Below are 570,452 nucleotides of genomic sequence, written 5' to 3'. Positions count from 1 at the left end.
GACATGAACCCTCTCGAACATGCCTGGGATAGATTGGAAAGGGCTGTTTATAGATGATGTGATCCACCAACCACTCTGAGGGATCTACACCAAATCGCCATTGAGGAGTGGGACAATCTGGACCAACAGTGCCTTGAACTTGTGGATAGTATGCCAAGGCGAATAGAGGCATGCATCAAAGCAAGATGACGTGCTACTGGGTATTATAGGTGCCGGTGTGTACAGCAATCTGGACCACCATCTTTGAAGGTCTCGCTATATGGTGGTACAACATGCAATGTGTGGTTTTCATGGGCAATAAGATGGGCGGAAATGATGTTTATGTTGAACCATATTCCAATTTTCGGAACTGAGGTGATGGAAGACTTTTTTTTATGTGTGAATATCCTAAGTTCACCCACAACAGGTTATGGGTCCAGGTTTGAGCGCTTCAGGCTCTGAGAATTATAGTATTCGTTGGCCAGACTATTTTTCCATTTACTTGGATATTCGTGAGACTGCAAAATTTTTGGAATGGCAGACACAGCGCTTCAGTTGAGTGATAATAGTAGTCGTACAAACATTCGCAAATTGTCAAGTGAAGAGCAGTGGGACACATGGAAGTGGCAGATTCAACTTTGGTTAAAGGAACATTCTCTTTATTCGATTACAGATTGTACACGTCAATGTTCGCTACTATAGTTCAATTCTTTTATCTTGGCGGTTCGCGCATGCCCGCCCAGACGCGGGAGATGGCTGCGTTGCCAGTTGTACGCTCCAAGAGAAGCAGTGCCATAGTATAGTTCGCAAACTTACGTTTAGGGGAGAGCGCGCAGTTTATGAAGTAAAGCCACCATGGCCCCATTAACCCTTTCGCTGCTACAGAGACGTGCTCCCCGCATTCCGCGATGTGCGCGATTTTGTCATCATTGCACTGTTCGCCTGTGCAGACACATGGTGTTTCGACTGCTTTGACACACTTTATCGTATGATTTCACAAAAACTATTTGGCCCAAAAATTTGATTTTTACACATATTCTTGACTGATACCTTCCCCCCATCAATGACTTAATTTTGTTTCGATGTTCAACGCAGTTATTGTGCAACATTAGATGTAGTAAACCATTGCACAAAATTTTGAAGAGTTTGCATAGGTAAAAGTCCATAGCGTATACTTTCCGTATGGTCGATTTTAGTTGCCACTAGAAATTTCAAAAAATTGCATTCAAACGAATAAAATTCATGAAGTAAGACACTTCGATATTGTTTTTAAATAAAGAAAATATTAAGCACTAACCAAGATTTGAAGTCAGAACCTTTCGCTTAGCAGCCAGACATTTTAACCATTACGCTTTCACAGGTCGCCATTCAAAATAACTCTTGGAGGACTTTAAAATATCACGCAAAACACCAACAAACACTGTTGGCATGACTATGAATTACTCCCGTTTCGTCGAGGTACAATAGGAAATAGACAATTACCATTGTTCTTTATTGCGAAAAAGCGTTTTTTGAGAATGATGCAAACACCTTTCCTTGCTATCGCCTGAATTAGGAGCCTTATTGCTTGTTTGGTTTAATTAATTAATAGAATATGAAGCAATTGGTATAAAGAATGCTTTTTCTAAACTTTCTATAAAAGAAAGTCTGCTATCAAGACATTGCTTTTGTTCAATTACTTTATTTATGACTGAATGCTTCTAAAACTGAAGACACTCGTCCGTGCTCTGCACTGCAGTCGAGCTCTGGCAACGTCGTTCTCTGTTCATTGGCTGACTGTGTTTTGTGACGTCAGATGCGCAGAACGAACCTAAACTCGGCCGCCGTCATAAATGACGCGCACTTTAGCGGAAGGAGACGAGCCGTCCGACACGTATCGGCGTTGGAACGGGACAATGCTCGGCAGCTCGTATCATTGGAACGGCACTTGATGAGGAACCTGCTATTTATGTAAGAAATAAGCCTGATGCAAAATAAATCTGAGATATCCTTATGTCAGTATACGAACAATCTTGACTGCAGCGACTATATGCGTTGTTCGATTGTTTCTTTGAAACGTCAGATGACATCATGTCTATAACAAAACACACGTCGCTACTTGCGATCATTTTCCATGACTTAAGCAGGGAACTGAACAAAATTAATCCAAATGCAACGTTGCCCCTTTCGCTGCTCCACCATTGTATTTTCAAAACATTAGGACCCGAATGTCAGTTTTACAGGTCGAGCGGGTATCATGTTCCTGAAACTGAGCAGACACAAAGCTTCTTGTTGAGAATTTGCGTTCGATTGAGAATTTGCTAGCTACACAGGCAGCTGGTGGTTTCTATGCAAAATCAAAATCGGATGAACAACATCAAAAACAGAAGAAATTTACGACAGAGGGGATAAGTGAAAGACGTACGTGTCTGTATTGCAAGAAAGCTGGACATATTATCACATACTGGCGAAAGCGCGTGGCCGCAGAAGAAGCAAAAGCGACTGCAAACAACAATAATGATTCGAGTTCCAGTTTAAAAGTGAGCAACAAACCAAATACATTTATAGCCACTAGCTTGTCAAATTTTGAAAAAGTAAAATCGAAACGTAAACAACGAGGTCTTCGTTTTTATTTACTTAAAGGAAAGAAAGAAGAGGGCGAATTGGGCGAGAATAAACCAGTATTACTGGGAAGCAATAGCAGCGATTTTTCATTGTCGACTCAAAGTTCATCATGTACATCCTTCTGATTATTCTGTATGTACCTAAATGAAACTCACACAGACACGATTAGCTCAGTTCGTGACTTTTTTTAATCGGCTGAGTTCGTGACTTTTTTTAATCGGCTGAGTTCGTGACTTTTTTTAATCGGCTGAGTTCGTGACTTTTTTTAATCGGCTGAGTTCGTTGATCTTTCGATCGGTGTGTGTGGGTGGTTGTGGACTGCACTCTGGGCACTTCATCCTTCCTGCCTGTCCTACAAGGGATAGCGTGAAGTAGTGTTTAACGTAAATAATGTAATATAAAATCAGTCATCGTGTTTGTTCGGTTTTTCCTTCTTTTTAAACTAGCTTTCTTCACGCGGTCGACGCTGCTATGAATTTCGTAGCTTCATACCACATTATTTACATAAAATCGGTTAATAATCTCTTTAGGGTTAAAGTACTCATCAATAAGCATGAAACGCCTGGTTAAATCCGCAGGACAGAACAGGTAGTTGGAATTCTGGAAAGGGCCCACAAATGAGCAGCTGTCAGTTACACTCGAACACATATAACTTTGAAACTTCCTGGCAGATTAAAACTGTGTGCTGGAGCGAGACACGAACTCGAGACCATTTCCTTTCGCGGGCAAGTGCTCTACCGACTGAGCTACCCAAGCACGACTCACGCCCCCTCCTCACAGCTTTACTTCTTCCGGTACCTCGTCTCCTACCTTCCAAACTTTACGGAAGCTTCCTGCGAACCTAGCAGAACTAGCACTCCTGAAAGAAAGGATATTGCGGAGACATGGCTTAGCCACAGCCTGGGGGATGTTTCCAGAATGAGATGTTCACTCTGCAGCGGAGTGTGCGCTGATATGAAACTTCCTGGCAGATTAAAACTGTGTGCTGGACCGAGACTCGAAACTGCCAGGAAGTTTCATATCAGCGCACACTCCGCTGCAGAGTGAAAATCTCATTCTGGAAACATCCCCCAGGCTGTGGCTAAGCCATGTCTCCGCAATATCTTTTCTTTCAGGAGTGCTGGTTCTGCTAGGTTCGCAGGAGAGCTTCTGTAAAGTTTGGAAGGTAGGAGACGAGGTAATGGCAGGAGTAAAGCTGTGAGGAGGGGGCGTGAGTCGTGCTTGGGTAGCTCAGTCGGTAAAGCACTTGCTGCACAAGGCAAAGGTCCCGAGTTCGGGTCTCGGTCCGGCACACAGTTTTAATCTGCCAGAAAGTTTCATATCAGCGCACACTCCGCTGCAGAGTGAAAATCTCATTCTGGAAACATAACTTTATTTAGTTGCCCAGCGCAAATTTCCGAGCTTAACTATCGATTGAATATGTCACACAATCTTATGGCTTAAGGGCACAACCTCTTTATTTTTAAAACGGCTGAAGACTCATGATTTAAATCACAACTACAATAAACTTTCAAGAGGCAGAAACCCAAGGCTTTATCCGTAACTAATATTTCAAATGAGGCTGAAGGCCCAAACAATCTAAGACTTCACAAGTAAGGAATTTTAATTTTAAAACAGCTGAAGGGCCATGATTTAAAAACACAACTACATTAAATTTTCAAAAAGAGAAGGCCCAAAGCTTTATCCTTCAATAATTTTAAAAAAGGAGGCTGAAGGTCCAAACAGTTTAAGACTTAACAATAAGGGATTTTACTTTTAAAACAGCTAAAGGCTCATAATTCAAAACCTAACTACAATAAATTTTTAGAAGGCAGAAAGCCCAAGGCTTTACCAAAAAAACTATTTTAAATGAGCTGAAGGCCCAAAAAATGCAAGTCTTGACAAGTAAGGAACTTTCAATTTTTAAACAGCTGAAGGGCCATTATTTACAACCCAAGTAAAAGCATACAAATTCAAACCATCGGCTATGAGCCATTAAAATACACAATCAAACACCAATAAGAAAAGACAGTACAGCCAGCGGGGCTCAGAAGTTTCTGGGGATCGGTCTGCACTTGAAATATTAACGTTCACTTAGGGGAGACAGGTAGCCAGCCCAACTGTATCCAATCCGCCAGCAACCCAACCAAGAGACAGTCAACAGACCTACCGACAAGACGACTTGTTTTCCACCTGACCAGTACAGCCGGCCGGAGTGGCTGATCGGTTCTAGGTGCTAAAGTCTGGAACCGCGCGACCGCTACAGTCACAGGTTCGAATCCTGCCTCGGGCATGGATGTGTGTAATGTCCATAGGTTAGTTAGGTTTAAGTAGTTCTAAGTTCTGGGGACTCATGACGTCAGCAGTTAAGTCCCATAGTGCTCAGAGCCATTTGAAGCATTTGACCAGTACACAAGGAACTCCAATGCAAAACGTAAAAGGCATTGCCGCCCACAACCAAGTATGCATAAGCTGTCAAAACTATATACACGTGTTGGACAGCGATAACACGTTGAGGAAAGGACACTGCCTGAATTTTACGTCAGCGGCCAGGGCAGGTAACTGGAATGCTAACGGCCACAAGGCAGAAAATTCCGCTGGTGCACTTGGACTTCAAATAACCAAAATACAGTTAGACTCCACTGGATGGTGGACAAAGTTTCACCAATTCACACACTCGCTGTTGCTCATGGGTAGGCCCCCAACAGCCAACCATGAAAACCAACTGCACAATGTGAATGGACTGGCTTCAGTAATTAAATCACCACTCAACTTTGATGTTCTGGGTCGGTGAGCCTCCTTGCTGAGGCTGGGGTTCCTCCGCTTCGTATTCGGCGTCAACAATTGTTAGCCAACTATGCTGCCCACGTCCATTGTTCTCCCCGTCACCCTAACTACCGTCTCCTTTTCGCTAATGCGGCAGTCCATACCCCACACTGGCGGCCTCGATCAGGCCATACCATTGGGATCTGTGTTCGGCCACTCCTTAGTGACCTCGAGTCTTTGCCTCTTCCATCTGCTTTTCAGGTCCACCCACAAACACCACCTTGGTGTATTCGTCGGCCGCAGCTTCGGCTGGACCTCTCACAATGGCAAAAGGATTCCGTTCCTCCTGCAGTCTTGCGCCGCCAATTTCTTGCTCTCCTCGACGCATCCCGCGACTCGGAGGTTATCTATACAGATGACTCGATGGTTGATGGGCGTGTGGGGTATGCTTACGCTCATGCGGACTATGTAGACCAGCGCTCCTTGCCGGACGGCTGTAGTGTTTACACCGCAGAGCTAACAGCCATGTTTCGTGCCCTTGAGCGGATTCGTACCAGCACTGGCGAGTCTTTTGTCATTTGCAGCGACTCTCTCAGTAGTCTACAGGCTCTTGACCAGTGCTACCCACGCCATCCCATTGTTGTTGCCATCCAGGAGTCCGTTCATGCTCTTGAACAGCGTGGTCGTTCAATGGTGTTCATATGGACCCCGGGACACGTTGGGATAGCGGGCAACGAACACGCCGACAAGTTAGCTAAAGAAGTCACCCGCAAACTGCCGTTGGAGATCGGCCTCCCGGCAACAGATCTCCGATCGGTGTTACGCCGTCGGGTCTTTGGGATGTGGGCAGACGAATGGCGCACTCTGTCTGTACCCAACAAGCTGCGGCGTGTAAAGGAGACCACGACCGTGTGGGGGTCCTCCATGCGGGCCTCTCGCAGGGATTCTGTTATTCTCTGTAGGCTCCGCATTGGTCACTCTTGGCTGACGCATGGTCATCTGCTGCGTCGAGAGGACCCCCCTCATTGTCGCTGTGGTGCGAATATGACGGTGGCCCATATATTGTTGGAATGTCCTCTTTTAACCTCCCTCAGGCGAACTTTTAACCTCCTGGGTGATTTATCGTGTCTTTTAGCTGACGATGTCTCTATGGCAGATCGTGTTTTAGGTTTTCTTCGAGCAAGTGGCTTTTATAGGTCCCTCTAATTTTATTGCGTCACCCTCTTTTGTGCTGTATCTTTTACTTTGTTTTGTGTTGTAATTCGACTCCACCCTAATCTTTTAGGCTGGAGGTTTTAACGTGTTGCACAGTGGCTGGCCCATCCTATTATTTTCGTGATCAGCCAGCCACAGTCCTCTGCTGTGCAGTTTTAATTCCTTCTGCCTTTGTTCTCTATGTTGTTTTTGTTGCTGTGCTCCGTTTTCCGTGTTGTCTTACCATTGACCATGGGGCTTTTCTTCCCCCGGAATTCTAATTTTAGTGCTTCGCCTGACTGGTGATTGGTTTCACTGTGCTGTGTGTGTTTATGAAACAAGGGACCGATGACCTCTGCAGTTTGGTCCCTTTAATCCTCAAACCAACCAACCAACCAACCTCGTAGCAATTGGAACAGCACCCACACACTCCGACACTGCGTAGAGACCGCCACCGGGCCTGGCCCACTGCGCCGCTCGGTGATTTCCTGGCTGTTCCACACCATTCGACTGCCTGCCGCACACGGGGTAGCTGGAAACTATAGGCACCAGACCAAAGATAGTACAAGGTGCGAATATCGATACACACCACTGCTGCCGCACATAGAAAGATGAAGAACCACGGCATAGCTGTAATGACCACGGGAAAGCAAATACAGAGTAGCAGTCACGGTTTAAACCAATGCATAAGCCGGGGCCACATGGCTCAACGTCACCCCCCCCTCCCCCTCAAACTTAACCCAGGAAGGGGTTAATCCAAACCCTGAGCTACTTGAACTTAACAATTACGATTATAATGCTCCACTTGCTTATTATGGGCTCTTAGTATATTATCCTGGCCCGGTTCCAGTTTTTCTTGATAACACGCGGATTAATATCGGTTGGAATAAGATCTCGAATTCCTCACAAGTTCGAAAGAGGGGAATTAACTGGATAGGAAAAGATCAAGGATGCTGGCGTAGCTCGCAAGGCTTCATGACTGGCGGTATTAAAGCCAAAACAAAGGCAGGGAAGACTGGAGTTCCATTTACTGGTTGTTTTTTGATGATAAATAATTAAAGTGGACTTAAGATTCCGATTAACTCTCTCCACAAGGGACCCCTGGGGATAATACGGGGTGGTGGTGACATGCTTGACACCGTTCTGATAAGAGAAGGCCTTGAAAGGGGCGGAAAGAAAGGCAGGAACGTTATCGCTAACTAGCTGCTTGGGTGGTCCAAAAACGGTGAAGACACTAGTTAAATCATTAATAGTGGTGGCAGCGGTAACGTTATGGCTGATAAGGAACCAAGTACATCTGGAGAACGCATCAAACTAGTACATATCGCGACCCCTCCTAGTACGAGGTAAAGGCCCCAAACAATCAATATGGAGCTCGTGCAAAGGACAGGACTCTTGGTCAGAACTCAACCAACCTTGTTGAACAGTATTCCTGGGTTTGGGTACATTACACAAGCGGCATTGGGATATCATTTGTCTCACATCCCGCTCCATGGAGGGCCGTTAAATGCTCCTTGATTTTTTGGAGAGTCTTATAAGTCCCTACATGGCCACCCACCAACGAATCATGAAAATAACGAAAGACCGGACGCACCAAGGTTGAAGGCAAACAGTTCTTAGTCTGCTTAGCATTGCCCACCTTCCTGCAAAGAATACTCCTCTTAACAACATACTCATCTGACAGCTCTCCTGCCAACAGACATTGCTTAATGCCGGCCCAAACAGGATCCTGATCCTGATGCTGAGCAACGTCTTCGAACAAAAGGGGAATTTCACCCAACACCATACAATTAAGGTTGTCGCCCCCTACCTGCTGCCTTCTCTCATTAGATGTAACTTCGGTGAACATCCGGCTGAGGACATCTGCAAGGACATTTTCAGAGCCCTTCACATGTTTGACTTCAAACTGAAATGCCGAAATACGCACGGCACACTTAACAATACGGCCAGTTTTATGCGGCCTAGCCAACAACCAGCTCAAAGCTTGATTGTCGGTTTCCAATTGGAAAACCCTATGTTCAAGGCAGAAGCGGTACTTCTCTAAGGCAAATAAAATGGCCAAGGCCTCGCACTTGTAGACAGTACTTAAGCTCGGCATCAGTTAACTGATGAGATGCATAGGCTAATTGGCTGTCTCTGCCCCTCAAACTCCTGAAGGAGAACAGCTGAAATACCCGAATTAGAAGCGTTAGTTTGAACAACAAACCTTTTATTAAAGTCAGGTACCCCAAGAACCGGCGGGTTGGCTTTCGCTGTATTAATGTGCTCAACAGCAGCCTCCTGGGCAGGTCCCCATTCAAAACGCACGCCCTTCCAGCATAACTGATTTAGGGGTGCAAAAGGGAGCAAAATAGGGAACAAAACGCCTAAAGTAATTCGCCATATTTATAAATTTAGCAATTCCCCGTTTATCAGCAGGGGAGGCAATGCCCACAAGGCCTTAGTCCGCTCTTGGTCAATGCGAATACTTTGACCTGACACTACATCTACATCTACATCTACATCTACATCCATACTCCGCAAGCCACCCGACGGTGTGTGGCGGAGGGTACCTTCAGTAGGCTATCGGTTCTCCCTTCTATTCCAGTCTCGTATTGTTCGTGGAAAGAAGGATTGTCGGTATGCCTCTGTGTGGGCTCTAATCTCTCTGATTTTATCCTCATGGTCTCTTCGCGAGATATACGTAGGAAGGAGCAATATACTGCTTGACTCTTCGGTGAAGGTATGTTCTCGAAACTTTGACAAAAGCCCGTACCGAGCTACTGAGCGTCTCTCCTGCAGAGTCTTCCACTGGAGGTTATCTATCATCTCCGTAACGCTTTCGCGATTATTAAATGAATCTGTAACGAAGCGCGCTGCTCTCCGTTGGATCTTCTCTATCTCTTCTATCAACCCTATCTGGTACGGATCCCACACTGCTGAGCAGTATTCAAGCAGTGGGCGAACAAGCGTACTGTAACCTACTTCCTTTGTTTTCGGATTGCATTTCCTTAGGATTCTTCCAATGAATCTCAGTCTGGCACCTGCTTTACCGACGATCAACATTATATGATCATTCCATTTTAAATCACTCCTAATGCGTACTCCCAGATAATTTATGGTATTAACTGCTTCCAGTTGCTGACCTGCTATTTTGTAGCTAAATGATAAAGGATCTATCTTTCTGTATATTCGCAGCACATTAGACTTGTCTACATTGAGATTCAATTGCCATTCCCTGCACCATGCGTCAATTCGCTGCATATCCTCCTGCATTTCAGTACAATTTTCCATTGTTACAACCTCTCGGTACACCACAGCATCATCTGCAAAAAGCCTCAGTGAACTTCCGATGTCATCCACCAGGTCATTTATGTATATTGTGAATAGCAACGGTCCTATGACACTCCCCTGCGGCACACCTGAAATCACTCTTACTTCGGAAGACTTCTCTCCATTGAGAATAACATGCTGCGTCCTGTTATCTAGGAACTCCTCAATCCAATCACACAATTGGTCTGATAGTCCATATGCTCTTACTTTGTTCATTAAACGACTGTGGGGAACTGTATCGAACGCCTTGCGGAAGTCAAGAAACACGGCATCTACCTGTGAACCCGTGTCTATGGCCCTCTGAGTCTCGTGGACGAATAGCGCGAGCTGGGTTTCACATGACCGTCTTTTTCGAAACCCATGCTGATTCCTACAGAGTAGATTTCTAGTCTCCAGAAAAGTCATTATACTCGAACACAATACGTGTTCCAAAATTCTGCAACTGATCGACGTTAGAGATATAGGTCTATAGTTCTGCACATCTGTTCGACGTCCCTTCTTGAAAACTATATGAAACACTATATGGCCTAAGAAAGATACCTCCTGCTTAGCCAGTGTGATTTTGCTAGGCTTAACAATTAGACCAGCTCGTTGTAATCTCAACAGAACTTGTTGGATATGCTCCAAATGATCCTCAAACGAACGACTATAGATAACCAAGTCCTCCAAATAATTATAGACACAGACTAACTGTAAATCGCCAAGGATATTATCCAACAAACGCTTAAGCACCGCCGCTCCGCTTGCTAGCCCAAAAGGAACTCTATTAAACTCGAACAAGTTCCAATGAGTAGAAAACGCAGTAACATGTTTACATTCCTCAGACAAAGGAATCTGATAACAGGCCTGATTGAAATCAAGGACCGTAAACCTGTTATCACCAGCAAACCAAGTAAAAGAATTATGCTGATTCGGCAAAGGCACTGATTCAAGTACAACCTTGGCGTTCAAACGGCGGTAGTCAGCCACAGGTCTGAAATCACGCCCCTGGTCTTTACGTACAGGAAATATTGGGGAAGCATAAGCAGAATTAGAGGGCCTAATCACTGCTTGTTGGAGCATCTGAGATATCTTAGCCTCGAGTATCTTCGCCTTCGGGGGTGAGAGGCCGTATGGAGATTGCCTAACCGGAATATCATCGGACAGATGGATATGATATTCCAGAACACTAGTGACACCCAGGTTATCACTAAGGAGTTGGAAAAAACTGTGCAACAAATCGTGCAACTGAGAAGCCTGATGGGGCAAGAGATGGGCCAAATCGAATTCATTAGCTGTGGCCTCAACGACCAAGGTTCTGGCAGTTTGCCATACACTATGTTTAGCACATGCGCAAAGGCCAAACTTCTCCGTAGCGGTAAACTTAAAGGTAAAGGTGTGTCCGGAATAATCCAAGGTCAACCCGCTTTTACTGATGAAATCACACCCCAAAATTAGACTAACAAGCAGTTCCTTAACCAAGGCTAAAGACATAGGCCAGGAAAAATCGCCGACCGATATACCTCCCGGACCCAACCCTGCAGAGGTAACACCTGGCCATTGGCTCTGCACTGGCGAAGGGACCCAACAAAGTTTCGTAAGATGCCCAAATTCCAAAAACCACTCAAAACCTGATAATGAAAACGAACTACCAGAATCCAAGAGAGCACAAACGGGCTCGTCACCTACTCGATAACAAATACAGGGCTATTACAAATGATTGAAGCGATTTCATAAATTCACTGTAGCTCCATTCATTGACACATGGTCACGACACACTACAGATACGTAGAAAAACTCATAAAGTTTTGTTCGGCTGAAGCCGCACTTCAGGTTTCTGCCGCCAGAGCGCTCGAGAGCGCAGTGAGACAAAATGGCGACAGGAGCCGAGAAAGCGTATGTCGTGTTTGAAATGCACTCACATCAGTCAGTCATAACAGTGCAACGACACTTCAGGACGAAGTTCAACAAAGATCCACCAACTGATAACTCCATTCGGCGATGGTATGCGCAGTTTAAAGCTTCTGGATGCCTCTGTAAGGGGAAATCAACGGGTCGGCCTGCAGTGAGCGAAGAAACGGTTGAACGCATGCAGGCACGTTTCACGCGTAGCCCGCGGAAGTCGACGAATAAAGCAAGCAGGGAGCTAAACGTACCACAGCCGACGGTTTGGAAAATCTTACGAGAAAGGCTAAAGCAGAAGCCTTACCGTTTACAATTGCTTCACTTCCATCATGATGTTCGGCATTTCTTAAATAGGAGATTGGAAAACCGATGGATCGGTCGTGGTGGAGATCATGATCAGCAATTCATGTCATGGCCTCCACGCTCTCCCGACTTAACCCCATGCAATTTCTTTCTGTGGGGTTACGTGAAAGATTCAGTGTTTAAACCTCCTCTACCAAGAAACGTGCCAAAACTGGTAGCTCGCATCAACGATGCTTTCGAACTCATTGATGGGGACATGCTGCGCCGAGTGTGGGAGGAACTTGATTATCGGCTTGATGTCTGTCGAATCACTAAAGGGGCACATATCGAACATTTGTGAACGCCTAAAAAAACTTTTTGAGTTTTTGTATGTGTGTGCAAAGCATTGTGAAAATATCTCAAATAATAAAGTTATTGTAGAGCTGTGAAATCGCTTCAATCATTTGTAATAACCCTGTATTTAAGGCAAAAGGGGTGATGAGGGAGCACCCACCCGAGTAAGCCAAGGCCTAAAAGTTCGAACCTGAGTTCGCGGGCCAACCCTGCATCATCTATTGGCTCTAGGAGCACGAGGCTTGTAAACGCGTGCTTGGGGCACACGATACTCCTTAAAGCCTGGTGAGTTAACGGGCTTCACCTTATGAGAAAGGATATTTATATAGATATTGACCGCGTGTACCTGAATGGAGGCAAATCAGACTTACACCCATTCTGTAATAACAATGATACGTCAAGCAAGTCCGAAATACAACTACACGTCAGGACGGACAAGAAACAACACAGAAGATGCTACCAATTTGTTAATAATACGGTCGCCAGCGTAATTAGGCATTAACTGAGTTTCTTTCCAGTACAAGCTGGTGTATATTCATGCAAACCAACACGTAGTAACACTGCATAATATAGTAAATTTTAGAACCAGAAAATCTATTGAACTGATAGTTTCACTTTCTGTACTGATATGGAGAAACCATGAATACACAACACCACACTATAAGGTATACTACCAAACTTCGTACTGTCTATTGATCTGATTAAAATCGGGCATAAGTTACCCTAGAAATAGCAATTTCGAGCCACAAACAAAATGTCAATTTTAATAAAGATAAAACACTGATAAATTTTGGCTTTTATATTGACTTTAACTTTTGCTGGTCAAATCAATTTAGAATACTTCAGAATTCAAATGAATAGAAAAAAGGGGGAGGGGACCTTGAAACTGTTATGATCACTGTATTAAAAAAATTAATTACTGACACCATTATGCGCTCAAGATTTCCAATATATGAGCTACTACTCTCTTTATCTTATTTCCTATTCATTTAAATACTTTTATATCTGTCTCGAAATAATTAAACTTCATTACTAAATCGATATTAAAGTTATCTTCCAACTTTGTCAGAATTTCGTTATTCATTTACTGGTTCATTAACGAAACAGTTCTTTAAACATCATTCTAACATAGCTAGGTCTGCAGGTAATTATTATTAACACAAACTTTAATTTTTCATTTCGGGACACTCGGATTGCCCAATGTTTGGAAAGGACCCTATCTAGGTTAGTTGTGAGGATAATTAAATGATAGGAAAGTTCTGGTAAAATTTAAGTTGTTATTGAACAGTATGGAACAAAATTAACACTGGTCCATACGAATACAGCACTAAAAGTTTCAACCTGTTTGTATCGATGCGGCGGCTGGCAGGCGGTGAGATGGCGAGGCACAAAGCACACATACAACCACAGCTATGGCTCTTGACGTATCGGCACTTTAGTTCTTGATAGCGTCGCAATACTTTTCCATTTAGTGCCTATGGAATTTTGCCATGCTGTATGGGCGTTGGAACGGCATACCCGAGGCTCAATGAAACTACGTCTTCCAGGAGAGCCTCCTCGCTCCAGAACGTGTTGCTCAGACCGTTGCCAAACTCCAACTACTACTGCTGAGCCCGTTGTGCCGTGCAGTGCCCGCGTGCATTTTCCCGCGCTCACCTGCCATCCACCTTTTACCGCTCCCTTACAGGCAGGGTATTCACCCGAGGTTTTACATTATACATATCCTAACACATTGCCTGCGTATGGACCAGACGCACAGTTACAATTTTAAACATCTTGCAACAGTTTCAACATTTGTTACATTTCAATTCTATTGCAATATTGCTTGACATTTGACATAATATTAATATTCACGCTGAAACTTATTTACAGTTTTCTTAACACAATGACATGAAACTAAAAATAAATGAAATCAGAACATCAATTACACAAGTTTATCGAAAAATCAAATGGAAAAAAAATTTACTTATATGTACAATAGTACAGCGTCGTTGTTGTTACAGGCTGAACACAAGAGCGTACCAAATGAGCTATACTGCCGCAGCTGAAACAATGCTGGGGTTCCCCTTTGATAACTTCAACGGATGTAGGTAATCCGGAACAAGCGCCGACGTCGCGCCCATTTACCTCCTGACGTACATGGTTCTCAAGGGGTAGTGCGGATGCTGGTACGACCACATCGCGGAGCTCTCCCCAGGTTGTAGGCTGCTTATCGAAAACAAAATGCGACTTATCCGCCGCACGCATTCCCTTAAGAACGATAGAGACTAATTCTTGTTCAGGCAAATCAACCGATCAGGCCAACGAGGCTGGACTCTATGGACATTCTGATGTAACTGCTCCTCACCCCGCTGCACTTCCCAAATATAACGACACTCAAGTTGTTTACGAAACCCGGTGGTTAACCTTTGCCTGATTACGAGCTCCCGTAATTACTGCAAGGAGAACCCTTCCGACATGGCTCGTGAGAGGAGGTTCTGCAAATCACCTCTAGCTAACGGGTACAACAACGACGGAATTACTTGGTGTGGAATGCGAAAGCCGGCCGCGTGTTGTTCTAGGCGAACCACTAAACACAATAATTTTTCTACCTGATGAAGTCGCTCTACAACCAATTCAGTAATAACTCGGAAGAAATAGGCCAGACGATTAGGCAATTTGGCAAACACAGCATCTAAATTGACAGCCAATGGAACAGTGCAACCCCCGGACTGGCTCTCACGCTCTCACTGATAGTGCGAGTCGCTACCTTCAAACTTACTCCCATCTAACTCAAAACATGTAAGCTTAAATTGTAATGGGCTCACCAAAGTTCCCAACTCAACGGTTAATTTTTTGTGATGATCCCCCAAATCTAACGTACTTAAATCGGCTACCCGATTAGCTAAATGCATCAACTGTGCCCGGACCTGAGCCAGCTAACTGTCACTAGGTCGTAGACTTGGCCACTGTTTCTACACTCCTGGAAATTGAAATAAGAACACCGTGAATTCATTGTCCCAGGAAGGGGAAACTTTATTGACACATTCCTGGGGTCAGATACATCACATGATCACACTGACAGAACCACAGGCACATAGACACAGGCAACAGAGCATGCACAATGTCGGCACTAGTACAGTGTATATCCACCTTTCGCAGCAATGCAGGCTGCTATTCTCCCATGGAGACGATCGTAGAGATGCTGGATGTAGTCCTGTGGAACGGCTTGCCATGCCATTTCCATCTGGCGCCTCAGTTGGACCAGCGTTCGTGCTGGACGTGCAGACCGCGTGAGACGACGCTTCATCCAGTCCCAAACATGCTCAATGGGGGACAGATCCGGAGATCTTGCTGGCCAGGGTAGTTGACTTACACCTTCTAGAGCACGTTGGGTGGCACGGGATACATGCGGACGTGCATTGTCCTGTTGGAACAGCAAGTTCCCTTGCCGGTCTAGGAATGGTAGAACGATGGGTTCGATGACGGTTTGGATGTACCGTGCACTATTCAGTGTCCCCTCGACGATCACCAGTGGTGTACGGCCAGTGTAGGAGATCGCTCCCCACACCGTGATGCCGGGTGTTGGCCCTGTGTGCCTCGGTCGTATGCAGTCCTGATTGTGGCGCTCACCTGCACGGCGCCAAACACGCATACGACCATCACTGGCACCAAGGCAGAAGCGACTCTCATCGCTGAAGACGACACGACTCCATTCGTCCCTCCATTCACGCCTGTCACGACACCACTGGAGGCGGACTGCATGATATTGGGGCGTGAATGGTCCTTGCCGATACCCCAGGAGCAACAGTGTCCCTAATTTGCAGGGAAGTGGCGGTGCGGTCCCCTACGGCACTGCGTAGGATGCTACGGTCTTGGCGTGCATCCGTGCGTCTCTGCGGTCCGGTCCCAGGTCGACGGGCACGTGCACCTTCCGCCGACCACTGGCGACAACATCGATGTACTGTGGAGACCTCACGCCCCACGTGTTGAGCAATTCGGCGGTACGTCCACCCGGCCTCCCGCATGCCCACTATATGCCCTCGCTCAAAGTCCGTCAACTGCACATACGGTTCACGTCCACGCTGTCGCGGCATGCTACCAGTGTTAAAGACTGCGATGGAGCTCCGTATGCCACGGCAAACTGGCTGACACTGACGGCGGCGGTGCACAAATGCTGCGCAGCTAGCGCCATTCGACGGCCAACACCGCAGTTCCTGGTGTGTCCGCTGTGCCGTGCGTGTGATCATTGCTTGTACAGCCCTCTCGCAGTGTCCGGAGCAAGTATGGTGGGTCTGACACACCGGTGTCAATGTGTTCTTTTTTCCATTTCCAGGAGTGTAGATACTGACCGCGTGTACCTGAATGGAAGCAAATCAGACTTACACCCATTCTGTAATAACAATGATACGTCAAGCAAGTCCGAAATACAACTACACGTCAGGACGGACAAGAAACAACACAGAAGATGCTACCAATTTGTTAATAATACGGTCACCAGCCTAATTACTCATTAACTGAGTTTCTTTCCAGTACAAGTTGGTGTATATTCATGCAAACCAACACGTAGTAACACTGCATAATATAGTAAATTTTAGAACCAGAAAATCTATTGAACTGATAGTTTCACTTTCTGTACTGATATGGAGAAACCATGAATACACAACACCACACTATAAGGTATACTACCAAACTTCGTACTGTCTATTGATCTGATTAAAATCGGACATAGGCTACCCTAGAAATAGCAATTTCGAGCCACAAACAAAATGTCAATTTTAATAAAGATAAAACACTGATAAATTTTGGCTTTTATATTGACTTTAACTTTTGCTGGTCAAATCAATTTAGAATACTTCAGAATTCAAATGAATAGAAAAAAGGGGGAGGGGACCTTGAAACTGTTATGATCACTGTATTAAAAAAATTAATTACTGACACCATTATGCGCTCAAGATTTCCAATATATGAGTTACTACTCTCTTTATCTTATTTCCTATTCATTTAAATACTTTTATATCTGTCTCGAAATAATTAAACTTCATTACTAAATCGATACTAAAGTTATCTTCCAACTTTGTCAGACCTTCGTTCATTAACGAAACAGTTCTTTAAACATCATTCTAACATAGCTAGGTCTGCCGGTAATTATTATTAACACAAACTTTAATTTTTCATTTCGGGACACTCGGATTGCCCAATGTTTGGAAAGGACCTTATCTAGGTTAGTTGTGAGGATAATTAAATGATAGGAAAGTTCTGGTAAAATTTGTTATTGAACAGTATGGAACAAAATTAACACTGGTCCATACGAATACAGTACTAAAAGTTTCAACCTGTTTGTATCGATGCGGCGGTTGGCAGGCGGTGAGATGGCGAGGCACAAAGCACACATACAACCACAGCTATGGCTCTTGACGTATCGGCACTTTATTTCTTCATAGCGTCGCAATACTTTTCCATTTAGTGCCAATGGAATTTTGCCATGCTGAATGGGCGTTGGAACGGCATACCCGAGGCTCAATGAAACTACGTCTTCCAGGAGAGCCTCCTCGCTCCAGAACGTGTTGCTCAGACCAGTGCCCAACTCCGACTACTACTGCTGAGCCCGTTGTGCCGTGCAGTGCCCGCGTGCATTTTCCCGCGCTCGCCTGCCATCCACGTTTTACCGCTCCCTTACAGACAGGGTATTCACCCAAGGTTTTACATTATACATGTCCTAACACATTGTCTGCGTATGGACCAGACGCACAGTTACAATTTTAAACATCTTGCAACAGTTTCAACATTTGTTACATTTCAATTCTATTGCAATATTGCTTGACATTTGACATAACATTAATATTCACATTGAAACATATTTACAGTTTTCTTAACACAATGACATGAAACAAAAAATAAATGAAATCAGAACATCAATTACACAAGTTTATCGAAAAATCAAATGGAAAAAAAATTTACTTATATGTACAATAGTACAGCGTCGTTGTTGTTACAGGCTGAACACAAGAGCGTACCAAATGAGCTGTACTGCCGCAGCTGAAACAATGCTGGGGTTCCCCTTTGATAACTTCAAAGGATGTAGGTAATCCGGAACCAGCGCCGACGTCGCGCCCATTTACCTCCAGACGTACATGCTTCTCAAGGGGTAGTGCGGATGCTGGTACGACCACATCACGGAGCTCTCCCCAGGTTGTAGGCTGCTTATCGAAAACAAAATGCGACTTATCCGCCGCACGCATTCCCTTAAGAACGATAGAGACTAATTCTTGTTCAGGCAAATCAATCGATCAGGCTAACGAGGCTGGACTCTATCGACATTCTGATGTAACTGCTCCTGAACCCGCTGCGCTTCCCGAATATAACGACACTCAAGTTGTTTACGAAACCCGGTGGTTAACCTTTGCCTGATTACGAGCTCCCGTAATTACTGCAAGGAGAACCCTTCCGCCATGGCTCGTGAGAGGAGGTTCTGCAACTCACCTGTAGCTAACGGGAACAAAAACGACAGAATTACTTGGTGCGGAATGCGAAAGCCGGCCGCGTGTTGTTCTAGGCGAACCACTAAACACAATAATTTTTCTACCTGATGAAGTCGCTCTACAACCAATTCAGTAATAACTCGGAAGAAATAGGCCAGACGATTAGGCAACTTGGCAAACACAGCATCTAAATTGACAGCCAATGGAACAGTGCAACCCCCGGACTGGCTCTCACGCTCTCACTGATAGTGCGAGTCGCTACCTTCAAACTTACTCCCATCTAACTCAAAACATGTAAGCTTAAATTGTAATGGGCTCACCAAAGTTCCCAACTCAACGGTAAATTTTTTGTGATGATTACCCAAATCTAACGTACTTAAATCGGCTACCCGATTAGCTAAATGCATCAACTGTGCCCGAACCTGAGCCAGCTGACTGTCACTAGGTCGTAGACTTGGCCACTGTTTCTACGCTCCTGGAAATTGAAATAAGAACACCGTGAATTCATTGTTCCAGGAAGGGGAAACTTTATTGACACATTCCTGGGGTCAGATACGTCACATGATCACACTGACAGAACCACAGGCACATAGACACAGGCAACAGAGCATGCACAATGTCGGCACTAGTACAGTGTATATCCACCTTTCGCAGCAATGCAGGCTGCTATTCTCCCGTGGAGACGATCGTAGAGATGCTGGATGTAGTCCTGTGGAACGGCTTGCCATGCCATTTCCACGTGGCGCTTCAGTTGGACCAGCGTTCGTGCTGGACGTGCAGACCGCGTGAGACGACGCTTCATCCAGTCCCAAACATGCTCAAGGGGGGGACAGATCCGGAGATCTTGCTGGCCAGGGTAGTTGACTTACACCTTCTAGAGCACGTTGGGTGGCACGGGATACATGCGGACGTGCATTGTCCTGTTGGAACAGCAAGTTCCCTTGCCGGTCTAGGAATGGTAGAACGATGGGTTCGATGACGGTTAGGATGTACCGTGCACTATTCAGTGTCCCCTCGACGATCACCAGTGGTGTACGGCCAGTGTAGGAGATCGCTCCCCACACCGTGATGCCGGTTGTTGGCCCTGTGTGCCTCGGTCGTATGCAGTCCTGATTGTGGCGCTCACCTGCACGGCGCCAAACACGCATACGACCGTCATTGGCACCAAGGCAGAAGCGACTCTCATCGCTGAAGACGACACGTCTCCATTCGTCCCTCCATTCACGCCTGTCGCGACACCACTGGAGGCGGGCTGCACGATGTTGGGGCGTGAGCGGAAGACGGCCTAACGGTGTGCGGGACCGTAGCCCAGCTTCATGGAGACGGTTGCGAATGGTCCTCGCCGATACCCCAGGAGCAACAGTGTCCCTAATTTGCTGGGAAGTGGCGGTGCGGTCCCCTACGGCACTGCGTAGGATCCTACGGTCTTTGCGTGCATCCGTGCGTCGCTGCGGTCCGGTCCCAGGTCGACGGGCACGTGCACCTTCCGCCGACCACTGGCGACAACATCGATGTACTGTGGAGACCTCACGCCCCACGTGTTGAGCAATTCGGCGGTACGTCCACCCGGCCTCCCGCATGCCCACTATACGCCCTCGCTCAAAGTCCGTCAGCTGCACATACGGTTCACGTCCACGCTGTCGCGGCATGCTACCAGTGTTAAAGACTGCGACGGAGCTCCGTATGCCACGGCAAACTGGCTGACACTGACGGCGGCGGTGCACAAATGCTGCGCAGCTAGCGCCATTCGACGGCCAACACCGCGGTTCCTGGTGTGTCCGCTGTGCCGTGCGTGTGATCATTGCTTGTACAGCCCTCTCGCAGTGTCCGGAGCAAGTATGGTGGGTCTGACACACCGGTGTCAATGTGTTTTTTTTTCCATTTCCAGGAGTGTATGTTTCGATACAGTGTATCGATACGTGGAGCTGTTTCAGTGTTTCGGAACGGCTGTGGTTCACTGTTTCGAAACAGTGGTGTTTCATTCCGCCCCTCTCGGATAACCGGACCAGATTCGATCTCGAGCCAGACACAGAAACTGTATCGTTGTTTCAAAATAAGGCTGTTTCAGTCCACATCTGCTTGGAACGGACTAATTGTATCGAAACAGTGATGTTTCATTCCGCGCTGTGTCGGACGAGATTCGGGCTCGGCATAGGTACTGATACACAACATACCGCTTCGTGAAACACTTTCAAGAGTGTCGAAATCAATTTGCCAAGCAATAGCATGAAGCTTAAGATATCCGAAAATAAAGCTTCGATTCTATCTGACTGTCCTATTCTGAAATGGCTTAACATCTGCTTTATAAACACTAACCAAACAATAAAACAACGCATACTATTCACATTCAAAATAATAAATATGTGAAAATCATTCAGTTAAATTAAACTTTTTTTTACAACACACGTTTCTCTGGTCATGTGCAGTAATCATATTAAGAAACGCAAGTAGGCCTACAACAGTTTGAATAAAAAAAAGCGTAAAGTGACAGTTATTAGACATATACATAAATTTGATCTAGGTATAATTGCAAGCAATCTGTTTGACGTACCACTGATAGTGTAATGGTGAACGGGAAGGGCTGGGAAGCATAGTGAATTTATAGTAACGGTTCGAAACACCTTAAAAGACAAATTTTTTTCTGCTATATTTTGTTATTTATTCGAATTATTTGGCATTATTTGTGAGTGTATAGTCACGGTGCCTATTATCCACAATGATTCCCTTTGTGTGCATGGAAATTAGCAAGATGGGTATATTACCCATACTAACGGAATGTGGGAATCCCAGTAGCATATCCGTTGTTTCTGCAGTTTGCTCCTACCTCCAGTTCCGTACGTGGTGGTTCTTCTGTCTTCAGCTATGGCTGTCCTCAGCCAATTGAAAAGTATGAAAGTCACACGACACGAAAGCAGCGCATTTGCTTCAGGAAATACGAAACTGCCAAGACGCCTAAGTGATAGTTTCATACTTTCTGCGATATGATTAGCGCTCTCGCACCTCATTTATGTTTATATGGACATACTTATACAGTAGACATTCAAGATGATAAAATGTGTAGGTTTATTAGATTACAAAACACAAACTGTTTCACAGTTTCGAAACATCGTATCGAAACATTACATTGTACTGTTTCATTTGTTTCGAAACAGTTACGTGTTTCAGTTTGCCCATCTCTACTAGCTTGGGTTCCCTCTAGAAGACAATTAGTGTCCTCAAGGCCTTTAATAGCCTCAAACAAAAACTGAATTGCCGCTCCTGTCTCACCGACCACCGCCAGTGTGACGTCAACCGGCTGCAGCATGGCAGCGGACAAATGGGCTACCAATTCTGGAATCCTTCAATAGGTTGGTGCCTTATCGCAGCGGACAAATGGGCTACCAATTCTGGAATCCTTCAATAGGTTGGTGCCTCATCACAGCGGATAAATGGGCTACCAATTCTGGAATCCTTCAATAGGTTGGTGCCTCATCGCAGCGGACAAATGGGCTACCAATTCTGGAATCCTTCAATAGGTTGGTGCCTTATCGCAGCGGACAAATGGGCTACCAATTCTGGAATCCTTCAATAGGTTGATGCCTCATCGCAGCGGATAAATGGGCGACCAATTCTGGAATCCTTCAATAGGTTGGTGCCTTATCGCAGCGGACAAATGGGCGACCAATTCTGGAATCCTTCAATAGGTTGGTGCCTCATCGCAGCGGATAAATGGGCTACCAATTCTGGAATCCTTCAATAGGTTGGTGCCTCATCGCAGCGGATAAATGGGCGACCAATTCTGGAATCCTTCAATAGGTTGGTGCCTTATCGCAGCGGACAAATGGGCTACCAATTCTGGAATCCTTCAATAGGTTGGTGCCTCATCGCAGCGGATAAATGGGCGACCAATTCTGGAATCCTTCAATAGGTTGGTGCCTTATCGCAGCGGACAAATGGGCTACCAATTCTGGAATCCTTCAATAGGTTGGTGCCTCATCGCAGCGGATAAATGGGCGACCAATTCTGGAATCCTTCAATAGGTTCGTGCCTTATCGCAGCGGACAAATGGGCTACCAATTCTGGAATCCTTCAATAGGTTGGTGCCTCATCGCAGCGGATAAATGGGCTACCAATTCTGGAATCCTTCAATAGGTTGGTGCCTCATCGCAGCGGATAAATGGGCGACCAATTCTGGAATCCTTCAATAGGTTGGTGCCTTATCGCAGCGGACAAATGGGCTACCAATTCTGGAATCCTTCAATAGGTTGGTGCCTCATCGCAGCGGATAAATGGGCGACCAATTCTGGAATCCTTCAATAGGTTGGTGCCTTATCGCAGCGGACAAATGGGCTACCAATTCTGGAATCCTTCAATAGGTTGGTGCCTCATCGCAGCGGATAAATGGGCGACCATTTCTGGAATCCTTCAATAGGTTGGTGCCTTATCGCAGCGGACAAATGGGCTGCCAATTCTGGAATCCTTCAATAGGTTGGTGCCTCATCGCAGCGGATAAATGGGCGACCAATTCTGGAATCCTTCAATAGGTTGGTGCCTTATCGCAGCGGACAAATGGGCTACCAATTCTGGAATCCTTCAATAGGTTGGTGCCTCATCGCAGCGGATAAATGGGCGACCAATTCTGGAATCCTTCAATAGGTTGGTGCCTTATCGCAGCGGACAAATGGGCTACCAATTCTGGAATCCTTCAATAGGTGGGTGCCTCATCGCAGCAGATAAATGGGCTACCAATTCTGGAATCCTTCAATAGGTTGGTGCCTCATCGCAGCGGATAAATGGGCGACCAATTCTGGAATCCTTCAATAGGTTGGTGCCTCATCGCAGCGGATAAATGGGCGACCAATTCTGGAATCCTTCAATAGGTTGGTGCCTTATCGCAGCGGTCAAATGGGATACCAATTCTGGAATCCTTCAATAGGTTGGTGCCTCATCGCAGCGGATAAATGGGCGACCAATTCTGGAATCCTTCAATAGGTTGGTGCCTTATCGCAGCGGACAAATGGGCTACCAATTCTGGAATCCTACAATAGGTTGGTGCCTCATCGCAACGGATAAATGGGCGACCAATTCTGGAATCCTTCAATAGGTTGGTGCCTTATCGCAGCGGACAAATGGGCTACCAATTCTGGAATCCTTCAATAGGTTGGTGCCTCATCGCAGCAGATAAATGGGCGACCAATTCTGGAATCCTTCAATAGGTTGGTGCCTCATCGCAGCGGACAAATGGGCTACCAATTCTGGAATCCTTCAATAGGTGGGTGCCTCATCGCAGCGGATAAATGGGCTACCAATTCTGGAATCCTTCAATAGGTTGGTGCCTCATCGCAGGGGATAAATGGGCGACCAATTATGGAATCCTTCAATAGGTTGGTGCCTTATCGCAGCGGACAAATGGGCTACCAATTCTGGAATCCTTCAATAGGTTGGTGCCTCATCGCAGCGGATAAATGGGCGACCAATTCTGGAATCCTTCAATAGGTTGGTGCCTTATCGCAGCGGACAAATGGGCTACCAATTCTGGAATCCTTCAATAGGTTGGTGCCTCATCGCAGCAGATAAATGGGCGACGAATTCTGGAATCCTTCAATAGGTTGGTGCCTCATCGCAGTGGACTAATGGGCTACCAATTCTGGAATCCTTCAATAGGTTGGTGCCTCATCGCAGCGGATAAATGGGCGACCAATTCTGGAATCCTTCAATAGGTTGGTGCCTCATCGCAGCGGACAAATGGGCTACCAATTCTGGAATCCTTCAATAGGTTGGTGCCTCATCGCAGCGGATAAATGGGCGACCAATTCTGGAATCCTTCAATAGGTTGGTGCCTTATCGCAGCGGACAAATGGGCTACCAATTCTGGAATCCTTCAATAGGTTGGTGCCTCATCGCAGCGGATAAATGGGCGACCAATTCTGGAATCCTTCAATAGGTTGGTGCCTTATCGCAGCGGACAAATGGGCTACCGATTCTGGAATCCTTCAATAGGTTGGTGCCTCATCGCAGCGGATAAATGGGCGACCAATTCTGGAATCCTTCAATAGGTTGGTGCCTTATCGCAGCGGACAAATGGGCTACCAATTCTGGAATCCCTGAATAGGTTGGTGCCTCATCGCAGCGGATAAATGGGCGATTAATTCTGGAATCCTTCAATAGGTTGGTGCCTTATCGCAGCGGACAAATGGGCTACCAATTCTGGAATCCTTCAATAGGTGGGTGCCTCATCGCAGCGGATAAATGGGCTACCAATTCTGGAATCCTTCAATAGGTTGGTGCCTCATCGCAGCGGATAAATGGGCAACCAATTCTGGAATCCTTCAATAGGTTGGTGCCTCATCGCAGCGGATAAATGGGCTACCAATTCTGGAATCCTTCAATAGGTTGGTGCCTCATCGCAGCGGACAAATGGGCTACCAATTCTGGAATCCTTCAATAGGTTGGTGCCTCATCGCAGCGGATAAATGGGCTACCAATTCTGGAATCCTTCAATAGGTTGGTGCCTTATCGCAGCGGACAAATGGGCTACCAATTCTGGAATCCTTCAATAGGTTGGTGCCTCATCACAGCGGATAAATGGGTGACCAATTCTGGAATCCTTCAATAGGTTGGTGCCTTATCGCAGCGGACAAATGGGCTACCAATTCTGGAATCCTTCAATAGGTTGGTGCCTCATCGCAGCGGATAAATGGGCAACCAATTCTGGAATCCTTCGATAGGTTGGTGCCTCATCGCAGCAGACAAATGGGCTACCAATTCTGGAATCCTTCAATAGGTTGGTGCCTCATCGCAGCGGATAAATGGGCGACCAATTCTGGAATCCTTCAATAGGTTGGTGCCTTATCGCAGCGGACAAATGGGCTACCAATTCTGGAATCCTTCAATAGGTTGGTGCCTCATCGCAGCGGATAAATGGGCGACCAATTCTGGAATCCTTCAATAGGTTGGTGCCTTATCGCAGCGGACAAATGGGCTACCAATTCTGGAATCCTTCAATAGGTTGGTGCCTCATCGCAGCGGATAAATGGGCGACCAATTCTGGAATCCTTCAATAGGTTGGTGCCTTATCGCAGCGGACAAATGGGCTACCAATTCTGGAATCGTTCAATAGGTTGGTGCCTCATCGCAGCGGATAAATGGGCGACCAATTCTGGAATCCTTCAATAGGTTGGTGCCTTATCCCAGCGGAGAAATGGGCTACCAATTCTGGAATCCTTCAATATATTGGTGCCTCATCGCAGCGGATAAATGGGCGACCAATTCTGGAATCCTTCAATAGGTTGGTGCCTCATCGCAGCGGACTAATGGGCTACCAATTCTGGAATCTTTCAATAGGTTGGTGCCTCATCGCAGCGGATAAATGGGCGACCAATTCTGGAATCCTCCAATAGGTTGGTGCCTCATCGCAGCGGACAAATGGGCTACCAATTCTGGAATCCTTCAATAGGTTGGTGCCTCATCGCAGCGGATAAATGGGCGACCAATTCTGGAATCCTTCAATAGGTTGGTGCCTTATCGCAGCGGACAAATGGGATACCAATTCTGGAATCCTTCAATAGGTTGGTGCCTCATTGCAGCGGATAAATGGGCGACCAATTCTGGAATCCTTCAATAGGTTGGTGCCTTATCGCTGCGGACAAATGGGCTACCAATTCTGGAATCCTTCAATAGGTTGGTGCCTCATCGCAGCGGATAAATGGGCGACCAATTCTGGAATCCTTCAATAGGTTGGTGCCTTATCGCAGCGGACAAATGGGCTACCAATTCTGGAATCCTTCAATAGGTTGGTGCCTCATCGCAGCGGATAAATGGGCGACCAATTCTGGAATCCTTCAATAGGTTGGTGCCTTATCGCAGCGGACAAATGGGCTACCAATTCTGGAATCCTTCAATAGGTGGGTGCCTCATCGCAGCGGATAAATGGGCTACCAATTCTGGAATCCTTCAATAGGTTGGTGCCTCATCGCAGCGGATAAATGGGTGACCAATTCTGGAATCCTTCAATAGGTTGGTGCCTTATCGCAGCGGACAAATGGGCTACCAATTCTGGAATCGTTCAATAGGTTGGTGCCTCATCGCAGCGGATAAATGGGCGACCAATTCTGGAATCCTTCAATAGGTTGGTGCCTTATCCCAGCGGACAAATGGGCTACCAATTCTGGAATCCTTCAATAGGTTGGTGCCTCATCGCAGCGGATAAATGGGCGACCAATTCTGGAATCCTTCAATAGGTTGGTGCCTTATCGCAGCGGACTAATGGGCTACCAATTCTGGAATCTTTCAATAGGTTGGTGCCTCATCGCAGCGGATAAATGGGCGACCAATTCTGGAATCCTTCAATAGGTTGGTGCCTTATCGCAGCGGACAAATGGGCTACCAATTCTGGAATCCTTCAATAGGTTGGTGCCTCATCGCAGCGGATAAATGGGCGACCAATTCTGGAATCCTTCAATAGGTTGGTGCCTTATCGCAGCGGACAAATGGGATACCAATTCTGGAATCCTTCAATAGGTTGGTGCCTCATTGCAGCGGATAAATGGGCGACCAATTCTGGAATCCTTCAATAGGTTGGTGCCTTATCGCAGCGGACAAATGGGCTACCAATTCTGGAATCCTTCAATAGGTTGGTGCCTCATCGCAGCGGATAAATGGGCGACCAATTCTGGAATCCTTCAATAGGTTGGTGCCTTATCGCAGCGGACAAATGGGCTACCAATTCTGGAATCCTTCAATAGGTTGGTGCCTCATCGCAGCGGATAAATGGGCGACCAATTCTGGAATCCTTCAATAGGTTGGTGCCTTATCGCAGCGGACAAATGGGCTACCAATTCTGGAATCCTTCAATAGGTGGGTGCCTCATCGCAGCGGATAAATGGGCTACCAATTCTGGAATCCTTCAATAGGTTGGTGCCTCATCGCAGCGGATAAATGGGCGACCAATTCTGGAATCCTTCAATAGGTTGGTGCCTCATCGCAGCGGATAAATGGGCGACCAATTCTGGAATCCTTCAATAGGTTGGTGCCTTATCGCAGCGGTCAAATGGGATACCAATTCTGGAATCCTTCAATAGTTTGGTGCCTCATCGCAGCGGATAAATGGGCGACCAATTCTGGAATCCTTCAATAGGTTGGTGCCTTATCGCAGCGGACAAATGGGCTACCAATTCTGGAATCCTTCAATAGGTTGGTGCCTCATCGCAACGGATAAATGGGCGACCAATTCTGGAATCCTTCAATAGGTTGGTGCCTTATCGCAGCGGACAAATGGGCTACCAATTCTGGAATCCTTCAATAGGTTGGTGCCTCATCGCAGCGGATAAATGGGCGACCAATTCTGGAATCCTTCAATAGGTTGGTGCCTCATCGCAGCGGACAAATGGGCTACCAATTCTGGAATCCTTCAATAGGTGGGTGCCTCATCGCAGCGGATAAATGGGCTACCAATTCTGGAATCCTTCAATAGGTTGGTGCCTCATCGCAGCGGATAAATGGGCGACCAATTATGGAATCCTTCAATAGGTTGGTGCCTTATCGCAGCGGACAAATGGGCTACCAATTCTGGAATCCTTCAATAGGTTGGTGCCTCATCGCAGCGGATAAATGGGCGACCAATTCTGGAATCCTTCAATAGGTTGGTGCCTTATCGCAGCGGACAAATGGGCTACCAATTCTGGAATCCTTCAATAGGTTGGTGCCTCATCGCAGCAGATAAATGGGCGACGAATTCTGGAATCCTTCAATAGGTTGGTGCCTCATCGCAGTGGACTAATGGGCTACCAATTCTGGAATCCTTCAATAGGTTGGTGCCTCATCGCAGCGGATAAATGGGCGACCAATTCTGGAATCCTTCAATAGGTTGGTGCCTCATCGCAGCGGACAAATGGGCTACCAATTCTGGAATCCTTCAATAGGTTGGTGCCTCATCGCAGCGGATAAATGGGCGACCAATTCTGGAATCCTTCAATAGGTTGGTGCCTTATCGCAGCGGACAAATGGGCTACCAATTCTGGAATCCTTCAATAGGTTGGTGCCTCATCGCAGCGGATAAATGGGCGAACAATTCTGGAATCCTTCAATAGGTTGGTGCCTTATCGCAGCGGACAAATGGGCTACCGATTCTGGAATCCTTCAATAGGTTGGTGCCTCATCGCAGCGGATAAATGGGCGACCAATTCTGGAATCCTTCAATAGGTTGGTGCCTTATCGCAGCGGACAAATGGGCTACCAATTCTGGAATCCTTCAATAGGTTGGTGCCTCATCGCAGCGGATAAATGGGCGACCAATTCTGGAATCCTTCAATAGGTTGGTGCCTTATCGCAGCGGACAAATGGGCTACCAATTCTGGAATCCTTCAATAGGTGGGTGCCTCATCGCAGCGGATAAATGGGCTACCAATTCTGGAATCCTTCAATAGGTTGGTGCCTCATCGCAGCGGATAAATGGGCGACCAATTCTGGAATCCTTCAATAGGTTGGTGCCTTATCGCCAACTCGCAGACAAGGTGGTCTTTCTGGAGCAGGCTGATCCCCGGACACTGTCTGACTGCCATTTTGAGAAGCACCTGAAACAAGTCATAGCCAAAGAAGTACGGTACCACCAGACACAAACGGAAACAAGAGCGAAACTGACAGCAACTAGAGTGGCAAGCACAAGCACAACCACGCTCTGCTACCAGTAAAACGCTTTTGTTAAATCCGCAGGACATTGTGGAAAGGGGCCAAAAATAAACAGCTGTCGGTTACACTCGAACACATATAACTTTATTTAGTTGCCCAAACATTACAGAGCAAATTTCCGAGCTTAACTATGACTGAATGTGTCACACAATCTTATGACTTAGGAGCACAACCTTTTTAATTTTTAGAACGGCTGAAGGCGCATGATTTAAGACACAACTGAAATAAATTTTCAAAAGGCATAAAGCCCAATGTTTTACCCATAAATAATATTTCAAATGAGGCTGACAGCCCAAACCATCTAAGACTTGACAATTAAGGAATTTTAATTTTAAAACGGCTGAAGGCCCATGATTTAATAACACAACTACATTAAATTTACAAAAGGAGAATGTCCAAAGCTTTATCCTTCAATAATTTTAAAAAACGAGCCTGAAGGTCCAAACAGTCTAAGACTTAACAATAAGGAATTTTACTTTTGAAATGGATGAAGGCGCGTCATTGAAAAACACAACTACAATAAATGTTAAGCAGAAGACCCAAAGCTTTATCCAGTAAAAAAATATTTTAAATGAGGCTGAAGGCCCAAACAATCTAAGACTTAGCAAGTAAGGAATTTTAATTTTAAGATGGCTGAAAGCCCATGATTGAAACACAACTACAATAAATTTTCAAAAGACAGAAGGCCCAAAGCTTTAACCAAAAAAATATCTTAAATAAGGCTGAAGGCCCAAACAATGCAAGACTTGACAAGTAAGCAACTTTCAATTTTAAAACGGTTGAAGGCCCATTATTTAAAACCCAACTACAAGCATAGAAATTCAGACCATCGGCTATGAGCCATTAAAATACACAGTCAAATACCAATAAGAAGAGGCTGTACAACCAGTGGCACACACAAGTTTCCAGGGGGCGGTCTGCACTTGAAATATTAATGTTCACTTGGGGAGACAGGTAATTGGCCCAACTATATCCGATTTGCTGGCAACCCAACCAAGAGACAGTCAACGGACCTACCGACGAGACGACTTGCTTTCCACCTGACCAGTACATAAGGAACTCCAATGCCAAAACCTAAAAGGCACAGCCGCCCATAACCAAGTATGTATAAGCTGTCAAAACTACACACACGTGTTCGACAGCGACAACACGGTGAGGAAAGAACACTGCCTGAATTTTACGTCAGTGGCCAGGGCAGGTAACCGGAACATAAACGGCCACAAGGCAGAAAATTCCGCTGGTGCACTTGGACTTCAAATAACCAAAATACAGTTAGACTCCACTGGATGGTGGCCAAAGTTTCACCAATTCACACACTCGCTGTTGCTCATGGGTAGGCCCCCAACAGCCAACCATGAAAACCAACTGCACAATGTGAATGGACTGGCTTCAGTAATTAAATCACCACTCAACTTTGATGTCCTGTCTCGGTGAACCATGCACCTCGTAGCAATTGGAACAGCACCCACACACTCCGACACTGCGTAGAGACCGCCAGCAGGCCCGGCCCACTGTGCCGCGCAGAATTTTCCTGGCTGATCCACACCAACCGACCGACTGCCGCACACGGGCTAGCCAGAAACTATAAGCACCAGACCAAAGATACACTCCTGGAAATTGAAATAAGAACACCGTGAATTCATTATCCTAGGAAGGGGAAACTTTATTGACACATTCCTGGGGTCAGATACATCACATGATCACACTGACAGAACCACAGGCACATAGACACAGGCAACAGAGCATGCACAATGTCGGCACTAGTACAGTGTATATCCACCTTTCGCAGCAATGCAGGCTGCTATTCTCCCGTGGAGACGATCGTAGAGATGCTGGATGTAGTCCTGTGGAACGGCTTGCCATGCCATTTCCACCTGGCGCCTCAGTTGGACCAGCGTTCGTGCTGGACGTGCAGACCGCGTGAGACGACGCTACATCCAGTCCCAAACATGCTCAATGGGGGACAGATCCGGAGATCTTGCTGGCCAGGGTAGTTGACTTACACCTTCTAGAGCACGTTGGGTGGCACGGGATACATGCGGACGTGCATTGTCCTGTTGGAACAGCAAGTTCCCTTGCCGGTTTAGGAATGGTAGAACGATGGGTTCGATGACGGTTTGGATGTACCGTGCACTATTCAGTGTCCCCTCGACAATCACCAGTGGTGTACGGCCAGTGTAGGAGATCGCTCCCCACACCATGATGCCGGGTGTTGGCCCTGTGTGCCTCGGTCGTATGCAGTCCTGATTGTGGCGCTCACCTGCACGGCGCCAAACACGCAATCGACCATCATTGGCACCAAGGCAGAAGCGACTCTCATCGCTGAAGACGACACGTCTACATTCGTCCCTCCATTCACGCCTGTCGCGACACCACTGGAGGCGGGCTGCACGATGTTGGGACGTGAGCGGAAGACGGCCTAACGGTGTGCGGGACCGTAGCCCAGCTTCATGGAGACGGTTGCGAATGGTCCTCGCCGATACCCCAGGAGCAACAGTGTCCCTAATTTGCTGGGAAGTGGCGGTGCGGTCCCCTACGGCACTGCGTAGGATCCTACGGTCTTGGCGTGCATCCGTGCGTCGCTGCGGTCCGGTCCCAGGTCGACGGGCACGTGCACCTTCCGCCGACCACTGGCGACAACATCGATGTACTGTGGAGACCTCACGCCCCACGTGTTGAGCAATTCGGCGGTACGTCCACCCGGCCTCCCGCATGCCCACTATACGCCCTCGCTCAGTCCGTCAACTGCACATACGGTTCACGTCCACGCTGTCGCGGCATGCTACCAGTGTTAAAGACTGCGATGGAGCTCCGTATGCCACGGCAAACTGGCTGACACTGACGGCGGCGGTGCACAAATGCTGCGTAGCTAGCGCCATTCGACGGCCAACACCGCGGTTCCTGGTGTGTCCGCTGTGCCGTGCGTGTGATCATTGCTTGTACAGCCCTCTCGCAGTGTCCGGAGCAAGTATGGTGGGTCTGACACACCGGTGTCAATGTGTTCTTTTTTCCATTTCCAGGAGTGTAGTAAAAGGTGCGAATATCGATACACACCGCTGCTTTCGCACATAGAAAGTGGAAGAACCATGGCATAACCGGAATAACTGCGGGAAACCAAAGGCAGAGTAACAGTCACGGTTTAAACCAACGCATAAAACGGTGCCAGCACGGCTCAAAGCACAACTTTTACTATGGGACCAAGGTCACAATTGAGAAAAAACCAGCTGTTTCTGACATTTTGGCCAGGTATATTCACGGATATGTCATTTTAATTGAATCAACTGTGGGTTCTTGGTGAAACATTGTAAATTAGCTAAACAAACACTGTTTTTTGCTTTGTTTCACAATTTTACTACAATGTCACTGCACAACCTAGGTTTCGGGTTATAAGCACATTTTCAAGTACATTACTGATTGATTGATTCCCATCAGTAACGTACCTGAAAAAGGGCTTATAACCCGAGAAACCTAGGTTGTGCAGTAACATTACAATAAAAATGTGAAACGAAGCAAAAACAGTGTTTGTTTAGTCAACACATATGTAACTTTTATAGGGAATAGCTGACTTTTTTTCGCGATTTCTATGTTGCTCCCAGAATAAAAAAAAGCTGTTATTGATTGATGGGTATTATTTTATCTGCTTAAAGGATTATTGGCTATTTTTAAATAATCCTGTACATTGGTTCCCAAGAGTTGGTTTTGTTGTTGGTAATTTGATTTGATGATGTATGATTCTCTACTTCCTGTACAAGTTGTACTTTTTGTTTGCTGTTGTTACAGAGCTCGAACCAATACTAGTAGGAGCTGCTAGTACATATGCTATTTGCGCTGAATTTTTTTTTATATTTTTGATGAAACAGGAAAGGCACTCATAGACAATGAAAAGTATGAACATCTCGCTGAATCTTTAGAACCACCTTGTTATCATGAACAGCCAAAGCAGCCAGAGGGTTGACAAGAAATAGTGTCGAACAGACTGGCTAAAGGAATACTCGCGGCTAGTCTATAGCCAACAAAAGAACGGTGGATGTTGTTTGCCTTGGATACTATTTTCTAGTCCAGATAGTGGCGGCAAGCATTCTGTGGCTCTAGGATCTATAGTGGCTCGTCCACTCTGTAAATCAGTGGATGTGATGTACATGTACAGACAAACAAACGATTTCAGTTTCAGAAAAATTGGCTGATTTGTTCAAGACAAAGAGCTTCACAAACTGAGCAAGTTAATAATGTGTCGGTCCGCCTCTGATTCTTATGCAGGCAGCTATAAGGGCTTGACATTGATTGATAGATTTCTTGGATATCGTGCCAAATAATGTCCAATTGGTGCGTTAGATCGTCAAAATCCCGAGGCCGTTGGACGGCGCTGCCCATAATGCTCAACTAGTTTCCAGGCAAACACCGTGAAGGGATCTGCATGCAGTGGACATTTGGAGTCGGCTACCTCGCTAAAGGCCATTACTCACAGTGCACCGTAAAACTACATGGAAAAACAGTGAAAATCTGCTATTAGACTTCTGATCATTGATCTGTGATGAGCAAACGTCCTCATTTTCTGAGGACACTCTACAATGTTCATGCTTTGTCGGCAACTCCTGCAAAACTTACTTAAGGCACCAAATGTCACAGTTTCTTATTTTTATCCTCAATTTTTGAAATTCCGATAAGCATGTGCAGAACATTTTCTACTAATACTCAACTGAATATACCAGTGCAACCAAATTTGGTATTACTTACTAATTTTATTTAATCGTAAGAATTACTCAGTAGCGACAGCTTTAGTGCTGAGGCAGGTAGCGGCAAAGATTTATCAATTAACTGTTCCCTATGCTTTTGAAAACATTCGGTGTTTTAATTTTTCCCCTATTTCATTTTTTCTCGTCACTCACTCAATTTTTTCACAGCTTCAACAATGCGATGTCGCAGACTTTCAAGAGTGTTAGGAACAGCGGGGATAAAAACGCGGTCTTTTTCGTAACCCCACGGATAAAAGCCACAAGATGTGAGAACTGGAGTCCTGGGAGGCCTCCTGCAATGAAAGTGCCGGCCGGAGTGGCCGAGCGGTTCTAGGCGCTTCAGTCAGGAACCGCGCGACCGCTACGGTCGCAGGTTCGAATCCTGCCTCGGGCATGGGTGTTTGAGAAGTCCTTAGGTTATTTAGGTTTAAGTAGTTATAAGTTCTAGGGGACTGATGATCTCTGAAGTTAAGTCCCATAGTGCTTAGAGCCATTTTTTGTAATGGTGTTGTAACGTCTACGCTCGGGCGTACGTTAACTCTTTAAAGCCTGTACTATGGTAAGTTGACGGGCTTCACCTTATAAGAAAGGATTTTAGTAAATATGTTGACCGCGTGTACCTGAATGGAGGCAAAATCAGACTTACACCCACTCAGTAACAACAATGATACGTCAAGCAAGTCTAAAGTGCCACTACACGTTAGGATGGACAAGAAACATACACAGCAGATGCTACCAATTGTTAATAATACGGTCGCCAACCTAATTAGGCATTAACTGAGTTTCTTCCCTGTACAAGAGGAAGTACGTTCAAGCATAACAACACGTAGTAACACTGCATTATATGGTAAATTTTAGAACCAGAAAAATCTACTGAACTAATATTTTCACTTTCTGTACTAATATGGATAAACTATAAATTCACAACATTACACTACAATGTTTAGTACAAACTTCGTATTGTCTATTGACCTGACTGAAATCGGGCATAGGTTACCCTAGGAATAGCGGTTTTGAAACACACATACAAAGTCAATTTTAAGAAGGGAAAACACTAATAAATTTAGTTTTTATATTGACTTTAACTTTGCTGGTCAAAGCAGTTCAGTACACTTCAGAATTCAGATGAATAGAAAAGAAAGAAAGAAGAAGGGGGGGGGGGGACCCTGAAACTGTTATGATCACTGTAGTAAAAGTTTGATCATTGAGAGCCTTAAGCATTCTAGATTTCCAATATACGATTTACCACTCTTTTTGCCTTATTTCCTGCTCATTTAACTACCGTTATTTTTGTCTCAATTTAAATAAACTTCATTACTAAACCAATTTCAACATTATCTTCCAACTTGGTCAGACCTATATTATTCGTCCGGTATTTCATTAACAACAAAGTTATTTAAACATCATTCTAACATAGATAGGTCTGCAGGTAATTATTATTAACATAAACTTTAAATCTTCATCTTGGGACACTCGGATTGCACAACATGTGGAAAGGACCCTGTCTAGGTTAGTTGTGAGGATGATTAATTGATAGGACAGTTCTGGTAAAATTTAAGTTATTATTGAACAGTATGTAGCAAAAGTGACACTGTTCCACACGAATACAGTACTGAAAGTTTCAACCTGTTCGTATCGATGAGGCGGTCGGCAGGCGGCGAGATGGCGAGGCACAAAGCACATGTGCAATTACAGCAATGGCTCATGAAATATCGGCACTTTACTTCTTCATGGCGTCGCAATGCTTTTCCATTTAGTGCCTGTGGAATATTGTCATGCTGTATAGACGTCAGAAACAGCGCATCCGAGGCTCAACGAAACCACGTTTTCCAGGAGAGCCTCCTCGATCCAGCATGTGTTTCTCAGATCGATGCCCAACTCCGACTACTACTACTGCTGAGCCCGTTATGCCGTACGGCGCCCGTGTGTGTTTTCCCGCGCTCGCCTGCCTCTACCTTTTACCGCTCCCCTACAGACAGGGTATTCACCAAAGGTTTTACATTCCACATATTCTAATACATTGCCTACGTATGGACCAGGCGTACAAATACAACTTTCACATCTTACAATAGTTTCAACATTAGGTACACTTCCCTTCGATTACAACATTACTTGAAATTTGACATAAATATTAAAATTTACATCGAAAATTGTTTACAGTTGCTTTAACATAATAGCATGAAACCAAAAAAGAAATGAAATCAGAACATCGATTAGGCTAATTTATTGAAATTCAGGGGAAAAATTTATTATAAGTACAATAGTATAGTGCTATTGTTGTTACAGTGTGTTCCAGGATAAAGTCAAGCGCCGGCAGGCCAGGCGAGAACGATAGAGCAGAGAGGGCTGTGACAAGACGTCAGCAGACTGACCTCTCTTCAGGACGACAACGCAACGGCAGCGGCCTCTACGCGAAGAGGACATAAGCGCTGCACCCCACTGGCCACACCCAGTTCTGCAACTACTACAGAAGCATCAAGAGCGGCGACCTGGATAGGAGGTTCCACTGTACTACACTACTGGTCATTAAAACTGCTACTCAACGAAGATGTGCTACAAACGCGAAATTTAACTGACAGGAAGAAGATGCTGTGATATGCAAATGATTAGCTTTTCAGAGCATTCACACAAGCTGGCGCCGGTGGCGACACCTACAACGTGCTGACATGAGAAAAGTTTCCAACCGATTTCTCATACCCAAACAGCTGTTGACCGGCGTTGCCTGGTAAAACGTTGTTGTGATGCCTCGTGTAAGGAGGAGAAATGCGTACCATCACGTTTCCGTCTTTGATAACGGTCGGATTGTAGCCTATCGTAATTGCGGTTTATCGTATCGCGACATTGCTGCTCGCATTGGTCGAGATCCGATGACTGTTAGCAGATTATGGATTCGTTGGGTTCAGGAGGGTAATACGGAACGCCGTGCTGGACCCCAACGGCCTCGTATCACTAGCAGTCGAGATGACAGTCATCTTATCCACATGGCTGTAAACGATCGTGCAGCCACGTCTAGATCCCTAAACAACAGATGGAGACGTTTGCAACACAACAACCATCTGCACGAACAGTTCAACGACGTTTGCAGCAGCATGGACTATCAGCTCGGAGACCACGGCTGCGGTTACCCTTGACGCTGCATCACAGACAGGAGCGCCTGCGATGGTGTACTCGACGACGAACCTGGGTGCACGAATGGCAAAACGTCATTTTATCGGATGAATCCAGGTTCTCTTTACAGCATCTTGATAGTCGCATCCGTGTTTGGCGACATCGCGGTGAACGCACGTTGGAAGCGTGTATTCGTCATCGCCATACTGGCGTATCACCCGACGTGATGGTATGGGGTGCCATTGGTTACACGTCTCGGTCACCTCTTGTTCGCATTGACGGCACTTTGAACGGTGGATGTTACATTTCAGATGTGTTACGACCCGTGGCTCTACCCTTCATTTGATCCCTGCGAAACCCTACATTTCAGCAGGATAATGCACGACCGCATGTTGCAGGTCCTGTACGGGCCTTTCTGGATACAGAAAATGTTCGACTGCTGCTCTGGCTGGCACATTCTCCAGATCTCTCACCAACTGAAAACGTCTGGTCAATGGTGGCCTAGCAGCTTGCTCGTCACAATACGCCAGTCACTACTCTTGATGAACTGTGGTATCGTGTTGAAGCCGCATGGGTAGCTGTACCTGTACACGCCATACAAGTTAGTATGACTCAATGCTCAGGCGTATCAAGGCCGTTATTACGGCCAGAGGTGGTTGTTCTGGGTACTGATTTCTCAGTATCTATGCACCCAAATTGCGTGAAAATGTAATCACATGTTAGTTCTAGTATAATATATTTGTCCAATGAATATCCGTTTATCATCTGCATTTCTTCTTGGTGTAGCAATTTTAATGGCCAGTAGTGTACTTCAGTTGTATTGGAATTGTTATACTGAAGGACATTGATTATATTGCATGTCGCCCTTTGCTTGCGACACATCTATGTATTTGTGAAAGTTAAGTATTGTTATTCATTTTCCGTAATAAAATTCACAAATACGATTTTCTGGAATTGTTGTCTAGCGATCCGAGAAAGCAGATTTCCTAGACACCCCGTATTTTACGAATAGACAGGATACAACATGGTATCATTCAGAGTACATCGGACATGCTTAGGGAAATTCTGTAAGCACTTCTGACGTTACCTGAGTGACACCATTCCAGGCTTTCGGATTGGAAGAGATGGAACAGAAGATGTACTTCATCGCCAGTGGTTTCCTAGGTGTCCAGACGTCACACATTGTGACTTTTACCTGTGGGGTTACGTAAAAGACGATGTTTTCATCCCCCCTATGCCTGACTGTCTTGTTAAGTCTGCGACATCGCATTTTTGAAGCTGTGTATTCAGTAAAGAGAGACCAGCTCCTTCGTGTGTGGCAGGAAATGAGTCACCATTTTGATATTTGTCGTATAATACGTGGTGCTCACATTGAATGCATAAAAATTTGATCTTTTCTCTTTACAGGAATTTTGGAATAGTGATTCCGTCTTTTGCAGTTTGGAAGCAATAAGTGTCTGAAATCAGTTCCTCCTTTTTGAATAGTCCTGTATACTCTCCACTCCTAGTGCTGCTACATACCGTCTGCGAGTAGTTATTGCATGTTGAAGTCGAACATGACATTAATGTGACTGGACCTTATCGATCTTCAAGATGAGTGCTGTTGATCCCAGTATCTTCCAGGATGAGAGCAGCTGCGTTCACAGGGATGAACTCGGACTTTCCTGATTTGCCGAACACCCATGCGCCCTATCGCATCTTGACTGGCCCACTAAATCACCAGATCTTAATACTGTAGAAAATGTCAGGGACTACTCGAAACAGCATGTGAAACGTAGCAATCAAAATCCTCGCAATTTGCTACGTCTGTGGGATCTAATCATCAATGAATGGCTTTAGCTGGATTTGGATACCTGAAGAAACTTGTGGGCTCCCTTCCGCGCCAAATTGAGACCATTGTCAAGGTTAATGGTGGTGTTACATGGAATCAACGTATCTCCTGTGGGTGACTAATTATTTGTACTGCGAATTTAGTTTGTTGTATGAGAAGTAGAGTGATCGAGGAAAAATTTTTATTTACTACACTGAAGAGCCAAAGGAACTGGTACACCCACCCAATATCGTGTAGGGCCCCCGCAAGCACGCAGAAATTCCTCAACATGACGTGGCACGGTCTCGACTGAAGTCTGAAGTAGTGCTGGAGGACATTGACACCATGAATCCTGCAGGCTTGTCCATAAATCCGTAAGAGTACGGGGAAGTGGAGATCTCTTCTGAACAGCACGATGCGAGGCATTCCAGATATGGTCAATAATGTTCATGTCTGGGGAGTTTGGTGGCTAACGGAAGTGTTTAAACTCAGAAGTTTGTTCTTGGAGACACTCTCTAACAATTCTGGACGTGTGAGATGTCGCATTGTCCTGCTGGAATTGCCCAAGTCAGAATGCACAATGGGCATGAATGGATGCAGGTTACCAGACAGGATGCTCACGTACGTGTCACTTGTCAGAGACGTAACAAGACGTATCAGGAGACCCCTATCACTCCAATTGCACACACCCCACACCATTACAGAGGCTCCATTAGCTTGAACAGATCCCTGCTAACATGCAGGGTCGATGGATTCACGTGGTTGTCTCCATCCCCGTACACGTCCATCTGCTCGATACAATTTGAAACGAGACTCGTCCGACCAGGCAACGTGTTAACATTCATCAACAGTCCAATGTTTGTGTTGGCGGGTCTAGGCGAGGCTAAAGCTTTGTGTCGTGCAGTCATCAAGGGTGTGCAAGTCGGCCTTCGGCTCCGAAAGTCCATATCGATGATGTTTCGTTCAATGGTTCTCACGATAACACATGTTGATGGCCCAGCATTGAAATCTGCAGCGATTTTCGGGAAGGTTGCACTTCCGTCACGTTGAACGATTCTTTTCAATCGTCGTTGGTCCCGTTGTTGCAGGATATTTTTACGAGCGCAGTGATTTCGCAGATTTGAAGTTTTACCGGATTTCTGATATTCACGGTACACTCGTGAATTGTCGTACTGGAAAATCCGCACTTCGTCGGTACCTCGGAAATACCGCGTCCCACCGCTCGTGCGCCGAATATGACACCACGTTCAACTCACTTAAATCTTGATAACCTGCCATTGTAGCAGCGGTAAGCGATCTGACAACTGCGCCAGACTCTAGCGTTATATGGGCGTTGCCGTCCTCAGCCCACATTCTGCCTGTTGACATATCTGTCTTTGAATACACAACCCTATACCAGTTTCTATGGCGCTTCAGTGAACGTTAAAAGCACAAATAGGCAGAAATGTGGAAGATTGGACCGAAAGTCGCTGCAGATGGAATACAATGCCTTATAGAAGAAATGTGGAAACCATCTCAAAAGCTAATTTTTGTAAAGAAATGTCTGAGCCCTTAGAAATAAAAACAGAAGACAGACAAGGACACAGATTATCCCCACCTGTTTTCAGTATCATCGAGTAGCAAATTACGAGAACTTGGGAAGAAGCTCTGAAGTTGGAAGGTGAAAGTGGAATGCACCTTGGAAAGAAAGGAAACAACTTGTAAATCAGGAGCTTAGTTCTTGCAGATGACTTTGCCCTTTTTGTCAGAACCTGCAAAGATGTGTAACGAATGCTGGAGATCCTGCATGAAAGTGCTGCAAAAACAGATCTCAGAGTCTCTTATGAAAGCAAGGAATGTATGGAAATCAAATGGCTCTGAGCACTATGGGACTTAACATCTGAGGTCATCAGTCACCTAGAACTTAGAACTACTTAAAGCTAACTAACGTAAGGACATCACACACATCCATGCCCGAAGCAGGATTCGAACCTGCGACCGTAGCGGTCGCGCGGCTCCAGACTGTAGCGCCTAGAACCGCTCGGGCACCCTGGCCGGCGAATGTATGGAACACAGACACTAAAGTGACAAATAATTGGCGGTAAAATATGGAAATATTAGAATAACAGATAAATTCAAATTCTTAGCAGAATGGCTCCAAGACAATGGACTGGATAAAAAGGATAGCCAGAAAATTAGGCGTTGCTTACAAACACACAGAGAACAGGTACAACAAACTAGCGATATTCTACAAGGTGAAAATGAGGCACTGTGATTCAGTTATGAAACCAGAAGGATACTGTGCTTTTGAATGTCTTATTCTAAACGAAAAAAGGCAGTTTGAAGTACTTGGCCGGCCGCTGTGGCCGAGCGGTTCTAGGCGCTTCAGTCTGAAACCGCGCGACCGCGACGGCCGCAGGTTAGAATCCTGCCTCGGGCATGGATGTGTGTGATGTCCTTAGGTTAGGTAGGTTTAAATAGTTCTAAGTTCTAGGGGATTGACGACCTCAGATTTTAAGTCCCTTAGTGCTCAGAGCCATCTGAACCATTTGAAGCACTTGGAAAGAAAGATTGGTTGAAATGGCTCTGAGCACTATGGGACTTAACATCTGAGGTCATCAGTCCCCTAGAACTTAGAACTACTTAAAGCTAACTAACGTAAGGACATCACACACATCCATGCCCGAAGCAGGATTCGAACCTGCGACCGTAGCAGTCGCACGGTTCCAGACTGAAGCGCCTAGAACAGCTCGGCCACACCGGCTGGCAGAGAAAGATTCTCAGGCAAATTATGGAACCTCAGAAGACTACTGGTTGAACTTGGAAGAAAGTGTAGCTCAGTGATTTTGTCAAGAACGTGACAAGGCCACATCACCTGTCCACACCAGTCCTCACCACAAGGAAGAGACAGAAATAAAATTATTCCTTCAATTCTGATCACAGATTCGAACTCCATATAAAATTTAGACTAAACTGATACCTAACTCCGATCAGTCGAATAATTAATTAACAATTCATCAAACCTCATCATTTTATTAATACCATTGGGGGGGAGGGGGGGGGGGGGAGGTAGGACGTCAAACGGGCCGACTTGGAGCAGAAGAGGCACCACAGGACATTTTAATTTCCACTGTCTATACCTTCACAAATAAATTCATAAAACTTTGTCGTTATCTCCAGGAAGGATTCAGACTCATAGCAGAGGAAATTCAAAAATATAACAAAATAAAATTTTTAACATTTGAAATTTCATTTTTTCACTTACTAATGGCTGCATTTGTTGCTATAGATACATTTTTCTTCATAAGTAAGAGAGATTCTTCGATAAATTTTGCACAGCATACAAACCCTACATACAGGTGTATGAAACTTTAGGATTTATTTAATTTATGAAAAAATGAATGAGCTGTTACATTTTAAACTTCATTTTTAGAAAAAACTCAAATTTTATAGTTAATTATCTCATTTTTACCACAGTTTTTAATAGATTTGGAAAATTCTGGAGTTTTGCATTAAGGAGTTTGTGTTCAATTAGCATACCAAGTTTGAAAGTAATAGGATATTTATTTTGGATGTTGCATGTGCCTAAGTAGAGAAATTTGTGTTTCGGGGAAAATGGCCATTAATGTTTCTGCTCGTATTTGGCATTCTTTTGGAACTGTCCACCCCCATAAGCAGGTTCTTTTTCATTTTCTAGATCAATTTTCTTCCTTTTCACATTCCTATGATGCATTCTTCTTGGTTTTATGACCTCCAAAAATGATTTATTTGCTTTCACTACATGCGCTCTATCTATCGCATACAAAGCTTTGATACCGTTCACTCCGAGCTTAATTCCCATTTTCTCTAAAACATATATCCTGCTTTTCATCATTACAACACGAAACTGCATCATAAACACCAATAGCTAGTGCATTTCTTCCCACAAAAATTATTTTTGGCAGTCTTTCCCATACACATTGGTTAAAACTTTCATTTGGGTTTTGGGTACCGCCGTGAAGACATTTCTTCAGTAAGTTTTCATCTGCAAGGTCCCTGAATGTAGGTTTTATGGCTTCCATTACAGCAGTTGGTAGAGAATTCCTGTGAAGATATTCTTCTCTTACGTGTGGCAGAAGAATGCTGTGCAAAGGGGTGTGGCGCGGCATCTTGGCACACGTAAGACCAAATAACGTTCCTTATAATCTCGCAAATACATATGTTTTGTATATCAAACTATTCAGGAAGTTGTGCGCTACAAAATAGGCATATTTTTGAAAAATCGAACTTTTAAAAATTTTTTGACGTCCTCCCCACCCCCATAAATTAATTTTCCTAAGTCGACGCTACCGAGGAATTGTCTGCATAGAGAACTATTGGTTAGAGGGGGCAGGATAATTTTAGCATTTCCCATTTAATTAACAAAGGAGGAGGAGGAGGATATTAGTGTTTAACGTCCCGTCGACAACGAGGTCATTAGAGACGGAGCGCAAGCTCGGGTGAGGGAAGGATGGGGAAGGAAATCGGCTGTGCCCTTTCAAAGGAACCATCCCGGCATTTGCCTGAAGCGATTTAGGGAAATCACGGAAAACCTAAATCAGGATGGCCGGAGACGGGATTGAACCGTCGTCCTCCCGAATGCGAGTCCAGTGTGCTAACCACTGCGCCACCTCGCTCGGTTTAATTAACAAAGAAAACGCTCAAAATGGCGAAACGTAGCATGCTGCTCTGGCCGTTATTTCAAATCGTCTTTGGAGCGGAGGCACACACGGTTCTCCTGACTTCAGAGAATTCTCGCCAGTTCAAGGCACCCAACGTGAAGGACGGAATTTTACCACTCCCGGGGCCCAGAACAGCAGGAATGGTCCCACATCTCACTTCCGTTAGGTTGGCTATGGCGACCTTTTCGCGAAGCGCGGGGGTGCACCGTAGCTAATCGACCGAGCCTTTAAATAACCTGTAGAGCAGATCTCCAGCCGCATTTGGTCGCAGTTTCCAGGGGAGCGAACATCGCGAAGGCCAGTGTACGGCAGTTACCGCCATTTAATGGCCAGTGCTTCCCATTGGCCTGGGAACTGCATAGGTTTAGTCATCCGGGAACAGCTCGTTGTGTACCTGAAGCACTCAGCAATTGCAATGGTTGCGAATGCGTTAGTGCTACGTCTGTTCAGAGAGATACTAGCACTGCAGAGCGGCATATAACGTAGAAAGCTGTTTTGGCCGACCCGTTTTGCTGTAGCTTGACTCACGGTTAGTTTCCCGGGCTATGGTGATACCCGCTATTTCATTTCTGTGAAGTTTCGGAAACTTTCACGATTTGCAAGGCTGCAACTTTTCAGAGGCAATTTTGTGCAAAGTTATTCTACCCACATTCGGAATCTCCAATGGTGAGGTTGCAATTGTGAATCGCCGGTCTTCATGACTTTATTTGTCCACTGATTTGAGCAAATATTCTGAGATGACTGACTGTGAACATATGGTTCAGAAGTGTGGACAACAAAATGGCAACTGAAATCAAAATTATTAGCCACAGAAATGGATTTCTGGAGACGTTCAGCAAGAATATCAAGACGAGAAAGAATAAGAAATGAAGTAATCAGAGACAAGATGAAATGTAAAAATTCAATTATTGATTTCACCGAGCACAAACAACTTAAATGGTATGGACACATCAGACGAATGGAACAGGAAAGGCTACCAAAATGCATAATCGACTGGGAACCAATTGGAAGAAGAAAAAGGGGACGACCACCTGATACATGGAAACAGGGAGTTCAGTCAGCAATGAGGAAGAACAACATTCCTGAAGATTTATGGACAAATAGAGAAGAGTGGAGAACAATAATTAGTGACTTACTATAATCTAGAATAGGTGCTGGAAAAATGTACTCACATTGTAAATCCAGAATAATAATAAAAAACTGACTGTCGGCCTGACCGCGGTTTTTCTTGGACATTTTCCCGTCCGTCGTTGAAAGCTCTCACTCGCTTACGAACTTCGTTGTCACTCAGCTTATTGGGGCAAAACACGTCAATTACCTGTCGATTAATTTCCGCCACTGCAGCGTTCCTTGCTGTCAAAAGCCGAATTACAGTCCGTATTTCACAGTCGGCGGCTTGATCAAATGTTTTAAACATTTGAGACTGTAAACAGAACACTGGGGCAATACCATTGCAAATGGCATCGTTTGACGAACGAGGCAAGACGGAAGTCGGTGCGCATGAGAACCCAATGTTCGTGCAACATCCGATTACCTACGGCGATTCGTACCTTGTTGTTGTTGTTGTTGTTGTGGTCTTCAGTCCGAAGACTGGATTGATGCAGCTCTCGATGCTACTATATCATGTGCAAACCTCTTCATCTCCTAATAACTACTAAAATGTACATCCTCCTGAATATCCTTACTGTACCAATCTCTTGGTCTCCCTCTACCATTTTTACCCCCCCCCCTCCCCCCCTCCAAACACTTCCTTCCAGTACTCAGTTGATCCATTGATGACTCAGAATATGTCCTACCAACCAGTCCCTTCTTTTCGTCTGTTTGTGTCACAAATTTCTTGTCTCCACAGTTCTGTTCAGTACCTCATCATTAGTTACGTGGTCAACCCATCTAATCTTCAACATTATTCTGTAGCACCACACTTCTAAAGTTTCTTTTCTCCTTGAGTCTAAACTATTTATCGTCCATGTTTCTCTTCCATATATAGGTACACTCCAAATACCCTCAGAAAAGGCTTCCTAATACTTAAATCTATGTTCGATGTTAGCAAATTTCTCTTCTTCAGAAACGCTTTTCTTGCCATTACGAATCTACATTTTATACTCACTCTACTTCGGCCATCATCAGTTATTTTGCCGCCCAAATATTAAAACTCATCTACTTCTTTAAGTGCCTTATTTACTAATCTAATTTCCTTAGCATCACCTGATTAAATTCGACTACATTCCATTATCCCTGTTTTGCTTTCGTTGATGTTCATCTTATATCTTCCTTTAAAGACGCTGTCAGTTCCGTTCAACAGCTCTTCCGAGTCCTTTGCTGTCTCTGACAGAATTACAATGACATCAGCAATCCTCAACGTTTTTATTTCTTCTCCATGAACTTTAATTCCTACTCCATTTTTTTTTTTTTTTTTTTTTTTTTTTTTTGCTCCGTTTACTGCTTGCTCAATATACAGATTGAATAACATCAGGGATAGGCTACAGCCCTGACTCACTCCCTTCTCAAACACTTCTTCCCTTCCATGCAACTCGACTCTTATAACAGCCATTGCCCCTGCTACCTTCACAATTTCAAAGAGGGTATCCCTATGTGTTCACAACCTGTCCAAACGACATCATCATTTACGTTTTCACTGGGTATGTGATCATCAATATTAATCAGTGGATCAAAGTAAACGTGTTGTTAGATTTGTTGAATCACATTACTTGTTATACAAGCTCGATAATCAAGTCTGGATAAGCTATAATGCAAACGGACGGCTGCTCGGAACATGCTCCACGTCACAGACACAGATGCTGAGGCAGTATTACGCCATGAGCGACATTTATGTGGGCTTCCATGAGACCTGTAAAAGTAATGAAAGCACCATGACAGCCGTGGTCTACACGGACATTACTGCAGGCCAACATTCCAATAAATATTGACACTTCCTTTGGACTCTTCGATGGTGGACATACCCTTACTGCCTGAGTTCAACTTGAGTCAACCTTAACTCCATTCCCAGACACCACACGCTTCGAAAAGTTTAAGCGTTTCAGATGTTATGCTAAACCCGCTCTCCTTAATCTAGCATACGCTTTTCTCCTATGACGTGCATGTTCCTCTCAATTGTGGCTGATGGGTCCAACTTTACACTACTGCCAACCGCTTCATTTACCTGGACAGAAGCTAACAGAAACTCCATATACACTCCTGGAAATTGAAATAAGAACACCGTGAATTCATTATCCCAGGAAGGGGAAACTTTATTGACACATTCCTGGGGTCAGATACATCACATGATCACACTGACAGAACCACAGGCACATAGACACAGGCAACAGAGCATGCACAATGTCGGCACTAGTACAGTGTATATCCACCTTTCGCAGCAATGCAGGCTGCTATTCTCCCATGGAGACGATCGTAGAGATGCTGGATGTAGTCCTGTGGAACGGCTTGCCATGCCATTTCCACCTGGTGCCTCAGTTGGACCAGCGTTCGTGCTGGACGTGCAGACCGCGTGAGACGACGCTTCATCCAGTCCCAAACATGCTCAATGGGGGACAGTTCCGGAGACCTTGCTGGCCAGGGTAGTTGACTTACACCTTCTAGAGCACGTTGGGTGGCACGGGATACATGCGGACGTGCATTGTCCTGTTGGAACAGCAAGTTCCCTTGCCGGTCTAGGAATGGTAGAACGATGGGTTCGATGACGGTTTGGATGTACCGTGCACTATTCAGTGTCCCCTCGACGATCACCAGTGGTGTACGGCCAGTGTAGGAGATCGCTCCCCACACCATGATGCCGGGTGTTGGCCCTGTGTGCCTCGGTTGTATGCAGTCCTGATTGTGGCGCTCACCTGCACGGCGCCAAACACGCATACGACCATCATTGGCACCGAGGCAGAAGCGACTCTCATCGCTGAAGACGACACGTCTCCATTCGTCCCTCCATTCACGCCTGTCGCGACACCACTGGAGGCGGGCTGCACGATGTTGGGGCGTGAGCGGAAGACGGCCTAATGGTGTGCGGGACCGTAGCCCAGCTTCATGGAGACGGTTGCGAATGGTGCTCGCCGATACCCCAGCAGCAACAGTGTCCCTAATTTGCTGGGAAGTGGCGGTGCGGTCCCCCACGGCACTGCGTAGGATCCTACGGTCTTGGCGTGCATCCGTGCGTCGCTGCGGTCCGGTCCCAGGTCGACGGGCACATGCACCTTCCGCCGACCACTGGCGACAACATCGATGTACTGTGGAGACCTCACGCCCCACGTGTTGAGCAATTCGGCGGTACGTCCACCCAGCCTCCCGCATGCCCACTATACGCCCTCGCTCAAAGTCCGTCAACTGCACATACGGTTCACGTCCACGCTGTCGCGGCATGCTACCAGTGTTAAAGACTGCGATGGAGCTCCGTATGCCACGGCAAACTGGCTGACACTGACGGCGGCGGTGCACAAATGCTGCGCAGCTAGCGCCATTCGACGGCCAACACCGCGGTTCCTGGTGTGTCCGCTGTGTCGTGCGTGTGATCATTGCTTGTACAGCCCTCTCGCAGTGTCCGGAGCAAGTATGGTGGGTCTGACACACCGGTGTCAATGTGTTCTTTTTTCCATTTCCAGGAGTGTAGTTCAAAACAAAAAGATGTGAAACCTACAAAATTTAAATGTAAAATATTGTCCTCCCACCCATTCAGATCAACCCAATTTTAAGGATAACATCAGAACAGAAGGAAATCGAACCACTTGTGATGTGGCGCTACAGAAGGATGTTGCAAATTAGATGGACTGATAACATAAGGAATGAGAAGGTTCTCTGTAGAATTGCTGAGGAAAGGAATATGTCGAAAACACCGACAAGAAGAAGGGACAGGATGAGAGGACATCTGTTAAGACATCAGGGAATAACCTCCATTGTACTAGAGGGAGCTGTAGAATGTAAGAAATGTAGAGAAAAACAGAGACTGGGGTATATCCAGAAAATAATTGAGGAGATAGGTTGCAGTTGCTACTGTGTGATGAAAAGGTAGGCACAGGAGAGGAATTCGAGGTGCGCCACATCAAACCAGTCAGAAGATTGATGAGTCAAAGAAGACTGACCCTCAGCTACTCGTAATCTGTCGTAGCGGCCCCTTGTTGTTAGAGGGCCCGCACAACCGACACGCAAGATGGGTTGCCGAATCCCTTCCAGGAGTGCAGAGAGAAACAATGCCAGTGAACAGAAACAATAACAGACTTTCCAGATAAACATGAATCTACTTCACCAGACAACATGTGACAGTATTCAACCGATCGGTTGCCCCCACTCGCGTGCACAGCGCCACAGCGCCTTATCGCTTCCGGTTGCGTAATCACCAACTTGATTTTTCAGCAACACGGGCCTAGTAATCCTAGGGCCCGTGTTGCGCTCTCTCTCGCACACTCGCGTGGCTGCCTCGCTCAGCGGCTAAGTCCGCTTCAAGGTCATGCGCCTATAAGGCGACACACACAGCCGATCGGAACTAATGTGACTCATGTAGCACTTCGCCAACTTTATAAGCCACAGCGCCTTATCGCTTCCGGTTGCGTAATCACCAACTTGATTTTTCAGCAACACGGGCCTAGTAATACTAGGGCCCGTGTTGCGCTCTCTCTCGCACACTCGCATGGCTGCCTCGCTCAGCGGCTAAGTCCGCTTCAAGGTCATGCACCTATAAGGCGACACACACAGCCGATCGGAACTAATGTGACTCATGTAGCACTACGCCAACTTTATAAGCCACAGCGCCTTATCGCTTCCGGTTGCGTAATCACCAACTTGATTTTTCAGCAACACGGGCCTAGTAATACTAGGGTCCGTGTTGCGCTCTCTCTCGCACACTCGCGTGGCTGCCTCGCTCAGCGGCTAAGTCCGCTTCAAGGTCATGCGCCTATAAGGCGACACACACAGCCGATCGGAACTAATGTGACTCATGTAGCACTTCGCCAACTTTATAAGCCACAGCGCCTTATCGCTTCCGGTTGCGTAATCACCAACTTGATTTTTCAGCAACACGGGCCTAGTAATACTAGGGTCCGTGTTGCGCTCTCTCTCGCACACTCGCGTGGCTGCCTCGCTCAGCGGCTAAGTCCGCTTCAAGGTCATGCGCCTATAAGGCGACACACACAGCCGATCGGAACTAATGTGACTCATGTAGCACTTCGCCAACTTTATTAGCCACAGCGCCTTATCGCTTCCGGTTGCGTAATCACCAACTTGATTTTTCAGCAACACGGGCCTAGTAATACTAGGGCCCATGTTGCGCTCTCTTTCGCACACTCGCGTGGCTGCCTCGCTCAGCGGCTAAGTCCGCTTCAAGGTCATGCGCCTATAAGGCGACACACACAGCCGATCGGAACTAATGTGACTCATGTAGCACTTCGCCAACTTTATAAGCCACAGCGCCTCATCGCTTCCGGTTGCGTAATCACCAACTTGATTTTACAGCAACACGGGCCTAGTAATACTAGGGCCCGTGTTGCGCTCTCTCTCGCACACTCGCATGGCTGCCTCGCTCAGCGGCTAAGTCCGCTTCAAGGTCATGCACCTATAAGGCGACACACACAGCCGATCGGAACTAATGTGACTCATGTAGCACTTCGCCAACTTTATAAGCCACAGCGCCTCATCGCTTCCGGTTGCGTAATCACCAACTTGATTTTACAGCAACACGGGCCTAGTAATACTAGGGCCCGTGTTGCGCTCTCTCTCGCACACTCGCGTGGCTGCCTCGCTCAGCGGCTAAGTCCGCTTCAAGGTCATGCACCTATAAGGCGACACACACAGCCGATCGGAACTAATGTGACTCATGTAGCACTTCGCCAACTTTATTAGCCACAGCGCCTTATCGCTTCCGGTTGCGTAATCACCAACTTGATTTTTCAGCAACACGGGCCTAGTAATACTAGGGCCCATGTTGCGCTCTCTTTCGCACACTCGCGTGGCTGCCTCGCTCAGCGGCTAAGTCCGCTTCAAGGTCATGCGCCTATAAGGCGACACACACAGCCGATCGGAACTAATGTGACTCATGTAGCACTTCGCCAACTTTATAAGCCACAGCGCCTTATCGCTTCCGGTTGCGTAATCACCAACTTGATTTTTCAGCAACACGGGCCTAGTAATCCTAGGGCCCGTGTTGCGCTCTCTCTCGCACACTCGCGTGGCTGCCTCGCTCAGCGGCTAAGTCCGCTTCAAGGTCATGCGCCTATAAGGCGACACACACAGCCGATCGGAACTAATGTGACTCATGTAGCACTTCGCCAACTTTATAAGCCACAGCGCCTTATCGCTTCCGGTTGCGTAATCACCAACTTGATTTTTCAGCAACACGGGCCTAGTAATACTAGGGTCCGTGTTGCGCTCTCTCTCGCACACTCGCGTGGCTGCCTCGCTCAGCGGCTAAGTCCGCTTCAAGGTCATGCGCCTATAAGGCGACACACACAGCCGATCGGAACTAATGTGACTCATGTAGCACTTCGCCAACTTTATTAGCCACAGCGCCTTATCGCTTCCGGTTGCGTAATCACCAACTTGATTTTTCAGCAACACGGGCCTAGTAATACTAGGGCCCATGTTGCGCTCTCTTTCGCACACTCGCGTGGCTGCCTCGCTCAGCGGCTAAGTCCGCTTCAAGGTCATGCGCCTATAAGGCGACACACACAGCCGATCGGAACTAATGTGACTCATGTAGCACTTCGCCAACTTTATAAGCCACAGCGCCTCATCGCTTCCGGTTGCGTAATCACCAACTTGATTTTACAGCAACACGGGCCTAGTAATACTAGGGCCCGTGTTGCGCTCTCTCTCGCACACTCGCGTGGCTGCCTCGCTCAGCGGCTAAGTCCGCTTCAAGGTCATGCACCTATAAGGCGACACACACAGCCGATCGGAACTAATGTGACTCATGTAGCACTTCGCCAACTTTATTAGCCACAGCGCCTTATCGCTTCCGGTTGCGTAATCACCAACTTGATTTTTCAGCAACACGGGCCTAGTAATACTAGGGCCCATGTTGCGCTCTCTTTCGCACACTCGCGTGGCTGCCTCGCTCAGCGGCTAAGTCCGCTTCAAGGTCATGCGCCTATAAGGCGACACACACAGCCGATCGGAACTAATGTGACTCATGTAGCACTTCGCCAACTTTATAAGCCACAGCGCCTCATCGCTTCCGGTTGCGTAATCACCAACTTGATTTTACAGCAACACGGGCCTAGTAATACTAGGGCCCGTGTTGCGCTCTCTCTCGCACACTCGCGTGGCTGCCTCGCTCAGCGGCTAAGTCCGCTTCAAGGTCATGCACCTATAAGGCGACACACACAGCCGATCGGAACTAATGTGACTCATGTAGCACTTCGCCAACTTTATTAGCCACAGCGCCTTATCGCTTCCGGTTGCGTAATCACCAACTTGATTTTTCAGCAACACGGGCCTAGTAATACTAGGGCCCATGTTGCGCTCTCTTTCGCACACTCGCGTGGCTGCCTCGCTCAGCGGCTAAGTCCGCTTCAAGGTCATGCGCCTATAAGGCGACACACACAGCCGATCGGAACTAATGTGACTCATGTAGCACTTCGCCAACTTTATAAGCCACAGCGCCTTATCGCTTCCGGTTGCGTAATCACCAACTTGATTTTTCAGCAACACGGGCCTAGTAATACTAGGGTCCGTGTTGCGCTCTCTCTCGCACACTCGCGTGGCTGCCTCGCTCAGCGGCTAAGTCCGCTTCAAGGTCATGCGCCTATAAGGCGACACACACAGCCGATCGGAACTAATGTGACTCATGTAGCACTTCGCCAACTTTATTAGCCACAGCGCCTTATCGCTTCCGGTTGCGTAATCACCAACTTGATTTTTCAGCAACACGGGCCTAGTAATACTAGGGCCCATGTTGCGCTCTCTTTCGCACACTCGCGTGGCTGCCTCGCTCAGCGGCTAAGTCCGCTTCAAGGTCATGCGCCTATAAGGCGACACACACAGCCGATCGGAACTAATGTGACTCATGTAGCACTTCGCCAACTTTATAAGCCACAGCGCCTCATCGCTTCCGGTTGCGTAATCACCAACTTGATTTTACAGCAACACGGGCCTAGTAATACTAGGGCCCGTGTTGCGCTCTCTCTCGCACACTCGCGTGGCTGCCTCGCTCAGCGGCTAAGTCCGCTTCAAGGTCATGCACCTATAAGGCGACACACACAGCCGATCGGAACTAATGTGACTCATGTAGCACTTCGCCAACTTTATTAGCCACAGCGCCTTATCGCTTCCGGTTGCGTAATCACCAACTTGATTTTTCAGCAACACGGGCCTAGTAATACTAGGGCCCATGTTGCGCTCTCTTTCGCACACTCGCGTGGCTGCCTCGCTCAGCGGCTAAGTCCGCTTCAAGGTCATGCGCCTATAAGGCGACACACACAGCCGATCGGAACTAATGTGACTCATGTAGCACTTCGCCAACTTTATAAGCCACAGCGCCTTATCGCTTCCGGTTGCGTAATCACCAACTTGATTTTTCAGCAACACGGGCCTAGTAATCCTAGGGCCCGTGTTGCGCTCTCTCTCGCACACTCGCGTGGCTGCCTCGCTCAGCGGCTAAGTCCGCTTCAAGGTCATGCGCCTATAAGGCGACACACACAGCCGATCGGAACTAATGTGACTCATGTAGCACTTCGCCAACTTTATAAGCCACAGCGCCTTATCGCTTCCGGTTGCGTAATCACCAACTTGATTTTTCAGCAACACGGGCCTAGTAATACTAGGGTCCGTGTTGCGCTCTCTCTCGCACACTCGCGTGGCTGCCTCGCTCAGCGGCTAAGTCCGCTTCAAGGTCATGCGCCTATAAGGCGACACACACAGCCGATCGGAACTAATGTGACTCATGTAGCACTTCGCCAACTTTATTAGCCACAGCGCCTTATCGCTTCCGGTTGCGTAATCACCAACTTGATTTTTCAGCAACACGGGCCTAGTAATACTAGGGCCCATGTTGCGCTCTCTTTCGCACACTCGCGTGGCTGCCTCGCTCAGCGGCTAAGTCCGCTTCAAGGTCATGCGCCTATAAGGCGACACACACAGCCGATCGGAACTAATGTGACTCATGTAGCACTTCGCCAACTTTATAAGCCACAGCGCCTCATCGCTTCCGGTTGCGTAATCACCAACTTGATTTTACAGCAACACGGGCCTAGTAATACTAGGGCCCGTGTTGCGCTCTCTCTCGCACACTCGCATGGCTGCCTCGCTCAGCGGCTAAGTCCGCTTCAAGGTCATGCACCTATAAGGCGACACACACAGCCGATCGGAACTAATGTGACTCATGTAGCACTTCGCCAACTTTATAAGCCACAGCGCCTCATCGCTTCCGGTTGCGTAATCACCAACTTGATTTTACAGCAACACGGGCCTAGTAATACTAGGGCCCGTGTTGCGCTCTCTCTCGCACACTCGCATGGCTGCCTCGCTCAGCGGCTAAGTCCGCTTCAAGGTCATGCGCCTATAAGGCGACACACACAGCCGATCGGAACTAATGTGACTCATGTAGCACTTCGCCAACTTTATAAGCCACAGCGCCTCATCGCTTCCGGTTGCGTAATCACCAACTTGATTTTACAGCAACACGGGCCTAGTAATACTAGGGCCCGTGTTGCGCTCTCTCTCGCACACTCGCATGGCTGCCTCGCTCAGCGGCTAAGTCCGCTTCAAGGTCATGCACCTATAAGGCGACACACACAGCCGATCGGAACTAATGTGACTCATGTAGCACTTCGCCAACTTTATTAGCCACAGCGCCTTATCGCTTCCGGTTGCGTAATCACCAACTTGATTTTTCAGCAACACGGGCCTAGTAATACTAGGGCCCATGTTGCGCTCTCTTTCGCACACTCGCGTGGCTGCCTCGCTCAGCGGCTAAGTCCGCTTCAAGGTCATGCGCCTATAAGGCGACACACACAGCCGATCGGAACTAATGTGACTCATGTAGCACTTCGCCAACTTTATAAGCCACAGCGCCTTATCGCTTCCGGTTGCGTAATCACCAACTTGATTTTTCAGCAAGACGGGCCTAGTAATACTAGGGTCCGTGTTGCGCTCTCTCTCGCACACTCGCGTGGCTGCCTCGCTCAGCGGCTAAGTCCGCTTCAAGGTCATGCGCCTATAAGGCGACACACACAGCCGATCGGAACTAATGTGACTCATGTAGCACTTCGCCAACTTTATAAGCCACAGCGCCTTATCGCTTCCGGTTGCGTAATCACCAACTTGATTTTTCAGCAACACGGGCCTAGTAATACTAGGGCCCGTGTTGCGCTCTCTCTCGCACACTCGCGTGGCTGCCTCGCTCAGCGGCTAAGTCCGCTTCAAGGTCATGCGCCTATAAGGCGACACACACAGCCGATCGGAACTAATGTGACTCATGTAGCACTTCGCCAACTTTATTAGCCACAGCGCCTTATCGCTTCCGGTTGCGTAATCACCAACTTGATTTTTCAGCAACACGGGCCTAGTAATACTAGGGCCCATGTTGCGCTCTCTTTCGCACACTCGCGTGGCTGCCTCGCTCAGCGGCTAAGTCCGCTTCAAGGTCATGCGCCTATAAGGCGACACACACAGCCGATCGGAACTAATGTGACTCATGTAGCACTTCGCCAACTTTATAAGCCACAGCGCCTTATCGCTTCCGGTTGCGTAATCACCAACTTGATTTTTCAGCAAGACGGGCCTAGTAATACTAGGGCCCGTGTTGCGCTCTCTCTCGCACACTCGCGTGGCTGCCTCGCTCAGCGGCTAAGTCCGCTTCAAGGTCATGCGCCTATAAGGCGACACACACAGCCGATCGGAACTAATGTGACTCATGTAGCACTTCGCCAACTTTATAAGCCACAGCGCCTTATCGCTTCCGGTTGCGTAATCACCAACTTGATTTTTCAGCAACACGGGCCTAGTAATACTAGGGCCCGTGTTGCGCTCTCTCTCGCACACTCGCGTGGCTGCCTCGCTCAGCGGCTAAGTCCGCTTCAAGGTCATGCGCCTATAAGGCGACACACACAGCCGATCGGAACTAATGTGACTCATGTAGCACTTCGCCAACTTTATTAGCCACAGCGCCTTATCGCTTCCGGTTGCATAATCACCAACTTGATTTTTCAGCAAGACGGGCCTAGTAATACTAGGGCCCGTGTTGCGCTCTCTCTCGCACACTCGCGTGGCTGCCTCGCTCAGCGGCTAAGTCCGCTTCAAGGTCATGCGCCTATAAGGCGACACACACAGCCACAGACTGCAGTGTTTACCTCACACTAAGAACAGCACGGCCAGTACTTATGCCGGCCCTAGCATTGTATTCACTCGCTGTATCATTTTAGTAGCACGTTGTATTTTGTAGTGTAGATTTTGGTATTTTCATCCATTGTCATGTTTCTTTATCTGGGTTGCCACCATAAGAGTTGTAAAGTTTTTTTCCTGTTTGTTCTTGCATTTAACACTTAGCATATGCCAGAGAGGCGGTTTTATTTAATTATAATAAAGTGTGTTCAAATTGACAGCTAGTTCTTTCCTGCAGACCGCACGACACTACATAATCTAATAGCCCAAGTACCATGTCGAATGAGCAGTTTGACCGTCACCCAAGTTAACATGCACATTGAAGTGGAAAAAGGAAATTAGCAGTAACGTGTGACTGTAAGTAGGCTGTTTAGGTTTTTATATTGGTAACGCCACGTAGCGCTCTGAATGAAAATCACTGGCAGCGCTGTGTGCAGTCTGTGGCTGGTTTGCATTGTTGTTGGCTATTGTAGTGTTGGGCAGTTGGCTGTTAACAGCGCGTAGCGTTGCGCAGTTGGAGGTGAGCCGCCAGAAGTGGTGGATGTGGGGAAGTGAGATGGCGGATTTTTGAGAGCGGATAATCTGGACGTGTGTCGATCAGAAACAGTACATTTGTAAGAATGGATATCATGAACTGCTATATATATTATGACTATTAAGATAAATACATTGTTTGTTCTCTATCAAAATCTTTCATTTGCTAACTATGCCTATCAGTAGTTAGTGCCTTCAGTAGTTTGAATCTTATTTAGCTGGCAGTAGTGGCCCTCGCTGTATTGCAGTAGTTCGAGTAACGAAGATTTTTGTGAGGTAAGTGATTTGTGAAAGGTATAGGTTAATGTTAGTCAGGACCATTCTTTTGTAGGGATTTTTGAAAGTCAGATTGCGTTGCGCTAAAAAATATTGTGTGTCAGTTTAAGCACAGTCATGTATAATTTTTCTAAGGGGACGTTTGATGACATATGCTATAGCATCCGGTTACAACACAGTCCACCCGTGCACAGGTTGGCGGAATCAGAAACAGTTGTCTTCCAAAAAGGGAAAAGAACTAGCAGTGTCTAAAAGAACACGAAGTGACTCGTTATTAATTTCGCATGTGAACGGGGTCTGATTCTGCTGCTGAGTCTGCATCCCTTTCTGCTCACCTACAGCTGCGAGTAATCCGTTCATTTGAGTTTCGACGTTGTGGAACAGTTGTCTTGATTCTCCATTATCGGCAGCGTGGGGTAGCCGCACAGTCTTGGGTGCCTTGCCACGGTTCGCGCAGCTCCCCAAGTCGGAGGTTCGAGTCCTCCCTTGGGCATAGGTGCGTGTGTTGTCCTCAGTGTAAGTTAGGTTGTGTGTAAGCCTAAGGACCAATGACATCAGCAGTTTTGTCCCATTGTTGTTGTTGCGGTCTTCAGTCCTGAGACTGGTTTGATGCAGCTCTCCATGCTACTCTATCCTGTGCAATCTCCTTCATCTCCCAGTACCTACAGCAGCCTACATCCTTCTGAATCTGCTTAGTGTTTTCATCTCTTGGTCTCCCTCTACGATTTTTACCCTCCACGCTGCTCTCCAGTACTAAATTGGTGATCCCTTGATGCCTCAGAACATGTCCTACCAACCGATCCCGTCTTCTGGTCAAGTTGTGCCACAAACTCCTCTTCTCCCCAATTCTATTCAATACCTCCTCATTAGTTATGTGATCTACCCATCTAATCTTCAGCATTCTTCTGTAGCACCACATTTCGAGAGTTTCTATTCTCTTATTATCCAAACTATTTATCGTCCATGTTTCACTTCCATACATGGCTACTACCAAAAGTTTCCAATTTCTCCATTATCCTACTTTCATTGAGGACAACAACCACATCTAAAGTGTCCTTGGCTCCACAAGCAAAACAACTGACCTGTCTCGTGCCCTGTGGGCGCTGCGTTCTGGGGCACCCTATCGACGATAGATGCTTCACTCCGCACTCCCTTACAATGATCAGCACACCTAAACCTACGGATACTAGAATACGTGGTACGGATCACGAGGTCTATGCGCAGTAGCAAACGCGCCGCTGGCGTCTGAGTGAATCCAGCCAGCGCTCTGTAGCCTGTAATTGCCATAGCGTATTGTGATGCGATTGCGTTTACGAGAGAAAACACGGTTACGAGTGAAAACGGGATTGTTTACGGCAGTACGAATTTTTATTACTAACTGGTGATTGAGTACAGTGTAAAGCTGTAATTATCAGTATATTAGATTTTTTTAAATAAGTTTTTAAGTGCAAAGGAATGGTTTGCTGTGCGATTGCCTGTTGTAGTACCCACAGGAGATAAATAATTAAGTTAGGAATTAAGTTTCATACATATCTTAAAAACAATGAGGCGAAACGAAAATGGATAAATGCTTGTAAACATGAAGTTCCGTTTTTTGCTGAAAATGCTCGTGCCTGCTAAACACATTTTACTGATTTGGATTATGAAAGGGATTTGAAAAGTGAACTGTTGAATAAAACACATTTTACTGATCTGGATTATGAAAGGGATTTGAAAAGTGAACTGTTGAATATTCACTCGGAATGCAAGTCGAAGACTAATGCTGTATTCAGTCCTAAATGTACCATACTCCATTTGCCGCATCATGTCCCTCAGTCTGTGGTATGCTACGTGGATGACACAAAATAACTGCAGTTCACCAGGACATATCAGCATTACACCAAATGTCACTGGAACCACTGAATTCTGCAATAAAATGGTTCTCCTGTAACAAACTGCTGTATAATCCTGAAAAGACCCAGAATCTTCTGTTAGGACCATCTAATGACATAGAAACTAGAACAGTTAAACTTTTAGGTTTCCTTATTGACTCCAAATTGAGCTGGGGATAACACATCAGTCCCATTTGCAAAAGATTATCAAGGGTAACATAGCTAATGCGGAAACTGAGAGATTTATTTACCCCTAACTATTTAAGACTAACATATTTTGGACTGTTCCAAACTCACATTTCTTACAGACTCCTAGTATGGGGGCACTCCACACATGTGGCTGATATAGTGAAGATACAAAAAGAAAGTCGTAAGAGAAATGTGTAGGGCTGGACCAAGAGATCACTGCCGACCTCTGTTTAGAAAACTCAGTATACTTACAATTGTATATATATATATATATATATATATATATATATATATCAAAGAATTTCATGTAACAGGAGATATGCACCAACACAACACCAGAGGAAAAATTAAAATTGATATTCTGAGACACAGACTACTAAAAACAGCCCACTCATGCACAGTGTGCCCCCTAATAATCTTTAACAAATTATCACCCTCAGCATGGGCTGTGCCTTTTAAACTGTTTCAAAGAAAAGTATACAGCTGGCTGGATGAAAACCCATTTTATAGTTTAATGTGCTAAAATTGAAAATACATGGCTCAATGTTTGTAATTGTGTAGGTAAATCAGTATAAACGCTGGTAATTGTGTATGTAAGTATAAATATCTGTGATTGAGCATGAAATAAAATATACGAAACATATGTTAAAACTTACGAGTGTATAGAACTAAACATATCAGTATTATGTATAAGACATAAAGCCTATTCCGTTATGTTAGTGGTCAACATCAAATAAAGATGAATACGTCACTGAGAGACATATTCGGGCACAAAAACGAAGCTACCGTAAAGAAATGGAAGATATTTCATAGGTAAACTTATTACTGACTAATGAAGAAATTGGTACTATTAAACGTTAATAGTGAAAACAAACAGCTGTGAATGTGACAATGCGTGCTTACGCCAGCAACTAGAATTTATGGGAACAGAAATAAAAGGCAAAAGGAAGTAGATTTGCAGAATCCTCTCTCTCTCTATATGTAGCGCCGAGTTACTGAAATTAAAATATGTTCAAAATGAGATTCCGCGCTATTTTTCTGTCAACAGCAAGTGGTTATGGAAGTCTGTTGCAGTAACTGGTCATCTGAAGGTATTGCAAAGGCTGGGACTTTACGTCGCCTGTCTTGTAAGGCGTTATCTTTTGTCAGGACATTGCAGTAACGTGTTTCTTAAGGATACACACTTTCATCAAAGTGACAGCTATCACCAAGGCAAAAAAAAAAAGAAGTAAGCAAAATGAGAGTGAACAAAAACAGAAAGTGAAAAAGTTATAAGTTTCCATAATAGAAAAGAAAATTTGTTAATGCAGCTAAAGAGTTTCAAATGACATTATAGCGGGTTTCTCTGTATATTACAGGTCTATGTGGCCTAAGCCTGTATGAGCCTCTTCTTCCACAAAAAAAAACTGTGATGTTTGAGATAGTGAAATAGGTTGACGTCCTTCGGTTGCTTTATACCAGCATTTCACCGACTTTAGAAAAAGTAGTCTAAAAATATGGAACATCTCGTTAAATTTGTACATGCATGTGAGTTAAACACGTGTGCCAATAAGGTCCCCTGCTGTGGGGTGTTGCAAGAGGGTTCCCAGTGACGTCACGTTTCACAACCCGCCTGCACGTGTCCCCTACCGTGTATTCTAGCGTCTGTGCCTAAACCCTTAAGTCCATGAGGCTTGTAAGTCCATGAAGCTCTTCAGGGGTTAGGTGATAATGATTCGCCACCTGTCCAGTTGATTAATTCCCTCTATTATGTTCGACATCTACAAGGTGCGTTCCATAAGTAATGCGACCAAATTCATAAAAAATCATTTATTGAATATATTCGTACAAATAATCAAAAATTTTCAAAATAGCACCCTCTTGCGTCAATACACTTCTGGAGACAGTGTTTCCATGCCTGGAAGGCATCCTAGAATGCTGATATAACATGCACATGGATGCTTTCAATTGTGTCCCAATGTTTTCCTTTGAAGACTCCTTCTAACCGAGGAGAAAAAAAAAAGTCAGCGGGAACCAGGTCGGGACTGTAGGGAGGCTGGGGAACCAATGGGGTCTTGGTCCTGGCCAGGAAGTCGTTGACAATGAAGGCGCTGTGCCTCAGCGCGTTGTCGTGGTGAACTTTCCACGTGTCCTTGATGTCGGTTCGGCAGTGCGAGACCCTCCTTTTCAGTCTTTTGAACACTTTCAAGTAGAAAGCTGAGTTCACTGTAGTCCCAGTGGGTAAGAAGTCGTGCTGGACAGTACCTCTGACGTCAAAGAAGACAATGAGCACGGTTTTGATCCTGGACTTGCTCATGTGTGCCTTCCTGGGACGGGGCGACGATGGGGTGTGCCACTCTGAACTCTGCCTTTTTGTCTCAGGGTCATACTCAAAAATCCACGACTCATCACCAGTGATAACTGAGTTTAAAAAATGAGTATCGTTTTCACACATTTCCAACATTTCTCTGCACCGAAGCAATCGCATACGCTTGTGTTCGTCGGTCAACACTTTTGGGACGAGTTTGGCACACACTTTTCTCATGTTCAAATCTTCGGTCACAATGTGGAAAATGGTTGTTTCCGACGTGTTTACAGTTTGTGCTATCAATTGAAGGCTCAGCCGTCTGTCAGAGTTCAAACAATCGCGCACACGCGTCACATTTTCGTCGACTCGTGCGGTTGATGGCCGTCCACTGCGAGGTTTATCGGTGATCTCTCGGCCCTCCGTGAACGACCTGTACCATCGGAAAACTTGTGATTTGGACAAGCAATCATTCCCAAAGGCATGCTGAAGTAATGAAAACGTTTCGGTGGCGGACTTCCCAAGCTTAACGCAAAATTTGATAGCGTACCGTTGCTGTACAGAGTGATCCATTGTGCCGGGTTACATAAACTCAAGACGGGGTTGACGGAAACGCACGTCCTGACTCTCCGGCAGCTCGCAGTCCAATGGGACAAAGAGCGTTTTGAAGCTGTCACCCCCCTCCACTTAGCCCTGCCGGTTACAACACGCTGTGGTGTACCGTTGCGTCAGAAAAAAATTGGTCGCATTACTTATGGAACGCATTCTGTACATCAGCACGTATTCTCTGCAAACGACTGTGAAGTGCATGGCAGAGGGTCCCATTGTACCACTTATTAACGTTTCTCTCGTTCCATTCACACATGGAGCGCTCAGAGAATGACTGTTTAAATGCCTCTGTGCAGTACTGTCATAAATCTAATCTTCTCCTCAGGATCCCCGTGTAAGCGATATGCAGGGGGTTGTAGTATTTTCCGAGACTCATCAGTTAAAACTGGTTCTTAAAACTTTGCAACTAGGCTTTCTCGGGATAGTTTCCGTCTATCTTCAACAGTATGCCAGTTCAGCTTCTTTAGAATCTCCGTGACACTCTCTCGAACGTCAACGAGACCTGTGACCACTCGTGCTGCCCTTCTGTGCATAAGTGCAATATCCCCAGTGAGGCCCATTTGCTATGGGTTCCACTCAAAATATTCATCAATGTTCTACGATTTGTCGCACGAATGATTTGTAAGCCAATTGAAAAATATACACTCATGCTCATAAACTAAGGATAATTGCAGAATTGGTGCCACACAACGTGGCACAACACAAAACTGGCTCTAATAGCATAGGCACATAGGGAACACACACGACACAGATCTGTAAGTCACGGTATTGGTGATAAGTTGAGAAAACCGTCCCGAAACACATGTGCCACAAAACGCCACTGTTTCCTGCACATGTACCCCGACATCAGTATGGGATATGATCACCATGCACACGTACACAGGCCGCACGACGGGTTGGCATACTCTGGATCAGATGGTCGAGCAGCTGCTGGGGCATAGCCTCCCATTCTTGCACCAGTGCCTGTCAGAGCTCCTGAAGCGTCGTAGTGGATTGAAGGCGTGCAGCGATACGTCGACCGAGAGCATCCCAGACGTGCTCGATGGGGTCTAGGTCTGGAAAACAGGCAGGCCACTCCATTCGCCTGATATCTTCTGTTTCAAGGTACTCCTCCACGATGACAGCTCGGTAAGGGTCGTGTATTATTATCCAACAGGACGAATGTGGGACCCACTGCACCCCTCAAAAAGCGGACATACTGGTGGAAAATGGCGTTCCGGTACACCTGACCTGTTACAGTTCCTCTGTCAAATACGTGCAGGGGTGTACGTGCACCAATCATAATCCCACCCCACACCATCAAACCACGACATCCATACAGCTCCCTTTCAAGGACATTAAGGGGTTGGTATCTGGTTCCTGGTTCACACCAGATGAAAACCCAGCGAGAATCACTGTTCAGACTATACCTGGTCTCGTCCATGAACATAACATGGGACCACTGTTCCAATGACCATTAACTGTGTTCTTGACACCAGCCTTTACGGGCTCTCCTGTGACCAGGGGTCAGTCGAATGCACCTTGGAAGTCTCTGGGCGAATAAACCATGTCTGTTCAGTCGTCTGTAGACTGTGTGTCTGGAGACAACTGTTCCAGTGGCTGCGGTAAGGTCCCGAGCAAGGCTACCTGCAGTACTCCGTGGGCGTCTGCGGGCACTGATGGTGAGATATCGGTCTTGTTGTGGTGTTGTACGCTGTGGACGTCCCGTACTGTAGCGCCTGGAGACGTTTCCTGCCTGCTGGAATCGTTGCCATAATCTTGAGATCACACTTTGTGGCACACGGAGGGCCCGTGCTACGACCTGCTGTGTTTGACCAGCCTCCAGTCGCCCTAGTATTCTACCCCTCATAACGTCATCAATATGTGTTCTTTGAGCCATTTTCAACACACAGTCACCGTTAGCACGTCTGAAAACGTCTGTACGCTTACTCGCTGCACCGTACTCTGACATGCACCAACACACGTCTGTGTATGTGGATTGCTACCAGCACCACCGTGCGACGACTGCAGGTCAGATGCACCGCATGGTCATACCCCGAGGTAATTTAAACCCGGAAACCGCCTACCAAAGTGTTGTTTTACCATGTATCAGCATTATCCTTAATGTATGAGCATGACAGTATATATACATATGTGAGACCAATTGATCTTTTCATTTCATACCCCTGCAAAGTATTTTTTTGAATTTACCGATCACAGCTATGACTCGTTGACACCATAGTCATAGGATACTAAGTGTTTTCGTTTTGTGAAGTGCACAGATTCAGAACATTTGAAGCAAGTTTCCAGTCTTTGTATTACCAAGATTTGACCTGGTGACTTAAGCAGTTGAAATGCTCCTGATAGATTTGTTGCTCAGGTGACATCCAGTGACCAGTCGAAGTTCGATGTCACTGAGCTCTCCTGATTGACCTTTTTTGCTGTTACTTCTTCGCTTCTCATCACCATCTACATCTATACTGAAGAGCCAACGAAACTGGTACACCTGCCTAATACCGTGTAGGGCTCCCGCGAGCACGCAGAAGTGCCACAACACGATGTGGCACGGACTCGACTAATGTCTGAAGTATTGCTGGAGGGAACTGGTACTATGAATCCTGCAGGGCTGTTCATAAATCCGTATGACTACAGGGCTATTACAAATGATGGAAGCGATTTCATAAATTCACTGTGGCTCCATTCATTGACATATGGTCACGACACACTACAGATACGTAGAAAAACTGATAAAGTTTTGTTCGGCTGAAGCCGCACTTCAGGTTTCTGCCGCCAGAGCGCTCGAGAGCGCAGTGAGACAAAATGGCGACAGGAGCCGAGAAAGCGTATGTCGTGCTTGAAATGCACTCACATCAGTCAGTCATAACAGTGCAACGACACTTCAGGACGAAGTTCAACAAAGATCCACCAACTGCTAACTCCATTCGGCGATGGTATGCGCAGTTTAAAGCTTCTGGATGCCTCTGTAAGGGAAAATCAACGGGTCGGCCTGCAGTGAGCGAAGAAACGGTTGAACGCGTGCGGGCAAGTTTCATGCGTAGCCCGCGGAAGTCGACGAATAAAGCAAGCAGGGAGCTAAACGTACCACAGCCGACGGTTTGGAAAATCTTGCGGAAAAGGCTAAAGCAGAAGCCTTACCGTTTACAATTGCTACAAGCCCTGACACCCGATGACAAAGTCAAACGCTTTGAATTTTCGGCGCGGTTGCAACAGTTCATGGAAGAGGATGCGTTCAGTGCGAAACTTGTTTTCAGGGATGAAGTGATGGGGTTATGTGAAAGATTCAGTGTTTAAACCTCCTCTACCAAGAAACGTGCCAGAACTGCGAGCTCGCATCAACGGAGCTTTCGAACTCATTGATGGGGACATTCTGCGCCAAGTGTGGGAGGAACTTGATTATCGGCTTGATGTCTGCCGAATCACTAAAGGGGCACATATCGAACATTTGTGAATGCCTAAAAAAACTTTTTGAGTTTTTGTACGTATGTGCAAAGCATTGTGAAAACATCTCAAATAATAAAGTTATTGTAGAGCTGTGAAATCGCTTCAATCATTTGTAATAACCCTGTACAACATGGTAGATATCTCTTCTGAACAGCACATTGCAAGGCATCCCAGATATGTACACTGTCTGGGAAGTCTGGTGGCCAGCGGCAGTGTTATACTCAGAAGAGTGTTCCTGGAGCCCCTCTGTAGCAATTCTGGTCGTGTGAGGTATCGCGTTGTCCTGCTGGAATTGCCGGAGTCCGTCGGAATGCACAATGGACATGAATAGATGCAGGTGATCAGACTGGATGCTCACGTACGTGCCACCTGTCAGAGTCGTTTCTAGACGTATCAGGGGTCCCATATCACTCCAACTGCACACGTCCCACACCATTACAGAGCCTCCACCAGCTTAAACAGTTCCCTGCTGACATGCAGGGTCCATGAGGTCATGAGTTTATCTCCATACCCGTACACGTTCCTCCACTCAATACAATTTGAAATGAGACTCGTCTGATCGGGCAACAAGTTGCCAGTCATCAACAGTTCAGTGTCGGTACTGAAGGGCGCATGCGAGGGCATCAAGGATACACGAGAGAGCCTTCGGCTCCGAAAGCCCATCTCGACGATGAATGGTTCGTACGTTGACACTTGTTGATGGCACAGCACTGAAGTCTGCAGCAATTTGCGGAAGGGTTGCACTTCTGTCACGTTGAACGATTCTCTTCTGTCGTCGTTGGTACCGTTCTTGCAGGAATTTATTCCGGCCGCAGCGATGTCGGAGATTTGATGTTTTACCGGATTCCTGATATTCACGGCACACTCGTGAAATGGTCGCCCGGGAAAATCCCTGCTTCATCGCTACCACAGAGATGCTGTGTCCCATCGCTCGTGCGCCGACTATAACATCACGTTCAGACTCACTTAAATCTTGATAACCTGCCAATTGTAGCTGCAGTAACCGATCTAACAACTGCGCCAGTCACTTGCTGTCTTATATAGGAGTTGGCGACGGCAGCGCCGTATTCTGCGTGTTTACATATCTCTGTATTTGAATCCACATGTCTGTACCAGTTTCTTTAGCGCTTGAGTGTATTTCCTTTCTCCACAATTAGATCCATTACTGCGTCATTAGTTACTTAATCTATCCATTTAATCCTCTGCTTTCTTTGGTAATACCGATTTTTGCAGCTTCTGTTCTTCTCTTGACTAGACTTTTTATTGTTCATGTTTCACTTCCATACAGGGCTACGCTCTAGACCAATGGTTCTCAAACTTTCAGATAACACAGATCCTCTGTTTATTCGGAAAGTGATCTGCGGGTCTCCTTACAATACTATCTGAATTTAACATAGTATATGAAAAAAAAGCCAATTAGAATTTCCACCGACAAGAAACTGATGTAGAGAAATACCGTAATAAGTAATTTGTTTTAAAGTCACATCATTGTTGCCTAGTGAACGAAATTTCAATTGAAAATATAATACAGTAACAGCACAGTAATACAGAAAATACATCAATGTTGTTGTTGTTATGGTCTTCAGTCCTGAGACTGGTTTGACGCAGCTCTCCATGCTACTCTATCCTGTGCAAGCTTCTTCATCTCCCAGTACCTACTGCAACCTACATCCTTCTGAATCTGCTTAGTGTATTCATCTCTTGGTCTCCCCCTACGATTTTTACCCTCCACGCTGCCCTCCAATACTAAATTGGTGATCCCTTGATGCCTCAGAACATGTCCTACCAACCGATCCCTTCTTCTTGTCAAGTTGTGCCACAAACTTCTCTTCTCCCCAATCCTATTCAATACTTCCTCATTAGTTATGTGATCTACTCATCTAATATTCAGCATTCTTCTGTAGCACCACATTTCGAAAGCTTCTATTCTCTTCTTGTCCAAACTATTTACCGTCCATGTTTCACTTCCATACATGGCTACACTCCATACAAATACTTTCAGAAATGACTTCCTGACACTTAAATCTATACTCGATGTTAACAAATTTCTCTTCTTCAGAAACGCTTTCCTTGCCATTGCCAGTCTACATTTTATATCCTCTCTACTTCGACCATCATCAGTTATTTTGCTCCCCAAATAGCAAAACTCCTTTACTACTTTAAGTGTCTCATTTCCTAATCTAATACCCTCAACATCACCCGACTTAATTCGACTACATTCCATTATCCTCGTTTTGATTTTGTTGATGTTCATCTTATATCCTCCCTTCAAGACGCCATCCTTTCCATTCAACTGCTCTTCCAGGTCCTTTGCTGTCTCTGACAGAATTACAATGTCATCGACGAACCTCAACGTTTTTATTTCTTCTCCATGGATTTTAATACCTACTCCGAATTTTTCTTTTGTTTCCTTTACTGCTTGCTCAATATACAGATTGAATAACATCGGGGAGAGGCTACAACCCTGTCTTACTCCCTTCTTAACCACTGCTTCCCTTTCATGTCCCTCGACTCTTATAACTGCCATCTGGTTTCTGTACAAATTGTAAATAGCCTTTCGCTCCCTGTGTTTTACCCTTGCCACCTTTAGAATTTGAAAGAGAGTATTCCAGTCAACATTGTCAAAAGCTTTCTCTAAGTCTACAAATGCTAGAAACGTAGGTTTGCCTTTCCTTAATCTTTCTTCTAAGATAAGTCGTAAGGTCAGTATTGCCTCACGTGTTCCAACATTTCTACGGAATCCAAACTGATCTTCCCCGAGGTCGGCTTCTACCAGTTTCTCCATTCGCCTGTAAAGAATTCGTGTTAGTATTTTGCAGCTGTGGCTTATTAAACTGATTGTTCGGTAATTTTCACATCTGTCAACTCCTGCTTTCTTCGGGATTGGAATTATTATATTCTTCTTGAAGTCTGAGGGTATTTCGCCTGTTTCATACATCTTGCTCACCAGATGGTAGAGTTTTGTCAGGACTGGCTCTCCCAAGGCCGTCAGTAGTTCCAATGGAATGTTGTCTACTCCGGGGGCCTTGTTTCGACTCAGGTCTTTCAGTGCTCTGTCAAACTCTTCACGCAGTATCGTATCTCCCATTTCATCTTCATCTACATCCTCTTCCATTTCCATAATATTGTCCTCAAGTTTATCGCCCTTGTATAGACCCTCTATATACTCCTTCCACCTTTCTGCTTTCCCTTCTTTGCTTAGAACTGGGTTTCCATCTGAGCTCTTGATGTTCATACAAGTGGTTCTCTTATCTCCAAAGGTCTCTTTAATTATCCTGTAGGCAGTATCTATCTTACCCCTAGTGAGATAAGCCTCTACATCCTTACATTTGTCCTCTAGCCATCCCTGCTTAGCCATTTTGCACTTCCTGTCGATCTCATTTTTGAGACGTTTGTATTCCTTCTTGTCTGCTTCACTTACTGCATTTTTATATTTTCTCCTTTCATCAATTAAATTCAATATTTCTTCTGTTACCCAAGGATTTCTACTAGCCCTCGTCTTTTTACCTACTTGATCCTCTGCTGCCTTCACTACTTCATCCCTCAAAGCTACCCATTCTTCTTCTACTGTATTTCTTTCCCCCATTCCTGTCAATTGTTCCCTTATGCTCTCCCTGAAACTCTGTACAACCTCTGGTTCTTTCAGTTTATCCAGGTCCCATCTCCTTAAATTCCCACCTTTTTGCAGTTTCTTCAGTTTTAATCTACAGGTCATAACCAATAGATTGTGGTCAGAGTCCACATCTGCCCCTGGAAATGTCTTACAATTTAAAACCTGGTTCCTAAATCTCTGTCTTGCCATTATATAATCTATCTGATACCTTTTAGTATCTCCAGGGTTCTTCGATGTATACAGCCTTCTATCATGATTCTTAAACCAAGTGTTAGCTATGATTAAGTTGTGCTCTGTGCAAAATTCTACCAGGCGGCTCCCTCTTTCATTTCTTAGCCCCAATCCATATTCACCTACTACGTTTCCTTCTCTCCCTTTTCCTACACTTGAATTCCAGTCACCCATGACTATTAAATTTTCGTCTCCCTTCACTATCTGAATAATTTCTTTTATTTCATCATACATTTCTTCAATTTCTTCGTCATCTGCAGAGCTACTTGGCATATAAACTTGTACTACTGTAGTAGGTGTGGGCTTCGTATCTATCTTGGCCACAATAATGCGTTCACTATGCTGTTTGTAGTAGCTTACCCGCACTCCTATTTTCCTATTCATTATTAAACCTACTCCTGCATTACCCCTATTTGATTTTGTATTTATAACCCTGTAGTCACCTGACCAGAAGTCTTGTTCCTCCTGCCACCGAACTTCACTAATTCCCACTATATCTAACTTTAACCTATCCATTTCCCTTTTTAAATTTTCTAACCTACCTGCCCGATTAAGGGATCTGACATTCCACGCTCTGATCCGTAGAATGCCAGTTTTCTTTCTCCTGATAACGACGTCTTCTTGAGTAGTCCCCGCCCGGAGATCCGAATGGGGGACTATTTTACCTCCGGAATATTTTACCCAAGAGGACGCCATCATCATTTAATCATACAGTAAAGCTGCATGCCCTCGGGAAAAATTACGGCCGTAGTTTCCCCTTGCTTTCAGCCGTTCGCAGTACCAGCACAGCGAGGCCGTTTTGGTTATTGTTACAAGGCCAGATCAGTCAATCATCCAGACTGTTGCCCTTGCAACTACTGAAAAGGCTGCTGCCCCTCTTCAGGAACCACACGTTTGTCTGGCCTCTCAACAGATACCCCTCCGTTGTGGTTGTACCTACGGTACGGCTATCTGTATCGCTGAGGCACGCAAGCCTCCCCACCAACGGCAAGGTCCATGGTTCATGGGGGGTATACATCAATACAGAACAGTAATGTACAGTACAGTAAGTATAGCAACTGAAAATCATTATCTTTTTTTTAACGTAATCCACTTGATAAACAATGTTCTCAAATGTGGGTAACTAATGAAAGGAATGGAATTCCTTGTGTTGTTTCATAATTCCATTGATATCTTGAATAATTTTCTCAGTATCAGTCTTAGGTCCGACTCCACATTAAGACGAATTCGCTTTAAGGTTTTAATACTGCAAAGAGAAGAAAAGGTCTGATCACATAGGTAAGTGGTAGGGAAAGGCATCAAATGCTGCAGTGCCTCTTTAGACAACTCACACACAACCAAAATCTACAAACTTTATATTCTTTAAAAACGTTTTTACTTGAAGTATTCCAGGATAGTTTCAATAGCTGTTCTTATATTGTGTCTGAGAGATTCATCATTGTATAGTTTTTCACCTGAAGAATTAATAAAGTGGCTGGTCCCGGCGGAGGTTTGAGACCTCCCTCGGGTATGTGTGTGTGTGTTTGTCCTTAGGATAATTTAGGTTAAGTAGGGTGTAAGCTTAGGGACTGATGACATTAGCAGTTAAGTCCCATAAGATTTCACACACACACACACACACACACACACACACACAATTAATAAAGTCTGTAATAGTGGAGCTGATAGCTGAGAGTGCATGTATTCCTCGACTTGTTGTACATGTTAGGTGATCTTTGCTGTTTGTTTTAAATATCAATGAACGACTTATTGAATCATATAATGATATGTAGTTGCCAATTCATGCACCTCCCATATCAACAGCCGAGCTTTTCCATCAGAATAATAAAGTAAGGAATGTACCTCCCTCTGTAGCAGCTCAGTACAGACTGCGTCTTTCTCCTGCCAATTCACAAGTGGGGAATTGTGGGAAGGGAGAGGGGGAGTGGGAGAGTGGGGGAGTCTGATAGCGCCCTCTGGTGGTGGTATTGTGAACTAGCGATCCAAAATTTTAAATCCCTACCAGTTTTGAATTTCCCACCATTTTGAATGTAATTGATTTGAATAATTAATTTAACTAATTTGTGTAACAGTTTAATTGTGATCTTGTCTCATCTACACACCAAGGAGAGGGGGTACAGGACTGCGCAAGAAGAGCAGCCATCTTGAATAAATTTGGCAACAATGGAGATTCTGCCAGGACGAACTTTGCTCCCCCACTATCCTTGAGTACTGGAAATAACGAATAGTTATTGCTTCGTAGTCATACTGCCCACGCCTGTGGTTTCTTAATTGTAGCTTCAACTTAACTCTCAGCTTGGATGATATTAACATTTCTTCCTTGCACATGTAAGATACGTTCTTTGAGGTAGGAGAAAATATGTGCCAAATAGGCCACTTTGCACAACCAATAAAGCAATGCAGGCTGCTATTCTCCCATGGAGACGATCGTAGAGATGCTGGATGTAGTCCTGTGGAACGGCTTGCCATGCCATTTCCACCTGGCGCCTCAGTTGGACCAGCGTTCGTGCTGGACGTGCAGACCGCGTGAGTCGACGCTTCATCCAGTCCCAAACATACTCAATGGGGGACAGATCCGGAGATCTTGCTGGCCAGGGTAGTTGACTTACACCTTCTAGAGCACGTTGGGTGGCACGGGATACATGCGGACGTGCATTGTCCTGTTGGAACAGCAAGTTCCCTTGCCGGTCTAGGAATGGTAGAACGATGGGTTCGATGACGGTTTGGATGTCCCGTGCACTATTCAGTGTCCCCTCGACGATCACCAGTGGTGTACGGCCAGTGTAAGAGATCGCTCCCCACACCATGATGCCGGGTGTTGGCCCTGTGTGCCTCGGTCGTATGCAGTCCTGATTGTGGCGCTCACCTGCACGGCGCCAAACACGCATACGACCATCATTGGCACCAAGGCAGAAGCGACTCTCATCGCTGAAGACGACACGTCTCCATTCGTCCCTCCATTCACGCCTGTCGCGACACCACTGGAGGCGGGCTGCACGATGTTGGGGCGTGAGCGGAAGACGGCCTAACGGTGTGCGGGACCATAGCCCAGCTTCATGGAGACGGTTGCGAATGGTCCTCGCCGATACCCCAGGAGCAACAGTGTCCCTAATTTGCTGGGAAGTGGCGGTGCGGTCCCCTACGGCACTGCGTAGGATCCTACGGTCTTGGCGTGCATCCGTGCATCGCTGCGGTCCGGTCCCAGGTCGACGGGCACGTGCACCTTCCGCCGACCACTGGCGACAACATCGATGTACTGTGGAGACCTCACTCCCCACGTGTTGAGCAATTCGGCGGTACGTCCACCCGGCCTCCCGCATGCCCACTATACGCCCTCGCTCAAAGTCCGTCAACTGCACATACGGTTCATGCTACCTGTGTTAAAGACTGTGATGGAGCTCCGTATGCCACGGCAAACTGGCTGACACTGACGGCGGCGGTGCACAAATGCTGCGCAGCTAGCGCCATTCGACGGCCAACACCGCGGTTCCTGGTGTGTCCGCTGTGCCGTGCGTGTGATCATTGCTTGTACAGCCCTCTCGCAGTGTCCGGAGCAAGTATGGTGGGTCTGACACACCGGTGTCAATGTGTTCTTTTTTCCATTTCCAGGAGTGTATATTATTATTGTTATTATTATTTTTTGATTGTTGCCGACTTACGTGGTGGGCCTTAATAAAAATGATATTTCATTTAATTTTGATTTACGATTAAATGCTTTCCTGAAGTTCTCCTTTTTAACAATATTAATCTTAAATTATTTGTTACGTTAATGAATGTTAGACTCGCTGAATCTTAAAGCATGGGCATATAAGCTGAACAATGTAATAAACTTTTCATATTAGTTTCCTCGGCTAGTCAGTTCACTTTAAAGCAAGAAATCTTTAGTTATTAATTACAATTGCGGCCCACACACGCGCGAGAGTATTTTTCTTACCTCCGTTAACCATTGTATTGTAGTCGGAGTCCTGGGTCTGGCTCTCGGCTACGGTACTCAAAATAAGAATCTTAAAGCTACGGATTTCTGCAACTTCGTGCGGCTAAGGAGAAAAATTAATATTATGTTAATAGCGGGCGAGTATTTCGCTTCCGCTAATTTTTCATAAGTTAATATCGCCACGTAATGGCGTCGTTGGCTGCATCGGCCGCTGCGATTGTTGAGCTGTAAATTACTTGAATGCAGGTTAATTCAAGGAAGGCGGACATGAAATCGGGATCACCTCTTACAAATTAAAAGTGCACAATAATATTAAATGAATATATTGTATGCTTAACTCATACAAATATGCCTACATTTGCCAGCACTCGCAAGATGTCCGTCTATACCTTCGACCATAGATACTAGTAGACTGGCCTTGCTGTGCAGAAGCTATAGGGCTGGTGTGGCTCCAACATATACCACGTGACTGTTGGCAAAACGTGGCGGGATTTCAAATCAGCCGTCTGCCATCCTATGTTTGTATCGTATTTTCCCCACATTTCTCAATTGACTGCCAAACGCTTCCGACGAAAATTTCTTTTTAATTTGCAAAAAACTATGCCAGAACTACAGTTGACGTGGATTTGTTGACAGTCCCATTTATAAATTCTAACAAATACAGCGAACACCACTCTGGTGGGCAGCGGGACGAAATTACTGTAAACTATCAATTAAAGTAAAATGTCGTTAACATTCTTTTAAACAGTAAGAGTGGGCTCGTGTCGAAACTTTAAACATTGGATTCGCCGCGTTATGAGCTCTAGTCACTTATAAAAGAAAATGGGATATGGGAATTACACTCCTGGAAATTGAAATAAGAACACCGTGAATTCATTGTCCCAGGAAGGGGAAACTTTATTGACACATTCCTGGGGTCAGATACATCACATGATCACAATGACAGAACCACAGGCACATAGACACAGGCAACAGAGCATGCACAATGTCGGCACTAGTACAGTGTATATCCACCTTTCGCAGCAATGCAGGCTGCTATTCTCCCATGGAGACGATCGTAGAGATGCTGGATGTAGTCCTGTGGAACGGCTTGCCATGCCATTTCCACCTGGCGCCTCAGTTGGACCAGCGTTCGTGCTGGACGTGCAGACCGCGTGAGACGACGCTTCATCCAGTCCCAAACATGCTCAATGGGGGACAGATCCGGAGACCTTGCTGGCCAGGGTAGTTGACTTACACCTTCTAGAGCACGTTGGGTGGCACGGGATACATGCGGACGTGCATTGTCCTGTTGGAACAGCAAGTTCCCTTGCCGGTCTAGGAATGGTAGAACGATGGGTTCGATGACGGTTTGGATGTACCGTGCACTATTCAGTGTCCCCTCGACGATCACCAGTGGTGTACGGCCAGTGTAGGAGATCGCTCCCCACACCATGATGCCGGGTGTTGGCCCTGTGTGCCTCGGTCGTATGCAGTCCTGATTGTGGCGCTCACCTGCACGGCGCCAAACACGCATACGACCATCATTGGCACCAAGGCAGAAGCGACTCTCATCGCTGAAGACGACACGTCTCCATTCGTCCCTCCATTCACGCCTGTCGCGACACCACTGGAGGCGGGCTGCACGATGTTGGGGCGTGAGCGGAAGACGGCCTAACGGTGTGCGGGACCGTAGCCTGGCTTCATGGAGATGGTTGCGAACGGTCCTCGCCGATACCCCAGGAGCAACAGTGTCCCTAATTTGCTGGGAAGTGGCGGTGCGGTCCCCTACGGCACTGCGTAGGATCCTATGGTCTTGGCGTGCATCCGTGTGTCGCTGCGGTCCGGTCCCAGGTCGACGGGCACGTGCACCTTCCGCTGACCACTGGCGACAACATCGATGTACTGTGGAGACCTCACGCCCCACGTGTTGAGCAATTCGGCGGTACGTCCACCCGGCCTCCCGCATGCCCACTATACGCCCTCGCTCAAAGTCCGTCAACTGCACATACGGTTCACGCCCACGCTGTCGCGGCATGGTACCAGTGTTAAAGACTGCGATGGAGCTCCGTATGCCACGGCAAACTGGCTGACACTGACGGCGGTGGTGCACAAATGCTGCGCAGCTAGCGCCATTCGACGGCCAACACCGCGGTTCCTGGTGTGTCCGCTGTGCCGTGCGTGTGATCATTGCTTGTACAGCCCTCTCGCAGTGTCCGGAGCAAGTATGGTGGGTCTGACACACCGGTGTCAATGTGTTCTTTTTTCCATTTCCAGGAGTGTATGTCTACTAAAGGTGCCATAATTGTCGACTTTAGGAGCAGGTCCATTTTAGAGTATCAATTTTAGGTGCACTTCGAAGGTTCAGTTCCCACTATTTTTACAGAAGTTTAAACTATCAGTTTAAAAAAAAAATGATACTTTAGATGAAAGGTGAGACTTTGAAGTTTCAGAAAATAATTTTGGATCCTAAAAAATGACAGAAACTGTAAATATAAATTATAAATATACATTGTAAAGAATAACTAGCCTTTGCTTCGAGCAAAGGCGCGTATGTGAAGATGACTTAAAGTTTTTCCGTTTCAGGGCCTGTATCCAAAGCTGCCTTCGGTCTTCATCCTTAGGGATCTATGAGTAGCAACGAGAAACAATTATACTTACTTCTGTAACCGAATTATGACGGATACTTTCCAATATGTAATATGAGTCTGACTTTACAGGCATCACTTTCAACACTTTAATTTACGTGATACTCTATTTCAAGCGTAAAAAACATATAAAAGTCACTTCAGCAGGTTTCAATAAATGGATCTGCACTATCATAGAAACACTTACACGTGAAATGTAATGCCATTTCCCCCGACAAAACACTGAATGCGGCCGTAAGCGCAACACGAAAAAACCATGTTTTGCCAACATTCACGTGACTTCAGCCCAGAGATGTTGGAGCCACGAAAATGACGTCAGGACCAGTCTATTATATTTATGGTCGAAGGTCTATACACAATCAAGACAAGAGAAGAAGTGAAGACGACTAAAAAATTAACAAAAGAGTGTATCTTGTCATCTCTTTAGATCATTTTGTTCCATTTCGTTGCACTCGAAACCTACCCAGAGAAATTATTATTTTACGGCTACATAATAAAAATATATTATTCAATTTTTAAATGTCTCTTCTTTATAAATACTGTTTTTTAAGTATTTTCGTAATATAGCACTGGGGACGCTATAAGGACAGGTGGCGAACTGTGGCGGAACTAACATCAGACTTTAATGCTGGGCAGAATACAAGTGTGTCTGAACACACAGTGCACCCAACACTCATAACGATCGGCATCCGCAGCCGACGACCCACGCATTTGCCAATGTTAACAGCACGACATCGGCAAATACACTCCTGGAAATGGAAAAAAGAACACATTTACACCGGTGTGTCAGACCCACCATTCTTGCTCCTGACACTGCGAGAGGGCTGTACAAGCAATGATCACACGCACGGCACAGCGGACACACCAGGAACCGCGGTGTTGGCCGTCGAATGGCGCTAGCTGCGCAGCATTTGTGCACCGCCGCCGTCAGTGTCAGCCAGTTTGCCGTGCATACGGAGCTCCATCACAGTCTTTAACACTGGTAGGATGCCGCGACAGCGTGGACGTGAACCGTATGTGCAGTTGACGGACTTTGAGCGAGGGCGTATAGTGGGCATGCGGGAGGCCGGGTGGACGTACCGCCGAATTGCTCAACACGTGGGGCGTGAGGTCTCCACAGTACATCGATGTTGTCGCCAGTGGTCGGCGGAAGGTGCACGTGCCCGTCGACCTGGGACCGGACCGCAGCGACGCACGGATGCACGCCAAGACCGTAGGATTCTACGCAGTGCCGTAGGGGACCGCACCGCCACTTCCCAGCAAATTAGGGACACTGTTGCTCCTGGGGTATCGGCGAGGACCATTCGCAACCGTCTCCATGAAGCTGGGCTACGGTCCCGCACACCGTTAGGCCGTCTTCCGCTCACGCCCCAACATCGTGCAGCCCGCCTCCAGTGGTGTCGCGACAGGCGTGAATGGAGGGACGAATGGAGACGTGTCGTCTTCAGCGACGAGAGTCGCTTCTGCCTCGGTGCCAATGATGGTCGTATGCGTGTTTGGCGCCGTGCAGGTGAGCGCCACAATAAGGATTGCATACGACCGAGGCACACAGGGCCAACACCCGGCATCATGGTGTGGGGAGCGATCTCCTACACTGGCCGTACACCACTGGTGATCGTCGAGGGGACACTGAATAGTGCACGGTACATCCAAACCGTCATCGAACCCATCGTTCTACCATTCCTAGACCGGCAAGGGAACTTGCTGTTCCAACAGGACAATGCACGTCCGCATGTATCCCGTGCCACCCAACGTGCTCTAGAAGGTGTAAGTCAACTACCCTGGCCAGCAAGATCTCCGGATCTGTCCCCCATTGAGCATGTTTGGGACTGGATGAAGCGTCGTCTCACGCGGTCTGCACGTCCAGCACGAACGCTGGTCCAACTGAGGCGCCAGGTGGAAATGGCATGGCAAGCCGTTCCACAGGACTACATCCAGCATCTCTACGATCGTCTCCATGGGAGGATAGCAGCCTGCATTGCTGCGAAAGGTGGATATACACTGTACTAGTGCCGACATTGTGCATGCTCTGTTGCCTGTGTCTATGTGCCTGTGGTTCTGTCAGTGTGATCATGTGATGTATCTGACCCCAGGAATGTGTCAATAAAGTTTCCCCTTCCTGGGACAATGAATTCACGGTGTTCTTATTTCAATTTCCAGGAGTGTACAATTGAAGTGGGCGCGTGACCATTGGCACTGGACGGTGGCGCAGTGGCAGAGCGGTGCACGGTCTGATGAATGCCGGTACGTCCTTCATCGTGCCCATGGGAGGGTACGGATCCGTCGTCTTCCAGCGGAACAGCTCCTCGAGACCTGTACTGCGGGATGGAAACGAGCTGACGGCGGCTCCATTATCCTCTGAGAAACATTCACGTGGGCATCCGTAGGTCCACTGACCTCGTGCGAGACACCGTGACGGCCGAGGAGTATTGTACACTGGTTTCAGACCGTGTACATCTCTTCATGACGACAGCATTTCCCGACGGCAGCGGCATTTTTCAACAAAATAATGCGCCATGTCACAAGGCCAGGAGAGTGATGGAGCGGTTCGAGGAACACAGTGCAAGTCCCACTCGAAGTGCGCCGGCAGCTGTGGCCGAGCGGTTGTAGGCGCTTCAGTCTGGAACCGTGCTGCTGCTACGGTCGCAGGTTCGAGTCCTGCCTCGGGCATGGATGTGTGTGATCTCCTTAGGTTAGTTAGGTTTCAGTAGTTCTAAGTCTAGGACACTGATGACCTCACATGTTAAGTTCCACTGGGAAGACCGTCCCTTCAGAGGGCTGGGTCAACAACATACCTACTTCCGCCGAAGCGACCGCCCAGAGTGAAGACAGCTTTTGCTAGAGTGAAGGGATAACGACCCCCGTGTTCGACTTAAAAGCAAATTCCGCTACATTGTGTGGGAGCGCCCAGAAGACGCATTTTTTCACATACCGACTGCGTAGTTACGGAGTTCTCACAGGAGGACAGAATATGCCTGACGGAGATGCTACAGATTTCCGCATTGGTCGACTTAAATGGAACGTCATTCTCCCGTTTAAAAGAGCAACGCTGATTGGCGGAATATTTCTGACGCAGAGGAGTGAGGGAAGGCCCTTGCAACTTTTCCAGAAAAATGGGCTGTTCCATTCTCGCTCTTGGAACGGGAACACGTAACGAGAGCGTGTGCGCTCATACGTGTACGCAAAGAGGGAGGAACAAAGTCTCTCCTTCACTGGGAGAGACCTCTGTCGTTACCGAATAGGAGTGACACTCTATATTAAGTCGCTCGCGATTAAGCGTTGTTCACTGTGTTGGCTGCCACACTTATTGTGCGGTGTGAACACATACAGAGTACTCGTTAAACGCCTGCGAGCGAGTATTGAGTGGCATCGTGATGGACTGGTTATCTGACCGGTGTACCACGCCAATAGTTAGACTAGGGGCGGATAGGAGTCCTTGACTTCATCAATGCATAGGGAGAGTTTGATTGGCGAAGGTCAATCCAGATAGAACGAGATAGTTGTGTTATTTTTTCAGTAGCGACCGATGCAGGAAGCAGTTGTTACAGCTCACGGTATTGAGCGCTGTAGCGTATGTGAGCCCCATCTGTCCTTCATATCAGTACACTCCATTACATTTCTTACGCGACAGCCTTGACCGTACCTAGAAAAGTTATTCAAGTTGTGTAAGCGTGGCTCTCAGCCATTCTGCCGAGTAAATAACATTCTTAAAGAAAAGGGAGAAAAGAACCTTTCCATACTTTGTAAAATAATAGCATTCCTATCCATAAGATAACTTCCATGTATGGAAGTGAAACATGGACGATAGATAGTTTGGACAAGAAGAGAATAGAAGCTTTCGAAATGTGGTGCTACAGAAGAATGCTGAAGATTAGATGGGTAGATCACATAACTAATGAGGAAGTATTGAATAGGATTGGGGAGAAGAGAAGTTTGTGGCACAACTTGACCAGAAGAAGGGATCGGTTGGTAGGACATGTTCTGAGGCATCAAGGGATCACCAATTTAGTATTGGAGGGCAGCGTGGAGGGTAAAAATCGTAGAGGGAGACCAACAGATGAATACACTAAGCTGATTCAGAAGGATGTAGGTTGCAGTGGGTACTGGGAGATGGAGAAGCTTGCACAGGATAGAGTAGCATAGAGAGCTGCATCAAACCAGTCTCAGGACTGAAGACCACAACAACAACAACATCCATAAGATGCAATCTATTGTTCCGAAAACAACCCAGAAATTTATTATTTTTTATAAGATAAAATTTCACTTGATTTCTGAGAATTTTTTGCAATAAATAATATTTTTCGTTCGTTTAATGTTTTTCTCACAGTAACTAGCAATACTCCAGTAACTAAGTATTTCACTTGTCACATAAGAATATAGAATATTTTTGTGTCTTTTCCTTACAGCGGACGACTCCAGAAGATATTTGTTGCTGAATGTTTTTCAAGCAGTTTTTGTTGGTACATTAGGAGCGTCTGTCTGAGTTCTGCAGTAGTTCAAATGGTTCAAACGGCTCTGAGCACTATGGGACTTGACATCTGAGGTCATCAGGCCCCTAGACCTTAGAACTACTTAAACCTGACTAACCTAAGGACATAACACACATCCATGCCCGAGGCAGGATTCGAACCTGCGACCGTAGCGGTCGCGCGGTTCCAGACTGAAGCGCCTAGAACCACTCGGCCACACCGGCCGGCGTTCTGCAGTAGTGTGAGGTGGAAATTGTTTCTTGCAGGAGCCAAAGGGTACTTGTTGGATCAATCCATTGCATAACTTGACGAAATAAAACCCACACACTCACAAAGTTATTAAATTACAATAAATTACAATTAGGAGGTGAAACTGACCCTTCCACAATGTTATTACCTGTTCTGCCTAGCGGGTCCAGTGTGTGTACATCACCACTTGAAGCTGGTCCTTGAAAGTTTTATGTAAACATGAAATGTAGCAAAGGGAAGGGAAGAGAAAGGATACGTGGGAATTGTGACGGCTAACCGAACAGGGCATTGTGGTAATGCACTGGCGAAAGTTGAAAATTTATGCCGACTGATACCCGGATTTACCGCTTCTCAGGAGCGATTGCCTTCACCGCTTCGATCATCTGAACAGAGACCCCGGCCTGACTCCAATTACCAACTTATAGGACTCTGCAATGCGGCGTCCGTCGTCCATAAATACTCTACTCGCAAATTCTGATTCCCGTAAGAGTTCGGACGGTTTTTGTGCATCCGCACTGAAACCAAAGTCGAGGAGCAGTTACCCTCTTTTTCAGAAGTGTACGGGGTGTGTCCAAAAAGTAAGGTGACTTTATATTTTTATGGTAAAATACTTATTTCTCCATCAATATTCATGTGGTCCCCTTCAAAGTAGTCTTCCTCAGATACAACACACTTGTGCCAACACTTCTTCAATCCTCGAAGCACTTCTCATAACCACTTTCCGGTAGGGCCTTGAGTACTTCCAGCGATGCAATTTTTATATCGTTCAAAATCTTCGTCCTTTCATAGGTCTCTTCAGTTTTGCGAACAGGAAAAAGTCGCAGGGAGCCAAATCCGCTCAATATGGTGGCTAAGGCTTGATTGACGTCTTGTTTTTGTCAAAAAATCTCTCACATGCAACGATGAATGAGCATGTGCATTGTCGTCATGAAAAAGCCATGAATTGTTTTCCCACAATTCCGGACGTCTTTTGCGTATTGCTTCTTGCAAACGGCGCATAACGTCAAGTTCTTATTGAACGTACGACCTTGAGGCAAAAATTCATAATGCACTAGCCACAGTAATTGAAAAAAAAAACAATGAGCAAAACTTCGACATTTGATCGAACTTGGCGTGCTTTTTTCGGTCTTGGCTTTCCGGGATGCTTCCATTGGGACGGTTGGGGTTTGGTTTCGACGTGATAACCGTAAACCCATGTTTCGTCACCAGTTATGACCCTTTCAGCGATGCTCATGCGACGGTTCTTCTGATCAATATTGAGAAGTTTTGGAACGAACTTCGCTGACACACGTCTCGTGCCCAACACAACCGAAAAAATTGCATGACTCGAGCCGACCGATATTCCAACATCCTCAGCAACTTCGACGATTTTCCAAAACTATTTTCCTCACAGCTTCGACGTTATCATCTGTTGTTGATGTGCTGGGGCGTCCAGAGCGAGGTTCGTCATTGGCATCATTTCGGCCATCTTGGAAGAGCTTGTACCACTTTTCAATATTTTTTTTTTTTACTTAGAGCAGACTCAACGTATGCCACTGCCACCATTTCAAGTGTTTTAGAGCACTTGATTCCATTTTTCACATATAATTTGATGCAAATTCTTTGCTCCATTTTTTAAAATAATCGAAAACCGCCGAGCACACTGAAACACGTCTAACCTTTCTATAGGTCAAAAACAAACGAAGTTTGCTGTACACTTGAAACTGTGAACATATGTTCGGAACATGTGTACCAACACAACAAAAAAAGATGGATGCTCGAATGTATGTTGCCCGCGCAATTTGAAAAGTCACCTTACTTTTTGAACAGCTCTGGTGTATACCGTATATATATATATATATATATATATATATATATATATATATATAGTGTGTTTGTGTCTGTATCATGTGCATTAATTCACCCTCTCCACAAAAAAGGTGCAAAAACCGATCCAAATAATTACAGGGGAATTTCACTGCTCCCTGTAATATACAAAATACTTACAAAGGACCTGTTGAACAGACTAGAGGACAAGCGGACCAGTTAATAGGGGAGTATTAGGCAGAGTTTCGCAAAGGTCGATCTTGCATCGTACAGATATGAAACTTAAAAACAATTTTGCAAATAAGAAGATGTAGAAATCCTGTGGTAACTTTTGTCGATTTTAAAAAGGCTTTCGATTCAATAGATAGACAAACATTATTTCACACCTTAGAGGAGTTCAGGATTGATAGGAAAACAAGGTCCATTATTCAACAGGCATTTGACAGATACAACCTCCAAAGTTAAATTCATGGGAGAAACATCAGAAGCATTTCATATTCATACTGGTGTTCGCCAGAGAGATGGAATGTCCCCCCTTCTGTTTAACATGGTTCTGGAAAAAATTGGGAGGACATGGGAAAAGGAAATAAAAGGAATTCAGCTTGGAATTAAAAAAGAGCAGAGAATTGGGGTGAAGTGTCTGGCTTTCGCGCACGATCTTGCCATTCTAACGAACAATAGGGAGGAAGCCAAACTTGCATTGGAAAAACTACACGAAATTTCGCAGAAAACTGGGCTACAAATCTCCTACGAGAAAACACAGTATATGGAAAACAAACCTGTAGATAAAATCCCCATTACTGCTCAGTACGGGAAAGTGGCACAAGCTGTCCACTTCAGATATCTGGAGAGATAATCCAACCATCAGGACTGAACTCAATAGCCAATAAAGATAGAATCTCCAGATTACAAAATGCATATAAGCTCACTTGGAATCACTACAGTAAGAAATCTATTTCTGTCAATGCGAAACTAAGGCATTACAACACAGTAGTCGTACCAGAAGCACATTATGCTGCATAAAATTCAGTGATTCATGGTCATACTAAGATCAGAGAGATTGAAAAGCAGGAAAGAAAAATTCTGACGAAAACATATGAGCCGCCCAGGATGGCCGAGCGGTTCTAGGCGCTACAGTCTGGAACCACGCGTCAGCTACGGTCGCAGGTTCGAATCCTGCCTCGGGCATGGATGTGTGTGATGTCTTTAGGTTAGTTAGGTTTAAGTAGTTCTAAGTTCTTAGGGGACTGATGACCTCAGAAGTTAAGTCCCATAGTGCTCAGAGCTATTTTGAAAACATATGGACCAGTGTTTCGGGAAGCAATTTGGATGAAGAGGCCAACTAGAGAGATTTACAAAGACATAGAAACAATAACAGATACCATTAGAAAGAGAAGGATGAAAATTTATGGACATATCAGCAGGATGTATAAAAGCAGGCTCACAAGACAAATCTTTGAGATAGTAGACAAGAGCAAAAACAAGGCAAAGTGGATCACTGAAGCAGAAGAAGACATTAAAGAACTGGGGATCACACAAGACATCATAAACAATAGAGAACAGTTTAGAAACATCATAAAGAAACACACTTAAACAAGAACATACGGATAACAGAACGGGAAAAAGATGGTCGGAAGAATGCAAGAGAGAACAAAGTGAACGTATGAAGAGAATTTGGGAAGAACGAAGAAAGAAGAAGTAATGACTACTCAAGTTCAATCGCTCCCTCAAAATGGAATAATCGAAAATAATTGTATATTGAAACTTCATCACTAGACTTATTGGCGATAGTTCCCGTCTGTCTTCAAGAGTCTGCCAGTTCAGTTCTTTCAAAATCTCTGTGACATCCTCCCACGGATCAGTCAAACCTGTAGCAAATCGTGCTGCCCTTCTCTGTAAACGTTCAATATCCCGTGCTCGTGCTACTTGGTATGGATCCCACACATTTGAGAAATATTGGAGAATGTATCGCACGAGTGATTTGTAAGTATCTCCCATTGTCGACTGACAGCATTTTCTTAGTATTCTACCAATAAGGCTGCTCACCACTGAGCATTTCGCGAGTATTTCACGTCCCAGCTACGAGTTACACCCGGGTATTTATTTGTATGAGTTACCGGTTACACCTGTGACTCACTGATATGTTCAAAGTATGCTACGTCTTTTCGTTTCCCTGAAGTGCACAAATTTTTCGTTTTTGAATATTGAATATTTAAAGGAAGTTGTACAGCTTCGTTCAGACTCTACTGCGTTCTAGACAACTGTATCATCTGCAAAAGGTCTGAGGTTACTGTTATTATACAACATAAACTGAAAAGGTTTCAACACACTTCTGTGCGCTATCCGTATACCAGAAATTAATCCATGACCGATGTGGCTCCTCTGTGTCTCTCCCATCCCGCGGGCTCCCGAATGGCCAGGGTAGCAGATGGGTGCAGGAGGTGGCGCAGACTGTATGCTGCTGCACTTGCGCACCACTCTGACGTCACGCCAGACACCAGACAGTTGCCCCCCTCCTAGACGCTCGATACGGCGGTGCATCGGCCTTGCAGCGTCTCGCAGTCCAGACGTAACTGCATTCCTGTCCTCCTAACCCCCCCTCCCCGCCTCTTCCCCTCGGCCCATTCAACCGTCTGGCGTCTGCAGGGCCAGACAGAACAGCGCTCTCCCCCCACCCCACCCCCCTCCCAGCGCAACACTGTACCCGTCTTATGCCGCCAAGACGTTGTCTCTTCCACGGCGCCAATCATAACTCTAAAGGTAGATTCACACTTGCCGCATCGGCACCTTCGCGTCAAAAGATTCTCCTCTGTAGTTCAATTGATAGGCATTCACACACGCCGTCACCGGAACGTCATCGACATGTCACCTCAGTGTCACGTCAAGGTTTCTGAGCAAGAACGCTTCAACGGGCCATACTGTAGCCTTCCTGACGAGTAACTGTTAAGTACAAAGTGTGAACTAATACGAAAGTATTCCGCACTGACTGCTATTGCGAAAAGGTCTTCATACGTACGTTCTTCATCTGACACACTAAAGGAATACATCACAAAATAACGATACATTTCTAGTTCATCGCGCTTACAGCACGATTTTTCCAGTGGAATAGCGAAAAGAACCAGGAGTAAAGCTGATGCGGCATGCAGAAGTTTAAGATTCGTAATAATTTAACGACGAACAACCGGTAGCAGACATATCTGTAAACGTAATTCAAGCTTACAAAACGCCCTACATTGATATACCGTAGGCAAAACATCAGTTTCTGTCGAAGTGATATTTGACGCCTAAATCTTGAATTTCTCTTCGCAGTTTTTATTTGTATCTTTCTCAAGAGGTAAAAAAAAAACTTCTTTAGACATTCTGAAATATTTATAGAATGCCTTTTCCAGTTCCCTGTAAAGAGTGTGAAACTCTCCACAGTCTCGATTTTTTTAACATTTTTCTAGCACAGAGTCTTTTTGAAACTTCCTGGCAGATTAAAACTGTAAACTGCGTGCCGGACCGAGACTCGAACTCGGGACCTTTGCAAAGGGCCCGAGTTCGAGTCTTGGGCCGGCACACAGCATTAATATGCCAGAAAGTTTCGTATCATCGCACACTTCGCTGTAGAGTGAAACATTTCATTCTACAGACTCTTTTTGCTCTATGTTCCTCATCAGCAGGTGCGACAGTAATCATTGCAAACTGCTTTAAACTAAATTTAGGCTTCTTATGACGATCTACCCTGAATTACGAAATAGCGCCTCTGCTGAGTATTTTATGAACCAGCTGTAACGTCTCGACGTTGACGTGGCGTATAGTATGTTAGTTAGTTACGTGTTCCATTGAGCAATCTTACGGTAGCTGCTATGATGTGAAACGTGTCAAGTGCAGAAGAAATGCACACATGAATGAAGTTCCTTTTTTTTTTTTTTTTAAGCTTAGCCGGCCGATATGACCCTGCCGTTCTAGGCGCTTCAGTCCGGAACCGCGCTGCTGCTACGGTCGCAGGTTAGAGTCCTGCCTGGGGCATGGATGTGTGTGATGTCCCCCCATGAACCATGGACCTTGCCGTTGGTGGGGAGGCTTGCGTGCCTCAGCGATACAGATAGCCGTACCGTAGGTACAACCACAACGGAGGGATATCTGTTGAGAGGCCAGACAAATGTGTGGTTCCTGAAGAGGGGCAGCAGCCTTTTCAGTAGTTGCAGGGGCAACAGTCTGGATAATTGACTGATCTGGCCTTGTAACAATAACCAAACCGGCCTTGCTGTGCTGGTACTGCGAACGGCTGAAAGCAAGGGGAAACTACGGCCGTAATTTTTCCCGAGGGCATGCAGCTTTACTGTATGATTAAATGATGATGGCGTCTTCTTGGGTAAAATATTCCGGAGGTAAAATAGTCCCCCATTCGGATCTCCGGGCGGGGACTACTCAAGAGGATGTCGTTATCAGGAGAAAGAAAACTGGCGTTCTACGGATCGGAGCGTGGAATGTCAGATCCCTTAATCGGGCAGGTAGGTTAGAAAATTTAAAAAGGGAAATGGATAGGCTAAAGTTAGATATAATGGGAATTAGTGAAGTTCGGTGGCAGGAGGAACAAGACTTCTGGTCAGGTGACTACAGGGTTATAAACACAAAGTCAAATAGGGGTAATGCAGGAGTAGGTTTAATAATGAATAGGAAAATAGGAATGCGGGTAAGCTACTACAAACAGCATAGTGAACGCATTATTGTGGCCAAGATAGATACGAAGCCCACACCTACTACAGTAGTACAAGTTTATATGCCAACTAGCTCTGCAGATGACGAAGAAATTGAAGAAATGTATGATGAAATAAAAGAAATTATTCAGATAGTGAAGGGAGACGAAAATTTAATACTCATGGGTGACTGGAATTCGAGTGTAGGAAAAGGGAGAGAAGGAAACGTAGTAGGTGAATATGGATTGGGGCTAAGAAATGAAAGAGGAAGCCGCCTGGTAGAATTTTGCACAGAGCAAAACTTAATCATAGCTAACACTTGGTTTAAGAATCATGATAGAAGGTTGTATACATGGAAGAACCCTGGAGATACTAAAAGGTATCAGATAGATTATATAATGGTAAGACAGAGATTTAGGAACCAGGTTTTAAATTGTAAGACATTTCCAGGGGCAGATGTGGACTCTGACCACAATCTATTGGTTATGACCTGTAGATTAAAACTGAAGAAACTGCAAAAAGGTGGGAATTTAAGGAGATGGGACCTGGATAAACTGAAAGAACCAGAGGTTGTACAGAGTTTCAGGGAGAGCATAAGGGAACAATTGACAGGAATGGGGGAAAGAAATACAGTAGAAGAAGAATGGGTAGCTTTGAGGGATGAAGTAGTGAAGGCAGCAGAGGATCAAGTAGGTAAAAAGACGAGGGCTAGTAGAAATCCTTGGGTAACAGAAGAAATATTGAATTTAATTGATGAAAGGAGAAAATATAAAAATGCAGTAAATGAAGCAGGCAAAAAGGAATACAAACGTCTCAAAAATGAGATCGACATGAAGTGCAGAATGGCTAAGCAGGGATGGCTAGAGGACAAATGTAAGGATGTAGAGGCTTATCTCTCTAGGGGTAAGATAGATACTGCCTACAGGAAAATTAAAGAGACCTTTGGAGATAAGAGAACCACTTGTATGAACATCAAGAGCTCAGATGGCAACCCAGTTCTAAGCAAAGAAGGGAAAGCAGAAAGGTGGAAGGAGTATATAGAGGGGTGTTGACAGATGTGAAAATTACCGAACAATCAGTTTAATAAGCCACAGCTGCAAAATACTAACACGAATTCTTTACAGACGAATGGAAAAACTAGTAGAAGCCGACCTCGGGGAAGATCAGTTTGGATTCCGTAGAAATACTGGAACACGTGAGGCAATACTGACCTTACGACTTATCTTAGAAGAAAGATTAAGGAAAGGCAAACCTACGTTTCTAGCATTTGTAGACTTAGAGAAAACTTTTGACAATGTTGACTGGAATACTCTCTTTCAAATTCTAAAGGTGGCAGGGGTAAAATACAGGGAGCGAAAGGCTATTTACAATTTGTACAGAAACCAGATGGCAGTTATAAGAGTCGAGGGGCACGAGAGGGAAGCAGCGGTTGGGAAGGGAGTGAGACAAGGTTGTAGCCTCTCCCCAATGTTATTCAATCTGTATATTGAGCAAGCAGTAAAGGAAACAAAAGAAAAGTTTGGAGTAGGTATTAAAATCCATGGAGAAGAAATAAAAACTTTGAGGTTCGGCGATGACATTGTAATTCTGTCAGAGACAGCAAAGGACTTGGAAGAGCAGTTGAACGGAATGGATGGTGTCTTGAAAGGAGGATATAAGATGAACATCAACAAAAGCAAAACGAGGATAATGGAATGTAGTCGAATTAAGTCGGGTGATGCTGAGGGTATTAGATTAGGAAATGAGACACTTAAAGTAGTAAAGGAGTTTTGCTATTTGGGGAGCAAAATAACTGATGATGGTCGAAGTAGAGAGGATATAAAATGTAGACTGGCAATGGCAAGTAAAGCGTTTCTGAAGAAGAGAAATTTGTTAACATCGAGTATAGATTTAAGTGTCAGGAAGTCATTTCTGAAAGTATTTGTATGGAGTGTAGCCATGTATGGAAGTGAAACATGGACGGTAAATAGTTTGGACAAGAAGAGAATAGAAGCTTTTGAAATGTGGTGCTACAGAAGAATGCTGAAGATTAGATGGGTAGATCACATAACTAATGAGGAAGTATTGAATAGGATCGGGGAGAAGAGAAGTTTGTGGCACAACTTGACCAGAAGAAGGGATCGGTTGGTAGGACATGTTCTGAGGCATCAAGGGATCACCAATTTAGTATTGGAAGGCAGCGTGGAGGGTAAAAATCTTAGGGGGAGACCAAGAGATGAATACACTAAGCAGATTCAGAAGGATGTAGGTTGCAGTAGGTACTGGGAGATGAAGAAGCTTGCACAGGATAGAGTAGCATGGAGAGCTGCATCAAACCAGTCTCAGGACTGAAGACAACAACAACAACAACAAGTCTAGGGGACTGGTGACCTCCTCAGATGTTAAGTCCCATAGTGATTAGAGCCATTTGAACCATTTTAAGCTTAAAATTTGCATTGTCTACCCCATTCCCTTAAATGGCACAAAATGCATGTATTATACCCGTAGATTTATTTATTCCTAGTCAAGAATTCATCTATGGTATAGATAGAGTTGTCAAGGAGGTATGATTTCAATTTATTTGCTTACTGCCGCCTATCAGAGATTTTATTTCATCGGGAAATTTATCGAAAAGTTTTAGAGCAGCTTATTTTACCCCTTTCTGTGCCAATGATAGGTTAAGTAGAGAATCGTGTTAAATCTTTCTTTCTTCTGGTATTGTAATCGTGAATGTTACTGTAGTTTTTAAACTGGTCCATGTTGTTGAGAACAAATTTCATTACTGAGTAAATGTACTGTGAGGCTGTTGTAATAATTCCTAACCTTTTAAAGAGATACCTACAAGATGTGCGACTATGAGCCCTACACATTATTCTAACCACTTTCTTTTGAGCACAGTGAATACTTTTTGCCTAAGGGTTGAGTTACGCCAAAATATTATTCCGTACGACATCAGAGAGTGAAGGTATGCAAAGTACGTTAACTTTCCAATATCTATATCCTCAAAAAAAAAATATATATGTTTGCTCGTCACTCGCCTGACCAGGCAACATGTTTCCGTTGCAACAGTCCAATGTCGGTGTTGGCGGGGCCAGGCGAGGCGTAAAGCTTTGTGTCGTTCAGTCATGAAGGGTACACGAGTGGGCCTTCAGCTCCAAAAGCCCATATCGATGATGTTTCGTTGAATAGTTCGCTCACTAGCACTTGTTGATGACCTAACATTGAAATCTGCAGCAATTTGCAGAAGAGCTGCACTTCTGTCATATTGAACGATTCTCTCCACTCGTCGTTGGTCTCGCTCTTGCAGGATCTTTCTCCGGCCGCAGCTACGTCGGAAATTTGATGTTTTACAGGATTCCTGATATTCACGGTACACTCGTGAAATGATCGTACTGGAAAATCCCTACTTCATCGCTACCTCGGAGATGCTGTGTCTCATCGCCCGTGCGCCGACTATAACACCACGTTCAAACTCACTTAAATCTTGATAATCTAGTATTGTAGCACCAGTAACGAGCTAATAACTGCGGCAGACACTTGTCTTATACAGGCGTTGCCGACCGCAGCGCCGTATTCTGCCTGTTTACGAGGTGCGTTCAAGTTCTAAGGCCTCCGATTTTTTTTCTCCGGACTGGAAAGAGATAGAAACATGCGCATTGCTTTAAAATGAGGCCGCGTTCATTGTCAATACGTCCCAGAGATGGCAGTATCGTACGGCAGATGGAATTTTACCGCTAGCGGCGAGAATGAGAACTGTTTTAAATACTTAAAATGGCGACGTTTTCCTTACTTGAACAGCGTGCAATCATTCGTTTTCTGAATTTGCGTGGTGTGAAACCAATTGAAATTCATCGACAGTTGAAGGAGGCATGTGGTGATGGAGTTATGGATGTGTCGAAAGTGCATTCGTGGGTGCGACAGTTTAATGAAGGCAGAACATTGTGTGACAACAAACCGAAATAACCTCGGGCTCGCACGAGCTGGTCTGACGACACGATCGAGAAAGTGGAGAGAATTGTTTTGGGGGATCGCCGAATGACTGTTGAACAGATCGCCTCCAGAGTTGGCATTTCTGTGGGTTCTGTGCACACAATCCTGCATGACGACCTGAAAGTGCGAAAAGTGTCATCCAGGTGGGTGCCACGAATGCTGACGGACGACCACACGGCTGCCCGTGTGGCACGTTGCCGAGCAATGTTGACGCGCAACGACAGCACGAATGGGACTTTCTTTTCGTCGGTTGTAACAATGGATGAGACGTGGATGCCATTTTTCAATCCAGAAACAAAGCACCAGTCAGCTCAATGGAAGCACACAGATTCACCGCCACCAAAAAAATTTCGGGTAACCGCCAGTGCTGAAAAAATGATGGTGTCCACGTTCTGGGACAGCGAGGGCGTAATCCTTACCCATTCCGTTCCAAAGGGCACTACGGTAACAGGTGCATCCTACGAAAATGTTATGAAGAACAAATTCCTTCCTGCACTGCAACAACAACGTCCGGGAAGGGCTGCGCGTGTGCTGTTTCACCAAGGAACGCACCCGCACATCGAGCTAACGTTACGCAACAGTTTCTTCGTGATAACAACTTTGAAGTGATTCCTCATGCTCCCTACTCATCTGACCTGGTTCCTAGTGACTTTTGGCTTTTTCCAACAATGAAAGACACTCTCCGTGGCCGCACATTCACCAGCTGTGCTGCTATTGCCTCGGCGATTTTCCAGTGGTCAAAACAGAGACTCCTAAAGAAGCCTTCGCCGCTGCCATGGAATCACGGCGTCAGCGTTGTGAAAAATGTGTACGTCTGCAGGGCGATTACGTCGAGAAGTAACGCCAGTTTCATCGATTTCGGGTGAGTAGTTAATTAGAAAAAAAAATCGGAGGCCTTAGAACTTGAATGCACCTCGTACATATCACTGTATTTGAATACGCATGCCTATACTAGTTTCTTTGGCGCTTCAGTGTATGTTTTATTATACCATCCATACAATGAACTAATTAAAATTGTGTGTCACACCAAGACTCGAACTTGCGGTCTTTCCTTTTTGTGGATAAGCACTCAGCACCTGAGCTACGCATAGACGACGCACTAACCGTCCTCACAGCTTTACTTTCGCCATTATTTCATCTCCTACATCTCTAACGTCACACAAGACCTTCAAATATTACTGGAACTGACTTGACTCTGTGTGCTAGGCGCCTATACACAGCTTTCTCAGGGACTTCTGGCAGTGTTGTTTCGCCCCGTTGCTTCTGAAAGTCTTCCTACCCACCAAACTCTTTCCAAAACCTTAATGAAGCTTCTCGAATAGTCTGGAACAGCCCAATCTCAGCTGGAATGACTCTCGAGCACGCCGTCCTTACCAGTCCTTTTGTGTTTCGCGGCAACAGTGACGTTCCACTTTCACTATGGCTTTAATATAGCTCCACAATATGGATTGGGAAGTATTCAGATCTGTAGAATATGGGGGCCAATCGAGGCCCACACCAGTGTCTCTGGTTACCTCACAGCTAGAATGTGGTCCTCAAACTGCTCCTCCAGGACGTCAATCTCCTGCATCGACGGGGTCAACCTCCGTCTTGCATGAACCACTTCTTGCCGAAATCAGGGTCACTTCGGATAGCGGGGACGAAACGCCTTAGTTAAATCAAAAGACATGCCTAGCGTGACAATGGGCATATGATTAGCGAACCTGAACAGTTCAGATTTCTAGGTGTTTAGATAGTAAACTGTCGTGGACAGCCCACGTTCAGGATCTTGTTCAAAGAAATGGTTCAAATGGTTCAAATGGCTCTGAGGACTATGGGACTTAACATCTGAGGTCATCAGTCCCCTAGAACTTAGAACTACTTATACCTAACTAACCTAAGGAGATCACACACTTCCATGCCCGAGGCACGATTCGAACCTGCGACCGTAGCGGTCACGCGACTCCAGACTGAAGCGTCTAGAAACGCTCGACGACAGCTGCCGGCCTTGATCAAAGACTTAATGCTGCCATTTTTACTATTTGAACGGCATGTGAAGTAAGCGATAGTTCGACACGAAAATTAGTCTACTTTACTTATTTTCACTCACTTATGTCGTATGGTATTATATTCTGGGGTAACTCTTCCCATTCCAAAATGATATTTTTGGCTCAGAAATGGGCAGTTCGGGCAATAAGTTCGCGAAAGTCTTGTCGACCCCAATTCACTAGTCTAAGGATTTTGACATTGCCCTCTCACTATATATACTCTTTACTGTCGTTTCTTGTTAACAATATCAACTTATTCCCAATATTTAGCAACTTTCAGTCAGTTAATGGTCGGCAGAAATCCAGTCTGCATTTGGATCGCACTTTTTTAACTTTTGTGCAGAAAGGTGTGCAGTATACTGCTGCATCCATTTTCAATAAGCTACCACAAGAATTCAGAAATCTTAGCAGCAACCCACGAGCTTTCAAGTCGAAACTGAAGAGTTTCCTCACGGGTCACTCCTTCTATACTGTCGAGGAGATCGCCGGCCGAAGTGGCCGTGCGGTTCTAGGCGCTGCAGTCTGCGTCGGGCATGGATGTGTGTGATGTCCTTAGGTTAGTTAGGTTTAAGTAGTTCTAAGTTCTCGGGGACTAATGACCTCAGAAGTTGAGTCCCATAGTGCTCAGTGCCGTTTGAACCATTTTTGTCGAGGAGATCCTTGACAAATTAAGCTGCTTCTTATGTTATATTGTTGATTGCGTTCACTTAAACTTATGGCATTACTTTTTTGGGTTCATAAACACTTTACTTTATCTGTTATTACTTTTATGTTGTAATTTCATGTACTGGTACGTTGCATGACCTTGGAGATTTGCTCCTCAATTTGATCCTAGGGAACTTGACGTGTAAATAAAATATAAACAAAAATCATCTTCCAAAATCTTCACATACCATTCGGTAGTCAGCGTGTCATCAAGGAATATCGCAACGAGTCTTCCATGACTGGACATTGTACACCACACAGTCACCCATTGCGGATGAAGAGACTTCTCGATCGCGAAATGCGGATTTTCAGCCGCCGAAATGCGCCAATTTTGGTTACTGACGAACCCACCCAAACGAAAGTGGGCTTCGTTGCTAAATCAAACCATGCATGCGCATACTATTTCCCGTCATGCCCCACGGCTAATCGAGCGAGCAGTTGAAACGTTCTAATCCAAACTGTTCAGAAGTTATGACGATTTTATCTCACGTAGTGCAATAATTGTCACCCTGTACGTAAGGCTTTGGAAAATATAGAGCCTTGAAAACGAATGAATCATTTTAAGTAGCCTTGTGCTGTGAAAGCCTGTTACTCTCGATATCGCCGACCAAAGCGACCTCTTTCTCAGGTGCAATAACATTGTCGTTCACTAACTTATTTTGTTTATTCGTACGGCTCAGATGCAGTGTAAAAATATAGACATATAATATTAGTATATGTATATAACAACAATACAGAAAGACAAAACTGCATATAAAACTACTCAAATGTCAGTATCTGAGATCCTAATCCAAATAAGGGCTGTATCATCAGCTTTCATGAGGTCGCTCCAATTCCCCTGATAGGAACACAAGTGGCACCCATATCTAATGTGATTGATTGTCTAGTTCGGAGGCCCACAGTCACAAACCGGAGGCTCTGTAGCACCAGATTTGTAAAGTGAGTCGGCGCTTCGACCATGCACAGTCCGAACTCTGCTGACCCACATTTTCCTATCGAGTTCTGTGCCAGCAGTAACACAGTTATGCAGGGTGTATCAGAAAGGATCATCCGATGTGGCACGTCTATATTTCTGAAATTAATAAACATAATCAAAGAATTTTGTTTTTTGATGAATGCGAAACTCAAAAAAAAACTTTTTTTTTTAAAACCTGTTCATAAGTGTTCAATACGCCCCCTTGAGATGCACGGCATATGTCAATGCGGTATTCAAATTGTTCCCACGCTGTAGCGAGCATGTCTTCTGTTACAACTTACACAGCTGCTATTATGGGATGTCTCAGTTGATTCATTGTTGCTGGTATGTAAAAATTTGAAATACACTGGTCAAGAACTTATCGAGATTTTACTTAACAATATACAGGGCGGTCCATTGATCGTGACCGGGCCCAATATCTCACAAAATAAGCCTCAAACAAAAAAACTAGAAAGAACGAAATTAGTCTAGCTTGAAGGGGGAAACCAGATGGCGCTATGGTTGGCCCGCTAGATGGCGCTGTCATAGGTCAAACGGATATCAAATGTGTTTTTTTTAAATAGGAACCCCCATTTTTTATTACATATTCGTACGTAAAGAAATATGAATGTTTTAGTTCGACCACTTTTTTCGCTTTGTGATAGATGGCGCTGTAATAGACACAAAAACATGGCTCACAATTTTAGACGAACAGTTGGTAACAGGTAGGTTTTTAAATTAAAATACAGAACGTAGGTACGTTTGAACATTTTATTTCGGTTGTTCCAATGTGGTACACGTACCTTTGTGAACGCATGATGTTACAGCGTGATTACCTGTAAATACTACATTAATGCAATAAATGCTCAAAATGATGTCCGTCAACCTCAATGCATTTGGCAGTACGTGTAACGACATTCCTCTCAACAGCGAGCAGTTCGCGCCTTCCGTAATGTTCGCACATGCATTGACAATGCGCTGCCGCATGTTGTCACGCGTTGACGGTGACAGCGGAGGTGAAAAAGTCGACATAGGCTAAATTTTTATCGCTTACCCAATTAACTTATACAGATCAGCTGCTGTTCGGGAAATAACTCATACATGTCAATTGAGGTAGGGGAAGGCGGGGCAAGATGGGGAAGCTAAACCCTTACAAAATGGACAAAATTAAACAAATTCAAGTAGGTTTCATTATCATTTGTTTACTTAACCACTGAATTACAATAGCATGCAAAGAAACCTGCGAACTTGTTATATTTAGTTAGAAATATCTCGATTTGAAACATAAACTACCAATTCCCCGTCTTGCCCCATATGCGAGGTAAGATGGGAACTAGCATGAAGTCATCTCCAAAGCATAAATAAGGACTGGAATAACGAAATCATGTGACGATTAGGTTTCGAAACATTGTTCTGGGAATTGTAGAATCAGGTATTACGTTTTATTTAGGCCTCTTACTTTCACAAGTGTGGACAGCCTCGTCGTCATCACTTTCTGTCCCTGCACAAGTGTCGTGGGCCCAGCGTCGGCAGCTGATACACCGTGTCCAGCCTCCTTCAGAGAAGTCATAGCAGTGTAAACATTCTTCACTCTCTTCCTCGTTGCCATTCGACGTCAGTTTATTATCCCTTGAGCATGAAGGGGTGGTTAAGACGTCAGTACCGCTCGTCACTTTTTCGTTGTCATTATGTCCTTTTGGTGGTATCCCAGGTTTATGAAACGTCTTTGAGAAGAGTTTTCGTTTACATGCAGCACGTTTCGGGACTCCTTTTCGTTTAATTTCTTCAGATAGTTCACTCCTATAAGGAGATCCGGTTAAAACAACGGGTTTTCCACGCCTGTTAGATGGTTTCCTTTTGGTTTTTGTATCCACCTTTGGAATAGCTAACACCATTTCAGGGCTAGTAACCTGAAAGTTAGACGAAACGGAGGCTCCATCGTCAGTTGTTAATTGTTCAGGTGTTTTACGTCTTGACAACGTCTCTGGTATTTGGTCTTCCGTTTCCGTAACTTCAGATGTATGAGCTTGATGAATGTCTGTAGTTGAACAGGGAAGGCAATCACATTCTTGAAAAACATTTCTGTTTACAGGCCAAATGCCTGTTTTCAGAAACCCGTTCACTGCTGTGGACATTGTAGCTGAATGAATGAAGGCTTTGCCGAATAAACTTGCGATCTGATGCAGCGTAACAACTTTTCCAGGATGGGTGCGAAGCCGCGATCTTACCTCATCTTCGTAAAATTTACTGAGAGGTTTCATAAATGCCACGTCCAATAGTTGAATACGGTGTGAGCAGTGTGGTGGCAAACACAGCAAGACAACCCCATTATTGTGGGCCATAGCTATCGGTTCTAAATTCTTGGTGTGCGTTTTGTGACCGTCCAATATGAGGAGTATTGGTCTTTCCTTTGACGCTCCACTAAATGCAATAAACTTCTTAAACCAAGTCAAAAATAGTTCTTTCGTCATCCAACCAGTTTCTTGGACTTCTGCCCAGGCACCAGGGGGCAGGCCAGTCTCAAACGCTTGTTGGATTCGTTTTCGAGGATAAATTAACATAGGTGGTACGTAGCACCCCGACGCTGAAACACAGATTTCTGCAGTCACAGTCTGGCCTCTTTCTGCTGAAGTAGCTGCTCCCACCTGTCTGCGCCCTTTCAAAGCAACCAGCTTTGTGTGACCTTTTGGAATGACTGTTAAACCAGTCTCATCGCAATTGAAAATTCTGTCTCCCGTAAACTTGAATGTGTCTAACTGACTTTCTAACAGATCGAAAAACCGATCTACAGCAACTCGATTAAACCCCATTGCTCGTGCGATTGATGTGGCCTCTGGTTTTCGTATTGTTAAGGTAGCATTTCGTGCAAGAAACCCATTTAACGAATCTCTTTCAGCATATTTGGCTGCAGTATTAAATGGATGTTTGATGTTGTTTCGTTTAGCTAGCTGAAAAGCAAGCTCACGAAGTTCTTTAAGTGTTAGGCCAAAATACTGTCCTTCCATCTGTGTTAAGTAGTCTGTAAGTTGTGCCTCTTGTTCTGGGGTAAACACACTAATGATTGGTCCTAACCTTTCACAACTGTACAGCCGGGATTAGCACGTTTCTTTGCCACATGTCGTTCAATCGTTGTCTGTGGCACGTTGAACTGTCGAGCAGCCCTGAAAGAACCCATATGACCTTCTATAACAGCATTTACAGCGCCTTCCATTGACTCCAATGACCAATCTTGCCTAGACGTTTGTCGCCGATACTTGCGAACCATCTGAAATAAAACACGTGGGACGTACTATTGAGTCAGATCATTCCTGGTTGTCTATATTATATAGTAAATACCATATTTCCAACAGTCAGTCGTTAAAGCATAGCAAGGATACTGACTTTGCACGTTTTGTGTATTTTTATTCACCATATAGCCTAAGCCATACTTTGTAATTAATTAGGAAACGTTGGAATAACGCATACCATTCTTTTTATAACTGTACTCAACGTATGATGTACGTGTTCAAAACCCACAGCGAGGTAAACACATGAGACGATAAGAACGTGATGGTTGGACAAATAGTAGGGGCAAGACGGGGAAGCTCCCCATCTTGCCCCACCCCGTCTTGCCCCCTACCATGCTGTCAGGTTATGTTACGCCTACATGAACAGTATTTAGTGAACATTGACTACTGACACCGCAGTTTACTGTTAATAATAGGTACTATTCAGTGCTATATATACAGTCTGGACAAGTGTTCACGAAACACGTGTTTTAGGAACTCGAAAAGTGTAAAACATTGCAAATCATTATAATAATTGTATGTACCTTCCAAAGCTCACAGAAACCGCCGCGAAACTAAGGTTTAACTGTAGCTTATAGCCCTTCCCCGTCTTACCCCACCTCCCCTGCCTTTCCCTATATCCCATACTTCAGTTAAGCTACACAGGTCAATTGAAAAATGGGGTATTAGGACTCAAAGAAGCGACATACTTCACATTATGTTCGAAATATGAATTTACGTGATATATGTCTACTACCTGTTTTCTCTGTCCTGCACTCTTTTGTTTCTCAACATTCGTCTTTGTTGTTAAATCTGTGCAATACATCGTCTCTAGTAACTTCTGACGTCATTGGTTAAAGCTGATGGGTTGTATCGCATTCTTCAGTAATCCCTATTATCTGTACATAGGCTGCCGCTGTCTTACGTTTAAATTTATGTCCAGTTGGAAGTGAGGACAATACTGCATCTATATTAAAGTCTTCCTGTCACGTCTCGCTCAGTATAATAGTTATTGTAGCTATCTAAACGTAAATATATTCGTTTTTGTCAGATATTTTGACAGTTCAGTTTTGACAGTTCTGTACTACATGCTTACATAGTATATGCAACTTACCAGAGATCATGTTACCTAACATTGTTCTCATGGACCATCTATAACATGGACCTCTCGCGTCTCTATCTCTGCTGTGTTAACCCTTGAAACCAACATCTAAGCCACGTGACTCGGGGTAGAAAGCTGAGTTCGTCATTACGCACTGTGTGAAGTGGAGCTGACAGTTACAGTTTCTCTTATTTACAGCTGAAATCAAGGATTTCGACAATTCAACGAACTATAATTACTCTTACATATGTCGTACTCCAGTTAACCTAATTTCTCCGAAATTCCTGATAATAAAGCAGTGGTTATCGTTCTTACATGGGGTCAAGTTGAAACTTATTGACAGTTCTTTTAACAAGCGACAAAATGACTGTTCTTTAGTGAATCGTTTTTTTTTTTTTTTTTTTTTTTCCCGCTGTGAATTCTTGTAGTTCACCGCTTTCACAGGAGTGGAAGACAAAATAACAATTCCGAACGCAGCATTAGTTTTCTAACGATTCCGCAAGAATATGTGTGAAATGCTTTAGTAAGCTTGTAGCGGGACTTTGAATTTCGCTGCGCTACACTCGTTCCCTCAGATATAAATTATACCGTCGCAGCGGTATGAGCGCTCGACGGCAGAGAAAATACTAAAATTGTAACTCTTTTTTTGTTTTCTATCCGTCTATTGTCTCTCGAGAGCGGAAGCTTAATGCAGACGTGATCTGATAAAGACGAAAAAAACTTGTTAATGTATAGACATATCGTGGAAGTTGTTATGACATTTGGAGGAGGGAAGCAACGTAAAATAAATTGCATTTAATGTCAAGACGGTTTTGTATACATTAGAAATTCCTGGACAATGAAACTTATTGCAAGATTTCGGAGCACACTTTTCACGCAGAAATGAAGCAGGAGATTTTTTAAGACCTGGACGCCGCACTTAGGAAGACATGTTAACATGGTAAAGAATCAACTCTTATCTACGCCATTTCCCCCTGTCAGTTACATTTTGTTATTCTCTGTTTTCTTTCAATAATTTTTTTAGTGGAAATTGGTTTGACTTTTGCTTAGAAACGCGACAAGGACCACCCCAACAATAGCTTTTCCGAATCACGAAGTCCGATTACTTTTCTGTAATACGAAGTCCGATTTGCATTTCATTCTTTCCCCTTTTCACGGTCATTAACGATTTTAAAACCCTCTTTTCATTCACCATTTCTTCCCACATTTTTAACCTTTTCTTTTCTTCACTTTTTCTTTTTTATTAACCACTACAAGCTTTTGTAAGAAAGGAAATTCGTTTATGTGCATAGTATCAGGTATTTACACAAAATAAGCACATATGTTTTCTGATTTTTGCTTAATCCAGTACTGATACCGAAACTATATCAGGACAGGTAGCGCAATATATTATAAAACGTTGATTATACTGGCGTAGGGAGCTAGATATTAACGATATGTCGTCTCACAAAGCTTAGTCGTTGGCCAAGTTTTACATCCAAGGACCAACATCCATCATAACTTTCAACTTATGGAAGTACTACTGCAACCACTTTAAAGTAATTCACTTACACAGCTGAGATTTTTGTCACTTTATCTGATCTGTAGGATACAAAACAACAATTATCTGAGCATATGTGAAGGTCTTTAGTTCTGCACCTAGTAGAAAGCACAACATTTGATCTGTAACACAAATGTTATAAATTGTGCACGAATGCGTAACGACGTACTCGGCTTCGGACCCAGGGTCACGTGATTCAGATGTCGGTTTCAGTAAAATGATGTCATGCGCAGTCAATGTTATCTATAGTCTATGGTTGTTCTTATTTTCCGTTAAATTTTATCTATGATCCGTGTAAGTTTTGTTTACCATTTGTCTATGTCTTTTCGTGTTCTATTGCATCAATAAAGTTTTCCAGTATTTATGTTTCAAATCGAGTAATCAATTATAAAGACACAGTTACGCGACATGATTAATCGATTCATTTGAATGATCAGTAAAGACTGTTAATCGACTGTTACTCATAATAGCCCGTCCCCAGTCTTCGTGTCTGGTCTTATGTAGTATGTGCCCCTGCGAGAGTGAGCACAGGTTGGGAAAGACGAGGACAGAAGAGTCGCGCCTTGTTGTCGGGGAGAGGGAGGGGGGTTGGAGGGGGCAGGGGGAGGGAAAGGGAAGCTGCACCTCCTCGACCTTGCTGCGCGCCTGGCTGCAGTACTTGCACTCGCCGGTGCATCGGGCGCAATTGCAGCCGGCGCAAGACCTGCTGCGCTTGGAGGGGGCCACTGCCGCTCGACCGGTTTCAATTGCAGCGCCTTTTTCCCGCCCGCCCGCCTCGGAGACTGCTGTCGAGCGACTTCTACACCTACGGGGCGGTTATAATTAAAGTGCAGTACTCACAGACGTCCAGTGTGGGCTGAAATTATCGTATGGCAACGAAACTTGGTAGATACCCTAATGCGTTAATGCGGAACCGATTTACGCAGGAAAAAATTAGTTCCAATTTTCACCACCGCGTGCATATCTGGCGCTGTGACTGCAAGAAAGACAATAGCATATCTGTCTTGAAATTACTGCAATTTTTTAAAAAGAAAACTAAACTCCGTCCGCACAGCCACGAAGGCCCAACGGGACCGACCGGCCGACGTGTCATCCTCAGGCCACGGGCGTCACTTTATGCGGACATGGAGCGGCATGTGGTCAGCACACCGCTCTCCCAGCCGTATGTCAAATTACGGGACCGTTACTGCAATTTAATTCAAGAGAATTACACCAGACGCATTTTGCTTTTATTTATAAAGCATCTTCCATGGTTATTCTGCAAATTGGATATATAAATTTGTACATTTTTGGTTGTTTTAAGTCAAAAAAAGCGTTTCGTTTATGAAGTTGGTGTGCAAGTCACTTAACAGCGGTTCTTTACAGATGCTGTTTCTTCCATTCTTACTAGCAGTAGTTGACGTCTTTACACGTCGTTATTCCACAAATTGGATATATATATTTGTACACTTTTGATCCTTCTAGGTTAAAAACAGCGTTTTGTTTATGAAGTTCGTGTGCAAATTACAGTGTTTCGTTCTCTCCTCCTTGCTAGCAACGGTTGACATCTTTAGACGTCGTTAGTCTACAAATTGGATACATACTTTTCAGCAGTTTTGGTTGTTTTACGTTAAACCAAGCGTTTTGTTGATGAAGTTGGTTGCTAGTTACTTAACGGCGTTTCTTCACATATTCTACTTCTTTCCTCCTTGCTAGCAGCGGTTGATATCTTTAGACGTCGTTAGTCTACAAATTGGATACATACTTTTGTGCACTTTTCGTTGTTTTAGGTTAAAAACAGCGATTTGTTGAAGTTGGTGTACAAGTCACTTACGGTGTTTTTTGACATATTGTGCTTCTTCCCTCCTTGCTATCAGCGGTTAACGTCTTTAAACGCCTTTATTCTGCAAATTGGATACATATATTTGTACATTTTTCGTTGTGTTAAACCCAGCCTTGTCGTCAAATATGCGGTGTCTAGGAAACCTGCTTCCTCGGGTCACTAGACAACGTTCAAACAAATCGTTTTAATGAGTTTTGTTATAAAATGAAAAAATACAATACTTAACTTTATGTTACACAGATGTGTCGCAAGCAAAGGGTGACAGACAAAATAAGAAACCTCTTCAGTATAATAATTACCAAGCCTGTGTTACGTAGACTATACAAGCAAATGATTAGAGTAGACTAGAACCTTCTATGCAAGTCACTAGTCTTTACACTACTGGCCATTAAAATTGCTACACCAAGAAGAAATGCAGATGAAAACGGGTATTCTTTGAATATTTTACTAGAACTGACATTTGATAACATTTTCACGCAATTTGGGTGCATAGATCCTGAGAAATCAGTACCAATAACTACCTCTGGCCGTAATAACGGCCTTGGTACGCCTGGACATTGAGTCAAACAGAGCTTGGATGGCGTGTACAGGTACAGCTGCCCATACAGCTACAACACGATACCACAGTTCATCAAGAGTAGTGACTGGCGTATTGTGAAGAGCCAGTTGTTCGGCCATCATTGACCAGACGTTTTCAGTTGGTGAGAGATCTAGAGAATGTGCTGGCCAGGGCAGCAGTCGAACATTTTCTGTATCCAGAGAGGCCCGTACAGGACCTGCAACATGCGGTCGTGCATTATCCAGCTGAAATATAGGGTTTCGCAGGGATCGAATGTAGGGTAAAGCCACGGGTCGTTACACATTTGAAATGTAGCGTCCACTGTCCAAAGTGCCGTCAATGCGAACAAGAGGTGACCGAGACGTGTAACCAGTGGCACCCCATACCATCACGTCGCGTGATACGCCAGTATGGCGATGACGAATACACGCTTCCAATGTGCGTTCACCACGATGTCGCCAAACACGGATGCGACCATCATGATGCTGTAAACAGAACACGGATTCTTCCGAAAAAATGACATTTACAGAAATGGATTCATCCGGAAAAATGAAGTTTTGCCACTCGTGCACCCAGGACCGTCGTCGAGTACACCATCGCAGGCGCTCCTGTCTGTGATGCAGCGTCAAGGGTAACCGCAGCCACGGTCTCCGAGCTGATAGTCCGTGCTGCTGCAAACGTCGTCGAACTGTTCGTGCAGATGGTTGTTGACTTGCAAACGTGCCCATCTGATGACTCAGGGATCGAGACGTGACTGCACGATCCGTTACAGCCATGCGGATAAGACGCCTGTCATTTCGACTAATAGTGATACGAGGCCGTTGGGATCCAGCACGGCGTTCCGTATTACCCTCCTGAACCCACCAATTGCATATTCTGCAAACACTCATTCGATCTCGACCAACGCGGGCAGCAATGTCGCGATACGATAAACCGCAATCGCGATAGGCTACAATCCGACCTTTATCAAAGTCGGAAACGTGATGGTACGCATTTCTCCTCCTTACACGAGCCATCACAACGATTCAACAGGCAACGCCGGTCGACTGCTGTTTGTGTATGAGAAATCTGTTGGAAACTTTCCTCATGTCAGCACGTTGTAGGAGTGGCCACCGGCGCCAACCTTGTGTGAATGCTCTGAAAAGCTTATCATTTGCATATCACAGCGTCTTCTTCCTGTCGGCTAAATTTCGCGTCTGTAGCACGTCATCTTCGTGGTGTAGCAATTTTAATGGCCAGTAGTGTACTACTCGACTGGGCCGCGGCCAGTCGGGCGAGGCCCTTGTATGGTCTTCACATGGAGGCCGCGGCTGTCGCGTTGTCGTCCTGGAGAGCGTCGGTCAGCTTGCGATTGGCTGACGTCTTTTCACAGCCGTCTCTGCTCTTACGTTCCCCCCTGGTGTGCCGGTGCTTGACTTTACGCCGTAACAGGTCGTTTAGGTTAAAAACACTGCTTTTTTTCATTTATTTGATGTGATAGTTACTTACAGTATTTCTTTACATATTCTGCATCTTCCATTCCTGCTAGCAGCGGTTGACATCTTTAAGACGTCGTTAGTCTGCAAATTGGATACACAAGTTTGTACATTTTTGGTTGTTTAATAAAGTTATTTATGAAGTTGATAAAACGCAACCAAAAATTTAAAAATGTATGCATCCAGTTCGCAGAATAACCACGGAAGATACTTTATAAATAAAAGCGAGACGCGTCGAGTGTAAATCTCTTGAATTAAACTGCAGGAAGCTCAAGATGTAAAACCAATAGTAACTGATTTAAACTGCTACTGCAGAAGATGGCCATGGAAACAAACTTATTACGTATAGAACTGTTTCCTCATGCTATGGATGACAGAAAAGGTCAAACAAGTGAAAATGCTTAATGTTGATTTTACTGTCAACCGATGTCTACACAATTTGTTCAATATGAACAAGGGAGACGTCGTCCAGATGCTGTACACCTGGTGGCCAAAAGTGGAGCTAAATATTTTTTCACCGTAGATCAGTTTCGGATTTACGCTTTAGAATATCTGCTAAGTTTCGCTTCCATACAATAATTCCAGCCCACAGTGGACCTCTGCAGGTGACTGCACTTTAATTACAGCAGCGCAGTGCACTCACATTCCACGTACCACCGCACGCTGCATGGCGGAGGGTACATTATACCACTGCTAGGTATTCCCCTTCCTTTCCACTCGCAAATGGAGCGAGGAGGAAACGACTCTGCCTCTTTATGAGCCCTGACTTCCCTTATATTGCCCTCGTGTTCGTTACATTGTATGTATAAGGGCGTGCTGAAAAGTGATGTATCCAGATTTTTTATATAGAAACTCTTTAAAACTTTTTAAATACAATAAACGTTATCAACATTTTGCATCTTCATTCTTCACGCGCACACATTTATTTTTCGACATAGTCACCCTGGCGGCGAACGCATTTCTCACAACTACACTACTGGCCACTAAAATTGCTACACCACGAAGATGACGTGCTACAGACGCGAAATTTAACCGACAGGAAGAAAATGCTGTGATATGCAAATGATAAGCTTTTCAGAGCATTCACACAAGGTTGGCGCCTTTGGCGACACCTACAACGTGCTGACATGAGGAAAGTTTCCAACCGATTTCTCATACACAAACAGCAGTTGACCGGAGTTGCCTGGTGAAACGTTGTTGTGATGCCTCGTGTAAGGAGGAGAAATGCGTACCATCACGTTTCCGACTTTGATAAAGGTCGGATTGTAGTCTATCGCGATTAATTGCGGTTTATCGTCTCGCGACATTGCTGCTCGCGTTGGTCGAGATCCAATAACTGTTAGCAGAATATGGAATTGGTGGGTTCATGAGGCTATACGGAACACCGTGCTGGATCCCAACGGCCTCGTTTCACTAGCAGTCGAGATGACAGGCGTCTTATCCGCATGGCTGTAACGGATCGTGCAGTCACGTCTCGATTACTGAGTCAACAGATGGGCACGTTTGCAAGTCAACAACCATCTGCACGAACAGTTCGACGACGTTTGCAGCAGCATGGACTATCAGCTCGGAGACCGTGGCTGCGGTTACCCTTGACGCTGCATCACAGAGAGGAGCGCATGCGATGGTGTACTCAACGACGATCCTGAGTGCACGAATGCCAAAATGTCATTTTTTTCGGATGAATCCAGGTTCTTTTTACAGCATCATGATGGTCGCATCCGTGTTTGGCGACATCGTGGTGAACGCACATGGGAAGCGTGTATTCGTCATCGCCATACTGGCGTATCACCCGACGTTGATGGTATGGGGTGCCATCGGTTACACGTCTCGGTCATCTCTTGTTCGCATTGACGGCACTCTGAACAGTGGACGTTACACTTCAGATGTGTTACGACCCGTGGCTATACCCTTCATTCGATCCCTGCGAAACTCTACATTTCAGCAGGATAATGCACGACCGCATGTTGCAGGTTCTGTTCTGGCCTTTCTGCATACAGAAAATGTTCGACTGCTGCCCTGGCCAACACATTGTTTAGATCTCTCACCAACTGAAAACGTCTGGTCAATGGTGGCCGAGCAACTGGCTCGTCAGAACACGCCAGTCACTACTCTTGATGAACTGTGGTATCGTGTTGAAGCTGGATGGGCAACTCTACCTGTACACGCCATCCAAGCTCTGTTTGACTCTGTGCCCAGACGTATCAAGGCCGTTATTACGGCCGGAGGTGGTTGTTCTGGGTACTGATTTCTTAGGATCTATGCACCCAAATTGCGTGAAAATGTAATCGCACGTCAGTTCTAGTATAATATATTTGTCCAATGAATACCCGTTTATCTGCATTTGTTCTTGGTGTGGCAATTTTAATGGCCAGTAGTGTATTCTGCATCTTCCCTTCTTGCTAGCAGCGGTTGACATCTTTAAGACGTCTTAGTCTGCAAATTGGATACACAAGATTCTACATTTTTGGTTTTTTAATAGCCTTTTCTTTATGAAGTTGGCAACACGTAACCAATAATGTATAAACGTATGTACCCAGTTTGCAGAATAACCACGGAAGGTGCTTTATAAATAAAAGCTAACGGGTCTGGTGCAAATCTCTTCATTTAAAAAGCAGTAAGCTCAAGACGTAAAACCAATAGTAACTGATTTTAACTGCTACTGAGGAAGATGGCCATGGAAACAAACTTATTAGGTGTAGAACTGTTTCCGCATGTAACGGATGAGGAAGGAAACATGGACAGAAAAGGTCAAACAAGTGAAAAATGCTTAATGTTGATTTTACTGTCAACCGATGTTTACACAATTTGTTCAATATGAACAACGGAGACGTCATAGAGATGCTGTACACCTGGTGCCCAAAATTGGAGCCAATTTTTTTTTCACCGTAGATCAGTTTCGGATTTACGCTTTAGAATATCTGCTAAGTTTCGCTTCCATACAATAATTCCAGCCCACACTGGACCTCTGCAGGTGACTGCACTTTAATTACAGCCACGCGCTGCACACACATTCCACGTACCACCGTACGCTGCATGGCGGAGGGTACATTTTACCACTGCTAGGTATTCCCCTTCCTTTCCACTGCTAAATGGAGAGAGAAAAAAACGACTCTGCCTCTTTATGAGCGCTGACTTCCCTTATGTTGCCGTCGTGGTCGTTACATTGTATGTATAAGGGCGTGCTGAAAAGTGATGTCTCCAAATTTTTTTATGTAGAAACTCTCTACAACTTTTTAAATACCATAAACGTTATCAACATTCTGCATCTTCATTCTTCACGCGCACACATTTTTTTCTCAACATAGTCATCCTGGCGGCGAATTAATTTCTCACAACTACACTCCTGGAAATTGAAATAAGAACACCGTGAATTCATTGTCCCAGGAAGGGGAAACTTTATTGACACATTCCTGGGGTCAGATACATCGCATGATCACACTGACAGAACCACAGGCACATAGACACAGGCAACAGAGCATGCACAATGTCGGCACTAGTACAGTGTATATCCACCTTTCGCAGCAATGCAGGCTGCTATTCTCCCATGGAGACGATCGTAGAGATGCTGGATGTAGTCCTGTGGAACGGCTTGCCATGCCATTTCCACCTGGCGCCTCAGTTGGACCAGCGTTCGTGCTGGACGTGCAGACCGCGTGAGACGACGCTTCATCCAGTCCCAAACATGCTCAATGGGGGACAGATCCGGAGATCTTGCTGGCCAGGGTAGTTGACTTACACCTTCTAGAGCACGTTGGGTGGCACGGGATACATGCGGACGTGCATTGTCCTGTTGGAACAGCAAGTTCCCTTGCCGGTCTAGGAATGGTAGAACGATGGGTTCGATGACGGTTTGGATGTACCGTGCACTATTCAGTGTCCCCTCGACGATCACCAGTGGTGTACGGCCAGTGTAGGAGATCGCTCCCCACACCATGATGCCGGGTGTTGGCCCTGTGTGCCTCGGTCGTATGCAGTCCTGATTGTGGCGCTCACCTGCACGGCGCCAAACACGCATACGACCATCATTGGCACCGAGGCAGAAGCGACTCTCATCGCTGAAGACGACACGTCTCCATTCGTCCCTCCATTCACGCCTGTCGCGACACCACTGGAGGCGGGCTGCACGATGTTGGGGCGTGAGCGGAAGACGGCCTAACGGTGTGCGGGACCGTAGCCCAGCTTCATGGAGACGGTTGCGAATGGTCCTCGCCGATACCCCAGGAGCAACAGTGTCCCTAATTTGCTGGGAAGTGGCGGTGCGGTCCCCTACGGCACTGCGTAGGATCCTACGGTCTTGGCGTGCATCCGTGCGTCGCTGCGGTCCGGTCCCAGGTCGACGGGCACGTGCACCTTCCGCCGACCACTGGCGACAACATCGATGTACTGTGGAGACCTCACGCCCCACGTGTTGAGCAATTCGGCGGTACGTCCACCCGGCCTCCCGCATGCCCACTATACGCCCTCGCTCAAAGTCCGTCAACTGCACATACGGTTCACGTCCACGCTGTCGCGGCATGCTACCAGTGTTAAAGACTGCGATGGAGCTCCGTATGCCACGGCAAACTGGCTGACACTGACGGCGGCGGTGCACAAATGCTGCGCAGCTAGCGCCATTCGACGGCCAACACCGCGGTTCCTGGTGTGTCCGCTGTGCCGTGCGTGTGATCATTGCTTGTACAGCCCTCTCGCAGTGTCCGGAGCAAGTATGGTGGGTCTGACACACCGGTGTCAATGTGTTCTTTTTTCCATTTCCAGGAGTGTATAACCTAGTTTGTTGATACTGTCAGTGCAGAATTTTAGACTTTGCTGACAGAGGCATATTCTCACCTCGGTTTGACTCGCTTCTTCACTATGAAAGTAAAGTCCTCGAAGATGTTCTTTGGAAGCAGTGCCAAGTCGGGACCGTACGGAGGTTGTTAGATGACAGTGAATCCGAGGCTCTTGTGTGGTTTGGCTTTGTTATGCTGAAGTACAGGGTGCTTCATGTGGGGGAAGAACCGTTCGCATTCGAAACTCGATTACAGCATGCGGTTTGCCACGCACCGACTTATTTACGTAACATATCGTCATGTTACACGCTACTATTCGGAGATCTATAGCGACAGAGGGTTGCAAATATGCAGATATGAGATTAAAGACGTATTTATCTCAATAATGTTTGTTTTATTTAGCAAACTATAAGAGTTTTCACATAAAAAATTCGTACGGATTACTTTTCAGCCCGCCCTTGTACGTTGGCGGAGTTAGAATCGTTCTGCAATCAGCCGCAAGTGCCGATTCTCTAAATTTTCTCAGCACTGTTTCACGACAAGAAAGTTGTCTTCCCTCCAGGAATTCCCATCTGACTTCACGTCCGCAACTCACGTGTGTTGATCAAACTTACGAGGGGCCGTTGGAAAAGCCCGTGCGAAAACAAAAACTACTTACGTGTTCGGGGTAAACCTTTTTTTATTTTTCGACATAGCCCCCTTTTAGACTTACACACTTCGTCAAACGCTGTTCTAATTTGTTGATCCCTTCCGAATAATAGGAATTGTCCAAGTCTGCAAAGTAGCTATTAGTCGTTTGAATAGGATCCTGGTGCCGCCAACCAGTTCTTCAAATTGGGGAACAAATAGTAGTCCGAGGGAACCGTTTGGAGAACAGGGGGGGGATGTGAAACGAGCTGGAATCCTATTTCCATTAATTTTGCGACCACAACTGCTGAGGTGTGTGCTGGTGCAATGTCGTGACGGAAGACTTTTTTGCTGTCCAATTGCCGGCGTTTTTCTTGCAGCTCGGTTTTCAAACGGTCCAATAACGATGAATAATATTCACCTGTAATGATTATACCCTTTTCCAGATAGTCGATGAAGATTATCCCTTGCGAATCCCAAAAGACAGTCGCCATAACCTTTCCGGCCGAAGGAATGGTCTTCGTCTTTTTTGGTGAAGATTCACCCTTGTGAATCCATTGTTTAGATTGTTGTTTGGTCTCAAGAGTATAGTAATGTATCCATGTTTCATCCACAGTGACTAAACGACGCTTAAAGTACTGCGGGTTCTTTCTGAACAGCTGCAAACGATCCTTGCAACACTTCACACGATTCCGTTTTTGGTCAAGTGTGAGCAATCGCGGAATCCATCTTGCGGATAGCTTTCTCATGTCCAAATGTTTATGCAAAATATTATGTACCCGTTCATTCGAGATACCCACAGTACTAGCAGTCTGACGCACCTTAATTCTTCTATCGTCCGTCATCATATCATGGATTTTATCAATGATTTCTTGAGTCGTAACCTCCACAGGGCGTCCAGAACGTTCAGCATCACTTGTGCCCATATGGCCACTCCGAACATTTTGAAACCACTAATAAACTGTTCTAATCGAACGTGCAGAGTCACTGTAATGTTTATCAAGCTCCTCTTTAGTCTCCTGAAGCGTTTTGCCTTTCATAAAGTAATGTTTAATCACCACACGAAATTCTTCTTCGTCCATTTTTTGACTCTCACTCTACTTCCTTGATTCACACGAATGCCAAACACAAAGAAATAGACCAATATGGCTGAAACTTGGCGTGCGTTCTTTCAAAAGATGCTACTAACTAAACATGACCTCGATACATGCCGGTAGTACCATTTCTCGGACTTTGCACGGACTTTTCAAACGCCCCTCGTACATCTAACAAGTGTTGCAAATGGTTCAAATGGCTCTGAGCACTATGGGACTTAAGATCTGAGGTCATCAGTCCCCAGAAGTTAGAACTACTTAAATCTAACTAACCTAAGGACATCGCACACATCCATGCCCGAGGCAGGATTCGAACCTGTGACCGTAGCGGTCGCGCAGTTCCAGACTGAAGCGCCTAGAACCGCTCGGCCACACCGGCCGGCCAAGTGTTGCAGTCCACCTCTAAACTGCTTCAATGTCTTCCTTTAATCCGACCTGGTGGGGATACCAAACACTCGAACAGTACTCGAGAGTGGGTCGCACAAGTGTTCTAGACGCGGTCTTCTTAACAGATGAGGTACACTTAATTCTCCCAGTAAATATGCTGAGGTGACGAAAGTCATAGGATATTGATATGCACATATACATATGGCGGTAGTATTACGTAGACAAGGGCAGTGCATTGGTGGAGCTGTAATTTGTACTCAGGTGATTCATGTGAAAATGTTTCTCGCGTGATTATGGCCACACAACGGGAACAAACCGACATTGAAGGCAGAACAATAGTCGGAGATAGACAGGATGCACAGTGTCAAGAGCGCGCCGAAAATACCAAATTTCAGGCATTACCTCTCACCACGGACTGCACAGTGCCCGACGGCCTTCACTTAACGACGGAGAGGAGCGGCGTTTGCGTAGAGCTGACAGCGCCAACAGACAAGCAACACTGTCTGAAATAACAGCAGAAATACACTACTGACCATTAAAACTGCAACACCGAGAGGAAATGCATGTGATAAACGGGTATTCATTGGAGAAATATATTATACTAGAACTGACATTTGATTACATTTGCACGCAATTTGGGTGCATGGATCCTGAGAAATCACTACCCAGAACAACCACCTCTGGCCGTAATAACGGCCTTGATACGCCTGGGCATTGAGTCAAACAGAGCTTGGATGGCGTGTACTGGTACAGCTGCCCATGCAGCTTCAACACGATACCACAGTTCATCAAGAGTAGTGACTGGCGTATTGTGACGAGCCAGTTGCTCGGCCGCCATTGACCAGACGTTTTCAATTGGTGAGAGATCTGGAGAATGTGCTGGCCAGGGCAGCAGTCGAACATTTTCTGTATCCAGAAAGGCCCGTACAGGACCTGCAACATGCGGTCGTGCATTATTCTGCTGAAATGTAGAGTTTCGTAGGTATCTAATTAAGGATAGAGCCACGAGTCGTAACACATCTGAAATGTAACGTCCATTGTTCAAAGTGCCCTCAGTGCGAACAAGAGGTGACCATGACGTGAAACCAATGGCAACCCATACCATCGCGCCGGGTGATACGCCAGTATGGCGATGACGAATACACGCTTCCAATGTGCGTTCACCGCGATGTCACCAAACACGGATGCGACCATCGTGATGCTGTAAACAGAACCTGGATTCATCTGAAAAAATGACGTTTTGCCATTCGTGCACCAAGGTTCGTTGTTGTACTCCATCGCAGGCACTCCTGTCTGTGATGCAGCGTCGAGGGTAACCGCAACCGTGGTCTCCAACCTGATAGTCCGTGCTGCTGCAAACGTCGTCGAACTGTTCGTTGCAGATGGTTGTTGTCTTGCAAACGTCTCCTTCTGTTGAGTCAGGGATCGAGACGTGGCTGCACGATCCGTTACAGCCATGCAGATAACATGTCTGTCATCTCGACTGCTAGTGATACGAGGCCGTTGGGATCCAGCACGGCTTTCCGTATTACCCTCCTGAACCCACCGATTCCATATTCTGCTAACAGTCATTGGATATGGACGAACGCGAGCAGCAATGTCGTGATACGATAAACCGCAGTCGCGATGGGCTACAATCCGATCTTTATCAATGTCGGAAATGTGATGGTACGCATTTCTCTTCCTTATACGAGGCATCACAGCAACATTTCACCAGGAAACGCCAGGCAACTGCTGTTTGTGTATGAGATATCGGTTGGAGACTTTCCCCATGTCAGCACGTTGTAGGTGTCGCCACCGGCGCCAACCTTGTGTGAATGCTCTGAAAAGTTAATCATTTGTATATCACAGTAACTTTTTCCTGTCGGTTAAATTTCTCTTCGTGGTGTAGCAATTTTAATGGCCAGTGGTGTTATTTCTGATTTTCAAAGTGGTTTCCATTTCGCGATTAATCGGAACTTATTTTCCGAATAGCCCTCGTACTATGCAAATCACATTTAAGTTCCTGCTACAGGGTTCCCCGAATCACCTTCACAATAAATCTCTATTGTTCAAATCTCGAACATCACGCAAAAAATTCGAACACCTATATCTTTCCGTGTGAGCCATAATTTCCCTTATTTTATTATGATGATCGTGTCTTCCTGTGTCGGTCGGCATCAACAAAACTTTTTCGCATTCGGAGGAGAAAGATGCTGATTGAAATTTCGTGAGAAGATTCCTCCGCAACGAGAAACGTCTTTATTTTAATTAGGTCCACCCCAAATCCTGTATCATGTCAGTGACACTCTCTCCCCTATTTCTCGATAATACGAAACGTGCTGCTCTTTTTTGAACTTTCTCGATTTACTCCGTTAATCCTATTTGGTATGGATCCCACACCAGGCAGCAGTATTCCAAAAGAGGACGGACAAGTTTAGTACATCTGTTACATCTTCTAAGTGTTCTGCCAGTAAAATTCAGTCTTTGGTCCACCTCCCCCACAACGTTTTCTATGTGTTCTTTCAATTTAAGTTGTTCGTAGTTGTAATTCCTGGCTATCTAGTTGAATTTACAACCTTTACATTTGACTGATTTATCGTGTGACCAAAGTTTAACGGACTCCTTCAGCACCCATGTGGATGACCTCACACCGTTCATTCTATAGGGTCAATTGCCAGTTTTTGCACCATACAGATATCTTTTGTAAATAGTTATGCAGTTTCTTTTGATCTTCTGATTACTGTACTAGACGATAAAAGATAGATTCATCTGCAAACAACTTAAGACCTGCTCAGATTGTCTCCTAAATCGTTTATATAGATAAGTAGCAGCAGAGGGACTATAACACTTCCTTGGGGAACGCCAGGAATCACAAAGAAGGAATTTTTATGGATGACAGTGCCCTGTCACTAGGCCGCAATTTTTCGCAGCTGGTTTCAAGAACGTTTTGGACAATTCGAGCAGCACGACCGCTACGGTCGCAGGTTCGAATCCTGCCTCGGGCATGGATGTGTGTGATGTCCTTAGGTTAGTCAGCTTTAAGTAGTTCTAAGTTCTAGGGGACTTATGACCTTAGAAGTTAAGACCCATAGTGCTCAGAGCCATTTGAACCAATTCGAGCGAGTGATTTAGTCATCCAGATCGCTCGACATGAACTCATCGAACATTTATGGAACATGACCGACATTTAAATTCGTGCATAAAATTCTACAATTGTGGACGGCTATAGAGGTTGCAGGGCGAACGCCCTTGCCGCAGTGGTAAAACTGCATCCTGTCAGATCACCGAAGTTAAGCACCGTCGGGCTGGGCTAGCACTTGGATGGGTGACCACCCGATCTGCCGAGCGCTGTTGGCAAGTGGGGGTGCACTCAGCCCTTGTGAGGCAAACTCAGGAGCTACTTGATTCAGAAGTAGCGGCTCCGGTCTCATAAACTGACTTACGGCCGGGAGAGCAGTGTGCTGAACACGTATTGTGTTCGAGTATAATGACTTTTCTGGAGACGAGAAATCTACTCTGTAGGAATCAGCATGGGTTTCGAAAAAGACGGTCATATGAAACCCAGCTCGCGCTATTCGTCCACGAGACTCAGAGGGCCATAGACACGGGTTCACAGGTAGATGCCGTGTTTCTTGACTTCCGCAAGGCGTTCGATACAGTTCCCCACAGTCGTTTAATGAACAAAGTAAGAGCATATGGACTATCAGACCAATTGTGTGATTGGATTGAAGAGTTCCTAGATAACAGGACGCAGCATGTTATTCTCAATGGAGAGAAGTCTTCCGAAGTAAGAGTGATTTCAGGTGTGCCGCAGGGGAGTGTCATAGGACCGTTGCTATTCACAATATACATAAATGACCTGGTGGATGACATCCGAAGTTCACTGAGGCTTTTTGCAGATGATGCTGTGGTGTTTCGAGAGGTTGTAACAATGGAAAATTGTACTGAAATGCAGGAGGATCTGCAGCGAATTGACGCATGGTGCAGGGAATGGCAATTGAATCTCAATGTAGACAAGTGTAATGTGCTGCGAATACACAGAAAGATAGATCCCTTATCATTTAGCTACAATATAGCAGGTCAGCAACTGGAAGCAGTTAATACCATAAATTATCTGGGAGTACGCATTAGGAGTGATTTAAAATGGAATGATCATATAATGTTGATTGTCGGTAAAGCAGATGCCAGACTGAGATTCATTGGAAGAATCCTAAGGAAATGCAATCCGAAAACAAAGGAAGTAGGTTACAGTACGCTTGTTCGCCCACTGCTTGAATACTGCTCAGCAGTATGGGATCCGTACCAGATAGGGTTGATAGAAGAGATAGAAAAGATCCAACGGAGAGCAGCGCGCTTCGTTACAGGATCATTTAGTAATCGCGGAAGCGTTACGGAGATGATATATAAACTCCAGTGGAAGATTCTGCAGGAGAGACGCTCAGTAGCTCGGTACGGGCTTTTGTCAAAGTTTCGAGAACATACCTTCACCGAGGAGTCAAGCAGTATATTGCTCCCTCCTACGTATATCTCGCGAAGAGACCACGAGTATAAAATCAGAGAGATTAGAGCCCACACAGAGGCATACCGACAATCCTTCTTTCCACGAACAATACGAGACTGGAATAGAAGGGAGAACCGATAGAGGTACTGAAGGTACCCTCCGCCACACACCGTCAGGTGGCTTGCGGAGTATGGATGTAGATGTAGATGTAGATGCCCCTCCATATCCGCATCCAGTGACTCCTGTTCCTGAGGATGACACGGCGGCCGGTCGGTACCGTTGGGCCTCCATGACGTGTTCGGGAGGAGTTTAGTTTTTTTTTTCATAGAGGCTGCAGGAGAATTCCAACGCCTTTTCGAGTCCACGCCATGTCGAGTTGCTGTATTACGCCGAGCAAAAAGAGGTCCGACAAGATATTAGGTAGTGTCCCGTGACCTTTGTCACCTCGTTGTATGAGTTCGTACGAGCTCTACTTTTTCTTTTCTTGTTTCGCGGTTGTTCCGCGAAAGGTACGTTGGCGACATCAGAATCGTTCTGCAGTCAGCATCAAACGTAAATTCTCCAAGTCTTCTCAATTCTATTGAACGGAAGGAACGTCCAGTTCTCTCCAGGGATCCGCTCTAGAGTTCATGAAGCATGTCCGTGATACTCGCCTGTCGATTGAACGTACCGGTAACAAATTTAGTAGGCCGCCTCTCAACTGCTTGGACGTCTCCCTTTAGCCTGACCTGGTGAGCATCCCAAACACTCGAGCAGTACTCGAGAATGGGTCGCACTAGTGTTGTATAGGTTGTCTTCTTTACAAACGAGCTACGCCTGCATCATCCTCACAACAAATATGCTCACCATGTGTTTTTGTGTCCAACCTACGATATACACTCCTGGAAATTGAAATAAGAAAACCGTGAATTCATTGTCCCAGGAAGGGGAAACTTTATTGACACATTCCTGGGGTCAGATACATCACATGATCACACTGACAGAACCACAGGCACATAGACACAGGCAACAGAGCATGCACAATGTCGGCACTAGTACAGTGTATATCCACCTTTCGCCGCAATGCAGGCTGCTATTCTCCCATGGAGACGATCGTAGAGATGCTGGATGTAGTCCTGTGGAACGGCTTGCCATGCCATTTCCACCTGGCGCCTCAGTTGGACCAGCGTTCGTGCTGGACGTGCAGACCGCGTGAGACGACGCTTCATCCAGTCCCAAACATGCTCAATGGGGGACAGATCCGGAGATCTTGCTGGCCAGGGTAGTTGACTTACACCTTCTAGAGCACGTTGGGTGGCACGGGATACATGCGGACGTGCATTGTCCTGTTGGAACAGCAAGTTCCCTTGCTGGTCTAGGAATGGTAGGACGATGGGTTCGATGACGGTTTGGATGTACCGTGCACTATTCAGTGTCCCCTCGACGATCACCAGTGGTGTACGGCCAGTGTAGGAGATCGCTCCCCACACCATGATGCCGGGTGTTGGCCCTGTGTGCCTCGGTCGTATGCAGTCCTGATTGTGGCGCTCACCTGCACGGCGCCAAACACGCATACGACCATCATTGGCACCAAGGCAGAAGCGACTCTCATCGCTGAAGACGACACGTCTCCATTCGTCCCTCCATTCACGCCTGTCGCGACGCCACTGGAGGCGGGCTGCACGATGTTGGGGCGTGAGCGGAAGACGGCCTAACGGTGTGCGGGACCGTAGCCCAGCTTCATGGAGACGGTTGCGAATGGTCCTCGCCGATACCCCAGGAGCAACAGTGTCCCTAATTTGCTGGGAAGTGGCGGTGCGGTCCCCTACGGCACTGCGTAGGATCCTACGGTCTTGGCGTGCATCCGTGCGTCGCTGCGGTCCGGTCCCAGGTCGACGGGCACGTGCACCTTCCGCCGACCACTGGCGACAACATCGATGTACTGTGGAGACCTCACGCCCCACGTGTTGAGCAATTCGGCGGTACGGCCTCCCGCATGCCCACTATACGCCCTCGCTCAAAGTCCGTCAACTGCACATACGGTTCACGTCCACGCTGTCGCGGCATGCTACCAGTGTTACAGACTGCGATGGAGCTCCGTATGCCACGGCAAACTGGCTGACACTGACGGCGGCGGTGCACAAACGCTGCGCAGCTAGCGCCATTCGACGGCCAACACCGCGGTTCCTGGTGTGTCCGCTGTGCCGTGCGTGTGATCATTGCTTGTACAGCCCTCTCGCAGTGTCCGGAGCAAGTATGGTGGGTCTGACACACCGGTGTCAATGTGTTCTTTTTTCCATTTCCAGGAGTGTATTACCATATTTTATTCGTCCAACCAAGAAACATAGCTTTGAAATGCTTAAAAGTGCACTTTATTTAATTTATTTAGTAAGTTTAATTTTCATTAGACTTGACTTTTTCCAGAACTGGTTTGTTTATTTTAATTACTTGATAAAATTCACAACAAGGAAGTTCTGAATCAGTTTTGATACTTAGTACATGTTTAACAGTAGTTACTCTGAGTTTACCCTTTTCTGTTCCCTGTAATTGAAAAAAACTCTCTCAGTTGGAGTAGATGTCCCGGGCAAAAACAACGCTAACTCCATCATATTAGAAATATTCCAAAGTCTTGGAAACACCTTAAAATTGGTTTCCATGTGACTTCTATAGGATCTCGTACATTTTTAGAACTTCAACCATAACCTATCCTTCGTTTTAAAATTACTTGGTTCAACAATGTACGTTCATCAAATAGGTCATCAATATTTATGGAATCTTGTATGATTTCATTAACAACGTGTGCGCCCGCATCTAAATCAGACTGGGGAGTTTCATTTCGTAAATTTATTCACTGAAATTTACTAACGATATCAAAACTAGTTCTTCACAATTCTAAGTATTGGATAGTGGAAGTATAAAAATAGCCCACGTAATTTTTGTTCCTAGACTTCATTATTTTCTTTTAGAGTGCACAGCAGTTCACTGCTAGATGATGGTATAAAACATTAAATACACACTTTCTTACGCCCATAGACATAAAATGTTCAAAAAGTGTAAATGAGTTACCACACTCACGAAAACAACATAAATACATTGCCCATGTCGTGTTGCCAAATAACTAATTGAAAAGTTGTGGCAGAACCTGTGGCCACTCCTCTCCATATGCTTTGAGTGCTTGCTCCCAGGTCGGCTGCGAGAGGCAAGGCCGTAAGAGAATGTCCGAAAACGCGGCGTCGAACAAATAAGCCTAAAATTATTTAAAAATCTCACGCCAGTCATAAAAAAGTCACGAAACGCAGACATTTTTGCAACCCAGATAAATAGCCCTTACAGCATTAGAAAACCGGGATTATAACGGCTAATTCCGGCTGTACAATGAAATGGGACTACCATCCCATCCCTATCGCAAATTCTTTTCTCATGTCAGCATCTTCTGAAGAGGTCATTTTAGCTCGAGTTTATAACTTTCTGCACTTTATACTGTTATGTCTATATCCATTCCCAATAGTAAACTGCCCTTTAAAAAATTAGTACCTATGAAGTTATTATGTCAGATTAAATTTCACATTAATATACTACCCGATTATATTATCAATAAGGGAAATAGGCAATTTGTTCATAACCAACACTGAAGTTTCGTGATATGAACTGTGCAGTCACGCTGCACCACATATTCTTGAAAATTTACCTCTCCCCTATTTCTGAAAAGCTACGATGTTTATTTTTTGTGATTATTTAAAATGAGCGTCATGAGATAATTTTGGTTATATGTATCAAAAACGGGCCACGTATTGCCCTATGAGTTCTGATACATAACTAGAAAAAGCTTTCATAGTTCCACGCATAATTCCAAAGAATGTGAGGTACAATAATATAAACTGTATTTTAGTCGACTGAAATACAGTTTATATTATTGCACCTCACATTCTTTGGAATTATGCGTGGAACTATGAAAGCTTTTTCTAGTTATGTATCAGAACTCATAGGGCAATACGTGGCCCGTTTTTGATACATATAACCAAAATTATCTCATGACGCTTAATTGCTATTTTGTAAATCTCAATTTCAATAATATATTCGATAGTTTAGTTTTATATAAAACGAAGTGACGCTCAAGCCACTAGCTCTACCTGCATTTTTGTCTTTTGGAAGCTGTGTGAGCGTTCAGATGGCTCTGAGCACTATGGGACTTAACATCTGAGGTCATCAGTCCCATATTCTTAGAACTACTTAAACCTAACTAACCTAAGGACATCACACACATCCATGCCCGAGGCAGGATTCGAACCTGCGACCGTAGCGGTCGCGCGGTTCCAGACTGTAGCGCCTAGAACCGCTTGGCCACTCTGGCCGGCTGTGTGAGAGTCTTTCGCAGGCTGTCAGACGGCTAATGTATATTTCACCTATGTACGTCCTAATCAGTCACAATATATGACAAGAAAAGTATTAGACTCTGCTTTTATTTCAAAATTAGTACTACAGCGACACAAGGATTGAGGACTTTCCGAAACAACAACGCCCGAGGATATCAAAGTTGTGTAACTCATCATATGGAGCTGCAAAGTTATTATGGGAACCTTCATTAACTGTGATTGAAATTTTACTCGTCTTCGTACTTGTTATTGGTACAGGCCCAAATTATTAAGTTGCTCCGATGGTATGACTGAAAGTCCACCATTACCACTTTACTTTCCAACTTGGGCGCTGATGACCACGCTGTTTAGCGCCCGAAAACCTCAAACCCCCCCCTCCCCCCCCCCCCACACACACACACACACTTTCCAACTATAGTCAGAACTTGATATACTTCATATTTTTCTCACTCAGCGTCAGTGGTAATTAAAGTGCTTCCCTCCTGTCGCTATTAACGGTGGCATTTTAATATGGTGTTATCAAAAATTAACGGTAATTTCTGTATTCCTTAAAGAATCTTTATTTATTCATGAACAATAACATTGTCATACAATGAAGGCTTTCACGACCGGATGCTTCAGTTGCAGACTGTGTCGGCAACACTCAGCAAAACTAGGAGCAACTCTGAAGATGTCCAACATAGCTTTGGAAGAAACGTCAGGGATAGAAGAGTTCCATGGACCACGGCCATACAACCCGGAAGAATTCTCAATAACTTTGTCACCTTCAAAGTGATCCCCCTCATAAAATACGAGGGTGGTCTTAAAAGTTCTCGGAATCACCACGAGAGGTCAGTGCTAGCGCAACGAATTGTTCACGTGATATTCGTTGGACTGTTGTCTGTAAACATGTGCCACGTCATTGCCCTTGGAAGAGAGCTATGGCGGTGACGTGGCCCTGGTTTTTAGTTTTGTACTATTGCGATGTAGGAGAGGTAGTGCCACATACATGATATGTGAATTGCAGTGGCAATAATTAAAACAAAGACGTTTTTCGTTGCAACGGTCTCTTCTCATGAAATTTCAATCACCAGTTTTCTCCTCCGATTGTGAAAAAATTCTGTTGGCACCCACCTACATAGGGAGAAAAGATCATCACGATAAAATCAGAGAAATCAGGGCTTGCACAGAAAAAATTAAGTGCTCGTTATTCCCGCGTGCCGTTCGAGAGTGGAACGGTAGACACAGAGTTTGAAGGTGGTTCTTGAACCCTCTTCCAGGCACTTTGTTGTGAATAGCAGAGTAAACACGTAGATTTAGATGTATATAAGATTTTACAGCCTGTGTTGACTAGGATATTGTGTAATTCTTTGGGTCGCTTCTCTTGTGTTACTTGAATATCGCGCAAATTTTAACCAGATTCCACTCCTCGGATGCCTTACCTGCAGCCCAAAATAGGTTAATGAGATGGAGCATACGTCCATGCACTGAAAGACGTCTACAGTGACCTCATCGAAACGTGTGACTTAGCTGTAGCAATTCATTTTTTTCTACGTGTACAGGTCCACAGCCTTAACATATCATGTAAATGATGGAACCGTTTTAACCGCCTCTAGATTGCCAGTTTTATTCCTTTAATGCAGCGTGCATATAAATTACATTACTTGCCAGTTTCGGCCTTACATCATTATCAAATTTCTGCAGCATAATACCAAAAGTACAGCAAATAGGTAAGACATCTTAGTGGATAGCATTTACACTTCCATATTACAATTATTGTTTAAATTACTTGCATGGTATTGTCGTCAAAATACGAAGGCCATTGCAAAAATCATGGCAACCATCTTTTGTTTCGAAAATGGTGACGAATTAAAAAATTTTGAAGTATGCAAAAGGAAACTTAGTTCATATGAAAGCATTACATGTAGGGAGATGGGTTAACAGACATACCGCGCCATACTTTTTTTTTTTTTTTTTTTTTAGTTACGATTCCCTCCTCCCCCCCCCCCGAAGGGGGCGGGCTGGCAGCAGCTTAGTACGCCGCTCTTCAGCCTACATCATTTATTTAAAAAATAAGATAATAAATAATAAATGCAGGCGATAAAATCTGTGAATTAAATGGTAAAATGGCGGAAAATTGTGGAACTTAAAACATAAAACAAAGGCTTGGCGATGCTAATAAAATACACAGGAAGCAGGCAGGCAAAATAATAGACAGACAATTAAAAAACATGACGACAGTCTGGTTTCTGTTCGCAAGAGATATAAAAATCGCACCCAGCGACAGCATGATTTCCGTACGCAACACTTTGGAAAGAAGCACAACACTGAACACTCACTTGAGCACTGCACTAAAAAGTTGGCACAAGTATGACACAACACAGATGAGGGCAGACCGGAGGAACCTGGACAGATGATGGGAAAGGAAAGAGAGGAAGGAGAGGAGAAACGAAATGGGGGGAGATGCCAATGGAGGACGAGCACTCATAGGAGGGGGGTGGGGGCTGGGCAGACGCGAGAGATAGTGGGGAAAGGCAGAAGAGGGAATGCAAAAGGACTTGGGAGGTGGAGAAGGGAGGCAGAGAGAGGGTAGGTGGGGAAAAAACAGGATGGAAGGGGGGGAAGAGGAGCTTGGGGAAAGGACAGAGGAAAGGAGGGGGAGATGAGGACAAGAGTTGATAGGAGGGATAAAGGGAGGGAGAGAGGGCATAATCCGGGAGGGGGAGTTGATGGAAGCCACCTTGGGAAAGGAAGGGTGTAGAGATGGAGGGTAGGGGGGACACAACAGTGAAGGCGTGGCAGAGGGTGGGTGTTGGAAAGGAGAGGAGAAACCAGGGGATGAGGGGGATCAAGGTGGCAGGTGTAGAGTATGTGGATATGTTCGAGGAATAGGAGCAGATGGGGGAAGGGAATCAGGTTGTAGATGATCCGCGTGGGAGAGGGGAGGCTGATACAGAAGGTGAGGCGGAGTGCATGGCGCTCGAGGATCTAGAGGAATTTGGGGGGAGGGCGGGGCAGATATCCAGGTGGGACTGGCATAACAGAGAATGGGACAGTTTAAGAATTTGCAGGTGTGGAGGATGGTAGAGGAGTTCAACCCCCATGTCCGACTGGAGAGGAGTCAGATGCGATTGTGGGCTTTGGATTGGATGGAGCAGAGATGAGGATGCCCTCCAATGCTAAATTTGTGATCCCTTGATGCCTCAAAATATGTCCTACCAACCGATCCCTTCTTCTAGTCAAGTTGTGCCACAAACTTCTCTTCTCCCCAATCCTATTCAATACCTCGTGATCTACCCACCTTATCTTCAGCATTCTTCTGTAGCACCACATTTCGAAAGCTTCTATTCTCTTCTTGTCCAAACTAGTTATCGTCCATGTTTCACTTCCATACATGGCTACACTCCATACAAATACTTTCAGAAACGACTTCCTGACACTTAAATCTATACTCGATGTTAACAAATTCCTCTTCTTGAGAAACACTTTCCTTGCCATTGCCAGTCTACATTTTATATCCTCTCTACTTCGACCATCATCGGTTATTTTACTCCCTAAATAGAAAAACTCCTTTACTACTTTAAGTGTCTCATTTCCTAATCTAATTCCCTCAGCATCACCCGACTTAATCTGACTACATTCCATTATCCTCGTTTTGCTTTTGTTGATGTTCATCTTATATCCTTCTTTCAAGACACTGTCCATTCCGTTCAACTGCTCTTCCAAGTCCTTTGCTGTCTCTGACAGAATTACAATGTCATCGGCGAACCTCAAAGTTTTTACTTCTTCTCCATGAATTTTAATACCTACTCCGAATTTTTCTTTTGTTTCCTTTACTGCTTGCTCAATATACAGATTGAATAACATCGGGGAGAGGCTACAACCCTGTCTTACTCCTTTCCCAACCACTGTTTCCCTTTCATGCCCCTCGACTCTTATAACTGCCATCTGGTTTCTGTACAAACTGTAAATAGCCTTTCGCTCCCTGTATTTTACCCCTGCCACCTTCAGAATTTGAAAGAGAGTATTCCAGTTAACATTGTCAAAAGCTTTCTCTAAGTCTACAAATGCTAGAAACGTAGGTTTGCCTTTTCTTAATCTTTCTTCTAAGATAAGTCGTTAGGTCACTATTGCCTCACGTGTTCCAACATTTCTACGGAATGCAAACTGATCTTCCCCGAGGTCAGCTTCTACCAGTTTTTCCATTCGTCTGTAAAGAATTCGCGTTAGTATTTTGCAGCTGTGACTTATGAAACTGATAGTTCGCTAATTTTCACATCTGTCAACACCTGCTTTCTTTGGGATTGGAATTATTATATTCTTCTTTGAGGGTATTTCGCCTGTCTCATACATCGTGCTCACCAGATGGTAGAGTTTTGTCATGACTGGCTCTCCCGAGGCCATCAGTAGCTCAAATGGAATGTTGTCTACTCCCGGGGCCTTGTTTCGACTTAGGTCTTTCAGTGCTCTGTCAAACTCTTCACGCAGTATCTTATCTCCCATTTCGTCTTCATCTACATCCTCTTCCATTTCCATAATATTGTCCTCAAGTACATCGCCCTTGTATAAACCCTCTATATACTCCTTCCACCTTTCTGCCTTCCCTTCTTTGCTTAGAACTGGGTTGCCATCTGAGCTCTTGATATTCATACAAGTGGTTCTCTTCTCTCCAAAGGTCTCTTTAATTTTCCTGTAGGCAGTATCTATCTTACCCCTAGTGAGACAAGCCTCTACATCCTTACATTTGTCCTCTAGCCATCCCTGCTTAGCCATTTTGCACTTCCTGTCGATATCATTTTTGAGACGTTTGTATTCCTTTTTGCCTGCTTCATTTACTGCATTTTTATATTTTCTCCTTTCATCAATTAAATTCAATATTTCTTCTGTTACCCAAGGATTTCTATTAGCCCTCGTCTTTTTACCTACTTGATCCTCTGCTGCCTTCACTACTTCATCCCTCAGAGCTACCCATTCTTCTTCTACTGTATTTCTTTCCCCCATTCCTGTCAATTGTTCCCTTACGCTCTCCCTGAAACTCTGTACAACCTCTGGTTCTTTCAGTTTATCCAGGTCCCATCTCCTTAAATTCCCACCTTTTTGCAGTTTCTTCGGTTTCAATCTGCAGTTCATAACCAATAGATTGTGGTCAGAATCCACATCTGCCCCAGGAAATGTCTTACAATTTAAAACCTGGTTCCTAAATCTCTGTCTTACCATTATATAATCTATCTGATACCTTTTAGTATCTCCAGGATTCTTCCAGGTATACAACCTTATTTTATGATTCTTGAACCAAGTGTTGGTTATGATTAAGTTATGCTCTGTGCAAAATTCTACAAGGCGGCTTCCTCTTTCATTCCTTCCCTCCAATCCATATTCACCTACTATGTTTCCTTCTCTCCCTTTTCCTACTGACGAATTCCAGTCACCCATGACTATTAAATTTTCGTCTCCCTTCACTACCTGAATAATTTCTTTTAGCTCGTCATACATTTCATCTATTTCTTCATCATCTGCAGAGGTAGTTGGCATATAAACTTGTACTACTGTAGTAGGCATGGGATTTGTGTCTATCTTGGCCACAATAATGCGTTCACTATGCTGTTTGTAGTAGCTAACCCGCACTCCTATTTTTTTATTCATTATTAAACCTACTCCTGCATTACCCCTATTTGATTTTGTATTTATAACCCTGTAATCACCTGACCAAAAGTCTTGTTCCTCCTGCCACCGAACTTCACTAATTCCCACTATATCTAACTTTAACCTATCCATTTCCCTTTTTAAATTCTCTAACCTACCTGCCCGATTAAGGGATCTGACATTCCACGCTCCGATCCGTAGAACGCCAGTTTTCTTTCTCCTGATAACGACGTCCTCCTGAGTAGTCCCTGCCCGGAGATCCGAATGGGGGACTATTTTACCTCCGGAATATTTTACCCAAGAGGACGCCACCATCATTTAATCATACAGTAGAGCTGCATGTCCTCGGGACAAATTACGGCTGTAGTTTCCCCTTGCTTTCAGCCGTTCGCAGTACCAGCACAGCAAGGCTGTTTTGGTTAATGTTACAAGGCCAGATCAGTCAATCATCCAGACTGTTGCCCCTGCAACTACTGAAAAGGCTGCTGCCCCTCTTCAGGAACCACATGTTTGTCTGGCCTCTCAACAGATACCCCTCCGTTGTGGTTGCACCTACGGTACGGCCATCTGTATCGCTGAGGCACGCAAGCCTCCCCACCAACGGCAAGGTCCATGGTTCATGGGGGGGATATACAGCATGAGAAAAAAAAAAAAACGCCAGATGTGTTAGCAAAGATGGAGGATGACGCATTTCTACAGCGTGTAATTTTTAGTGATGAAGCAATGTTCCACCTTTGTGGACTAGTCAACAGACACAATGTTCACATAGGGGGTTTGGAAAACCCACGTTCACCATTGCAACACGAAAGAGATTCACCGACAATCAATGTGTTCTGTGCAGTATTCTGTACAAAGGTTTATGGACCATTTTTCTTTGCAGAAAGAACTGTAATGGGAATCGCATACCTGGACATGTTTGAAACAATGGCTGTTTCCTCAAGTTATGGACGATTCCCAGGACTTCATTTTCCAACAGGATGGAGCTCTGCCCCATTGGCACCATTATGTACGAGGCTGTTCGAATGACTCCCTTCCTCAGCGCTGGATCGGTCACAGGGGAGTTGAGGACCTGGCTCTGCACCAAGATCCCCTGATCTCACATCCTGCGACTATTTCTTATGGGGTTATGTGTATGAAGCTGTTTAGTCCCACCTGTACCAACCACTCTGAACGATCTGTGGAACCGGATTACAGCTGCCATGCACCCAGTAACAGCAGATACGCTTTCACGTGTATGAGACAAATTTGGTTACAGTGTCGATGTTTGCCGTGCAGCCAATGGCGGCCACATTGAACATTTATAACATTTATCACATTTCTAATTATAAAATAATTATTAAAACTAATTAATTACAAATTATTAAATTTATTAAACTCAAATCGAAAATTATGGAAAAACTTTGAAACTTCCTCTTTTCATAAGCATAAAGTACAATTTTGGGTTTGTACTTGGATAAATGCGCAGTTTTGAAAATGGGTCAATTGTTTAGAATAACCCTATACACTACAAACTACATGGATTCGTTGGCATAAGAAGTTTTCGCAAGAATCCACAGTAACCTAACATGATGCTAGATGGCAGTGCTTTATAGGGAGAGCAAAGATTGCAGAGAGTCCGTAGTTCGATTTGGACAGACATTCGGGATAAATGTTATCGGACTTGAACAACGCACGTAAGTAAAGATTGCAGTTCACTGTGGGAGGATTGTGCGACAATGCCACGAAGAGCATGTAGAAGATGTCACAAATCATTGTTCCTGCCCTGTACTATTGTCTACTGTTGCAACTGACAGTAAAACACGGTTGCAATGACAATTTTTTCTTTTCTTTTTTGCTCATGCTGTATCTTTATGGCGGTATATGTGTTCATCCATCTCCCTAGATGTAATGTTTACATACAAGGGTCACTCCAAAACAAATGCACACTATTTTTTTTAAAATCCATCTTTTATTTTACATGTTTGAAAGTGTTACAGTGTGTAGATGCATTCATTAGCAACAATATTTTCATTTCTCCAAATAATTACCATCCCTCTCAACTGCCTTACGCCATCTTGGAACCAGCGCCTGTATACATGCACGGTAAAATTCTGGACCAACCTGTTGGAGCCACTGTTTGGCAGCGTGCACAAGGGAGTCATCACCTTCAAGCCTTGTTGCCCAAAGAGAGTCTTTCAGTTTCCCAAAGAGATGATAGTCACATGGAGCCAGGTCAGGACTGTAAGGCGGGTGTTTCAGTGTTGTCCATCCGAGTTTTGTGATCGCTTCCACGGTTTTTTTACTGACATGTGGCCGTGCATTGTCGTGCAACGGCAAAACATACTGCTTTTGCCGATGTGGTCGAACAAGACTCAGTCGAGCTTTAAGTTTCTTAAGTGTCGTCAAACATGTATCAGAATTTATGGTGGTTCCACTCGACATGATGTCCACAAGCAAGAGTCCTTCGGAATCGAAAAACACCGTAGCCATAACTTTTCCAGCAGAAGGTGTGGTTTTGAATTTTTTTTCTTGGGTGAATTTGCATCATGCCACTCCATTGATTGCCTCTTCGTCTCTGGTGAAAAATGATGGAGCCATGTTTCATCACCTGTCACAATTCTTCCAAGAAATTCGTCTTCACCACTCTCGTACTGTTCCAAAAGTTCCCTGCATACCGTTTTCCCGTTTCTTTGTGAGCCACTGTCAACTTCCTGGGAACGCACCTGGCACAAACCTGTTAAAAAGCCAACACTTTCAGTATCCTGCAAACACTTCCTTCCCTTATCCCAACGTAGCGTGACAATTCGTTCACTGTGATGCGTCTGTCAGCAGTCACCAATTCGTTCACACTCTGCACATTGTCTGGAGTGTGTTCAGTACGAGGCCTGCCGCTGCGAGGACAATCCTCAATATTGCCGTGCCCGCTTTCATCACGTAACCTGCTTGCCCATTGAATAACTGTACTGCAATCGACTGCAGCATCTCCGTACACCTTTTTCAACATCTTGTGGATGTTTCCCACTGTTCGTTTTCACAGCACAGGAATTCTATGACAGCACGTTGCTTCTGACGAACAAGTGTAGCAGCCATCTTGAAGACATGCTGTGACGGCGCCATTCTCGGGAACAGATTGAAATAAGTTTGAAAACAAGCGAGAAGGATGTATCTACACACTGTAAAACTTCCACACATGCAGAATGAAAACTGTATTTTTACAAAAATAGTGTGCATTTCTTTTGGAGTGACCCTCGTGTATCAACTACCCTTCCTTTCGCATATTTCCGAATTTTTTAATTCATAACCATTTTCGAGGCACAAAGCAGGGGCCGTAAGTTTTGCAATGACCCTCGTATTTTTTTCGTGTTATGAGAAGATAGACACATTCACATACATACATGTGTCGAATGTCACAGATATGGTCTTGCACATACCAGTCAGTTTACAAGAAAAACTTTCACAATACGTCACATACGCAAAAAGCTTAGTAACGCATACTAACCGGTAGCTTCCTACCCCTTGCACATTCGTTTAGCAGCATACAGTGTATTTTTGCGCCTCATACATACACATAGCTATACAAATCGCGGGAAACATGCATCAATCAAAGAGCACTCAAAGACTTGTCATTTTGCAGAGAGAAAAATATCGCCAGAGGGCCTACTGTCATGTGATCACAATCTTGCGTACATGTCGTTAATTCTTATTAAACTTAACACATAATGGACTTTGACAATAATTATAATCATAAAAGGCATTCTTAAACTATAATTATTGCTGCAGTTACGCTACGTAGTCTGATAGGATCTTTTTAAAAATGGCCTAACTTTTATATGCTGTTCCTAAAAATAGCCTCTGTGCCTGCTGTCACTACACAAATCATAAAGTGGCATATTAATGAAATTACTCGTGTCTCGAGCACCAGTGCAGATACAGATTCGTACAGCAGTTTGGTAGGAAGATGTCAATGTTCATGAAACAAGTAAATATACAATGATTAATAGTTTGTTTTGGTACCCCATACCTGTAATAGATCACAATTTCATTCGTACAGCAGTTTGGTAGGAAGATGTCATTGCTCATGAAACAAGTAAATATACAATGATTAATAGTTTGTTTTGGCCCTCGCTACTGTAGTAAAACAGTCTTTGCATTTGACCACAGTTCTAAGTCATATCGATCTGTGAACTTATAGAATTATTCACAATACTGTTAAAGTTGTTATTACTGTACAAAAATAAGCGTCTTTCTGGCAATATTTTTCACTTAAGTGGTCTTACGTGGTCGTTTTTCTAAAATAACGTATCAAAATCAATAATTTTCGTTATTAGTAGAATTACAAATCCGCTTCTATCCAGAGATACGACACTACTCTGCAACCACCAACCATATTTCATGGCGATAAAATCAGTAACGCTTATTACTTGATTCACATAGCTCATAAAATACGATTAAAACTGACTAAAAATCTTCTGTTATGCAAATCTATTTGCTGATTTAACGTTTGTATTGACTCCTTCATGAGATGGCCATACATCTCAGTCTTGTTCAAGATATCCATGGTTTCTCCCTTACGTACTCTAATGTAAAATTTTTAATGTTTTGTTTAAGTCTGCTACCGAGTAGCTGCTTTCTCTCAAGTGTGCACTAAATGAGGAGAGAATGCTTTCACTCTAGAATGAGATTTTCACTCTGCAGCGGAGTGTGCACTGATATGAAACTTCTACATCTACATCTACATTTATACTCCGCAAGCCACCCAATGGTGTGTGGCGGAGGGCACTTTACGTGCCACTGTCATTACCTCCCTTTTCTGTTCCAGTCGCGTATGGTTCGCGGAAAGAACGACTGTCTGAAAGCCTCCGTGCGCGCTCGAATCTCTCTAATTTTACATTCGTGATCTCCTCGGGAGGTATAAGTAGGGGGAAGCAATATATTCGATACCTCATCCAGAAACGCACCCTCTCGAAACCTGGCGAGCAAGCTACACCGCGATGCAGAGCGCCTCTCTTGCAGAGTCTGCCACTTGAGTTTGCTAAACATCTCCGTAACGCTATCACGCTTACCAAATAACCCTGTGACGAAACGCGGTGCTCTTCTTTGGATCTTCTCTATCTCCTCTGTCAACCCGATCTGGTACGGATCCCACACTGATGAGCAATAAAGTATAGGTCGAACGAATGAATGTTTTGTAAGCCACCTCCTTTGTTGATGGAATACATTTTCTAAGGACTCTCCCAATGAATTTGCCTATGTTAAGGGTCAGTTGCCACTTCCTGCACCAAGTGCCCATCCGCTGCAGATCTTCCTGCATTTTGCTGCAATTTTCTAATGCTGCAACTTCTCTGTCTACTACAGCATCATCTGCGAAAAGCCGCATGGAACTTCCGACACTATCTATTAGGTCATTTATATATATTGTGAAAACTTCCTGGCAGATTGAAACTGTGTGCCAGACCGAGACTCGAACTCGGTACCTTTGCCTTTCGTGGGCAAGTGCTCTACCAACTGAGCTACCCAAGCACGACTCACGCCCAGTCCTCACAGCTTTAATTCCGCCAGTACCTCGTCTCCTACCTTCCAAACTTTACAGAAGCACTCCTGCGAACCTTGCAGCACTAGCACTCCTGGAAGAAAGGATATTGCGGAGACATGGCTTAGCCACAGCCTGGGGATGTTTCCAGCTGTAAGGACGGGGCGTGAGTCGTGCTTCGGTAGCTCAGTTGGTAGAGCACTTGCCCGCGAAAGGCAAAGGTACAGAGTTCGAGTCTCGGTCCGGCACACAGTTTTAATCTGCGACGAAGTTACTTTCACTCTGTCTGACGTGTTCTTACAATCATCATCATCATCATCATTTAAGACTGATTATGCCTTTCAGCGTTCAGTCCTGAGCATATTCCCCCTTATAAAATTCCTCCATGATCCCCTATTCAGTGCTAACATTGGTGCCTCTTCTGATGTTAAGCCTATTACTTCAAAATCATTCTTAACCGAATCCAGGTACCTTCTCCTCGGTCTACCCCGACTCCTCCTACCCTCTACTGCTGCACCCATGAGTCTCTTGGGTAACCTTGCTTCACCCATGCATGTAACATGACCCCACCATCTAAGCCTGTTCGCCCTGACTGCTACATCTATAGAGTTCATTCCCAGTTTTTCTTTGTTTTCCTCATTGTGGACACCCTCCTGCCATTGTTCCCATTCTACTAGTACCTGCAATCATCCTAGCTACTTTCATATCCGTAACCTTATTGATAAGGTAACCTGCATCCACCCAGTAGTTCAAGTACTGCCAGTATTAACTTTATTAACTCATAGCCAGTACTATTTATTCACTTTGCCACTGTAAAAACGCTTAGTTCAGTTGAATACCATTTGTTATGTTACAACTGTTATTTCTTAAGTAACTACAGTGTAAAAAAGGTACTGTACGTGTGAAACTCTGGTACAATGTAAGAGAGGGCTCGATGGCTTTGTTCAGATGTCGTTAAATAAATAAATAAAAATGTAAATGATGTGCGATGTTGGGTTGTTTGATTTTGTCATGAAGGAAATTGTGGTGCGAACCTCAACGCATGTGACAGAGCTTAGAGTGACTTATAGAACACCTTCGGGCACATCACTTTGATAGTGCTGCAAGCAGAGGTGAGGGTGCAGCTCTATGAACGAAGTTAAACACCCTGCAGTGATGGTATCAACAAATTAATCTGTCATTGGGAGAAATGTGTTTGTCGCAAAGGTGACTATGTCGAGAAATATGTATGTAGACATGAAGAATGAAGTTGTAGGATGCTAACAAAGTTTGTTTTATTTATAAATCATTAAGACTTCGCGCACTCAAAATCTGGAGGCGTTTTCATCGCGCTCTTGTACCTTACTGCAGTTTTTCTACGCAAATTCAGCAAATTTTAATTTTGTAAGTGGATTCTATAGAAATGAAGCATGATCGATAAGTATTATTCACCTGAACTGCATTGATGAAAAATATTGCACACGACGGATTAAAACTACAAACTGTATAAACACTCCATAAATCGAGTTAAACAAAATTTGTATCTTATTATTTATTGATATTGTAGATTGATATTTGTATAATGTATAAGAAAGACCAGATTTTATTTGCTCCTCATACCGCCATGTTTTGCAATGTCACGGTTCTACTAATTGTCTGCTAACAAGGAATCATGTAGTTTCGTCCGTTACACAATAACATTTGCTACTGCCAGTTAACATTTCCCTTTACTTGTATAGCGCTCGACGCGTTTTAGGGGATACACACATCAAAAAAAGTTTTGCATCCACCTCGATTTCGAGAGTTCCGGAACCTGTACAGAAACTTGGAATAGAGATAAACATAAACATCATTTCCGCCCTTTTTATTGCTCATGACAACCATACATTTCATGTTGCACCATCATACAGCAAGACCTTCAGAGGTGGTGGTCCAGATTGCTGTACACACCAGTACCTCTAATACCCAGTAGCACATCCTCTTGCATTGACGCATGCCTGTATTCGTCGTGGCATACCATCCACAAGTTCATCAAGGCACTGTCGGTCCAGATTGTCCCACTCCTCAACGGCGATTCGGTGTAGAGCCTTCAGAGTAGTTGGTGGGTCACGTCATCCATAAACAGCCCTTTTCAATCCGTCCCAGGCATGTTCGATAGGGTTCATGTCTGGAGAACATGCTGGCCACTCTAGTCGACCGATGTCGTTATCCTGAAGGAAGTCATTCACAAGATGTGCACAATGAGAGCGCAAATTGTCGTCCATGAAGACGAATGCCTCGCCAATATGGTTGCACTATCGGTCGGAGGAAGGCATTCGCGTATCGTACAGCCGTTACGGCGCCTTCCATGGCCGCCAGCGGAGTACGTTGGCCCCACGTAATGCCACCCCAAAACAGCAGGGAACCTCCACCTTCCTGTACTCGCTGCACTGTGTGTATAAGCCGTTCAGCCTGACTGGGTTGCGAATCACGTCTCCGACGACTGTTTGGTTGAAGGCATAAGTGACAATTATCGGTGAAGAGAACATGATGTCAATTCTGAGCGGTCCATTCGGCATGTTGTTCGGCCCATCTGTACCGCGCTGGATGGTGTCGTGGTTGCAAAGATGGACCTCGCCATGGACGTCGGGAGTGAAGTTGTGCAACGTGCAGCCGATTGCGCACAGTTTGAGTCGTAACACGATGTCCTGCGGCTGCACGAAAAGCATTATTCAACATGGTGGCGTTGCTGTCACGTTTCCTCCGAGCCATAATCCGTAGACCTTGGGCGGCCTGAGCGAGGCATGTCATCGACAGTTCCTGTCTCTCTGTATCTCCTCCATGTCCGAACAACATCGCTTTGGTTCACTCCGAGGCGCCTGGACACTTCCCTTGTTGAGAGCCTTTCCTGGCACAAAGTAACAATGCGGACGCGATCGAACCGCGGTATTGACCGTCCAGGCATTGTTGAACTACAGACAATGCGAGCCTTGAACCTCCTTCCTGGTGGAATGACTGGAAATGATCGCCTGTTGGACCCTCTCCGTTTAATAGGCATTGCTCACGCATGGTTGTTTACATCTTAGGGGCGGGTTTAGTGACATATCTGAACAGTCAAATGGACTACGCCTGTGATACAATATGCAAAGGTAATGTCTAAGTTCACGAGTTCTGGGAACTGGGGTGATGCAAAACTTTTTTTGATGTTAGTAATTCCAAATATGAAGTGCGTGTTTCGTGCACTATGCATGATGTTTGCGATGTGCAAGCTGCTGCATTATTGTGGAGTACTGGTCGTCAAACGTTGTTATTCATGAGCCAATACTGACATTGTGAGGCAGCGCCTCAGGCTGCATAGGAGGGAGTACCCCCCCCCCCCTCCCAAAAAATGGAATTACTTTTTTAAAAGCTATATATTTTCAAATTGTTTACAAAACGACTTTATCCACCTCAAAATACTCTCCACTACATCTGATACAGTTGTCCCACTGATGCTTCCGCTATTCGAAACATTTTTTGTAGTCATCTTTAGAAATGGATGACAGCTTCTCCTCTGTTCTTTTCTTGACCTCTTCAAAGTTGCTAAATCGGTGTCCTTTCACGTCCCTCTTCATGTGTGGAAATAAGAAAACGTCGTACAGAACCAGATCAGGGGAGTAAAGGCAGCGGAATCATGCCATTTTTGGTCAAAAACTGTCTAACAGAGATGGCTGTGTGTGCAGGTGCGTTGTTGTGGTGGAAGAACCAGTCTCCTGTCCACCACAAATCGGGTCCTTTTTGACAAACACTGTCGCACAATCGTTTGAAAATTTCCAAATACAAGGTTTGATTGGAGGTCTGATCTGGGAGGACAAACTCTGAATGAATTACACCCTTGGTATCGAAAAAGCAAATCAGCATTGTTTTGACTTGACGATAGACTTTTGGACAGGATGACGACGACGTGTTCCATTGACTTGATTGTTGCCTTGTTTCTGGGTCGTAAACATAGCACCGTGACTCATCACCATTAATGACCATTAACAGAAAATCTGGATCAGTTTCAAGCTGTTGTTTTAAAGCACGTCATGTTTCAACACGACGTTCCTTTTGATTGTCACTCAGAACCCATGGAACTAACTTGGCCGCAACTGAACTCCAAGATAACCCATTAATCTCTGAAAGTTGATCAGTTGTCTGTCGACAGAATGTGAGCATAAGCTCTTTAATTTTTTTCAGTATTTTCGTGGACGTCCACAATGAGAAATGTCATCAATCGACATATCGACATTTTAAATCGAGCAAACCACTCGTATACTTGCTTTTTTCCGATAGCGTCAGCTTAGTAAGCTGTTTTCAGCCTTAAAAACAGTTTCACCAGCATTTTTATCGAGTAGAAAATAAAGTTTCACAGCTACACGTTGTTCACTTAAACTTGTCAGCATAAAAAACCAAATGAGAACAAAACAGCGCTAGCAAAAATAATCACTGCAGATGAACAGAACAGGCCAGGTCGACAACACAGACGGCACTGAACGGGCAATGAGTTGCGATATAAACCTCTAGGAGCAGAAAGGCGTACTACACAAGTTCCGCACACAGTAATGTTATCCTTTTTTTGTGTGTGTGTGTGGGGGGGGGGGAGTACTACCTCGTATGTATTGATTTTATTATTAACTGGTAACCTGTTTCCCGAGAAATAAAGTAAAATAACCATTAAAACTGAAACCATATAGTTAAAATTAATTAACAGCTGCTCAATATTTATTCTAAAGGCACTTGAGTAAATCATTATAAAAAACATAAATAAAAATCGTTCAATTTTAACAATATGAGGTCAAATGTCTTGGATATCATGCAGGGTGTACCACAAGGCTCTGTGTTTGGACCTTTACCTTTTATAATATACGTAAATGACTTGCCCAGCACCATGTTACGTAAATCCATACTCTACGCAGATGATACAACTTTTGTTACAGCAGGGAAAGATTTAGGAAAATTAAACGGGGAAAGTGAGGCTCATCTCAGAGCAGCCATCAAGTGGTTCCAACTCAATGACTTGCACATAAATCATGATAAAACTGTAAATATTCTCTTTATCTTGTGTGTTAAGAGCGATAAGGTTGATTTTGTCTCAACCAAACTACTTGGGATCCATCTTGACTCAAAATTACCGTGGAAGAGTCATACCGATTATATTTGTACTAAGTTAGCACGTGTGACATATTTGTTAGGTAAACTACGGTCATGTGTTAGTGGTAAGTTATTACTCAATGCATACTATGCCTTTTTCCACATCCATTTAACATATGCCACTTTGTTGTGGGGAAACTCACCCGGAGCAAAACAAGTTTTCATTTGGCAAAAGAAGGCAGTCAAATGCATCCATGGAGTCAGAAATAACAAGTCTTATAGACCATATTTCAAAAATCTAAAAATACTAACAGTTGCAGCCCTCTTTATACTAAGTTGACTGATACACATAAAACAAAACCAACACAGTCACAAACTACGACAATCTATCCATCATCATGACACATATATAAAACAGCAAATTGACATCCCAGTTGCTAGACTAAAAAACACTCAAGATAGTTACAGGTACATGGGAGTAAAACTATTTAACATGTTGCCAATAGAGGCACATAATGTGTCACTGAATGAGTTTAAAAGTGACACAAAGAAATGGCTCAGAGAAAAAGCTTTTTATACAATAGAAGAGTTTATAATGTGCACTAAAGATGATCTTAAGTACCGGTACTAATATAGTTTCACTTAGATTAAACTTATACATGTAAATATAATGCAAATACCTTGTGCAGCATCAAGAACAAATTTTTGTATCTTATTAGACAATAATGATCTATAGTATATTACATCATTTCTGTTAGTTATGTAGACTGTATATATACACAAATGACATCAATTGCATTTTTAATGCCTAAAGATGGATAATAAAATAAATAAAAAAATCAAAGAGTTTCCAGGACCACAACGCAGAGACTGCGAGTTTAACAAGTTACACTCTTTATTACAAAGTTATAATACAATTAATAATCAGTCCGCATTCACATGTATGTAAGAGTTAAATTTCAAACTCATGTACTTCTTTTCTTACAGACGGGCGCAACATGCCCCAGTGCCTGCATGACACCAACAGCGCCCGCCCTCAGGCATTTAACACTGGAAACTATTAACCTGCTGGCTATCTACAATTGAACAAGCAGAACTGTTGCAAATCAGTTACTTCAAGTTACAGCACTGAACCAGACACCCTGCAGTGTGCACTCCACAGACCCCAAACTGCCACCATTTTCGACCTTAGTGGTGTCAAGTGAGAGCTCATTGGAGGGCAGTATGGAGGTTTGTTGTGTTTTCTGATTCTGCCTTGGTGCGACTGATGGCTGTGTGTTGGTCAGGAGGGGGCTGGGCCTGCCATTAACCTGAATAGTATAGTATAGTAAATAGTATTTTATTCGTCTCATAACATACAATTTCTAATCATATGATTAGTGTACAGGAGGCACGTCAAGAAATGGATAACACAACTTAGGCCTAATTGGTACAAAGAATTTTAACATTAATATAAACTTTTATTTTTCTTTCCTCCCTTTTGTGAAGGACAGCTACATTTACACACGAGACTATATGTAAATTTATCCTGCTCAAATGTTCAGTTCATCCTTCATGAACTCCTCAACAGTGTAATAGCAGCATTTGACAAGTATATCATATAGCTTTGTTTTCAGTGTCTCTAGGTTCATACTCAGAACATTCTTTTCTTTTAGCTTGTTATGAATTTTCATTGCCATATACTGAGGAGACTGTGCAGATAGGCTTAAGCAATGAGTGGGAAGCATAAAATTGTCTTTGTTTCTTGTGTTAGACGTGTGACTGAAAAAGTTTTTCTCGAATAACTCTAAATTGCTATGTAGAAAGATGATAATATTATAGATGTATAAGGAGGGAACTGTTAATAACCGTTGTTTTTCAAATAGTGGGCGACATGATGTCCTTGGATGGGCAGTACACATGTTCTTTATTATTCTTTTCTGTAACTTTAAGTATGCGCAATATATTGCTTGAATTTCCCCAAAAAATAATACCATACCTTACAACTGATTGAAAGTAGTTGTGGTATGCAATTTTCCTTGCATTCATGTCTGTTGCACCAGCTAATATTTGCACAGCAGATGCAAAGCTACATAATTTGTTTAACAGGTACTCAACATGTTTATTCCAATTTAAATTTTTATCTAGGTTTAACCCTGAAAACTTCAAAGAATCCATTTCTTCTATATACTGATTTTTATGAGTTATTTTAATTTCTTGGGGCTTTGATTGTTTTGTTCTGAACTGGACCATGTGGGTTTTGGGGATGTTCAATCTTATTCCATTCAGTTGGAACCATGTTTCTAGTTTGTTCATTGTGTTTATTATGTAGAGAGGGATGTTTTCTGGCTCCTGGTTTTCAATTAATACGGATGCGTCATCTGCAAATAAAATCGATGGAGCATTTATATTGTTTGGTAAATCATTAACACAGAACAAAAACAAAATAGGTCCTAGAATCGAGCCTTGAGGGACACCTTGGGGTACTGTTTTCCATTTTGAATAGTAACTTGCTGCATTTGATGAGACAATCACTCTTTGTTTCCTATTTGATAAGTATGAAGTTAGATCATTACCCTTGATCCCATACTTGGTCTAGCTTATAGATGAGCAGTGCATGATTTACAGAGTCAAAGGCTTTTGTGAGATCACTGCAACTTTATTATGATTGTCTAATGATGTGCTGATCTTGTCGATAAACTTGTTAACTGCATCTGTGTGTGTGTGTGTGTGTGTGTGTGTGTGTGTGTGTGGTGTTTGTTAGCCACATTGGACCTACACCTGGAATTATGATCTTTTCGTGTGACAGCAGGGGCACTCTTGGGGTTATCCCATGAATCCTGACTGCAAATTTGTACGTCAGTCTGATGATTCAACTTGTTGTGCTGCCATTTTTGAACAGCATCCCAGGAGGTGTTTTCCAACAGGTTAACATTCATCCGCTTACCACTGTAACCCAACAGTTTGTCGACATGTCGCCTTGGCCTGCTCGATCACCAAATCTTTCTCCAGTCGAGCACATAATGGGACACTTATCAGATAACTGCCGTGTCATCCACAAATAGCATTAAGCAGTAGGTTGTGTTGAACAAACACACCACTTATTTTCCTAGTAGCCTTGTAGCTTTCTTTAAATTTCATTTGACTTGCTCGTGATCAGTGTGTGGAACTCTTTGACACATCATTGCCAGACTGTATGTGTTATTCTCATTCCAAATTGATCCTATGCTTGCACTACCCTTTTTGATTCGATGCAACGTTTATGATAAAGGGGAAGCCTGAAATAATTAATTGTTTATTTATTGAATGTAGCATATACTGCTAATGTTTGCACAATAAATAACACTAGGAGTGCTCAAGAAACCCAGGAAGCTAATTTTATATTTGCCTCACAGTCAGACACAATCTAGAGTTTTGTGCCATCTATTCCATTTAATGACTGTTTCAAGATCATTATACTGCATTGTTCACTTTGTGAACAATAACCAGTGGGCGTTTTGAGGTCAGAAATTTGTAGTCAGAAAACCATAGACTCATGACTGACTGTACAATTTATGGCCTACAAGCCAAAACCAAGCGAGAGCAAAAGATTTTTATTGATTTTTCACGTGCTGATGGCACATACTCCCTTGCATAGTGGTCTCAAATTTTAATATGCACTGGGATTACGGGAAGAAAGTATTGTTGCTGTTATGAATGCTATTAACCGCATGCAGTCATCATTCTCGTGCATCTCGTTCATACATTAATAGCCATATATTTAACTATAAAACAAAAGAAAAATTCAGAGTAGGTATTAAAATCCAGGGAGAAGAAATAAAAACTTTGAGGTTCCCCGATGACATTGTAATTCTGTCAGAGACAGCAAAGGACTTGGAAGAGCAGTTGAACGAAATGGACAGTGTCTTGAAAGGAGGATATAAGATGAACATCAACAAAAGGAAAACGAGGATAATGGTTCAAATGGCTCTGAGCACTATGGGACTCAACATCTTAGGTCATAAGTCCCCTAGAACTTAGAACTACTTAAAACCTAACTAACCTAAGGACATCACACACACCCATGCCCGAGGCAGGATTCGAACCTGCGACCGTAGCAGTCCCGCGGTTCCGGACTGCAGCGCCAGAACCGCTAGACCACCGTGGCCGGCAATGAGGATAATGGATTGTAGTCGAATTAAGTCGGGTGATGCTGAGAGAATTAGATTAGGAAATGAGACACTTAAAGTAGTAAAGGAGGTTTGCTATTTGGGGAGCAAAAGAACTGCTGATGGTCGAAGTAGAGAGGATATAAACTGTAGACTGGCAATGGCAAGGAAAGCGTTTCTGAAGAAGAGAAATTCGTTAACATCAAGTATGGATTTAAGTGTCAGGAAGTCGTTTCTGAAAGTATTTGTATGGAGTGTAGCCAAGTATGGAAGTGAAACGTGGATGATAAATAGTTTGGACAAAAAGAGAATAGAAGGTTTCGAAATGTGGTGATACAGAAGAATGCTGAAGATTAGATGGGTAGATTACATAACTAATGAGGAGGTATTGAATAGAATTGGGGAGAAGAGGAGTTTGTGGCACAACTTGACAAGAAGAAGGGACCGGTTGGTAGGACATATTCTGAGGCATCAAGGGATCACAAATTTAGCATTGGAGGGCAGCGTGGAGGGTAAAAATCGTAGAGGGAGACCAAGAGATGAATACACTAAGCACATTCAGAAGGATGTAGGTTGCAGTAAGTACTGGGAGATGAAGAAGCTTGCACAGGGTAGGGTGGTATGGAGAGCTGCATCAAACCAGTCTCAGGACTGAAGACCACAACAACAACAACAAAAACATTTAACTATGCAACTCATCATTTTTAGATTCATGGAATTCAGTTGGATTTGTGTGGGAATCAAGTATTACGGGTACAATATGACACCAAAAATTGGGCCGGCCGCAGTGGCGGTTCTAGGCGCTTCAGTCTGGAACCTCACGACTGCTACGGTCGCAGGTTCGAATCCTGCCTCGGGCATGGATGTGTGTGATGTCCTTAGGTTAGTTAGGTTTAAGTAGTTCTAAGTTCTAGGGGACTGATGACCTCAGATGTTAAGTCCCATAGTGCTCAAAACCACGAGAACCAAAAATTGGAGGGAAGGCAGCCAAGCAGACAAAAATGTGGTTACACACACAGATGGAAAAAAACAGCAGCATCAAAAAAATAATTAATGTAGAGTTGTGAAATTTTGGGAACACATTTGTCTAGGTACATATTTATGTGTGTAACACTGCAAGATCACAGGTTAATGTCAGTGCGAGACATGCCATTGCAAATGTGAAATATTGGTACATTAATAATTGGTGTAATGACCAGAATGTTGACTGCAAGAATACATTGTGTTGTACAAGTGAGATATCAGTTTGTGGGGTGGAGTCCTATGCGTGTCTGTGCCAATGGATCACCGTATTTACTCGAATCTAAGCCGCACTTGTCTTCCGGTTTTTGTAATCCAAAAAACCGTCTGCGGCTTAGAATCGAGTGCAAAGTGAGCGGAAGTTCTGAAAAATGTTGGTAGGTGCCACCACAACTAACTTCTGCCATCGAATATATGTAGCGCTACACAGGCATGCTTTGCAGGCACAAAGATAAATACTGGCGCCAAAACCTCTGCGTCAGTAAACAAATTTAAAAAAAAAGTGGAAGACCAGCATTCTTCTCCGCCCCGAGTTTCGACCACTGCATTTTCATACATTATCCAACGAAGTAAATACAAATTCCGTATTGTTCATCTTCGAATGTAGCAGCATTTCATTGTACTATGAAAATCCGACTGGCAAGACTGTTTGGGATGTTTGTCAATATGGCTAACTCTACGTGCTGAATTTTTTCCTACCTGTGAGAAGAGATGGTTGCTAATAGGAACTTTTATGAATTGTGAATCACATGCAGTATTCTCTTCACCATAAGAATAATACGAATATAAACATTTTGCCATGTATTCTTTCGTGTTTGCTGCTATCTCATTTAAATCCTGTCTGCCTAATAAACTACGAAACTAGAGTGAGACAACAGCAAACGCAGAAGAATATACATATCATGTCATGTTTATATTCGTATTATTCTTATGCCTAATAGTGATACAGTCAGAAATGAAGCACGGCAATTGGCTAGATTTTTAAATCTACGATGACTCTAATTTCTGTGCAGAATATAATGCACTAAAGATGCATCTGCAAAGATTTTCAAACGGAGAAAATTTTTCGCTAAACTCTCGTTCAGAACATCTTCTATCATACACAGTCTATTATTTGGTTCTTGTTGATCATTATGAAAGAAAGCAGCAGTGTAAGTAACAACAAATGGCAGCATCTTCCCATTGTTTCGCTAATGAGACGATTCCTCTTTTATTATTGTAAGCGGTGGTAGCGTGCACAAAAGCAAGCCATGCCGCGAGCGGCGACAGGCCGTAAACACTCATTATCAGAATGCGGCAAACAATGCACGACACAGTACAGTAATGCATTTTCAGCTTAGAGTGACGTAAACACCTATAACAAAGAGAACGGCACTTATCAGATCAAAGAAAAATAAGCAATCGATTCAAACCAGACGAAGCACGTGAAAAAGGAAGGGTACCCGTATGAATACGGACGGAGCGCCTGACGCATAGCAATGGCTACCTGGTAAAGCTTATCTGCGAAGCTTATGACTCGAACCAAACTACTGTAGCTGTATCTACATTCATTCGACGTAAATTGTTTCTTGTATTACAATGGACCAACTTTGTTTCGATTTGGAGGTGCGGCCTAAAACTTTTCTCTCCCCTTGAATTTCGAGTCTCAAATTTCAGGTGGGCCTTAGATTCGGGATTTTTTTTTCCTCGATTTCGAGTCTCTAATTTCAGGTGCGGCTTAGATTCGAGTAAATACGGCATTCAATACAGGGACGGTTAATGCTGTTTGTAGATGACGCTGAAGTTGCCGTCTGACGATGCCCAATACGCGCTTCATTGGAGACAGGTATGGTTATTGAAAAGGCCAAGGCAATACGCTGACACTCTGTGGAGCATGTTGGATTACAACACCGGTATGTGGACAAGCATTATCTTGTTGAAAAATGCCCCATGGAATGCTGTTCATGAATGTCAGCTCAGTAGGTCAAATCACCGGACTGACATACAAATATGCAGTCAGGGGGCATGGGATAACCACTAGGGTGCTCCAGCAGTCATACAAAATTGCACCCCAGGCCATTACTCTAGGTGCATGTCCAGTGTGTCTGGCCAACACCGACTCAAAGGAAGGCCTCGGCGCTTGTTGGCGACGTCACGTCAGCTAGGCACGCCGAACGCCAGGTCTGTTGCAGGCAGAAACACCTGGGTGTGCTTATCACTATAAATCTCTTATTTTTGGACAAAATGTTTGGTATTGTTTTGGTCTCTGCAGTCTTATTTAGATGAAAGATTTTCTTACTATTGTAAAGCTACAAATGAAGATCATAGTTCTGTATTACTGAATCCTGTCGAAACAAACGTAGATCAATATGAGAAGATGCTTTGCCCCATTTCAAGCTTCGGAAATTTTACATTCAAGTAACTATATTTACTTGATCCATTTTGTTATCGGAACTTATCCCAACCCCCTTACACGCTGAGCACAATGGTCTTACCTCCCAGTAGTGCAACGTGGCTATCTGGAGACCAGTCTTCCTACGACTGTGCATTCTTATGACCACCGCTGCCAGCCGTTGTGTACAGTGGCTAGATTCCTGCCAAGCCTTTCTGCAGTACTGCAGAAGTAATATCCAGCTTCTCATAGCCCTATTACATGACCTCATTGAAACTCAGTGAGGTGTCAATAGTGGCATCTTCGTTTGTCACACAACCCCTTCTTGGTGTTGAGATTTTCCTCCTACCAATGTATATAAAACACAGATACATCCTAGATAGTTCTGTTACATTCACATATGTAATTCCTACAGTGAATATCTTCAAACACAGGCATTTTTGCAAAGATTGTGACCTTTTTTATTAATAATATCAATATTTATATATGTGTTTGGAGAGAGAGAGATTTTTGATTGAGATTTTTACTTTGAGTCGTAACTGGTACCTGAATTTTGGTTGCTGCCTCCTTGAATGATCAGCTTCTGTACCAGTTGGTGACCTATTATAATTTGGAGGAAGTTACTGTTCTTTAAGGTTTAAAATACGACTCTGTTAGTTACTTGGCCGTATTGTGGATAGCTTTGAGCCCAAGTTTTCGTAGCTTTTCATACCTAAAGCCGTCGGCACACGGACCGTGCTCTCGAACGTTAACGTTGAGCGTGCCAAGTTCAACGTGCTGCTGAACACTCAGGAACGATGCGACTTGTGCATACGGTACGTGGGCCCCAACATGATATACGCGATCGCAACGCACTCCAGCGGCAGTTGACGGATGTTTCTAGTTCGTAAAACACACTGTTTACTCAAACGGCGCGCGTAAAATTCCCACGTTAGCTGTATTAAAACGCACATTTCCTCCATCGTCCACGAAAAGGAAACTACCATGTCCAATCGATAAGGACACAGGCTTATAAAAGTTCCATTACAAACAGTGTGTTACAAATTTGGAATACTTCTCCGCATAAGATTTCAGTGTGGGATCCTTACCAGATAGGGTTGATAGAAGAGATAGAGAAGATCCAACGGAAAGCAGCGCGCTTCGTTACAGGATCATTTAGTAATCGCGAAAGCGTTACGGAGATGATAAACTCCAGTGGAAGACTGCGGGAGAGACGCTCAGTAGCTCGGTACGGGCTTTTGTTGAAGTTACGAGAACGTACCTTCACCGAAGAGTCAAGCAGTATATTGCTCCCTCCTACGTATATCTCGCGAAGAGACCATGAGGATAAAATCAGAGAGATTAGAGCCCACACAGAGGCATACCGACAATCCTCCTTTCCACGAACAATACGAGACTGGAATAGAAGAGAGAACCGATAGAGGTACTCAAGGTACCCTCCGCCACACACCGTCAGGTGACTTGCCGAGTATGGATGTAGATGTAGATTCCCACATTTTAGAAAAACCCCAAGGTCAGACTTACTTGATCACTGTTCCTACCCAGTAGCAGAGTCCTTGCAACATGTGAATTACTTAGCGTAAAGGAAAAAGGTGCAAAATATCTTTATTCAAGTAGCGCAAGCTGTTCTGTAGATAAACCAATCGAACAGTCACCCCTCAATAAACGGTGAACTTATATTTACATATCATCAAATATTATGGCATATACTTATATTAAACTAATAATAAAGTATCAGAACCCAATAAAAACGCGAATGTTAGGAAAAAAATTGGAGTTTTAAGACGGGAACCACCGCCCCAACAAAAGGTCATTACTAGACAGAGACGTATTCATCACGCTAAACCATCAACACAGAGCTTACAAAAAATCGTAGCATCTTACCCAATTCTGGAAACGTTAATCGTAGTTAATTATGTTACTAATTGAAATTTAATTATAGCAAATTGTACCAAGAACAATGCGTTTTGAGTGGATCTTCAGTGTGTCGCTGCCTTCAAATAGCCTACTCTCACAACACGCAAGTTACAATAATTCGTTTGCCATGAATATGTTTCTCATTATTGGAACGAATCATACAGTTAACAATGGATTTTCCAGTGATTCTCAATTTGCTGGTGCTCAGAAGCAGCATATATACATATAGGCTTGAAATGAATGCAATATGGCGCCTCACAACTCTGTACTGAAGGGAGACAGCGTGCTTGTGATGTAGGTGGCGTTGTGCCATCTCAGTGGTCAACGCTCAGGATATCTGACATGCGAAATATTGCTCTGCACGTTCGGAAAGACTCCCGAGCATGCTATTGCACGCTATGACGTCAGAAAATCGGCACGCTCAACGTTCGGATGCACGGTCCGTGTGCCGACGGCTTAAGGGACCATTGTTGTAAGTAAGAAAGATCAAAAGGAGACAGCTTGGCACACAAACTTGCTTCAAACTACACGTCCGGCTACATCAAAATTGGTCAGTGGAGTTCAACACCATACTATTGTACAAGAACATAATCCAATAACTGTAATTAAGAAATTATGAGAGGTTGTTACTTATTGAATGAAAACTATAGAGAATGCATTTATTTTCCTGTATTTTAGTGAACTTTGTACACTTACAATTCTGTCGATTGATAGACGGCGATGACAATGAAGTTCACCTCCTTTTCCAAAAACAAGATATTTCTATTCTTCACTTCTAAAAAATTTGTGTAAATAAATGTTTGGCAACTCTTACACATATGTCACTTTGTTTTATCACTAAAATATCAATTTGTGTTAAATGTAACAATACATTCTGAGTGACGGCCTAGCAACATGTCCTCTTTCCACAAGATACAGATCTCTCTTTTTTTTTAAATAAATCAATTGCTTTTTGAGTCCATACTCAAAGATTATCTAATACTATCATTGCGAGGATTGCATGCTAAAGAGTTTCTTGCTGTCCAGCTGCGCTTCACTTCAAGTACCTTTTGAATAACATTTATGGTATTTGCATACATAACTGAGCTTCTCAGAATAAAATCAGGCACAAATTAGTTAAAGAAAGAAAAGCAGTGAGGCACACATAACATTACAATCTCCAGTTGTGTACATTGAAGCCACTGCTACCTCATTTACTCACCATAGTTGCACGCTCCTGGATTAGAACCAAAGCATCATATCACTCGCAAATCCTAAACTGAATTTCACGAAGAATGTCCTCCTTGTTTACTGACTGTGCAGTTGACACCACGTGGGTGGTCAAAATCAATGGTTCAAATAATTACTCACCCATATGGATAGTTCTTCTATTTATTGAAGCCAATTTTAAGCTAAGTTAGGATGATGGTGGTCTTGTTTTCTCGCAGTACTGCTCTTGTGGCTGTGATGGGACAGTGACTCACTGTTCAGAAATTACGTAAAAGCAAATAATTTCAAACATTTTCTTCCTTAAACATCTCAAACTATTCACTTACATAAGCTTGAATTATCATCACCCGATAAACTCGACTCATTTGTTGCAATGGTTATGAACACACGGCAAGGCTTGCGCAAAGGATGAAGACCATACTACAAAGAAACATTATTAAATATTATGCAAAATATCTAATATTAATGATATTATGCAAGTTAACTGAAATGGGAACTTTTGAACACCACCATGTGCTTAAGGCACCAAAAGATTTATTTTATATTAATGGATGAAGATGAGCTCCATGCTCTCACTATAAATCAAAGGCCTATCATTGAATTTATTAGCAAAATTACTGCAAATGGTTGTAACATAACCGTGATTAACATACACCCAAGAAAGAATGGTTTAATGATATTAATGAAGGTATACCTCATCCTCTTAGCATTTTACCAAGTGTAAGACTAAAACCTCCACATCTTCTATCCATCCTCTAAGATATCCGGGAAATGATAGTCTGAAAATGGTGGAATGCTTTTATGATGACTCTGCTCTTCCCCAAAGGGAAGAGACTTCCTACCAACCCTTGAAGATTTTACCTCTACTGGTGCATCTTTGACTGTTCTCTCACAAGAATTTAAGTTGGCACTGAAAGGTAAACTAAACAAAGCATGCATCTCCGTCCTATGTCAGCTCAGCAGTCGAATTTGCATTCATTCAATATTTCGTACCAACATAAGGGAAATAAGGAAAGACTGTGCATATGTAATCAAATAACTGCACACCCTTTCCCTAGAGGTTCACAGCTCCAGATCAAACATATAAAAACGACTAATATATCACATAACTTGAGAACTCATGGTACCTCATGATAAAGTAACGAGGTGGAACAAGTAGTTCCATCTCAGTGACAGTCTCTTGGGCTGTGTTTAAAAGCATTGTCACCATCATCATTACTGATCCTGTTTTAGTTTCGTGATCTGTATTTTGCCAAAGTGACTACCTGTGTTGTTCATTATGTCGGTGGGGTAATCCAATGGGATCATTTACCTGCGACTGCTGTCAAGGATACTCAGTGAGGAAATTGTGTCAGAGCTGCTACAAACTGATGATGAGCAGTCTGCCCAATAACAGTCCGGGAGGGTGAGAGCACAACACTGAAATAAGTGAGCACGATTTAGATTCAGGCATGGCTATTCTTAAAGTGACAGAGCTTTGACTTAATTTGTTATTAAAATTGCTATACAAGTAAAGATGAACCTCCCAAATGGCATATGTGACCAGTCAGTCATGGGGGAGACCCAAAATCATAACATTGTTTCTTGTAAGCTAGGCACTTTAGCACTGATTACAGCAGCAGAGACTTCAATGGAAATGTTTCCTCTTTTTTATTATAAATTGGTGGATGATGTTTTGTACACTAATATGCACAGACATTTGTACGTAGACAGTTTGACAGATCTTGTGACACACAAGGTAGAAACTACATGGAGATGAATGCCCGTAGGGGACTCAGTGAACTATACGAGGGGGGGACCCAAAATAACCGGAATCGTAATGCTGCACATCGTGTATTTGTAGTAGCAGGTTGCGCCGCCAGAGGGTTGTAGCAAGAGCTCTGCTGAGTCATTCTGCCACGCGGTGTCTCCCCAACAGTGAGAAGTGTGGTTTCTTTGGCAGTTCTTTGAGTGTGCGTACAGTGCAGACGTGACACGAGGAAATGGCTAGTTCTTACGAACAACGTCCGGCAGTGAAGTTTTGTTTCTTGCTTGGCAAGAACACAGCAGAAACTGTTGCGATGATTCAGACAGCCTACAAAGACCGTGCTCTTAGTAAAACACAAGTGTACGAATAGTTTTCTCGGTTTAAAAAGGGAGAAATAGTGGTTGAAGATGAGCCTCATTCCGGTCGACCTTCAACTGCTCGAAGCGAAGAAAACATCGACACAATCCGTGATCTCATCAGTGAAGATCAACGCAGGACAAGTGAGCAACTTGAGAACTTGTCCGTGAACTCAATTCAGCACATCTTGACCATCGATTTGAGGATGGGAAGAGTGGCAGCAAAATTCGTGCCGAAGCTTCTTACAGGAGATCAAAGGGATCATCGCGTTCAAGCCTGTCTCGAAATGAAGGACGCGTTTAAAGATGATCCACATTTTTTCAACAAAATCATTACAGGTGATGAGCCATGGTGCTATGGGTACGATCCAGAAAGTAAACAAGAGTCATCACAATGGAAGTCACCTGGCTCACCTCGACCAAAAAAAGCTCAACAAGTGAAATCAAATGTGAAAACGATGTTGATCTGTTTTTTATTTTTTTTTAATTTTTTTTTTTATATATAAAAGGGATCATGTACTCTGAATTTGTCCCTGAAAACCAGACAGTAAACCAACAATTCTATTTGTAGATTATGAAATGGCTTCGCAGAAGTTTGTTGCTAAAACGTCGAGCTTTGTGGGATTCTGGTGTGTGGTTCCTGCATCACGACAACGCTCCCGCGCACACGGCTCTCAGCGTTCGCCAGTTTTTGGCCTCAACGAAGTCGACTACCTTGATGCACACGCCCTATTCGCCGGATTTAGCACCCTCGGACTTCTTTCTATTCCCGAGGATGAAAAGAGACTTGAAAGGCAAGTGTTTTGCGGATATGGAAGACGTAAAACGCAATGTCATGAAAGTGCTAGCAGGTATCAGAGAGGGCGAATTTAAAAGGTGCTTCGAACACTGGAATGAACGTTTGGAGAAGTGTATTAATGCTAATGGAGAGTACTTCGAAGGAGATTAAGGTTGTATTTGAAAACAATAAAGTATATGCTTTCTAGAAAAAAATTCTGGTTATTTTTGGGTGCCCCCTCGTATCGCTGCCCACAGACCAGAATTGTATCGCTGACCTTGGCAGCACTGAGTGATGTGAACTCTGGTTGTGGCAGTCAGTGTGTAGCCTGTTAACAGGTCGGACATTCTTTGTAACCCACGCGTTAATAAGCAATAAAGCATCGTGTGTACTTAGCATCCAGTGTAATTTTTGACAGGCGATAAATCTGGTTGCGTTGGCAAAGCCAGTGTGACTCACCGGTACTGTGGAACATTAGTGACCTTCGACTTGTGCATTGCACCACAGTTTTGCATTCTGCTACTGCACCATTAATAGTGTTGCGACAATGCAGCCATTACTGGCCTCTGCTGCGACACACTTTGGCCAGATTAACGATGGCAGCACAGCATCATCACATTTAGTGCCACATTATGATACTGAATATTTGTGTGCCAAGCCACCCCCCAGTGATTAAAACTGAAGCAACGACTTGTCAGACCAGTGTTCTCACAGGCATTATTGCTGAAATATACAATGAACAATGACACTCCTCCAACACAATGTCCCAGGTTTTCAGTAAGCCCACGGTTTATCAAACTCCCTCATCTTCGTCTGTTCTGGCATCCACAAAGTAGTGAACTGTGCAAATGAGTGGAGATGTTATCTCACTGAGTGATTCGCACACAGTGAACTGTGTAATTTCTACTTACAAACAAAGGCTTCCGACAACCAGTCCGGCTCTTGTGCTCGGCCCTCATACCACTCCTAAGAGTTGCTCGCCGGTAGGACCCATACCATCAGCGATGCATTATTTATATGGACTCACAGCCGCCTCACCACACGTACTGGCGCTACATCCTGTCCACCATAAATAGGGTCACTCATTGTCTTGAGTCTACGCCCATTGAATGATACAACAGCCAAATTGGTGATTGAGGCAGCTTTGGCTGCCCTGTATCCACAACAAGTGACAGGCAGTTTGAACTCCCACTGTTCAACGAGCCCTGTAACCTCTGTGGGTTTTATCCATATCATACCGTTGCTTGTAGAATGATGTTACGGGACCTTAAAAGCCGCACAGACTGAGGCTCTCCCATGGGTACTATTAGGAATCCATGTTGTTGTTGTTGTTGTTATTGTGGTCTTCAGTCCTGAGACTGGTTTGATGCAGCTCTCCATGCTACTCTATCCTGTGCAAGCTTCTTCATCTCCCAGTACCTACTGCAACCTACATCCTTCTGAATCTGCTTATTGTATTCATCTCTTGGTCTCCCTCAACGATTTTTACTCTCCACGCTGCCCTCCAATACTAAGTTGGTGATCCCTTGATGCCTCAGAACATGTCCTACCAACCGATCCCTTCTTCTAGTCAAGTTGTGCCACAAACTCCTCTTCTCCCCAATTCTATTCAATACCTCCTCATTAGTTATGTTATCTACCCATCTAAGCTTCAGCATTCTTCTGTAGCACCACATTTCGAAAGCTTCTATTCTCTTCTTGTCCAAACTAGTTATCGTCCATGTTTCACTTCCATACATGGCTACACTCCACACAAATACTTTCAGAAACGACTTACTGACACTTGAATCTATACTCGATGTTAACAAATTCCTCTTCTTCAGAAACGCTTTCCTTGCCATTGCCAGTCTACATTTTATATCCTCTCTACTTTGACCATCATCACTTATTTTGCTCCCCAAATAGCAAAACTCCTTTACTACTTCAAGTGTCTCATTTCCTAATCTAATTCCCTCAGCATCACCCGACTTAATTCGACTACATTCAATTATACTTGCTTTTGTTGATGTTCATCTTATATCCTCCTTTCAAGACACTGTCCTTTCCGTTCAAGTCCTTTGCTGTCTCTGAAAGAATTACAATGTCATCGGCGAACCTCAAAGTTTTTATTTCTTCTCCATGGATTTTAATACCTATTCCGAATTTTTCTTTTGTTTCCTTTACTGCTTGCTCAATATACAGATTGAATAACATCGGGGAGAGGCTACAACCCTGTCTTACTCCCTTCTCAACAACTGCTTCCCTTTCATGTCCCTCGACATGCCATTTGGTTTCTGTACAAATTGTAAATAGCCTTTCGCTCCCTGTATTTTACCCCTGCCACCTTCAGAATTTGAAAGAGTATTCCAGTCAACATTGTCAAAAGCTTTCTCTAAGTCTACGAATGCTAGAAACGTAGGTTTGCCTTTTCTTAATCTAGCTTCTAAGGTAAGTCTTAGGGTCAGTATTGCCTCACGTGTTGCAATATTTCGACAGAATCGAAACTGATCTTCCACGAGGTCGGCTTCTACTAGTTTTTCCATTCGTGTGTAAAGAATTCGCGTTAGTATTTTGCAGCTGTGACTTATTAAATTGATAGTTCGGTAATGTTCGCATCTGTCAGCAGATCCTTTCTTTGGGATTGGCATTATTATATTCTTCTTGACGTCTGAGGGTATTTCACCTGTCTCATAGATCTTGCTCACCAGATGGTAGAGTTTTGTCAGGACTGGCTCTCCCAAGGCTGTCAGTAGTTCTAATGGAATGTTGTCTACTCCCGGGGCCTTGTTTCGACTTAGGTCTTTCAGTGATCTGTCAAATTCTTCACGCAGTATCATATCTCCCACTTCATCTTCAACTACCTCCTCTTCCATTTCCATAATATTGTCCTCAAGAACATCGCCCCTGTATAGACCCTCTATATACTCCTTGCACCTTTCTGCTTTCCCTTCTTTGCTTAGAACTGGGTTTCCATCTGAGCTCCTGATATTCATACAAGTGGTTCTCTTTTCTCCAAATGTCTCTTTAATTTTCCTGTAGGCAGTATCTATCTTACCCCTAGTAAGATAAGCCTCTACATCCTTACATTTGTCCTCTAGCCATCCCTGCATAGCCATTTTGCACTTCCTGTCGATCTCATTTTTGAGGCGTTTGTATTCCTTTTTGCCTGCTTCATTTACTGCATTTTTATATTTTCTCCTTTCATCAATTAAATTCAATATTTCTTCTGTTACCCAAGAATTTCTAGTAGCCCTCATCTTTTTACCTACTTTATCCTCTGCTGCCTTCACTACTTCATCCCTCAAAGCTACCCATTCTTCTTTTACTGTACTACTTTCCCCCATTCCTGTCAATTGTTCCCTTATGCCCTCCCTGAAACTCTGTACAACCTCTGGTTTAGTCAGTTTATCCAGGTCCCATCTCCTTAAATTCCCACCTTTTTGCAGTTTCTTCAGTTTTTGTCTGCAGTTCATAACCAATACATTGTGGTCAGAGTCCACATCTGCCCCTGGAAATGTTTTACAATTTAAAACCTGGTTCCTAAATCTCTGTCTTACCATTATATAATCTATCTGAAACCTGTCAGTATCTCCAGGCTTCTTCCATGTAGACAACCTTCTTTTATGATTATTGAACCAAGTGTTAGCTATGATTAAATTGTGCTCTGTGGAAAATTCTACCAGGCGGCTTCCTCTTTCATTTCTTACCCCCCCCCCCCCCCCCCATCCATATTCACCTACTACATTTTCTTCTCTCCCTTTTCCTACTACCGAATTCCAGTCACCCATGACTATTAAATTTTCGTCTCCCTTCACTATCTGAATATTTTCTTTTATTTCATCATACATTTCTTCAATTTCTTCGTCATCTGCAGAGCTAGTTGATGATATAACGGCCAAATTGGTGACGAAGGCAGCTTTGGCTGCCCTGTGTCCATAACAAGCGACACGCAGTTTGAACTCCCACTGCTCAATGAGCCCTGTAACCTCTGTGGGTTTTATCCATATCATACCGTTGCTTGTAGAACGTGACACAGGACCTTAAAAGCCGCACAGACTGAGGCTCTCGCACGGGTGCTATTAGGAATCCGTATCGCCTACAAAGGAGACCTAAACGCAGTGAGACCCTCTCACTGCCTACAGACTTTGTGCCTCCGACCATTCTTTTGCACAACTGCCGGCCCTCGTGTGTGCTTTGCTACATCCCCACCTCCATCTCCGCATCCCTCCCCCATTCCATCACTATAGTTTTTGTACACAAGTCTCGCGCAATGATACCCACCTACAGGCAGGCCCATACAGAATGATCAGCTGTGGGACAAACACATTTGATATACTGCTTAATGGTAAACAATCTACCACTTCCATCACTCACCTTAAATTACTTGGGCACTCTGACACAGAACACGTGGCTTCTGATTCCAACACTTCTTCTCCCACTCTGTGACCAAAATGGCACTGAAAAAGAGGATGACAGCCTAAAGGCCGAAATACTACATGTCTTGTTCCAAAGCTGTTTCACAGAGGAAGACTGCACTGTAGTTCCTTCTCTAGATTGTCACACAGATGACAAAATGGTAGATATCGAAATAGACAACAGAGGGATAGAGAAACAATTAAAATCGCTGAAAAGAGGAAAGGCCTCTGGACCTGATGGGATACCAGTTCGATTTTACACAGAGTACGCGAAGGAACTTGCCCCCCTTCTTGCAGCGGTGTACCGTAGGTCTCTAGAAGAGCGTAGCGCTCCAAAGGATTGGAAAAGGCCACAGGTCATCCCCGTTTTCAAGAAGGGACGTCGAACAGATGTGCAGAACTATAGACCTATGTCTCTAACGTCGATCAGTTGTAGAATTTTGGAACACGTATTATGTTCGAGTACAATGACTTTTCTGGAGACTAGAAATCTACTCTGTAGGAATCAGCATGGGTTTCGAAAACGACGATCGTGTGAAACCCAGCTTGCGCTATTCGTCAACGAGACTCAGAGGGCCATAGACACAGGTTCCCAGGTAGATGCAGTGTTTCTTGACTGCCGCAAGGCGTTCGATACAGTTCCCCCCAGTCATTTAATGAACAAAGTAAGAGCATATGGACTATCAGACCAATTGTGTGATTCGATTGAAGAGTTCCTAGATAACAGAACGCAGCATGTCATTCTCAATGGAGAGAAGTCTTCAGAAGTAAGAGTGATTTCAGGTGTGCCGCAGGGTAGAGTTGTAGGACCGTTGCTATTCACAATATACATAAATGACCCTGTGGATCACATCGGAAATTCACTGAGGCTTTTTGCAGATGATGCTGTGGTATATCGAGAGGTTGTAACACGTGAAAATTGTACTGAAATGCAGGAGGATCTGCAGCGAATTGACGCATGGTGCAGGGAATGGCAATTGAATTCCAATGTAGACAAGTGTAAAGTGCTGCGAATACATAGAAAGAAAGATCCTTTAATATTTAGCTACAAAATAGCAAGTCAGGAACTGGAAGCAGTTAATTCCATAAATTATCTGGGAGTACGCATTAGGAGTGATTTAAAATGGAATGATCATATAAAGTTGATAGTCGGTAAAGCAGATGCCAGACTGAGATTCATTGGAGGAATCCTAAGGAAATGCAATCCGAAAACAAAGGAAGTAGGTTACAGTACGCTTGTTCGCCCACTGCTTGAATACTGCTCAGCAGTGTGGGATCCGTACCAGATAGGGTTGATAGAAGAGAGAGAGAAAATCCAACGGAGAGCAGCGTGCTTCATTGCAGGATCATTTGGTAATCGCGAAAGCATTACGGAGATGATAAACTCCAGTGAAAGACTCTGCAGGGGAGACGCTCAGTAGCTCGGTACGTGCTTTTGTTGAAGTTTCGAGAACATACCTTCACCGAAGAGTCAAGCAGTATATTGCTCCCTCCTACGTCTATCTCACGAAGAGACCGCGAGGATAAAATCAGAGAGATTAGAGCCCACACAGAGGCATACCGACAATCCTCCTTTCCACGAACAATACGAGACTGGAATAGAAGGGAGAACCGATAGAGGTACTCAAGGTACCCTCCGCCACACATCGTCAGGTGGCTTGCGGAGTATGGATGTAGATGTAGATGTACTGTCAAGTTCATCAATGATAACCTAGTAATCGATGCTCAGAACTACGAATGACAATCCAGTAATGGCACTGTCACACACCGATTTTCTACAATACTACTTCTTCCTTGTCACATGGACATTTCAAGACTTCCGTCCCACCTCTCTGATCATTCTGCTGATGGACAAGCTGCCTCACCAACGACCCCTCCCGGAGTCTTGTTCCCATTTGCGGTTCCTACTGCACCACACCACCTCCAGGACAATGCCATTGCAGCACTCACTTCTTAGCCAACTCACAACATCCAGCCCCCACTCAGGCAAGTTTCGGCATCACAGTGCCCAGTGCCCTTTCGTCTTAGCTTGCTAACGTGTTCAACATTCTTCATAACCGTTGCATTAATTAGCAGTAAAGTATCGTGTGTACTTTGATTTGATTTTAACAGGAGAGCTAAAACAGATTAGGTCTAACCTGCCACTGCCCGCACCGAAACTAGGTTTATTGTGCGGTATCTCTCTGTAACGTACCCTCTCTCTTTCTTTTTTTTTTTTTTTTGTTATTGTAGTTGTAGAGATATGAAATTATTGTAGTGGTTTGCTTAGTCAGCCGTACTTCGGAATTTTTTGACATTAAATGGAGCCTGAAACTTGCGTAATAAATACTTCGCGTGAAGTGCGATTTGCGGCATAAACAAAAATTAATTGCGGAGATGCAATCCACAGAATATTAACATAAAAGCTTTAGAACAATGCGCACGACTGACTAGACACATTCAGAGGGTACGTACATTTGCGTACAAGTGGTTGCGATCTGATGAGAAAGATCTATCTCAATTATTTTTGTGTAAAATAATTACGTCGTAACACACTCGGAGATTGCGAACGTACAACCAAGGTAGAGGCACGTACTGTCTATCATTCCCTGTGGCCTGGGTAAAAGAATTGCAATTATTTAAATTTAAGAATATTTCTTTTTTCAATCGGACTCCTATTTTGATACGAAAAGGAAGATTGCAGGTTCTGAATGTATCGGCAAAAACACATCGAAATTAATCTTAGCGGCCACCAAAGGAAAGTAGTGAGCACAGTCATGTACCTCTATTGTTGAGCAGCACCGTCATAAAGATCGTTGCCTCCATCTAAAATTCGCCTTCTCGAATTAACAGGATAATTTGTATTCTATTGGTACGGGATTTAGGCTTGATCTTGACAGAAATTATAAAACACATTTTTCATCATTTAACACCTTCATTTAACACATACATAGACATGAAACTATACAGTACGTCTTTACGCCAGCACATCAGAACAAAAAGGTAGTTAATACTAGAAGTAATAAAAGAATCTCGAAATTAGTCCTTTGTCTCTCAACTATAAAAAAGTTTTTTAGAGTATTCCTCTGGTATGACAGTCGAACAAATTTTCTTCTTGTATCTTTGAGATTAAATTACAACATTTTTTAGTTCCTTTCCAGCTCCCTGTAAATCTAGTAAAGCCAACCAGTGTCCTTGAATAGTGCAAGGAGTCCCTCTACCAGTTTTTTGTTAGACACAATTTCTTCAGGTCTAGTTGTCCCGAAGATTCTGTATCTTTTACTCTCCAATGCCATGCATTCAAAGATTTAGGTGTGATGCAGTTTCTTCACCCTTATCACAGATCCTACATTTAGGGTCCTCTTCCGTTATACCCATTGTGTGTAGGTATTTTTTGAAGTTCCCATGGCCGGTCATCAGTCCAGTCATGAGTTTGATCTCTTTCCTGTTCAATCCCAGGATTACAGAGCTTCTTTTAAAACATGGCTTGGGCATCATTACCTTACCATGTTTTTGTTTATGGACCTCGGTCCAATATCCTACGTGCTGTTTCCTAAGCCAGTTCCGTAGTTCTAACTTGATCGTAGCCTTGGTAATTGTCAAGACAGGTTCCGGTCCAATAAATGGAGTTGTTGCCCCTATCCTAGCCAATCTATCGGCTTGTTTATTGCCACAGATCCCTGAGTGGCCAGGGACCAACACTAGGTACACCCTATTGCTTCCCCCTAGCTCCACCAGAGCCCTGTGGCAATCTGCAACAATCTTAGATCTTGTTGCAGGAGCTGCCAATGATTTCAGGGCTGCCTGGCTGTCTGAATAGATGCAGATGCTACAATCATTGTAGCACCTACTCATATTCTCCTCCACACATGGCCATCGTGTGTACCTAATGCCCAGTGTAATTTATGTTCCAATATACCTTCCATGTACCGGGAGCTACACTCTTCTGACTCTCCTGTAATGGGCAGAAATTTACATAGTTTTCCATCTCCATTTCAAAAACGTGATGTAGATGAGCATCATGTATTTATAGTTACTATGCCATACAGAAGATTCCAGATTTTGCTTCACTGTATACGTTTCGATGAAACACTTGCTAGAGAAGAAAATATGTGAACTTATCACACCATTGGAAGATAATTATTTGAAGCTCTGTTATCCTGAAGAAAATGTGACAATTGATGAGTAGCTCATCCCATTTTGAGGATGATGATCCATTTGACAATACCTGCCGAAAATGACAAAGACGTAAAGGTTTATGTTTCTTTCAGAATACAGAACATGAACTTTGACGTATGCATGCAGCCAAGTGATGCTTTCAACAAACCTTCAGAGATATGGTTCAGCATCTAGTTATTCCCCTAGTAGCTACTGCCAGAAATGGAGCTAAGATTGTCATTACTCAGAACATTATGGAAGAACAAACCAAATATTTCTGTACCATTTTACTCAACAAAGAACTATAGCTTCAGGCCATTCAGATTAACAGAAGATGTAACAATGTTGTCATATGTTCCACCCAAATTTGTACTTGTCCCCACAACGTATATAATTTGTTCATAAACTGTACATCTCTAACAGGAACAACAGTCTGCTCACATTGATAATTATGTTAATTTGTTGTGTATCACAATAAATAGGATGGAGAAAAATAACCTGACATTAAGTTCAGGTCCAGAGTGTGGACATCAAATTGAACAAAATTTTCTAGATAACCACAGGTCAGAAACACACCACTGTAGGACTAAGCTGGAGAAAAAAAACCAGCCAGACAGCGACAAGAGTACGGGAGTTTGTCTGGGGGAAAAAATGTGTTTAGGTGGGTGTAGCAGTGCAGTTTTGTCCATCTAATATACTGCTGTGATTAGTTTTGGAATATGTTTTCTGAAGACCGAAAATCTCCTCTGTAGGAACCAGTACAAGTTCTGAAAAGAACAATCGCGTGAAACCCAGCTCATTCTGTTCGTCTATGAGACACAAAAATCAATAGATACAGGCACCCACTTATACAGAGGGGTCCAAAAAAATGTACCCACTGTTTAAAAGTCCATAACTTGCAAACTAATTGATGGAGTTTTCTCATTTTTGGTGAAAGTGTAGCTTAAAGATATCACTGTAGGTGTTCGAAATGGTCACCATTAACATCCACACACAAACGATGCCGCCGAACTGTAGCATGAACTACTTGACTGCAACGTGTTTAGCTGGATATTTGCACATGAATGTGCGATGGATTCTCGAAGTTCATCCAATGTCCGTGGCTTCTGTCGATAAACGACGTCCTTTAGTGTTCCCCACAGGTAAAAGTCCAGAGGAGTTAGGTCTGGGGAACGTGGTGGATACTCCACAGCACCTCTACGGCCTATCCATCTTCCTGGTAGATTTTCATCGAGATATGCCCTAACACAATTTTGGTAATGGGCTGGGGCACCATCTTGTTGAAAGTAAACCCTTCTGTCTCCATACAAGTCTCGGATGGCAGGTAAAATGGACGTCTGAAGCTTCTGAAGGTACACCTCACCAGTAACTGTGCCATGAAAGAAGAGTGGCCCAATCAATCCCCAGTAAGACAACCCACACCACACATTTACTCCTGGCAAATTCACGGCTTTGTCTACATGGACGTTCGGATTTTTGGCGGCCCAGTAGATGCAATTGTGGCAATTTACTGTACCACTGAGTTTGAACTGTGCCTCATCAGACCACACAATCATCTCTGCAAACTCATCATCATTGTGCACCATGTTAGTAAACCACTCGCAGTACTCCATTCTACGATCTGGGTCGTCCTTGTTCATTGTGTGTAGCAATCGTGGGATGTAGCATTTCCACTTTGCTGTCTTCAAAATTCACGTAACACTTGAGCGACTCATTCCAGTTTCACGGGCACACTGTCTCACAGACTTCTGTGGTGAGCGAGTGAATTGTTGTAACACACAATTATAGTTAGCTGAACTTGTTACTGTTACAGATCGTCCAGATTGTTGTTTGTGTACATCTTTAACTCAGCCTTCATGCTTCAAATTTGTCTCAAATGCAACAAATCGTTAAATGTGTCAGTGGCTCTGTTTGATACTCATTTTGCTATTGCCGTTGAATCTCATTAATGATTTCGTACTTAAAATACCACTTCAAAACTGACTTCCTTTCATCGAATGTAAGCCTTGCGCCAGCCATGTTTACTCGAATAACTAGGTGCAACTAAGAACAAAACACTGACTATCTGGCAACTGTCACCTGACAAAACAAAACAACGCAATACAATGCTTGTGTGGCGATTGCCGGAACTACAAACTATTATACTACCAAAGATGCGACAACTCTGTCAATTAATCTGCCAGTTATGGACTTTTAAACAGTGGATAAATTTTTTGGTCTCCTCTGTATATACAGTGTTCCTCGGCTTCTGAAAGGCATTCGATACATATGGAATATCAGACTACATGTGTGACTGGATTGAAGATTTTATAGCAAATAGAACACAGTGTGTCACTCTGAACAGGGAGGTCTTCTGGTTAAAAGTACCTGTGGGCTTTCCCCAGTGGGGTGTTATAAGACTGTTACTTTTCATAATACATATAAATGACCTAGTAGGTAACATTGGAAGTTCCACGAGGCTTTTAGGGGGTTATGCCGTCATACACAGAGAAATCAAAATGCTGGAAAATTGTAGCCAATTGAAGGCAGACCTGCAGAAGATCAATGCTTGGTGCAGTGAGTGGGAATTGACCTCAACATTAACGAGTGTAACAAATTGTGAATACATACACAGAAATATCCCTTACTGTATGATTACAAAACTGCAGAACAATAACTGGAAGCAGTCATTTCCATAAAATATCTAGAAGCATGCTTACAGAGTGATCTGAAATGTAACAACCACATAAAATTAGTCGAGCAAGACAGCGGATGCCAGGCTGAGATTCATTGGAAGAATCCTCGGGAAATGTTGTTGCCTTGTCACATCACTCAATGCACAGGCCATGCTCCTAGCACATAGCCAAAACAATATTGTCTGTAATGTAAATGTTCACGTGGTAACGCATCGAAATGAATGGTACCCCGTTCCCTGACATACCAAACCCACAAATTATGCCTCAGAAAACACATTTTTAGGTGTACATTTATTTTATGTCAACACCTCCCTTAGATGTTCACACTTATTTACATGTTGTGAGCAATGATTCTGTACTTATGACCTCTATCAAAGACTTCTGTTGCACGATTCTGCAGTGCTGCGAATAAAGAACAGTGTTCATGACAAATAAATGGAAGCATCTGAAGGTGGGATGCCAGGCTTCTTGAAATGTGATCGTGCAAAAATAAACACCTATAAAAGCATTTTGTTGCAGCTAATCACAAATGACCTAAAATTTTAACAGATGGAGTGTTCTAAGAATTCCACAGTGAACAAAGTATCAGATAGATTATATAATGGTAAGACAGAGATTTAGGAACCAGGTTTTAAATTGTAAGACATTTCCAGGGGCAGATGTGGACTCTGACCACAATCTATTGGTTATGACCTGTAGATTAAAACTGAAGAAACTGCAAAAAGGTGGGAATTTAAGGAGATGGGACCTGGATAAACTGAAAGAACCAGCGGTTGTACAGAGTTTTAGGGAGAGCATAAGGGAACAATTGACAGGGATGGGGGAAAGAAATACAGTAAAAGAAGAATGGGTAGCTTTGAGGGATGAAGTAGTGAAGGCAGCAGAGGATCAAGTAGGTAAAAAGACCAGGGCTCTTAGAAATCCTTGGGTAACAGAAGAAATATTGAATTTAATTGATGAAAGGAGAAAATATAAAAATGCAGTTAATGAAGCAGGCAAAAAGGAATACAAACGTCTCAAAAATGAGATCGACAGGAAGTGCAAAATGGCTAAGCAGGGATGGCTAGAGGACAAATGTAAGGATGTAGAGGCTTATCTCACTAGGGGTAAGATAGATACTGCGTACAGGAAAATTAAAGAGACCTTTGGAGATAAGAGAACCACTTGTATGAACATCAAGAGCTCAGATGGAAACCCAGTTCTAAGCAAAGAAGGGAAAGCAGAAAGGTGGAAGGAGTATATACAGGGTCTATACAAGGGCGATGTACTTGAGGACAATATTATGGAAATGGAAGAGGATGTAGATGAAGATGAAATGGGAGATACGATACTGCGTGAAGAGTTTGACAGAGCACTGAGAGACCTGAGTCAAAACAAGGCCCCCGGAGTAGACAACATTCCATTGGAACTACTGACGGCCTTGGGAGAGCCAGTCGTGACAAAACTCTACCACCTGGTGAGCAAGATGTATGAAACAGGCGAAATACCCTCAGACTTCAAGAAGAATATAATAATTCCAATCCCAAAAAAAGCAGGTGTTGACAGATGTGAAAATTACCGAACAATCAGTTTAATAAGCCACAGCTGCAAAATACTAACACGAATTCTTTACAGACGAATGGAAAAACTAGTAGAAGCCGACCTCGGGGAAGATCAGTTTGGATTCCGTAGAAATACTGGAACACGTGAGGCAATACTTACCTTACGACTTATCTTAGAAGAAAGATTAAGGAAAGGAAAACCTACGTTTCTAGCATTTGTAGACTTAGAGAAAGCTTTTGACAATGTTTACTGGAATACTCTCTTTAAAATTCTAAAGGTGGCAGGGGTAAAATACAGGGAGCGAAAGGCTATTTACAATTTGTACAGAAACCATATGGCAGTTATAAGAGTCGAGGGACATGAAAGGGAAGCAGTGGTTGGGAAGGGAGTGAGACAGGGTTGTAGCCTCTCCCCGATGTTATTCAATCTGTATATTGAACAAGCAGTAAAGGAAACAAAAGAAAAATTTGGAGTAGGTATTAAAATCCATGGAGAAGAAATAAAAACCTTGAGGTTTGCCGATGACATTGTAATTCTGTCAGAGACAGCAAAGGACCTGGAAGAGCAGTTGAACGGAATGGACAGTGTCTTGAAAAGAGGATATAAGATGAACATCAACAAAAGCAAAACGAGGATAATGGAATGTAGTGGAATTAAGTCGGGTGATGCAGAGGGAATTAGATTAGGAAATGAGACACTTAAAGTAGTAAAGGAGTTTTGCTATTTGGGGAGCAAAATAACTGATGATGGTCGAAGTAGAGAGGATATAAAATGTAGACTGGCAATGGCAAGGAAAGCGTTTCTGAAGAAGAGAAATTTGTTAACATCGAGTATAGATTTAAGTGTCAGGAAGTCATTTCTGAAAGTATTTGTATGGAGTGTAGCCATGTATGGAAGTGAAACATGGACGGTAAATAGTTTGGACAAGAAGAGAATAGAAGCTTTCGAAATGTGGTACTACAGAAGAATGCTGAAGATTAGATGGGTAGATCACATAACTAATGAGGAAGTATTGAATAGGATTGGGGAGAAGAGAAGTTTGTGGCACAACTTGACCAGAAGAAGGGATCGGTTGGTAGGACATGTTCTGAGGCATCAAGGGATCACCAATTTAGTATTGGATGGCAGCGTGGAGGGTAAAAATCGTAGGGGGAGACCAAGAGACGTATACACTAAGCAGATTCAGAAGGATGTAGGTTGCAGTAGGTACTGGGAGATGAAGAAGCTTGCACAGGATAGAGTAGCATGGAGAGCTGCATCAAACCAGTCTCAGGACTGAAGACCACAACAACAAACAATACAAGAAATAATAGAAAAATAAAATATGGGAATAACACAGGAAAGCCCAGTCGACAAGCAGTTAGAAATAACTGTGATTTTTGGTCATAGGCAGATAATTAGTGTGTTTGAAATTTAGTTTGTTAATATCCTCAAACAGTATTAGCAAGCAATTTTTAAATATTTGTCCAAAACTACTTTTTATGAGTGATGACATAGGCATGTGTTGTTTCTGTAACACTAAATAAATTAGTCCATCATTTCCTTGTTCATTTTAACCAATATAAAAGGCTACATCACTTCAACTTAGCATATATCGGCTGTATCGTACAGACCCCAAACTGGAAAAAATACGAACAACAGAATAGGAAGATCTGAAAATGTCATCCTGGGTAGAGTAAAATGTGGACCCCCTCCCCCCCTCTCTCTATCTCCGCCCCCGACCTCACACAAATTTATGTAGCTTGGATCAAGGTCGACAGATACATTTTCTGCTATGCACTATTTATAATATTACATGCATGTATTTTGTGTGTAGTGTAATGTTTTTGTTGGATGATGATGAGAGAAGGGAGAGGGTGAAACCTGATGCTGGCACATTGCCTACACCTCACAAATAGCACCAAGATGGCCACCACGCTCGACGACCCCATCTGATGGATGGATCACCATTAACAGTGTCACACATGCCTTCACTTTTCATGAGACATTAAGGACACGTTTGGTACTTAAACCAGAATGTTGGCGCAATGTCTGGTGATCAGGAACTTTGTCACCATCTCTCCTTGCCTTGCCCGCCAATACTGGAAGTGAAAATTTTTTCCACCACCAGTATTTTAACAGGCTTAATACTGGGTCAAGAGTCACCGCACAAGCAGGCATTAGCGACCTCGGCCACAGAGGCAGGTAAGTCAAGAGGTGTGTAACAACATGTAACAAACATCCTTATTAACTATTAACATAAAATCTGTGATGGCAAATCGATATCAAGAGCCCCCTCCCTTCACAGTTAAAACATAGCCATCAAAAAATACAGATCACTCATACAGAAATCTATCAAACTTAATTATCACACGAGCAATTAGCAATGGCGCAATTAAAAACAAACTACTCTAAAATTCTCAGACTTACAACACCATTTATAATGCATTTAAAACAGTCACATACGATTTTAAGTCCAGATTGGCACTTGCACAAAATAAGCATCATATGGTAATCAAAAAAGTTTGAGGAAACAAGGTTTAGTCTAAATGAGGCCACCATAAATAGGCAACATTTATTCATTTATTTATTGGCCTTGTAGATATAGGTCAGAACAGAGTACAAAAGATATTGGACTATTTCTTAATAACTACACACATATTTTGAAATTGTTTACACATAAATGTTTAGCAATAGGTAACACACACAATATTTTATAATTCTATACACTTAACAAAAACGTTTTGCAAATGCCACTTCTATCAAAACGTATATTTTTTGTAGGCCAGTCTGAAGATGCCAAAATCAGGTGAAATGTGTCACTGGTAATTAAATAATTATGACCCTGCAACTGGGACTCTTTTCATGGTACTGGTTGCTGTACCATCCCTGCTATGAGTTGAAAAAAGTTCAATTTTATTAACTTATTGCACATAGACTGAACATTCTGATGGAACAGCGTAAAATTTTGGACAATTTTTTCTGGACTGCTTGGTTGGGCACTTATCTCCATTATGCTTTCTCATTCCAACTCCTTATTACATTTTTCTAGGGGGTGATTTATTTTACTTGAGGATGGAGATTTAATATTTTTTGTATTCTTATTTAAATTATCACACACTTTACTAGAAATCAATCTCTCGTGTTATAACTGCATATACACCCACCAATACCTTACTGCACGTTTTTGAGCATAGCCTATTCAAATGCAATCCACTTTGTGCTAAGCACTCACTGGTAATTTTATTACAATATTAAAAATACTGCCCCCCCCCCCCCCGAAGCACTGGTTTTCAGTGCACAATTACATTTATCACTATCTTGGATCCGGGATAATACTTTTTAGCTGCTCTAATTACATTTCTCGTCTCGTTTATGAGCTCACTTTCATTTCAGCTGGGAAGAGAATTTGTTCACACATGCACAAAGACACCTTTATGTATTTTGTTTCATGACATAGGCCTAACTTCATTTGAGTTTTATTTGGCAGCCCAAATGTGTTTCATGTATGTATTTTTGTGATGGGACGGGACAGAGCAGTTGGCAGAGTGGGAAGGTGCAGACGGGCTTGGGATCGTGGTGGAGGAGGATAGTGTCACAGGTGACGCAAAAACCAGGATGAAAGGGACTCCCCTTATTATGAGGTGCAAGGGAGGAAGAGTTCAAAGATAATTCATCGGCACTATGTCAGATTCAATTAAAAAGTTGGCAGACAGGAGATACTGAGAAAGGAAGGATTAGATAAAGCTGAGAAAAAGAAAGTGGAACCAATAAGGCAAATATACAAAAGGCAGAATAGATGGAGTGACATGTTGAATAGTGGTAGTGGCGAGGGGGAGGGAATAAGTATAAAAACAAAACAAAATAAAATTTCTGGCATACCATGTAGGCCAGGGGATCTAGGTGTTGAATTAATGGAGCTTAAGTCTGGGATGATATGTTGGAGAGAATGATCATGTCTCCAGAGTTCAGAGCCGGGTGGGCAGGTACAAATAATACACACTGCGTAGCAGACAATGAAGTCTGCTGAGTCAAACTGATGATCGCACTCGGTGCGTTAGGACCCAAAGCAGGTATTTCCTCTGCAATTATTCAAGCACTTGGCCAGGTTGTGCCAGCAACAAATGGCACGAGTAACTTCAGATGTTGTGCTGACTTTAGTATGTTTGAGTATGTGTGTGTTCCAGGAAACATAACTGAAAAGATGATCTCATATTTTGGGCTTAACCTGAAATTGCAGCCCTGGCAGAGTAATCAATTTAGGTATTAGCAGATTGGAGAGATGGAAAAGGAGACTTCCCCAGAGATTAGTTTCTAGTCAAGGTCAGAGGGTTGCCATTTTCTGGATGGCACTTAAGACACATCAATATCATTCAGTTTAAGAACTAAATATTTTCCAGCTGTGAGTAAACAGTTCCATTCTCTGGCTCTACAAAAATACACATTAACATTATAACAATAATCACAACCAATAAAAAGCGTCAATTGGTGACAGTTACATGATATAACCTAGAAAGAATAGTAATGGGAAACAGCATAAGACTTTGCAGCCTCCATAAAATATTTAAAACTGGTGCAGTAGCAACAGGTAACAAGTGAACGCAAATATTTTGGAATGAACAAGTAAGTAAATAAAATGTACGTGAATGTCCAAAAACCTGTGCATGCTGTCAGTTGGATGTACCTAGGCCGTTCAAAGTTGATTAAAAACATTTAGTGATGTTGTTCTCTTATTCTTAAGGGCCACATATTACTGACAAGGAAGTGAGACCCTTCACAGATAACAACTGTCTAGGTTTTTGCTGGATGGCCAGACAGCTTGGCCCAAGCACGAATAATATGGCAACAGGGTTATGCGAATATAAATAACCTCAGTTCCACATAAATTAGCTCCATCACAATGTTATCTGCATACTGAAAAATCTATAGCATAAATAATGACATTGTATAACAGCTTTCAGATCTTTGAGCTGCAACATTTTACACAAAAAAAGTAAATTATACTGACTATTTTGTACTCATTAATATTTCTCCTTTCCTTTATAGCTTGCAGCATAAACTCAAACTAAGAAGAAAATCAATATTATGAACACATCACTTCACAAAAGAAACAAGTAACAATTATATATTCACTGTGCAAAAGCAACCAATATAAAAAGAAAATAAAAATACAAAAATGAAAAATCTTTAAAAAATAAATAAAACCAAAATAAAAAGTTACAAACAATGGCTTTAAGAGTTTGGATACCCAAAAAATCCAGTGTAATTGTCTAGTACCATTTTCAGATGCATTCTTTACTGAACAGAGCACATCATCAAGTAGTGTCTGCTGCTTGTAAGAATGTGCAGAAGTTGTGTGTGCACTGCAACACGCTCTACAACATTACAGTATGCACTTTTCTAAAAAGATGTTCATGAATGCCATTTCATCAACATTAGAACTGTCACACTGAATTTATGAGATTTGAGTAAAATAGTTATGAGAAACTGTCTCACCTCTTCACTGTAATGATATTTCCTTAATAGTGTGTGTGTGTGTGTGTGTGTGTGTGTGTGTGTGTGTGTGTGTGTGGGCGCGCACGTGGGCATGGTACTGTGTATACAACTGCTGAAGTGTATTTTTTTTGTCACAAATACAACTTTCATTTCAGTGAGTTGAAACATTACCTATGGTAGGATTTACTCATCCATTTCATGCTCACAACAGAGGTGTAGCATCTGCATCCATGTTTCACTAGAATTTTCCTCTTTGGCACTGGCGCTGTACATAAAAATAAAACTGAGGGACCATAAACAACATACAATGAAACGTGACAAGGCTGACAATGATAACTAGTACTAGGGCAACATTTCTCTGATGACAAGTAACACAGATAATTGACAGTTTACTACACAGGACATGCTAATTTTGTGAGTGATATTTTGAAACTGCTAGCTCAACAATGTCGTCATTTTATCATTTGGAAAACAGATACTGCGAAACCACTATAATTACAACACATATTCAAATAATCTTATTGTAGATGATCTAAATTCCACCTAGATATTTCTAAAATGATTTCTAATTACTTACCTTCAATATAGTTTTTGCCATCATAAACATTACATTACAGGAAATACAAGTTACTAACAATGTTACAAACAAAAAACTAGTTTTTGTTTAACAGCATTTTAGCAGTCCACTACAACACACAAATCCAGTAACCACAGTTTTGGAGTATTAAATTTTGATCCAGCTAAACCATTCCAGCTTAGATGCAGTGAATACTGAGATTCTTATTTCAGCATAAATACCATATCACTTTTCATATCCTCTAAAAAGAGGACAGATATTGGTATTACTTTCACAGTCACTGCTATATCACCATCATTCTCCTAACTATTGCCAGCGCCTGCATTCTGTTCATATCTTCCCTTCCACCAACACATTTCTTAAAATGATCTGTTATTATCTTCCTGCAAAACAGTTTCCATCATTCTTAACATTACATTACAGGAATGCCACTTCAATAACAAATTTTATACAAACAAACAACTATTTTTTTGTTTGACAGCATTTTAGCAGTCCACTGCACCCAGTAACTGCATTTGTGGAGTATTAAATTTTGATCCAGTTACACCAATCCAACTGAGATGCAACCAATAATGAGATTAACTATATTAGCAGAAGGGTAGATTGCTATTCATCATAAAGATGATCCGTTGAGTTGCAGATGCACAAAGGAAAGACTGTTACAATTTATAGCTTTCAGCCAAAGACTTCTTCATTCTTGATTTTAGGAGACATTCTGAACAGCCCCCTTAGAGCGTTTGCAAATGATGCTGTTATCCCTCTTAGAGCGTTTGCAGATGATGCTGTTATTCACCATCTTGTAAAATCATCAAAACAAATTGCAAAATGATTTAAACAAGATATCTGTGTAGTCAGCGGAAACTGATTCTAAATAATGAAAACTGTGAAGTCATCCACAAGAGTACTAAAAGGAAAGGAATCCCCTATATTTTTGGTTGATTACAATTATGGATAGCTTAATTTGGAATGATCACGAATATAATGTTGTGGGGAAAACGAACCAAAGACTGTGATTTATTGACAATATACTTAGAAAATGTAGCTGATCTACTAAGGAGACTGGTCACACTACTCTTGTTCACCCTCTTTTGGAGTACCACAGTGCGGTGCGGGATCCGCATCAGACAGGATTGATGAGGACATTAAAAACATTCAAAGAAGGGCACCTCATTTTGTATTATTGCGAAATAAGGGATAGAGTGCCACAGATATGATACACGAATGAAGGTGGCAGTAATTAAAACAAAGGTATTTTCGAAATTACAATGACATGAACACCCGTAGCTGCTTATAGGCGTTGAGGTACGTCAACGGGGACAGATGAAAATGTGTGCCCTGACCGGGACTCAAACCCGGGATCTCCTGCTTACATGGCAGACACTCTATCCATCTGAGACACAGAGGATAGTGCGACTGCGAGGATTTATCTCTGACACACCTCCCGCGAAACCCACATTCTCAACGTATTGTCTTGCACTACATTCGTAGAGCCCCCGCCCGTTATACTCATTACTTGCGGCGCGTTGCCGATTCCCATAAGAGTTCGGGCTCTGTTTGTGCGTGTAAGCAGGAGATCCCGGGTTCGAGTCCCGGTCGGGGCACACATTTTCGTCTGTCCCCATTGACGTATGTCAACGCCTGTAAGCAGCTAAAGGTGTTCATTTCATTGTAATTTCATTCTAACGAGCTGCATGGTCACCGATGCCATCTGTTCTTTCGGACATGTCCGAAAGAACAGATACCATCTTAGTACATATAAAGGTATTTTTCACTGTGATAGGACCTTCTCTTGAAATTTCAAGCACCAACTTTCTCCACAGAGTGTGAAAATATCTTGTTGGCACCCACCTACATCGGGAGAAATGATGATCATAATACAACAAGAGAAATCTGACCTCACACAGAAAGATTTATGTGTTCGGTTTTCCTGTGCACTCTCTGGGAATGGAATAGTAGAGAAGCAGCTTACAAGTAGTTTGATGAACCCTCTGCCAAGCACTGAACTGTGAATTGCAGAGTAATGTTGTAGATGTAGATTCTGGCCAGTAATGATGTAGATGTAGATTCTGGCCAGCACTACCAGTGGTAGTGTTCAATGTCTGTATGAGGTTAGGTGTGTGTGTGTGTGTGTGTGTGTGTGTGTGTGTGTGTTTTGTGACGAAGGCTTTGGCTGAGCACTATAAGGTGCAACAGTTTTTTCATTGTGCCTATCTGGATCTCAATGGTTCACCTTTACAGTGAGTAGCAATCTATCTTTTCCTAATACTGTTGAAATTCCAACCTGGAGTTTCAGGTGTTTGATTCGGTACTGAGATTCATATTCCCATATAAATAGCATATCACTTTTACATATCCTCTGAGAAAAGGACAGATATGCTGCTTTCATCCCAAATATTATTGTAACTCTCACTATCACTGCTACTGATACTATCAGCATCACTGTCTCTGTCATTCTCCGAAGTTCCATCCTGCGCTCTGTCTGCAGCGTTAGGCTCCACGTTCTCTTCATTTTCTGCAAGATCCGCGTCATGCTTGTGATCTTCCATGAGATAAGACGGTTCATCCGCTTCAAAGTTGCCGTAGATTTTAAGATTGGGCATCTGCTCTTCCAGCCCGTCAATGGATCTAGGGTCACCCTGACACCCTCGGATTCTCAGCTGCCTACGATGAGAATTGGAAACACTGCTGTAACTGTGACAATGTGAAGATGCAACTAAGGTAGCTCTATAAAGCGAAGGTTTGTACAACAGTACTGATGAGACATGTCAACTGTGTAAATGTATGCTCAGATTTACAAGGGTGAATCGAAAAGTAACTTACACTATAGTGCGCGTCATTTACGACGGTGGCCGAGTTTAGGTTCATTCTGCGCATCTGACTTCACAAAACACAGTCAGCCAATGAACAGAGAACGACGTTGCCAGAGATTGACTGCAGTGCAGGAGCACGGACGAGTGTCTTTAGTTTTAGAAACGCTTCAGTCATAAATAAAGTAATTGAACAAAAGCAATGTCCTGATAGCAGACTTGATTTTATAGAAAGTTTATAAAAAGCATTCTTTATACCAATTGCTTCATATTCTATTAATTAATTAAACCAAACAAGTAGTAAGCTTCCTAAGTCAGGCGACAGCAAGGAAAGGTGTCTGTATTATTCTCACGAACCGCTTTTTCGTAATAAAGAACAGCGGTAATTGTTTATTTCCTATTGTACTTTGAGGAAATGTGAGTAATTCATAGTCATACCAACAGTGTGAGTCGGTATTTTGCTTGACATTTCAGAGTCCTCCAGGACGTTTCTTGAATGAAGAGCTGCGTTAGTATAATGGGTAAGGTGTTTGGCTGCTAAGCGGAAGATTCTGAGTTCAAAGCTTGTTTGGTGCTTAGTATTTTCTTTATTTCAAAACAATATCAAAGTGTCTTACTTCATGAATTTTGTGTGTCTGAATGTACTTTTTGAAATTTCTAGTGCTTTGTCTCTTCATTATAATCATAATAAGTTTTCGGTTTTTCTACTTTTGTCCTCCAATATTTCTTTTCACAGCAATTAAAAACAATGAAAAGGCACACATACAATTTTCATGTTATCTTTTTTGTATGTATATCTTCTCTTCCGCAGTCGCTGTTTTACTATTCATATTGAGATATATTCTTTTGCGACAGTATTAAAAGTATTATTTAGAGCAGAGTTTTGGTTCGAACATTGCCGAGCTACTTGATTGTCTGACGCAATTCTTTGCTTTGCTGCTTTGGCAATGTCATATTCAATGTTTTCGTTGACTGATCTATGTTTTCGTGAAATCGAATGATAAGTGTGTCAAAGCAGTCAGAACACCATGTGTCAGCACAGGCGAGCAGTGCAGTGATGACAAAATCGCACACAGCGTGGAATGCGGGGAGCATGTCTCTGTAGCAGCGAAAGGGTTAATGCGGCCGTGGTGGCTTCACTTCATAAACTGCGCGCTCCCCCCTAAACGTAAGTTTGCGAACTATACTATACTATGGCACTGCTTCTCTTGACACGTGCATCATTTGCAACTGGCAACGCAGCAATCTTCAACGTCTGGGCGGGCATGCGCGAACCGCCAAGATAAAAGAATTGAACTTCAGCTCGCCGCAAGAGCACGCTGTGTGTTGTGACTGTGGCCTACGTGTAGCACACAACAGTAACTGCTGACACATCCGATACGGTAGATGGTGTGGTATCCCGCCGTGTTGCATGTGCAAATGGGCTAGGCTCAATGGCGCATCGACTGGATGTTCACTCCTAATTGGATGTGCTTGCAATGATCACATTACTGTGGGCTGAACAGCTCAGGTGCATAGAAATTCATTGTGAAATCATTGCTGTATATGGTGAGCATTCAATGTCTCACCCAACTATTGTAAAGTGGCGTAAATAATTTGATGCCGGATGCACGGATGTCACTGACAATATCGCGAAGGCAAGCCCACGATGTCCAGTACCGTTGCAAATGTCGACCGTGTGGATAAGATCATTAGAAAGGATCGGCGCATAACACTGCAGGAAATTTTCAGCATACTGATTATTTCGTACAACAGTGTACTCTCCACTGTTCACCAGCACTTCAGATATCATAAACTGTGTACCTGATAGGTCCCAAAGCCGCTCACCGATGCTCACATGGGGCATTTCCAATTGTCACTGACAATTTTGGAACAGTATTTTTTGTAGGGCAACAAGTTTCTGCAGTGAACCATCATAGGGAATGAAACGTGTGTCCACCATTTCAACCCCAAAACAAAGAGAACATCACGAAACAGGTGCACACATCACCACAACGAAAGAATGCAAAGGTCCAACCTTCAGCAGAAAAGGTGATGGCAACGTTGTTCTTTGACACGGAGGGCGTGGAATTTATCCCAGAAGGCATGACAATCGACTATGTTTTGTATTGTCAAATGCTGCATTGTTTGCACAAGGCAATAAAGAAAATTTACATAAAAAAATTGAGCATGGGTGCGATTTTGCTTTGTGATAACGCGACACTGCACTCTGGCCCACCAAAGCTCATAACTGCTGTAACGATACAAGTGGGAGGTACAGCAACATCCTCCATATGGTCCAGACCATGCAATTATAATGTGTTTGGCAAGATGAAAGAGGACCATGGTAGACTACACGTCAGAAATGAGGAGGTGCTGAAAGCTGCTGTATCCAAGTGGTTACATATCGCTGGAGGAGATCTCTATGCATCTTGAATCAAAAAGCTGGTTACTCATTCCGATAAATGTTTACAGTCTCTTGGGGACTATGTGGAAAAGTGAACTTAACATTGTATGTTGTCATAGCCGTGTTACTACGTGTATGTCGTTTAATACATGGCTGTAACTTGGAAGTATAACTTACTTTTTGATTCACCCTCATACACACAAAACAAGGATCAGGCAATAACCTGAAACAAGGTGACAATACACAGATAAGGAGAAGGAAAAAGAGAGAGAGAGGGTAAAGAAGGAAAGGAAGGAATACGCAAGTGTAACACCACAATTTAAATACAGATCTTGATAAAGTCCAGTACTGTGCAGTTTATTATAATGCCTATGTTGCTCACAGTATGGATTGAGAGACCAGTGGGATTACTAGATATAGCAATTACTAGAGACTTCGCAGGCATCTTCCAACACTATTTATGTGCTCGGTAGGGGAGGGGGGGGGGACAAAAAGTATACACCAGGCACGGATGAGAGGGGGGAAGGTGTCATCATGGGATCGTACCCTCCTAAACAACATTTTACTAAAAATTGTTTACACTGTTTACATACAGCTATTTCAGAATTTCTCAGCCAACTTTCACGGAATTAGTGTCTCAAAAATGGCAAGGCCTTATAGAAATTACAAGCCATGTTTAGCTCTAACCTTGACCAGAATAATTTATGGTCATTGTCTGCTTTTAGGCCCTTGAGCCACTATGTTGTTGTTGTTGTTGTTGTGGTCTTCAGTGCTGAGACTGGTTTGATGCAGCTCTCCATGCTACTCTATCCTGTGCAAGCTTCTTCATCTCCCAGTACCTACTGCAGCCTACATCCTTCTGAATCTGCTTAGTGTATTCATCTCTTGGTCCCCTCTACAATTTTTACCCTCCACGCTGCCCTCCAATACTAAATTGGTGATCCCTCGATGCCTCAGAACATGTCCTACCAAACGATCCCTTCTTCTAGTCAAGTTGTGCCACAAACTCCTCTTCTCCCCAATTCTATTCAATACCTCCTCATTAGTTATGTGATCTACCCATCTAATCTTCAGCATTCTTCTGTAGCACCACATTTCAAAAGCTTCTATTCTCTTCTTGTCCAAACTATTTATCATCCATGTTTCACTTCCATACATGGCTACACCCCCAACGAATACCTTTAGAAACGACATCCTGACACTTAAATCTATACTCGATGTTAACAAATTTTTCTTCTTCAGAAACGCTTTCCTTGCCATTGCCAGTCTACATTTTATATCCTCTCTACTTCGACCATCATCAGTTATTTTGCTCCCCAAGTAGCAAAACTCCTTTACTACTTTAAGTGTCTCATTTCCTAATCTAATTCCCCCAGCATCACCCGACTTAATTCCATTATCCTCGTTTTGCTTTTGTTGATGTTCATCTTATACCCTCCTTTCAAGACACTGTCCATTCCGTTCAACTGCTCTTCCAAGTCCTTTGCTGTCTCTGACAGGAGCCACTAGAACGCATCAAATAGCTCCTCAATTGGTCTTTCAAAGCAACGTTTTTTTCTGTTCCAGTCCACCCTCCAGGGAAAAATCACTGGCATGATTAGGAATCAAACTCGAGTCCTCTGTATTACAATCACACATGCTGATTACCCATCTAGGTACACTGACAGAACGTAACTATTCTCATATTCCTGCAAAATTTTCTTGCTTGTTGAGCTGTGTCAACTGTTATTCCAGATTTCAAAAAACGGGGCTTGGAATCTGAGATTATTTTATTTAGTTATTCTGCTGTTAAAGACAAAGAGGACACGTAACTATCCTTATATAAAGACATTCGTATCACCAATCACACCTGTTATGGGTACGATAATTGAGTTGGTGTGACAATCATTAATACAAAAGACATTTTCTGCAGCGGCGATCTCTCTTGACAAAATTATAATCATCAACTTTTTCCTCCGAATGGCAAACTATTTTGTTGACGTTTGACATGCATAGTGAGAAATGATCATCATAATAAAGTAAGAGAGAACTTGGGGCTCAAAAGGAAAGATTAAGGTGTTCATTTTTCACACATGCTGTCTGAGAGTGGAACGATAGGAAAAGTGTGAAAGTTGTTGTATAAACCTTCGGTCAAACACTTGACAGTGAACTGCAGAGTAATCGTGTAGATGGAGTTCTTTTCTCACCTGAGATTGACAAGTTTTCCTGGAAACTTGTCAAACGGCACTCCAGTAACAAAAGAATAGCATAGTGTCAGGCAGCGCAAACTTGTTAGTTCGACAATACTGCTCAGACCTGGTTGCAACTCTTGAAACTCCATGTCTTCCATTATTAAAGTCTGAAGTCGGTGTAGTCCAGTGAGGTAGGGGATTAGGGCTCCGACAAGACCTGTACAGCCCGACACGTCCAGTCTGAAACAAAACCCAAGAGTTCTTCCTTTTATCTGTGAACAGGAGGGTAGAGAAAAATGTAATGAATTTTACTGCTGGTGATCAACTGCGAAACAGAGCATCTTTAAAGTAAATCAAATAATTACGAACAATTAGTAGACAAAGTGTCATGAAGTTAAACTCCAGTCTACCACAGATTTTTTTGGTGGCGTGGGCGGGCAGGGATAACAGGTATACTTACAAAAAGAAAGAGCTGCAGAAAGAAAGACATTTATTTATTTATTGAGACAAAAACAACATTTTAACACAACCACAGAGCCCCCAAAGCAAAGTACTGAAGTTATATGCTACTGCCATAAACTGCCTAAAAATAAGGACTATTTATTTGTGCATCCTTGTTAAAAGACAGTGGGGGAAAAGAAGAAGAAGAAGAAGAAGAAGAAGAAGAAAAGAATTCCAAAGACAGAACCACTGTGTCTTCTTCAACACTATTGTGTGTGCCAAAGCTCCCCCCCCCCCCCCTCTCTCTCACTCTGTGTGTGTGTGTGTGTGTGTGTGTGTGTGTAACACTCTGGAAGGCAGAGATTGAGTTTCCTAATTCATGCGCATAAAGGGTAAACACTTATAATTGCTCCTTTGGGCAAACCTATAAAAGGACAATGCATAATGCATAATACCTCTGAATTAATGTAAATTTTTCTTTGAGAGATCAGGGTACTGATAACAACATCAGTCTAGACAGTACACAAAGTTTATCCAATTTATCTAAAAGAAGGGGTATATGTACAAGGTCATGTGCTCCTCTAACATTGACAAATCACAGTTTTATTCTCTTGTAATACAGTGATTACGTCCATAATAAGTGTATACTTGAAACTTCCTGACAGATTAAAACTGTGTGCCAGACCGAGACTTGAGCTCGGGACCTTTGCCTTTCGCAGGCAAGTGCTCTACCGACTGAGCTACCCAAGCACGACTCACGACCTGTCCTCACAGCTTTACTTCTGCCAGTATCTCGTCTCCTACCTTCCAAACTTTACAGATGCTCTCCTGCGAACCTTGCAGAACTAGCTCTCCTGAAAGAAAGGATATTGTGGAAACATGGCTTAGCCAAAGCCTTGGGAATGTTTCCAGAATGAGATTTTCACTCTGCAGCAGAGTGTGCGCTGATATGAAACTTCCTGGCAGATTAAAACTGTGTCCCACACCGAGACTGGCAGAAGTAAAGCTGTGAGGACGGGGCATGAGTCGTGCTCGGGTAGCTCAGTCGGTAGAGCACTTGCCCGCGAAAGGCAAAAGTCCCGAGTTCGAGTCTCGGTCCGGCACACAGTTTTAATCTGCCAGGAAGTTTCATATCAGCGCACACTCCACTGCAGAGTGAAAATCTCATTCTGGAAAGTGTATACTTGTTTAAAATCAATGTACATCTGATGCAGTTGTTGTCATCTCCATAAAATTTCTCTAGCACTTGTCTCAATAAAAATATGAGGGTCATTGTGGAACTATTTCTTCTAAATCCAGCTCAATAATCCCCAAGTAGCATTTCCACCTGGTATTCTAGATGAGAGGCTAAACTCTCAGTCAACACCTTTCATGTTGTATCTAGGAGCATCTCCACGGTAACTACTGCACTCTGACTTATCGCCTTTCTTATGTAAGGGACAAATTACTCCCATGCTCCAATCCTTTCCCCCACTTTATCCATATTTTCTTTATTAGGTAATTAACAGTAGTCTCCATCTTCTTTCCCCCAAATTTTAATAATTCCGGCTCTATGCCATCCTGCTGCTTTACTATTCTTTAAGTTTTTAACTGCATTTTCACTTCCTGTTAATCCGGTAGTTCAACTTCCTGCTCCTCCACTTCCGATTCTAATTCCAGTTCCTCCTCTTCCTCATTCAAGATTTCCTTCTCTGCTCCCTCCCCCCTTTCCATCAAGTAACTCGGCAAAATACTCTTGCCATCTTCCCAAAGCTTTGCTTTTACCTCCAATTAGGTTTCCATCTTTGTTCTTAAAGGAGACAGCTCTCAGTTGGAATCGTCTCTTCATACCTCCAGACCTTTCACAAAACTTTCGTGTTTCATCATCATCTCTCATTTCATCCAACTGAACTATCTTCCTCCTTTCATACTGCTTTTTCGTTATCCTGTGTAACTTATCCAGTTCTTTCCTCTTCTCTCTCTCTTACACCACCAGTCTTGTTTTCCGTAGCAGAATTCTTTGTCTCGCTTCATTTCTCTCTTGTACTTCCAGGGAGCATTCAAAACATTTCACTGTTTTTTGGTATTCCTCCATAATGCTCCTTCCGTGCCTGCACTGAAAGCTTTTTTAAGTATCCCCATTTAGTTTCCACATTCCCTTTTTTATGTACTATTTCTTGTCTCGATGATCTCTTATAATTTCTTCCTGTTTTTCTTTACTCTGGAGAGTTTCTATACCGTGTTTCACTTTCCCCCTACTCTTTTCGTTTCTTCCCATATCGATCTTCTGGCTGTATCTGGTTCTCATCTGTGTCCCTGTCTGCCCCTCTACATCTACTAACTTTCATAACGTCTGTTGCATGCTGTTTATAATTACATTGTCTATTTGGTTTCTTGTAACTCCATCTGGTACTGTGGCCATGTACACTTGTTAATATCTTTCCTTGCATACCATGTGCTTTTTATCATCACCTCCTTGCCATTGTCAAAGTCTATCAGCTTTAGTTCATCATCATTATTGACTTCATGCAGGCTCTCTTTTCCTATTATGTGTCTATACACTTCTTCTTCCTCTAGTTTTGCATTCAGATACACAATCATCATTTGTGCATCATGCCTTTGTACTTTGCTGATTTCCTCTGGAGTAATATGCACCCTTTTCATCTCCATCTGATTCCTAGGGCATAGCCACACGCATCATCGTAACATTGAAAAGTTTTGCCTTAACTCTCGAAGACCAAAACCTATTACTAATTTCTTTGAAGCTAATTATACTTGCCTGCACTGAGCTATGTACAATAAAGCCAGTACCTGGATGGTCTGCATGTCCTCCGCTATACATCAGTATGTGTTTTGTTCAATGCAATCATCCCCTGTATTTTCCACAACTTTTTTTTTTTGGGGTTGTTATTTTCTTTCTATACTTACCCATTTCCTCTGTAATTTCTTGTAATTTTGCACGTCTCTTAAGTGTCCTCACATTCCAGGTGGCTATCACACTATCGATTTTCTTTCTCATTAACCTTTCTCTTTGCCTTTGCCTTGCCTTGTCTTGTCTTGTCTTCATGCTTCTGAGGCCAACATGTGGTATCCACAACAATTCCATTTTACGAGGTGGGGTTGTTGGCCCCATGCCCAACTCCCGCCCTGGAGGACCAGGATTTTCCTTGGGAGTTTCCTCCCCAAGGGATGTTTGCTTCTCTTCACCTAAACTGACCCCCCCTCCCCTTCCCGCACTATGTGAAATATGATTCATCTGGCTCCTCTGTCGACTTGTCTGACTCTGGTGACTCTACCAGCCTCTATGCTACCGCAGCAAAGCTCATGTTTTTGCTGAAGAATGCAAATCCTACTGCCAGGCACTCAAGTTGTCTTCGATAGGGCTATGTCTTGTGGGAGAGATTTGAGGGTATATGGGGAGCAAATTTTAGTACACAGAGTTGCCTTCTCTGGGAGTAACAACCCAGCTGAGCATCAAGTCAAACTCATTTCAGATGACAAATGTAGGTACGCCAACTTCAGATGACAAATGCAGGTATGCCATTCCAGAGTATCAATTATAGTGGTAGAGTGCCGGTCTCTCGGAGATCCCACGACGAAATGTTTTAACCCTCGAGTGTATGTATAAAGTAGGCCAACAATAAAGAACACTGGTTTCTACCATTCCACTGTTGTTTTACATTTGCGAGTGCACTTCTTTTCCTTCATTGTTGCTTCAGCTAACACAGTTATAAGCTGTGTTGTTATATGTCCAAGTGAGAAGCAGTAACATAAAATAAATAGCCAGCCACATGAGAAAAAATTTAAGAACCAAGCAAGAAAATGATCCAGATTGCAAGCTAGCAGCACAACCCACTAATGAGGCAGTTGCATATGAGATAATTAGTAATGGAATAAGTCTTTGTCGGGGATACGGTGCAAATGCGATGTTTAATGCTCTTAGCTGGTCACCACACTGCAACAACAGAGTGATACAATGAAAGTTTATTTTATTATTGCTTAATTAAACAGTGATGTACCGTATTTACTCGAATCTAAGCCGCACTTTTTTTCCCGTTTTTGTAATCCAAAAAACTGCCTGCGGCTTAGAATCGAGTGCAAAGTAAGCGAAAGTTCTGAAAAATGTTGGTAGGTGCCGCCACAACTAACTTCTGCCGTCGAATATATGTAGCGCTACACAGGCATGCTTTGCAGGCACAAAGATAAATACTGGCACCAAAACCTCCGCGTCAGTAAATAAATTAAAAAAAAAGTGGAAGACGAGCTTTTTTTCCTCCGCCCCGAATTTCGACCACTGCATTTTCATACATTATCCATCGAAGTAAATACAAATTCCATATTCTTCATTTTCGAATGTTGCAGCATTTCACTGTACTAGGAAAATGCGACTGGCAAGACCGTTAAGGATGTTTATCAATATGGCCAACTCTATGTTCTGAATTTTTTCCTACCTCTGAGAAGAGATGGTTGCTAAGATCAAAGAAAATTAAGCAATCAAAGCAAACCAGACGAAGCACGTGGAAAAGGAAGGTTACCCGTATAAATACGGAAGGACTGCTTGACACATAGCAATGGTTACCTGGTAACTGCTAAGCTTACGACTCGTACCGAACTACTGTAGCTGTATCGTCATTCATTCGACCTAAATTGTGTCTCATATTACAATGGACCAACTTTGTTTCGATTTGGAGGTGCGGCCAAAAACTTTTCTCTCCCCTTGAATTTCGAGTCTCAAATTTCAGGTGCGGCTTAGATTCGGGAAATTTTTTTTTCCTTGATTTCGAGTCTCATTTTTCAGGTGCGGCTTAGAATCGAGTGTGGCTTAGATTCGAGTAAATACGGTAGCTAATGTAAGTTTATTCTATTGTTGTTTAATTAAACTGAGATTAAACTGTGGTTTTGCTCATATATGCTGACTTTGGTAATAGAAATATAGCTATCCTTTACATGTCTATAAAGTATGTTGTGTGCCCACTTGTGTTATGAAAATTGGCACCCCCACTCGAAAGTTAAATGGGTGACAGATCTGGAAAATGTTTGAACGAGACCAACATTTAACATCCTCTATATCGAGGTTGGTCAGGTCTCACATTATCCCGTTTAAAGATACTGTTGAGCAGACCTCACAGAAAGGTCACAGCCACTGGCCCTACCGTGTTAGAAATGTATTACCTGCTGTCCAAATTACAGGCTACGCTAAGCAGAGGTGACCATGCTGTGTACTCAATGGAGCTCCATATCATCCATAAGATTCTGGGCCTGCATGTCAATAACAACTGCAATTTGGCAATCTTTGTTGTTCTCACAAGGAGAGGTTCTCAATGGTGGGATCAACTTTCTGAAACCGAATACAAAGTGATGTAGGTTAAAGTCCAAGGTATCACACCCTGCAGCCATTTGCCCTGATGGACTGTCATTTGCAAGTAATTGACAAAAAAATATTTTGGTATTTAGCTTTAAAAATAGAAATGTTAACCAGATTGTCGCTGTAATGGTTATTGTGTGCTCATCACATACAAAAGTTTGTGGGTTTGAACCTTGTCAGGTGATCATAATATTTTTATTTTTAATTTTTTTTTAAATATGTACCAAAATGAGTTTGATCATTAGTGTAAATGTACTTTTTATTTATATCCCTTTGTCACATTTTAATCAGCATATTAACTGTTTCAACTGCTCACATTTCTTCTTCCTATAATTCTTTTTCCACACAGGATCTTTATGCATGAGAATTTAATTACTTTCATTTATTTATCATAATATTTAAACATTTGAAAATGCCGATTTATCGGTTAAAAAACAAAAGATGAAATAATCTATTCAAGACAACTGCGCAACAGGGTCAAAAATGTAATTTCGTTAAAAAATGTACATTTCTTTGGATTGCAATCATCATATCAACATTTAAAACAAAAATTCTTATTGCACTATGCACAAAATAACACAGATGAAGATTTAGACGAATGAAGGGATTATAAGTAAAACTAAATTCTGGTGGACAAAAATATAATATGATAAAAGGGAAGAAATTAAATAGAAATCAATAAATAACCATAACTAAATTAACAAGCACAAAGATTCCAAATGGAAAAAGAATGACAGGAAGAAAAAATGAGAGGAACTGAAACAGTTAATACACTGATTAAAATGACATGACAAAGGAATAGAAATTAAAAAAAAATACATTTAAACCAGTTAATACAATAAAACTAATGATCAAAGTCATTTCAATACAAACTAAAAAATTTCAAAGCATCGGACAAGATTAAAACCCACAATATTCTGCATGTGAGGACCAAGTGATAACCATTACGCTCCGGAAACAGTTTGATTAACATTAGTATATTTCAAGTTGTACAGCATCATTCAAAATTCAGAATTTTTTTTCTGTCAATCACTCACAAACGTGGGCCACGAGGGTGGACAGCTGAGAGGTACGATACCTCGGACCTTACCCTACACTGAAAAGTCAATCCCACTACCGAGGGGCCTCTCGTTGTCAGAGCATCCGTGTACGTCTATTGTGTGCTGTAGGGAGAACCACTACTCATCTGAAAAGACAAATTGCCACTCACACGTCCAGTGATGTAGTAGGGCACACCACTGCCTCGTTGTTGCCATGTCGAGGCAGGCCATAACAATGATAGCAGTACTAACAGTCCGTGGTGCTACCGAAGTCTCACTGACAGTACGGATACTTGTCTTGTTGCGAATGACCCATTTCCCGACTCAATGTAAATCACGTGGTTGTACGGTCCCGCTACGCCGAGTGATCGATGTATCTGTCCTCTCGATTGCTTGTCACTCAGGACAGTTGAGACCCGCTACAGTGTCAAATACGGCCCTCCCGACCCCACCAATTCCGTAATCAATTAAAAGTCATAATATCCCGAACAATGCAAATACCGACATTGCAGAATGAGAAACTGCAGATTTGATGGGTCATGAGCCTGCCACTGCCTAATTCTGACATGTACTGATAGACATCTCTCCTTCCACATGAGGCATAACAAGATCTTTACATACGCAACCAGCACTTGACTGAGTTTTCTGGAAAAGAAAGCCACAGAGTAATCTTTCCTTAGATACAAAACTTTATTTTCCCTTCTTAAGAAGAGAAACTGAAGAAGCAAGAGAAAGTTGAAAGAAAGGCAAAAGAGAGGAAATAATGAAAATGAAGAGAGAGGGAAGTATGAAATGATGTATTGATTAGCTAGGGAAATAATTTTTTTAAGTAAATGAAGGAAAACTAACATGGAAATAGAAAGAGTGGATGGTAGTACATTAGTTGAAGGACAACAGGAGGTTCTGAGCAGATGGCAAGAGTGTACGGAATGCCTGTATAAAATCGATCAAATACCAAGTGAAATCAAGCTCGAAGAGGAGGAATGTGTGTCAGAAGATGGAAAGGGGCACAGCATCTTGGGAGCAGAAGCAGAAAGATACTAAAGAAGATGAAGAATGGAAGGCATGTGGAATCGATAACTTGTCAGCATAAGTGTTGAAGAATTTGGGAAACAGGGTAAAGAAGGAAATAGTCTACTTCTTTAATGAGATACACTATGTGAACAGAAGTATGTGGACACCTGGCTGAAAATGACTTACATGTTCATGGCGCCCTCCATCGGTAATGCTGGAATTCAATACGGTGTTGGCCTATCCTTAGCCTTTACGACAGCTTCCACTCTAGCAGGCATCCGTTCAATCAGGTGCTGGAATTGCAGCCCACTGTTCACGGAGTGCTGCATCGAGGACAGGTATCGATGTCGGTCCGTGAGGCCTGGCACGAAGTCGGAACAGGTGCTCGATTGTGTTGAAAGATGCAATCCCCAAATTGCTCTTCAACAGTGGAAGATGCTTAAACCATCAATGTAGGCCTGTGCTGTGATAGTGCCATGCAAAACAACAGGGGGTGCAAGCCCCTCCATGAAAAACATGACCACACCGTAAAACGACCGCCACCAAATTTAACTGTTGGCACTACATATCTTCTTCACGGTTGGCTCCACAGTCCTTGAAGAACCTTGGCCTCCTGTATCACCTGCCTCCATTCTTCTCTGTCCATAGCCTTCCTTCTCCAATTTCTTATTCCCATCACCTTTAGATCTTCTTCCATATCATCCATCCACCTATTCCTAGGTCTCCTTATCCCGTCAGGTTTTCCCATGAAAACTTTCTTGACACTCCCAAGTTTCTGGCATTCTCTGTACATGTCCTGCCCATCTTATACTTCCCTGCTTAATTTTAACAACAATATCCATCTGCCCAAAACGTGTTTGTAGTTCTACATTTGTCCTTACTCTCCTCTCCAGCCATCTTCCTCTCTCACTGCTCCACTCATTATCTTTCTTTCCCATCTCAATAACCAGTTCTCCTCCTTTAAGGTCAATACCCAATCTTCTGATCCATACATTACTATAGGTCTTAATATGATCATTTATATTTTGATTTCTGTATTCCTACTAACATTCCTGGAATTAAATACATTCTGCAAGGCAAAATAGCAACGATTTCCACTTGCTATCCTTTCTTGAATTTCTACTGCTACTTTATTGTCCTCCGTTATTACAGAACCTAAATATTTAAATGTTTTCACTCTTTCATATTTTCCCATTCATTACTATTGAATTCTTTTGTCCATTTATATTGGGCTCCCCCATCACCATATACTTTGTTTTGTTTATGTTTTCTTCTAAACCTACTTCTCTTGCTACTTCCTCTAACGCATCGTAGTTCCCCTTTAGTGCCCTTACATTCCTTGCCATTAATGCTATGTCATCCGCATATGGTACCACTTGAACTTGCTGATTAAGTATTGTTCCTCCTGGGTTTATCAGTATTTGCCGCATCACCTTTTCTCAAACAAAGTTAAATAGCACAGTAGAGATCACATCTCCCTGTCGTAGCCCCCTGCGTACTTGGAATTCACCAGACAGTTCTTGCTCTATTCTTACTTTACACCCTGTTGCTTTCATTGTCATTTCTGTTAAATTGACCAATTTTAGTGGGATTCTAAATTCTTTCACGATCTGTATAATTTTCTTCCTGTGTAGGCTGTTGTATGCTTGCTTAAAATCTATGTACAGCTGATGTAGTTACTTGTCATACTCATAAACCTTCTCTAGCACTTGTCTTAATAAAAATGTCTGATTCAGCCTGATACTCCCCCAGTATCCCTTCTATCATTCCTTCAAGCCTGGAGGCTAAAATTTAACCAAATATCTTATATGTTACATCCAAGAGAGTGATTCCACAATAACTGCTACATTTTGACTTGTCGCCTTTTTAATGTAATGGGCAGATAATTTCCATATTCCAATCCTTAGGGATTACCTCCTTTATCCATATTTCCATTACCAATTCATGGACTGCCTGCTCCATTTTCTTTCCCCCATATTTTAATAATTCAGCCTCTATGCCGTCTTCTTCTGCTGCTTTATTATTTTTTAGGCTCTCGATAGCATTCTTCACTTCCTCTAACTCTGGTACTACTTCTTCTTCCCGATCCTCTACATCTGACTCTAATTCCAATTCTGAGTCCTGTTCCCTTTCAGTCTCAATCACGGTTACTTCTTCTTTATCCCCTTCTTTCCTGTCAAGCAGTTCAGTAAAATACTTCTGCCATCTTCCTAGAACTTTGCTTTTATCCTAAATTAGATTTCCATTCTTATACTTATAGAAAACTGCTCACAATTGGAAACCTTTCTTCAAATCTCTTGTTCTTTCATAGAGCCTTCTGATCTCTTTACTGTCTTCCATTTCGTCCATCTGCTCTATCCTTATCCTTTCATGCTGCCTTTTCTTTACCCTACAAAGCTTATCCGCTGTTTTCCTCTTTTCTCTGTATTCTTCTGCTGTTAACCTTGTATTCCTTCGCAACATTCTCTGCCTCGCTTCATTTCTCTTGTGTATTACCATTAAGCATTCCTTGTCAAACCATATAAACACCTTTTTGCGTTGTTCTCTGCCCAGTATTTCTTCTGCAGCTACGCTAATGGCAGTTTTCAACAACTCCCACTTAGTTTCCACATTATCTTCATACCCTGTGTTTCTCCCTGCTTCCAATATCTCTTCTAGTTTCTTCCTATGTTTCCTCCATTTGGAGTCTTTGTATATTGTGTTTCAGTCTTATCTTATTCCTTTGGTTTCTCATCAAATCTACCTTCTGCCTATATCTAATTCACACTACGTAGTGGTCTGTGTCTCCATCTGCCCCTCTGCAGCTGCTACCTTCCATAACATTTGATGCATGCCTTTTGTCCATGAGTACGTGATGTGTTTGGTTTCTCGTGTTCCCGTCTGGTGATACCCATGTACATTTCTTAATATCTTTCCTTGGGTGATACGTGCTTTTTATTATCATGTTCTTCCCACTGGCAAAGTCTATCACTCTGAGCCCATTATCATTACTGTCATTGTGTAGGCTTTCCTTTCCTATTAAACTTCCATATACCTCTTCTTTCCCTATTTTTGCATTTAGGTCCCCAAATATTATGTTCACATCGTGCCTTTGAATTTTACCAATTTCTTCTTCCAATTTGGCATAAAATATATGCTTTGCTACTTCATCTGCCTCCTCCATAGGAGCATAGACATTCACTATTGTAATGTTCATTAATTTTGCCCTTATCCTTGGAGAACACATTCTGTCACTTACTGCCATAAAACCAATTACATTAGCCTTCACAGACCTATGTAGAAGGAAACCAGTGCCATAAAGGCCTCTATCTCCACCGCTACACATCATTAAATGTTCCTCCGATGCTATCATTCCTTGCCCTTTCCACCTAGTTTCTTGTATTGCTGCTATTTTCACTTGATAGTTATCTAGTTAATTCCCAATTTCTTGTAGCTTGCCAGGCCTCTTGAGTGTCCTCACATTCCAGGTGGCTATCCAAATATTCGTGTTCCTTCTCTTTAACCATTTTTCTTGCCAGGTCATCAACAGGCAATCCTTTCCGTTCCGAGGCATATGTATAGTATCCGAAACCGCACTTTTTTCTGGGGTGGGGTTGTTAGCCTCATGCCCAACCCTGACTTGGAGGATCTGGATTTTTTTAAGGTTTACTCCCCTAGGAGGGTTGACTTCCCTATGTCTATAGAGCCCCCCCCCCTCCCCCCCCATACATTGTGGGACACACTTTGTCTGACCAATCCGGCTTCCTTGACCCTGCTGGTAGCTACGCCACAACCTGCACAGATCTCGTCTTCGTCAGAGTGCGCAAACCCTCCCGCCCGGCACTGAAGGTGCCTACGATAAGGCAGTGTCTCCCGGGAGGGTGGCACCACACATGCTGGCAGATGACGTTCACCGGGCATTTGCCGTACCGACACCCTGCCATCAGATCACTACACACACATTGTGTACCATGATTCCTCATTCCACACAACATTTTCCCACTGTTCAATCGTCCAATGTTTATGCTCCTTACACCAAGCGAGGCATTGTTTGGCGTTTATCAGCACGGTGTGTGGCTTTCGAGCAGCCGCTCGACCATGCAACCAAGTTTTCTCACCTCCCGCCTAACTGTCATAGTACTTGCAATGGATCCTGATGCAGTTTGGAATTCCTGTGTGATGGTCTGGATAGATGTCTGCCTACTTCTTCAACTATCGCCAGTCTCTGTCAGTCAACATACGGGGTCGATCTGTACGCGTCTGTGCTGTACGTGTCACTTCCACTTCACCATAACAGCAGAAACAGTGGAGCTAGGGATGTATAGGAGTGTGGAAATCTCATGAACAGACGTATGACACAAGTTACACCCAATCACCTGACAACATTCAAAGACCGCGAGTTCTGCGGAGTGCCCCATTCTGCTCTCCAACAATGTCTAATGACTACTGAGGTCGCTGATATGGAGTACCTGGCAGTAGGTCGCAGCACAATGCACCTCATAAGAAAAACGTATGTTTTTGGGGGTGTCCGGATACTTTTCATCACACAGTGTATAAGACAAAGGGGAATGGCCCAATGATTTTCTTGTAATGGTAATGATACCAACTGAGAAAGAGAGAAACACCAAAAAATGGGCTATTCGTCTAATTTCTTATCCCACTAAAGTGTTGCTGAGAGTGCCAAACAGAAGGCTACATGGTAAGTTGGACAGAAGGATTGGGGACAAACAGTTCAGATTTAGAAGAGGAAAAGGAACACAATATGATACTGGCCTGTTAAGAATCACAAGGGAAAGATATATTGAGAAAAGTAAAGAAATTTATGCTGTTTTCACTGATTTGATAAACAGCTTTCAACAGAGTACAATGGAACAAACTGATGGATATTTTGAAAAGGAAAGTAGTAGATTGGAACGAATGAAAATTTGTATACTACATACACTACTGGCCATTAAAATTGCTACACCACAAAGTTGATGTGCTACAAATGTGAAATTTAACCGAAAGGAAGAAGACGCTGTGATATGCAAATGATTAGCTTTTCAGAGCATTCACACAAGGTTGGCGCCGGTGGCAACACCTACAATGTGCTGATATGAGGAAAGTTCCCAACCGATTTCTTGTACACAAACAGCAGTTGACCGGCATTGCCTGGTGAAACATCATTGTGATGCCTCGTGTAAAGAGAATAAATGTGTACCATCACATTTTCAACTTTGACAGTCGGATTGTAGCCTATCGTGATTGCGGTTTATCGTATCACGACATTGCTGCTCGCATTGGTCGAGATCCAATGACTGTTACGAGATCCAATGACTGTTAGCAGAATATGGAATCGGTGGGTTCAGGAGGGTAATACGGAACGCTGTGCTGGATCCCAACGGCCTCGTATCACTAGCAGTTGAGATGACAGGCATCTTATCCACATGGCTGTAATGGATCGTGCAGCCACGTCTTGATCCCTGAGTCAACAGATGGGGACGTTTGCAAGACGACAACCATCTGCACAAACAGTTCGACGACGTTTGCAGCAGCATGGACTATCATCTTGGAGACCACGGCTCCGGTTACCTTTGACGCTGCATCACAGACAGGAGCATCTGCGATGGTGTACTCAACGACGAACCTGGGTGCACAAATGGCAAAACGACATTTTTTCAGATGAATCCAGGTTCTGTTTACAGCATCATGATGGTCGCATCCGTGTTTGGCGACATCGTGGTGAACGCACATTGAAAGCGCGTATTCGTCATCCCCATACTGGCGTATCACCCGGCGTGATGGTATAGGGTGCCATTGGTTACATGTCTCTGTCACCTCTTGTTCGCATTGACGGCACTTTGAACAGTGGACGTTACATTTCAGATGTGTTGCGACCCGTGGTTCTCCCCTTCATTCAATACCTGCGAAACCCTACATTTCAGTAGGATAATGCATGACCGCATGTTGCAGGTCCTGCCCGGGCCTTTCTGGATACAGAAAATGTTCGACTGCTGCCCTGGCCAGCACATTCTCCAGATCTGTCCCCAATTGAAAATGTCTGGCCGAGCAACTGACTAGTCACAATACGGCAGTCACTACTCTTGATGAACTGTGGTATCGTGTCGAAGCTGCATGGGGAGCTGTATCTGTACACGCCATCCAAGCTCTGTTTGACTCAATGCCGAGGCGTATCAAGGCCGTTATTATGGCCAGAGGTGGTTGTTCTGGATACTGACTTCTCAGGATCTATGCACCCAAATTACGTGAAAATGTAATCACATGTCAGTTCTAGTATAATATATTTGTCCAATGAATACCCATTTATCATCTGCATTTCTTCTTGGTGTAGCAATTTTAATGGCCAGTAGTGTATATTTACAGAAAGTAAGAATAAAGATTGGGAATGTCTCAAGGAAGCAGCATTGGAAGGGGCATTAGACTCCCTTTTATTGCTCAACTTATACCTGGAAGAGATTATTGTGAAAAGCTTAGATGGAAAAAGAAGAATGTGTATTGGTGGAAAGAGAATAGGATACATACAATTTGCTGATGACGTAGTATTAGTGACAGAAAGTGAACAAACTGTAAATAAAATGCTAAATAATCTGAATGATGCTTGTGTGGAATACGGGATGAGAATCAGTACAGCAAAAACAAAGAGTATGTTGATTGGCAAAGGAAAGAGATTGACATGTATTAAGATAGGAAAAGGTGTTCTTAGTCAAATAAGGACATTAAATCTCTTGGAAGCACTATTACTGAGGACTCTGAAGCCACCTAGAAGTGAAAACTCACACTGCTATAGCGAAGAAGGTGTTCAATAGAAAGAGGAGATTACTATGTGGCAAACTAGATACAGATCTCAGGAAAAGGCTCGACAAGTGTTTTGTCTGGAGTATGGCACTCTATGCGGCAGACACATGGACACTCACATGAGAGGTGCAGTCCGCTGCAGGTTATAAGAGAAAGGAACTAGAAGGGAAATTCCATGAGATGGGAGTGCTTGTTAACAGAAGCTTTGAAAGGTCTGGTTCATGGGAGGAGTTTGAGAGGAAGAAGGAAATACAAGATGAACTTCTACCTAATTTTTGTGTAGTTGCATTTAAGTCTAACAGGGTGTATACGCGGATAAGGAAAAAAAAAATTCCCGGATCAGATTTTGAATGTGGCTCTCCAGCAGGGATACGACTTCCTCAAATCCTGCCCTTAAATGAGATCCATCCTTCATGAAATCCTCCCCACTCCACCTAGAGTGGCTTTCCGCCGTCCACCTAACCTTCGTAACCTCTTAGTTCATCCCTATGAAATCCCCAAACCACCTTCCCTACCCTCTGGCTCCTACCCTTGTAACCGCCCCCGGTGTAAAACCTGTCCCATGCACCCTCCCACCACCACCTACTCCAGTCCTGTAACCCGGAAGGCGTACACGATCAGAGGCAGAGCCACGTGTGAAACCACCCACGTGATTTACCAACTGACCTGCCTACACTGTGACGCATTCTATGTGGGAATGACCAGCAACAAACTGTCCATTCGCATGAATGGACACAGGCAGACAGTGTTTGTTGGTAATGAGGATCACCCTGTGGCTAAACATGCCTTGGTGCACGGCCAGCACATCTTGGCACAGTGTTACACCGTCCGGGTTATCTGGATACTTCCCACTAACACCAACCTGTCAGAACTCTGGAGATGGGAACTTGCCCTTCAGCATATCCTCTCTTCTCGCTATCCGCCAGGCCTCAATCTCCGCTAATTTCTAATTTCAATTTGCCGCCGCTCATACCTCACCTGTCTTTCAACAACATCTTTGCCTCTGTACTTCCGCCTCGACTGACATCTCTGCCCAAACTCGTTGCCTTTACAAATGTCTGCTTGTGTCTGCGTATATGCGGATGGATGTGTGTGTGTGTGCGCGAGTGTATACCTGTCCTTTTTTCCCCCTAAGGTAAGTCTTTCCGCTCCCGGGATTGGAATGACTCCTTACCCTCTCCCTTTACCACATCCTTTCGTCTTTCCCTCTCCTTCCCTCTTTCCTGACGAAGCAACCGTTTGTTGCGAAAGCTTGAATTTTGTGTGTATGTTTGTGTGTCTATCGACCTGCCAGCGCTTTTGTTTGGTAAGTCTCATCATCTTTCTTATTAGATATATTTTTCCCACGTGGATTGTTTCCCTCTATTATATTCATATCATTAATTATTTAAATTGGTATACACAGTGTTACTACAAAATAAGAAAAGTTTTCACATATAATATTGGTCTCTAAGGTTAATAAGCTGCGAGAGAAGCTAAACTTCCACATATAATGTTGATCTTTTTGCGTGAGTTACACTTTAAGATACATCACACAAATATGCCAGTAAAATTTTTAATGACATAAATGTCTGATCTGCTGGGCTCGAAATTCTTCTGAATGGCTCATCATCAAAGAGTTGATTTTTAAATGAGAGTCAAATGCTGTTTGATTTACGAAATTCATCATACATTCTCGCACATAGTTCAACTTGCGTAAAAGGAAATTTACTTTGAAAGTAACGCTTTTCAAGCCACCATTCGCAATATTTTCCCGTGACCTGTTAGAAATAGGTTCATTTCAGCAGTTGCCAGAGAGCGCCAGACGACAGGCGCAGCTACGATGACGTAGGAGGCCGTGTGTTCATAATTGTAAAACAGAAAAGACATTATGCCATGAAAGAAATAAGACATCAGAGGATATCCCAAAAGCATCGGAATGTGCACATTTAATGTACATACTTAAAGTGCACATTCATATGTCAACATTCCCAATGAAGTAGTCCTCGATATGATATTATAAACTTTTCAGTGTGGTTTTCGGGATGTAAATTTTCTAGGAGTACCACTACTGTATTATCTCCTGTTTGGTTCTTTATTATGGCTTCATGCCATACGTGCTAGAAGATGAAAACGTGCACCTGAAATGCAACGAACAGTTGAAACAAGCCAGTACTGTGGAATTAAACACTTCATTTCCAATACATTGTCTACCTCAGCGGAAAAGATTAATAAAAGCCAAATTTCTTTAGCAAACCGACAAAACCAACTTCATTGTTCTGCAAGGGGATTAATGCTTGACTGTTAGAAAGGTGAAAATAAAATAAAATCTGAAACTAATAACAAATTTTTGCCTTCCGTAATTATGTGAATGCGCTTTAATTCACTTGATAGCTTCCGGCCACAGAAATCCGTTTTGTTTTCATTTGACATGAGAGCATTAACGAAGAGGAAGCAGCAAGATCACAATATAATATAAACACAGGTCACGTGGAAACTATCCACTTCTGCCCAGGATCTATGATAGTTCCGAACCGGGACAATACTTGATACTCAACTGCGCATGCGCATGAGCCTGCTCATAACTGCTATAACGACTCTAATATAAACAGTTGACGTCACGTTCATCGGAGGCAATTTGTTGTTATGAAGCATTACGTAGTCTTCCTAACGCGTTTGACACATTTTGCTGCTGGCAGACGCTTGTTTGTATGAGTACTGTGTTTTGTTGTTGTATATGGCATATTTCCTTTGCAATTTAAGTTTTATTTTTGTTTTTGTTTTTTTCTCTCATTCATCTTTTATTGCTACAGTATTTTGAAGTAACACGATATAGTAATATCCTTTCTTAGAGTATCAGTTCTTACCGGTCAAAATTTCGAAAATTTAACTGAAAACTAAAACAATGGAAAATTCCCGGATTTCGAAAAAATTCCCGGGTTTTTCCCAGTTTTCTCCCGGATGAAAAAATTCCCGGGTTTTTCCCGGATCTCCCGGGTTGTATACACCCTGTATAATCACTTACATATACAAACAAATAGCACACTACAAGTAGCTTAAGACGTTTCTTGCATGGTGTTCGTTACATCACTAGCAGAGTATTTCCATTTAATGCAATGACTTAATAATTCTTAAAACTATTTCAGTCACCACATGTGCAAGTAATTGAAGCAAGTATCACTAGCTTCACCAATTACAATTTGATTACTCAGACTGTTCCTCTGTCTGCACTACATTGCAAAGTCAACAACACTGCTTACGTTTCAAGATATTCCAGACGGTAGATCTCGGAGAAAGCAACATCAGTTAACAGCCGACCGTTTCTGACAATGAGTTTCCGCAAAGCAGGGCAGCCGCGGCTTATGGCAATTAACGTCTCATCGTCCAGGCCAAACCCTTCTCGTAGATCCAGCACTCTCAGTTTTGGTAGCCCACCAGTGCTAAAAGACACAATCAAGTACATAATTCATGTTGTAGCAGATTATTTTGTCTACATAATAGAAAATATTAGAAAGAGCAATTTAACATTATCTGCTAACAGAGTGATAACACACCCTACCTGCCAAATTTTACAACCTCGACACGTTACTCACATGCCACTCTGTAGTAATATGTGTGAAAGGAATTAAGTTGCAGCACTACTATGGTGTTTGGAGATATGTCACATTTCACAATGCACTACCCAGTTTGGGCCACGTAGAATTATTAGATCGCTTAAAACTCAGGCAGTTGTACAGGATGTTCCATTTATCTGATGACCACACATGGCTTTTTTTTCCTTTTTTTTTTCTGGCCACTGGAGCAGAGAAGGCCAGTTGAATGGCCTTTTCAGACAGTATCTTTTGAACAATGAAACAAACATCATGAGTGTAAGAGCGAAGTCTGTGAATGCAACAATGCCAAGACTGAATTATTCCGTCCCACAATGAGTGTTTATTTACGATTCATATGGGTACAGAGCCCATTCAACTGGTGAGAGGTCGTTTGTTCCAGGTGTTCAAAATCAGTCGTGATGCAATTCACAAATGAGTGAATAGACTTTGTGAAATGGGAAGTATTCATGACAAGAAGCATAATAGATGACGTACAGTGCTCACAGAAGCTCAAGATGACACTGTATAGTGTCTGGAAAATTCCCCTAAAAAGTCTCTTGGACGCCTTTCACGGCAAATGCAAATTTCTTGCATCTCTCTATGAACAGCTGCTAAGTTACTTGAGCAAAGGTCCTCTAAAGTAACAGTAGTGCAAGAACTTAAACCTAGTGATCCTGGGCACAGGGTTAGGTTTTGCAAATGCATTTTCAAACAAATGTATAAAAGTGAAATGGATCCTTACTTCATTATGTTTCCAGACAAGGTTCGATTTCAAGGGTTTGGTGATTCCCAAAACTGTCAACAATGAGCACTGACAGACCTATTCTGCTTCAAGAGGAACACCTTCACGGTCAGAAAATATGAGTATGGTGCACAGTTAGTGATGACCAAATAATACGCCCAATATTTTTTAATGTCACAGTTAATTATGGAAGATATGTTCAAAACATTTTATAACCATTTTTAATGAGCTGAATGAAAGAGATCGAAGTTTCACATTTTTTCAACAAGATTCAGCAAGGGCTCTTACAGCCAATGTTTGTTTGCATGTGTTCCACGGCAGAGTCATTAGCAACAATACCTGGCTCACTCAAAGTCCTGATTTAACCCTGCATGATTTATATTTGTGGAGAGCAATGAAGGATAAAGTTTACATAATAAATCCACACTTTACTGTAACTCAAGGATAACATCTGCAAATCAGTTAATTCAATTTCTCAAAGAGAATTATATTGCGTGATGAATGATTTCTTGTGTAGACATAAATGTGCGAAAAACAATGGCGAGCAGTTCCAGCATCTCCTTGCTCTTATTTCCAGGTACTTTAAATTTAATACTGCTGTAGTAGATGGGTGATACTGTGTCTGATTTGTTGGTCAACAGAGTGCTTGCTGCCGACCATCTAATGTGCCATGTGTGCAGCCATCAGATAAATGGAACATCCTGTATTTGTAACTATAATAGTCTCAAAGATATCGAAGATTTAATTCAATTGATTTTAGATATACTTGTGTGATTACCAATAGTGAACACTTAGATATGAGGAGATCATTATACAAGGTGGAAGACAAATAAGTGAAGATAGGTCATAGAAGGGTAGGCAACACAGGTCAGATATGTACCATTGCAGAACTACGGCCATAAAATGAGAGCCAATCACCAATGAGGTTGCTGAAATTTGTCCAGTAAGAGAACATTTGTCTAGTAGTTTGGTTTTGTACAAAAAAGCTGTTACTGTACTTGTTACAAAAGAAGTTAATTTGGTCTCTCTGTACATTAGTAAAAACTACAGCACGTGGCCTTCAGATTTCATTATTGACATTGTATTTGAAGTATCACATGTCCACTATCTTAGTGCCATTTTATTTCTCCAGTACAAACTATCATCATAGTAGATTAATGACATTCCAGTGCTACTAGCACAGTTGATCTAATAGTCAAGGATTAACCAGAAAACACCACAGAAAATCCTCAGTTCATGCACAAACTTTTCTTCCCTCACAACATAGATACCAACTCAAATTGTATGTCTGCAGTCTCTGAGTGCTGTGACACTCTTTATTTACACACTCCATTCCAGTTGTTATTCACACACATTATTTATCTAACATGAAGATTGAAGAGCGTCTTTTCAAAGATAACATGCTCAGTTTTTCAAAATTTAGATTTTTCTTGTTACAAATCAAGTTGGTTGCCATACACAATCTGTTGAAATGATTTTGCCAGAAAACGTTATTTACCGTTGTTACCACATGTTGAAAACAAGTTTTTGCAAAAAACAGCCATATAAAGCAGAAGTAGATAAATAAAACTGTGGTTTGCTTCTAAGAGCCCAAGGCAGAATAATAATGCAGGAAATCACTGTCAATAATAATGTGAAAGAGTTTTCTGAAAAAGAAGAAGAAGAAGAAGCGTAAACTGTAAGCAAGTACCTGCCACCCGAACCAACAATAGAAATAAATTGGCAGAATACACAACAAAAATAACTCTCGATTATTGCTCAGTTCAGGCCAGCTTGTTAGGAAGAAGAAACATCAAGAAAGAAGCAAAAAGGAAGTGTACTGTTTTGATCAGGAAAAAATGATGGGCACACAGTACTTGCATGTACTGTAATATTTCATGAAACATCAGGAATGTCCAAAGACAGACTTTCAAACAGAACAAGAACTAGAGAAAAAGAAACAATTAATAACAAACCACAGGTTGCACAAACTTCTTGCAAAAAGTTCTATGCAATAAGGAAGGAGGAAAATCCAAATGTGTTCAAAGTATGTTTTGATACAAAGGGTGGCATTAAAGTCACTGGACACAGATTTAAACAAAAGATAAAATTTATGTTTCATTACAAATACAAACAATACTTACAATTATTTTTAATGTTCAAACTGTTTTCTGTCCTCCTCAATACATCTTTGAAGTCTTTATGGAACAGTTACATACTTTATGGCATAGTGTGGTATCACTGTCCAAATCATGAAATGTGTCGTGTACATAGTCTTTTTTGTTCAGCAATGGTCTGAGAATTTTGAGAATAAACAGAGTCCTTTCCCCACAGGAAAAAATCAATGGGCGTAACATCTGGTGAATGTGGAGTCACATCAGTATCTGCCCTTCGACCAATCACTTTTCTTTGGAAAGTTTCGTTTAAATAATCGCGGAGGACAGTGCCATAATGTGGTGGAGCACCATCGTGTTGAAAGTAAATTTCTTAAAAGTTTTCAGCATAGGTCCTAGTACTGCATAATTCTGAAGAAAATTCAAATAGTTATCTCTTATCACTGTTCCTTCTCCAAAAACGTACACCAAATAACGATAATCCGTCCAAACACTCACACCAGGTTGATTTAGTGGTTGTTCTAACTAAAGATTGTGATTGTCAGTATACTAGTAAGATCAATTATGTCTTTTAACTTGTCCGCTTAACTTAAAATTGGTCTAGTCAGTCTATACAATTTTACTGAATAGATTAGGATCATATTTCTACTGGTCAAGTATCAATTCACAAAACTGAAGATGTCGATCTGGATCACCTTCAGGCAACCCATCTTGTAAACGTGGAATGCAAACTTTAAATTTCTGTTTTTGTAACATTCTTTGCACTGACCTCCATGATAAATCCAGTGCACTTGCTAATCCTCTGGTCGATTTTTTCGGACTTTGGGTCACAGCTAAACATACCCACAATTCATTTTCCTCAGTTGTGACTTGTTGGGCAGCCAGATCTTGGTGCACTCATAACAAATCCATGTTCTTCAAATCTATCTCATATGTCATGCCTTGTTTATCTAGATGGTGGTTTTGCTCTTAAGTGTCTTCCCCATTCATTAATAATTGCAGTAGTGCTTACTTTTGTTTTCTTTTAACCAACTGTCCAGTGACTTTTGTGTACCCTGTACAACAGACTCAGCCAATACCAAAGATCTCTGAAGGTGAAACATCCCATTCAAGATAAATTTGGGTATACAATTCATGCATTATGAGTGATTCTCAAGCACAGACTAAGGGAAGGATTGCTTTTCATACCTAGTTTAGAACAGGACTGAAAGGATGCAACCACGGAGCAATTTTCTCAAAAAACCTTGAAGCATTCCAGCCAGAAAATGGTCCAAATAAAATTTGCACTAGTCAAAATAAAAATATAGTAACAATGTGCACACTAACAGTCTTCAGGGAAGAAAACACATTCGTGATCACAGCTATTATCCTGGCAGAGCGTTTGGTAGTGTGGGTAAAGACTACGGGACAAAGGAAAATATTTTTTCACCGACTGAATATTTAAAGTGCTGGAACAACATAGCATTGTCAAGACACTCCATAAAGTTTAGAAAGCAAAAGGTCTCAAGTCCACTGCACTAACAGATGCCTTCCAAAATAACTGCTCAGCAAGTGATGGCTTATGAAAAGTCTTAAGAAGACTGTATTGTTTTCAGTACTGGATGCTTATAATGCAGTCCTGGTAGAGGTCGAGGAACAGAAATCCAGAAACTGCAGCCAAGAAGTGAGGAACACAGCCACCTTAGAAAAGACCAACATGGTTAGAAAGGAAAAGAAATAGTGTACCTTAAAACTTGTGAAACATTTTAACATACCAAGAGGAGCACAACAGTTTTGTAAGGATATTGTTGAACATGATCAATGGATTTTCCATTTAGTACTGTTGTTGCTCGTATTTTGTGTTTTATATCTATAATGTTTGTTGCTATTTTGCACTTCTGTTTATCACATATTTTTGGAAAAATATGGCACTAAAATGATATACTGTAGTATTTCGATGCAAAATGAACAATAAAGTAGCTTTCTTTGAAGTTAATCTTAAGGATAAGAAAGAAATGGAAAAAATTCAATTTGAATGTGTAGATTAACTAAACTTTTGACTTCTGTCTTTGCATTTACTGACTTTATGTCTGCCTCCGTAGCGCAGCAGTAGCGTTACCGCCTACCGTGCAAGGGGGTCCGGGTGTTGTGTGTCCTTCATTTTCATTATCACTGACACGAAAGTCACCAAAGTGGCGTCAACTAAAAAGACTTTGGGGTTCAGTCGCCGTATTGCAAGTCTTTTTAGTTGATGCCACTTCGGTGACTTTCGTGTCAATGATGATGAAAATGAAGATACTATATAGTAATTTTGTCCCACTTTCTGAAATAAAGAATGAATAATTTTGGAAAAGCCAAACATGAAAGCAGAATCGTGGCTAAAGAAGCTGTGTAAACGTTAAATTATATCATTTATGTAAATAATATTTCAGTGTGATAATTAAAAAACACATTTCCTAAAATTTATTTATTTATTTTGGCATTTATTGAGTTTTGAAAAAAACACTTCTCAATTGTGCTAAGATAACATTTTACTTTGTATAATTTGATGATAATTTTTTTTTTTTTTTTTTTAACACACTGCTTTTATATTTCGTCAATCATAAGTTCATCAAGAGAGGTAATATTTTCTGTAAATTAAGAGGTCATCTGAACCTGGATGTACTAGTAATTGTCTTCTTTCACAACAACATTTTATTTCATATTTTTTATTTCATGATTTCTATTATTCAAAAATGCACTTTTCATGGTGAAAATATCACCCTTTTCCAAATTTCTTATTATGGCAAATAACATTACAGTAATTGTTTTCGTACATTTTGGAAACAGTTACAACTAATTATGAACTGTAATACATACTGCGATGTTGATGAACAAACTGTACACAACAGATGGCACATTTTGATTACCGAGCGAGGTGGCACAGTGGTTAGCACACTGGACTCACATTCGGGAGGACGACGGTTCAATCCCGCATTCGGCCATCATGATTTAGGTTTTCCGTGATTTCCCTAAATTGCTCCAGGCAAATGCCGGGATGGTTCCTTTGAAAGGGCAGGACCGGCTTCCTTCCCTAATCCGATGAGACCGATGACCTCGCAGTTTGGTCTCTTCCCCCAAACAACCCAACCCCAAACATTTTGATTCTGTCTCAATCCACGAAGCTTGACACCACCTCAGCAGACTTGACGAAAGACAAAGATATCTTCATTTTACATACTGACAAGGGGTACTCCATTGTCATCTCTCATGTACCAAATATAATGAGATTTTCAAATGTTTGTGAGAGATACCATGTTCTTGCAAACAGGCACTGAATTACACTGATAAGCCAAAACATTATGACCACTGTCTACCAAAAGGTTGGATGTCGCCTACTGGCATTGTGGGAACGTGACACAATAAGGAAGGTATATTGGTGGATCAATGGTAGGTGGTGAATCATTCTAATGACACCACACACCGCAAATGGGTAAATCTACTGACATAAGTGATTTTAACAAACATAATATTATTACGGCCCAGAGACTATGACTGAATGTCTTGAAAACAGCGTCGCTAGTTGAATGTTCGTGTGCTACTGTAGTGAGCATCTATGGAAAGTGATAGAACAACATCACTGAGCAGTAAGTGACTGGGGCCAACAGCCTTAAGCCGTCGGCACACGGACCGTGCATCCGAACGTTGAGCATTGAGCGTGCCGAGTTTCTGACGTCATAGCGTGGAACAGCACGTTCGGGAGTCTTTCCGAACGTGCAGAGCAATATCTGGTATGTCAGATATTCTGAGCGTGCGTCTGAGCATTGACCAATGAGACGGCACAACGCCACCTACGTCACAAGCACACCGTCTCCCTTCAGTACAGAGTTGTGAGGTGCCATATTGGCATTCATTTCAAGCCTATAAGTATATATCCCATTTCAGAGCACCAGCAAATTGAGAATCACTGGAAAACCCGTTTTTAACTGTGTGATTTGTTTCAATAAAATAATGAGAAACATCATATTCACGGCAAAAGAATTATTGTAACTTGCATATTATGAGAGTAGGCTATTTGAAGGCAGCGACACACTGAAGATCCAACCAAAACCCATTATTCTTTGTACAATTTGTTATAGTTAAATTTCAATTAGTAACATATCTATGATTAACGTTTTCAGCAACGGGTAACATAATATGATTAGATACGCAAGGTCTGATGTTGGTTTAGCGTAATGAGTAGCGTCACTTTCCTGGAATGAGCTGTTTGTTGGGGCGGTGGTTCGTGTCTTAACACTTCCAAATTTTTTTCCTAACATATGCGTTTTTATTAGGTTTTGATACTTTATTATTAGTTTAATATAAATATATACTACGAGGGCAGTTCAATAAGTAACGCAACACTTTTTTTTTCTCGGCCAATTTTGGTTGAAAAAACCGGAAATTTCTTGTGGAATATTTTCAAACATTCCCGCTTCGTTTCGTATAGTTTCATTGACTTCCGACAGGTGGCAGCGCTGTACGGAGCTGTTAAAATGGCGTCTGTAACGGATGTGCGTTGCAAACAACGGGCAGTGATCGAGTTTCTTTTGGCGGAAAACCAGGGCATCTCAGATATTCATAGGCGCTTGCAGAATGTCTACGGTGATCTGGCAGTGGACAAAAGCACGGTGAGTCGTTGGGCAAAGCGTGTGTCATCATCGCCGCAAGGTCAAGCAAGACTGTCTGATCTCCCGCGTGCGGGCCGGCCGTGCACAGCTGTGACTCCTGCAATGGCGGAGCGTGCGAACACACTCGTTCGAGATGATCGACGGATCACCATCAAACAACTCAGTGCTCAACTTGACATCTCTGTTGGTAGTGCTGTCACAATTGTTCACCAGTTGGGATATTCAAAGGTTTGTTCCCGCTGGGTCCCTCGTTGTCTAACCGAACACCACAAAGAGCAAAGGAGAACCACCTGTGCGAAATTGCTTGCTCGTCATGTGGCTGAGGGTGACAATTTCTTGTCAAAGATTGTTACAGGCGATGAAACATGGGTTCATCACTTCAAATCTGAAACAAAACGGCAATCAATGGAGTTGGCTCCGACATCGACCAGTGGAATGGTACCGTGCAGGCATACAGGCCCTCATTTCAAGGTTGCGTAAGGCCGTAGCATTGAATGGAGATTACGTTGAAAAATAGTGTTGTGTAGCTAAAAGATTGGGGAATAACCTGGTGTATTTCAATGCTGAATAAAACAACCCCTGTTTCAGAAAAAAAATGTGTTGCATTACTTATTGAACTGCCCTCGTATAATGGTTAGGTTAGGTTAGTGTTGTTTAACGTCCCGTCGACAATGAGGTCATTAGAGACGGAGCGCAAGCTCAGGTTAGGGAAGGATGGGGAAGGATGGGGAAGGAAATCGGCCGTGCCCTTTCAAAGGAACCATCCTGGCATTGCCTGAAACGATTTAGGAAAATCACGGAAAACCTAAATTAGGATGGCTGGTATATTATAATGTCTGATGTTATGTAAATATAAGTTCGCCTATTTTTGAGGGGTGACTTTGTTCGATTGGCTAAATCTACAGGACAGCTTGCGCTACTTGTATAAAGATATTTTGCTCCTTTTTCTTTTACGCTTCATAATTGACATGTTGCAAAGATTCTGCTACTGGGTAGGAACAGTGATCAAGTAAGACTGGGTTTTACTAAAATGTGGGAATGATGAAATAATGTTTATCTTATGCGCAGAAGTATTCCAAATTAAATTTCAGGCATACAGCCGCGCAAATAAAATTACCTCCACTGATATTTTGGGCTGTATCGTCCGGCCATCTTCATAGTGAGTCACAAGCTTGTGAGTCACTCTGAGGATGGCCGTACGTTACGCGGCCGAAATATCAGTGGAGGAATTTTATTTGCGCGGCTGCATGCCCGAAATTTAATCGATTGTAATGCACTGTTTGTAACGGAACTTTTATACGCCTGTGTCCTTATTGATTGGACACGGTAGTTTCCCTTTCGTGGACGATGTAGGAAACGTGCGTTTTAATAGAGCTAACATGGGAATTTTACACGCGCCCGTTGAGTAAACAGTGTGATTTACGAACTAGAAACATCCCTCAACTGCCGCTGAAGTGCGTTGCGATCGCGTATACCACGTCGGGGCCCACGTACCGTATGCACAAGTCGCACCGTTCCCGAGCGTTCAGCAGCACGTTGAACTCGGCACGCTCAACGTTAACGTTCGACAGCGCGGTCCGTGTGCCGACAGCTTTACTGCAGTGGTAATGCCGGTTCCCGTTAGATCACTGAAGTTAAGCGCAGGCTGGGCGTAGCTCTCAGATGGGTCACTGTCTGGGTCTGTCGTGCTGTCGGCTAGCGAGGTGCACTCGGCCCTTTTGAGGCCGATCGAGGAGCTTCCTCGCAAACGGGGGCTCGAAATGTGCGCCACATCGAGGACACGAGCTGGTGGGAGCAGCATTATGCTACGGGGCACCGGCTGCTTTGCTCGCGTGGGACCTGCAGCAGTACTCGAAGACTCGCCGATAGCTGTGGACCACCTACACCCGTTCCTGCTCGATGTCTTCCCTGCCAGTGATGTTATCTTCCACCGTGTCTCGTAGCCAGAACTGTGCTACAGTTGTTTGAGGAGCAGGATAGTGTAGTCACTTTATGTCTCGGCCACAAAATTTGCTCCATGTGAATCCAGGGGAACCCATTCGGGTTGCTATCAGGAACCACTACCTTGTACACAAATCAGCGGTCCGCTATCCACAAACTTTCGAATCCACGATATGCAGAATCGGTGATGTATTGCATTCCAAAGGTGGCCAACAGGTTATTAAGCAGGTGTTCGTAATATTCAATAACCTATTGCTAGGGTACTGAGTGGTTACTGGAACAGACATGCCAACTTTCAAAAGTGAAAAATCGGGAGAATTTTAGCCGTCTGCACAGTTTACAGTCAAGTTGTGCTCTACAATAAATGAGGTAAATAAAGCCTCGGCATTTGTCACAGAATCTACATTTTGGGGTTGACACAAGAAGTTAAGTTTTTGGTTCCATTCTCCACTACGGACACTCTCCTTGTGTTTTTTAGTTTGCACCTGCATTTCCTGCCCTGAGCCACTAGAAAGTCACATCTACATACACTACAAAATGTGTTAAGTTTGTCCCTTCCTCGATTCACTTAAACACGGAAACTCTTCCTTATACACGTTTCTGAACACTGCATTGTATTTCTTCGCCATTCTGCACGAAAAATAATCAACACTTCCATGATACACAGCCAACATCTACTACAGAGTACACAAATCGTGCAGCAGATCCGAGTACACAATGGTCCTATGTTCTAGACAAGGGTCTTGCAGCAGTGATGCCAATCCTGGCACACCGTTTCCCCCCATATTGCACTTAAAATTCCCCTAAATAATTTATCACACCGTCAAGTAACTGAACAAGTGAATGGAAGGGGAGGGGAGGGGGGGGGGGGACAGGTGAAAGGGAGTCAAGAATGAAATTGTCGAGCGGAGGGGTGCGTAGTAACCCTAAATATTTTTTCCCCTGAAACATTTATCACTCTACACTCTAACTTCCCCCTAGGCAGCTTAATTCCCCCTAAATTTAGGGGGAAATCCCCCAACTTGGCAACACTGCCTTGTAGACACAACAATGCTAATCACTTCGGACAGAACGACTATCGACTACTCCCAGTCCACGATAACTTTACGATTGCGCTGGTGCTACCAGAAGTGGAGGAAATTGGCACTAGTTGAAAGATATTCATTTGTCTCCGAACGCTGCCAACGATAAGTTCCTTACTTCCTTGTACATATGAAGTGGGAGCTACGCCTACTGCCACTCCTGACAGCCACCGCACGAATCTTCCAAGTTAACACAGACAAGTAGCAGCCACACCTTTGTCATCCACCAATATATCAAAGGCGCACGATTTTCAAATAGTAAGGAAAGTACTGAAACTGCTCTGAAAATCGGGAGATCGGTCTTCATGGTTTGGAGATCGGGAGGAAGAAGGAAAAATTGGGAGTCTCCCGCTTAAATCGGGAGAGTTGGCATGTCTGCTGGAATCTTGTCATACCAAAGGCTTCATAAATTAAAATAACATAATGCCTATGGTGGCCATCAGTCCAGTACAGCATGCGACCCAGCCAGCAAAGCAGGTATAGAGTGAATAGACTGCCAAGGCTAAAGCACAGCTATATAGGAGCGTCAACGTAGGAGTCAGGCTGGTGTACTATTTGCTGAAAGTTCATTGCATTTGAACTACTCCCACCAAATGGAAGCCCAGAAATTTTAATATACTGCATTCCCAATGGATTATAAAGTCATAAAAATTGACCATCCGTCCCGTTTTTTTCGGGACAGTCCCAATTTTTGTGTGTATGTCCCAAATTTTTTCAAAGGTAATTCGGTACATCTGTTAGTCCCGAAATTAACAATCATGACCCAATTTGTCCCGAATTAGACATTCATTTCACCTGTATCAGTATATTTTATTATTAGTTTTAGTTATGGTGGGAAATTGTTTGACAAGAGGGTACGCCAAATTGTCGAAACTGTTATCAAACTGTTTCTACTGTGCAAACATGTGTTGGCCGCAGCTCGAACAGCTAATGGGCAGTCAGAGACCACGGCAACTGGGAAAAAGTCGCACTCGAACGCATTCGCGCGGTCAAAATGGTTCTAACTGTAACTCAAACAGAAGAAGGAAGAAATCTGCATATTTTCTAATAGCCATGGAAGAGGCAGACGAACAGTAATATACGCTCTCGTTGACTTTGGCGTCGCCAACGCAGTGTATGCTGGGCTCTAGAATACTACCATTTGTCATCTGTGTGTGCCATATTATATCAGATTGAATTTTGTGTTACGTCGTGTTATGGTATATTACATTTGATAAGTTTAGTTGTTTTTCCTTGTCAATAACAATAACAATACTTCTTCGCAAGAATGAGTTCACAGACGCGCATGTGCTCCTTCAATGAACAATTGCAGAAAGAATTTCCATTCATCAGTGACATTAGTTCTTCGGACTCAAAAGGAAAAGTGAGGTGCAACACATGTGCTTCTAGTTTCTCACGAAGTCACAGTGGACGTGGTGATATACAACTACATTTAAAAAGTGAAAAACATAAAAGAGCAGTCTCTGCAGCAGCATCTAGTGCAACATTTTTTACATCAGAGAAACTTTTTGGTTAGCAGGAGAGGTTAGTTGCAACTGAGGGTGTTTTTGCGTATCATACAATTCAGCACAATCATAGTTTCAGATCTATGGACTGTACATCGAAGTTTCTTCAAGCGACATTAGAGCCTAAATTTGCTAATGCACGTACAAAAACAGAGGCAATAATTGTGAATGTGTTAACTCCTCGTGCATTAGATATGTTGCGACGTGATTTAGAAAAAGTGACATTTATTTCACTTCTGACTGATGCATCTAACCACAAAGAGATAAGGGTCTTTCCTATCCTCGTCAGATATTTTGATTACAAAACTGGTGTAAAAGTAAGATTATTACAATTAAAACCGTTGCCTGTGGAAACATCTACTATTCTGAGTGGCTATTTAACAGACTGCCTCAGAAAAAGCAGCCTAGAAGAAAAAGTTATTGGACTGTGTGCTGATAACACTAATTGCAATTTTGGAGGTGCTGAAAGAGAAGGTCAGAATAATGTTTTTACTAAACTACAAGTGGAATTTCGTCATAGACTGATAGGGGTTGGTTGTGCTGCTCATATGCTGCATAATACTGTTCGAGCAGCTACTGATATTTTGCCTGTAGATATAGAAATGGTAGTTTCCAAAATATTTCTGTATTTCAAATTATGCACTGTGAGAGTTGAAACTCTGAAGGACTTTTGCAGCTTTGTTGAAACAGATTTTGCAATGATTTTGGGTTATGCTCAAACAAGATGGTTAGCACTGTTGCCTGCTGTTGAGCGAGTCATGCTTAAACCACTAAAATCATACTTCCAATCTGAAAAATAGTGTCCATTGTTACTTCAAAACTTCTTTCAAAACCCTTTGTCTGAAGTATGGCAATACTTTGTTCACAGTCAGGCTTCATCATTTCATGAAGCAGTTAAACAAGTTGAAGGACAGACAGTCACTATATTTGAAGTGGCTGATTGTATTAGTAGGTTGAAAACCACATTGCAGTCCAAAATTGAAAACCAGTTCCTTCCCTCAAGAGTTAAAACAATTCTTGAAACAGAGGCAGGTCTGCTTCCAGCAGAGGTAAAGAGTTTTCATGGTGCTGTATTATTTTTCTATGAAACTGCTCTATCCTACTTAAAAAAGTGGACTGAAAAAAGTTTCCAGAACTTGGACTGCTACTATTTGGCGTTGAATCAAATAACTGTATGGGATGACACTGAAAGAACTTCTTCTCTAGTTAGCGAAACTGTGCCATATGTTCAGTTTGTAACCACTGAGAAAATCATTGAATGGACTGCTAACAACACTGTTCCAGGTCAAAGATGGGTTGAGATGATTTCTCATTTCAGCCAGAATCATGTGCCATTCTCAAATGTACTCAAGCTAGTGGAGTTACTTTTCTGCCTACCTGGCACTAATGCTGCTACTGAAAGGGTATTTTCCCACATGAACAATATATGGACAAGTGACAAAACGCAGTTGGCTGTAGAAACCATGAAAGGAATGTTAGTACGTAGAATAAATATGATGAAACTTGTGTCGAGTTTTTTCATATGTTGTTGAAAAATACAGACTTGATAAAGAAAATTCACAGCACTGATAAATACAGTTGCCCTGATCACACTCATTCATCTTTGAAGGTATTAATAAAATATAAATGTGCTTTTCTTTGTAACAAATTTAGCTGATATTTTGTATTTATTACATTTAATTGAAACCTTCTTCTCATATAATAAATAAATAAATAAATATAGCCTATTTTGCAAAATTTTTAATGTGTCCCGGATTTGGGCCTAGGAAATATGTTAATGTCCCGAATTTGAGTCTAGAAAATATGGTCACCTTAATGCATCACATAACTTACGTAAATGCCAGAGAAGCTACGCCAGGTGGTAACGGTTCAAGCATCGGCATCTTAAGTTCCTTCAAGTTCTTCAGCTGCCCCACAGCAGTAAATGCCTGCCTCGCTCCATCGTGGACTATGTAGAAATAGAAAAGTTGCAGACGTTCCAAGCTGTCAGCACAGACAGTCAATAATGGCAGGACAGACCTGTGTAACAACAGAAAGGGGCTTGTGAAAATATTTTCCTCATGTCACATTTCAAGTGTCCACAGAAATAATACACCACTTACTGTAACTCTAAATTAATGGTGATTATCCTTCAATCGTAATTTTATCATGTTCAAATGTGACTCTTACATCACATGCTGGAGAAATATGGGATTATTATAATTAATTTTTACTGAAAGTACAAATTATTAACAAAGTATACAATAGTATATAGGAGTATATAGAGGGTCTATACAAGGGCGATGTACTTGAGGACAATATTATGGAAATGGAAGAGGATGTAGATGAAGATGAAATGGGAGATACGATACTGCGTGAAGAGTTTGACAGAGCACTGAAAGACCTGAGTCGAAACAAGGCCCCCGGAGTAGACAACATTCCATTGGAACTACTGACGGCCTTGGGAGAGCCAGTCCTGACAAAACTCTACCATCTGGTGAGCAAGATGTATGAAACAGGCGAAATACACTCAAGACTTCAAGAAGAATATAATAATTCCAATCCCAAAGAAAGCAGGTGTTGACAGATGTGAAAATTACCGAACAATCAGTTTAACAAGCCACAGCTGCAAAGTACTAACACGAATTCTTTACAGACGAATGGAAAAACTAGTAGAAGCCGACCTCGGGGAAGATCAGTTTGGATTCCGTAGAAATACTGGATCACGTGAGGCAATACTGACCTTACGACTTATCTTAGAAGAAAGATTAAGGAAAGGCAAACCTACGTTTTTAGCATTTGTAGACTTAGAGAAAGCTTTTGACAATGTTGACTGGAATACTCTCTTTCGAATTCTAAAGGTGGCAGGGGTAAAATACAGGGAGCGAAAGGCTATTTACAATTTGTACAGAAACCAGATGGCAGTTATAAGAGTCGAGGGACATGAAAGGGAAGCAGTGGTTGGGAAGGGAGTAAGACAGGGTTGTAGCCTCTCCCCGATGTTATTCAATCTGTATATTGAGCAAGCAGTAAAGGAAACAAAAGAAAAATTTGGAGTAGGTATTAAAATCCATGGAGAAGAAATAAAAACTTTGAGGTTCGCCGATGACACTGTAATTCTGTCAGAGACAGCAAAGGACTTGGAAGAGCAGTTCAACGGAATGGACGGTGTCTTGAAGGGAGGATATAAGATGAACATCAACAAAAGCAAAACGAGGATATTGGAATGTAGTCGAATTAAGTCGGGTGATGTTGAGGGTATTAGATTAGGAAATGAGACACTTAAAGTAGTAAAGGAGTTTTGCTATTTGGGGCACAAAATAACTGATGATGGTCGAAGTAGAGAGGATATAAAATGTAGACTGGCAATGGCAAGGAAAGCGTTTCTGAAGAAGAGAAATTTGTTAACATCGAGTATAGATTTAAGTGTTAGGAAGTCATTTCTGAAAGTATTTGTATGGAGTGTGGCCATGTATGGAAGTGAAACATGGACGGTAAATAGTTTGGACAAGAAGAGAATAGAAGCTTTTGAAATGTGGTGCTACAGAAGAATGCTAAAGATTAGATGGGTAGATCACATAACTAATGAGGAAGTATTGAATAGGATTGGGGAGAAGAGAAGTTTGTGGCACAACTTGACCAGAAGAAGGGATCGGTTGGTAGGACATGTTCTGAGGCATCAAGGGATCACCAATTTATTATTGGAGGGCAGCGTGGAGGGTAAAAATCGTAGAGGGAGACCAAGAGATGAATACACTAAGCAGGTTCAGAAGGATGTAGGTTGCAGTAGGTACTGGGAGATGAAGAAGCTTGCACAGGATAGAGTAGCATGGAGAGCTGCACCAAACCAGTCTCAGGACTGAAGATAACAACAACAATAACAGCAACAACAATAGTATTGGATTGGCGCGTAAGTTCATAGTGTCCTTCCATAAATTTAATAAACACAATAAATATGCATATCAGAGACTTTATATTATCGACGATTATTCTTCTTCACTATTTACAAGTCGCTCAATGCTGACCTAAGTTTCAATTCTGCAACTGTAGAAATCACATAGCTTTGAGACAAACAACTCGTTGACTGATGTTCAAAGTCATTTTCATCTGGAAAGGAAGTTCCTTGAAGGATGTTTGGAAAAAGTGAAAATGTGAGGGCACTTACTCAGTGAATAAGGGGGGGCGGGGGTGCAGCATGACTTCCCAACCAAACTATTGGATACCATTTTTTGTCAGTCTAGTAGAATGGGCGAGCATTGTCGTGGAGTAGCATCACATCACACAGTCTTCCTGGTCATTGTTCTCGGACTGCATCTGCAAGACAGTTGCTGGTAATAAATTTCAGCAGTGATGGTTACGAGGGGGGACCCAGAGGAAACCGTACTCCGAGGGTGCTGCCACTCGTAGACGTAGTGCAGGGTTCTCACACTAGATTGTGTTAGGAGAGACCTTCATGAAATAGCTGTGCAGACTGCGTCAGTTAGAGCTGAACGTGCAAGTGTGGTATTGTGTTTCTCTGACTGTTGGCGGGTTACCTCTGCGAAGTCGTTATGGCAACTTTAAAAGAACAAAGAGTGTGTGTGTGAAATTTTGTTTCTTGCTTAAAAAAACTGCAACGGAGACACACCAAATGCTTCGGGAAGCTTTCTAGGAGGGCGCTATGATCCGCACACAGGTTTTCGAGTGGTTTGGGCGATATAAAAGTGGTGAGATGTGTGTTGAAGACCGAGCTCATTCTGGACACCCTTCAACATCGTGAAATGAGGAGAACATTGGAATTGTCCTCCAAAAGATCGATGAGGATCGTCGCCAAACGATCGACCAAATTTCAGCAGAGACAGGGATCAGTTGGAGCTCGTGCCAGCGGATTTTGAGTGAGAATTTGCACACGAGACGTGTTGCTGCTAAATTAGTTCCGCGCCTTCTCACACGGGAGCAAAAAACCATCCGCACGAATGTGTGTCAGGACTTGAAAACAGAGATTGCACGTGATCCAAACTTCTCGAACAAAGTCATTACAGGGGATGAGAGTCGGTGTTACGGGTATGACCCAGAAACCGAGCAAGCGTCAAGCCAGTGAAGGACTCCCAACTCTCCCAGACCTAAAAAAGCAAGGCAAGTGAGGTCAAATGTGAAGACGATGATCATTGTCTTTTTTTATGTTCGTGGAATTATGGATCGGGAATTCGTACCCCCTGGCCAGAGTGTTAACCAGCAATTTTACTCGGATGTTTTAAGGCGTCTGTGACAGGATGTGAGGAGGAAACACCCGGAACTTTGGCGATCAGGTGACCGGTTTCTGCATCACGACAACGCTCCAGCTCACACGGCCTTACGAGTGATCCGCTATTTGGCATCTCAGAGGTGGTCTGTCGTTCCCCACACTCGGTATTCACCGGACATAGCCCCGTGCGACTTTTACCTATTTCCACAAATGAGAAAAATGCTAAAAGGGGAGCGTTATGACGACGTGGAGGCGGTAAAAACAGTTTCGCAAAGGCCACTGGACAATATCAAACTTGAAGAGTTCCAAACATGCTTCCAACAGTGGGAAAAGAGACTTGACAAGTGCATCGCACGTAATGGACAGTATTTTGAAGGTGACTGAACTAGTTTTGTAAAAAGGTTCATCAATAAATGTTTTATGACAACAATCCGGTTTCTTTTGGGTGCCCCCTCGTACACCTCACGGAAGCAATTTGTAGTACACCACGTCATCGCTGTTCCACCAGATCCTAAACATTTTCCTTTGTGAATGTACACAGGTCTTTGTACGTGGAGTTGCTGCTTTGTTTGGGCACAACCATTCCTTTGTTTTCCTCGTGTTACCGTAGAGTCAGCATTTCTCATCACCAGTAACAATACAGGATAGGAACGGTCAGTGTTCACGAGCTGACTGATGATGAGCAAGCAAAGATGCACTTATGACCACCTGGTGATTTTTGTGATTTTTTGGGTTAGAATATGCAGTACCTGTACACTCCATTTTCGAAACTTTCCCATTGCATGCAAATGTCACACGACGGTGGAATGACCACAGAGCATCACATCTGTAGTCCTCGGGTATACTGATGTGGATCACTGTGGATTAATGTGTTTAAACGATCTTCATCGAACCCTGAAGGTCTTCCCTAATGTGGAGAGTTGATAATGTCAAAACAATCTCCTTAAAATGAGAAAACATTTTCTTGCTGTGCTCTGTCCAATGGCATTATCCTCATACACAGCATAAGATGACTCTAGCTGCCTCCGCTACTGTCGCTCTTCTACTGTACTCAAACAGAAGAATATGTCGGAAATGTTCCAATTTCTCCTCTCGGCACTCCATTTTCTAGCATCCACAGCTCCACTCATTATCTCCAAATGACAATAGGTAAATTCAAATAGCAATAATAAACCACAAATAAAAAATGACAACCGGCAAATAAATCGACAGTGACCAGAATACCAACAGAGGATGACAGACTAAAGGCCGAAATACTAAACATCTTTTTCCAAAGCTGTTTCACAGAGGAAGACTGCACTGTAGTTCCTTCTCTAGATTGTCGCACAGATGACGAAATGGTAGATATCGAAATAGACGACAGAGGGATAGAGAAACAATTAAAATCGCTCAAAAGAGGAAAGGCCGCTGGACCTGATGGGATACCAGTTCGATTTTACACAGAGTACGCGAAGGAACTTGCCCCCCTTCTTGCAGCGGTGTACCGTAGGATCTAGAAGAGCGTAGCGTTCCAAAGGATTGGAAAAGGGCACAGGTCATCCCCATTTTCAAGAAGGGACGTTGAACATGTGCAGAACTATAGACCTATATCTCTAACGTCCATCAGTTGTAGAATTTTGGAACACGTATTCTGTTCGAGTATAATGACTTTTCTGGAAACTAGAAATCTACTCTGTAGGAATCAGCACAGGTTTCGAAAAAGACGATCGTGTGAAATCCAGCTCTCAGCGGGCTTTTGTTGAAGTTTCGAGAACATACCTTCACCGAGGAGTCGAGCAGTATTTGCTCCCTCCTACGTATATCTCGCGAAGAGACCATGAGGATAAAATCAGAGAGATTAGAGCCCACACAGAGGCACACCGACAATCCTTCTTTCCACAAACAATACGAGACTGGAATAGAAGGGAGAACCGATAGAGGTACTCGAGGTACCCTCCACCACACACCGTCAGGTGGCTTGCGGAGTATGGATGTAGATGTAGAACATGCAAAACAAAAATGAATGAACGATCAGCTGTTGCAGAGCATGCTTTCCAGCCAGGGAACCACAATATTCGTTTCGAGGAGACGCAAGTACTAGCGGCCAAGAGCGGATATTACGAAAGGCTCTACAGGGAGGCGATCGAAATCGCTAAACACCCAAATCATTTCAACCGAAAGGAGGAGGGCGTCAAATTAAACAGTATATGGATGCCGGTGTTATAGAAGATGTGTACCACTCGTCCACTACTGGGTGATGGCAACGGCGATCGACGGCGACGGACAGCGGCCAATTGCACTGACGTTTTCAAAACACGTGACGTCACGCCGCAGAGCGGGGGCGCGCGGACACGGAATTTAGCGGCAGTCAGTAGCGAGCCAGTGTGTGTGTTGGACCTTCCATCAAGCTACGGACCCCCTTGAAGATGTCTCCCGCAGTCGGAGACGAAACGTTGGGAATCACCACAGCATTCATCAACCGACCACGGCATAACAGCCCGGATAATTATAATGGACAAAAATGATATAAACTTATGGACCAACCTATTAACAACAACAACAATAATAATGATAATTTTGTGTAGCTCAACAGGTTGGTGTAAGTCTTTTAACTGTACGCCATGTCAGTGACGTGGCTCCCTAACCTAGCGAGCAATTCTACAGTGGAAAAATAGAGCCACAGTTTAATGCGGAATCTGAAACCTGTGTTTGTTGTTCCTGGTGAATCTTAACAGAAATTTTCCACACTTCAACTGGGATTTGATGCTGCGACCTTTCAGTTTCTAGGCCAACACATTAATACCTTATTACCATCCCTAACCACAAAATCCTCCCCCCCTTCAGCCACCCCCTTCCAGAAAAAGTTGAACAGAAGAAACTCTTGACATGTCAAAAACAGCATACAAGGACAATGCTGTGGGGGAAACTCAAGTGTCTGAGTGGTTTTTCCATTTCAAAAATGGAAAACTTCAATTGATGATAAATCTTGTTGTGCTCGTCCTTCCACGGCCCAATTGCACGAAAATGTTGAAAACATTCGTGCAGTCATCAATGAAGATCGACAACGGGCCACTGAAGAAACTGACAATCTGTCAGGAGTGTCTTGAAGTATCAGTGTTGGAAACTGTGACAGAAGATTCGAGAATGAAAAGGGTCACTGCCATATTTGTGCCACAACCACTGACTGCTCAAGTTGAGTGGAAGCATGCTGTGCTTTGAAACAAGAGTCCTGAAATGATCCAAACTTTTTTTTTTTTTCCAAAAATTATCACAGGTGACAAAACTTCGTGCTGTGCTTTGGATCCTGCATCAAAGCAACAATCAAACCAGTGGAAAACTTCAAGTTTGGATCACCCCAAGAAAGATAGTTACATGAAATCAAATAATAACACAATGCCAATTTCTCTTTTCAGTGTAAGAAGAGTCGTCCATTCAGAGTTTGTTCTGCAGGGTCAGACAGTTAACCAAGATTTCCACTTGGTAGTTTTTAAAAGACTGTGCAGCATGACCCAATTTGTTGCAGTCTAGTGACAAGTTTTTCCATCATGACAATGCCCCTGCTCTGTACAATTCGTGGCCAAAAATGGTATGACCCATTCCTCACTCTCCACACTCATCCCACCTTGCCCCCATGACTTTTTTTTTGTTCCTTAGAATGAAGACACGAAAGAGAAGTCTTTTTCTGGTGGAGCTGCCAACCACTGCAAAAGATAAATTTAAACAATGTTCTGAAAAATGGAATAAAAGATTAGACCAGTGTGTTTGTGGGGACCACTTTGAAAGGGATTGAAGGCTTGAGCTTAAAATATGAATAAATACATTAAAACATAATAGTGTTTGGTTTCTTTTGGGTATCTCCTTATAGATAATATTTTCTTGCTTTTGTGAAGTGTGCATTCAATACTTACTGTGCATATGCAATGCCTGACCAATCTGTGGTGCAGCCTGTAAATAGCTCATTCCGCTAGGTATAGTATGTAAAATTATTATTTTGTACCTTCCCGTATTTAAACTGTTTCTGATGTATACAGACACTGTTTACTGAAAATGAGAAAATAATGCCAAAATGAAAATCTTTGTGAACAAGACATATCTCAAAAAGCATTCAATAGTGCATTGTAACACTTTGAAATAATGTTTGTTACGTGATACGATTACCCCGCAGTATAAGAGATCTTCCACACGAACTTGTAAGAAGCGTAGACATGTGACCGAGTGTTGGACATTCTTTAATGGGCAGTGTCAAGAGATTAACCAGTAAGTAGCCAATGCATATATAGGCAGTGGAAATGGAACTAAGAAAACAAAACTTTTGGAAGCTAATCGAACTAGGAAGATGTCAAGGAATGTTCCATATTAGCATTTGCAGACGACTTAGTGATTCTAACAAAGAAAGAGAGAGAGAGAGAGAGAGAGAGAGAGAGAGAGAGAGAGAGAAAAGAAAAGAAAAGAACCAGCAGTAAAACATATCAAGACCCTCAAACAATGTGCCAAGAAGGGTGGCCTGCAAATCTCCTTTGAGAAGACTGAATTCATCTGTTCCAAGTTAGATATTCCGAAACTTAAAACAAATTGTAGTGAAATCAACAGAGTCAAGCATTTTAAGCATCTTTTTTCAATTATTGAACCAACAGAACTTGAAAAAAAATAGCACAAAAAAACAGGTTGCTCAAAATCAAGAAAGCATCCAGAGTTGTTCAAAATTTGTGTAACAAAAAATGCCTGTCAAAAGGCACTAAAATCAGACACTACAACATTGTAATCAAACCAACAGTCACATATGCAAGTGAAAGACATATGCTGAATCAAAAACTAGATTTACAAGAACTAGATTTACAAGAAAGTAGATGACAAGATTATTAGAAGAATCTTGGGACACAATATGGATACAGACTGCACTCCACTGACACAGCAGAAAAAGTATCAAACATCAAAACTGACATCAGAAAGAGATGAATGAAATTCTATGGACACCTAGACAGATTACCTTGAAACAGACTAACTAAATGTCTATTGGACTACATGGCATGACTTAAAGCACCAATACCCAAAGCACTAATACCCTAGATAACTGAAGTCAAGAAGGATTTGACAAAAGCAAAAGCTGACATATCAGACAAGGATGCATTCAGAAACAAAACTGACAAATGGAAGTTTACTCCAGAGAAAGAACCAAAACCATACAAACCAAAGTGGACCTCAGAAAGAAATGAGGTCTTCAGGGAGAAAATGAAGAAATATTGGGAAAATAAGAAGAACCTTTAAGAAAGATTGAAAATCACCTGCTTATTATTCTCCAATGGGGACACTCACTAACAACAATAACAATAATAATGGCTATTGCTGTTTACTATTATGCAAGACAAAGGACTGGATTTCAGCCTGGGACAAAATAATTCTCACTGAAACACACAAAGTTCACTGCGGTCGCTGTATTCTGATATCAAGTATGTATGAAGTTTACAAGCTGGGCTGGCCCTAACTTAACTATAGCGGCACACTGACATATTGTTGTAATGCAGGAAATGCTGCGTATGCCTCCAGTTTCATCAGTAAGTGAATACATATATTTCAGAGTATTACTATGTTCTGTTGACCACTCACCACACTCACACAGTTGTCTTGAACATTTTCTAGAACTGTTATATAACAGTTAAAGTTTTAAAACATTTTTTCTGAAATTTTTTGTTTTTTATATGTATTGCTGCATGTAAACATCATCTCCCGTCTCTTACTATTTCAGTATGACACCTCAAGATGGGCGTATAAGAGCCTGCAACCGGTCATGTAATAATAAAAAGAACTTTACAACTGTGGCAGTATTTTCAACCTCCGGTATAACGCACAGCCGCAGGTGTTTCTCCAACAGTATTGTTTGTAGTACAATGCCATACAGGGCAACTGGAATATATTACCAATTTCTGAATTTACGCAAGAGACTCTGTCTGACATCAGCCACTATTAATTTTAATAAAGTGTGTCTAGCATATAATGTGATCCCCAATTTTATCAGAAGACTTCAATAGAATTATTGCTAGCTCACCATGTTACATTCAGCAGCTCATGAAAACTGCTATTATTAAAGAAATTAGACGTTTATATTAAAACAAAAGATGTCTTAAAAAAGAAAGCCTATGTAACACAGATTAAATTTTCGAAGGAACTGACCCATTTCACTTTTGACAATGCATATGCGCATATTATGTATCTCATTGATTGTCTGAAGGATAATATTACTAGTTCTCATGCCAGGAAGCTGGAAAGATTGGGTATGAGGTCTGACTCAGCTTTAGAAGCAGCTTTGCACATTCTTTGAGGATCACAATTTTTTTTTTTTTTTTTTTTTTGTCGGTGAGAATCACAAAGTCATCTGCAATGGCTTCAAAAAGTTTTGTTTTTTAGTTCCATTTCCCATTCTTTCATTACTTTGTCTAAAACTATTTTGAATAATAGCAGTGAGATCCCATCTCCTTGTCTTGCTCCTGTTTTAACTAAGAATGGTTCTGAAATTTCATCTATGAATTTAATTTTTGAGTTATTTTCTGTCACTGTTTGTTTGATCAGATTTGTAGTTTTGATGTCTAATCCGCATTCTTTTAGAATATGCCATAGAGATTGTCTATCTATAGAATCTTACGCTTTTTTGTGAATGAATGAGGAGACTATTGGTTTTGACACGAATGCTTTAATTTTTAAAATAATTTTAGGGTAGAGATCTGTTCTGGGCACAATTTAGTAAGTCAAAAGCCCACTTGGTAAAATGAAATTGTATGTTCTAGTTGTTCTTATGCCCTCTTTAGGAGACACGTGTATAAAATTTTGTAAGTGACCAGCAGAAGTGAAATGCCTCCGTAGTTGTTTATATCCGACCCCTCTCCCTTTTTGTGCAATGGATGAATTAGTGCACATTTCCATTCCTCTGGAATATTTTCTGTCTACCTAATTTCTTGGATGATTTGAGTGCTCTCTTTTAAGGAACTAGAGCAAGGTTCTTCAATAACTCAGCAACAACTCCATCTTATCCCAGCGACTTTTTTAACTTCTCAATGTACCTATAAATTTTTTCTTGAGTTGGCAGCAGTGAAGTTTTTTTGTGTGTTGTGGTTGTAATATGGGGAATCTCCTACTTGGTTGTGAGAAATTTTGAAGTTGAGAGAAACATTTGGCTACTTCTTGACAATTTTATTTGTTACTTAATGTAAATTTTCCAATTTGCTTCCAAAGCGAGGTTTCGTGGAGTGTATTCTCTGATTTGATTTGCAAACATTTTGAAAAAGTCATGTGTTTTGTGGTTCCTAAAGTCTTCTTCAGTTGAGTTTAGCTGTTCATTAACATATTTTCTTTTAGTCTACGTATTTTAGCTATTTGTTTTCTGACTTCAAAAAAATTCTGTTGTGTGGTTTCTGATTTCGCACAATTGTAGTTTAAGAAGGCTCATTGTCTCTCTTCTAATGTGTTATCAAAATTTGAATTCCGAAACTTCCTGGCAGATTAAAACTGTGTGCCCGACTGAGACTCGAACTCGGGACCTTTGCCTTTTGCGGGCAAGTGCTCTACCATCTGAGCTACCCAAGCAAGACTCACGCCCGCCTCACAGCTTTACTTCTGCCAGTATCTCGTCTCCTGCCTTCCAAACTTTACAGAAGCTCTCCTGCGAAACTTGCAGAACTAGCACTCCTGAAAGAAAGCATACTGCGGAGACATGGCTTAGCCACAGCCTGGGGGATGTTTCCAGAATGAGATTTTCACTCTGCAGCAAAGTGTGCACTGATATGAAACTTCCTGGCAGATTAAAACTGTGTGCCCGACTGAGACTCGAACTCGGGACCTTTGCCTTTTGCGGGCAAGTGCTCTACCATCTGAGCTACCGAAGCACGACTCACGCCCGGTACTCACAGCTTTACTTCTGCCTCGTCCCCTACCTTCCAAACTTTACAGAAGCTCTCCTGCGAACCTTGCAGAAGGATGTTAGAGCACTTGCCCACAAAAGGCAAAGGTCCCGAGTTCGAGTCTCGGTCGGGCACACTGTTTTAATCTGCTAGGAAGTTTCATATCAGCACACACTCCGCTGCAGAGTGAAAATCTAATTCTGGAATTTGAATTCCACCATGGGTGTTTGAATTTTTTCTGTAATGGGATCATTCTCTTGCTTTCCATATAATTTTCACTTGGAAATCTCTCCAGCTGTTTGTAGGTTGATTTGCCTATACTTCTGTAATTTTTGATTCTTGGATTTCAAATCAAATTTGGGAATTCGTGGTGTTTTCTTTTGGATTTTCATTTTTAGCGTGACTGGTGGTATTATTATTACTATTATTATTATTATAGCATTTAAAATATATATTAAAAGAATTTTTTATCTTTTGTGTGTTCTATGTTGTGGGATTATGAGGGTGTGGCTGACATGCATTTATGCTGACAAGTGCATACAACTCTGATCACACGCCCTCCTCCTCCATCATTTCTCTGTCTAGCCTCCTTCCCGTTTTATATATCCATCTCCTCCTTCCTTCTCTGTCCATCCCTTCCTCCCCCCCCCCCCCCCTCCTCTGAATTTATTTATTGATATTATAAAGGGAACCTTGACTGGGAATAGAAGTCAAAATGAATTGGTAAATTGGCTGGAATCATTAGTGCATGGGGTATGAGAGAAACCTTACCAGCTACTGGATCTGTAGGGATAGTGGCTTTAATGACAGTATTTTACATGGTTTTAATCTACAAATGGACTCTGAAGCACACTCGTGGGAAAAATACAGCAATTCAAGGTTTATTCTACACACTTCCAACAATTCAAGGTTTATTCTACACAATTCCAACTACTGGCCTTGTGAGTTGTTAATTGTCATTGCGAATGCAAGGCTAACCACAAACTGGACATGCTCAAATAGGAGTGGCAAGTCGGTTGAAATCAGTTGTATTCTTGGAATAAGAACATCCTTATAAAGTTAGCCATAAACTCAACTGTCCTGTTTTCTGTTAAAATCTACAGCGAAAAGGAAAACGAAACCGCACATTTTCACAGCACAGCTTAGCATGTTCTTTCTCGCAACTGGTTTAACAGAAAGTGTTCATATATGACATGTCTATATTTCCAATGATTTAGACTGCATTGTCAATCAGTCAATTGGTCAAGAAAGGATTCAGCCAACAAAATCTTTCCTTGAATTTCTGTGAACTAAAACAAAAGAATTTCAGTAAGATCATGAATTTACTGACATGAAAAAATCAGAATTCATTGTTTTGACAATAATTTGTTTGTGGTTTTAGTGTGTTCATCGCAACTCTCAGTGATGAACGATATTTTTTGTCTTTTCACTTGGAGAGGAAGCAAGTAGCACTGACTGTTTCCAACACTGTAGGATACCCATGGGAAAAATGCAGCAATTTGACGTTTATTCCACAGACCTCCTATGACTGGCCTTGCAATTTATTAATTGTAGACATTCCGTTTCAATTTTGACATACATATCAACGGACAAACTTGACTAGAAGAAGGGATCGGTTGGTAGGACATGTTCTGAGACATCGAGGGATCGCCAATTTAGTATTGGAGGGCAGCGTGTAGGGTAAAAATTGTAGAGGGAGACCAAGATATGATTACACTAAGCAGATTCAGAAGGATGTAGGTTGCAGTAGGTACTGGGAGATGAAGAAGCTTGCACAGGATAGAGTAGCATGGAGAGCTGCATCAAACCAGTCTCAGGACTGAAGACCACAACAACAACAACAACAACAACAACAACGGACAACTGATGAAACAATTGTGGTAGTACTCGTTTCAATGAATCATCAAATGGTATGTATTAAAATTCATACAGCTGATCTTTTTGTTTGTTTCTTGACCTGTAAGTGAATAATGAACTTTTGTTAGTAATCAAGTTGAAACATGGTTACCAACATTGCTACGTACTGATTAGTGAAGTAATCATCGCACCGGTTAACACACGTTTGGCTGTCTGTTTTGTTGACATTCTGAATTATTTTGTGTGTAAGCTCCAAATGAGTGAGTCAAACTTAACCACTGTTCGGGAGTCATAATGGATCGTGCTTCAGAAATACTTATCTGATTTGCCTGTAAACACTATCTGTGCTCTTCCTCAGTCTCGCCGACTCAAGACGATCGTGTAACTGGCCTGTGTTGTGCTTAGACCAACCAATATTTTGATGCCTCACTGGTGACATTTTTCTTCCAAAGTAATAAATCACAAACTGAAATCAACTGAATGTTTGCAACATAGAAATTTACCGCAAACTAATATCAATTCAATCTCTGCAACACACCAAAGATATGATCACAACCGATAATGCACTGAAATATCGCTTTCATTTGTATTATTTTTTGCAGAATATCAATATTCAATGCAGAATTTGTTGTTATAAAAACAAGTGCCAGCAGAACTGTCAAACTGAATCACGTATTCCTTCTGTTATGAAAACATGTGACAGCAGAACTGTCAAACTGTCACATCACATTTCTCTTATTGAGATTTTCATACAAAAATGCCATCCAAATTTCCAATTTTTCTGGTGAAATTTTCCAAAAATTTTCTTTCATATTAACCTTGTCCTCACAATTACAAACACAACAACAAAAACAACAACAAAAATCAGCCAAATCAGTCAGGCCATTCCCAAGTGATTACCTTTCATATATGTGACAACTGATTTTTATTTATATAGATTTATGTTTTGCGTACATATTTCGGAGGGGCTAATTGTATGCAATTTCTGTGTCTGCCAGTATGATGCATAACAATGTAACAATGATAGTCCAGGCCACAATTCCTGATAATAGTTAACAGGGAACAACAGTTAACTTATAAGAGGGGAAAATGAATAAAAAATATCACGGCATCATAGTATGCTGACACAGAAGTGGTGGAAACAACTCACGATATTTTTGTTTGAGGTAGAAAAGCATGGAATTATCGTAGCCAATCCCTCATTATGTGAAATGCAGGTGAAAGCCCTTTTCTTCGAAAGTTTCATACTAAATATAATAGAGGGAAACATTCCACGTGGGAAAAATATATCTAAAAACAAAGATGATGTGACTTACCAAAAGAAAGCGCTGGCAGGTCGATAGACACACAAACAAACACAAACATACATCTATCGACCTGCCAGCGCTTTCTTTTGGTAAGTCACATTATCTCTGTTTTTACATATAGTTTCATACTAAAGTTATACAGTACATTTAAATTACTAAATGAGGTGTGTCACAACGTACTCTTCACACATGAGTTGCTAAGTTCCTCATACTGTTGTTGCTCTTTTGATGCCAATAATTTGAGCAGTAGTAGGTAGAAGGGCATGGGGCTCAAGGTATAATATTACTGACATAAATGGAAAAAAATAATGTGCCCAGGATGAAGCCCTGTGGAAGAGATTTTGAAAACTTCCTGACGACAGACTTTGTCTATGCAAACACTCGATAGCAGCAGCTGTTAGATGTCCCCTATGTTTTTTGGAGGTTGCCAAATGGGGTGGCATGCGTGACTCAACAATACGGGTGGACATACCATAGGTGCAATGACACTGTAAGGTTATCTGTGTATAGACCAGACAAAGGTGTAGTTGCTCAAGAGGGACAGCAGCCTTTCCCACAGTTGCAGGGACAAAAGTCTGGATGATTGACTGGCCTGGGATTGTAACTTTAGCCAAACATGACCTTGGCATGCTGGTACTGTAAATGACAAAGCATGGGAAACTACAACCGTTATTTTTTTCCAAGGGTATGTGGCTGTACCATACAATTAAATAATGATGTCATCCTCTTGGGTAAAATATTCTGGAGGTGAAGTAAGTCTTCACTGCAGTCTCCAGATGTGGATTACTCAGTAGGACGCCGTCAGCAGGAAAAACCAAATTGGCGTTCGATGAGTCGGAGAGTGGACTGTAACAACCTTTAATTGAATAAGTAGGTTAGACAATGAAAAGGAAATGGTTAGGGTGAAGTTGGATATAGTGGGTATTAGTACAGGAGCAGGTGAATAGAGGGTTATAAATCAAAAATCGACAGGAATACGTCAAATGATAAATAAGAAAATAGGAATGCAGGGAAGTTACTATCGACAGCACAACCAGTGAATCATCGCATCCAAGATGCACACACAGCCAAACTATGCCACAGTAATACAAGTTTATATGCCTACTAACTCCGCAGATGAAGAGACTGAAACACTGTACAATGAGATAAAAAGAATAATTTTGATAGTTAAGGGAGATGAGAATTTATTTGTAACGGGGGACAAATTTGATAGTAGCAGAAATGGATTGAGATAAAGTAAGGCAGGGGGAAGCTATCTGATAGAATCTTGCACAGAGCATAATTTAATCATTGCAAGAAGTTGGTTTTATAATCATGAGAGGAGGTTGTAGATGGGATAGACATATGGAAACACCGGAAGGAGGACTAGATTTTTAACTGCAAATATTTCCATGGGCAAATGTGAACTGTAAACATAATTTATTGGTTGTGATCCGCCGATTAAAACTGAAGAAACTGCAGAAATCTAGGAGAGTAAGGAGATGTGGCCTGGATATATTTAAAGAGATACAGGTTGTTGAGTGTTTCAAAGAGAGCAGCTGGCAACAACTGAAAGCAGCAGAGGAACAATGATGCGAAAGGACAAGGCTTGGACGAAATACTTGGATTCTTCTATAGATGTAAATGATCTAGCAGACAGAGTGAGCAGCAACCTGCGGCTGTTTCCTGATGTTGCCATGGTGTACAGGAATGTGTCATCGTTGAGTGGCTGTAGGAGTACACAAGATGACTTGGACAAATTTCAACAATTTTCCACATATCGCATTTTAACAATGAATACTTGATACCATGCAATGATCCTGTCTCACTATGGACAGTTTTCTTCGTTTTATCAAACAATGAAAAATCCAGGCTGGAATAACGACAATATTATGAAAATGATAGATTGCTACTCACCATATAGTGGAAATGTTGAGTGACAGACAAGTGCAACAATAAGACTGCTAAACAAGTAAACTTTTGGCCAAAAAGCCTTCTTCTGAATTAGATAACACACATTCCTGCAAATGCAACTCTCATACACATGACCATATCTCTGACAACTGTCTCTGGACAGCGGCTGTGTGTTTGTGTTTGTGTGTGTGTGTGTGTGTGTGTGTGTGTGTGTGTGTGTGTCGTCTAATTCAGAGGAAGGCTTTCTGGCCGAATGCTTACTTGTTTAGCAGTATTTTTGTTGTGCCTGTCTGCGACTCAACATTTCCTCTATATGGTGAGTAACAAGCTATTCTTTTCATAATATTGTCACTGTTCCTCCAGAGTATACAGAATGTATCAAAAAGAATCATCCAATTTATTACATTATTTGAGATATGTGTGTGAACAATGTACTGTTGGAAAGAGCAAACTCTTGAGTTTTATATGGTTTCCGCTAGGTAGCAGCAGTATGCGCCCACTTCAGCTCTTGTAAAAATGGTGTCGGGATAACAGAAAGCATTTTGTGTTCTACATTTTGTACAGTAGGGGTCAGTAATAACTGCTCAGCATGACTTTTGTACTAGGCACGGTACGGATCCTCCTACAGCACAGAACATTTAGACAACGGCACGAACAATTCTGAGAAACAAGTTGTTTATGTAAAGACAAATCGCTGAGCCGTCCCAGTGTGTCAGGCACAGACGGTGAATGCATCTGCCACGTAAATGGAAAGATAGACCGTAATAATATAAGAATATGGGGTACGGAACAACCACACGAAGTTGTACAACGTGAGAGGGACTCTTCAAAATTTAATGTGTTTTGTGGGAAAAGGTATATGGTCCATTTTTCTTTGCAGTGAACACTGTTACAGGAAGCACATTTCCCAATATGCTTGAGAACTTTCATTTCCCACAGTTGGAGACCGATTCAAACGACTTCATTTACCAACAGATGGGGCACCGCCACACTGGCACCTGGAAGTGCGGGAATTTTTAAATCAAAAGCATTACTGAGTGATGGATCAGTCACACTGCACCATATGATTCAGCCTTGCAGTACTGGCCTCCAAGGTCACCAGACCACACTGTATGTGATTATTTCTTGTAGGGGTTTACAAGAGACTCTGTTTATGTCACACCATAACTAACAACAATAAATGAACAGAGACATCACACAACAGGAGCAGTGAAAGCTGTAACTCAAGACACGCTTGCTGCAGAGTGGGAAAAGTTTGAATACTGCATTGACTTATGCCATGCACCTCAAGGGGGGCATATTGAACACCTATGAAAAGGTACGGGGGGGGGGGAAGAGGGGGGAAAAAAACACTTTTTGAGTTTCCCAGTCATCAAAAAACAAAATTCATTGCATACGTTTATTAGTTTCAGAAATATAGATGTGCCAAACTGGATGATCCTTTTTGATACAACCTGTATAACAGCTTCATATATGAAAGCATAAATATGAGTTTCTGTCTTGCTTATTAGGCAAATACTAAATACTGATGGGGGAGGTTAATCAATAGGTAATACTAAAGTATTACAGATATTAAACAAAATGTTACATTGTACTAAATAAATAAGGGCATCTGTAGAACCGTAACTCAAATAGTCAGATTATATTTTGTTTATTTGGGGTATATTAATTTTTGAAAGATAGGTAATGTTTACGTGTTTATTCACTGTTTGAGGGGGTTGCAGTTAAGATCAAAAGTAGTATCCATTTAGTACGCAGACACCTTACACCTGTAGTCATTCGCTCAGCCCCACTGCGGCCAGGAGCTGGAAGTACTATACAATGAAGTGGGTAAAAGATGTGTGTTCATAACATTGGCTAATGAACAAGTGGTAGTGCTCTGTTCACTGCATCAACTTGTGCGGTTTCTAAACTGTAGCTGGTGCCACAGATCACTCAGTGTTTAACACTTTTATGTTATGTTTTAGAAATGTTGTTTAAATTAATGACATGAATGAGTGACTTATTAAAGCAGCAGCATAGGACTATTTAATTATTAACATTGCCATTGTAGATAACTTTATTTCAATTGGAAAGCTGATACCGTTAAAAGCGAAGTACAAGGTGAGCACAAAGTCTTGCCCTGATTATAACAAGTTATTACAGAATAACTGTTTGACATAATAATTTACATTTGATACCATTACATAGGTTAGTGTTACTAGCCCCCCCCCCCCTCCCTCCCCGCCTCCCTTGGTACCTCTGAGAATGTCGAGGCAGTATTGCAGTTCCCGCCAGGTGTTTCGTAACATGTGTTCTGTCACAGTACCCACAGCAGCTTGTATCTTAACCTTCAGTTCATTGACGTCAGCAACTGGTGTAATGAAGACTCTGTCCTTGATATAACCCCAGAAAAAAAAGTCAAGGAGCGTAATGTCTGGAGAGCGGGCTGGCCAGGGTGTTGGACCATTCACTCCAATCCACCAATCTGGACATAACTCCCCTCTCCAGACATTACACCCATTGACTTTTTTTCTGGGGCTATATCCTAGACAGAGTCTTTGTCACACCAGTTGCTTACGTCAACAAATTGAAGGTTAAGATACAAGCTGCTGTGGGTGCTGTGACAGAACACGTTACGAAACACCTGGTGGGAAGTGGATTACCGCCTCGACATTCTCTAAGCTGTCAAGGGAGCACATGTTGAGGTTTACTAATGTAAGTGGTCTTACAAAAACTAGTAACGCTAACCTATGTAATGGCATCAAATGTAGCTTAATATGTTGAACGGTTATTCTGTTATAAATTTTTATAATCAGGGCAAGACTTTGTGCTCACCCTGTATATTTGCACGAGTTGCACTGTTGTTCTACGTCATTGGTGTTATTTCATAATAGCCCGCACCCCCCCCCCCCCCCCCCCCACACACACACACACTTAAATTAATATTGAACAATGTGTGTGAGTCTTCTGACATATTATGCACTCTTTTCACATAAAAATACTTGTTCTCTGACAAGATTTCAAAACATACTTGGTAGATGTGATTCCCTTTCCCCTAATCCTCCCTCAACTTCAGCATTCCATGAATGGGAACACGCCGGTTGTCATTCTGCTGTATAGTAATTCGCCCTTGGGGATTAGATAGCTGCAGTAGGGCAAAGCAAGTAACATGTAACCTGTGTGCGTGCGTGCGTGCGTGTGTGTGTGTGTGTGTGTGTGTGTGTGAATGTTTAAAAACTGTACATTCTGAAGGTCATAACTGTGTACTATATGACTTATGGGCAAAATTTTCATGCAGGATCAATAGCAAGGGCTGGTTGTTGCTGACGTATGTTTTTCTCCATGATATATAAGGTCATGCTCCTGATGTTTCCTTTTCAGTCTTTTTCTTCTCATCTCCAGTGTTTTCATGATCAAAGAGAACACAGAAAAGTAAAAAACAGAATTTTCAATTTTCTGTATGGCATAATAACTGAAAATACATCAGGCTCATCCTTATTTGGAAATTTGTGGTAAGGTCTCATGGGACCAAACTGCTGAGGTCATTGATCCCTAAGCCTACACACTACTTAATCTAACTTAAACTAATGTATGCTATGGACAAAACACACACACACACACACACACACACACACACACACACACACACGAGGGAGGACTCTAACCTCCGACGGGGGGAGCCGCACGGACCGTGACAAGGCGCCATCCTAATTACACAGGTTTTTGAAATGGGTATGAGATACTTTGTAATTTGCTGTGTATTGTAGGAGGCCCACAAGAGTATTCATCTACATACGGTCTGTAGCTTGTGCATCATGAGATATGTCAAACGGTTCACAAATGTTTGTCATGTGCATATTAGCAAACATAACAATGTAATCCGTCAATTTATCATCAAAAGAAAGAATCTTTGCAACTGTAGGCAGTGCTAATGTGCCTGACTTATGAGGAATAACATTTCGGCCTTGGGCTTTCCCTTAGGACTAACTGTTTCATCTACCATTTTGACAGCCCATCTTTACTCATATAGCAATCTTCAATAATAAATGAATTCAAAGGTATGTCACCTGAAGAGAAAATGACATCTGAATCCAAATTGTGCTCACTTATTTCCACACTGCTGTGCTCACTTATTTCAACACTGTCCTTCCCATCTTCTGAACTGTCTTCAGACAGAGACTGCTCATCATCAGTTGTTAGAAACTCTTGTATAGCTTTGTATGCAATTAACTTTATGGTGATCGAGCATAAGCATTCAAATCGTGTCATTTCACTGTCATACTGAACAAGGTGGTCATGTTGTCCCACTTCACTGAAATGCATATAGTCAGATAGATGCATGGGGGTAAAAACACATATGAAGAAACAATGAGGGTAGTAAGGGTTTTAAATAGAGCACAAGAGACAGACGCACAAAAGAGGAATTTACAAGAGACAGATGCACAAAAGATGAATTTACAGGAGTCAGATCCCTTTGCTCCTCATCATGTCAAAGCTCAACAACAGAAGCAAAAAACCCTAGGCTCGTACTGACCCAATGCATGCAGTTAAGGGTTAATGGTACAAGAGCAATAACGAGTAAGACCCAATTCTTTTGTTAAATATTTGCCTTTGAACATGTAACTGAGAAAAAGTTAAGGAAAGGTTCAAAATTACGCTTAAATTTTGTTGGAAGTCGCTAAGAGCTCTCATTATGAAACACTGGATGAGATTAAACTGGGTAATTTTCACTTCATTTTAAGCAAAAGCTATTTTTTCTGACATATCAATGTTTATATTATATCTTCTGAACTACATCTCATATAGTGATATAATTTTGTAGGACATTACCTGATACACGTAGTTACTTTACGCAAACGGAGTTCCAAACAGAGTTAATAGCAAAGAAATAATAAATTGAAACTTCACGCCTGACCCTAAAATTTGACTGCACGGTCATCAAAAATATAGTAAGCGATACAGTTTTTTCCTTTCATCATTTTAAATGTATGTGGAGGAGTGGGAATGTGGCAGTTTGAAGGGGCACGGGAGGTCAGTGAGAAAAATTTTTGTACAGGTTTAAAATTAAGTGTAAACTTTGTTCATAGTTGCTAAGTGCCCTCACTTTCAAATACTGAATAAGTGAAGTCCGTGTATTTACACACCATCCATTACGCTGCCTCAAGCCAAACTCACGGTCTGTAACACTAATACTTGTCTTATTGTGTTAGTCTTTTGTCTTAAGATTATGTCTCTCAATGACTAGATTATGGTAGAATTTTAAGATTTTAAATTTGGTCAATAATAATGCTAAATATTGAAAATCAAATCTTTGTTGCCCCTACACTGGCACCTGGTACTGGGTTCTAGGATAGTGTTTTAATAATACACAGGGTGTCCGAAAAGACTTTCCCTGATTACATAAATTGATAACTCAGGCTAGAAGTAAGATACAAATGTGAAACTTGTGTCGAACTGTTTACGACTATCAAAGTTTTTTTTTCTGTTTTAGGTTTGCAGTACGTACGTAGTGGATGAGGTGCAGTGCCCAAGAAGCCATGTTAACCAATCAGGAGAAGGCACAGTGTGTCCTGTGGTACCATGAGACACAATCACCAACCACAGTGCAGAGACACTTCCAGACAACATTTGGAAGGAATCCACCTGATGTCAAGAGCATTAAAGCCTGGTATGAGAAGTTCAAGAACACAGGATCGGTTGCTGACCTTCCGAGGTCTGGTCGACCAAGAACCTCAGCAGACAGGGTGGAAGCTGTAATTTCTGCGAAGTCCACAGAAATCTGTGCGCAGGGCCTCACGTGAATTACAGATGCCAAAAAGCTCTCTCCATGACATTTTTCACAAACGATTATTGTTCGTGCATACAAAGTGCAAATTGTTCAGACCTTGTTGCCCAATGACAGTACACATCAATATGACTTTGCGGTCGAAATGCTATCACGTATTGAGGACGATAATGGTTATCTCAGACGAACTGCCTTTTCTGACGAAGCGACCTTTTTTGTCAGTGGAGTAGTGAATCGCCATAATGTGCGCATTTGGGGTTCACAACTCCATGGCGAGATCATGGAGCGGGCCATTCTTCTTCGCTGAGGCTGCAGTGTATCTGGACATGTTGCAACTGTATGCTGTTCCTCAGCTGCTTCAGTATCACCCCAATGTCTTGTTTCAGCAAGACGGTGCACCGCCTCACTAGGGTTTGGACGTCCGTGTCTATCTCGATATGACCTTTCCTGGACGATGGATTGGTCTTGATGGGCCAACGGTTTGGCCTCCACGCTCTCCTGACATAACCCCATTAGACTTCTTTTTATGGGATTATGTCAAGGACGAGGTCTACCGAACACGTGTACCAGATCTTGAAATCCTGCGGCAACGGATAACCATAGTCGTTGAATCGATCCCTCTAGTGATGTTGGCTAATGTGTGGACAGAAATTGAATATCGTCTAGATGTGCTACGTGCTACCAAGGGTGCTAATGTGGAAGTTTACTGATGTGTGATGAAAACTTTGATAGTTGTAAACAATTCAACACAAGTTTCACATTTGACTCTTACTTCTAGCCCGAGTTCTCAATTTATGTAATCAGGGAGAGACTTTTCAGACACCCTGTAGATTAGTAGTCTTCCTCACATTTTGTAGGTAATGGGTACCTTTGCACAGATGAGGATAAAATATGCTGAATTTTACAATTACTGCAACATGAAACAATGAGATATTGTGTACTATGAAAAGACTCAATGCTTGAGAAGTTTAGTCACTCTATGATATCTTATATATTCATATTAGCAGGAATAAGAGCACTTACTTTCTTCCAACCACAGCACACTTTATGCATATGGCCTTCAGGGTGTTCCTCTTGGCATTCAGGAAGTACCTCAGATCATCCATATCGAGAACTGAGAATCCGAAGTCAACCTCGCTTAGTTGTGGGCATCCATCACCCAAAGGTCGCAACACAGGAGTGCTTTCAGCAAAGTGTACTTCCAGATTCAACACACGGAGATGCTGCAGTTGTGACACTGCCTCTGAAAATTTCTCAGACTTCAGCAATTCATTGGATATCCTCAGCTTTTGTATTTTGGAGCACTTCTCAACCAAGTTCTTCAACACCTGCAACCAAACAGCAATTTCCCTACTATACACACACACAACTTCAACTTCAAACAAAGGACTGGGAAACCTTGAAAGGAAAGAAGCATCATTACAAGGTGTTTAAACAATTGTTTTTTGTCAGTTCTGAAGCACATAATCAAATTTCAGCACTAGTTCCACAGCAGCATAACAGATGGACCACACTCCAACAAAGGGAAGTTAGTTAATATTAACCTCTATGGCAACATCTCTTCAGAGCTCCACAGATAGCTACTGTATTCACCTACAGACATTTGCACTTCACTTCACAGTTGAAAGCTCTCAACAGCACTGCCAGATGTCAGGGATTCCCTTAGGTTGACTTGACTTTAGGAGCGTCTTAATAATAAAGAGAAAAAGTATTAAAAATTAAATATGTATTTTTTCACACATGCCAATGTTTATGACCTCACACCTCTCGAACTGTGTGTTGACAATGATGTATTTGTGTAGGTACATTCAGTGGCATACGTGGATACTGCCTGCGAAATTTATTGCGAACAGAGTTAGTAGCATAGAAGTAAGAAATTTAAACACTATGCATGATGTGGCAGTTTTTCATACATCTCATTATTTATGACATCATATCTCCTTAACTATGACAGGTAGGTGGTTCTTATCCCCACAGCGATTGTTACCCGACAGTAAGGAATATGCGTTTCAACATTGGTTGAAATCAGTTCAATGACTTAGGAGGAGATGTGGAACATACAAACATACATATACCAATTTTTATAATATGTACGGATGGATTTTTTAAAAACTGTCAGTGAAGCGAGGAAAAGAGATGGAGAAGGAATGAAACACAGTGCGTATCTGGCTATACATAGCTCTCGGTTTCACATCGTGATGAATTTTGTACAATGGCCGCTTCTTAAGACTGGAAGTGAGAGCAAAGCCGTTACAGCCAAACTTGGTGGAAAAGACAGATAGTGTGTCAGTCTCCTGCCTCGTATAAAATTGAACTTAACAGAAACAAATTATTGTGTTGTTTCTGTGAAAAGAGCCTTCCTACAGTACCAATTGGGTTGGCAACCAGGAAGGAGCTAGTGCAGTAGATTTACTGAAGACGATCAGCGAAAGAAGGCTGTCAGTTTTCAATGTGGAAGATAAGATCACTTTTAGACGGACAGTGTTGAAGATGAGCTGTGCCATGCAACTGTCTCTATGAAAGATGAGTTTCTCATTTCTTCCAGTAAATTGGCACAGCACTGAGGTCACTGTTGCCGCAGCAAACAATATTGCAGTATAAAGGAAAACTCTCCATGTGTAGTGAAACAATGGTGCCATCGTTGCTCTGATTTCTCTCTCACTCATTAGATCTCTGTGTGTCTTTCTCGTTATACCTTGTGCATTAATGGGGATTAAGGATAGATGCAGTTTTTACCAGGGCTCCAGCATTTATAAATTGTTTCCCAACTGAGCCAATATACACTACTGGCCATTAAAATTGCTACACCAAGAAAAATGCAGATGATAAACTGGTATTCATTGGACAAATATATTATACTAGAACTTACATGTGATTACATTTTCACGCAATTTGGGTGCACAGATCCTGAGAAATCAGTGCCCAGAACAACCACCTCTGGCCATAATAACAGCCTTGATATGCCTGGGCATTGAGTCAAACAGAGCTTGGATGGCATGTACAGGTACAGCTGCCCATGCAGCTTCAACACGATACCACAGTTCATCAAGAATAGTGACTGGCGTATTGTGACAAGCAAGTTGCTAGGCCACCATTGAGCAGACGTTTTCAATTGGTGAGAGATCTGGAGAATGTGGTGGCCAGGGCAGCAGTCAAACATTTTCAGTGTCCAGAAAGGCCCGTACAGGACCTGCAGCATGCAGTCGTGCATTATCCTGCTGAAAATTAGGGTTTCGCAGGGATCGAATGAACTGTAGAGCCACGGGTTGTAACACATCTGAAATGTAATGTCCACTGTTCAAAGAGCTGTCAATACGAACAAAAGTTTACTGAGACGTGTAACCAATGGCACCGCATACCATCTCGCCAGGTGATACGCCAGTATGGCGATGAGGAATACACGCTTCCAATGTGCGTTCACCGCGATGTCGCCTAACACGGATGTGACCATCATGATGCTGTAAACAGAACCTGGATTCATCTGAAAAAATGACTTTTTGCCATTCGTGCACCCAAGTCCATCGTCGAGTACACCATCGCAGGCACTCCTGCCTGTGATGCAGCGTCAAGGGTAACCGCAGCCACGGTCTCCGAGCTAATAGTCCGTGCTGCTGCAAACGTCGTCGAACTGTTTGTGCAGATGGTTGTTGTCTTGCAAACGTCCCCATCTGTTGACTCAGGGATTGAGACGTGGCTGCACGATACGTTACAGCCATGTGGATAAGATGCCAGTCATTTCGACTGCTAGTGATACGAGGACGTTGGGACCCAGCACGGCGTTCCATATTACCCTCCCGAACCCACGAATTCCATATTCTGCTAAGAGTCATTGGTTCTCTAACATCGCGAGCAGCAATGTCGCGATACGATAAACTGCAATCGCGATAGGCTACAATGCAACGTTTATCAAAATCGTAAACATGATAGTACGCATTTCTCCTCCTTACACGTGGCATCACAACAACGTTTCACCAAGCAACGCCGGTCAACTGCTGTTTGTGTATGAGAAATCGGTTGTAAACGTTCCTCATGTCAGCACGTTGTAGGTGTCGCCACCCTTGTGTGAATGTCTGAAAAGCCAATCATTTGCATATCACAGCATCTTCTTCCTGTCGGTTAAATTTTGCGTCTGTAGCACGACATCTTCGTGGTGTAGCTATTATAATGGCCAGTAGTGTGTAACAATCAGTCACATTAATGTGACCACCTGTGTAAACCCTGCATAGCCAGCTTTTGCAGCATGGATCACTGCAAGACATACAGGAAGAGTGTCACTGAGGTTCTGGAAGTACCGACAAGGGTGTGGAACCGTAGCGATTCCAGTATTGTTGCCAGCTGTGTTCACTTTCTCGCTCGAGGATCCGTGTAACAGCCCGATTGAGGTGGTCCCACAGTTTCTCGAATCGGTCTAAATCCGGCAGTTTGGTGGTCCGTAGAGTACAGCAGACCCATCGTGGTGCTCATCAAAACAAGCACCTACACTGTGAGCTGTGCGAGACATTGCATTGTCCTGCCAGCTGAGGAGAAACAAACTACACGTAGGGGCGAACAGAGTCTGCGACGATATACCCGTACTTGTGTGATCCACTGTGTCTTCCAGAATGGTGTCACCCAGGGAATGTCACAAAAAAATTCCCCAGACCGTTACCCTCCCTCCTCCACATCGGGCCCCTTTCGATTGCTGCGAGACCGTACAGCTACGGTAATCTGTCCGACAGAGTGTGAAACACGATTCGTCTGATAAGTCCACCTATTGCCACTCAGTGACTTCCAGTTGCGGTATCGACATGCAGATTCCACCCCCCACTGCTGACGAACGGCAGTCGGCGTGGGTGCGGCGACAAGGCACCTGCAGCAGAGGCCCGTACACAGCAACTTTCGCTGAATGGTCATTGAGGAGACACTGCGGGTAGCCCTCGGTTCATCTGGGGGTCAGCTGCTCAGCAGCTGCACATCTATTTGCACACACACATCTCTGTATCTGTCATTTACCCCTGTCATCTATGAAATGTGGTGCACAACAGTTGCCTCTGCACTGGTTTTGTATAGTGCCATTTTGATAAACTTCTGCAGTGTTACGTGGCTTTACGGTTAATAACAGAATTACTATTTTATTAGTTGATTTGTTTTCACCACGTAACGCCTGCTGTTTACGTCCTTCTTCGTTGCTGAGTGATGTACCACTTTTTGTTCTGACGCCGCAACTCTTCCTTTCCTATATCTTTACTACTTTCTATCTATATAAATGATGAACTATTGGTTTTGTCGTTTAACAACTTTTTAATAACTGTGGACGTATTACAGGCATCGGGTCCCACCTAATGTGTCACCGGCCTATACGTTTTACACGAACCTTTCAAGACTCGATCGATCTGTTAACAAACAGAAGGCAGAATCTCTCTTCCTTTGACGTTGTCCAACAACAACCTAGGCAGCTCGACGCCCTCGCGGCCCCGGCTCTTCCGTGGCTTGCGGTAGTTTGCAGCATTCGTTTTATTCCTTGCCTACTTGCCGCTACGTCGAACTTTCGTGGCGATCGTCGGGCAACGTCTTCCACGTTGTCTGCAACATAAATACACTCCTGGAAATTTAAATAAGAACACCGTGAATTCATTGTCCCAGGAAGGGGAAACTTTATTGACACATTCCTGGGGTCAGATACATCACATGATCACACTGACAGAACCACAGGCACATAGACACAGGCAACAGAGCATGCACAATGTCAGCACTAGTACAGTGTATATCCACCTTTCGCAGCAATGCAGGCTGCTATTCTCCCATGGAGACGATCGTAGAGATGCTGGATGTAGTCCTGTGGAACGGCTTGCCATGCCATTTCCACCTGGCGCCTCAGTTGGACCAGCGTTCGTGCTGGACGTGCAGACCGCGTGAGACGACGCTTCATCCAGTCCCAAACATGCTCAATGGGGGACAGATCCGGAGATCTTGCTGGCCAGGGTAGTTGACTTACACCTTCTAGAGCACGTTGGGTGGCACGGGATACATGCGGACGTGCATTGTCCTGTTGGAACAGCAAGTTCCCTTGCCGGTCTAGGAATGGTAGAACGATGGGCTCGATGACGGTTTGGATGTACCGTGCACTATTCAGTGTCCCCTCGACGATCACCAGTGGTGTACGGCCAGTGTAGGAGATCGCTCCCCACACCATGATGCCGGGTGTTGGCCCTGTGTGCCTCGGTCGTATGCAGTCCTGATTGTGGCGCTCACCTGCACGGCGCCAAACACGCATACGACCATCATTGGCACCAAGGCAGAAGCGACTCTCATCGCTGAAGACGACACGTCTCCATTTGTCCCTCCATTCACGCCTGTCGCGACACCACTGGAGGCGGGCTGCACGATGTTGGGGCGTGAGCGGAAGACGGCCTAACGGTGTGCGGGACCGTAGCCCGACTTCATGGAGACGGTTGCGAATGGTCCTCGCCGATACCCCAGGAGCAACAGTGTCCCTAATTTGCTGGGAAGTGGTGGTGCGGTCCCCTACGGTACTGCGTAGGATCCTACGGTCTTGGCGTGCATCCGTGCGTCGCTGCAGTCCGGTCCCAGGTCGACGGGCACGTGCACCTTCCGCCGACCACTGGCGACAACATCGATGTACTGTGGAGACCTCACACCCCACGTGTTGAGCAATTCGGCGGTACGTCCACCCGGCCTCCCGCATGCCCACTATACGCCCTCGCTCAAAGTCCGTCAACTGCACATACGGTTCACGTCCACGCTGTCGTGGCATGCTACCAGTGTTAAAGACTGCGATGGAGCTCCGTATGCCACGGCAAACTGGCTGACACTGACGGCGGCGGTGCACAAATGCTGAGCAGCTAGCGCCATTCGACGGCCAACACCGCGGTTCCTGGTGTGTCCGCTGTGCCGTGCGTGTGATCATTGCTTGTACAGCCCTCTCGCAGTGTCCGGAGCAAGTATGGTGGGTCTGACACACCGGTGTCAATGTGTTCTTTTTTCCATTTCCAGGAGTGTAAACTTTCTTCCCACAGTCTTTCTGAAACCCCAAAAACGAACTTAAAGAACATAATAATAATAACTGTTCTTACAATTATTCGTGTAAGTCTTGGTCGATTTAATGAGGCCTAAGCCTTGTGACACCACACTTCCATCCTAGCTCCTTCCAGGTTGCTAACCAAATTGGTACCATAGGTAGGCTCCCCTAACAGAAATAAATTCTTGTAATGTTTCTGTGAAGTTTGATTTTGTATGAGGCACGAGACTGACAACATATCTGTCTTTTCCACATTATGACAACAACTGAATTGTTTTCACTTCCTCCCGATACACTTTATAGACCCTCCACTGCTAGTGCTGCCACGTGTCGTCTGTGAGAGATTATTGCACACGGATGTTGAACACAGGTGGCGGTCACATTAATGTAACTGGACTGTGTAAATTCTTTTGTATGCTGAGCCAAAATATTACATTGAGTGTTAAATTAAAAGGAAGGTCAGCACTGGTCGTAATATTGATGTTTCATTAATAGCAGAATCGATTTTCGATCACATCGGGATGTCGAGAGGAAGTGAAAACAGTTCCTTGTTGTCATGATGTCGGGAGGAAGTGAAACCATTTCAGTTGTTGTCATGATGTGGAAAAGACAGATATATTGTCAGTCTTATGCCTCATACAAAATTGAACTTCACAGAAACATTGTACGAATTTGTTTCTGTTAGTGGATCCAATCTACAGAACCAATTTGGTTAGCAACCTGGAAGGAGCTAGGATGAAAGCTTGTGATCTAAAATCGATTCTGCTATTAATAAAACATCACTATTATGACCAACGCTGGCCTTCCTTTTAATTTAACATATATGGTCGTTGTGCAAAGAGCACTCCATGGAGTTACCAATCAACATTGAGTGTTGGTAACTCCCCTCTCCATTCAGCCATCTTGCAGCTTGAATTTTATCTCCAGCCTCAATATTGCTGTTACGCCCTGTAAGTATTCTGCCTCGGTAGCTGCACAGCAGATTCTTAAGCAAATTTGCCGGGTCAGAGATTTTCTTCACTTGGGGACTGGGTGTTATGATGATGATACAGTCGTGTCAATGTAAGTGACATTTCACTATGACTCACTGAATGGGCATGTCCCGAAAGCCAGTACAAGCCCTGCAAGTAGGGTCAAATCAAAGATTTTTGTTCTAGAGCATCATCATTTTGAATAATGTGCACAACTCTCTTCCAGAGGAATCACTGAGTGAAATAATTGGGTTATTTTATCTAACCATACATGCACAATAAAAGTAATGAGCCATGGACAATTAATCTCAGGTAGAGACCAATGCAGGGGTACTCCCCACAGCCTCTCTCTGCAGCTGACTTATTTTAAGGCAGAAAAATATGATTCTAACAAAGATCAGGTATAAAAAATTGTATATCATCTAACAAGGTTGTACAGGCCAGGAATGGTTGTATTACACAAGCTTTGGAATGCTTACTAGTCCTTATTACTAACCTACAGGTATTTAATAGTAAAAATTGGTAGCAAAAGAGGACATCCAGTATCAAGAGGTGAGACTTTAATCTAAAGGATGTAACACTTACTGAGTAGCTGAGCTCCTGGGTGACATGCAGGTGCAGCTCCAAGAGTTTGGGGCATCCGTTGTAGAGAGCACGAAAGACGCGGGATGTAGCACTGCGCTGCATGCTCACGTGACGCAGGTTCGGGACGTCGTTGAACGTCTGTATCGCCTCCTTGTCAGTTGTATCAGAACTACACAATAACATAGCTTCTATAAAGAAAATTTGTAAATGGCTGAAGCAACAACCGTATGATGAAATCACCTTGTAGAATCAACAAACAGCCAAGCAGCTCTAAAATGGAAGGATTATTAAAACCCATTTACCACGGTTTTTGGGAAGCAAATAATGACGACCTAAACAGGTTGACAGTGGTACATTAAAATATAGCCGAAAGGCATAAGTCAGATATAAAATTTCACCTCCATAATAATTAAGTCAGAGACAGCAAAGGACTTGGAAGAGCAGTTGAACGGAATGGACAGTGTCTTGAAACGAGGATATAAGATGAACATCAACAAAAGCAAAATGAGGATAATGGAATGTAGTCGAATTAAGTCGGGTGATGCTGAGGGAATTAGATTAGGAAATGAAACACTTAAAGTAGTAAAGGAGTTTTGCTATTTGGGGAGCAAAATAATTGATGATGGTCGAAGTAGAGAGGATATAAAATGTAGACTGGCAATGGCAAGGAAAGCGTTTCTGAAGAAGAGAAATTTGTTAACATCGAGTATAGATTTAAGTGTCAGGAAGTTGTTTCTGAAAGTATTTGTATGGAGTGTAGCTATGTATGGAAGTGAAACGTGGACGATAAATAATTTCGACAAGAAGAGAATAGAAGCTTTCGAAATGTGGTGCTACAGAAGAATACTGAAGATTAGATGGGTAGATCACATAACTAATGAGGAGGTACTGAATAGGATTGGGGAGAAGAGAAGTTTGTGGCACAACTTGACTAGAAGAAGGGATCGGTTAGTAGGACATGTTCTGAGGCATCGAGGGATCACCAATTCAGTATTGGAGGGCAGCGTGGAGGGTAAAAATCGTAGGGGGAGACCAAGAGATGAATACACTAAGCAGATTCAGAAGGATGTAGGTTGCAGTAGGTACTGGGAGATGAAGAAGCTTGCACAGGATAGAGTAGCATTGAGAGCTACATCAAACCAGTCTCAGGACTGAAGACCACAACAACAACAATAATTAAAGCATGCGGAATATGGTGATTGTCATTTTTTTGTCTCACCACTGTACAGCTAGTGCACTAGTGTCGTGTGTGCAACACTTGGGCCCAGGAAAAATTCTGGCGAGAGGGGGCACTAGTAGAATGTGCGATGAGGGTGTGTGACAGTGAACGAACATTATTATGCTAAACTTGCTAGCATAATAATGTTCATTCACTATTGTGCACCGCCTTTGCACATACTACTAGTGCCCTCTCTTGTCGGAAGCTCTCCTTAGCCCACGCATAGCATATGTGACACCAGAGCACTAGCTGTACAATGGTGAGGTAATGCAAACTGACAACCACCATATTCTGTATGTTTTAATTATTACAGGGGAGAAATCTGATATCTGACTGATGTGTTTCAGCTATATTTTATGAATCTCCGCCACAACATGTAACCCAATAAGTCTGAATTACTGACTGACTGACTGACTGACACACACACACACACACACACACACACACACACACACACACACAGGATTTAAATAAAGCTTCCATTTAGCACTGATTGGCTCTTTATTAATTCTACAAGAACAACAACACAGGCACAAAAATGAGGGAATTGGCACCAACATTAACTTTCAGAACGTGTGGTTCCTTCAAATGAAAACAAGAAGTAAGAACGCTTAGGAAATGGGTAGGAAAAACATTCAATACTCGCAACACAGATGAAATAAAAGGATACATCAATATTTAAGTTACAAATAAAATGGTATCAAACGGTCATTATTCGCAAACTCCAGATTTTTACAGTGGGCAGCAAATGACACTCTAAAGGAGACAGACAATGGGCAACAGCACGGATGAAATGTCTAGCAAAGCAATGAGCTCAAATTATGCCAACCAGTCCTATTGTCATCCACCTCTTCCCTGGTTAATATCTCACCTCCCCTTCTTCTTCATCATCATCATCATCGCTGCTGCTGCTGTTTTCAGTGTCCATTACTTTCACTTTCTGACACTACATTTTGCAGCTACTTTGGATGACCATCTTATTCAATGTGTCCCACTCTGACAGAACACTGGAATGTTGTATTGTGACTTTATTTACTTATTTCATCCATATCTCCAACCTATCACTAAGGTTATTGCAGCTGAAGATACGGAAAATGCAAGCTATATACTACAAATGCTAATGGGCAAATATGACAAATACTGAATGACTAACACCAAGAATGAATTTTCACTCTGCAACAGTGTGTGCACTGATTTTGAACTTCTTGGCAGGTTAAAACTGTGTGGCTGTCTGGGACTCTAACCTTAGATCTCAACATTCAAAAAACACAATATTATGCAGTACAAGAAAGGACAATGAACTAACATAAATCAAAGAATGTGAGGGATTCAGATACTTGAGAGTATTACAGTCATCCAACAGTGGAACCACTACTGATATAAATAAAAAAATGTAGCAAGGCAAGAAAACAACAGTTTTTCTGGAATAGCAGCGTAATAAAAGAGATTGTTATATGGCACGCCACAGAGATGGGAATGGAAAGAAAGATAGAAAGAAAAAGAGAGAGAGAGAGAGAGAGAGAGAGAGAGAGAGAGAGAGAGAGAGAGAGAGAGAGAGAGAGAGGGGGGGGGGGGAGGGGGGGGGGGGGGGGAGGTAACCTATAGTAAATGTAATCGTGCAGGAGTTGCTTACTATCGCTCACACATTTAGTGAATTCTACATCATCATAGGCATTTATCTTGATCTTTGGTTGAAATATTCCCACTGCTACGCAACTTTTTCAAGTCGGATGGATTTAAGACAGCTGGAAGTATTATGTAGTGCAATGTTAACAGTCTCTGCACATGCTGAATAAGTCCACATGGAGGAAGCAAATTCAGCTGTAGATTAGCATACCCCAACCGCTGGAGTCCATTTCACTGAGAGGCTAGCTTTCCACGAGAACTGACACGGTCACAAACTGATTTCTTCTCATCTCAATCCTCTGTATTCACGTCTCACAGTGGTTTTTGAAGATGTCTGACTAGTCAGTGATGATACATAGCTAGATTGCTGAGTCTGTATTCGGCCTCACCCATCTGAGGTGATGCTTAGTTGCCCTCCAGTTATTTGTATTAAACAGGCACAATTCTGCCACTCATGTCTGATGGACTAACAGTCAGCTGGTTGTATTCTTAGTATTCCTAGAAATTCCAGAGCAAGACTGTCAACATACAGAAAATACTTTGTGTTTTGAGGATGATGGTCACTGGTACACACATTGAACAACATGGGAAACAGTGCACTTCTCTAGAGTAAACAGTTCCTCTGGTCTTTCCAACTGCTGTGACTGCTCTGAAAAATCAATGCAAAATTTTCCGTTGTCTTTTAATATCAATATTAATCTGGCAACACTACCATTCTTTGTTGTTTTGAAAAACATTCTTACAAATATTCCACGTTGTATTAACATCCTATGTGGCTGTGTGATCAACAGATAACAGGCCCAATCGTGTGTGTGTGTGTGTGTGTGTGTGTGTGTGTGTGTGTGTGTGTGTGTGTGTTTTGGATATGATTAGTTACACATGCTGTAGAATATTATACCTCTTGAAACCAGCTTGTTCAGATGATATTAGTTCTGGTTCTACAAATGTATCGAAATGAGTCAAGATTATATGTTCAAAGGTTTTACACAGATGACTTGGGAGCAATATTGGTCCATAGTTCTTAGAATCTCTTCCAGGTTTTAATAGCGAGATTACTTTTCTTTGCGAATGTGATATTGTCTCAAACCTTTACTGAGTAATCGGTTAACCAAATAATATTAAGGGAAAATATTTTATCTATTTGTTCAGCAACTTTAGAATATTTAGATTTCCTAATTACTTCCCCCAGTTTCTTATTTAAAAGCCATCCACCTTTCCTGCTTTGATGTAACGGATTGTTCCAGCTCTTCCTCAGAATCAGATGAAAGATGGTAATGTAAAACCATTGTTTAAGGAGTTAGCACACAGAGAATTTCCACTGTGCACTTTGATTTTGATTTGTTTACAAACGATAAAAAAGGAGAGCGCACAGGACATTGGCAAGACACAATGCGGTCAAAGTCTCCACCTGCTGTGGGGATGGTATTTATACTTTGGCATCGCAGCTTGCAGGTGTCTCTGAAGACACAGCAAACACCTCTGTGGACAATGCAAAACACCAACAGAAACAGATTCATTTCAGATGTGTACGTTGTTCTGAGTAATAAGAGATCTGCCACCTAATTTGGAAATGTTAAGTACTAGAACAACCATTTACAGAAGAGTTCTCTAAAATGGCAGTTACATCATTTCGTAGCGAGTTAGTGTATAAATGGGCTCTCTTACAGCATTCAACCCCTTGGAAATAACAAAGTAGCCAACAGCACTATCATTGGCACTGCATAGCACGCCCACTGCATAAAGAAAACACAAGAAGGGAACAGTAGATCTTCAATGAGGTAGAAAACATCAAGATGACAGGTCATTAGCGAAGTTGCTGGTTTAGTTGCAACCCATAACCAGAACCATAAACACTTCTTTTTTGCCTTAACCCCTTCCGATTGAGATTTAACATTTCACTGCCTTGGACGACATCTATACGTTTTTTACTGAGCTTTCTGTTTCACTCTTTTCATTCAAGAGATGAAACTGAGCACTATTATCTGTGATGATGTCTGAAATATTCCTAGATTTTTCTTTTTCATGTTCTTAAACAACATTCAACCATAATGACTGTTCTTTGGAAAAAAGTACTTTCCACTGTTTTCTTGATTACTGTCACTTACCAGTAATATTTTTTTCCGAGCTTGATGGTAATCTCATGCTGAAGATATCCTGTGTGTGGTGTAGCACATTTCTGTAGCAATTTATTGGTTTCACAATAATGCAACCATACTGTAGATACAACCTCTCAGGCTACAGTGCTGTGTTGATTACTAAACTGCTTTCATGAACAGACTATGATTGTAATGTGGTTTCACCTTTGTTACATCTGCATCACCGTCTTCTGATGAAAACTAAACCCTATCCGGTTTCTCGAAATATGATCTTGTTTTGGGTCAACGCAATATGCATAATTTTTGTTTTAGTGAAGAGTTCACTGTCTAGTTTAATAATCTGTTGGTAGATGTTTTCAGAGGAGAAACTAAGTCTGGTGGGTATAACTGCATTTCCACCCTGCACTGGAAGGTGGAAGTTTACCACCACAAATCAATACGAGTTTAATTCCTTTCACACTTCTGTATTCTCATCAGTCTCAACATATCCTAATTATGTTGGCACAAGAGAGTTATTTGGGAGCAATGAGGCGTAAAGAAGCGTTAAGTTGTTTATACATAGAGGAGACTATTTCAGTCATCATTGTGATGAGTTTAACATGTAAATAACTAGAACTTACATCACTAGTCTGGTAAAGAACACACTCCCACCATACTAGTGCAGTTTTTCAGGAGTAAGCATCATTTCTGTGATCGTGGGACAACTGCCAGGTAGTTTGTTATGCATGTTCCGTAGAGATACAATAAGTTATGCAACACATCTTTTTCTCAGCCAGTTTGGTTGAAAAAATGTGGAATTTGTTTTCGGACATCGTGGAATATTCCCATATCATGAAGTTCCGACAGTAGGCAGTGCTACATGTAGCCACAGGCACCTTTGTGAATTGTGATTTATTAGTCTCTCAACATACACTTACAAATCATGTGATTAAGGTATAGGAGACACGTCAAAAATTACAAAACTAATTTTTAAAACTATATTTAGTCTATGTAGCAGTATCTATATTTTCTTATTTTCCAGCATAGGTAAATATCTATCTTGATAATGGACATTTCCCCTCCCCCCCCCCCCCCCCCAACAATATAATGCTAATTTGCGGTTAGATTCTGCTCAAATTATCAGTTCATCTTCCATGAACTCTTATTTCTGTATAAGAATTTCGTGTAACTTCTTTTTTAGTATCCCTAGTTCCATGTTTAGAATGTTTTTGCCTTTAAGTTTGTTGTATAATGAACAATTCCGGTTTGTTGTGTAAAAATATCATTAGCTCGTATACGTATAGGGAGGGGACAGTCAAAATTTTTAGTTTCTGTAATAATGGACAACATGATTCTCTTTGCTGTGCAATGTACATATTTCTGATATTTTTCTTCTGGAGTTTCAGTACATGAGATATATTATTGGAGCTCCCCCAGAAAATAATGCCATATCTTATCACTGACTCAAAGTAACTTAGATATGCTACTTTGCAATTGGACATGTTTGCAGCACTTGATAATATATGCATGGCATATGCAAAGCTACCCAGTTTGCTGCACAGGTACCCAATATGTGTGTTCCAGTTTAAATTCTTATCGAGGTGTAGACCTAGAAATTTGGCAGAATGCACTTCTGTTAATTCTTCACTTTTACGATTTATACTAATTTCCTGGTCTCTTGACTGTTTGGTTCTGAATTCAATCAAGTTTGTTTTTGATATGTTGGGCTTCAGACCATTTAACAGGAACCATGATTCTAGCCTGTCTAATGTACCAGTGACTATCAGGAATCGTTTCTGTTTCTTCGCTTTCTATCAAGACCGACGTGTCATCAGCAAACGGAATGGATGGTGAATTTATGTTTAATGGTAAGTCGTTGACATACAATAGAAAGAGAATTGGACCGAAGATAGAACCTTGTGGGACACCCTGCGTTATTGTTTTCCAGTCTCAATGGTAGTTTACACCATTCAAAGAGATGATTGTTCTTTGTTTTCTATTAAATAAATAAGAAGTAAGCCATTGAAGTACTGCACCCTTAATCCCATATTTTTCTAGTTCGTGGATTAGCAAGAAATGATTTACGAATATCTACAGAGACCTGGCAATGAACAAAAGTACGGCGAGTCATCAGATGAGGCGCCTTTCATCATTGCAACAAGATTTCAGGAACCTGTCCGATCTCCCCGGTGTCAGTCAGTCACACATTGCTGTGACTCCTGCAATGTTGGAACCTCCAGACTTCCATCTGTTTGGCCCAATGAATGATGCACTTTACAGGAAGCAGTAAGGGGATGATAAGGAAGTTATTGATGCAGCAAGATGTTGAGTCCGACGTCAACTTGTAGAGTGGTACCATGTGGGCATACAGGCCGTCCCAATAAGGTGGTGTAACGCCATTGCACTGAATTCAGATTATGTTTAAAAAACAGTGTTTTGTAGCCAAAAGAATGGGGAATAATATTGTGTATTTGAATCCCGATTAAAATTCACCCGCTTTCAAAAAATAAGTGTTGAATTGCTTACTGAATGCATAGTAAAACCCATCTCTCACAAGCGTATATTTAGGCTACTAAAGACTTGTAAGACTACAGTCTTCAAATACTTATTGACATCAGTACATGTACATGACATGTGGGATCAGAGGGGATGACACCCCCCCCCCCCCCCAAAAAAAGATGCTTTAACTTACCAAACGAGGAAGCGCTGGTATGTTGATAGAATAAAAAACACACCAATTTTAAAGCATTCGCAACCCAAGGTTGCTTCATCAGGAAAAAGGGAAGGAGAAGGAAAGACGAAAGGATGTGGGTTTTAAGGGAGAGGGTAAGGAGTCATTCCAATCCCGGGAGCGGAAAGACTTACCTTAGGAGGAAAAAAGACAGGTATACACTCGCGTGCACGTGCACGTGCACACACACACACACACACACACACACACACACACACACAGAGAGAGAGAGAGATAGATATCAATCTGCACATATACAGACACAGGCAGACATATTTAAATGCAAAGAGGTTGGGCAGAGATGTCAGTCGTGGTGGAAGTACAGAGGCAAAGATGTTGTTGAATGACAGGTGATGTATGAGGGGTGGCAACTTGAAATTAGAGGAGGTTGAGGCCTGGTGGGTAACGGGAAGAGAGAATATATTGAAGGGCAAGTTCCCATCTCCGGAGTTCTGATAGGTTGGTGTCAGTGGGAAGTATCCTGACACCAACCTATCAGAACTCCGGAGATGGGAACTTGCCCTTCAATATGTCCTCTCTTCCTGTTACCCACCAGGCCTCAACCTCCGCTAATTTCAAGTTGCCGCTGCTCATATCTCACCTGTCATTCAACAACATCTTTGCCTCTGTACTTCCGTCTCGACTGACATCTCTGCCCAAACTCTTTGCCTTTACATATGTCTGCGTGTGCGCGCGCGCGCGCGAGGCTATACCTGTCCTTTTTTTCCCCCTAAGGTAAGTCTTTCCGCTCCCGGGATTGGAATGACTCCTTACCCTCTCCCTTAAAACCCACATCCTTTCGTCTTTCCCTCTCCTTCCCTCATTCCTGATGAAGCAACCTTGGGTTGCAAAAGCTTCAAATTTGTGTGTGTGTTTTTTATTGTGCCTATCAACATACCAGAGCTTTCTCATTTGGTAAGTTACAGCATCTTTGTTTTTTATATATGTTTTTCCCACATGGAATGTCGGCCTCTATTTTTTATATATATCGCCGCTAGACAGTTTGAGCACGTAACAGTTCAAAGACATTTGCTGGGGGACTGACAAACTAGCTGCCAATCCACCATATCTGAGAAACGAGTGGGGGGGTAACATGCCAGGTCAGGGAAGGTGCAATATTCCTCTGTCTAATGAAGCGTTACAGATCCCTCACCACACGTGTCCGGGCATTATACTGCCGAAGCAAGAATTCTGAGAAGCGCAGCAGAGCACCAGTAAGTATTGCTATGAATCCTCCCTTGCACAGCAGTCTTGGCATAACACCAACCTCTCCAGTTGCAAAATAAGGTGGAGCTACTGAGCCATCACTCACTGCAGTCTACTGTTCAACATATCCTTTGAACTCTGGTACATCCAGGGTATTGCACTCAAAGCCAGAGCCAGGTTTACAGACCGACAATGCCGTGTGATGTTCCACCGGCTTGTTACCACTGTATCGGGAGGCAAGTAAATACCAATTAGGAGGCTAAGACTTCCAGTTGTTTAATCTCGCTCACCTTTTATTCCAGCACACTCACCGACCTCTTCCGATCGAACTTCTTTTCTCAGAGTCCTGCAGTTATCGTACAAATCCGACATCCAGTTCTCGAAATAAATACGGTGCTTCCGGTAAACAGTGTTTCGTATATTCTACTCTCGTTCGCAACGATTGTGCGATACAAAAGTACTTTACTGTACGGAAAATCACAATACGTTGACATGGACCACCACTCCAAAAATGGCCTGTCTTACTTTAACAGATTTCAATTGAGTCCGTGTGTAACAAGTTTTTCTTGTCCCTGTGACCTCACAGCAATTGTGACAGCCACTGTTCCCGTGTGGCACACACAATATCTGAGGCGCAGGAACTGAGAACACTGAATAAACTTCTTGACCGGCAAGTACTGTGAACTTGTTAAGATGTTTATTATAATGTGAGTTTGCACATCTGCTGCATCCATTCATCTACCAATAAATGCACATAAATAAAACTTACATCCAAACATTATATTCATTACTAAAATAAAATTTTTGTAGTGGTCATCATCATTGGTTCAAAAAATGCTTGTGCGTTTTTGTTTGTTTTTGGGAACACATCCCTTCACCGAAGTGATATTTTATATTACACCTGACAATCACCCTCCAACTTAGCACAAAGAATGAACCAAACGCTATTGCAGCGAAAGTGCTGCTGTCTCGCTTTCCACATTTTCAAAATACATTTATGTTTCTCACCATGATTACCAAAAAATTAAGCGCCAGTTACCAAAAAAGTAAGTACCAGTCAAGGTATACTGGCACCTAGGCCCGATCTTACCACGCCTATGCATAATTCCAGTACTGGATACACCAGTATCCAGTGTTGTTATAGTTTGCTCAGGCCTTCATAGCAGCAACAGAGAACACACTATCAACACCAAGTACCATGTAAGAAAAACGTACATTGGTGCTTTATTTTACGACATTCCAATGCAGTGTTGCTCTTCCAACGTAAGTCCCTTTTCCAATTACTTTTTTCCCTGTCTGTTTTTGTCCATCCTCCTATTATGAGGGGCGTTCAATAAGTAATGCAACATTTTTTTTCTGAAAGCATGTTCATTTTATTCAGCGTTCCAATGTACGAGGGTAATCCCAAAAGTAAGGTCTCCTATTTTTTTATAAGTACATAGACCTGTTTATTTCTACAATGGTTTACATCAGCAGGGTGTATACGTGAACAAGGAAAAAAAATTCCCAGATTTCTCCCGGATTTCCCGGTTAAAAATACACTTTCTCCCGGGTGAAAATACACTTTTCCGTGTTAAGTGACAGTATACTTTTCCTCGGAACTATAAAACTTATCAATTTATAGAGATTGCAACGCGCTGTTGTAAGCCAGTCGTAGTTCATGTCACGTGATCTCGCCAGCCGATACAGCGGATATTCAAAGCAAAGGACACGTCATGTCGTCAGCCAATAGCATTATCACTGTTAAGTAGAGCGTATACACAAATAGGAAAAGTTAATGGTTTAAATTAATATACATAGTGTTGCTACAAGAAAAGCAAAGCTTTCACGTACAATATTGGTATCAACGATTAATAAGCTGCAAGAGAAGGTTAACTTTCACGTATAACGTTGATCATCTTTGCGCGTGTTACACTTTAAGATACATCACACAAATGTGCCAGTAAATTTTTTAATAACGACATAAATGTATGATCTTCTGGGCTCAAAATTTTTCTACATGGTCATCCTCAAAGAGTTGATTTTTAAATGAGAGTCAAACGCTCTGTGATTAAAGAAATTCATCGGACATAGTTCATCTTGGGTAAAATGAAATTTACTTTGAAAGTAACTCTTTTCAGTCAATCATTCGCAATATTTTCCCGCGACCTGTTAGAAAGAGGTTCGTTTCAGCAGTGGCCAGAGAGCGCCAATTACAGACGTCACACCACTTGCGCAGCTACGATGTCGCAAGAAGCCCGTTATGTTCGTACATGTAAAACATTAAAAGATCCTACGTTACGTCATAAAAGAACAAGACATCAGGGGATATGAGCACTGTGTTTTGTTGTTGTACATGGCACATTTCCTTTGCAACTTATGTTTTATTTTAGTTTTTTCTCTCGTTCATGTTTTATTGCTGCAGTATTAATCTGCAGTAACGGGATACAGTAATATTCTTTGTTTGAATATTATTTCTTACCAGTCAAAATGACAAAACTTTAACTGAAAACTTAAACAAAAAAATCTCGGAATTCTAAAAAATTCCCGGGTTTTTCCCGGTTTTCTCTTGAATCAAAAAATTCCCGGGTTTCTCCCGGTTGTCCCGGGTCGTATACACCCTGATCAGTTTACAGCTTGAAGATTTAGCTTTTTTTCGACATAATAACCATTTCTGTCAATGTATTTTTGTAGACACTGTGGCAGTTATTGTATGCCCACGTCATACCAGCTCGCCGTCATGCTGTTTAGAAAATTACGAACCTCTTCTTTCACCTCGTCGTCGGAGCTGAATCGCTGGGACCACAATTAATGCTGACAGGTACTGTGAGACTCTGAAAAAACTCAAATGGGCAATTTAGAACCGGAGAAGAGGACTGTTGAGCAAGGGTGTACACGTTTTCCATGACAACGCTTGCCCACACATTGCTTTTCTGCAACAGTTTCAGTGGAACATAATCACCCACCCACACTATAGTCCTGACTTGGCGCCCAGTGACTATCACCTGTTCCCTAGGTTAAAAGAACATTTGGCTGGAAAGCGGTTCAGCTCCGACGACGAGGTGAAGGTATAGGTTCACAAGTTTCTGAACAGCATGGGAGCAAGCTGGTATGACATGGACATACAAAAACTGCCACAGTGTTTACAAATATGCATTGACACAAATGGTGATAATGTCAAAAAATAGCTAAATGTTCAAACTGTAGACTGATTTAAACCATTTCAGACGTAAACAGGTCTATGTACTTATAAAAAAATAGGAGACCTTACTTTTGGGATTACCCTCGTATCATGTTCTTCCCCACTCTTTTGGCGACAAAACCGTATTTTTCAACATAATCTCCGTTCGGTGTGACAGGCTTACACTGCCTTACTGGTAGGGACCACAGGGTACCACTCTACTGATCAATGTCGGAACCAACATCTTGCTGCATCAATAACCCATCACCATCAATGTACTGCTTCCCAAAGAGAGCATCCTTCATTGAAACAAACAGACAGAAATGAGAAGCTGTGAGATCTGGGCTACTGGGTGGATGAAGAGGAAAACTTCAATGAAGTTTTGTGAGGTCCTCTCGGGTGCGTAGACTTGTGTAAGGCCTCGGGTTGTCACGGAGAAGGAGAAGTTCGTTTGCATTTTTGTAATAACAAACATATTCCAGGAGACACAGCTGTATATGGACAACTGGTGCACAGAAAATCGGACAGCTTTCTGTGACATTGTTGTGATGATGACAGATGCCCAACCAAGTACTTACTGTGGTTTCGCTCACTGCCAGTCTCCATTGATAGTCTGCAAGCACCTACGAATGCCTGCTCTGGTTTTCTGCCAGAAGAAACTCAATGACAGCTCTCCACCTGGAACGCACCTCTGTTACAGATGCCATTTTGAAGGCTATGTATAGTGCCGCCACCTATCAGAACTTCATGAAACTATAGGGAATGAACTGGGAATATTCCACGATATTCTACAGCAAATTCGACATTTTGGTCAAGGAAAAAGAAGTTTTGCATTATTTACTGAATGCCTCTCTTATATTAGACACACAATTATTCTCTCTTTCTTTCACCGATTATGTTTAATAAATTCCATGAAGAGCTTTCTTGCACTTGGATCGAGTTAAATTTTATGTTAACTGACACAAGTACCTATTGCAAACTGCTCCTGTGCAGTATATTAGTAATCAATTACAATATTAATGCTAATCTACTCACACAGATAATTATTAGAGTTACTTCTAAATCACCTCATTACCACTGTAGTCTAGGCCATGTCTGAAGGCAACTCAGTTTTAAATCGTTCTGCACTCCCCTTTCTAACCCCTTAAAGCCCACGAAATTTAGTCTGCATTTGGACATCTTACTACGAGTAGAGCTGTTCTGCGATAAATATACTGAGGTGACAAAAGTCACGGCATAGCGGTATGCACATATACGAATTGCGGTAGTATCACATACACAAGATATAGGCATTGACAGAGATTTCATTTGTACTGAGGTGATTAATGTAAAAAGATTTCTGACATCATTATCATTTCACAATGTGAATTAACAGGGTTTGAATGTGGAATTGTAGTTCCAGCAAGACATACGGGATTTTCAACTTCGTAAATCATTAGGGAATTCAGTATTCCGAGATCCACGGTGGCAAGAGTGTGCCGAAAATAACAAATATCGGGCATTACCTCTCACAAGGGACAACCCACCGGCTGACGGCCTTCGCATGTAACAACTGAGAGCACCAACATTTGCGTAGAATTGTCAGTGCTAACAGACAAGCAACACTGTGTAAAATAACCGCAGAAATCAATGTGGAACATACGACTCCGTAAGGACAGTGCAATGAAATTGGGCATTAATGGGCTATGGCAGCAGATGATCGATACGAGTGCCTCTCGACAATGTGCCGTGCTGCTGGGTCACAATTTTTTGCGACTAGTTTGAAGAACATTTTGGACAATTCGAGGGAACGATTTGGCCACCCAGATCGCCCGACACGAATCCCATCAAATATTTATAGGACATAATCCAGAGGTCAATTTGCGCACAAAATCTTGCACCGGCAACAGTTTCTCAATTACGGATGACTATAAAGGCAGCAACACTCAATATTTCTTCACGAGCCTCACAATACGCCGGGTAAAAGGAAGTCCGACACGATATTAGGAGGTGCCCCGTGACACTTTGTCATCTCAGTGTTTCCTTCTGCAGACCTGGTGATGAAATTCTTTTCACTGCCTTCCGCAATGAGATTTAATAAGGTTGGAAGACACGGAAGGAATTGGCCATCTTCCTGTCACCGTGCTGCAAGCAAACCTCATCCCCTCCGCGGCTCCTCACTCTACACCTCTGTGCCGAGGCGAATTCCGGCACGGTGCACTCAGTAGTTAAGTTGTGTGAACATTAACATTAACTGGAATTCACACCAGAGTCCAAACCTTCTGATAAATTGAATAGTGGCTAATAAGATACCCTCTTTACTTTGTTTTCAAATACCTGCTGCGTGACATGCAAGGAATCTATCAAAGCAGAGGTTTCTGAGCTATTGTCTCATTTACTTGTCGATCCTTAAGTTTTTACATATCATCTTTTGAAAGTATTTCACCATTAATATTCCAATGACATGATAACCATCTCAGCATTCTGTGCAAAATTGCTATTCCATTCACGAGTTACCTCATTTCCTCTCTTTTGATACTGGAAGGAATTCCTGTTTGTGAAAGTTAGTTACTGTGTCACCCTACGCTCAGTCTTTTGGAAAACAGGTACCGTCAGACGGGGTGATTTCGGACAGTTTTGTCGTTATTTTGATTGTAACTTTCGCGTATACTGTTACGTTAAATTGATTGTTATGGAAGTGGTAGGGTATAAGTGTAACGAATAAAATATCCCAGAACCAGAAAGTGTATGAGTAGGCATATTTATCTGAGGCAGTTAAATAAAGTGTCTGAAGTCACCCCATGGATTGGGGTGATTTCTGACACATGTTTTTTTAAATCTCTGTCTGATGTTAGAGTATATAGACGGCGAATTCAGACAGTTACTGCCTTTTTTTTTTTAAATTCTACATGCTTTTTATTTGGCTTTGGTGACATTTTACACATTTTAAGACAGCCCTTTGTTACGAATAAGTGATATGGAATGATATAATGAATTTTATATATTACAGATAAGTTTTTATTTTGCAAGAATTTAAATATACAGTCTCTTTGTTCACTTCTGCACGAGCTCATTTATTATTTTCGCTTAAGTGAACGGAAAGATCTTCTGACTGTTGTTTGAGGAATAAATGCACCCATTCTTCTCCTGGCAAATTATTATGATATGTCTTCTCTTTTCAGCTAGATTTATCATGGTAGGCATTAACTAAATATCTAATATCCAATTTAGTGAAGGGAACTTCCCAATGTGCAGCCCTCAAGATACCTTGCTTCAACATTTCTTCTTCTTTATTTAGCACTGGCTGTCCTCCCATTTTTTTCATATGTGCTGCCTACACTTTATTTTGTAGGGTTGATTTAGGTATACCGTACAAATGACATGCTTATCTGTACAATAATTTACCACTCTGAATATCATGAACAGCTTTATCTGAAAGTTCCGGGTCATTATTACACCGTACTGTAGCACCTCCCCTGCTTTTATACGTTCTTGGCATTATCTGAAATCACCCCACACAGTTTTACAAAAACCATCGTTACTTTATAACTTTGCACGAGAAACTCGACAAACTTTTACAGAAATTGTCTCAATGCTGTTAGCCACTGAGCGTGTCGACAATTACGGTTACAATAATTTCCCACTTGGCGCAGCAATAGAAAGTTTCCATTTTACGATAATGCATGGACCTTTAACACTGAGACTGTTCGTCAATTATTCACCTAGGGAAACAATTGACGCAAAATAAAAGTTGTTGAAAGCGATAAATGCGATCTTGCGCTTAAAATAACTGGAGCTTGGACGTTAAAATAAGTAACTCTTTGTTTCTATGCAGTAACAAAGAGTAAATAAGCCATGCTGTCCGAATTCGCCCCGGTGTCCTAACTCACCCCGTTTGTCAGTACACCTTTAAATTAGTTTTATCTCACTTGCAGCAGTCCAAGAAGAAAGTGTTAGCCTCCTGTGATGTAGGGCACATTCAGCTGTTTGAATAGTGTGTCCAATGTCTTGACACTGAACAAAAACCATACTTTATGACTATGCAGAGGCAACAAAGCGAGATGTTAAAAATTCTGCAAACCACTCACGCTTCACTACTTCATCTGGTGTTGCAGCGGGGCAGGTATGCTGTGCAGTGATCGACTTGTATTTTCCACACATGCAAAATAATGCTCTGCCTCTAAGAATTTGTGAACTCTATTCCTATTAGTTGCGCAATTGACTGCAGAAAAAAATTTACCAATGAGAGAGTGTTACAGTAGTTTTCAAATCAGTCACACATTTTTCTTCTAACATATTTTAAAAATCTCACTTGCATACATGATAGAGTGGAATGTGCATGAGCTCTAGGCCTCTGCTTTCTGTCATAGCAGAGAAACTATTCCTAAAAAAGTACTGGCAAATGGAAAGTATTTTAGACTGTAGTATTTATGAGATTGTGCTAAAAGTGATGCCTCCACGTCTTTTATTCTGTTCCCAACATTGGTTGAGGTATTAAATGCCGTGAATATTACTCTGCTGACTTTCCCGCTTTGATGACACAAGCTACAACCCTGAGCTGTAAGTGGAATCTGAACTGTACTGTTTAAATAGCAGTGCGCAATGTAACAGTGTCAGTGTGTGAGAAACAGCATGCTGTAATCGAGTTTCTAAATGTAGAAGAGTTTGTCCACATGTGGAGCACCCACATCTTCAGCATGACAAAGTCTACCATATTTGCTCGAATCTAAGCCGCACTTTTTTCCAGTTTTTGTAATCCAAAAAACCGCCTGAGGCTTAGAATCGAGTGCAAAGTAAGCGGAAGTTCTGAAAAATGTTGGTAGGTGCCACCACAACTAACTTCTGCCGTTGAATATATGTAGCACTACACACGCATGCTTTGCAGGCACAAAGATAAATACTGACGCCAAAACCTCTGCGTCAGTAAACAAATTTTAAAAAAAAGGTGGAAGACGAGATTTTCTCTCTGCCCCGAGCTTTGACCACTGCATTTTCATACATTATCCAACAAAGTAAATAGAAATTCCGTATTGTTCTTCTTCGAATGTAGCAGGCCTTTCAATGTACTACGAAAACCCGACTGGCAAGACTGTTTGGGATGTTTGTCAATATGGCCAACTCTACGTTCTGAATTTTTTCCTACCTGTGACAAGAGATGGTTGCTAATAGGAACTTTTATGAATTGCGAATCACATGCAGTATTCACCATAAGAATAACACAAATGTAAACATTTTGCCACGTATTCCTACGTGTTTCCTGCTATCTTATTTAAATCCTGTCTTCCTAATAAACTACGAAACTAGAGTGATACAACAGCAAACGCGGAAGAATATACATATCATGTCATGTTTATATTCGCATTATTCATATGCTGAATAGTGATACAGTCAGAAATAAAGGACGGCAACTGACTAGATTTTTAAACCTAAGATGACTAATTTCTGTGCAGAATGTAATGTACTAAAGAGGCGTCTGCAAAAAATTTTCAAACGGAGAAAAATTTTCGCTAAACTTTTGTTCAGAACATGTATCACATGCAGTTTATTATTTGGTGCTTGTTGATCATTATCAAAGAAAGCGGCAGTGTAAGTGACAACAAATAGCAGTCTCTTGCCATTGTTTCGCCAATGAGACGATTCCTCTCTTTTTTTAATTGTAAGCGGCGGTAGCGTGCACAAAAGCAAGCCAAGCCGCAAGCGGTGACAGGCCATAAACACACATGATCAGAATGCGACAAACAGTGCATGGCACAGTACCATAATGCATTTTGAGCTTAGAGTGACGGAAACACCTATAACAAAGAGAATGGCACTTATCAGATCAAAGCAAAATAAGCAATCGATTCAAACCAGACGAAGCACGTGAAAAAGGAAGGGTACCCGTATAAATACGGACGGAGCGCCTGACGCATAGTAATGACTACGTGGTAAAGCTTAACTGCTAAGTTTACCACACGCACCAAACTACTGTAGCTGTATCGTCATTCATTCGACCTAAATTGTCTCCTATTACAATGGACCAACTTTGTTTCAGTTTGGAGGTGCGGTTTCTCCCCCTTGAATTTAGAGTCTCATTTTTCAGGTGTGGCTTAGATTCGAGTGTGGCTTAGATTCGTGTAAATACCACACACGAGAACTGTGACATCTGCAACAGTACGACGCCTTGGGTTCACTGTCATCTATCGTGCTCCATACAGTCCCAACAAAACACCATATGGACATATGTACTCTTCCGAATGGTTTCCAAGATAGAACATATTTCATGTATATTGTTATTTATTTTCTGTAGTATACAGATCATCATTATTGTTTACAATGTATTTTCTGTAGTATACATATCATCATTATTGTTTACAATGTACTCCAATAGTGCTGAAGATAGCAATACAACCAATTTGATACACGACACTTTGTCATCGATGAAGTCGGGACACTACCTAAGGTACAGCGCATGCGGCCAAGCGACATTTTCGGTATCCTCTCACTCTCTGTGCACAAACTATTACCGTATTTACTCGAATCTAAGCTGCGCTCGAATCTAAGCCGCACCTGAAAAATGAGACTCGAAATCAAGGGGGGAAAAAAAAAATCCCGAATCTAAGCTGCACCTGAAATTTGAGACTTGAAACTCAAGGGGAGAGAAAAGTTTTAGGCCGCACCTCCAAATCGAAACAAAGTTGGTCCATTGTAATATGAGACACAATTTAGGTCGAATGAATGACGATACAGCTACAGTAGTTTGGTTTGAGTCGTAAGCTTAGTAGTTAAGCTTTACCAGGTAGCCATTGCCATGCGTCAGGCGCTCCGTCCGTATTTATACGGGTGCCCTTCCTTTTTCACGTGCTTCGTCTGGTTTGAATCGATTGCTTATTTTTCTTTGATCTGATAAGTGCCGTTCTCTTTGTTATAAGAGACTGCCATTTGTTGTTACTTACACAGCTGCTTTCTTTGATAATGATCAACAAGCACCAAATAATAGACTGCGTATGATAGAAGATGTTCTGAACGAGAGTTTATCGAAACTTTTTCTCTGTTTGAAGATCTTTGCAGACACCTCTTTAGTACATTACATTCTGCACAGAAATTAGAGTAATCTTAGATTTAAAAATCTAGTCAATTGTCGTGCTTCATTTCTGACTGTATCACTATTAGGCATAAGAATAATACAAATATAAACATGACATGATATGTATATTCTTCCACATTTTCTGTAGTCTCACTCTGGTTTCGTAGTTTATTAGACAGACAGAATTTAAATGAAGTAGCAGCAAACACGAAAGAATACATGGCAAAATGTTTATATTCGTATTATTCTTATGGTGAAGAGAATACTGCATGTGATTCATAATTCATAAAAGTTCCTATTAGCAACCATCTCTCCTCACAGGTATGAAAAAATTGAGAACGTAGAGTTGGCCATATTGACAAACATCCCAAACAGTCTTGCCAGTCAGAATTTTATAGTACAGTGAAATGCTGCTACATTCGAAGATGAACAATATGGAATTTCTATTTACTTCGTTGGATAATGTATGAAAATGCAGTGGTCGAAACTCGGGGCAGAGAGAAAAGCTCGTCTTCCATTTTTTTAAATTTGTTTACCGACGCAGAGGTTTTGGTGCCAGTATTTATCTTTGTGCCTGTGAAGCATGCCTGTGTAGCGCTACATATATTCGACGACAGAAGTTAGTTGTGATGGCACCTACCAACATTTTTCAGAACTTCCGTTTACTTTGCACTCGATTCTAAGCCACACGCAGTTTTTTGGATTACAAAAACCAGAAAAAAAGTGCAGCTTTGATTTGAGTAAATACGGTAGTTCTAGAGAGGAAATGAATAAAATGAATAGGCCCTTTCTTGTAAAGTATTTAATGTAGTTTAACTTTGTAATGTGACATGGTTTCACTAGAGGAAGAGTTATCCAAGATAAGTAAGCAAACTTAACATTAAATGTGTGCTATCTCAGAAATCATTTGGAATAGGGCATATGTCTATATGAAATTTTTAGCTTCTGTGTCACTCTTTAGCAGTTGTAATAGAACATCCTGGAGTAATTGTGGCAATCAAGCTTCAAAAACCAAAATTCGAAATTTTTATGCTTTCTCACGATCCCACAGATAAAATTGAAGATTAATATTTCCACAATATCTTGTGTAGCAAAATAAATTGTCTGCCACTGTTGTTAGGAGTGGAAACACTGTCTGCCTAAACTGAGGGTTACATTTCACATGCTATGTATGACAAACTACAAGCAGTCACTAAGTGTAGCAAAGTCTGATGCCATATCCAAGTTATGTGGACATTCCACACTTCACTTGTTTAAGAGGCATAGAAATAAATAAGAAAAAGAGGAAAGTTCCTTGAAGGTACTTTTATTTTTTATGCTTTTATTTCAATGAAATGACTCCCTCCTTAGATACTATCCATTCGTTATAATTTAGCTCCACTTCAAATGCAATTAAGTAAAAATTAAAACAACTACTTGTGGAATTTCAGATAAATTTAGGGACACAATCATAAATGGGAAAGACTGAATAGAAGGAAAAACAGCAAACTTCTGTGTAGAATGTCTTTCTGGAAATGCACTTCATGGGAGGGAAAATTAGAGGAGCTACTGTGAAACAAAGTAAATTAGTAAAAAAAATCAGGAAGAGAGGATTTTAATTGATGCAAGTAAATACAGTGATCCCATTTAAACAAGGAAATAGCAAAAAGAAAATTAAAGAAAATAAAAAATCTGGAAGTAATACATATCCAAGATATACAAATTTTAGAAAGAATAAAGAATTTTGACTAAGGCATGTATCTGATAAAATTCTGATTTTTTATAAATTTATAACCTTTCAGAAAACAAGGAAAACTTTTCTCAGAATTTGAAAATCATACTGTCCACTCCAGAGGTATTCATATTTTGAGCTGTATGCAAGGTACATAATGTACTCTCAAACTAAAAACACACTTCTCATCTAAGCTGTGGCATTTCAATAAAACTTACATTTGAACAAAGCCATATTTCAATTAGATACTATTCACCTATGCGAGAAACCACATTTGTGACTACAAATCACAAATATTTCTTATTGTCATTGTCATATGAAGTACCCAAGTCTCATTTATTAGAATTCTTGGGAATGTAAACATTAAACAAAAATGTACAGCAATGTTTCAGAAGCAGAGATCCCTGTGATGCATACATACTTTTTCTGTCTGTCTTATTGTGTTCCCAAGCCTCATTTGTCAGTAGTCTTGGGAACAGACTCGCAAATATTCCCTCAGTGTTCCACATGAACTTTGTGTGACATGGGATTAAGAAATCCAGGGATCCAATGCTCTTGCAGTACAATTTAAGTGGTTTTGATTTCTATACTGCATGTTTTTCTCTGACTCATCTACTTATCTTTTGCAAAATATCTTCTACTGTCATTCTTTCTTCTGTGTCGTGTAAAGAATTATGTAGAAGTAAGTCAATCAATGTCATAGGTTAATACAGCGATTTCATGTTAGTAATTAAAATTATTTCATGGTACAAATGTTAAAAATTGAGAAAAGCCATGAATGTTGAAGATAGTAACATGTAGTTACTGTTCATATTTCCAACAGAAAACGAAATCAGATTTATTGCAAAGGAATTTGCCAGGTGTGAAGTTACTAGAGAATCATCGCTGTTCTTGAGGAACATAAATAATTTTTTCTTACTGACTGGATAAAATTCCAAGTACCATTTGCTTTGTACTTCGACAACTAGGTGAGTCAATAAGAAATTTACACTGAAAGAAAATATAACGAGATTTAAACCAGGGTCACATTTTTTTATGGTTTCTTCAAAAGACAACCCAACAGAATTATTACTTAAGCTTCTCAATTCTTAGGAACTTTGATATCATAAAGATTAGGAACGCCAGTAAAATATTTTTGTAATACTTTTGTAAATATGTTCCTATGCTGTTATCAACTTAGAGAATATGAAATTATCTGATATAAGCAAGTTATATTTTTTCACATTTAAAATCTGGTTAATTAACTGAAGATAGAAATTAATGTAAAAGGAGAAACTATAATTCATAGGATCCTACAGTCTTGTGCAAATTTGGGCATGGTATTGTAGGAGAGGGGAGGGTATCTGGAGTATAGTGCATGGCAGTACGGCTATAACTAACGTACAACTCAATACATATTTTGCTCTTATAATATTTTGTAACATTGGTAAATCAATTTTTTCAATGACAGTTTATAAATTTATTTCTATGTTTGGGGACTCATATTTCTTATGTCACATTTGTTTACCTCCTTTTATTTCTGAAAGCCTATGTCTTTGCATTTTTGAGTTACCAAGGAGAAACACTGACGATCATACGTAACTAAATGTTTCCATTTGCCAGTTATCAGAAGAGAATTTTGATGTTAACATAAAAAGCTGTTAAAAACTCACTGTAATTTTTTGTTCAATGTTAACTATTCTACAAATATTTCATCTGTGACAAATTTCGATACAAATGATACTCTACGGTCAGTCTAAGTAAGATTTTTATGTCATTGGTTTATGTTTCTCTCTCTGAGAGGTTGGTAGTGAGCTATGGAGGGGAAAAGTTGTTTTTTAACTGTGTTATTGACCTGACATGGGAAATGAAGCATTACTTGAAGATTGTCATACCTTTTTTAGTATAAAAGTATTTCAAAATAATTTTCTTGCATGAATGTGCACTCTTTTATTAAAGAAATGTTTCAAATTGTCTAAGAAAAATGTAATTAAACATGTATAAACTGTAAATCCACACCAACAAAATCAGAAAAATCACACTGTAGATGAAATGATTTGATGGAACTGTATTTTCATACGAGTTTGAAACAACTGAAGAGCGAAGCTTCTCTCAGGAAATTTAAACTCACTTCTTTTCTTGTCTCTGTCTAACTGAGCAGACAGTCTGTGTAGGTGTCTCCATAGTAGATATAGCTTTGATTTATAATGAAATATGTTAAAGGTTTACATTCTTGTTTCCACTTATAGATAAATGTTCTCTCCAAAATTATTAAATTGTATGTGACTTATGGTTTTTGTAATATTTATTTCAGAAAAGCTAACTGCAACCATGAGCTCAGCAGATCATGGTACAGACACACAATGTGCCAAACGCAATTCCTGTTCTGCCACTGACTCCATTTTGCTATAAGCAAAGAGCATCTCTGATATTATCTGTGGATCATTTAACTGTGACTTGTGACCACGTTCAGCAAGTGTAAATTATGTACGATATGGCCATTGTCTCCAAACTGTGAATCTGCTACTCTTGCTTCTGTCAGATAAAATCTATACAGAAGTAATGGTGATGTTAAATTACTACAGCACGTAAATGGTAAAAACTTCAGGAGCCAATTTTATTCTGAAATCACTGCATACTTTGTATATCCGTATCAGATGCTGTGGGAAGGATGCACACCATCATCAACAATGACTGTTGCTCCACTGCTCAATAAGAGAGAATTTAAATTCATTTGAAACTTCATTTTCACAAATTTTTCTATTTGCTCAAATACCAGAGCAAAATGTATAAAGAGGCAAGTCTTCAACTTATCTCCATTGCATCCATGTGCAACATGTGTCAATGTATGAAGAAATGTGAAAATAATTATGTGCTTATTCGAGAGAGAGAGAGAGAGAGAGAGAGAGAGAGAGAGAGAGAGAGAGAGAGAGAGAGAGAGAATACATACTATGGTAATTTCAAAGAGTGTTTCATTTTGAAGTGATTTCATTTATACCTGATTACATTATTTTGAGAACACAACAGAACTGCATTACTGATGATTTTGTTGGATGAAGGAATTACAACCAAATATTAAGAGTAAGAAGATTACCATATTGTTGTTTAAAATTTCCAAGAAGCAGGAACCCCCTCGGCAAAATCATAGCACATTTTATTTCAGGACAACAAGCAACAATACAACAACAGGAGCAGCAATAACTGCTGCTGCTGCTGCTGCTACTGGTACTACTACTACAAAATTAAGATAGTGATATTTTCAACTACTGATTTTCATTTTGTGCAGTCTTAATGAAATAGATCTAGCGCTTGTGCCCTGACAATTGCTTTAATCCATTTTATGTCTTGTGTGCACAGACAGAATTTATTATTCTTTTACTATGACAGCTATTCAACAATATTGTAATTATAGAGTGGGCCAGGAGCCTTAAGCCACTGTATGTAAAGTGAGCTATAAAAAGAACTAGAGTGATGAAAAAAGTTATAGAAGTTGGAACTGAAATTACAAAAGGATAATTAATTTAAAATCACTATGTTTTTTCTTCAAGAAGTCTCATTCTATGGAGGTGTATGATGGTGGTTGCATAACCATCACAAAGCTATAGCAGTGTATGACAGACAGTATGCAGATGTTCTCCTAAGCAGTGCTGTTTTTCTGGGGGTTCGCTGGGAGATGCGTACCCCTAAACTTTTTTGTTGACAAAGTAACTTTTTTATGATGTTGAGAACTTGGAAGAGTGCCAAAGATTTATTTCACGGACGTAAATTTTTTACTTCATTTTTAGTGTTGGTAATTGCAATACGAACGCTACCAGTGCAGTTTTTGGTGGGAAAAGCGATGTCATTGACTGTTTCAAGCATTTCTAAGCTGCGGCAACCATTCTCGACAACTGAATCGCTGGCAGCCAGTTCGACAAGCATGTAGTGCCCTCGCCCGCTAATAGTGGGCGATGGCAGTGCTAAACGGATATGCGTACGCTCAAACGCTGAGATACCAATAGATGTCTTTACGGTCCCGCTACCACGATCCTTCGCGATTCACTGCCATCTTTGTTTTGTTGTTCTTTATTCGTTTGCATTTGGTGTTCCGTTCTTGTTGGTTGTGCAAAGTTTTACAGTGTGCCCTGTGTTTCGTTGCAACTTGTAAGTTAAGTTGGAGGTGAGAGATGAGCAGAAAACTTACAAACTATTTTACTTGTTCTCCTGCATCTAAAAAACCAAAAACTGTGAATAACTCGTCTGCAAGTGAAAAGACAGGAAGTTCGACACCAGTGGATGACAAAAGTGAAAGTATAAACCTGAACACTGAACTTACGTGTGAAAATGCAGTGAATGAATGTGTGTGATAGAATGTTAGACTTTGGAACAAGAAATTGCATTTTGTGAGAAAAATGACTGGTTGATCGTTTCAAACAAAAAACTTGGCTGCAGAATTTGCAAAGAAGTAGGAAGTTTGGGTGTAGAAAGAAATAAACAAGGCATGAACATTGCACAGCGTTGGGGTACAGTATCTGTGTCATCTTCAGGTGGTTCCAGAAAAGAAGAAATGGTTTCTTTGCGTAAAGTCAACTGAAGAGTCCGATACCATTTTTTTTTTTTTGTAGTTCGACATGTTGATGACGTCATGGCTAAAGCAGACGGGTGGTATCCCATGCTTCAGTTATAAGTAATTTTCGCTGCATTATATCCAATGTCGGAGTACCCTCAAACTTTTTTTTAGAAAAACAGCATTGCTCGTAAGTGAGGGAACATCTGTTGTCAGACAACACTTGTTTGTAGTCAGAAAATCATTACACATTTGGTGAAATAACTGGATCATGCACTTAGTATTTTCCTTTAGTTTCAAAAAGCAATCTAAACACTGACATACCAACCTGTCAGAACTCCGGAGATGGGAACTTGCCCTTCAGTATATCCTCTCTTCTCGTTATCCGCCAGGCCTCAACCTCCGCTAATTTCAAGTTGCCGCCGGTCATACCTCACCTGTCTTTCAACAACATCTTTGCCTCTTTACTTCTGCCTCGACTGACATCTCTGCCCAAACTCTTTGCCTTTACAAATGTATGCTTGTGTCTGTGTATGTGCGGATGGATGTGTGCGCGCGAGTGTATACCTGTCCTTTTTTCCCCCCTAAGGTAAGTCTTTCCACTCCCGGGATTGGAATGACTCCTTACCCTGTCCCTTAAAACCCACATCCTTTCGTCTTTCCCTCTCCTTCCTTCTTTCCCGACGAAGCAACCTTGGGTTGCGAAAGCTAGAAATTTGTGTGTGTGTTTTTTTTATTGTTTTTATTGTCTCTATCAACATACCAACGCTTTCGTTTGGTAAGTTACAGCTTCTTTGTTTTTATATATACTCTAGGTCCAGAAGTATTCAAAATCTCCATATGCATGCAAGCATCCTGCCACTGTGACAAATGTGCGTGATCATATATCACAACTACCATACTTGTTGACAGTGTCATTGGGCAAAACTGATGGATTGTATCATGTTCTTCAACACTTCCTGATTTTTTACATATATTTACAAGATAACACTCCTCAGTTGCTCTAGAACACAACTCCGATAGGAAACTTTGCAGTTCTTTTCTTTTTACTTCTGAAGTGGTATGTTTTGCTCCAATTCAGAAAAGTGTAGCAAATGGAGCTGGGCAGAAAGAAATTCCAACTGCACACTCAGTCCCTGATCTTTTCACAATTTTCTAGATTTCTGTTGTCATAAAAAGAGGGCAAGAAAAATAAATGGATAATGCTCAAATACAGATTAGGGGTGGGGGGAGGAAAATGCCTGCTACAGGCTCTCGTTCAGAAGTGACAGAGAACAAGATTAATGATACAGTAGATGATTTTTCACTAATAGCATCTGCAACCCAGGTATCACTGTCACATTTACACAACACATTAAAAAATAAAAAATATACTGAATGCAAAATAAATATTAGTTTCATTACATAATTCTAAAAGTGGAATGCCTTAGAATGCTGCAATGATCTAAAATGAAAATAAGAAATAAAGATATCACCTTATAATATTTCTTTCATGCAGAAAAACTGCACAGATTTTATATACTAGTGGATTTCTTACCCGATATGGTATTCTTTGTCAGCCCACAACTCCGAATCCTGCGACAGCCTTTTCCAACGAGGACACACTTTCCGTACCACACGTACCAGCTCATTGAAAGACATGTGAGAGAAGATCTTTATCAGTATCTCATCAGGAAAGTCATCAATGCTCATTTGCCAGGAGCCTGTGGAAGGTGGTTTGCTGTCAGCCACGCCAGAAACTGCAGCTTTTGACTGCTGCGAGTTCAAATTATTTGCAGACGCATTTGACTGGGAATACGTGTTGCCGGCATTTTTTTGATTAGACGGGAGAAAGTACGGAGGAATTGCAGGTGAAGCACCGCTCCAATATAATGCAAGGTATTCATCAACCATGCGGAATCCAATACTGTGATCATATCCCGAAGCCATTTCGCTGCCAAGAGTGCCTTCAGACCTTTGGGTGTTAGAAGGTGCTGAGCAAGGGGTTGTCACGCAGATGTCTGTGAGGTACACTTGCAGGAACTGAAAGAAACATAGAAAAAAAATGAATGGCCAAATGCGTATTATAAACCCACCGGTTATATAAATATGTAGATTGAGTTTCCCACAAATGCCCATAATGTTAACATAAAACACACACACACACACACACACACACACACACACACAAATTACAGGACTAGAGAACCATCTTTGAAATAAGTTGTTGTTGTGGTCTCCAGTCCTGAGACTGGTTTGATGCAGCTCTCCATGCTACTCTATCCTGTGCAAGCCTCTTCATCTCCCAGTACCTCCTGCAACCTACATCCTTCTGAATCTGCTTAGTGTATTCATCTCTTGGTCTCCCCCTACAATTTTTACCCTCCACGCTGCCCTCCAATACTAAATTCGCGATCCCTCGATGTCCTACCAACCGATCCCTTCTTATAGTCAAGTTGTGCCACAAACTCCTCTTCTCCCCAACCCTATTCAATAACTCCTCATTAGTTATGTGATCTACCCATCTAATCTTCAGCATTCTTCTGTAGCACCACATTTCAAAAGCTTCTATTCTCTTCTTGTCTAAACTATTTATCGTCCATGTTTCACTTCCAAACATGGCTACACTCCATACAAATACTTTCAGAAATGACTTCCTGACACTTAAATCTATACTCGATGTTAACAAATTTCTCTTCTTCAGAAACGCTTTCCTTGCCATTGCCAGTCTACATTTTATATCCTCTCTACTTTGACCATCATCAGTTATTTTGCTCCCCAAATAGCAAAACTCCTTTACCACTTTAAGTGTCTCATTTCCTAATCTAATTCCCTCAGCATCACCCTACTTAATTCTTATGAGCAAAAATATGTAAGCATTTGTTAACACTGTGATACCATGTTAACAGGAACTGGTGTCATTATAGTATGTCAGTAAACTAAAAAGCTAGCAGTTTCCATGGTGGGGGAAGTGGCCTTTCCCGGAAGACTGCTGCAACTGCTATACGGGACGGCTAATATTGAGTTTCCCACTTAGCAATACAATGTAACTTATGATGCTTTACATAGATTCCATTTGTGTTCATTTCTTCCATTAATTACTGTAATCATCAGTTTAAAAAAACCTGGGATGAAATAAATGTTTGTTAACTATAACACCACCACTGATAATGAAAACAACAACGAAAAACTTGAATTAACTCTCATTTACGAGTTAAACAGGTTGCATTTAATTATTACAGTAGAGCGTCGATCATCCGAACGTCGGTCAACACCTGTTACTCTCGCACCCTACCGTCCACCATCCTCCTCACTACCAAACCAAGTTTCCCATAGTAGCCGCCGCACTGGGCCACCGCTGGCGGAACATTGCTTCTAATGGGGCAGCTGATTCTTTCAAAGTCAAATTAAGGGAAGAAGATTATGCTCTCGAAAACTTTTACCATGCTGACAAAACTGGACTTAACTGGAAAGCTTTACCGAGAAAAACTCTTGTTTCACGTCATGAATTAGCAGCACCTGGTCCTAAAACAAGCAAGGACTGTATTACAGCTTTGGCTCGTGCTAATGCTACTGGAAGTCACCGACTGCCTATGTTCGTCATTGGTAAAAGTAAAAGACCGTGTTGTTTCAAGCACGTTAATATGTCAGCCTTGCCTGTTGTGCACACCTCACAAAAGAGTGCCTGGACGGATAGTACGATTTTTATGAAGTGGTTTCTGGACGTTTTCGTACCCTCTGTAAAAGCTCATCAGCTAAAGAATGGGAAGAGGGAGAAAAATACTACTTCTCCTTGACAACGCACCAACTCATCAGTCATGTGATATTTTAAACGGAAAAGACGAGTTCATAAAGGTAATATTTCTTCCACCTAACGTAACCTCCTTATTACAGCCCATGGATCACAAACGATATTACAAGAAAGAATTGTTGCGTAAGCTATTGTTAGAAAGAGAAGAGGATGGAGAAGAAAGTCTCTTAAGAAATCATAAAAATATTGACTTGAAAGACGCGTCCTATATGATAAGCGCAGCAAGGAATAGTGTAAAGGAAGAGAATTTGAAGAAAGCCTGGAATAAAATTTTAGACACATTAGGAAATTCACAAGGTATGATTGAAAATGACAAACAGAATGATATGTCCTACATTCTCGGTATGCTAAAAGAAACAGATTGCCACGAATGTGATGAAGAAGACATTCATGAATGGATGAATATCAATGTGCAGATCCAGGACACCAAATCATGCAGGACAGCGAGATTGTAACCGTCATCACTGATAAAGATGAAAGTATACCAACAGCTTCTGAGGCGTTCACTTGTTTAAATACTGCCTTGCGATGGTTTGAAGCCCAAGATGAAAGTGACCATTTTCAGATATCTGTAATGAAAGAAGTACGTGACTTAGCTGCTCGTAAGCATGTAGGCTTGCTTAGACAGACCAAAATAAAGGATTTTTTTAAATGTTAATTTTATATACTGTGTGTATTGTTCATGCAAAATGTGTATGTAATATGTATATATTTTTGTTTAATAAACTGTGCCACATACTATATATTCCTACTGAAGTTGCCTTTGTATGTTACTTTGTAATACTAACAGAGATGCCTGTTTTTATGAATAAATTTACTGTAAAGTACTTCTTTTTGGCAAATAAACATGTACAGTTCGATTATCTGAACAAACCAGTTTTCTGAACACCCATGACCCCAATTACTTTGGATAATCGACACTCTACTGTATTATATTTTATTAGCATTCATTGTCAATCCCTTCCCATAAATGTTTCAAAATTCCGCTGATGACAGGCAGAGCAATGAAGTTTCAGGCAACAATAGCTGTGCCTAATTTGTTATTTTTCACCCAGGCTCATAGCAACAAGGGGAAAGGAAAGAGAAAGGGAGAAGTGGAGCGTGCTTCAGTTAAGCATAGTTTCAGTCTGTTACAAGCTGTGTTCTGTGTGTGTGTGCTGGAACAATGTGTTATGGAAGTGTTGTTAGTGCGTATAGTGATCGTAATTCATGTGATTCAATATCCCTCACAGATTGTGATATTCGCTGTTTTTGGCTTCATTAAAACAGCAAATAGTTAATACTTTTAGCCAGAAGGCAAATACTTGTTTATAAAGAATGATTAATGTATAATAAGGCATCACATAGCGACGGTGGAATTTCCTAAATAAAGTAATTCATCATCTTTGGGCGGCAACATAAACAGAAGAATACGGATAGATATGTGATCCTTCATTATTTTGTTCGCTGGAGAACAAATGAAGCCTTGAGCGCTAAACACTTGTACTGCTTTTCTTAAGTAAGACGGACGCAGGTTTGTGGCAGTCTGATCTAATTTTTTTACTAAATAAATAAAAACGTGTTGCCTCTAAGTTTGAGTGGAGTGTGGAAAGAAGCACTGTTATAACTTATCATGACGACGCATGAGCGACTCAAGAGAACAATGGCTATATAAAAGAGCACTCAATGGACATGAAACGGACATAAAAATCTACCGTCATTGTAGTACTAAGATTAAGGTACGATATATGTTTTAGTTATAATAAATATTTGTTCTGGAAATATTGGATCATTTAGCAGTGCTCATTCCTATCATATCCTAAGTATTATTTTCATTTTAATTACACGTTTTGCTAAGATTACAGACACCAAGATCAGCAGTCCAATGTGCGTGTTACACTGACAAAAAGAAAACTGTTTTATAGTCTTCTTGCATCAGCTTTAATATCGAATTTCCCTTTTGTGTGATGTTACAGTTGTTTTCACGCCCTTAAGAACTTTCTGGTCCCTTAAGAAATTGTTTTGTAATAAGAATAACTTCACGACCGGGTATGATCGTATCTACGATCATGAAGTAATTAGAAAGACGATAATGCAATTTCTTAATCAATAGCACGCAAGCTGTGACTGCTTCAAGCCACGCGAAACTGCAAGTAAAGACTACTCACATTTCATAATGCAATATTTTATGACAATGGTCAATCCATGATTCTTACGCCAATTGTGATTGATAAAACAGTAAGCGAAATCTCAAATTCCAACTTTTCCATTGAATAACAACATCACTTTTATTTTTAATCAAGCCATCAAAATGGCTCTGAGCACTATGGGACTTAACATCTGAGGCCATCAGTCCCCTAGAACTTAGAACTACTTAAACCTAACTAACCTATGGACATCACACACATCCATGCCCGAGGCAGGATTCGAACCTGCGACCGTAATGGTCATGCGGTTCCAGACTGAAGCGCCTAGAACCGCTCGGCCACACTGGCCTGCAAGCCATCAAAAAGTAAGTCAGAATTTTGCATACGCAGTATAGTGCTTCAGTAGCGACGTTGCTTTTCCAAGTCAATCCACATCCTTTCTATCTCCTTCCTGCTATAGAAAATCTGCTTTATTTTATCTTTCAAAGTAAAATTCTTCGTAGTCTGATAATAGAATTTTTTTTCCATTGTTAGAATAGCTGTGACTGCTTCAAGTCACGCGAAACTGCAATTAAAGACTGTTCACATTTCATAATGCAATATTTTATGACAATAGTCAATCAACGATTCTTACGCCAATTGCGATTGATAAAACAGTAAGTGAAATCTCAAATTCCAACTTTTCCATTGAATAACAACATCACTTTTATTTTGTTACATCACAAGATGTGTAAACAGTGTCCACAATTTTTGCTACATTTGCAGACAGGCAACATTGAAATTGCAAAGGTGGCCAATAATGCTGCATATTACGAAGGGCTGTATTTTGGCTGTGAAATCAGGGCCGGGACAAGCTCTGGGCTTCTCATGTACGTCGATACCTTGTGCCTCGAGTCTTCACTCGTGGTTGAAATGTAAAAGATTTTCCATTGGCTCTCTATCCATGATCTGGTGAGAACCATCAAACCTTGTGAATTATTGTTACTTTTGTATGGCAGCTCAATTAACAAATGGTGTTGTTGTTGTTGTTGTTGTGGTCTTCAGTCCTGATACTGGTTTGATCCAGCTCTCCATGCTACTCTATCCTGTACAAGCTGCTTCGTCTCCCGGTACCTACTGCAAACTACATCCTTCTGAATCTGCTTAGTGTATTGACCTCTTGGTCTCCCTCTGCGATTTTTACCCTCCACACTGCCCTCCAGTACTAAATTGGTGATCCCTTGATGCCTCAGAACATGTCCTACCAACTGATCCCTTCTTCTTGTCAAGTTGTACCACAAACTCCTCTTCTCCCCAATCCTATTCAATACCTCCTCATTAGTTATGTGATCTACCCATCTAATCTTCAGCATTCTTCTGTAGCACCACGTTTCAAAAGCTTCTATTCTCTTCTTGTCCAAACCATTTATCGTCCATGTTTCACTTCCATACGTGGCTACACTCCATACAAATACTTTCAGAAAAGACTTCCTGACACTTAAATCCATACTCGATGTTAACAAATTTCTCTTCTTCAGAAACGCTTTCCTCGCCATTGCCAGTCTACATTTTATATCCTCTCTACTTCGACCATCATCAGTTATTTTGCTCCCCAAATAGCAAAACTCCTTTACTACTTTAAGTGTCTCATTTCCTAATCTAATTCCCTCAGCATCACCCGACTTAATTCGACTACATTCCATTATCCTCGTTTTGCTTTTGTTGATGTTCATCTTATACCCTCCTTTCAAGACACTCCATTCCATTCAACTGCTCTTCCAAGTCCTTTGCTACTCCGAACTTTTGTTTTGTTTCCTTTACTGCTTGCTCAATATACAGATTGAATAACATTGGGGAGAGGCTACAACCCTGCCTCACTCCCTTCCCAAACACTGCTTCACTTTCATGTCCCTCAATTCTTATAACTGCTATCTGATTTCTGTACAAATTGTAAATGGCCTTTCGCTCCGTGTATTTTACCCCTGCCACCTTCAGAATTTGAAAGAGAGTATTCCCGTCAACATTGTCAAAACCTTTCTCTAAGTCTACAAATGCTAGAAACATAGGTTTGCCTTTCCTTAATCTTTCTTCTAAGATAAGTCATAGGGTCAGTATTGCCTCACATGTTCCAACATTTCTACGCAATCCAAACTGATCCTCCCTGAGGTCGGCTTCTACCACATTTTCCATTCGTCTGTAAAGAATTCCCATTAGTATTTTGCAGCTGTGATTTTCACATCTGTCCGTATGACGACATATTTCAAAGCACATACCGATGGCTTGGGTTCTTCACCTGACATTTATGCATCATTCAACAAGGAGCTTTATGTGTATCTGTCCCCTTCCTGTCTCATATTCACATGGAAATTGTGAAACACTGTTCAACTCCTTACTTCCTGCACACAACTTCCCACAAACATATTCGAGTAAATCATGGTTTCCATTTCCAGAGGATATCAGCAAATACTAATAGTGCAGCTCTTCCAGTACACCAACCATTCATTTGTTGTGCTTGTTTAGTTGCATGAAATAGCAATTTTTATAGGATCCTTGCATTAAGTTTGTTCTCATAAAAATGGTGCATTTAAATAAAGATTACAAAAAGAGAAAAAAAAACTTTGTCCTTCCTCAGCTTCAGCAACTAACAACAGAACTGTGATCATATGCACCAAAATGTGATACCACAGCAGCCATTAAGCCTTTCACACCCACTGGCTGCAGCAGGGTACATTAAAATATAATGTCTCTTAGTTTCAACATAAACATTTTTCTCCAGTGGAAACATGTACTCATTTGCAAAAGACCAATTTTTTTATCGTATACAAGTGCTGCCAACTGCCGGGCTTACACAATTAAAGTGTCGAAGTCAGTGTGGCAGTGCACAGCAGCTTATGACCACCAGAATACACAGAAATATTTGATTAGTTATATTCCACAGCACAATTTAGTATTATTTTGCACAGTGATTCTTGAATGATCAGTATCATGATCACATCTACATCTACATCCATACTCCGCAAGCCACCTGACGGTGAGTGGCAGAGGGTACCTTGAGTACCTTTATGGGTTCTCCCTTCTATTCCAGTCTCGTATTCTTCGTGGAACGAAGGATTGTCGGTATGCCTCTGTGTGGGCTCTAATCTCTCTGATTTTACCCTCATGGTCTCTTCGCGAGATATACGTAGGAGGGAGCAATATACTGCTTGACTCCTCGGTGAAGGTATGTTCTCGAAACTTCGACAAAAGCCCATACGGAGCTACTGAGCGTCTCTCCTGCAGAGTCTTCCACTGGAGTTTATCTGTCATCTTCATAATGCTTTCGTGATCACTAAATTATCCTGTAACAAAGCGTGCTGCTCTCCACTGGATCTTCTCACTCTCTTCTATCACCCTAGCTGATACGGATCCCACACCAGTGAGCAGTATTCAAGCAGTGGGCGAACAAGTGTACTGTAACCCACTTCCTTTGTTTTCGGACTGCATTTCCTTAGGATTCTTCCAATGAATCTCAGTCTGGCATCTGCTCTACCGACTTTATTAATTTTATATGGTCATTCCATTTTAAATCACTTCTAATGCGTACTCCCAGATAATTTATGGAGTTAACTGCTTCCAGTTGTTGACCTCCTATATTGTAGCTAAATGATAAAGGATCTTTCTTTCTGTGTATTCGCAGCACATTACACTTGCCTACATTGAGATTCAGTTGTCCTGCACCATGCTTCAATTCGTTGCAGGTCCTCCTGCATTTCAGCACAATTTTCCACTGTTACAACCTCTCGATATACTACAGCATCATCCGCAAAAAGCCTCAGTGAACTTCCAATGTTATCCACAAGGTCATTTATATACATTGTGAATAGAAACGGTCCTACGACACTCCCCTGCGCCACACCCTAAAATCACTCTTACTTCGGAAGATTTCTCTCCATTGAGAATGACATGCTGCATTCTGTTATCTAGGAACTCTTCAATTCAATCATACAATTGGTCTGATAGTCCATATGCTCTCACTTTGTTCATTAAATGACTATGGGGAGTTGTATCAAATGCCTTGCGGAAGCCAAGAATCACAGCATCTATCTGGAAACCTGTGTCTATCGCCCTCCGAGTCTCGTGGACGAATAGCGCGAGCTGGGTTTCACACGATCGTCGTTTTCGAAACCTATGCTGATTCCTACAGAGTAGATTTCTAGTCTCCATAAAAGTCACTACACACTAACATAATACGTGTTCCAAAATTCTACAACTGATCGACATTAGAGATATAGGTCTACATTTCTGCACACCTGTTCGATGTCCCTTCTTGAAAACGAGGATGACCTGTGACCTTTTCCAGTCTTTTGGAACACTGCGCTCTTCTAGAAACCTACGGTACACCGCTGCAAGGAGGCGGCAAGTTCCTTCGCATATTCTGTGTAAAATTGAACTGGTATTCCATCAGGTCCAGCGGCCTTTCCTCTTCTGAGTGATTTTAATTGTTTTTCTATCCCTCTGTCATCTATTTCGATATCTACCATTTTGTCATCTGTGCAACAACTAGAGAAGGAACTAAGAGCAGTCTTCCTCTGTGAAACAGCTTTGGAAAAAGGCATTTAGTATTTCGGTCATTAGTCTGTCATCCTCTGTTTCAGTACCATTTTGGTCACAGAGTTCTGGACATTTTGTTCTGATCCACCTACCACTTTGAAATAAGACCAAAATTTCTTAGGATTTTCTGCCAAGTCAGTACATAGAACTTTACTTTTGAATAAATTGAACTCCTCTCGCATAGCCCTCCTCACACTACATTTCACTTCGTGTAATTTTTGTTCATCTGCAAGGCTCAGGGGGCCTATAGAAACATCCAATTACCATGTTTGAGCCTGATTTAACCAGAACCTTCACCCAAATTATTTCACATTTCGGATCTCTGCGGTATACATTCCAATCAGAGTTTAGAATTTCATTACTGTTTACATCTTTCCATCCCTAGTACTATGTGGGCATTGTGACCGTTTATTAATGAGAACAGTTCTGGGACCTTTCTATAGACGCTCTTTCAGTTTATTATTACCACATTAATACTGTCGTTCCCTGTTGCATTTTGCCTACAGCTACCTTGTCGCATCTCAGGAGGCGTCTTGTTGGGCCTAGGGAGGGAATTCTCTAACTTAAAAAACCCACATGTGCACTCCACACGTACTCCACTACCCTTGCAGCCGCTTCCTGTATGTAGTGCACGCCTGACCTATTCAGGGGGACCCTACATTTCTCCACCCAATAGTGGAGGTCGAGAAATTTGCACCCCAGATCTCCGCAGAATCGTCTGAGCCTCTGGTTTAAGCCTTCCACTCGGCTTCAAACCAGAGGACCACGATCAGTTCTGGGAATGACACTACAAATAGTTAGCTCAGATTCCACCTCGCGAGTAAGGCTTTTTGCCTTCACCAACTCCACCAACTGCCTGTATGAGCTGAGGATGACCTCTGAACCCAGACGGCAGGAGTCACTGGTGCCGACATGAGCAACAATTTGTAGTCAAATGCTCTCTATCGCCGCCAGCAGGGCCTCCTCCACATCTCTGATGAGACCACCCCCCCCCCCCACCCCCACCCCCGACAAGCAGACAGAGTGAACACTGGCCTTCTTTCCCAACCTTTCCACTATTTCCCTATGGGGGTCCATCACTCGCCTAATGTTGGAGCTCCCAATAACTAATAAACCTCTCCTCCTGTGTGCCTGCTCGGACCTTGCTAAAGGCGCGGCCACATGTCCACTCACAGGCAGAGCGAGCGATGCCACACCGCCATCCTTCACATTGACACTCCACCTCGTGCGATGCGAATGCCGTTGAACTCATCACTCCCCTTGGGGAGAGGGTCGCCCAACCGTGCCCGGTACCCACGAAGATGTCTCGACAGCAGGGACCGTGGGTGAAGCATGTAACACCTGGGGTGTAGCATGCCATGCACCACACTCCCCACTGCCGCTACACTCCGAGGCAGCAGCCTGAAGACGGCTGACCGCAGCCATCAGCATGTTCAGCTGTTTGCTGACAGTGGCCAGCTCCTCCTGTGTCTGTACACAGCAGTCACACATCATCTCCATCCTAAGAAATCAACAATTTCCTGTAGAGAGTTAAGTAATCAACTTTTAACTAGACTGCTAATTCACTTAAGGCGGCTGATAGCTGACTAAACTGTGGTTACTAGACACTTCTTGTTGTAAACAATGAAAATAAACACTAACTGTCTCTGGACTGTATTCAAAACAAACACGAAATCTATGGAACACTATTACTAGTACTCAAAAATTGAAGCTTCCTAAAAGCAAAAACAGAAAGGAAAAAGAAGTGACAAGTAAGAAAAACACAGTTAATACTCAAATCTATGTAGCTTGCTGCACAGGAGATGTGCTTCAGACGTCTGCTTCAGACGGCAGTAATGATGACACTCACAACAGTAAATATCTCAAAATTAGTTATTTTAGTCCCTAAAAAGAAGCCAAGTGTTCAAAGTATATTTTGAAAATGGGCACATATTATTGTATAAATATTACATATAGAATTACTAAGAAATCACCTTAGAGCATTACAGCATACAGAAAAATATTCCTTCCTCCAGAAAAAATTCAAGCTCTGAAAGAGTTCACATAAATCAGCAACTTTTATGTTACACTGCTCCTGATCCCAGCAAAACACCATAATGAGTTCCACACTCTGATACATCATTCCTTGTGCATAATGACACGGCCAGGGCCTTTAAAGTGTAACATCAATTCATTAGCTAGTACAAATACATCAAAATTTCCCAGTGTTGTGACATTTCATAACAATATACTTGTGCCACAAGGCAAGCTGACAGTCCTTTTATGTTTAAACTTGTTTGAAACATCCTAACAGCTATTACAGTAAATGAAACTCTCCTGCTGAGAGCAAACCAAGATATTAGACTAATACACTGAATACCCACAATTTATTTCTTTGTCAGTGCAAACAACCAAGTACAACGAAACTTTGGAAGATAAGGACTGTGAAAATTTGAGGCTAATGTGGTGAGGACAACATGCCTTTGAAGGATTCTAAAACTGTAGGAGCTTTGGGAAATAATGGCTGGCACCTGTTAGTGGTTTCTGTTGATCTAAAGCTTGGGCATTTTGTTCATTCAGAATGTTTAACAGTTGTTGAATGTCCATTATGATGTACCAATATTTTACATATTTACTTTTTGGTCAATTTGGAAACTTTCAGAGGGAAATGATTACCACAAAAATGTTGCATCAGTATTTTCCCAGAACTTTCACCAAAACTCTGTTAGCAATACTATCCATTACAAAAATGCACTACACTAATAAAATTAAACACCACAGTTAACATGCCACTGAAAATTTTCATACAAAGCCAAATGTATTTAAATATTTCAGCCTATTTACCACCTTGCACAGTACAGCATTCTTGAAAATGTACCAAACGTCATTGTACCTTCCAATACATTAAGATCTAGCCCCAGGTGACAAAAGATAACAAAAGTATCTGAGGAAGGACAAAGGAACTGTCCAATACAATGACACACTGTATCACACCTTGCCCTTGCCTCCTCTTTCCAAATACTGAAAAATAATCTTCACTACAAAACACCTGTTTCATCCAACATCACTACAGTTTGCACTCTTTTAGGCTACTACACCAAATACAGATTTTCCCCCAAAATATAAACACTACTGCACCAGGGTGTAATAACCCACTTCTCATAGCTGAGTAATGAAGAAAAATATAGAGGTCTTCATTTGCATCTGCTCAACAAACATCTCACAGCGATTGGGATGTTTCTCTGTTCCACATTTCATGCACTGTGAAACATTTGACACACAGCGTTCACAACAGTCCAGTCTCTTAGCCATCGGTACAGATGCACCAAAAGAGGCCCAAGTCTCTTTGAGTAGCTACTTACAAAGCAAAATTGTGCAACATTTACTGAGACTAATTCCTGCAGAGCAGGTAGCTATGGGTTACAAGTGATTTACTACCTGGCTTTGCCACTGGAGAAGGATGTCGAATTTGGCACACAGGGAATGGTACAAGCATTTCAATATGTACAATACTGAAGGGCTACAACGAAAGCCTGTTGACTGCATTTTCTTAACAACTTTAGAGCAGAATTTCGAAATTCTACTCTAACAATGTTTTTACTCAGGAAATGACTATGTACAACTAACATTTTGTGATAGTATTTATCTTAGGGCAAAATTGAAAATACTTTCTTATGCTACTAAACTCTTATTATATTTGCATGTCTAATGAACAGCTGTTGTGTGATGTAAAACCTTTACTGCATTATTGTAGCCTAGTGTATATAGGAACACAATGTTTAATGAGGGTAAAAGTAAAGCCCTAGATGGCTAACAGACTATGTCTTTGTAACACCATGAGCACACATGTAGCTATATAAAGTTGCACTATGTATTGTATGAACTTATATTGTTTTGATCTTACTTTTTTGTGCACATATTTGTATGTTTCCATTTCCTTAAAATGGTATCCACAAATTTACATGTACATTTGGACAACATCCTTAAAATATTTATTGTATAAGGATGAATCAATCAAATAATCTCTATATATATGAAAGGTAATTTCCCAATTGATTCACTCACTCACTCACTCACTGAACTCATCATTGCCCAGTCCAAACCACTACAGATGGAAACTTGAAATTTGCAGTGTGTTGATCTTGTATTGTACGCATCGTTTATGAAGTGATTTTCTGAAAACGCAGCCCAAAGTGTCAAACATGGGATGACAAGTTTTTTGAAAATATGTTGCTATTAAGGCAATTTTGAGTGTAGACCTACGAAGATTGGTATTTGCTTTCTCTATCAGAAATAAAAAGACATGTTCCAGTATTTTCCCAAATTTTTCCCCTATGGGGTGAAATAGTGGATGAAATGATTTTTAAAAAAAATAAATTGTTATTAAAGAACTACAAGTATTTTTAAAGTGTCATCTATAAAAATTGGTATTTAACAATTAAGTAACAAATAAAAACAGGTGTGTTTCAGTGTTCTTAGAATTTCAACCCCCTGAGGGGTGGAATAGGGGACGAAATGTTTTATGAAAATATATCATTGTGTAAGGCTTGTTACTGCTACATCCATGAAAAATTGAATTTGGCTTCTTGATTAGAAATTTAAAAAATGTGTGTTTCACTGATTTTGGAAAATGGCTCTGAGCACTATGGGACTTAACTGCTTTTGGAAATTCAAGCCCTATGGGGGTGAAATAGGAGACGAAAGTTTTTATGGAAATATTTCATTATGCAAGGATTTTTGAAGCTAAATCTATGAAAATTTGTATTTGTCATCTCTGACACAAATACATAAAATGTGAATTTCACTGTGGAAAGTGCGGGTGAAGTGTTTTATGAAATATTACATTGTGAAAAAAATTTTAAAGCTAAATCTTAGAATAGTGATACCTTGCTTCTCGATTATAAATTAAAAAAAATATGCCTCTCTTTGGAAATTGAACCTCTAAAGTGGATGAAATAGGGGATGAAAATTTTTTTAAAAATATTTCGTTACATTAAAAAATTGGAAGCTAAATCTATGAATATTCGTATTTCACTTCTCGATTGGATATAAAGAGATGTGTGTAAATGTGCTAAGGGATGAAAATTAATATGGAAATATCATCACAAAAAGCAAATGGCATGGTAAACAAAAACCTTTGACTTTTGGTCAGAAATACATTCGAAAAAGACCACGCTTCTATGGCCTTAATTAGCGTGAAAAGTTTGGAATGTGCTGCAATTTGTAAACATAAAAAATCGATTAACGAAAGACGCAAAAAAAAAAAAAAAAAAAAAAAAAAACGTGCAGACGATACAGTCTACGCCAGCGAAGCAGTGGCCGCTCAGCTAGTAAATAATTAAGCTCTTAACTACAGATAGGCAAGGAAACTGCTTGCTACTTGAATTTCGTTAACTATGTACTCCCAAACACTTGCCGAACTAACATAACACTCACAAAGTAAACGGTAATAATGTAGCAACGGCTACACTAACACAAGATATTTGTAAGCCAAACCACCAGGACAAAATGGTAAAATAATTTCTGATGCCATTCAGATTATTATTTCCTTGTCAAATACAAATGCTGTTTCATAAGGGAACCGCAATCTTGTTGCCTCCGCAATTACACCCACTTCAGCGTAGGTCCCTGAACGGCTTTTAAGTAAAACGTAACTTCAGAAAAAAATAATAATGATCCACGGAAAGTGTTACATGCCTATGTAATGCCGGAACTGTGCAAATACAATGCTAGTACATTACATGTTGTTACGCCCATCTCACTGCCGCTGGTAAACGCAGGAATCAACAGATTGTAGAGGTGCCTTTCCTTATATTCATCGATTACCCCACAACTCTAGGCTGCGCAACTTTTCGAATAGTGACATTCGTGCCAGTTTATTCAAGTATAACTACACTTTTTCTGCGAGGTCGATTGACCAAACTACATTTTTTGTACAATTCCAAGATGAAAGATCAAGAACTTAACCATAGTGACCACTCCCACTGAGATTTTCTACCAAGTAATGGAATGTATATTTACGCCACGAGATAAGCACCCTCCAGTAGCAGGAAGGTTGGTCTCGGGATAGAAATTTCTGGTCAACTAACGTCAAAATTGACTAATGCATACTAACCCTACAAATTCTCGTACCGGCACTCAACGCATACAGCACTATTTAACCGGCGGAGTTTATCCTGTCACCGCGCAGTGACAAAACAAGTGAGTATCGCACTAAGACAGCCAACATAAAAGAACACACAAGCATTGTAAGTATCCTAATTCGTAAAACGCTCTTGATGGCTAGTGTTTGGATACAGAATAACTGGATTAATATGTGTACAGTTGAAATGTGTTACAGAATGTATTCAAGTAGTGAGAAATGCGATGTGTAATTTCGAATTTTGGTGTTGCATGTTTGGTGAAACTGTGTGTCATATCGACGAGGGGCTACAAATCGGTAGTGCGTCTGTCACTCGGCTGAAATCGGAAAGTGGTCGCCGGGTCACGTGACGTTTCTCGTCTGCGGTGCGATTGATTGATATTTATGTAGTCGCTATTGATCGAGCTACGGACAGTGAACCTGTTATATAGGAAAGGTCAACTTAACCTAATACCTTACAATATTTAATCTACATGTATAACATAAAACAACATACGAGTTATTGACATACATCGTTGTTTTAATTGACAAATTTACGATAGCATTGTTACGGATTCTATTGCAATTAAATATTTTTTTACAAGGAAGGCTATAAATATGATTGCTGCTCGTTTATTCGCAACAATTTATGTTGTTCTGTTAGGTTCCTGCCTAACAAAAACATCGGAAATCGCGAAATATTAAGAAAATAAACAGCCAGATATTTGTGGCAGGCGAGCATCATTGCCGCCGAAGTATCAGATTCCACCCGCCTGCTGTTACCCAGGACGTCATCAATATGGCAGAAATGCCAACAAACAAATTACATATTCATGTCCCACTCCAAAAATAAAATGAAACTATGACAACCGCGGAAAATTTGGGGTTTGGGGCGGAGGCAACCTAAATATTCATCAATAAAAAAAACACCGCACCATCCCAAAACAATACAAAAAAAATTAAATTACCACATTTCGCTGCACCAACAAGACCACAGGAAAAGGACATTGCCCTTGAACTATATAGCTCAACCGCAGCTATCGATATCAAAAAACCAGCACCTACAACTCCGAAATGTGGAACCAAAACCACAACAACTCAAAAATCCAAATTCCATATTCCCAAATCCCATAATCACTACATCAATTAAAACACAGCCGACCTACTATAAATATACAACACACAAAACATCACAATTACTATTCAACGAACACAAAAATGACTTAAGTAACTAACGTAATGACAATTAATTGTATATGCTACCAGTAAAAAAAACCCGAATTGTTATGTATTAGGATGTGTAATGGACACTAAATTCTTGGGGTTGGGGTTGAATGTAGATTGTCAGTAGAAATGGACAGAACATGTAAAAACTGTGGCAAAGAGACTGCCCCCAGCATGTTATCCTTTATGAATACTGGCACCAGTTTGTAGTAGTTCATGTCTCAAAGTAATCTATTGGATATATACATTCAATCCTCGGTCACGGAATCGTGTTTAGGGGAACAAGTGTCGCGAACATTCAGATTGTCTTCAAGGTGCAAAAAAGGTGTGCACAGAAAATAACAAAGAGCAGCAATAGGGACTGTTATGTAGATTTATTTTAAAAGCTAGAAATTCTAACTATCCCAACTAAATACACTTTCAAAACTGTAATGTACTTAAGAAACTATATTCATCTGTATACTACAAAAAGCTCAATACATGAGAATGAAACTAGATCCACTCATGACTTACATCTAAACAGGAAAAGCAAGTCAAAAACACAGACGTGTATGCTATACAATGGTCTAAAACTGTACAACAGACTGTCACAAGAAACTAAAGGTGTAAATGAGCTTCATACCTTCAGCCAAAAGCTAAAAACATATTTTTAAGTAAAAGCTATCAGATTGTAAATGAATATTTAGAATAATTATAAATAGCTGCATAGTAATCATTGATACCCCATACATTGACCAACACTATATGGCATAATTATAAATATTCTAAGTGTAATTACAAGAACTGAAAAAAAATTTTAAAAATACACTTATGTTTGTCAAATAAGAAACCTTTTGCTGACAATTAATGACATCCATACAATTTGTATTGTTCTATGGATGAATAAATATATCAATCAATCAGTACTTAGTACACATCTTTAGTTTAACATCTAAGAAATTGCAATTTAATTATTATTTATTTACCCCCTCCAGGTATCATCTCACAATACAATGAAAGTTAATAGTTCAAAATATACATGCACAGGTAGTTTATATAAGTATGTTTTCATGAGAGCAGAACACGTCGCTGGCCATGGCCTTGATGAATGAACCATCCCAGGATTTGACTGAAACGGTTTAGGAAAACAACACAGAATCTAAATCAGGCTGGACATACAACGCAAACTCCATCTTCCCAAGCAAGAAGTCAGTGTTTTAACCACTGCACTGCTTCATTTGGTTGATCCCTATTGTACAATGTTTTTTGTTTCACAGAATTTACTGTAGATAACTTATGAAACAGGAAAAGCATAGTTTAAGTTTGTAGTTGCAATTTTTTTTATTTTTCAAAATTAAAAAATGTGACTATAGACAAAGACTTTTTTTTCTGACTGTGTTGGTTGCCGTTAGAACTAACAGTATGTTTGGAACATGCAGCATAAAACATAGTTTTGCTCGTAACTGCTGTGCATACTGAACACGACCACTAGTGACTCCTGGGCCCTAAACTTGCTGCTATGGATGCTTGCACTAACTCTAATTCGTTCAGAAAACTGATTTCAGGTCCGTAGTCATATAGCTATGCCCCATACACATCTTCATGTCATTCCCTCAATCTGCCAGCAAATCTGAGTCAGAGTTGCCCGTAATCATCATCATTAGGATTTCCTTCCAGTGAGCCTGGTAGGAACTTTGTGAACGATATGCCTCCATTGGTTTCTGTCCTGGTATAGCTTTTCCCTCTCCACCACATCCTATGTTACTCCTCTTGAGATCTTCCTTAACCTGGTCTGTCCATCTCTTTCTAGGCCACTCAATTGGTCTTCTTCCTGGTACCTTCATCTCCAAATACTGGTGTGGAGTTTGAAATGGTTCGGTCATGTGAAGCGAATGCACCTGACTCAGTCTCAAAGCAATCATTCTCTCCTCTGTAGTCAATGTCACCTCCAGGTCTCTCCTAGTTTTTTGTAGAGCTGACCTAAGGAACTTCATTTCACATGCTTGTATTTGACTTTCTTCTCTCTTATTTATGACACAGGCGTTCCCCACCACGAGTGAAATGTCGAATGTCAAGGGATGACCAAACATTACTATCATGGCAATATAGATTTTGGTTCGTAGTTTTCTTTTGAAAGTGTTACATTTGGATCATGTATCATAATAACCTCAAAAGCCAAAGAAACTGGTACACCTCCCTAATACTATGTAGGGTCCCTGCAAGCATGCAGAAGTGCCGCAATATGTCGTGGCATGGACTCTGCTAATGTCTGAAGTAGTGCTAGAGGAAATTGACACTGCAGGTCTGTCCAAAAATCTGTAGGGGTACAAGGGTGTGGAGATCTCTTCTGAACAGCATGTCGCAAGGCATCCCAGATATGCAGAGTTTGGTAGCCAGCGGAAGTTGTCACTCCAACTGCGCACGTCCCACACCATTACAGTCTCCACCTGCTTGAAAAGTCCCCTGCTGACATGCAGGGTCCATGGATTCATCCTCCACATGATACAATTTGAAACGAGGCTCGTCCGACCACACAACATGTTTCCAGTCATCAACAGTCCAATGTCGGTGCTAACGGGCCCAGGTGAGGCGTAAAGCTTTGTATCGTGCAGTCATCAAGGATACACAAGTGGGACTTTGGCTCCAAAAGCCCATATCGATGATGTTTTGGTGAATGTTTCGCACACTGACACTTATTGATGGCCCAGCATTGAAATCTGTGACAATTTGCGAGAGGGTTGCATTTCTGCCATGTTGAAAGATTCTCTTCAGTCATTGTTGGTCCCATTCTTGCAGGATCCTTTTCTGGTCGCACTGATGCCAGAGATTTGATGTTGTTTTTGTTGTGGTCTTCAGTCCTGAGACTGGTTGATGCAGTTCACCACGCTACTCTATCTTGTCCAAGCTTCTTCATCTCCCAGTACCTACTGCAACCTACATCCTTCTGAATCTGCTTAGTGTATTCATCTCTTGGTCTCCCTCTACAATTTTTACCCTCCACGCTGCCCTCCAGTACTAAATTGGTGATCCCTTGATGCCTCAGAACATGCCCTACCAACCGATCCCTTCTTCTGGTCAAGTTGTGCCACCAACTCCTGTTCTCCCCAATTCTATTCAATACCTCCTCATAAGTTATGTGCTCTACCCATCTAATCTTCAGCATTCTTCTGTAGCACCACATTTCGAAAGCTTCTATTCTCTTCTTGTCTAAACTATTTATCGTCCATGTTTCACTTCCATACATGGCTACACTCCATACAAATACTTTCAGAAATGACTTCCTGACACTCAAATCTATACTCGATGTTACTCTTCTTCAGAAACGCTTTCCTTGCCATTGCCAATCTACATTTTATATCCTCTCTACTTCGACCATCATCAGTTATTTTGCTCCCCAAATAGCAAAATTCCTTTACTACTTTAAGTGTCTCATTTCCTAATCTAATACCCTCAGCATCACCCAGCTTAATTCGACTACATTCCATTATCCTCATTTTGCTTTTGTTGATGTTCATCTTATACCCTCCTCTCAAGACACTGTCCATTCTGATCAACTGCTCTTCCAAGTCCTTTGCTGTCTCTGACAGAATTACAATGTCATCGGCGAACCTCAAAGTTTTTCTTTCTTCTCCATGGATTTTAATACCTACTCCGAATTTTTCTTTTGATTCCTTCACTGCTTGCTCAATATACAGATTGAATAGCATCGGGGAGAGGCTACAACCCTGTCTCACTCCCTTCCCAACCACTGCTTCCCTTTCGTGTCCCTCAATTCTTATAACTGCCATCTGGTTTCTGTACAAATTGTAAATAGCCTTTCGCTCCCTATATTTTACCCCTGCCACCTTCAGAATTTGAAAGAGAGTGTTCCAGTCAACATTGTCAAAAGCTTTCTCTAAGTCTGCAAATGCTAGAAATGTAGGTTTGCCTTTCCTTAATCTTTCTTCTAAGATAAGTCATAGGGTCAGTAATGCCTCACGTGTTCCAACATTTCTACGGAATGCAAACTGATCTTCCCTGAGGTCGGCTTCTACTAGTTTTTCCATTCATCTGTAAAGAATTCGCATTAGTATTTTGCAGCTGTGACTTATTAAACTGATAGTTCGGTGATTTTCACACCTGTCAATACCTGCTTTCTTTGGGATTGGAATTATTATATTTTTCTTGAAGTCTGAGGGAATTTCACCTGTCTCATACATCTTGCTCACCAGATGGTAGAGTTTTGTCAGGACTGGCTCTCCCAAGGCTGTCAGTAGTTCTAATGGAATGTTGTCTATTCCCGAGGCCTTGTTTAGACTTAGGTCTTTCAGTGCTCTGTCAAACTCTTCACGCAGTATCATATCTCCCATTTCATCTTCATCTACCTCCTTTTCCATTTCCATCATATTGTCCTCAAGAACATCGCCTCTGTATAGAGATTTGATATTTCACCAAAGTCCTGACATTCACGGTACACTTGTGAAATGGTGGTACTACGGGAAATTGTCACTTCATCGCTACCTCGTAGATGCTGTGTCCCATCGCTCGTGCACCGACTATAGCACCACCTTCAAACTCACTTAAATCTTGATAACTTGCCATTGTAGCAGCAGTAACTGATCTAACAACTGCACCAGACACTTGTTGTCTTATATAGGCATTGCCGACTGCAGTGCCACATTCTCTCTGTTTACATATCTCTGTATTTCAATACGCGTGCCTATACCAGTTTCTTTCATGCTTTGGTGTATAACAGGGTGGTGGTGTTGTCTCCTTTCGTTAGTAACTCCTACTCTTGAGTCTTAAGTAATCTGTAGTTGTGTGGCATTCATTACTCATGCGAGTTTTATACAGAATAAACAAATTTCTTACAAGTTTGTCACAGGTACATAAAAGCAATTTTTGTAATAATAATGTTTACAAGTAATCAATAGTAGTACACAAGTTGACAGCCTGCATTAATTTACACAAGAATCTTGCATACACAAGGAAAGTCTACAAAAGGCAGTTGTTTTTTTGCCATACTGCTGAAAATTGCAATATAATTGTACAAATTGAAAATTAACTTTTTTATTTCATCTATGCTCTCTTCTGTATTTCCAGCAATACACTTTGTTTTTCTGTTTCCTTCTTTCATGATATATGTTCCTACATGAAAAAGGGAGCATTTTACTCCATTTCCTAATTTGCATTTACATTTGTTCTATAGCTTCGCCTGCAAGTACTGCTGCACTTTATAGCAACATCCAGGGATGAGATGTTCCTGCAGTTTTCTTTTGAAGGTGCTCAATTCCTTTATGCTAAGTGACTGTTGTAAAATAACAGAAAATAGTTTTGAGGTTTTTTGTTGTTTTTTTTCCTTGATAAATGAACATTCAAACTCTCTCATGTTCCATGATTATGTATGGAACCACTAGTGAAATATTTAATGTTTTCTGTGGTACGTGGGTGAATGTGTGTATTTTTCCTAGAAAAAGAGCAAGAGCTCAAAAGCTAGGATGAATGCTACTTCCTGTTATGTGTTTCTCTGCTTTATTCATCAGTCCACTAAGCGGTTGCCTTTCCCTTATTTTTGTGTGTTGCTTCATCCTGGAATTTCCATTATTGTAAATGAAGATGAGATGGCAAACATAATACTACCAGAAAAAAAAAAAAAAAACTTGACACAGCACTGAAAGATCGTAAGTCGAAAACATCTTTCCTTTTCAGTTATTGACATCGTTGGGAGAGTCAGCCATGACAAAATTGTTCCATTGAATGTGCAAGATATGAGGGCATGCTGAAAACTAATGTCTCCGAACTTTTATGTGAAAATTCATGCGGCTTTTTAAATAAAACAAACTTTAGTAACATTTTATTCTTTATGTCTGTGCACTTATTCCTCAACATCATCTCATCACCTCAGCGACGAACACATTTCTAGCAACGAGACACCCAGTTTTTTGATATCGTCACTGTAAAATGTTTGACTGTGTTGACGGTGCTGCAAACTCACCCCTACTTGCACCGCTTCATCACTATCAAAGTGAAGTCGTCCAAGGTGGTGTTCTTTCAGTTTTGGAAACAGATTAAAATCAATAACGAGGTATGGATGGGCCCACATTTTAGCAAGTCCAAAAAATATTGTTTTCACACCCAAACATGTTTCACCACAGTTGTGGTATCCTTGGCAAGTTTTTTCTTTTATTTTTCTGAAATACATACCTATAAGTTACGTTCAGGCCACCAAATATGTTTCATTAGATTTTATTATGTGAAGGAAAGTTGCTACTCACCATACAGCGAAAATGCTGAGTCGCAGATAAGCACAACAAAAAGACTTTCACAATTAAAGCTTACAGCCTTTAAGGCCTTCGTCAACACTACACACACACACACACACACACACACACACACACACAAAGGCAACTGAAACCACACTGTATGGTTTGAGTTGCCTGAGACAGCAGTCGTGTGTGTGTGTGTGTGTGTGTGTGTGTGTGTGTGTGTCCCTGTATTTTACCCCCGTCATCTTCAGGATTTCAAAGAGAGTATTCCAGTCGACACCGTCAAAAGCTTTCTTTAAGTCTACAAATACTAGAAATGTAGGTTTGCTTTCCTATCTTCTAATATAGGTCCTAGGGTCAGTATTGCCTTGCTTGTTCCTACATTTGTCCAAAATCGTAACTGACCTTCCCCAAGGTCGGCTTCTATCAGCTCTTTCATTCTTTTGTAGTTGAACCAATATAAAAAGCTGTGCAATGATTGCAGCAGAGCTGGTAAATGACATGGCTACTTTCACAGGTGGCCTGTCCTCTGATGGGATACAATAAGCCTGTAACTGGACTGGAATACAAAGTGCCGGGTGGGCGGGTGGGTCTTCCACAGAGCTATGTTTCCCGAGGCAAGGGGCTGGGATTGGGGGTGGCATATGAGTGGACTAGGAGGTCGGGTGGGCGACGGAACACCACTTTAGGAGCAATGGGAAGGATCTTTGATAGTATGCACTGCACACTGATCTTGCCAAAAGCCGAGAAGTGATTCTTCTCGGTGTCTTAGCTCCCTGGGGCACTCCGGGATGCTCTCTGTCTGACCTCGAGTGTGAATAAGTTTCTGGCATGGCAGCGGGTGTCACGGGTCCTAGTGTTACTACTATTATCTCATTTTTTAGGCGTCGTTTAAGAAGGGATTGTTTGAAGTGCTGCACCTACGAAGATGAAATAGCTGATGAAAGGTTTTATTTAAAATGTCACCATTAAGAAAATTTTGAAGCTAGCCCTACAAAAATTGTTATTCGGTTTCTCAGTAAGAAATAACGAAATACGTGTTTTTTTTTTTTTTTTTTTTTGTTTTTTTTTTTAATTTAACGCCTATGGCACTGAGAGTGTGGGAGAAAGCTTTTTTTTCCCTATTTATTGAAGATGTTCTAAAGTATTTCTAAAGTTACATCTATGGAAATTGGTATTTGTCTTCTTGGTTAGAAATAAAGAAATACATGTTTCAGTGGTTTTGCAAATTTAACCCCTAAAGGGTGAAATAGGGGATGAAATGCTTTATGAAAATATTTCATTGTGAAAGCATTTTTGAAGCTGAATCTATCAAAAATTGAATTTGGCTCTTTGGGTAGAAGTAAAAAAAAAATTGTGTTTCACTGTTTTTATTACTGCAATCCCTACAGGGGTGCAGCAGAGCCAGACTGAGCCACTGACTCATCATCACCCAGCCCACACACCCAAGGGCAGAAACTTGAAATCTGGAGAAGGTGTGCCACCCTTTAAGAGGGGACTGTTCGAAATTCTACTCCTAAAGGGTAAAAAGTGGGATGAAGGGCTTTTAGAAAATCTGCTATTAAGGAAATATGAAGCCAGAGCTAGGAAAATTGGTATTTGGTTTCTCAGTCAGAAATTAAAAAAAAAAAAAAAAAAAAAAAGAAAAAAAGATGCGTGTGTCAGCATTTTTGGAGATTCAACTACTAACCAGGTAAAATAGTGAGTGAAAGGTTTTTGAGAATAAATCATTATTAAAGAACTACTAAAGCATTTTTAAAGCTAGATCTGTGAAAACTGGTATTTAGCTTCTTGGTTAGAAATAAAAAATTACTTGCTTCAGTGTTTTTGGAAATTCAATCTCTAATTGTAAGGGGATGAAAATTTTTATGAAATTATTTCATTATGAAAGCATTTGCAAAGCTAAATCTATGAATATGTTTATTTGACTTTTCTGTTACAAATAAAAAAACGTACTTCACTGTTTTTGGACATTCAACCCGTAAGGGGATGAAATTTTTTAGGAAAATATTTCATTATTTTAAAAACAATTTTTAAAGCTACATCTATGAGAATTGTTATCTCACTTCCTGGTTAGATGTAAAGAAATTTACGTTATGGGATGAAAGTTTCTATGGGAAATATCACCACAAGAATGCAAAAGGCCATAATTAACAAAAGCCTTGGACTTCAGATACCAGCATTACCTTTTGATCAGAAATACATTCAGAAAAAAACATGCTTCTATGGCCTTAATTAGTGTGAAAAGTTTAGAAGGTGTTGCAATTTGTGAACAACATAAAAACTCAATCAAGGGAAACAGTAAAAGTGTGTGCAGACCATACAGTTTACGCAAGTGAAGCAGCCGGCACTACACTAGTTTTTTATGTAAGGAGTAAGCAGAAAGTTTCCATTTGAGGGAACTGTTGCAGCGTATATGCAATGTAATGTGACTCTGATGCTGGTATACTAGCACTGGCGTGTAGGCAAGGAATTAGTGTGCCATTCGTGTCTTTCCGACGTGTATGCAGTAAATGCAGAAATGTGAACTGTGGTGACGTTATAACCAAATGGGTGCAAACGAGACCGACTTCTTGTAACTCTTATATGGTCAATGAAGGCCAAACTCCAGTAGACATTCATCACAGAATCGAAAACCAACTGCGGTAACAGGTGCTGCTGCTGCTGCTTCGTGATAATGCACATCTCCATATAGCAAATGTCATAATGCAGAAGTTACGCCAACTCGAGTGGAGGCACTCTAGCACCTGCAGTATAGTCCTGATGTCTCCACACACGATTGTCACACCTTCGGTCCCTCGAAATAGATCTCGGAGGTTCGACAATTCCTGCAAATTAGAGTGTGCAGCAAGAAGTTATGGACTTCTTAACGCAGCAGGATGTAGCATTTTACCAAATGGTACCTTCAACCTGGTGTGTTTGTGGTAAGATTACCTCAAAGCTCGTTGTGATTACGCCTGACTGCCATACAGATTCTGAAATGTACGGCCTTCAAACGAAAGCTTTCTTAATGACCCTTACATTAATGACATATCTAGTATAGTGACTTGTAAATCTGTTCAGACTGATGATTATGTGTTTAAAGGGACTTAACTACTAGGTCATCAGTCCCTCCTTATCATGAGAGAAACATGTAAAAAAAAAAAGTGGGGGTGGGGGGTGGGGGGGGGGCATGACACAGCTGCTCAAACTATAAGCAAGTCAAAGAGTTTAAAACGGTATGACAGCTGTTGTAACACAACAGGTAAAAGAAAATAGAGCTAATTGGAAGTAGCAGAGCATATGAGGGCACAGACCCCATCGGACGCTCTCTTGACATTAACATGACTGGTACAGTAGGGATTGTTGTTTTTCAGAGCAGGGAGGTGTGTTGCCGTAAACCGTGGTGGCAGCATCTTGCACAAGAGGGTCTAAAGGGACAACAAGGTAGAGGGGAAAAAAGTAACCTACAGTTGCTTGGTGGGTACCTGTCACAGGGGGAGGGGCTCTCGCCCCCACAACTACCCCGTAACACTGGAAGTGGAAGAGTATTATCGGTTAGAGTAAAATCTGCTCTCAATTAGGAAATGCAACACTTTGGTAGTGGCTGTCACATCATCCGAAAGCACCTGCGGTAGTGAAGTAGGCACGCCGAGAGCGTGCCACACATCGTCCAGCAGGGCGCACTCAACAAGAATGTGTACTACCGTCAGTAGACGACCGCAGCTGCAGTGAGGACGATCCTCCTGATGCTGAAGGAACTCGTGGGTGAATCCCGTGTGGCCGATGGCATCATTCCGAGAGGCCTGGAAAGACGTATGCCACACCTTAGCGGACCCTTTAATGACTCTCAGTTTGTTTTGGGTCATAGTAGCCTGCCATTCCTATTCCCAGAGCCTCAAAATATCGTGTCAAAAGTTTCAATAGTAGGTCTGCGACTGGTATTCCGATGGCAGTCTGATCTCCTGTAGTTGCGTTTTGACAGTCGGTGAGTTCATTTCCCTGAATGCCTATGTGTCCCGGTGTCCATACGGAGGTCACTGTCTTTCCAGAGCGGTAGACGTCGTCAGCCAGTAGGTCCCGGATGTTGGCGACCACAAAATTTTTGTGGTAGCGTGGGATTATGCCTTTTAAGCAACTTGTGGAGTTGCTAAAAATTGGAAAGTTCGTTGTGACCTGGGATTTGACGTACTGCAAACTGTAAGAGATGGAAACCAACTCTGCAGAGTGTACACTGCAGAAATTCAGTGATTCTAGAGTCCTCTCGCACGTGCAATAGCGTAACTGACCCTGTTGACTTTCGATAAATCTGTGTAGATGCATACACAATTAGAATAATCGTGGATGACTGAAAGAAACATGTGTCAGAGAAAGGTAGGATCGGCATCCTTCTTCGGGCCACAACAGAGATCCATCCGTATCACAGAACACGGTACAGCCCACGGGGATGTCAAGAAGGAGCGCTAGGAACACAGACTGACTGAGGCTGTCGCAGGTCCTTCAGTAAAATATCGAGTCGGATCCCAGATGGTCTTCCCGGTTTAGGGCAATGCGCAAACAGTCTGGCCTGCTGGTTGTCAAACATAGTTGAGTGACACGGGTGGATTGGCATCTGACAGATTGTGACTGTGTCGCTTGGAAGAACCTGCTGGCATCTGAGCCACAGCGGTGGGACACTGGTTTCTGCCAGGAGGCTGTCAACAGGGCTCGTACAGAAGGTCTCCATTGCCAGCCGTGCACCAGTGTGGTGAACAGAGTCCGGCAAGCTAAATGCTACCGACCTGTAGGCAACATATCCATAGTCCGCGTGGGATAAAATCAGCACTTCGTAAAACATCAGAAGAACTGTGCAGTCTGCACTCCACGAGGAGTGACTAACAAAATGGAGAGCATTCAGTTTCTTCCTGCGAGCTGCCTCGAGCTGGTGGACATGTGGCAGCCAAGTTAGCTTGTTGTCAAATAAAATACTAAAGAACTGTAAAGTTTCAATGACTTCAAGTGACTGGTCAGCAAGGTAAATTTATGAGAGTGAATGCGCAGTCTGGAGTCAACAAAAATGCATAACTCGTTATTTTGCAGGAGAAATGTGATAGTTTTGATTCGATGTGACAGAGAGACTGTTGGGCCCACTGTATTTACGGTATCATCGATGGTGACAGCAACCAGTGTTATACTCAGAACTGATCCCTGAAGGATTCCAGTTTTCTGTACATATCAGTTGCCAAGAGTCGAATCTACCCGGAACAAAAAAAAAGGGGAGGGGGGGAGGGGAGAGGAAATTCTGGATAAAAAGGGGTAAATTGCCCTGGAAACCCCATTCGTGCAATGTAGATAGGATGTGATGTCACCAGATGTATGCCTTCTGTAAGTCAAAGAACACAGATTTTGGCAATGCACAAAAGCACGGCGCACTGCACCATGTGATTTGTAGTGGACCGGAAATCATAACTGATGATGAGACATGGGTCTAGCATTATGATGTTGAGACCAAGGTTCAATCTTCACAATGGGTCAAGGAAGGTTCTCCAAGACCAAAAAAAGCTTGTCACATCAAGTCAAATGTCAAAGCCATGCTGATAGTTTTCTTTGACTTTGAAGGGTTAGTTCACCATGAATTTGTGCCACAGGGATAAGCCATTAATTGACAGTGCTATCGGGACATGTTGCGATGCCTGTGAGAAAACATAGGAGGAAACAGCCTGAAATGTGGCGTTACAATTCATGTCTCTTGCATCACAATAATGCACCCACACATTCGTCCCTGTTGGTGCATGACTATTGCACACAAACTGAAATTGATGAGCTGCCTCATCTTCTGTACTCTCCAGACACGGCTCCCGAGTGCTTTTTTTATTTCCAAAGTTGAGAGACCCACTGAACGGACGAAGATTTGTGCAACGATGGATGAGATAAAAGAAAATACACACATGGTGCTTTGTGCGATCCAGCAAGAGGTGTAGCAAGACTGCTTCCGAAGGTGGAAATGGCGCTGGGAGTGGTGTATCAATCGTGGAGGAGAGTATTTCGAAGGAGACCGTGCACAATAAGTAACGGTAAGCGTAGAAAAACTAGAAGTTTTTGAACAGAGCTCGTACACAAATTCTTACCAATGATTGTGGATTATTTCCATGTCTTTCAGACTACTTTATCTTACAGTTTGGAATTATAGCCATGACTTACGGACAGTGTCTCACTTTAATAACTGCCTTCTGTTATGTGGTATCTACCCTTGCAACTATTATAGAACCATTAATTTCATCTATTCTTCATATTGTGAATAATGGCCTATAGCCTTCTGAATACTTTCATATCTGAAGATGTTCAGTAACTGGTCAAAACTCCTTGCAATCTTGGCAAATAAAAAGTTTTTTAAAAATAAGACTGCACCACTATATTTATTTCACCTCCTGCAACACTGACAATGTCAGGCAACTGTAGTCTCATAAGATGCTCTTGTGAGAAGTTAATCAACAGACTTCAGGTAAGAGACTGACTAACCATAAATTCAAGATTGATGTTCCCTTCTTCCCCATTGTTAACTCGGGTTCATGCAATCTTTCGTCTGGCATATTACTGTAGTTGGTGATGAGAAAATAACGTTAAAAGGAATTTTGGAACATTACAACATTGCTGTCATATTGCGTGATTTCCAGCACAGTTTCAGAAGAGGTCGACATATCATATCAGCAGAATATACACGCATCAAAAAAAGTTTTGCATCACCTCGGTTCCGTGAGTTTATTGCTAATGAAAACCACACATTGCATTTAGTACCACAATACAGCGAGACGTTCAGAGGTGGTGGTCCAGATTTCTGTATACACCGGTACCTCTAATACCCAGAAGCACATCCTCTTGCATTGATGCATGCCTGTATTCATTGTGGCATACTATCCACAAGTTCATCAAGGCACTGTTGGTCCAGATTGTCCCACTACTCAACAGTGACTCGGTGTAGATCCCTCAGAGTGGTTTATGGGTCACGTCGCCCATAAACATCTCTCTTCAATCTATCCCAGGCATGTTCGATAGGGTTCACGTCTGGAGAACATGCTGGCCACGCTACTCGAGCGATGTCATTATCCTAAAGGAAGTCATTCACAAGATGTGCACGATGGGGGCATTGTCATCCATGAAGACGAATGCCTTACCAATATACTGCCGATATGGTTGCACTGTCGGTCAGAGTATAGCATTCATGTATCATACAGCCAATTCGGCATCTTCCATAATCACCAACGGCGTACATCGGCCCCACATAATGCCACCCCAAAACAGCAGGGAACATCCACCTTGCTGCACTCACTGGACAGTGTGTCCAAGGTGTTCAGCCTGACTGGGTTGCCTCCAAACACATCTCCAATGACTGTCTGGTTAAAGGCATATGCAACACTCATTGCTAAATAAAACATGATGCCAATCCCAAGCACTCCATTTGGCATGTTGTTGGACCCATGTGTACCGTGCATGGTTTCGGGGTTGGAAAGATGGACCTCGCCATGGAGTTGGGAGTGAAGTTGCACATGGTGCAGACTACTGTGCCCAGTTTGAGTCTTAACATGACGTCCTGTGACTGCACGAAAAGCATTATTCAACACGGTGGCATTGCTATCAGGGTTCCTCTGAGCCATAATCTGTAGGTAGCGGTCATCCACTGCAGTAGTAGCCCTTAGGCAGCCTGAGCGAGGCATGTCATCGACAGTTCCTGTCTCTCTGTATCTTCTCCACGTCCCAACAACATCGCTTTGGTTCACTCTGAGACGCCCGAACATTGTCCTTGGTGAGATCACTTCCTGGCACAAAGTAACAACGCGGACATGATCGAACTGTGGTATGGACCATCTAGGCATGGTTGAACTACAGACAACACGAGCCGTGTACCTCCTTCCTGGTGGAATGAATGGAACTGATCGGCTGTCAGACCCCCTCCGTCTAATAGGCGCTGCTCATGCATGGTTGTTTACACCTTTGGGCGGGTTGAGTGACATCTCTGAACAGTCAAAGGGACTGTGTCTGTGACACAACATTCACAGTCAACGTCTACCTTCAGGAGCTCTGGGAACCAGGGTGATGCAAAACTTTTTTTGATGTGTCTATTTTGCCGTTCTCATGGTTCCACTGTAAGTTCATTCTTTTTTTAATATTATGTAAGTGATTTTCCCAAATTCTCTATAAATAAGCACCTCATCACTATGTACACTGATGACACATATCATGCCTGTAGCACAGACAGTGAGACCAGTCTTATTGAAGATCTTCAAAACTTTATTGAAAAGGCAAGACCTCACTTTAAAAGAGAGAACTTAAAAGTTAGCGTTGAAAAAACAAATATTATTCACAAAAAACCAAGTGGTCCAAATAAATAAAAAAATTCTGAGTTATGACATTCTTTCAAAAACTTGTTTGGAATGTAAATTTTTGTGTTTATACGTAGCTGGCCGATTTTCCAGGAAGTAACAAGTTGACCATGTCCACAAAAAATAATGTTGTCTGTATGTATTAAGGAAATTATCACCATACCTCAATTCTGAAACCCTGAAGATTGTATATTTTTGTTAGTATATCCTTTCTTGTATCAGAAAATACTAATGTCAGGCAGGACCTGCCACACTAATACGAATAGGGCTGTCAAATTGCAGAAAAGGACTTTTGAGGATTGTAATGGAAGTGAAACATTGAGCATCCTTAACAGACCTATTTCCCAGTTTCAATATTCTCATGGTTTATGCCACGTTTATGCTAGAAACTATTACAGTAATGAAAGAAGACACCAAGGCCACAAACAGAAACATTCAAATTCACAACCATACATTAATGAGCCGAAACATCACTGATTCCGTATATCAGGGATTAGACAATTCACTGTTATTTTGTGAAGTCTGTGGCATTAGATGTCTACGCACAGGTCAAGTGAGTCACGTAAATAATGGACCGCTGATTTGCATCTGCGGTGATGGCACCCAATAGCAATCCAGATGGGTTCCATAGGATTTACATCAGGGGAACTTAGTTGCCAAGACATTAATCTCAGTTCAGTATAATGCTCCTCAAACCACTGTAGCACAGTTCTGGCTTCAAGGCATGATAATTATACTGCTGAAAGATGACATCACCATTTGGGACGACATCAAGCACGAAGGGATGCAGGTGGTTCGCAGCTGTGAGTGAGTCTTCGATTACTACCGTAGGTCCCATGCAAGGGTAGCAGAATGTTTCCCATAGTACAGGGTGATTCAAAAAGAATACCACAACTTTAGGAATTTAAAACTCTGCAACGACAAAAGGCAGAGCTAAGCACTAGCTGTCGGCGAATTAAGGGAGCTATAAAGTTTCATTTAGTTGTACATTTGTTCGCCATTTCAGCCAATAAAGTTTTTGGTGTCTTTTTCTTCGAAGGTGCTACTGTAACTGGACTACAGTATCTGGAGATGTTAGAGAATTGGCTGTTCCCTCAGCTCGAACAAGAAGCACAATAATTCATATTTCAGCAGGATGGAGCCCACCTCATTGGCACTTATCTGTCCGTAACTACCTGAACGTCAACTACCCGAGGCGATGGATCGGCCGCCAGGCAGCCCGTGACAGAGCACTTCATCACTGGCCTCCAAGAAGCCCTGATCTTACCCCCTGCGATTTTTTCTTATGGGGGTATGTTAAGGATATGGTGTTTCGGCCACCTCTCCCAGCCACCATTGATGATTTGAAACGAGAAATAACAGCAGCTATCCAAACTGTTACGCCTGATATGCTACAGAGAGTGTGGAACGAGTAGCGGGTTGATATTGCTCGTGTGTCTGGAGGGGGCCATATTGAACATCTCTGAACTTGTTTTTGAGTGAAAAAAAACCTTTTTAAATACTCTTTGTAATGATGTATAACAGATGGTTATATTATGTTTCTTTCATTAAATACACATTTTTAATGTTGTGGTATTCTTTTTGAATCACCCTGTATAATACTGATCCCACCAGCCAGCATCCATGGCACGCTGCATGTTTGGAGCCACTGTTAACCTTGATGTTTTTGAAGATTACCGTCGACCCAGTGCAGCGAAAATGTGGGTCGTCCAATGAACAGACACGTTTCCATCGATGACGGTTATATCCCGATGGTTCCTTCCCCACCACAATGTTGCTTGACAATGTCAACATGTGAACATGTAGGAGTGGTCTGCTGAGGAGCTTCAAGTTCAATAATGTATGATGAACAGTGGGTTCCAACACCCTTGTGCGTGCACCAGCACTATACTCTTTCGGTAGAGATGCTACAGATCACTATCTATCCTACTTTACAGAGCAGAAAGCCTCTGAACCCCACATTCTGTGAATCATCGTGGACATCTAACCACTTACCACCTAGTGATAGTTTCAATGACCTTCTACCTCTTTTCCGCAGATGCTCACAACAACAGCGTGTGAACATTTGACTAGCTTCACCACGAAACTTCCTGGCAGATTAAAACTGTGTGCCGGACCGATACTCGAACTCGGGACCTTTGCCTTTCGTGGGCAAGTGCCGTACCAACTGAGCTACCCAAGCACGACTCACGCCCCGTCCTCACAGTTTTAATCTGCCAGGAAGTTTCATATCAGCGCACACTCCGCTGCAGAGTGAAAATCTCATTTTAGCTTCACCATTTTTGAGGTACTCATTCACAGGCTCTGTGTAATAATAATCTACCCTTTCAAAGTCGATTATTTCAATGGATTTCCCCATTTGCAGCCCATATGTTCAATGGGGTGATCTACCATCCGTGTCTGCTCCGCTTACATACTTCTGTTACTGTCTGATGTACCCGGAACACAACCAGGCAACATCCAATGTTGTTGTGGGCAGTGGTCATAATATCATGTTTTGGCTAATCAGTGTAAGAAGAGACGTAAAAGAAAGTTTCATATAGTGACTCCATGAATGGCTTGTCTGTAAATGCATGTGTAACATGGCTTTAATATGAATAATAATTTAAGCCACAACCATGTCCTAGAAATCAGTAAATGTACTCACCACTCACCCCACAAGGTAGTACAAAGAACAATGTATGATCATGGGTCATGTGATCATTTTGCCAATCCCTCCAGATGTTACTGCTACTAGATGAGCCTAATGACGATGCTACTCCTTTTTTCGAGCATTTCCTCATCCAATATCTTGAGTCTGACAAGGGAACATTCCCAAGTCTCAATAAACAATCTTGATCAAATTTGGCGGGTGTGCAGAGGGGCAAAATAATGCAATACCTGATTTTTGGTTTGTGCCAAATTTCAGTTTTAAGGGGTATGATAAATACTCCCTGGCTTCCAAATGAAAACGACCTTCCCTGTCTTCAAGCATTAGGAATAATTCTTGTTGCTAAGCTGGCCCTGCCCAGTCTACATAGTAATCTAATTAAATCATTCCATGCTTCTTTCAATAGAGCTGCCAAGATACATCTGGGTCTGGTGCCTTAAATGGTTGAAACATTCCCACTGCCCAATGGAGGGGGTGTTTTTTTTTTTTTTTTTTTTTTTTAAAAATCAACACATTCTTTGACAAATTTCCAGTTCTCCCTCTGATTACCTGTAAACCAGTGCCTCTCAAGTACTGACTCTTTGTCGATGTTGTCTGTCATAGTGCACTGAGGGAAGTCTGTATCATGAAGCACATTCAGCATCTCACTTTGTGTCCTTATATGTGCATCGTCTTCCTTTCTTAGAGTGCCTCCTGGGTTAGCTGGTATTCTAGTGAGGATTTTATTATGTCTAGCTCAAATAGCTGAACCTTACACTTCCTCACAGAATACCTTCCAGGATGACAGCTTCACTTGCTTGATTACATGGTTGTATTTGACAAGGGCCTCCAATTTTTTTGCCCTTTGACTTTTCTTTCTTGCAAGGTAGAACAGTCTTCCTACCGGCTCCCTTTGCATTTCCAGATTGTTTTTCCATCATGGTGCATCCCTGTTTGTGCATTTCTTGATTGGGTAGTTTGCTAAATATGAGGTCATAAGGGAAGACGTCACTGCATATTCCATTTTCTCAAAATATAGTCATTAAAGTTTTGACTTCAGATAAGAGTGAATTTAAATATTTCCTAAACGAGTACCAGCTTGTTTTCCTCGAATTCCTGTAGCCTGAGGTCTGTTTAACACCCACTACAACATTAAACTTAAAGAACATCCGGTCAGATAAGGACAGTTCCAGTGCTGCATGCCATAATTTGACATAACTACCCATTAGAGTGAATCTAAAAGTTATGTCAATAACTCTTCTCTTCCTTTATTCCTGAAGGTAGGTTTCCCACACCTATTCAAGATTTCCAAATCAGTCTCAAGTAGAAATTGGAGCAGGTGCTCAGCTCTACTGTTGATGTTGCTGCCCCCTGTAATAGATCATGGGCACGGGCATCACAAACAAGCAGTTGTTCGTTTTCTGCTGTGCGGCTGTCACCCGTTTCCACACTTCCTGGGACACTGGAGTTCTGCCTGGATATGAAAGATAAGCTGAAGGCAATATGAAATTCCCTCGTCCTCCTTTCCTCACACTGTTTCATCCTGACAGTCATTGGAACTGAAGTCTGCCACAAGTACAAATGAAATTCCATTCTTAACACAGATGCAGATTCCGGAGTTCTTTAGATTTCTCGCATAAATCAACTTACCTCCAGTTCCACCATGGACTGAAACACCCTCTGTATACAGGGCGAGTCAAGAAGGAAAGGTACATGCTTTGAATGCCGACAGTATTAGTGATTCTGAAGTAAAATTTTATATGAATACACATCCTGTTCTTAACAGGTTCTGAGGAAACTAACAAAACTAATTGGGAATAAGACAAATGCAGCTGACAGTAAATGAAACATTGTGCTCTAATGTTTTGTTTAATTGCGTACATTTCCTCCCAAAAGACGTTCAAAAAGTCTACCATCAACTGCGTTCTGCAGCTCTTGTAGACAACTGCTGTGTTGCTGGTCTGAGCTCATTTGTACGGTCCTTTACTCAAGAACATGCATGTACAATACGAGTTAAATACAAAACAGCCAGGAAAAACAACACTGCATAGCATAATGTTACTTTGGTCATATTCAGATGTTGAGTGCTGGTGAAGAACATCCAATAGATGCCCATTATTTTCAAACAGCTCTAAGTGAGATATGGTTAAGACAATGACATACATTCATTCGAAGTATTTTTGTTCATAATCACAAATACTGTCACTCTTCAAAGCATGCAACTTCACTCTTCACTCACCATACATAAATAGGGTTCTTGGATCGCAGCCAAATGCACCTCCTGTCTTCCCAGCTGACAACTCAGGGTGGCCGTGGCCCTTTTACTGTGTTGCAGGTTTATCTAACTTACTCCGACGATTACTTCCAATGTCTGATTATCCTGACTGCAACCTGTAAGAATCTTAAGTACAATTTCAGACCTGTTCCCGCATTGTTGTCTTTGAAGTTTCTCTGACTTTCACCATGAGGGTTTGGCTGTCTGATAAAACGTTTTGGCTGACTACCCTCCAGTACTCTGTATCAAGATCTTCTGGTTCTGCACACCTAATTTTTCGAAAATAGTCTTAGGGAATGAAACCTTAAAAAGTTTTGGTACTCAAATTGATTTCTTTGTGGTCTCTAAGATCTTAGTCGCTGTCTATTGAGCAGCAGCTTCACATCCTCCCATGGAGATATTTTGGTCACCATCTCCTTAAGACAATCCACAGTTTCCATCTCCTCAAAGATAAGGGCACTCTTGTCCATGTAGACCCTCCCAAATTTATGGCCTAGACATGTATCCTTCCCATTCTTTACAAAGAGAGCCATATGATCGAGCTCCACCTGGCATGAGGTTATGTTGAGCAGTGGGTATCACTGTCACCCAGTAAACTGAGCCTGCGGTACTACAGGTCTGTTTCCCTAGTTCTCACCTAGGCTATTTTGGATCTCTCTATCCTCAGAAGTGGGTATTTAAGCTGCCTTCCTTGTTCTCTTATTCCATGTCTTAGAGGTAGAAGAGTGTCTGATTACCTCCTTCAATCTGAAACAATTTTTTTTTGTTTGAGGTCTTCATCTGTGTCTCCATGGCTACACTGCATATCACACTAAATGTCTGGCAGAGGGTTCATCAAACCACCTCCACAATAACTATCTATTATTTCACTCTCTTAAGTTCAAGACCTTTTAGTTCCCCCTGTTCATGTTAAGCAAATCATTGTTTTCCTTCCTTTTCATTTTGCTCTTTGAGAAATTCCCTCCTCTGAGTCCCAAACACGGATCTGATTTTTCTATTGCCTGATCCAATTGCAGAAACATTTCATTATCATTTCCAGCCCAGTTGCTTTGGTGTTTGGGGCCACATCAAATTAGGAATGACTGTTATCACTATAACAACTGGTTTTTGGTTATACAGGTTTTTTCCTTGCCAGTTTAACTTGAGTGTTAAATCACTCAAAATAACCAATATTTGGTTTTTTATTCTTATTATTTCATGTTATAAACCTAGGAGTCGAAAAAAGTTTGAAAAATTTTGACATTCTCAGTTTCAAGATACGTAGAATCAAAATTTTAAATTACGTAGGCAAATAAAAGAAAAAAAATCTTAGTTCATCCACTGTTCACTGGTGTTCTTTAAAAGTGGCAAGTGTCTGAATATTATTTTTTAAAAAATCACCATTAATCTCCTACTGATTCTAATTTTTTGAAACTTTAGCTCTCAAAGCATGTAATCGGAAATCATACCACTATTTGGGCATTACGAATAGTCAGTGCTAAATAGTACAAACTGAGGTCAAAGGACTCTTGTCTTTCATGTTAATTTGTCCATTTTCAAGGGTTACAATCAGACAAAGGCATATTATGTAGACAGAGGCAGAAGATCAGCTACCTTTCATTTTTATTGTATACTATGAATGAATCGTCGTTCAGTTTCTAATTTATTACGGTTGTCTTAATTTCCTTCATCATTTATTATTTCATACGAATGGCAGACTGCAAAATCTATTTTTCCTAATTGAAAGAGTGTCCTAGTAGGAGTACAATAGCTTCTTTACTGTCCTTCTGAAAGCCAAAAATATAAAGGGAAATGCAAAGTCTACAACGGAGATTCCTTACAAACCCCTTGTGTAAGCCCTCCTAGAATATTGCTCAAGTTTGTGAGATCTGTATCACAAATCTACATCTACATGGATACTCTGCAAATGACATTTAAGTGCCTGGCAGAGTGTTCATCGAACCACATTCACAATTCTCTATTATTCCAATCTTGTACAGCACATGGAAAGAACCAACACCTATATCTTTCCATACGAGCTATGATTTCCCTTATTTTATCGTTTTGATCATTTCTCCCAATGTAGGTCAGTGTCAACTAAATATTTTCACATTCGAAGGAGAAAGTTGGTGATTGGAATTTTGCGAGTAGAAACCGTTGCAATGAAAAACGCCCTCGTTTCAATGATGTCCAGCCCAAATCCTGTATCATTTCACAGACATTCTATCCCATATTTTGCGATAATACTCTCTCATATTTTGCGATAATACAAAATGTGCTGCCCTTCTTTGAAATTTTTTGATGTTCTCTGTCAGTCCTATCCGGTAAGGATCCTACACCACGCAGCAATGTTCAAAAAGAGGACAGACAAGCGTAGTGTAGGCAGCCGCCTTAGTAGATTGGGGCCAACAGGGGATATTGAACACATAAAGAGAAGGGCAGCACAAATGGTCACAAGTTAGTTTGAGCCACAGGACACACAAATGGCGAAAGAAATGAGGCACTGAGAAATATAAGGGCCTAAAGCACACCATCACTGAGCCCAAATTGTAGTCAATATCAAAGAAGTCGGTGAGAAAACTTTTCATGCACCTACAGTGCAGATAAATGTCACTCCCTATAAGGTCAGCAGATGTTAGAAGAATGCCTAAATGTTAATATTTCACAATCGTGAGTGGTGTGCTTTAGGCCCTTACGGTTCTCAGTGCCTAAAATGAATTGGCAGGCTCTTGATGATAGGCAGAAACTATACCCTGAACCCCTATGAACATAGTTTCAAGAAGTGCTTTATGAATGTAGGAATATGCTAAATATCCCTACGTATTGTTCTGTTGTTGAGAACAACATTAGATTAATTACAGCATGCACAGAGGCATATGTGAATGGAATGGGAAGCAGTCCCAATAACTGGACATCAGGAAGTACCCTCTGCCATGCATTTCACAATGGTTTGCAGAGTATGGATGTAGATATCTGCTTGACACAATGTGAAATGAGGAATCCCCATTTCGCCACAGTAGCGACCACAGGTGTGTATTACATGCAGGATGAATACAATGTTTCTTATACACTGTAATGGGCATCAGCTACCATATTATTAACATGTACCACGCCACAGCAACATATATGATGATCTCTCTTAGTAATTGATGCAAATACTGATTGTGTCAGTTACTAAGTTGTAACAGTGTAATGGCTTCATTTTATGACCATCGTTAAATTACACTGGCCATGAACAATGAAAAACAGTTTTTAATTTTGTGTGTGTGTGTGTGTGTGTGTGTGTGTGTGTGTGTGTGTGTGGGCGCGCGCGCATGCAGTCGTGTTGTGATTTTAAGAAAGATTTTAATTATGTGTGAAGCCGTAATGGCACCAACACTAATCAAGAATGTTTCATGGTCTGAAGATAGCTACATTTTAAGCTGAAACTAGTAAAAAAAAAAAAAAAGGAGAGAGAGAGAGAGAGAGAGAGAGAGAGAGAGAGAGAGAGAGAGATTTCACGTGCAATCTTGACTTCACAGATTTTCAATCCTTTACGTACATAAAAAATTTACAGCAGATCCTGAATCACCTGGTTAACAATGTCACCAAACTTGATGCAATACAGAGTCTTATTATAGCACATTATTCTTGCCACACAGCTTTATAACAAACACTGTTACTGGCCATGGGGGTAATAGAACCTTCAAATCCCGAATCCAGATAATTTGTAAAAATGAGTGGCTAATGATGCACATTCTTGATTTTCTTTTGAATCCGTGGGGATTACCAATTTCTTCCTCTATGTTAGATGGGAGTTTGGTGAATACCTTACCAGAGCACATTACTCCATTTTGAACTCTGGACTGGGACGTCTACGTAAAAATTATTTTTGTTTATTGTGTTGGGACTGTGTGTATCAAAGTTGAACTGAAACTAATTTTTATTATCAGCAACAAAAACTACTGAGAACTAAATGCGAGTGTGAGAATTACAAGATTCTTGAAAAACCATTTGCAATATGTATGATACCTATTTCACACAACATTCTACTACTTGCTACTGCTGAATAAACTCTTTGATTACTTTAGGTGCACTGCTGCATTAAATAGTCCATAACAGAGGGTGAAAAATATGTAAAATAATACAAATCTCTGACTTCCACTGTAATTAAGCAGTTAAGTTATAAGCATGTTACCTAGATCATAATTGTGATTTCTTACTGTGAAGTGCAACATATCACCTAATATACAACTGTAATACACTTTCTCAGTAAAAGATACAGTATCATGGGAGAATTTACAGCACGTCTTAAGGGGCACTACAAGAAATACTGCAAAATTCCTTCATCAAGAAGGCAAAAACCATGTATTATGCACACAAAAATCCAAATGGAAGGTACTATAAAACTGGAGCAATACTCAGTATGAAATGAATAAATTTGGTTGGCCAAATGATCTTCACCTCCTATATATCATAGTATCAGTGTGACTGGTATTAAATTCAAATCATTGGCCACCACATGCAAAGACTTCATCCTACCAATAGCTGTATACACAGAAGCAAACAAATAGATCATGGAAATCAGGTCCATTAGAATTACTTCGACAGGCCCTGCATACTCCACCAGTAAACATCACTTTTGCCAAATTACGTAGAAAGACACCAAAAATCATTACATCACTGAATCTGGCTATGATGGTCCTTCAATCGAAGTATTAAAATCTTAGGCTGACTGGGTTGCATCCACCTGGAGTTACCTTGTGAATGACCTCTACCCACAGATACGCTGATTACAAAGACCACCCATACAAACTGAAATGTTAACACCACAGCAACCGTAACCATATAGTACCTTTGGCCAACTGTCAAATCTGATGATAAAACGTCAAATTATAAAAATTACAAGACTGGACCATTAACAACGAGAGCATAGCATAAAACAGCTTATAGCATGAGTCCTTAATCTACTCCACACTGCCATACAATACAGACAGACAGTGAGCGCTGATGATATACGTAGGCATGTACCTAATTTTTTCATCCGAAAATATGATTAACAAACATTATAATAAAAAAAGGGTTACATAACTTTTGCAGATGGTATGAAGGCGACAATCTAGCCGAAATGGATCGATCACAATAAATATATCATTAAACTACTATAGCAGCAATCTGGATTTCGTTACATGTCTCCAAGACATATTCTACGCTGTGGGACCATTTGAGCAAAAATTAGTGACATTAATGTCATACAATATTATGGTGACTTAATTACTTACAGTAACAAAAGACTTAAAATTCAGTATGGTAAGTTACCAAAATAAAATTATCCTAAACTTCATGCATTTCAAAATCAATGCAACATCCAACCTTGTGGCATCAATCAAGGTTTGGAGCAAAATTACAAAAATGTTCAAACGTGTGTGAATTCCTACCAAACTTCCGAGGTCATCGGTCCCTAGACTTACACACTACTTAAACTAACTTATTCTAAGAACACCACTCACACCCATGCCCGAGGGAGGACTCGAACCTCCGCCAGCAGGGGACGCGCAAACCAAAATTACAAACGCAGCAATAAATACCCAAAATACTGGACAAGAATATCTTGTTAAAACAAGAATTATATGTCATTTAGAACTCAGCAATAATTCCATTCCACTAATAATGGATAATTTATTTAGATTGACAGACAAATACATTGGTTACAGAAGTCATGATATATGACAAAAAATTCCATATATCATGTTTCAAAAAAAAGTGCACAAAAAATCCTTCTAGCTACAGTCCCCTCTCCAGTACAATTTTATTCAACAACAAATAACCTTACAAATGTGTTTACAGCAGATAAACACTTTTAGACAAAAAACTGAAATATGATATCCAACCGAAACTAAACGAAATAAAGGTAAAAAATACAATAGCAACTACTAAAATACCCACTGACATGCAAAACTACCAATAAGACACCAAAATACACTAACTGTAAAAGTAGCACAGACCATAGAAAAGGAAACAAACCAACAACATAGAACACATATTTAAAGAACAGCTGACCACATCACCACCAACATAAATAACAAACTCACCTGAAACTAAGCAATAGCAACCGAGGCTCACAAGGACAGAAGCTTCATCATAATTAAGCAAAATGATCATATAAATAAAATAAAAGGCTTTTTCACAACTAATAAATAATACAAATCTCTAGTGACCCTATCCACAGCTATGCAGCCAAGACAAAAAATGTAATTCAAAGCTGCAACGACATGCTTGCATAGTTTGAAAAAAGACAAAGTACTGCAATGAACCAAAGAACACCACAATTACATAGGCAATCAATGCCCCATAGACATCATTTTCAATTCCTCCAGTGGATAACTGTATTAACAGTCCCACTTACCTTATCAGCAAGAAAACGAATAGATTAGGTTTCATGATATACATTCAATACCAATCTCGCTGTAAAAAATTTTCATATACTGACACAAAAAGTAAAAGATATCAACATTCCATCTAAGGGCAATCTAGTATCATTTGATATTACGTCTGTAGGCTATACACATATCACAGAACAACCTTTCACAAAACAGAAAAAATTCAGTAGAAGGGATACAAGAAATGACAGATCTACTGAATTTAGTTAAAAACAATTATTGGAATTGAACAATACTCTGTACTTTCGATTAAGGCAGAGTAAGAGTGGGTTGCGTAATCGCCGGAACCCTAAGTGATATTTTCTTAAATACATTAGAAGAAAAAAATTTTTTGCATTCACAAATTCTCCAACAAAAAAGATTGTCATTTTGCCCTTACAGTTGATGATGAACTCAACAGCCAACATATCCATCAAGCAGTAGACTACAAGCAATAAATAAAATTACAGCCCAAAATGAACTTCACCATGGAAACAAACGAAAAAAAAAAAAAACATCAAGTAATTTCCTGGACCTCACATCCATTAACAACAATAATTCACACATTTTTGAAATTTATAGGAATCACACAACAGTTAACATCAAACGTGTTAATTATTGCCATCCAGAGGCACACTAGAACGAACATTTCTAAGTAATGATCAACAGAAAAGAAAATTTACCACTGAATCAAGCATACATACAAAAAGAACTCAATACATTGCCATATACAGCACAAAAAAATGGTCTCATCCCAGACATTGGAATGCAGACATAAAAACACGTAAGCAACAAAAATTTGAAAGGACAAAAATTGTCCAAAGGAATACCAAAGAAAAGACTGCTCTAACTTACATACCTACAATATATTTAGAATATCAAACGAATTAAATGCACTAATGAAGAAGGCAAGTATCCAATTCGCGTTAAGAATCAACATCATCCGGCATAGACCTCACTCAAGAAAAACAAAATTACCAATAAGTTCAAATCGAGGCATATGCAAAACAGAATATCACGATTTCAATAAATTTTACATAAGACAGACTACGTGCAACTTCAGTTTTATATACTGCCAGCACACGAGAACTAGTGAAATTAATCCAGGTACACCCTTCAACCACTTACAGAACGAGAACCACAACACAGAACAAATGGAGTTAGAAATGAAAATTTTACACTTATTACCTAAAGGTTTAACAATGAGTGTACTTGAGGAGGCAGAATTCAGGCAATACTACGCGTATGGTGGCGTTTTAAATACAGAAACGGATTTCAAACACAAACATTTCATACGAAATTTTATTGATTTTTCTAACCAACCGAAGACTGGGTAGTGACACAAAGTCGCAAACAACTACCCACCGACACATCGATTACAGCCCAAAACGATAACAACTGTTGCAACGATAAACATATAGCATCCTTGGCCAGATGTCACTCTGTCAAATCTGTCGTCAAATTATAAAAATTACTACAAAGTACCTTTACCAACAGGAACAAACCACAAGCGGCTTATGGCATAAGAATCCTAAACTCTAGCACGTTGTAATACAAGACAGAGCAACAGCGGCCAATGATACCGTACGGACACAAAAGCCAAATTTGGATAGCTGAAAATATGACAAACCAGCATTATAATAAAATAAAAAATGTTAAAGATGGCAATCTAGCCGAAATGGAACCATTGATATAAACAGGTCGCTAATCTAGTATAGAACAAACTGGATTTTATTACATAACGAACTCTAACGGTATCATAATCTTCCTTTGTTCCCATAGTTCTCTGTAAAGGTAGTGTACGACAGAATATCGACCTACAATTCTGAGAATAGCTCAATTTTACTTCTGGACACCCTGCTCTACAGAGTAAGAAATACGTGACCTCGTGAACTCATTATTTTCTGTGATCTTATCAAGTTTTTCGATACCGTTTATCATAAGATTTTAACAGAGAAACTAAAATTCTTTGACCTTACATGAAGGTAGTCACTATTTGAACACTCACTTCAGAATTGACACAGTTACACAAAGTTATTAGTTTTTTGTTAATGGCATAGCTGAGACCATCAAAGTGGTCTCTATTTCCATCTCTTCAGATGAAAAGACACATGAACTTCCAGAAGTTTCTGAATAATGACGGTAGGAAGTGACACTAGATGATGTAGCCATTCGGCAACAGAGCTGACACAACTTTGGTCACAACAGAAATAGAGTGAACAATTATTACTGATGAGTGATGCAAATAACTACACTACTGGCCATTAAAATTGCTTCACCACGAAGACGTGAAATTTAACCGCCAGGAAGAAGATGCTGTGATATGCAAATGATTAGCTTTTCAGAGCATTCACACAAGGTTGGCGCCGGTGGCGACACCTACGACGTGCTGACATGAGGAAAGTTTCCAACCGATTTCTTATACACAAACCGCAGGTGACCGGCGTTGCCTGGTGAAACATTCTTGTTACGCCTCGTGTAAGGAGGAGAAATGCGTACCATCACGTTTCCGACTTTGATAAAGGTCGGATTGTAGCCTATCGCGATTTCGGTTTATCGTATCGCGACATTGCTGCTCGCGTTGGTCGAGATCCAATGACTGTTAGCAGAATATAGAATAGGTGGGTTCAGGAGGGTAATGCAGTACGCTGTGCTGGATCCCAACGGCCTCGTATCACTAGCAGTCGAGATGACAGGCATCTTATCCGCATGGCTGTAACAGATCGTGCAGCCACGTCTCGATCCCTGAGTCAACAAATGGGGACGTTTGCAAGACAACAACCATCTGCACGAACGGTTCGACGACGTTTGCAGCAGCACGGACTATCAGCTCGGAGACCACGGCTGCGGTTACCCTTGACGCTGCGTCACAGACAGGAGCGCCTGCGATGGTGTACTCAACGACGAACTTGGGTGCACGAATGGCAAAACGCCATTTTTTCGGATGAATGCAGGTTCTGTTTACAGCATCACGATGGTCGCATCCGTGTTTGGCGACATCGCGGTGAAGTGTGTATTCGTCATCGCCATACTGGCGTATCACCCGGTGTGATGGTATGGGCTGCCATTGGGTACACGTCTTGGTCACCTCTTGTTCGCATTGACGGCACTTTGAACAGTGGACGTTACATTTAGGATGTGTTACGACCCGTGGCTCTACCCTTCATTCGATCCCTGTGAAACCGTACATTTCAGCAGGATAATGCACGACCGCATGTTGCAGGTCTTGTAGGGCCTTTCTGGATACAGAAAATGTTCAACTGCTGCCCTGGCCAGCACATTCTCCAGATCTCTCACCAATTGGAAACGTCTGGTCAATGGTGGCCGAGCAACTGGTTCATCACAATACGCCAGTTACTACTCTTGATGAACTGTGGTATAGTGTTGAAGCTGCACGGGCAGCTGTACCTGTGCACGCCATCAAAGCTCTGTCTGACTCGATGCCCAGGCGTATCAAGGCCGTTATTATGGCCCGAGGTGGCTGAATGGGTACTGATTTCTCAGGATCTATGTACCCAAAGTGCGCGAAAATGTAATCACATGTCAGTTCTAGTATAATTTATTTGTCCAATAAATACCCATTTATCATCTGCATTTCTTCTTGGTGTAGCAATTTTCATGGCCAGTAGTGGGTATTATTTTGAACTGCGCCACTTTTTTATACTTCTTTGGTGACACTAAGTGAAATGTGTTTCATTGATTGATTTGACATGTATGCTGTTTTTCTTAATAGTGTCCAGTCACCAGATCATCAAAAACAGTAAATTACTATACTACACTCTTCAGACAAAAGTCATGGGATAGCGGCATGCACACATACAGATGACGCTAGTATCGTTTACGTAAGACATGACAGGACAGTGCGTTGGCAGAGCTGTCCTTTGTGCTCAGGTTACTCATATGAAAAGGTTTCCTACGTGATTATGGTCCCATGACAGGAATTACTAGACTTTGAATGCCGAATGGTGGTTAGAGCTAGATGCCTGGCAGGTTCCTTTTCAGAAATCGATGGAGAATTCAATATTCTGAGACCCACGGTTCCGGGAGTGTGCCGAAAATACCAAACTTCAGGCATTGCCTCTCATCACAGACAATGCAGTGTCCAACAGCCTTCACCTAACGACCGAGAGCAGTGGCGTTTGCGTGTAGAGTTGTCAAAGTTAATACAGAACGTGAAATAACCCTAGAAATCAATGTGGGATGTACGAGGAGCTTACCTATTAGGGCAGGTTTCGAGTGTGGTGCAGAGCCCACGAGGCGATGGATCCAGGTTGTCAACAAGGCATTATGCCAGCTGGCAGGGCTCCATAATGCTGTGGGCTCTGTTTACATGGAATCGACAGAGTTGACCATCTGCAGCCAATCGTGGACCTCATGTCACCAAACAATGGCGGAATTTTTATGGATGACAATGAGCCGTGGCACTGGACCACAAACGTTCGGGAATGGTTCGAAGAACACTGTGAACACTACGAGTGAATGATTTGGCCACCCAGATCACCAGACGTGAACCCCATTGAACATTTATGGGACGTAATCGAAAGGTCAGTTTGCGCACAAAATCGTGTGCTGGCAATATTTTCGCAATTATGTGCGGCTATATAGGCAGCATGGCTTAACATTTCTGCAGGGAACTTCAAATTACTTTTTGTGTGACCTTGAGTAAGCATCTTGTTCTCCTAGTGGGTAAATGTTTCATTTAGGACTGCATATTGTGCACGAAAATTTTCTGTTCGTTTTGAAAATCTCATGAGAGTGTAACTTACTTATCTTGCATTTATTGCGAATCTCTTGCCCAACGTAAAGTCCCAAGTGACTGGAAAAAAGCGCAGGTGACACCTGTATATAAGAAGGTTAGAAGGACGGATCCTCAAAATTACAGACCAATATCCTTAACATCGGTTTGTTGCAGGATTCTCGAACATATTCTCAGTTCGAATATAATGAATTTCCTTGAGACAGAGAAGTTGCTGTCCATGTATTAGCACGACTTTAGAAAGCATCACTCCTGCGAAACGCAACTCGCCCTTTTTTCACATGATATCTTGTGAACCATGGATGAAGGATATCAGATGGATGCCATATTCCTTGACTTTCGGAAAGCGTTTGACTCTGTGCCCCACTGCAGACTCCTAACTAAGGTACGAGCATATGGGATTGGTTCCCAACTATGTGAGTGGCTCGAAGACTTCTTAAGTAATAGAACCCAGTACGTTGTCCTCGATGGTGAGTGTTCATCGGAGTTGAGGGTTTCACCTGAAGTCCTCCATGGAAGTGGTGGTAGGTCCGCTGTTGTTTTCTATCTACATTAATGATCTTTTGGATAGGGTGGATAGCAATGTGCGGCTGTTTGCTGATGATGCTGTGGTGTACGGGAAGATGTCGTTGAGTGACTATAGGAGGATACAAGATGACTTGGACAGGATTTGTGATTGGTGTAAAGAATGGCAGCTAACTCTAAATATAGATAAATGTAAATTAATGCAGATGAATAGGAAAAAGAATCCTGTAATGTTTGAATACTCCATTAGTAGTGTAGCGCTTGACACAGTCACGTCGATTAAATATTTGGGCGTAACATTGCAGAGCGATATGAAGTGGGACAAGCACGTAATGGCAGCTGTTGGGAAGGCAGATAGTCGTCTTCGGTTCATTGGTAGAAATTTGGGAAGATGTGGTTCATCTGTAAAGGAGACCGCTTATAAAACACTAATACGACCTATCCTTGAGTACTGCTCTAGCGTTTGGGACCCCTATCAGGTCGGATTGAGGGAGGACATAGAAGCAATTCAGAGGCAGGCTGCTAGATTTGTTACTGGTAGTTTTGTTCATCGCTACTGAGGAAATTTAGAGAACCAGCATTTGAGGCTGACTGCAGTACAATTTTACTGCCGCCAACTTACATTTCGCAGAAAGAGCCCATAGATAAGATAAGAGAGATTATGGCTCGTACAGAGGCATATAGGCAGTCATTTTCCCCCGTTCTGTTTGGGAGTGGAAAGGGAGAGAAGATGCTAGTTGTGGTATGAGGTACCCTCCGCCACGCACTGTATGGTGGATTGCAGAGTATGTATGTAGATGTAGAACTGGACGTAGCTTATCTGCAAGGTTGGGCTGATGGACAGCTGAATTCCCATGCTTGAAGACAACTATTGGGCAGGGCAATTATTCCCTGAAAACACCATCCCACCTCACATCTTCGCTACGAAATATGGATCCTCGCCGGGCATGACAATGGTCATGATATCACTTGTCAAAAGAAACCCAGAGAGGACATACAGAGCGCTAATGACACAAACCAATCTGTATTGAAAGCTTTGTTGAAGTTATTTACTGTAGTGAAATCATATATATATTAAGTTGATGCATAAGTTCATAGCGTTTTTGGTTCGCATGTTAGTTTTCCATTTGCTATAGTTTTATTCATCGATTGTCTTTTTTTTGTAGTTCTCTGTTGCTATTTGAATCTACATACTGTCATTTTGTCATTTGGAGATAGCGAGTGGACCTGTTGAAGCTAGAAAGTGAAGTGCCAAGTATAAAAATCGGAGCATTTCAGACATATTCTTCTGCTTGAGTTCAATAGAGGGATGATAGCAGTGGAGAGAGCCAGAAACATTTGCGCCAGGGATGAGGATAAAGCCTTTGGACAGAGCACAACAAGAAAATAGTTTTCTTGTTTTAAGGAGGGTCGTTTTACATTAGTGATGTTCAGGAAGACCTTCAGGGTTTGATGAAGGTTGTTTAAACACATTAATCCACAACGATCCATGTCAGTGTACTCGAGAACTGGCAGATGTGATGAAGTGTGATCATTCCATCATCGTGCGACATTTGCGTGCAATGAGGAAGGTTCAAAAATCAGTTGTGTGGGTACTACATGCTATGACCCAAAATCACAAAAATTACTAGATAGTCGTATGTACGTCTCTGCTTGCTCATCATCAATTTGCTCGTGAACAACACCGACCATTCTAATTCTGTATCTGACGTCTGATGACGAAAGATGATGTCTTTGTGAGGCATTGGACACATTAAAACTTTTGTGTTGAGCTATCAGGTAATCTAATATCTGTCTCTTGCTAAAAAGAAAGATCTTTTTACTTTTCTTTGTACTCCTATTTTCAGATTTATCCAGTGATGGTGTAACTTAAAGATCTTATGATCACTGATCTGTGTAACCAGTCGTTTATCAGTGGAATATTTCCTGAATGGCTGAAATATGCTGAAGTTAAGCCACTGTTTAAGAAGGGAGATAAAGAAATAGCATCAAATTTCCGTCCAATTTCACTGTTGCCAGCATTCTCAAAAATTTTCGAAAAAGTAATGTACAGTCGTCTTTATAACCATCTTATCTCAAATAACATACTGTCAAAGTCACAGTTTGGATTTCTAAAAGGTTCTGATATTGAGAAGGCTATCTACACTTACAGTGAAAATGTACTTAATTCATTAGACAAAAAATTGCAGGCAACTGGTATATTTTGTGATCTGTCAAAGGCATTTGACTGTGTAAATCACAATATCCTTTTAAGTAAACTAGAATATTATAGTGTAACAGGAAATGCTGCAAAATGGTTCAAATCTTATATCTCTGGCAGGAAACAAAGGGTGTTATTAGGAAAGAGACATGTATCAAGCTATCAGGCATCATCGAACTGGGAACTAATTACATGTGGGGTCCCACAAGGTTCCATTTTGGGGCCCTTACTTTTTCCTGTGTATATCAATGACCTTTCATCAGTAACATTACCAGATGCCAAGTTTGTTTTGTTTGCTGCCGATACAAACATTGCAATAAATAGCAAATCAAGTGTAGTCTTAGAAAGATCAGCCAATAAAATATTTGTGGACATTAATCACTGGTTCCTAGCCAATTCTTTGTCACTAAACTTTGAAAAAACACACTACATGCAGTTCAGAACTTGTAAGGGGTGTCCCAAGAGTATATGTCTAACATATGATGACAAGAAGATAGAAGAAGTGGACGGTGTTAAATTCTTGGGATTACAGCTTGATAATAAATTCAACTGGGAGGAGCACACCACAGAACTGCTGAAGCGTCTTAACAAATCTTTGTTTGCAATGCGAATTTTGTCAGACATAGGGGATATAAAAATGAAAAAGCTGGCATACTATGCTTACTTTCATTCCATAATGTCATATGGGATTATTTTCTGGGGTAATTCATCAAGCCAAGCTAAAGTTTTCCGGGCACAAAAACGTGCAGTAAGAATTATATGTGGTGTGAACTCAAGAACGTCCTGCAGAAGCCTGTTTAGGGAACTAGGGATACTAACTACAGCTTCCCAATATATTTATTCCTTAATGAAATTTGTCATTAAAAATATATCACTTTTTCAAACCAACAGCTCAATTCATGGAATCAATACTAGAAATAAGAATAATCTTCACAAGGATTTAAAGTCACTTAGTCTTGTACAAAAAGGTGTGCATTATTCAGGAACACACATTTTCAATAACTTGCCAGCAGCCATAAAAAGCTTAACAACCAATGAAATTCAGTTTAAGAGAAGCCTAAAGGATTTATTGGTGGCCAACTCCTTCTACTCCATTGATGAATTTCTTAGTAAAACCAACTGATTTGTATATAAGTACAACATAACTTCTGCACAATTTCAGTGCAGTTATGTGTTCACTGAAAATTTGTGTGTGTGTGTGTGTGTGTGTGTGTGTGTGTGTGTGTGTGTGTGTGCTTGTGTGTGTGTAAGTATAATCTAACTTCTGCACCATTTCAGTGCAGTAATGTGTTCATTGTAAATAAGTATTACAGTAGTTGTATTACATGTTCCTTACCTTATAAATAAATAAAAAACTTTTTTATTTTAAATTCAGTGCAATAGTATTTGTAAAATGACTCTTAGTGTTCATTAAAAAATGACGATCATTCCACTTGGGACCTGTGGAATGGTACATTAGCTTATTTTGTGTTAGTTGTAAATATTTGTCATGTATTGTTGTTTTTCTGACATGTTCCACATCCTGGAGGACCTCCTCACTACGGATCAATTGGGATGAAAGTAAATCTAATCTAATCTAATCTAATTGAGGTCTTTGTAGAGGTTATCTTTGGTCCTAGTGTTATATTCATGATTTTTACTATTTTTATAAAGAGAGAAATGTTGTTCATGGCAGTGACAAAGGATATTATACAGCGTGACGATTACTGAACTATATGAAATAAAATCGTCATAACTTCTGAACGGTTTGCGCTAGGACCTTCAAACTGCACTGTTGGCTGCAGGCCATGATGGGAATTAGTATGCACAGGTACAAGCGCCTTGTTGTTGTCGCCATTTGCAAGTGTAAATGTCAAAATTTACGCATTTGGGGCACTGAGAATATACATTTTGCAATCTAGAAGTCTCTTTCTTCACCCTCAATGGATGACTGTGTGGTGTGCTATGTGCAGTCACAGAATAATCGGTAAAATATTCCTTGACGGCACGGTGACTACCGAACAGCGTGTGAAAGTTTTGGAAGATTTCACTCCCGTTATCCAAAGTGACACTGGTTACGACAAGATGTGATTCATGTAAGACGGAGTTCGACCCCATCGGAGCAGAACAGTGTTTGATGTTGTGGAAGTGCATCTTGAGGACGGCATTCTGGCTCTCGGGTATCCAGAGGCCACTGGCATGGGCCTCGATTGGCCGCCATATTCTGCCTTTTTGTGAAGCTATACTAAAGATAAGGTGTACAGCGATAACACCAAAACCATTACTGAGCTGGAAACATCCATACAGGAGGTCATCCACAGCATCAATGTTCCAACACTTCAATAGGTCATGCAGAATTTCGCTATTCATGTGCGACACATCATCGCCAATGATGGCAGGCATATTAGACATGTCATAACCTAAATCCGAATATCTGCAGTGACGTTTACATGTCGAATAAAGTGTGTGAACGCTATAGTTTGTAACTAATTTACTTTTTTTCATATAGTTCAATAATTGCCATCCTGTACTTATGTGTGTATTGTGAAGTATTTCTCAAAACAGACAGTGTTTAGGATTTGGTTGATAATTTGTCTTTAGGCCCTACAATTTTCAGTGATTTCGCTGTAAAACGAATACTCAATGATGTTGAAAGTCAACAATAAAATTTACTTACCAGTTATGTACAGATAAAAGAAGAAATGTTTTATATCAAAGAATCATAAACAGTGACTCGCTCATTGTGTTCTAAGAGAAATTATGAGATGGATGGTGGGAAGATACTTTAAAAGCAGATGTGTTTATGGAAAATTGTGGTCGACATGCGCACACATTTGGTTTCACAGGTTTAACGAGGGCTATTCAGAAAGTAGGGAACGTTTTTGCATAAAAAACACTAAGTACAAGAAATACATTTTATTAGATACATCTGAAACAGGAACTGACTTACTATTTTTCCACATAGTCACCAAACACATTGAGGCACTTACCATAGCGATGGACAAGCTTTGAAAGACCTTCGTCGTAAAGTTTTGCCGCCTGAGACTTAAGCTAGTGAGTCACGCCAGCCTGAAGTTCCGCGTCATCATCAAAGCGCTGCGTTGCAAGCCAATTCTTCGTCTTGGGAAACAAGTGGAATTCACTTGGGGCGAAATCGGGGCTGTAGGGCGGATGAGAGAGATTTTCGCATTTGAATGAATTAAGGAGTTATTTAGTGTAGTTTGCCACGTGAGGTCGGGCGTTGTCGTGCAATAACAAAATTTTGGACGCAAGTTTTCCTCGGCGTTTGTTTTGAACCGCTCTTCTAAGGCTGTGCAAAGTTTGACAGTACCGGGCAGAACTTATGGTTGCTCCATGTTCGAGAAAATCAATATGCACACCTTGCCTATCCCAAACAATGTCGCTATCAACTTCCTTGCTGACAAGATTTGCAAATATTTTCTTGGTTTTGGGGTGGACCTAGTGTGCACCCACTCCATGGACTGTAATTTTGTCTCGCTATTGACGTGTTTCACCCATGTCTCGTCACCAGTTACGATTCGATCCAGTAATGAATCACCATGTATGTGGTAGGCCTCCAGAAATGTCAATATTGCCCCCATTTGCTGTGCTTTATGGTGCTCTGTAAGCATTTTGGGCACCCACTGTGCACAAATTTTGTGGTAGCCTAGGTTTTTAGTGACAATTTCAAACAACAAAGTCTGTGAAAGTTATGGAAAAGAAAGCAAAAGCTCCGTTATTGTGAAGTGCCGGTTTTCACGAATCGTTTCATCAACTTTAGCGACAAGATCGTCAGTCACAATGCTCGGGCGTACACTCTTCTCTTCATCATGAACGTTGGTTCAGCCATTTTCAACCGAATGCACCATTTCCGGACGGAAGATTCACTCATTACGTTGTTTCCATACACTTTGCACAGTTCACGATAAATTTCTTGAGGTTTTGCCAACAAAAACCGTATCACAGACCACACCTCACAACTGGCGGGATTTTCGATTGCAGCGCACATTTCAAATTAGAATATCGAAAAAACCAGACGCGCAGAGATGTTCCTGGAGTCAAGGATGGATGCCTACTGAGCTGCCGTGCACACACATACCAAAATATACGCGATCGCCGTGCGTCTAGCAGCGTCAGACGGAAACGTCCCCTACTTTCTGCCTCGTACTTCCCTAAACGTCAGACCCCCCTCACTGGATTAGTTACGGCCAGTCCGTATCTCAGTTACATAGTTAAGTCTCATCTACCAGGTATGCACATACTGCACCTTCTAATTATACGACAATAGTTACTATGCAGTGTAACCTAACTAACCTGCAACAGTCTTACTCCTATGAACGATATGTAGGGCATTTCTATAGCGTAGTTAACCAGCAACCATTGTTGATTATTCTTCTTCACTGTTCATCATCTTATTCACAAGAATACATCATAGTGCACAGCCACATTATTGTTGTTTTGACTGACATGTATTTCACGCTCAAAATCTTGGAACAGACTGACTTCAAATGGCTTCAGGCCCAATGCTTCCATAGCTTTGCAAAAATGGCTACTGGTTGGTTGGTTGATTTAGGGGAGGTAACCAAACAGCAAGGTCATTGATCCAATCAGATTAGCGAAGGATGGGGAAGGAATTTAGGGAAATCACGGAAAACCTAAATCAGGATGGCCAGACGTGGGTTTGAACAGTCATCCTCTGAAATGTGAGTCCAATGAGCTATCCACTGCGGCCCTCACTCGGTAGACTACATTTCACACAGTTAACTGCGTAATTTTGATAATTTAAGTATAGAATTTTAAATCTGTGATTAATTGAATAGTGCAGGAAAATTGGTTTTGGTCTTGATTTTATGTTACAATAAGATCTTCAACCAAAATAAGCCTTCTTTATGATGAAAACTACAAAAATTGCTAAATAAACGATACCACACACAAAAGTATTAATTATCTGGAAACTAATTATGTACTGATATTCCTACCATGTTTTGGAAATTAACTAAATGAATAATTTAGGGATTTCTATCGATTATTTTCCTAACTTTACCAGTAATATAGTAACTACACGTGTTTACATTTCAACAATGTGACTGAAATAGGAAATAATTACCTGTACTTATTGAACTTAGCTTTAGCAAAACTACTTCGTTGAAATTGTTCAAATTAACTAGGAAATTATTCTGACTAACGTAATTCAGAAAAGTTGGGCCTGGTCTTATGCTCAGAGTAATAGAATGACAGCTTCATCTTATGGCACATCTCTCATTATCATTATGTTAACTTTTTTTAAAATTATTTAAGGAGGCAAATAACAAAACAAAATGGGAGTGGGTCTCAGCTTCCTTTGCTATAGTCTGTCTTTCTGTCTGTTAAAGATCCTTTTTCTCTGGAACAGGTTGGAGTATCAGATTCAAATTTATGTCACATACTAGGGTTTACAGTCACTTGGTGGTGTAAAAATATTGATACTCGAAAACTCGCTCATCAGACCGTATAGGATACTTCCTGTTGACCTAGAATCATGAAATTCAGCAAGCAGAAACGTTTTACAGTACAAGTAAAGTAAAAAAATATCTGAAACTAATTAAACTGGACATAAAATAGTATTTTTACCATTTGAACGTACATTGGCTTGATCACATGTCAAAAGCATAATGGACACATTACTGCATGTAAGGTGAAGTCATGTTTTAATAAGTAAATAAAGATGTTTTATTAAACCTTCTGTGTCATTATAGATATAAACTGAAGCCCCTCGCAGCCCGCTTCTTTTTGTATGTCCAGGTTAGTACAAGGTACTAGTGTCGAGATTCTCTGAATTCCCAGGAATGCTGGTATTTATATCAAAAGCAGGTGAAATCATCGATAGTCTCAATTCCTAGGATGGTTGAAATATCTAAATGCATCATTTAGTTTGAACAGAACCCTCAGAGCTCAAGTCCTGATCGCACTTGGCCAATTTCATAATGAAGTTGTAGGATTGGGTAATAAGTAACATTTGTAATTTTCTTTTCAGTTTATTGACATTCTTAATTACTGTAAGATGAAGATTTATTGAAGACCTCCAGACAATGGTACAGAACTCTACTAACACTACACGAGGAGGCACAGTCTACAGGGAAATTAACTGATCTTTATCATAGGAAACAAACACAACAAAGGAGTATATGAATGGGGAAATGAGAGTAAGAATTTAGAACTGTTTTAAAAGGCCTCTCCAAGATTTGTGATAATTTATTTTCTACAATAGTTATAGTCTTCATTTACGCAGAATGAATACTTTCTTACTTTGGCCCCATTTCTTGAGAAGATATTTCTGTAATGCAACAGGGAATAAACATACGCAAATTACACGTGCAATGTTGTATTTAAGTCAGCATAATTTTTAGCACTACATAATTTAATCCTAGACATTGTTGTTTTTCCTCCTCAGCCTGTCCACAATTTTATACTCATTGATTGTAAGAGAAATCAGATGTCAAACTGCTGGAGGAATGCGTTCAATAAAGAGTTGACTAGTCTATCCACTCTATACACTTCGCAAAACTTACTTTCTATGGCAATATTCTTAAGGAGTCATTACTTACGATCATGTTGTGTATTAATATTGCCAACTGAAATATTCTTGAAGAGTCATTACTTATTATTATGTTGTATATTATTATTATTACTATTATTATTGCCAACTGGTTTTTGTTATTCAGTGTTAACAATTAAGAACTGTGTTCAGATGAATATCTTAATTTTGGCTTTACAAATACAACAGTGTAAAGTAGTTGGATTTAAGAATAGAAACATTGCACTTCTCACCTCATATTGACTTATCATCCCTCTAATGCCAAGATTACAAATGTCCAAAAACAGGGGTTTTGATGTAAGTGCATTGCTGAGTTACATTTTTTGTATTACTTGTTATACTGAAATGTGTTGCTGAGACAGTATCTAAGATGCAAGGTTCATAATAATGGAAGTTCTTACAAAATCTACTTTCTAATGCCACAAGTTGTTTGTGTCTTAAGCAAGGTGCCAAATTTTGCACACATTTTCTTTTCGTGCACCAATGAATGCCTTCAAGTCACTGTGCAAACATGGCTGGGTTACATTTGTTAATTGTCCTGACTATTTTGTTCAAATTGTGGGACAGAACTGCTAATCAGTACTTACCGTCAGGTGCTGAAAATTCGGTACTGCTGACAGCCACATATAAAAGTACACAGAACTATACTAGCTTCCACAACTAATAGTTTTTTCTTCGGGGAAGAGAGAGCAACTGGTTGAAGAAGGTTGAAAAGGAACGGCAGATCATTTAGATCCCAAAATGAGAATGCATGTGGAAAAAAATTTAAAACCACCTATTCATAATTACTCGTCTCATACATACTTCAACTGTTCATTATAGATAAAATTATTGTTGCAAAATAACAATTGTCAAATTTATAGCCATGAATAAGACTGCTTCCCGAAGAAGCCACTGGGTTGAACAAGAAATATACACAGTCCATTCACATTAATATGGCTACCATGTAGATTTGATATGAATGTGGAATAACCACTCATGACCAGTAGATAGCAACACTAGCAGTGGAGGGTATATAAAGCATGTTGGGGGATGTGGAAAACAGTGCAGTCATTGTCATGATGCTGAAACAGAGCGATTTATCTGACTACCAAATGGATGGAAGCATTTCGAACACAGCTAAGTTTGTAAACTGTTTGTGTGCAACTGTGATTAAGAGTGTACCTTGCATAGCAAAATGGTCCTATCTAAAACTGGTGCCAATGCGACTGTGGTGCACCATGGACCAGAGATGACACCAGTGCACTATAGCTGCAGAGATGTGCATAGGCAAATACACTTGCAGCTGTTCAGCAACTGACAGCCCAGATGAACCAAGGACTACTAACAGTGTTTCCTCAATGACCATTCAGCAAACATTGCTGTGTACAGGCTTCCACAGCAGGCACATGCTTCATGCACCTACGCTGATTACTGTTTATTGGTGACAAAGACTGGAATTTCCATGCAAATGCCGCAACTGGATGTCAACAGTGTTGCATCAGATGGCATTTTTGGACAAATTATGTTTTATGCTCCCTCAGAAACATGGCTGCTGGTGTGTTGTGAAATGTCTGAAAGCAAACACCCTGCAACAATAGTAGGAAGGATCCAGACTGGAAGAGAGAGTGTTACAGTCTGGGAAATATTTTTGTGGCATTTCCTGGGCGATCTCATCATTGTGGAAGATATAATGCATCAATTCATATGCATGTATCTTCAGTGACCATGTTCATCTCCTTGGCATGACGACATCTACCAGCAGGACAATGCAGCGTGTCACAAAGCTCACAGTGGACGTGCGTGGTTCGAAGAGCACCAGGATCCTCCACTGGCCCAAATTCCTCGGATTTAAAGCCAATTGAGAATATGTGGAACAACGTTGATCAGGCTGTTGGCACCACAGATCCTCGACCGAGGATTTGTAAGTGAGGTAAGAATGAATGAGAGATAATACAACTCCAATCATGACAGGTAATTCATAACAGTTAGTTGCCTGTACTTGAAAACTAGTGAAATGCACTTTCATTGTTTAGGAACAAATGTAACGATACAATCCATGCAGTTGTAGTTTGATTCAATGTGACACACAAATTATCGGGGAGAGGACTATGAAGGCAGCATTAACAACAGGAGGTTAAACCCAAGTATCCCTTCTAGTTTACCTACATCAAGCCCTCAGAGTCAAGCAATGAAGTAGACTGCAGGTGCATCTTGTTCCATTTCCAGTAGCCACAAAATTCCATGGACTTGTGAATGTGACATGCACTCAAAGCTTGAGAAAGAGAATGCTGCATTTATCTGGCAGAGAATCACATTCCACACAAATGTGATTATTTCCACACCCTTAACATGAGCCGCCTCCTACCTACCAGATCAGAAATTCTGTATTGAGTCAGTGCAGATCCAGTTGCTCCTAAGTGACAACCAATCATATCAAAATGAAAGCAAATTATTAGCTAATGTCTTTCAGGTTCACTTTCCACTTTGGGTTTCATGGAGAAATCATGCTTTCAACAATTTCTCTGTCATTACAAGAAGCTGCCTGTCTTAACTGATACTGTAGTGGTCTTTTATATTTAACATTTACATACAAAACAGAGCTACGGGATTGGTTAAGACACTCAGATTCTAACAACAGCCGAAAGCTCAAGTTATCCTTGTGTCCTGACAAGAGTAAACTGAGAAAATTTTATTAGGGACTGTTGTTGAAGAATAATTTTGCTTACTGGGAAATTCTGTTTATATGGCATATAATCATTGTAACACAAGTGTTTTGGAGTTATGTATTTGATAACAGTAAGTATCAAAAATTTTTTTGCTTCAAGTCATGGGAAAAAACACTCCAAGTGTTTGTTTCACATCTTGAGCTTGCTTCCTTCTTACATTGCGATAATAAATACTGCCAGAGCAGAAACAAGTGGTGACAGTTCTTCAAAGAAACATTGACTAAAACAGCTGTGCATGTCCAACAGTATTTTATTTTATTTTTAATGATGGTATAGTTAGTTACACATCACTGGATAACATTGTGAGCATCCATGAGGATGCTTATTTCTAGCAATAACAGACAAACATGGATTTAAAAAGGGATTATTACAATACACACACTCAATTATTTGTTTTATAGGAGGTTAGTAACAAAATAATGTGAATGAGGGGCTGATATGTGTAACTCAATTAATATGTAAATATTACAAGAAAGAAAAATATTGTAAACCATCAAAAAGATTTTTTACAGTAATTGTAATGGTGTAATGCAACATGATTAACACTCAATAAATACTGATATTGAGATAAAATACTGAATACAAACAACCTGTGAATTCTTTACTAGTAATAGCGTTGACAACTGAATTATGACAAATTGTTGGACAATGCTGAATGCAAAAAGTAAGACAAAAATCTGATCAATAACAAGTATTAAAAAAACATTAAAGATATGATACACTGATGTTCTTGACATCCAAATGAAAACACATTTTATCAAATGAGCACTTGCATTACATAAATTAATTTTATTCATAGCAACAAGTACACATGCCAGAAATTAACTGTTTAATATAATTTTGCTCTTGATCAAATGGTATGTAAGACACTGTTACAAATACAATGATTAACAATTAACTTGTCTGATGGGATTAAGACTATTATTATTACTGTCATTGTTATTGTTGTCATTAAATTGTGTGTGTGTCGATATACATACAGCTTTTAAAACAGAGTAGTAGCACCTTGTGGAATTCTATTTTTCCCTGAAAGAGGTGATGCCAGATTTGAAGTTGAACTGTAGCTGTTGATCCTTTAAGGCTGTGGTCAGGATACATCTGCATAGCACCAGCTTCATCTTACCAAGGATGCCAAAGTATCTTCTTTAGTTTCAAACAACCACCACCTTGTGACAACAAATGCAGAGGGTATGGTATAGCACAGCAACATCAAGGATAGCCAGGAGTTCAATAAATCTGGAATGTCTAGTTCTTCTGGGAACAGTGTATCACACTTGTGGCTGCATTAAAAAAAAATTTAAAAAGACTGTGGTAATGGCTGTTTTTGTCATTGCACCAATACCATCGTCACATCCAACAGCAACATGGAGAATGAAGTTATTCTTCTGGTGTCCATGAGAGATCAGCAGCACAGGTCCTCGATGACTAGAAGTTGTGAAGTGATGCTGACAGCTGCCACATTTATCCATTTTGTTCCCACTGCAGTCACTACTCAGCCATCCAAGGGTAAGTCAGTGGTATGTTGCATTGCACAGTAGTCTTGGCGTAATGACAGTGTAAATTTTTTTTTCACCAGCCGCACCCCATCTTTTGATGATGACAGCATCCTGGAAGTGTGGCAGCACAGCTCCTGTATTGCTTATTCATGGCCCCACCCATCACATAGTCTCCCTAAGTGAGAGGCTTGACGAAGCACTTTCTATCAAAAAACTTTAGGTTTCCTGGACAAAGTTCCTGCTGTGAGTTGTAGGCAACACTTCTGCAATAGACTTCAATGTTACTGCCACATACACTCACTCATAGATTACTCAAAGATGTACTATTTTCATTAGCACCAGTAGTAGACAGTTTGCAGGCACTTGAAATGGAGAGTGCAGAGCATTGTTCAAATTTGTTGATGTGATTACACTTTCTGATAAGATAGATAAATGTAATGGTGCTCAGCTTCCATATCCATTGCATCACCTTCAGTGCTTATAACTATGTCTTTGGGGATGCAGGGAGAATTGCAAGAAAATTAACTGTACATATTAGCGACAACAACGACAACAACAACAACAGTATTCATTGCAAAAATTAGCTTAAACAAAAACAATTCACATTACAACAAATAAAGAACACAATGAAAATGTCAATTTTCACATAAAAATTGCTTAAACATACACACTATCTCCATCTAGACTTGCACAATGCAAGCATGGAACAAAAATATGAAAACTGATAACCACAGGATGTTCAAATGAAAGCTTTTTTTTTTTTTAAATTCAGAGGTGCCTGTACTCACTCATATAATTTTAAAGCAGTAAAAATAGTAAGAACCAAATGGTGTATTATAATAAAGTATGTACAAGCTACACATATAATGCTTCTATAATGCTTCAGTTATTTTTACAAGTAACACTATTTCATAAAAATTAGAATTTAAAAACTAGTAATCCTTGCAGTATTAATGCATGTAAAGATTGTACTAAATTTCATGTAGTGTCATTGATTGTTGTAATTACTATTTGTAACTCCAAACACACAAAAATGACTTTTTAGTCATATTTAATATTCCATACAAAACGTAAATAAAGCAATTACAGACAGATTGTACCAAATCAGAAACGAATGTAAACAACCAAAACTCCAGAAATATTATCCACAGTTGAACTAAGCAAATAGCTTAATAAGAAGCGCAGTAGTCATGAACAAGAGTACAATAAAGTACACTGTCAAACTGACAGGAGATACATGATAATCTCAAAACTGCCCATGGGCTATGTGAGGTGAAATGAAGATGATATGGTTAAGGGTTAAGTAACAAAGCAAAACTACACATTGACATTGACATATATTGCCAGTTCATTGTAATGCATGGGTTATAATTTATGTTCATCAGTACTGATAGTATTGTCAGCCATGTAGACAGAGCCTCATTCTTTCTTACACAGAAATTGTACCAATTTGATTTGCCCCATTTTGCATATATGCACAATAAGTAACCAAATAAGAGTGAATTCAACAAAGTTAACAGTTATAGCATGAGGTAAGCAAGGCACCTTCACATTTGAATGTTCCTGTAAGGGAAGTATCTATCTTCAGACGTCAGTTTAGTGTAAAAAAGAAAGTGTGTTTTTAAACATTAATTGTAATGTTGTCTACTTACAAGTAATTTTATACAAATTTTTGGATACATATCACAAAACCTATTATAAACACAATGGAAACAGCTGTGTACCAGGAATTCCACTGACATCAACTTCATTTTTTGGCAAACAATAAACATTTACATAACAATGCAGGACATAAATCATCACAGGTTATTTACAGTCAATGTTAAAGGATAATTTTTCAACTACATGTTCATAATTTAAGCATTCAACTTCACAGATTATAGTTTAAAGAAATAGTATGCTGTTTATATAAAGTTTGAAAGATGTGGTTGTTGACAAGGAGACCCACACACAACAGCTGTCACTCATCAGCCTAATGCACAGTGGAAATTCTGATGAGTACAAGTTCGTTTATCATTAAGCAGTCTCTAGAAATCTACACATGATGCAGAGTTATCATCATCTCCTGTAAGAAATTAATATTCAAATATTGTTTTGATAGCTGTGTATGAATCATAGTACAGCTACATTTCCTGAATAATCCCATCAACAAACCACACAGTATGAGCAGTTACATAAAATCAGATTAAATTTTAATTTTTCAGTATATCTGGAACATCACCATTAATTAGCTCTCAAACCTGTAGCATTAATGATCACGGGCAAAACTTAACTTATTTTTACCACAAGAAAACAAAATACAGAAACATCACTTTCTATAAGTTGCCCTAGCAGAGAAAACGTAACTAAAAACCAAATATTTAAAAGGTCAATTAAAGCATACCCCCATTCACACTACAAAGTCAAGGATTATTTAAATAACAGACAGTACAGAATGATAAAAAGTTAACATTACTTAACAATAAATGACCCCGACACATTTAAATGAATCGCAGTGTACGATCCTACGCCCAGCCTCTGTACATTACTGCAATGACAACAATTTCAACATTAAACATAGGATTATACACAAAACTTTGCAACATAACATAGTACACAGCGTCAAAACACCAGCCGAGATCCTGTACAATCAGGAATAAACAAGTCTGGTTGTGACAATTGCCCCAGTTTTTATCTTGGCCACACTGGCAGAAACGTTTAACATACCACACACAAAAGGATGCTTTTAGATTACACACTGAATTTAATCTGCAATTGCTACTTTCATATGGACAAACTGTCTCATACATTAAAGATAACTTACAAATACTACATAGAACCAAAAGAATACAAGAAAACTGTCCTCCTAGAAAACTAAACACATATATTTATAGCCTTACTTCCCCTTAATACATTCGAAACAAGCAATAATTCCAGCTAACAAGCAAGCCCTGCACAATTTCCTTGGGCTTTTCAGAAAAATTAAAAACTAAATTTATCCCCAATAGTCAGGACACTAGATAAGAAGAGTCTTAGTGTAAAAAGAACCACCTGCACTTTGAACATCCCAACAACTAGCACAGAAGAAAATGAACAGACACATTTTAGAGTAGCGTAAGAATAAATATTTTGAATTTTTTTCTATAAAAAGCTATAATAATTGTACGGGTATAAATTTATACTGAACGTAACCAGTTTATGACGTCAGCCTTAAGTTAATTAAATGAAAACTCTGACAGTGATATACTGTATAGCAATATTATCCTTAATGGCTGTGGAGTTCAACAAGTCTATGATTAATAAATCAACAATAAAATTATATGCTTCACAGATGACAGCCAAATTATCAACATTACTTATTCACATACAAATTCAGTCTACAGAGACATTTTGAACTGTTTTCATCTACAGAACATGATGAACTGAACATTATATAGAATATAGTGGAAATGAATGTTACAGAGGGCTAAACAGTGAACACAGTAATTCAAGATTCATAGGGCAATGCATCACATGTCCCGTGAGTATCTGCATGTTGCTTATAATAATGCTGTAATGTAATTATCACATATTAGGAAATTTTTCCTCATATCTATAAGCCACCTTTTGCATTATTTACACTTGAAAATTAATCTGTGGGCAGCAACTAACTGTTTTTGTGCACAGAGGAACATGTTGAACTAGTGACAAAAGGTGAATGCTCGGTCTTGTGGATATACTTGCTGATAAAATTCTCTCAAGCTTCCAGCCACATCAAGTGGTTTAAAACCCACGAGCTTTGAGCCGAGTACTCCCTGATCATCAAGAGGTAACTGTCGGTCCTTTGGATGCTGCTGCCACTATCCTTGTATACCCAAGCTGCCTTCTGCGACATCAGTGGTGTTCGCTCCAGCGCCATATAAGGTAATGCTTAGTTTGGGCCCACTTCAAGCTGCCAGTGGCCTATTTAGCTGCAGGCCACCGACTTGATTGATAGTGTTGTCACAAATTTTTATTTTGATCACTTCTCTTATTACGTTATCCCAGAAACCATTAGTCCATGTCTTATCAAATGCTCTACTATTGCTGATTTTCAGAGTACCGAAGGCAAACGCATGTCTCGTTTTCTACACAGTGCTGTTTAATAGCATGCACAGTTTGTCTGACATAAGACTGTCCACACTCGCATGGTATTTTATACACATCTGGTGTTCTGAGGCTACATTGTCTTTCACGGTCTTCATGAGCCCTGAAGATTGGTTTTATCCCTCTTTAACGAGTTGACAAATCTTTCCTGTTACTGAGCCACAGATCGGTATAAATGCAAGCTTCTTCGAGTCCTCCTCAGGATCCTTTTGCTTATACGTTTTTGGAAAGATGAATTGCAAAATCTGGCAGTTGTAGCAGAATACTTTCTGTAAGTGGCTCAGTTCTTTTGGCAAGTTCTCAGAACAGAACAGAACATTTCTGCAATGTATGAGGATAGTTGTTAGAACCAAGATATTACAGAGGATGTCAAGGAATGGTACGGCAACCTCTGTCTTTACCTCTATTGTGAAATTGATGTTGTCCTGGATACCACTGATGAGGTCCAAGGATTCTCACAGATTTTCATGTTCATGAGCTTGTGGATTTTGCACCAACTGATTCAGCTGGAAGCTCGAGATAAATTTATCAAATTTTATATCTTTAAGAATGGGTGGGGACTAATGTATGACCAAATAGTAGTATGTGCTTACTATGAAAATGTGCATATCAAGCTATTGCAGAAAGCTGGTCTGAGGAAATAGAAGTTTTGGAAAATAATCACTTAAAATTCAAAAAACTACAAGTCAGGATAATGAAAAGGGTTACTGATAGGAAACCATGCAGGACATCTCAAATGAATTTAAAATTATGACCACATATATAAATGCATGTGTTACATGACGTTACACAAGGCATTACACAAGAGCATTTTCAGCAATGAACAGCCAAATGCCCAACTATGAAACTGGAAGTAAGAATGAGTTTCATAGGGAAGTGCATACAGTTAACATTTGGGAACTGTCTTGAATGGGTTGAAACAATGGAGGCACAGTTTTTGTTAGACTTCACAAGGAAAATGACCATAGACTGCCAAAAAGGACATAAGGAGTGATTATAGTACAGTAACAGAAGGGCCACATCCTTTCTTAATAATTGTCTTGAGATAAGTATTAACATTGAACAACCATACCTCTAGGCCATTAGTGGGTCAAGTGATTTTTGTACTTGTTTTTTGACAGTATCCATTATTTGAAATGTATACTTTATAATTGGCAGCATTGTCAGGAGCAAGTTACACAGTTCCCATCATTTAGCTCTGAAATAACTGGTAGCGCCACAGTTACAAAGTCTGAAGCCACTGCACATTCTGTGAAAAATGGACCACATTAAATATTCATTTTATAATTAAATCATCTTCATTATTACAATTTTGTAACACAGCGACAAATCTTTCTATCCAACATCACTAGGGAGGTAGAATGTTGAAGTTGCTCATCGAACTTTTAATTCATTTACAGCCATTGTTCTTAATGAATTTGGTCTGACAAAACACATGGAGAACTGGAAAGGTACAGCTAGTGGCGGGATTTGTCAATTGAAAAGTTCACTGAAAGGACAGAAGTTGAACAACAGATATCTGGAGCCAATTGCACAAATTATTTCCATATTTTGTTTTATGTAAGACTTTTCAGTGGTTAAGCAAGTGGTCTCTGGAAATGCCAAAGTGGACTGAGCAAAGAGACATATTGTGCCCTTAAGAACACAACTAGCCCATCAAAGGTTTGACTAACTGATGGTTTCATAACAAGGGGGAGAGATACTTTCTGCCTGGTTAAGTGCAGACTAATAATTTAGAAGATAGGTTTGGTACAGATCATCAGAACTGTAGCATCAACTATCATGTTGCTGTTTGTCAGATATTCGAGAATTTGAGGTTATGGATGAATATGTGTGGTCTCTGTTTTATTAAATTATTGGCTACTTTGAATATATGTATAGCAAAACACTCAATGTGAGTATTGTGAAGCTTTTCCAGTGACAGAAAGTAGCTTCACTGAGAGAACAGCTTTATACTTTGAGCTGACAGGGGTAGCTTATTGCTTCAATTTATTGACTGATGCCACGCCAAATTCAGGGTGACTTGATTTCAATCTTTATCCATTAATTCATGACTCAAAAACAAGCAAGAGAAGAACAGGCAACAATACAGAATATAAAATATATCTTTACCGATTTGATATGTCTTACCACACTGTCTAGGGATACCCATTTGCAGGAGCATACAAATGCTTTTCAGTCAAATCAGTCTGTAAAACTGACTACTGTGGAAGACATACTTTACATGAAACATGTTAAAGATACACAAAAAAAACCTTAGAACACAATGTATTCGTTCCAATGGCAGCAACATGCATCTCCTGGAACAGATAAAAATACATCATATAAACAAAAAGACTTGTATGTTATGTGAAAAGTTTGAACTGTGACAGCTATTTTTAATAATTTTGCAGATCAGTTGTAAAGTCTCAGGTTTCTAATTTTGCATTTAACACAACTCGGTAATGAGATTTTCAATGTTTTTAAGACTGATTAATGGCATTTTACTTTCCAAATTTTGTAATGTCCTTCTTTGGTCCTGTGTCCATAAAATTAGCAGCTGAGCAATTACTGTGAAGTATTTTACTTCACATTATTTGAAGTTGCTCTTTCTCAGACAGGTCCAACAGTAATTTAATTAATACAGTAAGAATGTTGATGGACAATGGCTCAAGTTCAAGTAACTGCTGTTCATGGCAAAGAAAACATGTGCTTACGAGAAGAATCCAACAATACAGCTGCTTGTACATAAAGAAGCAAAACCAAGAAACTTTTCAATGACATCACATTTGTTATTTTCAAATAAAGAGAGAATCTTATCAGATAGTTATTAATCTCAAATATAGCCATTTCAATGAATAACAGCAGAGTGACAAATGAAGTTCAATTATGCAACCATAGCTGAAATATATGTACCACAATGTATAAATCACAGTGGATTAAAAGAAAAATGTTTGACAGCACCAACAGAAAGCTAATTTCAAGCAAGAGGATCTACTTTTCCATAAATCAACTACAGAGATAATGACTATGAGGCACTGTATATCTTTCAGAAATATTAGTGTATTTAGTTATTATCAAATAAAACTTAAAGCTGTCAGCAAACATGTTAAGACTAGCTTCGTAGGCTTTCACGGCATAATAAGTCTTAAAAGTCTCCTTGGGTTTGCTGGTGGAGCCTAAAATAAACTTGATTCAATATTTCGGTGATCTAAATGTCCGCCACCTTCAGGAGCACACTGCTGTTGCTACTGAGTCCTACTGAAAACTGATGCCAAGATTTTTTTTATATACAGGGTGGTCAGAAAATGTCTGAAACGCTTGTCGTGATGTTGTAGGGCAGATTGTACTGAGACATAAATGTAAAGAAAAAAATGCGATACGTTACGCCGTTTCCGAGATATGTAGCTTAGAAGCTAGCCAATCAGGTCGTTTCGCGAGGGGCGGTGTTACCAAACGTATGTTTCATGTTGTAAGCATATGTCTAAAGGCTACCTATTAAAGGCTGTTGCCTTATTGGGTGGCATGGTCTAGGGGTAGAAGGCTAGGCATGAGAAATGCAATGTCCCAGGTTCGACCCCGAGTAGGATCATTATTTTATTTATATTTAACCAATTTGTTGTTGTTTGAACGTTTATGTTTGAATTTCATGTTAGTGAAGGATTTGTACAACTTTTATTTACATAAAACCCATTGGCGATGGGCACAAGTGCGTACATTTATTCCAACAGCTACAGCATACTTAACGTTCAATAATTGCTTATGATTGCATTGGACAAAGGTCTAACAATATGTAACTGTTTGGCCATAATTATAGAAAAGCAGTTGAAACTCATACACATTCAATAGACATACATGTAACAAATACAGGGAAAATAATGATGAAAAAAAAAAAAAAAGAATACAACCGATGTTTTGTCAGGTCTTTAACATAACAACTTAATTTCCAGGAGCAAAATGTAACAATAAATCTTCACAGTAGCTGCTCGAAGTGTCCTCCTCCAACCTGACGGTACGCATTGCAATGCTGCGTCATGGAGTCCGCAAGCTTTCCAAAATCAAAGGTTTACCATATTTCATCAAAGGCTGAAATTATCCTCGTAAGAAGCTCTTCGATTGTGACTACCGGGATCGCGTAGTTGATTTGTTTCACATGCCCCCACAGATAAAAATCTAAAGGTGTCACATCTGGTGAACAAGCTGGCCAGGGAACTGGACCACATCGGCCAATCCACCTTCACGGATACAACACATCTAAATGCTCACGTACCGCAGCAGGGAAATGCGGCGGTGCACCGTCATGTTGGAACCACATTCCTTGCTGGACCGCCAGTGGAATGTCTTCTACATGAGGTGGAAGGACATTTTCATGGAATGCTAAATATGTCTGTCCATTTAAATGGGGGGGGGGGGGGGGGAGAGAAGTAGGACGAGATCCATTTAAATGGGGGGGAGGGGAGAAGTAGGACGAGACCCACCAAACAGTCGCCCACGATACCTGCCCAAACCATCAACGCATGGATTATTTTCAAGCTAGTGACAGGAATCAAAATAAGTAGAAGGAATTTCATCCTAAATCTAGCTGAAGAATTACGTAGAGTCTATATGGAAACCAGAAATCAGGAGAGGATGCCAAGGGATGGAAAAGAAAAGGAAGAAAAGGATGATGGTGATGAAGAAAGAGAAAAAGCGGTAAATTCCTGCGAAAGCCAGAAAACTATGCCAGACGAGGAAATGCAGAAACAAGAAAAATGAAGTGTGCAGTAAATGCAAGAGATATGTTTGTGGGCCATCTACGTATAAAGTAATAAAGACAGTAGTTTGTAATGCTTGTAAGTAGGATTAGGTACTATATATGATCATATTTTATGATTGGTCTTTCTCTTAACATATTCATGGGTACTTAGTTTCCCCAGTAAGATTAATTTCTATTAATTTTAAAACTACTGCTATACAATTAGTATGGTTGCAGATAAATATTGTGAACTATGTTCTTTAATATTAGTAATATTATGTTCCCATTGTTGTTGTAAAATACAATGATACTGTTATTGAACATAATTAAAGTGATACATTGTTATCAAGGTCATTAAATTTTACATTAAACAGCACAGCATGTACTTACAAAGAACGTGGTCACTTTGACCACATCGGTGGTTCTAAGTATAGTACTAGTTCCGGCGGTTCTAGTGTTAACTGTATTTTCAATCGTAATTTTGATATTAACTGTCTTTTTTAAAAACATATACTACCGAACACCATTATTATACAGTGGTCCACTTTCCACCTTGAATGGAGTAAAGTGGTTTAACTATGAAAAGATATAGATGACCCACTTTCAACCAAGTAGTAGGGTAAAGTGGATCAGATTTTCATAACTTTTCTCTTGGTAACCATGTTCTGTAAAAATATTTAGTGGAATCTGAAAGTAGATAAATGTAAAATAGCTGACAATTTTTTGTCAGATACTCATTAATCATTTAAGTCCTATTTTCTTTAAAAAAAATCTACTTTTGATCCGTTTTACCCCATTTTACGGTGTATGTGGTCTGAAAATACTGCCTCACGTGGACCTTCGGAAACTGGTTCTTGCTTACAGAAGTATTCAAATCATTGCCATCTGATATAAAATGTGTTACTGCCTACAGTGATAGTTGTGGTGGGCAAAACAGAAATCAAATAATCGCTCGATTTGGGCTCTATGTTGTTGCTCATACTTCTATTGGCACTGTTGATCATAAGTTCCTCGTGCTTGGATATAGTTACACCTTGAAAATGGTGCTGATTTTTATCACACTGAGAGGAAGAAAAAGCAAATCCAGTTTATCTTTGTGCCACAGGACTGGATGAAGCTTGTAGAAAATACCAGGGTGACATTTCATGTGAAAAAAAAATGAAGCAAGATGATTTCCTATCTACAGAACCAATTGCAAAACATCTCATCAACAGAAAAATAGACATTGAGAAGCAAAAGGTTAACTGGCTGACACTGAGATTGATGCAATACAGAAAAGCTGAACCAAAAGCTTTCTTCATCAAGGAGACACTGAATGAAGACATACCATATCGAAAAGTAAATCTTGCATGTCCATGTAGGTCTGCAACAATACCTGAACAACTTCCACTACTTCGACATGGACCAGTATGTTTAAAGCAAGCAAAAACTGATGACTTGTCGTTGTTACAGTTTATTCCTCCAGTGTACCACAACTTCTACACCGATGCAGAGCTCACCACAAAACCAACCAGGGCGTCGTAGTCGCCCTCGTTGTCGGGGCAGAGGTCAGCATCATCTTTCACACTTTCCACAGTACACCGCACAGCCAGGTGATGAAGAATGCTACCCTGACAACTGCGATAGTGATGAAGTGAATGAAAGCGAGTAAGAGATAAGAGTTTATTCTTTAAAGGCGTAGTGATACAAGTGACACTTTATGAAGACATTTTGAAACTATAATGGTACAAGTAAACTTTATGGATATTTCAAACTATGACATCTTACACCAAGGACCTTCAGATACTTATCTTATATAATATATATATATATATATATATCTCCCTCAAGTGTATATGTATAAATCTTTTGTTTCCTTTTGTATAAGCTGTGACTTTATATAAAAGCTGAACTGTTTAAGGTCGTTTTTCTCACAATACACTCTATGCTACTTATACCATTATGATTTTCACTCATTCAGTTTTCCAAACATCAGTAGTCAATATTTACGTTGTTTCACTAACCAACCCCAGTACAAATAAGGCACTTGGACAACTAAAAGCCAAATATAACATGTAAAGAAGACCTATATGTCTTGAAGGGAATCATATATTTTGGAAAGTTCCATTCCCTGGTAAATACATTTTCAGTATTCTGATATCTGCATCCTTTAACTCTGTGTATGAGTGCTACATATCTTTTATAATGCTCTCTATAAAGATCGCTCCTCCACTTGTTCTGTGTGTGTTACGGCTTACGTTTTTTACCCCTTTTGAATCTCTCTCTCTCGCTATAAAAAGTGCTTATCCGCGTCTTTTTTACCTCTAACTTGGGCGTCTGAATCTTTTATTTTATGTGTTACATTTGTTTTGTACTGCTCTCTATAAATATTGTTCGTCCACGTGTTGTATGTTACGTGTTATATCTGTTTTTGATCTCTCTCTGTCTTTTAACGGATTCTATGTTTGTGTGTGTTAAGTCTTATATCCGTTTTGGACATCTCTCTGTAAAGAATGACTTTCCACGTGTTGTATGTGTTATAATTAATTTACGGTGTCCGCTATAAAGATAGAGCTTCCACGTGTTGTGTGTCTGTTATATTTGTTGTGCAGTGCTCTTTGTAAATATTTAATTTCTTTCCTCTTTTTTCTAAATTTGCTGGTCCGCTTATTTCTCTATCCCTTAACTGAATGCACACTTCCTTTTCCATACGCGATATTATATTCAGTCTTCTCCATCTTTCCAGATTTCTTCCAGCAAATCACGGCTGATCTGGACAACCAGATCGAGATGGAAAGGGCTCAAGCGCAGCTCGAATGTAAGTACATTTATAATACAATCATACTTCTTAAACTTAATTAATTTCATCTAATATATACCCGTTTCCTGATTGTATACATTTAGTCCTCATAAGCCGGTCTTTTCTTTGTAGATGCGCCTAATTCAGCATTCGGTTCAACCACCCAAAACGTTTAAGGAGGCGGCGGTAGCGCTCAAACGGCGCCCGCCACACAGGACACTGTCTTTAGAGGAGGAGGAGACCAACCTGCCTGACCCGTTTGAGGAGGAGATCAACCTACCCGAGTGGTTTGAGGATCTACTTGATTTTGGCAATGAGTTGCTCAAACCATGGAGTCAGAGCGGAGAAGGTGAATAATTTTGAACATTAACATTCCTTCACATAACCGCCATTATCTACTCTTATTGTTATTATTTATCGCTCTTTTAAATATAAATCACTAAATTAATTTTTTTTCCTTATTTATCTTACAGGTATATCACACGGCGTAGGCCGTGTTCCTAGAGCGGTGGTTGCGGGGGCGGGACTCGGGCGCACGGAACCGCAAAGACACGCCGCGCCTTGCGTGGCCCCTATAAGGGCTTCGCGGGAGACGGATGCAGAACACGCGCCAGCTCCTCCCCCAGCGCTGTCGCAACCGTTTGGCAGCGCAGCCCGTCCGCCGTCGCCACAGCCTGGCCCTTCAAACCGGCTGTCACCCCCTCCTCCTCTAGAAGCAGCAGCTCGCCGCCGCCGCCCACGCAAGGTATGCGTTCCGAGACGTATACCTCTCCCCGCAAATGATGATGATTACGATCACCCATCACCAGCCCATTCATCTATCGGGTGGACTCCTAGTTGTAGCAACAGTAATAATAGTAATTTCCTTATGGCTAGCGGTAGTTCTCTCCCCCGTCCTATCGATAACGAATTCGATCAGAATAACGGCGTAATGACTCCCTTAGAATACTCAGCAGTTGCTAGAGCGTTTGAGGGGCGAATCTCTTTCACCAGAATTGAGAATCCAGGCGGGAGGTATCGCGATCCTGTAAGGTTTTTGGAGGCGTGCCTCCCCGTCTTGGAGACCGAGCTCCTCAAACTCTTAGAAGATCCGGAATTTAACGCCATTAAATGCACTGCGGTATTATGCTGTGAATTGAGTCACCCCCCTAAACATCAAGGAGACGCGGAGACGACTACTCTGCACTTTATATGGGGTGACAATGGCGTTATTTCTCGGAGCACATCGGTTGCTGAGTGGTACCGAGAATCCACCTTGAGCGCTATTATGGCCCGATTTTCCGAGATGGAAGTACGTGGATCCGCTAAAGCGCTCAGCAGTATACCACATCTCGACATCCATATACATGTCTATGATCCAATGAATGGAGGGTCCAGTTATATTAAACTCCCTATAGATATTGAGAAAAAGCAGGCGTGCATTAATGTTCAAAATAACTATGATAATGCGTGTTTTGCATGGTCAGTCCTGGCTTGCGAGAGAAATTACAATTACAAACATCATCCCGAGCGTCCCAGCAGTTACAAAGTCAAAGATATTAAGAGACAGTATAACTTTGACGGAATAGAGTTCCCTTTAAGAATCCAGGACATACCTTAAGTTTCAGGCTCAGAATACCGCAATATCGGTCCACGTTTATGGCCTGGAGAAGAAAAGCAAGTCAGATGAGGAGAACGAGCATACAGTAGTAGGCCCCCTCCATTTCTCAAAATTTGCAGGTGAGCGAGAGTTGCATGTCAACATGCTGCTCTTCTCCGAACGTGATACTTATCACTACGTCTGGATCAAAGACATGTCCCGACTCATTTCTTCCCAGTTAAGTATAAATGATCATAAACAACATATTTGTATAAGGTGTTTGAATTATTTTTCATCTCAAGAGTTATTAGCAACGCATCTATTAGATTGTGCATGCAAGGACCCGGTACGTGTTGTTATGCCCACTGAGGAAAATAACTTCATTAAATCTAAAAATGCTCACCACCAGCAGCGTTGTCCTTTTGTTGTGTACGCCGATTTTGAATGCTTGCTGGCTCCTATTACTCGTTGTGAAGGGAACCCCTTAGCCTCACACACAACCTTCACACAAAAACACGTACCTTATGCGGCGGCGTTCCAAGTTGTAGTATGCGCATATGATTGTAAACTTAATAGCTATCAGTCTTATGTAAGGGACGATCCGGCGGTTTGGCTTCTCACAGAGCTTGAAAAACTTTCTTGGCAAGTTCACATGCTCTACAGCATCAATATTCCCATGACCAAATCAAAGGAAAATGATGACTTGTATGAAAAGGCTGTTAATTGTCATATTTGCGGGCTGGCCTTAGATAGAAAAGCGGAGACTCCTCGTAGAGACCATTGTCATCTTACGGGTAAGTTCCGCGGTGCAGCCCACAAAGCATGCAACTTGAAGTATCAGTTACCTACACACATACCCGTCTTTTTTCATAATCTGAGCGGGTATGACGCTCATTTTCTCGTTGAGCACTTGGCTAAGTTCGGTATGAAGAATGATCAGGTCAATATCCTGCCTGAAAGTGTTGAAAAGTACATTTCTTTTTCAAAACGAATGACGCCGAAAATTACGCTCCGCTTCCTTGACTCTCTACGATTTATGCAAACTTCGCTTCAGAAACTGGTTGAGACTTTACCTCGGAATGATATGCATATCACTCGATCTGCTTTTACCGATGAGGAAAAGTTTCAACTTGCGACGAGGAAAGGAGTTTTCCCGTACGAGTATCTTGATAGTATGGCAAAACTCAATGAAACCAGGCTTCCCGACATAACTTCTTTTACCAGTACTCTCACTGGCGATACCATAACTATCACAGATTATGAGCATGCCGTTAATGTCTGGCAGGAATTCAACATCCCCAATTTGGGAGAATATGCAAGGTTATACATGGACACGGACGTTCGTTTGCTTGCAGATGTTTTCGAAAAGTTCCGGAGTCTATGTATGACCACGTACTCTCTGGACTCTGCCTTTTATTACACGGCACCTGGGTTGTCCTGGGACGCTATGTTCAAAAAAACGGATTGCAACATTGAACTTTTGACTGATGCTTCAATGCTTCTATTTTTTGAGCGAGGGATCCGCGGTGGACTTTGTCAATGTGTTCACAGACACGCCAGGGCAAATAATCCGCGGATGGGTGTCGAGTACAACGCATCCCTTGATTCTAGTTACATTTTGTACTTAGATGTTAACAATTTATATGGGCATGCTATGAAGCAACCGCTGCCGGTTGCCGGGTTCCAATGGGTGCCTGAAGACGAATTGAAGGGATTAGGTGGACAGATAATGGGTCTTGCGGCCGATTCTGATGTAGGGTATGTGCTTGAGGCAGACATCGCGTACCCTAATAATTTGCATGGAGAGACAAGCGACTTGCCGTTATGTCCAGAGCAACAAATTCGACGAGGAAGCACCATCCCTAAACTGATGGTCACTGTTGGGGATAAGCAGAGGTATATTATTCATTATCGTAACCTCCAGCAGTGTCTCAGATTAGGAATGGAGCTCATTAAAATCACCCGGGCAATCTCCTTCAATCAATCCCCCTGGTTGAAGGAGTATATTGAACTAAATACTGAAAAGAGTGCGGTCGCGAGTAATGATTTTGATAAAGACTTTTATAAATTAATGAATAATTCCATTTTCGGGAAAACTATGCAAAATGTAAGAAATGAACGCGATATTGTTATTAGAACCGCATGGGAAGGGCGTTACGGCGTGAGAAAATGTATAGCCAGGCCAAATTTTAAGCGTGCCACCATCTTCAATGAAAACTTTGTTGCTGTGGAGATGTCGAAGACTGCAGTAGAGTTTATGAAACCCATCTATTTGGGGATGTGTATACTCGATATCTCCAAATTCTACATGTACCGATTCCACTATGATTTTGCGAAACCTCATTTCGTAGATCCAAAATTACTTTATATGGATACAGACAGCTTTATCTACTGGATCAAGAACTGTGATCCATATGAAGTAATTAGGTGCAATGGTAAAGAATTCGACACCTCTTCTTATGAGGTCAATAATCCTTATGGTATTGTTCCACAGAACAAGAAGGTTATCGGTCTCATGAAAGACGAGACGAGAGTTTGTGGGACTGAGATCGAAAATGTATGCATATCGCACAGTAGACGGGGGCACTCTGAGACGGGCAAAGGGTGTTAGACGGATCGCGTCTCGTGCGCTTACGGTCGAGGACTACTTGCAGTGCCTGTACGGTCGTAGCGTTGAAGGCGCTCATGGTTCAACAAACTAGCATTCGATCACGAGCTCACGAGGTGTACACTGTGCTGCAGTCTGAAGTCGGACTGTCTCCTCATGACGATAAAAGAGTCATTTGTGAGGATGGGGTGGGAACCCTCCCATACTCACACTATTTACTTGAAACGAAAGTAGGGGTGGGGTACTCTGGCTGAGTGATAAGAGAGGGAATGAGCGTGTGAATGTTACGAATGTGGGCTATGCGTGGAAATAGTATGGCTCTTTTATCATAGTGTAAATAGTTGATGAGAGTGTTTTGTTGCGTCTATCAGTTTGCGTGCTTCCATGCATGTCTGAGTGTGCGAATGTGCGCGAACTTGTGTTAAGTGTGTGTGTATGTAAATATAATCATTATTTTTTCAAAGAAAATCATAATAAATAAAATAGTCTTTATATCTACATATTGCTGACCATTATTAATATATATATATATATATATATATATATATATATATATATATATATATATTTAACCCGTAACTGGTACACCTGGGTCCCAGGGACCCGAGCGAAATTTCTTTTTTCCAGCTCCGTGATGTGTGTGGTAGCACTGACTTCCCTCTCCCTGTACTCTCCTAACAATCAACTGGCTACCAGCCCACAACATTGTTGCAGGCGTTTCTTTGTTAGTTTTGTTTCTATAAAGGTGATCGGGTCCCGTGGACCCAGGTGTACCGTTAGTGAAAGTTTTCTTTTCGTGGCATTATTTCCGGTATCTTGGATTTACGGTGTAGTGCTTCAGAAAAATGAGCGAGGAAGATACTACAGATAATCTGAACGAACCATTGGACAGTGATATTGAAGACATAAGTGGAAGCGACAGTGACTATGAAATTAGTGAACATGAAACTGGAAGTGATGAAAGTGATGATGGAGACAGTAACAACGAACAATCTGGAACTAATTATATCTATGGAAGAAACAGATTCAAGTGGTCAACAACACCCAGCATACGTGGAAGAACCTCTCAAACCAACATCATTGCTCCAATTCACTTTCCTGGCATACGTAATGCAGCTAGACAGGTAACAGAAAAGACCCCTCTAGCATTTTGGGAACTACTTTTCAGCAAAGAAATGATTGCAGAGGTAGTACTCAGAACCAATGAAAAGATTATGTCATTGCCACCTGAGTCAAAAAAGAATTCTTTTTCAAATCTAACAGACAGTACTGAAATAAAAGCTGTCATAGGTCTTTGTTATTTGTGGGGAGCCTTCAAGTCAAACAACGAAGATCTGAATGGTTTATATGCTACAAACGGCACTGGTAGACCAATTTTTAGGGCAACTATGCCCTTGAAACGTTTGCTGTTTTTATTACGTTGCCTTCGTTTTGATGATGCAGCAACCCGTGACGCAAGGAAACTCACAGATAAACTGTACCACATCTCTTGGCTCTTCAATTCATTGATAGAAGCTTGTCAAGAAAACTATTCAGTCGGAGAGTACGTCACTGTTGACGAAATGCTTGTAGGATTCCGTGGTAGATGTCCATTTAGGATGTACATTCCATCCAAGCCACGGAAATACGGTATAAAAATATTTATTCTAGCTGATGCCAAAATGCACTACTGTTTGAATGCAGAGATATATTCGGGAAAATCAGCTGTAGCCATCCCGCGCCGTGTCCTCTTACCAACAGCTGTTGTCATGCGGTTGGTTGAACCAATCAAGGGAAGTAACAGAAATGTGACAGGGGACAACTGGTTCTCAAGTGTGGAGTTGGTCAATGAGTTGTCGAACTGTAATTTGACTTATATTGGCACCATGAGAAAGAACAAGGCTGAGCTACCACCAAGCTTTTCAACAGCAAAGGGCAGAAATGTGTCTTCTTCAATCTACGGATACTCTGGTTCTGTAACAATACTTTCACACGTCCCCAAAAAGAACAAGGTTGTCAACCTGATATCGACAATGCACCATGGAGAATGTATGGTGGAAAATAAGCCTGAAATAATCCATGACTACAATAAAACAAAAGGTGGAGTTGACGCACTTGACGAAAAGACGCATAATTACACGACTTCTAGAAGAACAAGGCGGTGGCCTATGGCAGTCTTCTACACTATGCTAGATATAGCAGGTGTAAATGCTTTTGTTTTGTACCATGGGAAAGAAGATACTGATGATGTGACACGCAGAGAATTCCTCATTGAACTAGGTACACAACTCATAAGTGATTGTATGAAAAGAAGATTGGATTCTCCATTTTTGAGAAAAGATATCCGAAATTCCATTTGTGATATTCTAGGCATGACCCCCTCCAAGGCATCAGGAACATCCCAGGTTCACAGTGAAGCTGGTGCTACTAAATCGAAGAGGAAAAGATGCTCAGTGTGCCCATCTAAAAAAGACAGGAAAGCATCCCGGGCGTGTGCCAGATGTCGAACACCATTATGTTTGGAATGTTCCACTGCTTTATGTCCAAACTGTTTCGGTAGTCTGGATGAATGAAATAACTGAAATGGACTGGTGAAGATGCTGTATAATTGAAACCTAATATTTTGTCATAATTTCTGCTATTTTCAAAGATCACATAGTCATTTAGCTGAGAAATGTACTAAAATTTATCCAAAAGTTGTGCCTGCAGAAATTTTTATATTGATTTTGAACTTTTCTTCTGGCTTACTGTTGTGAAGCATAGTACATTTTGTGTTTAAACGTGAAGTTTCAGTTGTCTATCTTACTATTTGTAACTGATGTGCAGGACTTTCCAAAAGTATATTTTTCACATTTCGTATTTTATGCAGTTTATTGTCCTTTTTTGTAACATCTTTAAGGTATGACCATAAATGAGGAATGTGGTTTTAAAACATTAGTAACAAAACATTAATAAAAGTTTCATATTTAAATTTCATTTAAATGTGTTTTTTTTACCAAAATATACTCAAAACTTGGGTGGGTCCCGAGGACCCAGATGTACCTTATGTGTTACAATTTATAGGTGTACCAGTTACGGGATATATATATTTTTTGTTCATACAGAAGTATGGCTAAATTTATAGCCTTTTCATATATATATATGAAAAGGCTATAAATTTAGCCAATTAACTTCTGTATGAACAAAAAAAAATAATAAAATTTTCTCACGTAATATATGCATCACTTCTAGTCATTATAGAGCTTAGATTTTAGTTTGTAAGTTTCACCTACCGCTAGTCACCCAGCCAGAACTAGTTTTTAAGTGTATGAGTTCCACTAATTAAATTCTTTCTATATGTTCAATTGCTTGTTCTAGCGGAAAATGTTTCTAGACGTCCACTTTAAAGAAAAATATATATGTTCACCTTGTTCTTGTAGTTGAAAATCTTTAAATCGGCTTACTTGGAAAAAAACATATATTCAATTTGTTGTTCTTCCGGCACGTGTTGCCTCTCTAGTCTTTATTACCGTAGCGGGTTGTGACTAGAGGTGTACAAATTCCCCTTGCAGCCTGCTTGCCCCTAGCTCCTCTGCAACCATTCATGCAGGTCAGCCTGCCTCGACGTACACACAAGAGTGCGCGTGTACTGAGGCATTGTGGGTAATGCAGCCGACTTGGGCTCCCGCAAGCCCGGGCTACCTGGGTTCCCGCAGGCCTGCCAAGCTTCACGGGACGCGCTCAGCTTGCTGCGCCTGACAACAGGTTGTGCTGTCAAGCTACCGTGACTAGAGTAGCCAGGTAGTTAGCCCGCAGTTCATTTATCGCAACGGTGAGGGCAGCACAATGAATAGGTCGAATTTTAGTGAGATTAAAAAAAATTGACAACTGGCGAATACATGCTGGTAACGAAACAGAGCACGAGTGCCGCATGGGAAACGTTTTAGTGTGTTTATGAGGCCGCTTCAAATAAATCGATAGGTGTGTCTCAATGCAAACTATGTAAAAAGCTCTTAAGTACTTATTCGGGAACCTCGAGTATGTTACGACATGTGTGCAAATTTGACAAGCAGTTCCCTCACTCCGTAAATATCTTGAAAGATTACAAAGATTTAGTGGCCGAAAAGTGCATCCAAATGTGTGCTAAGGACCTGAGACCATTTAGCAGTATAGAGGGAGAAGGATTTCACGGTAATCCGCAAACGATGTCAAAATCTTTTGTAAGGTACTATATTCCATGCACTGTCCGAAATATTATGTAGACAGTGATGTTCATCTTGATGGTCAAGTGTGCAAAATTTCTTCAAGATTGGAATAAAACTGTAGGTTGGTGTAGAAGTGTGTAAGTAAAGTACCCTCCGCCATGCACCATTCAGAATTTTAAGCAGACAGCATCCTTTATCCTGCTTTGAGTATCAAGTGTGCCAAATTTCATCAAGATCGGAATAAAAACGTACAATTTGTCAAATTTCGTTAGGTAAAGTAACCTCTGCCATGCACCCTACGAAATTTTATGTAGACTGTGACCTTCCTCTTGGTTTCAAGGTATCGTGTGCAAAATTTCATCAAGATTGTATGCAATACAAACACACGGACACAATGAAAACGCACTTTCAGTTTTTCTCCAATTTTCCAATTTTTCGGTCGATTTTCCAAAAAATTTATTTCATAAAAACCTTGTCCTGAGAATTAAGAACACAGTAAATAAAAAAAAGCCGAATTGGTCCAGCCGTTCTCGAGTTTTACGCTTATCAACGCATTTGGCAATTCATTGTTATTTCTACAGATAATAAGCCCGAAATATACGCGTAAAAGAAGAATGTACAAATAAAACCCAATATTTTATATATATTATATATATATATATATATAAAATGTTGGGGTTTGTCTTTTGGTGCTCAGGTAAAACAAAAACTTTTAATTAACGTTCATAATACGACAATGACGCGCGCAGACTAAACGGCTGCGTAGCGCAGCTCAGCAGTAATATGGGGCAGGCAAGCAAGTTTCCCGCAGCCTGCCCGGGTTGGGTTCTGCTTGGCTTGGCTGGGAGTGAAGCAGCCTGCCCGTTCTGTTGACAACGCGCGGCGGCCTGCCCGCTCTGCCACCGGGCAAGCATGGGCGGGTTAAAAGCGGAACATGTACACCACTGGTTGTGACATAGAGAGAGTCCATTCCTAAGCATCGTTAGGCGACAACAACAAGGTCGCACGCAGTGTATCCGGCGCGTGTTGACTCTCTAGTATTTATTACCGCCACCAGAGTAATCTGTCATCAAGTCAGCTGATGGTTTTGTGGGGTGGTGGAAATGGCTGTATCCAATACGATCCCTTAATTGAGTCACATGTTCGACTTCTACCAATAGGATTCAACTATCCTATGACCTCATTGTAGGACATATATAGGTTAAGTTCCGGGACCTCAGTCTTGGTCACTCAGTCAGCGGGAGACTAAGAAGAACAATCATGAAGCACCAGTCGACCTCCAGTGCAGTCACTCAGAACAGGATCAAACGGAAAAGTAAGTATCATATTTCACATTATTCTATCTCGTTCATTATCCTTATTATTCACAATGTTTTCACTTATTCGCTAATATCTAATCATTCATCTTCTTTTTTCAACAGAGTCAAACGCAACCATGCTTAGCTCCGCAGACGCGTCCGAACATGCATCATCATTAGCTTCGTCAACCAGCTCATCCGGACCTACACCAGCGGCAGCTGGCTCATCTGATCCAGTAGCGACCACGTGGGATCCTGTAGCTCGCATGTTGGAGCAGGACAAGGAGTTGCTGCTCTCCGTCCCACTCAGCAACTTGTGTGATGAAGACGCTCGATCTGCTCACCACACAACGACTTCAACCACTGGTGGTGTTACAGATCAACTAAATGGTGGTCAGTACTGGATGCCGACATATAACTCATCGCAATCGAACACTCCCGTGATAGTGCAACCACCGAGTTTAGATACTGTAAATAAAAAGAATACGTCTAGTGGGGCTACGCTATTCACCACGACATATAATTTAACCCCCAGTGGCTCCAAACGTGTGAACATTGCTATAGACGTCCATCATGTCTGGGGGATCCAAGTTATAATGGAGATTGAAAATATTTCCAAAAGTGTTAAAGTCCCGATTTCCGAGTTCGACTGGGCCGGGATCTGTCATGCAGAGCGCTACATCAATCAACAAATGACCACCGAATATGATCCAACTCATCCCCCACCAGAAATTCGTCTTGCCGATGTCACACTTTCCATTACTACTGTATATAATGACTGCGCCTTATGCATTAAATCAGGTGTCGACAGCGTCTATCTAAGGCATCCATCAGTTATCAAATTATTCAATCTAGACTCCTCTATACGGTTTGCTGAATCGTACGGAGACTGAATCGTTGGGTTCCTAGCATAGAGGCAGCATATAGTGATGTTAAAAACTCTCTACGTGTTAATAATATACATATTGACGATTTTGAGCAGCATCTTCGTTCGCATATGGCCATTAAAGCTACAGACATACAATTGAAATGCGTGTGTCAAAAACCAGAGTACTCAGAGTCACCTATCGGATTGCGTGAGATACGTGCAGAATTTATTGCCAACCAAAGAGAATTATTTGGTATATATTGTACAGGTTCTAAGAAGAAACGTGCAGATTATGATAACACCTCAGAAATAGTACATCCAATGTATGATTTTTAAATAAATAATTTATATTTAATCTTATCTCCTGTTTCTCTTTTATTTCAGACCACCACTCCTATTATAATCAAATTGATCCAATAATTTTTTAATTCTACTCAAATTATGACCATCTTACTCTTCATACATGTGTTCCTCGTGTAGGCAGTATAGCTCAATCGGTTAATTGATCGAACTATACTGGCTACACACAAATATTATTATTATCCTCTGTTATATTCTGGCTGGGTGAAGCACCCTCACCACAAGGACTTTGTTGTCGGTGACTGGTCATGTGAAGATTCAAGTGAAGAGCAGAAGAAGAAGAAGAACAAGAACAAGAAAAACGGAATTCTCCTTCCCGATAATATAAGAGCAATTATTGTAGGCCCATCCAACTGCGGCAAGACTAATGTTCTCATGACTCTGCTAACTCATGTGCAAGGTGTCCGATTTGAACATGTCTGTCCATTCTCAAAAACACTCTTTCAACCCAAGTATCAGCTATTGCATGAGATATTTCGAGGTGTAGATGGCGTTACATACACAACATTCAGTGAAAGCTCTGATATCCCCCCACCTGAAGAAACAAAACCAAACACAGTCTTCATATCTGACGATGTCGCAGTATAAAACCAAGACCAAATTCGAAAATATTTCTCTTTCGGTCGCCATATGGGTGCTGACGTATTTTATCTAAGTCAAACATATTCCAGAATCCCCAAACAACTTGTTAGGGATAACGCAAATCTCATTATAGCCTTCAAGCAAGACAATCTTAATTTAAGACACATTTACCAAGCACATGTGGGGACGGATATGTCGTCCAATGATTTCTTAAAGATATGTGCAGACTGTTGGAACCATTCACAGTATGGGTTTCTCGTTATTGATAAAACAAGAAAACTGTATGATGGTAGATACAGACGAAACTTCCAAGAATTTTTGCATATATAACAAGGTAATAGACGTTAACACATCAGTCTACGTCATACCATGGACAAATTCGCGCGTATGTCCACCTCTCAACCTGAGATGATTGGTGTACACAGACAGAACATTCGCTTGTACATGGATGCGAAAATTCAAGCTATGGCTCTTAAAGTTGCAAGTATGCGCAGGGAACTAGAGACCTATTACCAAACCCTTCTGAGAATGGTGAATCAGTTAAATGAGCTAGTTAATCAAATCAGTAAGAAAGTAACCGACTTAACTGAAAAGGTCGATCACATTCAGAGAAAAATAGATGTAGACCTCATTGTTGTTGATAAGGGTGATCGTGATCATACTAAGAAGCTGAAGAAAATGAATGCATATATAAAGCCCCACGTCGCAGAGACGTCTGATTAGTATACGCTGAGATGTCGACGACCAAACAGAAAGTCATTCAAGCCCATAAAGAAGTCCGAGAGAAATTACGGTTGCTTAGGTTAGGGTATATTGATCGTCAGCAAACACTAAGAGAGACCTTTAAGCCCGTTACTGAGTCTCTCCGACAGCTCTCACCAAAAACAAAAACGAGCCAAAACGACAGTCAAGCCATTGATGAATTCATTATTAGTCACGCACCAGGCCAGATAGAACATTCGGCGTTAGCCCGGGAAGACCGTACATGTTGGGCGCGCATCCCATAACTGTAACAGAAGACAAAATACAAATAGGTGATAAACAGTTTGACCGAACACCAGGCTTAATGAACCTTATTTTCCTAAGACCAACCAAAAAACCTATAAATTATTCAGTTAGTGATAAGGACACGTACCGTCAAATACTACACATGACTGGTGTACACAAGATCACCAAAAGCCTAACCAACAGGAAGTATAAAACCATTATAAAACCAATACTTGAAGACCAAAAAAGCAACAACGGTGCCAGCAGCGGAGATGGTATTGACATTGGTCTTAAGGCAGTGAACAATCGAATCCCTCAGTATATATATTATGACGACCCCAACGAACTAATAGATCGACTACGGCTGCTCACGGCATCAGCTGCTGCAGGTAATACAGCTCATTCGAATGAACGTTTCTCCATAATCTCTGAGCTTCGAGAGAGAGGTATCATCGAATAAGTATGGAGACCGTAGTTCGAGAACTACACAAACCAGCACGCAAAACATACCCGGCGCAGGCATGTCACGATTAAAGGGATGGATGACTTGTGGCAAGCTGATCTTGTAGATATGCGACAGTATTCACATGAGAATAATGGCTTCAAATACACTCCTGGAAATGGAAAAAAGAACACATTGACACCGGTGTGTCAGGCCCACCATACTTGCTCCGGACACTGCGAGAGGGCTGTACAAGCAATGATCACACGCACGGCACAGCGGACACACCAGGAACCGCGGTGATGGCCGTCGAATGACGCTAGCTGCGCAGCATTTGTGCACCGCCGCCGTCAGTGTCAGCCAGTTTGCAGTGGCATACGGAGCTCCATCGCAGTCTTTAACACTGGTAGCATGCCGCGACAGCGTGGACGTGAACCGTATGTGCAGTTGACTGACTTTGAGCGAGGGCGTATAGTGGGCATGCGGGAGGACGGGTGGACGTACCGCCGAATTGCTCAACACGTGGGGCGTGAGGTCTCCACAGTACATCGATGTTGTCGCCAGTGGTCGGCGGAAGGTGCACGTGCCCGTCGACCTGGGACCGGACCGCAGCGACGCACGGATGCACGCCAAGACCGTAGGATCCTACGCAGTGCCGTAGGGGACCGCACCGCCACTTCCCAGCAAATTAGGGACACTGTTGCTCCTGGGGTATCGGCGAGGACCATTCGCAACCGTCTCCATGAAGCTGGGCTACGGTCCCGCACACCGTTAGGCCGTCTTCCGCTCACGCCCCAACATCGTGCAGCCCGCCTCCAGTGGTGTCGCGACAGGCGTGAATGGAGGGTCGAATGGAGACGTGTCGTCTTCAGCGATGAGAGTCGCTTCTGCCTTGGTGCCAATGATGGTCGTATGCGTGTTTGGCGCCGTGCAGGTGACCGCCACAATCAGGACTGCATACGACCGAGGCACACAGGGCCAACACCCGGCATCATGGTGTGGGGAGCGATCTCTTACACTGGCCGTACACCACTGGTGATCGTCGAGGGGACACTGAATAGTGCACGGTACATCCAAACCGTCATCGAACCCATCGTTCTACCATTCCTAGACCGGCAAGGGAACTTGCTGTTCCAACAGGACAATGCACGTCCGCATGTATCCCGTGCCACCCAACGTGCTCTAGAAGGTGTAAGTCAACTACCCTGGCCAGCAAGATCTCCGGATCTGTCCCCCATTGAGCATGTTTGGGACTGGATGAAGCGTCGTCTCACGCGGTCTGCACGTCCAGCACGAACGCTGGTCCATCTGAGGCGCCAGGTGGAAATGGCATGGCAAGCCGTTCCACAGGACTACATCCAGCATCTCTACGATCGTCTCCATGCGAGAATAGCAGCCTGCATTGCTGCGAAAGGTGGATATACACTGTACTAGTGCCGACATTGTGCATGCTCTGTTGCCTGTGTCTATGTGCCTGTGGTTCTGTCAATGTGATCATGTGATGTATCTGACCCCAGGAATGTGTCAATAAAGTTTCCCCTTCCTGGGACAATGAATTCACGGTGTTCTTATTTCAATTTCCAGGAGTGTACATTTCAACTGTTATTGATACATACTCCAAATTTGCACGAGCAGTACCAGTCAAGACAAAAACCGGTCCAAATGTCGCTGATGCTTTTGAACGCTTGCTACAGATAGGAACCAATCGATGCCCGGACAATCTCCAAACCGATCCCGGTGGTGAGTTCTACAATAGGTACTTCAAGACAGTGATGCAGCGGTATGGCCACGATCAACGCTGACACATTCACGCTCTTCAGTAGTCAGTAGCGCCAACATGTCTGGACGCCAGAAGGGAAGACGAGGAGAATAAGTTGCCGCAATCGTTAGCCTCCTGGGCCAAGCGCTCGGACTGGACAGCAAGCAGAAGAGGAAGAAACCTCTACAGTGCTTCCGCTGTCAGAAGTTGGGGCATTTCGCCGCGGATTGCACGGGAGTACTCGCGTGTTTGAAGTGTGCAAAGCCGCACCTCACTCGCGACTGTAAGAAGCCGACGGAAGCCGCTGCTACATGTTGCAATTGCGGCGGTTCCCACGCCGCCAATCACCGTGGCTGCAGTTACCTCGAGAGCCGTGGCCTCGGGAGGGAGCGGGACACACACCGACGGCGAACCACCGCGCAAGAAGAGGTGACAAGGAATCGAGAAGCGGTAATTTCTCTGCCCGCGCATTACGTCACTGGCACTTCTGCCGGTGCTGGCGCGAGTGGAGGGCTGTGCTGCTGCAATTCCAACGGCATTCACAAGATCGATTCACAAGATCGACGATGCTGTCGCCAACGCAGTTGCTGCTCTCAAATCTGCCACTGCAGGTGAGAGGGCCGCACTTCGGGTCGAGGTGGACGAGGTACGCCTCCAGCTCGCGCAGCTTCGCGAGTTGCTGGCCTGTAAGACTCGCAAGGGGCGAGAAGTTACGACTGCCACCGTCGCCACGCAGACGGACGCTCTCCCGGCTCCTGTGGTAACGCAAGGCGCTGTGGGGGCGCCCACGGAGGTAGCGAATGAGACGTCTGCCCCCTCCTCGAAGGAGAAGGGTCAGCGGAATCGAGATTCCGAACCAGCTCCACCAGCAATACGAGATGACGTGACCGAGGACATCGAGACGCCCGCCCGCCCTTCCGAGGACAAGGCGGGACTGCCGCTGCTGGGAGATGAAGTCACAACTGCTGCGCCCATCCGAGAACAGGACGCAGAAGAGGCAGTCCACACGCCGCCAGCAGAGACAGAGATCACTGCGCCTGAACTGCTGAAGATGGTCGCAAAATCATTGCGTAACAAGACGTTCGCGCACCACAATACCCCGTACCCTTTTACCGCCTCCAGTGTTCCTAAACCACCTCTACCCCATAAGCCTTACGATTTCGGTTGGGCAATTGCAAATCTGTCCGCCATCATTCCTAAGAGGGACTTGGACCTTATAAACCGCTTCCCTATTTTTACCGATTATGACTGGCAGCGTATAATCGCTGCTATTCCGCGAGTTAAGCAGAAGAAGAGCAAACATTCTTCTTCCTCTCGCCGCTAGTTTCCTAGCACTTCTTGTATATTATCCTGTCGAGCTCAGACAAGTTTTAGCAAATCCTTTTTTATCCCAGCCAATTTTATCTTTATACTTGTGGAGTAAATGTCAAATGACAACAGACTCCGATATTGTAGACCACCTCAGAGGAGGTTGTCCATACTAGAGAGCTGCAGGCAGGCAGGCAGCGGTATGGAATACATCACTACTCGACATTCACTCACCTGAAGGCAAGTATCGTAGAGCGCTTGAACAGAACAATAAAAGGCCGAATGTGGATGCGGTTTAACCTTCGCGGCTCATACAAATGGACAGATATCCTCCCAGAAATAATTGCTCAATATAATAGAACCAAACATAGCACAATAAAAATGCGACCAATTGATGTTCGTGATAACACACTCATGGATACGGTATACTTTCACATTAAGGTACTGGATCCACGCAAACAGAAATTTAATATAGGTGATTTGGTGCGTATCTCAAAACACACGACCGCATTTGAGAAATCATACCTACCGAACTGGTCAACTGAGATATTTACAGTTTCAAATGTGCAGCGAACGAATCCTAGAACTTATTTATTGAAAGACAGTAAAGGTGAAGAAATTGCAGGCTCCTTCTACACTGAGGAGATGCAGAAGAGCTCACAACCATATCTTTTTCTCGTGGAGAGAGTCATAAGACGACTTGGAAATAAGGCCCTAGTCAAATGGATTGGTTTTCCTGCTACACAAAACAGTTGGAGTGATGCCAGGGATTTGCTATATAATGAACATTCATCGCCCACAACCACCACAGTAGCCTGACATGTGCGATCGAATGCACATTAGAGGAGGCGGTGGTGTTCTGGACAAACTACCTTTGGAATTACACATCCAGGGATATAACTACTGCGGACCTGGGACAAAGCTTCAGAAACGCTTGGCGCGAGGCGATAAGGGAGTGAATCTGTCAGACGAAGCGTGCATGGAACACGACATTGCATACGAAGCAAATAAAGATCTACCAAGTCGTCACATTGCAGATAGGATTTTAGCTGATAAGGCTAAGGCGATACGGAAAAGAAAAGATATTGGTATAGGTCAACGCATCGCGGCATTCGCAGTTGATAAAACCATGCGCGGAAAAATCTAGTTAGGATTAGGAGTGATGAATTTCAAACGAGTTATGAACGCTGCACGTCGCGCACTAAACATGAAGAACAAGAAGGGTTGTTTGAACAACTGTATCCTGACAGCGATGTATGCAGCTAAAAACGCAATGAAGGACAAAGAATCACCAACGAGAAGAACAAGAAGATCCGTTAAAGCACCTCGCGTTCTACCGATACCCAAGACATCCGGCGGTTTTATTCCTTTTCTCACCCCGGCCCTCTCCGCGCTCTCAGCGGTAGGTTCGCTCGCCGGTGGGGCTGCAGCTATCGCTCGAACAGTCAAGAATGCGCAAAACTCGCAAACCCAGTTAGAAGAGGCGAGAAGACATAAACGCATGATGGAAGCAGCAGTCATTGGAAAAGGCCTATACTTGAAGCCGTACAGGAAGGGTCTTGGTCTATTCATAACTAAAAAAAAAAAAGCCCAATAGCGGTCCTTCCAGATCGACCACTCACAAATACAGACCTTCTTAAGTTTGTTAGGCATAAATTCAAGATACCAAGACTCCGTGGTGTGTTTATGAGGGATACATTACCTAAGACTATTTGGAAAACTGGTGAATGCGGTATTGTGAATTTAGATGTTGGAGGTCCTGGCACCCACTGGGTGGCGTACGTTATGAACGACGCTGGGGGAGTCTACTATTTCGACTCCTTTGGTGACCTGCAGCCACCCGAAGAATTACAGCAATACTTCACTCACAGAAGACATGTATTATACAATTATCAACGGTATCAGGACTTTAATACATACCTCTGCGGGCATCTTTGCATCATCTTTCTCTTGACGTTCACAAAGAAAAAGAAGAAGAAGAAGAAGAACAAGAACAAGAACTAACGTATATAAGCAGGATGTTTAAACATTCATTCATCAGTTGACGTTCAGATGCAACCCAGATCACGTAAGAAACAGATTGCCCAATCGCTTGGTCTAGCAGGCAACCCTTGTCAGGGAACGGCCACCAGGCGGCAGCAGCGTCACACCCTTACTTGTGGAATCAACCACTAGATGGCACTCCGTTCTGTGAAATATGTGGCAACATCGGCCGAACGCGTGCAGCTTTCCACTATTTGGCGTCTGTGAAGTACAGCTGTTTCTGACATAACCGGTGGTAGTGGATCGAGTCGTCATGCCGAGGGCCTGCGAGTATATCAACTGGGGAAGGAGTAGACGAACAAATCCTGAACTGAAAATGTTCAGATTCCTGCCCAAAATAAAGAAAGATTACGCGAGTGGGTTTTATATTCAGGTAAATCTATAAATTAGTTACGAGTAAGAATTAATAAAGATCCCTAAGCATTCGATCCTATCTAGATTTTGTCGATCTTATATTCTGATATAATGTGGCAGCCCTTCCTATACAAGAATCATATCATATAATTTTTAAATGAAATCTTTGCTGCGATTTGGACTTTTTTTAAACTGTTTATTCACTTCACTATCGTAATTTTGGCTGTAGAGGCATTTTTGTGTGCAATGTGAAAACTGAAACCAATATAAGATATGGATAACAAAACGCAAAGCATAGTGTGGTAGCATTTGGTAAACAATTTAAGAAGCTTACCTTACAAAACTTTTCCCTTGTTACTTGAAAATGGCTCTAGAACTGAGATCGCAACAGTGAAATAAATGAATAATAGACGTCATCTAACTGCTAGGTCATCGGTCCCTCTATATCCTGGTATATACTAGAGCGACCGAAGTGAACGAGTGTAAAACCTCGTTTACACTGCTGCAAATGAGTGTTCATAGATAATTCGTCAATGTTCAGTTCCATTCGTTTATACATGTGAACAAACGTTTATACTGGAATGAAGGGAGGAGGATAGAAGAGAACGAGCATAGCATGCAAACTATAGACGCTGCCTATTTTAATTTCTTTTTATCTGTGCGCTAATAATCCTCACACAGCTTTCACTCGAAAACAACACTGCTTATAGTAACATGTCTGCGCGAGAGCAGATTGTGTATTACTTTTCATTTCGCATATGATTGTGAGAAGTATCCCTACAGTAGAAATAAACTTGGTTTGTGGAATTACAGGAACTAATCTACATTCTTCGATTGAAAACTCGGGAAAAACCATAGCCGATCGTGGTCTACAGTCAGCTGTGTGACGAATGCATTTCGCGCGCAGCGCTCTAGCCGAACACAAATCAGCGTCATTCACGTCACCGAAGATACAGCGTTGCCAATTCCGCGACATGGACAGGTCAGTTAGCATTGTAGCGTCGCCTGCGACATCTGTTGACCGACGGGAAAACTATTTTTACGGTTGCCTGTTCCGCCGTAAGGACGGTCAATCTGTTTCTTACGTGATCTGGGGATGCTATGTCGTACACTTTGACGTTGAAAGGACGGTGATCTGTATTGCGTGCAAATTACTTCCCACCAACTGATTTGAGTGCAGGTCAATGGAGTGTTGCATTGATTGGACTGGAGAAGTACAACAGCGTCCCGAATATCACCAACACTAACAATAAACAATAACCGATGATGGTCGAAGTAGAGAGGATATAAAATGTAGACTGGCAATGGCAAGGAAAGCGTTTCTGAAGAAGAGGAATTTGTTAACATCGAATATAGATTTAAGTGTCAGGAAGTCGTTTCTGAAAGTATTTGTATGGACTGTAGCCATGTATGGAAGTGAAACATGGACGATAACTAGTTTGGACAAGAAGAGAATAGAAGCTTTCGAAATGTGGTGCTACAGAAGAATGCTGAAGATAAGGTGGGTAGATCACGTAACTAATGAGGAGGTATTGAATAGGATTGGGGAGAAGAGAAGTTTGTGGCACAACTTGACTAGAAGAAGGGATCGGTTGGTAGGACATGTTTTGAGGCATCAAGGGATCACAAATTTAGCATTGGAGGGCGGTGTGGAGGGTAAAAATCGTAGAGGGAGACCAAGAGATGAATACACTAAGCAGATTCAGAAGGATGTAGGTTGCAGTAGATACTGAGAGATGAAGAAGCTTGCACAGGATAGAGTAGCATGGAGAGCTGCATCAAACCAGTCTCAGGACTGAAGACCACAACAACAACAACAATAAACTGCATCTCGATATTAATGGTGAAAAAGATAGTCTTGAAATAGAATCTGGTGCATACGATATTGACGATTTAAAAGAACTCTTAAAACAGTCTGGAAAAAGATATTGAACTACGTGCAAACATCAATACACTTAAATCTGAAATAAGGCTTCTAAATGCAATGATTGACTTTAACCAGAAACATTCAATAGGACCCCTGCTTGGATTCACAAAAGGGCAGATTTTGAAGAAAGATTCTCACTAAATTTTACAAGTCCAATCAGTCTGTGGATATACTCCCAGTCAGCACAATACGTGTCGAGTGTAACATTGCTACGAATTCCTATCTCAACGATACTCTCATTCACACTATTTACGGATTCTTCCCCTCAGTTGCTGCGGGGTATAAGATTGTTGAGACACCTGCCAATGCAATATACCTTCCAGTGACTGCTCAGACATTGGGCTATTTGGAGCTGCGTATTGTGGATCAGAATAATAAACTTGTCGACTTTCGCGGTGAGGAAATCATTATACGAATTACATCTAAAACAAGATGGGCGTGCGGTATAAAACAAGTCCACGCAATACACAGCGCGCCATTTCGCTACTGAACAGCAAACTGATAACACCTGCGAACTACGAATTTCTTAAATCAGTTGGTCTCAAACCCCGCAATTACGTCATCACTCAATGTAACCAATCCAGTAGATTAGGATGACAGAATTATACGTCAAGAATACTTCTCTCATAAATCTTACGCTTCAACCACGTTTAACAAGAATGATGAAATCAGGATTGTCATACAGCACCAGGACACACTCACTCTTCCGTGCAAGAGTTTCATATATCTCGAGGGGTCATTCAAGAAAACTGATGGCACCGATACAGTGGGGTCCAAGCTGACACGCAACGCATTGGCATTCCTCTTCCAAGAGATTCGCTATGAACTGAATGGTTCTGAGATTGATGGTACACGCAATGTTGGTCTAACATCGACCCTTAAAACATACGTCTCGGCATCACCAGCAGATCTGCACAGTTTAGAAAATGCTGGATGGTTCATAGACGAGCCGGAGGGTAGAACACCCCAGGAGTACAAGCGATTTACCGCATGCATACCTCTAAAAATACTTACGGGATATTTTGAGGATATGAGACAGATTATTATGAACGCTAAACGGGAACTTATTCTCGTGCGGAGTGCGACAGACAATAACATACAACACGTGGACGAACTATATTTACAGACAGCAGTACAAAACAAATGTAACACGTAAAATAAAAGATTCAGACGCCCAAGTTAGAGGTAAAAAAGGCGTGGATAAGCAATTTTTATAGAGAGAGAGAGATTCAAAAGGGGTAAAAAACGTAAGCCGGAACACACACAGAACAAGTGGAGGAGCGATCTTTATAGAGAGCATTATAAAAGATATGTAGCACTAATACACAGAGTTAAAGGGTGCAGATATCAGAATACTGAAAATGTACTTACCAGGGAACGGAACTTCGTCCACATGAGCACGTTTGCTGCTGCTGCTGCCACTGGCGGATCGTGATCGCTTCATTTTTGCACGTTTAATTACGAAGACGTGACAAGTATTGGACGAACGAAGTATACGAGCAGTGTGAGAGTGAGGTGGGCCGTGCACTGACTTATATAGGTCCTGCCTAGCGCGTGTATGTAGGCGCGGGGTTGTGACACAGAGAGATGGGGGGGGTCTCTGACGTCATGGCCGCCATCATGGATAACGGTACTTTGGAATGGTACCGGCCCAATACTCACAAGGGAACCTCCCCATCGCACCCCCCTCAGATTTAGATATAAGTTGGCACAGCGGATAGGCCTTGAAAAACTGAACACAGATCAATCGAGAAAACAAGAAGAAGTTGTATGGAACTATGAAAAAAGTAAGCAAAATATACAATAGGCAACATCAAAGACAACGTGAGCGTGGGAGCGCCGTGGTGCCGTGGTTAGCGTGAGTCGCTGTAGAGCTAGAGGTCCTTGGTTCAAGTCTTCGCTTGAGTGAAAATTTTACTTTCTTTATTTTCGCAAAGTTATGATTTGTCCGTTCGTTAACTGACGTCTCTGTTCACTGTAATAAGTTTAGCGCCTGTGTTTTCCGACCGCACCGCAAAACCGTGCGATTGTTATTGAAATCGCGAGCTATATTTGTTGGATTCATATTGCCCACGGAATACATCTCACGTATTTAATGCACTCTCGTCCAAAGTAGTGAACAGTCAACTGCCAGCCAGGGAGCCTCGTTAGCAGGAATACTCTCTCTTCCGAGCGCTGTAGTCGACTGACGTGTGTTTCGATGTTTGTTTAGGTGTGGCGTCCCCATACTACGGCGCAGTTACCTCGTATCGGACGGACGGACGGATAATAATTGTCTGAAAATAAAAAATTAAAATTTCAGTCGATGGACGACTTGAACCAAGGACCTCTCGTTCCGCAGCCGCTCACGCTAACCACGGCGCTCTAGAGTTCACATTGTTCTTGATGTTACCTATGTTGCACATTGACTACTCAGTTTGTATATTTTGCTTATTTTTTCATAGTTCCATACAACTTCTTCCTGCTTTCTCGATTGATTTGTGTTCAGTTTCTCAAGGCCTATCCACTGTGCCAACTTATAACTAAATCTGAGGGGGGTGCGATGGGGAGGTTCCGTTGTCAGGTGTAGCTGCGAGCGAACTATTTCCTGTGCGTTGTGTTAGTTATTTTAGCGTGTGCTACAGTGAATTTTGAGGCTCAAATGACAAGTGAATACGTCAAATAATGAGTCAGGTAATTTCATTGCTCTCTGAATCCTTCGGTTCACGGAAGTTTGAAGAAAAATTAGAAAGCAAGAGGCTAGGTAGGCCGACCCCTGCTTTAACAATTTCGCAGGCCGTTAAAACGAAAAGTCGCCAATTCAATAGGAAATTTAACTCTGAATTGTATAAACATGAATGGCTGTGTGGTTGTGACGCGAAAAATGCCTTATTTTGTTTTCCTTGTTTATTCATTTGGAGGAGATCTTTCATGATCTAAACATGGATTCTGTGACATTCAACTCTTGCACGATAAAATTAGAAAACACGAACTTTCTTCAGTCCATGTAAATAACGTTTTGAATATGGCATTGTAGTACCACCAGAATTTTACGAAAGTCTGGAGGCACTTGTTCCAGCCGTTTCGATCACGCGTTATTTTAAAGCAGGGCGTGAGCATGGGATACTGCACCCATTTGCACCCATTTATTGTTTGTGCAGGCGAAACTGGAAGGGAGATAATTCGTCGGCACTGGCAAGTGTTCAGCGCGACCTGCCAAGAATAAGCAAATACGGCCTGGAAGCTCAGTGGCCGGCTGCAAAGAGTGATGTAGCATTGTATTGTTCAAAAGCAAATGGAGGGACTCGAAATAGTGACTGTTTACTAGACGTTGAACTGCTGTTGAGAGTACGTGGACTGGACGTGGATAGTCAGCCATGATAAAAACTTATGTATTGTGTTCAAAAATGTGTAATTAACTGATTCTGGGTGCCCGGTAATGTTCTATGAATGGTGCAAATTTTTGAAAAGTAAGGAACGTGGGGAAGCTTATACCCATAAAAATAACCTTCCTTATGAGGTTTCAATGGCCATTAAACCAACGTTTAGAGCACTGGCTTCACCAGAACTGCTAGAAAAATGTCTGCTTGGGAAAACACAGAACCAAAATGAAAGTTTCAATGCTCTTATTTGGAAAAGATGTCCAAAGATTGTGTTTGTTTGCAATTTGGTGGTGAAGATTGCTGCTTTGGAAGCTGCAGCAGTGTTTAATGTTGGGAATGTGGCAAGACTTCACATCCGCAGCAAGTTGGGCTTCACACCTGGGGTCTTCACTGAGCAGATACTGCAGATCATCGATAAGCAAAGAATCACGAAGGCAGAGACTACAGTCCATAACATACAAAAAATTGCTAGGCAGAGGAGCAGAGAAGCTAAAAGAGCTCTAGAAGATGATGAGGGAGAAATGGAATATGGATATGGGCAATTTTAGCTAAGGTATGATAGATTTTTGTTTTTGTTTTACATTTCATCCAGACTTTAAAATGATTTTTCTGCAACTTAAGGTTTCCTGCTTTCAGGAACACATATCAGAAACTACTGGAAGGATTGCAATGAAATTTGGCACATCTATTCTTTTACTTTGAAGCAACATTTAACTGAAACAAAATTTTAGTCAAGATATTATACACAGTTTTGTGGTTGATAATATACTGAAAAGTTTGCTTGCAAAAAATGTTCGAATCCAAAATATCACAGAAAATAAGAGCATTAATTTACCAAAATGTTACTGCACTTAGGCCGGTATTACACTATCAAATTTCTTTGTCCAATATCTTTGTCAAAGATATTTGATGGTGTAATAGAGAACTCTGACAAATGTCGTCCAATATTTGATCAAATCTAGGGCGACGCCGTAGATTTGATCAAAGAAATCGCTTGTCTTCTGTTCACTGCAATGCGATATTTTACCACGCGGAGCGCCAGCATCGCTAGAGCGTTCTGTCATCTTTAGTGTTTGTACACATGGCCGCAAAATACAATTGGTGTGCGGCGTCTACCACGAAATTAATAGAAATGTATGAAGCGGATGAGGCGCTTTACAATGTGAGGCACCCTGATTATAAAAATAGATTAAGAAGACTGGAGAGTTACAAACATATTGCGGAGATTATTAGCCGTGACATACGGTCTGGATGTACGGCTGAGGATATCAAGAGGAAGATAAATGCCCTCCGCACTAGCTACTCGTACGAGAAAGCAAAAGTACGTATTGACATATTCATTTATATTTATTTATGCAAGTAAAGTTTACATGTCATACAAATGATTTTCATTTATTTGTTCACTGCAGCGACTCGAAGCATACAATAATGTTTACGTAACCAATAAGTAGTTTACATTATTTTCATTACTAATATGCAGATGCATAAAAGCAAAAGTGGAGCCAGTGCGCAGGCGGCGTATACACCGCAAGTGTACTGGTTCCAAATGCTCAAATTTCTCGACCAGGCAACAGAGGCGGACGAGAGTGTTTGCAACATAGAAAGCACAGAAAGTGAAAGTGAACGTGCCACAGCAACGTTCGAAGAAATGTTTGAGGTGTGTGCATTTGTTTACATTTTACGTAACTAAATGTGATTATGTTGCCAGGGCACCTTCCCAGCGCCATTGTAAAATGTCCTCGAGTATTCTCTAACTGCTCTCCCGTGTACTCGACGTCCAGAAGCAGCTTGGCAAAATATTGGTTCCATTCGCTGTAGGTCCTCAGTGTTTTGTGTCTCCAGATAAGTGCAGTCTCCTACTACGGCAGACGCTGTTTCCTGACGAGTGTACAAGTGTTTTCTTTTCTCAGTTAACAAGTTGTGCAATGTGCAGGCAGCCAGTGTAACTGTGGTAACCTTTTCTGGAGGCAGATTAATGGTAGTAAGAAAAATCCTGAAACGACTTGCAAGAATGCCAAAGCTGCTCTCCACTAATCTTCTTCCTCGTGACAATCTGTAATTGATAACCTTTTCTTCTTTTGTAATTCCTTTTAAGGGGTATGGCTTCATAATGTTATAACTCAGAGGAAAAGCGTCATCTGCCAGTACTACCATTGGAGTTGTACTGTTTGTGTTCCCAAGCTTCCTGCCTTCAGGAATGTTAGAGAATAGATCGGTCAATGAGACACTCGTGTAGTTTGCTTTTTGAAAACACTCCAGCATCAGCAACACGCCCATTAGTTCCTACATGAACATACAAAAATTTGTAGGAAGCATCTACTATGGCAAATAAAATGATACTGTTGAAGGATTTATAATTGAAAAAGTGAGATCCACTAGCTTGTGGACATTTAATACGGATGTGCTTTCCGTCCATTGCTCCTATAGTGTTATAACAGATCCACTTCTTGAAATCCTCTACAATTAGCTCCCACTCTCCTCTGCTTGTGGGTACGTGTAAATAAATAAGATATCTGTACGAGGGTTGTTTTTTAAGTAAGGGCCGTTCGCGCGTATAGTCCCGTAGTTCGCGCGGACGCCGCAACAAGCCACCGCGCCACTTGCCGGTATCCTTCCCGTTCACATTGATGCAAGTTGCAGCTCTGTAGCTGACGTGTACGCATCGCTGTGCTACTTTATAATGTTTACGATTATTGAATCGCCCGCCGCGTGAGAGATACGGTCAGTGATACGTTTTTGACCGCGAGAAGCCTATCAGCTGCAGAAATTCATCGTCAGTTAACAGAAGTTTATGGCTCGAATGCAATGAGTGAAGGTAAAGTGTGTCAATGGGTTAGAGAGTTTAAAAATGGCCGTCAAAAGTCCATGACGAAGAACGCTCAGGCCGGCCCTCTGATCACTGATGATTTGGTGGCTGCAGTCGAAACAAAGATTCGTGAGGACAGAAGATTCACAATTTCCACTCTTTCTTTGGAATTTCCACAAGTTTCGAGATCGGTTTTGTACAAAATTGTGTCTGAAAACCTTAACTTTAAGAAACTGTGTTCTCGGTGGGTACCCAGACTCCTCACAGAGGACCACAAAGGGAAGAGATTTGCCACTTCATTGGACTTTTTGATTCGTTACGAGGAAGAAGGGGATGACATGTCGAGTCAAATTGTTACTGGAGATGAAACATGGGTATCCCATATCACTCCCGAAAGCAAGTGACAATCGATGGAATGGCGACACACAACCTCACCCGTCAAAGTCAAAGCCAAACAGACGCTGTCAAAGCGCAAGATTATGGCAACTGTGTTCTGGGACCGGCGCGGTGTTTTGCTAGTGGACTTTATGCCACGAGGAACGACAATCAACTCAGATGTCTACTGAGCAACTCTAAAGAAGCTCCACAGAGCAATTCAAAACAAAAGGCGCAGCATGCTGACAAAAGGAGTTTTGCTCCTGCACGATAACGCTAGGCCTCACACCTCTCAAAAGACTCGGGATTTTATTGATTCTTTTGGCTCCTAGCGATTTTCGCCTTTTCCGGTACCTGAAACACCATCTTCGCGGGCAGCGCTTCAATGACGACGATGAAGCGAAAGCGGCCGTGAACTCTTGGCTGTCGGAGCAGGCGGCCGAATTCTTTGAAGAGGGAATTAAAAACTTAGTTGTACGGTATGACAAGTGCTTAAATAAACAAGGCAACTTTGTAGAAAAATAGGTAAAGTGTGTAGAATCAGAAAATAAAAGTTTTTTTACAAAAGTATTTGTATCTTTTTTTAAAAATAAAAACGGCCCTTACTTAAAAAACAACCCTCGTATAAACGAACAAACTAATCTGTATGCTCAACAAAGCATCGGGAAATTATGAAGCACAAATTCCCTTTCACCCACCTGCTCATTATCAAAGTGGAAAGGAGTTACACTTATGGAAATAAGGAAGTTTCTGCCAATTGTAGTCAATATGTGTGTGTAAGTGTGAGGCCACGTATATGAGAGCACTGGTCCAAGAACCCTGTTGTGTCGTGTAATTTCTGTCCAAACATCTTGAGCCGTGACAGATTTATTTCTATTTTGAGAAACTTCCACATTAGTGATAATTCCTTAGCTAAGAGGAAAGGAGAAACTGGCTGTGACCCACTGCACAAGGTCAGACCCCTCCTAGACAACGTGTGTGCTAATTTCCAGCGTGTGTATACACCATCTCAAAAAATTACAATAGATGAAGGCATCTGTAAATTTCGAGGTCGTGTGTATTTCAAACAGTACATGCCACAAAAACCAAATAAATTCGGTATGAAACTGTACATGCTATCCGAATCTGACACAGGTTACATCTGGAATTTCTCTGTTTACGCGAGTGAAAGGTCTGGCACAGTGAGTCTGGTAAAGACATTGCTTGCAAATCTCTGTCAGGAAAAGGCTACACTTTGTTTACGGACAGATTCTACACAAGTCCAATACTTTTTTCAGAACTGTAAGCTGCAAAAACTGCTCTTGTGGGTACGACAAGAAAATCTCGGCAGGGATTGCCTCGTGCTATAAAAGATCCGAACCTTCAGCGAGGTTAACTTACGAGGGTCGGTCAAAAAGTAATGCCTCCCATTTTTTTTCTACTTAAAGAAATCAAGTTAAGTGAAAAATTTGAATTTGGCGCCATTCCTCAAACCTTCTTCTGCAATCCACTGCAGTAGTAACTTTCTGTGTCAACAGGTGGCAGCACAGCAGAAGTTTGTAAGATGGCCGACATCGATGTTCGTTTGAGACAGCGTTGTGTGATTGAATTCTTGAATGCAGAAGGTGAAACGCCCATACGCATTCATGAAAGACTGAAGAAGGTGTATGGTGTTGTGACAGTGGATGTCAGCACTGTTAGACGATGGGTTCGTCGTTGTAAGAAAGCTGAAGGGCAAACACCGTTGACTGACGAAAAGCGGAGCGGCAGGCCGGTGAGTGCAGTGACTCCACACAACATTCAGCAAGTTGATGACATCATTCGTGGTGACCGTCGGGTGACTGCAGATGAAGTGTGTCGCATTATTTCTCTTAGTAAAGGCAGTGTGATCACGATTATTAAACAATTGGGGTACTCAAAAGTTTGTGCACGGTGGGTTCCAAGAATGTTAACCGATCAGAATAAAGAGGCAAGGAAAACAATAGCCTCCCAACACTTGCAGCGCTTCCGTTTGGAGGGAGATGAGTTTCTGAAAAAAAATGTGACCGGGGACGAAACATGGGTGCATTTTTTTGAACCCGAATCAAAGAGGCAGTCAATGGAGTGGCGTCACACAAGCTCGCCGAGGAAGAAAAAATTCAAAACTGTGCGATCAGCAGGGAAAGTTATGGCAACAGTTTTCTGGGATACAGAGGGTGTGATTCTGGTTGATTTTTTTGGAGCAGGAATGCACAATAAATTCTGTTCAATACGTCACAACCCTCAACAAACTTAAAGCACGTCTTCAGCGAGTTCGCCCAACAAAATCAATGGCAGATGTTCTTCTTTTGCATGACAATGCAAGACCACACACCAGTCGTCACACCTCTGACGAGATTGTCAAAATTGGATGGGAAGTTTTGCCTCATCCCCCATACAGCCCTGACCTGGCACCATCAGACTTCCATCTGTTCGGGCCACTAAAAGAAGCTCATCGTGGGATTCATTTTGAAGATGAGGAGGCCGTCAAAACATCCGTGCGTCAATGGCTTAGGAAGCAGAGCTGTGATTTTTACCGTGCTGGGATACATGCCCTTGTTCAAAGATGGACCAAAACTGTAGAGATGGGCGGAGATTACATTGAAAAATGACAAAATGATCCTCAATGTTGTGGTTTTCAACCTATGTAATTGCATTTAAATTTCCTGACAATTAAACGTAGAAAAAAAAATAGGAGGCATTACTTTTTGACTGACCCTCGTATTTTCAGGCGTAAAAGATATGTGTTAGCACTGTGTTGGAAGGACAAAAGAAATGTGCATATGATAAGTACAAGGCACACTGCTGAGATGGTCACTTTCACTGATCAGAGAGGAAGAGAGAAGTCAAAGCCAGCCTGAGTAGTGGACTACAATAAAAACAAGTTTGGTGTTGATTATCAGATCAGCGATTGTCATATGGCGCATTTGAACATCGAACTGTGAAGTGGTGGAGAAAGTTAGCATTCCTTGTTATACTAATGGTGATTGTAAATTCCTGCATATTATACAACAAGGTTACTGGAAAACGCCTCACAACATCTCACTTCATGACAGTTATCTGTGCAGATCTTGCACAAAGCAAAGATCTTAAACCCCGACCTGGTCCATCTGTACTTTCAAGACTATTAACTGGAAATCATTTTCTGGAAAAGATTAAGACAGAAGTAGGTAAGAAACAGTGTGTAGTGTGTTCTCTGAGAGGAAAAAAACTGACTGGAAAAGTGTGGCGAAAAGACACAAGCTACCAGTGTAGTGAATGTAAAGTAGCATTGTGCAAAATGCCGTGGTTCAAAATTTACCACACAAAGAGCAAAATTGCATCCTAAAATAGTTACAGGAGGTTACTGTAGATAAGACATACTGTATCCATCATAACTACAATTTTTGTGTAAAATAAAAATTCCTTCTAGACAATACAGTGAATATACCCTTGACCAATTTTTCCTTTTTTCAAAAACAATGTTATAATAATAACGCTTGTCAAAAGTATGTATTAATTCAAGAGAAAGGTATAATATATGGTTTTGAACAAGACAGTCTAGGTTTTTTCAATAAGAGTAATTTTATTGCTATAACTGAAACCTTTCACGAGTTGTAGTAGTTTAAAATACGTTAAAATCAGCCAGTCTTTATGGTAGATACCCGCGCTCAATGGCTCAGGACCCAAAGTGATAAACATGTTTTCAAAACCTGTTTCCGGCTGCTTGATGTGGACACCATTGGAAGCAAGTTTCGATTTAAGTAGTGTTGTGTTTACTATAGTGTCGTTTTCGCTTTATTTTTCTAAAGTACTGGAATGATCAAGACAGCAAAGTGTTGATTTAATTGCCTTGTACCAGGGGGAGGATTACTTATGGAACGTCCCGAGCAAGGAATATAAAAACAGAGTCAAAAAACACGATGCACTTACAAAAATTGCAGCAGCTTTTGGCACCGACAAGGGGAGTGAAGAGAAAAAGATACGACCACTCATGGTTGCTTACAGGCGTGAGAAAAGAAAAATTATTTCCAGCAGACCATCTTGTAGTGGCGCAGATACTGCATATGATTCCAATTGGTTCGGTTATCGGCTTCTGCAGTTCTTGGACGAAGTCCACGAGCCGAGGGAGACAACAGATACAGTGGAAAACGAGGTACGAAAATTATGCTTGTTTATCTTTACTTGTATTTTACGGTATACAGTCACATTCACCAATAGTTATTTTGTAACGTACACTTCTTTGTGGGCTTAACAAATAGTTAGCAAACTCGTCTCGGAGTTGTCTATTCGTGGAAGCAGCTGTCCTTGGTATATTCTGTGCTGCAATGAAAACTGATGCAGTGTCATCTCGTCCCCATGTCACCTGTCTGTAACTCGTAGGAGTAGAAGCATCTAAGTGGGGTGTACTGATTCCTTGCCTCAGCATTTCGCCTTAACGAATTGTGGACAAACACAGCTGTACAGCTGTAAGTGTGGCAGATTTCGCCTTCTCCGGTTGTAGCAACTTGGTTTTTCTAAACACACGAAAAACTGAAGCCATAATGCCGATAGTGTTCTCAACAACCATTCTGGACCTAGAAAGTCTGTAATTAAAAACTCTCTTTTGCACCTTTAACACGTTTACCCGGGCAGGGTTTCATAATGTTTTCCTGTAAGGGAAAAGCATCGTCTGCTACAAAAGCATATGGTAGGGCCTTCGTGCCACCTGGTAAGCATTCAGCTTGTGGCAAGTTAAGATTCTTTTTGTTAATTAACTCGCGTTTTTGAACACACCGCCATATGATATTCTGCCTTGGCAGCCGATGTCTGCGTAGAAAAAGTTGTAGCCGGCATCGACGACAGCAAGCAGCACAACGCTGAATGAACGTTTATAATTATAATATTCACTTCTACTACTAACAGGGCACTGTAACAGGTTGTTTCCCATCAATTGCTCCGACACAATGAGGGAACTGAAGAATCTGTGACAACAAACATGCTGTTTCACGCCGGTCGTTTTCAGTCGCAGGTATATGAAAGAAAGAAATATGATTTCAGGTTTTCGTACAATCGCCAGATGACATAAATGAAGATGAAGATGTTGCGGCTGGACCTTCCAGTACACCACGAAAAATTAGAAGGATGGGCGAGAAAAAAGATATGCAGCAACCCTACAAGATATTGCGTCTCTATTATTAACCAACGTGCTGCAAAAACAAGAACGATGAATGTAGTACATATGGGCAGTATGTGGCATCAGTATTACGGAAACTGCCAGAGTTAGAAAGAGCAAAAACAATGCCTTTGCTTAATGAAGTGTTAATGAAACAGTATGTAGGATATTTGGAAAGTCAGCAGTCAGCAGTCGACAGTGGGTATGAATGTGGCTGTGGCATGGCCATCATCATCATCATCAAGAAGTAATAATTCCCCTGTTACATTTACGAGTTATGAAGACAGTGGTAACAATTTAAGAAGTTGTGTATATGAGATATGTAATGTAATTGACAAATAATAAAATTCGGAAAAGATGTTTATTTAACGATGTTTTTCATTTACTTGCCTTTACATAATCCTTCGGTACTTCCATCAGAGCTCCACATACTTCAGGTACTATTTGAGATATTGCTAGCTTCGAAAAGTGAAATAAATACGCAAGACTCAGAAATGAATTTCTTGTTGCCAGAAGACGAAGAGTAACTCCAAGACTTTGGTTGACTGAAATCGCTTTCCTGAAATTCGTGTCAGCTTGTGTCGCCTGGCCACCAAGATCTGTTGCAGGACCATTTGATTCACGGCTCCAGTTACGTGGCTCCTTCCGTGTATAGCGATTTTACGGCTATGACGAGTGGGGCCTGAGGATGGCATCAATGTAATGCCGAAACTGGTAGCACATAGAAGTTCATAAAATAAAATAAACTTCTACAAATCATACGGTTGTTGGTAAATTATTGCATCAAGAAGTTTATGCCGGCAGTGACCCACGATCCATAACGGACCGACGAAGATTATTTCCTATGTGGTGGCCAATTTTAATAAACAGACTGAAGGAGTGGCGATGGGTAGTGCCTGACCTGCGGTAGTGGCAAATCTGTTTATGGAGAGATTCGAGGATGAGGCACTTACGATCGCTGCCTACAAGCCGACCTGTTTCTTTAGGTACGTTGAAAGGTGGCTACACTGAGTCAAAGCGCCAGAGATTGCGCCAAAGATAATTATTCCGCCGCCTCCACTGGGGCAGTAGTGGTTCAGAGGTTGCTGAAAGCAGTACTTGTTGAGAGGATGTCGAGTGCAGTTTTTGTTCTGTTTGGCGAGAGAGTAGATGCTGTTCGGTTGGTGTAATGTATAGATGGAAGATGTTGCAATGATCACAGTGTATTTTTCGTCAATATATGAGGCACTGAGAGCACAAGCGGACTAACCCACACTTTTTGTGAATTTGAGGTATTGACATGTTGTGATAACAGTATACGAGTATTATGCAATGCATGTTGATCTGTTTGTTTATCTGAAGGTTTGTCTAATGTAGCAACGTAAACATTGCTGTTGCACTCAACCGCCGATAGATACCGTTGAGAGCAGGGGTGGACTATGCGTCATAGTCCATTTGTGCTCTATGCTCTCCGTCCACTGCCATTGCGCGTGACGCCGGCGAACGAAAGACTTGTGTATTTAGTGTGGAACAACGTATTGGACCAGTGACCACGTGGACGTGTATTTCAGTTGATCAGCATGGCAGCCCCTGCGAAAAGCGTGGAGGAGCAGTTGGAAGGTTAGTTTGTATTGTGTTCCATTCCTTTTTTGGGGATAACATTGTCGATTGTACACTAACGCGTTCATATGCAAACACGTCTAGATGTACCGTATCTCGAATGGTGACTTTGTTCAGAAAATGCAGGTTGTTTTCCATACGAAAACAGAATGACATACAAACAATACTTTATGTATTGCTATTTTGTGTAATCAAGTAACGATCACTTGTAATGTTATGTGTACAACAATGTTTTACCGCCCGCCGAGTTGTGTTGAGCAATTGCTTCGCCTGTGGATACCAATGCACACGTTGACCATTACTGTAGTGTAGTTAATATTACATTGAGGGATGGATATTGTTATTACAGAGATGTTTGCGTCCGATGGGGACGTGCCGGGAGACGCGAGAGCGAGCACGGCTGCAGCAACAACTGTTCCAGAGGACGTGCCAGAGACGAACGACGATGCCGTGGTACGGAGCCGAGGAAAGAAGCGCCTTAGAAACGAAGGTAAATGGCTTCGTAACGTTAGGAAAGAACGGAGAGCTCTAGGTCAAGAGTATGTAAACCGTAAGGGTAACCTTGTACCTCGAAAGGAATTGCGGAAAATCAGCGAGTGTACGTGCCGGTATGAGTGCCACAAACACATCAACGAAGAACAGCAGGAACAAGTGTTCAATGAGTTTTATAATTTAGGCAGCCACGATCTGCAGTCGGCTTTCCTGTTTACCATGATTAAAGTCGTTGATAAAGCACGGTCTTACGTAGGTCAGCAACATTCACGTAGGGAGAAGACGAGATTGTATTACTTGCTCAATTCAAATGGGTCTGAAACGAGGGTGTGCAAAAGATTCTTTCAGAATACTTTAGCCGTATCTGCTGGAAGAATCGATAGGGTACTCAAGAATAAAGGGGAAAAAGCCACCCCTCCTCGTGATGGTAGAGGTAAAGGTGAACCTGGTAATAAAACACCTCGCCACAAAGTTGATGTAGTAAAACGTTTCATAGAAAAATTCCCGGCGTATGAAAGCCATTATGCGTATCATAAAAATAACGGTAGAAAGTATTTAGGACCAGATTTAAATTTATCAGTCATGTATTCACTGTACTGTGCAGAGGAGCAAATGCCCGTTTCTCATTTTATTTTCCGCAAAATTTTTTACGAAAACTTCAATTTGTCATTTCATCCACCAGTGTCCGACTCTTGTCGAACATGTGATGCTTTGCAGGTAAAAATAACAGCTGCCGATAATGATAAGGAGAGGACGGAGTTAATTGCAGAACGTGAATTCCATCAGCAAAAAGCTGAGTATGCACGGGCAGGTTTACATAGTGATACATTGCTTAGCAAATCAGATGGTAACGTTACAGTGATAACATTTGATTTGATGAAAACTTTGCCTACACCGATCATCTCAACTGGAGTTTGCTATTACAAACGTCAGTTGTGGACATATTGCTTTGGCATCCACAATATGCACAATGATGATGTATACATGTTTCTGTGGCATGAATCCATTGCGTCGAGAGGGCCACAAGAAATTGGTTCTTGTTTGCTGTACTTCATACGCAATTTTGTCAGGACTGAAAAACTAATTATGTACTCTGATCAGTGCGGAGGCCAGAATAGAAACATAAAGGTTGCTGTACTGTGCCAATACATTGTCAACAGCTCAGAGTTCTCTGTGAAGGAAATAGACCATAAATTTTTAGTTAGCGGACACTCGTACCTGCCCTGTGATCAGGATTTTGGCTTAGTTCAGAAACGAAAAAAGTATTTTCCTAATATTTACCGTCCTAAACACTGGAATGATGTGGTAGTGAGTGCCAGAAAAAGGAATCCATTCAAGGTAATTAATATGAATGCGGAATGTTTCTTTTCAACAAAACAACTCGAAAGAAACATCACGAATCGAAAAATGTCTTCTGGCAATTGTAAAGTACAATGGTTGAACATACAGTGGCTGCGGTATGAAGCAACCAACAGATTCAAAATATTGTATAAATACTCGAACCAAAACCAAGAGCCATTTCAGGAAATTGATGTGGCCAAACGAACATCCACATGCATCAGCAATCTCGAACTGCTTTATCCTAATGGAAATGTAATTACAGAGGCAAAAAAGAAGGATCTGCTAAGTTTGCTTCCGTATGTACCTCCACTTCATCATGATTTCTACAAAACTTTACAAACGTCATCAAATGCTGTAGAAACATTGCCTGTGGATGATTTTGAAATGTAACACAATGCGTAACATTACAGAAACCAATGTAAAATGGTACATGTAATGTGTACAATGTATACTAGTAATGAATACTATTGTCACATGCATCAGCGTACTAACGGACCTGTCATTGAGAATGTTCAACTACTTGGAGCGAAAATGGACTAAGCCACAACAAAACTGCTAATATTCTACTATATAGTACTTTTGTAATTTATCTATGTCAAAATATTGTTCAATAAAACCACAGTTACATCATATGCATGTTACAAGGCTGCAATGTATCACAAACATACATTATTTGTGGGCCCGTATTATGAGACCTGTTTCCTCCATATTGACTTCTCCGGGGTTAGTCCGCTTGTGCTCTCAGTGCCTCATATGTGGAGGTAAAAAAAAAATTATTTCATATTTCTCTAATGACAATGCCTCTTAGTCACAGGTTCAGTCAACAAAGCATCTGGCTCGTGTTCATGTATTAGACTTGTAATTCTGGTTTCTACGTGCAATTATAGTACTTCTGGTTTTTCAATTAGTTCATTCTAAATGGTGTTTAAAATATCTTGTCGTATTGAGGAAGAACCGTGCCAGATACGAGGTGCATTCAAGTTCTAAGGCCTCCGATTTTTTTCTCCAGACTGGAAAGAGAGAGAAAAATGCGCATTGTTTTAAAATGAGGCCGCGTTCATTGTCAATACGTCCCAGAGATGGCAGCACCGTACAGCAGATGGAATTTTACCGCCAGTGGCGAGAATGAGAACTGTTTTAAATACTTAAAATGGCGACGTTTTCCTTACTTGAACAGCGTGCAATCACTCGTTTTCTGAATTTGCGTGGTGTGAAACCAATTGAAATTCATCAACAGTTGAAGGAGACATGTGGTGATGGAGTTATGGATGTGTCGAAAGTGCGTTCGTGGGTGCGACAGTTTAATGCAGGCAGAACATCATGTGACAACAAACCGAAACAACCTCGGGCTCGCACAAGCTGGTCTGACGACACGATCGAGAAAGTGGAGAGATTTGTTTTGGGGGATTGCCGAATGACTGTTAAACAGATCGCCTCCAGAGTTGGCATTTCTGTGGGTTCTGTGCACACAATCCTGCATGACGACCTGAAAATGCGAAAAGTGTCATCCAGGTGGGAGCCACGAATGCTGACGGACGAGCACAGGGCTGCCCGTGTGGCATGTTGCCGGGCAATGTTGACGCGCAACGACAGCACGAATGGGACTTTGTTTTCGTCGGTTGTGACAATGGGTGAGACGTGGATGCCATTTTTCAATCCAGAAACAGAGCGCCAGTCAGCTCAATGGGCACACACATTCACCGTCACCAAAAAAATTTCGGGTAACCGCCAGTGCTGAAAAAATGGTGTCCATGTTCCGGGACAGCAAGGGCGTAATCCTTACCCATTGCGTTCCAAAGGGCACTACGGTGACAGGTGCATCTTACGAAAATGTTTTGAAGAACAAATTCCTTCCTGCACTGCAACAAAAACGTCCGGGAAGGGCTGCGCGTGTGCTGTTTCACCAAGACAACGCACCCGAACATCGAGCTAACGTTACGCAACAGTTTCTTCGTGATAACAACTTTGAAGTGATTCCTCATGCTCCCTACTCACCTGACCTGGCTCCTAGTGACTTTTGGCTTTTTCCAACAATGAAAGACACTCTCCGTGGCCGCACATTCATCAGCCGTGAATGCACCTCATATATTGGCCAGACCACCAGGACCGTGGACATAAGGCGTAAAGAGCACCAAAGGCATACCAGGCTACGACAAGCCACTAAATCGGCAATAGCAGAACATTGCTCGGAACTTGGGCACACCATGAATTATGATAGAACCACGATCTTAACTCACATCCCGAAATTTTGGGATAGCGTCATTACTGAATTGATCGAAATCAAGATGACAGAGAAGGAAATCTTCTGCCCCCCCCCCCCCCCCACCTCCCAAGGAGAAGTCCTGAATATCAATGACTTGGTCAAAGCCATGACCTTCACTTTGACCAACCTTTTCCAAGGGCGCTAAGATGAAGCAATATACGCAGACAAGTGGCCCAACGCTTCTTTGACAAAGACATAATTTATAGCCAGACCAGCCAACAAGTTACGACCACCATGACACGCCGCTCCTATGCGCAGACACTCAGGACTTAAAGACCCCGCCAACTCCCCCCCCCCCCCCCCTCGAGACTCACCATAAACACATCTTCTAACAGGCACACCTCAAACCTGATTTTCGTAAATGCAGGAGGCATCAGGAATAAAAAAAAGAAAACCTGTTAAATGACATCCTAACCGGACAGGACATAGACATCGCTGGCATAGCCGAGATATGGACCAAACAGTCACACAACACCAACATTAACAGATGAAAGGGTACAGTACCGCCCGACATTGAAAATAGGTACAACATTCTTCGTTATTCTTGTCAGAACAACATATTTTTTGTAATAATAACTCAATTTCACTTAACATATCGAAGCCAGATACCAGTGTTGGAAAGAAGGACAATTTATATATTTAATTGAGCACATGTGCACTCCCACAAAATATATCCCTGCATCCAATTTGGTGAGATTTCTGTAATGAATGAATGTATGGTTGTCTGCTAACCGCAGATAGTGAATGTGCAATATATGATCATATGTGATACGGTCCTTTAGTGGAACCAAAGAGATGAAATTTACATGAGCTTTGAGCGCCTGAAATGTGGCTGTCCAGTACGGTAGCATGGTGCTCCCCCACCTCGGCGGAAGTGCGACACGACCTGAAGAACGGCCATGTTTCAGCACTCTGGCGCTGGATCTTGTGTTACTAACACCTGTCTTAGGTGTGCTCCGTAAAGACAAAAGAGAGGAGAGATGGTATGCATGTGAAATACTTAAGAGTAGTTTGGAATAATTATTTCTCTATTTCATGAACTTTTGGGGGGAGAATTAAATGACAGGCAGGTAAATTAAGGGGATCATAGTAATCTTCGGAAGTGAGCAAAAAACGGTCACAATGAAACCACGTGTAGCAATAAGTTTAAATACTTGCGAGTGCTAGTACCAAGTTGAAATACTTCCGAGTGCTAAAGATAAGCTGAATTACTGGCGTGTGTACTATAAGTTGGAAATATTTAAGAAATGGCGTGTGCAGGACTTGAAATTAGAGACGAGCACTTCCACGTGGTGAGTACTGTGTGAGTCTCAATCTGTGTATGAGACAAAGGATAAAGAGAAGTACTCGTCCAAGGTATCAGTTGAGAACTCGCGTGTGTGACGAATATGATCTTAGTATTACTTTGCGTGTTATGTTTCCGTGTAACGCTTGATTCAAACTATAATACTCAGAGAGAAGCAAGGTGAGTCAGCCGTCTATCCAGCAACGCCATTTGGCTTGTATTGCACAGGAAGACGTGCATATATCCTCCAGAGTTCGTAGTAGGAAAGAAAAGTTACGAAGTGGGGCAGTGTCGTGTGAAATTGGGGTGAATCCTAATTGAAGTGGGAAAGCTGAAAGTGAAGTGATTCTAACGTTGTGACTATTCTTTGTGATGTATTCAGTGTTGCCAGTGTGATGCATTTCATGTAATTTAAGTATGTGTGGTTTGCATGGGAGAGTAGCAAGATAGGTTCAGAGGCAGTGGGTTATGCATGTTCCTTTTTGTACCGCTCGGCCTGGAGTAAATTTTCATGATGATGGGTGTGAGAGTCGAAGTGTGAGATATAGCAAAAGATCCACCATCCTATCTAGAAAGTGCAGTGTAGTGTTAGATAATTACGAGACCATAAAATAGACAATCACCAATGTAAAGCCATGCCCACTGGGCGGAGTTTCTCATGTGTAATTGTTACGTAAAATGTAATGGTGTGTTTAGGTTATCTTTGAATCATAATAGAATTTATCGGAATAAAAAAGATAGTGAAAAGAAAAAGATTGGTGGCCTTGTTCTTCGAATAGTGTGTAGTCATGATACCCAGAATTTATAATGTGTGCGCCATTCATATTCAGTGCGATGGCCACGTGTTGATCAAAGCCGTTGGGTAAGAAAGAAAATGTGGTATTGCCAGAGCGTAGTGAACAATCAGAGTTGTGTAAATTCCTAACAGTCAGATGAGCGTTATCCGTTTCCGTTGCGCAATATTCAAACAGGAGAATAATTTGTAGCTTAATTATGTGTACTAGAGCTCATAATCAGCCATTGATGTTACTCGAGAAATAATAAGTCCACTCGCTTGGCAGACCACTCATCTTGCAGGCCTGACTGCTTGATACCACAGTGTGAGCAAGGCATGTGGGTGCCTCTCACAGAGACTAAGACAGTTACGTGAAATATCGACCAGGCGGCAGGGGCGGAGCTGCGATACTCGCAAAAAATCTCTCGCGGCACAAGAAAGCCCGCTCCCTATCCAGTTCAGTAACCCTGAAGCGGTAACGATCACCGCCCCACGACCCAGACGCCGCCGACTACTTATAGCCTGTCTTTATGTCACCCCAGGCACAGAAATTCCGACAGCCTTCCTCCAACACGTGGCCACTTTCCACGAATACAGGGCTATTACAAATGATTGAAGCGATTTCATAAATTCACTGTAGCTCCATTCATTGACATATGGTCACGACACACTACAGATACGAAGAAAAATTCATGAAGTTTTGTTCGGCTGAAGCCGCACTTCAGGTTTCTGCCGCAGGAGCGCTCGAGAGCGCAGTGAGACAAAATGGCGACAGCAGCCGAGAAAGCGTATGTCGTGCTCGAAATGCACTCACATCAGTCAGTCATAACAGTGCAACGACACTTCAGGACGAAGTTCAACAAAGATCCACCAACTGCTAACTCCATTCGGCGATGGTATGCGCAGTTTAAAGCTTCTGGATGCAAGCAGGGAGCTAAACGTACCACAGCCGACGGTTTGGAAAATCTTACGGAAAAGGCTAAAGCAGAAGCCTTACCGTTTACAATTGCTACAAGCCCTGACACCCTATGACAAAGTCAAACGCTTTGAATTTTCGGCGCGGTTGCAACAGCTCACGGAAGAGGATGCGTTCAGTGCGAAACTTGTTTTCAGTGACGAAGCAACATTTTTTCTTAATGGTGAAGTGAACAGACACAATGTGCGAATCTGGGCGGTAGAGAATCCTCACGCATTCGTGCACAAAATTCGCAATTCACCAAAAGTTAACGTGTTTTGTGCAATCTCACGGTTTAAAGTTTACGGCCCCTTTTTCTTCTGCGAAAAAAACGTTACAGGACACGTGTATCTGGACATGCTGGAAAATTGGCTCATGCCACAACTGGAGACCGACAGTGTCGACTTCATCTTTCAACAGGATGGTGCTCCACCGCACTTCCATCACGATGTTCGGCATTTCTTAAACAGGAGATTGGAAAACCGATGGATCGGTCGTGGTGGAGATCACGATCAGCAATTCGTGTCATGGCCTCCACGCTCTCCCGACTTAACCCCATGCGATTTCTTTCTGTGGGGTTATGTGAAAGATTCAGCGTTTAAACCTCCTCTACCAAGAAACGTGCCAGAACTGCGAGCTCGCATCAACGATGCTTTCGAACTCATTGATGGGGACATGCTGCGCCGAGTGCGGGGGGAACTTGATTATCGGCTTGATGTCTACCGAATCACTAAAGGGGCACATATCGAACATTTATGAATGCCTAAAAAAACTTTTTGAGTTTTTGTATGTGTGTGCAAAGCATTGTGAAAATATCTCAAATAATACAGTTATTGTAGAGCTGTGAAATCGCTTCAATCATTTGTAATAACCCTGTATATCCTAATGAGTGACCTTAACGCTAGACATGAACTCCTAGCATCAACAGAAACGGCGATGCACTGCTTGACTTCCTGGCCACGGAAAACATAACGAGAATACCGATGGTGACATACACCTTCGTAGGACACTGTAATGGTTTTTTATTTGCGAAACCATTACCACCCGCCAACCCTATTTTTCGATACCGTAGATTAATTAATATTTTTCTACGTAATGTTTCATATTTGTCATTGTATTCAACTTTGGTTCCATTTTTATATGTATGTACGTCGATATTTTGAGATGTTGAAATCGATATAATATCTAGTGTAAATATCTTTGTACTCATTGATATCTTTTATGCTGGTTTGCGATTTTTGGCGCGGAAGCGTACAGAGTAGTCAAGTTTTTGTGTTGAATATAAACAGTCTTGACTTTGTGATGGAAATGGAAAGATGAGTCTGAGTTGTGGACAATGAAAAATGTTGTGAGTTTTATTAAGAGCAGTAACGGCTGCAAAATTGTATGATGAAGTAATTTTCTGAACATGCGAAAGTATAAAAAGTTTAATAAACGTGAATTTTTGTGAAAAGTTGGTGTCAAGAATTATTTTCAAGTGACCATTGTTTAAAAAAGTATGAAGCACATTGCAATGAAAAACATAAATCATCAAATTAATCCTGAAAGATTGTCTTCGTAAGTTCTTCAAGTCGGCGCAATTAACATCCGAGTGCCTTTCGCACAAACAGCGACAGTCATGCTACCTGGACAACATTTTAAATTACGAGCCAAAGTCAGAGCGAGATCGTCGTTGGATTGCAAATACAAGAAAAGGGATATTATTGTTAATTTTCTTCAGTGACTGTAACCAATTGATGTAGCAATACCTGCCACATTAAAGACCTTTTGGTCGCGCAATAAAAAGATCATACTTTCATTTAATATAATCCATTATGGAGTCGAGGTAGCAGTTGTTATCACGTAGAAATATTGCATGTAGAAAAGAAAGGGAGGAAACTTCATTTACTAGAGGAATTCGAGATAGCTATCCATGAAAAGAAACAAAGCAATATTCTAAATGCACAAGATAATTTTAAAGAAATGAGATTTTTAGAGGGTTTTTAGAATTATTTTAGGGCAGGTATGCGACTTTAAACTTGTAGCATGTCACTGACGGAGTTGCGAGAGGCTAACGGTGGCAGACAAATGCAATAAGGAAATAAGGTGCCCAACAGCATAGCGTTACCGCCAAGCACACGGCTGTAACCACGCCACAACACCTACGCGCGTCAGTCCACAACAGCTCCCGAGCCGACACAGTGCGACAGCGTACTTGGTAGCTATGGGACGGCCATCGACTTGTGTCAACAACTTCAATGTAAGACGAGGACCCACAGTCCAATATACACTCCTGGAAATGGAAAAAAGAACACATTGACACCGGTGTGTCAGACCCACCATACTTGCTCCGGACACTGCGAGAGGGCTGTACAAGCAATGATCACACGCACGGCACAGCGGACACACCAGGAACCGCGGTGTTGGCCGTCGAATGGCGCTAGCTGCGCAGCATTTGTGCACCGCCGCCGTCAGTGTCAGCCAGTTTGCAGTGGCATACGGAGCTCCATCGCAGTCTTTAACACTGGTAGCATGCCGTGACAGCGTGGACGTGAACCGTATGTGCAGTTGACGGACTTTGAGCGAGGGCGTATAGTGGGCATGCGGGAGGCCGTGTGGACGTACCGCCGAATTGCTCAACACGTGGGGCGTGAGGTCTCCACAGTACATCGATGTTGTCGCCAGTGGTCGGCGGAAGGTGCACGTGCCCGTCGACCTGGGACCGGACCGCAGCGACGCACGGATGCACGCCAAGACCGTAGGATCCTACGCAGTGCCGTAGGGGACCGCACCGCCACTTCCCAGCAAATTAGGGACACTGTTGCTCCTGGGGTATCGGCGAGGACCATTCGCAACCGTCTCCATGAAGCTGGGCTACGGTCCCGCACACCGTTAGGCCGTCTTCCGCTCACGCCCCAACATCGTGCAGCCCGCCTCCAGTGGTGTCGCGACAGGCGTGAATGGAGGGACGAATGGAGACGTGTCGTCTGCAGCGATGAGAGTCGCTTCTGCCTTGGTGCCAATGATGGTCGTATGCGTGTTTGGCGCCGTGCAGGTGAGCGCCACAATCAGGACTGCATACGACCGAGGCAAACAGGGCCAACACCCGGCATCATGGTGTGGGGAGCGATCTCCTACACTGGCCGTACACCACTGGTGATCGTCGAGGGGACACTGAATAGTGCACGGTACATCCAAACCGTCATCGAACCCATCGCTCTACCATTCCTAGACCGGCAAGGGAACTTGCTGTTCCAACAGGACAATGCACGTCCGCATGTATCCCGTGCCACCCAACGTGCTCTAGAAGGTGTAAGTCAACTACCCTGGCCAGCAAGATCTCCGGATCTGTCCCCCATTGAGCATGTTTGGGACTGGATGAAGCGTCGTCTCACGCGGTCTGCACGTCCAGCACGAACGCTGGTCCAACTGAGGCGCCAGGTGGAAATGGCATGGCAAGCCGGTCCACAGGACTACATCCAGCATCTCTACGATCGTCTCCATGGGAGAATAGCAGCCTGCATTGCTGCGAAAGGTGGATATACACTGTACTAGTGCCGACATTGTGCATGCTCTGTTGCCTGTGTCTATGTGCCTGTGGTTCTGTCAGTGTGATCATGTGATGTATCTGACCCCAGGAATGTGTCGATAAAGTTTCCCCTTCCTGGGACAATGAATTCACGGTGTTCTTATTTCAATTTCCAGGAGTGTACTTTTAATTCTGTTTTACTCTATGGACTTCCCAACTATTTGTGATGGTATTTTGTGTTTTTAGTCCGTTTAATTTCATGACATAGACTTTACAACCTGATGATGAGAGCATTGTCTCTTGAAACGCATTGTTAAAATATATGTATAAGAATCGCGGTTGAATGCTAACAGTGATAACCAGATCATACTTTGAGTGCGCGACGTGACAATTTTTGAACTAATTAACTGTTAGTGGAGGTATTTTTATAACACGGTGGCAACTCACTTCCCGATTACATCCTACACAGTCCCAGCTTGAAAGACACCATTACCACAGCGACAGTAGGAGACAGCATAACGAGCGAACACCTCCCCATTCTCTTCAGCACAACTGCAGTAAACCCTCCCCCTACCCTGCAAACCTCCAGAACTATACGACTATACTCAAAAGCAGACTGGAAAGAACACCAAGATACGATAAACAACAATCTACGGGCACCACTGACTGACGACTTCGAGTTAAACGATAGAATCGTGGACACAATAAAAACAGCCATTGAGACAGCCATCCCCACCAAGACCATTGAGCACTGGAAACTTCATCTACCCCCTGACGTACCAATACTCATCAGATGTAAAAGACAACTACACGCAGAAATAGTACGGACAAACAACCCAGAACTCAAACCACTATGGAACAGGCCCGAATGCGAAAATAAAACGACTTGTCCCGGAACACCGACATAACCAGTGGGACGTCACGTGCAAACAACTTTACCACAGACAAGGACGCCAGTTCTGAACGAAATTCAAAACACTCACAGGACAAAACAATGACAGGAAATAGAAACTGACAATCGACAATACACCCACAACCAACGACAACGAAATTGCCCACAGTTTTCCCCAAGACAACCTCTTTGACGAACAATTCAGACAGACAGTCAGTCACGGACGAACTCCCCCCCCCCCACGACTTGCCCCCGTGCCTTCCGAAAACAATCACGACTTACTCAAAAGCATAGCCCATTCACCCTCCCCCCCCCTCCACGCCTCTCCATAGTGTAAGGCCCTCCCCTAAACAGCCGCCAGTTCCCAGTTCCGCAAACTGGAAGCTACAACAAAGTTGTTATCGTCACAGTCCAACACACGTTACACTGTGATGAAATTCAGTAATGATAAGAAATTTAAGTTGTTCTGGATGGTAATATAACATCAATTTGCATTATTAAAGAAATAAAAATATTTATAGAGAATTGATAGCATCGCGAGCAATAGAAAACAAAAAAAAAAAAAAAAAACGTGATGTTATTTAAGGGCAATAAGGACAAATTTTCATTAACTAATTCACTTATTAATAACACGTTTATTTTAGGGTAACAGCAGAGCAAACATGTTTTTTGTAACGTGTCTTTGAACTATCTGGCGAAATTTAAGACCTGGCAAGATATTGATTTAACATTCACTCCGAGCGAGTGCAGCCGAACGCGGTAAACCACGTGGGTCAACTGAAACGACGCCCAGGCGCCGAACAGAGACCGGGAAAACCGGGGGTGAGTGGAAGGGACTTGTTCCGGGTGAAATCCTATCGCTAACGATTCCTCCCGTTGCCTTTGCCTGATGAGTTGGAGGGGCCTGCGCTGCGGGACCGGCTGGACTGCCGTTATCTGTCGCCAACGCCTTTGCCGCTGCCTTTGCCGAGGGACCGGCCACTGCCACTCCACCATGCCGTCGCGCCGACTCCACTACTATTAAGTGGCCGCGATGCATTCAACGTTAACTTCGTCGATCGCCCACCTCTGAATTAGGAAACTTTGTGGCCGTCCTTTTTCATTACAATTATTTTTTTTGGTCACTAGCGTTCCTTAACACTTTCGAGACGAGCGACGTAGTTCCTACGTCGGCCGATTATCAGCGATGTTAACGACTCCCAGCGCATGACTTTCATATTCTGTGGGTTTAAAAGTATTCTCTGGTCATCCTAGTACCAACAAAAATTATACGAGGGCTATCCACAAAGTACATTACATTTCCGATTGTGTCCGTTAGGGGCGGGGCTAGCGCGGCCATCTCGGTGTCATGGCATTCCGCCACTCAGCCGGCATCCTGCCGTGCTAGAGAGAGGTTCGTGCTGTACTCCGCCGAGTTACTGTGACAGTTTGAAATGTCAGCGTCAATTGAAAATGCCGCGTAGTCTGAAGTGCGTGCTGTAATAAGGTTTCTGACTGCAAAAAACTGTACACCGATAGAAATCTATCGGCAGCTTTGTGAAGTGTATGGGGACAACATAAACACTGAAGGTGCAGTGCGTCAATGGGTGACTGCCGAACTTGTCGAAAAAGTCGATGCCGCGGTCCGTGAAAACCGTAATTTCACAATAACGGAACTCTCTATGAGTTTTCCACAAATTTCGCGAAGTTTGTTGCACGAAATCATTACCGAAAAGCCTGGTTACCACAAGTTTTGTGCAAGATGGATACCAAAAATCTTGACTGAGATTCACAAAAATCAGCGGATGGCTGCAGCGTTAACGTTTTTGGGCGCTTACGAGAAAGATGGCGACTCATTACTCGATGGCATCGTTACTGGTGACGAAACATGGGTTAAGCATGTGAACTGCGAGACAAAATTGCAGTCAATGCAGTGGGGGCACACAAATTCCCCCCCAAAACCCAAGAAATGCATGCAGACAATGTCGGCAAGGAAGATGATGGCGACTGTCTTTTGGGACAGAAAAGGTGTGATTTTTGTGGATTTCCTGGAAAGAGGCACTACAATAAACTCTCACAACCTCAGAAGAGCAATACAAAACAAGCGCAGGGGAAAGTTGGGCTCAAAGATCTTGCCGATTCACGACAACGCCCGGGCCCACACGGCAAATGCCACTCGTGAAGTTCTCGAATCTTTTAAGTGGGAGTTGTTTCCTCATCCGCCGTACAGTCCCGACCTGGCACCGAGCGACTTCCACTTATTCCCAGCAATGAAGAAGTGGCTGGCTATGCAGCGTTTTGATGACGACGCACAGCTTCAAGAAGAGGTAACCACGTGGTTGAAGGCGCAGGCGGCCGAATTTTACGACGAAGGAATTTCCAAGCTCGTCCATCGCTACGATAAGTGCCTTAATTTAAATGGCAACTATGTAGAAAAGTAGTATTTAAGTGTGGCTTTAATCTGTATATAATAAAAAAAATTTCCAATACTTTATTTTTAATTACAAAACGTAATGTACGAGTACTTTGTGGATAGCCCTCGTAGATGGCAGCATATGTCACTGTTGGAGGCGCGCGGCAGTTCGAAACTTTAGATTGTTGTTGGCTGATAGCTTTGCGCTTTATTTTCGTCATGGCCTTGCGAGATGAAGGAATAAGAGTTTTTATTCAACAATGGTGGTTCAGAATTAGATGAAGAAATTGCAGATTTTGACATTAGTGATGGTAGGCTATTTTTTGTCCGAATTTTCCGTAAGTCTGTGGTTTGATTCCTGGTCAGAAAAAAGATAATTTTTACGAATTTTCTTATAGATGAAAACGATCCCTCGGACGGGGAACCGTCAGGAAGACCTGAAGATGAGGCTGTTGACATCGTTGTCACAACAAACACAACTGGTCATAGCAATTTGCCATATTCTTCTGGCCAGTGGACAGATGACGATACAATCACTCCCCAGCTTCCTGTTTTTTCTGAATCCTGTGGAATTCAAGATGGGATTGACCAACATTCTTTAGTGTTTGATTGTTTCACGTACTTTTTCGATGAAGAACTGGTGAGACTGATCGAACGAGAGACAAACCGCTACGCTAGAATGACAATAGAGACACTAAGTGCTACAAGAAAACTGAAGCTTCAGGCAGTGTGGCGTAAGTGGACAACAGTGAAACAGTGAACTATATAAATTTTTTGGTATTATTTTGCATATGTGCCTAGTCAGGAAACCAAAACTGTCTGACTACTGGTCAACAAATCCCGTGTTGCAGTCCTAATTTGCGCGAAAGTGTCTGCCAAGAGAGAGATTTTTGTCAATTCTACGAATGTTACATCTCGTAGATAACGCAACATATATTCCTAAAAACCAGGTTGGTCACGATCCTATTAATAAGGTACAGATGCGTGACCCAAAGTGGAAAGGCTTACAAGCCAGGCGAAAATATTACTGTAGAGATTGCCAGCGATTGGTTTTCCAATTGAGGTGTTTACAAACTAACCTGTAATAACTGTCCTTCATATTATATTGGTCAAACAGGCAGAGCTGTGAAAACAAGATATAAAGAACGCCTATTAGGTAAAAAAGGAGCGAATATACACAGCTCTACTTTTGCTGAACACCTCTTGATAGCCGGTCATACGCCTAAACAGTTAGAAGACACGGTTATCCTACACAGAGAAGTCAAAGGGCGTAGATTAGATCTGTGGGAAGAGTTACAAATTTTTAAACATCTAGAGCTCAAGGACGGTAATATACTGAACGACCAGTTCGACCTTGCTTGTAGACAATTTTTCGAAGGCTTTAAACCTGTACTGTTTATGGTATAACATTAATGCTGGTAACCGTAGTGGTCTATTTTCTCAGGAAGCTATGATGCACTTTCAATGTTTTAAGCTCACTACCCTTTATGTAATGTGGTTTTCTCACGATGTATGGCTGCCACTAAATCGACCCTTATGTGATTTTGTCTGGCTCTAAAACGTTGGTTCCCTGCGAATGTGTATTAACTCGATTGTGGACCAGGGTTCGTAATTCTGTCTTAAGAGCCATTACTGTCAATTTTAAAGTTCTGACATATATACCGTTTCTGGGCTTCACTAACATAGTAATGTAATTTTTATATTTTGGCTGTATATGCCACTGTGCGTAACTCTCTCGGCGTAACCGCCACCTGCCTTTTTGATGTATAACTACATTAATTGTACCAAGGCTCCCATACTGTTATAACGGGAGTGTTAAACGCTTTCCTTATTTTTATTGTTACTTTATCTAAGGACGTTATTAATACTGATAATTTACACGTTGCTTTTGTACGCCAATTGGCACGTGGTTCGCGACATGAGCGCCACCTGCCCTGGCCGCAGTGTAACCACGCTGGCCGATTACACTCACTCGGTTCTGAGCTCTGCAAGATCCATGTACTAATTTTTATTTACGTGACAAATGGATCTACGCCGACATTTGTAAAAACGGCGATGGTACATTAGTCCTTACTAATGTAAAATTGTAAGTACCAGTCGTCGTTCTCATATTTCTCTAATGCAAGAGCTCTCTCATTTATGTTAAAATCTATTCTTGACTTCAGTTTCATACTTTTCTAATGTAAGCTATGATGTTCATTGTCCTTAGGCCACCTTCTGAAGAAGACAAATTTAAATTTGTTGAAACCTAGGTAAAGAATTCTTTATCCATTGCAACTGGTCGGCTGTTTATAATTTTATTACGTGGAACGTTGCTGTTGTGTAGCTATGTTTAAAATACCTAATAAATATGGCGTAAAATTTTTTATGCTATGTGAAAGTGGAAGTGGGTACGTCCTGAACTGTGAAATTTATTTTGGGAAACAGTCTAATGCCGATAACAGCATTTTACACATTGTAGACAGATTGTGTCATTAGTTTCATAATAAAGCTCACACATTATACATGGACCGATTTTACACCAGCCCTGAGTTACTGGATTATTTGTGGGGGAAAAGAACTAAGGCAGTTGGTACTGTGCAGAAACATAGAAAAGGACTACCAAGGGATCTTGTTGGCATTGGCCAGAAATTGAAGAAAAAAAAAAAAACTTTCGTATCGCAGACGAAATTACTTACTGTTTGTAAAATGGAACAACAGAGACGTTTTTCTTTTGACAGCAAAGCATAAAATGACGGCAACAAATATCAGTGTAAAAACTAAATTTGGAATGGTGGAAAAAATGAAGCCAGACTGTGTTTTGGACTACAATAGTAAAAAAGCTGGTGTGAATCATAGCGACCAGCTAATGGCGTACTATCCTTTTGAACGAAAACAAATAAAGTGGTGGAAAAAAAGTTTTCTTTCACATTTTCATGCTCATGACTGTAAATTCATACATTTTGTACAAAACGTCGCGAAATACAAGCAAACATCTGGTTGAATACATCATCACAGAGTTAGCAGAGAACTTGGTTCACGAAGGTGGCCCCTTAGACTCATTCACTTCTCAGAATAGTTCACCCATCAACAGACTAATCGGAAGACATTTTCCAAAATTAATTCCACCCACAAAATTGTCTAACTGGCCTCAGGGAAGGTGCAAAGTATGCGCAGAAACAAGCAAGGCCAGATATGGTAAAGTTTCAAGGAAACACACGCTATATTATTGTGAAACCTGTGACGTAGGGCTTTGTTTTCCAAAATGTTTCGAAATATTTCATACAAAAGCCAATGTAACTGTGTGATTATTAATAAAATAAAAGTTCATATTTCAACAGTTATTCATTTAAAACTAACAACTTCAATCCTATGCCCCTTAGAGGTCGTAAAACGTAATTTTTTTTTCACTGTGAAATTAATATACAATCCTTGTCACTAACGTAAATGTTTATTTCTTTGCAGTACTCTGAAGGGAAAGGACGTAGTTTTTAAATGCAAAAGAGCGATCTATTTTCTGTGCTGTAGAATCTACTGAAGAAAATTCAGAAAAACTGTGAAATCGCTCAGTACCAGCCGGTTGAGCGTCCACACTCGCGCTCAGTCCTGATAGTGTTAAATTTGTAAACATGCCGATGGGAACACGAGCGACGAAACGGCATACTCCCGCAGAGGCACCAGCCACTCAAGACCCGCTATAGGAAGCCATAAATGCACCAACTGTTTGCACAAAATCAACAGCTACTTGAACAAAACCGCGTCTTGAAGCAAACACTGGAAGCTAGTGTTCGAACTTCCGTATCTGTGGCTAGCTCCATCCCTGTAACAAATGCTCAAACCGTGGTAACTAACACAATTCTGTCTCTACTGCAAATACCACAATTTCTGCTAACATGGCGACTATAACCAATTTTCCTGCGGCTGATTTCATTCCCACATTTTCTGGGAAGTCCAACGCAATTGTGCTCCTACAAAATACTCGTGATGTGGGTCGCACTTGTGCCTGTCAGACTGGTCTGTTGGCCAATGTAGCCAAATTGAAGCTAACAGGGGAAGCTCAAATGTTTACAGAAACAGTGGACGAATTGTGTGACTACGCATGATTTTGAAGTATTGGCCCGCGGATTGACTACGCATTGCTCTGATACCAGAGGTGCCGGGTATTACAGAGACCAATTATTAACCCTTAGGCAGAAGCCTAATGAGGATTTTGATGCCTTTGCAGGTCGCATACATGTAGTATCTTGTCGTACCTGTAAGCTAGGCGAAAATGCCAGTGAAAATAGAATTTTGTGCTCAGAATCGGAAGGGTGTGAAATTGATGCATTTGTACGCCGTATTGACACCCGCATCGAAGGAGAAGTCAAAGCAGCCTCCCCTCTGTTTGAAGCTGTTTGTTTGGCAACGGTACGCGAAGAGGTATTGCGCTTTTGCGCTGCCGCATCGCGTTTGCCGGACCCAATACCAGTTCCAACAAGGGAAGTATTTTGCCAGCGTTGTGCAAGGACGCTCTCCCCCATGAACCATGGAGCTTGCCGTTGGTGGGGAGGCTTGCGTGCCTCAGCGATACAGATGGCCGTACCGTAGGTGCAACCACAACGGAGGGGTATCTGTTGAGAGGCCAGACATGGGTTCCTGAAGAGGGGCAGCAGCCTTTTCAGTAGTTGCAGGGGCAACAGTCTGGATGATTGACTGATCTGGCCTTGTAACACTAACCAAAACAGCCTTGCTGTGCTGGTACTACGAACGGCTGAAAGCAAGGGGAAACTACGGCCATAATTTTTCCCAAGGGCATGCAGCTCTACTGTATGGATAGATAAATGATGATGGCGTCTGCTTGGGTAAAATATTCCGGAGGTAAAATAGTCCCCGATTCGGATCTCCGGGCGGGGACTACTCAGGAGGACGTCATTATCAGGAGAAAGAAAACTGGCGTTCTACGGATCGGAGCGTGGAATGTCAGATCTCTTAATCGGGCAGGTAGGTTAGAAAATTTAAAAAGGGAAATGGATAGGTTAAAGTTGGATATAGTGGGAATTAGTGAAGTTTGGTGGCACGGGGAACCAGACTTCTGGTCAGGTGACTACAGGCTTATAAACACAAAATCAAATAGGGGTAATGCAGGAGTAGGTTTAATGATGAATAGGAAAATAGGAATGCGGGTAAGTTACTACAAACAGCATAGTGAACGCATTATTGTGGCCAAGATAGATACGAAGCCCACGCCTAGTACAGTAATACAAGTTTATATGCCGACTAGCTCTGCAGATGACGAAGAAATTGAAGGAATGTATGATGAGATAAAAGAAATTATTCAGATAGTAAAGGGAGACGAAAATTTAATAGTCATGGCTGACTGGAATTCGGTAGTAGGAAAAGGGAGAGAAGGAAACGTAGTAGGTGAATATGGATTGGGGCTAAGAAATGAAAGAGGAAGCCGCCTGGTAGAATTTTGCACAGAACATAAATTAATCATAGCTAACACTTGGTTCAAGAATCATGAAAGAAGGTTGTATATATGTAAGAAGCCTGGAGATACTGACAGGTTTCAGATAGATTATATAATGGTAAGCCAGATTTAGAAACCAGGTATTAAATTGTAAGACATTTCCAGGGGCACATGTGGACTCTGACCACAATCTATTGGTTATGAACTGTAGATTAAAACTGAAGAAACTGCAAAAAGGTGGGAATTTAAAGAGATGGGACCTGGATAAACGGACAAAACCATAGGTTGTACGGAGTTTCAGGGAGAGCATAAGGGAACAATTGACAGGAATGGGGGAAAGAAATACAATAGAAGAAGAATGGGTAGCTTTGAGAAATGAAGTAGTGAAGGCAGCAGAGGATCAAGTAGGTAAAAAGACGAGTGCTAGTAGAAATCCTTGGGTAACAGAAGAAATATTGAATTTAATTGATGAAAGGAGAAAATATAAAAATGCAGTAAATGATGCAGGCAAAAAGGAATACAAAAGTCTCAAAAATGAGATCGACAGGAAGTGCAAAATGGCTAAGCAGGGATGGCTAGAGGGCAAATGTAAGGATGTAGATGCTTATCTCACAAGGGGTACGGTAGATAGTGCCTAGAGGAAAATTAGAGAGACCTTTGGAGATAAGAGAACCACTTGTATGAATATCAAGAGCTCAGATGGAAACCCATTCTAAGCAAAGAAGGGAAAGCAGAAAGGTGGAAGGAGTATATAGAGGGTCTATACAAGGGCGATGTTCTTGAGGACAATACTATGGAAATGGAAGAGGATGTAGATGAAGATGAAGTGGGAGATACGATACTGCGTGAAGAGTTTGACAGAGCACTGAAAGACCTAAGTCGAAACAAGGCCCCCGGAGTAGACAACATTCCATTAGAACTACTGACAGCCTTGGGAGAGCCAGTCCTGACAAAACTCTACCATCTGGTAAGCAAGATGTATGAGACAGGCGAAATACCCTCAGACTTCAACAAGAATATAATAATTCCAATCCCAAAGAAATCAGGTGTTGACAGACGCGAAAATTACCGAATATATTAATAAGTCACGGCTGCAAAATACTAACGCCAATTTTTTACAGACGAATGGAAAAATTTGTAGAAGCCAACCTTGGGAAGTTCAGTTTGTTTTGTGTAGACATATTGGAACATGTGAGGCAATGGTGACCCTACGACTTATCTGAGGAGCTAGATTCAGGAAAGGCAAACCTACGTTTCTAGCACTTGTAGACTTAGAGACAGCTTTTGACAATGTTGACTGGAGAACTATCTTTCAAATTCTGAAGGTGGCAGGTGTAAAATACAGGGAGCGAAAGGCTATTTACAATTTGTGCAGAAACCAGATGGCAGTTATAAGAGTCGAGGGACACGAAAGGGAAGCAGTCACATTTGGACACAACTTTTTGACGAATTGTAGCTGTGATTATATTTCAACTTTGCTCAGATTTAATAATGACTGGTGTTTGTTCTGTTTATATTATTATGTATGTGTGTATATGTATATTTGTATTTATATGTTATGTAAATTTACGATGTCAATAGCGTACTTGCACTGGTAACGCCATACGATAAATAATGATAACTTGGACCCAAGAGCTCCACCACCTGGTCTCTCACTGTTGCCACTTCTGCATCCTCAACCATCACCACACCATGAAGAAGATATTCCTGCTGTCAGTTGTTTGTATGGTTTCCGGACCACCCGTCAATGTGAGGCGTCGTGTTTGAAAAACTTGAAACTCTGTGGTACACCCCTCATCATGTAGTGACCAGTACAGTACTCGATGCACTGCCTCTCATGAAGGAAGAATTAATGATGCAGCAAACTGCTGATCGAATGTTGAAATATGAATCATTGCTTTTGCAGACAGGACAAAAGAAAGCCTTGCTTGGGTTACGAGAACTCAGACAAAATACTGATTATCTTCAAAACGAACTGTTCAATATCTTCTCAACTGTATCTGCCCACCGTATAAAGGGAGCTTGGCTCAAAGCAGGAGGCGCTATACTATACTAAAAACTGTGTTCGGAGTCCCCTACCATAATGATGCCCAACACTGGAACAAGGAAATAGGCAACTGGGTACACTTACCCAACAGAACCACGAGATGCTGGCACGCCAGCAATTACGACTAACGCATATCGAGGACAATTTGTTGTCATCTGCTACACAGATAAGCAGCATTGCAGAAGTAATACTTCATCAATATGAGGCTTCCGAAAAGTCTGTGCGACGGGACTTTGCAAGCCGAAATAGACAACCTCACCCTCAACCTTGCAACTTCTGAGGCCGTACAAATTCTGTCACACAATATACAGACCACTCAACTGCTGCTCGTTAACTTATGTAACACAATCGAATTAAGGATACGAGGACGACTAAGTTCAGAACTCTGAGCGCCTAAACAATTTATTCAAGTATTACAGAATTTTACCACCGACTTGCCACAATCAATGAACATAGTATTGCCCATACATGAAACTACATTGCTTGATTATTATGCTCTCGCTAGAACCCAGTTATCCAAACGTGCCAACACCATAGAATTCCGTATACTTATACCCCTCGCCTGTTCCTATTGTCAGTTCGAGTGCTACAAAATACACGCGTTTAGTGTTGCGTGGCCAGCCACCCGACAATATGTACGCTGGAATACGGCAGACATCGTCGTCATTAGTCAGGACCGTCAAAGACATACCACAATGTCCCAAAGTCAGTTACATGAGTGTATACATGCTTATAATTTCATGTGCCGCGAGATCGACCTCCGAAACGACCCTGTGGGGTGTGAGATTAACCTCTTCCTTGGGAAGCGCCAAACGCCACCTGCCTAACGGATCCCTGGTTCCGGACCGTTAATACAAATCTATACGCAGTGAACCAACCTACGATGTTAACCCTTCATTGCTATAAACACAACTTCCAATCGCAGACATACCAGATAGAAATCTCAAACAGCGGATTGCTGGCAAACAGCTCCTACTGTGACGTTATCACGCCTCTAATAACATTTCACGCCACCATGGGTTACCCACGTAGTATTCACACCCATTTACCTACATTTTTCCTACCCCACTATACCCTGTGGTACGATAATACCACTCGTGTGACAGAGCTGCAGTATGGTGATGTCAATCCTTCTCCAGCTCATTCACCTACAGAGTTGCAGCTGTAAGTTGATTCCTTCAGCAGGGCGTACGAATGATTTGGTCTCTCCATCAATATTCCAAATACAAAGGTTATGGCGCAGCCAACTCCTGGCTCCTCCGTTCCTGATTTCAGCATATCCATTTATGATACACCCTTGGAACAAGTGGACCATTTCCTCTACCTGGGAAGCATACTGTCATCTAACTGCTCATCTGGAAAAGATGTGGAGAATAGATTACGTGCTGCCCTTGTAGCATTTGGACGTCTTACAAAGCGTGTCTTCCTGAATAAAGACGTAACACTGTGCACCAAACTGATTGTGTACGAAGCTGTAGTCATTTCCACCGTGCTATATGGTTGCTGTGATCTGAAGAAACTAGAGCGCTTCAACCAACAGAAGCTGAGATATATCATGAACCTGAAATGGGATGACTTCATATCCAACACGGCTGTTCTTGAGAAAGCAAAAATGTATAGCATGGAAGCTCTTATCATTGGGCATCAACTCAGATGGGCCGGACACGTCCAGCGGATGACCAATGACAGACTTCCATGCCAAATGCTGTACAGCGAAGTGGGCACAGGTAAAAGGCCACGAGGTGCCCTTCTCAATCGTTATAAGGATCAGTACAAGAAAAATCTGAAAAACGTGAACATCGATCCGAGTAACTGGTCCACAATAGCAGAAGATCGAAGTCGCTGGAGCTCAGTTACCTCAAATGCTCTTCAAAACTTTGAGCTGGAACGTCGAAGAATGGCGGATGACAAACGCCGGAGACGTAAACACCTCCAGGCTCAGCCACATCCTCCAACTTCCACCAGCTGTAATGTCTGTGGCCGCCTGTTCCACGCTAGGATTGGATTGCTAAGCCATCAACGACACTTCCACGCCTGAACCGTGACAAAGGAAATCTCAGGAGAGAAATGAAAACTCTGTTACGAGTATCAGCCGACGACGACGACAACTCCAGCCACTGCCATTCTTATTATTGTACTATATGGACTTTGTACAAAAAGGGATTCTGCAGACGGTTACGGCTGCCCCCTCCCATGGTTCCAGAATCTCAGCCTCAGGGCGAATATCGCCCATAACTAAAAGAGAAAAAAAATTACAAACTAAACAATTCAGTAGAAAACCTATCAGGCATGTGCCCTCCCTTTGTTTTAACAGTGCAGTTGTGATATCAACTAATGTGGAAAAGCTAGAGTAGCGTAGTGAAGTGTTCCCTTAGTGATAACTCCCTTTCTAAATATGTGCAAACGTGTGAAACTCCCCTCATACCCCTCTTGCACTGAGTTCCAGTGAGCGGGTTTGGCCGGAACCACGCCCCCTTCTCGACGGCAGCTTGAGCGCTCCCCCTGGGCACAACACAATGCAATGCCGCCTCCCGCCACTCACCCCCGCAGTGACTCACCAGTAGTGATATTTATCTCTGAATCTCATTTCAAAAGGAAAAACCAAAACATTTTTTGCATAAATGATACATTCAATTATTTTTTGTATTTCTCACTTGTGATATCAGTGGTGAACTCTGACTATACCGGGTAATCAAAAAGTCAGTATAAATTTGAAAACTGAATAAATAACGGAATAATGTAGAGGTAAAAATTGACACACATGCTTGGAATGACATGTGGTTTTATTAGAATTAAAAAAGTTCTCAAAATGTCCGACAGATGGCGCTGGACAGCAAAACGTCAGTTAACTGCTACCGTGACGGGTGAGAGGTACGCCGATATGTTACAGAATCGCATCATCCCCAGCCTGGCTGATAAACACCTGCTGGAACGTACGATGTTTATGCAGGATGATCGTGTGCTCAGCCGCCACTTTCGTCATGCTTGGCCTCCCAGGTCCCCAGACCTCAGTCCGTGCGATTATTGGCTTTGGGGTTACCTGAAGTCGCTAGTGTATCGTAATCTACCGACATCTCCAGGGACGCTGAAAGACAACATCCGACGCCAATGCCTCACCATAACTCCAGACATGCTTTACAGTGCTGTTCACAACATTATTCCTCGACTACAGCTATTGTTGAGGAATGATGGTGGACATATTGAGCATTTCCTGTAAAGAACATCATCTTTGCTTTGTCTTACTTTGTTATGCTAATTATTGCTATTCTGATCAGATGAAGCGCCATCTGTCGGACATTTTTTGAACTTTTGTATTTTTTTGGCTCTAATAAAACCCCATGTCGTTCCAGGCATGTGTGTCAATTTGTACCTCTCTATCTACATTATTCCGTGATTTATTCAGTTTTCAAATTTATACTGACTTTTTGATCACCCGATACTTAAAGACACTTGTTCCGTTCCATCATACTCAAAGACACTTGTTTCAGGTTCTCGTTAAAGTGATGCTTTGTAATGTTTGTTTACTTTGCAACATTCATACCATGTTCTTTGCCTTTTTGTTGCACTTGTTCACATCTGTAATTTTGTTTTGATGTTTCTTAATACTTGTTCTTGTTTTGAAAACACATAATACTGTTGACGCGTGCAAGTCCCTTTGCGACCCCTAGAAGGTCTTTAAATTTTCTACACCCTCCCATAGGTTAAGACACTTGCCGTCTTCTGTGGGAACCCTGGATATCCAAACAACATCTACTATGTTAGAACTTTAAACATAGCTGTGTGCAGCAACCATGAAAATAATTTTTTGTAATAAAGACAGCCCCTCGTTGCAATGGATTTTGTAGTCGAATTGACCATGGTTTCGACTCCTAAACTAAGGGAGTCTTCATCAGAATTTATATTACTTAAATAAGGGGGATACAAAGTTGCCCATTAGTAAGAAAAATACAAGACAGTGATAATTAATAATCGTATATAAAGATGTACTTTCATACGTAAAAGGTTGAGCATTACAGCTCTCGTCATACAATTTTAACACCAAAAAGGCCACGTCACATAATAAAACATCCTACGTAAAAGTTTTACTGTCATTTCTAGTTAAAAATTAAAGATTGCCGCTAAGAACTGCCTGTGTATACTGAAACAGGTGGCATCAGACTGGGTGGCGTGTGCGCCGGCTGTACTACGATGTGGACATGAGGTGTCACGCTATCTAGTGGCGAAAATTGGTAACATCTGCTTTACATGATAGAAAGGTTACAGCAGTTTGTATAGCAGACGTGTCTACAACTTTTAAACATTTTATAGTATGAAGACATATTATAATTTAAAAGCAGTAAGAAATTATGAAAATTTTTTTCAGTAATTCGTTACGGTAAAATACAGTAAGTGATTAAACTGCAATAAGAGTATGGGGAGGAAAACATTTCAGAAAAAAAAACACGAGGAAAAACTGACATGGTCAATTCGAATATAAAAACAATTGCAACCAGTGGGCTGTCTTTACTACAAAAAAATCTACTGTGTTTTGCAAACTAAAATTGTGATTACTTCGAGCGAATTCACATACGTTCTCCGCTCCCACGGAAGGCGGCGGGTTGCAGCAGTGTGAAAAAATTCGAAAACATAGTGCCGCACTGCCCGCTTAGCGCCTAGCGAGTCGGTGACGCAACCCGCACGACTTGGCTCGGCGCACCAGGGTACGCGCGCTGCTAGCATTACTACAGCGTGCGTACGGGATAACTCCCTCCTGTTGCTGCCTCCAGAGTCTAAGGCCTTAGTAACTTGTTCCCACTTGTCTTCTGTCATAGGTTCAAAATGGCTCTGAGCACTATGGGACTTAACATCTATGGTTATCAGTCCCCTAGAACTAAGAACTACTTAAACCTAACTAACCTAAGGACAGCACACAACACTCAGTCATCACGAGGCAGACAAAATCCCTGGAGTACCCCAAGGAAGCATCCTAAGGCCCATCTTGTTTAACCTGTACGTTAACGACTTCCCAGCAACACAAAACACGACCTTTAGCCATCCACGCGGATGACACCGCCATCCTTGCGCATGATTGGAAACCGTAGAACATCAATTCACGAATACAGACAGCACTCAGAACAGCTGAACCTCGGTTGGAGCGATGGTGTATTAAACGTCGACAAGTGCGAAGCAGTTCTGTTCACACGTAGACCGATAACACTACATACACGCCCAATACGTTTCCGAGAGAAAGTCAGATACCTAGGTGTGTGGCTGGACCGGAAATTTACATGGGGGGACCACATCGAGTACGTTGCCAACAGAGGGCACGCGAGGCCCAAACAGCTCTACCCAATGCTCAACAGGTATATATATATCACGACATCTTGGTAGATGATTGTTGCAGTGTCCGTGTGTTTATGGGTTGCATTTTTTCATATGACTTGTCAAGCCAATGGCAGTACGGCATCTCTAGCCGCAATTGTCACAAGTGTATCTGGCTGCTGAGGCGGGAGCAGTGGTAGCATTGCGAAGCTTTTTCTGCCTTAATCTGTCTAACAAGCCTTCATCATGCTTCGACATTCCAGATGCTATATCATCACGCCACTCTGGTCTCGTGCTAGCCCCTGCCTCCCATCTGTTTGTGTCGATTCCAAAGCTCTCCATATCTCGTTTACAGGAGTCCTTGAACCTCAATACAGGACGTCCTACAGGTCTTTTGGCTATAGAGATCTATCCGAGCATCACCTCACGTAGTAATCTGTCAGGATCCATACGGTGGGCGTGCCCAGCCAGCGGAGTCGTCTCTGCTTCAAGATAGCTGAAATACTGTTGCAGTTAGTTTTAGATACCACTGCTTCGTTGATCACTAGGTCCTTCCACGCTTTTCCACGTTTGCCAAAAGTTGTCGCAGCTCTTCCAATGCGAGCATCAATTTCCTTGTCAACAGACATGTTTGATTCTATAGTAGATCCAAGATACCAGAAGTTATCTACGACTTGCAGAGTATTGCCACTTAGTGTGATATTCGGCTTTGTGTTAGTACAACAGGGAAATCACACTGAATAGGAGGTTGTTGAGGACCATATACATGACACTGATTACACCTCTGATGACACACGCAGCTACCGCCTGAGGATATGCAGCTCCTACACGACTGCGCCGCCTGCAGATCATACAGGACAAAGTGCTACGAATCATTAGCAACGCTCCACGCTACACACGCACCGTGGATCTTCACCATGAATACCGCCTTGATACTCTCAAGGAAGTATTCAGAAAACACGCCACCCGACTAAACAGGAACTCGAGACACACTAACAATCCTTTCATCTTCACTCTGGGAAACTACGGTCACAACCATAGGTGGAAGTACAAGCGCCCAAAGACCCTGCTAGCTAGGGCATAGCCACCTATGGTAAACTAACGTACACCAACAAGCGAGAAACGTCGGCAAGCCCCTGCATATCAGCAACGTTGACTGGAAATTACCAGCTGCTATTAGAGCCGACCAACAGGCCACAGCATGGAAACCGACGAACCCGCCCACTGACGCACAAACAATTCGCCAGCATCACCCTACACTGTGCATCCGATATACGACCTAACGGACACAAAAACGATGACGAACCTAACTGTTGCAGGTTGCCGACGCTGAACGAGAGCTCTACACCGGCACCCAGCGGCAGCCTCCGAGCAACACCACCGCACAACGTCAAAGGTATCGATATGCATGATACCCACTACTAACAAAGCCTACCCTTGCATGACCTATCGCAGGCAGCAAGACATCCGCTACTGCTCTCACCACCCGATCTAACTATCGCAGAGGTTTTTTTCCCTTGGCTCTTTTTCCTCTGCCCTTCAAACCACTACCCTTCGTTCGACTTCGACCCAATCTATCTCCAGATGAGCGCTATTAATGGTTAACCTTGACAAGACGGTCGCAAACATCGAAGTACCCACATCCTGCGACACCTCACATTAGTGAAAACTAACCCTTATGCAGAGATGGCAGTAGACCTTTTGAGTTGGCCATCATGCCGGTGTGAGCGTGGAGGGGCTCCACCTCTGCTTAAAAAAACCCCTACAAGACCTGGCATTGTGGAATTGACCTAAAGACCCAAAGTAAACCTAGTTATGTATATAGTAATATGCCATTTACATTGTATACATGTTCTCGTAGAAAAGTTAGTAATGATGAAAAAATACGTGTATGGACGAAAGGACTTTGTGTACTTGCTGAGAATGTAACTGCAACTGGAGTTATTACTGTGTACTATAATTATTAATAAAGTGTGATCGTTGACTCCTGTAACCGCTAGACGTACATCGCGAACCGTTATGACCGACGCATACTAACAAGTTGCCCTGACCTCACACAGCTCTTCACAAACAGACCTAGACATGAAAACAAACCGAAGTCCAAATACACATTTCCCTCCGAACATATTGTAAACTTTACTGCGTGGTTCACAGGCAGCATTTAGTAGCAAAAAAGCTGAGTCCTAGATTGCATAAGTCTTTACAATATGTAATAAATGCTATCAACAAGATTCGAAGCAATTCTTTGAACTCTCGGTTATTTGCTCAGCTATGTGAGGAAAACGACGAAGTCTTTACTCGATTACTTCTGCACACTGAAGTTCGCTGGCTATCAAGAGGCTCTTGCTTAGAAAGATTTTCAGCCATTTTTGAATCTGTGTTGGAGTTTTTACAAGAAAAAGATCCGAATTTGAAAGAAAATCTGAACAGTTGTAAAACAGATATTTATTACTTGGAATGTTCAACGAAGTTAATTTGCAACTGCAAGGTGACGATCTTAACTTGATTAAAACAAAATCAGTAATATCGGCCTTGGTGGGTAAACTAATCCTTTATAAACAAAATTTAGGCAGAAAAGAATATTCGCAGTTTCCGCATTTGTCAAAATTACCAGATATGCTTCAAGATGATGACATTTTATTATATGTCACTCACTTGGACGCATTACACAAGAATTTTACGGAGAGGTTTGAGGATCTTTTAAATTTAGAAATTCCTCAATGGATAATAAATCTGTACAATACCACAGTCGTAGAAGAAACCAATGTGATAATGCAAGAAGGGTTGATTACCATGAGCACAGACGAAGAGCTTAAGCAGGAAGTTCAACCAAGGCTATCAGAAGTTTTTCTGGTTGCAACGCAACACTGAAACACAGTATCCTACATTGTGGAACATTGCTGAAAAATACCTTATCGCTTTTCCATCATCAAACCTAGTTGAAAAAAGCTTCAGTGTGGTAACAAACATTTTGTCGAAACAAAGAAACCGTTTGAAAATCAACGAACGTGGAGATTTAAGGCTGCAACTCACCAATATTGAACCGGATGTAGCTAGATTGGTAGATAGTCACCAGGTTCATCCATCACACTGAATGTTTTATTTTCTCTTTGCGAATTAATACTTTTTTAAATATAATTTCCTTCCTACTTAAGATTCTTTAAGTACTTAATTTGTAATAATCATTATAAATTAAACTTGAACTATAGTGAATTGTATGTCTTTTATTTTGTTAAATTTTGATGAGAAAATGAAGTCAACTTTACTCATTTAACCGAGTGCAAAGTTTTACAATTGGTACCTTAGTACCTAAGTATTTTGTATCAATAGGAAAAAACTAAGGATAGGACCCCTTATTCATAATAGTCTGCTACCTTAAAGCATTGCTAATTCTCACTGTCTTCTTCTATTGCCCTAAGAATGAAAAATAACACACTGTAGCAGCTGTTCTAAGTTAGCGGACCATTATGAATAAGGGGGTTGATCTTAAAAGTAGGTAACAGTTCATTTTGGAAAAGGGGTCACCTGTCCAAAATAGTTTGGGGATCCCTGCTGTAAAGGATGAGCCAGACAGTAATGGACTTTCAAACGGTAAGTACATTTTTCCATTACGGCCGGCAGTGTTGGCCGCCTGTAAATTCTTTCTTCCCACGGTCTAGCAACAGGAAGTCTGCACCGAGGAAGAGCACCTTGATCACACGTCGCCCTCATGTGCTGATGAGGGTACGCTATGCGCTCTGCGAACTTCCATGCTGCCCGCACGGTTTTCTCGATCCCGACCAATCAGGGCGTTGGAAGCCGCGTGGTGCGTCGAATATACCCGGCCGCCCGCTCTCTCTTCCTCTCTTACAAGGGGAGGCCGCCAATTGTGAAATTCAGATTCGATTCATACTGCGCATAATAAAAGCTCATGGCAAGAGGTGTATTGTGGCAAAGCACCAAGATGCACTTCTCAGCCGTTGTCGAGAAAATCGACAGTTAAAAGAAACTGTTGCAGTGAAATACTCTCTACGCTTTATAATTTTCTACAGCGTCGTGGCGCAGCGGTAAGCGCTCCGGTTCGTAATCCGAAGGTCGCCGGATCGAATCTCGCGTCATGCAGCCTTTTTTTTTAGTATATGTTTTTTGTAATTCAAATATATATATATATATATCGTGGGGTCTCTGCTCTAATTCGAACGTTTGACTTACACTATACGTATTCGTTTCGGAATATCGTTTCTACGCCTTCCGTTAACTACACGTGTAAACATTATGAAGACAATTAATAACATTTTTTAAATAAAACTTTGTTTGCGGAAAACATAATCATGTTCGAAGTCGCCAGTTTTTCCACGACAAACGACTTTCAACAACTTATTATATGCATAATTGTTGCAACTGATTGCCGGGAATTTGAATTACGAAAAACAAATACTAGAAAAAAATAGTTGCATGGCGCGAGATTCGATCCGGCGACCTTCGGATTACGAACCTGAGCGCTTACCGCTGCGCCACGACGCTGTAGGAAACTGTAAATCGTAGAGAGTATTTCACTGCAACGGTTTCTTTTAACTGTCGATTTTCTCGACAATGACTGGGAAGTGCATCTTGGTGCTTTGCCACAATACACTTCTGGCCATGAGCTTTTATTATGCGCAGTATGAATCGAATCTGAATTTCACAATTGGCGGCCTCCCCTTGTTAGACGCGCGCCCTGTAGCCGTGAATATCTCCCGCTTCTCCCGGTGCTGCGGTGGCGGGGGTCTAGTTTTCGCAACCGGCATCCAGCTCGGACTGGCCCGATTCGCAGAGCCAACTTTCGTTAGCTTCGCGAACTGTTTCGCCAAACTCTACATTCTGGCTCACCCTTGCCTCCCTAGGCCTGGCTATGTAGCCCCTTTCTAACATGCTTTCCCCAATAAACGGCCTTTGCCTAAATATTACACTATTCATTCCATAACGCCCACTGCTACCTTCGCGAACTGTTTCGCCAAACTCTACATTCTGGCTCACCCTTGCCTCCCTAGGCCTGGCTATGTAGCCCCTTTCTAACATGCTTTCCCCAATAAACGGCCTTTGCCTAAATATTACACTATTCATTCCATAACGCCCACTGCCTTCCCAACCGCCCATCCTGTACAGTACACAACATACTACCAACACACCCAGACACAATACACAACCACGAACTCTCAGCACAGATGATACTAATAGCTCAGGAAACAACAACACCACACCTTCTGGCACTGGATCCGAATCCCGACCCATTGTGGACACACACACACACACACACACACACACACACACACACACACACGTACAATCTAAATATTGCACAGCCACAGGCCATGACTGACACCAAGCTGTTCGTTCACCTTTTCATAACAATAGATGTATATACCTGTAACTTCACCATAAATATTTCACCTTGTTAACCATCGAGGTATTTCTAACCTCAGAAACTGCGTATCACCTATGTGATAATTTTAATTAAACAACTAAATTTTCATTGTTAATCTTATTTTTATTCTTAATTTTCATTGTCAGTCTTATCGCATAATCATTCCTATTCCAGCAAGTTAACACATAGCAGCAAAGTGTACCCATATTCAAATACCATAATTGTACTAAAGATAGAAACAATATACAGGGTGACACACGGGAGACGGACGGTTTTGAACTGCGTAGTACTGAGGGCGTGGTGGTGGGAGGTGGTCGTGGTGGGGACAGTTCTGATCTACACAAGACGCCATTTCATTTACTCGGTCACTATGGAGCAGTGAAACTTGCAACGTCGAGTATTTGTCTATGACAGTTTCGTGAAAAGTGGCGAGTCTATTATTGCTACGCAGCGATTGTTTCGTGCGCGGTTTAATGTCGGTCGACATGGAGCTGTTCCGAGCCGTAACAAAATCTTCAGATGGGTGGAAAACTTCAGATCAACTGGAAACATACTGGATAAGAAGCATCCTGGCCCGAGACGTAGAGTAACGACACCAGAAAATGTTGAAAGGGTAAAGCAAGCCCAGGACGGTCAGCTAGACGTCATGCTAATGAGTTACGAATCAATCGTGAATCGGTTGGACGAATTTTGCATAAAGAATTAATATTCCATCCCTACAAAATGCTCATTGTACGACAACTTAAGGAAACTGATTTTGCTGTACGAGAAGACTTCGCTTACAGAATGCAAGTGATTTTGGGATCGAATGAAAATGAAATTTTATTGATGAGCGATGAAGCTCATTTTCATTTAAACGGGACCGTGAATAAGCAAAACCTACGTTACTGGGCTCCAGAGCATCGACACCTTATCCACCAGCGTCCTCTACACTCGGGAAAAGTAACAGTTTTTTTTTTTTTTTTTTTTTTTTTTTTTTTTTTTTTTTAAGAGAACGGGCCCACAGTTACTGTTAATTCGGTTCGTTACATTCGTATGCTTGAAACATTCTTGAAACCAGAACTAAGAAGACGACGAATCCCATTAAAACGCGTTTGGTTCCAGCAGGATGGGGAAACATCACACACCGCAAACACTTCAATGACAGTTCTCAGACGCATGTTTCCTGGCCGGATTATCTCACATTTTGGCAATGTTCCTTGGCCTTCCCGGTCTCCCGACTTGTCAGTACTATGTGACTTTTTTCTATGGGGGTACCTTAAGAACTGTGTCTGTAACCACAAACCACGAAATTTGGACGAGTTGAAGAATGCAATCATTCAAGAAATTGCTGCCATCCCTGCAGAGATTTTAGTCAATGTGATGGAGAATTTTCAGAAGACACTTGAGCCCTGCATTCGAAATGATGGACATCGCCATGATGACATTAAATTTCACAAATAACTTCGTTAACTAAAATGGCAAATAATGGGCTTTGATCTTGTGTAAATAAACATGCATTAATTTTAAAGTTGGCTGAGTATTATTTCATTAAAAACCGTCCGTCTCCCGTGTGTGACCCTGTACATAAGGAATACCAAGAATTGTAAATATATGCAAAATGTATAACAAGACCTCTAAAAGAATAACAAGAACTCTAAATATCAAAAAAGGAAACAAATTAGATGCAAGATATAGCTGTAAGAACATTATCAATAAAGAAACAGGTGACCAATAAAATGTTAAGCTAAGGCCAGATGCTCTCAAGTGGCCCGCCCACCACCCTTCAGGTGTGGGAATGAAAAGTGTGTGTGTGTGTGTGTGCCTCATAGTCAACAGCTTCCTAAACGACAGGAGATGCTTCGTCAAGATCAACGGACTGCGGTCGGAAACGAAAATACTCTAAGGAGGGATCCCGCAGGGGCCAGTGCATGAAGTGAACGCTGTGTTTTGACTCTCAGTTCTTTGCAGCATATTCAAATCTGCGAGGAAGCCTATGACTTCGCTGTTTTCCACTTCGGTCTTGGGGAGGCCAATTTTTCCATCAACTATAACAGAAAAGCGATTAGGAATATTGCTTAGAGCATTTCGGTCGATGAATTGGACACGAGGAAACAGAGGGAGAAAAATGATCGAGCTGCTCTTATTACGCACACATTTAACAAATTTATTTGGAACTGTCAGCAAATTTATAGCCCTCGAGCGCATTTGACACTTGATCAAGCTTTGCTGTCTTTCAGAGGGCAGGTTAAATTCCGATACACGTCTCGCTACACACACGAACAGCAAGATGGCGTAATATTCTTGATCCTAAACCAGTGCGAAAGTTTTGTTTTTCTGTGTATAGAATCAGTTACATACCCTCCAACGAACGTGAGTACACGAGTAACTAACAACCCAGTACATACCTAATAACTGGATTTCACAACACTACCGCAACCCCAAGTGTATACTGCTGACATACGAAGTTCACCTTTCAGTATTTTGTTTACTAACAGCCGCTCACACAGTTGCAGATGACACGTTAGCTGAGAAAAAAAAAAGGCAACAGAAAAAAAGCACAGAAAATATGTCGCAAACTGCGACAATAATTCTCAAAAACATGCTATAACATACAAAAAATAAGGTAGTATGAAAGTATCCAAAGAAAACCATATTGCAAAAAACGAATAGTAAAAATGTAATAATGTGTCACTGTGTTTGTATAACTCTGCGATTTTCAGCATGTTTAGATTAAAAAAACCACTGATGATGGTGATATTTGTGGCCGAAACTAGTTTGGGAAAATAAACAAGTAAACAAATAACAAGGTGTTTTGCATCAAGGCGGACTCAATTTCTGAAATTGTTGTTTGGTCCATCCAAGATTACTACCACCTGACCAACCACCAGAAAGAGCAGCACAATCATCCCGACCACTAGCAAAACCGCAGACAGCTCCACACCCAGCGGCAGAAACAACAACCCGACAACCCACACTGTCGTTATCCGCAACCTGGACTCCAAAGAGACACACAAATCCCTGCACACCGCTCTAAAAATACTCGATGAAGAGCCACACCTCACCGACGCAATAATGCGAAAGGACTGTTCTGCAGAACTGAAAAGCACCCATGAAGACACAACACAGGCCAGAAGGGCGCATTGACGACAAAAACCTGCGTATAAATACAGGCCCGACTATCAGCCGACAAGGACCCACAATGTGCGTGCTCATAAAGAATATCAGCTTCGATATCACACCACAAGAGGTCGAGAAAGAACTAACCAACCTAAAATACACGTTCCTAATGGCGCTTAGAGTATGCTCCAGAGAAACCCAGCATGAAGATTCAATGATAAGAGTTATCACGAGCGACGAAGCAACAGGAGATCGACTCCTTACCAAACACTTCAAGCTTCGGACTTATGAAGTGCAGCCGCCACATATGCCGCCACCCAACCAATACAGTGCTCCAGATGCCACAGTTTTGAACACTCTAGGGAAAACTGGACAAAAAACCTCACATGTGGCAGATGTGCGGGTGATCATGTCACCTATGCAGGCACCACAGAAAACACCAGGCGCAAATGTGCCAGCTGCAAAGGAAACCAAAACGCTGCCCTGAAAGGCCCACTGAATCAAAATCCCCGGGGGAAACGGCACTGATCAAGTGCTTCGATCCGCCTACAGTGAACAACCCCGACGAACTGGCGAACGAAAAGTACAAGGTGTGATTGGAAAGTTTTAAGAAGAGATCTGCTAATGCTTACTGGTTCGGCGGGCAGGTACATGGAGGGTGGGGAGTGAGTCATTGCCTTGTCCTTGAACGCCCTCTGACAGGAAACTGCGTTTCCTTCATTCAGTTCGTTGTGGCAGCTGGTTGAGTGCGGGTCTGTTAGGGTTTGTTGCCGGATTCTTTGTGTGTGAAAGGGGACGTAAGAACTGAGCAACGAGTGTGTGTGAAATTTGGATTTAAAACCGGGAAATCAGCTTCTGAGACTTACGAAGTATTAAACACAGATTTTGGAGATAATTGTATGACTCAGTCAAATGTTTTTGTCTGGTTCAGCGGATTTAAAAATGGCCGCGAATCATTTGAAGATGAACCACGGTCCGGCCGTCCTTCCTCCTCAAAAACGAATGAAAATGTTGTGAAAGTGCGCGACTTAGTGTGTTCTGGTCGTGACTTACCGTTAGGGAATGGCTGATGAACTTAATTTAAGTTTCTATGCAGTTCGGTTAATTCTAACTGAAGATCTGAACATGCGTCGAGTGTCCGCAAAATTCATTCCAAAAGTGTTGTCAAGTGACTAGAGAAAATACCGACTTGAAGTGTGCCAAGAACTGATTAATCGGACTTAAAATGACCCAGATTTGTTAAACAGGGTAATTACAGGTGACGAATCATGGGTATATGGACACGATCCTAAAACCAAAGTGCAGTCTTCGTAGTGGAAGACTCCAGGTTCACCACGACCTAAAAATGCACGGAAAAGTCGGTCGAAGGTGAAGACCAGGTTGGTGATGTTTTTCGATTCTATCGGTATTGTGCGTCATGAATTTACGCCTGGAGGACAGACAATTAACCAGGAATACTACACAAGTGTCCTTGAGCGTTTGCACGAAAAGGTGCAGAAAAATGGCCTGCATTGTGGAAAGACATGAGTTGGGTGCTACACCGTGACAATACTCCGGCTCATCTTGCCTTCTCCATTGTTGAATTTTTGACCAAATTCAAAATTCCTGTGCTTCCACAACCGCCATATTACCCTGACTTGGCCCCACCGGGCTTCTACCTGTTTCCTAAACTGAAATTTTCACTGAAAGGGAAGCGATTTAACTCGATTGAAGACATCCAGGCAAATACGGAGAGCATCCTTAACATGCTTCAGAATAAAAAATTCCAGTAATGTTTCCAAAAGTGGAAACACTGTTGGAGTAGGTGTGTTCAGTCAGAAGGGGACTACTTTGAAGTACGAGGGTTATTCCAAAAGTAAGGTCCGATTCGCCGTAACTATTGAAATTTGGCGCCAATGACAAAACACGCATGCGCGCCGACTCCCGGCAAGCCTTGCGCGTCAAACGCCGCCATTCGCTTTGTTACTGTTGCTGAGTGTAGTTCACAGTGTCACTTTACAATGTTTAAGACAATTGATCAGCCCGCCGATTGTGAAGTAAGGGCAGTGATACGGTTTTTGTCTGCAAGAAACAATTCAGCGGCGGAAATCCATCGGCAGATTACTGAAGTGTACGGTCCTAACATAATGAGCGACAGTAAAGTGCGCAAGTGGGTGCGAGCTTTTAATGAAGGACGGGATAATGTGCACGATGAACCACGGTGTGGCCGACCATCAGTGATTTCAGACGATTTGGTCAATGCGGTTGACAAAAAAATTCGTGAAGATCGCCGATTCACTATTACAGACGTAGACATGCATTTTCTGAATGTGAGTAGAACAACTTTGTACAGAATTGTGTCTGAACATTTGAAGTTTCACAAATTGTGTGCCCGTTGGGTTCCCAGGCTGCTTACTGAGCCCCAACGAATGAAAAGAATGGCTTTTGCTCTTGATTTTTTGGAGCGATATCATAAGGAAGGTGACAGTCTTTTAGACAATGTTGTCACAGGGGATGAGACATGGGTTTCTCACATCACTCCAGAGTCTAAACGTCAGTCAATGCAATGGCGTCACACGTCATCGCCAGTCAAGGTCAAGGCAAAGCAGACAATCTCAACACGTAAGGTTATGGCGACTGTGTTCTGGGATAGACGTGGAGTATTGTTAGTCGACTTTATGGAGAGAGGAACAACGATTAATAAAGCCGCCTACTGCGCTACCCTGACTAAACTTCGACGTGCAATCCAGAATAAGCGACGTGGTCTTTTGTCGTCTGGAATCTTGTTGTTGCATGACAATGCCAGACCCCACACTGCAAATGAAACGCAAGCTCTGATCAAGAAATTTGGATGGGAACAGATGGACCATCCTCCTTACAGTCCGGACCTGGCGCCAAGTGATTTCCACCTGTTCCGTTACTTAAAGGAGTTTCTCGGCGGCAAGCGCTTCGACACAGATGATGAAGTGAAAGAAGCAGTTAAGGACTGGTTATCGTCACAGGCGGCCGATTTCTATAACATGGGCATTCAAAAGCTTGTTGAACGATGTGACAAATGTTTAAATAAGTATGGAAGTTATGTAGAAAAATAGATAAAGATGTAAGGAATGAAAATAAAACAATTGTTTTGAAAAAACATTTCAGTTTTGATTTTATTTTTATAACCGGACCTTACTTTTGGAATAACCCTCGTAGATGCATCACAGTAGCATGTAAGTACCACCATTGTACAATTATAAGCCCATTCTTAAAACTTTCCAATCACACTTTGCATGTCAAGATCGATGATTTCCTGCGAGCAATAACGACAACACTTATCAATGTTCTACCGGAACGAAAGGCGAAAATCACAGAGACCATCAATGAAGTCTCGAAGTAATTTTTCTCCCGTAAAAACAACCCGGTTCTAGTCAACAACGTCGTACACTACCATCTCCAAACCATCAGCAAAACGACACGATCCACACTGCACGCTGAACCTCCGTCGCCCCCAGTACTATCTGCTGCACACCAAGAAGCTCAAGCCCCACCGCATAAAGTAACCACCAGAAGGGAAAAAACCATCAACCAAACAAGAACACCCGACTCCTAAAGCAGAAGAGAAAACCGAGCGACCCCAACCTCAAACTACAAGATGGCTGGTAAATCAGAAAAATCGGATAAATCTATCACAATTGGGTTTGTAAAAGCGAATGGTTTCTGCCCCAAACAACCATTACAAGAACATCTAGTAGAAAAAGAGCAAATCGCCATACATGGAGTAGCAGAAACCAGGACCAGCATCTTGCCACTAAAAATTAAAGACAAAACAGGCAAACAGGAAGCTGAACGTCACTTGGAATGGCAACAAACTGGACCATACGGACAAACCAACATACCTTGGTGTCGTGCTGGATAGATCACTGTGAAAAAATCTGCCAAAAAGTTGCCGCCAGGAACAATATTTTTTGAAGATAAAGTTCTAATTTCTGACGATAACATTATGGATAAAATTGTTTATTACAAACGTTATGTTGACGACACTCTGTTACTTGTCGAAGGTTCCCGTGAGGACATTGAGGAAATAGTAAAAAAGTTCAACGACGCACATAATAAAATAGAATTTACCGTGGAGTATGAAACTGACAATTGTTTACAGTTCCTGGACCTGAATATAAAAAAGCAGGGCAACAAACATGCGTTCTCCGTTTATAGAAAACAAACTACGACTGATGTCGTGATCCCGAATGATTCATGCCATTCGCAGGCTTATAAAGAAGCTGCTTTCCGTAGTCTCGTCAATATACCTATGAGCGAAAAAGATAGCGAGACTGAAATTAACACCGTTAAGAGAATAGCGATGAATAACGGTTACAGAATAGATATGGTTAAAAAACTGTTACGGAAAAGTAATAAGCGCAAAAAGAAAAAAACCTGATGGAGAGAAAGTGAAAATTATCACGATGTCATACTACGGAACAGTCTCACAAAAGATAGCAAATATTTTTAAGCCATACGATGTTAAAATAGCTTTTCAGACTAATAACCTAGTAAGGTATAGCCTTAAGCACGATATTGGCGAGAAGAGAACTAAGTTTGAAAGATCGGGAGTGTATAAGATTCAGTGCAGAACTTGTGATGCAAAATATATAGGGCAGACAGGAAGATCATTCGCGATCAGGTATAAAGAACATAAAGATGCGTTCAGGTTAGGAAATTATGACAAATCAGCTGTTGCGGACCATATATATGAAACATGCCATCCCCTTAATAGCATAGAAGATAACGTAGAAATATTGCATGTAGAAAAGAAAGGGAGGAAACTTGATTTACTAGAGGAATTCGAGATAGCTATCCATGAAAAGAAACAAAGCAATATTCTAAATGCACAAGATAATTTTAAAGAAATGAGATTTTTTAGCGGGTTTTTAGAATTATTTTAGGGTAGGTATGCGACTTTAAACTTGTAGCTTGTCACTGACGGAGTTTCGAGGGGCTAACGATGGCAGACCAATGCAATAAGGAAATAAGGCGCCCAATAGCATAGCGTTACCGTCAAGCACACGGCTGTAACCACGCCACAACACCTAGGCACGTCAGTTCACAACAGCTGCCGAGCCGGCACAGTGCGACAGTTTACTTGGTAGCTATGGGACGGCCATCGACTTGTGTCAACAACTTCAATGTAAGACGAGGACCCACAATCCAATATACTTTTAATTCAGTTTTACTCTATGGACTTCCCAACTATTAGTGATGGTTTAATTCAGTTTTACTCTATGGACTTCCCAACTATTAGTGATGGTATTTTGTCTTTTTAGTCCGTTTAATTTCATGACATAGACTTTACAACCTGATGATGAGAGCATTGTCTCTTGAAACGCGTTGTTCAAATATATGTATAAGAATCGCGGTTGAATGCTAACAGTGATAACCACAATATTTTAAGAAAACTCACGAATAGTAAATGGGGCGCTAGTCCCACTGTATTACGAACAACTGCTCAAGCACTTTGCTTCTCCACGGCAGAATATGCATGCCCTGTATGGTCTCGATCCACACATGCCAGAAAAGTCACTACAGTCCTTAATGAAACATGCAGGCTAACAGGATGCATGAAACCCACTCCACTTGGGAAAATATACAAAGCAGCTGGATTCTCATCTCCTGAATCCCGAACAATTGGTTCTTCATGTGGACGTAGCAGACTTAAATTCCGCAAGAGATTTCTCACTAGTGAACTGAACGAGCCTCCGAAGGACTACCCTGCCTCACGAGAAATACCCAGCGGCAGTACATCAAGCTGGAAGATTTGGAGAACACTGATCAGCATCAGAACAGGCGTAGCACCAGTTAAAGCAAACCTAGTCAAATGGGGCTTCAAGGACGAAGGAGACAACAAATGCGACTGTGGTGAAGTTCAGGATATGGAACACCTTCTACAGTGTTCCATCTGCCCCACAAGGTGTACCCTTGAAGAACTATGGCTTGAGAAGAGAGAAACATTGGACTTGGCCCGACATTGGGCTGAAAGGCTTTGAAACAAATCTCCGGACACGAAAAATTAAAGTAAACACTATACGAGGTAAATTCAAGTTATAAGGCCTCCGATTTTTTTCTCCGGACTGGAAAGAGATAGAAACATGTGCATTGTTTTAAAATGAGGCCGCGTTCATTGTCAATACATCCCAGAGATGGCAGCACCGTACGGCAGATGGAATTTTACCACCAGCGGCGAGAATGAGAACTGTTTTAAATACTTAAAATGGCGACGTTTTCCTTACTTGAACAGCATGCAATCATTCGTTTTCTGAATTTGCGTGGTGTGAAACCAATTGAAATTCATCGACAGTTGAAGGAGACATGTGGTGATGGAGTTATGGATGTGTCGAAAGTGCGTTCGCGGGTGCGACGGTTTAATGAAGGCAGAACATCGTGTGACAATAAACCGAAACAACCTCGGGCTCGCACAAGCCGGTCTGACGACACGATCGTGAAAGTGGAGAGAATTGTTTTGGGGGATCGCCGAATGACTGTTGAACAGATCGCCTCCAGAGTTGATATTTCTGTGGGTTCTGTGCACACAATCCTGCATGACGACCTGAAAATTCGAAAAGTGTCATCCAGGTGGGTGCCACGAATGCTGACGGACAGCCACACAGCTGCCCGTGTGGCATGTTGCCGAGCAATGTTGACGCGCAACGACAGCATGAATGGGACTTTCTTTTCGTCGGTTGTGACAATGGATGAGACGTGGATGCCATTTTTCAATCCAGAAACAAAGCGCCAGTCAGCTCAATGGAAGCACACAGATTCGCCGCCACCAAAAAAATTTCGGGTAAGCGCCAGTGCTGAAAAAATGATTGTGTCCACGTTCTGGGACAGCGAGGGCGTAATCCTTACCCATTGCGTTCCAAAGGGCACTACGGTAACAGGTGCATCCTACGAAAATGTTTTGAAGAACAAATTCCTTCCTGCACTGCAACAAAAACGTCCGGGAAGGGCTGCACGTGTGCTGTTTCACCGAGACAACGCACCCGCACATCGAGCTAACGTTACGCAACAGTTTCTTCGTGATAACAACTTTGAAGTGACTCCTCATGCTCCCTGCTCACCTGACCTGGCTCCTAGTGACTTTTGGCTTTTTCCAACAATGAAAGACACTCTCCGTGGCCGCACATTCACCAGCCGTGCTGCTATTGCCTCAGCGATTTTCCAGTGGTCAAAACAGACTCCTAAAGAAGCCTTCGCCGCTGCCATGGAATCATGGCGTCAACGTTGTGGAAAATGTCTACGTCTGCAGGGCGATTACGTCGAGAAGTAACGCCAGTTTCATTGATTTCGGGTGAGTAGTTAGTTAATTAGAAAAGAAATCGGAGGCCTTAGAACTTGAATGCACCTCGTATATGCCACAGGAAAGATGTACCACATCTAATCAGACCGCATGGAGGAGTAGCTGTCTTCCACAGGAAAAACATTCCCGCTGTCAGAATAGTCCTCCACGGCAACTACAGGGACATTCAAACTATAATTCTGAAAATCTAAACCCCAAAAGCTCCTCTCTATATAGCCACAAATTACACACCTCCACGGGAACCGCTACCTACTGACTTCTTCCAATATCTAAGTAACCTGGGCCACTACATCATCATGGGAGATATCAACGCAAGAGTGCAATCATTTGGCGACTCCTACACCAATCGAAACGGACTTGACCTTCTGCAAATCCTTGAAGACGAGGAAACAAAAGTAGTAAGACTTCCGAATAGTGCCCCAACTTTCATCAGTCATACCGGATCTTCAACTCCCGACCACATATTAGGCAGCAGTACAATTCTCGGAGACATTAACCCACCTTGGGTAGGCGATAGTGTAGGCAGCGACCACCTGTCACTGATATGATACGTGAATTGGGGTGGCAATCACTGAAACAAAGGCGGTTTCTTTGCGGCGAGATCTATTTTCGACATTTCAATCCCGAATGTGTAAATATTTTGACACCCAACTACGTAGGGAGAAATGATCATCATAATAAAATAAGAGAAATCAGAGCTCGAACGGAAAGATTAAGGTGTTCCTTTTTCCTAAGCGCCATTCGAGAGTGGAATGGTACAGTAGTAGTATGAAAATGGTTCGATGAACCCTCTCCCAGGCACTTAAGTGTGGATTGCAGAGTAACCGTGTCGATGTAGATGTAGACCTTCCACTAATCTTCCCGACAACTCTTCTCCGCTACCAAATGCCAATAGCCAATGTAAAACAATAATAGACATTGGGAAATTAAATATCAAGAACTATGAGGAGCAATTAAAAGAAATCTTACCACAACCGCAAACCATAACAAATATAGATGAATTAAACTCTTAGAATAACGCCACAATTGAAGCCATCCACACCGCAACATAGGATAACGCACCAACAAAAATTATTAAACCCCACACAGAAAGGATTCCTCAACGAAACCTCAGCACAATAAAAGACAAACGGAGAATACACAAACTGTTCAAAAGAACAGGCTGCGAGCAATATAAACAAGAGTGGGACCAGTTAAACTTATTGGTAAAACAATGACTAAAAGAACTCAGGTCGGAAAGATGGACCAGTGCATACCAACACCTCGACCATAGGCAAGGTGCGAAATTCTGGAGCATCTTTAAAACGATCGGAGGCTTAACCCACACAGCTGAACCATCACTCCTTTTCAAAGGCAATATAACAGCAATTACAGCGACAAGGCAGAGAGATTCAAAACAGTACTGGCAGAGACACACCAACACCCAACTTTCACAAACTTCGACCGTGAGCACGAAGAACACATCAACAAAAGCTTTGAAACCATACTACACTCCCAAAACGTCCCCAACGAGGAAGAAACAAAACTCTCAGCCACAATAACAAAAGAAGAGATAGAACATTTTCTGAGGGAAAACGGTTCGTGTGCCCCTAATTCTTCTTTTGCAGATCACCTGTTAATCACAGGGCATTTTCCTAAAGGGGTTGAGAAGTTGGAAATTTTGCATATTGAAAAAAAAGGGCGTAAGCTTGATATTTTGGAGGAGCTGAAAATTTTAAAGCATTTACTTTCGAATGACGGACTTTTTCTCAACGAGCAGGTGCAGTTGCGCGGAAGAAGTTATTTCAATGGTATAAAGCCGCTGCTTGACGAGATCTAACACTTTGATTTACCAACGACTGCTTGCAGATTCACAGATACCTTTTCTTTCTACTTTTTAGGGCTCATATACGTAAATTAAAAAAAAAAAACTTTTTTGTTTTTATAACGTATCTGTTATAGCAAGCAGTAATGTCATTTAATAGATTATTTCGTACATGTCTTCTTTATGCATTTATTCAGGAATTTTTGTACTATAGCCAGTCATTCATTAGTTGTATTTTATGTGACGCTGTATCTCGCTATTGCAATTACTTCATGTACACCGTTCAGGTGTTTATTTCCCTCTCTGCAGTTACGAGAGATGTTTACAAAATAGTTTGTTTTACCAATTAGCCGCCAGATGGCGGTATTGTCTTGAAGTTGCCGTGCCGCACAAGTCACACGATGATTCAGTTTTATGTTGACTGAAGCACAAGACACGTGGCAGCCCCTAGCGGCTTGCACCTCTGTTGCATTTTATTTTAATTCTATCTGACGCTGTCAGGTACGACCGCAGCTTTCGTATTTTTTGGTACTTTATGCCATAACATTTAGTTTTTATTTTGTCCGAAGGTGTCCCTTGTGACACCGAACCCTAGGTTACAAATTAACTGTGTTCGCGACTGAGGGCTGTGTTTTTCAAAAATTTTGAGGGATAGAACAATTTCTACTAAAATGGAAAAACAGCGCACCAGGCCTCGACAAAATCACACCAGCAACTCCGACTAGCACCGCGAAAGCAAATGCTAGATTGCCTCAACATCATCTACAAACCATACCGACACAGTGGAAGGAAGCTAAATTAATAATAGATTCCGAAACCAGGAAAACCCCCAAACAGCCCTAGCTCCTACAGGCCCATGGCGCTACTGTCGGTAATAGGCAAAGGTTTCCAAACAATCATCAACAGGCTCTCCGACTTTGCTGAGGAAAAAAAAAAAAAAAAAAAACATTCCTAATAAACAGGCAGGTTTCTGAAAGCACCATGCTACCATAGACCCCATAAAGGAGGATTCACACTTAACGGAACGTCACCGTCACGTTTTGGACCGTCGACGGTCAGAGAAATTTCTGAGCATTCACACTAGACGGCACGTCAACGTCAACGTCAACGTCGACACAACGTCGTGTGATGGTTCATAATACACTCGCCAAAGGCGCTTTTGTAGTCTACTGGTTTATTATCGGCATAGTTTCGGCTCTTCATAAAATGCCAAAATTTAATCTGAAGCAACTTGCAATGATTGCAATTGTCCTTAATGAAGAGGAAGAAGAACGGCGACCGAAAAGAGTGTGGGTCAGGAATATGTTAAAAGGCCGAGAATGCGAAGGAGAGTTTCATACCCTTTGCAAGGAGCCGGAAGAGGAGGAATCGTCCTTCTTCAAATATTTTAGAATGTCTAAACAACAATTTTTTTACCTTTTAAGCAAGATACAGACGAGGATTACGAAGAAAAATTCAAGATTTAGGTGTCCAAAATCACCACGACAGAAGCTGATGGTGTGCTTAAGGTATGCTCAGTTAAAACATTTATGTTTTTTTTAACTTTGTCGATTCTTGTTTTATCTTCTGTTTGTCGTAAAATTATATTATGACTGAAGCGTAAACTTCTGCAAGCTGCGCTGGCTTTAATCCCTGATTTTCTCTGTGTTACCGTATTTGAAAAGCCGTGTGAAGCACATTCAACAATATGTTTATTGTTTTCCGTCAGTGTTAACTGTCAAGAATATGAAATAAATAACATAGTATTGTTTTCCAGTGTATATTTATATCTTTTCCGTAATAGCTAGCACTGTAACCTACATTTCGGATGGGGTGGAGGGGGCGCAGTGGAAGAACGCAGAAGTCATTGCGATCGCGAAACCAGGAAAAGACCCGGTGTTCCCGCAACATTACAGACGAATTAGTCTACCGCCTACCCTCAGTAAACTTTACGAGCGCCTCCTACTAACCCCCATACAGGACCATATCACAAGAGGGCAGTTTCTGCCGAAATTCCAATTCGGATTTAGGCAAAGACACTCCGCCCCCCAGCAAATCATGAGGGAAGCAGCCACGGACAGCTTCAACCGAAAGGGCTACTGCGGGCTTGTCTTGTTAGACGTAGCAAAAGCCTTCGACTCAGTCTGGCACACCGGGATACTACACAAGATGTACACCCTAGGCTTCCCCGGAAAGATCGTCAAAATCGTTAAAAACTATCTCTCCGGTAGGACTTTCTCAGTCAAGATCGATGGATCCCTGTCGACCAGGAGAAGAATCAGTTCAGGGCTTGGTCCTGGGACCCGTCCTCTACAGTGTCTACACTGCTGACATCCCTACGACTCAGCACGTACACACTGCACAATATGCAGATGACACTGCATTCTTCTCCTGCTCGACAAACAGGAACCTGGTTACAAGGCGTCTGCAAACCGCCCTAAACAGGACGAAAAACTGGGCCAAGCAGTGGCGCATCTCAATAAACTCTGAGAAGACACAAGCCATGCTGCTCACCAGACGCTATGGGAAACGCCGACCCCCAAGACGACCATACCAACTGCTGCGATTGCAGGGGCAGAACCTGCCATGGAGAAATTCCGCAAGGTACCTCGGTGTCACACTTGACAGGCGCATGACATGGAAGTGTCACATAGAGGAGCTTCGCAGAAAGGCTCACGCCACGATGCAGGTCCTGTACCCTGTATAGAACAGCACCAGTTCCCTCGACCCCGCAACAGGAGTAGCGATCTATCGAAGTCTAATTCGACCGATACTGGAATATGGGTGCCTTGTATGGGGCTACGTAGCCAGATCGACGATAGATCGCTTACAGAAGGTTCAAAATAGAGCGCTAAGACGGGCCTTCCCCGTGGCAGACCTGCATGAAGCTGCAGACATAGAGCCACTAACAACACGGTTCCGTGCCCTGGCAGAAGCTTTCTACGCCACGGCGCGGAATTCACAAAACGACCTAATAAACACCCTTGGGCAATATGAACACCATAGGGACAGATATAAAAGACAGAAGTCGCTACTCCTGCAGTAGCACAAACACATAAATTAACAACTCTCAAAAAACAGCAACTCACAAAAGCACAGCACTAACAACAACACACAAGAAAAGAGGAGGAAATTTCCAAATGCGACAATAACCTCCACCAACACCCCCTCTAACGGTAGAGGACAAAAAGAGAGAAGAGCCGGAGGGGGAGAAGGGTGCTCCAATAACACACTTTAGCCACTTAATGCAACAGTTATTTGCTCTGTGCACTATTAATGTTTGTGAATGTGTATTATGTGTGGGTGGCTTTAAACACTCAGCATTTCTTACTGCATTGTCAGTTATGCTAGATAAGTTTTCTATATGGCTCTTTATTCATGACTAACTTAATGTTTTTCAGGTACTTGGCGACAGATGATACCCTTCTCACATTATCGTTCAGTTAGCGACTTGGGCACTCAACTGTCCATAACATTGTTAAGGAAGTATGCCAGGCAATAACTGATTCAATGTTACCTGAAGTAATGCCAACTCCAACAGAAGAAGACTGGCAACGAATAGCTGAACAGTTTTTGGATCTATGGAACTTTCCCCATTGTATCGGTGCAATTGATGGGAAACACATTCAGATTGTGGCTCCTCCAAACAGTGGATCCCAGTTTTATAACTATAAGCAAACCTTTTGCATAGTTCTTCTTGCACTTGTTGATGCCAACTATAAGTTTATAAATGAAGACATTGGGTCTTATGGTAAAAATAGTGATGGGGGCATATTTGCCCATTCAAAGTTGGGGAAAGCCTTGGAACTTGGCAAATTGCAAGTGCCAGGAGATAAGAGACTTCCTGGTACTGATGTTGTAGTGCCACATGTGATTGTTGGTGATGAAGCCTACCCACTAAAAACTTATTTATTAAGGCCATATCCAAAGAGTCAAGCACGTGGTGATATTGCCAGGAGTGCTTTTAACGCCAGGCTATCCAGAGCTTGCTGAGTCTCAGAAAATGCGTTTGGGCAATTAGCCCAGAAATTTAGAATTTTTTTAGGAGAATTAATTCAATGCCAGAGAATGTGGACAAGATAGTGATGGCAACATGTATTCCTCACAACTATATCAAAGAAAATGTTCATGCACAAACTGAAGCAGCAAATGGGACCCTTGTATTGCAGGAGCTAACTGGACAAGGTGGTTCAGCTACATCTGCTTTTGTTGTGAGGGAACACTATAAGGATTTTTTCAATTCCCCTATTGGTAGACTCCCATGGGAGTAATTAAAATGTGTATTTTCTTATGTGTTCAAAAGATATTCTCAAACAATTCCTCTTTTTGTTTGTAAAAAAAAAAAAAAAAAAAAAAATGCCTGTAATTCCACTATATCTGACACTGAGTGACTGGCTATGTCTACAGTGTGTCTAAATTATTCTGAAACATTTTCCTAGTACCAGATCACTTGAAGTGCTCAGCTGTGAGTATTTAAAGATAAAGTTTGGAGGAAAGTAGTGTCTGAAGCTGATGTCACTTTTCCATAAATATATTCAACCATTTAGTACTATAGTAGCTTGGGACTGATATAACTCAACAATAAAGAAATTTATTAAATAGCCCTGTAAAGCTGTTGTTTTATTTATAAATAAATGTAACACTTATTTAACAAATTTGTTCAAATAAATGCGCTGATGTAAATAATATCTACTGTTATGTTGTGAACATTAAATAGGGCAACAGGTTGCTGTTTTTGCATTGGGAATAAAAATTACAAGGGACACAGCAATGATTCAGTGTTGAGACAATCCCGAAGCATTCTTAGCACATAGCAGTATTTACTTAGTTTTTTACTCAAAACTTCTAGATGATTTTCCAATCTCAAGTGCTAATCCACCCATATACCTAGGAATTTTGTGTATGGAGCATGTGCAATAACATAGTTCCCTAACTCAGCTTTTACTCTTCTTCTAGCTTCATGTTTATAGTACTGAAATTCATCAATACCGTTTTATCCTTATTTATGATCAAAGCATTATAGCTAAACCATTTTCCGGTCTTATTTATGGTCTTAGAGACACTCAGCTGTAGATTATACTCGGTGTATCTTATTATAAAAATGCTGGTGTCATCGGCGAACATCACCATTTCTGCAACACTCAGATGGTTTGGCAAATCATTTATATATACCAAGAATAACAGTGGGCCTAACATGGAATGCTAGGGCACTTTTTGATATCTGAAAGATATTCTTTGCCTTCATGAAATATTTGACTTTCTATCACAGAGATAAGACTTGAACCATTTGAAGGAATGTCCCCAAAGCCCATAAAATTCTAGTTTTGTAAGCAATAAGTTCATGGCTGATTAGATCAAAAGCAGAATAGCTACCAAAATAAATGGACAATAACACGTAAGGTATGTCAACTAATGCATACATCCACTTTTCGCCAATTAAGCTATAAATGGAACTTTGACATAATGTTGTAAATAATACAAATGTTAATATGTTATAACAATTTTACAGTTAAAAATAAAACCCACTGATGATAGCAGAGAGGTGCTGAAACATGTATGGGTGAAACAAAACAGAAAAAAGGTGTCTTGCATAACATGGACCTTCTCATCCCATTCACTAGAACACATTTAACTGGCATAAGCAGAACTAGTATTAAGCAGTTATGTGATAGTTTATTGATAATATGTGTGAGGGTTTTAATGGAGAACGCTCGTTTGGAGCATTTAGTAAAAGAATACAACAGAGTAGTACATTTTACCAGTGTGTGAGGGGCTTGGTGTGGGGAAGGGAAGTGCTAATGACGTGCAAGCTGGTGCTATACGAGACTTACTTCACACCCATACCAATTTACAGCTCAGAGACTTGGACTATGAATAGAAGAGAGGAGAGTAGGATACAATCCAGTGAAATGAAGTTTCTCAGAAGTATGCTAGGGAAGACGAGGAGAGAGAGAGTGTGTGTAAAATGAAGATGTTAGGAAGGAAATTGGAGTGGAGAAGTTGACTGAGAAAATTGAAAAGAATAGATTAAAACGGTTTGGGCATGTGAAGAGGATGGGACGAGGAAGAATACCAAGATGAATGATGGAATTCAAGATTGAGGGCAAGAGGCCAAGAGGAAGACCGATAACAAGATGGATTGATACAGCAAAGATGAGTTTAAGGTTGAGAAACTTGGTATGGAACCAAATTGTGGAAGAAGAATGGTGGAAAGACTGAGTAACGTGGCGAAGTACCATTGCTATCCCAACCCATCCAGATGTTGGATGGAGGGGAAACGATGATGATTGTACAGCTTAGGCTACGTGTGGTTGTCTTTTGTTTATGTGTACCTTTACTTTTTCCATAGCCCTGTAGGTTCGCCTTTTTGGTGGGATGTACAGAATATGATGAATGATTGGAAGAAATCACTATTCTTTTGAAATTGTGATGGTTGGTTTTTAGTCAAGCCTCGTTAATAAATATATATATTATGAAGATGCTGTTAGAATGCTTAATACCTTGAAGATGCATCTACAAAATGACTGTGGGAAAACACTAGATCACTATCTCCAGCTGCCCACTTACAATGTGAATGTAATACCCGATCACATTAGCTGATTATATCCTTCACCATTTAACAACTTAATATTTGCTCAAATGCAGGAATTTTTACTCCTACGCACTTCACTTGGGATTGGTATGCACCTCATTGGTGACGGAGTGGTGTACGTTGCGTACAAAATTTATGTTACTAATCAGTACTTACTTAATTGTTTTCTAATTTGGTATATAGTGATGTTATTCTACTTGTGTTTGTTCTTTCCATTACTGCCAGTTTCGATCAAAAAATATTCAATAACTCATTCAATGTCTCTGATTTATTTTCAGAAACACATCGCAAATCCAGTACCACACCAAAACGACTACAGTATTGCACAACCAAATATTCTCTGTCACCACCCTATATTTTCTGGGATGGTTACTAAGGGAAAGCCATGGCCAATACCCCAAGATCATTATTTTATATTTTACCAACTGTGCGAAATTAATGTGTCTGGTAATATATTAACATTATGGCCCTGTCAACAGTAGTACCATAGATACATTTTATGAAAATTAAATGGTTTACATTCCACAGTGAAAACCCACTGTAATAAAATGTTTATTGAAGTGGATGACACTTGCTTGTTGTACATTAGAGTTACTGTTGGATTGAATGTGGTTTTAAAGAATGACATATTAAAAACAACTGCAGTAAAATAAATCTGTTTATAGCAAAAGGAATTATGTCTCTTACATATGTTCGTCAATCACTTTATGTATACTCTTTTCTTGCTGATATTGCTAGCCTGATTATTTTCTTAGTTTTAAGCCACTTCTTTAGTGTTAAGATGTACTGTATTCTGATATTTTTGCTCTTTAACGCCAAAGATTCTTGTCACACAGCAACTAAGTTTGCACATTACTCTGACATGTGGACTTTGTACATACTTTTGAAAAACTGGTTATTTGCTTAGTTTTAAGCCATTTCATTAGTGTTAAGATGTACTGTATTGTGGTATTTTTTGCTCTTTAAGGTAATATCTTTATTTTGTTTCTCGATACAATGTGTATGGTTTTTTCACCTTTGTGTTTCATTTCCTGGACATACCCTCCTGTTTTACTTGTGTTAATGTCAAATTTAGAGAAGCTGTCAGGTCTTATAATTGTGTTAATCAGAGGGCTTCACACTTTTTTTACATTAGGCTTGTGATTTGCCAGTACTGTACCTAAGGTTATACATACTGTGGATGTTCACGTGGAGACAAGTTTGTAATGAGTGTATAGGTTCTTGATGAAGCAAATCACCAGACAACTGCTACGAAAAGACCTTGAAATCAAGCAGAACAAACACGATGCCAGAGGAGCGTTGGCGATCTACACAGACACCAACATACCCACAGTACAGATACCCCTCCCACACCACCTCCAAGACACGGAAGCCGTTGTGGTGAAAATCCGGATGCAATGACAATGCCGACTAACAGTCGCCTGCCTCTATAACCCATCAGGACACCCAATCCCATACGACTTCCTACAATACCTAATGACGACACACAACGAACTCCTTCAACTAACAGACATAAACCCAAGACACACTCAACTTGGAGACACAGCGACAAATGGTGAAAATCCGGATGCAATGACAATGCCGACTAACAGTCGCCTGCCTCTACAACCCATCAGGACACCCAATCCCATACGACTTCCTACAATACCTAATGACGACACACAACGAACTCCTTCAACTAACAGACATAAACCCAAGACACACTCAACTTGGAGACACAGCGACAAACGACAAACGCCAACAGCCGCGTCCTCTTTGACATCCTAACCACTGATCCCATAACGAGACTAGCACTAAACCAACCAACCTTCATAGCACACCAGGGCAACTCTACACCAGACCACATCCTCCATAATCCCATCCTATCCGACACCTTCACAGAACCCCGGCGAGGAGACCCCATAACCAGTGGCCACCTCCCCATCCTTTTTAGCACCTCAGCAATTAACGCCCCTAACCCTCACCACACACAACACACCATCTGGCTATACTCCAAGGTGGACTGGGCCAAGTACAAAACAACCATACAATCACCAACAAACTTTACATATTCACAAGTACCTTTGCCTTTAATCCGAATAAATACAGTTTCATTAGTGGATAGCTTACGTCTATTACGGGTATACAAAGTAAAGGGAGAAGGTGACATATAAGTAGATTTGTCGAAGTCTTTATTAGCATTTTCGGTAACATGGTAGGTTCTGTAGGCGATGACATCTCGGTCTACGAAGCTCTCCAGGCCAGATACGTTTGGAACTCCTGATCCACCTCGTACAATAGCAACAGTTAACCAGCCATTGCCATGTGTGAAAGAATCACAAATAGTGTGTGGGGGGTTGGGGGGGGGGGCACAATATACTACCCCCGCACAACATAATTGATGATAAGCTAACATGTCTTGACTAGACGAACATTCTGGCCGTACGCGTATACGACTAGTACGACCTAGTATACGCGTACGGGATAACGGCCAGAATTGAAAATTAATAATATCAATAAATGACAATACCATAACTCAGACAATGGCGATTTAGACTACATAAACACCCAATTAGGAAACGCTATCAAGAAGGCCACAGACGAAGCAGTCCTGCAAAAAACAATCAACAACTGGCACCCCACCATACCAGCGGAGGTGCTAGCAATCATCTGACAGAAAAACGACTACAGCACCAAATGACAAGAACTCGAAATCCATATCTCAAAAGTCAATGGAACCGCCTCAACGCACAGGCAAAACGACTCGTCTCCCGCCACAAACAAAAAGAATGGGATGACACATGTCGACAGCTAAATTACAAAGAAGGCTGCAAATTTTGGAATAAATTCAAAACGTTAACAGGCCAAAAGAAACCCTCCAACCACATGCTCCTGATAGATAATGAACCAACCACAGACCCCAAAAAACAAGCAGACGCCTTCCAAAACATCCTCCAATCCACCCATTCCTTCCCAATCGACGACAAATTCGACAATGAATTCTGCCCATATGTCAAAGACCAACTCCCCGACATTCTCAACAGCCCAACAATAGAAACAGAAAACACCGCCGAACTGACAAAACCAATCAAGACACAGAAATCATACACTTAATAATGACAGGACGAAACTCTGCCCCTGGACTGAACATCATCAAACGCTTACATATCCAAAACTCCCCCTTCCCCACCATAATCCCAATGGTATCACTAATATTCAACTACTGCTTAACAAACACAGCAATCCCCAAGACATGGAAGACAAGTAAAACCATAATGATACATAAAGCCGACAAACCAACAACTTACCCCCTCTCCTACAGACCAATATCACTACTAGACGTTATAGGGAAGACATATGAACGCATCCTCAATGACAGACTACAAAAATACGCAGACAGAAAACAACTACTCCCTCTCCTGCAATCCGGATTCCGAAAGCACCACTCCACCTCCAACCCTCTCCTCAAACTTACTAGTGACATCACCAAAGGATTCAACAGATCCCATTGCACACTAGCCATATTTTTAGACATCGAACGCGCCTTCGACCGATTATGGCACAACGGTTTGCTTTACAAGCTAATGAAACTGGGCACCCCACCCAAACTAGTGCGCCTCATACGCATCCAGATCACCAGAAGTATTTCCTGAGTCCATGTAAATGACACAGCATCAGAACCATTCACCCCAGAGGCAGGCGTCCCACAAGGAGCTATACTATCTCCGCATGAGAAAAAAAGAGTTAGTTAAGAAAAGAATGAAAGAGAAAGCGGCCACTAGATCTAAAAGGCATGATAATAACCTCAAAACAACTAAATTTAAGCTTGGAGATTATGTTTTAGTGAAGACCCATGAAAAATCTAGTGAAATTAATAATGAAATTTCTAAATTCAAATACATTTACAATGAGCCTCTTGAAGTGCAAGGAACTCCACATGCAAATGCTTATTTTCTTGTGTACCCTAGGTCAAGGAAGCCTTTAGGAGTTAGAAATATAGTTGACCTGAAATTGTATGTCCACAGGAACCAATGATGAATGAAATGTATTAGCCTCAGGGGACATGCACTCTTTGCATTGTCAGGTGCCTGACGAGCACCAGGGACCCGAGTCGTTGCCAGCACTACTTCCGTTTCTCTTCGGGCTGCCAACCTTCCTCTTCATCATTCTGAACTTTTACTATCTTCTTTCCTTCTTCTCTATCAGAGTAAACAAAAAAGTGTAGATGTAGATGTAAGATAATGTGTATTGTTTGAGGACAAGTAAATGAATAATTAAATTGGGTACACTAGAAAATGACTAAGAATAATGAAAGTATAGTGGGTATTGTAAAGGAAAAATGTGAAGGAAAAATGTAATGGAAAAGTAGTTGGAAAGAGAATAATGGATGAGAAAGGGTAAGAATACTGAAAACAAGATAAATGAATACTATAATATGACTAAATGTAAATGTTTTTGAAAATAGGGGTAAATATGGTGTTGAAAAACTGTATGTTGTTTAAAATTGAGGAGCTAAACCTGACTAATGTCTGGAAAGTAGATGTGAGATGTATGTGTTTAGTGCCACAAAAAGTTGGCAGAAATCACTTGCAGTAGGATGTAAAATTATGGTTCTGAGCTTGACATATCTGATGACCCAAATGTGTAGTTAAACTTGATACTGACTTTAAAAGAAATATTACTGAGTAAGAAAATGGGGAGAAAAACTACAAATCTGGGACTCTCAAATAACTCCTGAACATTGTCATTATACCAAAAATGTCATTTAAAATTTACTTGGTTAATGTATATGTTACCTGATGTTGACATTTGAAAAGAAATGGTTTTGTTACCAGTGTCTAATTGCTATTTCAAAGTTGCAGGTTTTATGAAACTTCCTGGCAGATTAAAACTGTGTGCCCGACCGAGACTCGAACTCGGGACCTTTGCCTTTCGCGGGCAAGTGCTCTACCATCTGAGCTACCGAAGCACGACTCACGCCCGGTACTCACAGCTTTACTTCTGCCAGTACCTCGTCTCCTACCTTCCAAACTTGACAGAAGCTCTCCTGCGAAACTTGCAGAACTAGCACTCCTGAAAGAAAGGATATTGCGGAGACATGGCTTAGCCACAGCCTGGGGGATGTTTCTGCTATTAATGAAGAGCAGCTCTAAAGTTAATTATTTTGAAAAAAAACCTTGAAAAGTTACTTTGGTATTTAAAGAGATGGTTGCAAAAGATTCATATAGCTGTTTTGTGTAAATATTTGTGCATAAGTGGATGCAAACTGTAATTTTCAATATTTCATTAATTGCTGAACCTTGCAAAATGTACTATGATCATCAGTATGCTTGTGTGTCTGTGAAAATTTACATTCTTTAAAAATATTGAAAGACAAATTTCTGCTCTGTTAAGTTAAAATGTTCTGTACTATTGTATATGAGTTTACTTTTTTATTTTATTTGAAGGCTATACCTATTCTACTAATATGTAGATTATTTTATGCACTGTTTGTCTATTATTTGAACTATATGTGTATGAAATGAACATGCTTAAAGATATTTTGTGTAATGATGAAAATTAGTTTCCTTAAACCAGTGTGAATATGAAAATTTCTGTAAATGTCTTATTTTGAAAATCTTTTGGAACAAATGTATGCAATTTCTTAGTGTATATACTGTATGTTTGTAATGTGTGTTTTTTTTCTCCCAACTGAAGTTGGATGGAATAATTTTTTTTTGCAGCCAACACCACTTAGGTGTTATGGATGTTTCCTTGAAGTATCCCTGACGGGAAACTTCAACGAAACATGGGGCATGTGTAACACTATAGCTCTAATGCTGTACTGATTTATTTTGCTTTTGTTTCATTTAATGTTACATTGCTGTGCTTCTGTAAATGTGTTTGTTTGAATCGATAACATTAAATTGTATACTCCTTTCTTTGTACAAACTTTGATGCCATGGTTTGTTTCTATGCTAATTAGTGTATCTGTCATTTAAATGCTTTGTCCCATTTGGAGGGGACAAAACTTACTGTATATGATTGTAATTTTGTGTGAATAATTTTTTGTAGAAGTGTCAATATGTGAAAATGTTCTGTTTTATTTAATGTGTTTGTTTGCTGTTATGTAAACTGCTGACCTTCACTTAGGGTTCTTAGTTAATTTGTATGTAAAAGGTGTAGTGGTTCCCCTCGGGAACGGAACTGTGTAGCGCGCGCAAATTGTGGTTGGCCTAGGTAGAAAAGGTGGAACTGATAGTCAGTCGGGGACGAGTTACGAGTCGGGGACGAGCTAGGGACGAGCTACGAGTCGTGGACAGCCATGTAAAAGATGCATATTGTGCTGGTTCCGAGAGAGGCTTTTCCTGCCGCTTTCCAATGCCTCGGAAGAATGGATAAATAGCTGGAAATATTCTGGAATTGGTATTTATCATCGCCACCAAGAAATGACAGAGTCCAGCCATTCTACCTGCAATTCCACCTACCACCATGCAGTTGCCACCACATTGCGCAATCATTGCATCGGAATACTAGAATGATGTACAGTGAAGGATCAGCTTAATGGATGTGTTAGTGTGCTCAAATATAAGGTAATTTATATCTGAATTTATGTACCTACCCTGATTTTTGTCATCATAACACTTCTCAGGTTCCTCTCCGTTTGAACTAAAGTAATTACCGAGTGTCCCTACTGAAAGAACATTAAAAACCAGTGTTTCTTTTCTAATTAATGCCTCTTGAACATAGGAAAGAGAAAGTTAGAGTTAATGTGGCAAAAGAGTGAGTTAAAGTCAATGATGCTTGCTGAAAATAATTTTCCTAGTAAAAATGCTTATTAATGTGTTGTTGCCAACTTCAAATTAAAAGTTCTTAGCCTGAGGCTTATAAAGTTTTGCTTAGTAAATGATTACATTACTGCCTGTTGTAAATTGCAGAAGGTGAGTCAGTATCTTACATATATGTTAATTTTGTGTCTCATTGTAGTAAAAGTAGAAAGCTGCAGTTGTGAAACGTTATATATTCATGTTTGCTAATTGTTTGTCTCTCTTGTGTATTAGAAGCGCATATTAATAGTAATGTTATGAAGACCAATCACTTTGTGTAAGCCCAGAAAGTAATAGTGTGTTTCGGTATCTGTTATAATTTTGCAAATAGTTTGTGCTGCTCTGCTAGTTTCAATCTTACTGTAAACAAATGTATGTCCGAGTTCATTGCACTCGCGTGTGGCCAAGTTGGCACTTATGCAGTTTAGCAGGTACGGAAAAAATTTTTCATTTTTTTTTCAAAATTTGATCGATTATAGTCAAATTTGATACGCGGCCGCATTCCAAAAAAAAAAAAAAACTCCCAACCTAACCTCAAGTGGGCTACGCTACAGATCAATTTATGCAGTTTAGCAGGTACGGAAAAAATTTTTCATTCCAAATGTATCTGGCTTGGAGAGCTTTGTGGGTGAATATGTAAAGTTTGTTGGTGATTGTACTTTGTATTTTCATAAATAAAGTGATCTGTAGCGTAGCCCACTTGAGGTTAGGTTGGGAGTTTTTTTTTTGGAATGCGGCCGCCTATGATTTGAAAATACTGATTAGTTAGTGTATTACGCAATGTTGCGTCATCGGCAGCGCCGCGCTTATCGGGCAGAAGATATCGCCGACGGTCAAGGGAAAATGAAAATGGATGTTATATTCGAAATCAGCGCATCAGAATTCACTATATCGACAAAATATTGAAAAATAAAAAAATTTAAAAAAAATTTAAAACAATTTTTTTGATGTAAATAATTGACTGGGGCGAAAATAAATATCGTATTCGTAATCAGCGTATCAAATTTGACTATAATCGATCAAATTTTGAAAAAATTGATAAATTTTTTTAAATTTTTTTTATTTTTCAATATTTTGTCGATATAGTGAATTCTGATGCGCTGATTTCGAATATAACATCCATTTTCATTTAATGAGTTGATGATGAGAATATGCTGCTCATAATTTTAAACGAAAATAAGTAGAAATAAAAACAAAACGGATTAGTTTACAGCTTCGGGATACGCTAGGCAATGGTTTAAACTAAAAAAAGGTTTAAACTGAAACAAATACACTGGTAGTCTGTCGTGTCGAATTCGTTGCTTTGAACACGATTTGCTAGTCGACAATACTCTGAAAGGTTCATTTGAATATGGCAAATAGATTTCCAAATCTTACGGAATTTCGCCTCAAAAATTTATTCGAAATATCGGCCACTAATGGGAAGGCGATTAACTGGGCTCAACAACACGGGTTGTTGAAAAGTGTGATGATTTGTGATGGCAACTGCGTGGGATACAACGAAATGCGATTAGAAAACAATAATTCTATGGATGGTGTCATCTGGCGTTGTTCAGCAGGTCGAGTTTGTAGGAAACAAGCATCAATTCGAAAATTTTCATTCTTTTCGGGAAGCCATACTGAAGTTTCCAAGATCTTGCAACTGATGTTTCTGTGGGCTTATGATGTACATAAGCAGGACTTTTTACAGAGGGAGTTGGAAATCGGAAGTGCCCATACGATTGTTGATTGGAAACAATTTTGTAGGGACATTTGTCACGAATATTTTTTGCTCAATCCGATCGTTCTGGGAGGCAGAGGTCATATTGTGGAGATCGACGAAAGTTGTTTTGTTCGTCGAAAGTACGAACGTGGTCATCGCGTTAGAGAACAATGGGTTTTTGGTGGTTTCGATGTGGAAACAAAGGAAAGTTTCGTGGTGACTGTAGACAGACGCGATGCGTGTTGCCTATTTTGCAACAGTTCGTGCTCCCTGGTACTACTGTTGTCTCGGATTTGTGGGCAGCATACAAGACAGTGGGTAATCTGGGATATCAGCATTTGGCTGTAAACCATTCGATTAATTTCGTTGACCCCCTTACTCACGCTACAACCAATCACGTAGAATCTGTTTGGCAGAAAGCCAAGGAAGAAAACAAACGCAGGTTCGGTACCCATCGTACTATGCTAGATAACTATTTGGCAGAATTTTTGTGGCGTCAGCGTTTTCAAAAGGATGCATTTCATAACTTGGTTCAGCACGTTCGTTTAGTGTATCCCGAAGGAAAGTTTGTTAATTTTGCACTGGCGTTTGATGAGCAAGAGTATTGATTGTGGTTAATTAGTAAAAATACGTACCTACCGTTCCGTTAAAATGAACGTATACTGTAATCGACTGTAGAACACGGTCAACATAACAAAATTCCTCTTCTCAGGGGGTAACACTGCTCTGTTGCTTTATACCATTATTACTCTAACAAAATAATTCTGTTTTGCAAATTGCCTCCAGTTTCGAGGTTATGGTATAGTAGTAGCAGACAGGAGTGTTATACACTAACACCAAATACAATTCAAGCTCGCGCGCCTCACCCAGCAGAACACGCTACGAAACAAATGAACGCCACACAGCCACAACAACACGTAATGGCAGCGAAAAGTCCGCCTATGTTTTGAGTAATCGGAAAAACTGCATTGCCACGCGAATACAGGCAAAGAAGTAAGCCTATTTACTTCGCCAACAACACAGGAAAACGTACGACAACTTCAAAACTGTAAGTTACAGAAAGAAAACGTGATACAGTCTTATTTCCGTTCGTAAATGCATAACAAACAGAAAATAAATTACGTTTTGCTGTTTGCAGATGACAAGTTGTATATTGTGTAGCAGAACAGCTACCAAAACAAGTGGACAATAACATCATGTAAGTTAAAAATAAAAATAGAACTCGCTGACGATAGCACAAAAGTGCTGAAACATGTATTGGTGAAACAAAAGAAAGAAGATGTCTTGCATAAGGCGGAACTTCTCATCCCATCCCACCTCCAGAATATTCCCCGACCTAGCACCAACAATGACACAACTGACTCATCTTGAAACAACCCCACCTCACCTAGACGAAAGACCATTGCAAAAGCCCACGACATGAAGTATTACGCACCAAAATCCACATCCAAAACACTGCAACGGCTCCACACCACACAAAACACACGAGTATCATACAGAAAAACACAACATCAAAACACAACAAAAGAGAACAAGAACAATCATAAATACTGTAGTACCCAACTCCGAGTACTGCAGTAACAGGAAAGGAGAACCTGTAACCCAGAAGTAAGTAAAGAGACAAAAGTACGAACACCACAACAAACACGACACAACACATAACACTCATGCACAAGCAAGCAGAACAAAAAAGGGGGGGGGGGACAGGCACCACTCTCATAGTACTAAAACTATGATAAAAATTGCAACCACACTAATCCATAATATAAGCACCCTAAACAATGTAAACCATTACTTAATGGTAAATCACTTATTTATTTTTATTTATATTTCAATTATTTTAATTTATAATGTTACCAATCTCTTATTTGTATCTTAATGAACCTAAAAAAACCAATATTACGTATAGCATGTATTCAAAAATATAAGTTATGTAAAATAAATAAAATAAAGATGTAAACCTCTGGCTGATGAAGGGCACTGAGATAAGCCTTAAAACAGACCGCCTTCTCCCTCAAGAGGAGTAGTGAAACGTGCTAAAAAAACGACGACACACAGTGCTCATGCAAGCGTCTGCCAACAGCAAAATGTGTCAAGACTATGCAATCCTTCGAGAAAAACAAATTGCCTCCGATGAGCGTGAAGTCACAACGGTTCACATTAGATTCGTTTTAGCAGTTACGAGCGGGCTCAAGCGCATGCGCAGTTGAGTCGCGTTTGAACAGAAGATTCTCCCGCTTCTGGCTACAGGAATGTGGCTGTTGGCTGCGCAAGCAGTCGCAGCAAGCAGCTACATGTTACCGGGAAAAGTGGGCCCCAAATTCATATTCTTGGGAAAAAAAATTGTTTCAAAAAGCGCCTAGCATCCAGCACATGTTAGTCTATCGATTATTCATTTTATTTTGAAACGCATCCCTGTTGGTTTCTGAACATTTTTGAACACATTTTAAGTTGATTTCTGAATGAATCACAAGTTGATTTTTGAATGCGTACATAGTGTACGTGATTTCTCTGTCAGGAGAATCCTTGTCGCATCTAGAAATAAACTTTCCGCAGACAAAAGGGGACGGGGCTATACGAGCTGAGCGGAGTAAAGCCGAACGGATGAATGCCATTCGCTGTCTGATTATGTCGTTGATTGGGTTTGCGAATGATCAGCGTTGTAATAATTACTAGCGAAATTGATAGATTCAGACTACCAGAGTGGAAATAAACGACTAACAGGAGTAACAGGCGAGAAAGTATTATCTTCTCGGTGTATCCAAGAAAATGAAATTTGACAGAACATTTTTGGCCAGATCGCTACACTAGTAAGGACCAGTTGTACAGTCCGCGGTTAGCATCCGCTTAAGTTCTATGCTGGAAGTAATGCGGAAAACGTGTTGTACTAACACGTAACAACGCCTACCGCGGGATAAATTATCCGGTGATTCTGGCAGGCTTAGTGAAGTTAATCGGCGAACAAATTTCGACAATGGCAGGAATAGCTACAGAATTGGTCACGACAAGATCGTTTGTTAGAACGAGGAAGGAGAAAAAACGGGGACAGCACACATATCGAAGACGATTCCAAATTTACATAAAAATTTCTTAATACCACTGGCTTGAGAATACCTCATGCTTGAGAAACTGGTGCGTATGAATGAAATGTGAAACTATTTCCTAACATAAAGCTTTTTGTTTGTAGTAGGCCTAATAGGCGCTTGATATTGGTACTTCGAGAATTATATTCTGTCGAACTATAAAAATAACCATTTGTGCCAAAACAGTCTCGTTTATTTGGCGTGTGTTAAAAAAAGGGCCTATTTTATTTTATCTAACATACAATGATAAAATAGACGTAATCAGATCGAGAAACCACACCAGTCTTGCGTATTATTTGTATTAATAGCTTTTTCAGTACCAGATAACGACATTTCAATTTTTCATGTAGCAAAACGTTTGACCAACTTTGATGAGGTAATAGATTCTTTCGCAGAATGGAAAGCACGCCGTATAAAACTGTGGCAAGATTAGAGAGAGAGGAAAAAAAAATGCTAGGAGCTAAGGATTGAAGAAATCTGTACTTTCTTGCTTGTCTTTTGTCTTTATTGGTTTTATGTATCCTACATTTAATTTTATGTCACACAAAACAGCAAGTTATTAGCTAATAGGCAATAAAGAGCGCAAATTTTCTGAAAAGTTCTTATTCTCCCGATTACAAATAAAGAGGGGCAGGCTGTGAACCTGGGAGCAGGAGAGGCACCACAGGACATATCAATTTCCACTTTCCTGAATATAGTTTGATGGCATCCATTAAAAATTATACACGTTTCAATTCCACAGAGCGAAATACAGCGACGTGCGATAGAAGAACGCTGTATGAAGAGGCGTGGCACTGCACTCTGGCACACTTAAGACCAAATAACATGTCTTAAATTTCCTCGAACACACATTTTTTATGTTTCAGACTTTTCACAAAGATGAGCTCTATAAGATTAACTTATTTTTGAAAATTCGATTTTTGTTAGTATTGACCCGGTTCGCAAATATCGTAGATCCGGGGGTCATGCGCAGAGCAGTGTGACCCGTGTTTACATTTAGTGATTTTGCTCTTTCCCTTCGTTTACTCTCACGTCAAGTGAAAACAAAACGTATCTGTGGCCAGGAGTTATCACGTGAATTAAAATACATTCACATACTTATGGAAGGCTAAAATATTAGTTTCAGATTTTATTTTATTTCTACATTTCTGACATTCAAGCATTAATCGCTTTGCACAACAATGAAGTTATTTTTGTCTGTCTGCTAAAGAAATTTGACTCTTATTAACCTCTTCCGCAGAGTCAGTCAATGTATCTGAAACGAAATGTTTAATTCCACAGTACTGGCTAGTTTCAACTGTTCGCTGCATTTCAGGTGCACGTTTTCATCTTCTAGCACGTATGGCATTATGCCATAATAAAGAACCAAACATGATATAATACAGTACTGGTGTTCCAAGAAAATTTACATCCCGAAAACCACAATGAAAAGCTCAATATCAGGTCGAGGTCTACTTCACTGGGAATCTGGACATAGGAATGCGCACTTTAAATGTGCACATTTTAGTATGGTTCACGAAATTCCGATGCTATTGGAGTATCCTCTGATGTCTGATGTTTTAATATTTTACACGTACCTACAAATGGGTTTCCCACGTCATGGTAGCTGAGCAAACGTGGTGCCGTCTGTTATCTGCGCTATCTGGCAACTGCTGAAACGAACCTATTTCTAACAGGTCGCGGGAAAATATTGCGAATGGCGGTTTGAAAAGCGTTACTTTCAATGTAAATATCCTTTTACGTAAGTTGAACTATGTGCGAAAAAATACCATGAATTTCTTAAATCACAGAGGTTTGACTCTCATTTAAAAATCAACTCTCTGATGACGAGCCATTTAGAAGAATTTCGAACCCTGAAGATCAGACATTTATGTCACCATTACAAATTTTACTTTCACATTTGTGTGATATATCGTACAGTGTAACACGCGCAAAAAAGATCAACATTATAAGCGAAAGCTAAGCTCCTCTTGCAACCCATTAAACTTAAGAGACCAATATTATGCGTGTAAGCATTGCTTTTCTTGTAGCGGCACTATGTATTTTAATTTACACTATTATCTTTCCCAGTTTGTGTGTTCGTGCTATTTAACAGTGATGTTGCTGTTGGCTAACTACATCACGTGTCCTATGCTCTGAATATCCGCTGTCATTGGCTGGCGAGATCATGTGATGTGAGCTACGACTGGCTTATAAAAGCGCATCGCAATCTCGATTTCAATGATTCAGAAAGTAACACGCGGTGTTTATTGGAATTCCAATGTATACTTTCGTAATACCAAAATATGCAGTGTACATGTTGCTACACACCAAAGATATTTCCAAAACGTCTTTTTCCCTGAGTTTCGTTTTCTAAAGTGCAGGGAAATTCTACACCCGTGTATAAAACCATAACCATTCAAAGGATTGATAAGTTTTGCAGTTCCGATGGAAAATATACTGTTACTTAACACGGTAAAAGTGTGTTTTCAACCGGGGAAAGTGTATTTTTAACCATGAAATCCGGATTTTTTTTTCCTTTGTCCGGGAATACACCCTGGTCCAGCAATGATTTGTACTTATTTTCCGTCATGTAGATGTTTATTATTATTTGTGTAATGATCTACTTTATCATAAAACTTTTGCACTCACATTTCTACATATTTTATTAGAATATTGCTTTTGTAAAGTAAAATTTCCCAGTCTCGGCAATGTCACTGACATCATCTCACCTGTGAAATTCTGGTCCGCCGGACAGATGGGTAATGATAGGTGTCATTGGAGTATTAATAGATTGTACAATAATGTCATATCTTCTCTCTCTAGCTGTTACACGTGAGCGAGGAGCGATGTTGTAAGCTGTATCGCAGGGCCGAATTATCATCTTTGGTGTGCGTGTAGGCGCAGTAAGCAGATAGTAGTTAGCTGCGTTAAAGTGAGGAAGCAGTTGTAATGTTATGTTTCAAATGTAAAGTCTCAATGTATCGATGTGTTTAATTAAGACGATTATGTAATGGTAACTGATCTGAGGAGGAGGAGGAAGTGTAACGGAATCTTATTTACATGAAGAGGAAGTACTGGGTGGCCCAAAAAGGATGGTCGGATTTGAACTGCGTAGTACCATTGAAAGGTGAGGAGGGGTGACCACTGCCGGCCGTCTGCAAGTCGGCCATTACACCCAGTTTGCCACGAGATGGCGCAGTGGACGGTCGAGCATCGTGTTTTTGCTGTGGAACAGTTTTTCAGAAATGATGAATCGTTTATTACTGTGCAACCATTGTTTCGACAACGTTTTGGTGTAGCGCGTGATGGACCCATTCCAGATCGCAGATCCATATCACGTTGGGTGACTGCATTCCGGACAACAGGGTCTGTCAAAAGTGGTAAATCTACAGGGCGTACACGTACGGCAGTTACTCCACAGAACATTGATGATGTTAGAGCGTCAGTGCTGCAAAGCCCGCGTCGTTCCACTAGGCGTCGTGCTCAAACTTTAGGCCTCAGCCGTAGTTCGTTGCAGCGTATTTTAAGCCGTGAGTTACAGTTTCACCCATACAAAATTATGATCACGCAAAAGCTGTATGATCGTGATTTTGAGCAGCGAAGACGATTTTGTGAATCAATGCTTGACATTTTGTACTCTAATAATGATGTTGTGCTTCTTATGTCAGATGAAGCCCATTTCCATTTAGACGGCTATGTCAATAAACAAAACTGCCGGTATTGGGCAGCAGATAATCCCAGAGAATTGCACCAAAAGCCTCTTCATAGTGCTAAGGTAACAGTCTGGTGTGGAATTTCAAGATTGGGGATTGTTGGTCCTTATTTTTTTGAGGAGAACAACGCTACAGTCACAGTGAACTCGAAACGTTACGTTAACATGCTACGTAGCTTTTTGGTGCCGAAACTGCGAGAGTTACATGTAAATCGAGATCGAATTTGGTTTCAACAGGACGGGGCCACGGCCCACACAGCCAATGACTCCATGTGTGTTTTAAGGCGGATGTTCCCCCACCACATCATCTCGCGTTTTGGAGATGTCCACTGGCCCGCGAGATCACCTGACCTCTCAGCCTGTGATTTTTTTTCTTTGGGGATACCTAAAGTCAAAAGTCTACGTACAGAAGCCCCGAAACTTAATTGATCTGAAGGAGGCAATCAGTGCGGAAATTATGGCAATTCAAGAAGAAACAGTAGTGAAAGTGATGGAAAATTTCGAGGAAAGACTTGTGGAATGCATCACCGAGGAAGGACACCATCTTCCGGAAGTCATTTTCCGTACATGATTTTTTGTGGTTAGTTCTTGTAATTGGGTGCCTGGGAGCATTTAGTTACGTAATTGAATAAAATTAATTTGTAAAACTGATGGAGTTATAGTTATTTAAAATGTGACCATCCTTTTTGGGCCACCCTGTATAAGGTAACTTTTTTGAAGTCACTATTTTATTATTGCAGCCGCCATTTTTCACCTACCTTTCTCTTACAATTTTTAATTGATCTTGTTTTTTTTTTTCAAAAGTAGAAAAGGAACCAAGTGTGTTCCGAAAATACTTCGATTTGCAACTAACAGAGAACTCATTGCACCTCACGAGTGTCTCTGTGTAGATATAATTTGCAGTTTTAGCATAGCGGCGCGCAAGGGTGAGCAGTTCTGTAACGCGTTATTCAGACTTGCACAGAATAGAGGTAGGGACTAAATATTCTGATTTTTTTTATTCAGTGAGGGGCGACTTATGTCATTCAGTGACAGATTGATTTTTCTGTGTTGTGTATCAGTTTTTGTTCTGGGATCTGAGATCATCTTTGAAAACTAATTATTGTAGGTTTATGTCAAAGTTCGTTATCCAGGCAGTTTACACTATTCAAAATTCTTGCAGTCAGATTATTTACTCTGCCAGTATTAATGGCTTCCCTTCTCGTTGCGGCAGGAGAATCACCACTACTTTCCCCTGCCATGGAAAACAGCAAAAATAGTAACCATACCTAAACCACATAAGGACCACCTCTTTTCCCAGAATCACAAGCCAATATTACTCCAGTGTTTTCTGGGGAAGATCCTGGAGAGAATTATACTAAAAGATCTGCAAAGATTTCTGAAGGATAACATCATCGAAGTTTGGGTTCCGCAGTGAACACAGCACTATACACCAAGCCATGCACCTGACGGAAAAAATCTGCACAGCCAGTAACATAAGGAACAGCAAGGGAGCAGTCTTTCTCGTTATTGAGAAAGCCTTCGACCATGTCTGGCACCAAGGTCTAATATACAAACTCCATAATCACGGGTGTCCAAGGCAGATTACCAACATCATAGCTTCGTTCCTGAGGAACCGCACATACTTCGTCAATCTTTCTGGTGCAGACAGCACCACCAAAGAAATAGAGGCTGGAGTCCCACAGGGCTCAGTTATGGGCCTAGTCCTCTACTCAATCTATACCAACGATATTCCGAAACAACCAGGGGTCATCTCTCTCTCTTCGCTGACGACACTGCCGTCTATAGGAGCAGCCCAAACCACCTCTTCATCGCAAAGAAGCTGGAACAACACCTTGCAGCCATACAGGAGTGGGCAAACCTGTCAGAAAATAACAATAAATAGTGCAAAGACGCAGGCGATAATGGTTACCCACCGCAGGATGAGCCCCAAATGTTAGCATTACCTTCAACAACGTAGTCCTACCCTGGAAAGACAATGTTAGAGACATAGGAATTGTCTTCGGCCAAGACTTACATTCAAGGAGCACAAGATATGCAACAAGGGCGCACAGTCCATTTACCAACGATACCCTCTGCTAAAAGGAAATGGCCTCACGGTCAAATCAAAACTCAAGACGTACAAAACAATAGTACTGTCAGCTATACTTCACGGGTCGGAACTCTGGTCGCTAGCCAGTGACACTAACATTAGAAAAGTCAAAATAGACCACAACAAATTTCTGAGACTGGCGTCAAATGCGCCCCGTTATCTGTCAAACAGAGACTTATACACAAACTTCCTCTCAATCACAGACATCATCATTAGAAAACGAGCAACATTCTTTCGCAACTCGCAGAACTCTCATTACCCACTCATTCGAAACATAGGCATTATTCCAGACCATCGCACAACCAAATTTCCAAAAATGACGACCGTTCGCCTCTTCAACATCTAGACGTCACCACCAATCATTATACAAGAACACGACAAAATAACACTTCCTACATCAAAAACCAATTAGCTTCGTTCCCCGTAAACATTTCTGACAGAAGGCATGAGCTAACTGAAGCTTGAACCTTCATCTACATCTAAATGATTACTCTGCAATTCACATTTAAGGGGAGCCGGAGGTGGTCAAATCCAAAAAATTACGATTTTTTTTTGCTACCGAAAATTAATTGGAACATTCCTCTTTAATGTAAACTTTGAATTATTGTTCTACTCGCCCTAGAAGTCGAGTTATTACCATTTTCCCCCGAGCCTGCAGAGGAAATGGGCGGCCGCTGAATGCATCTAACACCCTCTCGTGACTTCCCGGCGAACTGCTTGGGATTTTCTCGGCCTGTTAACACATACAGCGTCTTATGTTACGCATACAGCGAGTGTGCAGGGGTTGGCTACATTGTTTTCTGTGACAAATGAAGCGCTAAGAGCGCGGAACATCGTCTCTTTGCTGTTTACCGTTTCGACTTAGTTCAGTGTTGCGCCTGTTGTTGGTAGTATTATACTTCTTGTGTAAAGCGTTGTTCTGGTTACGATGCCACGTTTTAGTAACCGTGTATATAAGAAGAGGAAGAACGTAGGAAAAAGAAAATTAACACCAATACCAAGTTGCGATACTACAATTACTGAAACAGTGCGTTCTTCTGCTAAGCAACACATGGCCGGCCATAGCCCTGTGACATCTTCTAGCAAGAAGCTGACTGGTGGAAGTGACAGATTTCGTGAATATGTTAGTGACAGTGATGATATTAACGAAGTACTGAATATTGGATTATTATCTTCTGAAAGAAAGTGTTCTGTGCAAAATGTGTTCAAGTGTAGGAGCGGGACTAGAGATAACAAAGAACATGAAGATAATCTGTGCATGTTGCAAGTATCAAGTGAGTTTCTACAATTCACATGCCAGTCTCTTTGGTGAAAATGGACGATCTAGAGTGTTTGATGTGAATGTTCGACTTGTGTATGGCCTTCGATCCATTGGAAAAGGATCTGCTGCTGGTAAACTGTTTTGTGGTATTATGAACTTGCCATCGCCTCCAAGCAAATTTGGGTACTATTGTGAACTGGTAGGATCCTCTGTTGAAGATGTGGTTTTGAAAACCATGAAGGAAGCAGTGGATGAATCTGTAGAAATAAACGGTGGTTCTAGGGATTTGGTAGTGGCATTAGATGGTTCCTGGCAAAAGAGGGGTCATAAATCCCTGAATGGGGTTGTAACTGCTACTTGTGGTGATAGTGCAAAAGTGATAGATGTTGCAATATTATCAAAACATTGTAGGTGCAAAAATAAAATCAAAGGAGAGCACAGTGGAACCTGTGAGGCAAATTTTAGTGGATCAAGTGGAGCAATGGAAGTGGATGGAGTGAAACAAATTTTTGAATTTTCAGTTCCCAGATACAACGTTAGGCACAAATACTACCTAGGGGATGGTGACTCCAAAGGTTTCAAGACTATAGAGGAACTGAAACCATATGGAAATGAATTTGTAGTTGAAAAGTTGGAATGCACTGGGCATGTGCACGGCTTCGAAGGCTCAAACAAACTTTGGGTTCAAGTAAGCTCAGTGATGGAAAGACAATAGGAGGGAGAGGCAGGCTTACTGATGAGGTGATTGAACATCTACAGAGATACTATGGGTATGCTATAAGGCAAAATACTAGTAATGTTAGTGACATGCGAAAAGCAGTGTGGGCATTGTTCCTTCATACTGCCTCTTCCAATGAATGCCCTCAACACAGCCTGTGCCCAAAAGATTCCTGGTGCAAATATAATGCAAAAAAGCACTATGATCACAAACATGGTTTGCCAGCAGCTGTGATAAATGCAATAAAACCAATTTTTCATGACTTAGCACAGCCAGAATTGTTACACAAATGTCTACACGGAAAGACGCAGAATCCTAATGAGAGCGTAAACAATTTGATTTGGAAAGTGATTCCTAAAAGGGTGTTTGTAAGCATAAAAACACTGCACTTTGGCATTTATGATGCAATAGCAACCTACAACCAAGGGAACAGTGTGAAGTTCTGAAGGCATTAGGATTTACAGCTGGGGTGAACACTGTACGAGCACTAAGAAATATTGACAGAGAAAGGATAAGAGGAGCAGAAAGAAGAGAAAGGCATATGAAGTATGATGGAACAACAGGCCAGAAAAGAAGACAGAAGAGGAAGCTTTTGGAGGATGAAGAAGAAGACCCTGATAATCCATCCTATAGTGCAGGAATGTATTGAGAAACTTTGATAGCCATTTCCCGTAAATTAGAATTTTTCGAATATAAGCTAGAGAGATGAAATTTTTATACAGCACTCCTAGTGGTCAAACTTACATTGTAACACAGCCATTTGGCAATATGTTAAGTAGTTTCATTTTAGTTTAATTATAAAGCAATTATTTGTAAAAAAGATTTGGTTCATTAATAAAAAAAATAATTGGAAGGAAACTAGAAAAGATACTCCAAAATCCCTCTGTCGTTAGTGCAATACTAAACCACTCTATAAGTAAAAAAAAATTCAAATTTTTCTATTTGGTAGTTTATTCATAAATGTTCCTCAAACTTAGTGATTTTAACATGGGCAGCATAGGCACCTCCAGCTCCCCTTAAGTGATTGTCACAGGGTTAATCGAACCACAATCATACTATCTCTCTACCATTCCACTCCCAAACAGCGTGTGGGAAAAACACCTAAACCTTTCTGTTCGAGCTCTGATTTCTCTTATTTTATTTTGATGATCATTCCTACCTATGTAGGTTGGGCTCAACAAAATTTTTTCGCATTCGGAAGACAAAGTTAGTGACTGAAATTTCGTAAATAGATCTCGCCGCGACGAAAAACGTCTTCGCTTTAATGACTTCCATCCCAACTCGCGTATCATATCTGCCACACTCTCTCCCCTATTACGTGATAATACAAAACTAGCTGCCCTTTTTTTTGCATCCTTTCGATGTCCTCCGACAATCCCACCTGGTAAGGATCCCACACCGCGCAGCAATATTCTAACAGAGGACGAACGAGTGTACTGTAAGCTGTTTCTTTAGTGGACTTGTTGCATCTTCTAAGTGTCCTGCCAATGAAACACAACCTTTGGCTCGCCTTCCCCACAATATTATCTATGTGGTCTTTCCAACTGAAGTTGTTCGCAATTTTAACCCCCAGGTACTTAGTTGAATTGACAGCCTTGAGAATTGTACTATTTATCGAGTAATCGAATTCCAACGGATTTCTTTTGGAACTCATGTGGATCACCTCACATTTTTCGTTATTTACCGTCAACTGCCACCTGCCACACCATACAGCAATCTTTTCTAAATCGCTTTGCAACTTATACTGGTCTTCGGATGACCTTACTAGACGGTCAATTACAGCATCATCTGCGAACAACCTAAGAGAACTGCTCAGATTGTCACCCAGGTATATAGATCAGGAACAGCAGAGGTCCCAGGACGCTTCCCTGGGAAACTGATATCACTTCAGTTTTACTCGATGATTTGCCGTCTATTACTAAGAAACTACGACCTTCCTGACAGGAAATCACGAATCCAGTCGCACAACTGAGAATCAGCTTGAGATCCCCTGTCGCGCCCCAACCTTCAACACCAAGGGGTCCCTGCACCCATTCGACATGTCGCTCGCTCCCTTGCGGCAGGAGACCACCACACCATGGATGCCAGATGCCCCAAAAGACCCACAGAGCCAACATCCGTCGAAGAAACTGCACCAATCACGTGCATTGATCCACCCACAACAAACAACCCCGACCAACCGGCAGACGAAACATATGTCAAGATAGACCACCTCATGCGAGTGATCACGACAACCCTCATCAATGTACTACCCGGACGGAAGGCAAAAATCACTGAGACCATCAACGAAGTATCAAAGAAATTTTTCTCCTGCAAAGTCAACCCGGTTCCAATCAGCAACACCAAGGAATGAAGATATAAAACAACTCCAAATTACAGTAGATGACCTAAAAAACAAGACAGTGAAAACCAGAATACTGCAAGACCCGCAAACCAGACTACAAATGAAAATCAATAAAAGGAGTACAGGAAGAGTGGTCTCAGATGAAGAAAGAAAGAAAATATCTGAAAGAATGAAGAAATATTGGGCAGACAGAAGAGCAAAACACCTTTCATATTAGAATAGACTAATAATTATATTACCTAAATATCATATTAAGTTATTGTTGAGCCAAATTGTATCCCTGTGTAACAACTTGTTTACAACTTTGTATTTTTGACTAGAGTGGTCCAATGAAGTCCATAAAATAAATAATAAAAAAACTATTCAAAAGAACAGGCTGCGATCATTACAAACAAGAGTGGAACCAGCTAAACCTACTAGTAAAACAACAACTAAAATAATTCAGGTCAGAAAGATGGGCCAGCGCATGTCAACACCTCGACCACAAGCAAGGCGCTAAATTCTGCAGCACCTTTAACACTCTAAGCGCCAAGCCCGTAAAATTTACGGGCCTGGGATCGCGCGAAAATCACCAAGCCCGTAAAATTTACGGGCCGCTACATTTAATTTCATTCAAAACACTGCAACGTTATTTCTACGGGTTTGGCCAGCGCTATACGTTTTTCAGATGTTTATTAACAAAATGCGTCCATAGATGTCACGGCAGCGCTGTAATTCATGTTAAAACTTATCTTTGCGTTCTCAGTCTGTATATCATTCAGTTGTTTGTCATCATGTTTCGGCGCGGTTTATCAGACGCAGAAATTGCGGATTTGATCAATCATAGCGACACTCTGGATAATGTAGAGAGTGATTCAGACGATTCTGAATGCAATGGTGTGTTTGAAGGTACGTATTTCCGAATTTTCCACGTAATTGTGCAGTACGCACATATCTGTTGAACATGTGTAAACGATGTATGTAGTTACACATAATGTGATATTCTTTTTAGAAGACGAGATTGATGACAGTTTGTCTTCAGATGAAGACGAGAATGATGTTGAAGGTGTTGCTTCAAATCCAGCAGCTGTGCCGTATCCGAAAGACAGTGAGTGGACTGCAGTTGACACCTACCGACCTCTGCCTGTCAACACGACACCCAGGCAGATACTAGTGGATATTGATGAGTCGAGTTCTGTACTGGATTGCAGTAAAGTGTTCCTTACTGACAGTGACGTAAATGAACTCAAGAGACAGACAAATTTGTATGCATCACAGACAATACAGAAGAAAAGAAGAGGAAATAATCTGAAGCCCCATTCAGTTTTGAGTTCGTGGAAGCCAGTGACTATAAGTGAGATGAGGCGTTTCTTGGGTATTATTTTCCACATGTGTGTTTCGAAAAAGCCCAAAATTGCGGACCATTGGAGCACTAATCCTGTTCTTAGTTGTAACTTTTGTCCCCATGTCATGAGCCGTTTGCGTTTCACTCAGATACTGTCATGCTTGCATCTTGTTGACAATTCAAATCAGAAAAAACCAGGCGAAGATGGATTTCATCCACTTTACAAAGTTTTGCCATATTATAATAATTTGAAGGAGCGATGTATCCAGGCATATCGTCCCTCAGAAAAAGTGACAATTGATGAAGGAATTTGCCCATTTCGAGGTCGTGTGAGTTTCCGTGTTTACATGCAAAATAAGCCTCATAAGTATGGACTGAAAGTATATGCTGTTGCTGAAGCCAGTAGTGGCTATGTTGTAAATTTTGAAGTTTATGCTGGTAAGCATATTGTTGACAATTCTTCGTCTGCGGTTATTTTGCGATTGTTGTCTGACAGCAGCTTGCTGAACAAAGGCCACACTGTGTATTTAGATCGATTTTATTCCAGTCCAGAGCTATTTCAGCAACTGGCAGAGAAAGGCACTGGAGCTGTTGGTACTGTGAACAAATCCAGGAAAGGATTGCCTAAAGATTTAGTATCTGCTAAGCTGAAAAAGGGCGAAATGTCTTTTCGGCGTAAAGATAATGTATTGGCAATGAAGTGGAAAGATAAGAGAGATGTGTATACATTGTCTACAAGGCATCAAGCAACATTTGGTACGCATACTAAGAGAAATGGGTCTGTAGTATTGAAACCACTTCAGGTACTTGATTACAACCTCAATAAAATTGGAGTGGATATTGGAGACCAACGCCTGCAGTACAATCCGTTCCAGCACAGAACTGTGAAATGGTGGCGAAAATTATATTTCCATTTGCTGCTTATGGGAGTATCAAATGCATTTTGGCTGTACAATGCAGTGCACAGGAAGAACATTACAATAACAGACTTTATAACAGTGCTTGCAGTTCAGCTTGTTGAAGACGACACACTTGAATTCATTCCAAGAAATGAAGGAACTGTAGGTCGGCTAACAAAGAGACATTTTTTGCAGCACATACCTGCAACTACTAAGAAGTATGCTGCTCGTGTGTGTCACGTGTGCAGTTCCAGGAGCAAGAAACAGAGTGGCAAGGCTTCTCGCAAAGAGACACGATACGAATGTGAACAGTGTGGCGTTGCACTCTGCCTGGAACCTTGCTTTAAAATTTTCCACACTAAAAAACAATATGATTCTGTGTGAAATTTATATGTAATACTGTATACTATCAGAAACATGTAATGTAGTGCCACAATTTTGGTTAAAAATAAATCACAATTGTATTCCCTTATTCGTATGACTTTTTCTAAATTCTTAAAACATCTAAGTGATTTCTATAACTGTACCTTAAAGCTGTGCATTGTAAAGTAGTTTCTTTCACTCAGAATTAAAGTAGAAATGTGCAGCTTCAAGATGGTACCAAATTTGCCACAATCCAAACAGTAGATTTGATGCAGTAATTTTTTTAATATTGGTAAAATTGCCCGGTTTCTAGGGACGGGTGCATAAAATAGGCCTGGTACAGAGAGTGTTAAAAAGATCGGTGGCATAACACACTCAGCTGACCCACCACTCCTTTCAGAAGGCAGGATAACGGCAAGTGACAGTGACAATGCAAAGGTTTTCAAATCAGTACTGGCAGAGACGCACCAACACCCGACTGACACAAACTTCGACAGCGAATACGAGGAACACGTCAACAATAGCCTTGAATCCACACTACTCTCACAAAACGTCCCCAACGGAGAGGAATCCAAACTCACAGATATTGAGCCATCGACAAAATCACTAGACAATAACTTTGGCTAGCACCGCGAAAAAAAAAAAAAATACTAGATTGCCGTAACATCATTTACAATGCTGCCCTAAAACTACAAACCATTCCAACATTGTGAAAGGAAGTCAAAATCATAATGATTCCGAAACCAGGAAAACCACCAAACAACCCTAAATCCTACACGCCTATTACACTACTGTCGGTAATAGGAAAAGGATTCGAAAACATTATCAACAACAGGCTCTACAAATTTGCTGAGAAAAACATCATTCCGAAACCCCGGCGGCTTCAGGAAACATTCAACCATAGATCCTATAATCCGAATCTGTAGCGGTATCACAGAAGGATTAAACCTGACGAACTACGCCTCAGCTCTCTTCTTAGACTTACAGGGTGTCCAGAAAAGGACTCCCTGATTTCAAAATTAAATATCTCGAAAACAAAGATCGATAGAGGAATGCAGTAAACGGTATGTTTATTGTGAAAGCTATAAGCAGTTTGAAATAATAGTTACAAAAGCTGCTAACATACGGCGCTGTGATCGCCATACGCAATGCCTAGTATAAATAGTGATCCGAAGCCCAGAGCGATCAGTTCCACTATTGAAACGTGAAAGGAGGTTAGCGTACCGAAGGAAGAGATTAAAACCATGTACTCCATTGAACAACGCGTTTTTCTGGTGCTAGAGTACCACAGGTTAGAAGAGAGTCCCACGGCAACAGGACGAAGTTTTCCAGCATGATTTTATGTTCCAAAAGGACCCGATGCGAAAACCATTCGTACGCTCTTCGCAAAATTTCAACGAACTGGCAGCGTAACTGATGATCTAGTGGGGCATGTTGGCCGCAAGCAAACCGCAGTTACGCCTGAAAATATCGCCACAGTTTCTGGAATTATTCAGCGAAATCCAATGTCATCCGTCCGTAGAATTGCATCTGAGAAAGAGCCTACACATGTTTTCATTCAAAATTCAAACGCACCAGGCCATACACGTACGAGCTATGTAACAAAGGGTTGCCTTTGCTAATCAGATGCTCACAATGATTGATAATGAAGGGTTTGATGTTGGCTGCATCTGGTTTACAGATGAAGCACACTTCCACCTGAATGGATACGTGAATAAGCAGAACTGGTGATTTTGGGGTTCCGAAAAGCCATAGTGGTGTGAAGCGGAGCCCCTGTATTCTCCTAAAGTTACTGTGTGGGCTGCAGTATGCAGCAGAGGCATTATTGGTCCTTTTTTCATTCGAGAAACGGTCACTGATGCACGTTACGTTGCAATTTTGGAACAATTTGTCACCACGCAGCAAGCGTTAGAGGATCGACCAGGTACTGAATGGTTTATGCAAGATGAAGCCCGACCACATCGGACCGAACAAGTGTTTCGCTTTCTTGAGGAATACTTCGGGAATCGAGTCATTGCTTTGGAATATCCCAAATTTACTGGTGCAGGCATGGATTGGCCTCCATATTCGGCGGATTTGACTCCCTGTGACTTTTTTTTGTGGGGCACAGTGAAAGACATGGTCTACCCGAAGCATCCCGCCACGCTGGACGAGCTTGAATCGGCGATCTCTGTGGCATGTGAATCCATTTCGGTTGAGACACTACGAAATGTGATGTCGAATTTCATTCTTCGTTTGCGCCACCTCTGTAGTGCCAATGGCGAACATTTTGAAAACACTGTGACGTGACTGTTTGCAAAGATTGTTTTCATACGATTATTTCACTTATGTATGCTGATATGAGTTGTACAGCGCCATCTGTTAGCAGCTTTTGTAACTATTATTTCAAACTGCTGTATAAACTTCTTACAGCTTTCACAATAAACATACCGTTTACTGCATTCCTCTATCGATCTTTGTTTTAGAGATATTTAATTCTGAAATCAGGGAGCCCTATTCTGGACACCCTGTAGAAAGAGCTTTTGGTAAAGTGCGGCACAAGGGACTTTACTATAAACTCCACCAGATGGGGGAGGGGGGGGGGTGCCAACCCAGCTAACCATGCTACTGACCACCATCTCAGACAACAGGCCATCTACAGTATATCTAAACGAATCCCACTCACAAGCTTTTTTCCCAGAAGCAGGTGTGCCGCAAGGAGTAATTCTGTCGCCTCGCCTATACAGCCTATATACCTCAGATATACCGCACCCGGCAAGTTGGAACGAAGGGCTGGCCCTCTACGCTGATGATACTGCCTACTGGTGCCAAGCACGAACGATAGAGGAGATCAACCGAAAGAATAACAACTACATCACCCAACTAGAAACATGGCTAAGAAAATGGCGAATGAAACCAAACGCCCAAAAAACGCAGCTGGTATTATTCAATCACAAACAATTCTCAAGACGGAGAGAACAACTTCAAAAACTCAACATAAGACTATGGGGAGAGACCATCCAACAACAAGACACAGCTACATACCTAGGAACGACCCTTGATTACAGATGTCATGCATTCCGCACACTTGTAAAATAACCCATAAAGCAAACAACAGATGTAATCTTTTCAAACTTATAAGGGGCAGAGCAAATGGTGCCAACAATGACACTCTAATCCACACGTATAAGGCGTTTATATGGCCAGTCCTCGAGCCTGCCGCTCCAGTTTGGATGACAAACAAAAATAATATGCAAAAACTAAAAGCTCTAGAGAGGAAAATCCTTCGCATCGCAGGACGACTTGAAAGGAGAACAGACAACAACACAGTCTACTAAACAACGAAGGTCCCCCCAATAAAAGAGAGATGGATCCAACATACAGCAAAAATAGGAAAAAAACAGAGAAACCAACAGAACATTAACGACTGAACTACTTAACTAGACACCAACGGAATTCAACTTTCCAGAACACAAATATGATTTCCCGCCAAAAACAATAAAAGAATGCATCGCATACACCGAAGACAGTAATGACGACAACAACAGAACCAACTTAATCAGCCACCTCACAGAAGATTAATCACACAAAGAAAAGTAGAAGAACAAAGGCAGAAGATAACAACATCAAACACAAGGACCCTTGCTAAGGTTTTCGAGAGGTTTCCCTTAGCACTTGGGCAAATGCCAGGGTCGTCACATTCTCTCGCCAGAAAACCAGAAAACAAAAGAATCAACAGGAAACTAAAAAGAAATTTCCCCATCTCAACAAATAAATGGTGTCCCAAAAGAACAATATAAGCTAAGGCACCAAAGAGCACTAGACTCTCCATGTGCCCGCCTTACCCCATACAGGGAAGGAATGAAAGACGGGAAAAAAATCTTAATTTTATCCATTGTTTTTCAGTGTTTCGTCCGCGACTGTTTTACTTTCGTAAAATGAAGAACAAACCGCCTTCAGTCACAAATTGTGTTTATTTACTGCACTATGCATTTCGATCCCTGGAGGCTACTAGAATAGTTAGAAATAATGCTACACAAAGAAAAATATTCCCAAAACTTGTTAAATGAACAAACAGAGTTTAACAGCCACAATTTTTTCTACATCTTTAAAAGTTTATTTTTTCCTGAGGAATCAAAATCTGTAATAGTAGAAACAGCTGAAAACCTATAACATGGTGCCAAATAATTATTTTAGTAATACCTGTGTACTAGTAATACTATATCATATTATCTTCTGTGAAACAAGAAAATCGATTATATTTAGAAGTAGAACATCTGTATGAACGAGGACTTTGGCATGTTTACGTTATGCTTCTACAATGTGCGAAAAAGTGTGTGACTATGTATATATCCCAGTATGTACTGCAAAATTAAAGATGTGTATTGTGTATACCAACTGCACAACAGAAGCAGACATCATACAATGTTAAACTGTAAGTTAGTTTCATATTATTAACGCTGTTAAACTTATATCTACAATATACCATGTTGTAAATCAGTAAAAAGAACCTGAAGATGAGCCTCCAGGGCTCGAAATGCATAGTGCAGTAAATAAACGCAACTTGTGACTGAAGGCGGTGTGTTCTTCATTTTACGAAAAAAAAAGATATATTTTCTACTACGATTAATTATTACTTCAGCACAGCTCTTACTACTCAAAACAGAGTACGTCAGTCATATTTTTATTATTTAAAGAGAACGTTCAATCCAAAGAAGGAATTCTGAAAAGATATATTTTCTACTACGATTAATTATTTCTGCACAGCTCTTACTACTCAAAACAGAGTACGTCAGTCATATCTTTATTATTTAAGGAGAACTTTCAATCCGAAGAAGGAATTCTGGATGGCATCTGATAGCTCACACAATGGCGTGGGTGTGACTACCATTCAGGAAAAGGAGGTATGGGGAATATTAGTTCCGCAACCACTAGTAGCCTTTGAGAGTCGAGTGCTAAACAGGGCCGAAAAAACGACGGAGCTAGAGGCATTCCCTGTTCTGTGGGCTTTTAACAAATTTCGGCACTACCTGTTTCGGCGAGTATCACAGGTGTACACCGACCACAGTTCTTACTATCTCCCAAGGTGATTCATAGCCGTCTCACTAGGTGGCTGTTACATCTGCAAGGGTTTAGTTTCTGGATTATTAATATTCTGGGGTCACAGAATGTAATGGTCCTTTATTTACGTGACCATTACGGCACTCCAATCCCAGTTCTCGATACCAGTAATATCGTACTACTTTTCTGCGAAGTAACAGACATATTTTTGTGACAATATTCACATTTTATTTTATTAATGTATAGGTACTCCGATGTATCGATATACTACAGTGATACGGTTCTTGTGTGTATTCATTTCTGTGAGACTGTCATAATCTTTAACTTACCTGTAAACGTTTTGGCTCGAATGCGCACAGAGCAGTCTTTGTTTCACTTTGCAGAAGTTAAGTTGTTATTTCGCTTTGTAAAAGAAGTCAAGTCTTGTGTTTCGTTAAAGTGGAAATTAAATATATGAAGATTCATACAAAACTGTTTTCTTGATGATGTGACAATTAAGAAGTATATATGAATTTACGAGAAGTTTAATAAAAATGTGGATCGTGAACACCAAGTCAAAAATTATTTTTACACCATTGTTCTGATCTGGAAACGCATTTGTTAGGTCTTCAAATATTGCTAAAATACAGATCTGGACCTTCTAGCAGTCAAAGTGGAATCACCCTAGAATCAACAAGACGAGCCATAACAACTTCGACGGAATCTACGTGGGAATCCATTCGAGATAAGTGCCAAAATTAGTGACTTTTTTTACAGTGACTTCATTATTTCCATTCTGACGATACCATCCACAGTCATTAACTTTGTTGTTGCCCGATAAAGCGAACTAATGCTGCGTGAGCAACATTATTAATCTGATTTCTAACCTACTTTGCAAGTGGTGGTACTGTTAGAAGAATATTGTCACGGATGCATTATCCATCAACACGATAGGGCTTGTGTGCGGAAACGATGAGGAAGTGACTGAAAACTGGTTCGACGTCATTTACGTGAAGCAAGTAACGTTTGAAAGTTATGTAGGGAGAACAGTGAGCATTATGGACAGGGAGCAGAAGGGCGAGAAGCTCAGTACATTAAGAACAAAATTCATTGTGGCAATGACGCACACTTGCGGAAATTCTATTTCATCAGGAGCGGAGTTATATTTTTTAGGCGTCGTGTAAATAGTGACCAAAATTTAACGCGCAAAATTTTTCAGTAAGGTCTGTATTATGTCAATGACACACGAAATTTACATTCTCAGTTAAAATGGAGATACGTTCCCCTGATGCTCACACAGCGATATGAAGATTTACTGGACCAAATACGAGGTGGAATACAAAATTTTCGGGACTGGTGCTGCCATCTGGAAAGCAGGAGTAGTAGATCTTTGCACCGCTAGGAGGCGAGAGCTGCATATCTGATGAGTCAGTGTGCGGAGTGGTATTCAGCTCGGAGGAGGTGTTGCGTGTTCACAGTGATTTCCGTAATACTCTGTGTTTGGCGTGTAGCGATTGTATGATGGATCCGCGAACAGAACAGTGCGTGTGTAGCAAATTCTGTGAGAATCTCGGGTAAAGCGCTACGCAGACCCTTGCAATGACTCAACAAGTGTTTGGGGGGCAGATCTTGAGCCACACGAGTGTGTTTGAGTGGCATGCTCGGTTCAGGGCCGGCCATACAGACGTCGAAGATGAGGCTCACACTGGAAGGCCCGTTGCTGAACTTCAACAATTGGCTCGTGCGGATCGACGTCGAACCATTCGAGACCTTGCGGATGAAGTGGGTATTGGTTATGGGACATGTCAACGAATGTTGACTGTTGAATTAGGCATGCATCGTGTCGCCGCAAAATTTGTGTTGAGGATCTTGACTGTTGATGTGTGCACGGACTTCGTCAGACCGCATCTGATGATCCAACCATCTTGTCACAGGTTATCACCGGCGACGAGAACTGGATTTACGGTTATGACCCAGAGACAAAGCTACAATCGTCCTAGTGCTAGACCCCGTGCTCTCAAAGACCCAGAAAAGCGAGACAGGTGAAGAGCATTATCATCGTTTTCTTTGCACAATGAATTCGTCCCATCCAACCGAACAGTGAATTCCACGTACTACTGTGACGTTTAGCGACGGATCCAGGAAAACGTGTGGAGACGACGGCCCCAACTTTGGCGTGAAGGGATCTGGCTGCTGCATCACGGCAACACACCCTGTCACACATCCTTGCTCACCAGGACCTTTTTTGGCAGAAAACATGGCGGTTGTACCACACCCACCGTACTCGCCAGATTTGGCACCTTGCGACTTCGCGCTATTCCCAAAATTGAAACTCAAGTTGGGAGGCCGTTGCTTCGACACTCTGGAGAGGATTCAAGAAGCATCGCTGGCGGTGATAAACACCTTCAAAGAACAGGACTTCCAGAAAACGTTTGACCAGTGGCAGAAGCGGTGTGTACGTGCGGATGGGAACTACTTTGAAGGTGATGGTGACTATCAGTACAAGGTTTTCAACAGATGGCAGCACCAGTCTCGAAAATTTTGGATAGCACCTTGTAAATACAAACACACATACTTGCGACTTCAGACTTTCCTATGTTCATGCTTAAGGACGGCGGTTTTCACTTTAATGCCACCATTTCGGTGTCTTTTTAAACATGACTACTGTTGTCCCAGCTGTTCAAGGCACGTGAATCACGCCTCACCTTTTGCTAGCACTGATCAGTGCTAGATAGGTTTGCGAATAAACTGTTATGTAACAGGATTGTTGTTACTATTTACGGATAACCTGAAGATGTGCCAACAGCGTGAAATTTGCCATTATTAATAGAACACTTGCAACATAAACAGTTTTCTATTTTTTGAACATTTCAAAGTACATGTTAATGTAAATTGTTGGGCTCTTAATAAAGGTGTTGAAAGGTCTCTGTTCGATTCCTTTCACGTTAATTTCTTAAATCTGTTGTCATTTACAGCATAAATTTCACTTCTAAATTTGTTGTGGAGTTTCTGACTATCTGGGAGGAGACTGAGCAGTGGAACATGTTACTTTTACACATAAACAAGAACGATCTGTCACACTACTACACTTTAAAACACAGCTTATATGTAATTCATGTCACACAGTCTCATACGGAACCTACATCCACTTTCTTTTATATACTCCCCAGCCAGGGAACCACAATAATCGTTTCGAGGAGACGCAAGTACTAGCGGCCACGAGCGGATATTACGAAAGGCTCTACAGGGAGGCAATCGAAATCGCTGAACACCCAAATAATTTCCACCGAAAGGAGGGCGTCAAATTAAACGGTATATGGATGCCGGTGTTGAAGAAGATGCGTACCACCCGCCCGCTACTGGGTGATGGCAACGGCGATCGACGGCGACGGACAGCGGCCAATTGCACTGACGTTTACAAAACACGTGACGTCACGCCGCGGCGCGGGAGCGCGCGGACACGGAATCTAGCGGCAGTCAGTAGCGAGCCAGTGGGTGTGTTGGACCTTCCATCGAGCTACGGACCCCCTTGAAGATTTCTCCCGGAGTCGGAGACGAAACGTTGGGAATCACCACAGAATTCATCACCAGAACACGGCATAACAGCCCGGATAATCGTAATGGACATGATATTTCCGGCCGTGAAAGTCTACATACTAAAGTATGATAAGATACTGTCATCCCCCTTCCCTTCTGTGTGAAAGGATGAATGAGCAAATGTATTTCTAGTTGCATGCTTGATGGTAGCAGACAAACCTGTCTGCTAGAGAACTGTAGGACCAACGTCGGAACAGGTAGCTACGCTTTCTAAAAGCAAAGAGGTTTCTATTCTTGGTATGGTCCTGTCCGTCCCTTGTCATGTTGGTATAGGAAGCTGCCTCCCTGGTCACTTCCGTTTGTATCTGTGAGGCACCCTCGGTAGGGGACCACGCCAATTTGTCCGCGGCGAGCGTCTGCAGTGGTGACATCTCCAGCTAAGCACGCCTCTGCTAATGGATTTCTTAAGTTCAGCCTAACTGAAAATTTAATCACCTTTGTTTCAGGTTAAGATATAAAATATCTAATGTTATCTTAAATTGCAACACAGTGTAATTCGAGTGTGAAGTTCAGAATATTTTCCAGTAGTTGCTTTGTCACTACTTTGTGAGTAAAGTGGAACCACGTGTTGATCACTAACTCTAACTAATTTCATCAATCTTAAATGCGAATGTGCGTGAGATTATAACGTCTCGTCTTGACAATATTTTTCAATATAGCAAGTTTTCTTTATGTTCACAACCCACGTGGGGTGTACTTTGTGAGACCAGTACCACGTGCTTATATAATTGTCTGACCCATCAGGTTAATAGTATGACGATAGTAACCAGTTCGAGGTTTTTCTTCTGTAAATTGCGTTTCGATGTAATTTATTTTAATTATCGAAATTATTGTGGAGTTACACTCTTTGTGTAAACCAAGTTGACCACGTGAAGCATGTGGTGTAATCATCGAAGTAGCCCTCAGCTATTCTTTTTGAGAAGATTTCACAGACAATTAGTATGAATTTAGTACACCAGTGTGTGGTAATTTCATGACGGACAGGACTGCACTACGATCGTAACTTCTTTGGGTGAAAATTGAATCAGTTGGTTGTGGTTAATTTCCTCTTGCATATGTTTCAACGTTCTTTGTGTGTTATTTCATGAATGCAGTGTTGTATGCAGTCTCTGAATTTGGGCTCCATATTTGATGTGTTCTGTAAGATTACAGACTCACATTTTCACAATCCTAAATAAGGCACCAGTTTAGTTATGAATCAAGTTTAATATGCTGAAATTTTAACGGAACAATGATCAATGTTAAAATAAATGTCCAAATATAAGCTGATTTATTTCTTTTTATTTAAATTCTCGTTTTATATATATATCACCGGTTGTCGTAAGATGACTATTAAAAGATTATAATTAATGTTAGTCTGGTTGGGAAATTGGTAAGCTAGACTGGATACCTGATGAAACAGTTGCTCATTAATGCAAGATTAACTTCCCCAGATAGCTCACAGCTTTTAACCCGCTTTTTTTGTCTTTAATATCAGCACCGCTTTGAGAACAACTTAATGCATCAACATTACAGGGTGTCTTAACATTCGCAGTATGCACTCGAGATGAATAGCGGCCCACGGTGCTTAGTTATTGCATGGGTGCTATGATACATGACTCAATGACGAAGTACTTATTTCGTTAATGGTATGACCTGAAGATGACGCAAATGCAGCGATGTAACTTGTCGTCTAAGTAATAAATACTTTGAAAATATGACTGTGGTATTCTATTTCCATTACTTATATTGTCACCTGCTGTTCCACGTCCATGAAGAGTATGATTAGTAACTCTGTCATGCGCATACAGCTATCGACCGATTTGCAAGATCGCTCGATGCTCGCTATCGGCTGAGTAAAATTAGTCGATCAAAAAACTTTCGCGCGCGGCCAGACTTATTGGTGGGTTAGAGATACCCCTGGTGCCGAGCGACAGTTCCTCACTGAACCTATCAAACACACACTGTCCCTCGCCACATCAGGACGTACACAGCATAAGCTCCCAGTTTGTAGGGTATTTGGGTGAGTAAATAGTGTTACCGCGTTGAAATTTGGCAAATAACTTCATGTTGTGACCCTACAATGCGTGCCATAAAAACTTTTCCGGACCTCAAACTGCTTTTCAGTTTTTGTCGATTTTTCGAAATTTCAAAATTTTAATGTTTCTGTGGTACACCATGTATGTGGTGTTTGTGAGGTGTTTTATCGTCGCAGAACACATTGTGCTACTCGGCGATGAGAAATACAGGGTGTACATAAAGCCCGGGAACACTTTCAATTATTTATTGTACAAGAACCAAACATTGTAGAGATATTGTACATATGTTATTTTGACGAGAAACCCTGAAAGTTTTTTTAAGGACCGCCAAGCTTAGTTTGGTAATTTGCCGATAGTCAGCGCTAGTCGCAAACATGGCGAGTTCAGGTGCAGAGCGAGCGTTCTGTGTGTTGGAGTCCGACAAAAACAAGTGTGCTACAGCTGTTAAACTGTTGTTTAGAACCATGTACGGTAAGAAGCCACCAACAAGAAACGCCATTTACCATGGACCAAACAAATTCGTTACGACGGGTTGCTTGTGCCCAGCAAAGAGAAGCTGACGTCCCCATCTGAGTGAAGTGAATGAGGAGCGCGTACGAGTGGCCAGTATAAAGAATCTAAAGAAATCGGTGTGTCGTGGATACCGTTAACTCGAAACGGATCCAATGACAGTGTGGAAAGTCCTGCGGCAGAAGCTGTCTATGAAACCATTCAAATCGGAGCTAGTGCAGAAGCTCAACGATGAAAACAAAGACAAACGTTTTGAGTTTTGTTCCCAGTTGCAACAATTTAATGACGGGGTTCGCATTGTTCATTGTTAAATTTTTAGTGACGAAGCCACTTTTCACACTAATGGGAAAGTGAACAGGCATAATTGTCAAATCTGGGGTAAAAAGCATCCACACGAATGCATTGAATTTGAGCGTGATTCCCAGAAGGTAAATGTTTTTTGTGCCTTATGTCGAATCTGTACGGGCCATTCTTCTTCGTTGAGAGCAATGTGACTGGATATTCCTACTTGGACATGTTGCAGCAATGGCTGATGCCTCAAATGCAACCGGACTCTCCGTTCGTTTTTCAGCAGGAGGGGGCTCCACCCCTTTTTCATCGTGAAGTTTGTGGTTACCTGAACACTGAGATCCCGCATCGATGGACCGGCCGTGCTACAGGAGGGGACAGCTGTTTCATGAAATGGCCTCCCCAACCACCAGATCTCACTCCGTGTGACTCTTTTCTGTGGGGACACAAAAATCTGGTGTATGTACCGACTCTAGCACATCTCTAGGAGAGAGTACGGGAAGCAACTGCCACAGTCGAGGATGCCATGCTGGGAGGGGGATGGCAAAAATTCGTTTACCGTATTGATGCCTGCCAAGTCACTCATGGTTCGCATATCGAATGTGTGTGTGTGTGTGTGTGTGTGTGTGTGTGTGTGTGTGTGTGTGTGTGTGTGTGTGTGTGTAAAAAGGTCGATATGTGGGCAAACGAAAATGTGTATAAATTATAGAAATCAGAAGACTAACCAAAATAAAAGCCTAAATACTACTGATCTCCTCCTGCGTGCCCGGGGGTTAGAATAGGCCCGTGGTATTCCTGCCTTTCGTAAGAGGCGACTAAAAGGAGTCTCAAACTTTTTGTCCCTCAGACTTCAAGAAGAATATAATAATTCCAATCCCAAAGAAAGCAGGTGTTGACAGATGTGAAAATTACTGAACTATCAGTTTAATAAGCCACAGCTGCAAAATACTAACACGAATTCTTTACAGATGAATGGAAAAACTGGTAGAAGCCGACCTCGGGGAAGATCAGTTTGGATTCCGTAGAAATGTTGGAGCACGTGAGGCAATACTGACCCTACGACTTATCTTAGAAGATAGATTAAGGAAAGGCAAACCTACGTTTCTAGCGTTTGTTGACTTAGAGAAAGCTTTTGACAATGTTGACTGGAATACTCTCTTTCAAATTCTGAAGGTGGCAGGGGTAAAATACAGGGAGCGAAAGGCTATTAACAATTTGTACAGAAACCAGATGGCAGTTATAAGAGTCAAGGGGCATGAAAGGGAAGCAGCGGTTGGGAAGGGAGTGAGACAGGGTTGTAATCTGTCTCCGATGTTATTCAATCTGTATATTGAGCAAGCAATAAAGGAATCAGAGTAGGAATTAAAATCCATGGGGAAGAAATAAAGACTTTGTGGTTTGCCGATGACATTGTATTTCTGTTAGAGACAGAAAAGGACCTGGAAGAGCAGCTGAACGGGATGGACAGTGTCTTGAAAGGAGGATATAAGATGAACATCAACAAAAGCAAAATGAGGATAATGGAATGTAGTCGAATTAAATCAGGTGATGCTGAGGGAATTAGATTAGGAAATGAGACGCTTAAAGTAGTAAACGAGTTTTGCTATTTGGGGAGCAAAATAACTGATGATGGTCGAAGTAGAGAGGATATAAAATGTAGACTGACAATGGCAAGGAAAGCGTTTCTGAAGAAGAGAAATTGTTAACATCGAGTATAGATTTAAGTGTCAGGAAGTCGTTTCTGAAAGTATTTGTACGGAGTGTAGCCATGTATGGAAGTGAAACGTGGACGGTAAATAGTTTAGACAAAAAGAGAATATAAGCTTTCGAAATGTGGTGCTACAGAAGAATGCTGAAGACTAGATGGGTAGATCACATAACTACTGAGGAGGTATTGACTAGAATTGGGGAGAAGAGAAATTTGTGGCATAACTTGACTAAAAGAAGGGATCAGTTGGTAGGACATATTCTGAGGCATCAAGGTATCACCAATTTAGTATTGGAGGGCAGTGCGGAGGGTAAAAATCGTAGAGGGAGACCAAGAGATGAATACACTAAGCAGATTCAGAAGGATGTAGGTTGCAGTAGGTACTGGGAGATGAAGAAGCTTGAATAAGATAGAGCAGCGTGGAGAGCTGCATCAAATCAGTCTCTGGACTGAAGACCACAACAACAACTACTACTACTTCAGGTCCCATTATATGGTTCGACATCCCACTCGCCAAATTCTACAGAAGTGCGGACCATATGAGGAAGGACGCCTTACATGGTGCATCAGTTATCCACAGTGCCCTTAGATTTGATCTCTGGAACCTCTTCTCATCAGGACTGGTTTTCGACGCCCGATTGACTTGGCTTTCTCATCTTTGTAAGCTTAAGTGGAAATGCTGACATCACCTCAATGCCCTCCATTGCCTGAGCAACACCAACTGGGGTGCAGATCGCTCTACACTGCTGCAACTTTACAGAGCCTTTGTTCAATCTACATCTACATACATAGTCTGCAAGCCACCTGACGGTGTGTGGGGGAGGGTACCCTGAGTACCTCTATCGGTTCTCCCTTCTATTCGAGCCTCGTACTGTTCGTGGAAAGAAGGATAGTCGGTATGCTTCTGGGTGGGCTCTGATCTCTCTGATTTTATCCTCATGGTCTCTTCGTGAGATATACGTAGGAGGGAGCAATATACTGCTTGACTCTTCGGTGAAAGTATGTTCTCGAAACTTTAACAAAAGCCCGTACCGAGCTATTGAGCATCTCTCCTGCAGAGTCTTCCACTGGAGTTTATCTATCATCTCCGTAATGCTTCGCGATTACTAAATGATTCTGTAACGAAGCGTGCTGCTCTCCGTTGGATCTTTTCTATCTCTTCTATCAACCCTATCTGGTACGGATCCCACACTGCTGAGCAGTATTCAAGCAGTGGGCGAACAAGCGTACTGTAACCTACTTACTTTGTTTTCGGATTGCATTTCCTTAGGATTCTTCCAATGAATCTCAGTCTGGCATCTGCTTTACCGACGATCAACTTTATATGATCATTCCGTTTTAAATCATTCCTAATGCGTACTCCCAGATAATTTATGGAATTAACTGCTTTTAGTTGCTGACCTGCTATTTTGTAGCTAAATGATAAGGGATCTATCTTTCTATGTATTCGCAGCACATTACACTTGTCTACATTGAGATTCAATAGCCATTCCCTGCACCATGCGTCAATTCGCTGCAGATCCTCCTGAATTTCAGTACAATTTTCCATTGTTACAACCTCTCGATACACCACAGCATCATCTGCAAAAAGCCTCAGTGAACTTCCGATGTCATCCACCAGGTCATTTATGTATATTGTGAATAGCAACGGTCCTACGACACTCCCCCGCGGCACACCTGAAATCACTCTTACTTCGGAAGACTTCTCTCCATTGAGAATGACATGCTGCGTTCTGTTATCTAGGAACTCCTCAATCCAATCACACAATTGGTCTGATAATCCATATGCTCTTACTTTGTTCATTAAACGACTGTGGGGAACTGTATCGAACGCCTTAACGGAAGTCAAGAAACACGGCATCTACCTGTGAACCCGTGTCTATGGCCCTCTGAGTCTCGTGGACGAATAGCGCGAGCTGGGTTTCACATGACCGCCTTTTTCGAAACCCATGCTGATTCCTGAGTAGATTTCTAGTCTCCAGAAAAGTTATTATACTCGAACACAATACGTGTTCCAAAAGTCTACAACTGATCGACGTTAGAGATATAGGTCTATAGTTCTGGACATCTGTTCAATCCTGTCTTGACTATGGAATTCTGGTTTATGGTTCAGCTGCGCCTTCAGCGTTGCAATTACTCAACCCAGTACACCACTGTGGTGTTCAACTAGTGACAGGAGGTTTAACGACGAGTTCGGTGACCAGCATACTGGTTGAGGCTGGAATCCCTCCATTGCAGATCAGACATGCACAACTTCTCAGCAGTTATGTTGCGCACATTCGTAGCTCTCCTGAGGATCCAAATTACCAACTAATTTTCCCAACCACAGGGGTTCATCTCCCACATCGGTGACCCAGGTCAGGGCTTACGATTGCGGTTCCTATCTGATCCCTTCTGTCTGAATTAGTCTTTCCCTTTACCACCCCCACTAGCGGACCATTCACGTACACCTCCACGGTGTAAACCTAGGCCGAAGTTTCGTCTGGCCTTTCGCACGGCCCGAAGGACTCAGTTAATCCTGTACCTCTCCGCTGTCACTTCCTCTCGATTCTTGGCATGTCTTGCGGGCTCTGAAGTGGTTTACACCGACGGTTCAATGGCTGATGGTAATGTTTGCTTCATCTATGTTCAAAGAGGACATACTGAACAGCACTCCTCGCCAGATGGCTGCAGTGTTTTCACTGCAGAGCTGGCGGTCATATCTCATGCTCTTGAGCACATCTGTTCATGCCTTGGTGAGTCATTTATTCTGTGTACTGACTCCCTGAGCAACCTACAAGCTATCGACCAGTGCTACCCTCGCCATCATACAGTAGTGACCATCCAGGAGTCCATCTATGTCCTGGAACAGTACAGCCGTTCAGTGGTGTTTGTGTGAACCCCGTGTCACGTTGGAATCCCAGGAAATGAAATTGCTAACAGGCTGGCCAAACAGGCTAACGGAAACCGCTTCTGGAAATTGGCTTCCCCATAACTGACCTGCATTCATTATTACCCTGCAAGGTTTTTCGGCTTTGGGAGACGGAATGGCATAGTCTCAGTACGCACAACAAACTGTGTACCATTAAGGAGACTATGAATACGTGGAAGTCCTCCATGTGTCCCCTCACAGGGACTCCGTGGTTCTCTGCTGGATCCACATTGGCCACACTTGGGTGACCCACAGCTACCTCCCTCTTGCGCCATGAAGACCCACCTCAGTGACAGTGCGGTTGACGGTGACCCATATACTGTTAGGCGGTCCTTCCTTGGCTGCCCTGCATCGTAATCTTTGTTTACCGAACTCGTTACAGCTAATTTTAGTAGACAATGCCTTACTGGCTAATTTAGTTTTACCTTTTATGTGTGAGGGTTTTTTTTATCCTTCTGTCTAAGTTTTAGCGCTTGTCCTTTGTCCCTCTGTTTTCTCTCCCCTACTGCTTTTAGGCTGGATGTATTAATGTGTCACAGAGTGGCTGACTTATCCATTTTATTCTCGTGATCAGCCAGCCATGGTAATCTGCTCTCTCGTTTCAATCTATTCTACCTGTTTCTATTGTTTTCTTGTCCTATTTTGTTCATTGTAGTGTTTGTTGCCCTTCTGTCGTTCTTGTGGTTTTTTCCTTCCTCTCTGTATTGTGCTGTTCATCTCATTTGTTTTATACTTTTCCTCATGGAGTTGTTTTAACAGGAACAAGGGACCCATGACCAAGCAGTTTGGTCCGCCCCCCCCCTTTAAACTAACCAACCAAGTACTGCTCAATATGCTTTCTTCCTGTCCCAGGAAAATCCACAGAACAGCTAATTGTCTTGAGAAATGATATGAGGATTCAGATCTCAAGGCCCCAAACCAGTTCAGTTTCAGAAAAGGCATATCAACAAGGAGGGCTATCAGGCAAGTATACCATTGTAATATTTGCAGACATAGAAAGTGCCTTTGATAACTTACGGTGGCCTAGTATCATGAGGCTTCGATGACAAATCCAATGCAGATATAACTTGTACAACCTGATGGCAGATTACTTCATGGAGCAAAGGACTATGGTAAACAGTAGGGCTGGCACGATGGAAAAAATGCTCACAAAATGTTGTCCACAAGGCTCCATTAACGACCAATTCCTCTGGAATCTCGTTTTCAATGAGGTAGTAATAAGAAACGAAGGTGAATAACGGACGAAAGTGGCCTATGAAGATGACCTGATAATTATAATTAGGGTAAATCCGGAACAGATGCTGCTCCGGAAGAGACACCGCACACACTGTAAATAGAGGTTCCCACTGCATCCACTAGATGACAATGTACATGCTGTAAACAGAGGTTCCCACTGTGGCCACTAGATGTCAGTGTGCATGCTGTATTGCTTTTTTTTGTAATGACCACTGTGTGCAAGTGTGGCACAAGTTGCTAGGATTGCAGTTGTTTATTTTGGCTTGTACAAATGGGAGAGTAGCGTAGCACAATAAATACCAGCAACAACAAGAAGATACCAATCTGTGTCTTTTTAGATGTCCCAGGGAGCCTGAGAGGTATATACCATCATGTTACCATTGTCACAATTTGCTTGCAAACTACATGTATATTAATGATTAATGTTTTGTTTTAGGAACAGAAAATGGCTAGAGAATAGCAGACAAGAAAATCTTCTGAAAAAATGACCCTGTTTACCTTAATAATAACGTTAAGTTTTGTTCGCTACATGATGAACAAAACCAGTTCATGAATGCAGACAATAATAAACTCTTGTGGAATGCAATAACTACACTGTTTGGCATCCCAAATAAGCCACCTCAACTGACGACAAAGAGGAAACTGCCACAAAGATTCAACAACCCGTCTAAAACTGTAAACTACTCTTATGGCACAGAAGCAGCGAGTTAAACTCTCCATATATCAATGCCAGATTCATCTGAACTGTCAACACAGACCTGCTTTGATGATGAAGTGATAAAATAAAATTTTATTGGGTGCCCGACTAGCGAGTCATGGAGGAGTTAGTGAGATTAGAGGGGTATAGCTTAGATCTACGATCACCAGGAGTTGATCAGGTGGCGCTTGCTTACGTCGAAGATTGGTTTGGTCCCAAGGCAGTAGGAGATGTGCTGGGAAAACTACATCGGTCAAGCGTCACAAAAGAACGCATGATTGAAGACATCATGCAGTATAACTTAGAGTACCGCGGGGGAGAGACACGGTTTGAACCGGCTTTCCAGCTGGTACTTGAGAGTGTGCGAGAGGAGCTGATTCCAGAAGAGAAGCTGATTCCACTTACCCTCGGTGCAGTTGAACAGAGTCCGGACCTGCCTAAAGACAGGTCGCCCGGTCTGCCTTGGATACTCAAAGGATATAAGACTAAGAGAGTGTCTTGAGTGCCCAGAAGCAAGGAAGATTTGGCACTCAAAATGGGATCGAATAGGTAGAGGCAAAACTGAACACTTACCTGATACTGCCATCTACTTTCGAGCGCAGATTGCCAATATCACTGAGAATAAGATTCGAGGTGTGTGGGGTCTGCCCATTGACGTTATCGTTGAAGAAGGAAGATTTTTCTATCCGTATTTGGAATGGATGAAGAAAACAAAGGTCAATGTCCCAATCGCCTATCAAGTTGAAATGGCGACAGGAGGAATGGAGTATATCAACCAGTTGACGTTGAAACACCGCGGAGCCACCTTTCTCTGTGGAGACTGGTCTCGCTTCGACAAACGCGTCCCACCGTGGCTGATAAGAACTGCCTTCCAAATCCTATTCGACTGCTTCGACATGTCATACGTGAAGGACAGCGAAAGATGTGTTTGGCACGTCAGGCCTGAGCGGTCAGTGAGACGGTTTAAGAAGATGGTGAACTACTTCATCAATACACCTCTCAGATTACCAGATGGAAGAAGATTTCGGAAGAGTGGAGGTATCCCTTCAGGATTAATCTGGACTAATATGGTTGATTCTATAGTTAATATGCTTGTCATGAGATACACGCTGTATCAAACAACAGGAAAATTTCCAGTAGGAGAGGTTTATTTAGGAGATGACAGCTTGTGCGCATGTGAAGGTGTAGTGAACAAAATCCAGCGAAAAGCAGCGCGATTCGTCATGGGGACATTTAGTCAGCGCGAGAGCGTTACGGAGATGCTGAACAAGCTCCAGTGGCGGACACTTCAAGAAAGGCGTTACGCAATACGGAGAGGTTTATTATCGAAATTACGAGAGAGCACATTCCGGGAAGAGATGGGCAACATATTACTACCGCCCACATATATCTCGCGTAATGATCACAACGAAAAGATTCGAGAAATTAGAGCAAATACGGAGACTTACAAGCAGTCGTTCTTCCCACGCACAATTCGTGAATGGAACAGGGAAGGGGGGATCAGATAGTGGTACAATAAGTACCCTCCGCCACACACCGTAAGGTGGCTCGCAGAGTATAGATGTAGATGTAGATGTAGATGTAGAATTACATGCAGTTATTCATGTCTAGATAAAGTGTGTAGTATCTGAATGTGCAGATCGATAGACTTTGTGCAAAACTATTACGGAACAAGGAAATACAGACAGCAACAGAAACTGTATCAGAAGGATCAAGCGAAGGAGGACAAACAATTTTGAAGACTATAGGATACGGATATTTAAATAAATATGTCCTCGACTTCTTGTTAAGGCAGATTAGCATGCCACCTGCAAGATGGAAAGACAAAAATACTCTGTTTGTGCTAAATTTATTTATTACAGCACTCATGCATACAGATTTTGTCAGAATGTTTTATGTTTCCATCAGTGGGTACATTACAGAGGTATGTGGAAGGCATACAAATAAAATGGATAAGTGACAATATGTTCCACCTTTTAAAGCAGAAGGTACAGCATTTCTCCGATACTCAAACTAGTGCGTATGTCATTGGATGAAAAGCCTGTAATGGCAAATTTAACATACGACCGCTTCTGACAGTGTTATTGGCTTTGTGGACTTGGGGTTTACACCCACAGTATATTTCTCACATTATTTGGCAGTTGCTTGTCCCACTCAGAATAATATAAAGATGAAGGTCATACTTGTAGCAAAAGATGACAACGACTAAAACACAGTAGGCCTACGGAATGACAAATGGCGCGTCAATCCCTTTTGCACGTAGAGGTTCTTCTTACGTGTGAATCTGCGTGGTTATATTTCGTTGATATCAACTTGGTAATCTGCAGTTCTATCCAACATCACAAGTGTTTCTTTACGAATGTGTTGTGACTTGCCACTGGATTCATGATTTTTATCCCTACTTGCACTTATTTTAGAATCATTTTTAGAAGTGTGTGTCTTCTGACACTACACAAACTCTTGGAGGGAAAAAAATAATTCAAATATTCGTAAATCATTTAGGAAAGCGATGAACAATAAACATTATGCTTATGAAGCATCTGACATTCTCCTTTCTCGCTGCTTGGAGTGCTAGTTTCGCTTCAACTGTCAAACGGCAACAACTTTTACAGCAGTGACTTATGTTACGACTGTGCCTATGTTTTATTCTTGATTTCTGTCTCTGGTAATTCACCTCTGGAAAACCGTGGCTTCTGTAAACCATAGTGAGACCGTCCACTGCGCGTCTGACCGATACCTACTGCTTTTGAAATAATGGATTGGGTAATAGATGATGTCAAAATTCCCGCGGAAAATATTACAGGACTGCATTGGACTTCATACTGGATTCTTTGTTCATAAGATTGATAACACTGGGGAAATTGAGAGAATTCTGAAGACAAACAACGGTACATAGATTTTCCTTCATAGGGATGGGCAAATCAGCAATGTCACGGTACAACACTCAGGATATGGTGTTGAATTTTCCAGAATGCAAAGGAGAATATTAACAATTGTTGAAGGTGTAAACAATAGGAAATCATACAAACCCATATTCAAAAAAATGTCTTCCTCTTCCTTGTATTTTTGTTTACGAAACGTCAGTTTTCATAAAACAATATACTGATAGACACCCACATATCTTATTAAAAAATTAAGATATACATGAGTACAATACAAGACAAAAATCTGATCTTCATATGACGCAAGTAAGATTATCATTGTGCCAAAAAGGCACTCTAGATATTGCAATAAAAATTTACAATAATCTGCCGAACCATATTAAATCAGTAAGTAAACTCAGTTGTTTTAAGGCTAAACTAAAGGCATATTTAATTGATCATTGCTTTTACAGTCTGACAGAGTACCTAGAAACCAAACAACAAAAATACGAGGGCGGTTCAGAAAGTAACCTCCGATCGGTCACAGTGCGGGTTGTGGGGGGAGTAGCGACGCCATCTGTGCGTTCATGCACTCAACAGGTCAGTCGGCATCAAGCCGTGGTCGAGTGAACGTCGTACCTGCGCTAGTTTAGTTTTTGTGGCAGTTTGAAATGTGTGCTGCAATAGAAAACCCCGCCAAATGTGAAGTGCGTGCTGTCGCAAGGTTTTTTACAGCCAAAGGATATTCTGCAGCTGCTATTCATCGTGAGCTTTGTGCCGTGTACGGACCAAGAGTTATGAGTGAAGGAGTTGTCCGTGAATGGGTACGTTTATTTAAAAGTGGACGAGAAAACGTTCATGATGAAGAGAGGAGTGGTAGACCATCATTGGTGACTGACGAACTCGTTCAGACAGTTGATGCAAAAGTTCGTGAAAATCGACGTTTCTCAATGTCGGAGTTGTCTACTGGTTTTCCACAGATTTCTAAGACTCTCTTTTACGAGATAGTGACAGCAAGATTGGGTTACCGTAAGTTCTGTGCACGATGGGTGCCCAAAATTCTTACCGACCACCACAAAACTCAAAGAATGGCCTCTGCATTAGACTTTCTGTCACATTACGAGGACGAAGGAGAACCATTGTTAAACAGAATCGTGACCGGTGACGAAACCTGGATTAAGTACGTGAACCCTGAGACAAAAGAACAATCAAAGATGTGGGCACATTCAAATTTGCCTACCAAACCAAGAAAAGCCTCGCAAGATTTTTCTGCCAGAAAACTGATGGCAACGGTGTTTTGGGATGCCAAAGGGGTGTTGTTGGTTGAATTCATGGAACGTGGTACGACCATTAATCAAGACGTGTACTGTGAAACAATAAAAAAGTTACGACGGGCTATACAGAACAAACGCCGTGGTATGCTGACTTCCGGTATAGTTTTTTTGCACGATAACGCCCGTCCTCACTCTGCTCGCAGAACAGCGGCCCTTCTTGAGTCCTTCAAGTGGGACGTTATCAACCATCCACCTTATAGCCCAGACCTGGCGCCAAGTGATTATCACCTCTTCGTGCATTTGAAGAAATGGCTCGGGTCACAGCGGTTTGATGACAACGAAGAGCTCAAAGATGCGGTCACAGGCTGGCTCCAGGCACAAGCGGGTGATTTTTATGCAGAAGGAATTTCAAAGCTTGTGAAGAGATACAATAAGTGCCTCAATCGCTATGGAGACTATGTAGAAAAATAGTGCAAAGATGTAGTTGTAAGATGTATATATTAAAATATTTTTATTTAACTTGGTGTATTTTTTTTAAATCAACCGGAGGTTACTTTCTGAACGGCCCTCGTAAATATGCAATATTCAACTTTGTATGTTGTCTGCAATGTTTCTTGTATATATGATTCCTTGCTAAATTACTTAAATATCTAGTCCCTAGGAATGCAATACGAACTGTGTTTTATGTTGTAAAGACTTAACCTTGTCCAATATCCTTGTATATATTCTAGCTTATAGGATTAGAAGGGCTAAATAAATATATAGTAAACAAGAAGAAAACGAAACAGAGATATACAAGCTGCATTTTGAAATGCCAGACGAGCAGATTGTGAAAACACTCACGACGTATGGGCACGTAATCGGAATGTCCAGATACCCATGTGTGTCTCGGGCTCCAATTATATGTATGTCCATTAAAAATGGCCACGCAAAACTGGAGATTGGTACTGCACATCACATGAGGGCTAGAAAGGACAAATGCCAACAGAGAACTGCATTTCTTCCACAAAGCCGAGGTGATAAACGAACAGCTCCTTTCGAAAGTACGGTTTCTCGCCCAAATTTGTGGCCTACCAAAAGATCTAGTGTGCACCACAGAAGGGGCAATTCAATACCTTCTCTTGGAACATGAAATATTCAATGTGCAGAGGATGACTCGCACTTCAGGTGTCGACGAACGTGGAGTAGGCCTCGTGGATCTCCAGCGGAAACAAGCGGCACTGCCGATACATTGCACGAGAGTAATTGCAGAAAACCACCCAGGCCACATCACAGCTCGCATGGTAAATGCGTACGGGCCAGGACATCAGCAAACGCCAGTTAACGTCGCAGATATTCCGTACAAACTAAAATACAGTGGCGGTCGAAATAATAGAGCCACCTCTATTGACGAGATTAAGAACTAGGATATCTATTAGTTCGTGAAATCGCCACGAGTGCCGTGTTGTCAGTCCCTTGTAGACAACATCAGGGAAGACGTTGCTGCTATCTTTAGTCGTCCGAAAGGAAGCGTTTGAGCTAGACGTGTGACAAGAGGCATAAAGGTAAGAATCTTATGGGTCAAAATAATAGAGCCGCTTTACACATGTGCCTTTAAATTGATTTTTATGCAGTTGTTTTGTATGTAAATTGACGTGTGGTTTTGTTTACATTCGTCTAGATGGGCAGAGCAAAGCATACCAGTGAAGATGAGCGTATAGTAATGTTCCGGATGTTCAAAAGTGGGATGTCCATGAATAAAATAGCCAATGTCTTGCACGTTTCGCGAAAACGAGTCCAGAACGCCATGAGACGGTCAAAACAAACAAAGCCGCAGGTGGAGAACAGGGGGCGACCTCGTGTAACTACTCCTCGCGTAGACAGACTCATCACTAGGGAAGTGAAGAAAGACCCATTTTTGTCAACACCACGACTGAAAGCCATTTTGTTTAGTGACGAACATGATGTTCAACCATCAACCTCAACGATTCAAAGACGACTGAGATCTGCAAAATTGAATGGGCGCATTGCAAGAAAGAAGCCACATGTTTCACAAGCTAATGTTCGGAAAAGGTTAGCCTTTGCCCGGAGAAACGAACAAAAACCTAATACTTGGTGGAGGAACATCCTTTGGTCCGATGAATCCAAGTTTAATAGGTTTGCCTCAGACGGAAAAGTCTATGTGCGCCGCCCACCAAACCAGGAATTTAATCCCAAGTACACTTTAAAAACTGTGAAATACGGTGGCGGAAGTGTTATGGTATGGGGATGTTTTTCGTGGTACGGCATTGGTCCAATACACCGTATCAACGGCATAATGAACGCAGAAATGTACAAAGACATCTTGGCAAATGTGATGCTGCCTTATGCTGAAGAGGAAATGCCGCTGAAATGGAAATTTCAGCACGATAACGATCCAAAGCATACTGCAAGGATCATAAGGCAGTTTGTTCAAGAGCACAATATCGAAGTATTAGAGTGGCCACCTCAGTCCCCTGACGCATCACCCATTGAGAACTTATGGGAGATCTTAGACAAGAGAATTGACCGCTCAAAAGCTACATCTTCAGAAAAACTGTGGGAAGAAATACAGAGAGCCTGGTATGCGATCAGTAGTGACGAATGCAGGCGTTTAGTAGACTCTATGGGTAAGAGGTGCAGGGCAATCCTCAAAAATAAGGGTTACCCCACGAAGTACTAATGCAGTCCTATGCAAAAAAGACTGTTCCTGTACGTTTCATAAGACTGAGATCAAGTACAATATATTTGTTTCAATTGGCTCTATTTTTTTGACCCTGTGGTCTGGTATTCTTTTGAATATTATTGATTATTACTGATTATTTTGTGTTGTGTTATCGATATAACTGACTATAGTACAATGTGACTCGGTTGTAATGGTTTCCATCATAGTTCAAACATGTCTAGTAATAAATGTGCACTTTATTCCAAACCTTTGCCAGGTGGCTCTATTATTTTGACCGCCACTGTATGTGCCCCCTGCCGCTCCGGGGGGGTTAGAATAGGCCCGAGGTATTTCTGTCTGTCGTAAGAGGCGACTAAAAGTCGTCTCTCACGTTTTGGCCTCTATGTGATGGTCACCTGTAGGGTTTGACCTCCATCTTCAAAATTTTCCCGAAGAGCAAGCCAATTGGGGAAGGGCGCCTTACATGGTGCATAGTGTCCATCAGGCGCTGAGACCTCTCACATCCTTTGTCGACACGGATCTGCACTTTCACTCATTCTCCAGCTGTAGGGGGAGGTCACACTCCTGGGTGCATTTTCCCCCACCCTCCGTGCAGTATCGCTTTCTGCGCTGTCTACGATAATGGACTTCGCAGCTCATTTGCGTCCGATATCCGGCACGGTAGCCAGTCAGTTGTGGTGGGGCCGCCATGTACGCTGTCGGTTTTTAAAGGCACATTTGCACGCTGAGCGACTATTTGGGAAAAAGTCGTAGTTGTAAGTTGAAAAGTAAAGATATATTAAAAAAAACCACAGATGAAATCCACGGCTGTGCAAGCATTGCCTTGCAGCCGCTGGAAAACGGGGGAAGAATTACGATCGTCAGATGACGAAAGTATAGGTTACTTTTTGTTTGATAGGTTCTGTACAGATTGGACGTGTGTGGCACACCGCCATTAACATTATATTATTTCAATATTTTAATCACGAGTTGCAATCGCCGGCACTCATAATCACGTGATGTAAGTGTATTTTTAAATTATGTTTCTATCTCAAAATATACTTTTTGTCTTCTGGGTGCCAGAGACACAGAAGGTGGATATGTATTCAGCAGTATCTGCATCGGGTATGCGAGTAGACGCCGCCCGAGGGGTAGTAATGTATGCAGGAATTCCAATACCTGTTTTTAAAGAGGGTACAAAGGAAGTTGATAAACAACAAGTATTTGAGATATTTGAAATGATGATAGCGTCAGAAGTTACAGTGTTAGATTTTGAAGCCACACCTCTTGGACTGCCAATAAGAACTATTGTTAAGAAGTTGCACGAGAGTTGGTGTGAAGGACCAAATGCAGTAAAGTCTACAGAGGCAATGATGTTACAGATTGATGTGAAACACGTGTCCACAAACAATACCAGACTGGAATAGAAGGGAGAACTGATAGAGGTACTCGAAGTACCCTCCGCCACACACCGTTGGGTGGCTTGCGGAGTAGGGATGTAGATGTAGATAATTATTACTAATCCATGTATATTTTATTTTGTGTCACTAGTTATTTTTAAGATTATTGAGTGTCTTGGCTTGGCAAAGAAAGTATCCGTAAATTGAAAGGACAGTCGTCCAGCACGAACCGTCGAAGTCTCCGGGTGCTGATCTCAAATACGAAGTTACACAGGGATCACTCTGCTGATGCCTGCGCCGTTAACTCCCCACGTATGCCGAGGAGTAGAGGCATCGGGACTCCCGGCAATGGACATCCTGCCAGGTGGCCTTTGCTGTGGCTGGGAGGCGCCCGTGGGGAGGGCCCTGGTCGGAGTGGGTGGCATCAGGGTAGATGACATGACACGCCACGATGCGTAGTACACCATCTTTTGCTGGTGGTCAAATACCAGCAGTCTCTAAGGGGTCAAGGTCTAATTTCAATGCTACGAAATACAACCCCAAATTGATGTACGTTTTTGTTTAATGTGGTCAGTTTTACATGCTTTTATCTAACTTCTGCGGCAGAAAGACAGTGCGGGCCACACGGCCACGCACGTATTAATGGACCTCAGCAGAGACGCAAGGAACTCCTTAAATAGTAATATTTTAATAATAATCTGAATGTGGGTATGCCATAGGGAGTGCCCAATGTAATGGACCTGGGAGATGTGTTATTTTCTACTGGATTTGTCGACACCAAATCTAATGAGGGAAGTTGTAAATGTTTTCTTATATTTTTGTCAGAATATTTTTTTTGTGAATTGTAATTTGCCTTATTTTATGCTAATTTACTTATATTTATGAGAGTGACAGCATATTGAGAAATATTAGTAAATGTGACAAAGAATATCAAAGAGACTGGTTACAAGTGGAAGCTTGTGTGTCGTGTAAAATGTCTTTGACGTCGGAGTCGTCTTTGACCGTAGTCAGTCGGCAGTGAACTCTTTGTGTGTGTTGACGGTGGAACAATGTGCAGGTCACCGTCATAATAATTTGCTAGTGAACAGGAAAAATGAATTATGTTACTACTTTTTTTATATAAACTTTAAGAAGAAACCACATTCGAAGAAATGGTATTTGAAGCACCAAAAATGAGGCAAACACATTGAACCAGGTCATTTCCGCAGCCGACGAAACTGCACTGTGGAATCATACTTCCACTAGACGACTGAAGCCAAGACAAATATCGTCTTGTAAACATTTCACGGAAAAGGTACTGTCACGAAATATGCTAAATACAGTATATAAAAATAGTGAGCATATTTCACCAACAAGGTAATGCAATTATTTGCATATTTCAACAGATTATGAGTGTGGTTTGTAGTGTGGCCTGGTGCTAAATTTTGATTAGCATATGTATCATAATGCATGTATCACTGCATGTGCATCTCTTACTAGCAATCGGTATCACCATTTTTCATTATTTTAATTGTTGAGGGAGAGAGCTACTCCTAGTGAGTCTGTGTGTTCTTTATCATGTATTTAGTGGGCATAACCAGTACAGCTGCCACTATCTTTGCACTGCCTTTCCACAGAATCTCGCCAACCAAATTTGAGTAGTTTTGTGTTGCATGTAGGATGTGTGGGGTTGGGGAGACGGAGAGAGAGAGAGAGAGTGTGTGCGCAGTTGAGGAGAGCTTCCTCTCTGCTCGAGAAGTAAATTCCTATTCTGTGCTTAACAGTGTGACACCAATATGAATGTACTTCCATTAGGAGACCACAGGGTTTTGTTTCACTGAGCATACAACGATAAATGCAGTTGTGTGTGTATTTAAAATATATGACAGAAATAGATGTGTGTTTTCTCTCTCGAAATATAATCTTTTAGTTTGTAGTTGTCAAACGTACTGAGACAAATGTTGCGTAAAATTTTGTTTGCCTTTAAAACCTTTGTGAGCGATAGGAGCTTGTTTCCTTTTAGAATAAACTATTCAGAGTTTTACATTGGTTTTTAAGAATCCTTTATCCCTAATCCACCCAGGAAGCCTTGATAATTCTTTAATAATTGAATAGATGGCATCAAATGTAGCAATGAGAGGCCAGCATATTCACTAACAGCTTAATTTCAGTTAGTATGGGCCAGTGACATAGTTCCTTCTCACTCTAGTGCAAGTGTCATGGTAATTGACAACACATAGGGTGGCTATTTCGTTGCACTTATATTAGTAAATTAAACCAACGGTTATCAGGCCAGATACATATTTTATAAAACATGACCCTAAGTCAGAAGCCCCAACAGCCGGACAGAGCTGTATCAGAAGCTATAAACAGTAAAAGAGTGCCCATACCATCAATAATTTTTCTTCTTAATCACTGAGTAGGAAGTTTGCAAGGACATACAAGAGATAATAAGAAGAAGCCAACCAAAGTGGACCATCAAAGAAGAGCCCGCTACGATCTACCTTCTTTTGCAGTCTGACAATGAGTTGTGCATGGCGGTGTGTCCATTTCGTCCGGCACATCCACCGGGGTCCGAGGGATAACCAGGTAGCCACTGGTGCCTACATTTTGGCATTCGAGGGTGACCCATTACCCAAGAAGGTCAAGGTGATGATCTACCGCTGTGACTTAAAGCCATATATCCCTCCCCCGACGTGGTGCTTTAAGTGCTGGAAGTTCGGCCATATGTCTTCCTGCTGTACTTCCAGCATCAGCTGTTGGGATTGTGGACGTCCTTCACATCCCAATACTCCCTGTGCCCCACCTCCCATTTGTGTCAGCTGCGGAGAACACCATTCACCTTGCTCGCCAGACAGCAGGATTCTCCAGAAAGAAAGGAAAATCGTGGAGTACAAGACCCTGGACCGACTGACGTACACTGAGGCTGAGAGAAAATATGAGAGACTACATCCTGTGCATTGATGTCAACGGTTCTACCATCTTCCATTCCGCCACGTACAGTTGGCTCTCAGACCTGTCAGAATCCACCTGTCCCTTGATGGTGGGGGGCACTTCCCTCCCTGTTGCTCCTGCACAACCTACCTCAGGAGCAACCCCCCTCCCCCCCCCCCCCCCAACCATCAGGGACATCAGTCGCCACTTAGCTGGAGAAGTGTAAGTCTTCTTTGGCTCCTCTCGCCAGGAAGGAATCCCTTGGGTTACTCCCATCTCGTGTTCCTACCATTGGCAAAGCTGACACCCGCCAGTGCCTGGAGCAACCACAGGTAGCTGGTCATGGGGCTTCAGGATCCTCCTCAGTCCCCGAGACTGAACCAGTGAAGCCCTCCCGGCCAGACAAACCTAAGGAGCAGCGGGAGAAACCTAAAAAGAAAAAGACCCCCCGGCTTTTACATATACTCCATAGTTCTCGTGTTACTTTTTATTGCCATTTACGCAATGTGCGCACAGTCAGCCGGGCTGAGGGAGCAGCATGCGGATTCCAGCAACCAGTGCTGCATCAGGTTAAGTACAAATTGAGATGTGTATGGCACGTGTGACATAAGATTTTACGTCGCGATGTGCACGTACCACACATGTCGTGTGAACCTGTGCATATTCAGGTGCGTAAGACAAGTGCGACCTTCAGTTGGGGTGACACGCATACGCCACACGCCAGTTACTGACTTACAGCTTGCCTAACTGATTCACAAATAAAAGAGTTATTATTATTAGACTAGAGTTTCAAATCTGATTTGGACACTAACGCTGAAGAATTGTGTGTAGCCCTGAAAGACTTAACTCTTCACATTTGAAACCATTACTGGTGGAACAAAAAACAATATCTACTCTAATTATAAAATGACATCAACATTTCATCTTGTATTTGTTTCAGTTGGTATACAGATCACAATTACTTCGCAATTCGGAGAAGATACAATTTAATTCAAACATAACATCCACCTCGAAGGCTCGACAAGTAGTAGTTCGTGAGTGAGTGACATTTCATTCTAGAGCTTCCTTTGTTCGTTGCTGGTTACATACTTTGCGCTTTGACAATCAGGACACTGCCAAGCCGTGAGAACAAAATGTAAATGGCAGGTGAAGATGTTTACTCACTGTCACGCTTTGCCGATTACTCGATCCACACACCTCTCCTTTCAACTCTTCACAAATGTAATACAAAGTGACCGTGCATATTATGCATTTAGAGACTTATTCCCTATCTAGTACTACATTACTATTTTCTTGAGATGATGATCTCTTGTCATATTGTTTGCCTAAACGACATGTAACACTACACCGGGCATAGGGTTGCCATAAGTCACGAATTTCGCAGACAGTCCGCGATTTTATGCTCAACGACGGGTGTCCTGGACGAAGAGGAAAATGTATGCGAAAAAAGTGGCTAGTAAGTAAAAAAAATTTTTTTTTTCTGCAAGTTTTGCACACTGGCCACCGATCAAGTGTTTCATAACTCCTGGAAACTTGATGATAGCCGTTGAAACCTGTGCTGATATTCCGTGTCACTTCAGAATCGCTGGGCTATTTTCAGAACAGACTGTGGAAGCAATGCAATAATCGATTCTTTGTGATTGTTTCAGTTTTCCGCTGTTGGTTTACAATGTCTCTGCTGTCGGTATCTGATATGCTTTGGTTGTGTAAACTTAACATTCAGCTGTGCGAAGTATACTTCTGGCGTTGTTATTGCACAGAATTTGAAATTTAAAATGTCGAAACGAAAAGTATATTTTCAAGAATAATATATTGATGCGTTTCCAAGTATTAAACGTGGAAGAAACACATCGGTGTTACTTATGTTTTAATGTTTGACTTTTTGAAGAACATTATGTCTCATATTTTAATGTATGACTTGAGCAACTCAGCTCTTAAATCACTGTACATCTCTGACGATATGTTCTTCACGTAATTACCTTACCTTCTGACGAAGTCACCCTTAGAGGTGACGAAACCCGGTCAAGGTGTATAGAAAACCTATGCAACCGGTTGGCAAATGTTTACATATTTTTCAAATTTTCGAACATGAAGCTAAATAGTTTTCAGTTACTGAAAAAAAATATTTTCACCATGCCAGCAAATTTAGTTTTCAGGGTGACCACAGAATGAAAGAGCTGTCAAAAATGTGTGTTTTGAGGCGTAAAAATTTAGTAGTTGTGACACTTCGAAACATAGCGCAATAGATTGTGCACGTTTATGCAATACCATACATGAACTAAAATGTTAATTTGCATGCTTTTGATTAAATGGCAACTAATCCTAAATTATTTCATTACAGTTCCTACATTTCAATCACCAATGGAGGGAAACGAGCTCTCAGTGACCATATAACAAGCAAGAAACACACAAGAGCTGTGAATTCTGCTTCAACTTCCAAACAGTTGACCAGTTTTTTTAGTGCTAATCAGACAGAATCTAAAAAAGTTGCTGCAGCAGAAGCAACATTCATGTTTCATGCTGTGAAAGACCAGCATTCATACAATTCTTCGTCTTGTACATCAAAAACCATTAGTGAAATTTTTAGTGATTCAAAGGTAGCAGTTCAGTTTTCAAGTGAAAAAACTAAAACTGAAGCAATTGTTAACAATGTTATCGCACCTTTCATAAAAGACAATGTTAAAAATAGTGTATCAAAAGATAACTATGTTGGGATCAGTACAGATGCTAGTAATAACAAGCATGTAAAAATGTTTCCTGTTCTGGTCCAATACTTTGACATTATACAAGGTGTTCAAAGTAATTTATTACATTTGAATGAGTGTGACAATGAAACCTCCAGTACAGTGTCTGAGTGCATGTATAAAATAATTTTAGAATTCAACCTTAGTGACAGAGTTTGTGCTTTTTGGTGGGGATAATACAAACACTAACTTTGGAGGTGTTGAAAGAAAAGGGGAAAACAATGTATTCAAGAAACTTGAAAACAAACTAAACAGGTCCATAATAGGGGTAGGATGCCCAGTTCACATACCGCATAACGCTATTCAAAGTGGAACCGTCATACTTTCACAAGATGTGCAATGTATAATTATTAACGTCTATAACCACTTTTCAATTTATACTGTTCGTGTAGCAGCATTAAGGGATTTTTGTGATTTCCTCTAGATGACTCACAAAGCTTTACTTAGGCATGTGAAAACTAGGTGGATGAGCTTATGTCCTGCTATTGAAAGATTCATATACATGTTTCAAGCACTTAAATCATACTTCCTGTCTCTCGATAAGTATCTAAGTCTTTTTTTTCTGATGCTTGTAGAGAGAGCTATTTACACTTTCTGCTTGCTCAGATGAGTCCATTTTAAAAGGCTATCGCCAAGATTGATAAACAGGACATCTCTGTGAATGAGGTTAGGTTAGAACTTAAAAATTTTGTGCATGTTTTAGAGGAAAGAAAGAAATGTAAATTCATGACTACGAAAGTAAATGAGTTAATGTCAGATCTCTCCCAGTATCAAGCAATCAAAATTTTAAGAGGATGTCATGGCATTTTATCAGACAGTTACAGATTATCTGATAAAATGGAGCAAGCCTTTATCTGAACTTTAACATTTTGACTGGATACTGTTGAAGGCTTTAGCTGATTGGGAAAAAATTGAATATACACTGAAGTGGATGCAAGAAAATACAACTTGCAAAGTGGATGAGAGTTTGCTACTTGACCAGATAATAAAACTGAAATGTTTTCTTACACAGGAAGATAACCAGAATTTGGAGGTGATGCCTCATAAAAAGTGGGTTACATTTTTTGAGGGTTGTTTTTCTCAAGATCAGTATTCGGAACTGCTTGCTATTGTGCAGTACTATTTCTCCATTCCAGGACATAATGCCAATGTGGAGAGAGTGTTTTCCCTCGTGAATACACAGTGGACAGAAGAAACAAACAGGCTAGCTTGAACATCAGTCAATGCAATGCTCCAAATACAATAAAACATGAAATCACAAATTGCACAAATTTTCATAGACTGATTCAGAATCGGAGCAAGTTTCTTTCTTCTGTCCAGGGCTCAGAGAAATATGACTGTTTTAAAGCATAAAGTGAAAGATATATATCAACTGTAGCAGCATGATTGTCTACATGTTAATAATTTGTGTTGAGTGCTTTAATTAAAAAGTTATTTGTGTCAATTGCAATTAATTTTCTTCATCATTGACCACTCCTTTATAGACACCATTAATGCTTGGATTAATTTTCTTTGTTAATTACAACTTCTTTGCTGACAGAATTACTGTTCGAATTATGGTAATTACGAAGATTTGCCTGACGTGCAGAAAGGTGAAAGGACATTGTGTGATTCCAGGTTTCAACCACATCTTCATAATTAGCACTGTAAAGTAATGCTGAAGATTCAACTGAAACGCAAACCAATGGTCACTTGCACAACATATCGGTCCATGTTTCAAACAAATCTTTATAATCACCGAATTTTGTTCTTTATTTTCGTCCTCTGATTACGGCAACCCCCTAACTGGGCATCATTTACGCATGTGCATTTCAAGAATGCTAGGCATGGTAGATGACTGGAATACTAATCCACTGATGAAATACAATTTCCATCCGTAAATAATAAGTCATTTGCGTTACAGTTGAGGACTTCCTTGTTTACGTATTACTGGCCAAGGAGGAGGATTTCATACACTCATCAAACTACTTCCCTTCTACAGCAACTGAAGGAATAGCACCATTTCAAGCTCATGCGAGTTTTGCCATCCATATACATAAATAACCACATAAGTATGACTTGAAGTTACACAGTGCTGTAGAAACAAATAGTGGTTACATGCTCAGTTTTGAGGCATATGCACTGGACAACTGGTTGGCAGCAGTTTTCTTGAGGCTGCTGCCTAACAGGCATCTGTTGAATATAGGTCATAGAGGTTTTTTGGACATATTTTATTCTACTCTAGACCTGTTTTCAGCAGTTGGCTCAAGCAGGAACTGGTGCTGTAGGCACAGTGAGAAAATGGAGAAGACTGACACCTAAAGATTTAGCTGCAAATATACTGCGGAAAGGAGAAATGAACAATGCAGCCCGAGATGTTGGAGTTGACAGTCATGTGTGTATGAGGTGTGCTTGCGTGCGCGCGCGCTCGTGTGTGTGCTTGCCACCACTATTGTGCCACTGCTCCACCAACTGCAGGAGTTCAGATATGTATCACACTATGGACCAGCATATTGATGTGAGTGTTTTTCAGTAATAACTCCAGTGACATAAAACTGTGTTTGCTCCTTAAAAACTGTCCTAATCACAAACCAATGCAGGGTCCTGTCCTTAACGTACAGATAACCGAGCATCCTGTTTCTGAAAATATAATGGTTTGTGTTGCACTAAAGGCGCTAAAGTCCAGTGCTAAAATGTTTAAAAGATATCAAAGTTACCTGCTTCACAGGTAGTGAGAAGGGCACGTATATTGGACTATTAAGACAATTAAATTTCATTGATTAGTATCATGAACTATTTTCTGAAACTGTTTGAGCTTAATATTTGAATAACTTGTTTTAAAGCATTAAAACATAAACAAATTTAAGTGGGGTTAGAAATCCACAATATTGTAAGGTAATTTGTCTCTGAAATAGTTACAGAATTTGCCAGTAGAGTAATTGACAGTTTATGGGACCCCTACTAAATTCTTTTCTATTATGAGAAAGTTAAATTAAAGACTGTTTTGCTAAAGAAATCTGAAGTATTTCCATAAATGAGAGAGGATAAAGAAGTGTTTGTACTATGTTATTTATCTGTGTGTGTGTGTGTGTGTGTGTGTGTGTGTGTGTGTTTTGGTTTAACCAGGATCCTTGTCATACTTCACTTACTCTCGTGAGGTTTTTGATAACTTTTTGGTGCTAAATTGGTTAGTAGTTTAGGTGGTGATTATTATCAATAGGATGATGATGATGATGATGAGCGTTTGGCGTCATTGGCCGGAAGGCCCCTCGCGGGGCAGGTCCGGCCGCCTTGGCGCAGGTCTTATTACATTCGGCGCCACATTGGGCGACCTGCACGCCGGATGGGGATGAAATGATGATGAACACAACACAACACCCAGTCCCTGAGCGGAGAAAATCTCCGACCCAGCCGGGAATCGAACCCGGGCCCAGAGGACGGCAATCCGTCACGCTGACCACTCAGCTACTGGGGCGGACTTATCAATAGGAGTAAAGTGCTAGTTAACTTTCTGTGATTGCCAATTTATGCGAATGATGAGTACTGCTAATCACTGTTCAGTTCGTATGGTAGTTGTGTGTGTTCATTGAACTTTACAAAGAGAGAAATAATGAGAGTCCTTTTTTGCAAAATTATAATTAAATTCTTTGAACTTAATGTTCCCACATTATTATGCCTAATTAGGCTGGTGACCGTTCATTATTTCCTTCATGAAAACTTTCACTACTATCATTATTTCCTAAATTAAAGTCTTTCAGGTTTCTATTAATTGCCACAGTAACGAAATAAATGTTCAATACCCTCTGTCCATTAGGTAAACACATGGTCAATTACAAAATCCATCCCAAAGGGTAACACTTAGTGTATGTTAATGTCATATTTGGCAAATGTACATATAGGAGTTATATACTGAAGCCACCACAAGGTTTAGATAAAACTGCAACATATTTCGGCACAGAGCAGTTAACTTCTGGCGGAAGGCGTGAAACACCATATCTTAGACATTACATACCTTTTGTTGATTCATTTAGCTTTCTATTTTGTTCAACATTCCATCGTTGAACTTCTGTAATTAGTGTACGATTAATTCAATACTGTAATGAAATATAATCTGTGTAATGATCTTTTGTCTTCCTCATATAATATCTTTGGTTATCTTTAAAATTAAATAACTTTATTTCAATAATTTTGTGTAGAACTACCAATATATGCAAATGTTCTGTTTTATTTAAAATGTTGGTTTGCTGTTATGTAAACTGCTGACCTTCATTTAGGGTTCTTAGTTATTTTGTATGTAAAGGGTGTTGTGGATCCCCTCAGGGACGGAACTGTGTAGCGCGCGCAAATTGTGGTTGGCCTAGGTAGAAAAGGTGGAACCAAGAGTCAGTCGGGGGCGAGCTACCAAACTATCAACTGCTCTTGTAACAGTTTTATATTGTTCTGGTTCCGAGAGAGGCTTTCCCTGACTCTTTCCAATGCCTTGGATGGAAGGATAAAGAGCTGGAACTATTCTGGAATTGGTATCTATCATTGCCACCAAGAAATGACAAGAGTCCAGCAATTCTACCTGCAAATCCACCTACCAACATGCAATCGCCACCACATTGCGCAATCACTGTAATGGAACACTATAGTAATGTACAGTGAAGGATCAGCTCATAGGATGTTATAGTGAACCCAAATAGAAGGTAAAATTTGACAAACTCTTGTACCTACCCTGATTTATCCTCAGTCACATATCCACTTAGGGTCCCTCCCACACTAAAGTATTTACCGAGTGTCCTTTATTGAAGACATATTAAAATTACTATGGCATTAGAGTGTGCTAAAATTAATATTGTTTGTCGAAAGGATCTTACAAATATCTCAAATTTGTGTTTCACTGCAGTAAAAGTTCTGAACTGCAACTGTTGAGAGTTATATGTTCATGCTTGGTAAGTACTTGTTTCTCAAGTGTATTGAAAGTGCATTTTGTTTGCTCTGCTACAGTGCAAGATTAACGGTCCCCCTCCATTGAAAATAGTTCAAATGCACAAAGTTACTTAATTATAGAAAGTTTTAATTACTCTTGTTATTCAAGTCAAATTCTGAACAACATTGGGCTCCTCTTGTGTATTAAAAGTGCATATTAATGGTGTAACAGGACCAACAGTTTGTCTATTGTGCTCATGCTAGATAATGATTAATAGAAAGACCACTATTTATGAAAACAATAATTTCTTTATTCAAAAGACAGTGAGAAGTAACATGTTAGTGAATTCCATTTAACTTTCATTCTAAATAGAAAAGTATTTAGCTGAGAGAGACTTAACCTGTGACCAGTTCATAATTTTGCAGTGAACTACATTTACAATTTTATGTCAGCTAGGAAAATATTTGAAAAGTAATACTGAACCTATGTCCAATTTATGATTCTACAGTGAATATTAATAGTAATGTTATAAAGACCATTCAGTTTGAATAAGCCCTGAAAGTAATAGCGTGTAGTGTTATAAGGTTATATTTATGCAAATAGTTTATTCTGATATGGTTGCTCCAACCTTAATGTGAACATACTGTATTCAGGTGCCAGAGTTCATTGCACTCGCGTGTGGCAAATTATAGGTTGTGTTTGTCCGTTAAAGTTACTCATACTTATTTTCTTGAACAACAAATGTCAATCATTCTCTTGTCTAATTAGGCTGGCGACCGTTTTCCTTATTCTTTGAACAATGTAGATAGGTAAAATATTGTTTGTTACTGTTTAAATATTTACGTAACTCTGACTTTCGCTTCCAATAAGCCACCTCCGTTAGGTACAACACGGTCAGCATAACAAAATTCCTCTCAGAGGGTAACACCATTCTGTTGCTTTATACCGTAATTACTTTAACAAGATAGTTTTCATTTCACGACCTGCCTCCAACTTTAAGCTTATGGTATAGCAGTAGCAGACGGAAGTGTTATACATAGCGACCATGACAGCGCTATTTATTCTGTTGGGGCATAATACGTAATAAACCAAATTTGTATTTGATTGCCCAAGCTACGTAAAACCGGTTGCAGTGTTACAGGCGGACTGTCACCTGCTACTTACAGGAGTGTCAAATTCATTAATTCTATACAATTCAGTGCACCAGCAGAAAACAGCAATCACTTACTCCACAACTACATTTGCAGCCGAGTTCAGAATGATGAGCACCAAAGTGGAACTGTTGACAGATTGCCATAAGAGCATTTACTGCAGCACATACCATCCACATCTAAACAAGTACGGTGTGTGTGTGTGTGTGTGTGTGTGTGTGTGTGTGTGTGTGCGCGTGTGTGTGCATCCAGGAGCAAGAATAAAACTGGAGAAGCCTCTCGCACAGAGACATCGTGTACGGAACCTCATTTCACAATGAATCACACAAGGCAACAATATGATTCTGTATGAGTAAAGATAGCAGCCATATAAAGAATTTTTATAAACAACATATTAGTAATTTAAAATATTTTTGCTGTGGCTAATTCAAATACACGACTTTTCTAAATTTCCAAAAATATGGCTGTAGACAATAAGACTGCCTACAAAGCCTATTAAATACAATGTAATTATTTCAACATGAGATGACAGTAGTGTTTAAATGGTTAGTCATTTTCATAACATCTTTACAAATGCCACCACAGAAGTAATCTAAATATCGATAAAATTGCCCAGTTTCTAAAGCTGGGTACCAGTTAAAAAAATTTCACTTGAAACTCAGCAAATTCTTTGATATGTATCACTAATGGCCGAGTGCACCAACCCCGGTCAAAAAGCATGATAACCAAGGTCCTGCGATCATGGTTAAAAGTAAATCGCGTTTAAAATGTTTCTGCAGTGCACCAACGTTAATCGCTGGTCAGCAAACCGTCGTCAGCCAACTGTGCATTTGACCGCGGTTAACTCTCTACATTGCAATGGAACGTGCCCTGGCAACACAAAGATGTTAGTAAACAAGAAATTGCACAGATAATCGCTGGTGCCACGTTCTATCTTTGCAGAACTGTGTTTATGTACCTCGGTACCTATTTCTGATCTGTTGGTTTCTTTTTTGGAGAATAATGGAGAATAAAAGAAGAACACCGAATTTCTCGAAGTACGAGATAGATGTACTTCTTGAACTGGTGGGTGCAAATGCATCCGTTCTTGAAAATAAGAGAACCGACGGCTGCAGCTTAAAAGAAAAACAGGCAATGTGGTCCCATGTGGAGGCGCAATTTAATTCTACTCCTGGTAAGTTTACTCATAAATAAATAACTTTTCTAGGTTCATCGTAAGCGTAGGATATGGGACACACTGGCTTTTAGTTTGAAATTTAAAACTGTTATTGGCGTACCACTGAAATACGTGATAGGACTATGCACATTTACGGTTGGAATTGTTTTGTTAGTTTTAAATTTAAAATCCAATGCCGTGCTACTGTTAACTAAATATTATGTGACTAACGGAAGCTTTTATGTTGAAAATTGTGAACATACGTTTCTCACTTAGCCCTGTGCCGTATTCTTCATATATGCCTATACCACTTTCTTTTTAATGAACTGATATGTAAACACAAGCCATATACAGATCTTAGATGTTTATTGCAGTTATAAGTTAAGAGCCTCAGAATGCAAAATGGACTTATGAATGCAAATAATATAAGAATTAATTTATGGTACTACAAACTACATTTATTTAATTTCAGGTGTGACAAAAAGATCCTGTGACAGGCTGAAAACCTGTTATGAAAATATGAAAAGAAGACTTCGAAAAGACCTTGCAGAAGAAAAGGTGGAAGTGTATAAAACAGGTGGGGGGAAGCCTACCCAAAAAACCACGATCCATGATCGGGCTAAACTATTAGAAATTGTTGGTTCCTCAATGAAACCGTTAACAAATGCATATGATTCCGATGCACAGTTCAGCATGATTGTGGATGTTGTCAACATGGAGAGCAGTGAAGTGCAGTGCAGTGAGAACACGCCACCTGCTTCAGTTGTCGAGTCAGCAGAGTGCACACAACCTAGCACTTCCCACACACCTGTCGTATTATTAAGTAAAGAGACACCAAATAATGTTCTGGTGGATGTCACCCAGTTGCAACCTGTTTCACAGTCTCCTGATCAACCGAATAAAAACATTTGCACGCCAAAAAATACATGGAATCGTCGCAGGATGCCTGCAAAACCAAGGCCATCAGGTTCGGGAACAGTGATTGACAATGTGTGCAAGAAGAGAGTGGAACTACTGGAGGCCCAATTACTCATGATGAAGGCAGAGCACCAAAAGGAGCTGAGGATAAAAAATTTAAAGATTCTGGCCCTGAAAGAAAAACTAAAGTACTGGAAGAAGAAAAATGCCAGTGACACGTGACTTTTTTTCCTGTGACAGTGAATTTTTTTTTAATTTTTTGTGCTATGTTGTATTTTGTCTAATGTATTAAAGTTGTCTCACAGTTCAAATTGTTTCTCTGTGTTTGTCCTGTTAGTGATAGTGCTTCTATCCTAGTTGGTGTCTGTCTAATATCTGCTTACAGCTTATTTGGTCTGGACTAAGTTTCATCCAATCACTTAAAATTAGAATTACTTCATATACAAAAACAGATTAGCAACACTGCAGTTTACACAAGTAAGATACATGTCAGTTGCAGGCCAGCAGCCATAGCGTCAGGTGCCAATTTGTACTTAAATGACTTAACAATGAGGTAGACTGTTAATGAAACAAAATAATAAAGCATCCTTGTTACTCTAACTTTGGAATGAACATACGTGCTGTAACAGTTATATACATGAGGCCCAATGTTATCATGTTTTGCATTGTTTGTACCAGAATATGAGGGAAAGTGCTCCAAATCATAATTTTGTGTGTGCCATTTTCCGTGCAATACTCTGCACCAGGTAATGTTTATAATGGGAACCTATATCTTTTATGACAATACAATCTGAAGTGAGGCATGTTGAGAAATACATTGCTGTGGTGGGTTCTCTTTTCTGCAAAAGTAAGCATAGCATATGTGGCTTTCCTAACCACACCACTTGGTAATGTGTGTGGTGGAAACCTGTAACATTTATCATAACAGTATTTGTGGAGAGGCATTATTGAATAATGCATTGATAATATGGACAGTAGTGAGATTAGCATTGTGTGGCTTCTCTAGCAATACTCTGCACCTGTTAATGTTCACAATGTCAGCCCATAACTTTTAACACAGCAAAATTTGTAGCAAGATATTTTCAGAAATGCATTCCTATGATGGGTCACTGGTTTCTGCTATAGTAGTCATAGCATGTGTGGCTTTCTTAGCCATATTCTGCACCTGCTAATGTTTGTGATGGCAACCCAGAACTTCTGCCACAACTGTATTTGTAGTGAGGCATTTTTCTGTGGCACTATGCAATGACAAGGAATTCCCTTCTCTACAGGTGAGCATTAAATATGTGAAAAAACTGCATCAATATCAGTGACAGGGTGAGGGAGGTAGTTTTCAGTAATAACTTAAAGTATGACACTTTGTACTGTCAACTCACAGCATTACAGTTCTGCTTTCATATCTTCTGAAGTAGCACACTCCTTAACTAATTATTACTCTTGCACTGATCCCCAAAGTATTAGACATTGCTGACAACATTCAATTGCCTTTTGTAGCAATGAGAACTTGTTTTTGGTGGCAATTTCTAAACACAAATTTGTCTTCAATTTCATGTATTTTTTTTTAAATGCCATACAGTTGTGCATAATATTGTGTAAAGTGCTGCTACACGCATGACTGACTAGAATTAACGCATGACTGACTAGAATTAACAACGTAATTCAATTCTTTGCACAACCTTATGGCCACACACACTTATGTTTAAGAAAATCATATTGTAAATAAAGAGTAGTGATTAATATGGAAACAATTTAACAAATAAGCAATCCCAATCTGACACTTTATGTTATTACACAAATGATTCTTTTGTGCCCATGTGTGTACTGCATATTCACAATTTTAAGCTTATCTACGTGATAAGACTGCATTACTAATGAGGAGAAGTGCAGTAAAATAATCTCTAAACTGTAAGGTTCTAATAATAAAGAATGTGCTCTTTTAATATTGCAAAACTGTTGAACATTCACATATTTGTTGTTACAGTAGAAAATTTAAGAGATGTTTAGGATCTATAGTGAACATAATACAGAAATATAATGGATATTTTATTCCACTCGCTTTTACTCTCACACTCTCTAAATGTAATGGAGTCATTTGTTCTCAAATTTAAGCACATACCCAGAAACTGAACATGTATATAAATAACAGAGTACAGCATTGCTTTCACAACCAATGTGAAGCAAGAAATATATCTTTAATAATGAATTAGCAACAGTTCCACACTAAAAAGATATCTCAGGAAAGCAGCAGCTGGGTAATTGTCTGTAGGCAGCACATCCTGTCCCTGGCACAACAAAACCTCAAATTTCGCATCACACACCCAGTTCAGTGAGTACTTTTGTTCGCTAGACAGCAGAAACAAAATAGATTACATGCTCAAATAATCTGAAAAATTGAAAATACGGTGAAATCCCATAACTATAATCATAATTTTTCATTACGAACAATGTCTGAATTTATGTTAGATTATCGGAAATGTTCATTAATTATAGCACGGCGAACTGCTCTTCCAGGTAATGTAGCACTTCTTCGTTGTCTTCAATGTTGGGGCCTCTCTCATCACATAACTGATTTAAAAGTCGAGAAATTTCAGGATCTTCTGGTGGTTCATCACTGCTTGTACTCCTCGCAATATTATGGAAGACAGCTGTACCCACAATTATTGACATTGCTTCCTGTGGATTACATCTTATTCCTACAGATAATATGGGAAATCTTCTCTTCCACATGCCGTATTTTCTCTCAACAGTGTTTCTAGTTTTGATATGAGACCTGTTATACCGATGCTCTGCTTCATTTTGCGGATTTAGAAGTGGAGTTAACAAGTAGGATTTACATGCATAACCACTATCTCCCAATAAGTGACCTTGTGGTATTTCTCCGTTTTCAAATTGAGCTCTGCGAGCGCAGTTGAGAAATATGGTACTGTCGTGCACAGAGCCCGGCCATCGAGCGACAATATCCCTTACTAACAAATTGTGATCACTAATGGTTTGACAGTTAAAGGAAAAATATGATTTCCTATTGCGGAAAAGCTCAGCATTATGTCCTCCAGGAGACTGAATTCTTATATGGGTACAATCCAAGGTACCAAGAACGCCAGGAAATCGGTCCACTTGACTAAAACCATACATCACAGAGTGCACTACTTCTCTTGTTGGAAATTTTATAAAGCGAGGAGACAGTGATGCTATGATGTCTGATACATCACTGATGATTCGTTGTGCTGTTGTACGATGTATATTACTGTTGTCCCCAATAAGAATGTTGAATGCATGTGTTGCATATTCCCTTAAAGTAATCAAAAGTCTGTTTATCGGAGAAACAGGGTTATTCCGATCAGTAGGAAATTCTAACCTATCATTAATTTGATTTAATAACCACCACACTGTTTCTTTCGACAGACGAAATCTCTCTTCAAACTTTCTGTCACCATAATCTTCAAAAGGGTTTCCCCTTTCCACAATCACTCCAACACGATTTCGGTCACGATTTAAATGGTCAAGGTATAACAAATCTTCCTCAATGCCATCCATAACAACAAAACGCGCCGCCATCTTAATAGCGTATGCTTCCAAAACCGTGGTTATGTCGAGAAAACCGGGAAAGAGCCCTGGTTAAATATAACTGCGGTCGATTCCCTCGTTTAACTTTGATCGATGTTGGTGCACCAGAATACTGTGCTGAACAGGATTATATATCGACTTAACCGCGGTTAACTGTTAATCGAGATTGGTGCACTCGGCCATAAGATGCATTATGGAAAATAATAATAAAGTCAGCACTGCACCTCAGGCCTATCCCAACAAGAGCAACTGCCATAAATCTGCAACACCTACTTGGGTAGAAGTAATCCAACCCACTGATGTGTTGCACAAAATGTCAAAATAAGTTCAGAAAATCAAGACATATGTAAATGGTCTTGTATTGTGGGTAGAATCTTGTTTCACAAATAACCAGTGAGGTATGAGGGTGGTTTGAAATGTTCTCAGAAAGGGATAGAAAAAAGTTCTTACATCACTGAAACTTTATTTTATTTTTCAATGTAGTCCTCTTGTAGATTAACGCACTTGGTCTAATGATGTTCCGGTGCCTTAATCCCATCTCAAAAATGAATTTCCTCCAGGCCAGAAAAATAGTTGTCAACACGCTATCAAGTCTTTGTTTGAAGTGAATCTCCATCTACCAAGAAGAATTTTCAGTCCTGGGAAGAGATGGAAGTCTGATGGAGACACATCAGGTGAATAAGGGGTGTGGCAACAATTCATACCCCAGTTCATGCGATTTTGCCATGGCGACGGCACATGTGCGCGTTAAGAGTCACTGCACCCATCTTGCAGATAATTTTTTCATTTCTAATTCTTCAGTTAAAATGTGATATACCATTTCAGACGACATTTGGCAAACATGAGAAATTTCACACACTTTCAATTGGCGATCCTCCATGACCATTTTGTGCACTTTTGCTATGATTTCTGGAGTAGTGACATCTCGGCCGACCACTGAACGGCTCGTCATCTAAGCTCTCCTGACCAAATTTAAATTCATTTGTCTACTTGGCAACAGTTGAATATGAAGGACCATAGTTCCCAGTGTATTCTGGAAGTTATCATGTATGTCCTTTGCTTTTGTACCTTTCTTTACGAAATACTTAATCAATGCTCAATCCATATTCGCAAATCACTACGTGGGAACAACAGAGCCACATCACTGCCACAGTTCTCTTCCAGAAGCACTGATGTGGCACGTGTTTACAGGCAACAGTCCAATGAATATCACATGAACAACTCATTGTGCTAGTGCTGACCTCTCGTGGTGATTCCAAGAACTTTTCAAACCACCCTCTTATCACTTAAAAAATAAATAAATAAATAAATAAATTATGGAAGTGTTCACTCATGCATTTCAAGAAATTAAAGTCACTTTACACTTTCTTCCAGTAAATTTAATCGACTTTTGCATGCTGGCAACTTAGATGGTGTGTCGCTTATACAAGTTTATTGACTGAAGGGTGTACTCACGACTGCAGCAGATTCGGCACGTGTCCGGCAGCCACTGCCGTGCTGTGTACAGTACCTGAGGTGTGGCACAGTAGAGCAATACCTCGTCAAGGCAGCTAACATCTGTGCCAGGGATAAGGTGAGGACGCAATGTCCAAACAGCTTGATGGCACCTGGTGGGAGTAGTAGTTGAACACCTGTAATGAACAGTACCACATTGTACATAAGATGCTTCATTAACACAAATTATGAAGGATTTAAGTGTCAATAAATTTAAGCATTTTTTGTGTGGTAGCATAGATAAATGGTTGACAGAAAACTTATGAACTCGTGTCAAGGAAAATGGAAAAGGTGTTTCAGTTGACTGAAAAAGCATACAACAGAGATCTACCTCACCTCCAGCAAAGTGACGGCATTATGTTACAGTAATAAAGCTACTCTGCCCAGTTACCTTAACTTGGCCACCTGTCAAAAGCCTGAATAACTACCTTCTGCGTAGCAAATGTGCAGGAAGAGGGTCAGTGAGGTTCTGGAAGGTATGGACAGGGATCTGGAGCCACGCAGACTCCAGTGTCGTGACCAGCTGTGCTATGGTTCTCAGCTGAGGATCCCTGGCAAAACAGCCCGTCTGAGGTGGTCCCAAAGATTCTCGATTGAGTTTAAGTCTAGAGAGTATGGTGGCCAGGGAAATACGGTAAAATCATCCTTGTGCTCTTCAAACTGCACATACTGCAAGCCGTGTGACACATTATGCTGTCCTGTTGGTAGATGCCACAATGCCGAGGAAAGACAAACTGCTTGTAGGTAGGAATTGTTGATACTGCACGCAGGGGTGGACATGGTCCCCTGAGGATATACGCATACTTGTGTCACTCCACTGTGCCTTCTAGAATGATGAGGTCACCCAGAGAATACCACAAAAACAATTCCCTACACCATATAATGCATGCAGGGTATTTACTTTTAGATGTTTCATGTCTTACACCAATGGCCATCTGCCCAGTGGAGCATGAAACATGATTCACCAGAAAAGGCACCTGTTACCAATCATACAGGGTGTTGCAAAAAGGTACAGCCAAACATTCAGGAAACATTGCTCACACACAAAGAAAGAAAATATGTTATGTGGACATGTGTCCACAAACGCTTACTTTCCGTGTCAGAGCTCATTTTATTACTTCTCTTTAAATCACATTAATCACGGAATGGAAACACACAGCAACAGAACGTACCAGCGTGACTTCAAACACTTTCTTACAGGAAATGTTCAAAATGTCCTCAGTTAGCGAGGATACATGCATCCACCCTCCGTCGCACGGGATCCCTGATGCGCTGACGCAGCCCTGGAGAATGGCGTATTGTATCACAGCCGTCCACAATATGAGCACGAAGAGTCTCTACATTTGGTACCGGGGTTGCGTAGACAAGAGCTTTCAAATGCCCCCATAAATGAAAGTGAAGAGGGTTGAGGTCAGGAGGGCGTGGAGGCCACGGAATTGGTCTACCTCTACCAATCCATCGGTCACCGAATCTGTTGTTGAAAAGTGTACGAACACTTCGAGTGAAATGTGTAGGAGCTCCATCGTGCATGAACCACATGTTGTGTCGTACTTGTAAAGGCACATGTTCTAGCAGCACAGGTAGAGTATCCCGTATGAAATCATGATAATGTGCTCCATTGAGCCTAGGTGGAAGAACATGGGGCCCAATCCAGACATCACCAACAATGCTTGCCCAAACGTTCACAGAAAATCTGTGTTGATGACGTGACTGCACAATTGTGTGCGGATTCTCATCAGCCCACACATGTTGATTGTGAAAATTTACAATTTCATCACGTTGGAATGAAGCCTCATCCGTAAAGAGAACATTTGCACTGAAATGAGGATTGACACATTGTCGGATGAACCATTCGCAGAAGTGTACCCGTGGAGGCCAATCAGCTGCTGATAGTGCCCGCATATGCTGTACACGGTACGGAAACAACTGGTTCTCCCGTAGCACTCTCCATACAGTGACGTGGTCAACATTACCTTGTACAGCAGCAACTTCTCTGACGCTGACATTAGGGTTATCGTCAGCTGCACGAAGAATTGCCTCGTCCATTGCAGGTGTCCTCATCGTTCTAGGTCTTCCCGAGTCGCGAGTCATAGGCTGGAATGTTCCGTGCTCCCTAAGACGCCGACCAATTGCTTCGAACGTCTTCCTGTCGGGACACCTTCGTTCTGGAATTCCGTCTTGATACAAACGTACCGCGCCACGGCTATTGCCACGTGCTAATCCATACATCAAATGGGCATCTGCCAACTCCGCATTTGTAAACATTGCACTGACTGCAAAACCACGTTCGTGATAAACACTAACCTGTTGATGCTACGTACTGATGTGCTCAATGCTAGTACTGTAGAGCAATGAGTCGCATATCAACACAAGCACCGAAGTCAACATTACCTTCATTCAATTGGGCCAACTGGCGGTGAATCGAGGAAGTACACTACATACTGACGACACTAAAATGAGCTCTAACATGGAAATTAAGCGTTTCCGGACACATGTCCACATAACATCTTTGCTTTATTTGTGTGTGAGGAATGTTTCCTGAAAGTTTGGCCGTACCTTTTTGTAACACCCTGTATACATTTTTTCCTTCCGCAACTTGTGAGGATGCCGAGCACCCCAAAAAAGTCAGGTTGGCTACGCAAGTTCCAGAGCACCCACAGAGTCGGCGCCCCAGTCCGCAGCCGTCGTTCATCCCTGTCATCAACACCCTGCGATGAACCACATTTGGATTTGCAACAGTTTCAGATAGGGCCATTATCCCACGCACAGTACACTTTAACCACGAAAACAAGCAAACAGTTTAAAACCTTAGCCATTTTGGAACTGCTTCCACCCTCGGCTCAAAAGCCAATGATCATGCCCTTTTGGAGGCAAGATAAATCGCTCTGTTTTGCAACTGCACAGTTTTCTGCATTCCCTGACACACTTTATATCCCTGCTAGTGCTGCCACCTGTCACTTGTTTGGTTTAGTTGCGTTTTAGGGTGCAAAAACAACTGAAGTGCCCATGTTACAACCTTAGAACACTAATAAGAAAAAGAAGTTAGAAGCAACTACACATTAAGCCCCACTGACAGAAGGAATGAGAGCTAAAAACAAAAACTACTACTTGGAGATAGGTCCACAAACCACACTGTAGAGGCACCGAAGCTCCTGAACTAAAGATTAAATGTCCTTCGCCATATTGCTACAACTGATGAAAAATAAAATGCAGCTGACAGCCCACATGTAGTTAGCTTTAAACAGCCAATACCTAGACAGCAAACGTACACTAGAGCATAAGTGGTTACAAAAACAGCTTTAGGTCACAAAATGGCAAACTGTCAAAGGTTGACGACAATGAGCACAAAGTGGTCGGGGATTACCACTTAACCCTAGGACGCTCAAGCCTTTTTTTCTAACTTGGATGCTTAAGGAGGAGGGGGGGGGGGGGGTTCAGTGAGCCCAAAGGTATTAAAGAAGTTTACTGACGAAAAATTACAACTTTCAAAATGATTTATGTATTTTAACTAAGGCATCGGTTTATAAATGTTGTTAATTGTTATAAATATTGGACTGAGTGAATAAAAAATTGACATATTGCAATACAAAATACAGATGTGTTCATATACAATAGACTACTCCGAGTCCTCAACTTCAAGGCGAGAGACACACTTCACAATTTTTCTGAATGTGTGTTACACACGTTTTAAACACTGTCCACATTTCTGTTTTGGTTTACTTAGATTGTTGTACTTCTGCTTCTTTGTTTTACCTTCTCTTACACAAATATGGCACCGACCTTTCCCTGCAGGAGACTGACGTGCTTCTTTTGTCACTTCTTTGATTTTCTTTTGTAAAATACTCTACATTGATTGAACAATTTGGTTAGATAACGCTCTTGCATTGGCACTTCTTTCTTCTACCTGCAATTTCACTAGTTCCACCCCAGCTTGCAGAAGATAAAGTTTCCGTTTGTTGTGTTTCTTTTCATTCCATCTTTGATGTTGCTGGGTGTATATGGTGGTTGCATTGATAGCACAAATGTCGATGAGAGAGTAAAATACAGATAGAGGCCATCTCTTTGTTCCCCTCTTGCAGGTGTACATATGCGCCACTTGATCAATGGTATCAATTCCACCTTTAGTGGAATTATAATATGCATTTATCTCGGTTTTATTCTTCTCTCCTCCAACAGTGCCTTTATCTTGGTGCACTGTTGCCAAACATCAGTAAGTTTTTACTTGGTTTCGTTTTTGCTGTGTAGGACACCAAAGTTACTGGAGGCCTACGTGTTGGTAACTGCACTAACTCACTGCAAGTTTACAAGATAAATAACAGCTGACTGACATCAACAATCACTTCCTCTGAAGGTAAACCAATTGTTGTGAATATCAAGAATACCAACCAACAAGAAACTAACTTGCATTGCTGTAGCGATACGAAATATGAAATCCTACTAAGGGAAATTTTCTATAGCATGCAAGCCTAAGGGGGGGGGGGGGGGGGGGGGGTGTTTGTTGGACCCATAATAAGTTTGTTTATTTTTTCTTTCAAAGCAGGAATTTTCTATAAAATATATTGACACTAACGTTTCATAAAATAGCCCACAAACAATAACTCAAAGGGAATATGTAGTATGAAAGTTACTTGGGCAAAAGCAGGGGACATAAGAGAATTGTGGGTTCCACGAACCCTCCCCCCCCCCCCCCCCCAGGCGTCCTACGGTTAATGTGGCGATAGCTAAAAAGACTGTGCCCAATACACAGCCTAACTAAAATGACCTCCTCACAGTGACAGAGCCGAGAGGAGGTCAACCAAGCTGCTGGGAGGGGTTTAATCTCCCAGAGCTTGTTCCCATGAAGGTAAGACCAGTGGCGATGCAAAAATGATGCCACCTGCCAACAGATGGCAACATTGAGATCATCCGAAGGAACAGAAGAACTGGCAGTCAGAGGTAGGGGGATTGCAGCCTTGGCAGCAGCCTCGTTTCCCCATCAGGTTGATGTGGCCAGCAACCCACACGAACATCACAGTGGCTCCCTCAACAGTGTGCAAGTGGAAGTTTTCTCGGACCCATTTGTGAGTTGTTATTGCACGCTGACATCGAACATATATGGTAGTCACATTAAAGTGACTAACCAAGTAGAATGCTTATATGCAGCCAAATGCCTGGATTTGACTGAGATTGGAGAAACAGAAAACGTGGAAAAGATAAAGTCTAAATCATCCTTAAACTGGAGAGAACGAAAGTGAACACGAGCGAATGAGCATTCACAGACAATTCACCAGCATTCACTTGTATCTGTGAACAAGCATTTACTGTAGCAGGGTTAAGAGACCGAAGATAGCCTGGGAATGCTGCATTATTGCTTTTAATGCTAATAATTAGCACACAGTATACAACACAATACAGTTAGACCGACAATGCAAAACTACTGTATTCGAAGAGGTTTATTTTGCGTGGCAGGCACACTATTTTTGATGAAGTAAACAAAATCGCATAAAAATGTGAATTTAGGTGTCTAGTTACACACTGAGCCATCTAATTGTAATCGTTAAATACGTGGAGGTAATGTACTTAATTCCAGCTGCAACTTTCCTTAGGATTATTCCAAACATTAGCATGTCACTTGATACTTCTTGCTGTCTTCTCATTACAACTGACAAGGAAATTTATACGTAGAACACTATCCGCTGTTGACCAATATAATAAAAAACTGCTAACAAGAACAGTCATTATTAGCAACTGCAGGCATTTATGTTTGTGATTTTCTCACATGTCATTAGCTGCTATATCTCTGATAGTTTCTTATGCCTACAGTGTAGTATACGAGGAACTTCTGGGAGGTAAAGCGTGTATAATTTCATTATAATTGATACAATGTGAAACATACATATGACACATCACATAAGGTGTTTGGTAAAATACAGTAGCCTATAAAATAACCTGTTAGAAAGCAGATACTGCAATTGTGAGTAAATCATTTCTTTGCTATCAAAAATTTCTAACGTAACAGTGATACATTAGCCATATAATCGTGGCTAATCAGTCTTTTTATAATTATTTAAAAATAAAAATTTTAGACCTATTTGGATTTGAACCCATGACCTACTGCGCATCAGGATCTTAATTTACCCATTACGCTATACCAGCACTTCTCATGATAACATTTTATTTATTCCTCTACAGAGCCAGTCTCAGATTTCCTACTGTAGGCCAGTCTCTGTGATGATAATATGTGATGTCAAACCACATCTTGTGCAAAAGGATCCAGAAGTGCTTAGCTAGTGCTGTGTATGAAATGTACATATTTCATTACCATTTTGTGTGTGTGTGTGTGTAAATAGCATATCTGATGAAATGCAAACTACACGGGCCAGACCCAGGATTTGGGATCCAAATACACCAAGAAAAATGCGGGTCAAGGCATTGGAAATGAAGTGACGAACTTTTGTAGCAGTTTGGCAACAGCAAACAGTTTTGGAATGACACTGAGTACTCTGACTGGAGGAAACCAACTCCAACATGTTATGTGTCAACCAACAAGCAATTTTAAACAGACTATAGTTATGTTATTTGTGTCTTCTGGCCATTAATTGTGACCTATTGTTATGATATGGACCAAATCAGTTTAACAATTATAGTACACCTACTCAGCAAAAAGCATAGCAACATGTTCAACACTTAAATTATGGCAATTTTGTCATATGATAACATGGTTGGAGACTGTAGTTGTTATTTGAAGACAAATATGGATGGTGTTGAGACAGCACCAGCCATAAATTTATTTTAAGTTTAGGTTTATTAAGTTAATTTTAAGTTTATTCAAAAGGAACTTAAAATAAATTTGTGGCTAGTTTTTCTCTCAACACCATCAACGTTTGACTTACATTACTTCTTAAAGTTGGTCTTCCAGGGACACACACACACACACACACACACACACACACACACACACACACACAACTATGCTGCAGGGCAAGTAAACATAGGAACTTAGACAATAATAATTGTTATACTTTCTTATCTATTAGCAATCAGTATTTAAGGAGAAGTTCATCGTACTTGATATATTTTGATGTTATGCAGCAGAACATCTACATCTACACCTATAACATACTCTGCAAGCCACCTAATGGTATATGGCAGAGGGTACTTGATACCACTATCTGATTCCTCCAACCCTGTTCCACTTGCGAATAGTTCGTGGGAAGAACGATTGTTGGTAAGCCTCTGTATTGGCTCTAATTTCTCCAATTTTCTCCTCGTTGTCAATGCGCGAGATGTATGTGGTGGAAAGGGATATGTTGTCTGACTCATCCAGAAAAGTGCTGTCCCAAAATTTCAATAGTAAATCTCTCTGTGATGCACAACACCTCTCTTGTAATGTCTGTCAGTGGAGTTTGTTTAGCATCTTCATAACACTCTCTAGCCAGCTAAACGATCCAATGATGAAACGCGCCACTCTTAGTTGGATCTTCTCTATCTCCCCTATCAGTCCTACCTGATACAGATCCCAGATGGATGAACAATACTCAAGAATTGGGAGAACAAGTGCCTTATAAGCAATTTCTTTCGTGGACGAGTTACATTTCCTTAAGAGTCTTCCGATGAATTTGAGTCTGGTATCTGCTTTTCTCACCATGTTTTATGTGGTCATTCCACTTATGGTCGCTCTGGATAGTTACGCCTAGATATTTTACAGCAGACATTGTCTGCAGCTGTTTGTCATCAATAGAGTAGTAGTACAGTAGTGGATTTCTTTTCCTATGTATGCGCAATATGTTACAACATTTATCTACGTTCAGGGTCAACTGCCAGAGCCTGCACCAATCATCAGTTCTCTGCAGGTCGTTCTGCAAATTCGTACTATCTTTTGGTATAGACATCTGTATCATCTGCGAATAGCCCTAAACAGCAATGCTACTATCACACTTCCCTGTGGTACTCCGGATATTACCTTTACATCTGTCAATTCTGTTCTGATAAGAGCGACATGTTGAGTTCTATCTGCAAGAAAGTCTTGAATCCAATTGCAAGTCTGCTCCGATGCTCCATAATATCATATTTTTTTCCTTAATTAGAAATGCAGGACCGTGTCAAATGCCTTACTGAAATCAAGGAACATGGCATCAGACTGAGTGCCATTGTCTGCTGTGCTGTGGATCTTGTGGAGAAAGAGAGCAAGCCGAGTTTCGCAGGATCTCTGTTTGCGAAATCCATGTTCATTTTTATAAAGGAGATGTTCATTTTCCAAAAACGTCACACTTCTTGAGCATAAAACATGTCCCATAGTCCTACAACAGACTGATGTCAGTGGTATAGGTCTATAATTGTGCAGATCTGTCTTACGGTCTTTCAAAACTAGAAATGACCTGAGCTTTTTTCCAGTCATTAGGTATCTTTCGTTGCTCAAGCGATTTACAATAAATTACTGCTAGAAGGGGAGCAAGTTTATTCGCACAATCTTTATAGAATCTTATAGGTATCTCGTCTAGTCCTGACGCCTTTCCACTGCTAAGCAATTTTAGCTGCTTTTCAATTCCGTGATCAGTTATCTCAATACCTGCCATTTCGACTGTTAAATAATATCTATGATTAAGCAAATTTTATTAAGTTGATGTGTCATTGTTTTAGTGCACAAACTTTATTAAAAAGCTAAGAGACAGGAGTGTAGTCCTGCTGATAAACATGGTCATTTATATTATCAAAAGGATTCTTCGACAAATCTTAGTTAAATGTCAGCACCTCCGAAGGGAAAGTAAATGACAGACGACAGACCATTTCAAAACACTACACACACACACACACACACACACACACACACACACACACATATATATATATATACCTAAAAACAAAGATGATAGATGATGTGACTTACCAAATGAAAGTGCTGGCAGGTCGACAGACACACAAACGAACACAAACATACACACAAAATTCAAGCTTTCGCAACAAACTGTTGCCTCATCAGGAAAGAGGGAAGGAGAGGGAAAGACGAAAGGATGTGGGTTTTAAGGGAGAGGGTAAGGAGTCATTCCAGTCCCGGGAGCGGAAAGACTTACCTTATGGGGGAAAAAAGGACGGGTATACACTCGCACACACACACATATCCATCCACACATATACAGACACAAGCAGACATTTTAAATATGCAGACATATTTAAAATGTCTGCTTGTGTCTGTATATGTGTGGATGGATATGTGTGTGTGTGCGAGTGTATACCCGTCCTTTTTTCCCCCATAAGGTAAGTCTTTCCGCTCCCGGGACTGGAATGACTCCTTACCCTCTCCCTTAAAACCCACATCCTTTCGTCTTTCCCTCTCCTTCCCTCTTTCCTGATGAGGCAACAGTTTGTTGCGAAAGCTTGAATTTTGTGCGTATGTTTGTGTTCGTTTGTGTGTCTGTCGACCTGCCAGCACTTTCATTTGGTAAGTCACATCATCTTTGTTTTTAGGTATATTTTTCCTTCATGGAATGTTTCCTTCTATTATAACCATATATATATATATATATATATATATATATATATATATATATATATATATATATATATATATATTATAATAGAAGGAAACATTCCACGTAGGAAAAATATACCTATATGTTTGTGTTCGTTTGTGTGTCTGTCGACCTGCCAGCACTTTCATTTGGTAAGTCACATCATCTTTGTTTATATATATATATATATATATATATATATATATATATATATATATATATATATATATATGACGAGGCAACCGTTGGTTGCGAAAGCTAGATTTTTGTGTGTCTATCGACCTGCCAGTGCCTATATATATATGAGAGAGAGAGAGAGAGAGAGAGAGAGAGAGAGAGAGAGAGAGAGAGAGGAAGAATATACATGGGAGAAACAGTTTGTCTGAGGTTTTAAATGCCCTGCTATTGTATTTAAAACTGAATGCATGAAGAAAGTGCACATTTTTCACAGCACAGCATAGCACAGCTCCTCTGCTGCAGTCAGCTTTAACAGAAAACCTGTACATAATTGTTCAAAACAATATATAGCCTGAATGAAATTTTCACTCTGCAGCAGAGTGTGCACTGATATGAAACTTCCACGCAGATTAAACCTGTGAGCCAGACTGAGAGTCAAACTCGGGACCTCTGCCTTTTGTGGACAAGTGCTCTACCATCTGAGCTAGCCAAGCACAACTCACGACCCGTCCTCACAGCTTTACTTCCACCAGTACCTCATCTCCCTTTTTCCAGAAGTGCTAGTCTCGCAAGGTTTGCACGAGAGTTCCTGTAAAGTTTGGAAGGTAGTAGGTGAGGTACTGGCAGAAGTAAAACTGTGAGGACAGGTTGTGAGTTGTGCTTGGGCAGCTCTGTTGGTAGAACACTTGCCCGCGAAAGGCAAAGGCTCTGAGTTGGAGTCTTGGTCCGGTACACAGTTTTAATCTGCCATGAAGTTTTAGTATATAGCCTATATCCACCCAAATTTTTATTAGAATGTTGTGTAAAATTATTAAGTAAATCAGTCAATGTAATGATACTATAAAAACAATAGTTGCTACTCATCATATAATGGAGATATGGAGTCGCAGATAGACACAACAAAAAGACTGTCACATAATAAGCTTTCGACCAACAAGGCCATTGTCAAAAATATACAACACACACACACACACACACACACACACACACACACACACACACACTCTCTCTCTCTCTCTCTCTCTCTCTCTCTCTCTCTCTCTCTCTCTCTCTCCAAGTTCCTTTCAAGATTTGTCATTAAAAACGTTAACAACAACTTGTTTGTATATAGTAGTATGGACTAATTACATTATATTTTCAAAACTTGATTATTTTAAATGATTTACTCACTTCTTTTTGTGTGATTGGCAGAGTAAATCATTCCTCCTCTTACTCCATTTACAAATGTTACTTTGTTTTCAAACTGTGACTGATCATTCACTACTAACTGCATTACAGAGTACATGTGCCGAAATGCAGTCATCAGTATGCCCAACCATTTAAACAGCTACCAGGAAGATTCCACAGTGAACCCTGTAATTATAATATGTATTATATATGTGTATGTATATTACTGTACGAATTACACACTTCTCTGCAACACACACCCCTTTTATAATTCACGAGACATTAATGAATGAAAATACGAAAAGTGAGTCAGTTTTTTTGACGTTTTTATCTCCAAAATCTGATATCCGTAATGCAAAACTTGCCAATGTCAGATATTTCAGCAGATCAATAATACGTGACTTCCTGTTCAGGTTATCAATTTAAACATCATAGCTGTGTATCATACCCCATGAACCACGCAACTGTGGAAAATTAACACTTGATGATGGTATTAAAAGATAAAGATTATGCCTTCAGAGAACTCTACACAACTACCCAGCCGGCAGTGTGAATTACAAAATTGACATTTTGTGGCTACCCTTAAAAAGAGAAAAATGAAAATGGTCTCCTAAATGTTGTTGGAAGAACTGTATCTTTGCCAGCAAATTTTGTATTAATGGTTTTTGGCCTCTAAGTGCACGCTCAATAGACGCAACTGTCATTTTGGCAGATATGTTTGCCCTTAATTTACTGAGGCGTTTTCACCAACACACGCAGCCACTGAAGAAACCCCAATTAATTAACACTTTTGTAGTTGTAAGGTCATATAGGTCTGACTAACTTTGAGGACCAATATGAGCATTCGGACCTATGTTACCATCTTCTGGATCGTGTCACCATATAGGGGCAACTGTACTGAACCTTAGAAAAATTTTGGACAGCACTGCACAGACACTGTGATTACTTGAGCAAACTGGCATGTATATATGGATGCTGCAGCATCACTGTTTCATGTTGTATGGCAATTTTCATTGTTTCACACTTTCCAAAGGTACCTGAATTAAGCATTTTTTCTTGTCATTTGCTCTGTAAACATTTTTCATTACAAATACACCATCAAGCATACATCTCTGTGACTGTATTACTTTGCATGTCAAATGAAGTTAGTGGGGAATATATAATGAAGGAACTGATAAATCACAGAATATATAGTTGTGGAACTGTGAAGGGAACAGGGGAGGGTTGCCAGAAATATTAGCAAATGAAAAATGTGATCTCATACATGGACAGTTTCAGTTGCAGTTGGAGCTACAAAGCAATTTGTCTGCTTTCTACCTGCAACCTTGCAATAATGGTTGCATTTACTAGAAGAAAAATGAATGGTGGCTGTTAGATGATAATGTCATGTTCTGAAGTAATACACCATTATGTGGCACAGTGGGTAGAGATATGCTATAAAAGACACACGCAAAACAATTTTTTGTAAATTAGATTACAAACTTTGAAGGTCTTACGAATCACTTAACAAGCCACACTCAGTCAAGAAAACCCACTCACTATGCTGCAAACACACCACTGAAACAATGATTGTTCAAACAAGGTTCACAATAATGAAACAATCTGATTGTTAAAGTAATTGTTGCCATTATAGTTTCTATAAACAGTGAATCTTGTGAATTTTCTCTCTCTCTCTCTCTCTCTTTTTTTTTTTTACAAATGACAAGTTTTTATGCAGATGAACACTGAAAATAAAAGCAGAAACACTAATAAACATTTATTATGCATAATAAAAGGTTTCAGGTATAATTTGAGTGCCAGAAAAATGTGTTCAAACTTCCAGTGCGCCTCTTTGATGATGCTACTTCTTAGGGCCTTATATGCTTGCATTGCAAAACCAAATCCACTTTTCTAGATAGTTTAGAATATGCTCTTTCTAATGACCATAGTTTAGAAGAGTTTGGAAAAAACACTTTTTTGAAAAATTTGGCTAAAAATACCCATCTTTACCACTTTTTGAAAAATCGCCAACTTCATCCTAGATTTGTGAAATAATGGAAAGCAATAGGAGAATGAAATTTTATATTCTAAGACCTTGTGTTGGTGAGTTTTGGTGTGCAAAGTTTCATGCACATTCCACAATTACTTTTGAAGATATAAAAAACTAAAGTTCGCATTTTTTTTAAAACAGTTATTTTTTCGCCAGACTTTGCTTCAAATTATCTATATGAAAATTGCTCAGAAATCCTTTTCTTAATATTTTACTTTAAAGAGCTCTAAAAGTTGTATAAGATGGCCAAGTTTTGTTTCTTTCATACAAAAGTTGCTGAAAATTCAAGGATGCACTTGGAAGCTGTGCTATGGTTTCAAACAAGTGACTATATCTCTGCAAGTATTGAATTTCTGAAACTGAAGCTTTACCAGTGTTCATTGAGAACATGTGTGAATGTTCATACAAAATTTCACCAAAATCCATGACCGTCCTGTGGGAACATTTCTCGATATTAGGCCACTTGGCACGGAATGGCACATATAATTCTATTGTTATTTTATCCGCACTGGATCTTGTTGTTCAATTCCACGGTCGTTAAGAGTTGTTGGTGAAGAATGCAACCAGCCACAAATACTTAAATTTTAGGTTCTTACCGGTTTCGTGATATCACGCCGGTCTTCACATGGCTAACTTTTTTTAACTATAGTAATGTGTTTGTCAACAACTTCCTTTCCACTACTGCACTACATCAGAATATATGGATGTTTAGTGTCACTTTATACGTTGTGTGGATAGCACAACTTTGCCAATGTGCCCGCATTTGATAAGATACAAAGTCAAACAGTTACATACACTTACATTTGATCTAGTGGACGGCGTTTCGTCTTGTTTTGGTCGTTACGCGTTTTCACAACTAGACACAAAGTGTTGATCTAGAAACAACACACAGATTCTTAACAAATCACTGTGGCAAACATTCACAAGTCTCCTCATGCTAATTGAAACCTGGAGGATGCTAAGTTCACCGGACTTGGATACGATGTGACGTCATTATGACGTATACACGCTACATCGAAAACGATAGAAACCGTATATCGACTATTCGACTTTTGTGAACTTTCGAGAGGTTGTGCTCTGCGCCATTCGTTTAAATGTGTTTTGCGTTCAAATCGTGTATTGTACTGTGTGTGTGTCCTGTGCGTTGTTTTTCGTTGCTCGTCTCTAATTATGTGTTTAGCATTCGAGAGACTAATGAGAGAAAAGCTGAAAAGAGTTCAGCATCGATGACGACGGACAATTGCGTGGTTATTGTGAATCTCAAGCAGAAATTGATGTACTTCTGACCCAGCTGAAGTGCGTCGGTTATTCTTACTCGGTGAGAAGAAGCACTCAGCAGCCAAAATCTTTAGATGCGTCAAGACACTAACCTTTCGTTAAGATTACATTGAGAAATCCACTTCCCCTCGTATTTAATCTCCGGTCGACGTATTTTCTTCAACAATGCCTCATATTTTTCTTTTTAAGTTCGAAATTCAATCATTCTACACACCAGTCATTACTGGACACTTAGGTACCTGTCTCTGTGGTCCGAGTGTAAAATTACTTGTAATTATGGTTGATAAAAGACTATCTTGGGATGGACATATAAATTATTTAACTAACAAACTTGCACGAGTTCTCTTTCAGCTATATAAATTAAGAAAAAAAAGTCAGCAAGAGTATGCTGCTACAATCTAATATGTACTGACAAGACCAATTCGATGAAACCATACTAAAATATTGATAATAAATAAATATTATTTTCGGCGTAAGCATTCAATACAACAATCACACAATCTAATCTGGTCGGGACATAAGAAGACTTCACTTTTTTACGAAACGTGTTGTTCTTGGTGTTTTCAAGGCCACGGTCAGGAATATTTCTATTAATATCCAGCTCTTTTATTGTGGCGAAATACATATACGCTGCCACACTGAGCTGTTATCAGAATCGAACGTGTCAAAACAAACCACTAGCTGACGACAGTTTAGAATCTCGAGCGTTCGTAAAAGTCGATAGGTGTGTTAATCGACTAAAGCGTATATACGTCATAATGACGTCACATCATATCCAGGTTGGGTGAACTTAGCATCCTCCTTGAAACCTCAGTCATCTATTTGAGCGGTAGTATTATGTTTTTGTGTACAATGCAACCAAAGACTATACGCCAAGCAAGTTATCACTCATTTGGCGACTATCACTGTCACGGTCTAACGTATAGAGTCGATACAGTCGCGACCCACACTGCTGTGAAAATTGTTACCACATGACAATGCAATGCTAGCGCCTCAAGCAGTGAGAATGCAGTCGTAAAATTAAACTTCGATCCTAATTATTTTTCTAGATAATTAGGGAAATAGTTATTACATTTCTGCATTTCAGGCATTAGTAAATTATCAAGAGACATTAATGATTATGGAATACAGCCGACTCTCCCTGATTCAGTGACATGAGCTACAACTTAATGATGAAGAAATATATTCGAATATCTGTATAATTGCAGCTTACTCCACCGAAAACAAGACAATACAAACGTATATCACGGAGGAAAAGAATATATTTCTCTTGTTGTCTGTTCTTATTATGCCAGGTATTTTCCTTGATTCTTCATTACTCTGCAGGGAGCTTAATATTTCGAAAAGTCTTAGGCTTTAATCGACATTCTAATACATAAATATTTTTGTAAATGTAATTACTTTTGCTTCAAAAGCCAATATGATTCAGGTGCAGCAACAGTTGGCGAATTGGGTTTCTCCTGTGTTGGACAATAGTAGTATTGCTTTTCTAATTTTATTATCTCGTCTATGTGCTTTTTCCTTCAGCTACAGTTGTGGGAGCTTATCTGCTACATTAAAGGAAGCAGGTGTTACATTCCATAGACTTTTCCTATGTTCGACATTTACTGATTTGACTGGAAGTGAAGTGAAGAAAAAAACTTCACGTTTCTGTGTAGATATACGACGTCTTTCTGCAAAAGGGCAGGTCTTCTGCTGTTTACTTGCAATTTTTTTGTTCTTAAAGAACATTATATTTGCATTATATGTTTTAGGTTACAAGAAAGTCGTAAATAAGTGTTCTGTAATGTAGCAGCTCACACCTCCTAGGACCATCAAGGAAACTGGCAAAAAGACATGTAATGTCTTCTTCTTGTCGTTGCTGCATTTAATTGCGCTACAGACGCTACTGTTTGTAAAAATAATCCTACAAACCGATAGAAACAATTAAGTTGCAGTGGGTAACAAAAGAGAGACGGAGTCTCGCGACTGTTCTATTAGACTGTGTCACAGTACTAAAGCCGGGTACACACATGTAATAAAAGTGTCGCTTCACAGCTAGTGGCATACTGCAGTTGCATGTGTGAACATCCAGTTTCCAGTGGCGCAGCTTAAGAGACGCCACTTTTGTCAGGACACAAAAAGTTAAACTTGATTGTTTCACAGTCAAAGATATCCATCTGTATCCTCCCACTGCTCTGGCCACATCTCAGCTAGACCGACAATCTGCTTTTAACAGCTTTTATGCTTTAATGCTATAGATCTTTCCTTCCCTAACAAATGAAAAAGACGTGGTAACGACGCAGGTTCCTACATGGAATGCTGTTGAAGATTTTTACAAATCTGACAATGGCTTCAATGTCCTCCAGTGGACTGCACAATTTGCTATTCCGAACAGAGTAAGTATTTATAGGGAACTTAACTAGTGTTTGGGAAACTTAGGTTAAGCCATCTCATCGAATAATATTCAAAGGTAATGCAACATTAGGCATGACAGAGAGAATGGAAAAAGAGGCATTACTATTTTAATGAGGAATACAATTGCTTTTTAAAAAAAATTCATGTCAATCTTAGGACGACAGACTGCCAAGCACTGGCCACTGCAGTTTACTTTCATGGAACATTCACCATTGTCAGCATGTGCAAACTTCCTCAGTGTACGTTTTGAAACCTTGCTCTGGATCAAATTAATGGCCAGCCTGAAACTATTAGGTGCCCAGCTGTCTCTAAAACTATCACTCAATACATTTTTGAATATTGTATGCTCGTTTCCGTTGATAAAGTAGTCAACTGACATTGCATTCAAGATTCTGTATCTCCATTGACTGTTCCCATTACTGCTTTCTGCTAATTTCTCTTTTTAGTATGGTGAAGAGACTGTACATTTGCTACCCTATAGGCTGGAAAAAGATAAGAGGAGCTGGCTGTCATAAAAATTTTCTGAAGCCAAGGATAAGTGGCAGTCGCAGGTAACGTATAAGTTTTCCGTTCCATCATCCTGCGCTCTCCAGGGGGACAGAGGAGGGCCGTTTTCTGTCGAAAAACACAGTATTGATCGTAGAAGCAACTTAGCAAGATAAGAGAACTCTAGCGAAGTGCTGCTTCACAGGGTCGAGTGTCAATCTTTGTTACCTTGGGGGCAATGCCACAAAATGTTAGGTTTAAATTTTAGAATCCAGCGTTCTGGCTGCTTTTTACTGTTACTTTCCAAAGGGAATATCATTTCTCATCCCTCACATAGGTCCTTTTCAAAACTCTGTCATGCAGTGGAAGAAATTCAAATGTTTCAAATGGCTCTGAGCAATATGGGATTTAACTTCTGAGATCATCAGTCCCCTAGAACTCAGAACTACTTAAACCTAACTAACCTAAGGACATCACACACATCCATGCCCGAGGCAGGATTTGAACCTGCGACCACAGCGGTCGCGCGGTTCCACACTACGCGCCTAGAACCGCTCGGCCACCCTGGCCGGCTGGACGATATTCTCTGCTTTTCTCGCCACCTCAGAGACTGTTCATAGGAATAGCGAAAAACTGTAAGAGTAGGAGATTGTTCATCTTCTTTGCCTGAGTTTTGCCTCATAACGTCTGCCACCATTGGTTGGTGAGTTCCTGTTCTGGCAGACGAGAGAACACTGCTGACTAGAGGCTTGGACAGTAATGACTTGACACTAGGGCATGAAAGAGTTATGATCGAGGCTGCTGGATGACTGATAAGGCGATGTTTCCAATCGAGTTCTAAGGACAGAAAGAGAGTTGGACTATGAGCACCCAGCTACTACCACCACAGCTTTCTGCATTACGCCAAAAGTATGAGAAGATGCACCATCGTTGTGATTGGCGATTCACCTGGGACACAACATTACTTCATTCTGTCCAGGAACAAGTTATTCCGTTTTCAGTACTCAACAGTCAGCTACTATGCTTTCAGTATGCCCTTTCCCGATCTCACTCGTGTCCGATCTTATTTTTCCATGTTCTTCCTGTAGTTTACCAACCGTGCTTACAATCACTAGTCATATTCGTGTATTATCTGCATAACTTTGCATTTATCATGACCACCTCACGTGTGCTAAGGTTACATTTCACCATTAGAACCCCTTGTCCAAGAATTTACGAGGGTGGTTTGATAAGCCTGATAAATTTCAATGAGAGCCTGGAACATTTTTGCTGCACCTTCATGGCTGATAAGCTTGATTATTCCAAGGATTGTATAAAGAATTTCAGCAATGTACAGCACACAATTCATTTCTGACAACCTTCTGAATCACTCAGTGTGTCAAATACGATTTAAAATGAAGAAAACCGAATTTTGCGCCGTTATTAAACATTTTCATTTGAAGAGATGGACACTCACACAAATCAAACCAGAATTAAGTTCGAATGGACTCTGCAGTATCATTGAAGACCATTTTCTTTTGAATTATGAACTTAAACGTGGTTGGACAAGAACCGAAGTTGCAGTGTGCTCCTGCCATACAATTGAGTTCACCACAAAGAAAACCACTGTCAATCCATTATATAGTAATGTAAGATGGCCAAATAAAAATTTGTGAGATTTCTGAGACTGTAGGCATCTCAACTGAGCGAGTGCATAATATTCTGCTTGGAGAGCTGACTATGAAGAAACTGTGTGCAAGATGGGCGCTGCAGTTGTGCACAGTCGACCAGCGCATCTGGCACATTTCAACACAATGTTTGACAATGTTTTGTCTCAACTCACAAGATATTTTACGCCAATTTGCGGCTGTTGATGAAACCTGGATCCATCATTACACACCAGAGTCAAAACAGCAGCTAAAACAATGGACAGAGACTGATGAAAATGTGCCAAAGAAGACAAAGCGCATTTTGTCAGCTGGTAAGGTGATACGCACTGTTTTGTGGGATTCCCAAGGAATAACTGTCACAGATAACTTTAAAAAAGGTAGAATAGTAATTGGGCCCTACTGAGCTTCATTGTTCGCTCATTTGAAACTTGCATTGGCTGAAAAAAGACAAAGGTTGATGTGCAAAAAAGTACTCTTTCACCAGAATAATGCACCATGCCACACATCAGCGATAACGATGGCGTATGTGCAGGACTTGAGCTTTTAATTGGTTCCTCATCCACTATATTCATCCAGTTTAGCAACTGGTGATTTCTTCCTGTTCACTAACTTCAAACTTTGGCTAGATTGAAAGAAATTTTCGTCAAGTGAGGAAGTGATGGTTGGAATCAATGAATATTTTGCAGAGTTGGCAGAATGTATTTCTCTGATGGGATTAAACAGCTGGAGGATCGGTGGATCAACTGTATATTAGTCAAAGGAGGCTATTTCACGAAGTTGGATGGGTTGTTTGCAATACAAACATTTTTATTGCTGTTTTCCAGACTTATCATACCACACTTGTAATGTTCAGTTGCTTATCTCGGTGAGAAGTTCACGTATTTTATTTCACGATAATGAATCTTATTGTTATAGTAACCACTTGTTTCTCTTATGGATTAGAAGATCCCTCCTCTCATTAATATGTCCGTGCATGTGGTGTGATACTGTATTGTCATGTTTGATCGAGCCACCCTTATTAATTATCATTCAGTAAGATGTTTCTGTTACATGACATTATTATTTCCTTTAATTAACTTACGTGATCATATAGGGTGCTTCTCTCTGTAGGTCAACAGAGATCACACTTTAACATCATAGGGGTATATGAAACAGCACAACTGACACCCCACAAAACACAACTTCTCCTTTATGAAGGCTTCAATGTGCATTATTCTGTATGGGGTTGTGAAAAATAGACGATGTAGATAGCAGAAATTTACTTACACTTTTCGAAAATTATAATTTAATATGTGGTGATATCGACAGTAACACGCAACACTTTTAGTATGTGTGGATATCGGTAGTAAAATGCAACACTGGCGAGGGAAGGGAGGTTTATATTTGGATGGAGCAAGAACTTCAGTGGATTCTATGCCAAGTTCGAATGTAGATGTGTGTAAGTATCATGCTTAGTGAATAAATCATTTACAAACCAGATCATTCTGATTATGTTATTGGTGTGCTCCCTATCACCCGGTATTGCATTCTACCACAAGTATGTCTCAACAATGGCTTTGCTACTATGATATTAGGTTTTGTAATTAATGTACAGCTACTCATGTAGGTCCAGTGTGGGCTGTCATTATTTTATGGCAGCGAAACTTGATAGATATGCTAATGTGTTAGTGCAGAACTAATTTATGCTGGAAAACAAATTAGCTCCTGTTGCGTACACCAGGAGGAAATCTGACACTGTACACTGTTTTTATGATGGTATGACATCCACACTACCATTTGACAAGACATAACCTGCGTGAACAGTATGGCTGTTGAGAGGAGAGAATGTGCACTACCAGCAAAACTATTTCTGTGAACAGCAAAAATTATTATATTGCTGACAGAGATCTGAGAAGACATCCAAAAAGAGACTGTGTAAGGGTGGTGATTAATAATAAAATGAACATTATGCCTTTCTTAGTCTGAAAATGAGTCCGTGTTCATATTTTGGAACTTTATTTTACAGGTACATCTTGATCGCACAAGCTTTTACACTTCAGATCTGTTACAAACAAAAACAGTGTGTAACCAACGAAGTTCAGTTTGCTGATGCTAAATCTATAAAAGGCCTGGTGCTACATAAGAAAGATAAAAACTAAATTACCTGCTTTCATTTAAAAAAGTGATTTGCTGTCAATTGTATCTAACTCTCGCTGACTATGTGTCTCAATTACATTCTGAAGACATATTTACGAATGTCTCCTTTCCAAAGTGTGTCTGGTCAAGGTTAAATGTTACTGTGCTACAACTGTCATTTTTTAAAAAAGAAGTTGGCTAAATGGTGTTATGCTAGAAATAAAAATAAAAAAATAAAAGAAGAAAATTATATCTGTAGCCTCATTGTCACTAATGAATTTGATCACATAAAAGATTTAAGTCTTTCGTCAATGTTATAACACAATAGCCAATGTACGAAACATACAGGAGTTTTCGATGTTCACTGACTTTCAGAAATTCTTAGAAATGGCGCTAGAGGATTGGGGAGCACTCTTAGCACACTGACTCATTCATGTGGCAAGAAAAGAAACACACTAATTCGTCACACATACCTTTATTTGCGTATATGTTACGAGATGTACTGTGGCTGCACACCTTTCTAAGTTACACGTTGTCTGAAGCACATTGTAAAGGCCATATTGCATTTCATCAAGCTTGTATTTGGTGTGTTTTATATGAAGGACTTATTTCAATAGTGGTACAAGTCCATTTTTGTTCATTTTGAGATACAGTGTCCTAAAGTTAAATGATCTCTGAAAAACCTACAGTTGAAATATCAGAAATATTTAAGCATATGGCTTCTTGCTAGAGATGAACCTTTCTTTCGGTTTGTTTGGATCATTAATTTCAGAAGCATTATATTCAGAAAAGTGGAGGTAATGGACTTGTACCACTATTGGAATGAGCCCTTCATATTATAACCACATTATAGCTTATGACCTATAAATAAATGCTGTCCAATACACTAGCACTCTGAGAATCTCTCAAAAAGATACAGTTTATTGATATTAAATGTCAGATGATGAGTTATCAGCTTATAAAGGATTCAAAAGGCCTAAATTATTTGGAGTGACTCTAGTGTAATGGGTATGTGTGTGTGTGTGTGTGTGTGTGTGTGTGTGTGTGTGTGTGTATAGAATGAAGGAATGGAAATGGTAAGATGACAATTTTGGTTTTGCTTCCTGCCATCGGCTCAAATTTTATTACTCATCTTCACATTTCTGAGAGGTTCTGGTACTTGTAATTGTCAGTAATTTACGAGTTAAACATGAAACATGGAAGTACGAGTAAATATTCTAAACATGTTGATTAACTGGTAAAAACAAACTACCACTTATTATAAGAACAAAAAAGATAAAAACTACTGACATGTGTGAGAAAGAAATAAAAAGTGATTTAGTCTTACTGTCAGCCACCTATAAAGTATAAAAGAAAATTTACAAGCCAGTTATTTAAGGAGATTTCTTTTCCAAACAAGAACGTCTTCAAATAAAGCAAATATGCAGACAAAATATGTTCTGATAGTCATGCAGGCATGTTCCTGCTGGTGTTTCTTCTCGTTGTTTCAGTTACTTTCAAGAGCAAAGGAAAAATTTACTTTCATGGTAGTGATTTTTCACACGAAATAGAATATACTTCACACAACTAGCACATTTATCTAGCCATGGGAAGCTTCTTGTTAAGTACTTTTTGTGATTTGTACCACTATTAAATAACTATTATGTAGTGGACAGATTCTCAGTTTCAGAGGAAGAAAATACAGCAATACTTTTATTTTTTAGCACAAATTGGAACACACCTCACACAACTTGCACATTTATTTAGCAATGGGGGAGCTCAAGTACTTTTCATACTACATAACACTATGTAAATAACGAGTATGAAGTGTTTAACTTCTCAGTTTCAAAGAAAGAAAAGAGAGTATTAGTTTCCAAACTTGCAGTGAACGAGCCAGCTAAAGATATAAACAGCTTCTGCTTCAATTCATCGGCTGGAATGGCTTCCGCAGTCCTAGACATCTATCGATGCCTTCGAGAAAGATAAAGCATGTCTTTGAAAGCAGCACAGTCGTAGTACCTCTCGTGAAGTATTACATATAAAGGCATGTAATTGATCACCAACAATATTAAAGAATCACAATACAGACTGTTGCTTTGAATCACTTTGAATCAAAGAGGTTTAACTTCCTTGCTTTGAATACTCTATGCAGTGTCTGGTGTTCTGCTTCTGTGGTACTAGCTCTATGGTGCTACCTTGCAACAAATATCATCATTGACAACCTAGAAAAGGGTAAGTGTGTACTGTATCAATGCCAACTAGAAACATACCCTCACAGGGCGCATCGTGACGTCACCGCAGGGGACATACAATATCGGCACTTTGACAGGCCCTGCAACACGGACTGTTCAATTAAGTGAATGTAACATTACTTTCTACATCTTGTGGCATAAATGTAAACTGTCATTTCAAATAACGTAAAATAAACATGGTTGTAATTTCCTTGACTGATGCCTATTATAACTGCAAAACCCATATTCGTAATATTTCGACCTTGTTGAGATGCAACTTTGTAATTTTAACATAGGCTCATAGAGTGACAATACTTAAATGGTACTTTGTGACGTTTTATATTGCAATTAGCGATTCACATCTGCACATGTTATATGTTAAAACGTGTTTATATATATATATGATCAGAATAAAACATTAACACCTTTTAATGTAAAACAAGTGCAGATGTGACTCACTAATTGTAAAATATAGCAGGTGCATAGCATGTTTATTTTCTGATACTGGAAAATTACCAAATTAGTTGAAACCTAAGGACCAAAATTTTGTTTCATATGAATACACATTTAAAAAACAGCACACAAGATAATGCAAATATTGTTGAACCTACTGATTCATGTAATGTCATTAATGAGTAAGAAAACACACAGTCATGACAATTTAAAATAATTGAGAAATTCTGTTACATGTAATTTTTACACATGCACACACACACACAGACACACACACACACACACACACACACACACACACACACACACACACACACACACACACACACACACACACAAACTGAAAAAAACACACACACACAGAAAGTGTGGATGTGGAAAGAAATGGAATGTAATGAAAAACAGTGACTTTTTATTTCACCTCATAATATGATTTCCAAAACATTGTCCTATGTGCCAATAAAAAATTAAAGTACAGTTTAGTCATATTTTTTCATTCTTTTAAAAACATTTATATTTTTCTTCATAGTTGCATCATTTTTTCTGTTAGTATAATTATTTAATACGATATTCACACAACAGAGCGGTATGGAACCACTGATAGTGTCAAGACTATGTCTGTTTTTACATTGAAGTCCGCTAAACAAATCACTGGGGATATTACAAGATGCTACCTTCTCAAAGTACACACCTTTGATTTGCCTGTTGCAGAAACAAATTTTCGTATTCCTTTATAATTTTTTGAAAAGTTAAATAAATGTAAGTTGCACATGCCACTACATCTGCCAAGCCTCCTCGATCCTTTGCCAAAGTGATCATCCTGCTTTACTTCATCTGAAACGAGAAATACTTGGCAATACTCACATTGAGTTTTTTCAGCACTTGGTGTGAGCAGTATCCTGATATGTAGTGCACTAATGGTCAGGTGTCCTCCACTATCCCTTCAACATCATTTTCATCTACTACCACATTTAATAAATCTGTTACTAGGGTATCTTTTAACTTGTGGATTTCAGAAGTCGTTTCAAAAAATTTGACACCTTAATAACCGCATCTCCAACTACTTTAGACTGTACTACAAGGGATAACATGCTCTGAGCCCTAAGGTTTTACTCAGTAATTTCCCCCACTTAGTTGGCAGTATTTGCCGAACCTATCTTCCAAACTGTAAGTATGTACTTTCCCAAGGAGCAAATAGGACCTGTTTTTATCAGCAGCCAATAGCTACTGAAATAAATCTGTTGGGAAGGTTTTGCATAATTGAATTTGCATGTGTTTGCAGTTCTTGTTCTTATTTATGCTCATAGTCTGACCACTAGTGCATTAAGTTTTTTTATGTGAGTGCAGCTGTTTATCTTTGTATTCTTTGCAGTAGTAGTATTCTTTTTATTGCTTTTGTTGCATGTGAAAAGTCAGCAATTGTGAAGAAAGCTAGCTATTTTCATTAACAAAATAAGTTCATACACAGCTTTATTAATCTCTCTTAGCAAACCTCCACTATCTGCATAACAATCAAAGCAGCTGTTTCCTATAATCATTCAGCCCATGCCATAAATCTAAAAGGCACAAAGCTCTTTTAAAAACAAATATGTGATAGGAATCAGTAGTTTCAGGTTCCTGGAAAACATTTCTTATCATCTGATCCATAAATAATGTTTTCACATTCACGATACACCACCAAAGATTTATTATTTTTACAAATGTTGCAGTGCTTTCCCAATTGTGAATTCCTTTCTTCGAACCTAGTTTCTGCAAAGCAACAACTGTCTTATCTTTAAATATGTGAAGCACCAGTTTAACATTATGCCTTTCAGTTGAATTTGGAAACAGAGATTTTAAAATTAGAGAATTTCCGTATTGCAATAAATCATCCTTTTCAATCATGTGTAGCTCTTTTAGTGATGTGATTGATGCAAAACCTCCCTCCATGCTCTCACAGAAATCAGGAAAACACGGAATCTGCTCCTCTCCATCGAACCCGTTGTTACGGATACACTTTAAAAGATGAACTGTATCTATATAATAGCACAGTGGGCGATCTGCAGACGTTTGTGCAGGGTGACAATACTTTATCTTTACTTCTGGAGAGTACTAAAGTTAGATACTGCTTTTCTATTAACTGAATTATTGTTTGCCACTAACCCAACAACCTCAAATCCTGCTGCTTCTAATTTAAGAATTACCTTTTTTATGTATGAGAAAAGTACATAAGCATGAGTTGTTTTAAATGGGAGAATGTGTACCACATCCTTGTAAGGTGAATCTAAACTTTATATCATAAAAACATAAGCGCTGGCTCCACACAAAAATTTGTCACTGCTGAAGGCACCACCTACAATATTCCCACCTTTATAATCAAGCTGGGATTTGAAATGTATTTCATCAACTAACAGGAGAACTGTTTTAGCCTGTGAGGCTAATGTTCCCGATTTCTGTGAGATATAACTCAGAAACTGATCACTTAGCTGTTCAATGACTGGACTAGTTAAAAGCTTGCTACAAAGACTGAACAGTGTATTTGGATTTGGCACAGAAATTATATCCACCTGGGCTAATAGTATTTACTAATGACCACATAATCAGAGAGTTAGCATATTATCTAAACTGAGATGAACTTTCACATTTCAGGAATGAAACCTGTTCCTTTAAAAATGTATATTTTATTTTCCCTTTCTGGCAATTTCTCTCCTAAATTCAACTTTTTTGAGAAATTTCATATTTCCAACACATTTCAGTTCCACATGATTAATAAAAACACTGAGAAATAAATCACTGTTTATAACAGAGTAGGAAACAAGTCTTGGGCAATGATTGTGGTTAATTAATAATAAGCACACACTGTCTAATTTGTTAACAACGATCACATTACTATGCTTATCACAGTCACTTATTTTACTTTTTAGCTGCTCTAAATTACAGAACGAAGTCGCTTCTATCAACCTCTCCTGCATTTATACATTTTCTCGACTGGCAATGTGTAGAGCACTGTTTTCTATTCACTCCCTGCGATTTTAGGGGTCCTCTTGGGCTGATGTTGGCATATTGGACAAATATGATGGGCATGCCAGTAACATTGAAGGCATAGCATCTGAAAAAGAAAAACTTAACATCAAATGAGATGCCACTATACAATAAGCTTCCTTCTTATGACATTATAATTTACAAATGTAAGCCTCTGGCTAACATTTCGTTGTTTAACCTACCTTTTCTTAAGTGTCGATGATCCAATGGTGTTGTTAACAGTCTGCCATTTCTTGGGTCATGCATACTTGTAATGCTTAATATATCTTCTCCATTGAAATGTAGCTCAGCGTACAGTTGATTGTTAAACATGTTACGAAAACTACTGTTAAGATGGGTGGGATTGTGTATTGCTTCCATTCGTAATACATTTAGGAATAAAATCTATTATGCATTACGATTTATGAAATGGTATTGTAGTAAACAAACACAACAATACTTTATAGTATCACTTCATAATGTGTAATTCAAACTATATTTTAATCGTTCTGTGGAACGTTATGAAGTGGAAGCATGGAAAAACTCTCAGTTATGAATAACCTGAATTATCACTTTCGGCTGCTAGAGTGCAGCATTGTAAATAAAATCGTCAGCTCGTCAGCCTTCTGTGATTTTTAACAAACTTGTGTATTCTGTGACTTTACTAATGATTTTTCCTGATAGCAGACTTGACTAAGGATGGACGTATTTTCAAAGGAGGGCTACTTCTATTGCTAAAATACGGAAACGACAGCCGCCATTGCTGCGAGATATCAGACAATATTAATTTTTGTCAATATACGCTCTTGTAAGAAGCTAAATGTATACTGTTACAGTGGAGCACTGAGAAGAACGTTTTTATGAAATAATATTTGTTATCTTGAAAAGGTAAAATTTTTCTTATTTGTGAAGTGAATATTATGCTCATCCTTTCTCTCCTAGTAATTATGATACAAAGTGCAAGGAAGCAAAAGACTCAGGGTTTTGAATGCTAGGTAGTACAGTGCAATCCCTGTTTAGCAAACGGTCTTTTGGAATGAACAGATTTTCTTTCATGAAAAGCGAAAATTTGTGGAACTGCCCTACTGACTCAGACTATCGAAGTTGTTCAGAATCATATCCGTCTGACTTACTCTTAATAACAGCGTCAAGAATTTTTTAGAACTATATTACAACGCAGATCTTGAAAAGCTGTTTCTTATTCTGGCTACTAAGAAGAACTTTCACCTTGGGAGCACTCAATTCCACTCTGGGGACGCCAAGCATTACTGCAAAATTAATAATTTACTCTTTTTCAGCCAAGAAGACAGCAATTAAGATCCACAGTACTAAATATTTTATTTTTGATGAAAAAGTCAATTTTAATTTTAATATTCAAAAGTGACATCAAAAGACAGATTTATTTAAATCATTTAATACTAGGGAGGAAAGAGGATCCGGTAAGAGTAGGGAACAGTAGTTACAATCAATTTTGCAACAGAAAGTTTCGAGGCTGTGTCCGTTTGTTCTCTTTGCTCTTATGAGGAATACTTAATATTTTTTCTAGTGGCAAAGGGAGGGTCATTATATCTTACAACTGAATGTTCTCTAGGCACCCAATCTTCTCTGTGAGCAGCCGAGATCGGTTTCTGTCTTAGAGATTCATCAGACGGGAAATAGAACACAGAAACTTTAGGCCCATTGCCATAATTGCCTCTGCAGTTTGGCATGCAACACCTCTGTGGCGTACTGATCAGCACTCTAACTTGTTTACCACAATCTAAAACGTAAACGTTCACTCGATCCAAAGCACACCACGCCGTGGGCCATGATATTGGCGAAACACTTAAAGAGCTCGGTTTGTTATGGCCCCTGTGTGTTACGTCACAGCCATCTGAGAAGCTATGTGTGACTTTGTTCCTGGGAGGTATTGACTGCATGGTGGTACACATGGTTTGTTGTTTACAGTGCGTGAAAGAAGGAGGAGGTGTTCCAATCGTACAAATTTTATTGTAGTGACTGTTCGACGGCATCCACGATGTATTTGAAGTATTATCTCGACGGAAACGGTGACAGAGTTTATACTGTGAAGTTATGCAGTAGTGTGGAAAACTTCTTTTCAGTGTACGCACCTATTCCATGTAAAGGAATTAACTGTACAACTGAATTTTCAGAATGTCGACCTGAAGGGCAGACTGACAGCATCAGCCCATCCTGGTAAGTTTATTTACTTTCGAAATAACGTACTTAAACGATACGGTAAACAGAATTTACTTGCTTATATTAGTGTGGCTATGCAAGAAAGATTTCGTAATACATTTACTATGTTCTGTACATTTTATTTGCAGCTCGATTTTCTCCTGAGGATAAATTATCCATGAGAGAATAATGACAAAGAGAAAATTTTATTTGCTGCCGACACAACAACCACAGTATGCCTGCTGATGAACATAGTCGAGTGAAGTGAAATGGAATGTTAACGGTGATACATTGCTTCATTGCGTGTGTATCTTTATAGTGAACTGTTGTGTAATGCTTTCTAATTGAGCATTACATACTAGTGAGAAATTGTGAGCGGATCAGACGACGTGTGCATAATGCATCTTGACTACAAGTGTCTGTCTCAATATGCCATAACAAGTGCTACATATATCAATAAAATTGGGAGGAATAGATCTTTCCAGTATTAATTGCTCCTGAAGAAGAGTTTGAAAAAGCAGAAATAAAAAAATCGTGAATCTATGTGTGGTTATATAGTGTGCTAGGATTTAGTTGTATGGATAGAAGCAGTGAAGTAAAATTTAAATAGATTTAGCCTGACACGATGTTAGGGATGCACATTATCATGCCATGATTTCTCTAATTAAAGATAAATCTACTGAATAGTGTGTTATATTCATTTTGAACATATGACTATAAGGTAGACTTAAATTCTGAAACATTAGCACCCTATAAATACACTTATATGTATGGCTAACTTTGTTAATTCCATTTTGAACGATTGTTCATGGTTTCTGGCAACACTCATCTTATAAAACTTCCTGGCAGATTAAAACTGTGTGCCCGACCGAGACTTGAACTCGGGACCTTTGCCTTTCGCGGGCAAGTGCTCTACCATCTGAGCTACCGAAGCACGACTCACGCCCGGTCCTCACAGCTTTACTTCTGCCAGTATATTGTCTCCTACCTTCCAAACAAACTTTACAGAAGCTCTCCTGCGAAACTTGCAGAACTAGCACTCCTGAAAGAAAGGATACTGCGGAGACATGGCTTAGCCACAGCCTGGGGGATGTTTCCAGAGTGAAAATCTCATTCTGGACTCATCTTATAGTTTACATACAAGTGTGTATGGTTTTTGTGTGTGGTTTCATGTTGACTGTTTCCTCATGGAAGAGAGAGAAAAATTACCAAGAAAAATACAGAACAGCCTTCTAGACTCTACATGCTTAGTTTTTTCGAGTATGGGCATGTAATACAGTAGTAAACTAGAAGAAACAAATTTGGTTAAATTTAACAATGTTTTGCTAATTGTCAGACTTTTACACATTTAACCAAAGATTATTTGTTACTGCTTGTGTAACATAACAATTAATCCACTGTCATCTCTGTTGGGGATAGTGAACAAACATTTTCCAGTGTGCATAGTGGTGCACAAGACATGATGTGCAGAGTGCATTAGACTCTGTGGAATATACATGTTCTGTGTTTGTTGATGGGAAACGTAATATATTTTGCATAGCCAAATGTATTAATATGTGTTGTGTGAATAAAGCAAAAGTTTATTTTGTCCCTTAAATACTTGTTACTTGTCATTTAGCTGTGTTAATCTGCGTAAAATACAACAGGTTATGGGCCCAGCTACTGTATTAAAGAGAAAAAATAAGTTTTAAGGTGACGTGTATTTGCACAAAAAGTGCGAGGACGTTCGTATAAAGTTGGATTGTGTACGCTACATGAAGAAAAAAAAACTGTAAAATGAGTACAACACTGATACTAAAAAAAGAGCGACTTTTAGGGCGCGAAAATTACGATACCTGAAAATTTGCCATTGAGGCGTATTTGCACTTGGATGACTTATGAGACGTCGTAAACGGTAAATTGGAACCTATGGAATCAAGATTTGCTACTAAGGATCGGAAGGCGAAATCAAAACTAATCCTTTTGATTGATTCAGTGAATTATATTCACGTAGAAAAGGCTACATCAGCAAAAGAGGTATAGGACAAACTGAAAAACGCATTTAAAGATGGTGGTTTTCCCAGAAAAGTAGGATTACTTTCGCTTCACAGTATAACGAAAAGTTAAGTATAAAAGAAAAGAAGCATGTTAATTCTAGTAGTGCTACCCATAAAGGTAAGGCATTTTCTGTTTTTTACTCTTTTAATGAAGCGAGTGACGATCAGGCAGAATGGTTCCTAGATTCAGGAGCATCTGCGCACATTACTAAAGCTCCATCAGGTTTGTATGATGTTCAGTCACAGACTGACATTGGAGTTTCCATAGTTGAAGGATCTATGTTAAGGTGTGAACTCGCAGGAAAAGTGGATCTTAATTTGCTTGTGAATGGGGGAAAGGAAATTGTTACTGCTCAGGATGTACATTATGTAAAGAATTTTGCAACTAATTTGTTGTCAGTAAGCGAAATAGAAAAGAAGGGTAATAAAGTTATCTTCGATATAGAGGGAGCCAAAGTGATAGACTCTTGTGGTGATATTGTAGCTACTGCAAGTAATGTAAGAGATATTTACAAAGTGAATATGTTTCAAAATACTGCTCAAACAGGAAATCACTCTGTTTATGCTGCAAAAGGTTTCTTGTGGCATAAGAGTCTTGGACATTTGAACAGGAAAAGTATGACTTTACTAAAGAATGTGGCAACTGGGATGGAAAATTATGGAATGAATAATGTCCAATGTGAGGTGTGTTTGCAAGGGAAGCAGCATAGATTGCCATTTAAATCGAGTGAGAACAGATCTACCGAAATCTTGCGACTCATACACTCGGATCTCTGTGGACCTATGGAGAATAAAGCCTTAGGAGGCAGCTTCTATTTTCTGACATTTATAGATGATTTTTCTAGATACATGTATGTTTATTTTATAAGTAGCAAGGATAAAGTGAATGATGTATTTGTTGTTTATTGCAAAATGGTCGAAAGACAGACTGGGAAGAAAATTAAAATTATTAGATCAGACAATGGATCAGAATATGTAAACAGACAGTTTCAGTAACAGTTGCATGGAATGGGTATTAGGCGTCAGACTAACATTCGCTTAAGTCCTTCTCAGAATAGAGTTGCAGAACGAGCCAGCAGAACCATTATAGAAAAGGCAAGAAGTATGTTAAGTGATGCTGAGCTACCTGAGTGTTTTTGCTCAGAGGCTGTGACAACAGCAGTGTATTTAATTAACAGATCACCTATCAAAGCTGTGAGACACAAGACACCTTCTGAAGTATGGACTGGGAAGAAACCGGATCTAAAGCACTTAAATGTCTTTGGATGTGAAATCATGGTTCAGATTCCAAAACCATTAAGAGGAAAATGGGATGCAAAATCTCAAAAATATACTTTTGTTGGCTACTGTGAGGATTCAAGAGGATACAAATTTTATAATCCTTTGAATAAGAAGATAATAAGTAGTAGAGATGTAGTATGTTTTGGGGATTATAGGTCTAATATAAAGGAAAATAGTCAAATGATACAGTAATGCAACCAAGCATAATGTGTGATAGTGTTGAAACAGAGATGGAAACTGAAACAGAGGAAAACAAGAATAAAGAGGAAGCTGTTGTGCTACACGAGAATCAAATTGAGGAAGAAGATTCAAAAGAGGAAGTAAGTTTAAGGCAGTCTTCATGTATAGCAAAACCAAAAGAATATCCAGAGTATGAAATGCATGCTGCCCAAACAATCAACAATGAACCAATCACAGTTGATGAAGCTTTAGCAACTTCAAATGCTCAAGATTGGAAAAAGGCTATTGAAAAGGAGCTGCAATCTTTTGTGGATAATGATACATATGAATGGGTTGACATGCCTGAGAATAAAAACGCACTAAGAAAAAGATGAGTGTTTAATATTAAAAATCCTGAGAGTGCAATACCAAAATTCAAAGCCAGATTAGTAGTTAAAGGATATTCCCAGAAAGAAGGAATAGATTACAATGAAACTTCCTCACCAGTGGTGAAGTATTCATCGTTGAGATACCTTTTAGCTCTTGCATTAAGCCACCTGATCAAGGGAAAAGGAGAATTTGGCGTTTCAAGGAAGGCATATATGGATTAAAGCAAAGTAGCCATTGCTGGAATAAATGTTTGCATAAACCTTTGATAAAACTAGGCATTTCACAGTCAAAATCAGATCCAAGTATATATCATAAAAGGAGCAATGAAGACATTGCAATAATGGCCATATGGGTAGAAGAATTTTTTAATTTTAACCTACAGTGAAAGCCAGATGGACTTTTTTTTTTTTTTTAAAAAAAAGAAGCTGTTACAGCCAGAATTTAATATTCTTGATTTAGGGGAAATTAATCAATACTTAGGCATGAAGATTCTAAGAAGTGTCAGCAGAAAAGAATTATGGATTGATCAATTTCTGTACATAAGAAATATCTTAGAAAAATTCAATATGGAAAATTGTAAACCTGTTTCTACTCCTATGGAAAATAATGCAGAACTGCTAATAACTGATGATGACAAGATATGTAAGGAAAGTGTACCCTATTAGGAAGCTGTAGGATGTCTACTGTACTTAGCACAGACTTCCTGACCAGACATTGCATTTGCCACAAATGCAGTAAGCAAGTTTTGCAGTGATCCGAGAGGAAAGCAATGCATGGCAGTCAAGAGAATATTCAGATATTTAAATGGAACTGTTGATAATAAGTTAAAATATTCTAAAACTGGAAATGTAAATTTGGAAGGATATAGTGATGCAGACTAGGGAAACGAGCTGGAAAGCAGACATTCCATCACTGGAAGTTGTTTTAGACTAATGGGAGGATTGATGTCATGGTCATGTAAGAGACAAAGAACTGTCGCTTTGAGTGCTGTAGAAGCTGAATATATGGCCTTGTCCTCCACTATCCAAGAAGCTCTTTGGATCCATACGCTGATGAGTGAAATAGAATCTCCTTCAATATTAAAGCCAACTGTGGTATTTTGTGACAATATGGGAACTATTAAACTTGCAAAAAGTAATGTCACCAGTGTAAGATGCAAACATATTGACATCAGGCATCACTTTATAAGACATCATAAGGAACAGAGAAATATAATCCTCAGTTATCTATCCACAGAAGAAATATTATCTGCTCTCCTAACCAAGCCTCTCAGTAAGAACAAATTTCAGAAGCTGGTGAAACATAATTGTTTAACCTGGGATGTATAGTGCTGAGTACCTGAAAAATATTTACTTAAGGGGGAGTGTTGGGGATATGTGAACAAACATTTTCCATTGTGCATAGTGGTGCACAAGATATGATGTGCAGAGTGCATTAGACTCTGTGGAATATACATGTTTTGTGTTTGTTGATGGGAAACGTAATATATTTTGTGTAGCCAAATGTATTAATAAGTGTTGTGTGAATAAAGCAAAAGTTTATTTTGTCCCTTAAATAGTTGTTTCTTGTCATTTATCTGCGTTAATCTGCATAAATTACAACAATCTTTAGCGATAAATGAGGTACTTAGGTCATTTTTCATATGGCCGATTTCTCCTCAAATCATACAGGTCAACAGTGAATATGTCACATCACTATTTCAAAGTTTGCTGAAAAAAAATGTATGATGAAGTTCCAGATGATACCTCTCCAAAACTACAATATTTTGATTTTCTGCTTATTTGTTAAGACATTGCAGATCTCTCTAAATGATGGTATTTGTGAAAATGTTGTAACGAAAGGGAGAATTGAAAAATTGTAATAAAGAAAATAAAAGTGATAGAGATGTGAATTTATTTTTAATAAATACTTTGTTCCCAATACTATGAGACATGATTAGTATATTAATACATACACAATTCTGAGCTTGCTTTTTTTAATGGATACGTGTAACTTTTTGCGAATTTCAGAATTATGTTTCAAAAGTATGAATAGTCGCAGGATGTTAACTGTGTTGAGAAATGATATAATGGAAGGATTACTAAGTGTAGTAATTGCAAGAAAGGGAAAAACAAGGAATGGTATACTTCACTGTTAAGGCAACTGAAAAATACTGTTATGTTATATTCTGGCATGAACAAAACTGATAAAACAGAAGTGTATAAAGAATTGTATGCTAGAGTTAAGCATAAGTCTGGGCTGGCGATCAGTGAAGCAAAGAAACTACACAATATAGTAAACATTGAAAAGTACAAAAACAAATGCAATAAAGCCTGGAGTGTAATTAATTCTATTGCTCACACTAAAGAAGAATTTAATAAATTTTGTATCCAATCCATTGAAGAAATCAGTAGCTCAATAAACAAACCTCCTGAAACTTCACTTAGCATCATGGATAACTGCTTAGAAAAGCCTTTCCAAGCACCGTCACAGAAGTGTGCCCAAAATAGGGAAAAATTTCAAACATTCAGCTAGTGTTGATTACTATGATTTGTCATGTACTTTGTTGAAAGAAGTTATTAATGGGATAATTTACACTTTAAGTTATTGTGTAAATAAATGTCTTGTTGACAGTAAGTTCCCCAATAAACTAAAAATTTCTAGAGCTGTGCCCATATATAAAAAAGGGTGAAAAAAACTGTCCGACTAGCTATAGGCCCATACCCATCACTCCTCTTTTTTTTCTAAAATTTTTGAATCAATAATGTATAATCACATTAGTGTTCACTTGGCTAAATCAAATGTAATCAGTGATAAACAATTTGGATTTAGAAAAGATAAATCCACAACAGACGCAATGGATTCTTTAGTAAAATTTCTCCTAGATGTGTTTGAGGCTAGGGGCTACATCCAGGCTACATTTTGTGACCTGATCAGAGCCTTTGATTGTTAGAGCATAATGTTTTGTTGAATAAGTTGCTCTATTATGATTTTGATGGCAGCAGTGTAAATATGTTAAAATATATCCTAGAGGACCGCCAACAAGTTGTGTGCACTGGTAGAGAGAAATCAAATTCGGTTTATGTTAGGTCTGGAGTGCCACAAGGGTCAGTGCTCAGACCTTTATTGTTCCTGTTAATGAATAATGATCAGCCTTTATTCACAAATTCCCACACAATATTGTATGTTGATCACACAACATTCATAAATAATAGTTCAGATCTAGCCACACTGACAATATTTACCGAAAATACCCTTGCTCAATCTTCATTGTGGTTCAGAGTGAATGGTTTCTTGCTAAATGAAAGTAAAACCCAGGAATTTTAATTTAGCTTGGCAGAGATCTCTAACCACCATGAATTAGAAAGCATTGCATTTTTAGCTGTTACTATTGATAACAAATTGACCTAGGAACCACACATGAAAAATATATCAGGTGGACTTTCAAGAGTTGTCTATCTAATTTGAAATTAAAAAGATATGTTCCAGATACCTATGTAAGATCAGCATAGTTTGTTTTCTTCCAAAGCATTATATCATATTGAATTTTATTGTGTGGTAGTGGTTGTCACATAAATGACATTTTGCTTTTACAGAGGAAAGTATTAAGAATAATTACTGATTCCGGTAAATCAGGACACTGTAAATCTCCGCTCATTAAATTTCAATGTCCGTCAGTAGTAAACCTATCCATTTATAATCTTCTGTTGTACATTAGAAACAACGTTTCAAAATTTATATTGAGAAATGATATTCATTGCTATAATACTAGAAACAGAAGATGTGTAGACGTGCCACATCATAGGGTGTGTAAATCACAGAACTCCAACCTAGTCCTTGGACTAAGGATGTGTAACAGACTAAGCAAATATTTTTAAAGAATTGCTGTAAATATCGTTAAAGCCAAATTGTATAGACTACTAGTAAACAATCCTTTTTACATTGTTGATGAATTTTTTGAGAATCAAAGTACTGCTTTGTAACTTGTGGCTTCTACTTTTATCCATTTCATGCAAACTAAAGTACACTGAGAAATATATGCTCTTGACTTTGTATATTGCTGTAACGAACTCAATGACAACAAAATTTTATTATTATTATAACATTAATGAATGAAATTCTCCACGCCCACACCAGCATGATGGCCAACTTAAAAGGTCTACTGCTATCTCTGCATAAGGGCTAGTTTTCACTAGAGCGAGGTGTCACAGGATGTGGGTACTGCGATGTTTGCATATGTCTGGTTAAGGTTAACCATTAATACGCGCTCATCTGGAGATAGATTGGGTCGAAGTCGAACGAAGGGTAGCGGTGTGAAGGGCAGAGGAAAAAAGTGCCAAGGCAAGAGCCATGGGGAAAAAAACTCTGCCATTGTTAGGTCGGGTGGTAAGAGCATTAGCGGATGTCTTGCTGCCTGTGATAGGTCATGCAAGGGTAGGCTTTGTCAGTAGTGGGTATCACGCATGTCAATACCTTTGACGTTGTGCAGTGCTGTTGCTCGGCGGCTGCTGCTGGGTGCCAGTGTTGAACTCACGATCAACGTCAGCAACCTGCAACAATTAGGTTTATCATCGTTTTTGTGTCCGATAGGTCATATATCGGATGCAAAGTGTAGGTTGACGTTGGCGATTTGTTTGTGCATCAGTGGGCGAGCTCGTTGGTTTCCGTGCTGTGGCCTGTTGGTCGGCTCTAATAGCAGCTGGTAATTTCCAGTCAACATTGCTGATATGCAGGGGGTTGCCGACGTTGTAGCTTGTTGGTGTATGGTAGCTTTGCCATAGGTGGTGATGCCTTAGCTAGTAGTGTCTTTGGCCGCTTATACTTCCACCTATGGTTGTGGTCATAGTTTCCCAGAGTAAGGATGAAAGGATTGTTCGAGTGTCTCGAGTTCCTGTATAGTCATGTGGCGTGTTTTTTGAATACATCCTTGAGAGTTTCGAGGCAGTATTCATTGTGAAGATCCACGGAGCATGTGTAGCGTGGAGCGTTGCTAATGATTCGTAGCACTTTGTTCTGTATGATCTGCAGGCGGCGCAGTCGTGTAGGAGCTGCATATCCCCGGACGGGAGCTGCATACGTCATCAGAGGTCTAATCAGCATCATGTATATGGACCTCGAGACCCTCCTATTCAGTGTGCTTTCCCTGTTGAGCATTGGGTAGAATTGTTTGAGCCTTGCGTGCGCTCTGTTGGCAACGTATTCGATGTGGTCCCCCCATGTAAGTTTCTGGTCCAGCCAGACACCAAGATATCTAACTTTCTCTCGGAAACATATTGGGCGTGTATGTAGTGTTATCTGTCTGCTGTGTTGATGTTTGTGCAGTAGTTTCGGTCTGCATGTAAACAGAACTGCTTCGCACTTGTCGACGTTTACTTTAATACACCATCGTTCCAACCAAGGCTCGGTGGTTCTGAGTGCCATCTGTATTCGTGAGTTAATGTTCGACGGTTTGCAATCTTGTGCAAGGATCACTGTGTCATCTGCATAGGTGGTTAATGTCATCAAAGAATCATGGACACTTAAATATTTAAACTAATCGCTCATTTTAAAGAAATGTCATGCAAAATTTGCACACGGACGAGAATGATCAGACAAGAGCGGTAGTTGGGAAACGGGAACTGTACACTGATCTCCTTATGATGACCACTTGAAAGCATTGCCAGGACCATGTGGTGTCATATCTTGCAGCTCATGCGAAACACTTATTATCTGTCCCACTCACCACTGATTGTCCTACATGCAAAAAATGAAGTGGCTCACCACAAAGTCTTCTAATGTATACTGTGGTCTTTGCATGACCAGAAGGTGTAATGCTTCAACAATCATCACTTCAGCTCTAGAACACATTGTAAACTTCTGCAACCAACATTTATCTTGCAGCTCCTAACATATATGGGACACAAAAGCATCAGGTACATCTCTGTGTATTTCTTTCCTGTGACACTGTTTATGGCGAAACAACCAAGATTCAAATAAGTGCAGTAAATGCATTTGCATACTTCCTTCACTGGCTGGCATTTTACCCATTTGGTCGTAAGGAGAAGAGTTTTGTGAGACCAATTTTGAAATTCAGGTTCTCCTTTGTCATTGGGAGATATGCTTCTCTTACTGGTCTTGCCATATATCTTTCTAACTTTTTAACTTTTTCACCATTTTCATGAACAGAGACAACATCAGCCTAGTTAGGACTGCCTGCTGCAATCTCTGTCATCACTTCGGTAATATTACAGAGCAACAGTAAGCATATCATCTTGCAATGGATGCCAACAGTAAGAATCTGGGCATGCCCAAATATCTTTCTCATTCCTTATTTTATGAGCTTTTGAAATCAAATAATGTGAGGAAGTGGGTATGAATTTCTGTATCTGCTGCTTAGAGTAGCTGTCTAGTATCAGCAGAATCAATTGTACCTGCTCAGTATAGGTGACTGCTGAGATAGCGATATTTAGATTTTGAAACTACACATCACATTTCGTGCACGTATTACTGTTTTGAGTTTCTGTACCAAGTGCATCTGCATTATACACTTCATGAAGTTTTAAAGATGTTGCTTGTATAAAAATTATTTCAGTTTCTTACGCTTTTATTTATCCATACTGTTTTCTTCCTTTGCTTCTTACCTCTCCTGGATACTTAAGAAGGAATATAGTAGGTTGCTACAGCAGAAATACTAACATTCAATGCATCAACAACTTCACACCCAAGAACATAAACATCTGCACTGGCTTCTTCAGTTTCAAATTCGGGTAATGATGATCGTTCAGCTGGATTGTCACTAAATTTCTACTTGTAGTGAGTGTAGCAATTCCTGCACAATGGATGTGATGGTAATACCTTTACTTGAGAACCAAGATATTTCTGGTATACATCTGACAGATGTCCAATGCTTTTCTTAAACACCACCTTCTTAGGTGTTTTTTTTTTTATAATCTACACATGTCACCTTTCACTACTGTATTTCCTCACTGACATTGTATCTAACAGAAAGTTCAAACCAAACACAAAACTCGATGCAGAATGGTGTAAGTTATCTGTTGTTTGTTATAAACAGAAGTGTTTTGGAAACATTGTTACCAACATGACATCTTACACTAGAAATTCAGTGATGCAAAATATACAGAATGCTGAAAAATCTTTAACACTTTACATGGAAAAATATTGCACACTGTGTTTGCATGGACTACTAACATATTAACCAAAAAATATAATAAAGTTTTCGTATGGGGGTTTTCAATAAATAATTCACAAAAACTTGTACAAATGCAATTTTTTACATTTTTAGTAATAAATATTTACGTAATACAGATAGATTGAGCAGAGAAGATACTGCTTATAATTACCTCAGTAGTATTTGGTTATATGACAGAAAAGGTAATGTTCTGGGACTTCCAAATGCAGAAAAAAACATTTTAAGTGGAAAAATTAACTTGAATTTCGTAGTTTCGTCTTCAATATGTAAGTTAAAGGGAGCCCATAAGTGTGTGGGTGTCAACTGATTTCAACGCACTATGAGCGACCTTTATGCAAAACGTCTGCCAGGTCTCTAGTGCTTTTGGATTATTAGTTACATTTTTCTTGTTCTCTGCTGTTTTAAGAGTTATTTACAAAATATACATTTTTCAAAGGGCTGTACCATGTACAAAAATTAAGGTAAATCTTATGATTTAGAGGTCTTATGATGTAGAGGTCTAATATATTTTTTTCCAGAGAAATTCATGAGCAAGTTGCCATGACGTCTATGATTTGAGATGAAATTACCCATGTAGTACTCAGTTACTGTATCATCTTTGCAAGTGCAGTGAGAATGCCTAACTCCTGTCAGGGGTGCATACAAGCTGACATTGGTTAATAAATTATTCTCACTGCTTAGGTTTGTGGAATATATAATATCCAAAGGATGAGTAATTCTAGCATATTATGCTTAAGACACTGGGAAGAGTGGAAAATTGCAACGCTAGTGATGTGTTTCCAGAGTGAGATTTTCACTCTGCAGCGGAGTGTGCACTGATATGAAACTTCCTGGCAGATTGAAACTGTGTGCCGGACCAAGACTCGGGGAAGTTTCTAGTGATGTGTATTGAAAACTAGCAGTTATAATAAGAATTGAAGTTGTTGCACTTTCGTGTTTGACCTCAGTGATGTTTCTTCGAGTTCTTAGTTAAGTTTCTACCAGTTCATATTTACATCAATGTGTACACCTTAAAATTAGAAGTAGCCATACTACACCAATGATATGTGTAACACATGCTGAGGAAATAATAAATAAGGTGGAACCTACAAAATTCTTACGTGTCCATATTGATGCAAATTTAAATTGGAAAAAGCATATTTTGGAACTACTACAACAGCTTATTTCACACACATTTGTACTTAGAATCATTTCAAATCTTGAGAAGTAACAAACCAATTTTTGCATGTTTTCATTCAGTAATGTCATATGGAATAACGTTCTGGAGTGACTTATCTGTAAGCAACAAAGTCTTCATCGTGTAAAAACGTGCAATAAGAATAATATGTGGTACTCACCTGCGATCGTCTTGCAGACATCTATCCAAGGAGTTGGGCATTCTGACTGTTGCTTATATATTTTTCCTGCATGACGCTTGTTGTGAATAATCCCTACAGTTCGAAAGAAACAACGATGTACTGTGTGGTTATAATTAAACATTCCCTATTTAACATGTTATAACATGGAAACTAATTACCAAACAAAGACCAAACTTGGTAGTGTTAATGTCAAGGACAAAGGGAAAAGAAATAATGCAGAATCACTTCAATGGAAACGCTTTTAATGTGCTGCTACAGTACATCATACCATTATGTACTGGTGCCATTACTGCTACAAACGAGCCTCAATGTGACGCACATTAGTGTCCAGAACAGTCTGAAAGTGGAGGATTGCATTCTGCATGGCAGAACGAAGCATACTCTTGCTACCTCTCTTGATATGCTGCGCTTCAGATCAGCAGAAGTGGGGATGTTCCCCTGGTAAACCCTGTTTTCGGGTAGCCCCACAACCAGAAATCACAGGGAGTGAGATCAGGTGATCGTGCTGGCCAAGCATCTGGAAATGATCGGCTGATAATTCGATTGTTTCCAAATGTGTTTGTGAGGAGTAGATGAACTTCACGAGCGATGCGTGGTGGGGCCCCATCTTGCATGAAAATTGTTGAGTTCAATGCATTTCTCTCCTATAGGGCGGATACGACATGCTGGCGAAGCATGTGACAATAATGCTGGCCTGTCACACTGCACGTCTTTGGTCCTTGAGCGCTATCCTGTTCAAAGAAGAATGGGTCAATCATGAACGTAGCCTTGAAGCCACACCATACGGTGAAATGTTCGTCATACAGAGGAAATTCATGCTGAACTGCAGACCATGCATCTGGAAAACCTCTGGAGATAATGTTTGTGGAAGGCTGCAAGAAGGAGGTCATTCAATTTGTGAACTACACAAGCTGTTGCCAAATCTTGAATGAAACCAGTTGTTTCCAAAGATTTGCACTCTTCCAAAGCAGGAGTGAAATGATGTACCAGAAGGTCTTGATAATGTTCAGGTGTCACAGTACGCCTGACAGGCTCTCTGGGTGTATTTTCTTCAAAGAAGAATGGATTGACAATAAAGGTGCTTGCGAATCCACACCATACAGTTACATACGGCGAGTGTAATGGATCATTGCGCACAACACACAGTTTAATAGTACCCCAAATTTGGCAGTTCTGTGTATTCAGTGCATCCTTTAGTGTAAAATGTGCCTCTTTACTCCATAGCATATTGCGTGGCCGCTCGTCATCAGCTTCGACGAAGACGAAATTCAAAATTTCGTTGCAAATCGTGAGGTTTCAGTAGCTGCTCAGTCTGGGTATTATATGGGTACCAGTGTAAAATAAAAAATAATAAAATGGTATGGACAATTCTCGTGACTCTACACAAGCACTAGCACTACTCGGGGCACATGCTGATCAGTTACAGCAACAGAAATGTGCACCAGGATAGGACGCCTTCCTGTTCCAGGTGCCACACCAAGCTCGCCCATGTTTTCGAATATCACTACCATTTTCTTTAACATGTTAAGTGCTAACTATGAGCTGCGTCATACCTGACGAGGTGTCCACTGGTGTCCACTTATAATGGGTCACTCTCCTCAAACATTACCTTTTTTTATAGAAATAACTGATCCACGCATACTATCGATTGTAATTTTTTTTTTTTTTTGGTCATCAGTCTACTGACTGGTTTGATGTGGCCCGCCACGAATTCCTTTCCTGTGCTAACCTCTTCATCTCAGAGTAGCACTTGCAACCTACGTCTTCAATTATTTGCTTGACGTATTCCAATCTCTGTCGTCCTCTACAGTTTTTGCCCTCTACCACTCCCTCTAGTACCATGGAAGTCATTCCCTCATGTCTTAGCAGATGTCCTATCATCCTGTCCCTTCTACTTATCAGTGTTTTCCACATATTCCTTTCCTCTCCGATTCTGTGTAGAACATCCTCATTCCTTACCTTATCAGGCCACCTAATTTTCAACATTCGTCTATAGCACCACATCTCAAATGCTTCGATTCTCTTCTGTTCTGGTTTTCCCACAGTCCATGTTTCACTACCATACAATGCTGTACTCCAGACATACATCCTCAGAAATTTCTTCCTCAAATTAAGGCCGGTATATGATATTAGTAGACTTCTCTTGGCCAGAAATGCCTTTTTTTCCATAGCGAGTCTGCTTTTGATGTCCTCCTTGCTCCGTCTGTCATTGGTTATTTTACTGCCTAGGTAACAGAATTCCTTAACTTCATTGACTTCGTGACCATCAATCCTGATGTTAAGTTTCTCGCTGTTCTCATTTCTACTACTTCTCATTACCTTCGTCTTTCTCCGATTTACTCTCAAACCATACTGTGTACTCATTAGACTGTTCTTTCCGTTCAGCACATCATTTAATTCTTCTTCATTTTCACTCAGGACAGCAATGTCATCAGCGAATCGTATCATTGATATCCTTTCACCTTGTATTTTAATTCCACTCCTGAACCTTTCTTTTATTTCCATCATTGCTTCCTCGATGTACAGATTGAAGAGTAGGGGCGAAAGGCTACAGCCTTGTCTTACACCCTTCTTAATACAAGCACTTCATTCTTGATCGTCCACTCTTATTATTCCCTCTTGGTTGTTGTACATATTGTATATGACCCGTCTCTCCCTATAGCTTACCCCTACTTTTTTCAGAATCTCGAACAGCTTGCACCATTTTATATTGTCGAACGTTTTTCCAGGTCGACAAATCCTATGAAAGTGTCTTGATTTTTCTTTAGCCTTGCTTCCATTATTAGCCGTAACGTCAGAATTGCCTCTCTCGTCCCTTTACTTTTCCTAAAGCCAAACTGATCGTCACCTAGCGCATTCTCAATTTTCTTTTCCATTCTTCTGTATATTATTCTTGTAAGCAGCTTCGATGCATGAGCTCTTAAGCTGATTGTGCGATAATTCTCGCACTTGTCAGCTCTTGCCGTCTTCGGAATTGTGTGGATGATGCTTTTACGAAAGTCAGATGGTATATCGCTAGACTCATATATTCTACACACCAACGTGAATAGTCGTTTTGTTGCCGCTTCGCCCAATGATTCTTGTATAGGTGAACGTTATCTCAGCTCACAAATGGCGTATTTGCTTCTGTCTCGGGTTCTTCGGCCGACGTTCGTCTGATGATTTTACTGACGTTTCGCCTGCACGAGTGCCTGGCATTGTCAAAGCTTCACCCTCCATTGCCGGTGATGAATTGGAGCCGAGCTCGCGGCCGCAGACTATATGTACCTGGCCCGCCAACGTCGGAGGGCTTCTCCGTGGTCATTTTTGCTGCGGTTCTCCTCTTGCTACCTGCGACGGTCGTTTGCTGCAGTACGGGAAGCCAGGATCCGTTAACCTTAAGGCTTTCCTCTTTCTTGTTGAAGCTGTTCCCGTGTTCGTGTATTTCTACAGCTTCTACAAACAAGCGGGTGTGATAGTGCTTCTTTACAGCCAGAACTTCCATGTCGGTGAATTTTATTACATGGTTGGTCTCACTCAGCGCATGATCTGCCACGGCCAATTTCTCCACCTGACCCAACCTGCAATGTCGCTTATGTTCTTTGATCCTGGTGTTGATTGATTGTCCAGTCATTTTGACATAAAGTTTTCCGCATGCACATGGTAAGTGGTATATTCCCGACATTGCAAGTTGGTCCCTTTATCCTTTGCCGATCTAAGACATTCTTTGATCTCCCTTGTCAGTTTGAAAATTGTTTTTACGCCGTGTTTATGCAATATACGGCCGATTCTGTCCGTCAGTTTGAGAATGTATGGCAGAAAGGCCATACCAAACATTTCTTTTTCAGATTTCTTACTTTGCCGAGTGTCTGGCTCTGTTGCACTTCTAATATAATTTGTGGAGTACCCATTGCTCCTCAGAACACTTTCCAGATGTTGCATTTCACGTTTGAGGTGCTGTGGCTCACGTAGTCGTCCTGCTCACTTTACGAGCGTATGAATCATGCCTCTTTTCTGGCTCGGGTAGTTTGTGCAGGTATCGATCCGTGTGTCCCGGTTTTCGGTACACGCTATGTCCCAGGTTATCGCCGTCCATTGTGACTAGCACGTCTAAAAATGGTAGTTTTTTGTCCTTTCTACTTCCATGGTAACTTTTATATTAGTGTGGAGGGTGTTCAAGTGTCTTAGGAAGTCACTGAGCTGCTATTCACCATGGCTCCCACATCGAAAGCATCATCGACGTACCTGTAACATACCTTAGAGTCCAGTGCCTGTGCTTCGAAATGTTCCATGAAGAAGTTGGCCACCACTGGACTAAGAGGACTACCCATGGCAACGCCTTCCAGCTGTTCGTAAAAATTGCCATTCCACGTGAAATAGCTCGTGGTGAGACATGCATGGGAGAGCTTTGTGATATCTTGTGGGAAAATGGAAATGATGTGTTCCAGAGCATCGCTGAGTGGCACTTTCGTAAACAAAGAAACAATATCAAAGCTTCTCAATGAAATGTCCTGAGTCCTTTATATATGTGTCGGTCTTGCCCACATGTGGCTAGAGCAGAGAGGCCATATAGTTTGCCAGTTTATACGTCGGTGAGCCAGAAGCGCTAACAATTGGTCTTAGTGGAACGTTGTTCTTATGGATCTTAGGTAATCCATACAGCAGAGGTGGTAGGGATTCCATGTAGCGCAGGTTTCTCTGTATGTCTGCCGGTAGAGAAGACAGTAGATACCTTTTGTATGTTCTGGCTCACTAGTTCAATTTTATAAAAAATAAAAAATTGCTCGTTAACACTCAGAATTTTGTTATTTTCATAAAATTGACCTAATTATCCAGAACATACAAAAGGTAACTACTTACTTTACTTATTAAGTAGAGCCTTTACTAAGTACTTTACTAAGAAAAATTTTTTAGTAAAGTACTAAAAATTACTTATTTTACATATATTTCCCATAGGTGAATGTAATAAATATATAGTATATAATAAATTAAATATAAACATTATTTACTTTCTGCTTTTAATGGAGATTAGATTATTATGATTTGTTGTTTGTAAATGTTTTTTGAGACAACACTTATATACAGTTCTACCACATTCATCTACCTAGTTTCAGCTACTTTCTGAAAACAATTAATTTCTATAAATGTAAGTAAATTAATTAAAATGTATTAGTTAACAAAAGTAAATTATATTAAAAATTAAATGGACAACAAAAAAGGACAAAAATAAGAAAATAACTGAAGTGAATTAGTTAACAAAATACATTATTTTAAAAACCACATTGTGAATGTTAGTAAACAATTAAAATGTATTAGTTAACAAAAGTAATCATTAAAATGTATTAGTTAACAAAAGTAAATGATTAAAATGAATTAGTTAACAAAAGTAAATTATTTTAAAATTTCAGTATTTATTTTTTCTATCTCCATTAAAATGTTTCAGAAATGTATATAAGCATAACTTCAACACTTTTATAATTTTTTTAATTTTTTCACTCATTTATATAGAAGCAAATGTTAATAATTAAAAATTTTCAGTAAGTATTCTGTGTTGTGCAGCATATGTAAGATTCTTTCTACCATACATAATTACACTAGCAAATGTATCATTAGGAATTTTATCATTAAAAGTTGCACAGAGTTTCATAGTTGTTTATTGTGTAGTTACATGATTCTTTCTATGCATCACATAAATTATATAAATTGGATAATTATTTATAAAACTAAATGGACTAATATCAATATCTGATTTTAGTAAAGTAATTCTTTTAAAATCTAGAAATGCATCATATACTTCAAGAAAACTATTTGGCGGATTAATATTCAACATTTCTCGAAGAAAAACTTAATTTCTACCATTTTTCAAATATAGATTTTGTTGATTAACATGATCAAATATTGATGAATCAAGTAATTGCTTATTTTTACGATTTGTCTGATATACAACAAAAACTAAATATGGCATTTCAAATTCTGTAGAGTTATAGTAATTTGTTATATCTTGTTCAAAACCCTTTTTACTAGATAATTCAGCAATTTCTTCTGTTTGAAGTTCATAAAAAGAAATAGGAATTTTAGGATTTTTGAAAATATTTTCGCACTGTTCAAGTTCGTAATTTGGTACATATTATACAACAGGTACACGAATTTCCATAGATTCTATAACTATTTTACCTTCTTAAGGAAGTTTAACTTTCATTTCAACACCAGCATCATTTGTATCAAACCAACGTAGAATTACATCTTCAGAAGATGAACTTTGTATAAATCCTACAGTTAGGTCTCTTTCAAACATAATTTCTTTATAATTTGTAAAAAAATCCACCAAGTAATGACAATGGCTAAAGAACTTCATTTGTTTTACTATTTATTTTTCCTGTATTAAGAATATATCCTTCTAAACTTATTTTGTCAGTAACAGATGGAGTTAGATGTAATAAAACAGATGAAGAAATAAAAGGATGTTCAATTCTAGATAAAATATTATTTCCTTTTTTAATTGCTATTAAATGAAACAATTTTGCTACATAATTATCAATTAATTTTTTACTTGATTTTCCATTGCAATCTATACACCATCATTTCCAATAATACTAACATTCATATACAATTGTGCATGATTTGGATGTAGCCAACCATCACCAATATTTATTTCAGTTTCTGTATCTTTGTCAGGATCATTTAAATTACTTCTAGTTTTTTCACTAACAGGAAATGAGTAACACTAATTCATGATCTAGTCTAAGATTGTTTTAACATTTATTATTTATTTAGGAAAAAATTTATCAGTTAAGATATTTTTAAAATAACTGTTAGAGTAGCACCATTAAAGTCAATTAAATTATTATTTTCATCAGTTACAGTAACTTCTAAATCTTGAATTGTATTAAAATATGAACATTTACAGGATAATTTGGTTCATAAGTATTGGTCCACCAAATTCCTCATTAGGTTTAAATGAACCAATAACATTAGTTCATTTATGAAAATGATCATTATGTTTTAAATACATTCCAGCAGCAAGGTTAGAATTTATATTTATTAATGCAAAAGGAATTATTTTAGGAACATCTTTAGCTACAGCTTTTTCATTAGGTAAAACAACTTGATTACTGAAACCAAGTAAATTTCCAATACTATCTTTTATATCCATATACAATTTTACATCTCTTTCAATAACAATTCTATTTAGAACTTCATCTGCTTTAATATGTGTATTAGGATTTTTTAAATGTAAATTTTTTAAATTTTTAGATCTATATTGAGCTACAGGAATTTCTATAGTTTCTCCATCATAATTAAGTTTATTATTTATGTTCTAGTATTTGGTATTAAAAAAGTTGAATAACTATCAACTATTGATACATTAGTATAAATATCATATATTGGAAGAGTTAATCTTTTTATAAGTACAGATAATTTATCATTAAGTTGAAATGGGCAACAGCCAAAGCTGTCCTTAGACTATGTCAGGCAGCTCATAAATATAAAAATTATTAAAAAGTGAAAATATAAATAAATGAAAAATGTAAATATATGAAAAATATCGATAAATGAAAAATATAAAAAAATAAAAAATTATTAATTGAATGAACAAAACAGATTGGGAACCTAAAGTAAGAATTCCAGAAAATAATTTAAAAAATAAACATGGTAAACTTTTACCAAATGATACAAGATGTGCAATAATTACACCAAGTACTTGTAGAAAACAGCATTAATAATTGATAAATATATTATAGCTCCAGGATGGTTAAATTAGAATAAAATTAAACATTTGTATATTTATCAAAAAGTTTAGAACAACCAAAATGTCAAGAATGTATAAAACAATGTAAAAAGTTGAAGATAAATTTAATGAAAACATTGTTAGTTTTATTGTAAATAATAAAGAAATGATTCATTTAGAAGAATAATTCAGTTGTTGTATTTGGTGGTTTCATTTTAGAAAATAAATATATTGTTAGAGATTATTTTACTAGAGGAAGACAGATAGGTATAGATTGTTTTTATTTACCTCAAACGTATTCCAAAAAACCGAAACAGTTTGAGAAAATTTAAAATTTTTAAATATATTTGGACAAGATGATACAAATTTAATACATATTTATCATGAATTTATTTGGTGGAGATTTCAAGTTCAATACTTTTAATGGAGTGATACTGGTATTTGAACAAATGGTATGTCTAGGAAACTAAATGAAGGTAAGTTTAGAAATCAAATACAACATTTTTCACAACATAAGGACTAAATAAAAACATTAACTTTAACATTAAACAAACAACATAAATGTAAAAATCAAACAAAAACATTAAACATAATTAATGTGTTTTCTTCCTTAATAAATGTTTACAAAGTATGATGAAGAAAGTGTTAAAATACTAAACAAAATAGAAAGAAATCTGAAGAATGAAAAGAAAATTTTAAACATTGAAAAAGCAACCAAGAAGAGAATATGAAAAATATAAAAAGATGATCAACCTGTTACTGATGCTATTGAAAATGTAAAACAAGGTATTGAAGGTTTAGGTGATAATGTTTTAAAAATAATTGACGAAAATAGTGAAGTTGAAAAACAAATGATTCCATATCATCATAATCATACAGAAGATTTTGGAGATTTATCAGCAATTAAAACATTAAACGTTTTGTCTGATGATATTAATGGAAAATATGGTTATAGACTAAGTGAAACAGGAATTAATGATATGTTTAATAGATATGAAGATGAAAATAAAGGTAAAAAGGTAAATGAAAATAAAAAGATAAATATTAGTATATAAATCATAATGGAGATTACGTGTTTGGTTTAAAACCTGTTAGTTTGTTTAAATATGTTGGTAATTTACCTGTGGAATTTAATGGTAAGCAACCATATGAATGTACAGATGGATTAATTAGACTTTTAACTGAAAAACATTACTATGGAAGATTTAAATAAAAAGATTGTTGCTGTAGCTTTATCAAATTATGCAGATATATTATTTTATTCAGCAGCATTATATTCTGCTAATAATCCAAATAAAATAAAATCAGGTATAGGTTATAAATATAATTACTTAATAAAAGAAATCTTTGATCTAAATTTTCGATATTTAAGAAAACAAACTATATATTCTTCAGATAATAGTTCTCCAGGACGAAAAGGTAAAGGTTTAATTACAAAATATAGAGATAAATCAATTGAATATGTTTGGTTAAATGATGTTAGACAATTAATTGATAGATTAGCAGTAATCCATGGCAAACAACTACCTGGAAATAAGAATTAACATAATGAAAAAGTTAGTATTGAACAAATATGAACAAATAAATTTAGTGATTTTATAATTGATAAGTCAAAAGGAATTCCATATTTAATTAGATTTTCAACTAATCTTCCACATATATTTTGGAAAAGTGATAAATATGGAAAAGGATTATTAAATTCTTTAATTAATAAATTACCATTTAAAATGCAACTTAGAGATTCTAATTATTGCTGTCCAGGTACAAAATTAGAAGAAAGATTAGCTAAAGGTGATAAAGGTATAAATCCATTATATGAAAATTGTAAAAAAAAACATGATATTGCTAATAGAGATAATAACAACATATAGCTGATAAAGAACAACATATAGCTGCAAAAGAAAGAATGTATGCAAATCATTCTACATTTCGTGAAAACGCAGGAGCAAAGGCAGTTAGTGGAATAATGTAAGGAAAAAATGAATTAGGTACTGGAATTAATGTTAATATTGACAAAAACAGTTGGTGATTATAAAAATCTATATAAATTTTTAAATTTAATAAAAATCATTATTCATTTTTAAATTATATAAAAATCATTATTCATTTTTAAACTATATAAAAATTTCTATACATTTTTAAACTTTATAAAAATATTGATACATTTTTAAATTTTATACATTTTAAACTTTATATAAATCTATATCCTTTTTAAACTGCATACATTTTTAAACTTTATAAAAATCTTTATTAAATTTTTATTTATATATATGAAGAAATTCACAATTTATTATACTTTGCTACCTAGTGGCAAAATAAAACCAAAGTCAATTAAATTAAATTTAAATAATGAACAAATAAATACAATTGAACCATTTTATCTGAACTACAAAACCGTAAAAAATACAGGAAATGCAATATTTTCAAATTTTTTTAATCAAGATCAATACCAACATCTTTATATTTGGTTATTGTTTCAGCATTTTTATCTACAAGAAACAAGACTGCTTTTATAGACCATAAAAACATTTACCATCATTATTTTTTGCATTAATACAATCCTTATTGTTTTTTATCAGTTGAGGTAAATCATTATAAGTTGATCCTTTTAGCGGAACATATGTATTAATTGTTAGTTGTAAACCAACAATTCTATTTAATGCCCATCCTGATCTGTGTATTAGAAAATTAGATATATTTTTAAAAATGTGTCTTTTACATTTTTGAAATTTTTCATTAAAATCTTTGTCTGTTAAAAAAGTATAGTTTGATGTTTGTTGTCCAAATTTTTGAACTTTTTCATTTATTTCACCTTTTTTTAGTTTATAATCACAATATAAATAAAAATTTATTTTTACACCCTGAAGCACTTTCAAATAATCTTCAACAATTTAAAAACTTTTTGTTTTTACTGCATTCAAAAAATTATTAGGATTAAGTTAATCTATATTGTTTATAGCTTGTAATCTGATTTGTGATGTTTTTTCAACTAAGTAATCTTAATTGTTTTTCTAACTCTTGTTTTTAAACAATATTTGTAGAAAAGAATAATATTCTTTCTAATGGTTTATCTTCTTTAGTTAGAAAAACGTCATAAATATCATAATATGGTAACTTTTTCCAAAGATTTTCACTACTTTCAGATTTATTATTTTTAACAAGATTTGTTTGATTGTCACTTACTTCAGATGTATTATTATTAACAATATTTGCATTAATTTCCCTTACTTCAGATGTATAATTATTACTATTATTTGTATTATTTTCACATCCTTCAACAACATTATTTTTATTATTTTCACTTACTTTAGATGTATTATTTCTGTGGATGATTACTAATAATAACTGAATAATTATTAATAATAAATCTAATTAAATCAACTTTAGGTAAACATGAATTTCCTCATAAACTATTTATTCTACAAATTTCACGAAGTCTAACAGCTGTGAATTTTTGTAGTTGATAAGCAAAGTAACTTTCCATTTTGCATTACTATTTATTACAAAAAAATTTATTACATTTGAAAAAAGTATTTTTTTAATAAAATGATAATTATGTAATAGATGGAAAAGGATTGTCATTCAATAAATAATTAATCAAAAAGGGAATTAGTTTATTATTTAGGTTAACAATCAATTGGTTTTTAAACAATTAGTTTATAATTGTTTATTATTAGTTTAATCTTCTATTTATTCCAGAAAGATCAATTAGATTTGTAGAAACTATTTGTATGAATAAAATGATAATTATTTAATAGAGGATTATTATTTAATAAATTATAAAGTTAAAGATTTCTTATTCTTAATATATTCTAAAGTAAATTTCTTACATTTATTATTATGTTTATCTTGTTGTGAAGGATTTATATAAAAACAACTTAAATCTTTAATTTCTTGATAAATTTACATTTCTTTGTAGATGTAGATTTTTCTTCGCTCTGAATTGGTGAGTGCAAAGTACGATGAGTTATAACTTCTTCATTATTCATTGTAGATTTATATTCATTATCCATTGTTAATAATAATTTCGGATGTTCTTCACTTGGATTTCGTTTTAAATGTTCTTTAAAATAATATTTAGCAACACTTTTTCCACTTACACAAGGAATTCGACTTCTATTGTAATTTGTACATAATATTTATATATACATGGTCTGCGTATAGTTTTATAACCATCTTTTGTAATTTTTTGTAAAGTAAAATTTTCAAATGTTTTCTCTGTATTACAATATTGACAAAGTTTAGTTTGCACAGAACAATCTTGTTGAACTTGACACAGTCTTAAGCCTGCTATAGCTGGTGCTTGACACACTTCTAAGCCTGCTTCAGCTGAGCTTGCTCAATTTATATACAAAAAAAATTAGATTTGTGAAAAAGTAAATTTTATATAATTTTTTAAATTTTAATTTCAAATTATTCATATAAATTTATTAAAAAATAATCGTCAACAGAATCATCATCAGAATCATCATCCAATTCATATTCCTGATATGCAAATTTTTCATTTCAATAAATAAAGAATTAAAAGAGTTTGTAGTTATCAGTAAAGAATCAAGTGCTGCTAATATATCTTTAATGTTGTTTCTTTATTTTTAATAATACTTCTACAAAGTGGACAATTTTCTTTTTCCTTTAACCATTTATCAATACATTCTTTATGAAAAATATGATTGCAATATGTTTTAACAAATTGATTATTATTTTCACTACTTAAACAAATAGGACAATCAATATCTTTTTCACATACCTCATTTATTTAATAAGTATCTTTTTCTTTACCTTGAATTTTGTTTTGGTTCTCCATTTATAAGAAATAATTTCTATTAGATGTAAAAAAAATAAAAATAACTAATTTTAAATGAATCATTTAGCTATAATTTCAAAATTACATTATTTTAAAAAATCACATTGTGAACTCTATATCATGAATTTCATTTTTTCTATTTTTAAGTTTTTTTCTTTTCTTTATATTTGAATTTCATTGGTCCTTTTCTAATTTTTTCAAAATCAAAATCTTCAATTAACTTAGAAAATCTATTTGGCAAAATAACTTTCAAATCATTATTAAGTTCTAGACATAGTTGTTCTCCATATCTAGTATATAAATATTTACAGTTTATTATTATTATTATTCACGTTTGGGCCCTACTGGACCATGCAAAGTACAATCACGGGGCATTCAGTTATTTTTTTTTAGACTTTCTCTCTGCCCAAATTGTTTTCATTCTCTCGGAATGAGCTCTTTTCCTTTCATCAGACCATGTGGTTCCAGTTTTCTTTGGTTTTTCAGCTTGACCAACTACCAAGTCATGAATTTTTTGCCTAAATAATTTTCTGTCTTGAATTTCATCTTGTTTTATATCTGCCTCTTTCATGTCCTCTTTTATAGCAGTAATCCATTTTATTGTCTCAAATTTAGCTTTACTTCGATTTTCGTAGAATTCCACTACTTGTTTAGTTAGTCTGGTAGCATCCATTCTTTTAATATGCCCATAAAATTTTAATCTGCGTTTTTTCATATCCGAATATATGCTGGTGTATTGTTGAATTTCACTATTTGCTCTTAGCCTGTATGTTCCTTCTTCAGTATATTTTGGACCTAGAATTTTTCTGATTACTTTTCTTTCTCTTTTTTGGATTTCTTGAATGTCTTTTTTCTGTTTAAAATTAGCGTTTCAGCCCCATAAAGGCACTCTGGTTTTATGACCGTGTTGTAATGTCTCAATTTAGAGTACCTCGAGAGACATTTTTTGTTGTAGATGTCTTTTGTAAGTCTAAAAGCTGTCTCCATCTTTTGACAACGAATTTCATTTCCAATTTTTTCTAGACCAGTCTCTGAGATTGTTTCACCTAAATATTTGAATTGCGAAACTCTTTTGATTTTTCCATACTTAGTTTCCAAAAGTTTGGGTTCCAGTTTGTTGCTAGTCATATACTGTGTTTTTTCAAATGAGATTTGGAGACCTACTCTTTCTGCTGTTTCTTTAAGAATTTCTATTTGTTTCTGAGCAATTTGGATGTCCTGCGTTAGAATAACCAAGTCGTCTGCAAAGGCCAAACAGTCTATTCGAATATTTGTTCGTCCTAATTTCACTGGTTGGTCAATTTTGAACTCCAATTTTTGTTCGCGCCACTCTTGTATTACTTTTTTTAGAACGCAGTTAAATAGCAACGGAGAGAGTCCATCACCTTGCCTCACGCCTGTTTTTATTTCAAAGGGTTCTGAAATTTCTCCTCTGAACTTTACTTTTGATTTTGTACCAGTTAGTGTGTCTCTGATAATTGCCGTGGTTTTAGGATCCAGGCCTTGTTCTTTCACTATTTGGAAAAGAGATTCACGATCCACTGAGTCATAAGCCTTTCTAAAATCTACAAAGGTACAAACTAGTTTTTTATTGTAAATTTTTTGATGTCTGAGAATTAGTTTGAGGACTAAAATCTGTTCTGGGCAAGATCTATTTGGCCTGAAACCTGCTTGATATTCGCCAATTTTCCATTCAAGTTGTTGTTGTGCTCGGTTCAGAAGACATTGAGAGAGGATTTTGTATGTGACTGGAAGAAGAGAAATTCCTCTGTAATTATTAACATCAGTTTTGTCTCCCTTCTTATGAAGGTGGTGAATCAAGGCGGTTTTCCATTCATCAGGAATTTTTTCAGTTTGCCAAATGTTTTGCATGATTGAAGTAATTTCTTTAACGGTTTTTGGACCAGCTGCCTTTAAAAGTTCTGCAACAATTCCATCTTCACCAGATGCTTTGTTGTTTTTCAACCTATGAATTTCTTTAATGATTTCCTCTTCATTTGGTGCAAGTGAAACTGGATTGCATTGTTGGGGAATTTTTGGTGGAAATCTTTCTGTGGGCTTGGGGCAATTTAGAAGATTCTTAAAATATTTAGAAAGTTCTTTGCAATTTTCTTGGTTGTTAAGAGCCAACTGTCCATTTTCCTTCTTGAAGCAAAGATTCTGGGGTTGGTACCCCTTTATTTTGGTTTTAAAAGTTTTATAAAAATTTCTGGTATTGTATTTCTGAAAATCTTCTTCAATTTGTAAGAGTTGACTATTCTCATATTGTCTTTTTGTTTGTCTAATTAGTTTTGAAGTGTCTTTTCTAGTTGTCAGGAATGTATCATATGTGTCTTCTGTATTGTTGCTATTCCATGCTTTAAATGTCTCTTGTCTGGCTTTGATTGCATGATCACAGTTTTCATTCCACCAAGCATGTTTCTTGTGTTTTCATAAAGGAATTTGATCTTGAGCTGTTTTGATAATCTTGTGTTTGAGTTGTTCCCAATTTTGTGCACTTGTTTTGTCAAATTTGGATTTTACTGGTGTCAAATTTGGGGATTAATGGTGTCCTTTTGTTGAAATTTTGGGGTTTTAGCTTTAGTTTCACACGGGTTAAGTAATGGTCTGAGTCAATATTGGCGCCTTTACGAACTTGAACATTTAAAATTTCTTTGTGACATGGATACGAGATTGCAATATGGTCAATTTGGAATTCACCTATGTCCTTGTTAGGTGATCGCCATGTCTTTAGTTTTGAAGGTTTTTTCTTAAAATGACTTGACATAATTTTGAGATTGAAATTTCTGCAAAATTCTACCAGCCTCTTTCCATTTTGATTGGTCCATTTATGTGCAGGGAATTCACCGACCGTTTTTCTAAATTTTCTCTCTTTCCCTAACTGTGCATTAAAATCACCCATTAAAATCTTTACATAATTTTGAGGAATTTTGGAGACTGTATTCTCTAACACTTCCCATGACTTATTTACTTTTTCTGGATTTGTTTTATTCTCCTGGTTGATAGGCATGTGTGCGTTAATTAAACAGTACATTTTATTTGCACATTTCATGGAAATTGTCATTAGTCTGTTTTTTACTGGATTTACTTCGATTACGGAGCCAAGAATGTCTTGCGAAATTGCGAATGCAGCACCCAGATGCGGAGTGTTTTTAAGAATTCTTTTGTCTGTTTTACTTTTAAACAATCGGTAGTTTCCAAAATCCATGGTATTCTCATCAGGCAACCTTGTTTCTTGCAGGGCTAAAATTTTGATATTTTGTTCTTTTAGTGTGTCTCCTAATTTATAGAGTTTTCCTGGTGTCAAGAGAGAGTTAATATTGATAGTTCCAAAAAATGTTTCGACCCCTGGCATGAGTCGGTCAAAAGACTTCGATTTCCTCTGGTTTGGGATATAGCGTTTCAGCCTAGTCTCCCCAGAAACCGATAGACTAGTTGCGCCACTGATGGCGGAGGATTTGTTACCACCTGGGGTAATTTTGTAATTACTAAAACGCTCCATAATAGTACTTAGAATCAAAGGGTTGAGCTCAGAAAAGCTCAGTGGTTAAGACTGGAGTGGTTAGTTCCAGAATTTGTATTACGGCCGCACCTCTAGTGAACAGACGCCGACCACAGTGCCGCTTGTTACAAGTCAGACGCAAGGTGGATTTATTGTATTATGTGCCTCTTCCGCTAGTTCCACCGTACCGAGATTCGTTCTCTTCGCCTTCACTACCGTTGAGGTCTTCACTGTAACCCTAGCAAAGGGGCCCTGACAGATTACTATCACCCGGGCCAGGTGAACAGTTTGTAATATCATATAAAACATTCATCTCTAGCTCATTTACTTTTCTAATTTCTTTAGAAATACTTAAATTGTTTTGCTTCTTGATTGAAGTAGTTTCCATTTATATAGAATTTTTTAATTAGTTTTACAAAAATATTTTTATAGTTAATACTAAAAATATTTTTAAAGAATGTAATTTGTCGAATAGTATATTTTTATTTATTAAATTTCATTCACAATATAAAATTATTTTTCTCATTAATTTTATTTTATGTAAATGGACAACAATAAGCCACAATTAAGACAGTGTAGTAAATGTATGATTAGAAAAAGTATTGAAGAATTTTATGAAGATAAATATCGAACAGGTGGACATTCTTATGTATGTAAAGAATGTATGAAAATTAAAGTAACTTGTAAATGTGGTAGAACTGTAAATAAGTGTTATCTCAAAAAACATTTACAAACAACAAATGATATTAATCTAATGTAAAGTACTTAGTAAAGGTTCTACTTAATAAATAAAGTAAATAGATACCTATTGTATGTTCACGATAATTAGGTCAATTTTATGGAAACTAACAAAATTGTGAGTGTTAACAAGCAATTTTTTTTATATAATTGACCTAGTGAGCCAGAACATACAAAAGGTATCTACTGAAGATGCCTTGATTAACCGATTTGTATTCAGTGTGATATGCAGTGTCGGATCTGCGCTTAGTTTTTGGTATGTCATCTGATCTAACAGGTCTCAGATCTTTCGCTCATAATCTTTGGTCTTCATTACGACGGTCGCATTCCCCTTATTGGCAGGTAGTTCCAATATACTCTTGTCAGTATTAAGATTCTTAATACCTTGTACCTCTTCTTTCTTCAGATTGCAAGCTGGTGGTTTAGCTCGGTGCAGTATCCTGGCTGTTTCAGTGCATATTTCCTTTGCCCTTTCACAAGGAAAAGTCCGAATAGCCACTTCAGTGTTAGCAATGATTTCCTCCATAGGTATAGTTCTTGGCATGGTAGCGAAATTCCCTTCTTTTTGAAGAACAGACTCTTCCTGTTCGGTCAATTGTCGTACAGTGAGATTGACCACTGTGTGTGACATGTTGGGAATCGCCTTGTCAGTCTGCTTCCGGCATCTTTCAAACTTTTTCTTCAGTCGCTCAGTGCAGCGTTCAAGTTCATTCTGCATGCTCCTGTGAGTGATGCTGTCGATCTTGTCCCAGTCGTCTCGATGCATTCTGCTACTTAGTTGATAGAAAATGTCCAAAAGTTCCTGATCCATTCTTGCCAAGTCTCTCTGTGTTGTATGAATTCGCTCACGAAGAAGAGCTCGTTCCAGTCTGACGAAGATACGATGTGCTTGGGCAGTGTTGAATAGGCGATTACATTTCAAGAACTTTGGTGTAGCATCTTCATCTCTGCACTGCGCAAGGAAGGCGAGAGAGGACATCAATCGCGTTTTCTTCTTCCGTCGTTGGTTAAGGCGTCGGTACAATCTACAAATCTCCTCCCCATAGAGGCCATGAAAGCCTGCACAATTTTGTATTATCTCAGCTGTCTAACTGAATGAACTTCATATGATTTAGTATGCGATGTGTTATGATTTGGGCTAAAATGTGTAAAAACAAATTAATTTGTTAGTACTCTATATGTACAGTTATAACTACTCTTCTTTTAAAAATATTACAAAATTTCTGGTATACTTAAAATTCATATTATTAATTGCACAGTCTAATGTGAACTATTACATTAATTTCTGGATCCGTTTATAAAATTATGTTAAATCTTGGTGATGATTCTTCTTTTATCATGGAAGTTTGTAAACTCTTTTGCTTTGTAAACTCTTTGGAATGTTGTGCATACCTTAGAATGTGAGTGGTAGTAGTGGGCATCCCCCTGATGGAATCAGATGTGTTTCTGAGTGTGTCACTAATAACGTCATTTGTGTTGTGATAGAGGTGAAAATTGTAAAGTCATTGTGTTTTAGAAGAGTCAGATGAAATAAAAAGGTATTCATAGCAACAGGCTAATGTTCATCAGCTATTTCGTCTTCAGGAACACAGAACATTATAAAATTTCAGCTGCAAGATGTACCCCTAGACACAACAAGTATTAGAGCCAACAACAATAAGAGAAAATCAAGATAAGTAAATAGTTTTTCTTTTGTATGTCTTATTCCTCTTGAAGCTTTCTAAATTTGTGCAAAGACAGAGACTTTTAATAATGATATGTGATGGGGAAAGGTTATGCACTACAACTCATAGGAAACTATTATCTGCATAAAGTCAGATATGAAAATAATTGTAGCAAATATGTGATTTACAGGTCTTGGGCATCATGGCCAGATGCAGTAAATTGTCTGTGTGCAGTGGAACAGAATTTTTATTTTTATACTTGGTATAAACTAACAAAAAAGTGCATACAAAAATTCATACAAATATTTTAGCTTTAAACATAAAATGTGTACTTGTGTCACTAATGATAATGAAAATAAAGTTTTCCTTATATGTCTTGAAGCATTACTCCATGGAAAGAGCCATCTTTTCTTCACAAATGGGACAAATGTACCATGATTCATGGTGTTTCTTTTATTGTGTGCACACTTGGCACGACTTTGTTGGCCACACTTTTTTCTGTGTGGTTTGTATTGTCTCTAAATAATGAAAGCTACCATATATCCTGATTGTCTTCTGTGTGTCTGGCATGTTATCCCCAGTCAATACCTGAATAAATTTTGTCTTAGATGCTAAGAGACTCGTTATTTCTTCCTGCTGTCTGATAATAAAACTGATGGACATTTTACAGGTAAATTTCCATTACATGTAGAGCAAGCTTTATTGGTTATCTAACAGTCTTTTGCAATGCTGAATGGTACAACAGCATTTGATCTGAATGATCAATAACTCCCATGCCTACAACACCATTTGATTTGACTGATAAATACCTCCCATGCCAAATATTAGGAATGGTGAGGACTTCCATTTGTCTATCCATTTGCAAACAATATTGTCATCTGACCTTTCTTCAGTTTATACTAATGGACAATTTTGGGTTTTCCTTCTTGTCATTGCAGAAAGTTCCACACACATAGCTTTTGTAAGTCAACAACAATTAATTACATACTTGTCCACATGAAGCACATATCCTTTCTTCAAGAAATCTTCCATAAGGCGTAAAACAACTTCAGATATCTGGCCCATCTCGGCCTTCTCCTGTGACTTGCCACAGTAGATTTTTATTTTCAGAAACACACCATTAGATTCACAGAGGTCGTAAAGTTTTACAGACACTTGTGTTTCTTGTCCTTGATATACTCTAATGGTTTTGGTGACAAGAGAAGCGGTGCAAAATTGGGTTGCGAACTTCACACTTCTCTTACTACAGTTGACTTACCTGAAATGTTCAGATGATCCTCTTCTTTGGATATGCGACTGCGTCAATGTCCACAACTTCTTCTCCGAAGAAATAATGCTGGTTAGAGGAACTAAAAATACTCTCTCTCTTACTAGAAATAACTCGGTACCCTCATACCTTCTGTTCAGTTCAGGTATATTTTCATTTCCACAAGATTCACATAAGTATACAAACTCTTGCAAGTCAACTACGTCGATAACTCGGAGACACTATTAAGTATAATTACAATGTATTGGGTTTAATAACCACCAGAAATTCAAAAACAGATCTCGCTTCTAGCAGGTCTAACACCAAGATTAAGTAAGAGTCTCTAGGCAAATCATGTTTCAATTGTCTATAACTATTACAATTATTCGACCACCAAGGAATAATACCTAGTTATTCCTTGCACCCTCCATACAGGTTCTATGGTGTGAGCGGCAAACACTTGTCTGATGCAGCTCCTGTCCTCTTAGGACCAACGTCCATCCTGTACACACAGACATGTGTTGCTCAGTAAATAGGCTCTCTCTCTCTCTCACTTATCTTTAAAACATCGCGTGTTTGAGGAGGTAGATGGTCGAGTGGCTCCAGAATTTACGTGGAAATTCTAGAATCACTACAATACTGGCTGAAAGACAGACGACCACGCCACAAAACCACTGATTTGTCAAAGCAGAGATTCTGGTGTGGAATGTAATTATTGCTCATGAAACTATTGAAATGATCCGAAACTGGTGTTATTTTGTAGTAAGACATTGAATTGCAATGAGCTGTTTCAGAAGGGTAGATATCTCATAACAACTGAAATCTGTTTATACTCATAACAGATCTCCAGAAAGTGACATTGTAACAACGACTTGTACTTCAGGAACATTCTATCGATGGAAAACAACGAGGCCCTAAATGCAGCAACAGCCCCAGAAATACTTTCATTTCAACATCTGTATCCCTACATCTTGAGAGCCTGGTTGATATTCTACTCTTATTTTTATGCTTCCTGGTTTGCATATAGATTTGTTTATTCCCACAATGACATTAGGAACTCTTTTGAAAAAAAAACAAATGAACAAGTGCATTGACACCAAAACTTTATAAGTCTTATTTCCTCATTGAACAGAAACACTGATGGATCTTGAGGAATGTCACTCCACTCATCACTGTTATTCACAGTGCCTGTCATTGGACCAACCTGCTCATCTTCATCATTGCATTCACTGTTGTCTGCAACTGAATCCTCGCTCAAATGGTCACATGAAGATGGTTTGTAAGGACTTCCACCATCTGAGAATTCATCCATAAACTCGTCTTATTCCGATTTGTTCATGTTAGCTAGCTGTTCAAGTTCTACAACACTCATTTTCTTCTTATTGCTAGTCATTTTAGGAAAATTGAGTGCAAATAATGGTAAACGTCAGTGAACCATCTTCAATGAAGATGAGCAACTGCTGATGCAGTTACAATAAAAACCTGGACCATGCTGTCGAACAAAATGCTTCGAATTACGTTAGCTGGTGGCTGACCTTTGACACTGAGTTATCATATAGTTGGCGTCTGAGCTAAACTTTCTGTACGCCAACTATGGCATAAGTTGCAGACTCCATTATCCTGACAAAGAAAAAAAATAAGTTTTACTATACAGGTGGACTACAAATGAGATGATGAATAAATCTGTATGAACCACATGACATAGTTTGTAGATTGAAGGTGGAGGGGGAGAAGAAAAAGGAAAGGAAAGGGAAGAACTATTGATGTCAGCTGCATTGGGACATTATGTGGAATCAGCAGTGACGAGTGAAAGGTGTTGAACCAGGTTTTGAACCCATGACCTCCTATTTACTTGGCAGTTGTGTTAGCCAGTGCACCACCCAGTCACAGTGTTTATCACATATCTGCAGTCCTCATTCATGTCCTCCATGCTCATTACTTTGAGATTCCTGCAGAAACTCAAATGTAATTGTGTATCTGCTTCAAATGTGCTTGATTCATAGACCATCAACGTGAATCAATTACATATGTCCAAAAGTGAGACACCACACATTTATACACTGTAATGACACATTCCGATGCAGAGACATACAATACCTTAAAAGCTGCACCAAAGATTAAATTGAGAGGCATGTAGATTATAATCTTTGTAATATTCATATTGGATTCTCTTTTGTTTCATACTCCAAGGAGCTAAGGAACACTTTCGATTGTTGCCTTGTGGAGGATGGACGTGATTTTTGGAGTGTGCAGAAAGGCAGCCATATAGTTAGTAATTATGGTTTGTGCGGCGAGCACAGCAAGTCTTATTGTGTTGTGAATAAAAAATAATGAGAAGTATCTAAGTTTTACGAGAATTATTTAATGGGACATAACAATGTATTTCCTTGGGTTCCACTGTCTTCGTGAAGTGAACCGATGCCGACTCAGGAAGATACACACAGTCAACAAAGAGAAGAACACCGATGGCGACAAATGAATTAATACTGTGACAGAAAGACGAATTTTACGTCTAAGGTGAGAACTCTGAATAAATCAACAATGACGTAGAATTCAAAAATGTTATTTATCGGAATGGTAAATTATATTACAGGCATATTTCACGCAGCACTGAATTTGTCCGCATTCAAGCCAGTCAATACAGTCCGTAAAAAAGCCCTTCAAAAATTCTAAAGTTACAGTTCCATGTACGTAATTTTTCCTCTTTTCAAAAAATCAATAAATTTAATTTTTTGTATTTATTTCGCCACACTGGCAACCGCTGACAGGGACAGTGCTGGTGGAACAAAGAGTAAGTACTTGATTGTTGTACTACAAATGTACTTGTACTAATTACTGTTTCTCTGTTACATGACGCACATGGAAAATGACGAATAAGGTGAAACAATATTAACTGTATAAACGGATGGCGCAATAACCAGAAGGAAAAAGTACAAGGATTTACAAAACTAACGTAATCGTGAGTGACGCAGCTCAGCCGGAATTAAGGTAGGAAAGCACAAACGCATGCAGCGGCTGCACCTTGGCTTAGCTCCACTTAAAACAGAACCTTTTCCTTTCCATATTAAAATCCTGGTAGTGTTTGTGGCAACACACAATTACACTTTGATAATTACTTTTTTATGTTCAACAATCGCAGAATTAGAAGACGTAGTACGACATCTTGTAAATTTCCGACGCGCAACAAATAACAATCGCGAGATATTTTTATCAATTCAACTGCGAGAGAATTTAAAGATTTAGATTAACAGTAAAGTACAGATAAAAATAATATCTCCACAATGGAATCTGAGAATTTTAATTTGACGAATGTTCATGGACGCATCACCGATTCTGACAGTAGTGACGTAAATGATGACGCAATTAGTTTTTCAACACAACATAATGTAGAAGTAAATACAATTCAATTGCACTCCACAGCGATTAACAATAACGAACCACTTGCAAATGAAACCTTGTACACAGTCGATGAAGCATCGATTACCAGATCAGATGAAAATATTTTGCGTGAAATCAGTGAACATAGCCCGGTTCCGATTCAATCAGACCGTGGTAGAGAAACAATGGCTACAAATAATGGCATAAATACAAACACACAAGCTTCGTCAGTTACGCTTGAGGCATTATATAGTCTGATGTCAAACGTGAGTGAGCAATTATCTGACTTAAAGATCAGTCACAACACAACGAACACAAAACTGGCGAATCTAGAAATCAGCCACAACGTGACAAACACAAAATTGTGAAACATGGAAATTGGGTTCCAACAGCAGTTTTCAAGTGTAAACACGCAATTTGAAAATATGCACAAACATTTCGATCAACGATTAAATAAACTCACAAATGAAGTCGATCAAAAGATCGAAGACAAAGTCATCAAAACAGTCAATAGTGTATTCAATGTATTGGCCAATGATTTAGAAAAGAAATTGTCAGATCTTACAAACAAACAGGAACAGGAACTGTCAGAAATCGTAGAAATACACAATCAAACACATACAGTACAAAAAGAAATACACGAAAACGTACAGGCTATTCAATTAAATTTAACTAGAGTACAGTCCGCATCTGAAGAAATACCTGACCAAGTTAATAAAGTTAATGAAGAAGTCGGTCTTCTGAAACAGGAGACTGGACGTATCAAGGCGGACATTATCAAAATAAATGAAACTTTAGAAACCGTTAATGTAAATGAATCAATGACTCACCGGGAAACAAAACTTTTTGAAAAATTAGGTAATGAAATCAAAGTAGCCGAGGACAGAATACGTAAGGAAATTGCGGGTAGACTGAATGTTTCAAATGATTTGCCTACGTCAAGCAACAGGCAGCCTGACACTTATTCACCCGTGGCAGATTACGATATCAATAACGCAGAACATCATGCGCCCAGTATGTGCACGCACCGGCGCAGGCAAACAATGGATATTCGCCAAACGCGGTGCTGCAACAGGCAGTAGGCGTGTCGCCTTGCATCTCGACGATTCTAGTCGATGAGAGCCTGTTGAAACATAGACAGTTTCCAGTTTTCTCCACAGAATCCAGAAAAACTCATCCAGTCGTATTCGTTGATTTGTTGTGGTCTTCAGTCCTGAGACTGGTTTGATGCAGCTCTCCATGCTACTCTATCCTGTGCAAGCTCCTTCATCTCCCAGTACCTACTGCAACCTACATCCTTCTGAATCTGCTTAGTGTATCCATCTCTTGGTCTCACTCTACGATTTTTACCCTCCACGCTGCCCTCCAATGCTAAATTTGTGATCCCTTGATGCCTCAGAACATGTCCTACCAACCGGTCCCTTCTTCTTGTCAAGTTGTGCCACAAGCTTCTCTTCTCCCCAGTCCTATTCAATACCTCCTTATTAGTTACGTGATCTACCCACCTAATCTTCAACATTCTTCTGTAGCACCACATTTCGAAATCTTCTATTCTCTTCTTGTCCAAACTATTTATCGTCCATGTTTCACTTCCATACATGGCTACACTCCATACAAATACTTTCAGAAACTACTTCCTGACACTTAAATCTATATTCGATGTTAACAAATTTCTCTTCTTCAGAAACGCTTTCTTTGCCATTGCCAGTCTACATTTTATATCCTCTCTACTTCGACCATCATCAGTTATTTTGCTCCCCAAGTAGCAAAACTCCTTTACTACTTTAAGTGTCTCATTTCCTAATCTAATTCCCTCAGCATCACCCAACTTAATTCGACTACATTCCATTAACCTCGTTTTGCTTTTGTTGATGTTCATATTATATCCTCCTTTCAAGACACTGTCCATTTCGTTCAACTGCTCTTCCAAGTCCTTTGCTGTCTCTGACAGAATTACAATGTCATCGGCGAACCTCAAAGTTTTTATTTATTCTCCCTGGATTTTAATACCTACTCCAAATTTTTCTTTTGTTTCCTTTATTGCTTGCTCAACATACAGATTGAATAACATTGGGGAGAGGCTACAACCCCGTCTCACTCCCTTCCCAACCACAGCTTCCCTTTCACGCCCCTCAACTCTTATAACTGCCATTTGGTTTCTGTACAAATCGTAAACAGCCTTTCGCTCCCTGTATTTTACCCCTGCCACCTTTAAAATTTGAAAGAGAGTATTCCAGTCAACATTTTCAAAAGCTTTCTCTAAGTCTACAAGTGCTAGAAACGTAGGTTTGCCTTTTCTTAATCTTTCTTCTAAGATAAGTCGTAGGGTCAGTATTGCCTCACGTGTTCCAACATTTCTACGGAATCCAAACTGATCTTCCCCGAGGTGGGCTTCTACAGGTTTTTCCATTCGTCTGTAAAGAATTCGCGTTAGTATTTTGCAGCTGTGACTTATTAAACTGATAGTTCGGTAATTTTCACATCTGTCAACACCTGCTTTCTTTGGGATTGGAATTATTATATTCTTCTTGAAGTCTGAGGGTATTTCGCCTGTCTCTTACATCTTGCTCACCAGATGGTAGAGTTTTGTCAGGACTGGCTCTCCTAACGCCGTCAGTAGTTCTAATGGAATGTTGTCTACTCCCGGGGCCTTGTTTCGACTCAGGTCTTTCAGTGCTCTGTCAAACTCTTCACGCAGTATCGTATCTCCCATTTCATCTTCATCTACATCCTCTTCCACTTCCATAATATTGTCGTCAAGTACATCGCCCTTGTATAGACCCTCTACATACTCCCTCCACCTTTCTGCTTTCCCTTCTTTGCTTAGAACTGGGTTTCCATCTGAGCTCTTGATATTCATACAAGTGGTTCTCTTTTCTCCAAAGGTCTCTTTAATTTTCCTGTAGGCAGGTGAGATAAGCCTCTACATCTTTACATTTGTCCTCTAGCCATGCCTGCTTAGCCGTTTTGCATTTCCTGTCGATCTCATTTTTGAGACGGTTGTATTCCTTTTTGCCTGCTTCATTTACTGCGTTTTTATATTTTCTCCTTTCATCAATTAAATTCAATATTTCTTCTGTTACCCAAGGGTTTCTACTAGCCCTCGTCTTTCTACCTACTTGATCCTCTGCTGCCTTCACTACTTCATCCCTCAGAGCTACCCATTCTTCTTGTACTGTATTTCTTTGCCCCATTCCTGTCAATTGTTCCCTTATGCTCTCCCTGAAACTCTGTACAACCTCTGGTTTAGTCAGTTTATCCAGGTCCCATCTCCTTAAATTCCCACCTTTTTGCAGTTTCTTCAGTTTTAATCTACAGTTCATAACCAATAGATTGTGGTCAGAGTCCACATCTGCCCCTGGAAATGTCTTACAATTTGAAACCTGGTTCCTAAATCTCTGTCTTACCATTGTATAATCTATATGATACCTTTTAGTTTCTCCAGGATTCTTCCATGTATACAGCCTTCTTTTATGATTCTTGAGCCAAGTGTTAGCTATGATTAAGTTATGCTCTGTGCAAAATTCTACCAGACGGCTTCGTAAGAGCATTTAAAAATGTCTTACCAAGAAACTGGACTGAGGCACAGAAGGTTAGATGTGTAGTAGGCTTCACACAAGGCGACGCACTTTTGTGGGCCACAGACATGGCTGAACAGTGCGTCACCTACGAACAATTTGAACGGGCGTTCTTGGAGAAATATTGGTCTACTGGGGTCCAAGAAAGACTGCGACGTGATGTATTCAACCCACAACCGTTCAATCTCAAAAACGGCGGGTTGAGAAAGTATTTCGAAAAGTATTCTAATAAGACGCGCTATTGGAACAATCCAATACCGCACGTAAATGTTCTCAAAATTCTGAAAAACAGACTACCCGCGAACTTACGCGAAAAATTGGTAACCATACCGGAGAACAACCTTGAATACTTTCTTTCCGTGCTTGACTCAATTGACCTAATATACGAAGAAGAGCCGAGCACAAGTAATCGGAATGAACATTCCGGAACCAATCAAAACAACGGTAACGGATATTTGGCAGTGGACAAAACCAACACAGTTGGCATCCGTGTGCGACAAGGCCAAGTAATGGGAACTGGAATTACGGAAATCGGAGGAATTCGGCGCCACAGAGTCGTGAAGACCGAAGATATAATACAGATTACAGTCCACGCCGGTATGGAAATGTTAGAAATCACGTGAACGATTGGTCAGGCCCGCGTGATGAAAGGCGGCACACAAATGAAAATTACAATAGTTATGGTAATAGGAATGACAGACCAAGGAGAAACAGCTACGGCCGGCCGCAAGAAAATGTTGCACGCAGCGGTCCGGAAACTAATTGGCGACAGAATAACCACTCATTACACTTCGTAGAGGTAACGGACAGTAATGAAGCAACGCCGTTGTCTCCCCCGGTAAACAACAATCGGTCGCAATGAGCCCCCACCGGCCGACCGATTTGACAACAGAGGGCACAAACAAGCACACATTACATCTTAAACAATTATTTTTAAGATATGATCAGGATGCTACCGTAGAAGAAGATCTGTGTGAAGAAGAGATGAAAGCACAGAACAAGGTAGGTGACTTCGTGCAGGCTGTAATAACAGCAAAGATAGGAACTATAATTACCAACGTAATTTTAGATACAGGCGCATCTACGAATATTATTTCTAATTGTTTATTTAAAGAAGTTTCGAAAGCAGTAAAAGTACCAGTGTTGCCAACAGAAAATTGTAAAATCTTGACAGCTGTTGGTAACAAGTCAAAAAGTATTAAGTGGCAGACGCAAATACATGTTACCATTAGCGATGTCACGATAAACTGTACATTCTTAATCGTCGACAAATTAATCGTCAATTGTATTTTAGCTATGGAAGTTTTCCGGCATCATAAAGTAAACATCGACATAGGCAGTGAACTTTGCTATTTCCGAGTGGGCGGTCGTAGTGTGAAGGTAATCTTGTTAAGTCAGCAATAGAGCGTAATGGCCAATTACAGAAACAAGCTGAAGTAAAATTAGTTTACCCACAAGTGTTATTGATAGATATTCCTTACCCCGAACAATTAGATACGGAAATAATTAACGAACAGGCCGCCCACGAGAAGGTAGGAAAATCCACTTGTCTTTCAAATACTCAACAAAATGAACTAGCAGATCTTATTTATGAATACCGAGACATTTTTAGAAAACAGCCGACAATAATCAAAAATTATGAATACAAAATGGAAGTCTACCCACATAAGACATACTACCATAAATCATACGCGATACCATGGGCAAAGAAGGAAGCGGTTCGCAAAGAAATAGATAGAATGGTTCTGTGGAAGGTGATAGAACCTTCGCATTCACCGTACTGCAGTCCCATCCTAGCTGTCAGCAAACCTGACGGGTCAGTCAGATTAGTACTTGATGCGCGGGAAATTAATAAGATCATCGTACCAATACACACTAGGCCGGAGAACTTAGATGAGCAATTGCTTAAATTTCATGGAGTGAAGTATTTAACATCCGTTGACATGAAGGCTTCGTATTGGCAAATAGCCCTACATAGTGATAGCAGAAAATATACTGCGTTCATTCATGCTGGCAGAAGCTATCAACTCCAAGTACTGCCATTTGGACTCAACGTGAGTGCTGGGGTGTTTATAGAGGCTTTAGACAGAGTATTGGGTCCAGAACTGATGAGCAAAGTGACGTTGTATGTAGACGATCTCTTGATAGCCACAGCAAATTTTAAGAAGTCCAAATTCGGAAGGGATCGAATAAAATTTTTAGGCCACATTATTTCACCAGGCGGAATTTTACCAGATAAAAAAAAGCTTGATGCCATAAAATATTTTCCCTCGCCACAAACACGCAAACAATTGAAAGCTTTTCTGGGGGTCACGTCATTTTTTCGAAAATTCGTGCCCAAACAGTTACTGAATAGTGATTCCCTACTCAACCTTTTAAGGAAAAACCACACATGGTTGTGGACAGAAAAATGTGAGTAAGATTTCGTAAAAATCAAACAGGCACTCATAAACGCACCCATTTTGAAGCATCCTAACATGAACTACAACTTTTGTTTGAGCACGGACGCCTCATGTCAGGGATTAGGCTCTTGTCTGTTCCAATTAGTAAATGATAATGGAGAACAGAAAGGAAACATAATTAGTTTTGCCAGTAGAACGTTAACAGAATGTGAAAGAACCTATTCGGCAACAGAACTAGAAGCGTTAGCAGTAGTGTGGGCTTTCCGCAAGTTCCAATATTATCTCTGGGGAAGGCATACACGAGTGTTTTGTGACCATCAAGCATTATCGGTTTTACTCACATGTAAATTGTTGCACAAACGGATTGCACGTTGGCGTTTATTCCTCCAGGAATTTGATTTCGACATAGTTTATATCAAGGGTGAACAGAATGTAATTGCCGACGCATTATCGCGCTTGCCACAAGGCTTGAGCGAGTTCAATGAATTGATCGAACAGACTTTCGATTTTAGAGTTTTTCTGATGCATGATGGCACGTTTCAACCATATTTCAGAAAGATGTGGCGCAAACTACAAAAGGAAGACAATAGATGGAGACAAGTTATGCAAAAACTGCAGGCAGATGATAATAGTACACTGAAACAATATTACACACTGTCAAACGATGTTCTTTTCTACAGGCGCTATCCACAATCCAACACCTGGTGTGTATGCATACCGGAAGAATACATGGACAATTTGATAAGACACACACATAGAGTATGGGGACACTATGGAGTATCAAAATGTACAGCGAAAATATCAACGTATTGTTACTTCCCGAACCTCAGACGCAGGATTGAACAAATAATAAAAAAGAGTACAATATGTCAGAAGGTTAAACATCTTAATAGATCTTGTTTGGACGTATTACACCCTATCATTCCAACTAGACCAAGAGAACGCAGCAGGACCATATCCACGAGCTAGGGGAGGAGTTAGATATGTGATCGCATTTTATGATGTCTTCACAAAGTACTTAAAAATGTATGCTATAAAAGCAGTACTGTCGGGAGCAATAATCAAACGCATGATAGAAGACTACATACCACTAGTGGGAAAACCGAAAATTATATTAACTGATAATGCAACAAACTTCACTAGTAATAAATGGAAAACATTTCTCGAATCTCAAAACATAAAACATATATTAGTATCCAAATTTCACCCAGAATCGAGCACGATTGAGAGAAATTTTAAAGAATTTAATCGCTTTATAAGAACTTATATACCAAATAAACAGACAAAATGGGTAGAATACATAGCTCCATTTCAGCATACAGTAAATAATTTAATTCATACTTCAACAGGCTTTACACCTACAGAGTTAATGTTTCAAGGCACAGAACTTGGCGAATGGGCTAAACCTTTACCTAAATTAGCCACAAAGGAACTAACACTAGACGAGAAGGTACGTCAAGCATTACTACAGATGGAAGAACAAGCAGAAATAAGGAGAAAGCAGTTCAACAAAAAGATAAGAAAGGTTACAGAATTTAACATTGGACAGGAAGTACTATTACGTACCCACCCAAAATCCTCTAAAATTAAGGCATTAAACAAAAAGTGGCAGTTGTTGTATGACGGCCCTTTCATTATAATAGACAAACCTCACCCAGGATGTTATCTGTTAGGTAACACACGAACGGGCAAGGTGAAAGGGTTATACCCCCACAAGGATATCAAGGAATTTTTTCATTAAAGGTTATATGTTATTTTAGCAAAATTGAAATTATACAACCTTGGATCACATAGTAAAATTGCTGTCATTAACCTAAGAACCTTGCGAACACGAACAAAAAAGGACAGTCAGTGAAAAACACGCATTAAGCTAGAAAACATAACTTAAGTTTCAATTAAACATCGTGACTAGTAACCAACTGGTGGCATATGCCAGCTTAAAAACGCATAGTTAACCACAACTAATGAAACATGTGTTACTATGAGTCTTAACATTATAAAATAAACCATACGGTACTTTTGTAGTCTAACTCAGTTATTTAAGAGAGAGGAACAATGCCAAATTAACGCGAAGGCTAGAGTTTGTTCGCTTGAGACGAGCAACAAGCCACGCGTCGAAGTTGCAATCCAACGCTCAGCTGATGAGCACGCGATACTGCATGGCAAGACGAGGTCATTGGCCGCGCTGTAGGCAGCGAGCTGGGGAGAAATCTCCCCCCACCCCTTTCCCTGTCCGATCAGCTGATTGTATACAAAGCGCGAAGGCGCATGCGCGGTCAAGTCCAGACGACACGTGACTCATATTACACGATGGCGGCTATCACGAATAATGTTCGCCAACAATGCAGAGTTTTCCCCGCGCCTGCAGTCCGGCCATAGTACATAAGCGCGCATGCGCGGAACGTTTAAAAGTTTGGAGACCATGCTTACTATGAGACATAGAGACGAAAGTCATTCAAAAACAAGAGAGAAAAGGGTACACAAGTCTTGTAAATAGTAGCTTAGAAAGTTTAATTATAAGCTGGTATTACGTAATAAAAGTGAACATACAAGTACATACTGGTCATGGACGGTATTGTCATATTATATTATGTTGAGTAAAATCTTAGCTTGTACGGAAGGAGAAAGAAAATAGCACAATGGAAAAAAAATAATGCAGATATATAACCGGAAGAAAGTCTATGTACACGAGAACAACACATGATTACATATAGGGAAAAGCTAGCGGCAAAGAGGAAAGCAAAGAGATAACGCATACATTTACATTACACAGTAGCGAGCGATTTTCAGAATGAACAACAAGGAAAACGCGTTAATTTTTGTGACTAAGGAAGAGAATGACACAAGCTTTAAAATAGGAAAATAATAAACAGATCTATGCAACGTGAGTAACGAACTGAATCGCCCCCAAAACAAATACCTAAGGGTTTATAGAGATAGAGACACATTAGCGTTAGGAAATACCTAAAGCACTCAGCAAACAACTTTGTAGAATATATAAGCTATACACGAGGGTACATGTACGAAAGCGAAAGTAAAGTGCAAAGAAGGAAAACATGGAATGATTGATTGCGTATCAATGGACCGTACGGCAGTTATGTATGTAAGAAGAAATATTTAGTTGCAAGTATTATTAGTATGAGGGGATGATGCTCAGCACACCCTCAATTATTTTGGAATATTGAGGGAATGGTGCAGGGTACCGAAAAAGGGCCCCACCAGCAAAGTGTATATTATAGTGGTAGATATTTTTTGTGTGTATAAACGTATGTATGAATGTGTGAAAGGCGAAAGAAGCTCTGTACATGTACGGAACCTAAACAACTTAGAAGTGTATAAGGAAAATTAAACTCTAAGACAACCTCATATAAACAGGTATACCTAACGTCAAGAAACAACTTAATAAAAACCGTAAGACCCTGCGAGTTTACGAGAAAATACGAAAAACCTGATACACAGTGCAACATTAGCGATGCTTCACTCATGTATGCAGAAGGAAGGTATGAATTACTTTACCCACTTGAAAAATGAAAGGCTAAATCATGTTAAAATTATATCTTTCATACATATCACGATTTACAGTCAAAAAGCATGAAAATGATATCGCCGCTATACGAGAAACAGGTAAGTAGTGTGATCGACGACCTGTAACCAAAGGAATCGTCTATAAAATAAACTATAAAAAAAACGTCATACAGAATTTCATGCTGCACAGAAGCTATGAAAGTCTGATTATTCGTGTACATAGATTTTCATGACAACCGATGCATTAAAAAGTCTGTATTTTTTCTCTCATGATAACACAAGACGCCTATAAGCGCACTTTAACTGAAGATGATACACGCATACGAGGGCGTGCCGCTATTATGAAACACTGAACATAGTAATAGTAGTTACACCCCGAACTTCAAGGTTTTATGTTTATATATCCATGTTGATGTAGGAAGTTTTAGTAGAAGTAATGATTTAGAAGCACACCAGAACGTGCTTAAGCACAAAACGCTGTACATATTTGGGTTATGCTGCATATAAATGATTATTTCGTGCATTTTCAGATTTTATATGTAAAAACCGTAGCATACACGTAGTCGTTGCCATTACCCTAAGTAGACGGTAGAACATTCCCTTTCCAAGCTGCAGTGGAGCGGCTACAGGTGTGTTCTCTGCATGCTGAGGCATGTCGTTGCGTATGAAGAACACGTAACGAAGGTAAACCTTAACTTGCACTCGAGTTCAAGAAGGAAAACAAAGGACTTGTTCCTTCTAACAGATTAATGGAAAAAGGTGTGTGTGTCAGTAAAATCCAAGACGAAGAAGCCACTATGAGTGGTCAAAAATTTTTCAAATTTCGTCGATAGTTTTTTCCTGTAATTAATGTAACCAATGTATTGTATGTGTTATATGTTATTCCACTGTATGTGATGTTTTTTGTATTTCATGCCAAGTCCCGTGACTTACAAATTTGTGAATACTTATATACATTGACCAGAAGTATTGAGGGGAAATGAATCTCGGTACAATAGGTAAAAGGGGTTAATGCGAAGAAAAAAGTGTAGTGAAAAGAAAGTTTCGATCGCAATACTCGCGGTTAAAGTGGTGTGTGTAGAAATTAAAATTGTGCAAAGTAGTGCTACGTTGCAAGTGTCAGCGAGCCTAAACAAGTGACATCGAAAATTGATGCTTGTATCGTCAAACGACCCATGGCGTCACAATAGGAAAGGACAATGCCAAACAAGTTTGACATGGTACGCTTCTTACCTGGAGCTGCATCGACGGGATCGTCCTCCGCCTCGCACATAGTGTGGTGTGTTCTTCGGGGCACATATTCCAATGTACCTCGTCGTATCCAGTCTAAGTACTGGAAGGAACTACTAAAAGCACACGCATACTGAGGCTCGGAAGTCTCGACGGTACTTGCACGTCGGTGTATATCCAGTGCACTGGCGCGCGCATTCAACCAACGTCGCCAGCTAACGGACGACCAAACAATCAGGCGCGCGTATCACCCGCCCATATTCAACACTGCGGCTAGCGAACAAAGCTCGTCGCCCCAGAATAAATACAGAAAGCAATACAAGGACATAATTTTCACCTCTGATGAAATTTTCACCTGTGATGAGGAAGGAAACATTTGTAAATAACGTAGCATTAATGGTATATTTTATTGTACAAACTTTACCATATGATGTCGTTTTCTCAGTATTAACCAAAACTTTGTATATTAGGATTAAGGTTTGTAAATATTTGCACAAGTATACCAAAAAACTGACACACACTCAGTAATACCAAAGAATTCACAGTGCAATGAAAATGAGACAATAAAAATGAAGTTTGTAAATAAAAGACCCCCAAACCTATCAATTGCAAGGCCGACTACTGTATCCTGTCAACCAAATAAAGTTTTCTAGTGACAGTGTACAGTAGGGAGGCAGTTGTAATGACACATTCCGACGCAGAGATATACAATACCTTAAAAGCTGCGCCAAAGATTAAATTGAGAGGCATGTAGATTATAATCTTTGTAATGTTCACATTGGATTCTCTTTTGTTTCATACTCCAAGGAGCTAAGGGACGCTTTCGATTGTTGCCTTGTGGAGGATGGACGTGATTTTTGGAGTGTGCGGAAAGGCAGCCATATAGTTAGTAATTATGGTTTGTGCGACGAGCACAGCAAGTCTTATTGCGTTGTGAATAAAAACTAGTGAGAAGTCTCTAAGTTTTACGAGAATTATTTAAAGTGACGTAACAATGTATTTCCTTGGGTTCCACCGTCTTTGTGAAGTGAACCGATGCCAACTCAGGAAGATACACACAGTCAACAAAGAGAAGAACACCGATGGCGACAAATGAATTAATACTGTGGGAGAAAGACGAATTTTACGTCTAAGGTGAGAACTCTGAATAAATCAACAATGACGTGGAATTCAAAAATGTTATTAATCGGAATGGTAAATTATATTACAGGCATATTTCACGCAGCACTGAATTTGTCCGCATTCAAGCCGGTCAATAGAGTCCGTAAGAAAGCCCTTCAAAAATTCTAAAGTTACAGTTCCATGTACGTAATTTTTCCTCTTTTCAAAAAATCAATAAATTTAATTTTTTTATTTATTTCGCCACAACACTTAACAAGGGTTCTGGGAGCAGGTTACTAATTTTGGCCATGGCACTCAACATGTTAAACAGTGTCTGCATCTACATAGATACTCTTCAAGCCACGATAAGGTGTGTAGTTGGGGTGGGGGGGCGCTTATTAGGGGGAAGAGACCAAACAGCGAGGTCATTGGTCTCATTGGGTTAGGGAAGGATGGGAAAGGAAGTCGGCCATGCCCTTTCAAAGACATCATCTCGGCATTTGCCTGGAGCGATTTAGGGAAATCACAGAAAACCTAAATCAGGATGGCCGGACGCGGGGTTGAACCGTCGTCCTCGCGAAGGTGTGTGGTGGTAGGCACCCTGTACCACTATTTGTCATTTCCACTCGCAAATAGAGTGAGGGAAAAACAACTGTCTGTACGCCTCCATATGAACCCTAATTTCTGGTATCTTTGTGGTCCCTACACACGATGTATGTTGGCAGGAACAGAATTTTTTGCCAGTCAGCTTCAAATACCGGTTCTCTAAATTTTCGCAATAGTGTTTCATCGAAAGAACGCCACATTCCCTCCAAGGATTTCCATTTGAGTCCACAAAGCATCTCTGTAACACTTAAGTTTTGTTCAAACCTTCCTACAACACATCTAGCAGGCCTCCTCAGAATTGCATCGGTGTCTTCCTTCAATCAGACCTGGTACAGACCCCAAAGTCTCAAGCGGTACTCAAGAGTAGGTCGCCCCAGCTTCCTACATGTGGTCTCCTTTACAGGTGAACCACTCTTTCCTGGGCCGGCCGAAGTGGCCGTGCGGTTAAAGGCGCTGCAGTCTGGAACCGCAAGGCGCTACGGTCGCAGGTTCGAATCCTGCCTTGGGCATGGATGTTTGTGATGTCCTTAGGTTAGTTAGGTTTAACTAGTTCTAAGTTCTAGGGGACTAATGACCTCAGCAGTTGAGTCCCATAGTGCTCAGAGCCATTTGAAGCCATTTGAACCACTCTTTCCTGAAATTCTTCCAATAGACCGAAGGACAACATACTGTGTTCTATTAATTAAGAAGTCTTCGAGCCACTCACATATCTGTGAACTTATTTCATATGCTCATAGCTTTGTTAACAGCCTGCAGCGGGGCACCGTGTCAAATGATTTCCAGGAATCTGGAAATATGGAATCTGTCTGTTGCCCTTCATCCATAGTTCTCAATATATCATGTGAGAAAAGGGCAAGCCGAGGTTCACATGACTCATGCTGACTCATGGTCATAAACTTCTTAGCCTCAAGAAAGTTTATTACATTTGAACTGAGAATGTGTTCAAGAATTCTGCAGCAAATAGAAGTTAGGGATGTTGTTCTGTAATTTTGCGAATCCGTTCTTTTACCTTTCTTGTATACCCCTGAAGAAACTGCAAAAAGGTGGGAATTTAAGGAGATGGGACCTGGATAAACTGAAAGAACCAGAGGTTGTACAGAGTTTCAAGGAGAGCATAAGGGAACAATTGACAGGAATGGGGGAAAGAAATACAGTAGAAGAGGAATGGGTAGCTTTGAGGGATGAAGTAGTGAAAGCAGCAGAGGATCAAGTAGGTAAAAAGACGAGGGCTAGTAGAAATCCTTGGGTGACAGAAGAAATATTGAATTTAATTGATGAAAGGAGAAAATATAAAAATGCAGTAAGTGAAGCAGGCAAAAAGGAATACAAACGTCTCAAAAATGAGATCGACAGGAAGTGCAAAATACCTAAGCAGGCCTGGCTAGAGGACAAATGCAAGGATGTAGAGGTTTATCTCACTAGGGGTAAGATAGATACTGCTTACAGGAAAATTAAAGAGACCTTTGGAGATAAGAGAACCACTTGTATGAACATCAAGAGCTCAGATGGAAACCCAGTTCTAAGCAAAGAAGGGAAAGCAGAAAGGTGGAAGGAGTACATAGAGGGTCTATACAAGGGCGATGTACTTGAGGACAATATTATGGAAATGGATGAGGATGTAGATGAAGATGAAATGGGAGATACGATACTGCGTGAAGAGTTTGACAGAGCACTGAAAGACCTGAGTCGAAACAAGGCCCCCGGAGTAGACAACAATCCATTGGAACTACTGACGGCCTTGGGAGAGCCAGTCCTGACAAAACTCTACCATCTGGTGAGCAAGATGTATGAGACAGGTGAAATACCCTCAGACTTCAAGAAGAATATAATAATTCCAATCCCAAAGAAAGCAGGTGTTGACAGATGTGAAAATTACCGAACAATCAGTTTAATAAGTCACAGCTGCAAAATACTAACGCGAATTCTTTACAGACGAATGGAAAAACTAGTAGAAGCCGACCTCGGGGAAGATCAGTTTGGATTCCGTAGAAATACTGGAACACGTGAGGCAATACTGACCTTACGACTTATCTTAGAAGAAAGATTAAGGAAAGGCAAACCTACGTTTCTAGCATTTGTAGACTTAGAGAAAACTTTTGACAATGTTGACTGGAATACTCTCTTTCAAATTCTAAAGGTGGCAGGGGTAAAATACAGGGAGCGAAAGGCTATTTACAATTTGTACAGAAACCAGATGGCAGTTATAAGAGTCGAGGGACATGAAAGGGAAGCAGCGGTGGGGAAGGGAGTAAGACAGGGTTGTAGCCTCTCCCCGATGTTATTCAATCTGTATATTGAGCAAGCAGTAAAGGAAACAAAAGAAAAATTCGGAGTAGGTATTAAAATCCATGGAGAAGAAATAAAAACTTTGAGGTTCGCCGATGACATTGTAATTCTGTCAGACACAGCAAAGGACTTAGAAGAGCAGTTGAACGGAATGGATGGTATCTTGAAGGGAGGATATAAGATGAACATCAACAAAAGCAAAACGAGGATAATGGAATGTAGTCTAATTAAGTCGGGTGATGCTGAGGGAATTAGATTAGGAAATGAGACACTTAAAGTAGTAAAGGAGTTTTGCTATTTGGGGAGCAAAATAACTGATGATGGTCGAAGTAGAGAGGATATAAAATGTAGACTGGCAATGGCAAGGAAAGCGTTTCTGAAGAAGAAAAATTTGTTAACATCGAGTATGGATTTAAGTATCAGGAAGTCATTACTGAAAGTATTTGTATGGAGTGTAGCCATGTATGGAAGTGAAACATGGACGGTAAATAGTTTGGACAAGAAGAGAATAGAAGCATTCGAAATGTGGTGCTACAGAAGAATGCTGAAGATTAGATGGGTAGATCACATAACTAATGAGGAAGTATTGAATAGGA

General features: G+C 41.2%; 1 protein-coding gene across 1 annotated transcript; it reads right to left on the bottom strand.

The window, feature by feature from the left end:
• Positions 1–170,244: 170,244 nt before the first annotated feature.
• LOC126109411 (F-box/LRR-repeat protein 17-like) lies at positions 170,245–501,984 on the bottom strand. Its single transcript, XM_049914445.1, has 9 exons — positions 501,905–501,984; positions 491,031–491,206; positions 265,446–265,930; positions 238,611–238,779; positions 231,060–231,364; positions 207,975–208,160; positions 193,818–193,997; positions 175,981–176,205; positions 170,245–171,262 (listed from the first exon to the last, which is right to left on the bottom strand). The coding sequence occupies exons 1-9, from the start codon at positions 501,933–501,935 to the stop codon at positions 170,947–170,949; spliced, it is 2,073 nt and encodes a 690-aa protein (XP_049770402.1). The 5' UTR covers positions 501,936–501,984; the 3' UTR covers positions 170,245–170,946.
• Positions 501,985–570,452: the final 68,468 nt, after the last annotated feature.

This window comes from Schistocerca cancellata, chromosome 12, assembly GCF_023864275.1.
Source record: "Schistocerca cancellata isolate TAMUIC-IGC-003103 chromosome 12, iqSchCanc2.1, whole genome shotgun sequence".
Lineage (NCBI taxonomy): Eukaryota > Metazoa > Arthropoda > Insecta > Orthoptera > Acrididae > Schistocerca > Schistocerca cancellata.
This window is presented reverse-complemented; position numbering and strand designations above follow the sequence as displayed.

Excerpts from the sequence above, each read along its gene's own strand:
- LOC126109411 (XM_049914445.1), bottom strand. The coding sequence starts at position 501,935 with ATGATTTACTCTGCCAATCACACAAAAAGAA. Across the intron at positions 238,780-265,445 it reads GACAAAGAATACCATATCGG|TTCTGATACAACTGACAAGG; the intron begins GTAAGAAATCCA and ends GTTATTGTGTAG. Across the intron at positions 231,365-238,610 it reads CCCAGGAGCTCAGCTACTCA|GTGTTGAAGAACTTGGTTGA; the intron begins GTAAGTGTTACA and ends GTTTGGTTGCAG.